This window comes from Bubalus bubalis, chromosome 4, assembly GCF_019923935.1.
Source record: "Bubalus bubalis isolate 160015118507 breed Murrah chromosome 4, NDDB_SH_1, whole genome shotgun sequence".
Lineage (NCBI taxonomy): Eukaryota > Metazoa > Chordata > Mammalia > Artiodactyla > Bovidae > Bubalus > Bubalus bubalis.
In genome coordinates, this window is record NC_059160.1 from 25,039,666 (window position 1) to 25,527,656 (window position 487,991).

Sequence of the window (487,991 nt, forward strand, 5' to 3'; positions counted from 1 at the left end):
GAGGAAGCCTGGAGGAGTCACGCCCACCTGTGTACTGGATAACAGAAGAGGCTCATGAACCCACTCCAGCCCCTCTTGACCACAGTCTGAGAACCCCTAAAGGTAAGCCTCTGAAACTTAGTCTGAATGCAAACTCTGAAAGAGTCTTGTACCTGGGCTCCAGTCCATTCCAGCCAGAGTCCATAAACAATCCTGATGGCTCAGAAACCCTGCAGAAAACACTCCTGTCTGCACCCCTGGAGATCTTGAAGGGGCCTTACATTGGGGATCTAAGGACCTAAGCATCCCCATCGACAGATGAGTGAACAAAGAAAAGGAGATGCATACATATACTACTGAATATTATTTCACCAGGCAAAAGAAGAAATCTTGCCATTTGCAGCAATGTGGATGGACCTTAAGGGTAGTAGGCTAAGTGAAATAGGTCAGAGAAAGACAGTATCATGTGATTTCACTTACATTAGAATCTTTAAAAAAGCCAAACCAAAGTGGAATGGTGGTTTCCAAGGATGGGAAGTAGGGGAAATGGGGAGATTTTGGTCAATGTGTACAAAGTTCCAGTCACTCATCCAGTTATAAAATAATAAGTTCAGGGAATCTAATATTCAGTATGATGACTACAGTTAAAAATACTGTATCTGACAGTTGCTGAGATAGTAAACCTTAAGTAGTCTCACCACAAAAAAGAAAAGGTATCGATACAGGATGCTTGGGGCTGGTGCACTGGGATGACCCGGAGGGCTGGTACGGGGAGGGAGGGGGGAGGGGGGTTCAGGATGGGGAACACGTGTATGCCCGTGGCGGATTCATGTTGATGTGTGGCAGAACCAATACAATATTGTAAAGTAATTAGCCTCCAATTAAAATAAATAAATTTAAATTAAAAAAAGGAAAAGGTAATTATGTGAGGTGATAAACATGATAAGAAATATTATTGTGGTCGCAATACACACATGCATTAAATCATCAGGTTGTATACCTTAAACTTGCACAATGTTTTGTCAATTATATCTTAGTAAGGCTTGGTAAAAATAGACACTACCTTCTAAGCACAAACAGAAAATCTTCATTCTGATTCTATTTTTAGACCAAATAGTTACATAGTCCCAGAGTACAGTAATGCCCAAATAAAAAAATTTATTCTTAATTTTGATCACCTCCGGGCGTATCACTACTCCAGTCACAAAGAAGCAAGCTTACCACTCTTATTGTACATAATTCAGGGTGAACACAAAATTTTACATGAAAATAAAGAGAAAATGTTCTCTGAAAAAAAAAATCATGTTATAATAGGAGTAATTATTACATATTACTGGGCTACAATTTTAACATACCATGGTTCTAGAGAATGAACAAACAGACCAATGAAACAGAACAGTCTTCAAACAGACCCATATATATGGGAATACAGATTTCACTAAATGTAACATGCCAAACCTATGGAGAAAAAAAAATTATTTGTCCTTTTTCTTCTCAGACTCTCCCAATAAGTGATTAGCTCAACAACTTTACCCTTAATTCAACTTTACTTTGATTACATTTGGCCAAATGAACTGACTACTTTTCTTATCCTCAAAGTGGACAGAGGCTGTTTTAATAAGAAAGCTTGATTGTTACCACACTTAGAATGCAAGATGTTGTATTTATCTATGTTTATGTACCACACGTATTACTTAAAAGAAAGATCCTGCCTTCTCTCAGTGCTGTGAGGCATATGAGTACAAACACAATATACGGAAAAAAGTCTTTTGACTGTTGAAAGAAAAACAATTACAAGAAAGCAAATATCGGTAGTGGTAGTGTGGTAATAACAACCCATCATTATTGTTCAAGAACACACAGGTTTCTGTCATGAAAATACTGTGTAAAAGAACCAATGTGTTTATAATCTTTTGTGGAGAAGCCTGAGGCATGAGAGGAATAACTAATTTATATTTGTGCAATCTCAAGTTCTTCTGTAATTACCAGTTGGGACTTCTGCCAGTAGTTCTATGTTTTAACAGGTCTGGATATGTATACATCTGGCTAAGGAAGACGCTGGTATAGGGACTGTAAAGTTCACTTCGTTAGTGTTTGACCTAAGAGAGCATCGAGATATTACATACAGTAGGCCTCCTTAGCAGCATATTCTTAATGGGCACTGGCTGAGTTTCATCCCCAAGTATAGCACGAGAGAATGAAAGAGATTGTATTTCTAGAAGATGCCATTTTAAAAACAAATTTTCTCTGCTTTCATTTTCCCTGCCCTGTCTAAATGGACATTACTGAAAATGAATCACAGCTAAGTTACCTACTTGGTCCTTTAACATGTAGTTATCTAAACCTGTAGTTTTATGAATAGATGTGACATGTTTTCTTTACTTCTGAATCCCTTATCTTTTTTTCTTTCTCATAATCCCTTCTCTCTCCTCACCTTCCTTTTTCCCTCTTGAAGAATGATATATGTGGCTCTCTAAACTCGTAATTACTACATTACCATTACCTTTCATGTCTCCATATTTTGGTTCCGTGCTATTCCTTTTGATTAGATACTTTTACCATCTTTCTTTCCTAGATAACTTGTATGTACAGGTGACCCTTGCACAACATAGGGTTAAACTGCAAGGGTCCACATATGTGTGGATTTTTTTTTTTTTAACAGATACATTGGAAAGCTTTTTGGAGGTTTGTGACAATTTGAAAAAACTTGCAGATAAAAGACATAGCCTAGAAATATAGAAATAATTAAGAAAAAAGATATGTCATGAATACACTAAAATATGTAGATATGGAGATCATATAGGTATAAGGTGAGTGATATTTACTATAAAATTAATAATGTGTTAGTTTTCTTGCCATTTATAACTTTGTTTTAAAAGAATCATATTACAGTACAGTATACCACTCTTCCAAAATTAAGGAAACTATGTATCAGTTTATTGTCATGGGTAAGAGGTTTTTGAAAAATGTAAATTTTCCAATACTGTGTTATGAATTTGACTGTAATACTGTATACCATACAAATTTTATAATGGAGTCATTCATTGTGTATAGGCTAGGCCAACATGAAGCAATCATATTGATTACACTAGGCTACTATAAAGGAATCATATTGCTGCTTCTTCATTATCAATGCATGAAATAAATATTAATTTCTTTGTCACAGATTTTTCCATTGTTGACATCAAATATAATACATATAACATCTACAGTGCTTCGTAACACATAAGACTATATTTCTATATGTACTGATAGATGATGCATTTTATGAACAGATGACATAAACTTATAGTACTGATAAACACAGTGCATGTATATGTGTTCAGTTGCTCAGTCGTGTCTGACTCTTTGTGACTCCGTGTTGTAACTATGGTTTCTCTTCCTTATGATTTTCTTAATAACATTTTCTCTAGCTTAATTTATGTAAGAATACAATATATAAGACATAAAGCATACAAAATATGTGTCAGTCGACAGTTTATATTATTGGTAAGGCTTCCGGTCAACAGTAGGCTATTAGTAGTTATGTTCTGGAGAAGTCAAAAGTTACACATGGGTTTTTAACTGTGTGAAGAGTTGGCACCCCTAACCCCCTCCACTGTTCAAAGGTTAACTGTATTCTTCAAGGTTCAGCTCAGAAACCATCAGATGGACTAATGTGTCAAGTTACATGCCCAGTTTATCTGTAAATATTTGTTCATGAACAATGAAAGCATAACTGAAACAGTTGTTGTTGTTGTTTAGTTGTTAAGTTGTGTCTGACTCTTTTGTGATCCCATGGACTGTAGCCTGCCAGGCTCCTCTCTCCATGGGATTTCTCAGGCAAGTATACTGGAGTGGGTTGCCATTTCCTTCTCCAGCAGATTTCCTGACCCAGGAATGGAACCCTCTCTCTTGCATTGGCAGGTGGATTATTTACCACTGAGCCACCAGGGAAGCTCCATGAATAAAACAAGTCTTCCCTAAATTTTCTCCTTTCTGTTTCTTCATACCGATGACTCAAGAATAAGTCTACTAAGACAGTATGGTGGATCACAGTATAGGCTTACAGTCTGACTTTGCCTCTCTGAGTTCAAATCCTGGCTTTACCCACTAAATAGCTGTGCAAACTTGTTTTCCCTTTTGGCTCAGTATCTTCATCCTTACAACTGTGACCATAATACTATCTCCTGCATAGGGGTATTGTGAGAATATGATGAGATAAGACATGAAGGGCCTACAATAGCAGGTAAGGACTCTAAAAATAGTAGCTATTATTATGAACAGGTGCTTATTTCTTTGCATCACATTCAATAAGTCATCAACTCTGCAATCCAATAGTCTTCCAAAATCTCTCCTAAAATGGCAAACTTCTCATGTTACCACAAGAAAGACTGCCTGAATGTGACAGAATGTGAAAATTACGCTTTTTATTATATTCACATAAAATAGTCAATTACACCGAGTTGTCCAAATGCATTGGTGAATTAAAGCCTCCAACTCTTACAAAGTTTTATACATATATCTATGCATTTATAAATACACACATATGTAAAAGATATATATTTTCTTCTAAAATAAAGTGCCCAAATCTTAATATATGGGGGCATAATAGGGGAAAAAAGAATCATAAAGCTTTATCAGTTATAGACTGTTTCACAATATAAGAATCTGTTTTATACACATTTATTCAGGCATAGTGAACTCTAACCACTCACTCTTTTCTGAATTCTAAGTGAATTAATTTATCCAATATATTAGAAGCCATGTAGCCAGTTTAAATGAATCAGAGGCTAATTCTTCTTACTGTGCCTGGCACAGAACCTGGGCTCCTCAACAGAAGAGTAGTTAAGCTTCATTTTTAATTCCCCTGTTTATTTGAATGTTGTCTTTCTGCTAAGATGATAAACATAGAAAGAAATGTAAATGAATAAACTTCCAATTCTAAATCCTCTATTAGCATTCAATAAAGTCAGGGTTTGGTGAAAAAATTCCTTTTGTCTTTATTTCACCCTGGGCTTGATGAGAAATGGCCTGGCAGATTTGAAATGAGGGCTCCTGCTGTCTCTGTTATAGTTAAGTCTTGTTGGAATCACAGGAGAATAATTAGGATGCAATGATCAATAAACAGATCAAGGAGACAGTCAACTCAAGTTGAAATGAAACTCTCTGTGATAATGGAAAACTTCGTGAGTGCATGTTTGAATTTAAGAACAGAACAAAGGTTAAAGAAAAACTAGATGGTTTAAGATCATTCAGAAAAGCCTCACTTCAAATAGAAACTAAGGCTCTATTCTTCAGTAAAATGTCTCAGCTACTCTTACTGTGTTTTCATTGTGTTTTCTATTGCGTGCATGCATGCTAAGTCGCTTCAATCGTATCCGACTCTTTGTGACCCTATGGACTGTAGCCCACCCGGCTCCTCTGCCCATGGGATTCTATTAGGCAAGAATATTGGAGGGTTGCCATGCCCTCCTCTAGGGGATCTTCCTGATCCAGGGATAGAACCAACGTGTCTCTTGCATTGGCAGGCAGGTTCTTTACCACTAGCGCCACCTGGGAAGCCCTGTATTTTCTGTTATCTTAGATTTTTAGGATGATCATTTGTAGGTTTTGACAAGGAATAGAATTTAAAATGCTTTTGAAAAGACTTCAACCTATGGAAGCAAGGTGAAGATGCCTAAAAATAGCTTAATACGAACCCAGCCATTTTAGAATCTGGTGATTACATGTTCAAACTGCAATAGAGCATGTTTTATTCAAGCAGGCAAAAGAGAGATTGTCAACACTGAAATTGCATTAAAACACTCTGCAACGTCCCAACATGCGGAAGGCTGGGACCAGTGGGAAGCCCAAACTTTTCCCAGAGTCAGAACAAGGAATATAGTATCTTCTTTTCTTTGGAGGAAGAAAAAGGGCAAGAAAATGTTTCCAATTACCCAAACCCACCTGAGCAGGGTCTTCCCAAGGATGAAGTTGCCTAACTGCTGATTTTGGTGAGCATCTTATTAATGGCTTGCTTGACGTGCGTGGTGGAGCTGCGTCGCCTCGTCTTGCCCTGGACCATCCTCCGGCGACGTACCTCTCGACACAGCTCGTAGAATATCTCGGTGATGTTCCCTTCTCCAGTGCAGGCAGAACACTCATAAAAAGCACATGCCAGTTCTGTGGCCAGCTTCTCCCCTTCTTCTGTACTGACCTGTCTGGAGTGGTCCAAGTCAGCTTTGTTTCCAACCAAGATGAGAGTCACGTTCTTGGGCTTTTTGATCTCATCCAGGATGTTCTTAAGTGGCAGCACTTCCTCAAAACTTCCTCTGTCAGTGATGTCATAGACCAGCACAAAGCCTTCCCCCCATCGCATGTGTCCTTCCCTCTGAATGGTGTCTTCCTGTTGGCAGGGAAAAAACAGCAGTCGGGAGACCTGGAAGTAATTGCAGTGTATAGATGCTACAATTTCTAACAGTGATCCTTTAACCACCATTCCTTACATTCAGCAGTGTTTGAAATTCTTGGTAGACTGCCTGAACAAGCTGACCCTCTCAGTTTGGAACAGAAGCATAACTTAGGGTACTAAACATTTTCTAACTGCACGGAACCTAACTTTGTGCTTCTAACTTTTTCTTGCCACATCATTAAATGTGTAATTGCAAGGACTATAAAGAAATTATCCTCCTAGTTGAGCACACTGCCTCTGAGATTTTTCATTACAATTAAACAATTGGCCAATAGGTAACAAACAAGTAGACCTTACCCCATTCTCTGAGATCAGAATTAGAGGCATGGCTTAGTGAAGCAGTTTTGATTTTGTTTTGTTTTTTAATTGTTTCTTCAGATTAGAGACAATTAGCCACCAAATTAAAAAAAAAGTGAAAAATTGTATAGAGTCAAAGTAAAAGCTAAGGGATTTGGGCTTCATTTTCTATCTCAGCAGCTTTGATATATTATGCAGTCTCAATAATGATAGAAACTCAATTGCAGTGATTCTCAAAAGGGATGATCCCTCCTTCTTAGGAAGGCAGCATTTGAAAGCGTTCTTAAGCAGGTGTGATTTGAAAATGTATTGCCATTGCCATTATAGGCTCAGATGACTTCTCTAGGCATGTTTTTTCCTGCTGTCTCTCTCTTTAGAATCAGTACTGGAAGGTGAGAGCATATATAGGGAGCAGGTAGTGATGAGAAGGAAAACTGTATAACTAGCTGCAGATATATTTCTTGGATTAAATAGTTTTATCAAGTAGTAACTGAAAAGCACCATGATATCCTTCAGCTTCCTAACTCTCATTCTTAGTGGTCACCCCTATTCCTGGGAGGACTTCCCTGTGGCTCAGCTGGTAAAGAATCCGCCCACAATGCGGGAGACCTGGGTTCAATCCCTGAGTTGGGAAGAACCCCTGGAGAAAGGAAAGGCTACCCTCTCTGGTATTCTGGCCTGGAGAATTCCATGAACTGTATAGTCCATGGAGTTGCAAAGAATCGGACACAACTGAGCAACTTTCACTTACTTCTTTGTATTCGTGGGAATCAAGCCTTCCTATAAACTGTTTATAATTTCAGAACTGACTGGCTGCAAAGCAAATGTATGTTAGTTTCATTTTAAAATAAGTTGTTAGCGTTCAATGATGTGGCTCAAATTTTTAATCTGATGTGATGAGGTTTAGAAAGAATATTACAGAAAAGATTCTTAAAGTATTCTGAAAAAAGATTCTAAGGTTATATAAGTCGAGAATATAAATATTGTGGATTTCTTTAAGATTCAACTTATATATAAGCATAATAAAGGTGCTGAGAACTTCTCCAGTAAAGATATATATTTAACTTGATCAGAGTATTTCAAAACACATTTAACCATGAAAACCTAATATTAATATCTTGTGATCTCCCCATAATAGAGGTGAGCAATTCTACTTTGGATGATAGAATATGAATGTTAGGGTATTTTCAAAACCCTTGGAGCACTGAGTAATTTATATAAGGACATATATATAAGCTATTGCAAATAAACTAATATAAAGCATAACTAGATAAGTCTTTAGGCATCATTAGTTAACTATAGAAAAGTGTCTTAATTCTATTCATATTATGCACATCTCATTTTTATTTATCCAGAAATATTAGAGCTGAATTCCTTTTTCACCTGCCCAGCAGTATCTAGTATCTCCATGGTGACAACTTCATCATCAATGGTTGCTTGGTGTCGGTAGGTTGATTCTGAGGGAATGAGCAAAACGAAGGTAAAATGGTAAATAAATGCATAATTAGATTTGATCCTTGAAATTATAAATTAGTCTCTAATGTATACCTGTTTCCAAAGCATTAAAAAAAAAACGTGCAGCCTAAGGGGTGGAATAAGGTGCCATTTTTATACTCTTAAGTTCTTGGTAGTAACACATTCTAATATGGGATCCACAGATGCTCAGGATATAGCGTGGGAGATTCCCTTTTTCTATTATTTTATTCTCCTGTGAGGCAAGCTTTCTAACACTCTTTTCTCTCTAAAATGAGACTTCCACATCCTAAAAAGAGAAAGTGATTCCCACAATGGCATTCTACCTTGAGACTCCTAAAAATACAGTTTATGGAATCATGTTAATTCCTGTTCCTGACACGATAGCAGACAGACAGGAGCTGCTCATTTCCATCTAGACCTCCATTCTAGGAATGTATTAAACATTAGAGGAAGGCAGATCGCTATTCATTTAAAAAATGACTGTAGAAAGCTAGGAGGAACCTTTGGGGTGGTAGAAGGTGGTTGGACCTGGGTGTTCAGGGGTTGGTAAGGAACAGTCACCCACAGTAGAGGACCGAGGGAGAGAGAGAACAAAGCTGAGATAGAAGAGGCTGCTTAGTACCAGTTGGAGGCTGGTGGCTCAGATAGTGAAGAATCTGCCTGCAATGCAGGACAGATTGCCTGCAATCGAATCTGTGTTCCATCCCTGGTTTGGAGATGGGAACTGGAGAAGGGAAGGGCTCCACACTCCAGTATTCTTGCCTGGAGAATTCCATGGACAGAGAAGCCTGGAGGGCTATTTGAGTCTCTAGAGGTTGCAAAGAGTCTGGCACGACTGAGACTAACACTTTCACTTCAAGATAATATCAGAGTAATCAAGCTCTGCTGGGGTCAGGAGAAGTCAGGAAGAATACAACCACTAGGTGGCTCTAAGGGTTCTGACATGAAATGAAAACCAGGCATTAAAATGGTGTTGCTCTACATGAAGATGAAACAAATGACATAAAGCACTCAACACATGATTGACTGAGGTGATGAAGTTCAGGGTGAAACATTCTCCCAGAAAGTACTAGTAAGTGATAAAAAGAAGGAAAATATGAAAGCAAAATATGAGGTGTGGATAATAGAAATAGACATGTTATTTTCTCCTATAAAATGAGCCTCAAAGAGAGAATAAAATACACAGAAGAGTGGAAAATAGTTGAAGCTGAGGCTGTAGTCATTGAGAATTTCCCAGGACTAGAGCCCTTGAACGACTTCACATTAAAAGGACTATTAGGATAGAATAGATAAGCAACAGGGCTCTACTGTATAGCACAGGGAACTATAGTCAATATTCTGTGAATAATTTCCCATTATGGTTTTCCCATAATTTCCCATTATGGTTTACATAATGGGAAAAGAACATAAAAAAGAATGCTTACATATGTATAACTGAATCACTTTGCCAGACAGCAGAAATTAACACAACATTGAAAACTGACTATACTTCAATAAATAAAAGTTTTAAAAAAGGACTGACTGGACACACAAGGGGAAAAGCCCCAATTTCAACCTATTATGACAAAATGTAAAGATATTAATGACAAAGAGGGAAATTTTAAAAGATCTAGAGGAAAAAAAAGTCCATCACCTACAAAAGCATGTGACTCAGATTGACACTGGACTTATCAGCAAAACAGAATTCAAGGTCCTAATGGAGTCAAGCAAAGTGATAAAACTATACAAGAAGCAATTCAGAACCACAATTCTAGATAACACCAAAATATCAGGGTGGAGATGAGGGAAGAGACCAGAGGCAGGTTTGAGGGAGTTAATGTACTTATATTATTCCAAATGATGGTTATAATAAAAAAGTATTTAGAACAGAAAAAAGTGAACAAATTATTCAACTCAACAATTAGAAGAGGAAAACAAAGCAAATCCAAGAAGATATGATAAAAGTAAAAGAGAAAATAGTAGAAAAAATTAGATAAGGTTAGCAAAAGCAAAGCATGGCACTTTAAAAATTTAAAAGAAGTAGGTGGGGGGAGAGGTAAAGATCAGAGAAAACTAACTGGTAAATTAAGAGAGAAGGTGCAATCAAACAAAAATGAGCATAAAAATAGGAAGTAATTACACATTCTGGTGAAATAGAAATAAAATAACGTTATGAACGGTATACCAAACAAATTTCAAAGCCTGATTAATTCTTTGAGGAAAAAATGCACAGATTGGTACAATGAGAAATAAGACACTTAACTAGGTCAATAGTCTGTGAAATATAAACGCTTACTGTAGATATCTTATGAGAAAAAATGACTACCAATTGGCTTTATAGATTTCTATTAAATATTAAACAAGTTGTTCTAGAGGAAAAAGAAAGGGATAGCTACCCACTATGAATTCCAACAAGAAATGTTAGAAAAGTAATAAGAAGAGAAGAGAAAAAAAAAATGTAGGTTCATTTTATTTTTGAACATAGATTCAAAAATTCTAAAAAAGTAATATCCAGTTGAATCCAACAGTATAATAAGAAAAATACATTATAAAATAGTAGAGTTTATTTCAGGAATACAAAGTGTTTATAACTATCAGTGCAATTAACACATTAAAGAACTAAAAAAAAAAATCACATGACTACCTCTACAGGTAGATCTATAGCATGATAAAATGTATACAAATTTAAAATATGTGCATATATAGAATTTTTTTCAAAAAATATGTAATAACTAACACATACTGCTTACCCTTTGAACACAAATTGTTCTAAATGCCTTACTCATGTTAACTTATTTATTCCTTACAAATATTTCATGAAGTATGTAATACTATCAGATCTATTTTATGTGAAGAAACTGAGGCACAGCAATATTTAATAAGTTGCCAAAGGTCACACAGATGTTAAGTGGTAAATGGTACAGTTAAGACTGGAGCTCAGAAGACTGGCTTTGGGAATGTAGACTTTGAACCACTGTGCTAAGTATCAACTGTATTAGATTATATGCCTTTGGGAACAGAGGAAGGCAATGGTGTCAGAATAGGGGATGCAGGAAAAATAAAGTGAAGAAATAGAAAGCCTTCACATACACATGACATGGTGCTGGGAATAGAGCAGCATGATTGACTTAAGTATTAACTCAATTATTTGCCCCTGAAGTACTCGTTACTAACCAATCAACCAACTAAATAAACCTAGAAATTTCTTTCCTAAAGGGGTAACCGGTAAGCCATTGCTTTTATTTTTTCCTATAATCTATCTACCTACCTATTATCATTATATATCTCATGTTTCTTTCATTTTTTCAACTCATGAACTATCTTATAGTTCTTTCTTGACCACAGGTTTGTGTTACTTTGCTGTAAATCTAATCTCCTACTCAAAATACAAATCACAGAAAGGAAGCTTAGCTAAGCAGTGTAACCTAGCCATCAGTCTTATGTGGTCATCATTCACAAAGGCACGACACACTGCAGATGTATTTTCTGAAAAATGAAAGTTTAAAATGAGGTTATGTTTGTTTTATTTTTTTTTAGACTCCATATATAAGTGATAAGATATAGTATTTGTCTCTATCTAACTTATTTCACTAAGCAGGTCTATCAATGTTGCGGCAAATGGCAAGATTCAATTCTTTTTTCATGGCTGAGCACTATTCCATTGCCTGCATGTGTACATGTATATATCTCACCTCTTCTTTATCCATTCATCTGTCAGTGGACATTTAGGTTGCTTCTTTATTTTGGCTATTGTAAAGAACTGTACAGCACAGAGAATATAACCAATATTTTATAATAACTTTATATAGTGTGTAATCTATAAAATATCAAATCACTATGTTGTATACCTGAAACTAATATAATTTTGTAAGTGACTATTCGTCAATTAAAAAAAAATGAAAATGAGATTATGTTCAATATATTTTAATAAGTGTATTTTATATTATCATCATTCTCCTGTAATATGTAATCCTTAAAGGGTATGTGTGATTCTCAATTCTAAATCATTCCACTCCCCTATGTTATGTTAAATGGGAGATTATTGTTTTGTATAATTGAATTCTCTAAAATACCACTGACAGCCACTACTCATTTCTAAGCGTTCTCTCAATTATTTCCTTTTCATCTTCTGGGCACCATTCTGAAGAGGAGAAGCCCAGAGGGCAGTGCACATGCCAGGATCCAGGCCCTTTCTGTTTCTCTCTCCACTGTTCTGCCGTGACCTTTGTGCTGCTTTCCCTTTTAAAGGACTGGCATCAGCCCTGGAGCCTGTAAAACAGAGTTCTGGGCTTTAGTCCATCTCTTTGCACCACAAGTTGTCTGACAGACAGGGACATTTTTCTCAGTTGCCTCCATGCTAAATAGGATATGTATTTCAACCACAGAAGGCCACAGTAGGGGGGAAATAAAATATAAAGAAAACGGTATGAAGTTGTGTGATTCTTTGGCTGTTTGTTAACTGAAATGAAACGATGAAAGGCAGGAAATGAGGGAATGTCGGCCACAGACATCAGCGGGAGGCAGCAATGATTTCATCTAAGCTGAACGCTGGTTTCACGCCATTGGAAGAATATTTTCTTTAAGTCCCTTCTCTCTCTCTCATTAGGAACTCATGGCTACATGTAAAATGGTGGAAATATTGCTTACAGAGGCAAAATGTACATCAGTGTGCTAGCTTTTCTGAAGATAATTCTAAAAAATGCACTAAGTACTGTTAGAATGGAATGAAACTCTACTATTCTGGAAGTAAGAAAAAATGTGTAAGTTTTTGTTAAGGAAGTTAAGAAAAAATGGAGAATGGAAATACTTTTCGTTCATACTCACAAAAAAATGATCATTTTAGTCTTTTTTTCTTGAAGGGTAAGGGGATGATTGTTTAAGAGATACTTCAAAACGAACCAAATATTGGATACTGTAAGATCATTGGCATCACTGATTCAATGGACATGAACTTGGGCAAACTCCAGGAGATGGTGAGAGACAGGAAAGACTGGTGTGATGCAGTCCATGGGGTTGCAGAGTCGGACACAACTTGGTGACTGAACAACAACATCAACATTAGTTTCCAGATGGAATTGTGGTGCTGGCGGTGGTAGTAATCGATTTTTTGTGACCCCTGGACTGTAGCCTGCCAAGCTCCTCTCTCCATGGGATTCTCCAGGCAAGAATACAGGAGTAGGTTGCCATTTTCTCCTCCAGGGAATCTTCCTGGCACAGGGATTGAATCTGGGTCTCCTGCTTTGCAGACAGTCTCCTGCATTGCGGGTGGATTCTTTACTGACTGAGCCACCAGGGAAGTCCAAGATGGAATTAGGCATATTAAATATATATCTCAAGTTCACTGTATATGAGAGATACATGATTGAAAACCTGCATTCCATATAATTTTATAAGCTGAAGTATATTTTGCATGCTAAAAGAAATTGATGTTCAGAAGAATGTTTCATACCATTAATCCTTTTACTAATTTTAGCTCTTTTGCAAATTTCAACATATTAATATGGACATTTGTCTAGTGCAACAACAGTAATGATTTGTGCTAGAGTGGGAATTGTACTAACTGGAGTTCTATTGCTGATCTAACCACAAAATAGCCACGTAATCTTGGATAAACTGACTTCATTGGACTTGTTTTATTATTTGCCAAGTGACGATCTCCAAGTTCCTTGCTGTGCCAATATTAACCAGTTCTGCGAGTTGGCTAAGCACCTCTGCTTTAGTATCCAGTTGAGACAATTTGTTCTGAGTGTGTCTCTTTCTTAGTATGAGTTTTTCCAATCAATCATGGAACTGTAGTTCAGGTAGGGAGAACCAGTCACAAAATCAGAGCACCAGTGGGTCCAATATGTCTCCCACTTCCCACTCTCATTTGTGTCTGAGCCTTAATCCATTCAAACAGAGTACAATGCCTCCTAAGTAGTGATAGTTTCCCTCTCTCTCTCTCTCCAACTGCCCCCAACACACATAGGTGTGCACACACACACAAGCACACAAACACTCCACAACTGTACATGATCTAAGTCTTTGTATTCTCTACCACGATCAGCATTTTCTGAAGGTAATATGACTGGGAGGTAGAGACTCAGCTCTTTTGGAATCTAAACAGGACACGGAAGCTGTTCCTCACCCAGAAAACTGCTGCCACTTCCATCATGCAGGGAGTTTTCTTGGTTAGATGGTCCAGTCCCAAATTCTATAGGCTTCAGTGTATGTGTGTCTGTGTGTCTGTGTGTCTGCATGTCTGTGTGTGTGTGTGTGTGTATGTGTATGTGTGTCTGTGTGTCTGTGTGTCTGCATGTCTGTGTGTGTGTGTGTGTGTGTGTGTGTGTATGTGCTCAGTCATGTCTGACTCTTCTCCTCTATCCATGGGATTTCCCAGGTTAGAATACTGGAGTGAGTTGACATTTCCTTCTCCAGGGGATCTTCCCAATGTAGGGATCAAATCGGAGTCTCTTGTGTCTCCTGTATTGGCAGGCGGATTCTTTAGCACCACCTGAGAATGGGTAGTTTTTAAATGCAATTCACAGACCACTTCTGACCTCTGACAAAGATTTTACTGGTCCATGGTGAAATGAGAAAAATTTAAGGAAAAATAACATTGTCCAATGTCGAGGACTGATTTTTTTCTTAGTTTATATCCTTCAAAACACGTGGATGTTAACAATAGTTCCTTCGTATACGAAAATGGAAGTGCCACTAGAATTTTTAATTCTCCCTCACCCTCTGACCCCTGTAACTGGAATTCTTATGAGAGTTCCTCTCCTTAAAAAAAAAAAATCTAAAAGTTTGAAAATCACTTGTGCTTATACTAGCAAACAATTTCTTTACAGAATTATCTCAGAGCAATAGATATTCCAGGGCTGTTAATATGCTGAAGGACATTCACAGTCTTCAGCTTCTTATGGAGCAAAAATTCTGTTACAGGTTGAAAAACAGCACTATGTTTTTGAGGACGGCTCTGGATTCAGAATTCAAAATGGTTTTTTGTGTTTTTTTTTTTTTTAACAAATAAGCTACTTTGCTTTCAAAGGTAGCTTTCCTTTTGGGTGGTGGTCTTGAAACTCTCTAATACTATGAAGTTATGCCCAGGAAGGGCTTCCCAGGTGGCACTAATGGTAGAGGACCTGCCTGCCTATGCAGGAGATACAAGAGACTCAGGTTTGATCCCTTGGTCCGTAAGATCCTCTGGAGGAGAGCATGGCAACCCACTCCAGTAGTCTTCCCTGGGAAATCCCATGAACAGAGGAACCTGGCAGGCTACAGTCCATAGCGTCGAAAAGAGTAGGACATGACAGATGCGAATTAGCACACATGCACGCTTGCCCAGGAAATGCTTGGTTCATCTTGAATCAAATGGACTGGAACTCCTCTAGGCTAGAACATTAGTGACTTCTTGTATATGAGTGTTCACACACACACACACACACACATCCAGTTTCCAGGGTGACTGAATGAAAGCCTCACCTGCGAGTGAGTCATCTATCTGATACGCCTGAAGTCAGATGAGCCCCCTTGTTGCCTAGCAGCTGCAATTCTTGTGGAGCAGAACAGTACAAGGTCACTCAATAAAGTTTCATTATTCATAGTGAAGGAAGCCCATGGTACAAATAACTGGTGCAGGAGATTTCTATTAATAGCATTTGTTTTTCGGAAGGAATAAAACCAAAGGGAAAATGGTTGACCTAAGACTAATTAAAAAGCAACATTAGTTACCGAAACAAATCTCAGACAGCATTCAAAAATTTTTAAGATCATCTTTTAGAAGCTTCATCTTTTGTTGAGTTGTACTGACATCAATAAATAAAATTAGTATTTTTCTATTAAACTCCCATAAATCATTAAGGTTCTCAGGGGCTATAATCTTTATAAAGCTTATATAAGTAATAAAATTATAAGAGGAGAGTAAGCATTTACATAGATGGGGTAAACAATAGATAATGATTTTTTTTCAAACCAAGTTCAATGTTTTAGATACAAATATATCATCTTAAGATTAAATTGTGTCTATACTAAAACCATGTCAAAAATTATTGATGTTGAAAAATGTTTTATTTAAAAGCAAAACCAGAGAAGACTAATAAATGTAGAGACATGCTATTCTCTTAGATTAAAAGAATGGATATCATAAAGCTGTGAATCTTCTCAAAGGAATGTATAATTTTAATGCAATTCCAATCAAAATTATTTCATGCTATGATATAGTTTTAAAAATTGACCTGGAAGAATAAACTAGAGATAGGAGTGAAGATAATTCTGTTAAAAAGTAAAGAAGAAAGGCTTTCTCTACTGAGTATCAACATGTCCTAAGGAACATACAGTTATCAAAAGAGTGTGGTACTGGCATTGGTGTGAAAAGCAAATCTAGAATTGTATCCTTGTGTACATGATTCCATGTATTTTTAAAAGGCAGCATTGAAAGTAGTGGGGAAAGGTGGAGATAATTTAGTAAGTCATAGGAGGACAGTTGGTCAACTCTTTGGGAAAAATGTTGCATCTTTACCTTGTACTTCTCACTACAATCAATTCTATAGATTAAAAAGTTAAGAAGTTAGATAAAATATAAGATCACTCTCTATCCCCTTTCCTGTTCAGTTTCCCTTCATGGCGCTTATCACTATTTGACATATATTTGTTTACTGACTCTTCTCTCTTCACTAAACTGTAAGTTTAACAAAGCCCATGCTTTCCCCTTCTGCCTATTGGTTTATCCTCAGCATCTAGAATCATTTAACTCATAGGAGGCATTTAATACATATTTGTGGGATGAATGAGTGAGAGCAATGAGAGGAGCTCACAAGGGCAAAGAAAGCCCCCTTTTAAGCTGGATGGTGTAAACCTGTAGTAACAAACACAAAAACAGAAAAGAAACTGGGAATCATCTTTACCCATTTCATCGTTCTGAGTAAGGCCAGCTTGGTCTGGGACACTGTGCTTGGTAATAAAATGATGTATGCATTGCCTTCTTCCTCTGGATTTCAACGATGTCGACCTTTACAAAACCAACTAGGGTCCCAAATCATAACAAACAAAAACTCAAAGGCTTAATTCAGAGTCAAACTTAAGCTCAATTTGAAACCCATGGATTTTCAGTGTTATTTTGAAGATGAGAACTAAATAGCTTACCAATAAGGACTCTGCTCTGACTACAAAAAATACAGTTGATGAATACTTCATCCATCAATATTATTGCTACTTTAAAGATCTACAGATATCAACTTTTGCTTCTTTTTTATATTTTAAATAGGCTTAAATCGGATTCATTGGAGAAAAGAGGGGGGAAAAACATAGTTTATTTATACATTTTCCCAAAATGAGCATTCACAAGCTTTATATTACTATTATTCTCTTCTCCCCATGCCCTTCTCTCCCATACCCAATTAGCCACACCCATTGCATCCTCTTTCTCCCACTAGAATGATGCTACATTCCTGATGGAAGAGCATCACTTTGTACCCATATCCTTCTTGTCTCAGGTTTGACCTGATTTCTTCATCTATGCATTAAAATCCTGCAGAGTTCTAAGCACAGACAGCATACAACACACATCCATCTTCTTACAGGGCTCTTTGCGTGATTTGATAAAGCACTTCTCAAACAGCTGCAAGATGCTTAAAAATGTTGCAACAGAAAATGTCAGTCTTTCTTTCAGGTCAAAACTTTGATTGGAGAGGAGGATGAAACAAAATTTGACCTACCGAGGGTGGGATCATATTCCCAGATGAACCGTTTGGTCAAAAATCTCACTACAAGAGCTGTGGGAAAAAAGAACAACATTTCAATCAAATTTGTTAATTTTCTTCATAGCTTTTAACCCTCTTCCAGAAAGAGGAATAGCCCATAAAACTATATGTGTTTTATGGTTCTTTGGCAAATAAACTCAATATATCTATTTATGTTTATTCAAATATTTTAAAATTTCATATTGTGGCCTAAAAATTGGTATAATGTTTTAATGGTTTGTTGTACCTTAATGAACAGCTTAGATTTTTTTCCTTTAATCCTGGAGCTGAAAATATCACAGTGTGAAAATGCACACATACTCAATTTTTAGCAAAACAATGAATTCAACCATAAAGCATCACAATACTGGTGTCTAAAGTTTGAATAGTGATAATGATTGATACAGGTCTTAAAATGTGATTATTTTTACTGTAATGAAAAGATATTTGTATCATGCTACTGCTTCTGCTTAATCGCTTCAGTCATATCTGACTCTTTATGCGACCCTATGGACTGTCCCATGCCAGGCTCCTCTGTCCATGGGATTCTCTAGGCAACAGTATTAGATTGGGTTGCCATGCCTTCCTCCAGGGGATCTTCCTGACCCAGGGATTGAACCTGGATCTCCTGCATTGCAGGCAGATTCTTTACCACTGAGTCACCAGGGAAGCCCCATTTGTACTATAAAAATACTCAAAATTAAGGATTTTATTAGTGAATCATTAAAGCCCATCAAAAGTAAAGCTGATGAGGTAGTTATAGAAAGAATCAGGATCTGGACTTATGCTAAGCACCTCACTTCCATGATTTCCTCGACCAGTACTTTATCCCTGTGAGGCAGGCACTAGGATTGACCCCATTTTTCAGATAAGGAAACCGAGGCTCTGAGAGCTTAACTCATTTAACTAAGCTCATCTAGCCAGTTAGTGGCTGAGCCAGGAGGTGACTCCAAAAAGGCTATTTCCAAAACCTGTAATTTCTCCATTGTCTAATACTGATTTTAAGGCTGAGGCCATCTGGCTAATACTTAACTAGAAGATGAGTCAGACAGAGTGAGGCTGAGAGAGGTGGATTCTATTATTCTTAAAAAACTGATGGGACAAATGCTGGACATTTTCTTAGACTTGTATTATAGTTGAAAACAATGGTTTTTAATCTACAAAAAAAGTTCTTTTGGAGGAGAGCATCACTGATACTTTAGAACGAAAGCTTTGGATTCTTTCCCTGGAGAAATGTATATACACACAGTCTAGTATATAATTTCAGCAGGCTCACTAGCCCTTTGAATACCCTCATGGTCTTCCTGGGATCTCATTGACCCTAACTAAAGAATCAGTGTTTACTGAAATTACATTATTTATTTTTACTGAAATGCCCTGTATGTAGTATTCTAAAGATACTCCTTGGAGAAATAAGACTATTTAACTGAAAGGCACTGTCAGTCTTTCCTCTTCCTACTGCCTCTGTTAAGATCAACAGAGATATATACTCCCTGCCAAGGTGGTCTATATGACAGATTGCAGTGCAAATAGCAATGAAAACTTCATGAGACAGACCACAAGGATACGTGGCTTGGCTGTAGACCGAAAGCTGCAATGTTCTTTCTAATTACAGAGTGTGAGGCTGGATTTGAGCCAAAATATTTGCAGTGCCAAAAGTAGCAAGGCCACTGACCCTGTGGTACTTCCCACAGTGCATGTACTTGTGGTTTTATCTTCAATTTGCAGAGTCTGTCACCATTCACTCTCTTGAGACTGAGTCATTTAAAATTTTTTTTTGCATGCAAGAAGTAGAAAGCTCTAGACAGAATTTTTCTGCTTTTCAGTTGTCAGTGTTAGTAAACATAACTGCCTGCAGTATTCAAAGCATTTCACATTTTTGTTGTAATATGGAGTTTTAGCTTGAAAGTTTGTGACCTAGCAAAATTCATTTATCTGGCATCTTTAAGCCATGAGCTATTAAAATTAACAAAATTTCTCATACAACTGAAGTTTGAAGTACCCTGGTTCCTAGACCATTTAAACTTTAATAATTTTTCAAAGAAATCTTTCTAAAATATTTTAGACATGCCACTACCTTTCAAAACCTAGTATACTGAATAGAACTAAATCACTTTTAAATGTCTAGATCTTAGTTAAGAATCTGTGTAGTTGTGGAAATACTTCTAGAAGCTGCAGAGTGGTAGAGGCAGAACAATTCTAAAGTGCTATGGCTCTTGAATGATTTTAGTTTCTGGTTCTATAAATATATTTTTCATATTGTGTGTGTTCTTAGTTAGTTGTGTCTGACTCTTTGCAACCCAATGGACTGTAGCCCACCAGGCTCCTCTGTCCATGGAATTTTTCAGGCAAGAATACTGGAGTGGTTTGCCATTTCCTTCTCTAGGGAGTCTTCTTGACCCAGGGATTGAACTCGCATCTCCTGGGTCTCCTGAATTGCCAGGTGGATTCTTTCCACTGAGCCACCTGGGAAGCCTGCATCACATGTGATAGGCATTTGACACACAGGAGGCAAAAGGAGAAGAGGGCAGCAGAGGACGAGATTGTTAGATAGCATCACCGACTCAATGGCTATGAATCTGAGCAAACTCCATGAGATAGTGAAGGACTGAGGAGCCTGGTGTGCTGCAGTCCAAGGTGGGGTGGTCCCAAGAAGCTGGACATGACTTAGGGATCGAACAACAACAACAAATAATCCAGTAAACAACTGAGACAAAGATTTTTGAACATACCAAGCTTATATTCTACTAGGAGACAGATTAAAAATAAATAAATAAATTATATAGTCTGTTAGAGGTGGTGAGTGCTAAGGGATGAAAGGGGGAGAGTAAAGTAAGAGGGATTCCACATTGGGAGATGAAGGTGTGAGAGTTGCTATTTAAGATTGGGTAACCAGGGTAATTCTTGCTGAGAAGCTGATAGAAGAAAGAGATGAGGGAATATATGTGGGGGGAATAGTATTTCAAAAAGAGGGAACAGCCATTGCAAAGGTCCTAAAACAGGAATATGCACTTGATATGCTCAAGGAACATTAAGCAAGCCAGTATGGCTAAAGTAGAATGAACAAGAGCAAGCAAAGCTGATTAGATTATTTCCTTCAGTCATGCCTTCCCCTTCCATAAATCTACCATCAACATCACCACCCTCACCACTACTACTAATAATTAAAACAACTAAAATGCTTCTTTGTTATTATCATTATTGTTATCATTTTACTTGATTCCTTCTTTAGAATGTATATTTCATGAAGGCATGGGATCTGCTTTGTTCATCACTATTTTCTAGTGTCTGGCACATGTAGACTTAAATATACTAATACTTGCTGAATAGAAGAAAAAAGATGTATCAATCCACCATTCACTCCTCTTAATAGTTAAGTAATAACCAGTCATCGAGAGAATAAGCAGAAAAATTAACCCAAGAGAATTTATAGCAGAATCATGCTATAATGTTTTCCTAAAATGTCATGTAAATATACAAGCTGAAATGTCTATTTTATGATGCTTATACAAATTACATTTCTTAAAGTTTATTAAAACTGTAAAATTGATCTAATTATCTTTTAAATATTCTGTGGTTTCCATCCCAACAATCCCGAGCAAAGGTCTTCTTTTGATGTAAAATGGTGGTATTGATAATAATTACTTCCACTAAGAGTCTGACATATGGTTTTGTTTTTTCCTAAGTTTTAAGGTTTGACATATTTGATTAGTTACAAGTAAGTCTCTGTATTATAAAATATCTTATTTTCTCCCCATTGCCTTGAAAACCCATAACTTTCTGTTAAATAAGTAAAATATCTCTAATTTAGAGAGTAACATTTTCCTCATTTTGCCTAAATTATAACCTACTTGAGTAATTCTTCTTTACATGTGGTTTATTTTTGGTATTCCTGGCACTAAATTTCATAATTATCAATGAAAGCTAGTTTTCAGTGAAATGGAAAATTCACTAAGTAGAATTTGATCCAAAGAAATTTATTAAAATTATTAAAAGTGACATCAAGGTAATAAATAAATAGGATAAAAATTCTGTTTAAAAGCAAGAGTTAGCAGGTAAAATTTCTACATTAAAATAGTCGAACTATTTCTAAAGGTTAACAAGGCTGGGCCAGTTATTCAAAATAATTCCTGATGTCATTATCACAAAGAAGCAGACATTAGAAGTATCAGCTTTAAGGATTAGAATAATATTTTTAAATGAAAAGTGACCAGATATAATCTGCACAGTAGACTAGCTTTTAAAAAGAAATGAACTTTTCAAAGTAAATGAAAACTAACACCCATGATATTCTTCCACTCTAAAAATAGTTAAGAGATATCCTTAAAAGACATTCAGAAAGAACTTTCAAAGGTTACTTTTTTAGCTCATATTCTTAAAAAAAAGTCCTGTTATATCATTATTTTTCACTTATACAATCATGAAATAGCCTAATTAATAAGGTATCTGATACAATTGTTTCATAAGACACTTAGGTGTACTCAACTCCCTAAATATTTGTGATCATTGTCATTTCTATATTCTCTTAAGGACGTATTCTTATTATTAAAAATATAGTCTTTTTGTCTGAAAGGAACTTTTATCTCTTTATGGATGTGTATTGAATGTGTTCTCAGTTAAAGCAGTTGCCAATTACTTGTCCTCTCCAAACTCTGGCTTTCTCATAAATAATATAAGGATAAGAGCATCACCCTGTAGTTTGTGGATCCTCACTCTCATCTCCTCTGCAACATGAATTTCAGTCACTTTTCATAGCACTCCTTACATCACCTCAGGAGACTGACTGTACTAAACTAACATACAAATTCATCTCTTAATGCTTCTAATCACATTGTTACTGCTGCTTTGAAAGTCTTTATCCAACTAGTGAAATCCTAATCATCCTTCAAAATCTAACCCAAATATAACCTCCTGTATGAAAGCTTTCCTTTCTGTATCAATTAGCAATTGCCATGTAACAAATATATTTCAAAGCTCAGCAGCATATAAGAATAAGCATTTATTATAGGAAAGTTACCATGTGCTTATAGGATTTTGAGCAATTGATTGAAGAAAAGAATTCAGCTGAAAAGTGTTTTAAATGGCTAGGTCAGAATTTTTAGGATAGGAAAAGAATTTTGCTTCAGTTGAGAGTACTTCAACGAATACTAATTTTCACCTGCCATTTTGGATAACTTTTGAACTTGCCATTGATCCTGGTAACACACTGAGTGAAAATTCTTGACGTCATATGTATGCTAAGATGGTGCTTATTATCTTGTCTATTCACATCATAATGAAAACTTATTATGAATAATATGTGTTAAGTGATGTATGTGGTTTTTGTTTGTAACCTGCAGGACTTTCATTACAAAATATATTTACTTCCAAATTGTAAAACCAGGTAACTTTTAAATAATTTTAAATGACTTTCTACAAGCGTCTACTAAATTTAGGACAATTACTTCACAAAGAATTTTAATCATTCTGTGAAAAACTAAAAATTTTGTTATAGGAAAAGAAAGGAAATATGGGCAATATTAGCACAATCAAAGTCCATTCTGGGTTGTAAGTATATTTGCCACTTGTTATCTGAATGATTTTTTTTAATTTTTTTGCAACCAATTTTTTCAGTGTTTAAATGAATATAAAAAAGATTAAAAACCATGAAAAGACATTATAATAAACTTACACAGTATCCTAAATTTGAAACGTCTCAATATTGTAATGCATAGAATGTAGAATATCTCTTTTCTTCTTCCTCCTCCTCTGCACTTCATCACACTACATACAATGTAACCACTTGGCCAGCAAAAATGAGAAGAAATGGTGATTACCAAGATTAAATGGGTGGCAAAAATCAATACTAAATTGCTTTCAGCTTGAATTTTATGATATATAGGGAAGATATCACAATAAGTAAAGTATTTGAAAAATAATGGAAAAGGATGAAAGAATTCAATACCACTTGGGAATTGTTTTCTCACTCTACTAAGCACAACATCAATCTAAACAATATCATAAAGATTATAATGGGAAGATAGTCAAAAAATAGTGTAGTTTTTTTCCATATTGTTATCAAGTTTTATTTATTGAGTGTGTGCTCTCAGGTTGGTGCTGTGCTATATCTTTACATGTCTATCTTTACTCTTCATTGCTCTACAGCATGGGACACATATAGTATAGGATGTGACTATGCATATAGATACACCTATATATAGGTATGTGTGTACTTCACAGAAGAAACTGAAGCTCAGATTAGTTACATTCCTTCCTGAAATATGTACCAACTCCTGTCTGACACCAGGAACCACATTCTTTCAGTGTATCACCCTCATTCATTCAGTGGATGATGCTGCTTCTTTTTTTTTTTTAATACAGATGAGGAATTTGCCACTGGAAACTCTTATTGGCGTCCTCCTCTTCTGTTACTAAACTCTTAATTTGAAAAATTTCTGGGAGAAAGGTGTATGTATTTTATACATAGGTTCCATTTTGAAGAAAATACATTCTTTAGTTACCTAACACTGCTTTTGTGACAAAAAAGGGATCAAAACTGTGGTGAAAATAAAGGCTTGAAATGTCTCTAGAAAAAAATGAGTTTCTAGACACATGCTTCTGAACATTCCTGGGCTTCTTTTATCACTTCCGTATGAAGCAGTGACCCACTCTTTTCATTCTAACACACAGACAATGTAATCATCTTCATGGTATATTTCGCTTCATCTGAATGTGGTTGGTGGTTGTTTTTGTTGTTCAGTCACTCAGTTGGGTCCGACTCTTTGTAGCATGGACTGCAGCATGCCAGGCTTCCCTGTCCTTCACTGTCTCCTGGAGTTTGCTGAAATTCATGTCCATTGAGTCAGTGATGCCATCCAATCATCTCATCCTCTGTCACCCCCTTTGCCACCTATTTATTACAATTTTACATACAATGCAGAGATCCTCACTTATTTTGAGTGTTCTGTAAATGATTTCAGGGCTTCCCTGGTAGCTCAGCTTATAAAGAATGCTCCAACAATGCAGGATACCCCAGTTTGATTCCTGGGTTGCGAAGATCCCCTGGAGAAGGGATAGGCTACCCAGTCCAGTTTTCTTGGGCTTCCCTGGTGGGTCTGATGGTAAAGAATCTGCCTGAAATGTGGGAGACTTGGGTTTGATCCCTGGGTTGGGAAGATCACCTGGAAAAGGGCATGGCAACCCACTGCAGTATTCTGGCCTGGAGAATCCCCACAGAGGAGCCTGGTGGGCTACAGTCCATGGGGCCACAAAAGAGTCAGACATGACTGAGTAACTCAGCACAGCACATAAATGATTTCAGGCTGGTCCTTTTTTAACATTTTTCACCCTGCCCAAAGAAGCTAAAACCTAGTAAGCATATTATGTAGGTAACCCAGAATGGAACTAAATCAAAGAAAAGGATATTGAAATATGTATTTAGAAATCAATGAACTCATAGATAGTTACTGCTCACTAGAGCATTTCTATTTATAGTAACTAGTGAAATATCACTTCCTCTTTCAAGTTTTCCTTGACTTTCCCAAGCCATAATCACTGCCCATGGTGATACGAAATTGTCATTTGTTTCTTCTCTCTTATAGAATGTGCACAACTGCCATGCAAAATATTCACTTATATTCCTGTATGTCTTACAAATTGTGAATAATCTGAGGTCAGAGATTAAGCCTTGTTCCCCTTTGTCTCCTGGGGCTGGAATACTGTCTGATACATAATATGTGCTCAATAAATATTTAAACAGATGAATGAGGAAACAATTAAAATCTGGATAAACTATTTGACCCCCATATTACTACTGTACTCAAGTCAGTACTCTAGTGTGCTTTTATTATTTGCAAAAATCTTCTTTACGGTGGAACTTCCATTGACTATAAGGCATCACTTCTCAGGTTCAATGCCTAGTTCTGATGCCTATTGAAAATCTGATTGGTCAACCTCGAGACCCATCAGGTCCCTTCTTTTGGGCCAGAGGGAACCACTGTCCTAGACCTCTTATTACCATCACCCCTAACACCAAACCTTCAGTGGTCATAAGCTTCAGAGAAATAAAAATGAGCTTATTTACAAAAGCAGGTTGAGTTCTACTCTAGATCTGGGTAGACAGCTTATTGCTGAATAAATTAATTTTGTAGAACTCAGTACCCAGTTAATAACTATATGAGCTGTTGGATTAAAGTATATATACTTTTAGGAACACCATTAAGTAGATTTTAGCTATTATTTAAATAAAGACATTAATGGGATTTCTGGAATGGTAACTACCAAAAGGGAGTTTATATTGAATATTGACTACAAGCTTATTTATTTCTCATAAGCACTCTCAAAAGTAGGAATTAACGTTCCTATTTTACACATAAGAGACCTGAACTGAAAAGTAATAAACATGTCTGTTTTGCAGAGCAGGCAAGTGACAGAACTGGATTGAACCAGGTTCATTTACTCTAAAATGCATGCTTTTTCTAATGTCCAATATTTGCCACTATATTTTAGTATTTCTATGAATATGATTTAATTCTGAGTGGTTGAAATTGTTTTCCCTATGAGCTTACATCTGACAAAGAAGCATGCTTTGAAAAGTGCATTTTTTGACTAGATTTCTTCATCCAGAGTGGAGGGAATATCCATGACCAGAAACCATGGCAACATAGAAAGAGAATATCAATTTCAAGATGCAAGAAGGAAACTTTTACATAAATAAGATTTTTGTTTTTCTCTTGAAAAGGTCTTTAAAAGATGCAGCAAAGGGGAAAAAAAGACAGGTATGTAATGATACAGACATAAATTAGTATGTGATAAACAACTGTTTTCTTACTCGTTTCCTCTGTCATTAACAAGTTCCTTCTTTCAGTGATGCAAATGGGGTGTCAGGGAACATGGTAGGCAGCAAAGGGGACAGCACAGAAAATAAGATGCAGTTCCTATTTTTGAGAAGCTTAGAATTTGTACTTTTGCATATTCCAGGAAAAATCAAAAGACATGCAGCTAATTTAGAGTATTATCTAATTTGAGTCCTGTTATGATGCCCAGGTAAACGAAAGGAGGCCAGACTGAGGTGAGTTTAACCAACTTAAGTGCTTCAAAGTGAGAAAGCCTTGTGTTTTCCAGAAAGGAAAGTGTAAGAGACAAAATCAGAGTAATATGTATAAATTGTCAATCCTGTGACTGCTTCTGTTCCATCTTCAAGATGGATGGGGTTTGGCTAAAAGGTAAGAGGAAGTTCAGTTTTATCTTCTTCCTCCCTCACCTGGACCTCTATCATCCTCCTGTCAAATTAAGCTTCCAAATCAAATTCCCCTATTCTCCCCACCTCCATCCCACCTGGATCTGACACTTCTGTACCTTACTCCTGGGTCTCTCTTGAACCGCCAACCCAAGGTTCTGTTCTTCCTTTTAGCAGTCTTCTCTTTCTGTGACTACACTAACCTCCCCCAAGAAACATGGGCCACTGTGCCTCAAATCAAGGAGAAAACTATGCAAATCTCAGCACAGGGAATTGATCTAGAAATACCTGTGGGGGCCAGCACACTTCTTTGAAATCTGGGCTTGACAGTTGTAAGTGATGGCTGAAACCAAGAATATGGCACTGTGGAATCTTAGGACCCCTATTCAAAGGGGCTAAAAGCGCTTTCTGAACTGAGAAATTTAACTGAAAAGGGATAGAGATAGGCTGGACTGGAAATGAGATGTCAAAAAAGCACCAGGAAATTGTGCGACTTGAAATGTAAGGGTTTTTTTTTTTAATTTTTGTAAATTTTATTGAAGTATGGTTGATTTACAACGTTGTGTTAATTTTTGCTGCCCAGCAAAGTGATTTTGTTATACACATTTATATATTCTGTTTTATCTTCTGAGCTGTCCGATCTTACAGAGGGGTGCAGAGCAAGAAATGTATGCACAGAATTCAGATTTCAGATAGAATTACTAATATCTAAATTTAGTAATTTTCAAATGCTTCTCCATCTGGTTCTCTCATTAAGTCTTTCTCTCCTCCCCACAGATATGAGTTTTAAACACATTTATTTAATCATTAAATATTTACTGATCACTGTGCTAGACATGAAAGAAAGCAAGATTGAGAGGATTCCCTAAGCAAGATCTTTGCAGTGACTTCATATTAGACCTAAATTGAGAGCTGAGTCTTGGATGAATTGAAAGTGTGCTAACTTAGGGAGAGCACCGTGAGCAAAGAGCATCATGTTCAAAGGCCTAGACATGAGAGACTCTGGTTGGTTTAGGAGTGCAAGTGGCTCAGGGTAGGTTGAGTGGTATGTGGGTTGAACTATGTAGGGGGTAGTTTGTGAGGAGCTTATACATCACACTGAAGACCTTGAATTTTACTCTGAAGTCTATGGGCACACAGATTCTGAGTAGAAAGGTGGGCCTAATTTGAGCTGCTTACCTATAGAAACTGTTCACTGACTAGCTGTAGAGAGTGATAGAGGGACTGGTCCATATGGAATAAAAGTATAGGAGTAGCACTAGTCTCTGAGGCAGAATATAATGAAAAAATCAGTTAGGAGCAGGTGAGATTGGACTTGAATGTGAGACATTAATGACAATATCCAGGTAGAGAAATATTATCTCTCCTTCCATCCATCCATCCATCCATCCATCTATCTTATATCCTTTCATTCATTCACTCATCTATCATACATTCAATGTATGTCTATTAAATACCTGTCATATCCCAGTTACAGGTAAGCATTGTCCCACAGGCAGCTGACATCACAGCATGAAGCTGAACAGAATTGATCACTGCTAGAATGATCTAGGGATTTGCAAATGCAAAGGGCATGGTTAAGATGACCCATGTAGAAAGTTTAAAATAAGAACAGAGAACTGAGCACAGAACTCTATCTTCAGTCTCATCTTAATGCTGAATTGGTTCTCTCATTCTTTCACTTCCTATTTTCTTCTCCATGTCAACTCCTCAAATTTCTAGCCAAACTAAAAAACTGAACAGATCAAGTCAGAGGACAAAAATTTGTTCATATAGTTTCTGAAGCAGTACCACCCCCAATCCTTTACTCCCTGTTCCATTTCCTGTGATGGTCAAAATAAACTGAAATAAAAAAATTGAAGCCCCATAAAAACATGGAAATTGAGCAATTTAATGGAAATTTAAAATTAATGCAATATAAAAGTGGGTGCTTTATAATGCCAGAAGTTCAGATGAGAAGTAAATTGGTTCCAGATGGGGGTCTAAGTATTGCTTTTAAATTATTATTTGTTTAAGCCTGAAAATTTTGACTTGTCCTGTATTCTGACAAAAATATCACTTTGACTAAGAGTTACAAAATTAATGTCAGTTCTCTATACAGGGAAATTCTTAAAGATAAATGGTGTAATCTTCAAGAATTATTAGAGATGCTTTTGTATCTGGAAACCTAGCCACGGAGTCTAGCTTCAGTGCATTTCAAGTCTTGAAAATTGACTTATTTTGCTATGGAATGGTAAGGGAAGGATTTGGTACTGACAATAGGGCTTTAGGATGACAAATCAGAATGGGGAAAATGGCAGGACCATGACTTGTAATACTTAATGTTTGATAGACAGTAGAGGTTTGAGGATGCTTATAAAGAATGCAAAATCAAAAAAAAAAAAAACCAATTTTAAATTAAAAATTAGCTTGTATGATTGACTAACAATAAATTCTTCCTGAATTTAACGTGAAAATAGAAACAAGAGAAGTTAACTTTGAAATATGGTAATCAACTGATTTGGTTTTGTTTCCTAGTTTGTATTTGAAAGTTAATAAGTGAAAAGCTTTGGGTTCTGTGCCAAGGAATTCAAACCAGCTTTATATAAGTTGGAAATTATTATTCATTTCAACTATAATTTAATTGTAAGTGATGCTTAAGAAATAAGTCACTAAATTTCCTAGGCTATAGTTTTTAATTTAATAATTTATAATTATTTTCATTAGAATAATATTTCATACCAAGGCACTATATTGAAATAGAATTATGTATCTTATATTAAGGATTTTTCTAAATTTATCAAAGGATTTGGTCATAAACTTTGAATTTTTAATTTTTACTCATTTTTGGAAGAGGAACACGTTTGGTGTTAATTTCTGAGTTTTTTTTTCTGTGCTTGTATTACTAGAACACCCAAGAAATTGGCAACTGGAAATGTATAGAATTTGTGGGAGCATTAAAGTGATTCAGAGTGACTCAGTATCCCAGACAAGCAGAAGAATATCTCATATGATCCCCACCGAATGCCTTCTTTTATAAAGAACCAAGTATCTTGCAATTTATTCTGCTTTCACATGGCCTCTGCTCCAGACTCATTTTGCCTCCTACCTATATGGGCTAAGATCATGGCATCCGGTCCCATCACTTCATGGCAAATAGATGGGGAAACAGAGGAAACAGTGGCTGACTTTATTTTTTTGGGCTCCAAAATCACTGCAGATGGTGACTGCAGCCATGAAATTAAAAGACGCTTACTCCTTGGAAGGAAAGTTATGACCAACCTAGACAGCATATTAAAAAGCAGAGACATTACTTTGCCAACAAAGGTCCATCTAGTCAAGGCTATGGTTTTTCCAGTAGTCATGTATGGATGTGAGAGTTGGACTATAAAGAAAGCTGAGTGCTGAAGAATTGATGCTTTTGAACTGTGGTATTGGAGAAGACTCTTGAGAGTCTCTTGGATTGCAAGGAGATTCAATCAGTCCATCCTCAAGGAGATCAGTCCTGGGTGTTCATTGAGGGACTGATGTTGAAGCTGAAACTCCAATACTTTGGCCACCTGATATGAAGAGCTGACTCATTTGAAAAGACCCTGATGCTGGGAGAGATTGAGGGTAGGAGGAGAAGGGGATGACAGAGGATGAGATGGTTAGATGGCATCACCGACTCAATGGATATGAGTTTGGGTAGGCTCCGGGAGTTGGTGATGGACATGGAAGCCTGGAGTGCTGCAGTTCATGGGGTCACAAAGAGTTGGACATGACTGAGCGACTGAACTGAACTGAAATTAATAGCCTTAAATAAGAGGCTGTGCCTATGACTCTAGTCTAGGGGTCTCACCTCTAGCAGTTGGGTGTCTCCATTTGTAGCCCCATCATCACTCCTACAGGTACCTTCATAACCTCATAAGATAAAACCAAAACATGGGGCCTTAAAAAGTCACAATGTACATGGAGAACTAGAGCCTGGCAAAATAAGAGTGTAACTAATAGGAGCTGTGAGTGATTGGACTGGAAAAGGACCCACATTATAAAGAGCTAAGACATTTCCAATTAGGTTTAAAATGATACCAAGCTAAGACAGTGTAAGATGATGAGAAGCCATTAACATAGGATAAACACAAAGATGACATGATGGCTTTTTGTTTTACAAAGGTCACTGCTGTTTCAGTGCCAAGATGAACTAGGGGGATGTAGGTAAAGCTGGAGATAGGAGGACTGGTGAAGGAGCTATTTTAGTACTACAGAAGAAAAAATAAAAAGACAGAATGACTGCTCCTTCACTCCTATATACTAGTAAATGTGTCAAGTCATAATTGGAATTCTATGTGACCTTTTCAGTCTGACGTCTTTCCCTAGCAATGTGCATTTTAACTTTTTCAGTGTCAGGCCCTGGCTTGTGAGCTTATTCCATTGTATGGGTATACTATAGTGTATCCAGTCACCAACTGAAGAACATCTTGGATGCTTCCAATTTTTGGCAATTATGTTTTGATCATGAATATTCACATGAAGGTGTTTATGTAACAGAAGTTACCAGACTATTTGGGTGAATATTTAGGAGTACAATTGCTGGATCATAGTAGGATTCTGTTGTGTTTGGTTGCTAAGTTGTTTCTGACTTTTTTGCGACACCATGGACAGTAGCCCGCCAGGCTCCTTTGTTCCTGGAAATTTCCAGGCAAGAATACTTGAGTGGGTTGCCATTTCCTTCTCCAGGGAAACTTCCCAGCCCAGAGATCGAACCCACATCTGCGTCTCTGCATTGGCAGATGGATTCTTTGCCACTGAGCCATCTGGGAAGCCTCCTCCATTGTTTCAGGTTATAGTAAATCTTGAAGTCGGGTGGTATCAGTTTAGTTTGGTTCTCCTTCAGTACTGTGTTGGCTATTCTGGGTCTTTTCCCTTGCCACATAAACTTTAGGATTAGTTTGTCTATGTTCACAAAATAGCCTTGAGACTTTGAATGGTACTGTAGTGAATCTTTAGGTTGAGTTGAGGAAAACTGTCATCTTGACAATATTGAGTCTTCCTATCCATAAACATGGAGTTTTTTAGTTTTGGGTTTTTTTAAATCAGAGTTTAGTAGTTTTCTCCTATACATCATAAACATATTTATTATGTATCTACTCAATTGTTTCATTTTTGGGGTGCTAATAAAAATTATATTATGCTTTTAGTTTCAAATCCCACTTGTTCTTTGCTAGTATAAGGGCTTCCCTGGTGGCTTAGATGGTAAAGAATCTGCCTGCAATGCAGAAGACCCTGGTTCAATTCCTGGGTTGAGAAGATCCTCTGGAGGAGGATATGGAAACCCACGTCAGTATTCTTGCCTGGAGAATCCCTATGGACAGAAGAGCCTGACAGGCTATAGTCCATGGGGTTGCAAAGAGTAGGACACGACTGAGCAACTAAGCACATTGCTGGTGTAAAGGAAGACAATGGACTTTTGTATTTTAATCTCATATGCTGCAACCTTGCTATAATCACTTATTATATCCAAGAGGTTTCTTTCTTTTTGTCTACTTTTGGAGATTTTCTACATATATGATGATGTCATTGTGAACAAAGACAGTTTAGTTCTTTCTTTCCAATCTATTTCTACTCTTTTCTTGCCTTATTGCATTTTCTAGAACATTCTACACTGTGGAAAAGGAGTGGTGAAAAGAATCATTTTTTCCCTTGTTTTTGATTTTAGCAAGAAAACTTCTAGTGTCTCACCATTAATTATAATGTTTGCTGTTGGTTTTTTTGTGGATATTCTTCTTTAAGTTGAGGAAGTTCCTCTCTATTCCTAGGTTGCTGAGAGTTTTCAGCATGAATGAGTGTTGGATTTTGTCAAGTGTTTTTTTGTACCTCTAATTATGATTCTGTGACTTCTCTTCTCTTGCCCGTTCATGAGATAGTTCCATTAGCTTATGTCCAGGTAAGCTAATCTTAGATATCATTTTCTGTACTCGTCTTTCTAGATTTCAGAATATGGTATATTGCTTACCAACTTCACTTTTTTGGTTGGACCAGAAAAAGTAATTAACTTTGTGTGTTCAGCTTTTTGTTGTTGTTGTTGTAAGGATAAAAGTGATGATTTAGAAGCTCTTTACATTTCAGGACTGAAATCAGATTGCAGTTTAGATTTTTTTACAGGATAAGTAGATTCCAGGGCTTCTTGATCTTACTGTTATTTCTGCCTCTTCAGTACTCTCTTACTATTCTTTTAGCTCAGCCATATGTTACATATATTCCAGCATTTTTCATGTGGGCAATGCAAAATGGATTTCCCTGACCAATAGTGGCATCATAGGACTAGAAACAGTTCAATTAACAAGTATTTAATAATTCATTTTTAGTTTTATTTAGCTTTTTATGACTCAAGTTTCTCATATTACCTAATTTCACAGATTATGTGAAAAAATATTTTTGGGACATATATATATATATATGAATATATATTTATATGTGAATGTGAATATATATATATATATATATATATATATATATATGTTAGTGTTAGTCATTCAGTCGTGTCCTACTCTTTGTGACCCCATGGACTGTAGCCTGTCAGGTTCCTCTGTCCATGGAATTCTCCAGGCAAGAATACTAAAGTGGGTTTCCATGCCCTCCTCCAGGGGATCTTCCCAACCCGGGGACTGAATCTGAGTCTCCTGCATTACAAGCAAATTCTTTACCATCTGAGCCACTAGGGAAGCCCATACATATATATAAACTACGTACTCTTTTTGTTGTTGTTGTTCAGTCTCTCCATTGTGTCCAACTCTTTGTGACCCCATGGACTGCAGCATGCTAGGCTTCCCTGTCCTTCACCATCTCCCAGAGTTTCCTCAAATTCATGTCCACTGAGTTGGTGATGCTATCCCTCTGTGCTCTCTAACCAGAGGATGAGATGGTTAGAGAGCCCAGAGGGATGAACCTGCCTGGATATCAATGCCAGCAGACACCTGCAGGGACAATGGTGAAGAACTTCCAGTGCTTGATGGAAATCCATGCATTAATATCTTCCACATCACAACAAAACCCCACAGTGGACTCTAAGTCCACTGCAAAAAATCTGAAGTTTCAGACTAAATGCATAAAAATTGGCTATTTTAAGTTTATGTCAGAAAACAGAATACGATTGGAGATTGAAATTAGGTGGTCTTAGAAAAAATTATACCAGCCACATGAGCCCAAAATTACACAGAAAATGTGTTTACAAGCTCTTTGGAAGAAATTGTGGTATAGGGAAATACAATACTCTACACTCAAAATGGTAAGAATTAGATTTGAGTCCTACTTCTGCAACTTTCCAAAGAATTTAAAGCAAGGAAATTATGCTCTCTGAGCTCCAGTGGTTTTATTTGTAAAAGGAGAACAAGTAAATATACCTTACAAGACTGCTGTGATTATAAAATCCCATGCTATATATAAAAGTGTTTTAAAAACTATAAATGTTCCAAATAAAAGGTAAAGAAATTGACACCATATGCTACAATGTACCAGGCTCCTTGTATTATGATAAATATCATATATATTATGTTATATTTAATATGTATAGTAATTATATTATAGGGTTTTCCAGGTGGCACTAGTGGTAAAGAACCCGCCTACCAGTAAGAGACGTGGGGTTCAACCCTTGGGTTAGGAAGATCCCCTTGAGGAGGGCATGGCAACCCACTCCCATATGCTTGCCTGGAGAATCCCATGGACAGAGGATCCTGGTGGGCTATAGTCCATAATGTTGCAAAGAGTAGACACGACTGAAGCAACTTAGCATGCACATAATTACATTTTATTACATTACCAAAGTGACTTAGCATGCACATAATTATATTGCATTACATTATATTATGTTATATTATATTATATTCTTGGTTTGCCAGGAGAGCCTTATTTTACTGCTATTGCCTTGGCATAATTTTTAAAAATGCCACTTTTACTCTCAAATGTATTTTTGATTTAGATGATAAATTACATGGTCACCCTGTATATATGTTTCATACAATATCCTTGCAAGATAAAGTAGATATTTTTATTTTCTTTTCATAGATGAGGCACCTAAAGTTCAAATGGCCTGAGCAATTTACCTGTGCTCTCTCAGTGGGTTACACTGCCTTATCAGAAATCAAATCTAAGCCCACCAACTTGAAAGGCCAGGCTGTTCTATCTACTGTGCCATCATGGAAAGTACAAAGTTACTCTTTTGATTTGCCTTAGAACTGCCTGCAAGCATCTCAGTTGCTAAGTCATGTCCAACTCTTTGCTACCCCATGGACTGTAGCCTGCTAGGCTCCTCTATCCATGGGATTATCTGTCAAGAATACTGGAGTGGGTTATTATTTCCTCCTCCAGGGAATCTTCCTGACCCAGGGATCAAACCCAGGTCTCCTGCATTGGTAGGCGGATTCTTTACCACTAAGCCACCTGAGAAGCCCTTGGTGTATATAAACTGAAACCATTTTTTTGAGGCACAGAAGATGGGACCCACCTAGACTGAAAGTAGCAAGTCAAGAACACAGTGAAGGTTAATCCTTGAATTTCTGAGCAGGCAGCCTCCCAAATCCTGTTTATCTTCAGGGATTTGGCCTTTGCATTGGACTGGCAAGCCATACAAAAGCATGCAGATTAGCTATAAGCAAATCAACTTAGAAAAAAATTACATTAACAACGCTTCTCTTCAGTTTTCTTTTTATTTTGGTTTCAGTCATTCTTAAAAGAAAATCTCCATCTCCCTCAAATCTGCCTTTTCCTTGGTATTCTAAAGCTTTTAATTATGTCCAGTTTGTAAATCTAATTTAGTGAAACCTCAAAAAAGGAGGGGAGCTATGTTTGCTTAGTGAAGCCTGGAGTAAGGTTCATGCCAGATCTCATCTTAACAAAATGAATTCACTATCCCCTGGTAAACAGAGGATGAAAGTTATAATTACACGGTGACCAGAAAGACTCTGGCTTTGGTTCACAGAATTCTGTGACCTTAAGTTAATACTATAAATCAAAAAGACGAAAATCTGGGTCTGAAAATGAACACTATTCATACTGTAAAATTTGCTCTAAGCAAAAGAGTGTTTTGTAACATTCTTGAACTAAAACTGTGTCTTTAGGAGCCAAATGAGATGACTATTTGGGGGGATAGTCTTTAGTTAATTTAGGCTGAAATAATCTGAATAAAGATGGAAGAAAATGAAATTATTTTGTAGCTGTAATTTTGCAGCTATATTTGTTTTTTAGAATAGTTAGTGCATAAATAAGCATCCTCTTCTATAAGATGAGGGGAGACTGAAACTTTGAAAAAATAATACATGTATGTGTAGAACTTGTATCTGAAATTATACCCACTGATCCAGAATACCTCCATCAAAATATGATGAACTATTTAGCAACATTCAACAGCAAACAAAACATTGCTCTAGAATGATTAACTGAAGACAAGATCCAAATGCATTAGAAGGTAGATTGTGAGAATTTCATGTATTAAGATGCCAAACCAGAAAAGAGAGACCACTGAATTATTTTGTACTTTGAAAAAGGTATGTTTATAAAATTGGGGCTAATCCTACCACTTCTATAAAAATATGTCTCTGGAGTCAGGCAACATGTCTATGAGTCTTGATGGATAATAGTAGTCTGTGCACATGAAACATGTCAAACATATATGCAAAGTACAATAGGTTCCCTCAAAATAACATTGGAGGCATATAAAATCTGAGATCTCTCAAAGAGAGAGTGGTTAGGTAGATCTAAGAAAGCACTGCAAAAATTGAAAGGAGAGACACAACCCAGCCAATGAGAGCAGTATCTTCTTAAACAACAGAACAGAGAGAAAAAAGCCAGAGGGAGAAACTTTCCAGAAGACAAGGTTACAGGTGCATTCAAAACAAACTGTAAGTGAATTGTAGGTATTAAAGGACACAGAAGACTAGGCAGACTGGCCATCATGGGGACTTTTTGTATTTTCCAAAAGGAAAATACAGAATATTTTCCAGCTTTTTACTGGAAAAAAAAACAAGAAGGGATGAATAAAATATGTAGAGACCAGTGGAGCCTGTAATTGATCAAGCCTTGTTCTTGTAAGTTTCCATTACACTCTGCTCTTATGTAACAGACATATTCTTCTTTATCACTTCCGGTATTTTCAAACAGTTTTACAAGAATCATGTTATTAATGTATGCTCAGTTATGTTAAGTTTCTGAAATAAAGCTCAACTCAAATGATAAATATTTTTTTTTCCAAGAAACAGTGAACATCGGGCGTAATGGGGGAAATGATTATCAGGTGACTGAGCACACAAGCTATACCATCACTGCTGTAGTATTCTAGGCGAAAACACATAATAAAATCATAATGTAAAAAAAAAAAAGGAAAAGAAAGTAGAGACCAAACCCAAACTGGCCTAAAAAACAAAACAAATGGTAAGTGATGAACAACGCCAGTAACGGTCTGCTTTAGTGAACCTTCCTGTTTCTGAAAGAATGTGGAGCTGAGTCCTGCAATCGTAAACACTTAAACACCCTGGAAAAATGTCTTTATGATGTCAGTACAAGAAACTTCATATAAAATAATCTAAACATATTAATTATCAGGGGAAAAGCTTTATGTGAGATGGCTTGATAAATCAGTCATTGATGCCAAGGGCAGAGGCCCTGAGGGGGGTGCATGAAGTGAATTAGACAAGGTCACTTTTGTTAAAACCAGTGATTTTGTAGGCATTTAGAGATTTTTTTTTTAATATTCATATATTCCCGCTCTGGTATTAAGCTCTGAAATTTTGATCTCTACAATGAATATCAATGATCAGGACAACAGTTTCATTAAATTCATTAGTGGTCCTTTAACTGTTAATGTTGTCCATAATCGTAACTGAGAAGAACAAGACAGTGTTTGTTTCTTTGTTCTATACTAAAACATAGAAAATGTTCTCCTAGTTTTTATTAATTCACCTCAGTCTTTCCTTACATAAGCTGAATTATGACACAATTCTTAGCATGTCTTTAAAATGTATCATTATTGTTTAAAGCAAAAAATATGCATCCACATTTATTATGGAAAAAGGAAACACTGTGCTAGGCTCAGTTGGTGGGAGAGAGGGATGAAATATAGATAAACAAGGCATAACTTAAACCCCGGGGCTTTGCAGTTCTGATGCAGAGGTAGATATTCACCATAACAATAGCACAGGGCAAAATGTGACCTGAGTTACACATCAGCGAGGCAGAGTTCAATTCTATAGAAGAGTATGGGAGATTTAATGCTAATGGAAGAAATTCCACTTTTAGTAATTTATCCCAAAAGCTATTCTGGACAAATACAAAAAGATAATATGTACCTCGGTGATTCCTATGTTACAATTTAGCCTATCTTTACCAAACAATTAGCTGTCCGCTTAACTATGCCAACATATCAATCACTCTGTTACTGAGTTTGGAGTTACTAGGAAATAAAATACATAAAAGAAAGTGTGTCTATATCAATATATATCATATATATGAATGATATTTAAGGGCAGCCTACAGACACTCACTATCCCCTTCCATGCCTGTGACAGGCATTACTAATTGATCATGGCATACTTTGCCCTGTGCACTCACTGTGGCCTTATGATCCTTCCTTGACATACTGTTCCTGAGAGTTGCTACCTGCTGACTGAGGTCATGCAACACAAGTGCATTTTATCATCCAGGATATAGGCCTTCATTCTCATGTCCTGCTCCTTGGATCTGTCATTGTCTTTGGAGCTTGCCAGGAGCAATGAAGGGAAGCAGTACAGGTGGAGATGAGAGGCTTCTGACATTTGTTTTAACATAGCAGCTCCTCTGGTTAACATTTTGCAATTCAAAATAAGATTTCTTTTGAGCAATGGATTTTCTACTAAGAATTTGCAAACTATTAGGACTTTCTAATGTGATCCCTTTCTATCTTTCCACAATCTTCGCAAGTGATAAAGACAAGATCCCTTATATTAAACAGCTAGTTCTGTGTGGACGCACACAGTTTATGGATGACTATGTAATATGCTTCCAAGCACATCAGCAAGCAAGCTATTCTCTCCATGAGTTAATTTGCCATAAATACCACAGCTTTGCTTACTTTTTTTATTCCTTTAAATTTCTTGATAGTTTATTCACATGATAGTATTGAACTACATCAAAAAAGAGTCATTTCTATTGTGTAAGTAAATTTAAACTCATGTGCTTTTGCAGGAGCAGCTAATTATTAACTGATTTTCTTTTTTAAATCCAAAAATTATTTAGAACAAATTATCTTTGTTCTAATGGTTTTAAAAATAAAAAGTAGCCTCTAATTATCTTAAGTAGGTTAAAAGTGAACTCCCTAAGGAGTATAAATTGCTACAATTATTTTGGAAAAGAATATGGCAATAAATACTAAAGCTAAAAATATGCTTGCTCAAAAACCCAACAGTTCCGCTACTAGATTTTTTTTTGACTGCACCACTCAGCATCCAGGATCTTAGTTGTCCTTTCAGAAATCAAACCCACACCCCTTACATTGGAAGCCCAGAGTCTTAACCAGTGGACTACCAGGGAAGTCCTCTCCCGCACCCCCTACTCCTATGTCTTATATGTATATGTATAGTCACCAAAAGTCATGTACAAACATTATTACAGCAGCAATATTCATAACAATATTCATATTTTGGGGCTTCCCTTCACAGCTCAGTCAGTAAAGAATCTGCCTTGCAGTGCAGGAGACCTGGATTTGATCCCTGGGTCAGGAAGACTCCCTGGAGAAGGAAATGGCAACCCACTCCAGTATTCTTGCCTAGAGAATCCCTTGGACAGAGGAGCCTGGCGGGCTACCGTCCATGGGGTTGCAGAGAGTCGGACACAACTTAGCACAATAGCACATAGCACAATATTCATATTAGTCCCAAACTGGAAATCTTCCAAATATCCAAGGGTAGAATGGATGCACTGGGATTTGTCAATGGATATAAACTATATAGTAATGAAAATGAACAGTAAAGATGAATCTTGCAAACATAAAACTGAGTGAATGGTCAGACACGAAAAGGGTTAAAACAGGCAAACCCATCTAAGTCTTGGAAATGAGCTTAGTGGTGACTGTTGGAAGCATTAGTGAGTGGATGCAGCCGTAAGGACATGTCCCAAAGGTCTGTCAGAGTTGTGATGCTCACTTCTCAGTTGACTTCATTTGTGAAAATTCACATAGCTTTAAACTTATGATTTGTGCATATATATATAATATATATATTATACTTCAAAAAAAATTAAAGAAACAAAGTGATAGTTAACCCACTCCATCCAAAAAGGATGGCAAGCTCAGGCTTTATGATAGCCAAATCCAGGCTAGGATTTAGGTCTACTGGTAACTTGCTGTGTGATTTGGACAAGTCACTGAGGTTCTGCTTTATTTTTGTTAGCTGAAACAGGGTAGAGCACATCTAACTCACAGGATTGCTACGAGGGTTCAGTGGCATAATTACTAAAAAGAATGTAGTACAATGTCTGGGGCTTCCCTGGTGGCTCAGCGGTAAAGAATCAGCCTGCAGTGCAGGAGATGTGGGTTTGAACCCTGGGTTGGGAAGATCCCCTGGAGAAGGAAATGGAAACCTACTCCAGTATTCTTGCCTGGAAAGTGCCATGGACAGAGGAGCCTGGCAGGTCACAGTCCATAGGGTAGCAAGAATTGGACACTACTTAGCGACTAAACATACACCCACAGCATAATGTCAAATATGTCATTACAATATAGTAATAATACCTAACGATTACAGAGTGCTTCCCAGGTACCCAGGTCTGTTCTAAGGACTTAGTTTTCTCTTAAAAACCCTGTGGGGCAGGGCCTTTATTGACAAACCAGGAAACTAGAACAGACTTTAGGCTTGTGCATGATCACACAGCTATGAGGGGGAAAAGCCTGAATTAAAATTCAAGGCTACATACTTAACCACTGTATTATCTTCTATAATAAGAACTTAACCAATGGCAGTTATTATTATTATAAGAACAAATCCTGGCAGAGATGTGGGAGATTATAGGGATGAATCAAGCTTGGGCTGAATTGTTATTCTCCAGGAGGCAAATGGCAACTCTAAGGTTAGACTTTGAAATTCTGTGCTAAATAAATAAACGGCTGCTATTATTATGCAATTACTGGACCTAATTTGAGACAGAAAATGAAAGTAAACAAATTCCATATTATCATTGCACTTTATGAATTGAGAAAACAGCTGCAAGGGAGGTTAATGACACGTTCATTCTCAGTCCCTTAGAGCCTGTTCCCTGAGGACGCACCTGGGACAGGCTCTAAAGTTCCCTGGTTCAGGGAAGCAGGCTATCTTGTCAGGCTACATCTAAAATCTGCCTTGGCTTTGGTGGAATTCCGGGTGATTTTTTTTTTTTTTTTCCTCTGTCTTTTCAACATTTTCGATAATGAACACACTTCATTTCACCGTGGAAAACTCACTTTAAAAAAATAAAATGAAGTACAAACAAGGACCAATCTCTGTAAGGCAATAAGAACCACATGTGTTGTAAATGGAAAACATGCTGATTTCTCTTTTGTGTCTTGGAAGCAGCATGCCAGACACACAGTCCACAGCTTTGAACTGTTTACATAAACACACCCAAGCCAAGGGTTTGCACGCAACAGTTAAATTGCACGCACGCAGGCATCTGAATGACTTGGAAGGGTAAAAACTGGTATTCACTTCTGTTGAATTCGCAAAGGGCACACTAGCAACATTTGTGGTAGACTGTAGCATCCCAAGTCCCTTTGAAAGAGAAATCTGCTGAAATGGAGTGGGGCTGGGAGAGTGCTAACTGGTAGTTGAAGGTGGAATGGATTGGAGTGACCCAAGAAGTTCATTCTCAGAGAAGGCAATGGCAATCCACTCCAGTACTGTTGATCGGAAAATCCCATGGACGGAGGAGCCTGGTAGGCTGCAGTCCATGAGGTCGCTAAGAGTCGGACACGACTGAGCGACTTCACTTTGACTTTTCACTTTCATACATTGGAGAAGGAAATGGCAACCCACTCCAGTGTTCTTGCCTGGAGAATCCCAGGGACAGAGGAGCCTGGTAGGAGGCTGTCTCTGGGGTCGCACAGAGTCGGACACAGCTGAAGCGACTTAGCAGCAGCAGCAGCAAGAAGTTCATTATCAGCCGCCAGAGGGCACTACCAGTATAAACACTTCCTCAGGAAAGGTCTGAACCTCCTTGAGAAAAAAAAAAAGTCAATGTGCTAGTTGTGTCTGACTCTTGGAGACCCCAAGGGCTGTAGCCCGCCAGGCTTCTCTGTCCATGGGGTTTCCCAAGCAAAAATACTGGAGTGGGTTGCCATTCCCTACTGTAGGGGATCTTCCCAACCTGGGTCTCCTGCATTGCAGGCAGATTCTATACCGTCTGAGCCCTCAAGAAAGACATGAATATCCTTCTCACCCCCTAGTTCTAAGCAGAGAAAGCTGACGGGATTAGATCAACAGAATTCCACTTTTATTTTGCTTGCTCTTTCTGCATAAATTAGATGAGGTTTTTCTTCCTTGTGAAGGGATTGATGGACAGAGGGTCCCCTTACTCTTAGGACTCTTAAACTGCCATGATCATTTGATTGTAAATATGTCATTTTACAACAAATGTTGAGTGTTTCTCATGGCCTAAGTCCTGAGCTTGTCACCACCATGGTATAAATTAACTCCAAGACCACCCTCTTGCCTGTACATTGGAGACAAATAGCTTCTGAGATAACCAATAGGCACATGAGATAACCCAGGAACTATAAAATATAGAAGGTTGATGCTATTTTGTTGTGCACTGCAAAATACTGTGGTTGACAGATGGGAATATCAGCCATGGTCATTTTGGAAAGCCATCTGAGAAAAGCAGAGAACCATGTACTACTAAAACAGGCAGAAACGAAAGCAGAAACCAGCATTAGCAAAGTTACAGAAGTAGAAATTTCATGACTAAGGAAAACCAAAGCCTTTCATTTAGTATTTGTGACAGTCTACATGGACTTAGAAAAATTTTAAGTGTACCAATTTACCTGCTTTAGAGATCAAGTGATATTTCTGTTCCATCTACTGTAATAGGTGGTTTTTTTTTTTTTTTTTTTTCTTTTCTGAGGCTGTTTTCTATAGTGTTCAATTTTTCTTAACAGAGTAGACTACGAAGCAAGCCACTTCCTGGAGACTGAGGTCCTTGGTGTGTCCTGCCTGATCCTGGACACAGTAGAGCTTTATTTCAAGAACAGAGAACACATGACACCATCCCATTTCTGCCTCTGAAACTCAAGTTATGTAGCAGTGCCCTAGGAATGAAATTTAACATGGATAACTTGACTTGAGAAAATTCAGTGCAGTTGGAACACCTCCTTGGGGTTTTCCATGTACTAGGAATAAAAATTTGCAATGAACAAATATATATATATATATATATATTTAAAATTTAATTTTCCCATAGGATTGGAAACTTAATAGAACTTTTTTTGATTGGAACCAGATCTACACACGTATTCTTAGATTCTAAAGCCTAATACAATTGCATTATTATTTGGGGGTGAAAAAAAGGATTCTTTTGCCATCATAGCTTTACAAAAATAACACTGCTTTCCACTTACATTGACTTCTCTACTGTTTATGTTATGCTACTTAGGAAAGTGCTATTTTCTTGTTAAATTAATATGTGCCGACAACCATTTACTCACCACACGTCAACATGACCTCCCTTATAAGTCATCACTCCTAATATTTATGGTCTAGGAATGAGGTAGTTTGGGTGAGTCACAGATTTATACTTAGCCCAGAGATTAAGAAAAAAATTAACACCACAATTTCCCTTAAGTAATGGAAAAAAATGTGACTTGTTACACATTTCTTTTCTGGGTCAGTGTTTTTCCAGGCAATTCACAGGGTCTTAGGATTACCCACGGTTTCTTTCGTTTTTCTTGAATGAAAGAACGGGAAGGACTTCCCTAGGGGTGCAGTGATTAAGACTCTGCACTTGCCACTGCAGGGGGCAGGGGTTCATCCCTGACTGGAGAAATAGATGCCACATGCTGCACAGAGTGCAGCCGAAAATGAACAATGGATGGGGGGAGTTGTGATAGGTGCTCAATTTTAAATTTTATTACAATTCTATGCTACTTTAAAAGAACATAGATAACCATTGTGAAAGTTATTGTTGTGGACAATAAAAAATATTAAGCAGTGGTACAGACTCTGAGTGTTTCAAATGAATGAAATTGAATCAAATTTCCCAAATAGCAGGGTCTCAGATGTGTATTTTACTTACAAAAGCAATCCTTTACCCATTATTTAAACATGTGCTTATCTGGCATTAAAGAGGGAGAGTCTAGGGTTTATGAAATGTAGGGGGAGCAATGAAATTCAGAAAAATGCCAACAAGGTCTATGAGAAAACAATAGAGAACCACAGTCCCTGGAAAATGTAGGAATAATTGAATAGCTTTGATAATTTATAGAACAAGAACATTCATGATACTTTTGGCATTCTATCATCTAAATAAGATGTCTAGGATTAAAAAAATTAACAGAAGCTAAGCTGTAGGGTTCACATAAATTTTATTTATAGTTACAAATTATTCTCTCTGGTGGTTTTTCATGAAAGATATTGTTATGAGTTGAATCGATATTAGGGTCTAGAGTGGTTCAGATGGTAAAGAATCTTCCTGCAATGCAGGAGACCCAGGTTCAATCCCTGGATCAGGAAGATCCTCTGGAGAAGGGAAGGGCTACTCACTCCAGTATCCTAGCCTAGAGAATTCCACGGACTGAGTTGAAATTGATATTGAAGTCTTAACTCCCACTGCCTTTGAACATGAAATTAGAACTTATTTGGAAATAGAGTCTTTGTAGATGATCAAGTTTAGATGAGATCATTAGGGTGGGTCCTCATCCAATGTGACCACATTCTTATAAACAGGAGAAATCTGGCCACAGAGACAGACAAGTGCAGAGGGGAGATAGTGTGAAGACACAGAGAGAACACCGTCTACAACACAAGGAACGCCTGAAGCTACGGGAAGCTGGGAGAAAGGCAGAAACAGATTTCCCCTACAGCCTCAATAAGTACACAGTTGGGACTTCCCTGGTGGTCCAGTGGCTAAGACTCCAGGCTCCCAATGCAGGGGTCCTGGGTTTGACCCCTGGTCAGGGAACTAGATCCCACATGCCACAACTAAAGAGTTCATAGGCCATAACTAAAGATCCCACATGTCACAAGGAAGACCAGCACAGCCAAATAAATAAACAAATATTTAGAAAGGAAGGAATGAACCATACTGCTGATACCTTAATTTGACTTCTCGCCTCCAGAACCATAACACATTTCTGTGGTTTGAGACGCCCAGTTTATGGTACTTTGTTATGCAGCCCCCAGAAATAAATCCAGATATCTATTCCTGATGTCTGTCTTGTAGTTTGCCATTTACCACCAAGTCTCCTGCAATTAACAGAGCACAGAGGTTGTATCCAGATTGCCCTCAGAGCCAACCATCTGGTCCAGTGCTGGACCATCTCACTCTACCATTCACATAAGGCAAGTTCCTTTTAGAATTGGCCAGAGCAAAGCAATTAGGAGGGTGAATCTGCTGCAGAAACTCATATATTGCATTATGAAGCCAAATACCTTCGATTTTGATTATTGTTCAAATAATTAGAAAAGAATATGGGGTTGACTGCATTTCATGATCTTCAAGAAAAATTTGGCCAAACGGCTAGAGTAGGTCTGATTCGTGGAATATTTTGCAGAATGTAAAAAATACTGGGATTACAAGAAGCGATCATGGACATCCACTGATACATCTGGTACTTCCATAATGTGACAGTTCATTGGTCCCCTGCCTAACGGGGCAATAATGCAGATTAGAACTTACCTCAGTCACACTCAAAAATCATGTTTATGAACATTATCTCTGATATCATCTGGGTCAGATGAAGACTTAAAAACTTGCATGCAAGTGGAATTTTTAAGTTATAATTTTTAAGATATATTAAACCTCAGAAGGGACTTGTCCTAGTATTTGATGAAGGAGCTTCAAAGAAGCTAGTTTAAATGTGATGATAGTATCACACATTTTCCATTTTTGAAATGTGAGTTACATGTGCTGTTGTGCTAAGTCGCTTTAGTCGTGTCTGACTCTTTGTGACTTAATAAACTGTAGTACACCAGGCTCCTCTGTCCATGGGATTCTCCAGGCAAGAGCACTGGGATGGATTGCCATTTCTTCCTCCAGGGGATCTTCCCAACTCAGAGATCAGACCCACGTCTCTTATGTCTCCTGCATTGGCAGGCGGGTTCTTTACCACTAATATCACCTGGGAAGTCCCATAAGTTACATGTACTTAGGCATTTAGACACTGATGCCACACTGTCTTGATCCTTGCTCCATAGAGACTTGGGAAAGAAACTGAATAGTTTACGTATAAAATGAACAGTTCTGATGAGCAGCTCAGCTAAGAACTATTCAGATTGCATAAATAAATAAAGTAAAATAAAAAGATCAAATAAGGAAACCTAGATGAAGAATATATGAAGCAATAAGAAAACAAACAGACAAAAAACAAAAAGGAAAGGAAGCAGGCATTTTATTTGGAGCATATAAAGAAATCTAACACTACTAACTTTTTCATCTTTCATTTTCTAGCAAGTGTCTGTGATGTATTGTAAGTATCTGGAGAATATGCACACACCTGGTGCCCCCTGTGTGGGTGTGACCAGAATTCTGCTTGTTGCAAAAGGAAGGATTAAAACACATGAAATTAGAGAAAATGACACATAAAAGAACAACTGAAGTTTTCAACAAAGTAAATATATAGCTAAATTGATCAACCCTCCAGCAAAGTCCTCCTGGGCTGTGTTTTCTCGGGAAAATGAGAGTGGTGAGAGTCACAAAAGTCTTGGCTCTGATCCACCCCCATGGCCTGCTGACACAGGCCCGGCTCCCCAGAGCACTGGGGTTGCACTTGAGCTGCTGCCAGGAGAGCTGCTTTCATTAAAATTGAGTAGGAAGGAGTACATCAGTGGGGCTGAGCAGAATAACTGCCCAGACTTCTGGATTCTGGAAGGGGTTGGGGCTGAGCGGGGAGAAGGTTGCTGCAGCATTGGGCAGGATGGACTTGGTAGAACCTAACAATTATCTTGTTCTAGCATTTAGAACTTTTATTCATTCCTGGAGTCACTGCAATTTTCCAGGGTACCCTGAAAGCAGCCAGCTGTTAAGCCAGGCTATTCCCTACTCAGTCTATGTTGGGGTTTGTGCTAGAGAGCAGAACTCCTAACCATTTGCATGCCATGCACCATTTTGGGATAGCTAGTAAATCAATTAACAGGATAACATTTTAAAATATATAATATAAAAATATAAATACAAATAAAACCTGGGTTGAAATACCACTATTAAAATATTGATGTACTGTTTTAAAGAAACAAACTTGTGATATAGCAATTACACATGCTTCTTGAACATTTTACATAAGCTCTAGTTATGAGTTTAATAATAATCTAATAATTATCATAATTTCAAGTTAATTATGAGTACAAGTGACATTTTGAAATAGGAGCAGCAACTGATATGACTGAAAACATCTGTGATTTCCAGTGTCGACAGGCATGGTATTGCTAACAACACTTTGATCTGTTATCAACATCATAATGGAAGACAGTGCTAAATTTCACTTATATGAAATTTAAATGTTAGTGAAAATGAAGATGAAATATATTCCCATCCAAGCTGACAGACCCTGTGAAGATTGTTTGGTGGGTCTGGACCTCAGGTTAGGAACACTGCTATAGAGGTTTACCCATCCTGATACAGAAGTTTGCCACAAACACCTCATCAGTTTTAGAGCAATCATATTATGACTACCCACTTCATAAAAGTGTTAACTTGGGACTTCCCTGATGGTCCAGTGGTTAAGACTTTGCCTTCCAATGCAGCAGACACGGGTTCAACCCCTAGTCAGGGAGCTAAGATACCCCATGCCTCACAGTCAAAAAAACAAAACATAAGACAGAAGCAATATTTTAACAATTCAATAAAGACTTTAAAAGTGGCCCACATCAAAGAAGCGTTAATCTCTATCTCTCTAAGGATTCAGAAGTCACTTAAAAATCTTATATTAATAGTATGCCAAGAGGTAACACCATAAGGATCAAATACTATCAGCCTGTAGATTGGAGGAATGTTTGTTGATGAAATCACTGGGTTCAGAAAATAGATAATAGTTTCTAAACCAAGATGTGCCTCATATTCTGCAAGAGTGATTGACATTATCATTGCACTGTGAGTCCTCAGGGGAAAAAATGTAGAGCAGGGGATCCATTATAGTTAATAAAACAGGGTACATGGGCTTCCCAGGTGGTTCTAGTGGTAAACAAATGCAAAAGTGAAAGTTGCTCAGTTCTGTGGACTCTGCAACCTTATGGACTATAACCCGCTAAGTTCCTCTGTCCATAGGATTCTCCAGGCAAGAATACTGGAGTGGGTTGCCATGCCCTCCTCCAGGGGATCTTCCCAACCCAGGGATAGAATCCAGGTCTCCCACATTGCAGGAACATTCTTCACCATCTGAGCCACCAGGGAAGTCTCAGCCTGCCAATGTGGGAGACATAAGAGATGGGTCAGAGAGTGACATGGGGAGACCAAGTTTCAGTGAACAAGGCCCGCACTTTATTTTCCAAAGTAGTTTTTATACCTAAAGTTGTGCATAGAGGATAATGGGGGAAGGGGTGGAGTCATGCAAGGACAGCAGTTCCTGGTCCTAATCGAAGCCAGGCTTTCAAACTTATCATATGCAAAAGTTCAGGTGATTGACATCATCTTCTTGCCCGGAGGCCTGTTAACATTTTAAGAAACTTATTTTTCTCTAAAGGTGATTATTCCAAAGTCAGGCACCAGCCTTCCAAAAAGCATTAGACAAAGCTGCATTTTACATTTCTATACACCCATTATATCAATCAATACACTGCCAAAGACACAGTGTAAGGAGTATGGAGACTTAGCAGCAAACATTGGCCCAACAAGTGAAAAACCCTTCACCAATACAATTTCTAATCAATCTTTTAACTACTCAAAGGAATCTGTGTTTAGGCAGTTTAGAACATCTCCTGCCTCTCACAGTTGAGGAAGATCCCCTAGAGGAGGGCAAGGAAACTCACTCCAGGATTCTTGCCTGGAGAACCCTATGGACAGAGGAGCCTGGCGGTTCACAGTCCATAGAGTCACAAAGATTCAGACATGACTGAAGAGACTGAGCATGCACGCAAAGCCTAGTAACCCTACTCTGAAGTCAGGCAACATTTCATTCAAATTGTTCAAATCACAATGCTTCAGCTCACATTTGTCAAACATTTTATTACTCTAAACTTAAGTTATCTGAGTTACCAAGTGGAAATAAAAGTAGTGCCCATCTCAGAAATATTAACGGACCAAATGAGACAATGTACCCAAATGCACTAAACCAGTGCCTGCCATAAAGTATCCCTCACCTGTCATGAAATGAAAAAAGGAGGACCAGCTACAGATTGGAGAAGGCAATGGCAACCCACTCCAGTACTCTTGCCTGGCAAATCCCATGGACAGAGGAGCCTGGTAGGCTGCAGTCCATGGGGTCGCTAGGAGTCGGATACGACTGAGCGACTTCACTTTGACTTTTCACTTTCATGCATTGGAGAAGGAAATGGCAACCCACTCCAGCGTTCTTGCCTGGAGAATTCCAGGGACGGGGGAGCCTGGTGGGCTGCCGTCTATGGGGTCGCACAGAGTCGGACATGACTGAAGCGACTTAGCAGCAGCAGTAGCCGCAGCTACAGATTAACAGACATCTCTCAGCCTGTCTTCCTATTCAGCTCCTTTTCTTGGGCCTGCTCTAAGATCTTCCCTTTAGCGGATGAGCTCTGTTTTTTGTTCTGACCTCTGGACCTCTTGGTTCAAGAGGGCTAAAGAGGCCACTTAGATTGCATTTGAGGCAGATGTGCAGGACATACCAGAATAGTTTAAAACTATGTGCAGTCAGCAGATAAGAGCATAGGTCTGGTATCAGCTCCAAAATATTTTGTAATTTTGGGAAATAGTTTACAATCCAGCCACCCCTACTTTTGCTTTGCCAAAATGTCATGAGGGACACGCAGGAAGCTAGAGAACTAGCAAGTAATTTTTTATATGAATTCCCACTAGTTGGGGCTGAGTTGAAGGATGTAATTTATGGCCATTCTTGGGAAACAACCATACTCCCGTTTCATAAAAATATGGTCCTAAAACTGATCAACTGCTTCCTGTCTTAAAGTGGTAGGGCTAAATTTAATAGGAATGTCCCTTTTTCACTCTTTTTGGTTTCCACTTTATGCTTCAGGATGCAAAGAATAAAAACAAAACAAATCAAACAAACAAAACTAAATCAGAACTCATACACAAAGATAACTGATGACTAGGAAATGACAGCTTTGGCTGCTTATTTTTGGAAACTGGGTTTTATTTTCTTTCGCTGCATTTCATCACAGTGAAATACAAATGATGGTGTCTGCTGAAGAGGAAATTTTGCTATCCAATATTTTGGTCACTTTTTGGGGGACACTTAGAAAAACTTAGAAAAATCTACAAAAATAGAATAAATAATTCTTATATATTCTTTATTGAGATCCACCCATTGTTTACAATTTGCCTTATTGGTTCTATCATTCTCTTTCTCTCTCTATGTAATATATACTATATACAATCTGCATTTTTTTTTACCATTAGAGAGTAAGTTGAAGATATTGTACATCCTTACCTCTAAATATTTCAATATGTGTACTTAACAAGGATATTTTGTATTATAACAATTACCAGTATCAGAAGATTTAACATTGACACACTAATATTATCTAATCCACAGTCAATATCACATTTCTTCAATTGTCCTCATAATACTCTTTATATAGTTACTTTTTTCTTCCTGTCCAGTATCTAATCCAGGAGCAAACATTGAAATTAGTTATTATCATTTCAACTTGCTCTAAAATTGGAATATTTCTTTACTCATATATACATATATATATATATTTCAAGGTTTTGACATTTTTGGAGAGTACAAGGCAATTGACTAGATACAGCTTACACATTTGGGGAGAGAAATACAACAAAAGTTATAGTGGGTCCTTCTCAGTCAATTGTATTAGAAGGCACAGGTTGGTTTGTGCCTCCATTGGTGAAGTTAGCTTTAATCACCTGATGAAGGTGGCATTGTTCAGATTTCTCCACTGTAAAGTTGCTATTTTTCTGTTTCCAGTGAATAAATAATAGGTGAGAGATCCTCTAAGACTATGTAATTATTAACACCCTGATCGTCATCAAACTTTCACCCATTGGAAGTTTCAGCATCCACATACAACTCTTACTTTAATCAATTAGTACTACAGTCGTTCTCAAATGGTACTTGCCTAAATCTGCCGTTCATTTCACAACTGATATTCCTAAGTAAGTCATATGTTTATATCAACCTGGACTCATAGGGACTTCCCTGGTGGTCCAATCATTAATAATCTGCCTTCCAATGTAGGGGATGTGCGTTTGATCCCTGGTCAGGGAACTAAGATCCCACATGCTATGGAGCAAGTAAAACTCATGTGCTGAAACTACTGAGCCTACGAGCCACGACTAGAGAGTCTGTGGGCCACAACGATAGACCCCACGTGATGCAACTAAGACCCTATGCAGCCAAATAATAAAATAGATACTTTTAAAAGACATGGACTCATATATTATTTTTTCAAGGTTCAAATCCATTATTATCAATATTTATTTTGTCCCAGAATTGTCTAGCAAGTACGCTTTCAAGATGAATCCTATGTCCTTTTGACTGGTTCCCATTATTTATTTGTTGAACACAACAATAATAGCATTTCATTCTTCTGCAAAATTTGTTGCCTTGCTAATACAGAAATAAATCTTTGATTCTTTGATAAAGATGATTCATTTTGCTTTAACAGGAAGGAGAATAATGATTAATGATTGATTTAACTATATATGTGTATTTTTTTAAACTATGTGTTTTGTTTTTCATGATTTGTGGTTTTCTTTATGTCAGTTGTTGATTTTAAGCACTTCTTTATACTTATGGATACGAGCATCAATCAGGCCAAAGACAAAACCAATGACAAAAATATTTTAACCAAGTTTATCTTCCTGAGAATAGAAAAACAGAGACTTAGGGGCTTAGAGACTCAACAGATGTTTTAGACAAGGAAGGAAAATTGTGATATTCTATCATTCATAGAAGAAGGAAGAGAGCAGTAGAGATTGCCTTAAATGTTGGAAAAGAGAAAAATAATCATGGCTAGTTCACATCTATGACAAATTTGTTTTGTATAAAACTGGAAATATGTTTCATTATAATGGCTGATATACTTTCTCTGTAGTTGAGCATATATATATATATATAGTATATATATTGTATAGTATATATATAGTATGTATCATCTATATATATATATACATAAGATGCATATATAGATATGTTTATATACATATATGTATAGTATATATTATTTACATATATATATAGTAGCACATTTATGTCATTTTTCTTTTAAATCCTTTCCTTGATACTGAACTTAAAGAATTAGTGTTAGATTTGTGTTGATTTCACTGGTTCTCAGTCTGAAGCACTATGACCCTTGTTGGGTAGCATAGTAACCCTGCTGTTCCCAGGCCACTTCATGAGCTAGAATGCAGCACACAAGGATTGAAGCAGATGTAAGAGACATGCAGATACAACTGAAATGTGGCTCCTTAAAACCCACATATTTGGAAAATTCTGAAAATGTTCCATCCATAAAGAAAACCTAAAAGAACCGCACAGTAGAAGGTATGTAGAATTTGGGGTGTGACCTTAAAAATGTCTTTTAAGCTTTTAATCATAATTCCATCATCTCTAAAAAAGGGATGATAATAATACTTACCTTACCTGTCCCACACGTTATTATAGTAAAAGAAAATCTGCACAATAAAATACTCTGCATGTGACAGAGTCACATTAATTATGATCACACACATTGTTCAAAGACATTTGAGGACATTATACTGATTATTGGATTAAGAATTTAATTGCTCCAATCGACATGGGAGAGATGGAAATTTCAGAACTGAGTTGGGAAAATACATTTGGGATGCTCCACAATCATTAAAACCTTAGGGAATAATGCTTCTCAATAGCAGGGGCATCACTGAATGTTCCAGTTTATCTGGTATAAATAAAATATGCCACTGCATCACACTCTTCTGGTGGCTCAGCAGTAAAGAATCCATCTGCAATACAGGAGACATGGGTTTGAGTCTTGGGTCAGGAAGATCCCCTGGAGAAGAAAATGACAACCCACTCCACTATTCTTTCCTGGAAAATCCCATGGACAGAGGAGCCTGGCGGGCTACAGTTCATGGGGTTGCAAAAGAACTGGACACGGCTTAATGACTGAACAACAATAAAAATGGGCTATCGTAAGGAAAACCTCAGAGTCAACAGAAGTATATCGCTTGGAGCCTCTTTATCTCCCCTGGAAGCCTCTCTTATCTCAGGAGTGAGCTGCTGCTGCTGCTGCTGCTGCTAAGTTGTTTCAGTTGTGTCCGACTCTGTGCGACCCCATAGATGGCAGCCCACCAGGCTCCTCTGTCCCTGGGATTCTCCGGGCAAGAATACTGGAGTGGGTTGCCATTTCCTTCTTCAAGGAGTGAGCAAGTCACTGAAGACCCTGGTGCAGTGCACAGGCCTGCTCTCCATATGCTTTGGACCCCACTTCTGCCCTCTTCTCATTTGTATTTTGCCTCTTCAGGAACTAGCCAGATTCCCTTCACTCAGTCTGAATGGCTGAGGTACTCAATTAATTCTTCTAGAAATACATTCATTTTAGAAGAGATTTGAGAGATTCATTCACTCACTGTATATTTATCAAGCACCAGTTCTGTGTTAGCAGTTCAGGCTCTGATCATGCAGAAAAAACATACAGTCTCTGCTCTCATGTAGTTACAGTGTGATGGTGGAGAGGTGATCAAACAGTCAATAATGTCAACAGCAATCATAATAATAACAACTAGGGCTTCCTGGTGGCTGAGTGATAAATAATTCGCCTGACAATGATGGGGACACAGGTTTGATTCTTGGTCTGGGAAGATCCCACATGCTGTAGAGCAACTAAGCCCATGAGCCACAATTACTGAGCCCATGCACCCTAGAGCCTATGCTTTGCAGCAAGAGAAGCCACTGCAATGAGATGAATTACAATGAAGACCCAGTACAGTCAAAATAAAATTTTTTTAATTAAAAAAATCATGATAATATGAACAAGAACAGGTCGTATTGCTGAGCACTAATTGCCAGGCACTATTCTAAGTGTTCATGTGAAAAATTCTCCCCAAAACATGGAGAGATATATATATATACACACACACACACACATATATATATGCACACTCAGTCGTTCAGTCATGTCTGATTCTTTACAACCCCCTATGGACTGTAGCCCACTGGGCTCCTCTGTCCATGGGATTCTCTAAGCAAGAATCCTGGAGTGGGTTGCCATGCCCTCCTCCAGGGGATCTTCCCAACCCAAGGATCGAACCTGGGTCTCCTGTATTGCAGTGTAATTCTTTACCACTGAGCCACCAGGGAAAGCCATATATATATATATATATATATATATATATATATATATATACACACACACACATACATACATACAGTTATTATTCTCACTTCACAATTTTAAAAATTAAGTCTTGTGAAGCTGAAGTAACTTTCACACAGTTACTACCTGGCAGAGGAAGAATTTAAAACTTGGCTCCAGTACCTGCACTCTTTGGTAAAGAAATATAGAGCAGTAAGGAAATATACTCTAATACACGCTAGGGATAGAAATGAAAAGGTTTCCTGAGAAAGTGTTGTATAAACCGAGACTTGAAAAATGAGACACTAGCTTTGTCAAAATGAATCTCTTATGCAATGTCCTCATGCAGGACACAGGAGGGGATTGAAAAGAGGAAAGTTTGAGGGCAGAAGAATTCAAATCTCATCACTGAAATGGCTGCCCACTCTGCTGCTGCTGCTGCTAAGTCGCTTCAGTCGTGCCCGACTCTGTGCGACCCCATAGACGGCAGCCCACCAGGCTCCTCCGTCCCTGGGATTCTCCAGGCAAGAACACTGGAGTGGGGTGCCATTGCCTTCTCCAGCTGCCCACTCTAATTATGCCCCAAATGGAACAAGGCCCATACATCACCCTGACAGGGCACTGCCACCAGGACAAAGAATGGGTGGGTCAATCAAGATAAAGAAAAAAAAAAATCAGGGGATCAAGTCCTCCACTATACCAAAGTTAAGCTAAGAAGGGTGGGAGAGCTTGAGTATATGAAAACTAACTACGCAAACTGAAAATGCAGAACCAAAAACCCCACTAGGCTTTTGTCTCACCCGTAGCACTGCTTCTAGGGTAGAAGGATAATATTAAGTATGCATGATACACTAAAGGAAAAGGGAGGGTAATGTGGGTAGGAGTATTGAAGAGGGAAAAGCCAGCAGAGAAAGGTTTTTCTTTGTTCATAACAATCTCTTTTGCTCTCAAGGAGGAAAAATAAAGCATGATGAGTGTATAATATACATCTATATTGTGAAAAATTTAAATTCTACCATTAGCAGTAGCTTTATGGGATGATTCGTGGTACACATAAATTTTTGCTAAGAATTTGACAAACTTTGCTGAAGCAATATAAGCAAAACCCCAACTTACTGTACAGTTATAACTTTATATTTATGGGCTCTTAGAGATTCGTTGTTGTTGTTCAGTCACTAAGTCGTATCAGACTCTTTGCAACCCCGTGGATGGCAGCATGCCAGGCTCCTCTATCCTTTACTGTCTCCCAGAGTTTGCTCAAATTCATGTCCACTGAGTTCAATTACCTTATTTTGTAAATGTGAAAATAAACTCAGAAATGAAAGTCTTGCTTCTGGTCACACAGCTAATTATTGGCATCATGAATAAGTACCAGATCTTGGAATCCTATAATATACATCTATGTTGTGAAAAATTTAAATTCTACCATTAGCAATTGCTTTATGGAATGATATTCATGATAAGTATAAATTTTTGTTAAAAATTCGAACAGACTTTGCTGAAGCAATGCAAGTTGTTGTTTTCTCTGGAGCCCCTGGCTGTGTTAATGAGGATCCCTAGCTCCAGTGGTGATATGGCATTTCTGCCTTTTGTTGAAACAGGACAGATGTAGGTGGAGATCATGAGTGCTTTCCTTTCACGATGAGCCAGCAACGCCAGAAGCACTGCACAAATTTGGGCAGATGCTACCCCTGCCAGGTGGCCTGATATTCAGATAGGAGAAAGGAATAACATAGTAGGAAAAGTAGATGACTCAGGCTGCAGAGAAGAAGGGATGGGAATTAACATCTATAATTTCATTTTGTGACTCATAGAGCCATTTTTCCTGGGTTGTATTTCAAGCGGTGCCAGCTAATTTTAAGATGAATATACAGATTTGAGATGAAAAGGACACAATGACACCAGGAAACTAAAATTAAACATGGATGTGAAGGATAAGGCTAGAAAGGGGAAACGTGGGACTTCCCTGGTGGTCCAGTGGTTGTGATTCTGAGCTTCCACAGTGGGTTCAATCCCTGGCTGGGGAACTAGGATCTCACATGCTACAGCACAGCAAATAATAATAATAAATAAAATAATCTTGAAACACATCAGAAACAACTCAATTTAAAAAAAAGGAAAGAGGAAATGTTTCCAGTAGAGGATAGGACATAAATGTGAAACAGGGGAAAGGAAGTAATTTAATAGTCAAATGGTCTCTGATGCAATTCCACAACTGCTCAGCAGGAGCGTACCCTAGGGTCTTGCCAGGAGCACAGGAAACCACCAAGGGTCTTTCAAACAGAAGGCCTTTAATAGAGGGGAATTGCTGTTGAGAACAATGAAAGAATGGAAAAGCGAGATGGAGATGGACAGGCAGAAGCGGAAAGCTGTCACCACAAGTAGAGGTGATGAGATAACAAGAGGAAATAGGTAACCAGGGCCAAGCATCTGGAGCCTTCCAGAAGGAAGTGTGTCTCATGGAAGGAGGGGCTCTTTTGAAGTAATGAGAATTTAAGAAGAAATGTTGTTACTACAGGAGACAACAAGGAGCAGGCACAGAAAGAGGGAGACATTCGGTGGTTTTTCCCTCCTCTAGCCCGTCAATCTTCTGTCATTGCTTCATACTGGCCAAACATACAAGGAGGGCAAAGGACTGCTGCTAAGTCGCTTCAGTTGTGTCTGACTCTGTGCGACCCCATAGACGGCAGCCCACCAAGCTCCCCCATCCCTGGGATTTTCCAGGCAAGAGTACTGGAGTGGGGTGCCATTGCCTTCTCCGGGCAAAGGACACGGGAGCCTAAACAATGTAGTCCATTTGCAATGTAGTCCATTTTCAAGGCAGAAACAGGGCAGAAATGAATCTGAAATTACTGTTTGTTGACCAGAACACATAGCAGAGTTAATAAAGTCTGACTCCAGCAGATCCCCATTGCATTGATCTCTGAGCCAGTCCCAAGTGAAGCAAGTTTTCCATTAGGACCTCTGTTACCAAAGGGTCTGTATTTGTCCATCCTCCTCTTCAGCACTTTTGAAGTAAGCTCCAAACTCATTGTCTATTTGCCAAACTTTAGAGTTTCCCTAAACAACCAAAGTGTCTGGGCTATTATAAAGTCAACCTCCAGCTCACCACAAGAATCCATTCTGATCCTGAAGCATTTTTCTGAGACTCTGAAAGCCTGTTAGTAAGCAGCTCTTATTAACTCCCTCCTCTAAGGGATATAAGGCCTAAACCCTTAATTTTGGATGAAGATATTGATCTACAATGAGTAGATCATCAGCCACCTATGAGACATCCTGGATCATCACCATTATGACCCCAGGATCTGTGTCTCCACCCACCAGATTGGACCTCCTGGATATAGCCAATATAAGAATTTCCCAAGAAGCACCATGCTTTCTTTCTGAGGCTACCAGCCTTGGGGGCAACAGAGCTGCCATTCAGTTCTCTGCACTCAGATTGCCCCTGGTCCATAAGCAGTCAAATTGAGCTTTCCTTCTCTATCTGTCCTTTAGTTATTTGCTATCCATGAGAGAGGTTAATAAACACAAAAGATTCAAAGGTGTCTGAGAATAAGATGGAAACACAACTAAATTTACTTTGGAATCTTGACCTTTTCTCTCTGGAGAGAATCACATGTGACCTAAGTCACTTCAGTCATGTCTGACTCTTTGAGACCCCATAGACTGTAGCCCACCAGGCTCCTCTGTCCATGGGATACTCCAGGCAAGAATACTGGAGTGGGTTGCCATTTCCTTCTCCAGGAGATCTTCCCCATGGAGGGATTGGATCCACGTCTCTTATGTCTCCTGCATTGGCAGGAAAGTTCTTTAACACTAGTGCCACCTGGGAAGCCCCAGAGAGAATCAAAAAGGGTGTTATTGAAGTTTTCCACTGAAGTGCTCTCTCCATGAAGTCAGTGCGTCACTCTGAAAATGTAAATAGAAGAGCAGATGGCACATAATCCTCTTAGCACTGAGGATTCTGCTCTTTTTTCAAGGTTTCAATCTGCTCCTTTAGAGCAGACTCTGAGTTAAATAAAGATGGGAAACAGGGTGTCCTGAAACCCCAGTGGATTTGAGGACACAATCAGCTGTCAACCCCTTTCCTTCTCCCTATGGCACTTGAGAGCTGAAGATAAGAGGAAGGGTCCTTGCTTTGCTGCTAAGCCCTAGTGGCATTAGTCATGACAGAGCAGTGGCCACTGGCAGACTGCAAATTACAGCCCTCTGCCTCTGCATGTAAACTGTCCCAGTACCACTCAAGAGACCAGGATTGGAAGCTCACATACCAACCCCTTCTTCTAGCCAACAATCTTTTAACTTCTGCCAAGGCTTTTCTCACTAAAACAAAGTTGCTCGGCCTCCAAAAATAACATCTGTTGCTCAGAGTAACATTTTCAAACAACATAATAAACTGTACTTCCAGAAAATATACACTCTGTGCTTCCCTGAGGGTCCTCACAGAATGGATGATGTGGGATTCTGGGCTCCCTCCTTCCACACACGCACTGTCTACCCTTGGGCAACTGGTTTTGTTGTCACGGGTGGTGCTACGAGTTACCATGGGAAGGTGTCTCCATCTGCAGCATGCAAGGACTAGAGACGCTTTAAATAACAGTCCTACCCAGATTTGTGATGTAGGCTTTCACAAGTAGAACATTTTTTTTTTCCCAAACCCAGGTTATGGTGCCCTGGTGTTAGTATCAGGGAGACCCACGAAGTTTAAACAAATAGCAATAATCATAACACTCCCAGCTTGTACATTTTTAGATTCCCTGCAAATTAACTCTGGTTTCAGGGATCAGCTAACGCCATCAATCCAACTCCACAGGATTCATCTGCAATTTGCTCATCTTAGACTATTATCCTCTCCATCTCTCCCTGTCAGTCTTTTTGAGATAGAAGGACGTGCTTGGATCACAGTCTGCTCCATGACTATACTGAGCTGCCCTGATCATCTCCTCAGTGTAATTACAGGAGCTCTGAGAGACGATGTGTAAGTGGTGGACAGTCAGCACCACTGGAGATCATGTAAGACACTCATTTCTGTATGCACAGGGTGGAGAAGGACTTAGATCCATGAGGACCCTATCATTTGTAGTCTGTCAAATGTAGACTATCATTTGTAGTCTGGGCAAAAATTCCAAAGACACTTCTATTATTATCAACCTCTTCTGCCTTGGAAGAACCCTACTCCACCTCCCCACGACAAAGCCTGACTCTTTTGAAGCAGTTGTTTTCAAAGTTCAGAATCACTAGGATCACCTGCTGGGGTTGTCATCTAGGTTCCTGGACCTCCAGTTTTAGAGTTTCTGATTTAGTAGGTCTGGGGTGGTACCTGAGAACTTGCGTTTCCAGGACAATGCTGACGTTTGTGTTCCAAGGACCACACATTGAGAATCACATTCTTCAGGGCCAGCATCTATCAGCTCAGTTCAGGTCAGTCGCTCAGTCGTGTCCGACTCTGCGACCCCAGGGACTGCAGCACACCAGGCTTCCCTGTCCATCACCAACTCCCAGAGCTTACTCAAACTCATGTGCTGGTATCCAAAATAACTTTTTAAATGTGCCTCAAAAATAAGCAGTCTCGTGAGTTGATTCTGATGGCACCTAGCATAGAAGAAAGCACATTTAAAAATGTAGAAGATGAGGCTTCCCTGGTGGCTCAGTGGTGAAGACTCTGCCCACCAATGGAAGAGACATGGGTTCTGTCCCTGCACCTCAAATATTGAGCCTGTGCTCTCGAGCCTGGAAAAATCTCAACTATTGAGCCCACGTGCCTTAGAGCCCATTCTCCACAATAGAAACCATTGCAATGAGAAACCTGAGGGTAGCTCCCACTCACCACAACTAGAGAAAAGCTTACGGAGCAATGAAGACCCAGCACAGTCAAAAATGACAGTAGATAATGGATATAAACTTTTAAAATAGATATCACTGTGATATAAATTATATCCAAATAATATTTTTTCACGTAGACTTCACATTTTAATATTTGTATAAAGATGGAAAATCATCTTGTATTGTTCATTTGTTTGTTTAATCTTTTTATACCCCTCGAGCTATTAAAACTTAATAATATTTTAATTGGTTCTTTAATCAAATCAAGGTCAAAGGCTTTCAGATGGGCAACACAGATTTACAATTTGTCCTTTGAAAGTCTTATAAGAGTTAGGCCTTGCGAGAAGGTAAGGTCCCTTTTAGATCTGTTTTCCCCTTCATTATACTTGCAAGTTTGGCTTATGATTGCTTCCCATCCATTAAAGTGAAAGTGAAGTCGCTCAGTCGTGTCTGACTCTTTGTGACCCCATGGACTGTAGCCTACCATGCTCCTCCATCCATGGGATTTTCCAGGCAAGAGTACTGGAGTGGGTGGCCATTTCCTTCTCCAGAGGATCTTCCCGACCCAGGGATAGAACCCGGGTCTCCTGCATTGTAGGCAGACACTTTACTGTCTGAGCCACCAGGGAAGCCCATCCATTAATAATTAACCAATTAGGCTCTTAGCCTTTCTTGTTGTCACACTCAGAGCTCCAAGGCTCCACTTTAATAGTATACTGCATCACAACAAAATGTGTACAGTTCCCTAATTTCCTAAAAAGGCTACATTTCCTGAAATTTACATGCTCTTTTTCATTCTCAGTATTAATGACCTGGATGTGTCCCTCTAGCTTCAATCACCCACTATTAACCAGAGTGAACTGTAAGCACAGTCCAACCTCTGCCTCACTTGGTCCGCCTGCCTGACTATCCAGTGAGCAGCCCAGCAGAGTACATGTCCTCTTCTGAATCTAAAGACAGCCTCTATCCAGCTTTAATGCCCATTGGTTCCAAAACCCAGAGAAGCCCTTGACCTCCCAGACATTTTTCCACTGTAAAGTGGAGCCAATAATCAGTGCCTGGACTACTTCACTGTGCAGCTTTGATGACCAAAATAAGAATGAGATAACAGGAGTGACTGCATTTTGGAAACTTGCGTTAGAAAACAGCAAGGTTTCCTTCTTCTTGGTGGTGTGTTACAGGTGCCCTGTATTCACAGTGATGGATTGTTAGTTCGCCCTGGTCCCTGTTCATAGTGAGCAGTTTCTCAAATGTATGCCTGGATTCTGATGAGAGAGGATGACGGCTCCACACCCACTGGCCACCACAGCAGCGCTGACATTTCTTTGCTGTGGTGTGAGTAATAAAGTCACATTCAGATACATGGTCCCTCTCAGCTCTTAAATCCCTGTACAGTTATAATATGATTTCCTCCACTTTACAGATGGATAAACAAACATACAGATTCTTATTCCCTTCCCAAGTATACAGTAAGGAGCAGAACCCTGTCCTCTCAAAAAGTCCATGGTCTTTCTGTCACTAAGATGCTTTTCTTATGGGAAACCAAATTTAAATAATTAAAGAACAGGTAGGTAGGTAGATAGACAGGTGATAGGTAGATAGATAAATAATGGATGGACAGATAGACAGATAGCCAACCAAAGGGTGTGATTCATCCATATACTAAAGTTTTCTCCTTTGTTTGCGAAGAAAATTACTTTAATGACTTTTGGGACAAAATAGTTTGACTTAGTTTTTAGCATTTTTTAAGGTGCACTTTCTGGAGTTGTAGGCTTTAGGATCATGGTTATTAAGCACATTTCACAAACATGGAGGGGCCAGTGCTTCTTCCAATCTCTGAGTGCAATAGATTGGTCTGAAGGCTAGATTCTAGTGTAACTTTTGGTCACAGACCCTTGTTCTGAATGAACGTGTTTTGTAGAGGAGACGATGAACAGCCACAAGGGATCCCAAAGCAGGAAAGTAAAACAAGAGAATATGAGTTACCTCTGATTTGCCAGAGAAATGAGCCATAAGCCCAAATTTTGATCTATAATGCCCAAAGTAGTGTGGTTTAAATGGTTTCAGCTCATGACAGGTTCAATGTGTGCCAGCCTATAAAGACAGATCTGTAACGTTTCTTTCAGCTAGAAAGCGCTCTCTCGTAAATGTGTGCAGAACTTTATTTTTATGAGTTCCTAGCCAGGCATTCATGTAACAGCAATTCCTTGCTTGTACTAAACTTCCTCTTTTAATGACTAATCCACACTCCTTTTAGATAGCAGGAGGTGGGAACATTAACAGAATGTAGACATAAGCAATGAAACAAGGAGGGCACACACCAACACATCATCCATCTAAATGTGTGGTACATGAGAGCAAAAGAGGGGGATCTCAATGCAGGAATTCTGAGACCAGGTATTAAGACTCAGATTGCACAGTGTTTTGTATTTTTAATCTTTGTAAACCCCACCAAATATAAAGTAAGACATAAATATACAAAAATGGCCATTATGACTGAATTCAACAACTCTAATGATAATCAAGACTTTGGACCACTTTAATACAAAAACACAATTTTATTTAAATAAAATTTATGTTCTAAATCATTTAAAAATAAATATTAAAAGAGTGAACCCTAACATAAACTTGGGTGACTTGATATGTCACTGTAGGCTCACTGATTATAACAAATACACCCTCTGGTGTGGAATGTTGAAACTGGGGAGGCAGGAGGGACAGTAGAAATTAACATGGGAACTCTTCATACTGTCCATTCAGTCTAGCTATGAATGTAAAACTGCTCTAAAACACAGTCTATTGTAAAAAAGAAATAGTCTTCATTTTTTAGGTGCACTTTCTGGAGTCATAAGTTTTAGGACCATAGTACCTTTCTTAAACATGCAGGGGCCAATGCTTCTGATCTCTGAGTGCAATATGTCTGAAGGCTAGATTCTAGTGTAACTTTTGGTCACAGACCTTTGTTCTGAACGAACGTGTTTTGTAGAGCAGACTATGAGCAGCCACAAACAAAGGAAACCTGCAGAATTCTGCAGTGTTAAGGCACTCTAGGTCAAAATGACATTACCAGGTCTCACTGAAGATAACATAGCTTTCCCATACATGGTGCCTCCTAAATACTTTAGCTCCCCAAAGAGAAAATGACCCTAAACAATCACATTTTTTTTTTTTTTTGCTGCACACTGCATGCAGAAATCTTAGTTCGCTGACCGGGGATTGAGCCTGTGCGCCCTGCACTGGAAGTGCAGTTTGGGAAGTCCCAACAGTCACCTTTTAAAAATATAAATCACTTCCCTAACAACCAGGGGAAACAGAAATCACCTTTTTCTTTTACTATATTTGTGCATATTGTCTGCTCTGCAGACAACTTAAGGGAGCTTTAGAAAAACTCACCTATATGCATAGGTTATTATTGTCTTTGATTTACCAACACAGAGGCTTTAATTGATGTATTTATTGGCACTCTGCATAGCACAAATGATGATTTTCAGGTCTCTTTGGCTTATGAGGATCACTGCAGCATGATGTTATTATCTTGCTTTGGGATGTGTGCATCCCTCTGTTTGGGAAGCTGTAATCACAGCTGGGAAGCTGTGTGGATTACAACAAACTGTGGGAAATTCTTAAAGAGATGGGAATACCAGAGCACCTTACCTGCCTCCTGAGAAACCTGTATGCAGGTCAAGAAGCAACAGTTAGAAATGGACATGGAACAATGGACTGGTTCCAAATTGGGAAAGGAGTATGTCAAGGCTGTATTGTTACCCTGCTTATTTAACTTATACACAGAGTACATCATGCAAAATGCTAGACTGGATGAAGCACAAGCTGGAATCAAGATTGCTGGAAGAAATATCAACCACCTCAGATATGCAGATGACACCACCCTTATGGTAGAAAGTGAAGAGGAACTAAAGAGCCTCTTGATGAAGATGAAAAAAGAGAGTAAAAAAGCTGGCTTAAAATCCAACAATCAAAAAACTAAGATCATGGCATCCAGTCCCATCACTTCAAAACAGATAGATAGGGAAGCAATGACAGTGACAGACTATTTTTTTGGACTCCAAAATCAATGTGGATGGTGACTGCAGCCATGAAATTAAAAGACACTTGCTCCTTGGAAGAAAAGCTATGATGAACCGAGATAGCATATTAAAAAGCAGAGATATCACTCTGCCGACAAAGATCTGTATAGACAAGTGAAGTGAAGTGAAGTCGCTCAGTCGTGTCTGACTGTTTGCGACCCCATGGACTGTAGCCCACCAGGCTCCTCCATCCATGGAATTTTCTGGGCAAGAGTACTGGAGTGGGTTGCCATTTCCTTCTCCATAGACAAAGTTGTGGCTTTTCCAGGAGTCATGTACGGATGTGAGAGTTGGAGTATAAAGAAGGCTGAGTGCTGAAGAATTGAAGCTTTCAAACTGTAGTGCTGGAGAAAACCCTTGAGAATCCCTTGGACTGCAAGGAGATTGAACCAGGCAACCCTAAAGGAAATCAACCCTAAATATTCATTGGAAGGACTGATGCTGAAGCTAAAGCTCCAATGTTTTGGCTATCTGAGGTGAACAGCCAACTCATTGGAAAAGACCCTGATGCCAGGAAAGATTGAGGGCAGGAGGAGAAAGGGGTGATAGAGGACAAGATGATTGGATAGCATTATTGACTCAATAGACACGAGTTTAAGCAAACTCCAAGAGATAGTGAAGATCAGGGAAGGCTGGTGTGCTTCAGTCCATGGAGTCACAAAGAATCAGACTTGACCCAGTGACTGAACAACAACAACAATCAGAGCTGGTGACTAGAGCTGATTTTGGGCCTTCTTGCTGCATATGTGTGAATTAATACCATTATTTTTTATTCCGTCTTGTGGTCTTCTGATTTTTCCCCACATATCTAGACCTTGAGCTTATAGTACTTATATAGGAGATATTGAACAAATATTTTAATTAAAAGACTAATGAAATAAATGATGAATAAATGCCAGATGAGTTCAGAGACCAAATTTGCATGATTTACAGGGTTTATGTAAGAATGGCAAATGAGGCTGGCCACTGAAACCAAGAAAGGGTTCTCAGTGGGGCACGAACACTGAGAAACAGTGAAAGCAAGAAAGCACACTTCAGTAAAACTGTGATTAGGAGTGATGATGAGTCAAAATAAGTATCTAATAGACACACTGATGACACTTGCACCTTGGAAGAAAAACTATGACCAACCTAGACAGCATATTAAAAAGCAGATACATTACTTTGCCAACAAAAGTCTGTCTAATCAAAGCTATGGTTTTTCCAGTGGTCATGTATGGATGTGAGAGTTGGACTAAAAGGACAGCTGAGCACCAAAGAATTGATGGCTTTGAACTGTGGTGTTGGCGAAGACCCTTGAAAGTCCCTTGGACTGCAAGGAGATCCAACCAGTCCATCCTAAAGGACATCAGTCTGAATATTCATTGGAAGGACTGATGCTGAAGCTGAAATTCCAATACTTTGGCCACCTGATGGGAAGGACTGACTCACTGGAAAAGACCCTGATGCTGGGAAACATTGAGAGCAGGAGGAGAAGGGGATGACAGAGGATGAGATGGTTGGATGGCATCACTGACTCCATGGACATGAGTTTGAGCAAGCTCCGGGAGTTGGTGATAGACAGGGAAGCCTGGCATGCTGCAGTCTATGGGGTCGTAAAGAGTTGGACACGACTGAATGACTGAACTGATAACTAATACTGTTATAAACATTCACTTGTATGATTCTATGTAAACATATGTTTTCTTTTTATTGGGTGGGTATATAGCTAGAAGAGAAGAAGAAGGAAATGGCAACCCACTCCAATATTCTTGCCTAGAGAATCCTGTGGACAGAGAAGCCTGGTGGGCTGTTGTCTATGGGGTCACGCAGAGTCGGACATGACTGAAGCAACTTGGCATAGCTAGAAGACTTGCTTGACCATAATAGTAACTCTTTGTTTAACATTTTGAGCAATTGTCATTTTTTTTCCCAAAGGGCTACACCGTTTTACACACCTATCAGCACTTTTTGAGAATCCCAACTTAAAGTTGGGATTGACATCCTTGTCAATATTTATCATTGTCTGTTTTTCATCACAGCCATTTTAGTGAGTACAAAGTGATATCTCATTGTTGGTTTTGATTTTCATTTCCTTAATGGCTAATGACATTGAGCATCTCTTTGTGTACTTATTGTTCATTGTATATCTTCCAGGGAGAAATGTCTATTCAAACCCTCTATTCATTTTTAATTTGGGTTATTCATCTTTTTTATCATTTAGTATAATGCTTGTTTATAAAATTCTGGATATAAGTCCCTTATCAGATATTTGACTTGGATGTACTTTCTCACACACTGTGAGTTGTTTTTTCACTTTCTTTGTAATGTCCTTTGATGCATGAAAAATAGTTAATTTTGGTGAAGTCAAACATATCTATTTTTTCCTTTTGTAGCTAGTGTTTACATCTCACAAACCCAAAGTCATAAATACTATTATTCTTTTTTCTTCTAAAAATTTATAGGTTCAGCTCTTATATTTAGATTTATGATCCATTTTGAGTTAGAAATGTTATATGGTGTGGTACATGGCCACATTCATTCCTTTACATGTGTATATTAACTTGTCACAAAACCATTGTTGGTAAGACTATCCTTTCATCATTGAATTGTCTTGACCCTTCAGTCAAATATTAATTGGTCATAAATATGGATTTCCTTCCGGGCTGTCAATTCTGTTCCATATTTCTATGCTTATGCCAGTGGCATACTTTCTTGATTATTGTAGTTTTGTAATCTGGGGATATGAGTCGCCAATTTTGTTCCTCTTTATCAAGATTGTTTAGCTACTCTAGATTCATTAAATTTCCATATGAATTTTAGGACCAAGTTACAAATTTCAGCAAAAATAAGCCTTCCAACCTTTTCTATCAGACTGTCTCTGTGTTTTGGGACACAACTTCAAGGTCTAGGCAGTCAGTTTATGACTCTGCCTCAGACTTCATTTTCTGCTTGCACAGAGCTTTAGGAGCAGCCACACATGAGAGACTGAGGCCCTCTCAGGTCTTTTCTGAGCGTGCATATAACTTTGTACATGAGTCCAACCTTCCAGATCCCCAGGAACACTACAGAGCTTTCCAAAACCTCCTGTGACTGTCACATTTCCCTTATCTTCTTCCTTTTTATGTTCCTAGTCAAGCTTATTTGTCTGTGATGTTAAACAATCACTACTGATTTTTTTTTTTTCTGACAAATGCCCTGGAGATAGGGGTTTTTATTCTCCAGCAGGTGTCCTGAGTCCGATCAAATAACAACATCCTGAATTGGGCTTTTCCCCAGGCTGTGAGAAAAGTCAAACGGTGACAATGCTCTCTAGGTAGAACTTTCTGTGGGGCTCCAAACCTGACCTGCCTGTCCCTCCAGTGACTCCGAGTCTGCCATCTTTCACAGTTACACGGTTGTGAGACTGGTTTTCAAGATCACTATGCAGAGCTGGGAAAAGAGTGATAATACTGTTAGTCACTGACTGTCCCTGGTGGCTCAAATGGTAAATCATCCACCTGCCATGCATGAGACCCAGGTTCAATTCCTGGGTCGGGAAGATCCCCTGGAGAAGGAAATGGCAACCCACTTCAGTATTCTTCCCTGGACTGTGCAGAGCTGGGAAAAGAGTGATAAAATAGTAGATTGATCAAGTTAAAATGCCACAAACCCTATAGTTCTTAAGGTTCAGCATTTTTTTCCTGAATAAACTATTCTCAGATTGTTACAAGACTTTAGCTAATTTCTTGTGGTCTAAAAACGTTGGTTTTGATGGTTTTTCCAGTGTTTTCATTGCTTGCTTGGGAAGGTAAATTTACAGAGGTCTTCATCTAGCCACTCTGTAAGTCTCCTACCATTATTCATCTTTAAAGAGAAATGTAATTCGATTGAAACTTTTCATACAGTGTAAGTAGTTTTTGATCTTTTTTTTTCATATAATTTAGGAGATTACATATAGTTCAAAGTTCACAAATTTATGACATATGGCATAAACATAAATTTTTCAACATTTTTCCAGTCCCTTCTTCATATCACATAGTTCCTCATATTAAAAATAACATTAAATCTCCTATGTGGCCATCCTTTCTTTCCCCTTATTGTGATTGTGCCCTTGTTGCTGTTGGTACTCAGAACAGAACACAGTATTTCTATGCTGTGTTAAGACCTTTGCAGAACATAGGAGAACTTTTTTGTCTTCCTGTAACAGGTATTATGGTTTTTCCAGTGGTCATGTATGGATGTGAGAGTTGGACTGTGAAGAAAGCTGAGCGCCAAAGAATTGATGCTTTTGAACTGTGGTGTTGGAGAAGACTCTTGAGAGTCCCTTGGCCTGAAAGGAGATCCAACCAGTCCATTCTGAAGGAGATCAGCCCTGGGATTTCTTTGGAGGGAATGATGCTGAAGCTGAAACTCCAATACTTTGGCCACCTCATGCGAAGAGTTGACTCATTGGAAAAGACTCTGATGCTGGGAGGGATTGGGGCAAGAGGAAAAGGGGACGACAGAGGATGAGATGGCTGGATGGCATCACTGACTCGATGGACCTGAGTTTGAGTGAACTCCAGGAGATGGTGATGGACAGGGTGGCCTGGCGTGCTGTGATTCATGGGGTCGCAAAGAGTCGGACGTGACTAAGCGACTGAACTGAACTGAACTGAACAGGTATTATGACTATATTGCTGTTGTTTTTCAGTGTACACACCTGCTTGAGTACATGAACCTGCATAGATTCTTCTCAGCTTGAAATAGGACACTGAAAAATGAAAATTGTAAAACATATGCTGAAAAAGTTAGTTTTTCACTATTGAAAGTCAGGAACATTGCAGTTTGAAAATGGTCAGGAGGCTAATGGTCAGAATGCTGACACATATCTTTCAAACTGCCTACCACAATGCGTAAGTTCTTTAGGAAATAATGGAAAGAAAAAATTCCACCCACCTTTCATGATTATAAGGATATAATTTAAAATACCAGCACACACAAAATTTTACTTGGTACTTTCTTTTGTGTTCTTTAAAGATATTTTAATTGTTTTATTTTAAATCCTAGATTAATCTAGTTTCTTCTTCCGTTGGGAAATGCATTGCCTTAGAACACTTTTCTAATAATATTTTATCTTTCAATAAAATAACTCACTCTCATTAACTAACTGGGCTTCCTAGGTGGCTTAGTGGTAAAGAATCTGCCTGCCAATGCAGGAGATGCAGGAGACATGGGTTCGATCCCTGGATCAGGAAAATCCTTGGGAGAAGGAAATGGCAACCAACTCCAGTATTCTTGCCGGCAAAATCCCATGGACAGAGGAGCCTGGTGGGCTACAGTCCATGGAGTCACAAAGAGTTGGACACGACTAAGCACGCACACGTTAACTAATTACCCCTTAAACCCCTTAAGTACCAGTAATGCAAACAAAAAGGGAAACACATTTACTCGACTACTATCTTTCTGATATCTTACTAAAATGTTATCATAATGTGTGAAAATGACTGATTTTCCTGAAAATGTCATCACTCAATTTTTCTACATCTAAGTGCTATACAGGTGTGTATAATCTTTTCATTTACTTTCAAATCAATTTAAGAGTATATTTTGACATGATCACTTCTAATTTCTTAAAAACTTTAACATTCATATAGAAAAACTCTCCCTCTATAATTTAGCCAATTTGTTTACGAATTTCTTCTGTAATTCACACCACTGCTTATTGTGCATGCTAAGTTGCTTCAGTCATGTCCGACTCTTTATGACCCCACAGACTGTAGCCCACAGGCTCCTCTGCCCACAGGATTCTCCAGGCAGGAATACTGGAATAGGTTGCCATTTCCTCCTCCAGGGGATCATCCTGACGCAGGGATCGAACTCACATCTCCAGCATGTCCTGCATGGGCAGGAGGGTTCTTCACCACTAGAGCCACTTGCGAAGAGAGCACCTCAAAGTGCATTTCTTTCTAGTAAGTCCAAAGTCTCCATGTTTGACCATTAAAGGCAGCAAAAATAATCACAGTACTTCAGAATTAAAGGCAACTAAGCTGTCAGCTTAAAGGAGCATTTTTATCAGTCTCACAGTCTAGAAACACATTGACTACAGCTTAAAATCTAGAGACCAAATACACACACACACACACACACACAGAGTAAGTCCCTTACACACAAACCTTCAATCTGTGAACTTTCAAAGAAGTCAACATAGGTTTGCATGTCCAATCATGTAAGTTAGTTCATGTGTCTCGTGTACACACACTGTCATGTGTGTGCATCTTCAAGTGGTTGTGCTTTTGTGTACTTTACTGACTGTACTGTATAGAGTACAGTGGTACAGGATCTCTATTTCAAGCCCAAAATGTCCGGAAACAAGCCTAAAAGCAGCGGTGAGGTGGCTGGCACAGTACTACCTCGACTCACTGGGTTGTTTTTTCAAGAGGGTAGATAGAATTGAAACCATCAAGGAACCAGAACCTGTGCCATCAACGTCAGGTGTGAGTGAAATTGCAGCTTGCCCTCTGTGTCCTATCACTGACAATCCTTCAGCTCTGCTGTCTCCCACCTCCTCCCACCTCCAGTCAGTAACTCTTCCTGCCTGTTCACTCGATGCCAGCCCTTGTATGCCAGTTGCTGTACTGTACTATCATACTTTTCAAAGTACTATAAGGTTAAAAAAAATTTTTTTTAATTTTTTGTGTTTCAGTTCAGTTCAGTCGCTCAGTCGTGTCTGACTCTTTGCGACCCCATGAATCGCAGCACACCAGGCCTCCCTGTCCATCACCAACTCCCAGAGTTCACTCAAACTCACGTCCATCGAGTCAGTGATGCCATCCAGCCATCTCATCCTCTGTCATCCCCTTCTCCTCCTGCCCCCAATCCCTCTCAGCATCAGAGTCTTTTCCAATGAGTCAACTCTTCGCATGAGGTGGCCAAAGTATTGGAGTTTCAGCTTCAGCATCATTCCCTCCAAAGAAATCCCAGGGCTGATCTCCTTCAGAATGGACTGGTTGGATCTCCTTGCAGTCCAAGGGACTCTCAAGAGTCTTCTCCAACACCACAGTTCAAAATCATCAATTCTTCGGCACTCAGCTTTCTTCACAGTCCAACCCTTGCATCCATACATGACCACTGGAAAAACCATAGCCTTGACTAGACGGACCTTTGTTGGCTTATGTATTATTTGTGTGAAAAGTATTATAAACCTATACAATACAGTACATATAACCAATTGTGTTAGTTAGGTACCTAGGCTAATTTTGGTTGGATTTCCAAACAAATTGCACTCTCAGAATGGAACTCATTTTTATGTAGGGGACTTACTATATATATTATTATTATATAATAATTATTGTATATTATATAATTATATGTATTATAATATATATTATTATTATTATATATTATATTATAAACCTATATGAAGAACCTATTTGAAGGACATGAGGAATAAAGAAGCAAAAGACATAATAAGAGGCTAAAACTGTGATGTCTCTTGATTCCACCTATTTTCTATTTTTATCATCTATTATTTTTGCTGCTTAAAAACATGATATCACACTTTACTGTTTGTTGTATTAACCAGAAACTCAGAGCATATAGAACAAAGGCAGCTGGAAGCATAAATTTAGACATTTGCATGCTATCATTTCCAGATTTGCCTTTTTCAGTATTTTTACCAAAATATTTTAAAGCCCTTCCCTGGATGACTGAGGAAACAGACTTCACATTTTAAATGCTAAATTAGAACAAGGAAGGGGAAAGCCTAATGGTATAATGGACAGATACTCTGCAGTTCTTGTATTTTGACTATGTGTTAAGAACTTGATTCTACAATGTAACAGATTTAAGAGTAGCTTTAAGCTCTTTAGAAATTTACTGATGACATTCTTCCTATTCATTTCAACCATTCTTCTGACTGAAGCTTTGTACTTTCCCACCCCATTTAAAATGACATTCTTGGGTTTTCTACAATATTTATTGTTACATATTTGAAGGATTATAGTAAAAATATGAAGACTGGGACCTTGGCAGTAATGAATAGGCTTAATCTATACTCTGCAAAGTTAAAATACCAGAAATGATTGATACAGTGTCAAGGAAAGTACCCAAAACAATATCCATCTATTTCTTTTCTTTTTTTTCATCACTTTTACAGACTGTTTTATTTGGGGAGAGAATATGCTTTGGATTCATATTTGAGTTCCAAGTTCTTCTCTTGCCATGTGATCTTATACAAGTTACGTATTATATTTGAGCATTAATTTTCTCATCTGTAAAATATGGATAACAAAACCTGATGTGAGGGCCAAATCATAAACATAAATGATTGCGTTGAAACAAAAGTTTGACTCCTACAAACCCCAGGACATTCATCCAGGACATGTACACTGCAACATTCTCCAGATTCCTCTGTGTTTTGGAGATTAGGTATAGGGATCAACCCTTGTTGTTCAGTTGCTCAGTAGTATCTGAGTCTTCAAAACTCCATGGATTGCAGCACGCCAGGCTTCCATGTCCTTCACCATCTCCCGGAGTTTGCTCAAACTTATGTCCATTGAGCTGGTGATGACATCCAACCATCTCATCTTCTGCCATCTCCTACTGCCCTCAATCTTTCCAAGCATCAGTGTCTTTTCCAGTGAGTTGGCTCTTTGCATCAGGTGGCCAGAGTATTGAAGCTTCAGCATCAGTCCTTCCAATGAATATTCAGAGCTGGTTTCCTTTAGGATTAACTAGTTTGATCTCCTTGCTGTCCAATGGACTCTCAAGAGTCTTCTCCACCACCAGTTTGAAAGCATTAATTCTTTGGGGCTCAGCCTTCTTTATGGGCCATCTCTCACATCCATACATGAGTACTGGAAAAACCATAGCTTTTACTATAAGGACTTTTGTCGACCAAGTGATGTCTCTGCTTTTAAAGATGTGAAAAAAAATAGCCTTTACTGAAGAGGATCTGTAAATAACTGTGTGCTTTTCTAGAGTTACAGAAATCAGGTCAACTCTTTTATCTCAGTTATAAGACGTGAATACCTACAGTAAAAGTTTCTTAACTATTTACTAAAAGTTCATGTTGAAATTATAACTTTAATTTCTTTAGTTGGTGTGTTGCCTAAAACATAATCATTTCCCCATGTCCCAGTTAAATGAAGATTTTGGACATCAGAGATATAAAAGGAAAAGAAATAACAGGAAGGGAAGAGAGAGAGCAAGCAAGAATGTGTAATTATATGGGGTGAGGGGATGAGGAAGAAAGTAAGCATGAGTGTGTGTGTGTGTGTGTGTGTGTGTGTGTGTGTGTAGGGAGGAGTGGCTGAGGGTGGCTGCTGTTGTTGTCTTGTCACAAGTAGTGTCCAACTCTTTGCAACCCCATGGACTGTAGCCCACCAGCCTCCTATTTCCATGAGATTTCCCAGGCAAGAATACTGGAGTGGGTTGCCATTCCTTCTCCAGGGAATCTTCCTGACCCAGGGATCCAATCCTCGGCTCTTGCATTGACAGGTGGATTCTTTACCACTGAGCCACCACAGAAGCTCATGAGGGTGGCTACTACTTAGCTATCCTGGGAGCAAATTAAACTCTTCTATTGTCAGAGTTAAATTTGTATTATATTAATTAAATTCAATTGCTTCTAAAGACAGCAGTGATTTTCTCTTACCTGATCAGCCATAACTTTTTTGCAATCTCAAAGGCAGTTTAGAAGGGAAGGATCTTCAAAACCAGTGTAATTTGGAGCAAGGCTGAAAGCTAGGGCTAGGCACTGTTTTTATCTAACTATTAATAAATTGAACTGTAGAACTGCATTAAGGTCTCTGCTAGCAATCCCTGTTCAAGCCAGGATGAGAGTTCTGTACCTGGTTGAAAGCAACCTTCTGTCCCACCATACTGCAGTTAAATGTATAGATTTTGAGAATTTCCATGAAAAAAATTGAAGTGTCTGGCTGATTCCCCTGAATGCATTAGCTTCCAAATTTAGGTTGCCTCTTTCTCCAAAAAATTGTTAGGAAACATTTGCTTGCTGCCATGTAACATCCCCAAATATCAAGACATTAAGAGATGTGTGAGAAAATGCCTACGGGTTTTCTTATTCCAATTGCCATCTCTGAAAGCCACAACAGAGTGACTCATGGCTTTTCATGGAGAAAATTACCGATCAACAGAGAAAGCTAAATGAGGCACTGAGGGATACAGTGTAGGCAGCTGCAATTCTGGTCATGCTTTCTTGCAGCTTCTCCACCACACAGCGGGAGCTTCGAAAGATCGTGTCTGGAAGCACATAGAACAGCACTTCCCAAGCTTGGACCAGATCGTCAGGGTCAGTGGCCAGGCCAAAGTTGTAATGAAAAGCAGATGGGTTGAGTTTAGTAGTTGGGGAAGAAGAAAGAAGAGACAAGAAATTCACCCATATGAATATCGCTGGGGAGGTTTCCAGTGCAAGAAAATAATTAAAAAAAAAAAAAAAAGTATTTCTTGGCTAGAATTGAACTTTTTCTAGACTGAAAAGTCAAAAAAAAATCTCATCAAACAGAGAAGAATGTCATTTTACAGGAGATCTTGGAATTTTACCGTAAAAGCTATAGGAAGTGAACAATGGTTTTTAAATTATAAAATTACAAAGATGTATTAAAATGTGTCCAACACTTTGGCACCCCATAGAGTGTACCCCACCAGGCTCCTCTGTCCATGGAATTCTCCAGGAAAGACTACTGGAATGGGTAGCCATTTTCTTCTCCAGGGGATTTTCCTGACCCAGGGATTGAACCCCAGTCTCCAGCATTGAACCTGGGTAGCCTGATTCTTTACCGTCTGAGGCACCAGGAAAGTCCAAAGATATTAGGAGTGATAAATTAGGAGTTTGGGATTAACATGTACACACTGCTATATATACATAATTGATAAAAAACAAGGGCTTATTGCATGGCACAGGAAACTGTACTCAATATTTTGTAGTAAACTATAATGGGTTTCCCAGGTGGTGGTGGTACAGTGGTAAAGAACCTGCTTGCCAATGCAGGAGACATAAGAAATGTGGGTTCAATCTCTGGGTTGGGAAGATCCCCTGGAGGAGGGCATGGCAACCTCCCTCCATGAACAGAGAAGCCTGGCGGGTTACAGTCCATGGGGTTTTAAGAGTCAGACACAACTGAAGTGAGTTAGCACAGCACAGCCCATCAGGGAAAATAATCTGCAAAAGAATATATATCTATCTATCGATAACTGAATCACTTTGCTGTGCACCAAATTAACATGACAGTGTAAATCAAATATACTTCAATGAAAAATTATAAAAAAAGCTGCAGCGGATTTTCCACATGAAATGAACCCATAAGTCACATCCACTGTGGATCCTGAGAGCTCCTTCCTAGGGCCATTCAGGCCCTCAGGAGTCCTCTTCAAACCACCCCTTCCAGTCCTGGAGTGCGGGGGGGGGAGACCTGGGGCCCTGAGTGGGGGAGGCCTGAGGCCCCAGCTCTGACTCTGGCAGAAGGAACCCTGCCTCTCTGCAGTCCCAACAGCCAAGCTTCCTGTGAGCAGTAGCTGCCCAGGCTGTGGCCAAGAATGTTCAAACGCAAAACTCTACACCCTTAAGGCAAATCTAATAAATCATCCCCAACAGCCTCCAACTGGAGGCACAGGCTTGGAGACTGAAGTCATACTGGCTGAAGGCAACAGGGAAAATGTGGAGCCCTTCTGTCTGCTAGAAGCTGGGTGACTCAAGCTCGTTCACAGCACTACTGATAAACCCGAGGTGGCTGTCAGCCTCATTCAGTGGTAAAAGCCTCACTGAAGACTCCATGGGGACGTATTTTCCCCTTTTGATTTGGCGAGGCATGGAACTGGGGGTGCGGGGCCCTAGCTTTCAAAGAGGAAAGCAGAATTATCGAGCATTCTTCTTTTTTTTTTTCCAGGCAAGGCTTTCTTGGGGCCCCTGCTGCAGCAGTAGGGAGTCAGAACAAACAACAGTTTCCCTTGCTTGCTCCCCAAGGTAGGGGTGAGTTTGTTCCTTATATAGAGTAGGGGTGTGTGCAGGGGTCAAGTGGGAGGGGTGGATTATGTGGTCGGCCCACCCCTTAGGTGGTATTGTGTGCAAGGGGCATGAGTAGTACCCGCATTTGTTCAGGGCTCTTCAGAAGTGGCAGTTGGTTTTTTTAGTCTCTTGGTATCTTTTGTCCAGAATTTGCCCTAACTGCTATACACCCAGGCAGAGCAGCTTCATAAATTTGGCAGGGAAGTATCACCTCCCTTGTCTGGTTAACAGTTAAGAAAGCCCGAAGTTCACCTGGTTTCTTCCCCTCTTAGGCCCTTCAGTGGCTATTGTTCTTCTCCTTATTCTTGTTTGCTTAACTTTTTGGTTAAGTTTGTGTCTTTTAGGTTCCAACAATTTGAAGTAAGGCTCATAGCTCAAGGAATTCAGCCCATTCTAGCAGAAAGTGGCCCAGGTCCTTGTAACAGTCAGCGAGGGACTTCTATACCTCTAGGGTAGGCCAGGGTCTGAGGCCCCTGTTCAGCAGGAAGAAGTTTCAGAAGAGGCCTGTGGCTCTTTAGTCCTTAAGAATAAGGGTGTAGAGTGTCTTGTGCAGAATGAGACAGGCTGGGATATGGGACTCTTTGCAGTGCTGCAATGCTTGCACCTGGACACACCTCTCCTCGAGCAACAAAATACAGAGAAACTACATGGGACTAAAAATAACTTCATGCATGCACAGTTAGGTTCAGTATTCTTTGTGCAAACTGGGGAATAAGACCACACAGCCAGGTTGCTCCTAGTTTCTTAGGCAGAGCATGAATTATAAAGATATCTCATGCATTCTCAGTCTCAATTCTTCTCACATGTACAAATGATGAAGAATGACTATTCTATTGCATCCAGACATTTGTTTTTTAAACTTATTTATTTTTTTCTCTTGAGAAGAAACCAAGCACAGACATCAATAGCTTCAAAAATCTGTTTTTGGTTCATCTTCTGCCTCCGACACTCTGATTTCATTTAGAACCAGCATATACGTAGCAATCCAAAGAAAGCCCTCAAACCCCCCAGTGGAGGCCCAGAGCCATTCCCATAATGACTGAGTCATGTGGAGTTAACCCAGGAACCCAATTGCCAGTAAAGGAGTCCTCTCTGTCATGAAGAATTTTAACAATTGGAACAATATGTGAAATAATAAGCTAGGACACTTTTATGAAATTCCACATCCAATTCAAAAGCTGGCATGGGGTTTGTTTTCTTGTTTGTGCTCACAGATATGCCATTTATCAAGCTGGCTAATAGTTGGGCTTTGAAGACTTAAAGACACAACAGTAAATAATTATAGGGAGAGAGCATCACCAACTCAAGTGAATTTGAGCAAACTTCGGGAGATAGTGAAGGACAGGGAAGCCATGTGCCCATGGGGCCACCAGGAGTTGGACACTGAACAACAGGGACATAGCACAGGGTGCTGGTGCTCGTGTTGCTAGGTTTGGAATCTTGGTTGTGCCACTTCCTTAAAATTAACCTCCTCTCCTCAATTTCCCCATCAATAAGCAAGGGATAATGCTAACTTTCCCAGAGCTGTTATAGCATAAATTTACATATATATATATATATATATATATATATATATATATATATAATGTTCAGAACAATTCCTGGAACATTAGAATAGCTCTGTAAATGTTAGATTTTATTATTATATCTGTATGAACATACTCTCCATCCCATATAGGAAGAAAGGAAAAGACAAAAGCCTGCTGAGATGGCCCTCTAAATTTACATCAATGAGAAGAGAGTGGAGAATAGGAAAAAGAAGGTGAGAAGGGAGGTCATACTTATAGCCAGGTGAAAAATGCCCAGGGAGGTTGTTACAAAGGTACGGCCAAATGGTTCTGATATTCATACAGTAAAGCTTGGAAGAGTGTCATTGTGACCACTGGCAGGAGCCACCAGGAAATTCAGTCACTTTCTTTTTTATACATTTTTTAAAAAAATTGCCATATTGTTAAAAAATTATTATGAGAAGGCATTTAAAAAAATATTATTTTTATTTTATTTATTTGGCTGTGCCAGGTCTCAGTTGTGGCATGTGGGATCTTCCATATGCAGCATGTGAACTGTTAGTTGCAGCATGTGAGATCCAGTTCCCCAGCCAGGGATGGAACCTGAGCCCCTTGCATCGGGAGTGCAGCGTTTTAGCCACTGGACCACCAGGGAAGTCCCTCTCTTTCATACTTTGAAGAATTAAATTATAGTTCATGAGACAATTTTATCTCAGAAGAAGAACTAACTGGCAGATTAAGCTTGAAAAAGGCCTCCTGGCTCCTTGCTAAAAGAATGATCCATCCATACAAAGAAAGTCCTGCCAAGGGTTAAACATACTGGAACCAAAGGAAGGCTGTTCGCTAGTAAGAATCTCAGAAGTTAAAAAAAAAAATCAAATATTGACTCAAAGACGTAAGATCACATCCTAAATTACGTATCTTTTTTCTTCTCTCCTCCTCTAAAGCCATTAAACTATATATAATTCTAGGAAAGATGAGTCAACTGCCAAACTGCAAAACATGTGCTTTCTACATAGACATGTTGATTTCAGAATGACATCAACAATGAGTGATATAAACAGTTCATCTTTATGTTCTGAGTTAACAACAATGATCTTTCACTTCCTGATGACCTCAAAATATTTAACAGACATTATCTCATTAAGAGGGTATTAAAGGGAGATTTGTGTCCAAACATTATGAAAAAGTATGATGGAAGATATGTGGGCTGAAAGACATAAATTGCAGTGAAGGTAATAATAACTTGAAATGTAATAATAATGTATGTAATAATAAGTCATATCATATCATTTTTTATGGTTTAAAACATCTTTTCAGTCACATTGCTATTTAAATTTTAACATAAACCTGTGGCACAAACAGAACATATACTAATCTGTGATGGCACCCCACTCCAGTACTCTTGCCTGGAAAATCACATGGACAGAAGAGCCTGGTGGGCTGCAGTCCATGGGGTCGCTAAGAGTCAGACACGACTGAGCGACTTCACTTTCACTTTTCACTTTCATGCATTGGAGAAGGAAATGGCAACCCACTCCAGTGTTCTTGCCTGGAGAATCCCGGGGCGGGGGAGCCTGGTGGGCTGCCGTCTATGTTGTCGCACAGAGTCGGACACGACTGAAGTGACTTAGCAGCAGCAGCAGAGTACTAACACTGACTAAGCAATTTAGTTTAGAATTTTAAAAAGTAAATGCTAAATAAAAATAATTTTGTTTACAAATTTAAATGTGTAATGTATACTCATTATCTGTCTTGTTTGCAACTCAAAAATTTCTGCCATCTTCCTGAAATATATACTGATACACAAAAGCCTTTCTTTCTGGCAGCCAAAACATGTAAGCATCTATCGCTATTGTTTGGAGAAGGAAATGGCAACCCACTTCAGTATTCTTGGGCTTCCCTTGTGGCTCAGCTAGTAAAGAATCCACCTGCAATGGGGGAGACCCAGGTTTGATCCCTGGATTGGGAAGATCTCCTGGAGAAGGGAACCCCTACCCATTCCAGTATTCTTGCCAGCAGAATTCCATGGACAGAGGAGCCCAGCAGGCTACAGTCCATGGGGTCACAGAGTTGGACACTACTTGAGTGACTTTCAGGTCACGTTAAACCTTGGAAGGTGGTACATTGGTAAAGAATCTGCCAGCCAATGCAGGAGACACCAGAGACGCAAGTTTGATCTTTTGAAGATCCCTTGGTGCAGGGAACAGCTACCCACTCCTGTATTCTTGCCTGAAAAATTCCATGGACAGAGGAGCCTGGCAGGTTATAGTCCATCGTGTTGCAAGGAGTCGGACACAGCTAAGCATAACAACAAAGAAGAAAAAAACAAAACAAAACCTTGGAAAGGACTCTCTCAGCTGCCATTGGTCTCACAAGGGGTGAGGAAGGTCACCAATGAGCATCTCTTCATGTGCTAGGAACAAAAGCAACTCAACAACAACATCTCTATTGTTAAAGAAAACCAATGAAGGCAGGAAATACGGCATTCAATCCAAACTTCTAGTCCAGGTGTACAATTTCTAACAAAGGAAGGGTATTTTCCCTGATGTTATGTAAAGGTTTATGCCTTAGAGTATGTTTATTTTACAATTTGTCATTATGAGATGTCAAAAAGAAATTAGAAAGCTATTAAGATGTTTTCTTTTCTTTAAATAACTGACCTGCATATATCATTTTAGAAAAATTATTTTATTACAGTTCAGATCAGGTCAGTTGCTCAGTCATGTCCTGAACACTCAGGATTGATCTCCTTTAGGATGGACTGGTTGGATCTCCTTGCAGTCCAAGGGACTCTCAAGAGTCTTCTCCAACACCACAGTTCAAAAGCATCAATTCTTCAGTGCTCAGCTTTCTTCACAGTCCAACTCTTACATCCATACATGACCACTGGAAAAACCATAGCCTTGACTAGATGGACCTTTGTTGACAAAGTAATGTCTCTGCTTTTGAATATGCTGTCTAGGTTGGTCATAACTTTCCTTCCAAGGAGTAAGTGTCTTTTAATTTCATGGCTGCAGTCACCATCGACAATGATTTTGGAGCTCCCAAAAACAAAGTCTGACCCTGTTTCCACTGTTTCCCCATCTATTTGTCATGAAATATTGGGTACAAAGCTAGTGGAGGTGATGGAATTCCAGTAGAGCTATTTCAAATCCTGAAGATGATGCTGTGAAAGTGCTGCACTCAATATGCCAGCAAATTTGGAAAACTCAGCAGTGGCCACAGGACTGGAAAAGGTCCGTTTTCATTCCAATCCCAAAGAAAGGCAATGCCAAAGAATACTCAAACTACCACACAATTGCATTCATCTCACACGCTAGTAAAGTAATGCTTAAAATTCTCTAAGCCAGCCTTCAGCAAAACGTGAACCATGAACTTCCAGACGCTTCAAGCTAGTTTTAGAAAAGGCAGAGGAACCATAGATTAAATTGCCAACATCCGCTGGATCATTGAAAAAGTAAGAGAGTTCCAGAAAAACATCTATTTCTGCTTTATTGACTATGCCAAAGCCTTTGACTGTGTGGATCACAATAAACTGTAGCAAATTCTTCAAGAGATGGGCATACCAGACCACCTGATCTGCCTCTTGAGAAACCTGTATGCAGGTCAGGAAGCAACAGTTAGAACTGGACATGGAACAACAGACTGGTTCCAAATAGGGAAAGAAGTATATCAAGGCTGTATATTGTCACCCTGCTTATTTAACTTATATGCAGAGTAAATCACGAGAAACACTGGGCTGGAGGATGCACAAGCTGGAATCAAGATTGTCGGGAGAAATATCAATAACCTCAGATATGCAGATGACACCACCCTTATGGCAGAAAGTGAAGAGGAACTAAAAAGCCTATTGAAAGAGGAGAGTGAAAAAATTGGCTTAAAGCTCAACATTCAGAAAACTAAGATCATGGCATCTGGTCCCATCACTTCATGGCAAATAGATGGGGAAATAGTATCAGACTTTATTTTTCTGGGCTCCCAAATCATTGCAGATGGTGATTGTAGCAATGAAATTAAAAGACACTTACCCCTTGGAAGGAAAGTTATGACCAACCTAGACAGCATATTAAAAAGCAAAGACATTACTTTGCCAACAAAGGTCCATCCAGTCAAGGCTATGGTATTTCCAGTGGTCATGTATGGATGTGAGAGTTGGACTATAAAGAAAGCTGAGTGCCGAAGAAGTGATGCTTTTGAACTGTGGTGTTGGAGAAGACTCTTGAGAGTCCCTTGGACTGCAAGGAGATCCAACCAGTCCATCCTAGAGGAGATCAGTCCTGGGTGTTCATTGGAAGGACTGATGTTGAAGCTGAAACTCCAATACTTTGGCCACCTGTTGTGAAGAACTGACTCATTTGAAAAGACCCTGATGCTGGGAAAGATTGAGGGCAGGAGGAGAAGGGGATGACAGAGGATGAGATGGTTGGATGGCATCACCAACTCGATGGGCATGAGTTTGGGTGGACTCCAGGAGTTGGTGATGGACAGGGAGGCCTGGTGTGCTGCGGTTCATGGGGTTACAAAGAGTCGGACAGGACTGAGCAACTGAACTGAAATGAACTGAACTCAATGGGACCAGAAGCCATGATCTTAGTTTTCTGACTGTTGAACTTTAGGCTAACTTTTTTACTCTCCTCTTTCATTTTCATCAAGAGGCTATTCTTAGCTTTCTGCCATAAGAGTGGTGTCATCTGTATATCTGAGGTTATTGATATTTCTCCTGGCAATCTTGATTCCAGCTTGTGCTTCTTTCAACCCAGCTTTTCTCATGATGTACTCTGTATATAAGTTAAATATACAGCCTTGACATACTCCTTTCCCAATTTGGAACCAGTCTGTTGTTCCATGTCAAGTTCTAACTGTTGCTTCCTGACCTGCATACAGATTTCTCAAGAGGCAGGTCAGGTGGTCTGGTATTCCCATCTCTTGAAGAATTTTCCACAGTTTGTTGTGATCCACACAGTCAGAAGCTTTGGCATAGTCAATAAAGCAGATGTTTTTCTCGAACTCTCTTGCTTTTTCAATGATTCAACAGATGTTGGCAATTTGATCTCTGGTTCCTCTGCCTTTTCTAAAACCAGCTTGAACGTCTGGAAGTTCACGGTTCACATACTGTTGAAGCCTGGCTTGGAGAATTTTGAGCATTACTTTGCTAGCGTGTAAGATGAGTGCAGTAGTGCAGCAGTTTGAGCATTCTTTGGCATTGTCTTTCTTTGGGATTGGAATGAAAACTGACCTTCTCCAGTTCTGTGGCCACTGCTGAGTTTTCCAAATCTGCTGGCATATTGAGTGCAGCACTTTCACAGCAGCATCTCTTAGGATCTGAAATAGCTCAACTGGAATTCTGTCACCTCCACTAGCTTTGTTTGTCAGAGAAGGCAATGGCACCCCACTCCAGTACTCTTGCCTGGAAAATCCCATGGACGGAGGGGCCTGGTGGGCTGCTGTCTATGGGGTTGCTAGGGGTTGGACACGACTGAGCAACTTCACTTTATTTTTTCACTTTCATGCATTGGAGAAGGAAATGGCAACCCACTCCAGTGTTCTTGCCTGGAGAATCCCAGGGACGGGGGAGCCCGGTGGGCTGCTGTCTATGGGGTCGCACAGAGTTGGACACGACTAAAGCGACTTAGCAGCAGCAGGTTTGTTTGTAGTGATGCTTCCTAAGGCCCACTTGACTTTGCATTCCAGGATGTCCGGCTCTAGGTGAGTGATCACACCGTCATGATTATCTGGGTGTTGAAGGTCTTTTTTCTATAATTCTTCTGTGTATTCTTGCCAACTCTTCTTAATATCTGCTGCTTCTGTTAGGTCCATACCATTTCTGTCCTTTTTTGAGCCCATCTTTGCATGAAATGTTCCCTTGGTATCTCTAATTTTTTTGAAGAGATCTCTAGTTTTTCCGATTCTATTGTCTTATTACAGTTTATCCTAAATCCATAAAAAGTAAAGTTCTTACACAGGCCCATGAACAGGGTAGAAGAAAAAGCTCATCCTGATTAAGCATAAACTCACACATTTTAGGATTAGCCTGCCATGAACCCAGCTGGGAATAGTGCTCAGGTTTTGTTTTTTTTAATGTATTTATTTATTTCAACTGGATGATAAAATACTGTGATGATTTTTTCCATACATCAGTATGAATCAGCCATAGGTATACATGAGTCCCCTCCATCCTGAACACCCCTCCTGTCTCCCTCCCCACCACATCCCTCCAGGTTGTCTGTAGTATAGTTGCTTTATAATGTTATATTAGTTTCTGCTGAACAGCAAAGTGAATCAGTTATACATATACATATCTCTCCTCTGTTTTAGATTTCCTTCCCATTTACGTCACCTGAAAGCTCAGTTGGTAAAGAATCTGCCTGCAATGCAGGAGACCCCAGTTCGATCCCTGGGTCGGGAAGATCCACTGGAGAAGGGAAAGGCTAACTGCTCCAGGTTTCTTGGGCTTCCCTGTGGCTCAGCGGGCAAAGAATCCACCTGCAATGCAGGAGACCTGGGTTCTAATCCTGGGTTGGCAAGATTTCCCTGGAGAAGGGAAAGGCTACCCACTCCAGTATTTTGGCCTGGAGAATCCCATAGACTGTAAAGTCCATGGGGTCACAAAGAGTCAGACATGACTGAGCGACTTTCACTCACTTCATTTAGGTCACCACAGAGTTCTGAGTAGAGTTCTCTGTGATCTACAGTAGGTTCTCATTAGTTATTTCAACTGTGTATCCCTTCATCTTCTCCAAAGAGTCTAATGAAGAGCCCTAATATCTCTGCCATCACTTCTCTGTCCTACTATCAAATTTTTGTAGGAAGCCAACTAACTTTTCTAAAAATTAAATATATGATGTGAATTTATGGAAATGTACTCTACAGCGCTGTCACTCCTCATCTCCTGTAACCAAGAAACCCACATCAAACCCAATGACACTCACCTGTCAGAATGTGATGGGGAGCACCAATCAGAGAACGGAAGAAAAGCGTGAATCACCACACCTTTTATCCCGTTACCTCACCCACACCAATAGTCTTCCAAGGGACGCAGGAAAAAAAAAAATTCAAACTGCTCTTTCTATTAATTTTAATCTCATCTTTTAAAAATGTGTACATTTTATACTTTTCTATGATGAAAATAATATATCAGTACCATAGTGACAGGTGATGAAACTAAATGGGCCTAGTTCAAACATAAAGGGAAAGATGCTCCTTTGTATATAGGACTAGTTTTGCAGGAAAGCAGGTCTTATTTCTCCTCAAATGGATCTTGTTGGTTTTTCTAAAATTTTGGCTTGCTTCTTCAAAAAAAAAAAAGAAAGAAAGAAATCTGACCTATGATTTTTTTTTTTTTAGAGAAGACACAATAAGTCACAATGACCAAGCTTTTAAACCCAGTTAACTTTCCCTATGCATGCTACGTGATCATACCAGCCTAATGCATCAGGAATGCACACAGATCCAGAGCATTATTACAAGCTGTAAACCTGGGAAGACAGTGTGTTTGAACTGATGAATTTAATAGCATCCAATGACACCAAATCACAATGACAGCGTGTGTGTTATTAAAGCTGTCAGAGGCGACTTATGAAAAATGCATATTACTGAATCAGTTTTGGGGCAACTATACTTCTTAAGTGGGCTAACCCTCAGGAGTTCTTTCAGAGTATGAACTGAGATACTCATAATGTCTTCCTTATGTGACAAAATTTGAAATACCACAGAGAAGAGTGGTGGCAGGCATAAAGGATAGTCTGTCTTACATATAATTTTATTTTCTCTTAACCCAACTCTAATGGAAAGTGACAGAAAAGCAGCTCCAGTAATTTGTCAAACACAGACATGTGTGTTTCTTAGGCATGGCACAAAAAGCCTCCCTATAATTTCCCCAATATTTACTTTATTCCTAAGCAGGCAACATCTTAGGGAAGGGTGCATGTCCATGGTATTTTTTTTCCTTGTGGCTATATTTATATAATATCCATTCCCCCTAAAACACTTAGATCCGATGTTGATTGCCACAGTTGCCAGAATACACATACTTTGAATCCAAATCATGCAATGTTTCAACAACTAGAATATAGAACACAAAATATTTAGTTTCTTTGCTCTGAAGGTAGGTTCTATATTCTTAAAATACTATCTGTTAACAAGCTAAACCTCAAATGCATTCCTTAAAAAGGAATAGTATGGACTGGGATAGAATTCTGTGAGTTAAAGCTTGATATTCTAAGACTTTCATTATAAACTTCATGTTAAAAAAAATGTGCTTCTTTCACCCTTTTTGTAGGGAGGGAAAAGTCGTGGGTAATTAAATTACCTCAATTTGTCTGATTATTTTTCCCTCTACATAAGTTGGCCCTGGAAGATTCAACAAAAGGCTTCCCCTCCATATGGAAATTAATACTAGCTAGAGAAAATAAGTTATATGGTTGCCAGATAGGCTGCTAAAATTCCAGATATTGAGTTAAAGAAGAATTTAATCTTGTTGACTTGATTTTGGGATTAAAGAATGCAGACATACTAAAATAATCTCTACTGATCATGCTTTTTAATGAAAACTAAGATTGATTGGACAACATACAGGAATTTCCAAATGCACATGTAATTTTATCTTTACAGCTCTATAGAGCAGATGTTAGTTGTTTCCACTTTACTGGAAATAAAACTGAGTCTCAGAATTTAAGTAACTAGTCAAAGGCCATAGAGATACGTGATTGCAAAGCACATTAATCCCAAGGCTCTCTCTTCTACTCCACACGGTGCCAACTCTACCGAGTTGGTTCTAATAAATCAACAACTTCAGTAAAATGCCTGTTCAGAATATTGTGGTCAACACATACAATACAGTTGCAGCACTGAGTCACAACATATGTAAGCCACTCCGCCACCCATCTTCTTGAGTGTAAAGCCTGTGTTTGGCTTCGAGTCAATGAAATATGGCAAAGGTGTTGGAATGTCCATCCCATAACCATATGTTACGCAAGACTGGGGTGAGAGAGAGTCCCTGGCTGGGTTTGAAGAAGTAAGCTGCCATGTTGCAGGAAGGTTGTGTGGCAAGGACCTATGGCCACCTCTAGAGCTGACAGAGGACCCTGGCTGACAGCATGGAAATGGGGACCTCAGACACACAGCTGCAAGGCAATATATTCTATGAAAATCCTAAGTGAGCTTAGAAGCAGATTTTATCCCTAGTCAAGCCTCTCAATGAAACTGTATGCCAGCGATTCCTGGATTGAGATCCTGAGAAGAGAACCCATCTAAGATGACCCCTTAGGGTCAGAGGACCCATCTGAGATGATCCCAGACACCTGTCCCATGAAAACTGAGATCATAATTAGGAATTGTGTGCAGCCACTAAATGTGCAGAAATGTATTATACAGCAATAGAAAGCTAGTACAAATATTACATATCTTCATAACACACAGGGCCTCAGACATGCAAGGTCTGTGAAGATGAAAGAGTTAAACTGCTTCTTCTATGGTAATGCACTTCTGAACAATGCAAAGTCAGTCTCCTTAATGATATTCATCTGTGCCAATCTATAAGGCACATCCTATCCACCCCCTCAAGGAATGCTAACGAAAGATGAGCTTTTAAGAGTTTCCCTCCATGGCATGCAAGTGTTGCAGAAGCCATCAGCAGCACACTGGCACTGCGTGCTTCAACACGAATCCATTGGCTCTGAGGTTTGGTTTGGAGGTCAGAATTCCGTGATTTCTGAGATGGTAAGGAAACCACAGTGGAAAAGTGGTATTCATTTTAAATCTCTTTTTTTCCTTCACCTCCTGTCTCCAAATGTACAATAAACATTCTCTGACTTCTGGGAGTGAATGCTACCTTGAGCCCCGTGGATTGTTTTTTTTTTAAATAACAATTATGTTTTCATTTTTTAAAAGCCTTTATTGAATTTGTTACAATTTTGCTTCTGTTGTTTCATGTTCTGTTCTTTTGGCCAGGAGGCATGTGGGATCTTGGCTACCTAAGTAGGAATCAAACTCGCACCCCCTGCATTGGAAGATGAAGTCTTAACCACTGGACCAGCAGGGAAGTCCTGATCCTTGGGGATTCTTCTCTTTACCTTATGTTGCTGGGAAATCCTTCGCTGACACTAATAATTAATTCCAGAGCAGCAGTTTTGGGAAATTCCTACCAAGCTTTATGTGTCAAACGGTCAATGGCCTCTTGAGAGGCAAATCATCTGTTTGCTTTGGTAAGGGTAACTAAATACCTAAATGATCAGCTGGCAGAAACAGAGGCTCCCATTGCTCTATTTCCCTTCCTGAATCACCATCTTCTGCCACAGTAGTTCTAGAGTTGTCTGACTACTCTAAGAACATAATATATTAATTTGACAGCAAAGATGAGCACGGGCAAAAAAAAAAAAAAGTAATAACAAACATTCATTCCCCAAAGCTACAAATTAGTTGCTCCTGTCTGTTTTGAAGACAAGTAGGGTTGATTAATTCACTATTTGGAAAACACTGCTGTTTGCTCTCATTCTCAGCTATGATAAGCTAGGAAGGAGTTAGGTAACGAGTGAGAGATTCAGTTATGCAGTTAGAAAACAGACTATGAACCTCCACTGTGGGCAACAAACTAAGCTGGATTCTGCGCTAGGCGATAGCTCTCAATATTGGCTTCTCACTGAAGTTAGAGGGGGACTTTAAAAAATACTGATGCTGGGTCTAGGATGTGGTCAAAGATTTTTTTTAAAGCTCCCAGATAATTCCAGTATACACTGACAGCGTGAAAGTCAGTGGATAAGGGGGCCAAAGTGGATATGGAATCCCTCAGGAAGTTTGCAATTCAGTTCAATTTGTTGTTCTTGTTTCAGTACCTAAACTGGGATCCAACTCTTTGTGAACCCATGGACTGCAGCATGCCAGGCTCCCCTATCCTTAACTATCTCCCAGAGTTTGCTCAAATTTAATGAAATAAAATTTGAACCCTCAAAGAACAATCAAAATATTTTTTCCTGGAACTTCCCTGTTGGTCCAGTGGTTAAGACTCTGTGCTTCCACTGCAGTGGGTATGGGTTTGATCCCTGGTTGGAGATCTAGATCTGACATGGCACATGGCAAAAGAAACAGACAAAAAACAAAAACCAGTTTTCCTTGAGAGGTCAGCAGTTTTTGACCATCTCTTTTCAACTTGCGAGTTTCTTTTCTCTACCTACCAGATAACCTCCACCTTTGGAAGTCTATGTCTTCTTCTCCTTTCTGACTCATGACAGCATTCTGGGCAACTCCAGCCTTCTGTGTGTGTGTGTGTGTGTGTGTGTGTGTGTGTGTGTGTGTGTGAAAACTGTATTAAAGGAACACATTCGTTCCTATTCATTCAAAAAAAAATTTATTGAACAGTTACTCTGTTCTGGGTATTATACCTGGCAGTGGGGTATTAAGCAAAATCACTTAGTTCTTGCCTTAGTAACTAGAATCTAGTGGGAATATAGCATGCATTCATGCTCAGTCACTCAGTCATGTCTGACTCTACAACCCCATGGACTGTAGCCTGCCAGGTTCCTCTGTCTAAGGGATTTTCCAGGAGTGGAGTGGGTTGCCATTTTCTCCTCCAAGGGATCTTCCCGACCCTGGGATCGAACTGGCGTCTCCTGCATTGCAGGTGGATGCTTTATTGCTGAGCCACTGGAGAAGCCTCAGTGGGAAGATAGATGAGTCTTTTAATAAATATCACACTTTTTATATTTTTCAAGGAAGATATAAAGTGCAGGAGAAAAATTACCAAAAGAAAATTTAAGTCTGATTGCTTGTGGGCTCAGTTGCTTCTTGTGTCTGACTCTTTGCGATCCTAAGGACGGCTGCTGACCAGACTCCTCTGTCCATGGGATTCTCTAGGCAAGATTATGGAGTGGGTGGCCATGCCCTCCTCCAGATTAGAGAAGTGGAAGAATGCTTCACACACAGAAAGCAAGCTAAGCCTGGAAGGATATATATTACTTTGCCTAGTAAACAAGGAGATGGCTTCTTATGGTTAGAATGAAAAACAAAAATAAAACTATGGAGGCCCAAAAGAGAAGTGTGAGCACTGGATCATCTGTATGAGTCTGTAGGAACAGAAACAAGGTGCTAAACAAGGCCTTCATCATTTACCAGGTTCTTGGGAAGTGTCACAGATCAGGTGTGTGCTTTTAAAATGTATTCCTGCTGAAACTTCATGGGACATATATGCATTAGGTAAATTATTCCATTTACAGATGACAGGATTGAGAGCCAGAGAGGCCAGGGGCATCGCTCCAGGATTATAGGCAGCAGTGGTAGTTCTTATCTGGGTCTGATTCCAGAGTCTAATCATCACTTGATCCACTATACTGTCTCCATGTAAGGAGAAGGTGATACAGCTAGGCAGGTGCCAAATTTATAACCATGTAATCATTTGGCCTCCCAGGAGAGTTCTTAGTCATTTCTCATCATCCATGTCTCCTTTGGAGTTATGAAATTAGTAACCTCTCCCTGTAACAGTCCCCTCTAGCATTGGTCTTGGCTGCGGTCTAGACGTCAAGATTTTGAAAGCTCCCCCACCTAATTCTAATGTGCCCCCAAAGACTGAGAATCATTTGACAGGGGAAACAAAGATGGGAAGGAACATTCCATAGGGAGCTTGCAGATCAAATCAGTGAAAATTCACCCTTAGAATCCCTCATTCCCCTGGATCTCCTGGGAAGCCACTACTTTTCACTGGAGGAAAATATTTCATTTACTGTCAAGAAACCTCTTCAACATGTTTGAAAGCAATGGCATCACTTTTGAGCAATAATAGGGTATCTTCGGCTTCCCGGGGGGCTGTGGTAAAGAATCTGCCTGCGAAGGCAGGAGGTGCAGGTTCAATCCCTGGGTCAGGAAGATCCCCTGGAGAAGGAAATGGCAACCCACTCCAGTACTCTTGCCTGGGAAATCCCATGGACAGAGGAGCTTGGTGGGCTATATAGTGTATGAGGTCGCAAAAGAGTCGGACACGACTTAGTGACTGAAAAACAACAACAAAAGGTATCTTAGGCAAAAATTCTGAGGTTGGACTCTGGGGAAAATAATGATTTTAAGAGATCTTCCTGTATTATTATCAAAGTATAGTCCTTGTTACTGCAAATAAGAAATGCTAGTGCATGATGATGTGTAAAATAGACAGCTAATGGGAAGTTGATAGCACAGGGAGCTCAGTCTGGTGCTCTGTGACAACCTAGAGGGGTGGGATGGGGTGGGAGATGGGAGGGAGGTTCAAGAGAGAGGAGACATGTGTACACCTATGGCTGATTCATGTTGATGTATGGCAGAAACCAACACAGCATTGTAAAGCAATTATCCTCCAATTAAAAATAAATAAAATTTTCAAAAAGAAATTATTAGCATGATGACAACATTAAGAAGTGAAATTGCTGATTCTTTCTCCTGTGCTGCTTTCATAGCCATCCATGGTGTCTGGATGTTTGCTGAGTCCTTCTTCGCCCAAGATAAAGATTAACCCCCTGTGGGGGGGAGGAAAATAAAAAAGCAATGCAAAATAAATTCTAAAGCTTTAGATCTTCTGGGGAGGAAAAGGTTAACAGGAAAAGAAAATGGTGAATATCAATCTGATATACTACTTAGAGAATTTGTTTTGGTGTCAAAGAGATGAAGGAGAAGAGAAGAGCATGGAGAAGGAGGAGAGGAAGAGAAGGAAAGGTCGGAGGAGGAGGGGAAAGGAAAGTGGTTGGAGGAGGAGGAGGAAGGGCGAGGAGGGGAAGAGAAAGTGGTTGGAGGAGGAGGAGGAAGGGGGAGGAGGGGGAGAGAAAGTGGTTGGAGGAGGAGGAGGAAGGGGGAGGAGGGGGAGAGAAAGTGGTTGGAGGAGGAGGAGGAAGGGGGAGGAGGGGGAGAGAAAGTGGTTGGAGGAGGAGGAGGAAGGGGGAGGAGGGGGAGAGAAAGTGGTTGGAGGAGGAGGAGGAAGGGGGAGGAGGGGGAGAGAAAGTGGTTGGAGGAGGAGGAGGAAGGGGGAGGAGGGGGAGAGAAAGTGGTTGGAGGAGGAGGAGGAAGGGGGAGAAGGGGGAGGGGGAGGGGGAAGTGGTGGGGAGGGGGAGGGGGAAGTGGTGGGAAGGGGGAAGAGAGAGGGGATGGAGGAGGAGAAAGGGTGGGGAGGAGGGTGATAGAGGAGGAGGGAAGTGAACTGCTTGATTCATAAGGAAAAGAGGAAGAAATAAAAAAGAGGAAAGATTTAGAGGCTACTTTTTCACAGCCATATGGGGTAAGTGACAAAGAACAGGCCCTGCTATTAATGAAAATAAGCTGCTAAAGTACAGGACCATGCAGAAAATAACAAAGCATTTAATTATACAGTGACAGTTGCAGCCCTGGGGATTTCCCGGAGATTAATGGAGCAGCTGGGAAGAGTCGATGGCCCTGGGGACAGCCAAAATGATCCCAGTCAATGAATAATACCCAGGAAAAGCCTCTTGTTAACTTCGCTATGAAGCGGAAAATGGAGGAGGACTTGGGTGCTTGGTTTTTTGCCTTCTTCTTTCTCTCCTCCTGTTTAAAAAATAAAATTAACAAAGGGGACAATTTGGTTTCAATTAAGATTCCTCCAGAGATAATCAGACTGCCTATTTCATCTCTCACTCTTCAAGTCTCTGAACTAGGGGTAAGACTTTTCCGTTACCCCAGGCTAAACTGGGAGTCACGATCAAGATCATTCTTGAGAAGGTGGGAAGAGGGATGAATAGACATTATGAAAATTGGGATTTCAAGAGGTGGGAGAATCAGAGTTCGAGTTAAGGCATCATGATGAATCCTAAGTAAAAGACACTACTCTTTTTGGAAAGCAAAGCTTACAATGAACCTGAGAGTAAATGTAGTATTTAGCACAACCAAATGCTAAGTATGAATATATTAATGCAAAATTGAAATATCATTTGACTGGCAGTCTGAAAATTTTTTAGGTTTGGAGTTTTAGCAGTTACTAATTTGCTCACACGTCAACAACCAGATATAACGTTGTCAGCTCTTAAGTTTGACAATGTTAGGTACAAACGCGCTGCTTCTTGGTATTTTGCTTATTTTTCTTTTTTTGGCCACAGTGCACTACATGTGGGATCTTAGTTGCCTGACCAGGGACTAAACCCATGCCCCCTGTATTGGAAGTACAAAGTCTTAATCACTGGATCGCCAGCAAAGTCCCATTTTTAATAGCAAAATGAAATACTCTGAGACCCTGTTTGACATTCTACTAGGGGAATTATAATGAAGCAAGACTTTATGATAATTTTATAAGACTGTGTATTGCTATCCTCTACATTATCAGGAAATAAATACCGAAGATACAAGGACCTAGAAAATTTCTTTCTGTCAGAGTAAAGAAGACTAAATAAATAAATAATAAGTAAATAAATAATAAATATAAATAAGTAAATAAGACTAAAGAATACCAAACTGAATTCTACAGTTCCAGAGCTAGAAAGGTTCTTAGACAGGCAGTAGTCATAGTTTAAGGATGAGATATGGATATCCAGAGAGATGGATGACTTACTTGCTCTAAGTCACAAGGCTAATTAGTGTCAAAGTCAAGACCATAACTTATGTTCCCGTCCTTCACCCAATCCAATGTGCATGTACTGCCACCAGTGTTTTCTTTTGCTCACATGGCCAGCTTTAATGCCTTCTCAGTGAAGAGATGTTTATCTTTCAAGCTCTAACAGAATAGGCTTTCAACAAAGGATAAGAAAGCACAGTCTGCTCAAAGATCCAAGGTTGAGTAACCACTATTACTTGAAGAAGGTCACAGTGTCTCTACCGCTATACTGAGGAAGTTACACAGACAGATATACAGAGAATTCAAATCTACTAACATTCTTCTTTGATCATCATGCATGAAGAAATGCTCAGAAAGGAGGCAGTACAAAGTACAATGACGAACAGGGAATGGTCTTTGGGATCAATTCTTGTTCCAACGCTAGCTCCTATTCTGAACATGTCATTAATTTTTTTCTGAACTGTGACTTTACCAAGAAATGAAGATATCCTTTATATACTTAGTGTGGAACTAAAAATGAGATACCACCACAATATTATAAAGTAGTTAGCCTCCAATTAAAATAAATAAATTAATCTAATAAAAATAAAATTTAAAAAATGAGATACCATTTAAACTGTATTTCATACATAATGGGCACACATAATGTGTTCTTTTACCAATGTGATACTTAAATTGTATTTAGCATGTAATGAATGCTCAATAGCTAGATTTTATTTGCTCTTCCTTCAAATGGCTTTTCCAGCCCAAATTAAAATTCTTAGAGAGAAATAAGGGGGCTTCCCTGGTGGCTCAGATGGTAGAGAATCTGCCTGCAATGCAGGAGACCCAGATTCGATTCCTGGCTTCGAAATAACCCCTGGAGGTGGAAATGGCAATCCACTCTAGTATTCTTGCCTTTCTACCCAAATTAAAATTCTTAGAGAGAAATAAATGTTCTACTTAATAGAAGGAGGAATTCCTTCCACAGCTCTCTGTTCTCCACTGGCACGAGTTAAGAGAACACCCTAGCTCCTCACATCCTTTCAGAGTAAAGAGATCATTGAATTTCTTGACATCAGTCCATAGAAGCAGCCAAGGTATTGTAGACTGTCCCCTGTCTTGATAAATCAAATAGAACTTTCTGTGATGATGGAGTTGCTCTGTATTTGCACTGTTACCTGAATTATTAAACAGTCTTCTGACTAGCCTCTCTCTTCCAACCTTTGGTTTCAATCTCTTTTCCCCAACACACACCATATTGCATACCTGGTGTAGAAATTAGAGTAGCTGTATTAAAACATAAGCTACATCATGTCATCCCTCTGCTTAAAATATTCAAATGGCTTTTTGTGTCATTCCAGTAAGAGTCAAAGTCTTTACAGTGACCCAGAACCAGCATGATTTCATCAGCCTCAAGAATCACTTTGATCTCTTTCTCTTCCTTCTCTCCTCTCCAACTGAACTGGCTTCCTTCTTGATGTCCTTACTGACATCAGACCTTTGCACTCACTGTTCCCTTTGCTAGGAATGTTCTCTATTCAGATAACCACATGACTCACTCCCTTATTTTCTTCAAATCTTTGCTTTAATGCAGTCTTACTGAAGTCTTCTCTGATCAGTCTATTTAGAATTGCAATCCTCAACACACTGTTTCGATTCCCAAATTTGTATTTTTGTTCCCATTACAGCCATCATCATCTGATGTAACACACGTTACAAATATTCACTTTTATCTCTGACCCTTTAGAATGCAAATTTCATTGTTTTTAATAGTTCTTTCATTGCTATATTCCCAGAGCCTCAGACAGGTGGCTGGTATATGCTGCTGCTGCTTCTAAGTCGCTTCAGTCGTGTCCAACTCTGTGCGACCCCATAGACGGCAGCCCACCAGGCTCCCCCGTCCCTGGGATTCTCCAGGCAAGAACACTGGAGTGGGTTGCCATTTCCTTCTCCAATGCATGAAAGTGAAAAGTGAAAGTGAAGTCGCTCAGTCACGTCTGACTCTTCACGACCCCATGGACTGCAGCTCCTCTGTCCATGGGATTTTCTAGGCAAGAGTACTGGAGTGGGCTGCCATTGCCTTAGTAGATAGTAAATAAATATTGGTTGAGTAAATGGTTCTATAGCTAGAGTGTTAGGAAGAAAGCGCTTCTGGGAGAGAAATTTACATGACCTTCTCTATAAGTGAGAAGTAGAGAGCAGGACTTCCCTGGTGGTTCAGTGGTTAAGACTTCATCTTTCAACACAAGGGGTACAGATTCAATCCCTCGTTGGGGAGCAAATTTCCCACATGTCTGGCAGCCAAAAACCCAGAACATAAAACAGAAGCAATACTGTAACAAATTCAATAAAGACTTTTTAAAAAATGGTCCACATCAAAAAAATCTTTTAAAAAGGGGGAAAACTTGGTATGAATAAATCCCATCCTCAAAAATTCATGAATAAGACAGAAAGCCACAGTCTCCTAATTATCACCTACTTCAGTCAGGATACAAGCCAGACATTAAGGAATCTGTATGATTTCTTAGACGCTGTACATTTCTGCTGCTGCTGCTAAGTCGCTTCAGTCGTGTCCGACTCTGTGCGACCCCACGGACTGCAGCCTACCAGGCTTCTCCGTCCATGGGATTCTCCAGGCAAGAACACTGGAGTGGGTTGCCATTTCCTTCTCCAGTGCATGAAAGTGAAAAGTCAAAGTGAAGTCGCTCAGTCGTGTCTGACTGTTAGCGATGCCATGGACTGCAGCCTACCAGGCTCCTCCATCCATGGGATTTTCCGGGCAATAGTACTGGAGTGGGGTGCCATTGCCTTCTCCCATACATTTCTAATTATGCTCTTTTCATAATCATCTATCCATTTCCTAATATTAACTTAAAATGTTACTTTTCTTTGTAATAGTAAGACAGAGAGGAGTTGGGGCTGCACTATATAGAGTCCAGCTGAGCAATTAGATTAGGAGGTTTAAGAACTGCAAAAATTAAGGCAGATGTTGACAGCCTAAATCCTAAAAACATCTTCCATCAGATGTTTTTGACAGGGCCTATGGTAAGGGATGCAGGAGAGCATGCAAGGCAGCTTGAGTCTATGACAGGCCCTCAGAGATTGAACAATGGAAAAACCTTTGGGTTGCTCCAAAATCTGGAAGCAAATGTCCCTGGTCATGGGTTATGTACACATCAAAGCTCTAGAGTTGTCCAAAGGTGGTAAGATGTTCCTTAATTTTTAAGTTAACCCAGGTTCTGGTACTAGAGCCAAAAAGATTTTCGGATCATAAGATTTTCTGATTTTTGGAACATTCGGGTTAAATCGCTGAAAATTTAAGTATGGATAAAAACAAGAAGATCTCTGGTGAAGATACTGAGAAAATGAACAGAGCTTAAGATAGGAAATACGAAAGAGGGAATAAAGGCACCTGAAAAAGTGTATTCGTTTTTTTGTGGCTGCATAACAAATTGTAACAAACATAGGGGCTCAAAACATCCTAAAGGTAGCTCATAGTTTCTTGTCTCACTACACTGCTCAAGGTCTCACCAGCTGCAAATAAGGAGTCAGCTGGGGACTGTGGTCTCCTCAGAAGCTTGACTTGGGAAAGATTCATTTTCAAGTCTTTTCAGGTTGTTGCTAGAATTCAATTTCTCATAGCTGTGGGTTCCTCATTTTGTGCTGGCTGTTGGTGGTGGGGGGCTCTCAACTCATAGAAGTTACCGCATAATTCCTTGCCACTTAGCCTTCTCAAAACAAAGCATCTTACTCCTTCAAAGCCAGCATCGGGGTCTCTCTCACTCCAGTCTGCTAAGAAAGAGTCTTTTATAATGTAACTTGATCACAGGAGGTGACACCCATTACCTTTGCCATTTTCCGTTGGTTAGAAGCAAGTTACAAGTTCTATGTGAACTCAAGGGGAAAGGGACCTAACTCATTAGGGATCATCTTAGGGTGTGTCTGTCACACTCACACTAGCATCATCCTAAATCTCCAAATACTCATATTTGAGTCCCAGGCCACTTCCATACAAGATAGCATCAATCTACCTGTAGCCTAAGAAATGATTCATAGATTCTAGATGCAGAATTGAACATCTAGAATCGAACAACAGTAAATCCTCTCTCTGCCTCACCATCCTCTTACAGTCTAGCATTGATTTCTGTTGCTTATACCTTCCTGAAACTTCTTAAATCTCTCCACTTTCTCTTTAAAGTTTCCCTGGTGGCTCAGACAATAAAGAATCTGCCTGCAATGCAGGAGACCTGCCCTCACCATGGTGTCAAGGCCATTGCTTTCCCTTGCTTGGACTCTCGCAGTAGTCTCCTATGTGGTCTCCCTGCCTCTCTAACTCTGTCCCACCCTCCTGTTTAACCTGGTCCTCACAAGGAAGCCAGAGTGTTTTTTAAAATACAAAACTAATGACAAGTTAGCTATTTCTTTGTTTTTCAAAAGTTCTATGCTTTTTTTTTCTTTTGCTCTAATTGTTTTTTCAAGAATTTTTTTTAAAACTAATACAATTATATAAAGTTTAAAAATAAAATAAAATTAAAAAAAATTTTTTTTTGACATGGACCATTTTTAAAGTCTTTATTGGATTACAATATTGCTTCTGTTTTATGTTTTGGTTTTTCGGCCTTGAGGCATGTGGGATCTTAGCTCCTCCACCAGGGATTGAACATGCACCCCCTGCACTGGAAGGCGAAGTCTTAACCACTGGACCACCAAGGAAGTCATCTCTTGCTTCCACCTTGATATACTGCTTCTACTGTCTTTTACCCACCCTCCTCAACCCTATATCCCCTCTCCACTCAACCAACTTGGCTTGTTTGTACTCATCTTCAGTTTCGTGATGTCTGATTCTCCAAGCCTAAGTTAAGCATTGCTTCTGTGTTTTCATATAGAACTATGTACTTCCTTTATCCTGGCACTTACTGCTTTGTTAGGATCTATCTGGCCAGCTAGCTGCTAAATCTCTGAGTAACTGTTAAATGAACAAATGCCAAGTTTTCTTGAAAGCTGCTATCTTGCCACCATCCTTGATGTCTTACTCTCATGTATTTTCCAGTGTTGAAAAATACAAAGTGAGAGCTCAGTTGGCAAAGAATCCTCCTGCAATGCAGGAGACCCCGGTTCAATTCCTGGGTCAGAAAGATCCACTGGAGAAGGGATAGGCTACCTACTCCAGTATTCTTGGGCTTCCCTTGTGGCTCAGCTGGTAAAGAATCTGCCAGCAATGAGGGAGACTTGGGTTTGATTTCTGGGTTGGGAAGATCCCCTGGAGAAGGGAAAGGCTACCCACTTCTGTATTCTGGCCTGGAGAATTCCATGGACTGTATAGTCCATGGGGCTGCAAAAAGTTGGATATGACTGAGCAACTTTCACTAAATAAAAATCACAGATGCAGTAATTTTTCATTTTGAGGTAAATTGAGACTTACAGAAGAGTTATAAAAATAGAGAGCTCCGTATACCTTTCACCTACATCCATGTAATGATAATACCTCATGTAACCATGATCAAATGATCAAAACTAATATATTAACAGTGATATTATACTATTAACCAAACTACAGATTTTATCTGGATTTTACCAGGTTTTCCAGTAACGCCCCTTTTTCCTTCTTCCAGGATACCATCAGAATGCTATACTGCATTCTGTATCATGTCTCCTTAGTTTCCCTATATTCTGTGACAGTTCCTCAGACTTTCCTTTTCTCAACTTTTCTGACACTTTTAAAGAGTACTAGCCAGCTGGTTTGCAGAATACCCTTCAATGTGGGTTTGTCTGGCATTAATCCATGATTAGAGTAGGATTATACATTATTGGAAAGAATGACACTGAGGTGAATAGTACCATTTCGATATGCCTTATACCTAGTGATTATTTAATTGATTAACTTATTTACTTATTTATTTAATTTCCCCTTTAGTGCTTGTTTAAAGTGGTGCTTGTCAAGTTTTTTCATTGTAACTTTACTATTTTTTTCTTTTGCAATTAGCAAATGTTTATTTTAGGGGAGATCTCTTGAAACTATGCAGATATCCCATTTGGGCTTAAACTTTCACCCATGAAATCCATCCATGGTTGCCTGCAGAAGTAATTACAGTGATGTTCTGGTGTTCGATTCCCTTCATTCAGTCTGTACTTATTCACTGGAATTGTTTTGTAAAGAAGGCTTGCTATTTCTTCCTCTTTTACTTATTTACTTGGTTATTTGTTTCCATCAGTGTGGACTCAAGGATACCCATGTTATCCATTGGGTTATAATCAATACTGTTATTGGATTTATGTTGTTATTTACTTTGCTTGAATTCTTCCAGCTCTGGCCAGTGGGAGCCCTTGCAATTTGGTAAATATGCCTCTCTCCTCTCCTGTTTTTCAGCACTTCCTCACTTTCTGGTGCCACAAGACGCTCACCTTTCATTCACCTGGCTCTGCCTTGGGACCCCTTCTCCAAGGAATTCCAGTTCCTTTCAGTACAGAATTATACCTGTTTCTCTGACACTGTGACAGTCTTACCTGTGCACTCATTCCCACATTTCCCACAATGAGGTCCCCTCTTCTGTTTTCTTCAAATAAAGACACACTTACAATGAGTTTTAGAAATTCTGTGGGTCCAGGACACAATAATGGAGACATGGCAGTACAGTGTAGCAGAAAGAGCACTGAACCTAGAGCTGAGAGATATTTTGAATAACCTGGCATTTTGACTCGGGGTCTGGATTGGAATGAAAAGATATTGTAAGTAAAGGAAATGATGAATATTATTTCAAGTGAGAAAAATCTGCCTGTGAACACTTGGCTATTATTTCACCATTCATTCTCACATTCTCAAATTTCAGAGGCAGGCAAATGATTCCAGTTATTGTTGTTGTTCAGTCGCTAGGTCATGTCCAACTCTTTGTAAGCCCATGGATTGCAGCAAGCCAGGCTTCCCTGTCCTCCACTATCCAGGCTTCCCTGTCCTTCACTATCTCCCAGAGTTTGCTCAAACTCATGTCCCTTGAGTCGGTGATGACATCCAACCATCTCATCCTCTGCCACTCCCTTCTCCTTTTGCTTTCAGTCTTTCCCAGGATCAAGGTCTTTTCCAATGAGTCCACTCTTCGAGTCAGGTGGCCAAAGTATTGGAGCTTCAGCTTCCACATCAGTCCTTCCAATGAATATTCAGGGTTGCTTTCTTTAGGATTGACTGGTTTGATCTCCCTGCAGTCCAAGGGACTCTTAAGAGTCTTCTCCAGCACTACAATTCAAAATCATCAATTTTTCGGCACTCAGCCTTCTTTATGGTCCAACTCTTATATCCATACATGACTATTGGAAAAACCATAGCTTTGACTATATTAACCTTTTTGGCAAAGTGATATCTCTGCTTTTTAGTACTCTGTCTGGGTTTGTCAGCTTTTCTTCCAAGGAGCAAGTGTCTTTAAATTTCATATTTTTATACTATAAAATGGCATGAATGGGGAAAAGAGGCTTGCTTCTTTTTCTTCTCGACTTTCCCACCCTTCTTTCAAGAGAATCTGAATATGAGATTTTCTATTTGCCAGCAGGAAAAAAAGGTAAGTACCCTTACAAGAACAATCAAAACAATGACTCACAAACTCAGGGCAGGGATTTAAGATTATTTCCCTGGTTTGAGAACTTCAGGGATTATGTTATATTATTTGCTGAAGGATGAAAAAGAAACCGTGTGGAATTGGACAGCCACACTTGCCTGACATGCATTTACAGGATCCAGGCTGAACTCTAGACAACAAACCCTGACTTCCTTCAGCAACACATTCCAGGCCTGCTGTGCAGGGAGCAAAGGCAGAAGGCATTCCAGGAGGATCGTAAATGATCCTCTCCAGGTCCCTAGAAACGGATCTCTTTAAACACCCTTTTCCTATCCCCTCTCACATATGGTCTGCTGCTCCTCAGTTCTCCACATTCTCCTTCCAGAACCTATGCTTTTGACAACAGGCTTTATTAGACTGAATGTTTTTAATTAAGAGAGAAAGAAGTTTTCTGATCTGGAAAAAATAAAACTGGTGTTCAAGTGAAATCTGTACGAGGAATGCTGTACTCTTTTACTGGCATTTCATTAGCTCAGACTCTTGCACCGTATATACAGTCGTGCTGCTAAGTTGCTTCAGTTGTGTCCGACTCTGTGCGACCCCATAGATGGCAGCCTGCCAGGCTCCACCATCCCTGGGATTCTCCAGGCAAAAACACTGGAGTGAGTTGCCATCTCCTTCTCCAATGCATGAAAGTGAAAAGTGAAAGTGAAGTTGCTCAGTCGTGTTCGACTCCTAGTGACTCCATGGACTGCAGCCCACCAGGCTCCTCCGTCCATGGGATTTTCCAGGCAAGAGTACTTGAGTGGGGTGCCATTGCCTTCTCCGATATACAGTCATGGTGTGGTTTAAAAGCCTGGATCTCATCTTTTCCAGGCATGCTTCGCATGATGTCCAGTTGGCAGTTACCAAGAAAGAAGTCTTCATTTGCTTTATTGGCTAGAGCAATGCTGCTGACAACAGCAGGATCCCTTGCTCTGTCAATTTTTCAACTTCTGGTTGCTGCAGGATACTGGGTCGATGGTCTGACCACTGAGAACTTGATGAAATCCACAGAAAAAATCATACCGTTGATGTTATGGTCTCCAGCCATGATTTTCATGCATGAATGCATGCATGCATGCTCAGTCATGTCCAATTCTTTGTGACTCCATGGACTGTAGCCCACCAGGCTCCTCTGTCCATGGGATTCCCCAGGCAAGAATACTGGAGTGGGCTGCCATTTCTTCCTCCAGGGAATCTTCCCAACCCAGGGATCAAACCCAAGTCTCCTGCATCTCCTGCATTGGCAGGCAGATTCTTTCCCCCTGAGCCACCTAGGAAGCCCATGATTTCCATAACCAACTCAAAATGCACTATCTCAGCAAAACCAATTTCCAGTTGCCAGATGGTATGTAGTAACTTATGTCAAGGAGTCATCCCTTTACATCCATCAGAAATGGAGTTTTGAGGATTGCTTTGGTTTTTGAAATATCCTATCTATATTATCTTCCATAATACACTGCATGGAAAAGTTTAATGCATCAACCAGAAAGCTAGAGAGCTTCTCAAATGAATGCTTGCAAAGTGACTTGGGTCTAGCCCTTGTGAACATCATTAGAGTCATGGCTAATGAACAAAGAAGTGTTGAAATGGAAAGATTCTAATTAGCCACCTGGAGGTGCTGGCAGAATTGAGATTCCCATACTGCCTTCAGGAATAAGGTCCTGCTTTGGGTAAGGTCCCATACAGCTGAGAATGAACCTAAAGTGGCAGAAAAGGAATGAGGTGTCAATGCTAGAGGACCATCTCACGTGCCCCCCACTTCCCACCTCACACACAAAGGGTGCTGCCCTGAATGCCAAGCTTGCCTAATTAGGAAATGAACAATTGGATCAACAGAGGTCATTGTTAATCTCTCAGTAGTTTCTGCCCACTCATTTTTTTTTTCCTGCTAAGTAGGTGGCCTTCACTCTGCCTTGTGAATGATTGTGCATCCTGGTTCTGTAGCCATCCATGGAAAAATCTCCATTTACCTTGTTAACGCACAGAAAACTTGGCTGTGGATTATTAATTTTTTTTTCTCTTGTTGGTTTAGTTAATTACCCACATCCATCAGCATTTATTTGTCTCAAATTGAACTGAAGTCAAAAGAAAATCAGTTCAGGAAGGTGGGAGGAAACCAACATGGGTTGCCACAGCGCACCACACTGAGGGAAGCAGATACCGGAAATTATACCACTGATAATGGGTACACTGCTCATATGTCATCCTCCTGTCCAGAAGGCTCACAGCTTCTGTTCTATCCCATGCTCCTGTCCCCTGATCATGGCTTAAATTGGACAACAGAAGGCAAAGAGCCGCTCAGTCAGATGATTTTAGATTTTGCATATTGTGAGACACATTATAGGCTAAACAGACAACCATGTGGATGGGATGTAGCCATATCCACCCATGAAACTCAGTGGGCTGCAAACATGCCCCATGAAAGCTGAGCGTGTGAGCCCTAACCACTGAAGAATATGATCCCATCATTTCCTGCCTCCTTTTAGGACATTTAAAAATCCAAGAAAGAGGTTGCTACTCCTTCACAAGTTTGCATAAGTGAGACCTCTCTAGTCAATGATTTGGTGAACAGGAATTATCTTGAGTCGAATGAGAAAGCAGCCCAGGAGGAGAGATGCTGTGAGAAGGAGCATACCACCTTTCCCAATAAAAGGGTGTGGAGGCAGAGTTTTTATTTATTTACAAGAAAAAAAGAACATTTTGTTCTGCCCAGGCAGAGCTTTTCTGTTGGAAGAGTCGACCCTGGCTTCTGGGAAAGAGATAATTAACATTATCAGCTTGTTACAAGGTTGGCAGAAACACGCAAGAAAAATGACACCTTGTCTGCATCATCATTTTCCCCTGAACGTGGGTTTCTCAAACAGATGCAACCCCATGCTTGGGCTTCATATTAAAGTGAAGCCATGCTCAAGTTCAAAGCCCTGGCAAAAAGGTCAATCAGGTCTTTTCTGCTACAGAGGCTGTGAATCTTATGCAAAAATATATGCTAAGAATCAACTCAAGTAAACACATTTGAAGGGAAAGCTATCTGATGTCTTGTGAGCTCTTGGTTTAAAGTGAAAGCAAAATCCACCTCTCTGGGCTGAGAAATGATTTTGAAAGACCTTTAGAAGTGGTGATTTGCCAATTACTGTCAGTAATTCATTCGGAGAAAGGTATTTTATATATAACAATACTGCAGAGGAGAGATTATTCTTCAGAATTCATAGCACAGTTTATATTTTAGAAATACTGCGTAATCTTTAATTGCTGCCACTGAAACAAAACAGTTCTAGGTGAGACTGAGAAGAGAAATATGAAAGGTCAGGAATCGTATAACAACCATACCTCCTCAAGGGATCACAGACCTCCTGGACCACAGACCAGCCACGTCAGTTTCATATACAATAACAATTGCTCTCATGGGCAGAGTACCGTTGTCAGCCGCCATTCTAAGTATGTTCATGGATTCTTCCACTTAGTACTTACAGTGACAACTGAAGCAGTCATTTATTCTCCAAATATTTATTTAGCACCTACAAAGTGTCAAGATTTCCCAGGTGGTTCAGTGGTAAAGAATCCTCTTGCCAGGGCAGGAGACCTGAGTTTGATCTCTGGGTAGGGAAGATCCCCTCGAGGAGAAAATGGCAACCCACTCCAGTATTCTTGCCTGGAAAGTCCCATGGACAGAGGAACCTGGTCAGTTACAGTCCAGGGGGTGGGAGAGAGCTGGACAGGCCTTAGTGACTAAACAACAGTAACAATGTGTCAAACCTAGTCTGGGGGCTGGGGCTACTGTGAAGATCAACACACACAAAGGCCTGCATTCTATAACTTAGCGTAGCCATGATTTGAATCCAAAGAGCCGGGCTGCTGGGCTGTAAAATCATCATAGTTATTAGCAGGTGTCACAAAACGGAGCATCTTTTGGGGACCAGTGAGAATCTCCTAGATGTGAAGCAACTGGGGGAGATGTGTATTCTGTGACCGGTGTGGCTGGATTACTGAGACTGAGCTCATCTCCATGGAAATAGTTGGAGCAGGGCCTGAAACTGATGAGAGCTGGTGTTTGGAGTCAGCCAACTTGGGTTCAAGTCCTGACTCTGCCATTTATACCATGGATGCTTAGGGGCAAGTTGTTAAACCTCTCCAAGCATCATCTGGAAGACAGAAATTATAACAAGACCTGCATTTCCTGTGTTGTGGCAAGCTATTAAATGATATAAGAGAAATAAAATACTGGGTAAAATGCCTGGAATTATAGAAAGTAAACTATTCTGGGACTTCCCTGGTGGTCCAGCAGTTAAGACTCTGAGCTTCCACTGCAGGGGGCACAGGTATGATCCCTGGTTGGGGAACTAAGATCCCATATACCTCCTAATGCAGACAAAAAGTATTTTTTTTCTTTTTTAAAGTAAACTATTCTTCTTCTTTTTTCATTTAAAACAAATTCACATTTTTTGTAAAAGTCACTGTTTTGAGCACATTTCTTTGAAAAATGTTGATGGTTTTGTAATTATTTATTTTCTTAGATTTCTTTTGCACTACCGTTTTTAGGATCCTTTTGGAAATAGTGTGACTACTGCATTTTGCAGCATGAATGGTAGTAAATGGTCTTAAGTTCTTAACAACAAATGGATTTCTCTAAAGAGACCAAAATGGTGACTTATCAGTTTTTCTTATGCCCCCTAAAAAGTGGCTCTGCTTCAGCAGATACTTGCCAGTTTTTGATTTATCCATGACTTCTCACCCTACCCCACTCCCATATACCTCCTAACATCAGCTGTCTTGTTTCATCATTTCTCTGGGGTTCAGTGTGCAGTGAGCAATTTTTGTGTCAGAAATCCCGTCATAACAAATAGATTTAACAAACTCAACTTACGTAAAGCTACCTGTGTTCTCTTCCTATATCTGTAAAAAGATGTCCCTAATTGATTATGTAGTGTAAGAATAGTTGAAGATAGACCAGAAAGACCATCTGTGAATTAATTACCCTGCCTATGTAGAAGAACAGTAATCACTGAAGAAAACTGATTAGTTGTTACTAGCCAGTTTAACTTATTCGAAGCCTCTGTTATTTTATTGAATAATAAACTAGTGAATTAGTTGGAGAAGGCAATGGCACCCCACTCCAGTACTCTTGCCTGGAAAATCCCATGGGCGGAGGAGTCCGGTAGGCTGCAGTCCATGGGGTTGCTAAGAGTCGGACACGACTGAGTGACTTCACTTTAACTTTTCACTTTCACGCATTGGAGAAGGAAATGGCAACCCACTCCAGTGTTCTTGCCTGGAGAATCCCATGGAGAGAGGAGCCTGGTGGGCTGCCGTCTATGGGGTCGCACAGAGTTGGACACGACTGAAGCGATTTAGCAGTAGCAGCAGCAGCATTCTTCTTCTTTGTTGTTTAGGTGTCCGCAAACCCAGGCAAGAGAATATCAGAAACTGAAAGAAGGCATCTTGGAATGTCGGCCCTGTACTGGATAAGTGCCTGACTGCACAGACTGAGGGGAGTGGAGGTCTCCGTCCCATCTGTCTTCAGTGTGCATGTGCATGGATGTAGGTAATAGAGAGAGAAAGAAGGCACAGCGCCCTGCATTACCCAGGGGCACTGAAAGGGAGCTCCTGTGTCAAGGAGCCTGAGTCTTTCATCCCCTATCATCAGCTGTTTAGGTCTCTGTCTTCAACATGACCTGATCACCCAGGGCCCATTGAAAGCAGAGATGCTTGAAACTCACTTGTCATTTTGTCTATGAGGCTGTCTCTTGGTCTGGCTGCTCTACCCCTGGGGCCTTGGTCCTCTTTCATTTACAACCGCTGTACCTAACTTGCTTTGGTTTCTATCTTCCTGTCCTCTCTCTTCGTGGGGATGCTTTCACTGGTCAGTCTATATGGTCTGATCTGTTAGTAGCCTCCTCTCTGTGCAGTACTCATAGGCAACCCCCTTTTTAACCAAGAAAGATGCAGGACTCAAGTCCTCTCAGGTCATGCCTCATCCAAGTAATTGCTCAAGGCAATTCCCTAAACTTGGAAACTAACCAGCTAGGATTCTTCAGGATATTGGTCATCCCCATCCACTTGGTCACCTTCAAGTCTGATTTGGGCTTCATTTGTGAGTTTTCAACAGGCTTCACTGGTGACTCAGATGTAAAGAATCCTCCTACTGTGTAGGAGACCTGGGTTGGATCCCTGGACTGGGAAGAATCCCCTGGAGAAGGGAAAGCCTACCCACTCTAGTATTCTTGCCTGGAGAATTTCATGAACAGAAGAGCCTGGTGGGCTATAGTCCACAGGGTCACCTTACAGAGTCTATCCATTATTCTTGGCTAAAGTTCACCTTCTTCTACCCTCAAAGCCAGCTGCATTACATATCTGTGTCCATTTCTTCTTATTCACAATTCCTTTTAACCTTGGCCTCTGACCTCAGCCTGGAAAGGTTCTTCTATGTCATAGGGAGTCATGTGACTCCGTACTAAGCTGGGCACACCTGAATAATCTAGGCTAAACTCCCCAATTTAAGGTTCATAACTCCAACCACACCTGTAAAGTCCCTCTTGCCCTGTAAGGTAACATATTCACAGATTCTGGAGATTAGGACATCTTTGTACATCTTTGTAAAGATGTACAGATTTGTACATCTTTGCGGTCATTATTCCATCCATTGCATCCTCTCTCTGGCCCCTAAAGGGAATTCTTTGTGCAAATATATTCATGCCATCCTAAGATCCTTAATATTTTCAACGCATTCCAGTATCTACTCAAAGTCCAAAAATCCCAAATCAAAAGTCTGGAATCTTATTATCTATTTCAGATAAACCAGGATGGCTGAGGCTCTAGGTGGCAACATAAGGTAGCCTTTTTTCCAATATGAGTGTTTTGAAATAACTCAATTGCTGTCTCTAAAGTTTACACATTTTATCAAGGTTTCCACTTGGTGATGAAACTATATTTGGAAGTATTTTTGTATTGAAAGTGTTTTTTTTCTTGCGTGTTCCACCATGCCCACTTTAGGCCATTATTATCTTCCCATTCTGACTACAACTCTCTGCTCCCAGGGTAGAGCTAGTTACATGTTTTTTTCTGATATTCCTATATTCTAGGTTCGTGCTTGCCACATATGGAGGGAAATGCTTAGTATGAGACTAAGTAGAGACTAAATATAAACCCACTAGTATCTTAAAATTTTTCATGGGTTTAAAATGTAGAAAATAGAGCCATTCATAATTGGTTGAGGTTCAGATTTTCTGAACTAGCACTCTTAGCTAACACACAGACACACACATATAGACACACATAGTCACATATACACACTCATCAGATAACAGTGGAGATTTGAAAATTATCTAATTTGATCTAATGGCTAGTCCAGTATCTTTAAAATGTGGGACTTGAAGAATTCAGTTTTGTTTCTAACTTTATCAATACATCTTTATAGAAACAGCATTCCAAGATTAAAATGAACTGGATATTTCCTGGCAAATTCTTTTTGCTTGCATGTGTCTCTCAATAAAATGAAATCCTTTCACTCCAATAAAGTTACTCTACAGTAATTTTTGAGCCATTCAAACTAGAACACATTAGAAATAAAACCTATTACAGTGTGAATGCTATTGGCACTGGGCACAAGGTATGTTAGACTTGACTGAGCAGACGGACAAAGGTATTTGGGAGACTATAATGAACATACTGGGGGCTTCCCTGGTGGCTCAGTGGTAAAAGAATCCTCCTGTCAATGCAGGAGATGAGGGTTTGATCCCTGGTCCAGGAAGGTCCCTAGAGAAGGAAAGGGCAACTCACTCCAGTATTCTTGCCTGGGAAATCCCATGGACAGAGGAGCCTGGAGGGCTACAGTCCATGGGGTCATAAAAGAGTCAGACATAACATAGCAACTGAACAACAACAATAAATAAACCAGAGGTGACCAAGTTAAATAAAAGTGTTCACTAACTAACTACGGAAAAGCTACACTGCATAAATAAAAGATAATCATTTCAGTTCAGTCGCTCAGTCGTGTCCGACTCTTTGTGACCCCGTGAATCGCAGCACACCAGGCCTCCCCATTCATCACCAACTCCTGGAGTTCACTCAGACACGTCCATCGAGTCAGTGATGCCATCCAGCCATCTCATCCTCTGTTATCCCCTTCTCCTGCCCTCAATCCCTCCCAGCATCAGAGTCTTTTCCAATGAGTCAACTCTTCACATGAGGTGGCCAAGGTACTGGAGTTTCAGCTGTGGTGGATTCATTTTGATATTTGGCAAAACTAATACAATTATGTAAAGTTTAAAAATAAAATAAAATTAAAAAAAAAAAAAAAGAAATCCCAGGGCTGATCTCCTTTAGGATGGACTGGTTGAGTCTCCTTGCAGTCCAAGGGACTCTCAAGAGTCTTCTCTAACACGACAGTTCAAAACCATCAATTCTTCAGCTCTCAGCCTTCTGCACAGTCCAACTCTCACATCCATACATGACCACAGGAAAAACCATAGCCTTGACTAGACAGACTTTTGTTGGCCAAGTAATGCCTTTACTTTTGAATATGCTATCTAGGTTGGTCATAACTTTCCTTCCAAGGAGTAAGCGTCTTGTAATTTCATATCCCCCCTCAAAATCTTGTTTCATTACACCTTAAATAAAACACAATTAACAAAAGCTCATGTTTCCTCTTGATGGTTGGTTTGAGAAATTTCTGAATTCGTATGGAACAAAATCTCCTTTTCACTGAATCTGAAAAAAATGACTTAAGAAAATTGTATGTAAAGTTTCCACTTCACCATCAAGGCTATTTACAGCAATTATTCACCCAAAACACACCACCATAAGATAATTTTGAATAACGAATTACAGAATCAAAAACAATCATCAGCAATGATGACAGTGGTCCCTTTGCCTTTATAAGTATCCTAGTCTTCAATATTTATTGACCTATAAGTCTCCAGCAATAATTAATTATGAATTATTCATAGCAGATAAAAGATCTCCAGTTATCTGATGGGATCCAATCCTACCCAATCTGCCCTCATAAAATGTTTGAAGACTTCTGGCATTTTGCCCTGTGTAGGAGCCTGAGTCTTTCAGCTATTTGGTTCACAAGAACATCTTGTATTTCAGTGGAGGAAAAAAACAACCTCCTATTGTGATAAATAATGAAGAAACTCTGCAATCCAATATTTTTAGCACATCCCATCATTTAAAATTTTGACTTGACTCTCTATTTTCCTTAATCTTGACATCCCAGGACTTGCACATTTTAAAATAGCTTCTGAGTTTTGCTTTTGGTGCCCTTCCAGGTCAAATTATTAATGTATCCTCCCTTCCCACTGAGGATATTTAACACACTTCACATTTTTCACATATTCAGTGTTAAGCTCTCTCATCTTTCTTTAAAACTTCCATTCTCCTCCAGTAACACCTCCTTTACATATAGTTGCGCCTCCAAGTCCAATAAGAGGTTTTAGCATGAAATCATAGGCAGAATTTGGAATAGAAATATTATTTTAAAAACTGAGCTGAAGAAAACTGTAATATAAAGCTAGAATATCTCTTGGTAGTTTAATCACAGTTTCCTCTGTCCTGATTCTTCATTTTTCCTTAGTAATGGCTCCAGTGAAGTGAAGCACTTCTCTTTTATCTTTAAGAAATGCATTCATTTTCTTTTTTTTAATTGTTTTATTCATTTTTAAATTTTTGGCCACACCCTGTGGCATGTGGGACCTTAGGTCCCTAACCAGGAATTGAACCCATGTTCCCCACATTGGAAACTGGAGTCTTAATCACTGGCCACCAGGGAAGTACCCTAAAGTACTTTTCAGGCATGTATGCACATGTGATCACTCAGTCATGTCCTGCTCATTGCAACCCTGTGGACTATAGCTGGCCAGGCTCCTCTGTCCCTGGGATTCTCCAAGCAAGAATACTGGAGTTGGCTGCCATTTCCTCCTTCTGGGGATCTTCCTGACCCAGGGATCCAACCCACACCTCCTGTGGCTTCTGTACTGGCAGGCAGATTTTTTACCACTAAGTCACCTGGGAAGCCCAGAGTACTTTTCATAGAAACTGATTAATCTAAATGAAAGTTCCCAAGTAACAGGGAAGAGAAGACAAGAGAAGGAAAAAGGAAGAAGGCATTCTCTGAGCATCTACAACTCTGGCCCAGCATTTTGTTAGACATTTTTCAATTACTGAAGGTAAAAGCACAGACACAGGAGACAAACTGCCTGGGTTTGAATCTTGTCTGTTGGAGTCCCGTCTCTACCTGTAAGACCCTGGGCAACTTATTTATATCCTCCTCAATCTCCTCATCTGTTAAGAAGGGATAATAATAGGGCCAGTTCATAGAAGAGTGGCGATGATTGTATGAATTCATATGTGTCATGTCCTCCAACAGTGGTTGGCTTATAGTCAATGCTATAAGCATTAGCTAATTATTTTGATTGCTGGTTATCATCAGATTTCACATGGGTTTGGTGCACAACAGCCCTAATAGAAGATGCTTATTATCCTCTGCATTTTACTGAAGACAAAACTGAAGTGCACCAAAGTTAAGCAAGCTGACCACACACACAGTTAACATATGGCCTGTCAGTCTCCAAACCTGTGTTCTTGCCACTGAAGGGAAATGAGGGCTGAAGAGCTGGCACTGGGGAGCTTTAAAAGGGCCTTTCCTGCAACTGAATCAGCAGGATTCCCAAAGCTCTTCACTCTCCCTAAGCATTATCCAGTTCCTATCCCGTTCGTTTATCACTTGGTTATCCGTTTTCCCCTCCTAACTCCAATATTAATGACATATGTGAATTGGTATGAAGAAAACATCATAATTTTGAAAGATAAGAAATGAGAGAGAATCATAAAAACCCCAATGAATGTACAGTATTTCCATCTCAGTGCCTCCCCCAAAACCTCCCCAAGTATTTCCCACTGATTTTTCTCTCTCTTCTTAATCCCTATAGCACATATGGCCTGAACTCAACTGCTAAAATGCCATCTTATGTACAATTTAAGACACTAACTTGCACAGATCTCAACAAATATAATTTCTGATAGTAAATAGCTTATAGAATTTCACCTTTTAAAAACTCATGATGAGATCTGAGTAAACCCCTTCCAGCCAAGGATGGACAAATTTGAACCTCAACAGGAATGACTACAGTAAAATAAAATACACATTGTCCCTACATGACAACAGCAAAAACCACAAAAGAGTGAAGATGTATCACTTTTTGAGAAAGAAAAGGAAACAACTGATTATTCTGACAGCTGATAATAGTAAGAAGTAAGCAATTTTTTTCTATCTTTTCTCTATAAACTGAACCTTATAGTAACAAAGTAGTTGTTAAGAGGAAGTTTCTTTTTATAAAAAATACTACAACTAATAAGTAAAAATAGATATGGACCTCTTCCATCACCAGAGAAATTTCTATTGGAAAGTGCTGTTCTAGAAAGCATAACTCTAGACAATGAATGTCAATTTCTACCAGACACTGATTGACAGAGATGCATAATAGCACCTTACAAAACAGACAAATAAACAAAAAAACTGAATAAAATGAATCCTCTGGATCTAACTATCAATTTCCTGTGTTTACAGGAAATACAGGGGACAGAGGACTGTTATACAACATCATGAGGATCCAGTCAGCAAAGTCCAAAGATTGTGGATCCATTTTCCTTAACAAAAATAAACCTCAAAAATTGATGGAGGAGAAAACTTAAATCTCATAATTTTTTTATGAAATGAAAGAAACATATCAAACAAAATTACAATCTACAGCCCTTCTTAAAAGCCTGTTTCAAGCAAACTACAAAATAAATAACTACAAATTTGAAAACAATTGAAGTCTCTCCTTCTGTATTGCTCTCCCATTGTCTTTTCAAATGGACCCTGAGACTGAATGGTGTCAAAAATCAATCATTCTAAGAGTTGCAGCTTAGTTGTATCCATATTATACAACTGATACCTTGTCCATGTGAGTTTCCTGGTTTTGATAATGAGCTGTAGTTATGTGAGGTATAATAATTGTCGGGAAGCTAGGTGAAGGATATACAAGTGCTCTCTGTCTGTTTCTGCAACTCTGACAATTTTCTAAAAATATTTTGAGACATAAATTGATGAGATGGTTGGATGGTCTCACCAACTCAATGGACATGGGTTTGGATGGACTCCAGGAGTTGGTGATGGACAGGGAGGCCTGGCATGCTGCGGTTCATGGGGTCACAAAGAGTCGGACACAACTGAGCAACTGAACTGAACTGAAATTTCTCAAAATCCATCAATGGGCTAGAAACCATCACCAGCTGAATTCTAGTCAGACAGGTCCAACAAAACATTAAGGTCCTTGGAGACAACGACAATCATAGAGTTCTCTGGACTTCTCCCACAAACACTGGCGTTTTATTGGGAATATGATGGGAAGGTGGAGAGTTGGGAACATAGAAGGAATTTCACAAATCTTTGTAAAGTGTTAAATGGGAGACATTAAGAAATCATGGGTTAAATTCTGGGTCTCAAGTACTTAAATGCATGGACCTCGTTTTGGAACACTGCTAGAAAAATAAATTCAAGATATAAAACATTTGAATGGAAAAATAGTCCCAGGCATTGGAACAGACAACCATTACTCATACTACCAAGTGTGGCTGAGTCTTCCTTTAAAACATCTAACTCAACACATGTTGCCAAATGACTAGGAAGCTGGCTCAGTTATTAGGTTCAGTTGTAATTTATGAGATTCTTAATGCAAAAAGAAGTCAAATGCTTTTCAGACAGATACATAGTCCCAACTTTTTATTCTAACTTTTAAATGTTTGGCTTCACCTCTTAAATGACTACCCAATGGCATAAAACAAAAGAGGACTTTTGAAAAATATTTTAAAAAAAAAAACAGGAAAGGCATCATTGAGAAAAAGATGTTATCTTTCAATCCAAAACAGTGGAAACTCATGAACTTTTCTCAATATTGCAGTTCTGTCTATACAACCATTGCGTAAGTTTTATAAATGCGACTGTCAGCAAATGATTGAAAATTATTTTTTCCAAATGTTGGAGAAAGAATAACTATTGTATATTAATTAAAGCTAATCTACAGTAGTGGGCTTTCTCTAGCTGCGGTGCATGGGCTTCTCTTGTGGAGCGCAGGCTCTAGAGCATGAAGGCTTAGTAGCTGTGGCATGCTGACTTTCTCTAGTTGTGGCTCGCAGGCTTAGTTGCCCTGTGGCAGGTGGGATCTTGGTTCCCCAACCAGGGATTGAACCCACATGCCCTGCATTGGAAAGCAGATTCTTAACCACTGGACCACTAGGGAAGTCCTCAGCATGCTTTAATAAACTCAAGCTTATCAGTTTCAATTCCTATGTGGTCTATTTAGCTTTTCTCAGTATAATATTTGGTACCATAGTCTTAGACCATATTTAATTCCCAGACTCCAGTAGTATAGCCCAACCTACCCCTGTAGTGGTGGTTTAGTTGCTAAGTTGTATCCAACTCTTGTGACCCTATGTAGCCCGCCAGGCTCCTCTGTCCATGGGATTTCCCAGGCAAAAATACGGGAATGGGTTGTCATTTCCTTCTCCAGGGGAATTTTCCCGATCCAGGGATCAAATCTGGGTCTCCTGCATTGCAGGCAGATTCTTTTATCAACTGAGCTACCAGGGAAGCCCTAACATACCCCTACTATTGCCAAATAGCTCAAGGTATCATCTTAAAAACAAAGCTCAGTATGTCACAGTTTTTGAGGCTTACACTGTTTTACGTTTTAAACAAAACTTATCTTGCTACGAAGCGAATAAAAAGTCTACTCTTAAGAAACTACAGAAAAGTCTCACATTTGCTCTGCCCCAGTGGAGTATTTTTGGCTCACCAGGTCTACTCCCACTAGAATATTAGCTTCAGGAGGGCAGAAAGATTGTCTGTTTTATTTACCTTTGTATCATTGGTTACTCATGACATTCCTGGCACTCAATGTTTATTACGTGCAGCTCACAAAAAGCTATATGCCTTTTCAAAGCTGAAAACACCTATTTCAAATGGAAACTAAACACTCGACAAACTTAAACAATGGTTCGCAAAATGCAGTCCCCAGACTAGCAGCACCAGCATCCTCTTGGAATTTGTTAGCAATACAAATGCTTGGGCCCTACTGAATCAGAACCTCAGGGATGGAGACCTGAATCCTATATTTTAACAAGTCTTCCATGTGATTCTAGGAGGCCTCTCAGGTGGCTCAATGATAAAGAATCTGCCTGCCAATGCAGGAGACACTGGTTCGATCCCTGGGTCAGGAAGATCCCCTGGAGGAGGAAATGGGAACCCACTCCAGTATTCTTGCCTGGAGAATCCCGTGGACAAAGGAGCCTGATGGGCTACAATCCGTGGGGTCGCAAAGAGTCAGATATACCTCAGCGTGCGTGGGTGTGCACATACACACACACACACACACACACACACACACATATCTTAGCTTATCCTGAGGCAGATTGAAGTTTGTTATCTCTACCCATATAACCCAATGGAGAAAACTCTTCCCCAAAGTCATCTCTGATTTGCATCACATAAGTGAAAGAAGAGAGTGAAAAAATTGGCTTAAAGCTCAACATTCAGAAAACTAAGATCATGGCATCCGGTCCCATCACTTCATGGCAAATAGATGGGGAAACAGTGGCTGATTTTATTTTTTGGGCTCCAAAATCACTGCAGATGGTGATTACACATGAAATTAAAAGACGCTTACTCCTTGGAAGGAGAGTTATGACCAACCTAGACAGCATATTAAAAAGCAGAGACATTACTTTGTCAATACAGGGCCATCTAGTCAAGGCTATGGTTTTTCCACTAGTCATGTATGGATGTGAGAGTTGGAGTATAAAGAAAGCTAAGAGCCGAAGAATTGATGCTTTTGAACTGTGATGTTGGAGAAGACTCTTGAGAGTCCCTTGGACTGCAAGGAGATCCGACCAGTCCATCCTAAAGGAGATCAGTCCTGGGTGTTCATTGGAAGGACTGATGTTGAAGCTGAAACTCCAATACTTTGGCCACCTGATGTGAAGAGCTGACTCATTTGAAAAGACCCTGATGCTGGGAAAGATTGAGGGCAGGAGGAGAAGGGGACGACAAAGGATGAGATGGTTGGATGGCATCACCAACTCAATGGACATGGGTTTGGGTAGACTCCAGCAGTTGGTGATGGATGGGGAGACCTGGAATGCTGCGGTTCATGGGGTTGCAAAGAATAGGACATGACTGAGCAACTGAAATGAACTGAACTGAACTGAAAAGTTCAATTATTTTAGTATAGAACATACATACATATCCTGGAATGTGACTAGAAAATGACTTTCTGTATGGAATAGATATTTGGACCAATAAGAGTATATCACTGTTATGCCCTTTATATATAACAAGATAACTTGAATCCTAAGACAAGAATGTGTGAGACAAAAAAAATGTTAAATAAAATGGCAAACAAGAGATTATAACTGCAAGGCTTTCTCCCAGACAACCTATTTTATGGCACATCTAAACAGAACTTAGTTAATGAACATAGAAGTAATGTGATATGGTGTTAATGTCCTCACACCAAGAGCCAAAGAGCTTTGTTTTTCTTTACTAGCTGAAAATAATCCAAAAACACTCACTGGGATCCATCACCATTTCAATGAGCTAAATAATACCAAAGTGGAAAATACTATGATTCAATAAGAGCATCCAGGGCCTAAAATGTTCCAAAACCAACATATTTCTAGATGACAGAAAGGAGTGAAGGATGATACACATGCTGGATCCAAAAGGCTCCTGACAGGCTGGAAGAATGAATTAAATTTAACAAAACAGTATTTAAGGGGACAAAATTAACTTCTATTCCTGAATGAAATATACATACCCTCAGGTATAGGCTTGGGAAGACTTGACTCAGCAACAGCGTATATATATATATATATATATATATATATATATATATATATACATATATGCATATATATATATATAGCAAAATATATATAAAAGAACATATATACTTCATTTGCAGTATACATTCCATGAGTCAACACTGTGCCCATCATCACTGTAAAAGCAACAGTGACCTTAGAATGTCTAAGCAGAAGCAAAGGATCTAGTATCAAAACCATAGCTGTGCTCTGATCTGGATTGGGCATCCCACATCTGAAACACCTGCACTCATTTCTAAGCCCCACACTTCATGGAATGCACAGCTGGAATAGGACAGAAAGGATGATTCTGTGGCCAGAAACTGTGATCTCTGCAGAGCAAATGAAATACCCTCTGAGTACTAGATGATGGAAGAGAAAACTCAGGCATGGGTGGAGGCAGGCTATGCATGCGTTTGTGCTCAGTCGTGTTTGACTTGACCCTATGGATTGTAGCCCAGTGGGCTCCTCTGTTCATAGAATTTTCCAGGCAAGAACACTGGAGTAGGTTGCCATTTCCTCCACCAGGGTATCTTCCTGACCCAGGGTTTGAACCCAGGTCTCCTGCATTGCATGCAGATACTTTACCATCTGAGCCACCAGGGAAGCCCCAGAATACTGGAATGGGTAGCCTATCCCTTTGCCAGGGGATCTTCCCAACCCAGGAATCAAACCAGGGTTTCCTGCATTGCAGGCAGATTCTTCATCAGCTGAGCTACCAGAGAAGCCCCCAGAGGCATGATAGCTGTCTTCAAATATGTTCAGGGCTATCTTAAGGAAGAGGGATTTAAAGTGCTCTATTGAACTCTCCACTCCAGCATTCTTGCCTGGGAAATCCCATGAACAGAGGAGCCTGGAGGTCTACAGTCCATGGAGATGCAGAGTCAGACACAACTTAGCGACTAAACAATAACAGTGGAACTTTAAGGGAGTGAAGCTAATGAGTAAAAGCTGATGAACGAACGGCCTTTGTTCCAAAGAAGGTAAAATAACAAACTGGAAGACCTGTGATCACTTCATGAGACAGTTTGGCTGGGCTCTAGGACCCAGTTATTCAATCAAATCTTATAGGAGTTGCAGTAAAGCTATTGTGTAGAGATGGTTAACATTTACAATCAGTTGACCTTAAACAAGGAAGATAATTCTTAATAATGTGGGTGGGCCTCATCCAATTATTGGAAGGCTTACAGTGCAAAAACTGAGGTTTCCCAGAGTCAAAGAAATTCTGCTTTGAGATTGCAATATTCACTCCTCCCTGAGTTTTTAGTCTGCCACCTTCCTTTACAGATTTCGGTCTTGCTGCTGCTGCTAAGTCGCTTCAGTCGTGTCCAACTCTGTGCAGCCCCATAGACGGCAGCCCACCAGGCTCCACTGTCCCTGGGATTCTCCAGGCAAGTCAGTCTTGCTAGCCCAAATAAATACAGACATACATAATTTGTGCCAGTGAGTGTATGTCCTATTGGTTCTGTTTCTCTGGAAGACTATAATTGATACAGTTGCCCAAGAATGGAATGGTCTATTTCCCATCATACTGAGTTCCCTTCACCCAAGATATTCAAAGGCAGGCGAGGAAATCACTTTGATTATGATAAAGAGACCATTTAAAATATGTGATTTTAAAAATCACATTTAAAATATGTGATTCTTGGATTTCCCTGGCAATCCAATGATTGAGACTCCATGCTTTCACTTCACAGGGGCAAGGGTTTGATCCCTGGTTGGGGGACTGAGATCCCATTTGCCTCACAGAGTGGGTTCCCAGGTGCCACTAGTGTTAAAGAACCCACCTGCCAATGCAGGAGACTTGGGATTCAGTCCCTGGGTTGGGAAGATCTCCTGGAATAGGAAATGGCAACCTGCTGCAGTATTCTTGCCTGGAGAATTCCATGGACAGAGGAACCTGGCAGGCTACAGTCTGTGGGGTCACAAAGAGTTAGACACGACTGAGCACGAATGCACACACACACTCATATATATATATAATTCTTGATGAAATTATGTAGCATGTATAGACCACATGGTATTTTTAGTATTAGTTGCTCAGTCGTGTCCGACTTTTTGCGGCCCCATGGACTGTAGCCCATCAGGCTCCTCTGTCCATGGGATTCTCTAGGCAAAAATACTGGAGTGGGTTGCCATTTCCTCCTCCAGGGGACCTTCCCAACTGTACATAAAGGAGACTTCATTAATGTGCATTAGAGGATACCCCAGGTTAACCTGTTATAGAAAACTGCCTCTTGAGTCTTTAAATTTTATACCAATTCTACACCTCTGGTTGGCTGATTGTTTCTTTATTTAGCTTTTAAGGTGAACAACCTAGGGCTATTTGTTTCCATCAACCTGACTGCGAATCTAAAGGCACAGTTGAAATGTCTATTTTTCTTGCTATCCTCAGAACAGACTGCTGCAAATCTACTCTATGCTTCTCATTCTTTTCAGCTTATAATACAAATAGCTTATTATTTTTTACAACCTATGTCTTATAATAAAGCAGTGCTGAAAAATTAAATAGAAGAAAGTTCAGTTGCCATATAGGCTACGAAAATGATTTGCTGGTGGTGATTTTTAAGTTTGATTCTAAACAGATTTTCAAAGAAAGGCACTTGGGAGACATGGTTCAAATTATGCTATTTAAGGTATCTTGAAATTACAGGCTCACTCTTTCTAAAATTTCAAAAAGCGTAGAGCTTAGGCTCTTAAGGGTATAGCAGTGATAAAAGCTTTCATAATTTCTAAAAAGCAACACTTCATAGTTTTCTCTCTCCAATGGTTCTCTAATATACTTGTAGAAGGAAGGCAATGGAAAACCAAGAATAAAAATAGCTGAGCTCTTCACAATTGGGCTTCCTGCTTACTTTCCTGTTTCAAAGGAGAGAGGAGATACCATCTTGCAATAGAGGCTTCATAGACAACTGGGCTTCTCCAGTGACAGTTGGCATTTGATGACCACATAAGTCCAACTCAATTTATTCAGTGTATTGAGGATACTGTCTTCATCTGCTCTGGGGACATAATAAAGAGCAGAAATAGCTACTCTGCCTTTTTAGAATGTATATGAATCCTGTACCATGAGCAAGCTATTCTAGAACACGGAGTTGGTATTAAACACATACTTGTTGAATGAATAATTAAATGAATGAACAAAAGCATAGTTTAAGATTATAAGGAAACATATAGATACATATGGGCTTCCCTGGTGGCTCAGATGGTAAAAGAATCTGCCTACAATGCAGGAGACTTGGGTTCAATCCCTGGGTTGGGAAGATTCCCCAGAGAAGGAAATGGCAACCCACTCCACTATTGTTGCCTCGAGAATTCCATGACTGAGGAGCCTGTCAGTCTATAGTCCATGGAGTCACAAAGAGTCAGACACAACTGAGTAACTAACACTTTATAGATACATATATTTATATTTACTTTTGAGAAATCTTTCTATCAAAAATGTGTAAATGTTTAAAACTTTAATTTTTTAATAAGGATAAAATTTGACTATCAAAAAAATTCTGTAATATGCCATACTTCCTTCTCCAATAAGGCATAAGTTCAAATTATTTTCTCAAACCCACCTCCCTTTTTGACTCTTTTACATAATGATCCTAAAAAAATACCCCAACTCGACGTGCATTCATTTCACACATTTGAAAGTGCAAATTCCTTCAGAATAAAATCTATAACCTTCCGATAGTTTGTAACGGTATACATTCAGTGGAAGAACACTCACAGATGACTACTGGCCTGAGCGTATCCATCCAGCCCCCTGTGATGGACAGCCAGGAAACGGACCATACTGCTTTTCCAAACACAAATGTTAAGGAACACAGGGGGAGAACTGCACAGATATCAATAACAAGAGCATGATGACTTCCCTGGTGGTACAGTGCCTAAGAATCTGCCTGCCAATGCAGAGGACACAGGTTCCATTCCTTGTCTGGGAAGATTCCACATGCTGTAGAGCAATAAAGCCTGTGCTATGCACCACAACTACTGAAGCCTGCGTGCCCTGGAGCCCAGGCTCCGCAACAAGAGAAGTCACCACAGTGAGATGCTTGTGCACCGCAACTAGAGAGTAGCCCCTGCCCTCCGAAACTAGAGAAAGCCTGTGTGCAGCAACAAAGACCCAGGGCAGCCAAAAATAAAATTAATTAATTAATTAATTTTTAAAAGAGTATGATAATATTAGGAGCATATTTTATATCACACTTGTACTTTTTCAAAGCACCTTCACAACCTGACTGGCATCACAGGAAAAAAAGCAAATAGATGTATCATTTGACAGATGAATGAAAAGAGAGAGTGATGGATGGTTTGAAGTTTAAACCCCAATCCTGACAGTCAGTTCGGTTGGGCACTTTTTTAAAAAATTAGATCATATTGACAGAATATGGTACATCATATTCTTCTTTGATAACAGCAAAAAAATGTATCCTTTCATAGGAGATGATTCAACAGCCTTCTTATCCAAAGCTGTAAGAAATGGAATATTGCATTTTAGGGGAATGTCCATATACACAGGTTGCTGAGAATGTTAACTGAATTGACTGGCAACTTATCTGGGACTCCCAGGGCCCTTTGTCACGCATTGGTAATTCATTGATTACTGGCAATCTCTGATAAAAATAAACTCTTTAGTTTTTTTAAACAAAATTCATATTACAAAATTCTAATGATCATTTAATTTTCTAACATATGGTGTTTGAAAGGAATAGGGTATTACAAAATTAAAACATTTAGTAGCAAAGTTGCAAAAGCTTTGCACAGTCATAAACTGGGGTTTGTGACTTGGCTGTGGCTCTATGGAGCCAGATGATCTAGGTAATAATCTTTTACATATATATATATTTTGTGACCCCCATGGACTGTAGCCCACCAGGCTCCTTGGTCCATGGAATTCTCAGGCAAGAATACTGGAGTGGTAGCCATTCCCTTCTACAGGAGATCTTCCCAAACCAGGGATCAAACCCAGGTCTCCTGCATTACAGGCAGCTTCTTTACTGTCTAAGCCACCAGGGAAGTCCTTTCTCTCACATGTATGTATAGGAGCTTTAGATATTTTCTTATTCCAGGCTGAAATTAGCTATTTCAGGCTGCCTTGTTTTCATAATATAACTACTTTCATTTTTAATGGGATGGAGGATATTATCGCTGTTTTTCTGAAACCACATCAATTTTCAAAGGCAGCACAAGCAACAAGGACGCGTTTGCACTGGAATTTTGGCTTCAAGGCCAGTACCACCTTGAAAATTTGGCTGATTTCCCCAAACCCATAAGTTGGAGAAATACCAGTAATAAAAAGGGGAATTACAAGGATGATTTACAATTTTCTCCCCTCCCTTTACTCAAACTTCGTCTTTGTCAGTTGCCAAGAAAACAAGATCAAAATGGAACCAGCTAGCGACTGATAATTAACTACAGGGAAGTATTTCAACGAGTAAATTAGCTATCAGATAAAAATAAAGGGCAACTGAATTCTAATAATATATTTCAACAGAAAAAAACCAGGACAGAGATATGCCCTTTTGACTTTGAAAAACAGTTCTTGGTTTTGTTTGTTTTGTTTTCCAGTATCATTTCTTCCTAATTATATATTTTTTAAGAGAAAAGTTTAAGAATTGGTCACTGGCAGTCTACAAAAATGTTTACCCACCAATAAGCAACTGATTTTGATTATTTTAATTTTTTCTTTCCTCTTTTTTCTTTCCTTTCCATTTTCTAAACCCTTATAAGCATGATCCCTCATTTTTGCTTGACTTCCTGGGCATGCAATAAAGGTCAGTGTGACTTAAGCCTTGCATAGAAGTCTGACTTTTTGTACATTTTCCTAGGTATAGCCTTCCCCATTGACTCAGCAGTAAAAGAATCCATCTGCAATTCAGGAGCTTCAGGAGACGTGGGTTCAATCCCTGGGTCGGGAAGATCCCCGAGAGGACAGCATGATAACCCATTTCAGCATTCTTGCCTGGAGAACTTCATGGGCAGAGGAGCCCGGTGGGCTATAGTCCATAGGGTTGCAAAGAGTCAGACACGACTAAAGCGACTTAGCACTCACACATAGGTAGACACCTGCAATTTGAAAACACCCTTTTATTCCTCTTAGGGTAGAACAACTGAAAGAAAATCAACTTGTTTTGGCTGTTTACCTCTTTCTGGTTTTCCATCTTTGCAGGTAAAGGAAGGTATAAAACCTCCAAGGCCACATTACCATATTTTATGACAAGAGAACAACTATTTTTCCAGCCCCATTGAAACATCTCAATGCCACTTTCCTCTCTTTGATCCAATCCACACAAAAAAAGAAACAATTACTTCTCTAACCATCAACTAACTGCACAATAACCAATAGACCTCATTGCTGGTAATCTTTAAATTTTAACAACTACTTAGGAAAGGCGTCTTCATACACACACACACACATACACACACACAGACTTCTTCCAGGAGCCATGGAAGTTCTGCACCCACCTGAAACACAATCTATCCCTCTTTTTACCTAAACAAATAGCTAAAGAAAATTTACCATTAAGATTATACTGTATAGTCTTAGGACAAGAATAAACAAGAATTTGAAGAGCTGATTGGCTGTCAAGTAGGTAAAGTACAGGAGTCAATGCTCACATCATGTGATGCACACAGCTGAACCTGCTTGTTCCTGGAACTGCACCCAATGCCTAGGTGTATGGAAGCCACAGATCGACTTGCTATATCTTCATGAAGAGTCCCTTTTGGTCACTGATTTTTAGAGAAAATAATTTTTATATTCAAACAGCATGGTATGTTAATATTCACACATTACTATTAATAATTTAATGATAATATTATATACACTATTTTAGTTAATATTATTCAGTTCAGTTCAGTTCAGTTGCTCAGTTGTGTCCGACTCTTTGTGACCCCATGAATTGCAGCACGCCAGGCCTCCCTGTCCATCACCAACTCCCGGAGTTCACTCAAACTCATGTCCATCAAGTTGGTGATGCCATCCAGCCATCTCATCCTCTGTCATCCCCTTCTCCTCCTGCCCCCAATCCCTCCCAGCATCAGAGTCTTTTCCAGTGAGTCAACTCTTCGCAGGAGGTGGCCAAAGTACTGGAGTTTCAGCTTTAGCATCATTCCTTCCAAAGAACACCCAGGACTGATCTCCTTTAGAATGGACTGGTTGGATCTCCTTGCAGTCCAAGAGACTCTCAAGAGTCTTCTCCAACACCACAGTTCAAAAGCATCAATTCTTCGGCACTCAGCTTTCTTCACAGTCCAACTCTCACATTCGTACATGACCACTGGAAAAACCATAGCCTTGACTAGATGGACCTTTGTTGGCAAAGTAATGTCTCTGCTTTTGAATATGCTATCAAGGTTACTATTGATATTAAATTTTGCCCATATTTATGTAATCAATAAAACATGCAATACAATTACATGACTGTAATGAGATGCTTATATGACCCAATACCCTAGATTTTTCTCCTCCCTTTATTTATTTAATTTTTTAAGATTTTTTTGATGTGGCCCATTTTTAAAGACTTTATTGAATTTGTGACAATATTGTTTCTGTTTCATGTTTTGGTTTTTCAGCCTCAAGGCAGGTGAGACCTTAGTTTACGTATCAGAGGTCAAACCCACACCCCCTGCATTGGAAAGCAAAGTCATAACCACTGGATCACCAGGGAAGTCCCCTTCTCCTTCTTTTGTAAAGTACCTTGGAGACAATGTTTAAGAAGCATCATACTACACTGTTCAGTATAAATGAAGGATATAGACTGGTGTAACTACTTGGGTAAAGAAAAAGTTCTAAAACATAAAGCTTAGTTCTATAGCATTAAGGAAATTGACCTACCCAAGACACCACTGATACTGTTCTTATTTAATACATTAATTATATGTGATCTCATAAACATAAGTCAGCCATAAAGGACACATACATATTAAAGCAGTGTCCGATGCACATTGGAAGAGTTACATTTAAAATCAGCATTGTCCTTGCCTGTCCTACTTGAAGATAAAATGAAAAGAACTTTTCAAAACTTTTTATAATTAAGAGAGAGGGAAAATCAAACAGGAGCAAGAGAAGGGAAGAAAAAAATAAATCTCTTTGTGCCAAGGGAAATGGTATCACATGCTTGTTTGTGTTTGGCACCCCAATTTACAGCCCAGCAATCTGAATCTATGCACTTAGGCCTTCACGGATGAGTGAATCAACTGGCTTTTGAATTAGAGTACAAGCGTTACTCCATTAACTTTGAGACTAGCCCTTTCAAGAAATACATTTAGCTAAGGCACACAATATTTCAGTCCTAAAATGAGAATGTCAACTGTGAAACAGAATTGAAAATTTCAGTTGTTTCTGTTCCGGCTCCTCCCACACATACTACCTATTTGAATACTGTGAATCCAGGAAGCATTTACTGCCGGGGTCCAGCCCCGGCTGATCCAGGGTAATTTACATAATAAATATGGTGTGCATTCTAGGTTTTACAACAGGTCTTTTTGCTTTCATTACTTGTCACATTAGAGGCTGATGCAAACATGTAAGGAAAATCTATGTTCTACATGCAATGTTATTACTGGCTGCCTTATCCTTAGCCAGAGAAGAAAAACATTTGCTCTGCTGGGGCAACAGAAAAAGGAAAGGGTTGGGAAAACTCGGGGCTTCCCTTGACTCTACACTTTGAAGCATCCACACAGTGCTCCCCACGCTGAACCAGTGAGCTTGCTAAGCCAGAAAGATCACTTGAAGACAGGACTGCAAGAACTGCCAAAACTAGACAGAAGGAAGAAGAATCTTCCTAATCCAAAAGACCCTGTAAATACTGCAATACACAGACACACACAGACATACCCCATGTGTTTGATAATTAACACATTATTAAATTTCGTCCGTGCTGACGCGTCTAATGTCAACCTGTCAACCAAAGAGTTCTGGTTACCGTTAAAGTCTGTTTTAAACATGGAGGGCTTATCTGTTACCTGGGCTTAGGAAGCCATCAACTACATACCAGAAGCGCTTTCAAATTTAAGAGGTTTAATTTATTAAGGACACCAAAATATTTCTGGCTGTTTTCCCCCAAGATTTCCAAGATATTAGCCAGGAGAAGTATTGTTATGATCATCAGTGGTCAAGCTGTAATTGACATAAACCAGACTGTGGATTTAAGAAGAGAGAGACAGAAAGTGTGTGTATGTGTGTGTGTGTGTGCTGAGCAGTGATACAGAATTTTGTTATTATAAGTTTTCTGACTTTTAATGAAAACCCAAACACTCACTTGAGTAGAAACATATCTTTGGATGTTTTCACTAACAAACTTAAAGGGCACACCTTGAAAACTGTAATATACTTGAGCACATATGCTGTGCCGGATACCAATCTAAAAAACTTGTGTATAATATTTCACCCAGTTCTAACAACAACTCTTTGAGATAGGCACTATTATAATCTTTGTATAATTGCAGAAATTGAGGATTTAAGTGCCGTGTCAAAGTTGCCAAGTTCACACAGCTAATAAAGTGTAGAACTGGGAGTCAGACCTAACAGTAGGACTCGGGGGCTCTTGCACTGGACTCCAGGCCACCCAAGCCACTGTTAGCAAATAGACAATTGGTCTTATTTACCCTAAATGCCTGGGCTTCCCTGGAGATTCAGACTGTACAGAATCCGCTTGCAATGCAGGTGACCTGGGTTCTATCCCTGGGTCAGGAAGATCCCCTAGAGAAAGAAATGGCTACCCACTCCAGAATTCTTGCATGGAGAATCCCATGAACAGAGGCTCCTGGTGGGCTACAGTCCAAGGGGTCTCAAAGAGTTGGACATGACTGAGTAAGCACACTAAATTCCAAATTAGTATTGAGTGTGGGGGAAAGCAGATAGGCCATGTCAGACTTGGAGCCTCTGAAGCAATTCACACAGCTGTTGTTCAGTTGCCAAGTCATGTCTGACACTTAGACCCAGGTTCAAAGCAGAGACACCCAATTTCTACCACTCCAAGGTCACCTGCTGGCTCGCCCTTCCTAGGAATACTTCTTCTGCTGGGTGTTCGGTGAGAAATGGATTATTTGAGCCCACGGGTAGATTATGGTCATTTGGGGAGGCATTTGAGTAAGTGAGGAGCCGAATACATTCCAGAAGGTATAATTTCTTGCAGACTTAAAAAAACAAAAGTTACTTACAAAACAGATACAATCTGTACAATAGGAAGGTGAAGGTAGAGTACAATGACAAGGCAGAGATGAGCAATCCATATTAATAAAGAACTAGAATCAACATGAATTCACCATGGCTAGAGTCTGGTTTCAAAGCTGATAGGTTATCAAGTCCTCTGTGGTTGTTTTCACTGAACTCTGGGAGAAGGTCTCAGAACTGACTCCCATACATAAGTTAAACCAGCACTTCTTTTTAAATGGGAGGTGTGGTTACAAGGTCTCGGGAAAACAGTCTCATGTTGAAATAGGAAAACACTGTCTGTTTATAGATGACGGACAAAAAGGCAATTGTTTAAAGGCATGTGGTCTATCACTGTCATCTTCACCTAAACGAAAATAAACACCCATGGCAGAATGTATATAAGGTGGAATGAGAAATCAGTCCAAAGACGAGTTATTAATCAAGACTCATAGGATTTAAGACTTGGGAAGGACCTTAACAAACAAGTTCCACTTCTGCACTTTCCATAAATTAAAACCAAGGTCGGCAGAATGTGGACTTCTTGTGCAGGTATTATCTTCAAGCTCTGGGCTTTGAGGGCTCACTCCCTGAGGGTATGGAGCGTGAGGACAAGAGAATAGTATGTGGAAGCTGGAAGCCCCGATCTTTGAGAGGTAGGCCAGTAAACAGCAGCCCTGAAACAGCTGCTTAGGGTCAACAGAGAAGTGGCAGGAAAGCCAAGCAGGGTGATGTAATGGGAGCCTGGGAAGGCAGGAGTTTTAGGAAAGAGTAAGCAGTAGTGTTAAACGGTAACAAGAGTTCTAAGAACTGGGAAAGATTCATTAGATTGGTTGGTTATTGTTCAGTGCTGTGTGTGTGGTCAGTCATATTCAACTCTTTGAAACCCCATGGACTGTAGGCCAACAGGTTCCTCTGTCTACAGGATTTTTCAGGCAAGAATACTAGAGCAGGTTGCCATTTCCTCCTCCAGGGGATCTTCCCAACCCAGGGATCAAACCCTCATCTCTTGCGTCTCCTGCACTGGCAGGTGGATTCTTTACCACTGGGTCACCTGGGAAGCCCTGACCTTGGTAAAATCAGTTTTAGCAGTATGACCACAGTGAAATATGTTTAAGCAATGAACAGGAAGTCAAAAAAAAGTAAAGACACTGAGGCCAGAGCCCATGTTCAATAACCTTGGAGAAAAGAAAAAGATGGAGTGGTGGACAGAGAAATGCTCAGGGGAAAAGGTTGGTAGAGAATGAGAGGGATCCTTGAGACAAGGATTGAAACTACTTTGTGGAAGACAAAGCCAACTGAGGTCTATGCTCTGACTGACGGATCAGTCTTGACAGAAGGAGACACCCAGTTTGTTAAGAGATAATACAGATGAAAAAGGGATGGTTATAGGGTACACGGGCTTCCCAGGTGATGATAGTGGTAAAGAACCTGCCTGCCAATGCAGGAGACGTCAGAGATGCAGGTTCAGTCCCTGGGTCAGAAAGATCCCCTGGAGGAGTGCATGGCAACCCACTCCAGTATCCTTACCTGGAGAATTCCAGGGACAGAGGAGCCTGGTGGGCTACAGTCCATACTATTGCACAGAGTCAGACATGACTGAAGCAACTCAGCACACAGCATGCATACGGTACAGAAAGTAAGTGGTTCTCTCAACTGTATTTTTATTTTCATGATTCACTTTCCAAAGCATGTAGACTTTCTTTTGGTGATGACATAAGGTTTACAAATTCCCCTTCCCTTATTGCCTGTGTTAAATTGTGAATGAATGGATGTTAAACAGTGAGCTCTAACCCTTGATCCCTCACTGGTGAAAATTCAGGCCAGCTCTTGTGGGCAGAACGAATCTTCCCACACACTGCCTCACCCTCATCCTCCACTCAATGAAACACTCTCCTCATTCTCCAGATCATTCCACCAGCTACAAAAGTTAGGTTCTCACACCATCAGGAAGGCTTCCCAGGTGGCGCTAGTGGTAAAGAACACCCCTGACAATGCAGGCAGCATAAGATACACGGGCTCGATCCCTGGGTCAGGAAGTTCCTCTGGAGGAGCACATGGCAACCCACTCCAGTATTCTTGCCTGGAGAATCTCAATGACAGAGGAGCCTGGCAGGCTACAGTCCATAGGGTCACAAAGAGTCGGACACGACTGAGGCAACTTAGCATGCATGGAAGCAAGCATGCATGCTTGGCGTCAGGAAACTCAGATGAATAGGGAGGAGTTTAACAATCTTAGAGCTTGTGAAGGCTGGAAGTTTCTTAACCTTGCCAACTGTCTATTACTTTCTTTACCTGGTTTCTGCCAAAGGCCAAAGCAAATAGCAAGTGGGAGGAAACAGTGATGGCAAAGAGCCCTCTCAAGAAAACTAAGAGAAAAAGAGAGAGAAAGACTTACATCAGGCAGTATTTACTGCTGAAATGAAACCAGAGAGTCGATTTGGAAAGACAGGTTTGTCACAGAATTAATGACTGCTCATATGTGTTTGGGATATGAATTTGAGCAAACTTCGAGAGATAGTGGAGGACAGGGATGCCTAGTGGGCTACAGTCTATGGTGTTGCGAAGAGTCAGACATGACTTAATGACTGAACAACAACAACGACGTAAGTGTTTAAGACTATATGGATGACCTGTTGTATTGGATGATCTGAACAGGCTTCTCTCTATGAACACACACACGCTATATCTGTTAGATCCCTTTCTTGAGAACCAAAAGCTCAGTTGCTGCTGCTGCTGCTGCTAAGTTGCTTCAGTCATGTCCAACTCTGTGCGACCCCATAGACGGCAGCCCACCAGGCTCCCGTGTCCCCGGGAGTCTCCCGGCAAGAACACTGGAGTGGGTTGCCATTTCCTTCTCCAATGCATGAAAGTGAAAAGTCAAAGTGAAGTCGCTCAGTCGTGTCCGACTCTTAGCGACCTCATGGACTGCAGCCTACCAGGCTCCTCCGTCCATGGGATTTTCCAGGCAAGAGTACTGGAGTGGGGTGCCATTGCCTTCTCCGAAAAGCTCAGTGGACAAAGTCAATTATGAGTCTTTCTTCCGGTAAGAGACTAAAGCAACGTTCTCTGAAAAAACACGTTACCCTGGCATTTTAGCAACACCTGCTTAGTACTCTTTAATTATAAAATCTGAGATCTGTTTTTCAAGTTGGACTAGACACATTTTTTACTTCCACCATTTTGCCCTTTACCTGAAAGGTCTGCAAACCCTTCCTCAGGTGTGGAACACTAAAGGTTCTCAGTTACTGAGGAGCACCACAATCTGGTCATTTAAATTCACCCTAGAGGTGCTGGCAATATCTGTCTCACTTGAGCTCAGACACATCCCAGCCTTCACAGTCCTCCCTGATTTTAGATGTGTCGAGTGACAACGAAATGAAACAGAACCCTATGGCCCTTCCCCCCATGTCCTCTGCCTGCCTTTTGTCTGTGGAAAAACTTTAGCCAAAGAATACATTTAATCAGAGAAGTGAGAACACGCAGAAACAAAGGAAAACAGTCAGAGGAGACCAAATAATAATAATGTCGTCATTAAGCAAAGTCAAGGACCCTTAGTTCCTTCTCAAGGGTTGTAGATAAGATTCTGAGCCATATCCTGTGAGCTGTCTTATAGATACTGAAAGCCCTACCAGGTGCAGTAGTTAACTACAGGATGACCAGACTGTAGCTGTGACATGCTGCTGCTGCTGCTAAGTCGCTTCAGTCATGTCCGACTCTGTGCGACCCCATAGACGGCAGCCCACTAGGCTCCTCTGTCCCTGGGATTCTCCAGGCAAGAATACTGGAGTGGGTTGCCATTTCCTTCTCCAATGCATGAGAGTGAAAAGTGAAAATGAAGTCGCTCAGTCGTACCCGACTTTTAGCAACCCCATGGACTGCAGCCTACCAGGCTCCCCCATCCATGGGATTTTTCCAGGCAAGAGTACTGGAATTCTGAGAATTGGCCTCAAGGACATGAAAACAAACTGACCCAGGGAACTGAAAATTAACTGTACTAAAAACAATCAAGATGATGCTGGTCAGACCATTGATGACCAATTTCAAGATGACTGTCAGAGCTGACTGTGTGGTTTCTGCATGTAGCCCCCTCCCTCTGTCTATAAAAACTCATGTGCCCTGATTGGGGTGCAGGGGAGTCAGCCTTTAGACAGATGTCCTCTCTCCCTGCCTGGTTGCCAGAATCCAAAATAAAGCAAACTTTCCTTTTGACCAATCTGTCCTCTTTATTGACTTTTGAGCAGCAAGCAGTCGAACCCTGCTTTGGATAACAATAATAGAATTCTTCTCCTTGTAAAGATGCATTTATTCAGCACTCAACACATGTTTGACATTGAGCCGGTTGCTGAGCATATCGAGATTGATGAGATATTACATTGGCCCCTCAGGATTTCATATAGACAAAAAAAAAAAAGGAGCAAATGTATTTTGTAATTTATCCAATCTTATTTCTCTGGAAATCGGACATCCTTCCTTGGTATATCAAGACCCCTGACGTATCCATTGCCTTGTGTATTATCAACAGCGCTGCTTTACCATAAAGAAGCAAAAGAGGACATAAAACCTGATTATGCAAAATGAAAATCTGAGTTAAAGAGAAAGACGCTTCATCTAATAGAGCCACATAGGAGAATAGGAGATATGCCAACTGCCCCCTCCCTCTTCCCCCTCCCCCCACTCAGTAACAAAGACACACAAAGACACACACACACTACTACCACCACAACAAACACCTTACCTGACTTGCCCACGCCTGCTCTCCCAAATATTGCCAGTTTGACCTCTGCACTTTTAGCCATGCTGGGTGCTGGTAGACAATTCACTGTGGTTCAAACTAAAGAGCTGAGAAGATCTTTGTGGTTCCAGCCCTGGGATTCACCATATCATGGTAAATCTGCAATACTTAAACAAAAGAGATTTGCGAATTCACAAATGACTGGAGAATGAATTTCATATTTATTAAGCATTTTCTATGTGCCAGAATCATTGACTTGATCAGTATCTTCCCTGTTGATCGCCACCACAATCCTGCAAGAGGGCTCGAGGAATTTACTGTAAACCATTCAACTAAAAAATGATAGTTCCAGGACTTGCTCTTCAATCTGTCTGGTTCTAAACATACCTTTTTTTTTTTTACATACGATAGCATTTTCAAAAGCACTTCCTCAAAGAATGTTTTATGTCAGTAATTGATAACAAATCCTTGTCTGTAAATACAAGTATTTATCATGTGCCTATAAATACCCAAATATACAAACACACACGATGGGGACAGTCACATTTGGAATTCTATTTCCCTTTAGGCTGACTAATACACATTCCTACTAGCTAACCCCACTGTAATATGATTGAATTTGCCTTTCAAGGTTTAAGTTTTATCTCCATTCACTAGATCACAAGGTCAAGCCACGTGACAGATACCCACATTCCTAAAACTGATACATAACATCTAGATATTTTTACATTTTCCTAGGCACAATGCCCTGGAACACAAAAGATAAATGCTATTATAACAACCTCAAGTACATTAGTTTATGGCATTGTCCTAATACTTGGGTGCTCAGTCATGTCTGACTCCTTGTGACCCCATGAACTGTAGCCTGCCAGGCTCCTCTGTCCATGGGATTCTCCAGGCAAGACTACTGGAGTTGGTTGCCATTTTCTCCCCAGGGGATCTTCCTGACCCAGAGATCAGAACCCCCGTCTCCTGCATGTCTCCTGCACTGGCAGGCAGATTCTTCACCACTTGTACCACCTGGTAAATGACAGTATGTAAACGGAAGCTTCCCAGGTGGCACTAGTGGTAAAGAATCTGCCTGCCAATGCAGGCGACGTTAAGAGATGCGGGTTCAGTCCCTGAAGACCTCCTGGAGGAGAGCACTGCAACTCCTCCAGTATTCTTGCCTGAAGAATACCCTGGACAGAAGAGCCTGGCAGGCTACAGTCCATAGGGTCACACAAAGTCAGACACAACTGAAGCAACTTAGCACGGATGCAAGCCCACTTTATATTATGGGTGCTTTAGGAATGACGCCAAGGTCCTTGGTACCATGGAAATGTAAAATTGGAAAGTCTTGGAGTTAATGAAAAAAAAAAAATCCTCCAGCCATCACAGGAGCCCTTTCATATGACCAGGCAACCATCTAATAACCACTCAGGGTCGAATTTACCACTTCCAGGGGTGGGGGGAAATAGCAGCAAAACATCAACTTTTTATTTTCTTTCACTCAGAGCCCTTCAAGTACCTAGCAATTACTAGGAGCCTTTGTCCCATTCTAGACTTCTACTTTCTAGGAAAGTGAGACCCAGTCCTCTTTCTTGGTTCTACACGGAGACGTCTGTTCTTGTTTATGCTTTTTGACCCTCATCTTCCCTCTTGACCATATGCAGCTCCCTTCTCTGGCATTTGCCATTTTAATCACTCTAAAAACATGGCATCCTCTGCATTCAACCCCTTGAAATGTGACCTGACAAATTACCCAGCACAAGTTTCATGGGATTCTTCCTGTTCATCAAGGCATGGTGGTTATATTCATATTAAGGCTCACATTTTTCACATGAACTGCAGGCTTCCCCATTCTGAACTTCTGCAATCAATGTTTTCATCTTAAATACAAGACTTCACTTTCAAGTATGTTATCTAAACATATGAACCGTTCCTGCCAGGGTTTTGGCATTTACAAATTTTCTAAAAGAGCTTTTCCAGAGAAAGAAAAAAAGGAAAAGTTCTTTTGAAAAAGTATTTCTACAAAGACATTAACATGTAATTGTTTCCTTCCCTATGCATCTAAACCATTGACCTCTGCCTCACAAATTCTGTATTTGCTGACTTCCACAGTGGCAGAGCTTCCTCCGAAGGACAGAAAGGTCAACATTAGCATTGGCTGTTGTTTACTTCATCAAAATAATGAAAAAACTCCTTAGTGATCATTAGTAGCACAAAACACAGAAGTTGCAACATCTGTAATTTGTCCAGTCCCACACTTTCAGCTAAAGATAAAAGAACTTCGTTGTCATTTTATGTGCATTCATTAAGAAAAGGCCTCTGTGTTTAAGGTTCAGCGCTTCATCACAGAAGCATCACAGAAGCATAATCTATTGAGATATATTAACTAAATGAATTCCAAATAAGAATGGCAAGCATTTCTTTGAAACATAGAACATGCAAGTGTCTGGAGCTTGTATAAACAGCAATTTGCTATCTCATGCAGGACTGCTTATTCCCATGCCCCTAAAAATCCAAATAATTTACTATCTGATTTATGCTTCAAGAGAGTAGCCATCAAATGTAATTTGAAAAAAATAAACAAACACTTGTTAAGTCAAGTTTTTCAGTAATTCCCAAATGGCCTCAGAGGCATAGGAACTTCACATAAGAAAGAGAAATTGTGTGGGTTGAATGTTTCATATATAACGTAATAAAGATACAGCTAGTTAGCATCAATTTTAGGTTATGTTAAGAAAAACCCCTTAAAGGGAGACACAAAACTGACATACATCTTTGAACATTTCTCACATGAATATGTGAAAAAGTTACATTTGATAAAGACAGGAAACAAAGATAAATGTGTCAGTTGTATTAATAAGGGACCTGTTGCCAAGTCTCTGATGTTCAAAATAATTCAAGATCCAAGACCTTCCATAACATGGATGGAAGAAAACATTCGTTTTCATGATGTTGGGCAGAAGTCTTCTGTCTGGGTCTCGAAGCTGCCGTTCGGTTTTTAGGTGGACAGTGTTTTAATAGGACAAAAAATTCTCAGTTTCTGTCACTACTAAAGCTAAAATCACAGGTAAGAGGTTCATTTGAGAGATTAAAGGTGTATTGATCTTTTTCCTAAACAGAAAGGTACCAAAAGAAAGCTTAGGAAGACTCCAAATTCTGTTACTGTCAATGCATGCATTGATTCATCCCACATTCATGCTAATCACAAATGGTCATCTTCAAAGAGCTTACAATCCAATATGCCTATGACATTTAGTTCACTAATAAGCTGATCTTATTTATTTTTTAAAAAATATGTATTCACAATAAATCCCTAAACTATTATACTTACCACAGTCCTTGCTTTCTACATCTTCTTTGGGGTGGGGGGGGAGGTGGAAAACACAAGCATCTTTATAAGGTAATAGTTGTTTCAACTTCTGTGTTTATGGTCTCATCAAAATAAAGTGCAGGTATTTAGGGAAGCAAAGAATCTAATCTGACGGTGGGGATGAGATTCTCTTTGGACCACTCCTTCTCTAGCTCTGAAACCAAGTTTTGCCAGTCTCATTACCAGGAATTGTCCCTCATCTTATCACAACGCAGCACGCAGGGGAGGAGGAAGATTGTAGGAGACCCCTGGCTATAGCGTTGCTCAGAAAGCAACAGGTATCCTGGAATGATAAACAAGCCCATCGTGGACTGCAGGTCACTTGCTCTCAATCTAGGCGGAGGATGGAACCTGAGTCAAAAAGGCATTTCTGATCTTAGCCCCGAACGGAGGGTGCTGTCAAGCCCCTGGCGTTGGCTCTCACATCACCCTCTCGGCGACCCCCAACCCCTGCCTGGGAGGACCCAGGGACCAAGAGGACCGCCCCCAGAGGCCGAGCGTTCAGGGGCTCCGAAGGGTTTGCAGGAAGTCGTCCCGAAAGGGCCACCTGGGCACGTGCGTTACACTCACCTGTTCACACTCTCCAGGCCCGGGAGAGCTGCGGTCCCCTGGCAAGTTCGGAAGCCGGTCCCCGGGACCGCTAACCCTCCCACGTTGCGCAGCGCAGTCTGCGGGGGGCGTTTCCCAGCCGCTGGGCTGAGATCGTGGGTGGGAGCGGCGGCAAGCGCTGGAGGAGCGGCCGGGGTCCCCTCGCTGCCGCTCGCTCCGACTAGTGGCGGAGGGACTGCGGCAGCACGCGAGCTCAGCCCGGGAGGCCGCCGGGATGCTGCAGTGCGGCGCTCCGGCGCCCCCTACCGGCGCCAGTGCCCGCTTCCCACCTCGAGGCTGCCTCCAGCTGCAGAGTGTGAGCATCCATATACCCGCCTTCGCCGCACCCGAGACACTCTTCGCTTGGCCCCACTCAGTTCCCGGCCTCTGGGTTCTCACAGAAGGACCTCGTCCCTTGGTTAAAACCTCGCGTGTGAATGCACCACTGCGTGATGTTTTCTATTCCCTACTTCAAATCATCCTCACACCGTCCTTTAGAGTCATGTTTAATTATCCCCATGAGACCCAAGAGAAAACAGAGGATAAATAACTTGTCCTGGGGCTTCCCGGATGGCTCAGCGGTAAAGAATCTGCTTGCAATGCAGGAGGCGCGGGGTCGATCCCTAGGTGGCGAAGATCCCTCGGAGAAGGAGATAGCAACTCACTCCAATATTCTTGCCTGGGAAATCCCATGGACAGAGGAGCCTGGAGGGCTATAGTCCATGGGGTCGCAAAGACTGGGACACGACTGAGCGCAAAACTTGTCCCCAAGGCTAGTAAACGGTTGGAATGAAATTTTGGGCCAGATTGGAAACTGAGATGCTAGAAGAGACATCATTTCAGTTCAGTCGCTCAGTCGTGTCCAATTCTTTGTGATCCCATGAACCGCAGCGCCAGGCCTCCCTGTCCATCACCAACTCCCAGAGTTCACCCAAACTCATGTCCATTGAGTTGGTGATGCCATCCAACCATCTCATCTTCTGTCATCCCCTTCTCCTCCTGCCCTCAATCTTTCCCAGCATCAGGGTCTTTTCAAATGAGTCAGTTCTTCGCATGAGGTGGCCAGAGTATTGGAATTTCAGCTTCAATATCAATCCTTCCAATGAACACCCAGGACTGATCTCCTTCAGGGTGGACTGGTTGGATCTCCTTGCAGTCCACGGGACTCTGAAGAGTCTTCTCCAACACCATAGTTCAAAAGCATCAATTCTTCTGCACTCAGCTTTCTTTATACTCCAACTCTCACATCCAATCTACATGATTACTGGAAAAACCATAGCCTTGACTAGACAGACCTTTGTTGGCAAAGTAATGTCTCTGCTTTTTAATATGCTATCTAGGTTGGTCATAACTTTCCTTCCAAGGAGTAAATGTCTTTTAATTTCATGGCTGCAATCACCATCTGCAGTGATTTTGGAGCCCCCCCCCAAAAAAAAATCAGCCACTGTTTCCCCATCTATTTGCCATGAAGTGATGGGACTGGATGCCATGATCTTAGTTTTCTGAATTTTGAGCTTTAAGCCAACTTTTACACTGTCCTCTTTCACGTTCATCAAGAGGCTCTTTAGTTCTTCACTTTCTGCCATAAAGGTGGTGTCCTCTGCATATCTGAGGTTATTGATATTTCTCCTGGCAATCTTGATTCCAGCTTGTGCTTCTTCCAGTCCAGCATTTCTCATGATGTACTCTGCATAGAAGTTAAATAAGCAGGGTGACAATATACAGCCTTAATGTACTCATTTTCCTATTTGGAAGCAGTCTGTTGTTCCATGTCCAGTTCTAACTGTTGCGTCCTGACCTGCATATAGGTTTCTCAAGAGGCAGGTCAGGTGGTCTGGTATTCCCATCTCTTTCAGAATTTTCCACAGTTTATTGTGATCCACACAGTCAAAGGCTTTGGCATAGTCAATAAAGCAGAAATAGATCTTTTTCTGGAACTCTTGCTTTTTCCATGACCCAACGGATATTGGCAATTTGATCTCTGGTTCCTCTGCCTTTTCTAAAACCAGCTTGAACATCTGGAAGTTCAGGGTTCACCTATTGCTGAAGCTTGGCTTGGAGAATTTTGAGCATTAGTTTACTAGCATGTGAGATAAATGCAATTGTGAGGTAGTTTGAGCATTCTTTGGCATTGCCTTTCTTTGGGACTGGAATGAAAACTGACCTTTTCCAGTCCTGTAACCACTGCTGAGTTTTCCAAAGTTGCTGACATATTGAGTGCAGCACATTCACAGCATCATCTTTGGGTATTTGAAATAGTTTAACTGGAATTCCATCACCTCCACTAGCTTTGTTTGTAGTGATGCTTCCTAAGGCCCACTTGACTTAACATTCCAGGATGTCTGGCTTTAGATGAATGATCACATCATTGTGATTATCTGGGTCATGAAGAACTTTCTTGTACAGTACTCCTGTGTATTCTTGCCACCTTTTCTTAATATCTTCTGCTTCTGTTAGGTTCATACCATTTCTGTCCTTTATTGAGCCCATGTTTGCATGAAATATTCCCTTGGTATCTCTAATTTTCTTGAAGAGAGCTCTAGTCTTTCTCATTCTATTGTTTTCCTCTATTTCTTTGCATTGATCACTGAAAAAGGCTTTCTTATCTCTTCTTGCTATTTTTTGGAACTCTGCATTCACATGCTTATATCTTTCCTTTTCTCCTTTGCTTTTCACTTCTCTTCTTTTCACAGCTATTGATAAGCCCTCCTCAGACAGCCATTTTGCTTTTTTTGCATTTCTTTTCCTTAGGGATGGTCTTGATCCCTGTCTCCTGTACAATGTCACGAACCTCCATCCATAGTTCATCAGGCACTCTGTCTATCAGATCCAGTCCTTTAAATCTATTTCTGATTTCCAGTGTATAATCATAAGGGATTTGGCTTAGGTCATACCTGAATGGTCTAGTGGTTTTCCCAATTTTCTTCAATTTCAGTCTGAATTTGGCAATAAGGAGTTCATAATCTGAACCACAGTCAGCTCCCGGTCTCATTTTTGCTGACTGTATAGAGCTTCTCCATCTTTGGCTGCAAAGAATATAATCAATCTGATTTTGGTGTTGGCCATCTGATTATGGCCATGTGTAGAGTGTTCTCTTGTGTTGTTGGAAGAGGATGTTTGCTATGACCAGTGTGTTCTCTTGGCAAAACTCTATTAGCCTTTGCCCTGCTTCATTCTGTACTCCAAGGCCAAATTTGCCTGTTACTCCAGGTGTTTCTTGACTTCCTACTTTTGCATTCCAGTCCCCTATTATGAAAAGGACATCTTTTTTGGGTGTTAGTTCTAAAAAGTCTTGTAGGTCTTCATAGAACCGTTCACCTTTAGCTTCTTCAGCATTACTGGTCAGGGGATAGACTTGGATTACCGTGATATTGAATGGTTTGCCTTGGAAACGAACAGAGATCATTCTGTCATTTCTGAGACTGCATCCAAGTACTGCATTTCAGACTCTTTTGTTGACCATGATGGCTACTCCATTTCTTCTAAGGGATTCCTGTCCACAGTAGTAGACATAATGGTCATCTAAGTTAAATTCACCCATTCCAGTCCATTTTAGTTCGCTGCTTCCTAGAATGTCGACATTCACTCTTGCCATCTCCTGTTTGACCACTTCCAATTTGCCTTGATTCATGGACCTAACATTCCAGGTTCCTATGCAATATTGCTCTTACAGCATCGGACCTTTCTTCCATCACCAGTCACATTCACAACTGGGTGTTGTTTTGGCTCCATCCCTTCATTATTTCTGGAGTTACTTCCCTACTGATCTCCAGTAGCAAATTGGGCACCTACTAATCTGGGGAGTTCATCTTTCAGTATCTTATCATTTTGCCTTTTCATACTATTCATGGGGTTCTCAATGCAAGAATACTGAAGTGGTTTGCCATTCCCTTCTCCAGTGGACCACGTTCTGTCAGACCTCTCCACCATGACCCACATACTGAATTTAATGGAAATTCATATCTGTATATTGAGAAAGTTCCAAAAGCTTCACACTCTCCTTGCAAGATCAGCATTTATAACAGTTGAATTGAAGTCACTGTCCCTCGTCCTCAAAACCTAGCAATGATAATTAATAGTCATGCTATGCTAGACCACCTTTCATATCTCTTATCTCATTTGGTATTTATACACTCCTTGAGGTAAGCACTCATATTTAAAATTATTATCCTTTCATAGATGAGGAGGTGCATTTCAGAGAGATTAAATGATTTTCCAAGACTATGACACTTTTGGTTAGAGGAACAGGAAACACCTAGGTTATTTCTTTCCTTTGAAACATAGGTATCCTTCTCAAGACACCAGGTGGACTCCAGGAAGCTATCACGTAGAGCAGACAGGGACCTGGGGCTGAGTGTACAATCTGCAGTGTGTTCTTGATGGGAGAGATGTAAACAGGGAGGCTGTTTCCAGGGCCAGCTCACCTGAAAAGCCACTGCAGCCATGAGTTGTGGGCCACACTGACCAGAGCAGTTGGGTCTGGGACAGAGGCAGGAATCTCCTTGCAGCTTAGGAGTTGTCCTAAGAATTCTTTGAGAAATCTCAAATACTGTCTCCTCTGTGACTTTTCTGATCACAGACCTATGTCTTACTGCTAAGTACACACTTGTGTTAGATGACCCAACTCTATGTCTCCTAGCACCCCGTGCTCCATCATCACATTTGCATTGTACTCATTTTTATTTCTCAGTCTTCTCCATGAGACTTTGACATTCCTGAATGTAGGGATATAGCATAATTGTCTCTGTACCTCCAGGATCTACGATAATGGTGGCACATAGTGGGTGCTCAAAAAACCGTTGAGTGAATGAAGAGAACAAATTGGGACTGTGCATATTGGATTTATTTGCACATGCTTAATTTGGGATAGAATAGCTAGTAAGAAGTTGAACTTATGAGTCTGAAGCTCAGGAAGGAGGTCTGAGAGAGAGATTGAAGTGTCTCAGCATACAGGAAGTTTTCAAAGCTTCTGTCATGGAAAGAATGATCCAGATAGATTATATGAAACTTTATAGAAATCCAATTACATGGAATTCTATGGCTTTAAGGTGTTCAGGTTTCACATGTTACCTTCCTCTCCTATCAAACCCTGTATTCATGGAAAGAAAGAAAAAAGAAAGTGAATTTGCTCAGTTGTGTCTGCCTCTTTGTGACCCCATGGACTGTCCATCCATGGAATTTCCCAGGCAAGAGTACTAGAGTGGGTTGCCATTTCCTTCTCCAGTATTCATGGAAGGAGTTACCAAAAATATCTGTATTTACATATCTATATGTAGATACCTATTTTCCTACTTACAGAGACTTAAGTTGAATTCCTACTTTGCCACTCTTATCTAATTGGAATTATTGAAAAGGGTCCAAGCCAGGCTCCTTTTGTAGCAGTTCTTGGGAACTTGTCTACAAAATCTGTTCTCTCCATCCTTCTACTTAGCCCATGTAGGTAGGCCAGCATTCCCCTTTCATTAGGGAAGCACTTGCAGGCATACCTACAGCTCTCCATATTGGAGCCTGATACACATTGTGTGATATTTTCAGAGCATGCGTGCGTGCTCAGTCGCTTTAGTTGTGGCCAACTTTTTGTGCCCCTATGGACTGTAGATGACCAGGCTCCTCTGTCCATGGGATTCTCCAGGCAAGAAGACTGGAGTAGGTTTCCATGCCCTCCTCCAGGGATTTTTCCCCACCCAGGGATCCAACCCATGTCTCCTGTGGCTCATGTGTCACAGGCGAGTTCTTTACCACTGATCCACTGGAGAAGTATAAATATCTTCAGTAGCCTGTATTCTGTGAGAGTAATATCCCAGCATATTTGCTTGCTAGGCAGCAATAGCCCTCGAGAGAGCTCTTGTTGTCCTCTGGTCCCTCAGCCTGACTTCAGGCTTAAGCTAAAACTTCTAACACAAAATTAGTAAATGAATCATCAGTATAAGCCCCAAATACCCATTACAGACTGGAGTGTGTGTGTGTGTGTGTGTAGTTGCTAATCATGTTCATTGCAAATAATTGGAGTAGTTGAAAAATACAGAGAAGAAAATCACACTCCAAATGATGCCATCCAGAAATAACCATTGTTATCATAAGAGAACCTCATTAAAGATGCTGTAGAACATAAATGAATCAATGGATGGATATACTGATATTAAATGGCATGTAGATATGCTGAGGGCCATCATATCCTTTTAATAATAAATAAATGCTATTTTTTAATTTAATAAATACACTAAATTAAGCAGAAGCTAAAGAAATGAAAGTGAACCTTAAAAGATTATCTTCACTTTAGATATTTACTCGCTTTGAAAGTAAAAATGTTAGTCTCTCAGTAGTGTCTGACTCTTTTTGACCCTATGGACCGTAGCCTGCCAGGCTCTTCTGTCCATGGAATTTTCCAGGCAAGAATACTGGAGTGGGTTGCCATTTACTTCTCCAGGAAATCTTCCTGACCCATGGACCAAACCCAGGTTTCCAACATTGCAGGTGGATTCTTTCCCAGCTGAGCTACAGGGGAAGCCCCTATATGGTTTGTATTTAACCACATATTTTAGTCAATGTCAGTTGACTTCTTGCCATTTAATAAGGAGGAAATTAGCCTCTTACTTCCCCATCCCTCTTCCTACATTTTTACTTCTGTATTATTTTTATCAAGATTTTATAATATCTGCATTTGTTCTGTAACTGTAAGTCCCAAAGGGCTTTAAACTTAGTCCTATATTTAAATGAAATAAATTTATTCAATTATTTTACTGTAGTTTTTTAACTCATGATTATTTTGATTCATCCCTTTTCATTTCTTCCTGCCGTAATATTCTCAAGAAAGTCTTGGATGGGCTGTATTGTATAATGGAGTATATTCAACTGTTTCTTTCCTTGCTATTTTTAATTTATTTTGTTATTACCCTTCTTTTGTGTATGTAATCCCCTTCCTCCTTTTTTTCTTGCAAAACATATTTTTCTGTTTATTATATTGTTTATTTTAATCAGATATCATATTTGCTGCAATACATAATAAACCAATTCTTCCTGGCTCTGTTCCTCCCTTATCTGAAACCTGTTTGTTTTTTCCTGTGAAGCCATGGCTTGAGGGCTAAGCATTTCACTCTGTCTATCATGCTGAGATGTGAAGATAAAACAAAGAGGAGAGGTCACTGCAGTTTCTGTGCAGCCTTGTTAATGGCCGAGTGCCAGGATTTAGTGTAGGCAATCAGGATCCACACTATTCCAAAGAAAAGATTCCCCCAGACTTGAGAATCTCCATTCATTCTCGGAGCCCTCTACACTCTCTCGTAAGCCATTCCCACTGACCCTGTCCCTCCTGTTAGAAAAGGAGAAGGATAGTTGCTCAGTTTATTTCTCTCCAAAATTGGAAGTATTCATTATTGGTGAAAAGAATACTCAGGAGTTAATGACTCACTGAAACTGCTTCAGGAAGTCAGAGCCTGTCTATACCATAATCTTTTGTTCCATTAGAAGATTCATTTTAAAGTTTTATGGCAAGAAATCAAACCCATTTCCTGATTTTGTTGCTGCAAATGACTTTTTTTTTGGTCTGTGGATAGGCGTTATTGTTGTTATTCTCTATTTAATTAGATATTCCTCGTGCTCAGTTGCTTCAATATTAGGCAAAGGAAAATCTGATTTGGGCCATGGCTGGACTTTCCCTCTGCCTGGGAACAGATGTAAAATCTTGTAGAAGATAGTCACAGAGAGAGAATTCCAGATATTTGCATAGACATGCCCCTGGGACCTTGGCCAGTCCATGAGCTTGCACGTTGTCTCATGAGTCTCTGGGAGACCTAGGAGAAGAACAGCTGTGTGGTATCTGAAAGCTGGGCAGAGATTTCAGAGATCTCAGAGTCCTCGAAGAGACACTGGAGTTGACCCAAGCCAGAGTTCAGAGAACTTGGTGAACATCCTGAACGTTTGACTGAGACTTCAGTAGGCCCATATCCTAGGAGTGACAGTCATGCTTGGAAATAAGAACAAGAATCTAAGAAGAATGGCAAATGTGAAATACATTCCCTCCCCTGAATGAAGACTAAGGCGAGACCTTGAGAGGGACAAGCTAATCCACCGGTAAATTAACTGCCTGCTGAAACAAAACTGTTGAGAAAGAGAACACGATCCAGAGCTTCTCTAATCATCATCTATAATGTCAGACATTAGTATTTGTCTGCTTGGGCTGCCATAGCAAAATACCACAGACCGAGTAAAGTAAACAACAGAAATTTATTTCTCACAGTTCTGGAAGCTGTGAATTTCAAGATCAAGGCTCTGGTTAAGTAGGTTGCATTATGAGGCCTTTTCTTCTGCTGGCTCTTAGGTGGCTGTTATTTCACTGTGTACTCACATGACCTCTTCTGTGAGACTGCAGAGACCCCAGTATCTCTTCTTACTGTGCTCTGTACAGTGCACAGTTGCATCCGACTCTTTGCAGCCCCATGGACTGTAGCCCACCAGGCTCCTCTGCCCATGGAATTTTCCAGGCAAGGATACTGGAGCAAGGTACCCTTTCCTACTCCAGGGGATCTTCCTGATCCAGGGATCGAACCTGCTTCTCTCGTGTCTCCTGCATTGGCAGGTGGATTCTTTACCACCGTTCAATTAAGTTCAGTTGCTCAGTCATGTCTGATCCTTTGCAGCATGGACTGCAGCACTCCAGGCCTCCCTGTCCATCACCAATCCTGGAATTTACTCAAATTCATGTCCATTGAGTCAGTGATGCCATCCAACCATCTCATCCTCTGTCGTCCCCTTCTCCTCCTGCCCTCAATCTTTCCCAGCATCAGGGTCTTTTCAAATGGGTCAGCTCTTTGCATCGGGTGGCCAAAGTATTGGAATTTCAGCTTCAACATCAGTCCTTCCAATGAATATTCAGGACTGATTTCCGTTAGGATGGACTGGTTGGATCTCCTTGCAGTCCAAGAGACTCTCAAGAGTCTTCTCCAACACCACAGTTCAAAAGCATCAATTCTTCGGCTCTTAGCTTTCTTTATAGTCCGACTTTCACATCCATACATGACTGCTGGATTCTTTACCACTAGCGGCACCTTATCGCCTCTTAAGAGGACATTAACCCTGTCAAATCAGGGCCCCACTCTTAAGGTCTCCTTTAACCCTACTTCTGTAGAGGTCCTATGCCAAAATAGAACCACATTGAGGGTTGGGGCTTCAACATATGAAATTTGGAGGGACACAGACCTTTAGTCTGTAGTACATACAATAAAAATTACTAAATAAAAATGGTACAGACGAACCTATTTGCAGGGCAGAAATAGAGATGCAGATGTAGAGAACTGACATGTGCACCCAACAGGAGGGAAGAGGAGGGTAGGTTGAATTGGGAGAGTGACATTGATATGTTTCACTACCATGTGTAAACTGACAGCTAGAGGGAAGCTGCTGGATGGCACGAGGAGTTCAGCTCGGTGCTCTGTGATGACCTAGAGGGGTGAGGTGGGATGGGGAGGTGGGAGGGAGGCTCAAGAAGGAGGAGATAAGTGCATACATATAGCTGATTCACTTTATTGGACTGCAGAAATTAACACAACATTGTTAAGTAATTATACTCCAATAATAAAATAGAATAAAATTACCAGATAAGCAAGAAGCATAAAAAGACTTATCTCTAATAATATAGAGATAAAAGTCAATAGAAGTAGGCAAATAGAAGACCTAAACATTGGAGTAACTAGACTAGAACTTCAAAATTTCTAGGATTATTTTTCTAAAGGAGATAGTGAACAAATACATAAAAATACAAAATATTTACTATATTTTGCCCATTTTTGGATTTTAATAGAGAAATAGAACCTATGAATATGATGAAGCCCAGATTGACCAACACGGAGGAGTAAAAAGATATGGAACTCACGTCCCTCCCACCACAAACATGGGCAGAATAGAGCAACATATGGAACAATTCTACTGAAACCTAACTCTAAGCTGGCAGGACTCAAATGCCACCAAGGCTGTATGAAAGACACACGTATAATCAGGTAGGAAGGGAACAAAAGCAACCTGTGCCCCTGGGAGGTGACTCAGAGGAAAAGGGAGATTACGTAGGTAGGCAAACACCTGCCCTGGGGAATGAGCTGTGTGAGCCACAGATTGGAGACACAGTCCTGGAGTCCTCCGTGGGGGAGACAATTCCTCCCAGCACCGCGCATGCATGCTCAGTCACTCAGTTGTGTCCGACCCTTTGTGACCGCCATGGACTGTAGCCTGCCAGGCTCCTCTGTCCACGGGATTTCCCAGGCAAATATACTGGAATGGGATGCATGGGTGGACCCAGAGAGTGTCATACAGGGTGAAGTAAATCCGAAAGAGAAAAACAAATATCATATATTAACACGTATATGTGGAATCTAAAAAAGTGATACAGATGAACCTATCTACAGGGCTGGAATAGAGATGCAAATGTAGAGAACCGACATGTAGACACAGCGGGGGAAGGGGTCAGTGCAATGGATTGGGAGATTAGGATTGACATATATACACTTTCATGTGTAAAATAGATAGCACAGGGAGCTCAGCTCAGTGCTGTGTGATGACCTAGACGGGTGGAATCGGCGAGTCGGGTGGGAGGGAGGCCCAAAAGGGAGAGCAATATATGTATATATACAACTGATTCACTTTGTTGTACAGCAGAAACTAACACAACATTGTAAGGCAACTATACACCAAAAAAGAAAAAAAGACAACAGAACCCATTCAAAGCAGGAAAGGAATAATGTCTTTAGGTACTGATAAGGAATGAACTCCAAGATATGTTGTTAAAAGGGAAATAAAGAGCAAACCAGTATGACACAATTTGTATGTTTTAAAATTGTCTTTATATACACACATGTGTCCTCATGCATACGTAGACTATCTCTGGAGGGAGGGTATACAAGCCACCGGTACGGTGGTTTCTTCTGGAAAAGAGAACTGAAGGCTTGAAGAGGTACTTACCTTTCATTATATACCATTTTTACTTTATTAATATTTTACTACATCTATGTAATTACCTGTGAAAATTTTTAAATTTAAGTAAAACTATAAAAAGTATCAGAAGATGTGTGGTTTAGTCGCTTAGTCATGTCCAACTCTTGCAACCCCATGGACTGTAGCCCACCAGGCTCCTCTGTCCATGGGATTTCCCAGGCAAGAATACTGGAGTGGGTTGCCATTTCCTTTTCCAGGGGATCTTCCCAACCCAGAGATCGAACCCAGGTCTCCTGCATTGCAGTCAGTCTCTTTATAGACTAAGCCACCAAGATAACCCTTTAAGAAGAGGAAGGAAATATATATATAGCTGATTCCCAAATATGCTGCCCTGTCTCCAGGATGGGGAGAACTCTTTAGTACTAACCTTCCACCCACACTGTTTTGGCTGCCATGAGAGTCTACAAGTATACCACACCAGATGCCCTTTGACTTGACTGCTGGCAACCTTTAGGAACTTTGACCCTGCCCCATGGCCAACAAATAACTCTGACGTAGTTCCGTTTCTCCATTTCCTGGCAATTGAACCATCCAAGTTGACTCAACACCAACCAAATTCCCCCCACATTTACTGCTGTGCTGAATATACTCCCCTGAGGCTGAAAATCTAGCCAGGCTTCCTGGAAAACTGGCCCCAGTGCAGCCCAAGTATAGGAAATCTGCAGAAATGAACCAAGATGTACCATTGGCAAATGAGTGATTTGAGAACTAAGTATGATAAAATTTCAAAAGTGAATTCCTACTATTAAGGATTTTAAAGAAAACAAGAATCACTTCTTTCTGTTCACATTTATTAGAGCAAGTCATTTGTGGTATTTATGCCAGCTAAGTAATTAAATCAAGCTTTCCCTCAGCCAGAACTGATTTTCACAAACATTAAATCAGGGGCAAACAACTTAAAAATAGCCTTGGATGGCAATAATTGCTACTTAAAAAAAATGAGTTTTCAGCTAAAGCTGAAACTCCAGTACTTTGGCCACCTAATGCAAAGAGTTGACTCATTGGAAAAGACTCTGATGCTGGGAGGGATTGGGGGCAGCAGGAAAAGGGGACGACAGAGGATGAGATGGCTGGATGGCATCACCGACTCGATGGACGTGAGTCTGAGTGAACTCCAGGAGTGGTGATGGACAGAGAGGCCTGGCATGCTGCAATTCATGGGTTCGCAAAGAGTTGGACACGACTGAGTGACTGAACTGAACTGAACTAATGATCAAGAAAGTATACCTTTGTGCCAGAAAGCCCCTTTTCTACTTGGCAAAAATCTAATTACCACTGTTCCCTAAAAAGAAATTGATGCATTGATTGAAATTTCTAGATTCCAATATTTAAAGTTACTTTCTAGAGTTTAGAAATGCTAAAAATTATCTTTAAGTCCAAAGTGGCTTCAGACAATAATGTTTCAGTGATGGATAAAATATTGTTTAAGCCATTTTGTCTTAGTTTTGAGCCTTTTTAAAGGGAGAGAATGCAACTAAACAATTGTGAAAATTAATCCTGAATCCTAACAGCTAAATCTTCGTTTAAAATTATATATACAATTTTCTAGCTCGACTAGATAATTTGAACCACAAAATCAAAACAAAATTTATAATTAAAAGCTTCTCAGAGCCTAAGCTCTATTAGGATAAATTATATGACATTCCTTAACTAGAAAATGATGCCCTTCTTAGAAAGCAGATGGAGAAATATTAATTCAACTTTTCATACATTCTCAAATTTTTCTTGTTGTTTGGAGTATGATACACATTGCATGCATTCTTTAATTCATTTGAATATTCACTCATTCCAGACAAACATTTTTAAGATTATTCACTTTAATGGTGCTTGGGCAGTAAAAGCCATCAGTATATAATATACTTATTATACCTCAGCTTAAAAATGGATGTCTCTGCTCAAATGTCAACTTTCTGAACCAAATGAGAGAAGCAGCAATTATGTTTAGCAGTTCGATAAATGGGAGTGAAAATGAATACTGGCTGATTTTCTAGTCGTTTTTTGCTTGGCTGGTGGGTTTTTTGTTTTTATTTTCAATTGCACTTTTTGTTTCAGTTCTTCTCCCAGTCCCACAAAAACTTTCAAACTGAAATGTGCCCCATGGTGCTTTCCATCTGTTAGATTTTGTTACTGATCAAATGAACGGAATACAATTGACTTGTGTCTAAAAGGTTGCTTCATGAAGGTTTTGGTTCACTGGCACTTTTAATCTTCCTATCAATTATAGTATGTCCCAACATGTCCCAACAACTAATGGCGAATGGATTAGGTCTGTCAAAGAACTAAAGGAACCAAAGGAAGATTCATCTCTGGTCGAGAAGGATCTATGGTGGTAAGACTTTGCTTTTATTCTTCTACTTGCTATGATACCAATCTTCTATTTTTCACCTCTAAGCTCCTTCACAAGTTCCTCCTTACCTTACTTATGAATACTGAAGCATCTTAGAGCCTTTAAATGGGTCCCTCTGCTCTCTCTCTGCCTAAATTTTCCAGGTAGCCAGATGCTGTAAATGCTATCTTCACTACTGTATAGATGACACCTACATTCACATAACACAATGATGACTATGAAAAGAATCCTCTTGCCAATGCAGGAGTAAGATCCCATGAAGAAGGACAAGACAGCCCACTCCAGTATCCTTGCCTGGAAAATCTCATGGACTGGGGAGCTTGGCAGGCTACAGTCCATGGGATTGAAGAGTCGGACATGACTGAGCAGACATACGCAACACACGATTTAATACTTGATGAGACACTGCTTCCCCCTAAGGAGTATCTTCCTGGTCAATATCTCAGCTTGATTCTGTAAAGTTTCAGTCACTTTTGCTCAATTGGTCTCATTCAGCTTCTAAGACTCAGATCTTTTTATTTGAAGACTTTGATCTCCTGTGATATTTAGCTGTTCTCCCCACTCCACCAGCCAGCAGGGTGCTGGCAGTTCATGTGGCTCTGAGTGGAAGGACTTGGTCCTTCCTGACTCTTTCCCTCCCTGGACCTGAGGTAAGAAGAGACCAGGGTGACAGAGTGCTCTCCTCTGTGGCCATCTTTGCAAGGCCTCCCCCATCTCCTTGTTTGCTTGGTGACTGCTTTTCCATCTCATTGTCTGCCAGCTGCAGTGGCTAGGCGGTAGCACTCTCCTGGGCATCACTGGTCTCTTGTTATATAAGCCATGTCTTCCATCACCCTGCCATAATTGTTCCCACTGTATTCTTATGACATATGTGCCTCTTATTCCACATCCATGAACAAGCATGCGATCCCATCCTTTCTCTAGAACCTCTCACACCCCTGAAGGGAAATGTGAGATCAATCTAAACTCCCCACATCTCAGAAGCTGGGAACCCACAGCAGGGTGGAGGTTATCAATATCCATTCCCCTCTGATTCTTTACGCCCATAATTGGTAGCATGTGCGTGCAGCATACTAAGTCGCTTTAGTCATGTCAACTCTTTGCAACTCCATAGACTGTAGCCCACCAGGCTCCTCTGTCCATGGGTTTCTCCAGGCAAGAATACTAAAGTGGGCTGCCATTTCCTCCTCCAGAAATTGGTAGCACAGAGGGCTCAAACACGGGGGAAGAGCCCATATAACCAAATCCTAACTGTCAGGCTCCCCTCATATTTACCTCCCCTCACCCAACAAACTCTGAGGCTCATTTAGGAAGGATGAAAAAAAGAAAATGGAGATTATGTAGTCACCACATTGCCAGGTTCCACGAATCTCTGAAATCTGTTCTAATTCTGTTCTTCCTAGGATTCACATAAATGAATGCATTTCCAACCGAAAACTGTTTACAAAGCAGAAAATAGTGACTCCTACTACTACATATAAACCAGAGGCATGTATATAAATGCAAGCATCACCAAGGACCATGTTCAAGAGCAAATGAGTAGGAGTGCTTCCTTCTCTAACATATGGTTTTCTGGATGCTGTAGGTGATTTTCTGCTTTCTTCAGTTTTAATTTATGTTTGAATAGCTTAGTGCTTATAAAAGCATGGTTCATGACACATAAGTAAAGAAATTGAGAACTAAGAATGATTTGACGTTGACATGATATTCAAGCCTGTGCTCAGTGAACTCATCTCACTGAAAAAAGATGGGGCAATTTGAGTGTTTTCTTTATATTTCATTTTCTTAGTAATTCATTCCTTCTTGAAAAGTAGCAGTCTGTGGGGAAAAAAAGAGAGGAAAAAAAAAAAAAAAAGAGGAGGAGGAGACAAGGCAGGTAGACAGGAAGGAAGGAAGGGAAAAGAAAGCTAGTTCTTTTGGTATGTAGCATATATTCTCCGTAAATTGCCTATAATTCCTTATATGAGGTGACAGGGTTTCCCAGGTGGTGTAGTGGGAAGGAATCCACCTGCCCATGAAGGGGACACAAGAGATTTGGGTTTGATCCCTGGGTCGGGAAGATCTCCTGGAGAAGGAAATGGCAACCCACTCCAGTATTCTTGCCTGGAACATTTCATGGACAGAGGAGCCTGGCGGGCTGTAGTCCACAGTGTTGCAAAGAGTTGGACAGGACTGAACATACACACATACACAAGGGATAAAATAAGTACATAAACACCCGACTTCACCACCCTGATTCTCTTCGCTGCTAATTTACTCTCCCTCCCTCTGATGTTCTCTTTCCCACTCCATCCAACTATATGCAGCAACTCTCTTCCCCACCTACCTGTCCAATTTCCTCATCACCACACTGCCAACCGCTGCAGCTTTGCTTCAGTTATGTTGCTTGAAATGCTATTTAAAAAAGTGAACATAAATCATGCTTCCTAAATAAAAATGCTCTTGTGTTCCACAGCAGACCATGATCTTTAATGAATGTTTGCTGCCTTAATAGTTTATCATAAAATTGCATTCCTACCTTCTCAAGTCCCACATGTCACAGGTTATGTAAGACTCCTTTCTTTAAGCTTCAGGAAAATTAATCAGTTTGCTCTAGGAAAAGCAAATAGTAAGAGAAACAAGGGGAAATGTTTACATAATGATGGTGTTACACATTTTTCTGAGTGCAATCAGTTGGAAACTCTTACTTAGAAAAGAAAGATAAATAAATGGAAATCGGTCAAGTTTAGCTCAGTTTGATTATAGAGGTTCTTTCAATACATAACAAGAAAGTAGTGAAGTAAGCCAGAAAGAAAAACACCAATACTGTATACTAATGCGTATATATAGAAAATAGTGAAGTAAGCCAGAAAGAAAAACACCGATACACTAATGCATATATATGGAATTTAGAAAGATGGTAACAATAACCCTGTATGCGAGACAGCAAAAGAGACACAGATGTATAGAACAGTCCTTTGGACTCTGTGGGAGAGGGAGAGGGTGGGATGATTTGGGGAAATGGCATGGAAACATGTATAATATCATATAAGAAATGAATCGCCAGTCCAGGTTCGATACAGGATGCTCGGGGCTGGTGCACTGGGATGACTCGGAGGGATGGTACTGGGAGGGAGGAGGCAGGGGGGTTCAGGATGGGGAACACGTGTATGCCTGTGGAGGATTCATGTTGATGTATGGCAGAACCAATACAATATTGTAAAGTAATTAGTCTCCAATTAAAATAAATAAATTTAAATTAAAAAAATTTTTAAAAAGAAAATACCTTGTTAAGGATCAACTAAGGATTGCTGTTACCTATTTGAGTTTCCTATCCACTTGATTAAAGATTTGGTTAAAATGAAAGGATAGAAAACAGAAAATTGGAGTTTTATGAATTAGGAAATTTTAAAAAATGTATGTCCAGAAATATATTACAGTAAACTAGGGCTTCCCAGGTAGCACGAGTGGTAAAGAGCCCACCTGCCAATGCAGGAGACTAAGAGATGCAGGTTCAATCCTTGGGTCAGGAAGATCCCCTGGAAGAGGGCATGGCAACCCACTCCAGTATTCTTGCCTGGAGAATCCCATGGGCAGAGTAGCTTGGCAGGCTACAGTCCACAGGGTCGCAAAGAGTTGAACACAACTGAAGTGATTTAGCATGTGGGCATGAATGCCTAATGCACATGAACGATGCTAGAAATCAGGGAAGATAAAGACAGACAGCTGTGCAACAGAGGAGATATGCAAAAAGAGTGTGTGTGTGTGTGTGTGTGTGTCTGCCTGGGGGATAATTTCATTTATTTTTCTAGAGCATAATAATAATAATAATGATAATTCCATTTATCATTTTAAAACATTTTTCCTGTGTTACTGACTCTTCCATTCCAGGAATGTTATTTCTCCTCTCCACACTGGAGTGTAGCAACAGTAAAACAGCTAGGGATTTCACTCAGTGGTTTGATAAGCTCTCACAAATGCGTTGTTTACAGCCGAGGAACATAAATGCCTATTTACATATATGTCTGGCAAAATTTCCTTTCCCTATCTGATGGACATTAATTTGGACTTAACCAGTTTCCTGTAAAAAGAAATTGCCAAGGACCTAGGAAGAATATGATGTGTTTGACTAATTTCCTCTGCCTGCTGTAGACATTAAATTAAATTTACATGCTAATTATGACCATAATGGCCCTTTGGATGATGCTACACTACAAGCCGCAACTGAAATGAGGTCCCCAGTTGTCACTGAGAAAATCAAAAGGATCTTAGTTTGAGGAGTAAATATGTGATTATAGTGATTATGTGTGAATTGTGATTATATTCTTCAATAAAGAAAACAGACTGGTGTTTACAAGTTTCCTCTTGAGAATCAATTAATGAATTAACACATATTGAACACCCACAGGGTTTCTGGAGCTGAACAAATAAATTACTTCATCAACCTGCAAAAAAAAAAAAAAAAAAAAAAATCATCGCTAGTGCACTAGAGGACTGAGCTGTGCAATAAACCCAGCTGAGCATGACCCTAAGCAAAACCATGAAGCAGGCAGAATTTATCTTCACTGTGGCTAGCATCTGCATTGTACGTTCTGGAACAGTTTGGACTAGAAGTCTGGTCTGGACTCTGCTCTGGCTCTGTTACCTGCTAGCTGCGTAATAATGACCAAGACAATTTACCTTTCTGAGTTTTAATTTCTTAATTATAAAATGGGAAATCATTGCTGCGTCTTATGGAGAGTCTCAGAGGAAACAAGGAGTAGGAATTTACTTTTAACATTATAAACAGTCTACATTCATACAATATTATTTCCCTGTTTCATTTTTTTTCTCAAGACTTCTTCAAGGGGTTGGTTGTTCTAGTGATTTCTAATCCCTCTTTCTTTTTCTTCTAAATCCTCACTCCAGTGACCTCACATTGTGGCCTCAAAACAGTAGCCAGTTCTCACCTCTCACTTTATTTGTCCCATCAATAGTATTTGACACAATCCACAGATGAGTCCATCTTCCTTGAAACATTTTCTTCATTTTGCTTCCAAAGATACATTCTTGCTCTTCTCCCTAAACCACTGGCCGTATTTTCTGTAATGGCTCTTCCTTTTCTGTCTAACATTTATCCTTAGAGTATGCAAGGGCTTAAGTTCTTAGACTTCCCTTCTCTACATCTGTTTCATTCTTTTCTCTCTGTGTGCATGAGTGTTAAGTCGCTTTAGTCATCTCCAACTCTTCGAGACCCTATGGACTCTAGCCCACCTGGCTTCTCTGTCCTTGGGATTCTTCAGGCAGGAATACTGGAGTGGGTTACCATTTCCTTCTCCATCTTTTCTCTCTACACTCATCTAATGTCATGATTTTAAATACTATCTCTATTCTGGATACTTTCACAGCAATCTAGACCTTCCTTGCAAACTCTAGACTCATATTCTATTTGTAGCCCCGCTGGGTTATCTCACAAAATTTTTAGCAAAAATATGTTCATCACTTATTGACTCATCTTCTCCTTTACATCTACTCCATGCACAATTCTTTTCTGTTTGAGTTGATGGTACTCCAGCTTTCCATTTGCACTAGACAAAATTTTAGTCATACTTGACCCCTCTCTATCTCTTTTGCCCCATAACCAATTCCTTTATCCCCCACCCCTCAATAAATCTTGTTGGTGCTGTCTTCAAAATCTATCTACTGATTACCATGTTCATCACCATTACCCTGGAGTAAGCCATCATCATCTCACTCCCTCACTACCCTCCTATCTATTCTCCCTACCGTTCTACAGTTTATTCTCCATAAAGCAGTTAGAGTAATCCCCTTAAAACATACCCCAGGTCATGTCATTTCTTTGTCAAAACTCTCCAAAGACCCCTTATTTAAGCAGAATAAAATCCAAGACTCTTACAATGAGCCATGAGGCCTTGCAGGATTTCTCACACATACTGATAGAGACACAGACATAGACATACACAAACACACACACACTTACCCTTGTTCTGGTCTCATCTCTGACTAATCTCCTCACTTATTCTGCCCCAGGTGCAATGGCCTCTGTGCTCTTCCTTGAAAACTCTGGCTCTCTTCTGAAGTTTGGGGGAGAATGGGTACATGTATATGTATGACTGAGACCCTTCACTGGTCACCTGAAGCTATCACAATGTTGTTAATCTGCTATGACTAAATACAAAATAAAAAGATAAAAAAGATTGTTATCTAATGATAATGACTATCAAAGCAAAAAAACCCTCTGTCTCCCTCCTGCCTCAGGACACCTGCTTTTCCAATTCCATTCTTAGGCATGCTGCTGCTGCTGCTAAGTTGCTTCAGTCGTGTCTGACTCTGTGCGACCCCATAGATGGCAGCCCACCAGGCTCTCCCATTCCTATGATTCTCCAGGCAAGAACACTGGAGTGGGTTGCCATTTCCTTCTCCAATGCATGAAAGTGAAAAGTGAAAGTGAAGTCACTCAGTCGTGTCCACTCTTCTCGACCCCATGGACTGCAGCCCACCAGGCTCCTCCATCCATGAGATTTTTCCAGGCAAGAGTACTGGAGTGGGGTGCCATCACCTTCTCTGATTCTTAGGCATATACCCTAGTAATGAATCAGTGAATATAATGACTTCTCTGCACCAATATACATACATTAAGAGTGTGAAAGTGAAAATGTTAGACTTTCAGTCATGTCCAGCTTTTTGCAACCCTATGGACTCTGCACACCAGGTTCCTCTGTCCACGAAATTCTCCAGGCAAGAACACTGGAATGGGTTTCCATTTCCTTCTCCAGAGGATCTTTCTACATTGCAGTCAGATTGTTTACTGTCTAAGCCACCAGGGAAGCCTAAGAATGTGTAATAAGAAGCAAAATGAAAAACAAACTTGATACACATATAGATAGCAAAGTAAATAAACAGATCAGAACATAATCTTCTTTTTCATTGTCTTGTTTGACATACAAATTTATATTAGTTTCAGGTGTACACCACAGCAATTTGCTAATTTTTTACACTGTAAAATAATCCTGTCATCATCCATTGTATAAAAGTGGTTACAATATAAGATCCAAATATATTCATACAATGAAATACCTTGCAACAATGAAAAGAAGTGAACTAAAGCTATAAAAACATGGATGACTCTCCCAAACAAGATTTTAAAAATCTGATAGGTACGGTTACCCAGGTGTTGTCTTCATAATAATTATTTATTAAACTGAATATGTGTGTGTGCATATATGTGCTCAGCCACTCAGCCGTGTCAGACCTTTTCCAACACCATGGACTGTAGCCCACCAGGCTCCTTTGTCCATGGGATTTCCCAGGCAAGAATACCAGAGTGGATTGCAATTTCCTGCTCTAGAGGATCTTCCTGACCCAGGGATCAAACCTGCGTCTCTTGCATTTACAGGTGAATTCTTTACCACAGCATCACTTGCTGCTGCTGCTGCTAAATTGCTTCAGTCATGTCTGACTCTGTGCGACCCCATAGATGGCAGCCCACCAGGCTCTGTCATCCCTGGGATTCTCCAGGCAAGAACACTGGAGTGGGTTGCCATTTCCCTCTCCATTGTGTGAAAGTGAAAAGTGAAAGTGAAATCACTCAGTCGTGTCCGACTCGTAGCGACCCCATGGACTGCAGCCTACCAGGCTCCTCCATCCATGGGATTTTCTAGGCAAGAGTACTGGAGTGGCTTGCCATTGCCTTCTCCGCAGCATCACTTGGGAAGCCCAAACTGAATATACATATTCTTTCTCTATGTAATTATATTTCACAATTTAAGCATCTAAATTTTTTATTAGAGAAGAGTCATTTGGCCAACCCTAGTCACACAGAATCTGGGAGGGTAAAAATACAGTAATAGTAACAACAAAATTTTGTTTAAGGAGAAAAAAAGAAAGTAGGTATTTGGTAAGGAGTTAGCAAGTGTCCGCTGCACATAAGCTATTCATTATCTGAGATACTTAAGTGCAATTATAGTTTTAAAGGAATGTATTTTTTATACAACCATGTGCATAAATAAAAGCCAACTATTCATCTGATGGTCAACCAAAAATAAAAGCAGATCTGTTTGAAAACTTGAAGCAGAAATTTTCTACACTGCACTTACTAAGAATCTATATATCCGTGGTTAACTTGATTCATTTCTAAAGGATTTTGCAGAGACTGTGTGCATACTTTAGAACTAATCCCTGTGTGAGACAGATGTAGACCATCCCACTCTGTGGATTTGGTCTTTCCCCAACTTGGCGTACTACTCTGGAGACTGGCAGCTTGAAGTATTTCCTGACTCTGCTGAAATCCTGAGGCCATAAAACAGGCTTCAACTTTTCAGGATTTGTCATTGAACTTTCACCCCTTGCACACTTTTTATAAATTCCAGAGGTTTTTTCTTTTTCTTTTTTTTTTTTTTTTTTGGTAATTTACCTTTTGTAGGTTGCCTGAGTCAACACTTAGCCACCACCTCCTTCTCCCTAATTTATCCCTAGTAACCTTCTCTCTAGGAGTGGCCTTGTGGGAGTAGAGAGACAGAAGCAGAAGGCTGCTAGGTGGGGCTCCTTAGAAAACTTGCTTTCTTGGTACAAGGGACCTTCTTTTTAGTGCAGTAGAGATACAGATAGGTGTGAGTGGATGCATGCATTACTTCAGTCATGTCTGACTCTTTGTGACCCTACTGACTGTAACCCGCCAGGTTCCTCTATACATGGGATTCTCCAGGCAAGAATAGTGGGTTGGGTTGCCATCCCCTCCTCCAGGGGATTTTCCTGACCCAGGGGTCGCACCTGAACCTCCTGCATCTCCTGCTTTGCAGGTGGATTCTTGACCTCTGAGCCACCGGGGAAACCCCACTGACAGGTGTATCTCTCCACAGTGAAGCCACAGGTTTGAAGCCTAAAGCAAATATACCATAGATTGTGGAGCAGAAGCTTGGATCAAACCTAGGTCCCCATCAAGACTGCCAAGCAGCTGCAGTGACCACGAACCTTCAGGATCCCGACACCATCAATTTCAGAGGCTGCATCCATAAGATCAAGTTTTCCAGAACTATTAGAAGCACAGAATTATTTCTCTTCAGGGAGATAAACAGGCCCCATCTAGAACCCTATGTCATAAATTGAGTAACAGTCATTTGAAATTGGACTTAATAACATACCTAGGTAAAAGATAATTTCAAAAGCAATTTTGAAATAAACTGCTAGTGAGCTATAAAATTATAGGAAGTCCTATATTAAAAATAAAAGCAGTGGAAACTAAAACTAAACAAAGATGAAGAGAACTTCCAATGCTGAAGAAATAGCACTGGTTTCGGAGCAGATGTTTGTGAAATTCATTCCAGATCTTTTTCTTTTTTACCTTGAAAAAGTTTCTTAACAGCTTAGTCTCAGTTACCTCACCTGTTATATTAGTTAATAATTTCTTCCTTACAATATTGTTGTTACATGTGGAAAACAGCAATTGCACTCCTGCACCATGCTACTTATTAAATAAATAAATAGTAGCTATCATTGAAGTTCATAAAATCAAGTCATTTTCTAAGGTCAATAGTTTTGTGATCTTGAGGTTATTGATTTTTCTTCCAAAAAAAAAAAAGTGGATTCAATTAAATGACTCCCTGCCATTCTATAGGGACTACATAACACAGACTTGGCCCCTATCATAAACCCACATCATATCAGGGGAATTGTTCAGAAAGAGTTTGATTTCTGGCTTCAAGTGTCAACTCTAATCTTGCCCAGATATTTGACCTTGGTCAGGCCTATGAAGGAACCTTAGAATCTTTCTCTGTAAAACTGCAGAGTTGAGTGAATACAGTCTCCAATATGTCTGAAACTTTTGGTATCAGATCAAATTCTCTAACACTTTTGGTCCTGGAAGGCAGTGGATAATAGGAAAGCAAAAGCACAGATGAATTGAAAGTTAGAGGAATTCATTTGGCTGATACCATAGTTCATGATCAATGGCTGAGAATTGCTGTCTGGAACAATTTTGATCAAAGGTACAAGCCTGCTTGTCTTGAATCCAGTATCTAGTGTCCAAGGAACTGTATTTGAGACAAAGGATAAAGGATTATTCCCTGCTCTGGGATAAAGAGGAAGTTCCAGGCTGATGTCAATGAAACAGCTATAAAGTGAGGATGAGTGCCTGCTCAGTCACTCAGTTGTATCCACCTCTTTGCAACCCTGTAGACTGTAGCCCACCAGGCTCCTCTGTCCATGGGATTCTCCAGGCAAGAATACTGGAGTGGGTTGCCATTTCCTCCTCCAGGAGAGCTTCCCGACCCAAGGATTGAACCCATGTCTCCTGTGTGTCTGTTGCATTGGCAGGTGGATTCTTTACCACTGAGCCATCTGGGAAACCCAAAAGTGGGGATAGTGAGGAGCATAAATTATGAGAGTGAAAGGAAATAACCCCAGCCAAAGGAAGAGGTCCTGAACTCCATCAGCACACACTAGACCTTACTGAAGATGTCACATAATAATTACAGAAAAGAGTTATAAGGTAAAAAACTTGAACATTCTCTTTGAATTTAAGGGACCAATTACTTGGGGCAAAGGCACTGGGTTGCAATCATGTAAATGTAAGTAGCTAGTTAATTTCGGAGGAAAAGAAAATTTTAGAAAACTTCTGCTCACATGACAGTCAAAAATGTGACCATGCAAAAGAGCCCAAAGCAACAGAGCTTGGCTTAGTCTGTCAGTAAGGAATCATTTATGATGCTGTCTGTGTGGTCTGGGTCTCAAACTGTTTAAAATGCTTAGACGAATTTGATCTACTATGTTTGTGCATCTGATTTATTTGATTTACAAATGCAGGGCTTAGCAAGATGTTGTTAGATCTGTATTTGAGTATTTACAGTAAAAATCTGTATGTGTTTCAGATGATTAACTATTTGAGGCAATCCAGCTACAAAATATTGAAAATGTCACTGTAGTTTAAAACATCTGAGGGAATTTGATTAAATATGTAATGATTGGAAAAAGTTTGATGATATATCAAATTCAAAATAGAATCTTTCCCCAAAGTCCTAAATGCTAAAAATAAAATAAGGTCTTACAGAAAAATCTTAAGGAAATTTAATTTTCATATGGTAACTTTCACCGAAGAAATACTGATTAAAATCCAAATATTAGATAGAATTCCTGATCTTGAAAAAACAAGAACCACTTGTATTTCTCCTTCACTATTTTTCTTTCTATATCTCTGGCTAACTAAAAAAGTCCCACAAAATAGGTAAAAGATTCCCTTTCTAAGTATGTAGGCAGGAATGTGAAAAACAAATTTTTATTCCAGTGCCTGCATTTGTAGTGCCACCTAGTGTTCAAGAAAGGCAATAACCGTTTTAGAAGTTGAAGTTCTAACTATTCCGCATAAAAGAAGCTGCTGCTGCTACTGCTAAGTCGCTTCAGTCGTGTTGGACTCTATGCGATCCCATAGAAGGCAGCCCACCAGGCTCCCCCGTCCCTGGGATTCTCCAGGCAAGAACGCTGGAGTGGGTTGCCATTTCCTTCTCCAATGCATGAAAGTGAAAAGTCAAAGTGAAGTCGCTCAGTCATGTCCGACTCTTAGCGACCCCATGGACTGCAGCCCACCAGGCTCCTCTGTCCATGGGATTTTCCAGGCAAGAGTACTGAAGTGGGTGGCCATTGCCTTCTCCAATAATAATTATAAAAGGAGTATAATCTTTAAAATTATGAATTACTATATTATACAACTGTAACATATAATGTTATTCATCAATTATACTTTAAAAAATTGTTCAGAATTGAAACAAAGAAATGTCAGTCAAGAGTGGAAACATGGAACACATTTCAGTTACACTATTAACAATCTTAAGTGCTTCAGATATAAAACCTACTGAAATTATGGTTTTCCCCAAAATTATGCCCCACGTTTTCCTTTTGAAACTTTATGAAATTTTGTATTTTGTTTTTTATATCCTCATGCTGCTGCTGCTAAGTCGTTTCAGTCATGTCCGACTCTGTGCGATCCCATAGACGGCAGCCCATCAGGCTCTCCCATCCTTGGTACATTCTATTTGTATTATTGAGTATTTCTCACCTTTAGGGTTAGAAAAACTTCTACCTTCAAAGAGCTTATGTTCTACTTGTATTTATCACAGTCAGTTTATACAGAAATCGAATATATATATCCACCTCTACTTTCACTAGTCTGCTTTTTTCCCCCTTCAAACTTTACTAAAAGGCTTTGCCTTGAGTTGGTGTTCAGTAAATATATGTGGAATCAAACACGTAATTGAAGATAATTTACAAATCAGTTAATTTTATAGTTTTAGCAACCTGGCTTTTCTCTTTAGACCTTTGGTCAACAATTATTCTGTTTGTCTATTGTATGCTGGTTTTGAGAGTCCCTTGGACAGCAAGGAGATCAAACCAGTCAATCCTAAAGCAAATCAACACTGAATATTCACTGGAAGGACGGATGCTGAAGCTGAAGCTCCAATACTTTGGCCACCTGATGCAAACAGCTGATTCATTGGAAAAGACCCTGATCCTGGGAGGGATTGGGGGCAGGAGGAGAAGGGGATGACCAAGAATGAGATGGCTGGGTGGCATCACCGACTCAACGGACATGAGTTTCAGCAAACTTTAGGAGATGGTAAAGGACAGGGAAGCCTGGCGTGCTACAGTCCATGGGGTCGCAAAGAGTCAGACACGACTGAGCGACTTGTGCTGGTGTGACCTCAATCACCCCCTTCACCCCCACCCCCCCTGCCCCTCACCTCCCTCGCTACAATGTGGGCCCCAAAGCCATGATTCAGGGCTTGGCTGGATGAAGGAAACGAGTTTTGAACTGAAGACAAGAAGATAATTTTTATTTAGATTTGACTGAGCATTTGCATACCTGAGAAGTAATCATGTTCTTATAATACCTAAAAGTGGCTGGAAAGCTATGGAATCACACCAACTAGAATTAACAGATGGGGAAGAGAGGTGAGACAGAGCAAAAATGCAAATAGTGACTGGAAAAAAAAATGAAAGCATGTGCCTGTCAAGTTCTACTCATTCGTCAACTGTTTACTTGCAGGCATTTATGGTCTCTTTTCCTCATTGCTGTATTTACAAATTTGTATAAATAATATATTCATCACTAAGCATTCACCAAGAAAAAAAAATTACTTCCCTGAATACTTAAAAAAAGAGGTCCAGAAAGGAAGCTAATAATTACTGATGTGTACTATGGTTTGGGCAAAAATCCTATTTATCCCTTTAATCCTCATAGCTATCCTAAGGCATGAAATTGTTTATCGGTTAAGGAATTTGAAGATCCAAGATGGTGAGTGATTTGGCCCAAGTCAAAGCAATTGTAAATGGTAGAGAGAGAATTAAAATTGAGTCCTGTTTTGACTGAAGGGTCCTTTAGTTTCTGATAGTCCATTCTTTTCATTCTGTGAAAGAAACAGCAAATGTAAGATTGGCCAGTCCCGTCTACAGCTCTGTGGACATTTAGCTCAGGTGTTAAAGCAAACATACTGGCTCTTCAGACCTCAGTCTGCCTGGACTCACCCACTTGCCCCAACCAAGGCCAAGCAGACTAAGAGGAAAAGGGGTGTGTGCAGTCTGGTTTCTAATCCAAACAGCTAAAGAGCAGGGAATGAGCTTACCTGCTGAACCATAAATCAATACACTTCACAACCATTACCCTTTACTGGGGAAGCAGTGAATTTCTTTCCTATTTGTAGAGAAAGACTCCTTTTTTAAGTTAAATTAATGTGTTCAAATTCTATCCTCATTTCTGGGCATCCCTTCACCTGTCTGTACATTTTCTTTTCTCTTTTCTTTTTTTCTTTTCTCTTTCCTTTTTTCTTTTCTCTTACATCTTTCCTTTTATCTTTCCTTTTCTTTTTCCTTTCTCTTTCCTTTTCTCTTTGATCCATTGAAACAGTTATTTTTTGATATTTTAAAGATGACTCTCCAACATCCTCTTTTATTCCCCTCCTGACAATTATGTGAGGTTTTCTAGGGGATGGGAGTTATACTTCTTCAAGTTTACATCTTCTCTTCTTAGATTTCTGAGTTCCCCTGGTAATTGGGCACTACAATACTTTGCTCAATTTCTGAAGTACAAAATAATATTTTCTGCTTTCTATTTCAGTTAGGTTTTTGGGTTTTTTTTTTTTTTTTTTTTTTACTAATTCATGCCAGTTATTTAGGCCACAGTTAGTCAGCATTAAAGAACATTTGTTGATGCTCAGTCTCTCAGTCATGTTTAACTCTTCATGACCCCGTGGACTGCATCACACCAGGCTTCCCTGTCTTTCACCATCTCCCGGAATTTGCTCAAACTCATGTCCACTGAGTAAGTAATGCCATCCAGCCATCTCATCCTCTGTCACCCCCTTCTCCTCCTGCCCTCAATCTTTCCCATCATCAGGGTCTTTTCCAATGAGTCAGTTCTTTGTATCAGGTGGCCAAAGTATTGGAGTTTCAGCTTCAGCATCAGTCCTTCCAATGAATATTCAGGGTTGATTTCCTTTAGGATTGACTGGTTCGATCTCCTTGCAGGAGCTGGGAAAGTTTCAAAAATTTCTAAACTATCTCAAATAAGGGAGCTTGGAAATTTTCTAAACTATCTCATTTAATATATGAGGAAATAGAAGAGCTGAGTGCTGTGTTCCATATGACACAGCTAATAAGTCATGTCACCTGGATTACTGTGCTAAGAGTGATTCTGAAGTCATCTGGAGACCCTGCTGAAGAGGGCACTATGACTTTCAGAGCCTCTACCATGGGTGTGGTAGAGGGTATGACTAGTGGTAAAGAATCCACCTGCCAATGCAGGAGACCCGGGTTCAATCCCTGGGTCAAGAAGATCCCTGGAGAAGGAAGTGGCAACCCGCTCCAGTATTCTTGCCTGGGAAATCCCATGGACAGAGGAGCCTGGTGGGCTACAGTCCATAGGCTTGTAAAGAGTCTGGCACAACTGAGCTCACACACACACACAAATACTTGCTCTTTCCTTTCTCTACTCTCTTGTCTTCTAGAGCAGTGCTTCCTGGGCTTTAATGTAAGTACAGGCTGAAATACACAGTCTGATTCAGTAAGCCTGGGGCACTAAGTCGTGTCCAGCTCTTTGCTACCCCATGGACTATATGTTGTCTGTCAGGCTCCTCTGTCCATGGAATTTTCCAGGCAAGAATATGGGAGGGGCTTGACATTTCCTCTTCCAGGGGATCTTCTCCACCCTGGGATTGAACCCCGGGTGCTTGGGCAGGCGTTTTCTCCTCTTTGGCAGGCAGGTTCTTTCACCTCTGAGCCACCTGGGTGGGTCTTAAGGGTCTGCCTTAAATTGGAGACCAAAGGGTAGCAAACTCCAGCCTGCAGACCAAATCCAACCCACAGCCTCTTATTGTAAACCGTGTTCCTCTGGAACGCAGTCCACGTCTGTTTGTTTACTTATCTATGGCTGCATTCAGGTGCCAATAACACAGTAGAGTAGGTGTGGTGGCAGAGACCAGATGGCCTGCAAAAGTTAAAATATTTACTATCTGGCTCTTTATATTTAGAAACAAAAATTTGCCAATCCCAGTCTTGGAGCAGGGGTTGTCCACCTTTGTTGCATGTCACAATGACCTACTGAATTTTTAAAAATCCAGACGCCCATGCCACACTCAGCATCTCAAGGGAATTAATTCAGGCCATTTAATTCAGGATCCCAAGGGAATAGGACATCATTTTTTTTCCCCTTTCTACATATATATCTTCTTAAAATATTTACTGTGGTATAGTTGCTTTGCAATGTTAGTTTCTACTGTACAGCAAAGTGAATCAGCTATTACATACACATATTTTCCCTTTTTCGGATCTCCTTCTCATTTAGGTCACCACAGAGCACTGAGTAGAGTTCCCTCAGCTACACTGTGCGTGTGTACCCACTTAGTCCCTTCAGTAGTGTCTGGACTCTTTGTGACCCTGGTAGGCTCCTCTGTCTATGGGATTCCCTAGGCAAGAATACTGGAGTGGGTTGCCATGAGCTCCTCCAGGGGATCTTCCCAACCCAGGGATGGAACCCACATCTCTTATGTCTTCTGCATTGGCTGGCAGGTTCTTTACTCCTAGTACTACCTGGGAAGCCCGAGCTATACAGTATGTTCTCCTTAGTCTATTTTATACATAGTATCAAAGTATATGGACATTATTTTTTAAAATCATTTAAAAAATGGGAAGTTGAGAACTACTATTTCAGAGCAAGCATTCATAAATGTTGGTGAACACAAGAGTTACCTGACCTGACTCAAAAATGCAGAGTCCAGGGCCACATTTCAGGGAGTCTGGTCAGACCAGTCTGCCACGGGGCCCAGAGATCTACACAAATACACCAGTGTGTCTTCTACAGGGCCCCCAGCACCTCACTTCGAAAGTAACCATGTCTTTGCAATGCCATAGAAACTTTCTTTCTGGAAAGTTCTACACCAGTTCAGGTGTTTACAGAATTCTGACTCACAACAGTGAATCATTTTTATAAAGTACATCCAGTACCAGGGACTGGACTTCTTACCAAGAAAAACGATCCTGCACACAAAATGTTTTACTGGTGCCCTGATTTTCTTAACCTCTGAGTGTCATTACTGCCATAAACTACAGAAAAAAAGACAAGCTTTCTCAGAGTGAGTCACAGTCTCTACAATTTTATTTAAGACTTTGCGTTGTTTTTTTTTTTTCTTAAGAAGCGTTTTATTTTGTATTGGCGTATAGCTGATTAAGAATGTTGTGGTAGTTTCAGGTGGACAGTGAAGGGACTCAGCCATACATACACATGTATCCATCCTCCCCCAAATTCTCCTCCCATCCACATAACACTGAGCAGAGTTCCACAGATTTTGCTTCTATAAATGTGAGAAAGGGATGTGGATGCTGCTGGTACTGCTGCTAAGTCGCTTCAGTCGTGTCCAACTCTGTGTGACCCCACAGTCGGCAGCCCACCAGGCTCCCCCGTCCCTGGGATTCTCCAGGCAAGAACACTGGAGTGGGTTGCCATTTCCTTCTCCAATGCATGAAAGTGAAAAGTCAAAGTGAAGTTGCTCAGTCGTGTCCGACTCTTAGCGACCCCATGGACTGCAGCCCCCCAGGCTCCTCTGTCCATGGGATTTTCCAGGCAAGAGTACTGGAGTGGAGTGCCATTGCCTTCTCCAGGGATGTGGATAACTGCTACTAAATGATTTGAAACACTTGGAGAGATTTGGATCCCTCTGACTGGGTTTGAGATCTCCCTGCAGACGTGGGAGACCTGGGTTGGATCCCTGGGTTGGGAAGATCTCCTGGAGAAGGGAAATTCTACCCACTCCAGTATTCTGGCCTGGAGAATTCCATAGACTTCCATAGAATTCCATAGTAATAGTACATGGGGTCTCAAAGAATAAAACACGACTGAGTGACTTTCACTTCACTAGCAGCATTAATAGCTCATTAATAGCTCATTTTCATTTCGTTGTAATATTGAAAAAAATTAGAATAACCCAATTTCTAGGGTATAAGCATAAGGGAACCAAATCTTTAATCAAATTATGATAGATGTATTCAGACCCAATGCATTTGGTGACTGTACAATCTGCCCACCGGCAAGAACATCAGATCAGCAGTTTGTACATGCCCTTCACTCTCTCCATGTGCAGGAGCTGTGTGTGGCAATGGCTTTCAGAGAAGCATTCCTCCCCCTTTCAGGGCATTATTTGGACAAACAAGGAAATTAAAGCAAGAGGGTGGCTCCCACTAAGCCTGGGCTTTGCGTCTGCTGACCACAAATAGTGTGGCTTCATCTAGGCCTTTCGCAGTCTCACTGAAGAATCACCATCTCATCACTTATTTATCCTTTGTTTATCCTCCTGTCTACAAAATGTTTATTTGAATCCTGGTTGATTTGCGTGTTTAGAAATCTGTTTCAATGGAGGGTGCAACCAGACAAAGAGAAGAAAAGTGAAAGAAAGCACTTGGAAGCATTGTTTGCCTGCTTCTGTTCCCTGAGATTCAAAGAAATCAAAATATCTCCTGTACTTTGAACAAAAAGCCCACCATATACCTTCCAGCCACAAAATTCATTTGGGTATATGGATTGAATATCTAGACTTCCACTGGACAAACATATTTTTGGAAAGGGTGAAATACATTGTTGGTTTTTTGTTTTTGTTTTTGTTTTTGTTTAAGAAGAGGAGATGCTGAGTGTTAAAGAGTGCAGCTGGAAGGAAACAGGCTCGGGTCACTCTGCTTGTGGTGAAGAATAGTTCTTAAGCAGGCAATTGGTGGCTGCTTGCTATTCCCCAAAAATACCATGGACTGGGGAGCCTGGTAGGCTGCAGTCCATGGGGTCGCTAAGTCGGACACGACTGAGCAACTTCCCTTTCACTTTTCCTTTCATGCATTGGAGAAGGAAATGGCAACCCACTCCAGTGTTCTTACCTGGAGAATCCCAGGGACGGGGGAGCCTGGTGGGCTGCCGTCTATGGGGTCGCACAGAGTCACGACTGAAGCGACTTAGCAGCAGCAGCAGCAGTTTCAGAATTGAGAGAAAATCAACAGAGGTCGTACCTCTGTTGGCCACAAGATGGCAGGACTTCAGCACTTTCCTGCAGATGAAAGGCATCCTCTTGCCATCAGGGTTAATATCGCTAGATGGTAGTAATTTCGGCTTGACTCTCTCCTCTCAAGAGACTTGACCCTCTCATAACTGAAATACAAATACGGTTCAAGGACTTCTGTTTTATAGTTTTAAAATGTCAAGAGTCAGCCATTCACATAATATAGTTGGCATCCACAAATGGAAAGATATGGGGGAAGTTCTGGCTTTATTTATTAATAGGTCTCTCAACTCTCTCGTTGGATGAGGTCTGGGGAACCGCCTGGATGCTGTGCTCCTTTGTCAAGGGTTTCTCAGAAGGAGCAAGTAGGAAGACTGCCGTTGCAGATACTGTTTTTGCACCTTCCACAGGAAAGCGTGGGGAGGCAAGGGGGGCAAACTTTCAGGGCAGAAATAAAGGGGAAATTGTTGAAGGAGGAATTGTGTTTGCACTTGGAGGCATGAAGGGCAGACATGGAGCTGCCTCAAGCTTAGCAGAAAACCATGAATACATAAAGCTGTACTGCAGTGATTCATCCACTTGTCCAACCAATCTTTATTCAAAACTATTGACTTCCTAGGAGTGTGATGTTCCCAGGAATGGAAAGAGGGACAAAGCACAGTACTGCCTTCAAAAAGCTGTTTGACTGTATCTAGAGATGACTGAGAAAAAGAAAATCTGTATATGACAGCTTGACGAACACACAAAACAGAACCAGCTATGGAACAACTGGGAAGGAAACTGGACAAGCTGCAAGCAGATGATGAAGACAGAGGACAGCAGGCAGGATTAATACCAAGGAAGAGGAGACAGTGAGATAAAATAGAGATTAGAAAATGAAGTCACCCTAGGGAGTTGAGGGTTTAACGTTTACAATCCAGTTAGGGCCCTCTGTGAAACTAAAATAAAAAGCAGAAACAAAACAACTGAGAAATGGGATATTTCCTGCCATATTAGTAAACGAAGGATGTCACAGCCCTTGGTGATTGCAGTCTTGCAGTCGAAAACCCTGAGAGAATTTAGGAAGGAAAGAATACCTGCCATCTGCAGCAGCCATCAGACTGCAGCCGCTTTCGCTGAGGTGCATGTCAAAGGAATGATTTCAGTAAGCCCACACGCTTACATCTTCCCTTACACAGAAAAGTGCTAAATTCTTTGCAACACTTGGTTTGCCTTTAATTCACAATAATCTTTTGACATTCAGACTACCTGCCCTTTGTTTTTCACAAAGCTTCTGTGTAACCTGGCTCCCCACTTCGCCTCCTCAGAGCAGTTCTCTCACAGTCACTGAAGATACTGCCTTCTGGACTTGAAGTCCTAAGAATTCCCACCGAATAAAACTTAATTCTCAACTTTAAGGTTATGAATCTTTTTAAGTCCACACAACATAACTGAAGAAGGAATTCATAGGGCCTGGACTCCATCTTAGGCCTGTTCATGCTGATCATGCTCGGCCACCTTTCCAATGGACTCTGAATTCTGTGTTTAGTGCCTATGAAAACAACAACAGAAGGATAAGATCCCCTCCAGACCGAGGAACCTTGAAGATCATATCTAGGTTACTCATCGCCTAAGAGAAAACATATACTAATCACCCCTTCCTCCAGACAGGCCATAAATTTTTCTGTATCTATTGGAGTGTAACCTCAGGTTTATTGATTATTGGCTAATTGTTTGACTGTTTGAGCACATAGCACGTGAATCATGGGGTTATTGGGATTGTATTTTCCTTGGTTTGTGTAAGTCTCAAGGAAATTGGGGTGGTGGGTTCAGACATGTACACATGGGGTATAAAAGATTTTCACAAATGCTGGTCAGGGTCCTTGGCTAAGAGGAGACTCTGCCTTGGGCCCGCTGGTGTAATAAACTGCACTCCACTATCTGCATTGTCCTTCTGAGTGAGTTTGTTTCCCGGAATGTGTGGCTACAACATAACTACAACCACAAACCCTTGGGTTTCAACCCTGACCCCGAGATGGGCTAGCCATAGGATCTTTGCTGTCAGGCAAATCTTTCTGAGCCTGATGTTTTGATCTGTAAAATGAAGCCTGTAGTGACTAACTCAGGGGGTTACTGAGAATATTAAAGAGGAAACGTGAGTGGATGCATTGCTGGCCAAAATCTTGGCTTTCTCTGCCCACCGAAGCTGAATAAAAAATGAAGGAGACGGAGTTTGGGGGAAATAGAAAGGTGGCTTTAATTCTCAGACGGTGGAGAGGGGATCACAGGAGGTTCACGCTTCAAGAAATAAGGACTCCCAGTCAAGAGTCAGTGATGAGGAACAAAAGTGTTAGGATCTTGTCAAAAACAGGCATAGGCTAGCGTCAGTAACGCAGTAATTGAGTCTGGCAGTTTGGTAGCTCTGAGGCCTGCTTTCTGATAATATAACTACAAAGAGAAGGGTGTTGTAAGGGTAAAAGCAGACACAGGATGTATTTAGCATAGAGTCAAAGGAAAATAGGTGCCAAGTGTAGCTTCTGCAGAGTTAGGGGGCAGAAAACAAATTTAGTTACAGACATACAGGGTTAGGAACAGTTAAGAAAACAAAACAAAACTAGGAATGTTCAAGCCTGCTCACTGTTCTCTTTATCTTCCTTGTTCTCAGGAAAGGGGAAGAAAAAAAAACCCTCATCCCTCTTTTCTTCCTCTTCACTGCAACAGATGTGCCTGGTGCACATGGTTGACTACAGAACATCTATTGCTTTACTCCTCTGTCAAAGCATTTACAAAGTTAGCAGAAAATGCAAGGAGGATAAGGGACAGCCATGCTGGGCATGCAAACCCGTCGTGAAGTTGACCCCAGAGCCTTCAACACCTCCTTGGCACTAGGAACTGTAGGAAGAGTTAAGTGACTGCCTGGGCTCCGGTCCTGAGAGAGACGGAAGCATTTCACTAAGGAGACCGTTTTGCTACCGCAGATACGAAGACACACTCCTTGTGACAGACAGACAGAGAGACAGAGAGAGTGAGTCTAGACAGTGAACCCTCCTGTCCACACACTCGCATGCCCGCCTCCTCTCGGTCACATGACACTCTGAGATGTGCGTCCCGCTCTTGGGTTCTCTGTGCATGTGTGTGTGTCCCTATATGCACATTTCCCCATAGATCTGTATGTATACTGGGTTGGCCAAAAGTCTGTGTTTTTCATACCGACTTATGGAAACACTCAAACTCTTTGGCCAACCCAATAATTCAAACGCTGCTCCTTCCCAACTGAAAACCCTGTCTCTTCTTGTTTCCAACCTGGAAGCTAGATATAGCCTTTTCCTATGGTCTACATAAAGGAAATTCACTCTCTGAAGTATTAGGGGGCGGTGTTAAATTTACCGATGGGTTCCTCTCTGCTAAGCATTTCTCTGTCTTTAAATGTTCTTTCATCACGCCCACTACCACCGATTGGGGTTCTCTTCTCTCTGATGTTCTGCTGCACTACACTGGGCATTGCACTTGCCCACTCCCACCTCTATCTTACTTCACCTTCCCCCCCTTTCCCATGTACTTTGACCGTCAGGCTAAGACACTTTCTTAATGTACAGATTCAACAAAAGTGGTCTCTTCCCACAAAACAATTCCTGTGCCAGTAATTATAAAGGTTAATTTTTGTTTCATATTATAATGCCTCCATAAATGTAATCACATACCTAATTATATATATTTATAAATTTTCTTTTAACATAAAATGGGATTATAGAGTCATATTACACATACTGTTTTGTGATTTTTAGTTGTTTCTCAATTTTATATTTTATTTTTACAAGTCTTCCCTCATAGCTTAGTTGGTAAAGAATCTGTCTGCAATGCAGGAGACCCCAGTTCGATTTCTGGGTCAGGAAGATCCCCTGGAGAAGGGATAGGCTGCTCACTCCAGTATTCTTTGGCTTCGCTTGTGGCTCAGTTGGTAAAGAATCTTCCTGCAAAGTGGGATACCTGGATTTGATCCCTGGGTTGGGAAGATCCCCTGGAGAAGGGAAAGGCTACCCAACTCCAGTATTCTGACCTGGAGAATTCCAGGAGCCATACAGTCCATGGGGTCGCAAAGAGTCAGACACAACTGAGTGACTTGCACTTTCACTTATCAGAAATCAATCACACTTTTTCATTACTGCATACAATTAACACTTTAATGAGAGACAAGGTAGATTTCTTTGTGCACAACTTTGGTAAATGGAAAGATACAACATAAAATAATTCAGGGTTATGATGTGAATTCATCAGCTAAGATATTAGAGACATTTATTTGCTTAGAAGAGCTATGAAATTAATATAAATTACATTAGCTATATAATGCTAATAAGGAAAATTGCTCATACTTCATCAGCATTTTTCTGTGTAGCAGGAACTATTTCTAACCATTTGTAAGCATCATAGAAATAGCCTACTACAGCTGTTCCACAGGAGTAACCTACTATGATAGGCTACTGGGGTGGCTCAGTGGTAAAGAATCTGCCTGTTAATGCAGGAGACGCAGATTCTATCCCAGAATCAAGAAGATCCTCTGGAGAAGGAAATGGCAGCCCACTCCAGTATTTTTGCTTGGGAAACCCATGGACAGAGAAGCCTGGCGGGCTATAGTCCACGGGACCGCAAAAGAGTCAGACATAACTTAGCAACTAAACAACTGCCTACTATGTAGTAGACTATTTGGTCATTCTGTTGCAGGAAGGCGGACCCCTTCCAGGGCCCAAAACTGGGCTCTTGTCTAACACTCGGAAATGAATTGTCCGAGGAGACACATGTGCTGACAAAGCAAGAGATTTTATTGGGAAAGGGCACCCGGGTGGAGAGCAGTAGGGTAAGGGAACCCAGGAGAACTGCTCTGCCGCGTGGCTCACAATGTTGGGTTTTATGGTGATGGGATTAGTTTCCGGGTGGTCTTTGACCAATCACTCTAATTCAGAGTCTTTCCTGGTGGCGCACGCATCGCTCAGCCAAGATGGATGCTAGCGGGAGGGATTCTGGGAAGTGGACGGACACACGGTGTCTCCTTTAGACCTTTCCTGAACTCTTCCAGTTGGTGGTGGCTTATTAGTTCCCTATTCCTTATCAGGATCTCCTGTCATAAAACAACTCATGCAAATGGTTACTATGGTACCTGGCCAGGGTGGGCGGTTTCAATCAATGTGCTTCCCCTAACAATTTTGAGGCACACGAAAGTAGATACATTGCTCAAGGTAACACAGCCTCTTAAGTGACAGTGCCCAAATGCAATGAGTCTGGCTGTAGAGTCTGTATTGTTAGTCACTGTGTAGCCAATCACATCGTAGGTCCAACAGGAAAAACACTGCACAGTCTTGATTGCCAGGGGCCTGCACCAGGTCATTGTCCAAAGTTACTAAGAATTCTCCCTCCCAGGAGAGCTCCAGCTGACCCTGATGGGGCTCTCTGTGCTGCTCCAAATTGGGCGGTCAGGCCAAAGGAGACAGGTAGCAAGCAGGCAGAACAAACAGGGTAAGGTCTGCTGAGCAAGGCGCAGTGTCAAGAGTAGAATGGGGAAAAACAAAACCAAGAAGAACTGAATGGAGTTGAAAGAGAGTTTGCAGAGGAACACTGCCAGGTACCTGGCCCTGCTGAAACAGCCTCTGGGTGAGCATGGCGAATCTCAGTAGCTCCCAACTCTGAGCCCAGAGCCTAGAATAGCTGCAAGAAGGAGAGCTGCCAGGGAGGCACTTACAACAGCCAGAGCCGAGAGCACTTAATCAGATACATCCGGTTTGTGTCCACAAGATACTAGGTGGAAATATGTGGTCAACTGCAATGAATTGGCATGCCCTGAAGTGGGCCAGCCCTCGCCGGAAGCCAGATCTCCTGCAAGTGGAAACCTAATCTCTCTTTCCTCTGAGTGCCTGCCACACAGCTAATTGATTCTGCACATTTTATCCCTTTATAATAGACTCTCTAATGAAGAGGAAATATTTCTGCCTGTGATGACTCAACAGAAAGTCAGAGTATCAGCTAGCCATACTACATCCACAGAACACTCAGGTCAGGGACGCCATCAGACAAGGCCTGTCTCCTGCCGATGGCATGTCACAATCCTGCTGGTGTCATCCGGTGTCATCAGCCCCAGGGAGGTCAGCTTAGAAAGCAAGACACTAGTATGAAGATGGTCAACATGACCTTTAGAACTGATGAGACTCCCCCTGGTGGCCCAGGTGGTAAAGAATCTGCTTGCAATGCAGGAGACAGGTTCAATTCCTGGGTCAGGAACATCCCCTGGAGGAGGGCATGGCAACCCACTCCAGTATTCTTGCCTGGAGAATCCCATGGACAGAGGAACTTGATGGGCTTATATATAGTCCATGGGTTGAAAAGAGTCAGACCCGATTAAGCGAATAAAGTACACACTTTTCTGCCAGAAATTCTTACAAATGATGTATTGTCATTGTTGCCAGTTGATTTCAAGATCTGATTGGACTGCAATCTACAAATGAACTATATCCAGGGACTTTGGGTATTTACTATTGTTTGGGATATTTTCTTGTCCTGAGTAAGATTGCATGCAGATATTCTCTGTCCCTCTCCAGATTTCCTTCACCAGGCTGGACTGCCTGTCTCCCCGTTTCTATTACTGTTGCTCTCCCCTCCAGAAGTTTGCCTCTTTACCAGCATATACCTGGGAAATTATGCTGTTCCCTCAAGTGTTCTATGGCCCACAACAGACTGAAGTGGGCTTATAACAGCTGGTCCTCCTTGCCTCTGGGCAGAGCAAGTCTTCTGTTGCAAATGCATACTCAAATTCTCTGTAGGATCTGTCTGAAGCTAGGATTCTTCTAACATTATGGTTTTACCTAGCTTCTTCTCCTGCCCTTCTTCCCTTGAGGTTTTTCCTGAAAGCCTCCCCTTGAGAAATCACCTGTACAGAAATCCTTGCCTCAGACTCCATGTCTCAGGAATCCAGCCTAAAACAGCATGTAAGACGTTTGGTTGCTCAGTTGTGTCTAATTCTTTGCAACCTTGTGGACTATAGCCTGCTGGCTCCTCTGTCCATGGAATTCTCCAGGCAAGACTACTGGAGTGAGTTGCCATTTCCTCTTCCAGGGGATCTTTCCATCCTAGGGATCAAACCTAGCTGTCATGCATTGCAAACAGATTACCATCTGAGTCACCAGGGAAGCTTGTTAACAAAGCCCATAAGTTATGCCCATGGCACTACAGGCAACACAGTGCAATATCTGTCAAACACTCAGCTATTCACCTGCACTATTTGACCATATTTGCATATGACTGATGCAACTATTTATCTAAAAGTTGTTTTTAAATGGCTTTTAAACTACTTTTTAAAATGAGTATTTCTGAAGCATGCATTTGAAATTCTAATTAAAATTTTAACACACACTAAAATATATATATATATATATTCATCTAAATATCATTTCATCACCCATCATATGCACATGGTACAAACAGGATAAAAGTAAAAGTGCTTCCATCTGATTTGAAAAATCTGTTTTTACTGGTTTATAGTATTTCTGCAGAGCTGTGTTCATATCCGGGAATTGGTGATGGACCAGGAACCCTGGCATGCTTCAGTCCATGGGGTTGCAAAGAGTCTGACGTGACTGAGCGACTGAACTGACTGTGTTCATATTAGACATGGAATAATTTATTGTTGGTTTTAAAAAAAATTCAATATATATTTTTGAATTTTATCTTAATTTCTGATCTTGCCAATAATCCTAAGAGTCATGCTGATGACATAGAATAAAAAAAGGAAAGAAGTATCCATTTTTAAAAAAACAAAAATAGGGACTTCCCTGGTGGTCCAGGGGCTGACTCTTGACAGTGCAAGAGGCCTGGGTTCAATCCTTGGTCAGGGAACTAGATCCCACATGCTGCAACCAAAGACTTCAAATGCCATAGCAAAGATCGAAGATCCCATGTGCCACAACTAAGAACTGGAGGAGCCAAATACATAATTTTTTTTTTTAAGAGAAGCAGAAATAATTCAAAAATCCTTTTGTATCTGCATTTTGTCATCAATGTTTGAATTTCCCTAGGCCATCTGACATGTTTCTGTTACCTCATTTAATGATTGAATTGAAGTTCACTTAACAAGAAGAAATCTAAAAACTTGAAACACTTAGGATGATAATGTAACATCACTAGGTTCAGATGTTTTCCTCGAAGGAGGAAGAGGCATCGGTGGCCATCTGCTCAGGTTACTGGGACCATGATTCTCACAGCTGGTAGCTGAGTCAAGGATATAATCTTCAAAGAGAGACTTGCAGGATGCACCACTTTATCACCAAAGGCAAACAGATGATAAAGACCCTGGGATAGTGGCTCCGTCTCCAGGCTTTTCCCATCTTCACTGGATTGACTGTGGAATTTTTAACGACTCTTCTGATAATCATGTGCAGATGATGAGCCAGTTGTCAACAAAATACTTTAGGGTCAAGGCTTTGCTCCTCATCTCCAGCATAATAGACTTTCTCAACCACGTAGCAGTCACACATTCCTCCTGGAACAATTCCAGGACAGAGGGGCTAGAACCTTGAGATCCACTCTATCTTGAAAAGCAAGCTTTGACACTTGCAAAAATTGCTACAGGTTGAACCCAATGGGACAAGTTTAAAATTAGAGACTATGAAAGAGCAGAGACTATGACTCAGGAAAATGCGTACAGTTTTGGTAAAATAGTTCCTACTTACTGGATCTTAAAATTCTTTCCAAAATAAAAAATTATTTTTAAATAATATGAATTTTAAAGAATTTTTAAAGAGTGAACTGCTTAATGTTTTTATCTGTGCATGTCTTGTTGAATGACAAAATCTGCTGACAGCTGAACTTAAGATCCACTAATACATCAATTAATCTCTTTGCATGTTTTCTTGTGTGAGAAAGTGTATAATCTAGGTGTCATCCTGATGTTTAATCTTGAGGTAGTAAGCAGTTTTCTTTTACAAGGAATTTGTTTTAATTTCCCAATAGTTCAATCACTCAGTCATTTCCAACTCTTTGTGACCTCATGGACTAGAGCACGCCAGGCTTCCCTGTCCATCACCAACTCCCAGAGCTTGTTCAAACTCATGTCCATCTAGTCGGTGATGCCATCCAATCATCTCATCCTCTGTCACTCCCTTCTCCTCCTGCTCTCAATCTTCCACAGCATCAGGGTCTTTTCCAATGAGACAGTTCTTCACATCAGGTGGCCAAAGTATTGGAGCTTCAGCTTCAACATCAGTCCTTCCAATGAACATTCAGGACTGATTTCCTTCAAGATTGACTAGTTTGATCTCCAATAGTTACCCAAGTTTTTAAATTTTTGAGTATGATCCTTATATATTCATTCATCCCTAGAAATGTCCTCAGTATTAAGGTCTTAGCCCTGCGTAGATTTTTTTTTTTTCATACAGGCTCTTAATTGCTGCAGTAGTTGCTTGAGTGGCCTGTCTTTATTTCCATCGCTCAATAGTTATAGCCTTGGGAATGTAATTCCCTCCTTCCTTGTAGTCTTCTAATTTAGCTGAGTAAACACGATAACCAAAAGCCAAACCAGCCTTCTCTGTGTTGTGAGATATGGATTACAATATGAGAACTTTGAATTATATATTTTAAATTAAAAAAATAAGAATTAACCTTTATTTTCCTGTCACAGGTAAATAGATACAGGTGCCTGAATTTACTCTGTATATAAGATAGGCTTGTGTCACGTGAGATGACCAAGGCAAGCTGGGGGAAGGGCAGATTCTAAGTTACATTCTAGGTACAAAGTAGGTGACAGCCATGGATCCTTGCCTGAGATTTCATGCAAGAAACTTGACCTAAACATAATACCAATAATTCACAGGCTAACAGCAAATATTGGTAGACACCTCTATTCCTAGTTTGAGCTCTTTGTCAAGCACACCAAGGGGAAGAAACAATGAAGATGTAATCAGATAAGACAAGAAAGAAGCCAAAATAACTCAAAATTACAGAGGCTATTTGAATCTCACATTAGGTGTATTTTCTGCCTTGAAATGTTAGCTAATGATAATGTGGAGCCATCGCAATTAGTAAGACATTCAGAATCTAAGCAACCAGAAAATGCAGACAAACCTTTGCAATTTTTTCCACTGATGCTTCAAGCCACATAAAAACCAATTTGCTGATCTTTCTAGTGATAATAAGTGACTTGCAATAATATGCTACCCATAAAATATGTTTCCTAAAATAAAAAATATTTAATCTGTTCCTTTTAGGCAAAGATTTTAACAAGTGAGAAACTACCTACTTTTAAAAAGAGCTCCTTGACATGCAAAGTACATTTTGAGAACTGCTATCTTCTCGTGTCTCCATCACTGTGTGATTTGGCAAATGGTATATGTGTGTCATCTATGAAATTTTCATATTCACACACTTAAAAATATGACCACAGATTTACTTAAGCAGTTTCAAAAAATTTCCAAAGAGCTTTGATGCATTTTAAGTCATTTTCTTAAAATATAAAAACACAACATATTTCCCCTTATGTTCAAGAAGAATGAGTGCATTTGGGGAGATAGAAATATAACAGCTATGTTCCAACAAAAATTTCTGTATAATTGATAAATGGAATACAAAAATCAGTATCATGATATGGTAAGCATGAAAAACTATGTACTTCATTCATTTGCATCTATTTATAATTGAAGGCATCTTTTTTCAGATTGGATAGCCATTCGAATCAATTTTCAAAATAAAATGCGTTTAGGAACTTCTGTTTCTGCTAAAGACAGTAAGGGTAACCAGATTTACCCTCTAGCCTGAAATTATTTTTTAAGAAACAGACACAATAAATAAAACGATCATTTTTATACCACTGGAATTCAGGCATAAAGAGCAGTGACTCATGACAAGCAGTGAACAAATAAAATATACCCCTGATTGTGCCAACTTACTGTTTTAAAAGAGTGTTTTGCAGGAACTAAAGATGGGAAAACTGAGGTGGTGCCAAGTTGAGGAAACAAGCTCTGGGTCTGGGAAGACTAAAGTGGCTAGAGTTTACAGGACAGGGTACCAGAGAAGAAAGCTGCAAAGGGAGATTAGCCCAGAGATCTGCAAAAGGTGTATTCTCAAGTGATCTGCAGAACACTTAGTGCACACATGTGAGGAAATTACTCATTTCCAGGAAAGAACTGCCGATTAGAAGGAACAACAGTCATTGCTCACACAGGGCTGGAGATGGTTCTAGTTCCCACTAGCCAGATGGAGAAACCTCATAATTAATAGTGCACTGGATAGAGTACTCAGAAATCTTGAGGTATTGCCTCATGATGGGGATTAATTCACCTGCTCAGGCCCCACAAAACAGATCAAAAACAGTCTCTATAGAATAAACAATTTCCAAATAGGTTCTCAGCTGCTTCTTGGTTTTTTGTTTAAGATCAAGTGTAGCGTGGGGGCTTCCCAGGTGGCACAGAGGTAAAGAACCCACCTGCCAATTCAGGAGATGTATGAGATGCAAGGTCAATCCCTGGTCAGGAAGATCCCCTGGAGGAGGGAATGGCAACCCACTCCAGTATTTTTACCTAGAGAATCCCATGGACAAAGAGCCTGGTGGGCAGTTCATAGGGTCACAAAGAGTCTGACGCAACTTAGCACAAATTACTATTTATTAAGATAGACCATATTTGGGGTCATAAAACAAGATTTAACAAAATTAAAAGGATTTAGATCTTACAAAGTATGTTCTTTAACCAGAATGGAGTTAAATCACAAATTAATAATAGAAACGACTCTGGAAAATCCTCAAATATTTGTAAATTAAGTAGCCCGTGGATCAAGGAAATTAAAGAGGAAATTACAGTGTTTTCAACTAAAACACCATACCAGACTAAAAGATGCTTGCTCCTTGGAAGAAAAGCTATGACCAACCTAGACAGTATATTGAAAAGCAGAGATATTACTTTACCAACAAAGGTCCATCTAGTCAAAGCTATGGCTTTTCCAGTAGTCATGTATGGATGTTAGAGTTGGACTATAAGAAAGCTGAGGGCCAAAGAATTGATGCTTTCAAATTGTGGTGTTGGAGAAGACTCTTGAGAGTCCCTTGGACTTCAAGGAGATCCAACCAGTCCATCCTAAAGGAAATCAGTCCTGAATATCCATTGGAAGGACTGATGTTGAAGCTGAAACTCCAATACTTTGGCCACCTGATGCAGAGAACTGACTCATTGGAAAAGACCCTGATGCTGGGAAACATTGAAGGCAGGAGGAGAAGGGGGCAACAGAGGATGAGATGGTTGGATGGCATCACTGACTCAACGGACATGGGTTTGGATGGACAGGGAGGCCTGGCGTGCTGCAGTCCATGGGGTTGCAAAGAGTCAGACATGACGGAGTGACTGAACTGAGTATATACCAGACTTGTGTTAGTGTTTGTTGCTCAGTCATGTCCAACTCTTTGCGACCCCATGGACAGTAGCCCACAAGGCTCCTCTGTCCATGGGATTCTCTCGGTAAAAATACTGGAGTGGGTTACCATCTCCTGCTCCAGGGGATCTTCCCATCCCCAAGATCAAACCCAGGTCTCCCGCATTGCAGGCAGATTCTTTACCCCCTGAGTGTGCTGTGATTAGTTGCTCAGTTGTGTTGGACTCTTAGCGAACTCCTGGACTGTAGCCTGCCAGACTTCTCTGTTCATGATATTCTCCAGTTAAGAATACTGGAGTGGGTTGCCGTGCCCTCCTCCAGGGAATCTTCGCACCCCAGAGATCAAACCCAGGTCTCCCGCATTGCAGGCAGATTCTTTATGGTCAGGCAGATTCTTTATGGTCTGAGCCACCAAGGAAGCCCTTATCCCCTGAGAGATGCATCTAAATCAGTGGTTCCCGACTAGGAGTAATTTTCCTCCCTCTCCCTCAGGGGACATTTAGCAACATCTGCAGACATTTTTGCTTGTCGCAGTGGTGAAAGGTGAGGAGTGAGGGATCTTACTGACATCTAGAGAGTAGAAACAAAGGGTTCTGTTCAACATTCTACAATGCACACAACCTCCCATTAAAAGAATCATCTGCCCCCAAATGTCAATAATGTTTGCATTAAGAAATTTTGATTTCAAGCAATAATTAGGGGGAACTTAATAGTACTAAACACCTATATTCGGAGAAGGCAATAGCACCCCACTCCAGTACTCTTGCCTGGAAAATCCCATGGATGGAGGAGCCTGGTAGGCTGCAGTCCATGGGGTCGCCAAGAGTCGGACATGACTGAGCAACTTCACTTTCACTTTTCACTTTCATGCATTGGAGAAGGAAATGGCAACCCACTCCAGTGTTCTTGCCTGGAGAATCCCAGGGATGGTGGAGCCTGGTGGGCTGCCATCTATGGGGTTGCACAGAGTCAGACACGACTGAAATGACTTAGCAGCAAACACCTATATTACAAAAGAAAAAACATCACAAATAAGTTAATTCAGCCTCTGCTTTAAGAAGCCAGAATAAAGAAGCAAATTAAACACAAAGGAAGAAGAAGAAAAGAAATAACAAAGACCTGAGCATAAATCAATTAATGAAACCAAATATTGATTCATTATGATCAATAATATTTATAAATCTTTAGCCAGACTGATCAGGAAAAAGAAGAAAGAGGACACAAATTATCATATCAGAAATGAAAGAGGTGTTAAAAGGGTAACAAGTTCATTCAATAAGAAATAGATAACTTTAGTAGGCACATCTATAAAATATATTAAACTTTTAATTAAAAAATTTCCAACTAAGAAAATTCTAGCCTCAGATGGCTTCACTGGTGGATTCTTGAAAGTAATGAAGAAGGCCATTATACTAATTCTGTACAAACCCTTTCTGAGTATTAAAAACTGGTGAAGTGAGAGTGAAAATTGCTCAGTTGTTTCTGACTCTTTGCAACCCCATGGACTATACAGTCCATGGAATTCTCCAGGCCAGAATACTGGAGTGGGTAGCCGGTCTGTTCTCTGGGGGAATCTTCCCAACCCAGGGATCAAACCGAGGTCTCCTGCATTTCAGGCAGATTTTTTACAGTCTGAGCCACCAGGGAAGCCCAAAGAACTAGTACTACATCCCAAATTAGTCTGAGATCAGTGTTTCTTTGATACCATAACCAGACAAAGACATTAAAAGAAAAGAAGCTACACTACGGTGTCCCTCATGAACATAGATGCAAAAAAATCTTTTGAATTATTTTGAAAATTCTTAAGGCTATTTATATATTGAAAGATTCAATATTATTAACATGTATTTCCTCTCCTGGTGGCTCAGTTGGTAAAGAGTCTGCATGCAGTGCGGGAGACCTGGGATCAATCCCTGGGTCAGGAAGATCCCCTGGAGAAGAAACACGGCAATCCACTCAAGAATTCTTGCCTGGAGAATCCCATGGACAGAGGAGCCTGGTGGGCTACAGTTCATGGGGTCACAAAGAGTCGGACACGACTGAATGAGTAACACTTTCACTTTTTCTTTCCTCTCCCAAGTTGATTTACAGATTCCTCATAGTCCCTATCAGATCTCAGTAGACTTTTTGTCGATATTTACAAGCCGATAAACAAATTCTTACAGAAATGGAAGGGACCTAGAATAACAAATCAACTTTGAAAAAGAATAAATTTGGAAGACTAATACTGCTAATACTAATAACACATAGCTTAATGTAAAGCTCAGTAATTAAGGCAGTGTGGTATTGGTATCAAAATAGAAAAACAGGTCTAGGGAATTCACAGAAAGTTCAGAAACGGATTCCTGCATTCATGGGCAAGTTATGTTTCACAAAATTACAAAGGGAATTCATTGGGAAAAGACAGTCTTTTTTAATTATTTATTTTAAAAGTTTTTTGTGTGTATGTGTACCATTTTTAAAGTCTTTATTTAATTTATTGCAATATTGCTTCTGTTGTTTCTGGCTTTTTGGCCATGAGGCATATGGGATCTTTGCTCTCCTACTAGGGATCAAACTCACATCTTCATTGAAAGATGAAGTCTTAACCACTGGACCACCAGGGAAGTCCCAAGATAGTATTTTTTAAAGTGGTGATATAAAAAATATGGATCACAGACCTAAATGTAAGTTCTGAAGCATTAAACTTGTGCAAGAAAACCTGGAAGAAACTCTCTTTGGTCTATAATAAGGCAAAAATTAAAGATTTTTGAGATACAGCAAATTAAAGATTCTTAGATACAACACCAGAGACATCATCCAAACAGAAGAAAAAGCATGATAAATTGGATTACATTTAAATAAAACTCTTCTGCTACTTGAAGGTCACTGTAAAGAGAATGAGTTACAAGGAATAGGCTAGAAGATAGTATTTGAAAATTGTCTACGTGATAAAGGAGTTTTATCAGAAATACATAAAGACCACCTGGAACAAAAATAGCAAGAAAACTAACCGCTAAACAAGAAATAGGCAAAAGATTTGAACACATCACCAAATAAAATAAACAGATGGCAAATAAGTACATGGAAAATTATTTGCATTATTAGTCATGAAAGTAATGCTATTATGGTAGGAGATACCATAACTAATATAACAACTGAGCACCCTACTGTGCTTTGGCAAGGATATGGAGGGACTAGAACTCTCATACACTGCTGGTAAAAATCTGAAATGATACAATCATTCTGAAAGTCAGTTTGAAGCATCTTAAAATTTAAACATATCCTTAACCATATGACCCATTCATTCCACTCCTAAGTATTTACCCAGAAGAAATGAAAGTATATGTTCATTCAAAGATTTGTATGTGAATGTTCAGTTCAGCTTTATTTGCAATAGCCATAAACTGAAATTGACCCAAATATTCGTCAGTAGACGAATGGATAGACAAATTGTGGCATATAAATACAATGGAATTCTATTCATCAATGCACTATTGACAGATGCAGCGACATGGATGGATCAAATTATAACGCTGAAGGATGGAAGCTAGACAAAAAGACCACCTTGTGTATGATTCAATTTATATAAAGTCCTAGAAAATGCAAACAAATAGGTTGTGAAAGAAAACAGATTTGTGGATGCTTGCAATGAAGAGTGGCAGGAGAGAGCATTTACAAAGAGGTACATGAAACCTTTGGAGGTGATATGTATCTTTATTATCTTGAGTGTAGTGATGTTTTCAAGGGTCTGTATATATGTGTGTGTATATATATAAATACTTATATCAACATTTATTTAATTGTACAATTTTAGTATATGTGTGTACCTTATGTATATTAATTGTACTTCAACAATGATACCAGAAATAGTTTAAAAATTAAATTTAGGATAGATATTGAATTGCTGTTTCACAAAATGTTCAAACTAAGGTTTTTAATATTAGTAAAACCTGATCAGTAGCATTGCTCTCATTAAAGCATATTGTTTGTAATATGCTTTTACTGAGCACTGAATGTTTTCATTTTATCAAAAATAAAGTACTTCAAATACATTGTTTTATTTAGCTATATCTCATCCTTAAGTGTATATCTTTGTGTGTTTAATAGAGTACATATTTTATTTGAAGAGTTTTACATTTATGCAGTTCATAAATTTAAATAATGCTCATTCTTAATGTTGTAGTACTTTTTTTAACTAAGAAAGTGAAAATGTTAGTCACTCAGTCAAGTCTGATTCTTAGCAATCCCATGGACTGTAGCCCACTAGGCTCCTCTTTGGCCATGGGATTTTCCAGACAAGATCACTGGAGTGAGTAGCCACTCCCTTCTCCAGGGGATCTTCCTGACGTAAGGATCAAACCTGGGTCTCCCACATTGCCGGCAGATTCTTTACAGTCTGTGCCACCAGGGAAGCCCCTTTTTAACTAAAGAAAGAGCTTAAAAAAGCTTTAGGAGCTACTGCTTTAACAATGTAAAGTTACAATATTAGAGGCAGTAAGGATAAATGAAGCTTCAAAGAATATGCAGGTAGGCAAGTACTATTTGTATGTCTAGATACAGAATACAGCTTGAATGGGCTTAGGGGATAAATCTTCTCTAAAAACAGATTCCTCTTAATATCTATTACAAACCAGCGTGTTTCCCATTTGGCTACATCAAAAGCTTATATTTTCCTTCTACTAGTGGTCTTGATGAAAGTTGTTTTGAATTTTCTGTACCTAAACAGATATCTTTTTAGAGTCTGCAAAATGTATTCCCAGTATGATTTATGTTAGATACATGACTCTTCTTGGTTTTCTAAAGTATACATATTTTAAAGATTTTTTAAAAAATTATTAATTTATTTTTGGCTACTGGGTCTTTGTTGTTGCAATGGGACTTTTTCTAGCTGTGGCCAGCAGGGACTCCTCCCTAGCTGTGGTGTGCGGGCTTCTCACTGCGATAGCTTCTCTTGTTGCGGAGCACGGGCATTAGGGTTTGGACTTCAGTACTTGTGGGGCATGGGCTTAGTTGCCCTGCAGCATGTGGAATTTTCTCAGACCAAGGGTCAAACCCATGTGTCCGGCATTGACAGGTGGATTCTTAACCACTGGATCACCAGGGAAGTCCCACATGGCTCTTCTGATTCTCTTCTTCTGCTGTGTTCTCTTTTTCTGTCTCTAAACTGTATATCTTCACTTTCATTCTGAGTCAGATATCTTCAATCTTTTTGTCTCAGGAGGATCTGACCTGTACAGACTACATCAACAGGTTTGCTTGCTTTTGGTTTGGTCTGCCAGTGGGAAGCCTTGGAAGGAAGCTAACAATTATTCATGTACAATTAAGAATACACACAAAGATGTGCAAGTTTCTGGGATGTAATTCTGACCATTGCGGATGTATGTTTGGCTGGGCACAAGACAAATACGTTCTGGGAGAATGGCAGTCAGTTATTGCAAATTTAATCAGGAGGTGATGTTAATCACAATTGTGGCTTAGAACGTGGAATCTATTAGAGAGAATTAGCAAAGCTCCTGATATGTAGCTATTTCTGTCTACAGGACTTTCATCCACAACCAGTTGTCTACTTACAGATAATCTTATTCACTGCTGTGATAGCCCATCCAACATCACATCCAGGTGAGATACCTTTATATCCTGGAAATGCAGCAATGGACTCTTCTCACAGTTCACTGATGATTCACACTTCTGATTACCCAGAAAAACCAAGCAATGAAATGGTCTGTTGAGGATTCACAATCACAGCAGCTGCTATGAACCCCTTAGATATTGGGGTGCTATTCTATTGTGTATGGAATATATCTTCAGACAACAAATATACAAGATATAAAACTGTTTTCACAATACCCATCAGGGATGGGGGTTATGCATGCCTCGACAACCTAATTGCTCCTCACCAAGTCTGACTATCACCTCACTGCTGAGTGCCTAACTCATCAACCATATGAAATCATAGCTGAGTCCTCACATGGCACTATTTTCTACACCTTAAGCTTGCTACCTTGTGGCAGATTGGTTATACTGGAATGCCCCTGTCTTGAAGGTCAGAACTTTTCTTCCAGGACTAGATTATTTTCCTGAGATCCAAATGTTCTCTGTCTTGTTTCTCTAATTTTCAACATATTCCCTACTCTACACAATGACAGTTTTCTGTCATCTGAAGGTGAAAAAGGAAGAAATGTATTTGAATCCCCTTAGTGGAGAAGGTGAGTTCCTTTTTGAAGACCAAACAAAATGAATTCACGTCAGGGGATTCCGTGTCATTTCATGTCATGCCTGTGTATTCTCATTAGCTAGCTTCCCAACAGCAATAGGTCAGGAATTATTTTACTTTATGTTCATTATGCAGTAGTCACAAATAAACTTGAGAAGAGAAGCAGGCAGAAATATTTCAAGAAAAAATTTGGGGATAAAGATCTAAAATTAGGACCATTTTGGCATTAAAGTGTGGTGATTGCTATGATTAAATTTAATTATAAAATGCCCTCACTAAATCTCATATGACAACTGACAAGTTGAAATTGAATTTCTTCCAAATCAGTGTTGCCCAAAGTCACTTACCAGGTACTCTATATAATATCAAATTAAATACTCTTATTTTATTTTCAAGAGCCAGATTTTTGTTTCTTTGCATACAAGGAGAAACATAAACTATTAAATGTGAGGTTCTGGGGTTTTGGCTATACGGAGTAAATTGTCTAACTTGATCATCATTACTGTGCTACTTATTTTTTGATTGAACTGATCAGATAGATTGTTTTAGCATATTGGCTTGAGGGTTAAATAGTACGTACTAATAAAATAATTCATGAAAAAAACAACCACTTGCAATGTATTCACAGGACAGATTATAGTATATACCCCATATAAGCACCCAGAGAGTAGATGGCTCACTGCAATATTGAAGGTGATTTATTCAGTATAGTCTGGATGAATGCCTTCTGGATTTTGTAATTATGGTTGGTACACTCCTGGAGAAAAAAGTCACCATCCTGTTAGACCACCAGCTTGTAACCACTACTAATCCCATCAACATTTTTTAGAAAACTGAAGCTAGGTGAGACTACAGCCAAAGAGTATGTGGAGAGCTGGAGGAAGGCTTTACTGTAGGATAACAACACTGTTCCCATCCATGGAGAAGGAGGGGAAGGTGTAGTTCTGACTATGTGCATGTGAGTGGCTGGCAGAGGCTCTGAAGCTAATGAAACTTCTTATTTTAATATATTTTTATTGGAGTATAGTTGCCTTACAATGCTGTTAGTTTCTGGCATGCAATGAAACGAAACAGCTATGTCCGTGTGTTCATGCTAAGTTGCTTCAGGCATGTCTGACTCTTTGCAACATATGATAAAATAAGAATTATTATTTACAAATAGTGCTCAGCGTGGATGAGGACATGTAGAATCTGAAAAATTCTTCAGTCGTCATACATTAAAAGTGTAAGGAGAGGATTTTGTCTTCAGTATCATGTTAATATGGATACTCTCTCCTGTCAGACATATTCTTAAATTGTATCATATATAATTTTAACCAGATCATATTTTCTTTTTTGATGGTAATTAAGCAGTATAAAATCAGAATTTGTATTTTTAAGGTCCAACTAAAGCCAAGAATGCATGCTCAGTCATTTCAGTTGTGTCTGACTCTTTGTGACCACATGGACCATAACCCACCAGGCTCCTCTGTCCATGGGATTTTTCTGGCAAGAACACTGGAGTGGGTTGCCATTTTCTATTCCAGGGGATCTTCCCAACCCAAGGATAGAATCCACATCTCCTGTGTCTCCTACATTGCAGGCAGATTCTTTACCCACTTAGCAACCTGGGAAGCCTAACTAAAGCCACACACATACAATGAATATATTTGGAAAGTAAATGCTTTATGTGTGCCAAGTGTTAATAATAAAATGTAAGTTTTGATCACCCATGCTAAAAAAAAAAGGCTGTAATATATTTCTATTCGTCAACCAAAATGATAGTGCAATATTATTTTCAGACAAAGAAGCAACCAGAGTATGAACCAATAACTGTAGGCAAAAATTACAAGATTATGACAGATAAAAGTGTAGGTTATTTTTCCAGATTTTCATGATGCCTGTGCAATTATTAACTTAAAATCTTGTAGTTCATTGTGATTTTTCTCTCATCCTAAGAAAATATTTACTTTCACATCTAATTTTAGATTTTCATTTTTTAATCTTTTTCTTTTAAAAAGCTTCCCAAACTATAAACTTTGAGGTCTTAGATCTATCTCTGGGCTCTGTTTAGTGTCAGTTCATAGAATTATTTCTTCCTCATCAACACACACCACAAGGCTGCCACCATACATAGAGTCCAGTATGGTTATTCGACTTTGCTCTATTAAGACAATTTGGAAATTCGATTATAGTTACTTATAGAAAACAAGGAATGGAGTTTCATAGACTTGAGTTTCTAGGACCCACAATATTACCATGCACTGAGGTATGATACTTCCCCCACAAATAAAATTGAATCCTTTCCAATATCCTGAATAGAATAATGTAAATTTTAAAATATTTATTTTTAAATATAAACATGTCTGTATGTCACTTGCTTCCACACAATTTCAGTCTTCAGAGCTGATTTCCTGGAATCTTTTATTAATTATTTAGAAACATCTCACATAAAATATGAACATGTCAAAGTACTTTATCTCTGATATGATTTGAGGGTAGATATAAATGAATAACTCTTTCCTTTTGTGACTGGATAAGTTATTATGTTTTGAGATTTAAAATATCAGAAAGACAAGTGACCAAAAAAATGCTCTCAAGTAAAAATTTGTGCTTGCTTGAGTCAGAAATATAAAAGATGTTTTATTCCTGTAATGTTTGGGATCAAATCATGCATCATTTGTGTGTGTGTGTATGAAAGCAGACAATCAGGACACATTTTTTTTCCCTGTCATCTCTGCTAACCATAACAGGTTAATGGAGATATCTCCCTGGCTCCATTATTTCGATACAGATGTCACTAACTTCTCCCAGACACATTTTAATTGCTGTTAGTTTCTAATGAAATTCATAATCCTGAGGGAAAGTTAAACTCATTGAAGGATCTTCCTGGCTCACTGCAGAATATTAAGCAGCACAAATGTCTGATACTGACATAATTAATAATATTGCATGGAAAGAATTTATTCTAAAGGACCAGCAAAGAATTAAATGTATTAGATATTATACAGAATAACATAAATTTTCTAACCTCTTGTCATTCCAATGTAATACATTTGCAACGATAACATTGATTTTTTTTAAGTGGACTGAGAATAGCTTATTTGCAACTCACAAGTTTACAGACATTGTTACATATCTGCTTCTGTCATAGACACCGAAGTGAAATAGGCCAATGAAGATGGCAGCATTGTTCTTAGTCATGTGGATCTAGTTTGAGGAACTTCCTCCTACAGATGTTATTTAGTATGTGACTATTCTTTTATGTCTATTTCAAATGCATTCATGGTGTTCCCACTTATATCCTCAGTATTTTCAGGTCTTTAGTAAGCAATTCATTTGCCTACTTTTCAATTAATTCATAAGGTTCTAAATCTTTCTCATAATTGGTTTTTCTGTGTATATCTATTTGGTGTAAAATGTTTTTATAAAGCCAATGGGCCCATCAAATGTATTTTTAATGTAAAACTTTTCAGCATTGTGAAAATATGTTGAATAAAATGTAAAAGCTTTGCATCCACTCTACCTTCTTCAGAAATCAGCTCTCCTGGCAGTTTTTCCTGTCTACTTATACACATGCATATTTTTGTACAAGTGGCATTGCATAATATATATTTTTCTACAAATTATTTCTTCTTGGGCTTTCCTGGTGGCTCAGCTGGTAAAGAATCCACCTGCAGTGCAGGAGACCTGGGTTCGATCCCTGGGTTGGGAAGATCCCCCGGAGAAGGAAACTGCTACTCACTCCAATATTCTGGGCTGGAGAATTCCATGGACTTGTATAGTCCATGGGGTCTCAGAGTCAGACACGACTGAGTGATTTTCACTCACTCACTCACAAATTATTTCTTCTTAATAATATCTGGGAGAGCTTTACATTTCAGTCTATGTAAGAGCATCTCATTATTTTCAACAACTTTCCTTGGTTTTATCTTGTATTTGCTAACCTTTAAAGCTACATGCATTACTCATTTATTTTTAAATCTCTGGAACACCAAAATTCAGACCAGCAAATTTCAGGGCATTCATTATCTTCCACACTTCACTGGGTTTCATGAACAATTCATGGAAAGTGTGACATTTAGTTATTGATCTTGGTATTCCTAAATATGTTTTTCTCATTGAGTGCAAGTAATGACATTTAAAACTTTTTGCTTCTGGAATCATTTGCATTTTTTGTAGACGAAACTTCCCACATTAATAATTTCTAAATTCCATTGCCCAGAAGCATGAGGCTTCTAACTATTTCTCTGTAGCTTTGGGGCTTTCTCAGACCCTGGCATATGCTTGTGCTTTTCTTTGCACATCTGTAAGTAGACAAGTTTTCTTCAGGTTGGTATGGGTCTTTATCCTTATTTTATGCTCCAGTTCTATTCTGTGACTCAGTAACAGGAGGTAATTTCACGCTTTCTGAAGAACCATGAATGGTTTGGGATATTTTGTTTTCAAGAGAGAGAAATGCAGGTTGTTTGGTTGCTGCTATAACTGATATTATGTGACATGGTGATTTAGTATCAACTTAATTTTTCTACCATTTTAAAGTTCAAAAGTTATAAGGAAGATTCAGAAGGGACATATGTTACCCATGTAAATAAATCTCTTTTCACTAAATCATTGTCAATATGCTCACTTAATTTGTGAGACTCAGGAAATCTGGAAATTGGAAATAAAACTTCTGCAGCTTTTTTAAAAACTATTTACCTCACCTTGCAGTTATAATCTAAAACAATAACTATTAAGGAACACTGAGGTTTTATATTTAAGCAAATGAAAACAATAAAAATTCATGATATCAAAGATAGGCCAGTGTATGTAGTTTAAGATCAAAAGCCTAACAGTAGTTGACATGGATCAGTGGGGACCTGCAAGAATTAGTAGCTTCAGAAATAAAGCAGGGAGATTCCCAGAACATCCTTCAGCTCTTCAAGGTCATTGCCAAAGAACCCCAGGACTCCAATATTTAATTGGCTTTTTAAGCTTGAAGTAATTGAGCTCATTTGACTTTATAAGATCTTTGGATGTATCAGTTGTGGGACTTTAAAAAATCATTTTTATAACAAAGTTTCTCAACATGAAATTTTGCTGATGTTGCTGTAGTTATAAAAACAGAGTGGATACATTCGTATTTGATTTTTGCATATCTATTTTCAACAATCTAAAAATAGCAATATTCACACTTGGGTTCTGCTAAAAATTCCAACTCAGAGTTTTTCAAAGAATAAGGAATAGAAAGATAGTAAAAATATCAATGTTTATAATCACAAGACCTAGCCACAAAAATATTGAACACATAGCAAGCACTTAACAAATAACATTTGAAAAAGAGAATAAACAAATGAGAGCTTTTGTCTAATCAAGGGTCCAGCTAATGGAAAAACACATATTAAGCCAAAAAAGACTGAAAACACTACCAACAAAATGTTTAGTAAAGTGTATATACACATAGACACTACATATTCAGATTGCTCTATTAAGATAGATTATGATACTTATTTTATAAATTGCTCATACTATCAAATAGCTATCATACAACTATCATACATATAGGTGGACAATTTATCTTCACCATGATGAAGGGAGAGGAGGTTTTTCTCTTCATTTGTTTCTAGGGAGTTTATTGATGCATTTTGCAAGGCCCAAAGTTGAAATAAAGCTAATTCTCAACCCTTTGATTTCTTCTTTTCTCTATCTACACTCTCCCTTGGTGATCTCAGTTTCAAAGTTTTAAATACCATTTCTACACTGAAGTTATTTAAATGTATTACTCCAGTCCAGATTGAACCCCTCATTTCCAGAATGATTTGTCTACATCTTATCCACCTGTCTAATGAGATGTCTAATAAGTATTAAAAATTAACATGTCTAAAACTGAACTCCTAATCTAGCCTCAACACCTATACTAGCTCATTCTTCCTTTAACCAAATAATGGCATGTCCATCCCATCTAAACTAAAAACCTGGATGTCATCTCAAGTTCCTCTTTTTACTTATTCTCACTAATCCATATCTGATTCCTGAGCAAATGTTCTTCATTCCTGACTCAAACTTTCTCAGCATCTGCACTGCACATTATTTCTCATCTGCATATCTAATAGCCTTCTAACAGGTCTTCTAACCTTGCTTCCAAGAGGATATTCTCAACACAGAGGCTAGGAGTGCACCTAAGTTAGACAACATCACTCCTCTACACAAGGCTCTGAACTGGTTTCCTATCTCTTTGATTAAAGTCAAAGTCTTTATAACGATCTTTGAGGTCCCATGCAATCTTCTGTCAATATCTCTCACCCTCGTTTACCACCAATGTCCTCTATAAACATTCCATTCCAAACACACTGGCCTTTAGGTTGTTCCTCAAACACAGCACTTGAACACATCAGAGAGATCACTGCCTCCAGGGCCATTCCTGGTTTTGTTCCTATTCTGAGCATTAAAACAGAGCCTGCCACATAGTAAGTGCACAATAAACATTTGTCAAGCAATTTAATAAATTATAATTTAAGACCTCTGTTAATTTAATTTGTTTTATCAAAAGGACAGATTTTTAAATTCTTCATACAGTGCCAGAAAGTAAGAATAGGCTTAATGATCAATGGAACCTAATAAGAATGACCAGAAACAATTTTGAAGGGACTAAGATCATTTAAATTGCGAAAAATGGAGTTCAGGGAGACACACACTAAGTCCGTAGAAGTGAAGCACCAAGAAAGGAAAACCAAGCAAACAAACTGAGTGACACTGTGAAGGTGAGTAGGTCTAAGACAGCTTGAAACCTTGACAAAGCAAGCAGGTTCTACAGGTCTCAGGCGGAAAGCGTTTCGCTTGGCTAAACCGTATGTGCGGGGCCAGGGTGTTGTCTGCGGTATGGCTCTTGTGCGTAGCAAGTTAAGGATTCACAGAGGTTTGAACATGTTCTTACCTTCACAAATCTTTTACTTTTGCAGTCACTTTCACAGTACAGATTTTATAAACGATTTAGTTCAACTTTTACTAAAATTTGGAGTCCCCTGATACTCTCTTTTTTCCCAATCAATCCATCTTACAAGAAAAAGTATACTCAGACCATTTTTTTCTACAGAATCCAGTTCTGATCATGTAACTGCAAAAAATATTTCAATAGTCCCAGTTCCCTTAACCTGGCCTTTGATGGTCTCCTGGTCTAAATATATCTTTTCACCTTTCAGATCATGGTCCAGAGTGGGTTGGCTGGTGTTCTCTTTTCTTGCAAAGGCCAGGGATCAAGGGTCCTTTCATCTTAGGATTCTTAACTTCTCTAGGTCATTAGAGGCTTCTCTCTTCAGGATGAAAGTGAAGATTGTGCCTGGAGGTTTTTATGGGCAAGGCTTGGAGGTGCACATAGCTTCTGCCACATTCCATGACTTATCTCAACACTTAAATAGAAACTGGGAAGTGCAATCAAGCTGTGTGCTCCCAGGAAGAAGAGGCAGATATGGGTATTGGTGAGTAAAGGATTTTCCGTATGGCAATTTGTCTCCCCAACTCCCCTAATTACTCATGTTTCAAGGCATAACCTGGGTTTTCCAGATTCCAGGATCTTCAAATATGTAAACAGTCTCTCCCCTCCTTGAATGCTTTAAGCATTTGTCTCTACTTTTGCTTTTACTTACTGTATTTTCTCTTTTTGATAGTTCTTTTAGTATGCCATTTTTCCACCAGGTTGAAAGCTCCCTGAGCTGTTGTTGACTGTCTTAGCTGAGCCCAATATGGCACGAGATGAAAAATGCATGTATGCTGAGTGACTTAATGAATAATCCATGTAAATCTCTCAGTTAAAAGGAGAAAAAGTGGAAGAGAGCTAAGTAATTTCATAAACTTAATCCTAAGATTTCACCCTGAGATATTTGGGGAGAGTCAGTCACACTGTAACTAAAACACTGTTATCTTTAAACATTTTGAAATGCTCTTAGAAATGCTGATACTCCCATATAAGAACATAAAATAATATTTTCGTTTTAAAAACTATTTTGTCATGGGACAGAATGCTTTTGACCATACTTAATTCTTGCCTGGATTTGTTTTTTTTTGCTTTTTTTAATTAAAAAATATAGTAAAATTTATTCTTATTAAGGTAAAGTTTGATGAGTTTTGACAAGTCCATGTTATGTGACTGCCAACAAAATCAAGACTTAGAACATTTCCATTACCCTAAAAGTCCCCTTGTGTCCCTTTTTAGTCACTCTCTCTCATCCCCTCTGGCCTTTGGCAAACATTGATCTGTTTTTTTCTTTTTTCCCTATAGTTGTGCCATTTCCAAAAAGTGGCATCATACAGTAGGTGAATTTTTGAGTCTGACTTCTCTTCACTTTGCATAATGTATCTGAGATTCATTCATTTGTGGCATGTAGTTTATTTTTATTCTTGAGTAGTATTCTGTAGTTGTGTAGATCATGGTTTCTTTATCCATTAAAAAGTTGAAGGATTGCCTAAATTTTGAGTAAAATTATCGTCCTAATTTGGAAGATCCCGTAGAGCATGGCATGGCAACACACTCCAGTATTATTGCCTGGAGAATCCCCATGGACAGAGGAGGCTGGCAGGCTGTGGTCCACAAGGTCGCAAAGAGTTGGACATGACTGAGTGACTAGGCACAGCACAGTGCATCATCATAATCAAAATTATTTACGCTTCTGTTTTCCTCTTCTTTGTCACTCACTAGTCTTAGCTGCTGTGCAAGATTTCCCAGGATAGGTCATACTATTGCTATTACTTTGCTGACACTTATCTGCTGTTTTATAAAAAAGCCTAAGTGAACCTGGAGTAGAGATTTGCATCTTGAACAATCAGACCAAAACATTAACATAAATATTTCATATTTCAATTTTTGATAGTATAATTTAAATTATACTATCAAATATATAATTATATTATATAAAATTAATTAATTTTAATTAATTTTAATTATGCTGCTTTATTCATTACACCAATAGTTTCTGGGTACTTACTTTTTCCTGAAATTGACAAATCCTCGGAGATAGTGGCAAGCAAATACTTGACATAATTTCTATGCTTGCAGAGTTTACTGTCTAATGAAGGAGACATTCAGTTAGGTAAATGGTGATTAAAAGAAGAAAAATATTAATAATAAAAGTACTAATGGGCTCTGAAACCTGAAACTGTGAGTTAAGGCTCAGGAAGTGAAGTTTGAGCAGACATCAGATTCAAGAGAAGAGAGGACCATTCTAGAAACAGAGACCAGACCCATGACTCAGTCAGGAGGAGGCATAGTATGTATGAAATTTAGAAGTTTAGAGAGCAAAGGAGATGGAGGTGTGACAAGAGACTTGAAATGAAGGTAAGAGACAGAAGGACTTAGGAGCCGCAGTCAGTCAGTCAGTTCAGTCACTGAGTCGTGTTTATTTATGGAAAAAAGATAATTCTGGGGGAATTATTAGGAGCTCAGTTTCAGACTTTTAAAATTTGAGGTGTTTTTATTTTTTAATTGAAGCATAGTTGGTTTACAATGTTGTATTCCTTTATGGTGCACAGCAAAGTGATTTTAGCTATATATATTTATAGCTAGCACCACCTGGGAAGCCCATAATGGTAAAGAGTCTGCCTACAATGCAGGAGGCACAGGAGATGCAGGTTCGATCCCTGGGTCGGGAAGATCCCCTGGAGGACAGCATGGCAACCACTCTAGTATTCTTGTCTGGAGAACCCCATGGAAATCTGGCAGGCTGTGGTCTACAGGGTCACAAAGAGTCAGACAAAACTGAAGTGATTTTGCATGTGTGCACATGCATATGTGTGCACATGCACACACACACATATTCTTTATTATATTATTTTCAGTATGTTTTATTGCAATACATTGAATATAGTTCCCGGTAATGTACAGTAGGGCTTTGTTGTTTATCTATTTTATACACAGTAGTTTGTACCTGCTAAACTCAAACTCTTACTTTATCCCCCTTGCCACTCTTTTTCCCCTTTGGTTAACATGAGTTTGTTTTCTATGTCTGTGAGTCTGTTTATTTGTGACATATTTTAGATCCCACATATACTTTACATCATATAGTATTTATCTTTCTCTTTCTGACTTACTTCAGTTAGTATGATAATCTTTAGGTCCATCCATGTTGCTACAAATGTCATTATTTTATTCTTTTTTATGGCTGAGCAGTTTCTATTGTGTGCATGCGTGTGTGTGTGTGTGTGTATAAAGAGGTGATATAGATACACCATTCATCTGTCTATGGACATTTAAGTTGCTTCCATATCTTGCTTATTGTTAACGGTGTTGCTATGAATACTGGAGTACATGTATCTTTTTAGTTTTCACCTTTTCTGGATCTAAACCCAGGAGTGGGATTGCTGTATCATATGGCAATTCTATTTTTAGTTTTTTAAGGAAAAGGAAACTTCATATTGTTTTCCATAATGGCTGTGGAATTGACATTCACACCAACAGTCTAGGAGGGTTCCCTTTTCTCTACACCCTCTCCAGCATTTGTTGTTTATAGACTTTTTAATGCTTAAAGTGTTTTAAACATTCAAAAGGACTTCTAAGCATGCAGGGTTGGCATGGGTCAAAAGAGGGTTATATAAAGCCTGCTGATATAACTCTGGGTAGTCTGCCTAGGTGGGAATTGAAACATAGTCATAGATTAGAATGCTAGGGCATAGATACAGAGGAAAGTAGTAGAAATTAAGATTAATCTTTTAACACTGCAACATTAAATGGACAGGAAGGGGAGAATAATTTTAGAAGAACATCCAGAGATATACAAAAAAGCCAGAATGTGTAAAATGATGAAAATTCAGAGATGAGAGTGTTTCAGAAAGGAGGAACAAGTCAACATAGCGAATGCTACCAAGTGAGAGCAGTGTTCAAGAGATAATGAGTAGAAGTCACATCAGAGTGGTTTGAAGGGTAAATAGAAGATGAAAAAATGTAGACAGAGAATACACACAACACTTCAGAAGAATATTACTGTAAAGGGCAATGGTGAATCATCAGGAGAAAGAAAATGTGGCAACTCAGAGCATGAATGATTTGGTGAAGGTTTTCTTTCCTTTAATCTTAAAGACATGAACATGGCTAAAAAAGCTAAAGGAGGGACTTCCTTGGTAGTCCAGCAATTAAAACTTTGCCCTCCAAGGGGGTGCGGCTTCAGTCCCTGGTTGTGGAGCTAACATCTCACATGCCTCGCAGTCAAAAAAAAATCAAAACATAAAGCAGAAGCGATATTGTAACAAATTCAATAAAAACTTTAAAAATCTTCCACATCAAAACAAATCTTTAAAAAAAAAGCCAAGAGATGGAATATATTAAAAGGGAGGTGTTTAGAATAAGAGGGCAGGGGAGGCTGGAAGGAATGGGTTCTAGAAAATAGGTGGTGGAATTAGCTTTAGGTGATTATTAAGAGAGAGCTCCTTGCTTTTAATAAGAAAGATAGAAACAGATATGGGTGGGATTATTTTTGCTGTCAGGGAAGACAAAAAAAGTTGTAACTTAATGGCCGATGTTTCCTCTGTAAAGTGTTAGTTGCCCACTTGTGTCCGACTCTTTGCGATCCCATGAACTGTAACCCACAGGCTCCTCTGTCCATGGAATTCTCCAGGCAAGAATACTGGAGTGGGTTGCTGTTCCCTTCTCCAGGGTATCTTCCCAACCTAGGGATCAAACCCTGGTCTCTTGTAATCTGCATTACAAGCAGATTCTTTACCGTCTGAGCTGCCAGGGAAGCCTATTTTCTCTGTAAGGTAGAAGGTAAATCAAAGCACTGTAAGAGTCTGCAGGTCTGAGTGTTGGTGGCTTAAACTGAATAGAAAAGGTTGGAAATGACAGCTGAAATGTGAGACAGTGAATTAACAGAGACTGGCATAGGCTTGACATAAACTGATCCCTTCCTGGATTGCATTCAAATCATCCTCTACCCATATGTTCAATGCTTACCTTTGTAACAGTCTCTGCAGTATTGAATTACCAAATGAGATGAAATCTTGCATTCAACTCTTTCTCCCACACTGTTCCTTTTACAGATAGTCATACTATGCAGACATATCTAGAAATGCACAGCTTCACCATTATGTCTTTTCTTTATGTCCCTTCATGAGGAAAATGTTATTCCTGTGGGCACTGGAATTTCCCCCAGAACATTTGTGGCTGCCTCAAAATTTTTCTTCTAGATCCTTCTGCCGAGACACCAATCTATTGGTGGCATTCCCCATTCCTCTTTAGACTATAGTCATCTTCTCACAGATTTGAGAATATTATTAACTTTGTCATTTTTAGCATAAACAATTGATTTGGTATAATTGGCCTGGAGTAAAATTGTCCATGTAATATTATTGTGCCTCTTGGTAAAGTCCTTCGCAGCTAAAACAGTGCATTATCAAAGTATGTGATTAACGTTTTCATAGTTTCTATGAAATCACTATGACCAAATTTTAAATAATTATGTATTGGCAAGCACTTTTTAGTAACATAAATATAGACACTATGTGTGTCACATAGTAGAAAGTGAATGCTGCATTCCACCTTTAATTTGAGGGAAGTAAGGGAAGAAGAGAAGGAAGGATCTACAGACACCACATGCACTTTGCAACAGAATATAATAAAATATATTTTAAATTGTAACTATGTCTTTATTTATAAATTATATTCAAGTTTCAGTCATGCCTTTTGCTAAGCTAAGGGGCTTCCCTGGTGGCTCAGAGGTTAAAGCATCTGCCTCCAATGCAGGAGACCTGGGTTCGATCCCTGGGTCTGGAAGATCTCCTGGAGAAGGAAATGGCAACCCACTCCAGTACTCTTGCCTGGAGAATCCCATGGATGGAGAAGCCTGGTAGGCTACCGTCTACGGGGTCGCAAAGAGTCGGACACAACTGAGCGACTTCACTTCACTTCACTTTGCTAAGCTAAAGTGAATCCTCCCATGCAGGTGTTAATGCTTTAAATTATAAATGGTCAAGAAGCCTAGTTAGGAAGAAATATTAGATGCTTATATGATATCAGTGTCTGGGTGCTCAGAAAAAAATATAATTAAAGTTCATTAGCTAATGCATATAAACAAAATATAAAATAAAGCTGCATAACTTAAGGCTTTTTAATATATTCTATTTTTTTAAATTTTGTTCTGTTAAAGAAAATGTTAACAGCATGCAGCAATTTTAGAAAATAACTGTAAGAGGGAATAGTATCTTACAATGACCATCTGCCTTCCTGATTTAGGATCACTCATCTACAGCCTGTAGTCTGTGTCCAGTGCTAAATATTTGCTCTTGTTTTCTGTTTTCTTATTCCTTTGAGTGGATAATTTTGTGTCAAGAAGCTTTTACCTTGTAGTACAATATTCATACTTGATTTTTCTTAAAGCCATGTTACAGTCAAATTAAAAAAAAAAATATATATATATATATATAGATGGCTTAACAGGAATTATTTAGGAAGAAAAAAGAGGTAATGGGAAAACAGACTACATGCAAAAGCAAAAATGACCTTCTGTAGTGAATTTCACTGTTTTTCAAGTGTGGCAAGAATAATAAATCTTGGCAGCTGAAACTTGCTGTTCACCTGAGGGCTGCCAATCACTCCCATTTTGAGAGGCAGAATTTGTGAATTGTCAACACATCTTTTAGGCGAGAAACCAGTGTTCATCAAGAGTAAAATGAAAGCAAATGCTCAAATAAATTGAAAATCAAAATGCTTCCTGGTCATCTGATCTTGAGAACATTTTACATATAATCTACAGTGCCTATGTTATAACAACTATAATATGTGAGATACAGATGACAAAATGCATGGCTCTTAGTGTGCTTCTTAGATGGATTACATTCTAGAGATCAGTGACTGGAGTTTTTTCTGCATCCCTTAAACAGTAAACTATTTCTCATTGAGCAACTCCCATAAATACAACCCTATCACTGAAACTGCTGACAGCCTGGTAGGCGATTTCAGCGGTGGAAGCCAGGACTAAACACACTGAACTACATTAGAGTTGGTCCCTGGAGGACAGAATTGAACTTCATTGGCAAGGGCACAGTAAGAGTTCCATTTGACTCCTCATTAAACCTCTCATAGGGATTACAGCTCCTTCTTTGTGGGCTGCTATTGCTTCACTTTCTACAGAAGAGATAGATGTGAACACTTAGTCCTGGCTATCTTTTTTTTTTTTTTTTTTAACCTATTTAGGAAAAGATTACTTTTCCTAACCAAAACAAAGTCTCTTGCAGATTAAAAAAAAAAAAACCGTCTTCCAGTTTCTTGCTCATTAACCACCTTATTATTTCCTAAGGAAGCAGAGAGCTTTATTTCATTTTGTGAGAATTCATTTTTAAATGCCTGTCTTAGGGAATGCAAGAGATTCTATTTTATCTGCATTTATTATTTGTCCCAGAAATGCAGCATTACAGAGGAAACAGTTGGTGCTAACGATCTCAGCCTTCTTTGTCAAGCAGTGTCATTTTGATCATGTAATCACAACAAACATTTTGAAGCATACATTACTATAGGCACCTTATGTTGCCCATGGCCATTGTTGTGGATTTGGAGTCCTGAAAATAGCAAAATAAGATTCACCATCCTTTGGAAGTACTGCACTGGAAAAACCAATCAATAGTTCAAAAAGCACACAGCAGGCTCTATGGATTGAAAACCCCACACAGGTGATGATGCAGCATTTGCATTCTTCTTGGGTGTCACTCCCAGAAAGATTCTCAAGCCTGCTATTTTTTTAAGTGCAATAAAAACAAATGAAAGTATTCACAAACACATGAAAAGATGCTCAACATCACTCATTATCAGAGAAATGCAAATCAAAACCACTATGAGGTACCATTTAACACCAGTCAGAATGGCTGCGATCCAAAAGTCTACAAGCAATAAATGCTGGAGAGGGTGTGGAGAAAAGGGAACCCTCTTACACTGTTGGTGGGAATGCAAACTAGTACAGCCACTATGGAGAACAGTGTGGAGATTCCTTAAAAAACTGGAAATAGACCTGCCTTATGATCCAGCAATCCCACTGCTGGGCATACACACTGAGGAAACCAGAAGGGAAAGAGACACATGTACCCCAATGTTCATTGCAGCACTGTTTATAATAGCCAGGACATGGAAGCAACCTAGATGTCCATCAGCAGATGAATGGATAAGAAAGCTATGGTACATATACACAATGGAGTATTACTCAGCCATTAAAAAGAATACATTTGAATCAGTTCTAATGAGGTGGATGAAACTGGAGCCTATTATACAGAGTGAAGTAAGCCAGAAACAAAAACACCAATACAGTATACTAACGCATATATATGGAATTTAGAAAGATGGTAACAATAACCCTGTATACGAGACAGCAAAAGAGACACAGATGTATAGAACAGTCTTATGGACTCTGTGGGAGAGGGAGAGGGTGGGAAGATTTGGGAGAATGGCATTGAAACATGTAAAATATCATGTATGAAACGAGTTGCCAGTCCAGGTTCAATGCACAATACTGGATGCTTGGGGCTAGTGCACTGGGACGACCCAGAGGGATGGTATGGGGAGGGAGGAGGGAGGAGGGTTCAGGATGGGGAACACATGTATACCTGTGGCGGATTCATTTTGATATTTGGCAAAACTAATACAATTATGTAAAGTTTAAAAATAAAATAAAATAAAAAAAAATAATAAAGATATGGAAGCTTTAAAAAAAAACAAAACAACAAATGAAAGTATTTTATCCAGCAATGGCTAAGTGAAATACCTTCTCTGAAGAGAACATTTTCTCTGATTATGAAATAATACCCTCAGTATTCAGTCCACCTAATCACAGTATCAGAATGGAATATTAAAAATGTTAACAACTAATTCTTCACTGGGGAATGCTTTACTGCTTACCGTTTACTGTTATTGTTCTCTCAAAGTGGTCCATGTGTGCAAGTGTACAAGAGCATAAAGGGCTAAGCAACTTGTGATGTAAGTGATAAAGAGAAAAACAGAAAAGCAACATAGAAAAGATGATTATTGTAAAAATGCACATTATTGTGAAAGTTCTTTTTGCATTTACATGATGAATATATGATTAGTAGACTGTATTTCTAACACCCAATGGCATCCCACTCCAGTACTTTTGCCTGGAAAATCCCATGGATGGAGGAGCCTGGTGGGCTGCAGTCCATGGGGTCGCTAGAGTCGGACACGACTGAGTGACTTCACTTTCACTTTTCACTTTCATGCACTGGAGAAGGAAATGGCAACCCACTCCAGTGTTCTTGCCTGGAGAATCCCAGGAACGGGGAAGCCTAGTGGGCTGCCATCTATGGGGTCGCACAGAGTCGGACACGACTGAAGTGACTTAGCAGCAGCAGCACACACATCTGTTAAGCCTATATCCACGCAGTATCTACACACCCATGGGTGGGTGCTCAGTCACTCAGTCGTGTCTGACTCTTTGTGACCCCATGGACTGTAGCCCATCAGGCTCCTCTGTCCATGGGATTTTCCGGGCAAACATACTGAAGTGGGTTGCCATGCCCACCTCCAGGGGATCTTCCCTACCCAGGGACTGAACCTGTGTCTCCTACCGCTCCTGCATTGCAGGCGGATTCTTTACCACTGAGCCACCGGGGAAGCCCATCTACACATGCATACATGAACATATGCACACACATATGTATCTTTATATATATTTATAATCCAAACACATACTTTAAAATCTAACTTTATTTAAAGTAGAAATTGTTGGAAACTTACGAGTGTGGTTTTGGCCTAAACATCGTTTTGGTTCCAGACATGAGATCATTTTACTGTCACTTTTGGGAGTGAGTGGGAATAGAATTCTGCTTTTAGGAGCTTCTGAATATAAAGAGAATATACCGAACTAAAACCCTACAAGTCTAGTCCCAAGAATAACATTTTCAGATAGCCCATGACTCTGACTTAGAGGGATGCAGAAACAACTAATATTTTCTCAAGAGAAAGAGAAGGTCCAGGCCAATCAAGTGGACACGAGGGCACTAAATTGAGTATGTGAAGAGAAGAAGGTGAGAAGGAAAGTAGTTTCCAAAGGAAGACACCAAAGGCATAAATTCAGACCATTATTCTATATTTATGCAAATAAGAAATCAGTACACATATATACTCATGTAAGTATATTCAATTTAAACCTTTCTAAGATGCTCAAATACATACCAGCCATCTGTGCAAACAAATATGGAGTCATTATGTTGTACCTCTGAAACTAATACAGTGTTATATGTCAATTATAGCTCAATAATAATTAAAAAAATAGTACAGAAAGGTCCCACGTACCTCCACCCAGTTTCCTTCAAGAGTAACATCTTATATAACTATAGTATTTGGGTATTAAAATCAGACAACTGACAGTGGGAGCATTCACAGACCTTATTCAAATTTCACCAGTCTGTACTCATTTGTGTGTGTTTCTGTACAATTTTATCATCTGGGTAGATTTGTGTAACCACCACAGTCAAGATACAGAACTATTTTATCACCACTTTTAACTTACACAGCCTCTCTTTCCCCTCCTCCTACTCATACTTTGCTAGTGGGAATGTAAAATGACATAATGACTCTGGAAAAGTTCAATAGTTTCTGTAATCATTAAACATTTTAAAAAGTATATAAATGTTTATATGTTTATAAATATGAGTCATATAATGTGAACAAACCTCCTCCTACATTCTACTCAGGTTTCAAAGGACAGCCCTTGCAGTTTACAAAATCTCTGACTTCAAACAGGAAAAAAAAAAATATATATATATATATGCTAGTTCCTCCTGGGTGAGTGTTGGATAGAGAGAATGAGAGTGTTTATTTAATTAATTTTTATTGAGGTATGAAGTGAAAGTGAAAGTCTCTCAGTCCTGTCCAACTCTTTGAGACCCCATGGACTATACAGTCCGTGGACTTTTCTAGGCCAGAATACTGGAGTGGGTAGCCTTTCTCTTCTCCAGGGGATCTTCCCAACCCAGGGATCTAATCCAAGTGTCCCACATGACAGGCGGATTCTTGACCAGCTGAGCCACAAGGGAAGTTTAGTTGCTTTATACTGCTGTGTTAGTTTCTGCTGGACAGCAAAGTGAATCAGCTCTACTTGTACGTGCTGCTGCTGCTAAGTCACTTCAGTCGTGTCCGACTCTGTGCGACCCCATAGACGGCAGCCCACCAGGCTCCACCATCCCTGGGATTCTCCAGGCAAGAACACTGGAGTGGGTTGCCATTTCCTTCTCCAATGCATGAAAGTGAAAAGTGAAAGTGAAATCGCTCAGTCGTGTCCGACTCTTGGCGACCCCATGGACTGCGGCCTACCAGGCTCCTCCATCCATGGGATTTTACAGGCAAGAGTACCGGAGTGGGGTGCCATTGTACGTGAGCGCATGCTAAATAGCTTCAGTCATGTCCGACTCTTTGTGACCCTATGGACAATAGCCCGCTAGGGTCCTCTGTCCATGGAATTCCCCAGGCAAGAATACTGGAGTGGGTAGCCATGCCCTCCTCTAGGGGACCATCCTCATCCAGAGATCCACACCACCTCTCTTATGTCTCCTGCATTTGCAGGCCTTTTTCACTAAGGCCACCTGGGAAGCCCATACCTGTACATATATCTCCTCTTTTTCGGATTTCCTTCCCATTTAGGTCATCACAGAGTAATCAGTGAAATTCTCTGTACCATACAGTAGCCTGGAGAATGGGAGTATTTAAATGCGAGGAAGAGAGTAGAAACCGGAAGGATTATCCTCCTGAGTGGGCTTCCTAGGTGGCGCTGCTGCTGCTGCTGCTAAGTCACTTCAGTCGTGTCCGACTCTGTGCGACCCCATAGACGGCAGCCCACCAGGCTCCCCCGTCCCTGGGATTCTCCAGGCAAGAACACTGGAGTGGGTTGCCATTTCCTTCTCCAATGCATGAAAGTGGAAAGTGAAAAGTGAAATTGAAGTCGCTCAGTCGTGTCCGACTCTTAGCGACCCCATGGACTGCAGCCTACCAGGCTCCTCCGTCCATGAGATTTTCCAGGCAAGAGTACTGGAGTGGGGTGCCATTGCCTTCTCCGTCCCAGGTGGCGCTAGTGGTCAAGAATCTGCTTGCCAATACAGGAGATGCAAGAGATGGGGGTTCAATCCCTGGGTCCGGATGATACACTGAAGTAGGAAGTGGCAACCCCCTCCAGTATTCTTGCCTGGAAAATTCCATGGAGAGAAGAGCCTGGCGGGCTACAGTTCATGGGGTCGCAAAGAGTCAAACACACGGGCGCGCGCGTGCGCGCGCATACACACACACACACACACACACACACACACACACACTGAGCTCCATCACTACATTCACAACCACCACTTCCCCCAACAAGGGTTAACTGCAACTAGTAGCAGATATAGGTAGATCTAGAGGGGACCCGGGTTCCAGTTCATGAGTTGCTCAAGAGGAGTCCGGGAAGAACTCTTGCGTCCCAGAGACTGTGGAAAGCGTCGGGGCGGAGCCTGGAGTGAGGGGCCGTCCAGTGCTGCGAGGCGGCGGGCGGACCCTGGTGGGAGGGCCCCGCGGCTGCTGTCACTTTACGAGTCCGCAGCCCGGAGCGTGAGTATCTCGGCAGCCGGAAGACCGCGGCGGGCGGTGCGCAGGGCCCCCGCCTCTCGCTCCCCACGCGGACGCCGCGCCAGAGCCTCGCCCACTCCAATCCCCACCCTCACCATCCTTAACTGTTGAAGAACAGCCGCGCCTGGCGCGTTCCTAGAGGATCCCGGGTGCAGAAGGCGGAAGGGGGGCAGGCACAGGGTGACTGGAAAGGCAGGATGCGCCCTCCCGGAGCAACCTCGGCGCCCAGGGTCTGAGGCTGCAGCCCCAGCTCGCCATTGTGAGCCGCCGGCGGAGCCAGGCGGCGCCACCGTACTCCCGGCTCCCTGTCCACGCCGCGATGGGGCACCTACCCACGAGGACGCGCGGCGGCCGCCGCCTCCTGCCTCTGCTCTGGCTCTTTGTGCTGTTCAAGGTAGGGGACCCCCCTCCCCCAGCCCCCGCGGTCCTGCCTGCGCTCGCGCTCCCTAGCTCTGCCGCCCGGGAGCCGCGCGCCCCGCGGGCGGGATGGCCCGGCTGCCGGCAGCTCCAGCTGTGCCGCCGGAGCGCACGCTTTGTTGTCCTTGCCTCTGCGTGTTCCCCACGGGCTTAAGGGATGGGGTGGAAGAACAAGGAAGTTTGCTCCCTCCAGCTTTGACCCTATGTGCTCTTTGACCGCCTTCGGCATCTCCATCAAAGGTCGGCTCTCCGGTGGTGCTTCCTCAGACAAAATGAGGTCACTTTCCCTTCTGGTCGCTACTGCACCTTCACCTTCAATGCAGCTTCACCTTTCTACCCTCCCCCAACGGGGTTGTGGAGTCTTTGTCTTAATTTACTTTCTGCTGGAATGATACACCGGGGGCTGAGCTCCCTGGCCGAAAATGGACTGCCGGGGTGGGTAGTGAGCGTGATCGTCTTTGACTAAGGAGTGTAAGCATGAGCCTGGACAGGACTCCTCTCCCTACGTTTTCCTCTCCAACCTTTACAAAGTCTCTAGACTTTCCCTCACTATATTTACTGAGGATGCTACCTCTAAATTTCAGTGTCAGACATCTGTATAATTAACTTTGTCGTGTCTTCTTTGGAATATCTTCCTCAGTGTTTTACTTTGGGGAATATAAACCAGACAAGGACTGCTTTGAAAGAAATCCTAGTTTGATAACTATACTGGACGTAAAAATTTTTTTAAGAAATTTAAGTTAGATGTCTTTGGAGAAGTGTTATGAAGTTATAAGGAAGGTAATTGTCTTTTCTTCGTGTCTTCCGGGTGCCTACTTCAGTTCTGTTATTTAGTCCTTTTTTTGTTAAAGCAAACTCCAGTGTCGGCAGGTGACCAGGAGCTATCCTTTCAGCACCACAGCGCTATCTTAGAAATGGATGAAATATTAATGGATGCAAACGTTTTCTTATCAAAGAGTCACTTCTTGCTCATACGCACCATTAATTATGAATGTCTGATAAAGAGATAGTGGAACAGAGCCAATGGATTGAGAACAGCCAGTTTTAAATATTCCATATTTTCATTTACCTTCGTGGAAAAAAAGAAAAATAGTTTCTGGGAGAACAAGCAATAGAGAGCCTAAACACTGTTCCAAATTATACTTAATATGTTTTTACATTTTCTGAAGCTATCAATAATTTTTAAAATCTGATGAATAATAAGCTTGGTCATATATTTTTACTCTAAGAGGCTGCTCTCTAAATAGACACCATAAATGTGTACATTCTATGAACATGCACAAACTTTGAAGTTCCTATTAATATTTCTATTTGTCATATTCTGTCATGTTTATTATGTCTATGCAACACTTGTCAGTAAGAAACTGAATAACCACAGATTTGACTAAGCAACAGCTAGGACTTGCACGTATGACATCTGATCCAAATTGAACCTTTGGCAGTATCTCAGGTTTTTATTTGAATGCTTTATACGGAGCAAGAATTTCAGAAATGATCAAATGATGAGTTTGGGAGTGGAGGAAGAGTGCCATAAATAAAATGGAAAAATTTGTGGCAGGAGTTCTAATCAGAAACTTGATATTGGAATTAGAAATTGCAGTCAGTGATGGAATAGACTGTAATAGATGTTCACCCAGTTCCACATAATGAATGTTTTCCTGCATATTTGTAGTTTAGTGTAACTTCTGATAGTAAGTACATTAATAAAGCTTGCCATTTAATAAATACTGTCATGGGACAAATGATCTTGTAAAGAAAATCATTACTTTATATTTCATGTAAATGCAGCATTTTATGTCTCCTGAATATAAAGTATAACAGAGAAAGGATATATATATATGAAAGTGTTAGTCACTTAGTCATATCCTACTCATTGCAACCCCATGGACTGTAGCCCACCAGGCTCCTCTGTCCCTGGGATTTCCCACGCAAGAATACTGGAGTGGGTAGCCATTCCCTTCCCTATATGTCTGTGTATATATATGTATATATATATATATATATATATATATATATTCCCACTATGTAAGTCTTCTAGGTATTTTGCATATGCTATTTCATTCACTTATTTTGTTACAATTGACAAGAAAGTGGTTAACCAGGCACATAGAATAATGCATTTACATCTTGTAAATATTATATTTCACAGTAAATTTGGTTCACAGCATAATCTTTCCACAATTTGTAGATGCTTTTGCATTCAAGATCCTGAATAAGTGCCAAACAGTCCACTAGAAACTATTACAACATTGTTAATTGGTCATATTCCAACATAAAATAAATGTTTAGTAGAAAATAATTTTAAAAATTTAAAAAAGGAAACATCAGTTCAGTTCAGTCACTCAGTCATGTCCGACTCCTTGCGACCCCATGAATTGCAGCATGCCAGACCTCCCTGTCCAACACCAACTCCTGGAGTTCACTCAAACTCACATCCATCGAGTCGGTGATGCCATCCAGCCATCTCCTCCTTTGTCGTCCCCTTCTCCTCCTGCCCCCAATCCCTCCCAGCATCAGAGTCTTTTCCAATGAGTCAACTCTTCACATGAGGTGGCCAAAGTACTGGAGTTTCAGCTTTAGCATCATTCTTTCCAAACAACACCCAGGGCTGATCTCCTTTAGGATGGATTGGTTGGATCTCCTTGCAGTCCAAGGGACTCTCGAGAGTCTTCTCCAATACCACAGTTCAAAAGCATCAATTTTTCAGCGCTCAGCCTTCTTCACAGTCCAACTCTCACATCCATACGTGACTACTGGTAAAACCATAGCCTTGACTAGACGGACCTTTGTTGGCAAAGTAATGTCTCTGCTTTTGAATATGCTATCTAGGTTGGTCATAACTTTCCTTCCAAGGAGTAAGCATCTTTTAATTTCATGCCTGCAGTCACCATCTGCAATGAGTACATAGCATTCCATTATTAAATGCCAAGTTGTTGGTGGAATCTCAGTGATGAAATCTAAAAAGGTTTATCTGTGTTGAGTCAGAACGAGCCCATTTCCCTATGTGATTGACTATAACCAATTTCATTGCTGTAGCCTCAAGATGCCTGGCTAAGGAAGCCTTTGTGCACTGTTCTCTGTTCATGGTTTAGATATGGACACATTTAATCAGGCACGTCCAATTGTTTAAATCACCCACTTTATATTGTGAGGTTAATATCTGCATAATTGATGTTTCCTAAGCACAATGTTGGTTATGAGGATTTCTACTTTCATATAAATAGTGGTGGTATATATAAAAATAGAAAACAAAAGAAGAACTCTGTTATCAAATATACTGGGAGGCTACCAAACTCACTTGAGCTTCCCAGGTGACCCAGTGGTACAGAATCCACTGCCAATCGATGCAGGAGATGCTGGTTCTATCCCTGGGTCAGAAAGATGCCCTGGAGAAGGAAATGGTAACCCACTCCAATATTCTTGCCTGGAAAAATTCCACAGAGAGAGGAGCCTGATGAGCTACCATCTGTGGGGTCACAAAGACTCTGACATGACTGAGCACACGCACACACAGCAATCTCAAAGTGTTCTACCCTTGCTGTGTGACCCCATGGACTGTAGCCTGCCAGGTTCCTCAGTCCATGAGATTCTCCAGGCAAGAATATTGGAGTGGGTTGCCACGCTCTCCTCTAGGGGGATCTTCCCAACACAGGGATCGAACCCAGGTCTCCTGCATTGCAGGTGTTTTCTTTACCATCTGAGCCACTGGGGAAGACCAAGAATACTGGAGTGGGTAGCCTATCCCTTCTCCGGGAATCTTCCCGACCCAGTAATTGAACCAGGGTCTCTCCTGCATTGCAGGGGGATTCTTTACCAGCTGAGCTACCAGGCAAGCCGTTCTACCCATGGAGTAGTGTTAATATTTATCTGGTGATTCTCCCTCTCTGTACATCTTCCCATAATTTCAGGGGAAACAATGTAATTTCTCTCGCTTAGCCTATCTTTACTAAACCTCTCCTTGAAAATTACTTCCTATATCACTTCACTCAACATCAGTATTTTCTCAATGAAGATGTAAATTGTGGAATATGACATCATAGGAATTAAAATTCTGCCTTCCCTGAAATGGTTCCCATTAGTGGTCAACTGGAAGGTTTCCCTAAAGTCATAGGCTTGGCATGAATTCTTCTTTCTTTCTTAACCTCCTCTCTATATTTCCTTCTATCTCTGCTCTTACTTGATATATAATCGAGGAACATTAAATTTGAAAGGGCCTCAATTACATTTTCTGAAAGAGGTTTATGTAGAATTCTATAAAGCATATGTGTTATCATGCTGATCAGAGTATTTATTCAGGAGAAATACCCACTTTCCAAGGTTTATCTGTCTTTCTCCGCTTCCTTTCCCCTGCCCCTCTCGTTTGATGTGGACCATTTTTAAAGTCTTTACTGAATTTGTTATAATATTACTTCTGTTTTATGTTCTGGGTTTTTTTTTTTTTTTTTTTTTTTTTTTTTGCCATGAGGCATGTGAGGTCTCAGCTTCCCAACCAGGGATGGAATCCTCACTCCTTCCATTGGAAGACAAAGTCTTAACCACTGGACTGCCAGGGAAGTCCTTTATCTTTCTTTTTCTCCCTAATTCTCTTCACCACCTCCGTTTCTCTCCCTCGTCCCCCACCCTCCCACCCACCCCACACACATACAGGCACAGACACACAGAAAAATCTTCACTTTCCTTTTTGAGGTTTTACATTCACATTCTATATCACACAAGGTTGGCAGTTGAACTACAATCTTTTCATCTTTCTGAAGCAGCTTATACCATTCTCCTTGCAGTGAAGTTTGCTGCCATTAATTTCTTCGTCAATTGACTTCCTTGGCAAATGTTGTTGCCAACCTATTAGAAAAACTCTTTTACATGTGACATCCCTAGTAAATTGGAGAAGGTTCACTGGGCTGGACTTCTACAGGGAATTGGGTGATAATCCTTCCCAACGTGAACATCTGTTTGCTTCTGTTCTTTGCTATGTGAAAAATTGTTGCTCTGTGAAAGTATAAAAAATTCAGAATTACCTGTTTCTCATTTTGGCTCATAAGAAAATATGTGTCTGTATGAATAAATAATTTAAAACAAGGGGAGTTTTACTTTATTTTTTTAAATGTAGTGCTAGTTCTAGTATTTAAATATCCAACTTACAGGTATTTAAATTTATAAGTACATAGATTCTTTTGTTTCATAAACATAATTTTGACTTGAGTCTTTAGTGTTTCCAAAGGATCTTGGTGTTGGATAGAGTTGGTACATCTGTGTAAGCCATTGTGATCAGTAGCAGCTTAGCACAGTAGAATGCCTCACAGCTGTGACCACAGATATTTATTTTTCATTTTCTTCCTAATATAATACCTTCAGGTACACAGTTCCAGTGGTGTTGTATTTTCAGAAATATAGCATAGTGCAGCGATGAGCTTTACTGGAAAAAAAGCAGTGTGTTCATTTAGTTACTCCAAATACATTGTGAATGTTTTTGAAATGAAGCCAAGTCTATTGTAAATTTTGGGCTTCCCTTGTGGCTCAGCTGGCAAAGAATCCACCTGCAATGTAGGAGACCTGGGTTCGATCCCTGGGTTGGGAAGATTTAATGGAGAAGGGAAAGGCTACCCACTCCAGTATTCTTGCCTAGAGAATTCTAGGCAAGAGTTGAATATGACTTAGCGACTTTCACTTCCACTTTCATTGTAAGTTTTTGTCTTCTATTGTGCCTAGTATGCAGTGTTAGGCATATGATAGAAGTTTAATAAACAGGTTTTAAATTTTTGGTATTGTATAAGTAGTTTTTGACAGAGATGTGGTATCAGTAATATTGAGTTGTGAACTTATCTTTAAGGAAAACATGAGGAAATTAGCATTGTGTGAATTAAATCATTATAATTACAATGCAATCATTATACCAAAAATAATAAAATATTACCCATCCCTTATATTAAGAACTTATTAAAGTCTTAAATCAAAACACCTACATGGTCAGTTCAGTTCAGTCACTCAGTCATGTTGGACTCTTTGTGACCCCCTGGACTGCAGCACACCAGGCTTCCCTGTCCATCCCCAACACCCAGAGCCTACTCAAACTCATGTCCATCGAGTTGCTGATGCCATCCAACCATCTCACTCTCTGTCATCCCCTTCTCCTCCTGCCTTCAGTCTTTCCCAGCATCAGCGTCTTTTCCAATGAATCAGTTCTTCGCATCAGGTGGCCAAAGTACTGGAGTTTCAGCTTCAGCATCAGACCTCCCAAAGAACACTCAGGACTGATTTCCTTTCGGATGGATTGGTTCGATCTCCTTGCAGTCCAAGGGACTCTCAAGAGTCTTCTCTAACACAATTCAAAAGCATTAATTCTTTGGTGCTCAGCTTTCTTTATGTTCCAACTCTCACATCCATACACGACTACTGGAAAAACCATAACTTTGATTAGATGGACGTTTGTTGGCAAAGGAAATACCCATATGGTATTTCCCTCCAAAATAATACTTTGGATTGCTCATTTATTCATCACTGTTACCTCAAATGCTATTAACTGTCATCAGTTAAAAGTTTATGTTGAGGACTTCCCTGGTGGTCTGGTGGTTGGGAATCCACCTACCAATGCAGGCGACATGGGTTCAATCCCTGGTCTGTGAGAATTCCACCTGTTGGGAGGCAATTAAGCCCATGTGCCACAACTACTGAAGCCCATGCTCCCCTCAACTTGAGAAAGTCTTCATCAGCAACAAAAACCCAATGCAGCCAAAAATAAATAATATGTTTAAAATATGATATATTTTGTACAAGTTTGAGTTAAAATACTAGGAGGAATAACTTTCCTTACCTATATATATGACCTACAGCTTCAGCCAATATGCAGATACACAGGTGATATTTTTGCTTCCTCTTCCATATCAGCCTTCTTCTGCGACCAGTACCAACTGGAACTGACAAAGGTTTCTGCATTCTTCTAATAGAAATCCCTCTGATTTTTTGCCATAACTTTGCTTTTAGGAGATGAGGCCTTTTCTACAGCCTGGTCTTAATCATATCTGTGGTAGTGTTCAACCCAGGGGCATAAACCAATGCAAAGCCTTAAAGAACTCTTCTTTGGTGCTCTTAGAGCCACACTGGTGTCAGTTCCTTCTCCTTAAATAAGTATGTGGGAGACCTCCTTGTGCACTTGTGTCATTGATTTGAAAAGCTAAAACAAGGTTGACATGGCACCAGTGGAATGAACACCAGGGTAAATGGGGTAGGACAAAGCTAGAGACAGAACAAAGTCTCTTGTCCTCTCCTCTTCTGGTGCTATTGGTTCCAGCAGGTTCCATGTTGTTTATATCAATGATTCAGAAGGGTATATAAATAACCTTCTTGAACACCTCTTATGTAATCTGTCATCACTATGCTATGCTATGCTAAATCACTTTAGTCGTGTCCGACTGTGTGTGACCCCATAGACAGCAGCCCACCAGGCTCCCCCGTCCCTGGGATTCTCCAGGCAAGAACACTGGAGTGGGTTGCCATTTCCTTCTCCAATGCATGAAAGTGAAAAGTGAAAGTGAAATCGCTCAGTCGTGTCTGACTCTTAGCGACCCCGTGGACTGTAGCCCACCAGGCTCCTCCATCCATGGGATTTTCCAGGCAAGAGTACTGGAGTGGGGTGCCATTGCCTTCTCCGCTGTCATCACTAATTACTCATAATTGATGAGCTTGTCCTTTCCTAAGCTTGTTCTTGGTCTTCAGGGTGCTGATTTCTAGTTTTCTTTTTCCTCTGAAGATGGTGCCTTCCAATTTATTTCTATGAGTATAACCATGTCTTATCTCTGTGTCAGAAAATCATCCTCAACTCATTCATTCAGAATCTAATTCTCCAGTAAAATGTGTCTCTTTTCCCTAGGCATTCCAGATCAATTCCTCTTACTTCTAAATATACTAAAATCATCAAACAAACAAGAAGATATTTGAAACAATGTTGTAGAGGTTTCTGGATAGAGCAGTTTTCCTCTCCTTTTTGTCAAGAAGTTGAGATGAAAGAGAGAGAAATGATATATGCTTGAAAAAATCTTTCGGAAGCGGAGAATCAGAATTGAAACTAGGACTCTGAGTTCAAGGGCTGTGTTGCAAATTATAAATACTCATGGTAATTTCTGTAAGAAAGTGAATATAGGGAAAATTAAGGAATCAAAAGAAAAAAGTTTGATGAAAACAGTATATGGCCAACCTTCTATCTATATGTAAATGTGTTTCTTCTTGAATACTCTTCATTTGTTTGGTATCCCACTCTTCCTAAATAGGAATACTGCACAGTTCATTTTTCTAACAATAAAAATGCTGTTTTCTCTCATAAACCAAATTAAAACCAAATGAATCTGGTCATTTTGTACCTTTACTAGCAAATAAAAATAATAGGGATGTGACTTATCTACAATGTAGAGGTACAAAATCAGAACTATATTTTGTAACACTAATGTATATGTGATTTAAATTATGAATGTTTCTCTTGTTTTGTATCATCTCATTTAACTGTTATTTAGACTTTTGTTGCCTTTTTTCAGACCCACTGTTGTGAAAAGCATGGTGGCAGTTAGGAAAATACAAATTTATACACATGGAAATCAAGGGATGGAAGTCAGTTTAAGGAAATTCCTGTATGCTGAGCCAGAATGTAGAGTCTTTATCCTCTAGGTGAAGAAGACTACTGAAGGGTTTAATCAAAGCTGAATGGAATAAGATTTGCATTTTTGATAGAGCCTTTGGCTATTGGAAAGGCTTTCTCAAAGGTATACCAGATCTGGAAGCAGTTAAACTGGTAGGAGGTTATTCACACTAGGGTGATGGGAAAAGGGACCAAAGGTGGTGTTCAAAATAGCTAAACTGACAAGACTAGTTACATGTGGGAAATTAATGAAAGAGGAGTCCAAGGTCTTTTCCAAGTAACTGATATCTTTGCCTGAAATGTTGCTGCTATTATGATACCAAGTGGGCTGGTGGCATCCATTTTCCTCCAGATCAGCGTACCCCTTTCTCCACCTACAGTGCTAGGGAGCTCCCCTATAAAGGCTGCTTCTTCAGGTCCCCTTGCCCTTTGGCCTATAGTGAGTTTGACTGATAGGAAGCATCAGAGTCCTTATTCTGACAGCGTCCACCTTGGCTGGACCCTGATAGGCAGTAGATTCAGTCTCTCTTCCAATCTTGTAGTCAGCCTTTCTGTTAAGGCCAAGTTCTGGCCAAGTTCCAGAAACAGCTTCTTGGTCCCTGTAGGATAATAGCTTCTCACTGCTGCTTCTCCCTGGGTACTTTAACATCCCTATTTAGTATCATTATTTCTGCTCCACACCTTAATTAACAGTCTCTTAATTAAACTCTATGAAGTTTCTCCTGACTGCACTGCTGGGACTTCTACTGCTGTAGTGCATGATGAGGTTAGTGGAGGGCCTCTTGAGTTTGACTTGCCTAAAAAAGCAGGTGCTTAGTTAGAAATGAGTCTGATCTAGGGGAAAGGGCAAGCCTGAAGTTGTGAATGGGGATGTTTCAGCAGAGAGCAAAGGAGAGAAGGGCAATGGGCCAGGGTGGGACCTTGAGGAGCACTAACATTTAATAAGGAACCTTGGAAGGTGAAGAAGGAATAGCCAGAGAGGTATAAGAATCAAGGAACCCAAGCTCTGGTTTCAAGTGGGAGTGATTTGTCAACAGTGTCAAACACAACAGAAAGGTCCTGTAAACTAAGGTCTGGAAAATTTTTGGATTGGGAAATAGTCTGTTGGTCTCTTAGAGCTTCGGAAGGGTGGCATGCTTCTGGGACTTGAAGAGTTAAGAACTGGCCTCTTGTTTTTTAGGATTGGCATCTACATCCCTGTCTGTATTTATACTTTGCAAATAAGATGTAGAGAAAAAAATGTATGGACACCAAAGGGGAAAGGAGGGAGTGGTAGGATTAATTGGGAGATTGGGATTGACATATATACACAGTTGATACTGTGTATAAAATATATAACTAGTGAGATCCTACTGTATAGCATGGGGAACTCTACTCTGTGCTCCATATGACCTAAATGGGAAGGAAACTCACAAAAGAGGGGATATATGTAAACACAGAGCTGATTCACATTGCTGTACAGCAGAAACTAATGCACTCCAATAAAAATTAGTAAAAAAATAAATAAATACATTACCACTTTAACAAGAAAAAAAAAAGATAGATATTGTTGGGCCAGAGAGACCTGATTTCAATCTCAACTCTCTAGGTTGTTGTTCTTACTAGCAGCAGGATGTGGGGGAAATTATTTCTCTTCTCTGGGGTTCCTATGGTGATTGGCTATATTTATCTCAGAGGATTACTGTCAGGAATAATTGGGATAATGACCATAAAATATCTTAAACAGTGCCTAGAATACAGAAAGCACTTAATAAATGTTGTGTCTAAAAACTAAAATAGAAAGAAACAGGATAATAAAAATAACCAAAGGAAAATCAAAGAAGATGAACAATTAAAACTGCACCTAAAGCAGCATCATCCCAAATGTATCCGAACACTAGAGACTTGAAATATTAACAGGTGTTGTTAAAAATAAACACTTTTGTGCAGACTTGAATTTGGGAAGTAATCTATTTATTAATAACTTTGTTTTAAACTAGTATCAATTAATTTATTATTTTTTTGTACCAGGATTTCTTGAAAAGTTTACTATGCTAATATTCACTGTGTTTTCAGAAGGAAGACATAGTGTGTAACATTTTCAAGTTTGACTGCAGAATTATGTTTTTAAAAATGATTCATGTGTATGTGTATGTATGTTAGTTGCTCAATTATGTTCAACTTTTTGTGACCCCATTGATTGTAGTCTGCAAGGCTTCTCTGTCCATGGGGATTCTCCAGGCAAGAATACTGGAGTTGGTATCCATTCCCTTCTCTAGGGTATCTTCCCAACCTAGGAATTGGAGCTGGGTCTCCTGCATTACAGGTGGATTCTTTACCATCTGAGCCACCAGGGAAGCCACAAAATGATTCACTGGAATAGTGAATACACTATAAAATATGGAAAACATGTACATTTTTTTCTTCCAAGAGAGCTGAACATCAGTCCTTGGAAAGAAAGCAGGGAATAGTTGCTCTCCTTCATGCAAATTCTTCAGATTCTGAAATTTAGACTATGATAAATATTACTTCTATGTTTTCCTATCATTAAGATTATTTTCTTTATTAAAAAAGAAAGACATAAAGAAAAATGTGTCCAGTGTACAAGCGTATTCTTTCTTAATATTATTTCATATTATTTATTCACTATAAAATGCTTCATGGAAATAGTGAATACACTTTAAGAAACAATATGCTTGTACACTAGACACTTTTTTCTTTGTCTCTCTTTTTTATGAGGAAAGTAACCCTAATGAGAGGGAAAACATAACAGTAAGATCAATCATAATCTAAATCTCAGAATCTGAAAAATTTGCATGAAGGAAAACAACTATTCCCTGCTTTCTTTCCAAAGAACTGATGTTCAACTCTCTTGGAAGAAAAAAATGTGCGTGTTTTCCTTATTTTATGGGTTATGCTAATTCTGGGTTTGGTAACTGTACATACAAAAATTTCTTTGGTCTTTGTTAAAAGGATGGAAAATTAATTTTAACATTATTTTTCAAATATCATTGTCTTAATATATGACTTGACTTAGAACAATTTTGTTCAGTATATTTCATTGAATCTAAAGCTATACTTTTCAAAGGTCATGTAATTCAATGCTTGAAGTGAAAGTGAAGTCACTCAGTCATGTCCGACTCTTTGCGACCCCGTGGACTATAGCCTACCAGGCTCCTCCGTCCATGGGATTCTCCAGGCAAGAGTACTGGAGTGGATTGCCATTTCCCTCTCCAGGGATCTTCCCAACCCAGGGATCAAACCCAGGTCTCTAGCATTGGAGGCAATGGCGTTAACCTCTGAGCCACCAGGGAAGCAAGCTACTACTTATCTAATATGACTGCCAATTGGTCACCAATGGAAGAATTGCTGTCCGCTGAGAAGTAACTGTCCCACTTTGGAGCAGTCATTTCGTTGTTTGGTTTGGTGTTGAGGTAAGCTGGCTCTGGCTGTATCTTTCACATATTATTTCTATCCCTGTCTTAACTGTCCCACTTTGGAGCAGTCATTTCGTTGTTTGGTTTGGTGTTGAGGTAAGCTGGCTCTGGCTGTATCTTTCACATATTATTTCTATCCCTGTCTTATTTTAGTATGGCACTATGTTGTGACTGTTCCTGCTTTCTTGAATGTTATGAACAATTGCTTGCCAACAGACTTGTCAGGCTATAAAGATAATATGTGAGAAGCTTGTCATCACTCTGTCGTGGCCTCAGCCCTCCATCATACCACTTTAAGCTGTTTACAGCAGCCCAGAATTTCTGCCTGTTGCCATTCTTCTCTTTCATGGCCATAATAGCCATTCGGGCAAAAGACAATTCTCTTTCTTCTCAAGTTCCATGATGAACCATTAAGAGCGCCCATCTCTGCTCCAAGAACATTCCTCAGCATGTTTTTCCCAAGCAGCCAATCTAAAATCACCCCCATCACTCCAAAATGTTACCACATTTACGCAGCTTTAGTTTCTTAAGAGAAGGTATTACTCCCTCCATGACATTATACCAACTCTTTATTATGACTTAACTCCTCTCCTGGAATGCTTGTAGGTTCCATGAAGGCAGCATCTTTATTTTTTTTGCTCACTGCTGTATCTCCAGCTGTTGGAAGGGTGCCTAGTCCAGGGTAGATGCTCAGTAAAATATTTGTTGAATATATGAATGAACATTGAAAGAATACACGGAGTGAGAAAGGTCAAACAGGAGTTACGGGACAGGCTTGAGACAGAGGAAGAGCAGGTTGTAAGCAGGTGCAAGTTCAGGGAACGGAGCCAATGCACAGTGAGATGAACCAGGAGGAAGAGTCCATCAGGTGCGCAGTGCTGAGCAAGGCTCCGGGAGAGAGTGGAGTCAGAATGGGGAGGTAATCTTGAAATGCTATTTTATTGGTCTTGTGGAGGAAGCAGAGGTTTTATCACCAGAGTGAAAATGAAGTCTTTTGGACATTAAGATAAGCTTCTTCATACATTCCCCCCTCCCTCGCTATTGTATTGTCAGAATAAAGTACTGACAAATGATGTATGTTCAAGCAACGGATGCATTCCCCTCTGTGGCAAATTCTCATCTGTAGTGAAGTAAAAACTCAGCCTTTCTGATCACTTATTCTCTATTTTATTCACTGATTATGCATACAATTTACTTTAATTTCCAAACAAAGTGGCTTTGGGTTTTTTCAAATCCAAAAATGTGTTCTTGGTTCTACAATTTGAGAATATCAAAAAATAAAAATAATTTTTAAAATAAAACTTTTCCTTTATTTTTCTCTCACCATGCATATTAATGTGCTCAGAATGACTGTAGACCACTAAAAACATTTTCAGAAACTCACATGACTGATTGAAACTCAGATGATTATTATTTTCCTTCATTAATTGAAAGCTATGATTCCCTTTATTCCTTAAAATAATATATATCTATATTTTTTATTTTTTAAATACATGTTAGTATCTCCTAGAAATTTTTTAATGGATTTTAGATAATGAATGTTTTCTCTTGTATAAGATTCCAATAGGTCATTTTATATAGAAACAAATGGTAATTTTTATATTCAATTGAATACTAGATAATAAATATTTTATTATCCAAACATGGACAGACCATTAAATATTCTGATTGAATTAGTGTTGTAGTCATTAAAATGTTAGTACATATACACCAATCTTGACAATCTGGATTGTCAAGAGTTTCAAATGACTAAAATATAAAACTATGCATAAAACAAATGCTATTTTTACTTATGCTATTCTGCTAGAGAATTGAAAGGTATTATATTGTCTTGTAATATACTACATTTTGTCCACAGTCTACTTCTGTATTGGTAAAGAGTGAGATTTTGAGTTACTTGCAATTACTTTTCTCTATGACTAATTTTCTTTTTGTTTGTTGATAATTCAATATCTTCTCAAGAGTCAAAAACAGAGGAAAATTGTGATCAGATAATCTGTACACTCACATAAATGGCTTAAAAAGGATTTTCCCCTTCCATGGATTTATGATAAGGAGAAATGCGTGTGGAAAGCACAAAAATAATATTAATAATTCTATGATTAATAATTTTTTTAAGGTTTGTGCTTTTTTTTATTGAAATCTGCAGTTATTTATTTATTTGTTTATTTGTTTTGGCTACCCCTGATGGCATGTGGTATCTTAGTTTCCTGACCAGGGATAGAACCTGCGCGCCCTGCAGTGGAAGTGTGGAGTCTTAACCACTGGACCTCCAGAGAAGTCCAGATAAATTATTATTTTTTTAAGTTTAACAGTTTTCTTTCTTTCTTTTTTTTTTTAGTATCAAAGCAAAATTTCTAGGAATCTCTAAGAACACAATTATATGAGTCTCTTTCTGTCTCTGTGTGGTGCCTCAGAATTTGGCTAACTGTCATACTTCATGCTTCCCTACTGAAGTCAACTTGGTGGTCGAGAAAATAGATAGTCTAGTAATATTGCTTTGGGATGTCCGTTTACTTTGATGTTGTGCTGAAAACTAAAGTGTAATCCTAAAAATGGAGTGTCTTGACAAACGCCACAAAGTAGTAAGCATCATTTTTATAATAAGGGTTGACAGCATCACCATAAGAAATCCCTTATTACTTGGATGTACTAAAAACCCCTAGATTTTATCTAGGAAGAAAAATTGACTTGTAAATTTTCTGAATGTTAAGTGGATTAATAAGGTGAATAATACAAAGCCAAGGGAATTGTATAATGTCTGTAATGTATTATTAAACAGTGAGTCATGTGGTTCTCCCTTAAAGGATTTTAGAAAAAGCTGGCTTATTATAGAGTTATTTACATATAAATATAGAGATTAGATGTGGCCAAGTTAATTTTGCATCATCATGGGGACTTTCTTCCACAGTTTCCCTGAACTAAATTATACTTTTTAATTAGTCCTTCAGAAATAACTATAGGCCTCACTCAAAATGGATAGGTACTTGGGATTTATGATATGAAGATTCTGGTATTATCAAAACTGCTCAAAAATGATTGCAAGGACTTAGATTTAAGTTCAGTTCAGTTCAGTTCAGTCGCTCAATCGTGTCTGACTCTTTGCGACCCCATGAATCACAGCACGCCAGGCCTCCCTGTCCATCACCAACTCCCGAAGTTCACTCAGACTCATGTCCATTGAGTCGGTGATGCCATCCAGCCACCTCATCCTCTGTCGTCCCCTTCTCCTCCTGCCCCCAATCCCTCCCAGCATCAGAGTCTTTTCCAATGAGTCAACTCTTCACATGAGGTGGCCAAAGTACTGGAGTTTCAGCTTTAGCATCATTCCTTCCAAAGAACACCCAGGACTGAATTCCTTTAGGATGGACTGGTTGGATCTCCTTACAGTCCAAGGGACTCTCAGGAGTCTTCTCCAACACCACAGTTCAAAAGCATCAATTCTTCAGCGCTCAGCTTTCTTCACAGTCCAACTCTTACATCCATACATGACCACTGGAAAAACCATAGCCTTGACTAGACGGAACTATGGACTTAATCCTGAAAATTTAGCTTATCAGTTGTTCAGTTTCTAGGTTGTGTCCGACTCTTTGCAACCCCATGGACTACAGCATGCTAGGCTTCCCTGTCCTTCACTATCTCATGGAGCTTGCTCAGACTTATGTGCACTGAGCTGGTGATGCCATCCAACCATCTCATCCTCTTCACTCCTTTCTCCGCCTGCCCTCAGTCTTTCCTAGCATCAAGGTCTTTTCCAATGAATTGGCTCTTCTCATCAAGTGGCCAAAGTATTGGAGTTTCAGCTTCAATATCAGTCTTTCCAAGGAATATTCAGGGTTGAGTTACATAACAGTTTTACCTAATTAAAAAGAAGTCCCTTATCAATTGCTTCTTTTTAATTAGGTAAAACTTAAATCTGCAAAAAATAAGCACCCTACCTTTAGACATGTTCCAGCTTCCTTCCTTGAATTTATTTTTTTGTCTATTTGCACCTGACAAAAGACAACTGTATTTCTAATTCTTTTCTGCATCTGATTGCTGCCACATCTTTTTATTTTGTTTTTGAAGGCTAGTTAGAAATCTAATAAGACTCTTTCATTGAAATTCTTGTTGCTATGTTGAGGGTTTCAATTAGCCTTTTTTTAAAACCATGTGATTTCTTGTGGTTCTGAAGTAGGGAGTTCTTAATTTGAAGTAAGTCTGAATCAGGCATGCATCACCAAACACAAGAATTTTCTAAAGTGGATTAAAAATTTGAGAACTAATACATGTTCATTGTGGAAAATGTATAAAATACAACCAGCAGAAAGGGAAGAAAGTTGTCATTCCTACACATTCAATTCTAAAATAACTACCATCTGGGGATATATCATTCCAATTTTTTTCCCATGTCTGTGTAGCTGAGTGGGTAAGTAAAAAAAAAAAATAGCATCAAATTGTCCTACTATTTTAGCATGCTCTTTTCACTTAAATGTATTATGATAATTTTTTCAGGACGTGAGTGTTTTCAGTTCTCTTCAATTTATGAATTAAGCCACGGGTCTGAGGGTCAATTATATTCAAGTCCCAGTTGTGTTGGCACCAGTGAAGGACGTGGATAATCATACATATTGATTATGACCATGAACTGCTGGGGATCATCACCTATATGTGTGCCTTCCATTAGCATGATTAGCTCAGAATTAGTCACAGAAAAACTTCAAAGGCTATGTTGACAGGCATTTATTTTCTATTTCTCCATAGTTAAATATCATGCATAAAAAAAATTAAGAATAGGGACTTCCCTGGCAGTCTGTTGGTCAAGACTTCACCTTCCAATGCAGGTGGTGTGGGTTTGATCCCAAGTTGGGGAGTTAAGATACCAAATGCCTCAGGGCCAAAAAAACAAAAACAAAAAAACCATGAAACAGAGACAACATTGCAACAAGTTCAATAAAGACTTGTTAAAAAACTTAAGAGTATAGGCTCAGTCCTGAAGAAAATCAACCCTGAATGACTCTTCCAGTACTCTTCCAATACTTCCAAAGCTCCAGTACTTTGGCCACCTGTTGGGAGGAGCAGACTCATTGGAAAAGACCCTGATGCTGGGAAAGACTGAGGGCAGGAGAAGAAGTGGGTGACAGAGGATGAGATGGTTGGATGGCATCATGAGTTTGAGCAAACTTCAGGAACTAGTGAAGGATAGGGAAGCCTGGCATGCTTTAGTTCATGGGGTTGCAGAGTTGGACATGGCTTACCAACTGATCAATAACAACAACACAACAATAAACTCTGTAGTCAAAAAGATACAGGGTTGAATTTTTGCTCTGCTCTTCTAGCTGTGTGTCATCTGATGGTGTACTGACTTTGTACTGACTTCTTCACTGAAGACGCAAATTACAGTGACTGCCCAAACCATTATTTTTTCCAGTGGCCAAGTCTGCCATCTTCTCCACCACCTGCCATCTTTTGAGGAAAACGCCTTTTTGATTTGATTTTTATGGTTGGAAAGGGTCCTCCTTGACCTTAATGTCCTGGACAGAGTGATCAATCGAGGGGTGAACCCTGACCTGAGCTAAACCCAATGAGGACTGCACCCCACCACTGTCTTTGACATTAGCATGAGATCTAAGCCAAACCTATCAGAAACTTTCCTTGTAATTACTTCCAAACTGGCAATGGTTGGAAAGAATATGCTTCAGCTGTGACATGAGCTAAGACACAGGAGCTAAGACATAAGCCTGAAAGCTATCCCCAATAAAGCTGATTCATAAGAAGAAATATTTTCTAGCAGAAAAGGAGGAGGTAGAAGCAATGGAGGAGCTTCCCTGGTGGCTCAGTTGTAAAGAACCCACCTGCCAACACAGGAGCCATGGGTTTGATCCCTGGGTCGGGAAGATCCCCTGGAGAAGGGAATGACAGTCCACTCCAGTATTCTTGCCTGGGAAATCCCATGGACAGAGGAGCCTCCCATGGGCTATAATCCATGGGGTTGCAAACTGTCAGACACAATTTAGCAACTAAAAACAACAACAGAAATGGTAGAGGCTTCAGCAAGACATCTTTCATTGCACAAAGACTATCTCACTTCTCAGACTCTAGCATGACTCTACAGCAGTCTACAAAAATGCAGTTCTATCACAGTCAAGCAGGCACATAAATGCTTGGAATCTTTAAGAAATCTGAATCTTGTACACCTAAAGCTAAGACAGCATTATAAATCAACTATACTTCCATTTAAAAAAAAAAGAAGTGCGAATCCGAGTTGGTATGATACAATTTATCATACCAACTGGGGCCCTTCCAAGACTGAAAGGGATCATTATGCCAGGACAGCAGACATAAATCGGCCTGTTCTGTCCTGGAAAAACAGGACAGATGGTTACTCCTTCCTGAATGTACTAACAGGCATGTTTGATGCAGTATGGAGTCACTAGCTCCTTGCCCATGTCATCCATCTCTGAAAACTTCTGTTCTAAACAAGACAAGTTGGCTGTGTAAGAGGAATTGTAATTATCTTTGTCAAAAAACTAAAGCTGGTATAGGAATGTTTATAGTAGCTTGGTTTGTACTAGCCAAGCACTGCAAATAACCAAAATGACCTTCAATAAGTGAATGGTTAAACAAACGATGGTATTTTTGGTACCATGTGATATTATTACTCAGCAACAACAAAAAAATAAATTATTGAAACCCACAGGAACTTGAATAAACCACAAGGAAATCATGCTGACTGAAAAAAGCCACTCTCAAAATGTTGCAAAATATATAATTTCATTTATATGAAAGTGAAAGTGTTAGTCACTCAGTCATGTCCGACTCTGTGACCCCATGGACTGTAGCCCACCAGGCTCCTCTGTCCATGGGATTCTCCAGGCAAGAATACTGGAGTGGGTTGCCATTCCCTTCTCTAAGGGATCTTCCCAACCCAGGGATCGAACCCAGGTCACCTGTATTGCAGGCAGATTCTTTACCATCTGGACCACAAGGGAAGCCCTTCATTTATACAGCACCCTAGAAACAACAAAATTATAGAGATGGAGAACAAATTGCTGGTTCCCAAGGATTAGGGATTAAGTGGGGTGGAGGAGGAAGTGTACGTGACTATGAAGGTGTAATGTGAAAGGGACTTATGATAAGTGAACCATTGTGTATCCTGATCATTGTGATAGTTACATGAAGTTATACATGTGATCAAAGTGTGTAGATCTACATATACACACACAGATGAGCACATTATCATTTGTGGAATCTTAGTATATTCTGTGGATTTTACCAATGTCAATCTCTTAGTTTGGGTATTTCCTTTTTTGGGGATATTTTCTTCTTTTGGTATGCAAAATATCAACCTTGGAGGAGCCAGGGTGAAGGGTGCATGGGACCTGCCTGTACATTTCTTTGCAACCTCCTATAAATCTATAATTTTCCAAAGAAAAATGTTAAATAACTTTGTTTAGTTTGTATTATATTCTCTTTTTTCCTGTGCCAGGCACTCTGCTAAGTATTTTAAATGACTAATTGATACAGACTTTTAGTGAGGAGGACTGTATGTGAAAGGCAATAATTATATGTGCAGGGAAAGGAAAGCCATCTAAGCAAATGTGAAAAAAAATAAGGAAAATACACTAGGACCTCAATATAATAAGATTAGCTGCAAACTCAAATGCGTTATGAGAATGATGACACGTTGAACGCTGATCTGGTGAGATAGCTACTGAATCCTGGAAATGAGCAAATGTTAAGGCGTTCCTAGTCATAATTCCCATCCAATCAATGTTAAAGACAACATTTTCATGATTCTTTAGAGAATCAGTTAAGAATGGAGTCGTGGAAACTACCATTTGGGGAGATTAGGACAAAACACTTGGATGAAGTAATATCATTCTTCCATTCTTTTAGCAATTATTAAGTGACATATCTGGAAATAATATAAATAAATCAGAATGAAATAGTAAGTTAAAGAAAAGCTTAAGAGGCTTTTACTCTTGCCTGGAAAATCCCATGGACGGAGGAGCCTGGTAGGCTGCAGTCCATGGGGTCGCTAAGAGTCGGACACGACTGAGCGACTTCACTTTCACTTCACTTTCAGTAAGAGGCTTTAGCAAAACAGGGGCAATGAATGGAGGATATATGAAGGTGAATAGACTTTTAATATTTCAACTAACCTCTCATCAAACAGGTATTTAACTGTACATAAAAGAAAGTGCTGTATTCATCATTTTTAAGAGTAGAAAACAAAGTTATGGGAACTTCCTTGGTTGTCTAGTGGCTAAGAATCCATATTCCCGTGGCAGGGGCCCTAGGTTTGAACCCTAGTCAGAGAACTTGATCCCACATGCTGCACCTAAGACCTGGTGCAGCTAAATAAATAAATGAATATGTATATGTATAAAGAAACAAACAAAAAAAAGTTAGGTCCTCAGGAAGTCTGTCAAACAGGGAAAACTAACATAAACATGTTACATGCTAAAGAGCTACATGCATATGACTTACCACTGTAAGAGAACCCTCAAGTAGTAACACACTAATTTGCAAAGCAATGAGACAGACACCTCTATCCAGCCAAGTGTCTTTCTCTTCAGATAAGGGAGAACACACTTAGGCTTGAGGGAGCACTGGTTTCATGAACGAAGACAGATTTTGATCTAAACCTTGCCTGTTGAAGCTCAGACAAGGTTAAAGAAAACATTCCAGATTGAAGAAACAGAGGCGCAAACACAGGAATGTGAGAAAATATAAGTCCTGGTTAGGAGGGTTGAATAAAAACAGGGCGGATGGAAGTGAGGTGGTTTTGCCCAGCCATGAGCTTTTATTCATAACCTTCTGTTCAGTAGTGCTACAAAGGCAAACATTAAAATGAGCTTTAGCTCAGCAGTGGTGTGCAGAAAAAAAAAATTATACCTCATTTTAGCTTTAATTGCTTTTATAATTCTGAATTTGCTGTTAAATGCAAATGCTTAATTCTAAATACTTGTGCTCTGTCTTAATTAGATAAAATAATCCTCTGTTGCTTGGGTAGTTTGGTAAATTAGTCCCTAGGCTTAAATTCCCCTGGATCATGTTGTTTATGCATTAATCTTTATGCATTCTTTAGAGATAATGGAAAATAAATGGATTTTTTTTGCAGAGATAAGTTGTAACTGTCAGCATACTTTCAAATTTATATCCTCCATGTGACTGAAAAATTGCTATGTTTATCATAGTAATTATTATTCACATGTATATTATCCTATACATGTAAAATTTCTTCTGCAATTTTATACTTCACTTAAAACCGCTTCAGTTAAAATTACATGTTGTTAGTCAAAACTTAATAAAGAATCTAAACCTCTCTTTCATGTATTGGGTTGACCAAAAATTTCATTCGGGTTTTTCTGTAAGCTCTTATGTAGTAAAGAACCTGCCTGTCAATGCAGGAGATGCAGGTTGGATCCCTGTGTCGGGAAGGTCCCCTGGAGGAGGAAATGGCAACCCATTCCAGTATTGCTGCCTGGGAAATTCCATGGACAGAGGAGTCTGGTGGGCTACAGTCCATGGATGGCAAAGAGTCAGACACAGCTGAGCACTCATGCAAACACACTTATGAAAAAACCCAAAGGAACATTTTGGGCAACCTGGTACCTCAACATCCTGCCAACTCAGAAATCAGCGAACTACAAATAGTGCTGCATAAGGCTTGTCCCAAAGGAAGCAACCAATACAAGTGTCTTGGGCAGGAGTCAGAAGTTCCTCCAAGCCTCACTGGTTTTCTGAGAACGATGGTGATGATAACTGAAAATCACTACCATTTACTGGGTAGCTGCTGTTTAGAGGGCATCCTTATCTAATCTTGAGCATCACCACTTTAGTAAATGGGGAAACTGAGTTCCAGAGAGGTACTGAAACAGTTCAGAAGGAAACCTTCGACTGACCACAGAACCTTTGCACACTATCCCATATTGTTTTTTGTGAAAACTCTGGCACAGCTTTTACTTCCCCACTCTCTAGACTACAACCTCTGCCTCTTCCTCTAGAAATATCTCAAGACACAGGCAACTGACTGAATTGGTTTTGAAGTCCTTGGTGAGGACTGCCATTTGGAGAGAAGTGGGAGATTGGGTGGGCTTCCCAGGTGGCATTAGTGGTAAAAAACCCAAACTACCTGCCAATGCAGATAGACTTAAGAGACATAGGTTCGATGTGTGGGTCCAGAAGGTCTGCTGGAGGACGGCATGGCAACCCACTCCAGCGTTCTTGCCTGGAGAATCCCACAGAGAGAGGACCCTGGTGGGCTATAGTCTGTGGGGTCACACACAGTCGGACACAACTGAAGCGACTTAGCACATACAAAAGCATGGGGGATGGAGTAGCCCTGGGGACAACTGATTCCCATTCATTCCCAAATTTTCCCGCAGTTTCTCTTCTCTGTCAATCAGTCTGTGAGTCACATGTTCCCTGACCAAGGTCTACTGACTGTCAGAGGATTCCTGCAAATTCACAAGTGTCAGATTTATGCTTTTGTTTATCACCTTCTTCAGTTTAGTGGATCTGTGGTGTCTGCCCTTTGTTGGATAATTGCACAGAGCTGAAAGGAGTGGAATGTGCTGATGCGAGGGCCTGGGTTTCAGTTTTTGTACATCCAGAGCTTTCAGAGTCAGTGCCTGAAGCACGAGGGAAGGTTTTGCCCTGGCTTTAGAAACCTGCATGGAATTGTGTGACTTGCTTCCAATATGTGACATTTGCACCTCAGACAGGCTTTTCCCCCCATGAAAGATACCACCTGGACAAAAACAATTTTAACACTAATGTCTTCCTCTGATTGCATTAGATTTGCAAATTAAACAGATTAGTGGCAGTGTTCTGTGTTCCTCTCAGCTCTTCTGTTTAATACTCTTATCTGACAAAGTGTAAACAGAAGACATAATTAATTACTCATAACTTACCCGTCAAGTTGAATAAAAAATTACCTCCCCAAGAGTCCCATTATTACATATCTGACTGTTCTGTGAAATTAGTTTTGCAAAGAAAAAGCATACCTAAAGATAAGAGTTTTGTTTGTTTTTCTCTCCTTTTTATTTAATTTAGTAGAGTATCTGAATAAAGATATGGAGGAACAACATTAACTGTTAACATAATTTTAAGGAGCTTACTTCATTTGCCCAAGGGGATGTTGTTTCTCTTTTTAAAAAATTTTTGTGTTTGTGAGATACCAAACCCTATGAAAGTTATAAAAATGAGGAAGCTTCTATAGAGGAAGGCCTCAGAATATGATTATTATCCTTCTAGTGTCCTGCTGAGAAAGTTATTAGCCAAGCAGACTATGCCATACCATCCCCTCCATAAATTGCCTGAATCCCAAGCCAGGAAATGTACTACTATGACTGAAAACAAAGTTGAGTAATTGTTAAGCCGTTTCTTCTGCTTTGTCTATCAAGGGTTGATCTGAATAAAATGATGCTTCTTCTTTAACTGGAGAGCTTAGCATTTCATATTTAGCCCTCAATCTGTTTCATGATAATTTTTGAAGGAGCAAACTGCTCATGACAAAATGTGCTGTACTATTATTAAAGGTGTATTGCCTTTATAGATTTCTATCACTTTGAAGCAAAATGATGGCTAGGAAGAGATACTGAGTGAACGTTGTTTCTAAGTTTCAATAGCTATTTAATAACGTGCTATAGTGAAAGTGAAAGTCACTCAGTCGTGTCTGACTCTTTGCGACCCCATGGACTATACAGTCCATGAAATTCACCAGGCCAGGATACTGGAGTGGGTAGCGGTTACCTTCTTCAGGGGATCTTTGCAACCCAGGGATTGGACCCAGATCTCCCACATTGCAGGTGGATTCTTTACCAGCTAAGCTATGAGGGAAGCCCAACATGTAGTATGTGTGTCCCCAATTGCTCAGCAGGTAAAGAATCCGCTTGCCAATGCAGGAGACACAGGAGATGTGGGTTCGATCCCTAGGTCAGGAAGTTCCCCTGGAGGAGGAAATGGCAACTCACTCCAGTATACTGGAGCTTGGACAGAGGAGTTTGGCTGACCATAGTCAACGGGGTTGCAAAAAGTCGAACGTGACTGAGCACACACACATATTAAATATATGCCCTGGGTTAAAGAAAACCAAATATTTGATGAAAAACATGTAAGAGTTATCAATAAAACAAGGCAATGTAAAGAAAACTTGCCCACAATCACTTAGTCACACAATCTCTCTGCAAAAATGAGGCTCATAATCACTTCCCCCTCCCAGGATTACAGTGCAGGCTAAATGAGATAATCTGTGAAATCTCTTTGTAAACTGTAAAGCAAAATTTAAATGTAAAATATTATTTTATTAAAACTACTTGCAACCCCCATTTCATTTAGTCTGGTATAGAGGTGTTTTCTTTACCCACATGTAACTGTCCATGTGTGTGGGATGTGTCATTAAGGTCTGTAATTAACACTGCAATACATTCATTTTCTTCTTAAAAAGTAAAATTTGCTATACCCAAGTTAACTTTGGGTCTCCTATCATCATAACTTGGTTATGTAACAATTTATTAAATGCGGCAAAATATTTTCAAATCAGCTCTAGCTCTCATCTACTGATCAGATCATTCTCATAAGAAAGTGATTTTCATTTAACTTCATGATATAATATTGTTGAGCAGTCTATTCGTACAGGTTTCTATCTATGATCACCTGTCATCTTTCATACATGTTCAACAATTATCCATTCTTTCTCTCCATGAACATTTATTGAGCAACAATTGTATGCTAAATATTGTTCTGAACATGCACTGTTTCTTTGGGTTTCACTCATCCATGGTATAAATAGCTTCATATTTACAATAATAATTCCAATTATAGAGGCACACAAAGCATCTACCTTCTTCCTACAAAGTGCTCACTCAGTACTTCTCAGACTACCTAGTGGAGCATGAGCTATGGAACCCTAGCTCTTCTGGGTACCACCTCTGCCCTTCCAAGGCCTACATTTCCCTTTTAGACTTCTCTCCCATTCCACCAGGTACTACCCCTGCCAGCCCCAGGATCTTTCCTGATGCATTCAAAAATATGGGGAACTGCTAAGTCACTTCAGTCATGTCCGACTGCGCGCGACCCCATAGACGGCAGCCCACCAGGCTCCCCCGTCCCTGGGATTCTCCAGGCAAGAACACTGGAGTGGGTTGCCATTTCCTTCTCCAATGCATGAAAGTGAAAAGTGAAAGGGAAGTCGCTCAGTCGTGTCCGACTCCTAGCGACCCCATGGACTGCAGCTTACCAGGCTCCTCCGTCCATGAGATTTGCCAGGCAACAGTACTGGAGTGGGTTGCTATTGCCTTCTCTGAAATATGGGGAAAGAATCTAAAAAAGAAGGGATATGTGTATATGTAAAACTGATTCACTTTGCTGTATGCCTGAAACTAACACAACACTGTAAATCGACTATACTCCAATAAAATATTTCAAAAAAAGAAAAATAAATTTCCATCCCTTTGATAGCTAAGCCTTTCTTACTGACTCAAGCATGTATTTTTTAAAATTTTATTTTTATTGTTTTTTTTCCCCTAGGGGCTTGTCAGCCATAAGCCAAATAGATTTCTGTAATTCCTGTCCCACTAATTCTTGAAGCATGTGTAATTTCCATTTAGACATAGCTTGGTTCTCCTCCCCCAAACTTCATCACATTAACAGTAGCAAAAACTACTCATCTAATTTGATCTTCCTCTTATTTGCCTTGTCCACCTTCTAGTGGAGTTGAATAAACTAGCAGACAGTGAAATATCAAATGTTTAGTAGCTAACTGGAAGATTTTTTAAAAATGAAGACAACATAACAAAGAAAGAAAAAAGCTTGTGTTAAATGCATTCTGTGTTATGACCTTTATAAAACTTTGACAACTGAATGTAAAAATAATAGATACAAGGTCAAATTTTATATACATTTGATACTCTGTCTCAGGCATTTATTTATATTCCCAGGTGGTGCTAGTGGCAAAGTACCCACCTGCTAATGCAGAGGATTTAAAAGATGTGGGTCCGATTCCTGGGTTGAGAATATCTCCTGAAGAAAGAAACGACAACCCATTCCCGTATTCTTGCCTGGAAAATCCTATGGACATAGGAGCCTGGTGGGTTACAGTTCATAGGGTTGCAAAGAGTAGGACAACAGACATAACTGAAGCACCTTAGCGTGTATTGAGATATTAAAAATTACTAAAAGTTCTATTTATTTCAAGGGTATTTGTATTTTACATTAGATGTCTGAAATAAATAGCCATTTTACATAAATTTACAATTAAAATTTGAAAGAGCTTTATTGTTTTATGAACATATTCTAACTTAAAAGAATTTTTATATGAGTCTACTTAATAATTAGGCTTCCTTGGTGGCTCAGTGGTAAAGAATCTGCCTGCCAATGCAGGAGATGCAGCTTCTATCCTTGGGCTGAGAAGATCCCTTTGAGAAGAAAATGGCCGCCCACTCCAGTATTCCTGTTCCATGGATAGAGGAGCCTGGCGGGCTACAGTCTGTGGGGTCACAAAGGAGTCAGACATGACTTAATAACTAAACAACAATCTAATAATTATCATGTCCTAGCAAAAATAGAAGAAAAATATAGAAAGCAGGTTTTGTATCTTGAAAAAAGAGAAATAATAAGAAATGTGCATCACATTTTCAATTTTGAACATTATTAATGTTAAAAAATCCCAGAATTATGTACTATTTCATACTGTGAGTGTGGTGCTTGCTGATGACATCATTTTCAGAATGATCAGTGAGCATAATCAAATGGCTCTAAAATACATTTATTTGGAAATTTAAGTTCCAAGAGCAGATCACCTTCAAGTAAGAGGATGTATTTCACAGACATGGCACTGATTTTTCAGAGCATGTTTTCCAAAGGATTGCCAAATTCTATTAGATCTCCTTCTATAGAAGTCTTCTAAAACTGGGGTATATGTATATAAGTCAGTGAAAATAATATCAATTTCTTCCTCCTAACTCAGTAACTTAAGATTAATCAAACACCTATTAAAAGAGATGAAAGCAAATGTAGTATGTATTATTGAAATGGGTCCAGGTTATAAATTAAAACTTCTATATGTGATCTTTCAGATCATAAAAAATTCACATGATATTTCCTTAAAGAAAATTTCCAAGCACTATACGGAAAAGAATGTTTTAAGTTTGTGATTTCATGGCTCTTGTCATATGCTGATCTCAGTTCAATATCAAGTCTCTCTCTTTTCACAAGCCATCTGGGAGATTGACAAGCTGCATCTCACCAGATGGCCCACCATACCAACCCTCTCCCTTCCATGGCACCACACCTTCATGATAAATCCTGGAATGCTTTGATATAAAGTCCCAGCTCAGGAAGGAATCCGTAGCTCATGGCATTAAGGTTCATCACTGTCTACTTCATTTCCCAAGGTTGAAATGGGATATAACTTCCTAAACAATTCTAGGGCACAGATGACCAAAGTGACTCTACCCACCAGCTTCCCATCATCCCTACTTTCTACTACTGCATCTCTCTCTCTCTGCTCTCTGGTCTATTACTTTTATGACTACCACACTTTATAGAGGGCTTCCCTGGTAGCTCAGTGGTAAAGAATCTGCCTGCAGTGCAGGAGACCTGGTTTTGATCCCTGGGTTGGGAATATCCCCTGAAAGATGAAATGGCAACCCCCTCCAGTTTTCTTGCCTGGAGAATCCCGTGGACAGAGCGGCCCGGTGGGCTACAGTCCATAGAGTCACAAACAGATGCGACTGAGCACGCACACACTCACACTTTATAGAAAAATGTCCCTTTCTTCTTTCTTCCTTTCTGTTTTTCTCCTCTACAAATCATTGGAATATATACATTAAAGAATCAAAAAGTAACTACACAGTTTTGAGCTCTGTGTGAATGATAATATTATCCTGAATCTGGCATGCAGCTTGTTTATATCTTGTAACAAGAAGTTTAATTGCCTGTGTCAATTATTTTATAGAAAAACTACATATTTAAAATTTATTGCCTGTGAAGAGGCTCTCAAGGCCCTCTGTCTTCCTTTTGTCTTTATAAATATCAGGGAGACGCTAGAGAATTCGTGAAGGACAAGGACATGCAAAGGGGTCTTTTTGTTTTCCAATTTAGAACTCCTCTCATAAGTTTTAAAACTTCCTCCAGCTCTTTAGTTTTTAAGAACAAAGTGTAAATCAGAAACCTGTACAAACACAATAGGTTTCATTTATCTGGTGTCAGGGCATCTTTCTTTTTAATAGATTGGATTTTAGCTTCTAAAGTTCTGCTTTCTTTTTTAATTTTTGTTTGTTGACTTTTATACTGCCTCTGAATTCTTTGACAAAGGTATGAACTTCCCATATTCTTAAAACCATGTTCTGAATGTCAAGCCTGAGTACTTCCTAAGCTTTTCTTCTCATTAAAGAGTAATTGGCTGTCATAAATGTACTACCGCAAGAAACAAACCCCATCATATAGAACTTTGCCTTTACAGATTTTATTTCAAAACTTCTTTTTGCTCAAGTTTTCAATGGGCTATCTTATGTATAACTTTATTTCTCCCATTGCATGCCCCACTTGATTGTTTAGTTGCTAAGTTGTACCTGACTCTTTTGTGACCCCATGGACCATAGCCCTCCAGGCTTCTCTGGTCATGAGATTTTCCAGGCAAGAATACTGGTGTGGGTTGCCATTTCCTTCTCCAGAAGATCTTCTTGGCCAAGGGATTGAACCTGTGGCTCCTGCCACGTTTCCTGCATTGCAGGCAGATTCTTTACTGCAGAGCCACTGGGGAAGCCTGCCCAGCTTGGACATGGTAATAGTACAGCTGTATTGTTTTCATGTATGGATATTTGCTTTTCTGTCTATCAGACACAGAGTCATAGGAAATTTTCCATGGGCTTGTCAGAGACAACTTGAGGGAACCTCAACTCAATCCAATCTGATGTAGATCCCAAACAAGTTGAACACTTCCCTCTGGTATGCTTTTGTAGACTAGAAGAACATCAGCCAATCTTTTCTAAGAATCCTGCATGTTCTCTTTGTTGTAGAGAAAAAGATAAATAGAATAATGAATGAAAGAGGACTGTCTCCATGTAGCAAGAATAGATTAGTTCCAGCATAGCAGAGGAGGAACTACTGCTAATTCAGATAGTCAAAGGATAATGGAGTTGAACAAGATGGAAATCTGTCATCTCCTCTCCCTACTTAAAACACATAAATGGCTTCCTATGATTCTTTGGAGGAAATCCACCCTTCTCCCTTAGCCTCCCTTCTTGATCTGATTTATGACAACTTTTCTGGTATCATTTCTTTCCTCATTCCTCACTTTTTATACTGTGGTCATTCTGAATTTTTCTCAATTCCTCAACCTTCATAGTCATTCTCACCATTCTCCAATCCTTTGTACATGCCATTTTCTCTGCCTGGAAAATTCCTTTTTCCCACACTCTCTCCTTAATTCAACAAGCACATATTTACCCTCCAGGTCTCAGCTAAGATAACCTTTTATACAGAGACCATTCTTGACCTTCTCTCCTTCTGAATTGGGAGAAGTGCTTAAGTAAGTTTTTAACCTTCTCTTTAGGTCTCTTCTCCCCTCCATCCCTCTGTGTTCATCCATCTGGAAAAGTTCTATTTATTCCTCAAGATACAACTTAAAATCTCTTCTTATTTGAAATCATCCCAAGCTCATTTGAAGTGCGATAGATTTCTTCCTCCTTCATGCATCACTGTAACTTGAAAATATGTTTATTATTGGTTACATTACATTGTAGTGGTGATATTTGGCAGTATCTTTGTATTTCTGACCAGACTGTAATATTACCTTTCGAAGAAAAACTTTGTCTTAGAGTATAATATGCCTTTATTATTTTTGTATGCACAAATCTGTTCTTCCCTATATGTATTTCCTACAGGTATAATTTGCTTAATTATCTGTCTCTCAATTATTCTGTAAGCCTTCTAGGGGAGGGACAATGTTTTATTTACCACTTGTCATCACATTTCACAAAACTTGGCTCACATAGAGACTTTAATACTTTTAGAATAAAAGTATGAGTTCATAGTAACTTCATACAACTGATAAATCTTTCTATAATAAGTCACAGAAAGGACAGGGCAAAAGACTTTTGACTTTAAGTAGCCTTTACTAATAATATTGATGATTTATGGTAAATCAGAGGTTGTAAAAAGATTCATTTGGTCTATTTGGTTACAAATCATTTGCATTGTTCCATGAAGGGCAAACATCTAGAAAACATGATGTCTAGCCTTTCTATAAAAAATTACAGTGAATAAACCAGATAATAACATCAAATTAAGATAGAAAGCCCAGAAATAAACCCATGCACCTATGGGCACCTTATTTTTGACAAAGGAGGCAAGAATACGCAATGGGGCAAAGATAGTCTCTTCAATAAATGGTGCTGGGAAAACTGGACAGCTACATGTAAAAATGAAATTAGAACACTTTCTAACACCATGCTGCTGCTGCTGCTAAGTCGCATCAGTTGTGTCTGACTCTGTGCGACCCCATAGATGGCAGCCCACCAGGCTCCTCTGTCCCTGGGATTCTCCAGGCAAGAATACTGGGGTGGGTTGCCATTTCCTTCTCCTCCTAACACCATACACAAAGATAAACTCAAAGTGGATTAAAGACCTAAATGTAAGACCAGAAGCTATAAAACTCTTAGAGGAAAACATAGGCAGAACACTCGATGACATAAATCAAAGCAAGATCCTCTATGACCCACCTCCTAGAGTAATGAAATAAAAACAGAAGTAAACAAGTAGGACCTGATTAAACTTAAAAGCTTTTGCACAGCACAGGAAACTATAAGCAAGGTGAAAAGACAGGTCTCAGAATGGAAGAAAATACTAGCAAATGAAACATCTGACAAAGGATTAATTTCCAAAATATACAAGCAGCTCATACAACTCAATACCAGAAATACAAACAACCCAATCAAAGAGTGGGAAAAAGATCTAAGCAGACATTTCTCCAAAGAAGACATACAGATGGCTAACAAACACATGAAAAGATGCTCAACATTGCTCATTATTAGAGAAATGCAAATCAAGCTGCAATGAGATATCACCTCACACTGGTCGGAATGGCCATCACCAAAAAGTCTACAAATAATAAATGCTGGAGAGAGTGTGAAGAAAGGGGAACACTCTTGCATTGTTGGTGGGAATGTAAATTGATATAGCCACTATGGAAGACAGTATGGAGATTCCTTTAAAAAAAAGTAGGAATAAAACCACCATCAGTTCAGTTCAGTCACTCAGTTGTGTCCAACTCTTTGCAATACCATGGACTGCAGCACACCAGGTTTCCCTGTCTAACTCCCGGAGCTTACTCAAACTCATGTCCATTGAGTCAGTGATGCCCCAGCAATCCCACTCCTGGGCATATACCCTGAGGAAAACAAAATAAAAGGACACATGTATCCTATTATTCATTGCAGCACTACTTACAATAGCTAGAACATGGAAACCACCTAGATGTCCATTGACAGATGAATGGATAAAGAAGTTGTGGTACATATACACAATGGAATATTACTCAGCCATAAAAAGGTACGCATTTGAGTCGGTTCTGATGAGGTGAATGAACCTAGAACCTATTATACAGAGTGAAGTGAGTCAGAAAGAGAAAGATAAATATCATATTCTAACACATATATATGGAATCTAGAAGAATAGTACTGAAGAACTTATTTACAGGGCAGCAATGGAGAAACAGACATAGAGGAAAGACTTATGAACATGGGGAAAGGGGAGGAGAAGGTGAGATGTATGGAAAGAGTAACATGGAAACTTACATTACCATATGTAAAATAGATAGCCAACGGGAATTTGCTGTATGGCTCAGGAAACTCAAACGGGCTTTGTATCAACCTAGATGGGTGGGATGGGGAGGCAGATGGGAAGGAGGTTCAAAAGGGAGGGGATATATGTATACCTGTGGCTGATTCATGTTGAGGTTTGACAAAAAACAACAAAATTCTGTAAAGCAATTTTCCTTCAATAAAAAAAATTTTAAACCCATCAAATTGTTTACCAATGGCCTAAAAAATTGCCTAATACACTCAAAATACCTAAATACTAATATACCTGCATACATTTATTTTTGTCACTCAGCACATTATTTATCAGTTAAAATATTCTAGGCTCTTTTAATAGGCAGAATATTGGTTTCCCAAAGTTGACTATACCCTAACCTTGGGATGTATAAATATGTTACCTTATATGACAAAGGAGACTTTGCAGGTGTAATTAAGATTAAAGATCCTACAGTACTGAGATTGCAATACTGAGATTATCCTGTAATTCCTATTGGGATCAATCTAATCCCATGAATCCTTAAAATTGGAAGAAGGAGGTGGAAGAATAGCTCAGGATGCACTCAGAGAGAATCTGCCATTGCTAGCCTTTGAGATGAAGAGAGTCAGGCACAATCCAAAGTGTGCAGCTAAACTCTAGAATCTCAGCACAGTCCTCAGCTGACAACTAGCAAAGAAATAAGAACCTCTGTTGTACAACCACAAGGAGTTAATTCTGCCATCAAACCTGAATGAGAAGAAAGATTTACCCCTAGAGCTTCTGGAAAGGAAGCCCTGCCAACACCTTGATTTTAGCCTAGATTTCTGACCTATAGAATTGTAAGGTAATAAATGTATGTTTTAAGTTGCTGTAGAAATTTATTATGGCAACAATAGAGAACTAAGACAGCACTGGACTAAACTCTCGGGGGAAACATGATTAAGGTATAGTCTTAACTGCAGTCTCTTCTTCAAGGATTCTTGAAGACCACAGAAGAGTCTGGTCAGAAAAACACATTTATGGACAAATAAGACAAATTTAATGTAATTAATCCTATTACAGGAATATATAAGATTTATGATTCACAAAAGAGTGATGGAATTAAGGAAGGAACCAGCTGTATTTGCATGGGGTCAGGGAAAGTTTCAGAAAAGAGAGGATTCTAAGATGGGTCTTTAAGTGATAAATCCTAGTTATGCAATTGGCTGTGTGGATAGATAGCTTGTGCACCAGTTAGTAAGATTTAGGTGAAGAAAGGGTGTGATGTGAGATAGAGTATATAGATGGGTAAACGACACAGGGACTTATTTATCATATAAAATACTTTGTCAAGGGATTTGTATTTTTAGAACTTTACTCCAGCAGCAGAATGTAAAATGAAGAATAGAGAAGGGGCAAGTCTGTATATAGGGAGACTGCTATAGTATTCTTAGACAGAAACGATGGACTCTCGGCTTCATACCAGCTACTATTTACCAGAACTTTGTTATGCCTCAATAGCTATGCCAATATTGTATGTATGTAATCTAATTTAATTCTTATTAGTCAGTCCTAGTGAAGTAGATGTCATCTCCATTTCCTAGATGAGGAAATGAAGCTTAGACTGACACACCCTTCAAAAAGATAGAGGTCCGAGAGGGAGGGAATATATGTATGCATATAGCTGATTCACTTCGTTGTACAGCAAAAAGTAACACAGCATTGTAAAGCATCTATACCCCAATAAAAAATGATATGCACCCCAAAGAGAAAACAAAAATGAGATCTAAGCTCGGGTGTTAATAGGGTTAAAACCTGAAATCTAATCCTTTCTGCAGTTTTGAAGCAGGGACCCAAAATAAGGGGATAGAATGGAGAAATATAATAGATAAAAATCAAGTGAGCTTAGACAGAGTAGATGTGGTAATAAGAGAGAATTAGGGTTCATTGCAAGATTTATGACTGGAATTATCCAATTAAAGATGGCACTGTTCACTAAAAGGCCATAGAGAAATTTTCTAAGTCGGGGCAAGGTAAAATAAAATTAGTTTTGGATGAATCTGAAGTGTAAATGCAGGGACTTCCCCGGTGGTCCAATGGTTAAGACATCACCTTCCTGTGCAGGGGGTGCAGGCTGGATCCCTGCTCAGGGAGCCATGCATGCATGCTAAGTTGCTTCAGTCTTGTCCAACTCTTTGGGTCCACAAGGACTGTAGCCCGCCAGGCTCCTCTGTGGGATTCTCCAGGCAAGAATACTGGAGTGAGTTGCCATGCCCCACTCCAGGGGATCTTCCCAACACAGGGATCGAACCCTGTCTCTTATGTCTCCTGAACTGGCAGGTGGGTTCTTTACCACTAGCACCACCTGGGAAGTCCGGCTTGGAGAGGCTAAGATCCCATGGAAATCAGAACATAAACAATAGAAACAATGTTGTAACAAACTCAATAAAGACTTGAAAAATGCTCCACATTAAAAAAAGTCTTTAAAAAAAGTATAAATGGTATGTCCAAGGAGAGATACCTAGAAGCCCTTTAGATACGTGTGCAGAACCAGGATGTGAATTGAAGATAAGGATTTTAAAGTCATCTACCTAGAGATAACTTTTATAGACTAGAATGTTTCATATGAAAATCTTGGAGAAATTTCCTATTTCTAAAGGATAATGTACGAGTCTATCCTTAACCTTGTCCTGAAAAAAAGTCTCATCTGAGGCTAGATGGCTCAGCCAATACTTTGGCCATCTGATGCAAAGAGCCAACTCACTGGAAAAGACCCTGATGCTGGGAAAGACTGAAGGCAGGAGGTGAAGGGGACAACAGAGGGTGAGGTGGTTGGATGGCATCACCGACTCAAATGGACACAAGTTTGAGCAAACTCTGGGAGATAGTGAAGGACAGGGAAGCCTGGCGTGCTGCAGTTCATGGAGTCACAAAGAGCTGGACACGACTTAACGACTGAACAACAACAACAACATCAATGTGCCGACTGCCAGAGTGGGGCTGCTGGCAGAATGCTAGATGACCAAGCAGCCTGGGATCCTACCCAGGTGTCCTGCCTAACAGGGTCAGAGCCCTGTTCCCATGGAAGACCCTCTATACCAACCAGCGTGAATTTGAGCTTTTCCTCTAGATAACATTTTAACCCCTTCATGAACATGTGGACTCATCACCCCCCCCACCCCCAGGTTAGCTGCATATCTGACAGTCAGCAGACTGACAGCTCAGCCAAGGGAACAGCAAAGGCCAGTTTTGCAGAGAATTGTTAAATCTGGTTTAAGTTTACGAGTGGAAAATGGGAGAAATTGAGGGCCATACTGCTTCCCGGTCCCTGACCAAAATCTTTTAAATGAAATAACTGTCTTCAAATATTCTGATATAGGATTTCTTGAAACTGTCTGGTGACTTCATTAGAGGGAGAAGCAGCCACTAACTGCAAAAGACTACCTCTGTTGTACCAGACACACAAGAAGAGGTTTTCACAATTGCAGAGCTATTTATACACAGCCAGCTTCTGTCCTCAGTTCGCGCACACACACAGCTCCCATTGATATCGGTGGAAGCTACAGACATGTGGCTAGAACAGAACTTGGCCCACAGAGCTGCAAGGCTTGGCATTCTTTTGCTCACCCTGACAACTCCAGCACAGGATCCCTCAGCGTATCAGCTTTTAGAGGAGAGTTCTTGATTTCTTTTTTTCTTTCACCCTCCTTTTCATGGCCTTGAGATACAAAAGGGGAGCCTGAGAAACTCCTGGTGGCAAGGGGCTTCTTGCAGAGAATAAACTGTGTGAGGGACGTGGAGAAACTGTGACCTCCAAGTGTCTGGATTCAAAAACTTGACAAAATAATTTCATTCATTGTTGTAGTCCCCAAGGTACAGATGAATGATCTGGCTCCAGAGTCACCCTGGAAATAAAAGCAAAAGGTGTCTTGAAACAACTTTTGAACCCATAAAAATTCTCAGGTCTGACATTTAAATTTGCAAGTGACATATTTCAATATGGGGCTTCTCACGTGGCTCAGTGGTAAAGAATCTGCCTGCCAATGAAAGAGACATGGGTTCAATCCCTGGGTTAGGAAGATCCCTTGGAAGAGGAAATGGCAACCCACTTCAGTATTCTGAAGAATTCCTGGACAGAGGAGCCTGGTGGACTGCAACCCATGGGGTCGCAAAGAGACGGACATGACTGAGCGACTGAACACACACATATTTCAATAAATATTTAAAATCTGTCATGAATATGTAGTTTATATTCTTCCTTATAGGAAGTGTTCCTTCTCTAGTCCAAGTGATTCCAGTGGGACTATAATGGAGATTCCTGTCTCCATTATAAGGTTATATGTAAGGCTGGGCAATCAGCGTATCCAGTCCCCCTGGACACAAAAACTGACACAAGTGGGCACAGAAACCAAGGAGAGATAATCAAGCTAAGCTATTTTAAAAATTATAGAGGGCATATGTATACCTATGGCTGATTCATACTGATGTATGGCAGAAACCAACACAATATTGTAAAGCAATTATCCTTCAATTAAAAATAAATAAATTTTTAAAAAATTATAGGGGAATTCCCTGGTGGTCCAGAGGTTAGGACTCTCTGCTTCCACTGAAGGAGGCCCAGATTCAGTCCCTAGCTGGGGAAATAAGATCCTGCAAGCCACATGGCATGGCCCCCAAAAAAGTTAAATTAAAAAAAAAATAAGATTATAGGGTCACAAGGAAACTGAGATGCTCTTGAGATCAGGAGATGAAAGGATACAAAAAGCATTGAGCAGTCTGGGCTAGTTTTCTACCATTTAGAGAAAACTTGACACATGATGAAGCCAACAGAGAGGAAGGTAATGGTATTAGAGGAAAAAATACACATTTTTGAGGATATCATTTAAGTATCTGGATCTAGCCATGCCTCACTGGATTTCCATAATAAAAAAGAAAGTAAATGCTTCTTATTCTCAACCTATAAAGATTTTATAAAAAGCCTTGTTCACTTAAGATGTTTCTCTCTGTCCCCAAAATATATTTGACTGTAGGGATGACAAGAAAGTTCATTTTCCTTCTATTTTAAAGTGTGTGTCTATTACTGAATAATAGGAAGAGGAACCATTCAAAGTGCTTTGCATATGTTGTCTTACTGAATATTGCAACAGGCCTATGAGACAAGTAGAGTGACCCGCATTTTACAAACGAGAAAAACAGGGCTCAGAGATATGAAGTAACCAAGCAAATGGGTTTGACTCCAAAGCTCATTCCCATAACCACTAATAACATCTTTCTATATTGTAATGAAACTGTAGAAAGGGTCTCTAAAGACTCAGATTCTTTCTGCGTGTAGTTACCAGCACATCCACTTCACCACACAGCATGTTACCCCATATACCTTTTCCTTTAGTGTAGACGGATCTTCTCAATTCTATGAATTTTGAAAGTCTAAGTAGTAAAGGAATTTAGAGTGAGGCTGAAGGGAGACAGGAAAGAAGAGAGAAGCACATAGATTGAAATGAGTTTGGAAATTAAGGTAACTATGACTCATGTTGGTGTTATTTCTCTCTGCCTCCAAACAGGGCTCTCACCCGAAATGAATCTTTTGTAGGCTGGGTTGAGTATCATTCTATAGTTCTCACTGCTTCACTCCTAACTCTCTTCTCCTCCAAAGGACTGAGAATAGTGACCAGAAATGACCTCTTCCATCAATAGTCATAGCTCGGTTTGGGTTTCACATAAGTTAGAACTGTGCTCTCCTTTCCCACTGATTTCCATGTTCATTCATGGTCTTGGGCAGATAACTGGGCTAGGACTCTCCCTTTTCTGCCCAGCAACAGCCCAGTGCTTTCTGGGTAATTTTAGTTCCCACTATTAAGCAAACACATCAGTATGGACATATAGTGTCAGTTAAGTCTTCTCCTGAGAAACAGCGTTGCCCTCACATCCAGGACAAGAAATGTAGGTATTTATTTGTAATCTCTGATTGACTGCAAATCAGTCAGAGATTTGAGAGTGGCATTGTCATATATACACTGCTGCTGCTGCGTCACTTCAGTCGTGTCCGACTCTGTGCGACCCCAGAGACGGCAGCCCACCAGGCTCCCCCGTCCCTGGGATTCTCCAGGCAAGTACACCGGAGTGGGTTGCCATTTCCTTCTCCAATGCATGAAAGTGAAAAGTGAAAGTGAAGTCGCTCAGTAGTGTCCGACTCCTAGCGACCCCATGGACTGCAGCCTACCAGGCTCCTCCGCCCATGGGATTTTCCAGGCAAGAGTACTGGAGTGGGGTGCCATTGCCTTCTCCACATATATACACTACAATGTGTAAAATAGATAGCTAGTTGGAACCTGCTGTATAACACAGGGAGCTCAGCTCAGTGCTCTGAGATGACCTAAAGGTGTGGGATGGGGAGGCATGTAGGCTCAAAAAGGAGGAGATAGATGTATACATATAGCTGATTCATGTTTTCGAGTGGAATCTAACATGACATTGTAAAGCAATTATTCTCCAATAATAAAATTTTTAAAAATCCTATTCTCATAGTTTTCTTCATCCGAAGTTAAAAAAAAAGAATCACACTTGAAATCTTGCCGGACAAAAGAACATTTTGGTCGGCTCTTTTAAATCTGAAAGTCATGTAGCTTCACTAAAAGTTAATAGAAGGTTTAATATTTATTAGACTGAAGTGTTAGGTTGAAAACTCCTTGTAAATGGACCCTGAAGTTTTCTGTGGCTATTTGTATTATTATATAAAAGAAAAAAAAAGCTTTTATTCATTTGAGGAGGTAGCTGGTATTTGCTAGCAAAGGAGAACTGCCATATAATTAACTGTGTCAAAATGTTTTCTTTGTTCACAGTTAATCTAACTGCAGCTGCTAGGAGGCAGAATGCATAAATATGACTGTGTACTTTTAATTACAGAAAATGACAGGCGTAAGTTGTGACTGGAGCCTTGCCTGATATTGTTATAGGCGAAAATGTTGCTCAGAGACTCATTGAATTAATAAGTAGCCTTTTGTTTTTTTGGGTGTCAAAATTTTATAGATGTTAATAGTGATGAAAATAAAATTAAAATTCTAAATTCTATTCAGCCAAAGGAAATTAGCATGAAATCAACTTAACATATTGAGAAATGGTGGTACACAAAAACCATTTTATATCGAGTTTTACCCAGAATAATGTTTCATGCATGTGACTTTGTCTTGGAGAAAGAAATGTCCCAAATATGTGAATTTTCTAGAGGCACTGGTAAGAATCAAATTTTTTTTCCAATTTCCTTTCTGTTCTTTGCAAAGTCACTCCAAATTTAATTTTGATCCTGGGTTCTCTATTAATAATGAAGAAAAATATAATTCATATTTGCTGACCTTTCTGATTCTGATGATACGTAGTAGCCCATACAGGGAAAAATGGGTACTCCTGGGCCCTCAAGTTCATTCACCTCTAAACATTTATGCTTATTCAATTCTCTTAACTGGAAATGAAGCAGCACTTCATTCTTTGAGACACTATTCTCTTCTTGCTCCTCTCTCTTCTTTTGCTGGATGGTACAGCAGAACGTTCACTAGGTTTTACATCAAACAACATGTTTTATCTTCTTTGTAATCTTGAGCAAAGTATTTAAAATCTCTCTGAAAACCATTTCATTCTTCTCTAAGTATGTAATAGAATAATCTGTATTTAAATCCTAAATCCAGTGGTTGCTCAAAATGTCATTTTTTTTCCTTTGTATGTCTTTCCTCTATGATTATTTTTTAATCATCCATTTTCTTTTGTTCTTTTTATTTATTTTTTTCTGTACAGTGTTAGACAGGTAGAGGGTATGGTTTTGGTTAGAGAGGTTTCAAGAGTCATGGTCAAGGCTGTTGGATAAGTACTGTTTTCAGCTTCCCTGTTGCCTTCATTCTACTGTTTAATCCCCCTATGTGGTCACTGTGGGGGTGGCTGTCACCTTGGTGACAGCAGTTTTGTGCAGCACACGTGGTGTGAACTAGGCCCGTGCGAAGTATAAACAGGACCTGCTGTCTCAAGTAATTCACTATAAGCAGACAAGCTATTGCCTTTGTTCTCTTAGCAGCTCTGCTGCTGAAATACACTAATAATAGAACATGCTAGTTGAAATGGTGCCTCTCCATCTCTAATTACTGCATGCCAACGTATTCTGACTGCTACCGTCAACAGTTGATGGCTGGGGGTGGGGGTGGGGGTTGTTTCAGCTTGTGCTCAAGGGAGTTCTCCTGCTCATCCTGTCTTCACCCCCTTCATGGCATGTGCAGTGACTTGACTGATTCATTTCAGTATGCTGAATGGTTTCAACGAAATAGAAATGAACATTAAGAAAATATTTTCAGATGAGCAGATGTTCCTTGTGGGTTGATTCTGTGGAAAGGGAATGAACAGTCAGAAATTTCTCAGTTAAGACAATGCATCCATTCTTGACTCCAATGTCTCTGCTCTTGTTAGAGACAGTTATTCAGTTTCACCTCTACAACTACCTGCTCCCCCCAAGTCTCCCCATATTTCAGACAGTCCTTAAACCATGAACCCGGCTTTCTTCCTGCTGTTGTTGCTCCATCGCCAAGCTGTGTCCGACTCTTTGCAATCCCATGATCTGCAGCACGCCAGGCTTCCCTGTTCCTCACCGTCTCCCAGGGTTTGCCCAAGTTCATGTCCATTGAATCAGTGGTGCCATCCAACCATCTCATCCTCTGTGGCCCTCTTCTTCTGCCTTCAATTTTTCCCAGCAGCAGAGTCTTCCTGCTGTAGATAGTCAATTCTGCTCAGTCAGATGTTGAGGGCTTAGGTAATCTGTAATATAAATTGCATAAATGAAAGAAGCTTGATGCTAAATGATTTAGTCCACGTCCTCCCAGCAGTTAAAGCAAAGATAGAACAAAAATCCAGGTTTCCCATCTGTTGATCTATGTGCTTTCTTCCTCACTTTATTGTGTCTTTTACTTGTTAGTTCAGGTCACAGGTGTTGCTGATAAAATGTGAACAGAAGTTGGCAGTGGCAGGTACAAATCCCAGGCCAACATGGAAAGTTTGTCACTGCAAGAACTTCTGTTCAGTGTTAGTTACATCTGCTAGAGATTTTATGCTCAGTTTGCATGAAGCTTCCAAAAGACTCTTGGCATTTTTACATCACTTTCATTTATTCCCTCCTCATACATTTTGGCATAGATCAAAATGCTGTGTACAGTTTACACATTTTTGCACTCAAAGTTGAATTTTAGGTGCATCCCAGAATTTGGTCTAATTCTGTAAAATAAAACCTGAGTTGAAATTGGGCTACACACCAAAACAAGTATGATATACGTGAGTTACAAAGACATTGTGTGTTTTCTAGATCCAACCAGCAATTTCTTAAAGAAACAGTACATGATCTCAAAGACCACTAGAAGCAAATTGTGGGGAGTTTTGCCTTTAAAATGTATTTACTTATTTATATTTTAAATTACTTTTTATTGGAATTTAGATGATTTAGTTTGCAATGTTGTGTTAGTTTCTGCTGTACACCAAAGTGAGTGTTATACATATACATATATCCACTCTTTTTTAGATTCGTTTCCCATGTAGGTCATTACAGAGCATTGAGTAGCGTTCCCTGTGCTATACAGTAGGTTCTTATTAGTTATCTATTTTATGTGTAGTAGTGTGTATGTGTCAATCCCAATCTCACAGTTTATCCTTCCCCCCCCACCTTTCCCTCCTTGGTGTGTGTTGTATGCTCAGTCGTATCCGACGCTTTGTGACCCCATGGACTATAGCCCGCCAGGCTCCTCCATCCACGTGCATCTATTATCAAAAAGCCACAAATAATGTATAATAGTAATGAACACACATGATAAATAAAAATTGTAAAATGTCCTGTTTAAATAACTGTCCAAACATAGTATGCAGGAAAAATAACAAAAAATTAATGTGTTATTAACCACCAGAATTTAAAGTCTATATTCTTTTTAGTCATATACATACTTTTTAACTTGTAACATATAGTTAGCTATTAAAAATATATACCAATAAAAGAATATATATGATAAATATTTAATAAATAGTTCAGGAATGACTTGCTTAAGAAACTCAGGATAGCAGAAGAATGGTGCTTATTTGGTCAAGGTTCATTAACAAAGTGTTCTGTTAAAGAACCTAGCCTCTACCACAAGAATAAAAGGCTATTTTGATCTGTCAAAAAAAATGAATTGCGTATCTAGTAGTGCATCTGGTTTTGTTGAAGAACACAAATGACTAAAGGAATCAATGAGTTAAAACATTAAATTAGTTATGATGTTTGGTGAATGTTAAAAAAAAATCAACTTTGAAATTCTGTCACCATGTAGATTCTGTGTTACACTATACTGCCCCTAATAGTCAACATTAAATCAAATTTGTGTGTAGAAGAGAATAACTATCCCTTCATTATTCCTACTCTTATACCATACTCTTCTGGAACAAGCATAACCTATGAACACAAACTCTCCCATTGACCCCATTTATAAGGACTTTCTGTGTTTCTGTTACTGGAACACACACTGCCATTGCATCCCATTCTCCAAGCTTCTGAATAATCTCTGAAAATCACTGAAGACCCCAGGTTCACCATGAACTGTGAAAGCCATCAGCTACTGAGAAAACAATAAAAATGAAGTGCAACCCTGGTTGTGGACAGTACATATGGATTAGGATACTGAGTCCACGTGAAACATTTTCAGCCTCATTCATCAGAGCTAAATGTCAGGTTTTGTACAATGGTGTCACATTTACTAAGTTGGCTAAAAAGTTATTTGGGGTTTTTCTGTAACATCTGGAGGACAAACCCAAACAACCTTTTTGGCCAATCCACTAGTTTTATTTCACATATAAAGTATAATTCCAGTTTAGAAGTTCACCTATAGCATTGACATTATACACTACCATGTGTAAAATAGCTAGCTAGTGGAAAGCTGCTGTATAGCACAGGAGCTCAGCTCGGTGCTCTGTGACCACCTAGATGCGTAGGATCGGGGTCGGGGGTGGGAGAGAGGCCCAAGTGGGAGGGGATATAAATATATAGTTATGGCTGATTTTATATATATATAGGTATGGCTGATTTGCATTGTTGTACGGCAGAAACTAACACAATATTGTAAATCAATTATCGTCCAATTAAAAATTTTAAAAATTGCTTTAAAGTTCATCTATTCTTAAATGTTTCTAAGTACATTTTATCTAAATATTTTCTTAGATTTACTTTGAATAGGTCAGGCCTTTATAAAGCAAACAGCAAATAGAAAATACTTGATATTTACAGAGCATTTCCTCAGGTTAATGTATCTTATTATCATATGCCCTTTCTTCTATGATATAGTTTATAAAGTTTTAGAGTTTACCAGAAAATGGATTGGGACGTAGGAACTGGGTCCAGTAAAACAGGAACCAATACAAAAAAAGGAATCATTTCTTAATTTAGAAGTAATTTAAACTATAATATAAAGTCTAGTTCCAAATAAATGAAATTTGACATGTATATTCCACAGATACTAATAAATTACATGATACTTTTTAAAAGTATAAATCTGAGTTAAGCATTTTCATTATTATAGACTAATGCACACAGAATTTTCTAATTCCAAACTGGAAAAGTTAAACCTATTCACTAAAACATTTTTAAAATATTATATATATTTTCATTATTACTTGAGTTTTCTAAAGTATACAAATTAATATTGAGAAACCTTGCAAAATGTGATTGAAATGAAATTTACAAGAAAGACTAAGCTGTAAATTCAAGATGGTAGAAATTTAATTTCTATGCTGACCTTAGGTATGTCTTGGGATGAAAATTGTCATCCACTTAACAAAATAAATCCAAGCTCGGTTTCTATATGGAATGAAGTTTAAAGTGAATATAGAATGAAAGTAAATATTTAGAATATTAATTCCTTGAGCTCCTCAATATCTTAGTTTTGCAAAGACTTCAAAATCATCTTCTCTGGGGACAAAAGAAAGTAATTACCTCTCCTCCACATGGTGTTTAATCATGGTCTATTTTTCGAAGAACAGCTGTGTAACACTGGCTGGGCTACAAAGTAAATACACCTCCTTCAACTTGCCTAGATTTAAAAGATAATGAATGTGTTGGATGACAGAATCTGAGTTTAAAAGTTGAATAGGCTGGAGCTATAGGCTGGAGAAGGAAATGGCAACCCACTCCAGTGTTCTTGCCTGGAGAATCCCAGGGACGGGGGAGCATGGTGGGCTGCCGTCTATGGGGTTGCACAGAGTCGGACATGACTGAAGCGACTTAGCAGCACAGTCTGAGAAAGAGATGAAAGTTATCAAGGATAAATATAACTCTTGTACTTGAGTCCAGGAAATCAAGGGAGCAAAAACACAAGGTGAAGAAGGTGTGACTTAACAGCAAGAGAGCAGCAAGGGTAAATTAAAAAACACAAAATCTATTTGACAAGGAACTAAATATGCCAGTAGTTCGATCTGATTAACAGAAAAAGAATGTGACTCACACTACATTAGTAAAAGCATTCATGAATTAAAACCTTAGTTTGACACAACAAAAAATAATTGTGGCGGACTTATGGCTCTTTGAGGCTTCTCTTATGGCTCAGCTGGTAAAGAATCTGCCTGTGATTCGGGAGACCTGGGTTTGATCCCTGGGTTGGGAAGATCCGCTGGAGACGGGAAAGGCAACCCACTCCAGTGTGCTGGCCTAGAGGATTCCATGGACTGTATAGTCCATGGGGTCACAAAAAGTTGGACACAACTGAGAGACTTTCACTTTAATGCCATCACTATTCATTTAAAGTTTCGTTACACAGAGGTTGAAAGATTTGCACTGACATTATTACCAGTAATACTAAAACTCCAAGAGATTCTTTTATGATGGAATTTGTAAATTCATCAGTACTTGGTGGCATCAGAATTTTATGCACATAAAAATATTAGCAAATATGCAATACATAAATCACTGATACAACATGCAGCTAAAATGAAATTATAGTGGGGAACTAAATATTTAACTTATACCTCACTTGTTAATGGCTTCCCCAATGGCTCAATGGGTAAAGAATCCACCTGCAATGCAGGAGGCACAGGAGACATGGATTAGATCCCTGGGTGGGGAAGATCCCTGTTAGGAGGAAATGGCAACCCGCTCCATTATTCTTGCCTAAAAAAATCCCATGGACAGAGGAGCCTGGTAGGCCACAGTCCATGGGTTGCAAAGAGTTGGATAAGACTGGGTGATTGAGTATGAATGTCTTTTTAAATCTACATTTTCATGATTCTGGCAAACACTGATCATTTCCCTTTGCACAATACAGAAGAAAAAATATGGTCAACATAAAAATTGCAGGAGGATCTGGGACTATGACATATAAGACATTTTTGAGGCTTCACTCTGGAGAACAAAGAGTGCAACAAGACACACATGCCAGGAGATAAGATAAACCTCTAAGCATATGTAAAAGAGAGAGGTTATTAGTACCTTTGTGAATATTCATTATTACAGAATTGGTACATTTCCTAGGTGGAAAAAGTGTTTTCTTGGCTTCTATCTACAAATAAATCACTATAATAAAAACCCTCAAAGGAATGTCAGGTGGATTTTCTGGTAATGTTTACCGTAATTGATTTCTGTGGGTTCCTAAATGCTTTAATCCAAAACCTCATTTATCAGCTTTCTGTCTATTTCATGGTAATTACAGGGTTTCCTATGACTGTATCATGGCAGGTCAAAGCAGTGTTGTGACAAGGAGCCCCTGTATTAGAAGAGAAGCACATTCCACATACCAGCCCAGCAATCCAAGCTCTTGACTGTAATTAAACTTGCAGGGGAGTTATCCTTGATGACAGGGAGGAGGTGGGATGATTTGCAGGACTTACTAAGTCTTAACAACAATGCAGATACCTGCCCCCGAATTTTTGCAGCATCTGTATACATCTGGCTGAAGAAAAAAAGACCGAGTAATTTTATTCTGCAACAGAGAGAGGCACCCTGATATTTCTGAGCCGTACCCTTGAATCCTAGAAGCATTGGTCACATTAATTGAACAGTAGGAACATGCCCTTTAAAGAAACTGATCAACCAAATTTTGCTATTTTACTGCTAATTCATTGCAGGTAGAGACTTCTGGCCTGGAATCCAGAAACAAGGTCATTTTTGAAATGGGTTAATAGCTAAATCTATTAACACTGCATTCTGACCTAGTCTTTTTTTTTTTTTTTTCTGGATTTGACTTATTTTTCTTTTTACTTATTTATTTTTCAAGTTTTCTTTTATTTTTAATTGGAGGGTAATTACTTTAAAATATCATGTTGGTTTCTGCCATACATCAACATGAATCGGGCATAGGTATACATATGTCCCCTCCTTCTTAAGCCTCCCTTCTACCTTCCAGACTTTCCCACCCCTCTAGATTGTCAAAGAGCAACTTTGTCCTTGCTCTTCCTCACTTCTATGGCTTTGACTATTGACTTCTATCTTTATCAAGAACTTAGAATCTGGTTTTGACTATACTGCTTCTTCTTCACTGGGCAGGGCCTCTTACCATTCAATGGCAGTCCTGAGGAACCTTATATTCTAGATGCCTGGCTCTTTCCCTTCCTCCATCCCACCCCTGCCCCCGAAAATCCCACCAGAAATCTGACAAATCCACATGACTCTTCAGTTTTTGTGAGTTTCAAACAAAAGTGTAACACAAAATAGACGTGATTCAGACTTTTGAATAGTACTGTTTGAAACATGTTCAGGTCCTCTGGGATTCAAAAATTTGCTCATTGCCACCTGGTTTTTCTTTTGCCTCTGGGGGAGAGGGGAGTAGTTTTATAATAGCTGAAAAACTATTTTAATATGTATCTTCTAAAATAGCAAGACTTTATGGTATGTAACTTGGAGCACCTGGAAGTTGTATTTTAATCCAAATAATACATTTCTATTAAAGGAAAAGGTCCTTTAAGGAAAATGTATTAAGCTAAATTAGATACAATCTAGAATAGCTTTGAGTAGCTGAGCAAATCCTTGGATGATGAGGGTCACTTTGGGCTCACCGGCATGAGCGCAAGTTCCACTAGACAAGACACAACCATACAAGCTGCATTTGCTAAATAGTATCCCAACTCACTCAAACTTCCATAGCTGCTACAGAAAGTAAAAAGCCCTCCTTATGGAAAATGGCAAGTAATGAGCTTGCTACTGAGAAACGGTATATTTCTTGCTATATCGGTAAACAAGGATGTCACAGTCATCAGTGATTCCAGCCCTCCAGGGCACTCAGGAAGAAGAATACCTGAGCTATGTGGCAACCATCAAGCTGTAGTCACTCCCTACAGGGAACCCTGAAGAACTCAGGATATAAAAAATTGCAGAATACTGACCCCAGATAGCTGGGATGCACATGAAAGGAATGATTTCAGTGAGTCCAGACTCTTGCATCTTCCCATATATAGAAAAGCACTAAATTCCTTAACTTGAGTGACCTGATTTTCTTTAATTCACAAAAATACTTTTGGTGTTCAGACTACCCGCCCTTTGTTGCAAGCTTCTATATAACCTGACTCTGTACCTCTCCTCCTCTCCACCCCACTCTCTCCAAGGAGCACTTGAGGCTACTTGAGGATGCTGCCTACCAAGTTTGAAGTTATAAAGATTCCCACAGAATAAACCATAACTCTCAACTTTTAGGTTGTGACTATTTTTTTAGTTGACGCTACCAAACCCTGATTTTGGCTACTGAGTATGTCATGCTGTAATTGCTCATTTTTATCCTTTGGGGAAAGGAAATGGAAAGATATCAGCAGAGTTGGAGTCTGAGACAAAGTTGAGAGTTGGGGCTGGTGCACTGAGACGACCCAGAGGGATGGTGTGGGGAGGGAGGAGGGAGGAGGGTTCAGGATGGGGAACACATGTATACCTGTGGCGGATTCATTTTGATATTTGGCAAAACTAATACAATTATGTAAAGTTTAAAAAATAAAATTAAATTAAAAAAAAAAAGAAAACAGAGGGCTCCCAGAGTAAGATTTAAAGGAAATCAGGGGGAAAATAAAAGAATTAGACTCATGGTGCCTTTCCTATCTCTACTTGTGTTGGATCCCTGTGCTGCTTGCAGGAATTTGACTTTCTGTCCCTTCTCACAGCTTCTTGACTGTTTCTTTTGTTTTCTTTACTTCAACTCAAAAAGTATGGTTTTAACTCCTCAAATAGATCTTTATTATTATTCTCATTTTACAGATGAAGAAGCTGCGGAACAGTGAGGCAGGTCACCCAGTTAATAAGCAGTGGAGCAGACTATTTAACTACTAAGCTATACTAATGTGCTCTGTCGCCGAGTCACGTCTGACACTTTGTGGACCATGGACTGCAGCCCACCAGGCTCCTCTGTCCATGGCATTTTCTAGGCAGGAATACTGGAGTGGGCTGCCATTTCCTTCTCCAGGGGATTTTCCCAATTCAGGGATTGAACCCACGTCTCTTGTGTCTCATGCATTGACAGGTGGATTCTTTACCACTAGCACCAGCTGGGAAGCTATGTTGTTGTTGTTCAGCCACTAAGTTATGTCTGAGTCTTTGAGACCCCATGAACTACAGCATGCCAGGCTTCCCTGACCATCACTGTTTCCCAGAGTTTGCTCAAATTCACGTCCATTGAGTCTGTGATACTATCTAACCGTCTCATCCTCTGCCGCCCTCTTCTCCTTTAGCCTTCAATCTTTCCCAGCATCAGCATCTTTTCCAGTGAGTCAGCTCTTCACATCAGGTGGCCAAAGTATTGGAGTTACACTGCCTCCAAAGGAATCTAAAGGTATTAATATCAACTGGTGTCTACAGTGGTAGCAACAAGATCAATAAAGTGGATCAGTTTTTTGTTATTCTTATTATAGGCTATGTAAGACTACCAATAAACAGCATTATTTAAACCCACAACACAAAAGATTTTGAAATACTTGTTTTATACAGACCTAGCCTAAGTTTTCTCAATTTTTCTGTGGCTACAGAAACTTCACTGTGGAATATCCTTTGCATGTAAAAAGCATCTTTTTATACATCTGAAATATCCTATTTAAAAAATCAATGAAATAAGACAGTGTCTTTTTCTCCATTCCATTAACAAAGAACATCCTCTTCAACCCAGTAGGCTGCTTATAAATGCATACTTTTATCATAAGAAAGGCAGAACCAAAATTTGGAGATGGATCAGTATGCATCCAATACTTGCCACTAAAAGCTAAGAAGGGTAAGTGCTTGTGACTGGATGTGCTGTGTGTGCTTAGCTGCTCGGTCATGTCTGAATCTTTGTGACCTCATGGACTGTAGCCCGCCTGGCTTCTCTGTCCATGGGGACTCTCCAGACAGGAATACTGGAGTGGGTTGCCATGCCAAATGGTGGCAATAACTAAATATGTTAGGAATAGCATTAATCCTGGATCTCAACCAAGCAGGTGTTTGGGCAAGAGCTGCTTACACACACAGTTGCTATTTTCAAGTAACTCATAGTTAGTTGATAGAATATGTAAAACTACATTTAAGTACATCTGTAAAATCACTTTCGTAAGTGAGGAGTGCCAGAAAGAGCCAGGTGCTCCATAGTGCCAGGTATCAGTGAAGACATCAGGTGCATCCTCAAAGCAAAGTCAGTTATTAGGTGACAAATACCTCGCAAAACTTTTGCATGCTGTTTTGAGTTGTAATTTTTCTTCTGTTCTTTTTGTGATGTTTCCATGTGGTATTTCTTAAAGATAAATTATGTCTGATTAGAGTGCCAAAATATTGATACTTTAGACTGCTAGTTCGTAGCCTACTCTTTACTAAGAAGGTTGTCATTCATGTTTTTCTGAGATCATAGAATAGCATTTCACAGATAAGTTACCAGTAGTATCCAGTATCCTTAACAGAGGGAGGGGGAAAAATTAAAATGATTGATAGACTCTAAGTAAACATTTTAATTTATATACTATACTAAATTTACATTTAATTTAATTTATATATACTTCATTCTGCTATCTATATTTTTACCCTAAGAATGCTGTTTTTTGAAAAGCATAGGTGAAACTTGAAAGTCCCATTTTTCTTATATGTAAAAATATTTAGTATAATATTTATAGGAATTTCAATGAAGATTTTAAGACAAAAATTGTACACAAAGATCCTTTTGTTAAGAAATATATGGGTCATATAATTAAGATAGCACCTAATTCATACTAATATAGAAAAATTCTTAAGTTTGTTGACTGAAATGTTACCTTTTTACCTGTTGAAATGTGTGCATGTATGTTTGTGTGTGTGTAGATTCTAAATATAACTATCTGGTGACCAAAAAGCTAAGCAGGAGATGGTATAAATTAATAAATGTCAAAGTTAGATCAGATAATCAAACTACCGACTTGTTTCAGGTAGTGCCTGAATATTTGAATATTTTGTTTATGTATCTTATATTTATTTCAAATTAGCCAAAGATTTTATAATTAAAAAATTAAGAAGGTCAAGGAAGAAATGCAAAGTTACTCACTAGTGACAAAATTGAGTGAAGGAGATAATGAAATAACTCCACTCCATAAATACACACAAAGGTACATGCTATTCCTGAAAGCAGGAGAAGGAAGTTGTGATGATTCATGTCTTCATCACAGCTAAATTAAGTCAATACATATTTTCTGAGCATCCATTTTAAAATAGCAACTTTTTAGGCTCCTCAAGAATGCAGATATGCACAGCCTTTGGTATCATATCTCCAACAAAAAAATTTATAAAGAAACATTTAAAGAGCAGGAATCAAATTACAGCACAAGATAACAAGAAGCACTGCAACAAGACACTAAGTGGGATAAACCACTTGTGTACCATGACCGAGGAAAACCTTACCTAGAAGCAGGGAGCTAAAAAACTGCTAGAAGTCTGATGGTTAAAAAGAAGAGGGAAGAATGTTCTTGAATACTGTGAGACTGGTAGGCTACAAGCCATAGGGTCTCAAAGAGTTGGACACGACTGAAGCGACTTAGCACACACATGCACATCATACGAGTAACAAAAAAAGGTAGTAAACAACTCTGAATGGCAGTTTCAAGTCTGTCATAATCAATTCAATGAAAAAAAAAATTAAAAACCACAATAAATTACAAAATAATTAAAGACTTGTATTCAAATTAAAACTGTAAAATAATTTTCAAAAAATATGTGAACAGTAATTTGATTATACCATGTGGAAAACTTCTCAAAATATAATTCTATAGGCATACAAATCTAACCCTCTGTATGTCAAATTTCATTATAAATAAAATTAAAAACCAAGAAAAATTAAGGGGAAAGGATCATTCACTATGTAGGCATCACAGGTGTCCTAATTTTTTATGTTCCTGATGCTTTTAACATATTAAGGTTTTTTGCAAATCAATTCAGGAGATGAATATTTCAGTAGAAAAATAGGCAAAGGAATTAATGAGTGACTCCAAAACAAATTAAAAGTGTCTAAGAGCCATGAAAAATATTAATAAATATTGTAAAAATTTACAAGGAAACTTTTATCTTTTTTTGCACAAAAATTATAATTCTCTTTGTTAGAGTGATACAGGAAAACTATAAACTTCTCAAGAGCAAGTGACATAAAAAATCCAAAGGCTTGCAAATGTGAATATATTTAACCCAGTAATCCTACTTAAAAATCTATCCTAAGGGATTAATAAAAGATGATACAAAACCTTTGTCAAAGATGACTGAAATGATACATATGAAGAATATTCATTGCAAGAGTACTTAGGATATTAGCAAAATTAAGAAGCCTAAATTTCCAACCAGAGATTATAAGTTAAGACATATTTATACTTTGTAAGCAAGAACATTAATATTGCATAAAATTCCAGCAACATAAAAAATGTTCATGATGTATTGCTAAATTAAAAAATAAATGGGCTTCAGTAACTATAAAACAGATGATAATATGGAAGGATTTTCACCAAACTATTTACATTAACTTTTTCAAGTTGGTGAGAGAATGATTTTCCAAATTTTCTGCAATGAGCACATATTATATTGATATTTATAGTTAGCAAAATACTTATATCTTGTAAAAGTTGTAATACTTTGCAACCAATAAGTAATCAGTAAATGTTAAAATAGCTAGCAAAATCTCAAACTCACATTTTGATTTTAACTACTGATTACATGAAAATGAGATTCCTTAGCATTCACTAAATCAGCCATTTATTGCATGTATGTGTGTGTTTGTAATTTTATTCCATATGTGTGCAGGATTTTTATTTTTTGGAAATTAAAAATTATCTTTTAAAGAAGTTTCACTTTGTAAAAATTCTTAAATTATGACTCCTCTAAAATATATTGTGTTCACTAATTTAATTCTTCTGTATCCCAGGTATTTGTGGTATATTAGTGGTGATGTGTGCTCCTAATGTATCACTCACTGGAACGTACTGAGAATGTTTTCTGCCTTCTTAGCATATGTGTGGGTGCTAAGTCACTTCAGTCATGTCTGACTCTTTGTGACCCTATGGATCATGAACCCCCACCCCCATTCCCTCAGGCTCCTTGTGCATGGAGATTCTCCAGACAAGAATACTGGAGTGGGTTGCTATGTCTTCCTCCAGAGTTTCTTCTTCACCCAGGGATCAAACCGGCCTCTCTTCTCCTGCACTGGGTGCAGTGGTCTCCTGCACTGGGATGCACTGGGAGGTGGGCTCTTTACCACTAGCACCACCTGGGAAGCCCTCTTCTTAGCATATTGGGATGCAGTTTAAGAACTGAGATGCTCAGGACTTCCCTGGCAGTGCTGTGGTTAAGACTGCTCTCCCCATGCAGGAGGCACAGGTTTGATCCCTGGTTGGGAAATTAAGATCCAGCATGCCTCACAGTGTGGCCTAAAACACAAAAACAAGAACAAATTGAGACACTTGATAAACAAGAATCCTGGAGCCTAAGGAGAATACATTTGAAAGATCTTCACCTTTTGCTGTCTGTAGCAAGAGCCATTTGTACAATAATAGCATGTTCAAATTCCATGATATCTTTTATCTGAAAGACTCTAAAGTCCATTATGGAACCAATTAGGAGATTCCTACCTATTGTAAAACACAGCACCTCTGGTTGACCACAGCTTGACCACGTGGCAGTAGAAACTCAATTGGATAGTTTCTCATCTGTCTTAAGAGAGGACGTAAAGAATAACTTCTGTAATGAAAACTCCTATGATTTTATTTTTCTTCAAGAGGGAGGACAGTGTCATTACACAGATTGGAAGGCAGCCAAAACAACAAAGCTAAATACTTGAAAGTGAAGTACCCTGCAAGAATTTACCAATAATAAGTTGCTGGAGGTGGGCAGATGGGCTTGGAAATGATACACAGCACTCTTCCTACTGGCTTGTGAATTGAACAAATAAATCGTTATAGATAAGCTAGATGTTGATTTTGAAATATAATGAGAATACTGTTTTCCTCTATAGTTTTGTCAATGTGGACCATTTTTAAGGTCTTTGTTAAATTTGTTACAATATTGCTTCTCTTTATGTTCTGTTTTTTGTGGGGCATGAGGCATGTGGGATCTTAGCTCCTTCACCAAGGGTTGAACCCACACCCCCTGCATTGGAAGGCAAAATCTTAACCACTGGAACTGGACCGCCAGGAGAGTCCCCTTCCATAATTTAGCCTGAGAAATAAGTAGTCTGTCTTATCAATGCCAAGAATTTTCATAAGCAGTGCTACTGAAGATATATTATTTTGTGCTGCTGCTGCTGCTGCTGCTAAGTCACTTCAGTCATGTCCGACTCTGTGCAACCCATAGACGGCAGCCCACCAGGCTTCCCCTCCCTGGGATTCTCCAAGCAAGAACACTGGAGTGGGTTGCCATTTCCTTCTCCAATGCATGAAAGTGAAAAGTGAAAGTGAAGTCGCTCAGTCATGTCCGACTCTAGCGACCCCATGGACTGCAGCCTACCAGGCTCCTCCTTCCGTGGGATTTCTACGAAAAAGTACTGGAGTGGGGTGCCATATTTTGTGCTAGATTCAGACTAAAAATGGTGCAGGCAGGTGAACCATCTATATTTATCAGTTGATTAACTAGACTTGGTTCTGAGTCAGTTAATGACATGACTGTCACAAAGGCAAATTGGAATGTAAGTTTATAGGACAGGCAGTAATTATTGTCTCCAGACGTTTTACATGGAATCTAGTTAAAATACATGGAAAAATTAAAGTAGACGTAATCGCAGTACCTATGAGAAGCTGATACAATATTCAGATCCATATCTAAAGTGCTAAGTAAAGTGGGCACAGGGGCTTGGTAGAAACAAACATAATTATGTAGCTATGAGGTTGAACATAGGCTTTGCTGTCTCGGACCATTAATGCTAGCATGGTGATGGCAAATAGTCTTGTGAGAGACACACAATGAGACAGGAGAGGAAAGGAATTTGGGCCCTGAGACTGGCATCACAATTGAGGTTTCCAACAGCACATTTTCATGAGTTGTTTTATATTGTTTCATACTGAAAGAACTTTTGGAGAGGCAGATCTTAGGAGTGGTGGAAATTGAGAGATTTCTAAAGTTTCCCAAAGTTTATTTTGAATCTCTCCTCAATATCATCAGTAGTTTTTTTTATCTTTTTCCCTCTACCGTCTCTGCTGTTTCTTGAGTATAATATACTATCAAACTATTCTAGTTTTTTTATTTAGGGCAGTGTTTCTCTATTAAAAGTTAAGGAAACAGGGAGACTGAAATAAGTGATGATTGACATTAATTGACACTCAATAAATGTTGATTTCATCTTTCGTGTTTACTACCAGTGAGAAATTTTTTCAGAGACAAAGATGGTAAAAAATATACAAATAATGTTTATAAACAAACGTAGCATAAAACACTGAGAGAAATTCTTAATCTGTGTTCCAGAGATATTTTAGGGATTCAGGACCATAAACACATTATAAAAAGTATGTATTTTTGTACTCACAAGTATATATTGGGAGTGAAAGTCCATACCATTCATTACCTTTTTTAAAAGATTCTACCACTCCCCAAATCCAAAGAACAACTGATTGAAGAAAAGGAGTGAGGATATTGAATCAATTAAAGAGCATGCTGATTTGTACAGACATTTGTTAATACTTTTGCTTTGAAAATATTTCACAATATATTTATTACCTAATTTGGAATGGTTCAGAACAATTCCAAGACTTATATCCAAATGAAAGAACAGTCTCATTGAAATATTGGAAAGAGAGTAAGGTAAAAATAGGAGTAGTCAATAAAGGGACTTGGAGCATCTAGGATATCAGAGTGAGAACTTCCATAAATCTACTCTATAATAGAATGAAAATAGACCCTCCTATACCTGAAAGAAAAAAAAGAGAATGAAAACAGAAAAGAAATTTCTAAGTCAATTTTTCAGAGCTCTAGAAATTCACCAAAGTTTTACAACAATCTGAGATGCATTTATTCAAGAAAAGCTGCTGAACCTCAGTAAGAACAAGATTTATGGCTATTTAACTTGACCTACACTATTCCCTGCTTGATCCCCAGTTCTCAAAACAGACTTGGAGCCAATACGGAGGCAGACCAAGTCTGGATCTTCTCATATAGTCTCATCCTTAAAGCATCAATATTATCTGATTTGTCTCAAAGCTTCTTAGAAAATCTCTGTTCACAGGTCACTGTCATTATTTGACCTGATTTAGAGCTCAGAAGTCCTACCTCCAGGTCATTTGTTGAAAACAATCAGTAGAAATTACTATCATAGATGCCTACATTAATAATTGTGGCAAACAAAAGCCTGGATAAATTATAAAAGGAAGATATATTAATGAGATGTTCATAGGGGTTTTTGGAAAGCTCTGATATATTGCTGAGAATTTACAAGGGCATATACTTGCTCCTTGGAAGGAAAGTTATGACGAACCTAGGCAGCATGTTAAAAAGCAGAGATGTCACTTTGCTGACAAAGGTCAAAAGCTATGGTTTTTCCAGTAGTCATGTAAGAGTTGGACCATAGAAAAGCCTGAGCACCAAAGAATTAGTGCTTTCAAATTGTAGTGCTGAAAAGACTCTTTTTTTTTTTTTTTGTAGTTCTGTTACATTTATTACAGCACGCATCTTACTTCTGGTTTGATTTTAGAAAATATAAAAATATTGGCCTTAAGAAAGAAAACAAAGCCTTCTAAAATTCCAATCCTAAGATATAACTATTATGAATATTTTTGGTTCATTTTCTTAATTTTTAAAAATATATAATTGGTAAGTTTAAGGCAAACTGTAAATGCAGTATTTTTTCTTCTTTTTTCACAGATTATAGTATATCTTATTACATATTTTCTCAAGAATCTTTAATATATGCATATTATTCCTTCATAAAGATGAAATATTGTTTAATCATCTAAATGTTGACTTATACATAAGAGAAAAAAGAAATGAATCTATGTCCAAAATAACTTCAAATTTTGAAATTTCATTTACAGAGACTAAATATTTTCCCGTGTTTTAATTGGCTATTTGACTATTTCTTTTTTCTTTTATGTTGTCCTAATGTTTTATGTTTGGGAAAAATTTCCTCATACCCAACTTTCCCTATAACAGCTAATTAATCCCTTCTATATTCTTTTAAGTATTTCCATTATCAAAACAATATATGTTCATGATACAAATTTTGGAAATATTTGAAAGCTGAAAGAATAAAAAAGGTCATCTTTAGTATTTCGATGTTTTACTGTTAAGAGTCCCTTAGACTGCAAGGAGATCAAATCAGTCAATCCTAAAAGTCAACCCTGAATATTCATTGGAAGGACTGATGCTGAGGCTGAAGGTCCAGTAATTTGGCCACCTGATGCAAACAGCAAACTCATTGGAAAAGACCTTGATACTGGGAAAGACTGAGGGCAGGAGGAGAAGAGGAGATGGTTGGATGACATCACCACCTAAGTATACATGAATTTGAGAAAACTCTGGGGGATAATGAAGGACAGGGAAGCCTGGTGTGCTGCAGTCCCTGGGGTCGCAAAGAGCTGGACATGACTGAGCAACTGAACAGCAACAGCAGCATATTCTGTCTATAAAGAAAGGCACTTCAGATTCAAAGACACGAATAGATTGAAAGTTTAAAAGATGAAAGAAAAATACCATGCAAACAGTAACCAGAAGCAAAACCTCTTAATAGAAATGAAGGGAGAAATAGACAATTCAAAAAAATTAATTGATGAATTCAGTATCTCACTTTCAAAAAAATGAATGGAACACCTAAGGGGGAGATCAGCAAAGAAATAGAAGACTTCAGTTCAGTTCAGTTCAGTCGCTCAGTCGTGTCCAACTTTTTGCGACCCCATGAATCGCAGCACGCCAGGCCTCCCTGTCCATCACCAACTCCTGGAGTTCACTCAGACTCAGCGTCCATCGAGTCAGTGATGCCATCCAGCCATCTCATCCTCTGTCGTCCCCTTCTCCTCCTGCCCCCAATCCCTCCCAGCATCAGAGTCTTTTCCAATGAGTCAACTCTTCGCATCAGGTGGCCAAAGTACTGGAGTTTCAGCTTTAGCATCATTCCTTCCAAAGAAATCCCAGGGCTGATCTCCTTCAGAATGGACTGGTTGGATCTCCTTGCAGTCCAAGGGACTCTCAAGAGTCTTCTCCAACACCACAGTTCAAAAGCATCAATTCTTCAGTGCTCAGCCTTCTTCACAGTCCAATTCTCACATCCATACATGACCACTGGAAAAACCATAGCCTTGACTAGATGGACCTTTGTTGGCAAAGTAATGTCTCTGCTTTTGAATATGCTATCTAGGTTGGTCATAACTTTCCTTCCAAGGAGTAAGCGTCTTTTAATTTCATGGCTGCAGTCACCATCTGCAGTGATTTTGGAGCCCAGAAAAATAAAGTCTGACACTGTTTCCACTGTTTCCCCATCTATTTCCCATGAAGTGATGGGACCAGATGCCATGATCTTTGTTTTCTGAATGTTGAGCTTTAAGCCAACTTTTTCACTCTCCACTTTCAGTTTCATCAAGAGGCTTTTTAGTTCCTCTTCACTTTGTGCCATAAGGGTGGTGTCATCTGCACATCTGAGGTTATTGATATTTCTCCCGGCAATCTTGATTCCAGCTTGTGTTTCTCCCAGTCCAGCGTTTCTCATGATGTACTCTGCATAGAAATTAAATAAGCAGGGTGACAATATACAGCCTTGACGAACTCCTTTTCCTATTTGGAACCAGTCTGTTGTTCCATGTCCAGTTCTAACTGTTGCTTCCTGACTTGCATATAGATTTCTCAAGAGGCAGGTCAGGTGGTCTGGTATTCCCATCTCTTTCAGAATTTTCCACAGTTTATTGTGATCCACACAGTCAAAGGCTTTGGCATAGTCAATAAAGCAGAAATAGATGTTTTTCTGGAACTCTCTTGCTTTTTCCATGATCCAGAGGATATTGGCAATTTGATCTCTGGTTCCTCTGCCTTTTCTAAAACCAGCTTGAACATCAGGAAGTTCACAGTTCACATATTGCTGAAGCCTGGCTTGGAGAATTTTGAGCATTACTTTACTAGCATGTGAGATGAGTGCAATTGTGTGGTAGTTTGAGCATTCTTTGGCATTGCCTTTCTTTGGGATTGGAATGAAAACTGACCTTTTCCAGTCCTGTGGCCACTGCTGAGTTTTCCAAATTTGCTGGCATATTGAGTGCATCACTTTCACAGCATCATCTTTCAGGATTTGAAATAGCTCAACTGGAATTCCATCACCTCCACTAGCTTTGTTCGTAGTGATGCTTTCTAAGGTCCACTTGACTTCACATTCCAGGATATCTGGACAACACTATAAATCAACCAAACTGAACAAATATCTATAGCATACTCCATCCATCAATAGCAGACTACACAGTCTTCTCAAGTGCACACCAAATATTTTACAGGATAGAAAATGTGCTAAGTCATTGAACAAACCTCAGTGAATGTAAAAGAATTGAAATAATCAAAGTACATTCTTCAGTCACAATAGAATTAAATTATAAATCAATAAGGGGAAATTTGAAGAATTAAAAAAATGTGGAAATGAAACAATATGTCTAAATAATCAATAGTTCAAATAAAAAATAGCAAGTAAAGTTTAAAATGCTTAAAATGAGTGAAAGTGAAAATACAAAATACTAAAACTTATGAGGTGCAGCTAAAATAATGTTAACAGGGGAATTTATAGCTGTGAACATCTGTATTAAAAAAGAAGAAGAATCTTAAATCAATAATCTAATTTTCCAATTTAAAAAAACTGGAAAAAGAAGAGAAAGCTATATGTAAAGCAAGCAAAAGGAAGGAAGTCATTTAAAAAATTAGAGCATAAATAAATGAGATAGAGAGTAGTAAAGCAATAGAGAAAAATCAGTGAAGCCAAAATTGGTTCTTTGATCAGCAAAATTAACAACAGTTTGCTAGAATGATCAAGAAATGAAGAGAACAGAATCAAATTACTAAAATCAGGAATAAAAAGGAGACAGCTTACATAACTTAGACAAAAATGACAAATTTTTAGAAAAACACAAAATGCCAAAAGTGATTCAAGAAGAATTAGAAAATCTGTACCTCTATATGTTTATTGGCACATTTTCTCCCCTTTGTTTCCTCTTTCCCTAAATTTTAATTAAAAATCCAATAATAGATACATTTGCCTTTTTTAGTGGCAAAAATCGACTTAAAATGTTTAATTTTCTTCTCCTTTTTCTTTCCCTAAATGGAAAAGATCTCTTAGGCCGTGTTAATGTCTAAGCTTCAAACTCCTAGTTGGAAAAATATTTGCATTTAATAAACATTTTGTGGCTTTCTAACTTTAAGTGACTTTTAAACTGTGAGTTTAAAATTTCCTCATCTCTAAACTGGAGGTATTATAGCTTATAGTAGCCTTTGATAGAGGATTTACTGAACAAAATAATTTAGGAAAATCTAAAAATATTTCTTATTATTTCTACAGCCATCCTTGTAAAGCCCAGATTCTCAAGCAAACAGAGCCTTGATGGAAGCTCTTGTGTTATTGCTTTATTAGGGAGGGCAATTCTCAGAAAAGTAGGAGGAAGAAAAAAGGGAGATAACACAGAATTGAGCACAGTCTGTGTGTGATTACCAAGCCTGCCACTGCTTGGTACCAAGCAAACTGCAGCAGATATTTTTGACAGTCTTTCAAGAGGCTGGGTGAATCATCACATCTCAGGATGGCCCATTTGGGAGACGAATAAAAAAGAATTTATCTGCTAGCTCCCATCTCTCAAAACTCCTGAAATTTACCCCAACAGACATTAACTTCCCCACACTTCCAGGTGACGGTACAAAGACTCTGAGCAGCCTTTGTTATCACATGTCTCAGCTCCAACAGGGAAGCCTTGGCATCAGAGAGAAGAACCCCACAGCACAGGCTCTGATGAGAGAGACAGAATAGACCAGCATGATGTCCATTAGAGCCCGTGCATAGATGAAACGGTGGCAGCAGCAGGGGTTTCAGAGACAGGTGACCCGAAGAGGGAATGAGACAGGGCACAAGTGTGTCTGATTCAACATCCAACCAAAGTCTCCAAGTAAAAACTAGGCACGTGTTTGTGCATGCTAAAGGCTTCAGTTGTGTCTGACTCTTTGCGACCCTATGGACCATAGACTACCAGGCTCCTCTTTCTATGGGATTCTCCAGGCAAGAATACTGGAGTGGGTTGTCGTGCCCTCCACCAGGAGATCTTCCCTACCCAGGGATCGAACCCACATCTCTTAAGTCTCCTGCACTGGCATGCAGGTTCTTTACCACTAGCACCACCTGGGAAGCCCAGACACTAGGCAGAATATTCAAATTCAATGTAGGAAGCCTTTTGAATGAATATGTTATTGTTCTGTTCTCGGAGAAAAGACAGTGTTAAAGGCTTGATTATAACCACTTTCAAAGAACCATAAAAATTAGAAATGTTTTAGTACATTGCATCAAAGCACAACTTTTGGCTCTCATTGTAAGTCTTTATACGTACTCTAATTTTTATTGATCAGTTTGCTGTATTAGTCATCTCAGGCTGACGAAACAGAATGCCATGAATTGGGGGCTTAAACAACAGAAATTTATTTTCTCATAGTTTTGGAGGCTGGGAAGTCCAGGTCTTCCTGGTGGGCACTTTCTTCCAGTGTGTCAGTGGCTGCCTTCTCACTGTGTCCTCTAGAGCAGAGAGAGAAAGAGATCTCTTTCTTCCTCTTCATGTAAGACCGCCAGTCCTATCAAATTAGAACTCATGTCTCTATGATCTCCTGCGTGTGTGCTCAGTTGCTCAGTCATGTCTGACTCTTTGCGACCCCATGTACTGTAGTTCACCAGGCTCTTCTGTCTATGGATTTTTCCAGGCAAGAATCCTGGAGTGGGCTGCCATGTCATTCTCCCAGGGATCTTCCTGACCCAAGGACTGAACTTGAATATCATACATTGGCAGGCGGATTCATTACCCCAGAGCCACCTGGGACACCCCTTTATGATCTCATTTAGTCTCAATTACTGCCTAAAAGTCCTGTCTCTGAATACAGTCATGTTGGAGGTTAAGGTTTCAATGTATGAGTTTTGAGGACACACAATTTAGTCCATAGCACTCACTTATCACAAAGAATAATCTACTGAAATGTTAAAATAAAATGGAATTTGAATAATCCAAAACATTTACATTTTTATAAATTACTATAATTAAAATATCTTTGAGTGCCAATAATTTTGCGGTATCTCCATATATGACACAGTTTTCTTCTCAAAAATAAGACGTCTGAAAAAATAGAAAGTATCACTATAACTCTGAAAGTATCGCTTCCTTGTCAAGTTTTAAGATAAGAATATTTTAGATAGTGCCACTAAATTGATACATTCATGAACCAGTAAATATATCCACAGTGATTTATTTGAGCCTAATCCTGATGGCTCAGTGGTAAAGAATCCACCTGCCAAGCAGGAGAAGCAGGTTTGATCCCTTGGTTGGGAAGATTCCCTGGAGAAGAAAATGTCCATCCACTCCAGTATTCTTCCCTGGGAAATCCCATGGACAGAGGAGCCTGGCAGGGCTACAGTCCATGGGGTCGCAAAAGAGTTGGATGTAACTGAGTGACTATACAACAACAAAGCCTATACACGCATCTACGATTAAGGATGCACTATATATTATGAGTTTTCCATATAAAGGTAAAAATAAAAACCTCATTACCGCTCAAAATTCTCAGAGTCCTGTCTCATAATAATAACATGTTTGCAGGGTTGTAGATCCTACCCGCAAGGTTGCATCACTTAGCTCCACTCATGATAAGAATGCTCAGTATTTAACTGGCTTTGTCAGACACTCACCCATACGTCCATGTCTTCTTCCATAACAGACAAGTATCTAGACCTAAGGCTCTCATTTCCCTCTGGAAACTGCTTGTATAAATAGCTACGCCACCTTGCTCTTTATTTTGGGCTGCCAGATATTAGGTTGGAGACTCATTTGAAATATCAGTTGGAAAGCTTTTCTGTTTTCAAGTTACATAGCCCATGAAAACTTTCATGAGCCACATTTGTCTCAAAATGAAATAACATGAGCAACCTAAAGAAAAATGTTGCTTTCCTTACAGAGTGCCATGTTATTGCCCCAGGGAAAAAAAGTCCAAATCTCTTAATAAGCTGTTACAATGAGTTGGGGCAGGAGGCTGCCCTCATACCACAGAACTTGTAATATCCTGCATATGGTCACTCCCGCCAGAGCTCCATGTCTTTCCTCTTGCTCTTCCTGTGCCCATAAATTCTTCCCACCTGCCTGGTGATGCGTACCCCTCTTCCTCAAATGTTATCTCCTCAGGGAAGCCCTTCCTGATGTCCTCAACAGAGTTGATGTTTTTTCCTTTATGCTCCCTTGGTATTTTCTTTTTTAAATTTTTTAAAAGTCTTTACTGAATTTGCTACAATATTGTCTCTGTTTTATATTTTGGTTGTCTGGCCTTGAGGTATGCGCTATCTCAGCTCCCCAATCAGGGAGTGAACCTGTACCACCTGCCCGGGAAGGTGAAATTCCAACCACTGAACTGCCAGGGACGTCCCCATCCCCTAGCTTTTTATTCATCTCTCCGGCTGCCTCGCCCCCTTGGCCAGCATTCACTTTTGGCAGGGGTCCTGCCATCTGAGTATATCTGTATCTAGAACATACCTGGTACTGCACCTCTCTACTGAATGAATGATGTTGTTGTTCAGTTACTCAGTCGTGTCCGACTCTACAATCCCATGGACTGCAGCACTCCAGACTTCCCTGTCCTCCACTGTCTCCCAGAGCTTGAGCAGATTCATATTGATTGAGGTGGTGGTGCTACCTACCTTCTCATCCTCTGTCACCCTCCTCCTTTTTGCCTTCAGTCAGTCTTTCCCAGCATCAGGATCTTTTTCAGTGAGTCATCTTCCAATCGGGTAGCCAAAGTATTGGAGCTTCGGCATCATTGGCAGCCCTTCCAGTGAACATTCAGGGTTGATTTCCTTCAGGATTGACGGGTTTGATCTCCTTGCAGTCCAAGAGAATCTCAAGATTCTTCTCCAGCACCACAATTCAAAAGCATCACTTCTTTAGCACCTAGCCTTCCTTATGGTCCAACTCTGGTTGGAGTGATGTCTCCATGGTCCAGAGTCCATGGAGTCTGGTCCACGGTCCAGAGTGATGTCTCTGCTTTTTAATATGCTATATAGGTTTGTCATAGCTTTACTTCCAAGGAGCAAGTGTCTTTTATTTTAATGGCTGCAGTCACCATCTGCAGTGATTTTGGAGCCAAGAAAATAAAAATCTGTCACTGCTTCTTTTTCCCCATCTGCTGAATGAATGAATCAACCAGCAAATGCATTAAAGACCAATGATGCAAGTTACTGAAATAAAAGAAATAATGCTTGAAGACTAGTATATTACTTCATAACAAACCAGAAAAATCATAAACAGTGGTTTTCAAAGTCAGAAGCATATCCTTCTGATGATACCAATCTTAGAAGAAGAGTTTCTCTCTTGCTATTGTTATGCCAGAATTCAAAGACTTTTTTGTGGTTATTCCAGAGACTGGAGCTGTACATCTGCAGGACTAGTTATTTCTCTGATCCCACAGTTTAATGTATGTGAATCGCAGCACTCTACAAGGAAAACAAAAAGCTGTAAACAGTGTTCATAATAGCACAGCCTCCAGTAAGGCCACTGCTGGAAGCCTGTGTGCATGCTTGGGCATGCCCAGTTCCTTCAGTCATGTCCAACCCTTTTTCAACCCCATGGACTATAGCCAGCCAGGCTCCTCCATCCATGGGACTTCCCAGGCAAGAATACTGTCATGGGATGTCATTTCTTCTCCAGGGGATCTTCCCAACCCAGTGACTGAATTCAGGTCTCCTGCACAGCAGTCAGATTCTTTACTGTCTGAGCCACTGGGGAAACCCACTGGAGGCCTTAGTGAATTCTAAAAGAGAGTGCAATTTTTTCCTTGCAAGTACAAATTATTTTTTTAACTGTAAAATGCAACATGCAAATTTGTCTCCCTAATGGAAGTATGGTTAATTTTCATCATGTGAGAAAACAATATATAAATTTCAAGGAAAAAAATATGTAAATTCAAGAACAAATACTGCATAAAAATTTTTCTATACCTCTTTTGGATGCTGTAGAAGAGCCACCCACCTGCCCTCACACCAGTTTTGTTATAAAATTCTATCTTTTAATTAAAAAGACATTGAGGCTTTTTTTCTTCCCATACTTTAAGCTGTTCAGAAATGATAAGATTTGAAAGACCTTTGATCTTCGCCAGAGAGTAATGCCATTAACAAATGCAAAAGAATAATAAAATGCCTAAAACGATAAGGTATTAGGGTCTGAGCTAAATAGTCCTTTAATTGGAAAAGGTTCATGTGTTAATAGTCAACGTTAAGCGGTAACTAGTAGATATAATATGTGCTTTTTTTTAGTAGAGTAGATAAAAACTTGTCCAATTTTAATGTAAATTTAGTGGAAATTTTAATGTCCCACTCTAAAATGCTATGATTAGTTTCAGAGGAATAAAAAAAAAAGTCTTTATCAGTGAGCATATCCATAAGGTTTTAACAGCAAAGTTCCTTAAATAATTTTACTCTCTGAAATTGTTTCATAACTGGCAAGAAGATTTTCATGTTTAATAAGTACATATTATATCCCTTGTTTAAAAAAGGAAATCCAAAAATGTTCATTCTTGTCTTCATCTTAGAAAAGCTGTTTGACCTCTTTCCTTGCTCTCACTGAGTGATTTTTTTAAAACCTATTTTTTTCTGTCTTCTTCAAGAAAGGCGTATTTTGACAGTATTTTTTTCCCCCAGGGAATCTTTAAATAGCCAGGTAACAAGAATTCATTGTGCAAATGGTACAGTGAATGTGAAAGTAAAGAATGACATTTAGGACAATTTTTACTCTAGTTTCATGTTCAGGGATCTTAGTTTATTAATGAAGAGATTTGGTCTAACCATGTTCCCCAAATATTGTTGTCACATTAAATAATTTGCTGGGTTTTATTTAATCTGAGAAGCTCATCCTTTCTCACAGCTTTTCTATCATCCAATTCCTTCCTTTCACCTTAAATAAAGTGTTGGAATGCCAAAAGATTTCTGGATGAAGTCCATGTTCAGTTCCATCATCTGAGATTAGACATTGCCTGTTTCCCATTAACAAAACCAGTTGTCTATCCAGGCTCAAGAAGTTAGTATGCAGGTTCTAGCTGCCCCTTCAACTTTATATCTCTAGAGCTGTTGTGGTTTAGTCACTAAGTCATGTCCAACTCTTTGCCTCTGGACTGCAGCACTCCAGACTTTCCTGTCCTTCACCATCTCCCATCTTCATCATCTCAAACTCATGTCCACTGAGTTGGTGGTGCCATCCAACCATCTCATCCTCTGTCATCCCTTTCTCTTCCTGTCTTCAGTTGTTCCCAGCCTCAGGGTCTTTTCCAATGAGTCAGCTCTTCACATCTAGCGGCCAAAGTATTGGAGCTTCAGCTTAAGCATCAGTCCTTCCAATAAATATTCAGGGTTGATTTCTTGGTTTGATCTCCTTGCTGTCCAAGGGACTCTCAAAAGTCTTCTCCAGCACCACAGTTCAAAAGCATCAATTCTTTGGCACTTAGCCTTCTTTATGGTCCAACTTTCACATCTGTACATGACTACTGGGAAAGCCATAGCATTGACTATATGGACCTTTGTCGGCAAAGTGATGTCTCTGCTTTTTAATACACTGTCTAGATTTGGCTTCCTTGGTGGCTCAGACAGTAAAGAATCCCCTCGTAATGTGGGAGACTTGGGTTTGATCCCTGGGTTGGGAAGATTCCCCTGGAGGAAGGCATAGCAACCCACCCCAGTATTCTTGCCTAGAGAATCCCCAGGGACAGAGGAGCCTGGCAGGCTACAGTCCCTGGGGTTGTAAAGAGTCAGACATGGCTGAGCGACAAAGTACACACTAGCACTAGATTTGTCATAGCTTTTCTTAGAAGGAGCAAGCATCTTTTAATTTCATGGCTGCAGTCTGTCTCCACAGTGATTTTGGAGCCCAAGGAAAGAGTCTGTCACTGTTTTCATTTTCCCCCCATCTATTTTCCATGGGAGTCTCCCAAAAAAAGTTTCCTTCAAAAGCATATTCAAGTCCTATGTTAAACTCAGTTTCTCCCTAACGCAAATCAGAGATCACTGCTTGTATAAAGGTAGCTTATTTTACTGAGGAGTATAATCTTAGAGATCAAGCATGGGGAGCACAGATTTTGAATAGGGAAAGAAGAAAAACCAATGGGGAGATGTGTTACTGATAAGACACCGCAAGTACAACCATTGTTCAGCCTCACAGGATCTTTTGGAAGCCTTGTGTTTCAGAACTGATGGCTTGGCGGCAAGAGGAGGAAGCATTTTCCATTGTTCCTCATCTCTAGTACTTAAGGTTGGAACTTAAGTGGTACACTTCTGGTTTGTATACCTTGGGGCCAAACATGGTCCCACGGGTATCCCACACCCTTGTGCCAGGCAATCTTATGGCAGGAAGTAAGAGTTACATGGTGAAGGCCCCCAAATCAGGTACTGTATGACTGAACCAGGGTGAAGATTGTTGCCGTATTTAATAAAACTAGTCAGCACAGCGGTGGTTACGGTCAGAGATGGGCTGAGAGAATATGAAATGGTCAGTATAGCCCATCCCTTGCACCACCAGATCCACCATGCCCTCCACTAAGTGCAATCTGTCAGAGTCCCCTTCAAAGTCATGATCAACATTAATCTGTGAGCAGACTTACTTCCAGGATTTATTGGGACGAACTCTAGTCCCCACTTTGCAACCAGTAACAAGGTCAGAGTTGACATGAATCATCTCCCTTCTTGTCTATTCACTCTATTGACTTCCCTTGCTCTTACCCAGTGCTTTGACTGGCTTAGATTTCTTGTTGCTGAGATGACCTTGATTCTCATACTTGAGAGATCTGAGCCCTTAGTTGCCTTTCCACTTGGTGGTATATTTGCCGTAATGGCCCATTCACATTATCTCTTTGCAAAGAAATACAAATATTTACTCCTCATGTATGTTACAGTTCCATACATATTCCTTCCTGTTCCCGTTATGTATCACCAATCCCAGCACCGCACAGAAATTTGAGTCAGTTGCCTCCACCTCATGCTGCAATGGCGTGAGCAGCCCAAATGACCAAGAGGTAGCTGTAGCTTCAAGTTAGAGTGGAAAATAAGAATATAGTTCTACTTTGTCCTGTGGTAAAAATAATCCCTTTCCAGAGATCAAGCCCACTTATCCTGCAGAACCTATATTTGTGGAAATGGGGAGCACACATTCCACAAGTGAGTCCCTGAAGAGTGGTCAGATGAATCCTACTCCTTGTTTCTGGGACCCACATATTCTAGCTGCTAGAGGCAGCAGCATATATTAAAGCCACTGATTTGTGCATATACACATCCTAGAAAGGGCTTCCCTGGTGGCTCAGATGGTAAAGAATCTGCCTGCAATGCAGGACACCTGGGTTTGATCCCTGGATTAGGAAGATCCCCTGGAGAAGGAAATGGCAACCCTCTCCAGTATTTTTGCCTGGGAAATCCCATGGACAGAGGAGCCTGAGTCCATGGGGTCACAGGATTTGGACACTACTTAGCGACTAAATCACCACCACCTAAAGGATTTATAAATACTTAGTTGCTCAGTCATGCCCAACTCTGTGGCCCCAGGGACTGTAGCCTGCCAGGGTCCTCTGCCCATGGAATTTTTCAGGAGAGAATACCGGAATGGGTTGACATTTCCTCCTCCAGGGGATCTTCCCAACCTAGGGACTGAATCCTCATCTTCCACATTGCAGGCAGACTCTTTACCACTGAGCCATCAGGGAAGCCCAGCACTAACATGAGACACAAACAAAAGAATCCTTTTGTGCCCAAGGCCACAGACTCCGTCACATGCATCTTCCTAAGAGTTCATTGTCTCATCTTCTAATTATCTTTCTCCAGAGTCCTGACTGAGTAGCCGAACCATTTACTTTGCCCGGGAGCCCAAAGCCAAGGCCACTTTTTCTTCCATGCGAAGTGAACTTCCAAATATTAGTTTTGAAAGTTTACTTCCCTTACCATGTCCTAAGTGAGCCTAGACTGTAGCAATTATCCAGTAATGCTAGCATGAGTAAATTATTGGGTTGGTCAAACAGTTCATTTGGAAAGATCCTGTGGAAAACTTGAATGAACTTTTTGACCACCTCAAAGCATCAACTTGTCTGTGAAGCATACCTCAATTGTGTCACCTCTTTTATTCAGTCATGGTGGTGGGAGGGGGTTGGTACCATACAGATGACTTGGACACTTCACCACCTGTTTATGTAATTTACTTCTGTCTTTTGGAACTTCTCAGACTTCATCTTGAATGGTACTTTTATTAGATATCACTACACTTTCTGCCCAAACTTATGACTCAGTGGCTTAGATAATATGCAGTTCTAGTCCCATAGTCCGGAGAAGGCAATAGCACCACACTCCAGTACTCTTGCCTGGAAAATCCCATGGATGGAGGAGCCTGGAAGGCTGCATGCAGTCCATGGGGTCTCGAAGAGTCGGACACGAATGAGCGACTTCAGTTTCACTTTTCACTTTCATGCATTGGAGAAGGAAATGGCAACCCACTCCAGTGTTCTTGCCTGGAGGATCCCAGGGATGGGGGAGCCTGGTGGGCTGCCATCTATGGGGTCGCACAGAGTCGGACACGACTGAAGCGACTTAGCAGCAGCAGCAGCCGCAAGATCTACTATCATGCCAGGAGCTGTTTTTCAAATGTTACATAATTGTCTACTACTCAGGAGATTGTCTTGCTCTAATACACTAGGGTTTTTTTTTTTTGTTTTTTTGGTTTTTTTTGCCATGAGCTTTTGTCTATTGAGGTTTGTCCTCTGGCACATAGGCAGCTTATTAGGATGCCTAAAAGTACTGGCCAATTACTGCTAATCATGTTCAATTTCTATTTATGTCAGCAATATTATAATCCAACTTGAGGTGTTACAGAATATAAAAATGATCAAGGTCCCTGCAGACTATATAGTGACAGAGAACAGGAGATTTAGTTTAGCTCTGAGGGAAGAAAATGAATGTATATTGTCCTTCCCGTGGAAAAGTGACCTGATTTTTATTTCTGTTATCAAAGAGAGTTATGGAGAACATGTCCACCAGATCACTAGTTGCCACAAGCTACCACGTCTAAGAGGCTGACTTGATCTGATACCAAAAAAGGTACCTCTACATGTGGTAATTAGCATGACCACTGATTAAGCTCTGATGTTTCATTGTCATTTGCCCTGATACATCTGGATTATTCAAAGGCCAGACAAATTGATTACATGATATTATAAGGAGAATCTCCACTTTTGCAACCCTTAGGATTTTAATGGTGGTACGAATGTCTGAAATTCTTCTTGGAATGAAGTACGAGTTCTGACTGCTGTCTTTACTGGAGGTGGTAAGGGCGGATACAATTTCTAGGGCTTTTCTTAGCTTTTCCTGCCATAGTGACTTCTTCTTCTTAATGAGGTACAGTTTTTCCAACTTCAGAGTATAGCTATCTCCAATTTATACATTCAAGAGCCTGGGGAAATAACGAGGTTTTGTCCATGTTCCTATTAAACATTTGAGATGGACTTGAACCCAAACTCAATTTATCACCTTTAGAGGACACCACAGGAGTGGAAGAAATCATGTATAATATTGATTGGCCAAAAAGTTCCTTTGGTTTTTCCGTAACAGCTATGGGAAAAACCAAATAAACATTTTGGCCAACCCAATAGCACAGATGAGAACTCTGATAATATTTAAGAGGGAGGCAGAGGGGAAACTTGCAGTAAAAAAAAAAAAAAAAAAAAAAAAAAAGAGAGAGAGAGAGAGAGAAAGAGGAGTCAGAAAGGAGAATGAAGTGAGAGCAATAATCAACAAATGTAGGGAAGAAAATCCTTTCAGCAGGGAGAAGTGATAATCAATGTGAAACAGTGCTGAGTATCACATTCAAAGTTAGAATGACCTGAAGTCAATAGGTAGAGACAATATGAAGACATTTTTCCTTTTCTTGAACAAGTGAAGCAGAAGAGCATGGGGCAAATGCCAGATTGCAAGGGGCTGAGAATTATAGGGAAACTGAAGAAACTCAGGCAATGAGGGGGCTCAGACAGTAAAGAATCTACCTGCAATGCAGGAGAACCTGAGTTCAATCCCTGGGTCTGGAAGATCCACTGGAGAAGAAAATGGCAACCCACTCCAGTATTCTTACCTGGAGAATCCTATGAACAGAGGGCCCTGGAAGTCTACAGTCTATGGGGTCACAGAATCGAACACCACTGGGTGACTAACATTAAGCTGTTTTAATAAATTGACCCATGAAAAGAGGACATGAAGAGATGATGATTTCAAGGGAAGAAGAACCAGAGTAAGGTGTGGCTGTTGCTGTTTTTTATTTGGTATTGAAACAGTATGAATGAATTTTAGTTAGATGAGAGAGAGAAATCAAAGTAATAAGAAGGTGAATAAAAAAAAGATTCCTTTTTCCCCTAAATGCTTTTATTCTTCTAATTCTTATGTGAATAATGAAAGATTTTCCCATAGCCCCGTCTAGAATCAAATTTTTAGTTTCTTTTATTGGCTCATTTTACAACCAACATTTTAATTTTATTTTCTTATTGCTTGTAGCTTAGTTCAGGAAGATTTTGCAAAACTATTAAATGTTACACTGCAGCATAAGAAAAGGCAGGCATAATTCCACAATTACCTTGCCCAAATTGAAGCTGTCCAAATTTGAATTATTAGAGCTTTTAAAGAGATAACGACCCTATTTCATTTTATTGTCTCTTAATATATGACAGCACTGTAGAATTAAAGATCACACACACTGATGATGAAGCCCTTTTATTGGAAAATGGGATATTCCGGTATGCCTGAAAAGATTGATTAAGAAATGAACCAAGATAAGTTTGTGGTTGTTTCAAAGTAATCAGGCCTTTGGGACTCCTTAAGGTTATAAACAGAAGCAGGTGTCTAATTCTTCATGAGTCATTTTTACCACTGAGAACACAGATCACATTGTATGTGTTTGTTTGTGTGTGTGTGTAGCATATAATTTCTGGAAGATACTGTATGCTGCAGAAATTAGTTTCCTTTAGTTCTTTTTACAAGTGGGGTCCTTCTTTGGATGTATTCTCATGGAAATATATCTGAATATATGTGATGTGTTATGTACAAGTGTATTTGTGAATTTGCACATAAATACACAGGTTCATATGTATATATAGGTGCATATATTTGTATGTTTGTATGTGCAAATTAAAGTTCAATCATTGGTGTTGGACTCATTTGAATCACCCTTGTGTGTTCAATTATGATTTTAAAATTTCCTTTCAGATGTGGGAAAATAAGTCAGTTAGGTATGTATGCTTAGTTTGGAGAAAAACATAGATAAGTCATACTATAGCCTTAAATGTTACTAAATTACTATATTTTACTGAGAAATAATTGACATACGCCACTAAGGCATACAGCGTGAAGATTTGATTTACATGTATTGTGAAATTATTATTGCAGTAGTTCCAGTAAGCATCCATAATCTCAAAGATACAATAAAAAGACAATAAAAAAGAAAAGAAAAAAATTTTCTCCTTGTGATAATTCTTGGGATTTACTCTCATAACAACTTTCCTATATAATCATATGGCAGTAGTTGGCTATTGTTATCATGTTCAACATTACAACTCTAGTCCTTATTCATCTCACAGCTGGCAATGTGTACATTTTGACCATCTTCCTCCAATTCTCTCCTCCCCCCACATTCTGCCACTGGTCACCACATATCTGATCTCTCTTTCTACTAGTTTGATTGGATGGTAGGTTTAGGTTCCATATATAAGTGAGATCATACAGTATTTGCCTTTCTCTGTCTGACTTACTTCACTTAGTTTAATGCCTTTAAGGTTCACCCCATATTGTCACAAAGGTTAGAATTTTCTCACTTTTTTATGGCTAAATAACATTCCATTGTGTGTGTGTACATACACATTCTTTTTACCATTCCTTTCCATTATAATTTATTGCAACATATTGAATATAGTTTCTTATACTATAACTAGGACCTTGTTGTTTATCTGTAGTTGTTTGCTGATAGCTTTTATTTACTTGCCTGGTTGCTCAATGTAGGTACCGTGTTGATAGGAGTGGTAAGAGTGGGCACCATTGTCTTGTTCCTGATTGTAAAGATAAAGCTTTCAACCTTTCATCATTGAGTATAATATTAGCTCTGGGCTGGTCATGTAGGTATTTATTAAGATATGTTCCTTCTCTGTCTAATATCTAAGAGTTGTTACCATGAATGGATGCTGAATTTTGTCAAATGCATTTTCTGTACCAGTTGAGATGATTATGATTCTTCTGTTTCATTGTTTTAATGTGATGTATCACACTGATTGATTTGCAAATGTTGAACCATTCCAGGGGTAAATCCCACTGGATCATGGTGAATGATTCTTTTAATGTGCTGATAAATTTAGCTTGGAAGTATTTTATTGTGAGTTTTTGCATCTATATTCACCACTAGCAGTTTTCGTTTCTACTGGAGTCCTTTTCTGGCATTGGTATCAGGATAATGCTAGGCTCACAAAATGAGTTTGTGAGTGTTCTCTCCTCTTCAATTTCTCAAAAATGTTTCAGAAGGGTTGATGTTAATTCTTCTTTAAATGTTTGGTAAAATTCACCAGTGAAGCCATCTCAGTTCAGTTCAGTTGCTCAGTCCTGTCTGACTCTTTGCAGCCCCATGGACTGCAGCACACCAGGTCTCCCTGTTCATCACCAACTCCTGAAGTTTACTCAAACTCATGTCCATTGAGTCAGTGATGCTATCCAACCATCTCATCCTCTGTCATCCCCTTCTCTTCCCACCTTCAATCTTTCCCAGCATCAGGGTCTTTTCAAATGAGTCAGTTCTTTGCATCAGGTGGCCAAAGTATTGGACTTTCAGCTTCAGCTTCAGTCCTTCCAATGAATATTCAGGACTGATTTCCTTTAGCATGGACTAGTTGGATCTCCTTGCAGTCCAAGGGACTCTCAAGAGTCTTATCCAACACCACAGTTCTAAAGCATCAATTCTTCAGCCCTCAGCTTTCTTTATAGTCCAGCTCTCACATCCATACATGACTACTGGAAAAACCATAACCTTGACTAGTTGGACCATTGTTGGCAAAGTAATGTCTCTGCTTTTTAATGTGCTGTCTAGGTTGGTCATAACTTTTCTTCCAAGGAGCAAGCATCTTTTAATTTCATGGCTGCAGTCAATATATGAAATGATTTTGGAGCCTAAAAAGTAAAATCTCTCACTGTTTCCACTGTTTCCCCATCTATTTGCCATGAATTGGTAGGACCAGATGCCATGATCTTAGTTTTCCTGAGTTTTAAGCCAACTTTTTCACTCTCCTCTTTCACTTTCATCAAGAGGCTCTTTAGTTCTTTGCTTTCTGCCATAAGGGTGGTGTAATCTGCATATCTGAGGTTATTGATATTTCTCCCGGCAATCTTAATTCCAGCTTGTACTTCATCCAGCCTGGCATTTCTCATGATGTACACTGAATATAAGTTAAATAAGCAGGGTGACAATATACAGCCTTGATGTACTCCTTTTCCTATTTGGAACCAGTCTGTTGTTCCATGTCCCAGTTCTAACTGTTGCTTCCTGACATGCGTATAGATTTCTCAAAAGGCAGGTCAGGTGGTCTGGTATTCCCATCTCTTGAAGAATTTCCCACAGTTTGTTGTGATCCACACAGTCAAAGGCTTTGGCATAGTCAATAAAACAGAAGTAGATGTTTTTCTCAGAGAAGGGAATGGCAGCCCACTCCAGTACTCTTTTGCCTGGAAAATCCCATGGACGGAAGAGCCTGACAGGCTTCAGTCCATAGGATTGCTAAGAGTTGGACACGACTGAGCAACTTCACTTTCACTTTTTACTTTCATGCATTGGAGAAGGAAATGGCAACCCACTCGAGTGCTCTTGCCTGGAGAATCCCAGGGACGGGGGAACCTGGTGGGCTGCCGTCTATGGGGTCAGACAGAGTTGGACACTACTGAAGTGACTTAGCAGCAGCAGCAGATGTTTTTCTGGAACTCCCTTGTTTTTTTGATGATCCAATAGATGTTGGCAATTTGATCTCTGGTTCCTCTGCCTTTTCTAAATCCAGCTTGAACATTAGGAAGTTCATAGTTCACACACTGTTTGAAGCCTGGCTTGGAGAATTTTGAGCATTACTTTGCTAGTATGTGCTGCTGCTGCTGCTAAGTCACTTCAGTCGTGTCCGACTCTGTGCGACCCCATAGACGGCAGCCCACCAGGCTCCCCTGTCCCTGGGGTTGTCCAGGCAAGAACACTGGAGTGGGTTGCCATTTCCTTCTCCAATGCATGTAAGTGAAAAGTGAAAGTGAAGTCACTCAGTTGTGTCCCACCCTTAGTGACCCGTGTGAGATGAGTGCAATTGTGCAGTAGTTTGAACATTCTTTGGCATTGACTTTCTTTGAAATTGGAATAAAAACTGGTCTTTTCCAGTCCTGTGGCCACTGCTGAATTTTCCAAATTTGCTGGCATATTGAGTGCAGCACTTTCACTGCATCATCTTTCAGGATTTGAAATAGCTCAACTGGAATTCCATCACCTCCACTATTTTGTTCATAGTCATGCTTCCTAAGGCCCATTTGACTTCACATTCCAGGATGTCTGGCACTAGGTGAGTGATCATATCATCATGATTATCTGGGTCGTGAAGATCTTTTTTGTACAGTTCTTCTGTGTATTCTTGCCACCTCTTCGTAATATCTTCTGCTTCTGTTAGGTCCATACCACTTTTGTCCTTTATTGTGTCCATCTTTGCATGAAATGTTCCCTTGGTATCTCTAATTTTCTTGAAGCGATCTCTAGTCTTTCCCATTCTGTTGTTTTCCTCTATTTCTTTGTATTGATCACTGAGGAATGATCACAAGATCACTTTCTCATCTCTCCTTGCTCTTCTTTGGAACTCTGCATTCAAATGGGTATATCTTCCCTTTTCTTCTTTGCCTTTAGCGTCTCTTCTTTTCACAGCTATTTGTAAGGCCTCCTCAGACAACCACTTTGCCTTCTTTCATTTTTTTTCTTGGGGATGGCCTTTTTTTTTAGAGAGAGAGCTTTATATTTCTTTCTTTCTTTATTTTTAATATAAATTTATTTATTTTAATTGGAGGCTAATTACTTTACAATATTGTATTGGTTTTGCCATACATTGACATGAATCCGCCACAGGTGTACTCGTGTTCCCCATCCTGAACCCCCTCCCCTCTCCCTCCCAATACCGTCCCTCTGGGTCATCCCAGTGTACCAGCCCCGAGCATCCTGTATCATGCATCGAACCTGGACTGGTGATCCTTTTCACATATGATAATATACATGTTTCAATGCCATTCTCCCAAATCATCCCACCCTCACCCTCTCCCACAGAGTCCAAAAGACTGTTCTATACATCTGTGTCTCTTTTGTTATCTCACATACAGGGTTATTGTTACCATCATTCTAAATTCCATATATATGTGTTAGTGTACTGTTTTGGTGTTTTTCTTTCTGGCATACTTCACTCTGTATAATAGCCTCCAGTTTCATCCACCTCATTAGAACTGATTCAAATGTATTCTTTTTGTTTGTTTGTTTGTTTGTTTTGCATATTTTTTTAATTTTATTTTATTTTTAAACTTTACATAATTGTATTAGTTTTGCCAAATATCAAAATGAATCCACCACAGGTATACATGTGTTCCCCATCCTGATCCCTCCTCCCTCCTCCCTCCCCATTCCATCCCTCTGGGTTGTCCCAGTGCACCAGCCCCAAGCATCCAGTATCATGCATTGAACCTGGACTGGCAACTCATTTCATACATGATATTTTACAAGTTTCAATGCCATTCTCCCAAATCTTCCCACCCTCTCCCTCTCTCACAGAGTCCCTAAGACTGTTCTATACATCAGTGTCTCTTTTGCTGTCTCGTGCACAGGGTTATTGTTACCATCTTTCTAAATTCCATATATATGCGTTAGTATACTGTATTGGTGTTTTTCTTTCTGGCTTACTTCACTCTGTATAATAAGCTCCAGTTTCATCCACCTCATTAGAACTGATTCAAATGTATTCTTTTTAATGGCTGAGTAATACTCCATTGTACCACAGCTTTCTTATCCATTCATCTGCTGATGGGCATCTAGGTTGCTTCCATGTCCTGGCTATTGTAAACAGTGCGCAATGAATATTGGGGTACATGTGTCTCTTTCAATTCTGGTTTCCTCAGTGTGTATGCCCAGCAGTGGGATTACTGGGTAGTATGGCAGTTCTGTCTCCAGTTTTTTAAGGAATCTCCACACTATTCTCCATAGTAGCTGTACTAGTTTGCATTCCTACCAACAGTGTAAGAGGGTTCCCTTTTCTCCACACCCTCTCCAGCATTTATTGCTTGTAGACTTTTGGATCACAGCCATTCTGACTGGCATGAAATGGTACTTCATAGTAGTTTTGATTTGCATTTCTCTGATAATGAGTGATGTTGAGCATCTTTTCATGCATTTGTTAGCCATCTGTATGTCTTCTTTGGAGAAATGTCTGTTTAGTTCTTTGGCCCATTTTTTGATTGGGTCGTTTATTTTTCTGGAATTGAGCTGCAGGAGTTGCTTTCATATTTTTGAGATTAATTCTTTGTCAGTTGCTTCATTTGCTATTATTTTCTCCCATTCTAAAGGCTGTCTTTTCACCTTGCTTATAGTTTCCTTTATTGTGCAAAATCTTTTAAGTTTAATTAGGTCCCATTTGTTTATTTTTGCTTTTATTTCCAATAGTCTGGGAGGTGGGTCATAGAGGACCCTGCTATGATTTATGTCGGAGAGTGTTTTGCCTATGTTCTCCTCTAGGAGTTTTATAGTTTCTGGTCTTACATTTAGATCTTTAATCCATTTTGAGTTTATTTTTGTGTGTGGTGTTAGAAAGTGTTCTAGTTTCATTCTTTTACAAGTGGTTGACCAGTTTTCCCAGCACTTGTTAAAGAGATTGTCTTTTCTCCACTGTATATTCTTGCCTCCTTTTTCAAAGATAAGGTGTCCATGGGTGCGTGGATTTATCTCTGGGCTTTCTATTTTGTTCCACTGATCTATATTTCTTTCTTTGTGCCAGTAACATACTGTCTTGATGACTGTGGCTTTGTAGTAGAGACTGAAGTCAGGCAAGTTGATTCCTCCCCTATCTTACTCAAACTCTTACAGAAAATTGCAGAGGAAGGTAAACTTCCAAACGCATTCTATGAGGCCACCATCACCCTAATACCAAAACCTGACAAAGATGCCACAAAAAAAGAAAACTACAGGCCAATATCACTGATGAACATAGATGCAAAAATCCTTAACAAAATTTTAGCAATCAGAATCCCACAACACATTAAAAAGATCATATATCATGATCAAGTGGGCTTTATCCCAGGGATGCAAAGATTCTTCAATATCCACAAATCAATCAATGTAATACACCACATTAACAAATTGAAAAGGAAAAGCCATATGATTATCTCAATAGATGCAGAGAAAGCCTTTGACAAAATTCAACATCCATTTATGACAAAAACCCTGCAGAAAGCAGGAATAGAAGGAACATACCTCAACATAATAAAAGCTATATATGACAAACCCGCAGCAAACTTTATCCTCAATGGTGAAAAATTGAAAGCATTTCCCCTAAAGTTAGGAACAAGACAAAGGTGCCCACTCTCACCACTACTATTCAACATAGTTTTGGAAGTTTTGGCCACAGCAATCAGAGCAGAAAAAGAAATAAAAGGAATCCAAATTGGAAAAGAAGAAGTAAAACTCTCACTGTTTGCAGATCACATGATCCTCTACATAGAAAACCCTAAAGACTCCACCAGAAAATTACTAGAGCTAATCAATGAATACAGTAAAGTTGCAGGATATAAAATCAACACACAGAAATCCCTTGCATTCCTATACACTAATAATGAGAAAACAGAAAGAGAAATTAAGGAAACAATTCCATTCACCATTGCAATGGAAAGAATAAAATACTTAAGAATATATCTACCTAAAGAAACAAAAGAACTATATATAGAAAACTATAAAACACTGATGAAAGAAGTCAAAGAGGACACTAATAGATGAAGAAATATACCGTATTCATTGATCGGAAGAATCAATATAGTGAAAATGAGTATACTACCCAAAGCAATCTATAGATTCAATGCAATCCCTATAAAGCTACCAAGGGTATTTTTCACAGAGCTAGAACAAATAATTTCACAATTTGTATGGAAATACAAAAAACCTCGAATAGCCAAAGCAATCTTGAGAAAGAACAATGAGGATGGTTTTGATCCCTGCCTCCAGTACAATGTCACAAACCTCCATCCATAGTTCTTCAGGCATTCTGTCTATCAGATCTAATCCCTTGAATCTGTTTCTTGCTTCCACTGTATAATCATAAGGGATTTAATTTAGGTCATACCTGAATGGTCTAGTGGTTTTCCCCACTTTCTTCAATTTCAGTCTGAATTTGGCAATAAGGAGTTCATGATCTGAGCCATAGTCAGCTTCTGGTCTTGTTTTTGCTAACTGTATAGAGCTTCTCCATCTTTGGCTGCAAAGAATATCATCAATCTGATTTCGGTATTGACCATCTGGTGATGTCCATGTGTAGAGTCTTCTCTTGTGTTGTTGTGTGGTGTTTGTTGTGTTGTGTTGTTGTGTTGTTGTTGTGGTGTTTGCTATGTCCAGTGTGTTCTCTTGGCAAAGCTATTACCATTTGCTCTGCTTCATTCAGAATGTTTCACCTTCATTCCAAGGCCAAATTTGCCTGTTAGTCCAGGTATTTCTTGACTTCCTATTTTTGCATTCCAGCCCCCTATAATGTAAAGGACATCTTGTTGGGGTGTTAGTCTAGAAGGTCTTGTAGGTCTTCATAGAAACATTCAACTTCAGGTTCTTCAGCATTACTAGTCAAGGCATAAAGTTGGATTACTGTGATATTGTATGGTTTGCCTTGGAAACGAACAGAGATCATTCTGTCATTTTTTGAGATTGCACCCAAATACTGCATTTTGGACTCTTTTGTTGACTATGATGGCTACTCCATTTCTTCTAAGGGATTCTTGCCCACAGTAGTAGATATAATGGTCATCTGAGTTTAATTCACCCATTCCCGTCCCTTTTAGTTCACTGATTCCTAAAATGTCAATGTTCACTCTTGACATCTCCTGTTTGACCACTTTCAATTTTTTTCATTGCAGATTTTCTTATTACTGATTCAATCTTCTTACCAATCTATTCAAAGATTTTATTTCTTCCTGTCAGTCTTCGTAAGATGTATGTCTCTAAGAAAGTTCCCATTTCTTCTAGTCTGTTGGTGGTGTATAGTTGTTCATAATAGCATTTATAATCTAGGAATTATCACCAACACTTCTGGTAAGATGAGGCTGTAAGAATCTCTTCAAAGTGGATAGGGCTGTGACTCAGCACCTTTGCCTGGGTGCAGGCAAACTGGGTTTGAGGGCCAGTGAAACTCCTCATTAGAGGACTCAAGTCAGGCAGATCTGAGTTTCCTGGTCAGAGTGCACCCTTGACTTGATTGTGCAGATGAATAAAGCCACTGGTTGGGATTCCTACTTGGGCACTGCAGGTAGGAACTCAGTTCGTCAGGATCCATGTGCTGGATATTGCAAGCCCCTCTGCCCTTCTCCATCACAGATTCTCAGTGATTGAGCCCCACAGATGCCACCACAATCCCTGGGGTGTGAGAACAGAGCAGGGCTTCCCACAGAGAAACACACAATGCTGCGGGTGGGAGCTACTTGTTCCCCTTGGATTTTTCTTTTTCCACTGGAGGGACTGAAGGCTCAGGAAAGACCTCTTTTCACTGTGTTAAGCTAGAGGAGGAGCAATACAGTTGACAAGTAGCTGTCCTTGTACCCTTCTAACACAGTCTTTCTTGGTCTCTAAGGAGAAAGGAGGTGGTTTAGCCTCATCCCCATGTTGTAGAATTCTCTCAGTGGTATCTTGTTCTTGAATAGCTTTGACTTTTAATAGTTTTCTTCTTATAAAGAGGAGGAGCAAAATCCTAGGAACACTTGTATCACCATTCTAGTAATATCACTTCTACTCTTTTTTTAATGAGTTTTTGCATTTATTAATTTATTTTTATTATTCTGTTATTTATTTTTTAATTGGAGTGTAACTGCTTTACAACATTGTGTTAGTTTCTGCTGTACAACAATGTGAATTGCTATATGCACACATATATCCCTTCCTTCTTGAGGGGATCCCACCTCCCCGTGCATCCCATCCCTCTACGTCATCAAAGAACACCGAGCTGAGTTCCCTAAGCTATACAGCAGCTTCCCACTAGCTATCTATTTTACACCTGGTAGTGTATACAGGTCAATCCTACTCTCTCAATTCGTCCCATCTTCTCCTTCCCCAACTGTGTTCACAAGGCCACTCTGTTTTTTAATTTTCCTTTTCCTCCACTCTTTACATAGTTAAGAACTGTGTAAAAATTTGAATCCCAAGTATAATTCTTACTGTGATGAGATAATAATACATGATTAGGAAAAAAATCAAAAGGAAAATTTTCAATGAAAAAATAATCCAGAAACAAAAATTCATAGGGCCAGATAAGGTATCTACAGGCTCATTCCCTATTAGGTTTTTCATCTGACATCAGCTCACCCTTCAACATTATATGAACCCTTATAGAGGAAGAAAATAAAATCAAGTTAAGAGAGCATCTTTATTAGGTCATTTACTCCTCTTAACATAGTCCTTCCATTTGAACATTTACAATAAAACAGACTTCTTTGCTTCCCTATGGGAAGTTTAACAAAGAAAATGGAATTGTAAAAGGAGCCACAGGTCATAGACAAAGTATTTTTACAAACTCTCCCAGGAAGTGACTGAGTTCTGTGACCGATGTAATTAAAACCATCTCTGGGAGTTTTGCCATTGGATATCTGGGAGCTGGGCACATATGTGAGTTATTGGATATTTCTCCTTTACTTATAATTCATAACTAAATTCTAAGACCATATGATATTTGTCCTCAATAGAAAGGTACTATGATACACTGAAATAATTTAGTGTTTTAGTCACTGGCCTACCATCAAAATTTGTAACTCAAAGTTTATGTTTCTTTCTCATTACATTTGCTTTCCTTAGTCACCAAGATCTAAGCCACTGATAATATTTATATCTCTAACAACTGTGTTTTATTTATACAAAGAAAGAACACAGACAAGCTTTCATTAAGCAATGACTGTGTGCCAATCACTGTGAAATATGCTATCACATGTGGTGTTTACTCCTTGCAATAACACTAAGGGATTAATATCATTATCCCCATTTTACAGGCAATACAATGAAGAAGTTAGGTTCCAAGCGAGTTCTCTCTGATTGAAAAGCCCTGGCTTGTGCTGACAGTCAGAGGAAATAAGGATTTTCTTCCATTAGATTTTTTGGAGTCGGCCTCAGTTATCCAGTGTTTTTCAAAATAGTCACACTTTAATAAACTTGGATTTCACAAGCTCATTTCACCTTTAAAAGTGAAAATGTGAATATGTACAACAGTCCATTTGGTCTTATTCATCCAGTCATCAATCTTTATTGAGTATCAATGTGCAATCTACTATTTAAGGACCTGAGAACAAATCAGGAAAAGCTCCAGCCATCAAGAGCCTCACGTCCTAGTGAAGTCTGTGAGGGAAAGCTCCATCTCCATTGATGAAAATAATATACAAGAGTATTATGAATACTAATTGACCAATGCTATTGAAATACACCTTAGGAGGGTAAGGTACGCCTTGTGGAAGTGGGTCTTATGCATTAATATGGCAATGGTTTATCTCCCAGACCACAAACTTTTTTTTCAGTTACCCTGAAGAATTAAGATATAAGGAGTAAACCCCGAATCAAAACCAGTGTCCACAAGACAGTCAGTATGGAGACAAGGCAAGAATTAAATGATGCTTCCAGCACAGTGCGACTACCAACTTTAATGTGAAGATAAATATAAGAGAGATAAGGAGAAATTTAAAGTGGCCACAATGAGACTGATGTAAATGAATGGTGAGCCACTCTATATAATGACAACATGGTTAGCAGCACATAAAAAGGCTGTATATTTTATTGGTGAAATTATTTATTCATACAATAGCACTGTTTGAATATTCAGAAACAGTCTTAAACCTCTCCTTTTTTGGCCTACCATTTTTAAATAATGGTTCTTTGGCACCCTGAAGTCAATTCTTTCTATGTGCATTTTTACTTCTTATATTACTTTTGCCCTTTAAACCTTTGGATTCAGTGGGAAAAAACTGACAGAAATGTGTTCCAATTCTAGGTCTGCTATTTATATATGAGCTATAGTTACATTTATTTGAAAAATAACTCTCTGAATCTTGGTTTCTCAGTTACTTTACTGTAAGAACAAAACCAAACTGTTGTTTAATTGCTGAGTTGTGTCTGACTCTTTTGCAACCCCATGGACTGTGGCCCATTAGGCTCCCCTGTCCATGGGACTTCCCAGGCAAGTATACTGGTGTGGGTTGCCATTTCATCCTCCAGGAGATCTTCCTGACCTAGGGTCGTACCTGAGTCTCCTACATTGGCAGGCATGTTCTTTACCCCTGAGCAACCAGAGAAGCTCATCAAAACAATAATACCTACCATAAAGGTTTGTGAAAAATAAGTGAAATTTAAGTTGCCTATCATTTAAGTAGGAATTTAGTAAATTTAGTTAAATCCCTGGAATATCTCTTCCTGTTTCAACACCATATAAATGTAGTTCTTTACAGAAACTTCGTTTTTTAAATTATGTGCCTAATTCAAAGTAGGTCTTCAATAAATACCTGTGGATTAATTGCTCATATTTTATATTTCAGGTATTTTAAATTCAATACACTTAACTATGTACAACTTAGTAAGTATCATGTTTGGGGCATATCAAATTATTTTGCCACTAGTGTATTAATTCAGGATGGAAACCCAGTCTTAGTGTCTTCTTTTTTTGTTTGTTTTAGAGTTTGGTTCAACCCTTGAAAAGCTTTCTAACCATTAGAGCTACCCTACAATGGAATGGAATGAATTGTTCAGGAGTAGGCTCCAAATTTCTGCAAATGCCAACAAAGGCTGAATAGACATCCATTAGGAAAGTGGTAGAGATTTCTAAATTAGTTGGAAATTGTCCAAGATGATTCCCAAGGTCTCTTCTCTCTCAATGATCTCTTAACTCTCAACAGCATACAGTGCTTCACTTAGAGGCAAGTAAGAAAAAGAAGCTAGGATTTCCCAGTGTCTTACACAGGAACACTTTAAGTATTATTTCATCTCAAATCCTCTTTATAGGTAATAATAATAGCTAACAATATTGTGACTCCACCAGGCACTATTCTGAGTTCTTTATGTGCATTCACTCATTTAATCCTTATAACAATCCTAGGAGGTAGGTACTACCAGCATCGCTATATTACACTGGAGGAAAGTAACGAGTAGAAAAAGTCAAATAACTTGCCCAAGGTCAAGTAAGTAAGTGATGGAGCTGGGAATCAAATCCAAAGGAGGTCCAGCTTTAAATCCTACTAGTATGCGATACAGAGGGTCTCACACAGTACAAGCCTCTTTCTCACAGATCCAGAGTTTGTCCCACTAAACTAGAAGTTCATAAAGGCACAGACCATATCTATTTATATTCATCCTTGAAACTATGGTACCACCCCACTCCAGTACTCCTGCCTGGAAAATCCCATGGACGGAGGAGCCTGGTGGGCTGCAGTCCATGGGGTCACGAAGAGTCGGACACAACTGAGCAACTTCACTTTCACTTTTCACTTTCATGCATTGGAGAAGGAAATGGCAACGCACTCCAGTGTTCTTGCCTGGAGAATCCCAGGGATGGGAGAGCTTGGTGGGCTACTGTCTATGGGGTCACACAGAGTCGGACACGACTGAAGTGACTTAGCAGCAGCAGCAGCAACACATAACAAGTAACCAATGAATGATTTTCTTGCTGTATTAAAATTAATCTGGCTCCTCTTTTTCATGTTTTTTAAAAAGTTGTATGTTGTTATTTAGTCACTAAGTTATCTCTGACTCTCCGTGACCCAATGGATTATAGCCCATCAGCTCCTCTGTCCATGGGATTTCTCAGGCAAGAGTACTGGAGCAGGTTGTCACTTCCTTCTCCAGGGAAATCTTCCCAACCAGGGGTTGAACTCACGTCTCCTGCATTGCCAGGCAGATTCTTACCACTGAGCCAAGGAAGCTCCCTTTTAAAAGTTATATCATAGAAAAGTGTGTTGTTTAGCTCTCATATTAAGATTATTTACCTGATTAGAGATAAGAAGTAGTTCAGAAATGCTTGTTTTTACTATATTTAGAACCAAAATGCTGAAGCTTATGTGAACAGATAACCTATTAGAAAAGCCTCTGATGCTGTGAAAGATTTAGGGAAGAAGGAGAAGAGGGTGTCAGAGGATGAGATGGCTGGATGGCATCACTGATGCAATGAATATAAACTTTGGCAAACTCTGGGAAATAGTGAAGGACAGGGAGGCCTGGTGTGCTGCAGTCCATGGGATCGCAGAGTCAGACACGACCAGGAGATTGAACAACAACAGAACCAAAAGACCTTTAAGATAACTTAGGATGAATACCTAAAACATGCTAGGATGACCTACATTAGAAGTACGTAAGAATAAAAAGCAAAACTGAGGGCAGAAACATACCAAGAAGACAGTTTAATATATATACACATGCTGTCCCATACAATTACGTCAAGTGGGACACACGTTTGTTCTGAGCTTTTCAAAACACAGTCACAGGAAAAGGGAAATTGATCAGCTTCAAATTTTAGCTGTCCTCAAAATATAAAAAGAATATTTCTCAAGAGAAGCAAATCTATTCTTAGTGTCAAACTAGGAAAAAATCTCTTCCAAAGATCAAAAGAGACTTCAAAAGGAAATGAACAATGTCTTCCAGAAAATTCTGTGAGTATTTTTCTTGACACTATCTTTTATATGAGATTAAGGTCTTATACCAAATCTCTTTAGTTGGGAGGGGACCACACAGACAGCAGGTTCCTCCTCTGTAACTGGTTGGTATTTAGTTTCAATCAAAAGACTGAGGTGAATTGCCAAGATCCAAAGTGATAGTCCAAATCACTGTTTAATTCTGAGTTAGAGTTAGCAATAAATTGAGTCAATATCCTGCATAAACCCTTTTTTTGTTGCTTTGTTTTTTCTAAATTTTACTTTTTAAGGGGTAGTTAGAGACTTGGGGAAGGTCATGTACACACTGTTATATTTCAAATGGATAACCAACAAAGACCTATTGTATGGCACATGAACTCTGTTCAATATTACGTGCCAGCCTGAATGGGAGAGGGGTTTGGGGGAGAACAGATACATGTGTATCTATGGCTGAGTCCCTTCACTGTTCACCTGAATTGATCACAACATTGTTAATCAGCTCTACCCCCATACAAAATGTTTTTGGTCATAAACTCTTTATTTTTTTAAAAAAATCTTTCTAATTTATTATTATTATTATTATTTTTGCACACCAGCTTGAATCTAACAGTCCCTTCAAATGCTGTCTCCCATTTCCTTAGGCTAAACCTGCAATTCTTTTTTTTTTCTTTTTTTAAATTTTTTGTTTATTTTTTAACTTTACAATGTTGTATTGGTTTTGCCATATATCAACATGAATCCGCCACAGGTATACATGTTCCCCATCCTGAACCCTCCTCCACCCTCCCTCCCCGTACCATCCCTCTGGGTCGTCTCAGTGCACCAGCCTCAAGCATCCAGTAGAAAAGAGAACCCTCTTACACTGTTAGTGGAAATGCAAACTAGTACAGCCACTATGGAGAACAGTGTGGAGATTCCTTAAAAACTGGAAATAGAACTGTCTTTTTTTTTTTTTTGGTTTTCAATTTTCTATTGCAAGATAATTGCTTTACAATTTTGTGTTGGTTTCTGCTGTACAACAAAGCAGATCAGCCGTAAGTATACACATATACCCTCCCTCGTGAGCCTCCCTTCCTTCCATCCCACCACTTGCGGTCATCACAGAGCGCAAGGCTGGGCTCCTTGTGTTATACAGTAACTTCCCACTAGCTATCTGATTTACGCTTGGTATATATGTCAATGCTACTCTTTTGGAGAGGGTTGGAGGAATCAAAAGAGTAAACCTACAGTTCTTAACAAGATCCACAAGGCTCCCCAGCAGCCTCACCCACCACACCTTGTTCCACTGTACCTACTGTTCCCTGTCCTTAAGCTAAATTACCATCATTTCTTCCTCATGCCATTGTCATTCCATGTCAGTGGTTCTGCACACACCATTCTATTTGCTTGCAACTTGTTCTCCTTTCCAACTGTGCCATCCCTTACCTAGTAAATTCCTGCTTCCCAAAAGTTACTCTTGGACCAGGATGTCATCTCTACTCCCCTTATGTGGACTGGGCACCTTGCATCATTACCAAAGGTCTTCACACTCTGTAACAAGTATCAATACTTCATGAGCTCATTCACTTTATCCTTCATTTGCTCAACAGTTAATCTCAGATGAGCATCTCCTTTGAACTAGGTACATTTCTAGCCCTGAGATACAGCCATGAACAAAATATACAAATATTCCTACCCTCACGTAGCTTTCATTCTAGTTTGTGGAGCTATTAATAAACGTCTTCACTAAAATACAAGCATCACGTGGTCATTCACAATTTCTATCTTACTCACTGATGCAACCCCTAGCATCAAGCACAAGGTGTTGCATGCAGCAGCAGCAGCATGGGTATAGACATGGAAGCAAATGACCCTAAAACTGCAGTGGCTTAAAGCAATACAGGTTTGTTTTCTGACCGTTTTATATGACTGGGATCTCTTCCACCCCTCCCATCACAGTCAATCAGGGACATATATCAGAAGAAAAGCCATCATTACAAATACTGCTGATCATTATACTAGAGAGAACTCTCCAGAATTTTAACCAGGATTAAATATCTCCAAGGTTTTAACCAAGAGTTGAATACTCCACACCTGAAGTGCTACACAAGACACTTCCACTTATAACTCACTGGCCAAAATTAGTCAAATGAGTCACCTGGCCATATCCAACAATTAATACAAAGAGCCAGAGGGAAGAAATAGATATTTGGCAGCTGTCACTGTTGATTGTAACAGAGAGAACTCAATGAACATTTGAGGAAAAGAAGACTGAATCACAGTGAGAACTAGCTGTGACAAAGATAAAAACCATGTCCTTTCTCTGCGTGAATTCCTCTGTGAAATATGTTTGCTCCTATTGTGCCATATGTAAGGATTAAGCTAAGGATAAATTGAGGATGCATTGCTTCTGCTCACATCATCTACTCATAGCTTGATTAAACACAACCAGGGATGGCAAAAATGTTATCCACAAAATATAAAGCAGATATCCTTCAGGCAAGATAACTAAAATTTGACTATGTACTAAAGTGATTATTCAACTGAACTATAAAATATTTCATGGGTCGAATTTCATTAGACTAGTTCACACGGCTATTTTCTTTGCAGTGCCTTGCAAATCAACCTTAAACACATTCTGCAGGGTTGATTGAAAAGCAAAATCTATTACACATTTTGCTCTCCTTGCCAACTATAATTTTGTATTTTGCCTGAATATTCAATTTTCTATATTTAATTAAAAATTAATTAAAATTCATTAGAGTATAAACTGTAGCTCATCATTCCATTGAATCCTAACTATAGGTCATGCTTCTTAAACACAGAAATGGCCTAGCATTTTATTTCAATATGAGTGGAAGAACTGTCAAGATTATAGTATTTTGGTGCCCAGATGGGGATTTGGTTTTTATTTGACTGAATTCTGTCTTTAATTTAGGACCTGAAAGGAGCTTTGGGGACTTAAATTAGAAGGTTTAGCCAGAGCAATATGAAAACCTAATAGGGCGAGCCTAGACAGAAATGCGGGTGGAGAAGCCTGAGCCAGAGCCTGACCAGGAGCAGGTCTTCGGGGCTCCAGCTGTGGAGACTGCTGGGTCTGACAGCGGTGGTGATGCTATGGGCTGGCCTATTAAAAAAAGAAAGAAAAAGAAAATCCAGCAGGAAATTCTTCTTGAAATTTATTGAGATATGTTTGCCTCTGCTTAGTGGGATTTTTAACTATATAATTCTGACAATTATGAGCCCCTACCTAAAGGACTAATCCACAATACTATACTTTAGAGCTGTGCTTCCCACTTGAGGTCTTAGGACATACAGTTGGGTACCTGGACATTTCCTATGTAAGTTGTTAAGTGTTCCATTTCTATTTGATTTTTTTTTTCTTATTTATTTATTTATTTTTTTAAATTTTATTTTATTTTTAAACTTTACATAATTGTATTAGTTTTGCCAAATATCAAAATGAATCCGCCACAGGTATACATGTGTTCCCCATCCTGAACCCTCCTCCCTCCTCCCTCCCCATACCATCCCTCTGGGTCGTCCCAGTGCACCAGCCCCAAGCATCCAGTATCGTGCATCGAACCTGGACTGGCAACTCGTTTCATACATGATATTTTACATGTTTCAATGCCATTCTCCCAAATCTTCCCACCCTCTCCCTCTCCCACAGAGTCCATAAGACTGTTCTTTTTTTTTTTTTTTTAATTTTATTTTATTTTTAGACTTTACATAACTGTATTAGTTTTGCCAAATATCAAAATGAATCTACCACAGGTATACACGTGTTCCCCATTCTGAACCCTCCTCCCTCCTCCCTCCCCATTCCCTCCCTCTGGGTCGTCCCAGTGCACCAGCCCCAAGCATCCAGTATCGTGCCTCGAACCTGGACTGGCAACTCATTTCATACATGATATTTTACATGTTTCAATGCCATTCTCCCAAATCTTCCTACCCTCTCCCTCTCCCACAGAGTCCATAAGACTGTTCTATACATCAGTGTTTCTTTTGCTGTCTCGTACACAGGGTTATTGTTACTGATTCAAACGCATAGATAAATAAACACATATACATATAAATATTCTAGATACTCAAGATGATAAACGCTGTCATTCCTTTTATTTCTGACTTTAATCTTTGTTTGAATTATATTTATTTATTTCATTAAGAATGTAGCATGAGCTCTGTCCTCTTACAATACACTATTCTTGACTCTCAGTACCCTGTTAGACAGCAGATCTCTAGAGCTCATTCATTTCACTTAACTGAAACTTTATGCCTAACCTATTAATAATGTCCTATTCCGCCTTTCCTTCTAGCCCTTGGTGACCATCACTTCAGTCTTTGATTTTATGAATGTGACTCCTTTAATTTTCTCATATAAGTGGAATCAAGCAGTACTGGTCTTTCTGTGGCTTAGTTCACCTAGCATAATGTCCTCAAAGTCTATATATTGTCCCATATTGTAGAACTTTCTTCTTTTTAAAGATTGAAATAGATCACGTTTTCTTTATCCATTCATCTGTTGGTAGACATTAAGGCTGTTCTCACATCTAATCTATTTGAATAGTTCTACAATGAACAGCAGTGTCCTTGCATCTCTTTGAGATCCTTATTTCTGTTATTTTACTGACACCAAGCAGTGCTACTTTAGTGATTCTGTTGAATATATAGAATGCAATAGGAAAATTGAGAATTTAAGCAAGTGAAACATAAATAATAAGATATAAAAGAGACGTTGTAAAATAACTAGAATAAGATTGGTGTTAATGTAAGTACATATAACCAAGAAGAACTTAGACTGTCACAGTTGGTGCTAAATGCAAGCATCAAATGCAATGCGGTGTCAGCAAAGAACATCCGCCACATTAAATCAATGTGGCAATTTCAGTTTTATCAGTTGTGTAATTTTACTTCCACTTGATTAGTTAATTTTTAAAATTTAATTATTTTTAATTGAAGGATAATTGCTTTACAATGTTGTGTTGGTTTCTGCCATATGCCAATATGAATCACCCATAGTTATATATGTGTCCCCTCCCTCTTGAACCTCCCTCTCACCTTCCACCTCCTCGCATCCCCCTAGGTTGTCTCAGAGCCCCGGTTTGAGTTCCCTGAGTCATACAGCAAATTCTCACTGGCTACCTATTTTACATATGGTGGTGTATGTGTTTTCATGCTGCTCTTTCCATTCACCCTCCTTCTCCTTCCCCCAGTGTCCACAGGTGTGTTCTCTATGTCTTTGTCTCCATTGTAGCCCTGCAAGTAGTTTCATCAGTACCATCTTTCTAGATCCCATATATATGTGTTAATATACAATATTTGTTTACCTCTTTCTAACTTAACTTCACTCCATATAATAGGCTCTAGGTTCATCCACCTCATTAGAACTGACTTAAATGCATTCCTTTTTAGGACTGAGTAATATTCTGTTGTGTATATGTACCACAGCTTCTTTATCCATTCATCTGTTGATAGAAGACATCTATGTTGCTTCCATATCCTAGCTATTGTAAATAATGCTGCAGTGAACATTGGGGTACATGTATTTTTTTCAATTATTGTTTCCTCAGGATATATGCCCAGTAGTGGGATTGTTGGAGAAGGCAATGGCACCCCACTCCAGTACTCTTGCCTGGAAAACCCCATGGACGGTGGAGCCTGGTAGGCTGCAGTCCATGGGGTCACTAAGAGTCGGGCACGACTGAGCGACTTCACTTTCACTTTTCACTTTCATGCATTGGAGAAGGCAATGGCAACCCACTCCAGTACTCTTGCCTGGAGCATCCCAGGGACAGAGGAGCCTAGTGGGCTGCCGTCTATGGGGTCGCACAGAGTAGGACGTGACTGAAGCGACTTAGCAGCAGCAGCAGCAGTGGGATTGTTGGGTCATATGATAGTTTTATTTCTAGTTTTTTAAGAAATCTCCATACTGTCTTCCATAGTGACTATATCAGTTTACATTCCCACCTAATTGTAATTGGTAAATTACCACTAATTGGTAAATTTTTAGTTTATATTCTACCTGCACAGTAAACATTTGCTTTCTTATTCATTGAAAGTTTGTATCTGTTTGATGTTGCACTAAGAGTAAAATTCAAACCCCTTTCCATGATCTGTAAGGTCACCATCGACCTGGTCTCTTCCCACCTGGCCTCTTGCCATCTTGCTACACTTATTGTGTCACTGTGCTCCAACTTCACTGGCTTTTCTGACAATTCTTAAAGCACACCCAGCCCTCTCTTAATTCAGTGTCTTTATACTTGGTGTTTCCTCTGCCTGGAAACTTTTTCAGGCTCTTAACAGAACTAGTAGCGTAGTAGTGTCTCATCTCTACAGTTTTAGCTTAAAATACCCTTTTAAAAGGGGCTTTCCCTGACCTCACTCTCTCCTCTACCATTATTTTCTATCAGAGTCCCTGTTTATTTCCTTCATGGTACTTAGCTCATTTACAACCTTTTGTTTATTTAGTTGATCATTGCTTGACTCCCCTGAAAAACACACACACCTCAGAATATAAAGTCTGTGAGTACAATGATCCCATTGTCTTATTGTTCATTTTGTCTTCATTTCTTAAAAGAATGCTTGGTCCATACAATCCTATTTGACCCAATAAAATATGCATCCATCGCAAGTCTCCAGTACTTTTTTTCTAAAAATCTATGTTAATTTCATCTGTGAAGGGTGGCATGTTGTGTTTTGTGTATTATTTATTGTCTCTAATTACTTATGGCATTGAACATTATTATGTATTTATTGGCCATATATATTTTTGCTGGAAAATTTCATGTTCTTTGCTCACTTTTCATTAAGGGGAATCATTTCATTTATTAGTAAGCATTATTTATATAATCAAGATTTTGATCTCTTAACCATTTTGTCCATTACAAACATGTGACTTGCAATATTTTATAATTTTTGTACCCAGTACTTTCCCTTTTTGATATGAGAGTTGTCAGTGTTTTACTAATCATATTTCACAGGTGAGTAAACTGAGACTTAGAGGAAAAAATTTACAAATGATTCATTTTTAATATGAATTCTCTAACTCAAAACTCTTAGTTTTTTCATTCTCCAGATCAGCTGATTTCTGCACATTTAGAGATGCAATATGTCTCAATGTCTGACAGTGGATATTTAGCCAAAGTTACATTTCTGTGCGTATGTTTAAGAGAAGAAGTAAGTCTGATTGCTTTATGTCACATTCACATGAATATATCATGATGCTATCTAGTAAAAGATCTCAGGCCCCAGGGGGAATAAATTAGCAGTTTGGGATTAACATATACAGACTACTATATATAAAATAGATAACTAACAAGGACCTACTATATAGCACAGGAGCTATATTCAGTAACTTATAATAAAAAAAGAGTTTGAAAAATAACTGTCACTTCGCTGTACACCTGAAATTAACACAGGTTTGCAAATCAACTAGATGTCAAATAAATAAATAAATAGATTCATGGAATCTCAATTTGAGAAAGGCTGTTCTGGTGTTTTTCATGGAAATTTCTCATTTGCCTGCATGGAGATCATGTGGGCTAACTGAAACCTATATTTCTGAACTAAGGGCTAACTTGTTTTATAATCACCTCAGCAATGGCAGCAGTGATATCTTGTCCTAATCAGACCCTCTAATTGATAGCCGTATATATCCTTGGCTAATACAAATGGGAATGTGCATGATTTCCTAATTAGCTATTAGGTGGACAAAAATGTTTAATAATATAGAACCAATTGGGGAGAAGAACATCAATGGTATTCTTCTTTGTGAACAAAATAGGAACCATTATCCAAGATTATCTTTATTTTCATTTGACTCTACAGAATATTGTGTAACATTTAATGGTAGATGAATAGAATACCTACCATTAAGGGATCAAGTACAAATTCCAAATGTTTTTGTATAGTTACTAAAAGAAACTGCATTTCATATTAAGATATTAAAGTCAATGAATCTAATTTTTCATTGTGTTGTTTATTTTATTTTAATTGGTGTTTCTTTTTGCCTTTTGGCCTACCATAGCATTAAAAAGGTACTGGCAGCTTTGGGACCAGAATTCAGGGGTCACTGAGTCCATTATAATATTCTTGTAACCATAACTGACTATTTCTAACTCAGAGGATGGTTTGGTTTGTAATTATCACAATTATATATGTAACCCATCTTCTACTGGCCACTAGGGATGCAGTTATTCGACATGTAACCCCATGGATATAGCCCACCAGGCTCCCCTGTCAGTAGAATTCTCCAGGCAGGAATACTGGAGTGGGCAGCCGTTTCCTTCTCCAGGGGAACTTCCCAACCCAGGGACCAAATCCAGGTCTCCGAATTGCAGGCAGATTCTTTCTACCATCTGAACCACCAGGGAAGCCTGGTACATTGCACATTGATACTCTTAAAGCAAATTTCACAAAGCGTGTAAGGATATATGGCAGGTTTCTGTAAGTCCAGAAGAGATAGAAAGAATCATGAAACATCAAATGAAATTCATGTTTCTGGAGCAGCCAAATCAATCATGAACCCTGAAACTTTGAGCATGCTTTGATCAGCTTATAGCCTTATGTACACTGTCTACCTTGAAATATTGTCATTTTTGAAAGTAATTTAGGTACTGATTTTTTTTTTTTTTAGGTACTGATTTTTAATCTTCTTTTTATTTTTGGTATTACATACAGACTTTTGTTTGCTTATTTTCTGATTAAACTGCCTTATATGCATTTTTTCTCTAGTGAACTTCCTTGGTTAAACAAAGCTGATAACGACATGGTCTTAGATTAAGTTTGGTGATGATTGTCTCCTCAAAGATTTGAAATTAGGTCACAGTATAAAATAAGTGCTGTCCCAATAATTGTGTTAATAGAAAGTGCACACAATGTCACATAAATAATGAGACCCAAAAAGGATTATTATAATATTTTGTTAACTTTCAATTTGTTAATTCTCAATTTACGTTTGACCCATCAGGATAAGGAATCAAAAAATCATAACAAGAGAATAATTTTGCACCAGCATAAAGTGGAATAGTATTAACACAATATTTATCTTAAAAAAAAAAAAGTTTTACTAGTCATTAAAGTGGTATGGACTTAAGAGACTAAATGATATTATCCTGATTAAAAACTAAACTAAAACAAAGATGTGCAAATAGTCAGTGGTTTGGGTACATAAAGGGATTTTACAGCCATTTATTATTTGCGCTATTTAATTTGGTCACAGTCTGAGAGATTTTTCCCAGGTTTTGGATCACAGGAACAAGATTATCACTTTTACATGGCTTAGACAATAAAGAATCTGCCTGCAATGTGGCAGACATGGGTTCGATCTTTGGATCAGGAAGATCCCCTGGAAATGGGAATGGCAACCCATTCCAGTATTCTTGCCTGGAAAATTCCATAGACAGAGGAGCCTGGAGGGCTACAGTCCATGGGGTCACAAAGAGTTGGACATGACTGAGCAACTAACACTTTCACTACATACTTCAGGGTTGTGGTCCCTTCATCATTTTCCTTAAGATAAGCTTCATCTCTGAGTTAAGGGTAAAAATGTATTCTAACCTCCAATTTAGTGCCTTTTTTAGACTCAGCATTATAGAGAAAAATCTAAGAACAATGTCATTCTAGATCCTACTGTGGCTTGTAATCAATAATAGAAGTTATTTAAAGGCTCATGAAAATTCATTTTGTACATAAACACAAAAATACCAACTTCTTTTCTCAGCTTGAATTCCTGGAATTTAGTACAGTGTCTAATCCAAAAAGTACTAAAGAATATCAATCTGTGAACAATTCTGGGCTCTGTGAAGGAAAACAGGATAAGTAGAAAATGCATTTTTCCTCTTCGGTAGCTTACTATCTGAGAGAAGGAAATGGCAACCCACTCGAGTACTCTTGCCAGGAGAATCCCAGGGACGGGGGAGCCTGGTGGGCTGCCATCTATGGGTCACACAGAGTCGGACACGACTGAAGCGACTTAGCAGCAGCAACAGTAGCAGCTTACTGTCTACTTAAGAGTGCCAATACAGAACAAAGAAAGAACAAAACTATATGCATATATATTGCATAATAAGCTTCTGTCCAATTCTGCAATTACAGCTGGGATTTCTAACTTTTCTCTTGCCATAACCCCAAACATTTTTATTCTCTTCCTTTTTTTTATTATGTTCATCGAATATGAAATTAGACCTCAGAGGATTTCTAAAAGAAGGAGGAGAAAATGAAAATGAAGAAGGACAAGAATGTAGATGACTATTCATTCAAGTGTTTCTGTGGTCTTCATGCACGAGACTTGAAACTATCTATTTATTTATCAGGCTCATTCAGTTTGCCTTCCTAGCAATTTCAAAGTTGACTGCTCCTTCAAGATAAGAAAATTAAAGGATGAGAAAGAGCAGGCACAGATGGTATGGAATGGAAGATTGGATCGAAAGGCTGATTTGATTTCCTTAAAATCCCAAACTCTAGCTCAAGATTATTTTCTTCAGTATTCTCCCTTATCATTATTTAATTTTGGTCTCCATGATTGAGATACTGTTGTCCCAAGAAAGAATACATATTTTATATTAACCATTTGAGTATTTACCTCCTTTGGATACACGTGAATGTTTCTCTATGTTGAGGGAGGGAGATTTTTAATAGTGTCGGCCATTATTGGTATCTGCTAGAATCATTACTGTTTTCTTCATTATCATATATTAGAAAAGCAGAGTGAAGTTTTTTTTAAGTATTAAAGTTAATACCATTTTTACTTTAATACTCTATGAAAGGCTGCATTATCAATATCTCTTCCCAAATAAGGTCAGTGACATTCTATGTTTGATAAAATGGCCATAGTTTTGGAAAGCAGATGAGTCATATGAGGTTCCATTCTCTCTTTAGGTAATTTGAAAAAGGTTTTAAGCTTGATGGAAGTCAAATTTCCTGTTTTTCACAAATGTTATCTCTGAGGTGTGAAAATAAAGGAAATGCACCTTATTTTCCATTAAAGGTGATCTAGCATACTATAATTTCCCCTCAGCCATAATTTTTTACCTGTAAAATGGAAGTACTCATATCAATCTGCTTGAGTTGTCAAGAGCATTAGGCATTTATAAAGAACTAAATTTGACACATAACGATCAAATAAATGGTACTTGCTATTGTTTGTAATATACTGTCTACTTTTTCTTCAAGGTTGAATTCAGGTCCTAATTTTTCTTTGAAAATCTTCCCTGAAAATTCAACCCTTTGTGATCACTACCTATTCTAAACACTTCTCTGTATTTGTCATATGTATTTTGGTATATACTACTTTGTACCTGGGCTTCCCTGGTGGTGCTAGTGGTAAAGAATCCGCCTGCCAATGCTGGAGATGCAGGTTTGATCCCTGGGTTGAGAAAATCCCCTGGAGAAGGAAATGGCAAACCACTCCAGTATTCTTGCTTGGAGAATCCCATGGGCAGAGGAGCCTGGCAGGCTATAGTCCATGGGGCCCCAAAGAGCTGGACACGACAGAGCTGAGCACACACACTCTTTGTACTTATATTTGTGTTTTTCATGTTTGTCTAATCTCCCCAGATAGACTGTAAACCTCAAGAGATAACAAATAATAAATAATGCCATTTTGTATCTCTAGGATCTACCTAACATAGTACCCTGTGACTAGTTGACTCTCAATAAAAATGGAGGATAATTCAGTAATATTTCAGCTTCCATATTTTCATGATAAATGTGATTTCTATATTAACATCTTAGAGTTAAATAGTATTTTATAATAATAACTCACTTTGAAATTCCAAACTATCATTGGAATCTAATGAAGAAAAAATGAATCTGGTGGAAGTCAGCTAGTAAATATCACAATTGTGTCAAAACACTACACCTGATTTAAAAGCCTGGCTTTGATTCTCACTCCACCAATTTATCTTCCCCAAGATGTTCCAAGCTGGTGAAGAATCTGCCTGCAAAGCAGGAGACCCTAGTTCAGATCCCTGGGTCAGAAAGATCCCCTGGAGAATGGAATGGCAACTTACTGCAGTATCCTTGCCTGGAGAATTCCATGGACAGAGAAGCCTGGCAGGCTTCAGTCCATGGGGTTGCAAAGAGTCGGACATGAATGAATGACTAACACTTTCACTAAGGTGTTTCGTCAACTATAAGGGTCCTGACAACAAAGAGCTCAGAGACGTTGCCAATGTACACAGACCAATGGCTTGGTTGCCTCTATTGAGAAACATGCAGGACGTTTTGTCTGACATTTAGAGTTGGGAAATAGCACAAGCCAAGAGAGTATCTGCTTTCATTTGTCAACTAGCAGACAAGTGTGTAAAAGTAATGTTTATTGTAATAACTATCCACAGGAAGTAAACTTTTATTGGCCTATAAGATGCTGTTGCTCTCTCTCTTACTCTCAGAGTAAGGACCACTAGACTCAACAAGCTGAGGAAAATGTAGCAAAAGAGAGAGCCTCATGGCAATGATGCCTGCCTGATTAAGGTACACTGCAAGGTTATTGGTTCAAAAATGATGAGAAAAAAAGACAGAAAAAAAAGAATGGGGAAGAATATTTACAGATGTAAATAAAAAGAAAAGGAAATAAAAGATTGCATAAAGATGACACTAGAAATATCAAATCAATGAACAGAACCAGTGAAACATATATAAGGAAAATAGTTCCCTAAATGCAACAGGATCTTTGATGTGAGAGCAAATGTTAATCAGAATTAGCACAAAACTTCATGACCATTTCTTTTCCCCTCACAGGTACACAATGAATCAATAGGGTTATTGTTGAATACATTACCACTCAACAGCAGTGTGCCACAGGGAGAGAACAAAGTATGCAAAGATCGATGGTCTTGATTTTGAATCAAGTTCCTCTCATTCATTTTCTTAATGTGTAGCCGTAGTAAATTATTCTGAGTCTCAGTATCCTAACTTAATAATGGAGTTTTTTCCTTCCTGATGATTGAGAGTATTTTATTAATAAAATGAATGGACATTCAGTATGGTGGCTCCTATTGTATCCTATTTGTATAGAAGTTTTGGACTTAAAAAATGATAATCAAATTTAACACTATGATGACTTAACATTTGATTATTATTGAGGGGTGGCCAATAATGTCTAATGTGAACTGGGCTAGGTTGTGAGCTATGTGCTTTGAGGGAAAACCAGAGAACTGGAAGAGCTATGAAGGAGACTGACTCTGGGAGGGTGAAAGTGAAAGTTCTCAGTCGTGTCCGACTCTTTGTGACCCCATGAATTATAGAGTCCATGGAATTCTCCAGGCCAGAATACTGGAGTGGGTAGCCTTTCCCTTTTCCAGGGGATCCTCCCAACCCAGGGATTGAACCCATGTCTCCCGCATTGCAGGCAGATTTTTTTTACCAGCTGAGACAGAAGGGAAGCCCAGGTATGAAGAGATAAATCTAGAAAAGGGAAGAAAGGAAAAAGGCCTGGTATTGGGTACCATGAGTGTGAAAGCCTTGATGATGAGATAGCCCAGAGGCAAGGCAAGAGGTTGCTGGGATAGTGGTAGATTGTGCAGTGGTGGAGGGGGGTGTGAGGGGGAGGTGGGGAGAAAGGATAATGCTGATGTTTTTGAACTAGTTAACAAAGGGGGTTCATAAATAACACTGTATTATTGGAAATTCTTTAAGGTAATCATGTTTGTTTACTTTCATTTATAATATCAGGTTTCAGTATCTATTATTTAAGCTAAAATAATAGCAAACTAATAACAATATGTAATATTTATTATTTGCTATTTACATCATATTTACAGGACTTCCCTGGTTGCTCAGACAGTAAAAGAATCTGCCTGCAATGTGGGAGACCTGAGTTCGATCCCTGGGTTGAGACGATTTCCTGGAGGAGGGCATGGCAACCCACTCTAGTATTCTTGCCTGGAGAATCCCCATGGACAGAGGAGCCTGGCGGGCTACAGTCCATGGGGTTGCAAGAAGTCGAACACAACTGAGTGACTAAGAACATTTACATCATATGGGTTTATGGACTGTCTCTAAATATTAACTGTGTTTTCATGACCCAAACACAACAAAAGTGATTCTGCGTGAATCACTCCTTTGTAGTTCATGTGCACTGGCATTTTCTGATTCTTTTTTACCAAGAGAAAAAGAAATGAAAATGAAATTCATGTTGATGTATTGCAGAAACCAATACATTATTGGAGAATAATTATTATCCTCCAATTTAAAAAAAAAAGAAGCAAAAATCATGCTAGAAAACCAAGTGGAAATTGAATATAATCCTATATATTCTGTATTAATTAAGTTGCATATACTTTGGGTGAAAATGGATTTCATCAGTAATCAGATCAGATCAGATCAGATCAGTCGCTCATTCGTGTCTGACTCTTTGCGACCCCATGAATCGCAGCATGCCAGACCTCCCTGTCCATCACCAACTCCCAGAGTTCACTCAGACTCATGTCCATCGAGTCAGTGATGCCATCCAGCCATCTCATCCTCTGTCGTCCCCTTCTCTTCCTGCCCCCAATCCCTCCCAGCATCAGAATCTTTTCCAATGAGTCAACTCTTCGCAAGAGGTGGCCAAAGTACTGGAGTTTCAGCTTCAGCATCATTCCTTCCAAAGAAATCCCAGGGCTGATCTCCTTCAGAATGGACTGGTTGGATCTCCTTGCAGTCCAAGGGACTCTCAAGAATAATATCCAGGTATAATTGCAAAGATAAATTTACACTTTTCTATGGAAACAATTTAGTCTATGAATTAAATTCAGATCTGCTTATCATTATCAACTAATGGAAAGTCCTGCCAATCATAAAAATATTATTGCATCCTAATAGAAATGTAAGTGTTATGATAGAGAATACTGTAATCGGGGGGTGAAATTTAGAATCATTCATGATCAGGAAACCACAGGTTCCTCATTGAAAAAGTGATTTATTATTGATGTTCACATGTAATATAACACCTCATATTTGACAGTAAAATTGGAAGGAGAGTGATTTAAATCTTGGCATGAAGGAAATTAAGTGTCCCTGACAGCTAATTTTCCAAGCCGAGATCAGGATGCTATGCAATTAACTTCCTAAAGGAATTACATGGACAATTATGCAATATTTTTGGTAATGAGGAAATGTTAACTCAGTAAATTAAAGTCTGAGGAAGTAAACTGTTACGAGAAATGTGAAGTTAATGATTTCAAAAATGATATTTGAACTGTATCTTAAAGATAATGAATGCCCTTTAGGTCATCCAGTAATTTTAAAAATTACTTAATTAAAAAAGCAAGAAGGATGTTTGGTAACTTAGACTGTATCTTTTCTTCAAGTCAATTAAAGCAATGATTCAAATCTTTAATCCCATCACCTCCTAATTGGTATACTCAGATAACTGTATATGGTTCAAATTAGTTATTTGCCTACATTTTTTCTGAATATTTGTTTCCATTGGCTTCATGTAAAATGTAAACTACTGCTTGATGTAAAAATAAAATAGAGTTCTGCGCAGGGGTTTTCTATGGTAATAGAGCAGGTTTGCTTCAGAGCAAGTAGTCCTATTTTTAACTTCTTTAAATAATCTACTTTTCTTGCTTCTCCTGGGCATGTGCCTTGCCCTTGGGAAGGGAACAGAAAAGGTTAAAATATCTGTAGAGAAGCTGAGGGCAAAGTAGTGGAGTTATAGAATCTCCACATATTCACCAGTGACTGTGAATTGATACAGAATGTTCTAATGTGTACAAATCACTACCATTCTAAAGTCTGACCATGACACTTGACCACATTCAACCCTGACCTAAATAGTTTGGTGGACACATTTGATATTTAAGATAGAAAGTCTAAAGGACCACACTAAATACTACCATGATGTTTAAATTAGGCAATCAGAATACAATCTCCTTGGAAAGTGATTTCCTGTTATTTCCTTTTTTTTTTTTAAGAACTTAATCCTCACATAATTTATCACAGAGATTCAACATGTTTTGGGGTCATTTTACTCTATGTAACCTAGCCCCGTCACAGTTTGTGAGAAAATCAGCTATATTGGCCAAGCTGCATGCTTCAAGCAGTCTAAAAACCGTCTAAACTATTATCATTGAATAAGAAAAGAGACAATCATCAAGTGACTGGGAGAAGGGTTTGTGGGATGTTTTGCCAAGACCAGTTACTACCACGTTTATTGGCTTCACTCACTGGACTCTGACCCAAGTGTCAGCAAAATTGCAAAATGTCTTTGGGGTCACTTACATGTGGCTGGGACACTATGAATTTTTAATTTAGAAACACCAGATTTTCTGGTGAGAGTAAAAATTGAAAGATACCTGATGCTATTTTAAGATACCCAGTGTTATTATTTCTTGTCCCAAGGGATACTGTTCCTTTTGAAAACCAATTTTTAGAAATCAGTTTTTTCAGTGTTTGGTATGTCTTTAAACCTAGATACACTATCAGTTACATTTTATATACATTTCAAGAGAGGTGAGGCTTTTTTATTAACAGTGTTAAAATCTGGCTGATAAAATGCTTCAAAATAAAATGTTTTACAGTAAGAAAGGATATTATGAGGTCATTGGGTTACCCAAAATGTTTTTGTTTCTTTCTGTTTGTTAAGATATGTTTAGCTGCTGCTGCTTTGCGGATGAAGAAAACCCTTAATTAGAAAACCCTTAATTACTGTAACTTCTACTCTTTTTTTTTTTTGTCATCCTAGTTATAACTAGTTGAGTCATTATAGGGAAACAACTTAATAAACAAACCTAAGTAATTGTATTGAATAGTGTTTATTTTTTATCTTCTTATAAATGTATATTTGATCATCTTTACCTTCACGTGCTCACCATTAATTACTAGAAATAGTAATTAATTGCTTAGTCGCTATCATGTTTGACTCTTTGTGACCCCATGAACTGTAGCCAGCCAGGCTCCCCTGTCCATGGGGTTTCCAAGGCAAAAATACTGTAGTGGGTTGCCGTTTCCTTCTCCAAGGGATCTTCCTAACCCAGGGACCAAACCTGTATCTACTGCATTGGCAGGCAGATTCTTTACCACTGAGCTTCCAAGGAAGCCTAGAAACAGTATTATAAAGCTCTTGAAGCTGGAAAAGGCAAAGAAACAGGTATTTCCTTGAGCCTCCATATAGAGCAGATTCCTGCTAACACCTTGATGTTGGCCCCGTGAAATTGACTTCAAACTCTGACTTGCAGAACTATAATGTGTGTTGTTTTAAGCCAAAACAAGACAAAAACCCCCTTTGTGTACTTGCAAAAAATTACAGGCCAATGAACAGATGTTCTCATTACAATTAATGTTTGGCTATGACTATAAGTGGGATGACTGCTTTGACTAAAAATAGTTATCTATTTTAAATCATACTTTTTGAGATTGATAAGGTTTTAAAATATTTTAAATATTAAAAGATTTGTTAAGTGGGAAAAATATTTATTTGATCTAATTGTTCCATGGCTAAAGAGAAGGTTTAAAATGACTGACATCTACTGTATAGCACAGGGAACTTTGCTCAGTGTTATGTGGCAGCCTGGATGGGAGGAGAGTTTGAGGGGAGAATGGATAAATGTATATATAAGGCTGAGTCCCTTTGCTCTCCACCTGAAACTATCACAACATTGTTACGTTTAATTAAAAAAAGACTGACATGGCATCAAGGAACATATTTAAAATTAAAGTTTAAGTGTCAATATGTTAAATAAATATTCCCATTTATCTAAGTACAAAATGTAAATTGAAAAATAATTAGAAGAGAAACAATTGTTCTTTACCCCATCAGCTTTTATACATTATTTATCTAGTACAACATTTATCAGACTCATCTAATCGTAAGAATTTCCTGGGTCCCTTGTTAAAATATGATTCCCAGAAGTAACTGAGCACATCCTGACATACTTTTAGGAAATGTTGATTTATTTTTTGCATTAGAGATGGATGCCTCAAAACTTTACATATGGATGATATTCATAAGATTTAGGACTCTTATTAAAATGCAAATTTAGATACATTTATTACAAGCTCCCAAAAGATACAAACAGTGCTGTTCTATAGACCACGCATTGAGTCAGCAAAGCATTCTAGAAGCATACAAACCCCCACCACAGTGTCTCCTATGTAGCAGGTCCTCAGCAAATGTTTGCTGCTCAATCAGAATCTAGCTAGAGCCATTAAAAATAATGAAATAATGCCATCTTCAGCAATATGGGTGGACCTGGAGATTATTATATTAAGAGAAGTTAAAGAAAGACAAATATATAATATTGTTTATATGTGTAATGTAAAAAACAATGATACAAATGAACTTATTTACAAAAGAGAAACAGACTCACAGACTTAGAAAACAAACTTATGGTTACCAAAGGGGAAAGGTTGGGAGGGAGGATAAATTGGGAGTTTGGGACTGACATGTACACATGTTACATGTACCATTATATTTAAAATAGATAACCAGAAAGGACCTGCTGTGTAGCACAGGGAACTCTGTTCAATATTCTGTAATAACCTAAATGGGAACAGAGTTTGAAAAAGAATAGATACCTATCTATGTATAACCGAATCACGTTACTGAATACCTGAAATGAAGACAACATTGTTAATCAATGATACCCCAATATAAAATAAAAATTTTTTAAATCTAGCTAGATGCATTGATATAAATCATCTCCTTTTCTTTTCTTATTTGTTCTCCCTGTCTTAACTAAATCCTCTACAAGAAGCTATTTTATCTTATCCTGGTAAATTGAGCACTTATGTTTGTTCTGTGGGAGTTGTGCCCTTTCTGTGGAGTAGCTGTCTAATGGTCTGAATCATACTTCTGACAGTATTTACTTCAATTTTTTAATTTATTAGCTACTTCAATCATAGTCATAAATTACCTTTTAGGAGGCCTTCTTTTCTTAACCATTACCTTGAGCAGAAACTCAATTTGCTGAACACCTGTAAGAGAAGTAGAAAGTGTCTACTAACCTTTTATTTTCAAAAAGCACCAAAAAGAGAGGAAATGGATGTGATTATTTTTTCTTGAAAAGGAAATTTAGTCATCTAATACAGTCATTTAGAAAAGTACCATTCCCGAATCTGTACTTGATTTTCTATGTTAAATTGGTCAAAATCTATCCAATTATTTTTTAAGCCTATAAATGTTACCACAGAGAGTGTGAAGCCATTACTGTCCATTAGTTTCTTCAAAAACAAGCTCAAAAGCTAATTCCACCAAGATGGTATGGACTCTAACAGCCATTTATAGCATGAGAAGCTCTAATAAGAGAAATGGTGGTGAGCAGACATAGTTCGGATGGAGAGGCCAAGAAAGAACTGAGACAGGATTCAAACTCAGCTGCCATGCCCACTTCATAGGAAAACACTCAGATTTTGGAAAATCCATAAATCATCTAAATTGCTTTCCTTGCTGACCCATCTGGCTGCCCAAAGGCAAAATGCCCTAAATGGCCTCTTTGCAGTCTCCCAGATAATTAGCAGCTTGCTCAGGAAGAGGTAAGAGAAATTTGCTGTTTGAAATCGTCCCCAGCATTTTCTTCTTCATGCAACTTCCTATTCTATAAGCCAGGGTTTTTATTAGATGAAACAAGTGTATGATACACTCTGTTGTTGTTCAGTCACCGAGTTGTGTCCAGCTCTTTGCGACCCCATGGACTACAGCACACTAGGCTGTCCTGTCTTTCACTACCTCCCAGAGTTTGCTCAAATTCATGACCATTGAATCAGTGATGCTATCTAACCATCTCATCCTCTGCCGCCCCTTCTCCTCTGGCCCTTCTCCTTCAATTTTTTCCAGCATCGGGATCTTTTCCAATGAGTCGTCTTTTTGCATCAGGTGGCCAAAGTATTGGAGCTTCAGCATCAGTACTTCCAATGAATATTCAGGGTTGATTTCCTTTAGGATTGACTGGTTTGATTTCCTTGCAGCCCAAGGGACTGTCAATACCACAATTCGAAGGCATCTGTTCTTTGGTGCTCAGCCTTTTATAAAGAAATCCAGCTCTCATATCCATACGTGACTACTGGGAAAACCATATCTTTGACTAGATGCACCTTTGTTGGCTAAGTGATGTCTCTGCTTTTAATACACTGCCTAGGTTTGTCATAGCTTTCCTTCCCAGGAGCAAGTGTCTTTTAATTTCATGGCTGCAGTCATTGTCCGCAGTGATTTTGGAGCCCAGGAAAATAAAATCTGTCACTGACTCCACTTTCCCCCCTTCTATTTGCCATGAAGTGATGGGACTGGTTGCCAAGAGTTTTTTTAATGTTGAGTTTTAAGCCAGCTTTTTCATTCTACTGATTCTATAAGGAAAATAATGTGCAAAGCATTAACTATGTGTATTTCTATTACTCTTTGGAAAAAGAAATAGTGTTTAGTTTAAAGAAGTATCTAAATATAATTATGATAGCCAGCCTCAATTATTAAAAGGTTGTCATGATGAAGATAGCAGAAGTTTCATTTTTGCTACAGAAAAAAAAATCAACAAGTGTGACTCACATGATAAAGAGCTTTATTATAATCAGAATCTCAATAACATCTCATTTAAGCTCAAGGATTGTATAACTTAGACATGGGACAAATAGCATTTATTATACATTTTAATCTCTAATTTATTTTTCCATAAGTTCCATCTGTATGCAGTGGACTACTTGAGGCTAGGAACTATTTGTCATTCATCACTGTATTTCCTGAATCTGTACAGTATCAAGCTCATATTCCCTGAACATGTTTTACTGAGCAGTACTAAAAGCCACAGACTCAAGTCTTTGGAAGCTTTGCCATGGCACTGTGAATGAATGGATGAGTCATGAGTCTCAAGCATCCTTAACATTTCCCACTTGCCATGATTAATGATCAGGCTAAATCTTAGCTCCTCTCTGTTAATCCAATTTTCTGAGCTCTTTATTGGCAGCCCTATGTTAGCAGTTTCTTTATATTCTGACATAGTTTTACCACTTTCTCTTTTCTTGGCAAATTGACATGCTCATGTCTGTGACTAAGTGGAATTGTGCAGTATTTTCTCTAACTTGTAAACAGTAACACAAGTTCTCTGACATTTTTTTCATTACCCTTATAAATTTGCACTTATGTCTGTGGTTGGCCAGAGAAAATCAATAGTAATATAAAATCAGTATACCATATGAGAAGTGGAAAATTGGCTGGTATATAAATTTTATATTAAATTCCTATCTAAACACTCTTATACAGATTGCATGTAGTTGCAAGATTCTCTATTATTTACTCTAGACCTATCTGTGCCTTCCTAAGAGCCACAGGACTCTAGACTCGAGTGCTTTATGAAATTATCTGAACAAATTTATGGGAATGGTCAGGTCCTTTATTCCTACACAGTCCACCGACCTATATGCAAAGGGACCCAGCATAAGCTTTGAAATTTTAATTAACAATACTTGTGAAAACATAAGTATCAAGAGAAAAATGAGTGAATTCTACTCATATTACTTATAAGTTTTTTAATAACTCTGAATATAATAGAGAATCTTTAATTCATATCTTCAAAAGAATATGTTGACAATGACTGAGCCCAATTTGCTGTAATGCTGTATGCTTTGAACTGTAACTACCACAAACAGCAAACCTCGTGACTCAGTGTGACCCACTATCCAGCAGCATTCGAATTGTCTGGAAGCTTGTTAAAACTGTAGAAGCTAGGGCCTGCTCAGACTGACTGAATCAGAACCTAATTCTTATTAAGGTCCTCAGGAGATTTGTATGTACATTATGTTTGAGAAGATACTTTAATGAGTACATAGTAAGTATTGATCACACTCCAATTCCTTCTCAGAAAGGAGCTGATGTAGTCTTAACCGGAGTGATATACAGAATATAACTGAAGGACGGGAACACTGGCCTGTTTGAAATTCACTTCTGTGTCTGTGTTATCTCCAAAGTGAACTCTGAACTGGGATTCTTTGGGGCCTTTAATACTAGGATTTCATCTTTCCTTAAGCATGTTCTCAAATCGTAGCTTCTGTGGACTGAGTTCACAACTGATCATTCTCAACAAGGTGGAAATATGCTCTGTGTAGGAGTGAGTCACTCAGTTGTGTCCAGCTCTTTGCGAACCCATGGACTGTAGCCCACCAGTCTCCTCTGTCTATGGAATTCTCCAGGCAAGAATACAGAGTGGGTAGCCAGCCATTCCTTTCTCCAGGGGATCTTCCCAGGACTTCTGCATTGCAGGCAGATTCTTTACCGTCTGAGCCACCAGGGAAGCCCAAAAGGGAATGTACTCTAAAGCAATGCAATTCAAACAGGTCAGAAGACTGGTTGCCCATCTGTGAATTCTTTCTTACTAGTCTTCAGCCAGATAAGGACCTTGGTAGAATATGAAGGATGACATCAGAAACTTGTGTAGAATATGAATTGCCTACATCACTACGAAGTGAAGTAAAAGTGAAAGTCGCTCAGTTGTATCTGACTCTTTGTGACACCATGGACTATGAAGTCCATGGTATTCTCCAGGCCAGAATACTGGAATGGGTAGCCTTTCCCTCTCCAGGGGATCTTCTTAACTCAGGGATTGAACCCAGGTCTCCAGCACTGCAGGCGGATTCTTAACCAGCTGAGCTGCAAGGGAAGTCTCTTAATTTCTGCTACTATTTTTTTTCTTAAAGAGTTATTCAACAAAGGCAGCATTGTGTTGATTTCCATTTGAGTATGAGCTCATGGACTTTGTCATGGAAAACAGGCAAAGAGATTATATGAAGAAGTTTTCTGTATTCACTGCAATGTAAACATGCTTAATCACTCCAAGCTCTTCATACTATAGGAGCTCCCTGGTGGCTCAGCTGGTAAAGAATCTGTCTGCCAATGTAGGAGACACAGAAGATGTGAGTTTGAAACCTGAGTCAGGAAGATCCCCTGGAGAAGGAAATGGCTACACTCCATGGGGTCGGGTAGCAGAGTTGAATGTGACTGAGCACACACATGCTTCATAGTATAGCACAAATCACTGGCATAGAATAATTTGTCCATAAATACCATTATTTTCATTGTATTCACTACTGAGTTTCTGGAAGCTAGCACAGAGATGGACTTAAATAAATGTCTATAGAACAAACAAACCACCTAACTCAATTCCTGCTATAGTTGTTTTCTTCTTTTCTGGCTTGGATTATGAGCTTTTTGAGGTATAGATGTAGTTGGTCCTCTTTGAAGGGCCATCAGCAGACATGACTTTAGGAACCAAACACATTCCACACGTGCATACACACATATATACACACACCAAATATTGTAATAAAAGTAGAAAATTTTGATGCTTTTGAAAGCTTTAGGAGTCATGCATATGTACCTTTGTTGTACCTATGGTCTTTCACTGAACTGATTTATTTTCCTGTATTTCCTTCTGGGCTCTGAGTCTCTAGCTTGCTGGCTAAAATATGGTAGGAGGTCAATAAAGGTGTTTTGTTTTGTTTTTTTAAAGGATGGGGAGAAACAGAGGAGAAGGGTGGAAAGAAGGAAGGAGAGAGGTTCACGTAAAGAAATAACATAGCTGACATTAAAAGATATGATATAGAGAATTTCCTGGTGGTTCAGTAATTAGTACTCATGCTTTCATTACTCAGGGCATGGGTTCAATCCCTGGTCAGGGAACTTAAGATCCTACAAGCTGCATGAGTTGGCCAAAATAAAGAAAAGATAAAATATAGTACAAGTAGTACCTGACTGGCATAAAGGACCAAAACCAGAGTTCTAGAGAGATGACTCAGAAACCTGTAAATAGCAAAGTCTAATTTGTGGGGAGATTATTACTTCATTGCCTGGACTAGGTAGGAATGAAGAGAGAGAAATAAAAGCATGTGATTTTCTTATCATCAAGGTATCAGAGTGTTTTCCTTGGAGTCTATATCTCTACCATATTCCCAATAATATATAATATTATTTATCATTTCTGAAACCACTTCAGTATTCTTTCCTTGAGAACCCCATGAACAGTTTGAAAAGGCAAAAAGATAGAACACTGAAAGATGAACTCCCCAGGTCGGTAGATGTGCAATATGCTGCTGGAGATGAGTGGAGAAATAACTCCAGAAAGAATGAAGAGATGGAGTCAAAGTGAAAACAACGCCCAGGTATAGATGTGATGGGTGATGGAAGTAAAGTCCAATGCTGTAGAGAACAATATTGCATAAGAACCTGGAATGTTAGGTTTATGAATCAAGGTAAATTGGAAGTGGTCAAACAGGAGTTGGCAAGAGTGAGCATCGACATTTTAGGAATCAGTGAACTAAAATGGACTGGAAGGGGGGAATTTAACTCAGATAACCATTATATTTACTACTGTGGGCAAGAATCCCTTAAAAGAAATGGAGTAGTCAACAAAAGAGTCCAAAATGCAATACTTGGGTGCAATCTCAAAAATGAAAGAATGATCTCTGTTCGTTTCCAAGGCAAACCATTCAATATCACGGTAATTCAAGTCTATGCCCCGATGAGTAAGGCCGAAGAAGCTGAAGTTGAATGGTTCTGTGAAGACCTACAAGACCTTCTAGAACTAACACCCAAAAAAGATGTCCTTTTCATTATAGGGACTGGAGTGCAAAAGTAGGAAGTCAAGAGATAACTGGAGTAATAGGCAAATTTGGCTTTGGAGTAGAAAATGAAGCAGGGCAAAGACTAACAGAGTTTTGCCAAGAGAATGCACTGGTCATAGCAAACACCCTCTTCCAACAACACAAGAGATGACTCTACACATTGACATCACCAGATGGTCAATACTGAAATCAGATTGATTATATTCTTTGCAGCCAAAGATGGAGAAGCTCTATACAGTCAGCAAAAACAAGACCAGGAGCTGACTATGGCTCAGATCATGAACTCCTTTTTGCCAAATTCAGACATAAATTGAAGAGAGTAGGGAAAACCACTAGACCATTCAGGTATGACCTAAATCAAATCCCTTATGATTATACAGTGGGAGTAAAAAATAGATTCAAGGGATTAGATCTGTTAGGTGCCTGAAGAACTATGGGCAGAGGTTTGTGACATTGTACAGGAGGCAGGGATCAAGACCATCCCAGAGAAAAAGAAATGCAAAAAGGCAAAATGGTTGTCTGATGAGGCCATACAAATAGCTGAGAATAGAGGAAAAGCTAAAGGCAAAGGAGAAAAGGAAAGCTATACCATTCTGAATGCACTTCCTCACTAATAAGAAATACTTCCTCACTAATCAATGCAAAGAAATAGAGGAAAGCAATAGAATGGGAAGGACTAGAGAGCTCTTCAAGAAAATTAGCCATACCAAGGGAATGTTTTGTGCAAAGATGGGCACAATAAAGGAGAGAAACAGCCCTAACAAAAGCAGAAGCTATTAAGAAGAGGTGGCAAGAATACACAGAACTATACAAAAATTTTTTTAATGACCTGATAACCACAATGGTGTGATCACTCACCTAGAGCCAGACATCCTGAAGTGTGAAGTCCAATGGTCCTTAGGAAGCATCACCATGAACAAAGCTAATGGAGGTGATGGAATCCCAGTTGAGCTATTTCAAATCCTAAAAGATGATGCTGTTAAAGTGCTACACTCAATATGCCAGCAAATTTGGAAAACTCAGCAGTGGCCACAGACTGGAAAAGATCAGTTTTCATTCCAATCCCAAAGAAAAGCAATGCCAAAGAATGTTCAAACTACCACAGAACTGAACTCATCTCTCAAGCTAGTAAAGTAATGCTCAAAATTCTCCAAGCCAGGCTTCAACAGTACATGAACTGTGAACTTCCAGATGTTCAAGCTGGATTTAGAAAAGACAGAGGAACCAGAGATCAAATTGTCAACATCCACTGGATCTTTGAAAAAGAGAGTTCTAGAAAAACATCTACTTCTGCTTTATTGACTACATCAAAGCCTTTAATTGTGTGGACCACAACAAACTGTGGAAAATTCTTCAAGAGATGGGAATACCAGACCACTGTACCTGCCTCCAGAGAAATCTGTATGCTGGTGAAGAGGAAACAGTTGGAACTGAACAGGGAACAGCAGACTGGTTCCAAGTTGGGCAAGGAGTACATCAAGTTTGTATATTGTCACTCTGCTTATTTAACTTATATGCAGAGTACATCATGAGAAATGCCACACTGGATGAAGCACAGGCTGGAATCAAGATTGCCAGGAGAAACATCATTAACCTCAGATATGCAAATGACACCACTCTTATGACAGAAAATGAAGAGGAACTGAGGAGCCTCTTGATGAAAGTGAAAGAGAAGAGTGAAAAACCTGGCTTAAAACCCAACATTAAAAAAAACTAACATCATGGTATCTGGTCCCATCACTTCATGGAAAATTAATGGGGAAAAAATGCAAACAGTGACAGGCTTTATTTTCCTGGGCTCCAAAATCACTGCAGATGGTGACTGCAGCCATGAAATTAAAAGATGCTTGCTTCTTGGAAGAAGAGCTATGACCAACCTAGACAGCATATTAAAAGCAGAGACATTACTTTGCCAACAAAGGTCAGTCTAGTCAAGGCTATGGTTTTTCCAGTAGTCGTGTATGGATGTGAGAGTTGGACCATAAAGAAAGCTGAGTGCCAAAGAATTGATGCTTTTGAACTGTGGTGTTGGAGAAGACTCTTGAGAGTCCCTTGGACTGCAAGGAGATCCAACCAGCCCATCCTAAAGGAAATCAGTCCTGAATATTCATTGAAAGGACTGATGCTGAAGCTCAAGCTCCAATACTTTGGCCACCTGATGTGAAGAGCTGACTCATTGGAAAAGATCCTGATGCTGGGAAAGATTGAATGCGGGAGGAGAAGGGTATGACAGAAGATGAGATGGTTGGATGGAATCACCAACTCAATGGGCATGAGTTTGAGCAAGCTCCGGTAGTTGGTGATGGACCGGGAAGCCTGGGGTGCTGCAGCCCATGGCGTCGCAAAGAGTTGGACACGACTGACCGACTGAACTGAACTGAACTGATCATTACTGAAGGATTACTTTGTTTAAACCATGTGACATCTAGTGTGAAAAAAAAGAAAGTACAAAGCTCAAATGTCAGATTGCCTAGGGTCTGATTCTAGTTTGACCCTAACTAGCTCTGTGACTTTGAGTAAGTCACTCTGTATTTCAGTTCTTCATTTTCAAAGTGGAACAGTGTTAGCACCAACCTCCTTGTATTGTTGAGAATACATGATGTTCTTAAGACCACATGTGATTCATGAATTTTTAAAAAATTTTATCTATTAATATTGAAATCTAGTTATAAGAGAACAAAGAAATAAATGTGACGTTTTTACTTAAAAAAAGAAAAGAAAGAATGATTCCCTCTCAGATGCTTCCTTCGACACAGAGTTGCTTAAGCAAAGCTTTGCAACAATTCTAGAATAACTTACCCCAGGGAGTGAAATTTGAATATTGCTACACTGAGGATTATGTAGCCACTACATAAATATGAAGGTGAAGACTTGGTACAAAGATGGCTTTCTTTCTTTCTTTTTTTTTTTTTTTCCTCAAGGACTTCTCAGAGCCTTTTTTTTTTTTTTAAATTTTACATAATTGTATTAGTTTTGCCAAATATAAAAATGAATCCACCACAGGTATATGGCTTTCTAATGGGTGAAATAGCAATAAATAGCTTGAAAGAGAATTATATAGGTATGTTATCTAAAACTGAGTTCCTGATGTGTGCCAAATATTTCATATATTGGGTCAAACCGAATAACATTGACAGTAGTTTATATTTCTAAACTGAGAAATTGCTACATAATAAGAATCTGCCCAATTGCACTGCTTCCACTCCTATAAATAGAATTTTTATTTTTCAGGAATGAAATTGGAGCTCAGGGAAGTTAGGTGACTTGCCTAAACCACACAGCTACAAAGGGACAGCATGGAGAAGTGGGTCCAAGTTTCTAGGCTCATCTCATTAGTGGCTAATTCCAACATTCTTCACATATTTCCTGGTCATGTAAACAGTACAAGTCACAATACATGTTTGCTATATAAATGAGAGACTGGGCAGTAAGACAGTAAATATTTAAAAGAGGGTATTTAGTGGTTAATTCAAGATAGCACAAAGCATGTTGATGTTTTAGCAGAAAATATGGATTAAAGATGCAAGTCCAATGTCACATAAAACCAAAGAACGTTTCCCCTCTGCGTAATAATGAGGTAATTACTATCTGTCAATTCCTGTGCATTAACATTGTACATCCTTTCTCCCTAAATTCTAAAAGTTTCGGTCATATTGATATGTAAAGGGAATTTCTTATTTGTTTGCTTAACTTTTTAAAGCGAGAGTAAGGAAGAGAAAATATTATGTATTCGGGGAGAGAATCATTTTTGAGAAAGTGAAGAAAAGACTGGTGGAGGCAGGGTCATAATGGAAAGTGCCACTCCCCACCCGCTCCTGGAACCCCTGGGAGGGAGAGGAACTGAGCTCCCTGTCCTGCTTCTCACTAACTGCTGTGAAACCTGGGAAAACCCCTTACCTGGGCCTCCAATTCCTCTTCTATAAAGGAAGGTGGCGGAATCATTTTCTTCTCTGGATATATGCTCAGGAGTGGGACTGCTGAAACACATGGCAGCTCTATTTTTAGTTTCTTAAGGAACCTCCATGCTGCTCTTCACAGTGGCGGTACTGATTTACATACCCACTAACAGCGTAGGAGGGCTCCCTTTTTTCCACATCCTCGCCAGCATTTATTGTTTGTAGATGTTTTGATGACGGCTAGTCTGGCTGGTGTGAGGTGATATCTCATCATAGTTCTGATTTGCATTTCTCCAATCATTAGCAGCATTGAGTATCTTTTCATGTGCTTCTTGATCATCTGTATGTCTTCTTTGGAGAAATGTCTATTTAGGTCTTCTGCCCATTTTTTGATTGGGTTGTTTGTTTTTACGTTATTGAGCTGCAGGAGCTGTTTGTAAATTTTGGCGACCTTGTTGGTTGCATCATTTGCAAATATTTTCTCCCATTCTGTGGGTTGTATTTTCATTTTGTTTATGGTTTCCTTTGCTGTGAAAAAGCTTTTGATTTTAATTAGGCCCCATTTGTTTACAAGGATCTCTTAGGACAGGGAAGCCTGTTCAATATCCTGTAATAACCTAAATGGGAAAGAATTTGAAGAATAGATGCATGTATATGTATAACTGAATCATTTTGCTGTACACCTGAAACTTACACAACATTGTTCATCAACTATGCTTCAATAAAAGATAAATATAGTAAGTGAGGTGGCTGAGCTAGATGCTTTCCAAGGTTTCTTAGAGCTTTTATAATGTATTGATCATGTAAAATTAGACAATTATCTTTTGAATGTATGCTTTGCAGAATGCTGTGCTTAGTTGCTCAGTCATGTCCAGTTCTTTGCGACCCCACGGACTGTAGCCTGCCAGGCTCCTCTGTCCGTGGGGATTCTCCAGGCAAGAACACTGGAGTGGGTTGCCATTCCCTTCTCCATTGCAGAATGCTAAGGTGTAAGAATAGATTGGTAAAACATGAATTAGTCTGTGATTGGAAACAGTCTATTTAATTATAGTTTATTTCTTACAGGAATATAAACTGAGGTGGGTTGTAGTTAAACCAATATTAGGCCAAAGTGTGAAATAATTAGCTCAGTGCGCTTAAATATTTTTGAATAATCAGGAGTCATTGACTATTCTGTCCATAAACTCAACTTTACTATCTACTTCAGCCTTAAGTTAAAAGCAAGCATTTTGATTCATTCATATCTATCACAATTTGGGGGACATAAAGGGTTTTTTTTTTACATTTACACATTGGCAACTCAGGTTTATGTGGTTTTAAGAGTTGCTTCTTGGCTTTCAATATCATGCTGATAAGGCAAGAAATAGGACAATTAGAGGTTCCCTCGCATACATTGCTTCTGGCTGCCAATACCCTAATTACTCCTTTAACCCATTTACATGACTCACACTCAGTGCCTTGAATCCTGATGATAAGAGATGATGCTAGGAGTAACATACTGTAGTTCCATCCCATCTCTCTGCTTTTACCTTTCCTCCAGCTGAGAACTTAAGTCCACAAGTTGGAGAAGAGTCTGGTCATCAAAAGGGAATTCATTAGCCTTTTAAAATATGACAGGCTAATTGCCCAGGCAACCTACAAGGAAAAGCACTTCTGACTTGCAGGACAGCATTTCCAGTCATCACCAATTTTCTGGCACTTTAAGTTTTAACTGAATAGCCTCAAATAAATACAGTAAGAAAATGAAAGGTAGTATATGTTTTACCTTTTCAGTGAAATATATTATTTACTTGCACAGAACACATTCTATTTTAAATTTTGTATTTATGGAACATCAAAATTTACACATTTGACAAGCTCTTTTTTTCTGTAGAGGCTTTCTCCACTAGAGCATGAAGATGGGAATTTAAAAATGACATTGATTGATGCTTACATTTTCCTTTAACATTTGAAAATGTTACACAATTATGTTTTTAAGTAACAGTGGACCTATTACTGTAGAATCAACTTGTAATTATCCACAAAAATAGAAGTATTTTAAAATAAATATTATTCATTCATCATTTACAAAGATTAAGTCTCTAATATAAAAACTAACAACAAAAGAAATAAACAAATGATCGCCTGGTGCTTAGGATGATTGTAATCTTTTGGAGACATGCACACAGAATGAGAAAACAAGTCAAGAGATGGTGATGAACCCATAGTTAACACATAAACCAAAAAATAAGTGCATGAAAGAGGGGACTTTTTATCCCTTTTGAGATGCTAAGGAAGATCTCCCAGAAGAGAAAACATCTAAAGGATGCACAGAATAGTCCCAGGATGAAGAAATAGAATCAGGTCATTTCAGGTGGAGGAAATATAAACAGATGTTCATGAGGTGTGTGAAATATTCAGGGAATGGTTGCAAGGCCAAGGCTGTTCAAGAGTAAAGGTGAAGGTGAGCTGGGGCCTCACTGTGTAGGCCATTTGATGTGGATGATTATCACTCAGTAGGGAACCAGGTCTCATCTGTGAGGCTAGATAGAGGTCCCTCTTCTCCATCAAACATCAAGTCATTCCTTCCTATGCTATGCTATGCTAAGTCACTTCAGTCATGTCCGACTCTGTGCGACCCCACAGACAGCAGCCCACCAGGCTCCCTCGTCCCTGGGATTCTCCAGGCAAGAACACTGGAGTGGGTTGCCATTTCCTTCTCCAATGCATGAAAGTGAAAAGTGAAACTGAAGTCGCTCAGTCGTATCAGACTCTTAGCGACCCCATGGATTGCAGCCTAACAGGCTCCTCCGTCCATGGGATTTTCCAAGCAAGAGTACTGGAGTGGCTGTGATTATTTCAAAACTCTTTGTTTTTTCCCAGTTACTAGAAGTTACAGTAAGATTGAGGACTTCCCCTGTGGCTTAGCGGTAAAGAATCTGTCTGTAATGCAGGAGACAAGGATAGACAAGGGTCCAAGGTTCCATCCCTGGGTCAGGAAGATTCACTGGAGGAGGAAATGGCAACCCACTCCAGTATTCTTGCCTGGGAAATCCCATGGATGCAGGAGCCTGGTGGCCTACAGTCCACGGGGTTGCAAAGAGTTGGACACGACTGAGCGACTTCACTTCACTTCACTTGTGTGCATGGGTGCATGCATGTGTGTGCTCAGTTGTGTCCGACTGTTTGTGACCCCATGGACTGCAGCACACCAGGCTTCCCTGTCCATCACCAACTCCTGGAGTTTACTCAAACTCATATCCATTGAGTTGGTGATGTCATCCAACCATCTCATCCTCTATGGTCCTCTTCTCCTCCTGCTTCCAATCTTTCCCAGCATCAGAGTCTTTTCTAATGAGTTGGTTGTTTGCATTGGTTGTACTATAGGCTCAAGGAAGTATTGTAGAACAGGAGAATATAGCCAATATTTTGTAATAACTGTAAATGGAAAGTAACCTTTAAGAATTAAAATAAGCAAAAATGACAAAGAAAAAGAAATAGGAATCGTCCAAAGAGTTTGAGGCAACGAACAACATGACCATTTTTATATATTGAAAAGATTATCTGAATACAGTGTATAGAAAAACTGAAAGTGTATAAGAAGAAAATACCATAGAAATCCAGGCAAAATTAATGAGAGAATGTGGGCAGAATTAAGAAATTAAAAAGGATGGGACTTGACAAGTTAAAGAAGACAAGAGAGTGTGAGGGTGAGAGATGAGTTGGAGGTGATTCCCTCATTTTCAGATTGTGCAAAGGATGGATGGTGAACCATCTTCAGAAACAGGGGAATACCTAATAAAGGTTAGGTTTAGGAGCAAGGTTTAGTTTGTTTTAAGAATCCTGAGTTTGAAATGTCTTCCAGACATTCAAATAGGTATTTCAAGGAGATAGCTAAATATACAGGTCTAGAGCTCAGAGGAAATACCAAGGCTGGAGAAACAGATTTGAGAGTTTTCAGCACAGATGGTTGGTAACTAAACTACAAGCCTGGATGAGATCACCAACAAAGATAGTAGAGGGAAGAAAAAAATAAAAATCTAGATTATGGGGGAATTCCTTGGCAGTCCAGTGGTTAGAACTCTATGCTTTCCCTGCTGAGGACCTGGGTTCAATCCTGCAGGTCACAAGGAATGGCCAAAATAAAAATGTAGAACATAAATATAAAAAACATGCAGAAGGAAGGTGGTAACGGCAGGCAAAGGAGATTGAGGAGGGGCTGAGCAGGGAGAGGTTACATGAGGAGTTTGTGGTGAAACAGAAGCCCAGAGGGAGCATCTGTATAAAGAGGTCAAAGAAGATGAGGAGAGAAAATGAAATTTCAGACTATAAAAGGGGTCTGAAATGTTACTGTCAGGACAAGGTATGACCAATACCTCTTCAAGTCTGTAATGTGTATGTCATGCGTTAATGTCTAAACCACTCTGAAGCCAGAGTGGTTTAGACAGATTCTCAAATGATCCTAATAAAGATTTAGCTTTGTTGAAAACAGTGTTTTCATAAAATACTTGGAAATAGTAAAGTAGATTTCAACACAATATTTTGATGTTAACCTCGATTAAAAATTGTTTATTCATTTGAAAGTAAAAGTGTTAGTTGCTCAGTCGTGTCCAACTGTTTGAGAGCCTGTGGACGTAGCCCGCCAGGCTCCTCTCTCCATGGGATTCTCCTGGCAAGAATACTGGAGTGGGTTGCTGTTTCCTACCCCAAGGAATCTTCCCATCCCAGGGATCAAAGCCAGGTCTCCCACATTGCAGGCAGATTATCATCTGAGCCAACTTCCAGTAACTCAAAGGACAAAATGACTGATGACTCTTTCCAGTCCTAGGATGAAATGCCCTGAGTACTTGGCACAGGAGTCCATAGTTGGTCCTTGATTAAAAAAACAGGAAAAAAAAAAAAAAAGAGTAGCTATTTCCCTCAGAGATACTGCTGAATATCACAATATTAGACTCTAAAAGGGCTTCCCTGGTGGCTCAGATGGTGAAGAATCTGCCTGCTGTGAGGGAGTCCCAGGTTCGAACCCTGGGTCTGGAAGATTCTCTGGAGAAGGGAATGGCAACCCACTCCAGTATTCTTGCCTGGAAAATTCTGTGGACAGAGGAACCCGGTGTGGTACAGTCCATAGACTTGCCAAGAGTCAGACACAACTGAGTGACTAACACTTTAACTTTCTTTCAGACTCTAAAAATTGGAATTGTAGCCAAACAAGGCTTTCTTTAGTGTCCAAATGAATGGAGTTGGGTTTGAGAAAGCAGATGGACTGGCATTCCTCCTCCTCTCAGATGGTATTTATTCATTATTTCATTCACATTGAAAGAATGTTTTTTTTTTTTTTTCAAAAATTGAACCTACTGGAAAGCCATATCACTTAATCATTTCTCTCCCCCAAATATCATGAAGTATTTCATTTTTCTCTCACTTCAGTTCTTCAAAGTTTTTACAATAAAGTGCCATGTTCAATTATCTCTTTTTGTAATTAAAATATTTTAGTGGATGAGCAAACTGATTGCCACACTGTACAAGACCTATGGTTATTTTAAGAGACAATTATCATTTTAATGGTTCTAATCATCCTTATAGTTCAATGAAATAAGTTTTTCATGGATGCAGCTGTAAAAGCAAATGAAAAAAATTCAGATACTTTTCAAAGGGATTATTTACTCTTGCATTTGGCTTTTTAGTTTAGAAAACAATTAATATTTGAAAAACTTTGCATAAGGTTTTGAAGTTATAACCAAAGGACTATATATTATTTAAAAGCCTATTTACTAATGTTTAATCATTTCCACTACTGTATAGCAAGGAAATTATATTCAGTATCTTGTAATAATTCACAAGGGACTATAATCTGAAAAAAATGGAATCTTTGTGCTGTACAGCTGACACTTACATAATAGTATAAATCAACTATACTTCAATTTTTTTTTAATTTTATTTTATTTTTATTTTTTTATTTTTTATTTTTTTATTTTTTTATTTTATTTTATTTTTAAACTTTACATAATTGTATTAGTTTTGCCAAATAATTTGTTTTAGATCTGCATTGTCAACCTAGAGGAGCATGATTAGTTTCACTTCATAATTATGCTGCATATTATCACATGGCAGTCTTAGCTAATATTTTCTGACCACTCAAGCACCTTTAATTTGTTTAAATTAATGTGCATTGTGATTTTCAGTTCAGCAGTTTATTTTTTCTTTTGGGACAAAATGTTATCCTGTGTCTTATCCAAAGCTCTCTGTGCATTAATAAATACTTGATCTCTGGGTCACCATGTAGCCGCTGAATTTCCTTTCTGTGCCTGTATCACAGGTCCTTTTTACCCAACATGTGCAAAAATAGCATATTTAAAAGGGAGTCATCCTGTAAAATGTCCCTGGCAGAATTATTTCCATTATTAGTATTACAAATCTTATTAAATCTTGGCACAACTGCAGGAGACATTTTATTATTTTTTAAATTTTTATTGGAGTATAGTTACTTTACAGTGTTGTTAATTTTTACTGTACAGCAAAGTGAATCAACTGTACATTTACATAGACCCCTCTTTTTTGGATTTCCTCCCCATTAGGTCACCACAGAGCACTGAGTAGAGTTCTGTAGTTATCCCTTTTATACATAGTATCAATAGTGTATATGTATCAATCCCAAACTCCCAATTCATCCAGTCTATCCCATTTCCCCCCTTAATATCCATGTTTTTTTCTTTACATCTGTGTCTCTATTTCTGCTTTGTAAATAAGATCATCTGCATCAGTTTTTTCAGATTCCACATATATGCATTAATATATGATATTCGTTTTTTTCTTTCTGACTGCAAAAGACTTAAAATCATTCAAAAATTATTGCTTTATCAAGTGAAAGCAGATGTAGACGCAGATGAAATATTTTATGTGCAAATGTGTTAATTTCACATTTCACATAAAATTTTAAAATACCTGTAGGTCTCAATTTAACATTTTGGTTTTGATCCACAAGCAAAACAGTGACACTAAAAGTAAATTCATTTGGATAGCATGTCTCCAATATAAGGAAAATTAAAGAGGTTGAGAGCAAGTGCTTTATTTTCTTTCAGGTGATAAAGTAGCAAAGATTGATATTTCCTAGAAAAGTAAAAATTCTAATGGTTGTGCCAGGGGTCTGAAAATCCATTTGAACAGCAATCATTGTTCACAGAAAACATAGAAAGTATGACTCACACATACATGCATGGGAATTTTTTCCAATTTTATAGGTGCTATTATGATTAATACAACAGAGTTTATAGCAGCCTTTTGAAAATTTGACCAAACTGAATTGACTTCTCCTAGCAACTACTAACATTTCAATCCAGTGAATGTCTGAGAAACTCTCTGACATTTAAAAGAACTTTTGAATTGTGTGTAAAGGTTTATAGGGTTGTTCAGCATATCACTAATTATAGCAGAAGATGTGAAATGACCTAAATACATGAAAATAGGAGTTTGATTAATAAATCATATTATATCTATAATTATGTCCTTTAGGTTGCAAGAACCACAGACACAGCCAGTTTCAAAATAATCATAGTTACTGCAAAGAGGCATAGCAGCTGTGCTATTGGACACAGCTCTTGGGTTTATCCTTCTCTTCTCAAGGGTCTCTATTGGTATAGCTCCTGCTTTCCCAGATGGCTCAGACGGTAAAGAATCCACATGCAATGCAGAAGACACAGGTTCATTCCCTGGGTCGGAAAGATAATCTGGAGAAGGAAGTGGCTACCCACTCCAGTATTCTTGCCTGGAGAATTCTGTGGACAGAGAAGCCTGGTGGGCTACAGTCCATGGATTACAAAGGGTCAGACACAACTGAGTAACTAACACTTTCACACTTCACAGTTTCTCTTATACTTAACTTGTATAAGCAGAGACTGATCAGATTATTCAGTCACTATCATATATGAAGCATCTCCCATAATCATAACATGTGGGCAGGAAGCTAGGATGGAGTCCCTGACCTTCCCAACTATCAGATGGTAAGAGTAATTGCAATAAAAATATGACAGCCTTCTCAAAGTATATGAAATTATCCATTCAAATAATTATTCATAAAACATGATTCTATATGATTTAGGGTATTTTTACAAAACACAGTTTACACCTATCTTGAAAACTAAAGCAGAGAACCCATAAAATTTTTTCTGTAACTGACATGACATATGGGTCATGTTGTCCCTGCTTGCTTAGTATTTTGTCATTCTTTCAAAAGTAATTTATTAATGTCAATCCTGATGCAATATTGAATGGGCTATAAATTTGTTCTTTTAGCATTTGGGCTAAGATTGACTGCAGCTATTTAGTAAATGAATTCACAAAGCATTTCCCCTCTCCTTGGCAATCTCCCTCTAAAATGCTTCCTTACCTCTCTCAATTTTTCTCTTTCTTCATATTTCCCACTCTATATCATCCTGTTTTCTTCTTTCTCCTGATTCAGGAGATCTGGGGGCAGGGCATGGTGGTGTGGGGATGGTCTAGAGTAATCAGCTCTCCAAAGTTAGAAGAAATCAGTAGCAGCAGCAGCAGTGATAAATGATGGTTCAGTACCATGGAGAGCAGAACACGTGCTTTCCAAAATACTAACCCATACCCTACCAAATGTCAGTTGCCATGTTATTGAAAACATTCTTATCAGCCAGCTATTGACTCAGACTGTGATTCATGTCAAGAAGTTCTAGCAAGATTGGTTTTACCTCTTTAACTATCTATGCTAAAGGAACAAGTACCCCTCCTCCAACCTAGATGGACCAATACTTCATCAAAAACAAATGTATGAAAAGTTAAATTGAGTTAAAGCAGACATATAAAATACAAGTCCCAATTTGTTTTTCATTACTGCATGACAGCAGACATAAAACAGTGTGGCAAATTGTGATAAATGCTTTTGATACTTACCCTCAATTGATGTGCTTACTTTGTCACAGATGATTAATAAATAGCTATTAGACTGGTTCTGTCCCACAGACCTTCCTTTGATTAGTAATTACTGAGGATCATAGCACTTTTTGTTTCATTATGGGCTCCATAGTTGGCAAACCTTATAAAGTTTCAAGCACCCCAAAGTGGAATACTACCCAGTCACTCAAATAAAAGGAGAGAATATTTATTGATGTGCAGAGATTTTTCCCATATGCTAATTTGTAAAAGCATGTTATAAAGAAGCATAACCCCATTTTCATTAAAAAGAATAGTTACATGGTGAAAGGAGGAGGGCATGGCAACCCACTCCAGTATTCTTGCCTGGAGAATCCAATGGGCAGAGAAGCCTAGCAGGCTGCTATAGGGTCTCAAAGAGCTGGACATGCCTGAAGTGACTTAGCACATAGAACAACATGGAAAAAGTCAGAAAATATAACAGTGGTTCCTGGGTGATGGATATATGAAGGACTTTATGCTGTTAACTGTTTCTTTCCTATATATTTAAAATTTTAATGCCATGATTATTTATTAGAATATTGAGACTCACAGAAATGAACAATTATTTTTTAATTGATCATTCACTCAATATTTTTGCATTGCAATTCAGAGTCTATCACTGTGTCTCTATATGCTTTGATAAGTCACTAGTTTCAGTTCAGTTCAGTTCAGTCACTCAGTCTGGTCCAACTCTCTGTGACCCCACAGACTGCAGCACCTCAGGCTTCCCTGTCCATCATCAACTACTAGAGCTTGCTCAAACTCATATCCGTTGAGACAGTGATGACATCCAACCATCTCATCCTCTTTCATCCCCCTCTTCTTTGGACTTCAATCTTTCCCAGGATCAGGGTCTTTTCCAATGAGTCAATTCTTCACATCAGGTGGCCAAAGTATTGGAGCTACAGCTTCAGCATCAGTCCTTCCAATGAATATTCAGGACTGGTTTCCTTTAGGATTGACTGGCTTGATGTCCTTGCTGTCCAAGGGACTCTCAAGAGTCTTCTCCAACACCATAGATAAAAAGCATCAATTCTTTGGTGCTCATCTTTCTTTATGATCCAACTCTCACACCCATATATGGCTACTGGAAAAACCATAACTTTGGCTAGACAGGTCTTTGTAGGCAAAGTAATGTCTCTGCTTTTTAATATGCTGTCCTGATTTGCCACAGTTTTTCTTCCAAGGAGCAAGTGTCTTAATTTCATGGCTGCAGTCACCCTCCACAGTGATTTTGGAGCCTGAGAAAATAATCTGTCACTGTTTGCATTGTTTCCCTATTTGTCATGAAGTGATGGGACCAGATGCCATGATCTTAGATTTTTTAATGTTGAGTTTTAAGCCAGCTTTTTCACTGTCCTATTTCACTTGCATCAAGAGGCTCTTTACTTCCTCTTCACTTTCTGCCATAAAAGTGGTGTCATCCGCATATCTAAGTTATTGATATTTCTCTCTGCAATCTTGATTCCAGCTTGGGCTTCATCCAGTCTGGCATTTCTCATGATGTACTCTGCATATAAGCTAAATAAGCAGAGTGACAATATACAGCCTTGAAGTACTCCTTTCCCTATTTAGAACCAGTCCATTGTTCCATGTCCAGTTCTAACTGTTGCTTCCTGACATGCATATAGATTTCTCAAAAGGCAGGTCAGGTGGTCTGGTATTCCCATCTCTTGAAGAATTTCCCACAGTTTGTTTTGATCCACAGAGTCAAAGGCTTTAGCGTAGTCAAAGAAGCACAATTAGATGTTTTTCTAGAACTCACTTGCTTTTTCTATGATCCAATGGATGTTGGCAATTTGATCTCTGGTTCCTCTGTCTTTTCGAAATCCAGCTTGAACATCTGGACGTTCTCAGTTCATGTACTGTTGAAGCCTAGCTTGTAGAAGTTTGAGCATTTCTTTGCTAGCGTGCTAGCCCATAAATAGTGTGTACAGCCTTGTGTGTGTGCTTAGTCTCTCAGTAGTATCTGACTCTTTGTGACCCCATGGGCCTGTCAGGCTCTTCTGTCCATGGGATTTTTCAAGGAAGAATACTGGAGTGGGTTGCCATTTCCTCCTCCAGGGGATTTCCCCAACCCAGGGATTGAACCTGTGTCTCCTGCATTGCAGGCAGATTCTTTATCCACTGAGCCATGGGGGAAGCATGTAAAAGAAATGTAGAAACATTTATTCTATGGAAGTGGAAGGGCTGATCTTATTTGATTTTTATTTTCAAAACATTCAGTTTCAAAGATGTATTTGATTAAATAGCAGAAATTTCATATGGCTTACCAAACATTAAATGAGTTATAGCTAAGTAAGACTTCCTGTCCCCTTTTTCTAAAAATTATTTAAGTTCCCATAACAAATAGATAATCATTATTCTTATCTATTTTACAAAATATACCTTGGTATCCCCATGTAGGAAAAAAAAGACTCCAATATAATGTTCCAATCTTAACTGACTGACACAAACGACAAGTTCTGCAAATATCTGCTTGGTTTCTGCATTGTAAGTTATCTTTAATTAATTAACCCTTATCTCTATAGGGCAGGCCTTTGACATGTCTGGAACAAAACTCAGCCAAATTTCATGATAGGAGGGACAGAAACAGCTCAAATGAAACACACCTGCCAAGTCTAGCTTAGATGAATTTATTTCTTTTGGGGCAGAAAACACTTATGAAATTGATATTTATAAAGTAGAGTTGGTAGCATATTTATAAAAATTATTAAACACGTACTTTTCAAAAAAGTTTTGTTGGAGGATAGCGCTTTGCAATATTGTTTTGGTTTCCTATGTACATCAACATGAATCAGCCACCTGTATGCCCCCTCCCTCTTGAACCTCCCTCCTGTCTCCCACCCCATCCCACCCCTCTAGGTTGTTGCAGAGTACTGGGTTGAGCTCCCTGTGCCACACAGCAAATTCCCACTGGCTGTCTATTTTACATATGGTATTAAAATGGTAAATCACTTAGAACTCTAATACCTCATTAATACATCATTAATGTATTTAGAAAAGGCATAATAGAGCATTATTCCTCAGTAGATTATTCTAATATTCTTCAATTTGTACAGGAATAAACAATCCCAAACTTGTTTCTTAAACTTTTGTTTTTTTTTAATTTAAAATTAATTTAAAATTAAAGTTAAAATTAAAGCTAAATTTTATGTTAACTAAGTTTTGAATTTTACTAATATATCCACATCTCCATACTTAAAGTCTCCTTGTCAGGGTAAAGAGAATTATTCAATGAAACAGAATGAGAAATACATACATTTTAAAACCTTCTAGGGACTTTCCTGGTCGTCTAGTGGTTAAGACTTCACCTTCTAATGCAGGGGGTACAGTTTCAATGCCAGATCAGGGAGCTAAATAAGATCCCACATGCCTCAAGGCCCAAAAAAACCAAAACGTAAATCAGAGGCAATATATTGTAATAAATTCAATAGAGAATTTGAAAATGGTCCACATCAAAAAATCTTAAAAAGTAAAAATAAAACCTAGTCCTCTTCCAAGAGATGGGAGGCTAGAGGCCCCACAAATGTAGTAGCTGCTGAAACACCTCAAAATCAAATAGCCCGCTCTTATTTACAGGGGGCTCAAAAGCAAAGGAGGGAAATATTCCTTTCGGTGCCACCAAGATCCATCTGATGGTGCCAGCAAAGAGTGTTTTAAGAAAGACTTTCTTGTGAAGGGGTTTCTCTGGTGACACAACAGTAAAGAATCAGCCTGCAATGCAGGAGCAGCAGGAGATGTGGGTTTGATCCCTGGATGGGAAGACAGAGGAGCCTGGCAGGTGACAGTCCATATGCGAGTCAGACATGTCTGATGTGAGTTAGCATGCATGCACGCTGTGAGCTTGGAAAGAGCAGACCAAGTTATACTTGTCTCTTTTCTTTTTGTCATTAGAAGACAAAAAAAAAAAAGGAACACCTGCACAGATCCTACATTACTGATGCTTGGGTTAATTACCATGCCTCCTTTGTGCCACGCCCCCTTCCCTGTATGTTGGCTCACAGCAAGTGGCCCAACCTCCATGACTCTTGTGGTATTTGCTTGCAGCCGAGGTACAGCATAAGAATCATCAAGCACCCCCAGCAGAGGGCTGCCTGGAAAAAAAATAAGATTTCAGTTAGAAAACCAGTTCTATGGTTGAATCTTACTGTATAACTCTTATGGCAAGTAACACAGGATAACCACCAGTGGTCACACTTTTCTCTTTGTTAATGGATGTCAAGGGGGAAAAGGCTGTAGAAAGGGTAAATGTCATAAAAAAATGAATATTCAGCTCCAAAATTGTGCACAAGTAAATCTGAAAAAAAGAATCACAGCAGGTTCTTATTGCTCAATTCCAGCCCATTGACAGAGAATAAAAAGGCAGAGCAATATGAGTGAAAAGCAAGCTATCAGGCTCAGCAGGACTTTGCCACCTTAGCTTTGCATGCTGCTGCATTTATGAGTTTAACTCTTTTGCTACCAGCCTTCTTTGATCTCACTTGATCCAAAAAGATGGTGAAGGTCTGGATGAACTAGGCTCCGCTGACACAAAATTGCTGTTGTTGTTAGGTTGCTAAGTTGTGTCCGACTCTTTTTCGACCCCACGGACTGCAGCCCACCAGACTCCTCTGTCCATGGGATTTCCCAGGCAAGAATACTGGAATGGGTTGCCCTTTCCTTCTCCAGGGGAATCTTTCCAACCCAAAGGATCAAACCTGCATCTACTGCTTGGTAGGGAGATTCTTTACCACTGAGCCAGCTAGAAAGCATGGACACAAAACTAGGTCTAGGAGTAAGATAACACATACCATGATGATGGAATTACTAACTTAAAACCAACTAATGAATTCCTGGTATAAATCCTGAAGGATGCATCCAGTAGTTGATCCTTGAATTAGTCACAAACCTAAATGCCTCATAACTAGTATTTGCCACATACACACACACACACACACACACAAAAGATCCTGGGAGCAGTTTTTGAGAGCTAAATTTGCCAGCAACATAAGTGGGTTGCATCTTACTATCTTCAAACAAAAAAGAACAATTGCAGGCATATTGGATTGCTGGTTCTTTTAAAACTAAGGATTCAATACTTAATTTCATGTTCATTTCTAAAGGATTGCCATTGATAAAAGAGAAATTGTGGATTTCATGTGAGTCTTCTCAGAAAATGTTTATTTCGGGTTGAAGTTTAATTTCAGTTGAGCTGCCTCACAGAAAGAAGTAAACATTGCTACTGTTGTCACTGAGATTGTGATTTCAGTTTTCAAAAACTTCTACATTGTATTTACTTCTGGGGAGTGTAACAATAGAGTCACAAATCTGTAACAATATTATAGCAATGTAGCTGCTACTGCTGTTGCTACTGCTGCTGCTAAGTCGTTTCAGTCCTGTCGGACTCTGTGCGACCCCATAGACGGTAGCCTACCAGGCTCTCCCATCCTTGGGATTCTCCAGGCAAGAACACTGGAGTGAGTTGCCATTTCCGTCTCCAATGCATGAAAGTGAAAAGTGAAAGTGAAGTCGCTCAGTCGTGTCCGACTCCTAGCCTTCCCCTCTCCAACAAATGGAGGGTGTTAACTACTTGACGACCATGAGCACGTAGCCCTCGGCCTCCTGAACCCAAAGGACTGGTCATGTTCACCGCTGTGACACCACCCAGCTACCTCACTATCAGCCAATCGAGAATTGTGCACTAGCTGATCACAAACCCTGCCACCACCCCCTCTTCCTCACCTGGCCTTTAAAAGTGCTTTGCGAACCCCCTGGGAGAGCTCAAGGCTTTTTATGGCATGCATGAGACACACGGTCTCCTTGCATGGTCCTGCAGTAAACCTTTATCTGCTCCAAACTCCAAGGATGATTCAGTTTGTTTGGCCTCACGGTGCTTCAGGCACATGAACTTGCACTAAGAAATTCTTATACCTTGTAATTTTGAGAAGCTCTACTAAAGTATGACATGCATTTTTGTAGTACAAAATAGTACGAAAGCTATTTCTCTTATGCTATGATAACTTTTTGTATGTTTGTGCCTAAATGCAGTGAAAAACCCTCAATTTTTTGTTTTGTGTTTTTAATTTGTTCATTAGTTATATTAAAAAAAATGATCAATTCTGCCAGCAGTCTCCATCTCTCCTTGGAAAATAATCACTTGTATACAACAACAGACTCCAACTCTGTCCACTCCACTCATGTGAGTGCCAAATTTACCTTGTTGTTCAGGTGCTAAGTCCTGTTGAGCTCTTTGCAACTCCATGATCCGCAGCACGAGAGACTCCCCTGTCCTCCAGTATCTCCTGGAGTTTGCTCAAATTCATGTCCATTGATTCAGTGATGCTATCTAATCATTCCATCCTCTGTTGCCCTCTTCTCCTCCTGCCCTTAATCTTTCCCAGCATCAGAGTCTTTTCCAATGAGTTCGCTCTTTGCCTCAGGTGATGAAAGTATTGGAGTTTCAGCATCAGTCCTTCCAATGAATATTCAGGGTTGATTTCCCTTAGGAATGACTGGTTTGATCTCCTTGCAGTCCAAGGGACTCTCAAGATTCTTCTCCAGCACCAAAATTTGAAAGCATCAGTTCTTCAGCACCTAAGTCAGCTTTATTTCTTGTGGCAGAAATATAAAAAAATTAATTGATTTGGTAGGTTTGGGAGGATAAAGTAGCATCATGGAAATATCACTGGGGTGAGTTCAAGATCTGCATTTCAAAGGCATCTTCCTCTAACCAGGTGGATACCTCTAGGCAGACCCTTTCCCACCTCCTGGCCTTGGATTTCCTCATCTGTATTAAGGAGTTTGGACACCGTAATCTCCAAGCCTCAAGCCTGCTTCCCACCGACAACTTGTAGGGACTTTACTGATTCTTCCTTACTAGATCTCTCATTGCCACCCTTGTTTCCTTTGCCACTACCACATCCAGATAAGTCTTGCTTCAACTGTTACCACAGCTTTCTTTCTTTATATAGCTTTATTTTATTTTTTGAATGTGCTTTTTGTACACTTTTTTATTGGATTATAATTGCTTTACAATGTTGTGTTAGTTTCTGCTGTACAACAACATGAATCAGCTATACATATACATATATCCCCTCCCTCTTGAGTCTCCCTCCCACCCCTAACCCGACCCTCTTGGTCATCACAGAGCACCAAGCTGAGCTCTCTGTGCTATACAGCATCTTCCCACTAGCTGTCTGGTTTACACATGGTGCTGTATGTATGTCAATGCCACTGTCTCAATTCATCCCACCACTTCCTTTCCCTCCTTGGTACCCATATGCTTGTTCTCTACATCTGCTTCTCTGTTTCTGCCTTGTAAATAAGGTCATCTAACCCATTTTTTCAGATTCCACATATATACATTAACATATGATATTTGTTTTTCTCTTTCTGACTTATGTCCATCTACCTCACTGCAAATGACCCAGTTTCATTCCTTTACCATGGCCTTCTAATTGATCTTCTACTTCATTTCACCCTCTCTCCATCTGAGCTCCACACCACTACTTCTTTTGTTCTCAAAAGAAAATCTACTCATGGCCATCGATGCTTAGACCACTTCAGTGGTCCCAAGGTGATGCCCAAACACATGAACATGGTCTGCAAGTCCCTTCCTGTTCCTTGAAGACACTCTGCTGCCCCCTGTCCCTGTACACACTGCTGCTCTCAGCCCCTTCCTCCTGAACCATCCTCTATACTCTAGCCTGTTGACCACTGAGTCCTGATCTATCTTTCAAGCATCAGCTTCATCATCACTAGGTAAGATATTCTTGGCGACCAGAGGACACTGGGCTTCTCGTCATAATTTTTGCTGCTCTGACTGTTATGGTTCACTTAGAATTAATCTTTGTGAGGGCTGAACTGGTCTTCCTTGCTTACTGTCGTGCTCTTGTAGCCAACACCAAGTAAGCATTACAAATTATTATTTGAATTCCATCCTCTGCTTCCTAGTTATTGATAAAATAATAATAAGTGCTAAATATTGCTTTAAGGATTAGGCATAATTCATCTAAACACCTAGAATAAACCTTGGCATATATTAGGCATTTAATATATGCTAGCTGTTACTATTGTTACTATTCTTTTCTTTATTTAATTATAGCAGTTAGTATGGGCTTAATTATAATTACCTGATAAAAATCTTTCTCACTTCAATGCTAAATGAAATACACAAAGTAGATGCATTAATCAACTAAACAAATGCATCAGGTTAATGGTATTTCTTATTCCAATGAAACAGAAAATCATTTTGTTATGTAGTAAATATATATAACTAATCATATCTATTGTAAACTATACAGCAATATAGTTGGAAAATATAGTATTGAATTTTCATAAAGTATTACTAAATTCTTCCAGTAAATGTTCTATGTTTTGTTTCCCTGAAGCTTAAGCTAATGGAAAAGGCTTGAGAGAAATTGTCATTTTGAAGAAAACAGACCGTGGATACTCATGACCTAAAAGAAAATCTGGCATGCATATCTTAATATTCTTAGAAATTACTCTTAGGTTCAGCTTTTATTAATTCATAACTCTTCAAAGTTATGAATTGAAAGGGACCCTGTAGCCCAATCTCCCATCCAATATTTGAATCTCCATGGCACCATCTTAGCCAAGTGGATGGACAGCCTCTGCATGGGCAGTTAGATGATTAAATCTCTATTAGTTCCCATAGCAACATATGAATCATTAATGGTTTATCTACGAGTCTTTAAGAATACATTATCTGCAAGTCAGAAACAAATTATATCATAGTCACAGAAGAAAAAAAAAGAAAGTGGATATGGATAAGGAAACAATTGAGAGATTAATAAAAATTTAGCTTGATTTTTGTCTCTATCATATATTAAGTAATAACATAGAGTCATGACCAGCAAAGATATAAAATGTGTCTTTTTCTGCCACTGCTTTATTGTTCACAATTACTTATTCCAAGTTTACAAGTTTTCTTCATTATTTCTCATGCATTCTTCCTTTATATCCCTTTAGTCTTACCTCTGTGCCTAATTCCTGCTTTCTCTCTACTTACTTACTTGCCTTTCTCCCTAATACGTTTCTTGCTTTGGCCGAGTATTCTTTTGGTTTTAAATACAGTGATAAGATTTTGCCATAATAATCCAGAAACAGCTGCAATAAGAAATTCTCTGACATGTAAAAATAAGCTGAACAGACACAGAAAGAATATGTGGTTGAAGGCTCAATAACTGTAGGGTAGGTGGATGAATGGATAAATGGATGAATTTCAGTTGATAAATATTTATTAAGTTCCAAATAGTAAATTGCTGCGTTAGATTCTGTGATAGATAGAAGTGATGTCTGCTTCTCTGCCTTTAGAAGGTTAAAATCTACAGGAAATTTATACACAGAACTAACCAAACATAGCACAAGACAGACAGTGAGTAGCAATTTGAAAGGGAAGAAAAACTGGGGGGAGGGGGGAAGGTAGAGAAGAAGGGAGACATGGAATATTATTCAAGAAGGAGGAAATAAAAAGTAGTTAGCAAATAGAAAATTAATATTGAATAAGTATTATATTTCAGGATATTCCAGAAAGGAAAGCTGTGTTTTAAAACTTAAAGCACATGATATTAATTTGTAAAAAAAAGTCATAGAGATCTCACAGTCAGCCACAACCTAGTAAAAGTATTGCATGCTATGACTTTAATTCAGGCTGTGTGTGTGTGTGTATGTGTGTGTGTGTGCATATACACTCAGTCATGTCCAACTCTTTGAGACCCACAGACTGTAGCCCACCAGGTTCTGTTACTAAAGATATTTTGTTTGACATAAATTGTGTAGGTTATTGCAAATTGGCATGAGGTACTTGTATCAGGTCACCAGTAACAGCTGTTGCCTTTAGGAACAGAAACTAAAATAGTAATCAAAGATGTAGAAAAAGATTTGAACATTTCTGTACAGAATACTATGAAAAAGTTTTACCTTTACCAGTCATTTCTGTCCCATCAAAATGTTCTAATGGTAAAAACCACCTTTAAAATTATTTCAAGGATACAAACATTTCTATTTTTGTCACCTTTTCAATTACATCTTGTACAGGGCAATAAGAAGCTATTTAATGATGAAATGCCAATTAACAACAAGTGCAGTATGTCAAGTAAAAGTAATGATATTTCCTCACCAAATACCACAGCATGATTTATAGAAATGCCATCCTTTCTCAAAGAATGGGATCCTTTCATTTGGTGCAGTAAATTGCATACTGTCTTTTTACAGCTGTTCCCAAAGACAAAGATATTTTTGAGCTTCATTTATAACACTTAAATATAAGATTGTTGTTTTAACCTTCTTGTAATTCAAAATAGCATCAGTGATGGCGGAACATATTATTCATGCAGTGGAAAGTAAGAAATGGTGATGATTTAAAGTTAACACTGTGAAATAAAGATGAATGTGTACAACGTTAACCTCAAATGGTTTGAATAGATGTTATGAACACTTAACATGAGGCTAGCAGGATCTTGGTAAAAGAGCCATTCAAAATTATTTCCACTTCCTACTGTAAGATAGATAAAATTATATTTATCTTAGAGGGTTGTTAAGAGGATTAAGTAAAGTAATGTGTAAGAAGTATTAATACAAAGTATATTCTTTTCTGTTGACTGATTGCCCCTTCTATACCCCAATATCTCATCATCATCTGGCTCTTCATTTTCTTTCCAGCCCCTCCTCTCTTATCAGGGCTTTCCTGGTGGCTCAGACAGTAAAGAATCTGCCTGCAATGCAGGAGACCCGGGTTCTGTGCTTGGGTTGGGAATATCCCTTGGAAGAGGCAATTCCTCTCTACTCAAGTATTCTGGAAAATCCCATGGACAGAGGAGCTGGCAGGCTACAGTCTGTGATGTCGCAAAGAGTCAGACACAACTGAATGACTTTCACTCACCCCTCTATTATCTGTCCCCCTTTCTTTCTGGAAAAGTCCATTCTTTGTAATTTGAATAATAGCTTAGCTGTCTTTTTTGGGAATTTTGTTTGCCTACATTCCTCTGTTCATACTGTTAGAGTGTTCCTTTCTGTCCCAAGTGGTTCCTTATCAAGTATTTTTTCATTAAAATTTCCCCCACTAAGAATTTAACATAATAAATATTTTGCTTCTATTGCAGAAAGCAAATCTGAGTGTTTCACTCACCTGCTTGATAACCCATATGTGGCTTTCCATTGCCTTGAGCAGTAAGCCTCAATTTTTTTAGAAGGACTTACAAAATATCCCATGGTCTAGTCTCCACTACAGGACATTCTGATCTCATTCTGGTTTCACAAATACCTTGTGCTTTCTCCAGCCCCTAAATCTTCATATATCGTATTTTCTTCATAGATCGTATTTTTTCTCCAGCTCATCAGCAGTCCAACTCTTACTATAGCTTGTACTTACCTGCAAAGGCTCTTGCTTTCTCTAGGGTAATTCTATTGCTAGGTCCTCTTTTATCATCATTCACTTCTTTACAAAAGTGCCTTTTCCACTTATAATTATTTAATTATCTAAAACACTATAATTCTTCTTTTCTGCTATAGACTCCAAACACCCCTGGAACCAGGCCGAAATTCCTTTTCTTCACCATCCTGTCTGCATATAGCAGACACTCAATTTTCAAAACTATGTGAAGATACACACTGAGCAAAGCATGTGTGTAAAGTACAGCATGTCATCCTTGACTTCTGGGCTTTAATTTATCTGGCATGGGGGGAATCCATCTTCTGAGAAAATCATAAAATCCCAGTAATGGTGGAAGGCATAAAAAACTATTTGCCTTAGAGGTCTGGAAGCTCTGCTGTTTACAATGTTAACAACTCAATGAGGAGGGGCGTCAAAGGGCAGTGCTTACAGAAGGTCACAGGGATCCCACCTAAATTTGCAGTGAACTGTGTGTTTTGTAAGCAGATGGCACTCTTTGTTAACTGTCCTCAGGATTTATTAATAATTAACTGCTGTTACAGTTGGAGAGATGCTTCATGCCTGTGGAGAAATTCGACTGAATTCAACCACTCTAAAATAAATGATTAATAGATAACTAATGAGAACCTGCTGTATATCACACGAACTGTACTCAATTGTCTGTGGTGACAAAGAGGGCCTATATATATACGAATAGCTGATTCACTTTGCTGTACAGGAGAAACTAACACAACATCGTAAAGCAACTTAACTCCACTAAAAACATTTTTTAAGTATTTAACTTTTTACTGTATGTCCTATAAAAACTTACCTTCTTTCATTCAGCATTAAGTTTTTATATTACTTGGTGGCTCAGATGGCAAAGAATCTGCCTGCAATGCAGCAGACCTGGGTTCAAACCCTGGGTCGGGAAGATACCCTGGAGAAGGAAATGGCAACCCACTCCAGGATTCTTGCCTGGAGAATTCCCTGGGCAGAGGAGCCTGGCAGAGTTGGGGCGGTGGGGTGAGGGAGGAGGCAGGGCGTGGGCACTACACTCCATGGGGTTGCAAAGAATAGAGCATGACTGAGCAGCTAACACACTTTGGGCTTCCCTGGTGGCTTAAATTGTAAAGAATCTGCCTATAATGCAGGAGACCTGGGTTTAATCCCTGGGTGAGGAAGATCCCCTGGAGAAAAGTGTTAGTCACTCCAGTCATGTCCAACTCTTTGCAGCCTCATAGAAGAAATGGCAACCTATTCCAGTATTCTTGCCTGGAGAATCCCATGGAGAGGTGCCTGGTGGGCTACAGGTTATGGGGTTCCAAAGAGTCAGACACAACTGAGAGACCAACAAAAAAATAAATGATTAACACCATCATCTTTCACATTATCTTTCAATAAGTGGGACAGCTACATTTTTTACAAGCATCTTTCTGATGCTTAAAACCTATAAATCCTGGCAAGAATAGAGAAGAGAGATGGGGAATTTAAAAATTCAGGCAAAATAATGCTTGTCCGGGCTTCACGTTATGAAAATAACACTTTTTTCACAAAATTGACCTGTCAGGGACCCCTATTTTTCATAACATATTAAGCCAGAAGAATGTCACACATTGCAGAACTTGCCTGGTCATTGAATTGTTGAGAACAGATGTATGTCATGGCTTCCTGGATGGCGGAGCCACCTCCTCCTGAGTGGATCATCAGCAAGGCATAGCTTCCCAGGTCTTTAAACTTGTCAACACAGTAGGTCTTAGAAACTGTTCCCATAGTAACCTTCAGTCAAACAGGTTGGCTCAGGCTGTCACGTACAAGCATGAGAGAAAAAAAAAAATGCTGGCCACTCTTGTTCAGGATGCCACCAAAGGGGTAATATTAATTATTCAATAAGTAGACCAAAAGAGTGGTTATGGAACCATTTATGATCCATGGTGTTAGTGTCCTAAGAAGATACATCTGCTAAAATTTACATGTCCCCAAATATATAACTTGCTTGCTAAGTCGCTTCAGTCATGTCCGACTCTGTTTGACCCCATAGACGGCAGCCCACTAAGCTCCTCTGTCCCTGGGATTCTCCAGGCAAGAATACTGGAGTGGGTTGCCATTTCCTTCTCCAATGCATGAAAGTGAAAAGTGAAAGTGAAATTGCTCAGTCGTGCCTGACTCTTAGCGACCCCATGGATTGCAGCCTACCAGGCTCCTCTGTCCATGGGATTTTCCAGGCAAGAATACTGGAGTGGGTTGCCATTTCCTTCTCCAATGCATGAAAGTGAAAAGTGAAAGTGAAATTGCTCAGTCGTGCCTGACTCTTAGCGACCCCATGGATTGCAGCCTACCAGGCTCTTCCGTCCATGGGATTTTCCAGGCAAGAATACTGGAGTGGGTTGCCATTTCCTTCTCCAATGCATGAAAGTGAAAAGTGAAAGTGAAATTGCTCAGTCGTGCCTGACTCTTAGCGACCCCATGAATTGCAGCCTACCAGGCTCCTCCATCCATGGGATTTTCCAGGCAAGAGTACTGGAGTGGGTTGCCGTTCCCTTGCTTTTATGGAGCCATTTTATCTATAATTATTTGATGGGGAAAGTAATAAATTTCAGGTTGTTGTTATTCAGTCACTAAATTGTGTCTGACTCTTTGTGATCCCATGGACTATGGCATGCCAGGCTCCTCTGTCCTCCACCATCTCCCACAGTTTGCTCAGATTCATGTCCATTGAATTGGTGATGCTATCTAACCATCTCATCATCTGCTGCTGCCTTCCCCCTTTGCCTTCACTCTTTCCCAGCATCAATGTCTTTTCTAATGAGTCAGCTCTTCACATCAGGTGGCCAAAATACTGAAGTTTCAGCTTCAGCATCAGCCCTTCCAAATTCCAGGTAGTCTATTGTATTTTCTAACTAAACTTTCCCTTTTAGGTACACATGCATACACACACATACATGCATATGTATACATATATGTATGTATATATTATTTTTATATATAATGTAAATCTTAAATAGGACCATGATTCTATTCCTGTTGATAATCTCCCAAGAAAGTAAAAATAAATCAAATTTACATACCCCAAAGAGGGGTATGTAAAAAGAATCAAGGAGAAAATTAGGTCATAAATAATGTAACAACAATTAGCTATTGTTTTTGAAGGCCCTAAGTATTTGGTATTCAACTGGGTAATACACACATGTGATCTTGTTTTTCCCCCCAAATCTGATTATAATAGGTTCTAGCTTTTCCATAATTTACAAAAAGCAAAGGAGGCTCAAAGAATTAAAATGAGAGACTATCACTCAAGTGAGATTTGAACTCAGGTCAGCCTACCTCCAACATTTCTTTTTTATCTCCCAAACTGATTTTTTTTCATGACATCACACTTTTTTTTTTAGCATGTCTCAAGCATGACCTAGAGGAAAAAATCATAGCTTGTGTTGAGGGAGCTCACCACCAATTAAGGAGAGCCACAGGGCTTCCCTTGTGGCTCAGCTGGTAAGAAATCCACCTGCAGTGCAGGAGACCTGGGTTTGATCCCTGGGATCAGAAGATCCCCTTGAGAAGGGAATGGCTACCCACTCCAGTATTCTGGCTTAGAGAATTCCATGGACTGTATTGTCCATGGGGTCACAAAGAGTTGGACGTGAATGAGCGACTCACCTTCACTAAAGGACAGGTAAGTGGCTTAAATGGTAAAGAATCCACCTGCAATGCAGGGGACCTGGGTTCAATCCCTCGGTCAGGAAGATCCCTTGGAAAAGGAAATGGCTACCTACTCCAGTATTCTTGCCTGGAGGATTCCATGACAGAGGAGCCTGTGGGGCTACAGTCCATGGAGTCACAAAGAGTCAGACACAACTGAGTGACTAACACTTTCATTTTTCATGAAAGTTAGCTTTGGGGAAATCTTTTTGGCTCCAGGATCTGACAGTATGGGGACTGTGGTAAAATAGTCATAAAATTTGTAGTTCAAGCATTGCTTTGAGCACCAGCTCCTCCACATAACAGTAGAGTAACCTTAAGAAACTTTAATTTCTTTGTGTTTCAGTGTGTTCATCTGTGAAATGAGATAATAACTTAATGGAAGTTTCTGAGGATCAAATGAGAAAATTTATTTGAAGCATTTTATAAAATATAAAATTACTGTTATAAATATAAAAATTACTGTTATTTTATAAAACATAAAATTGCTATTGTTATTATCTTACATATTATATTCAGTCCTGGCATATATCTTCACCATAAGTTTCTTTACACTTTAAAAAATGCCACATTGAATTCTTTCCTCAAATTAAATTAATGTGTTTGCTTTAATCCACAAAAGTTAAGAGTTCCACAGAGCTTCTACCCCAAGTCTGTATCAAGAGTCAGGAAATAATTCCTGCATTAGCATATATAATAAAATGCCATTTTAGTCATTCATAGGCACACACACATGGCAACTTGCTAAGCAAAAAATATCCATATTTATTTAAATTATTGCTTAATGGGTAAAAATTGACTTATCATTCTACTCTGGTTGGACAGAGCAAACAGAATGCTGAGAGTGCAAAGATAATCTATTTAATCAAGGACATGGCCAGTGCAACAAATTCAAGGGTTATAATCCAGTAGCCTATGGGCTGAGACTGAACTGCAAATGTATTCTTCTTCTTTTTTTTTATTTTGGTATGGCACTTTTTATTTGTAACATTTATTTACAATATAACCAATGTTCATGAACCCAGAAACTTACCACAACGCCAAAACAAAGCTAATAGGAACATTCTTGTACATGTGTGCATTCATTTCTGCTGAGCATGTATCTAGAACTAGAATTCCTGGGTCATGTGCTATTTAAATATTCAGCTTTAGTAGATATTGACAGTTTTCCAAAATGCTTAAGCTAATTTCCACTACCACCAGCAGAGAATGAAAACACCTCTTGGCCTGAATCGTTGTCAACACTTGCTTGTCTTTTAAATTTTAACTATCCTATGGGTATGTAGTTTATCTTACTCTTTAACTCCTTAAAAGTTGTCTTATGCTTTTATTACTTTATACTAGTAAAGGATGTGCCCTTTAAAATGTCACTAGTAACTTCTTTTTTTATCTTTATTTTATTTTTTAATTTTACAAAATTGTATTAACTTCTTGATGACCAAATCTAAAGGCTTTTCTTCAAACCTTGCCCTTCATCTCTTAGCAATGTCTGACACCACTGACCACCGCTTTCTTCTTGACACTGTATTCCTTCAACTCCCACGATATTGCTTTATCCTAGAAGATATACCTTTTTTAAATTGGAGAATAGTTGCTTTACAATATTGTGTTAGTTTCTGCTGTACAACAACATCAATCAGCTATATGTATACATATATCCCCTCCCCCTTGAACATCCCTCCCTTCCCCTTCCCCCATTCCGCCCATCTAGGTCATCACAGAGTACTGAGCTCAGCTCCCTGTGCTATATAGCAGATTCCCACTAGCTATCTATTTCTCATGTGGTGGTATAATTATGTCATTAAAAAGCACCATACAACAAAATAAAGATACACTGGCCAAAGAAAACACATGTGTTTGCCCCTAGGCAAACATAAAATAAAGGGTATACTAGACTTTGGAATTGTGGATAAAGATGTACTTTCTATTTATGATAGATTAGGTTTGACATTATACATCTTTATCTACAATTCCAAAGTCCCGTATAACCTTTATGTTATGTTTGCCTAGAGGCAACCAAATGTGTTTTCTTTGGCCAGTATATCTTTATCTTTGTTGTAATGGTGCTTTTTAATGATGCTCTATGACAATGCCTGTACCTTCCCATTTGCTAACTATTCCATCATTCAATCCTCTTATACTTGACTGCTTCACACATTTATATTACCTGGCTGACATTTGAGTTTAGGCCCCTTTACCAAGAGGCCAAAGAAATGAGGGCTCTGTCTTATGAAGTCACGAAGACAGAAATGGCTGTATCTGAGCATGTTAAAACATGAAAGGCAAAATTGGTATGAATGTGGACTCAGGCACCTGGTTAGAACTGATGTATTCCAACTGAAAAGATACATTTAAGTGTTAGTCGCTCAGTCGTGCCCAACTCTTTGCGATCCTATGAACTGCAGCCCACCAGGCTCCTCTGTCCATGGGATTTTCCAGGCAAGGATACTGGAGTAGGCTGCCATTTCCTTCTCCAGCGGATCTTCCCAACCCAGGGATTGAACCCGGGTCTCCTGCACTGCAGGCAGATTCTTTTAGGACCCACATAAAGAAGTCTGGCAGTACAGAGCAGATTGTAAACATATTCACCCAGAAAGCCATTATCAAGGACCTGCTGTTTGATGAGTGAATTAAGTCAGACAGAGAAGGAGAAATATTATATGACATCCTTTATATGTGGAATCTAAAAAGAAATGATACAAATGAACTTACAAAACAGAAAGAGACTCACAGACTTAGAGAATGAGCTTATGGTTGCCAGGGGGAAGGGATAGTTAGGGAGTTTGGGATCGACATGTACACACTGCTGTATTTAAAATGGATAGCCAACAAGGAACTAGTGTATAATACAGGGAACTCTGCTCAGTGTTATGTGGCAGCCTGGATGGGAAGGGAGTATCAGGAGAATGGATACATGTGTATGTGTGGCTGAGTTGCCCTGCTGTGCACCTGAAACTATGGTAACATTGTTAATTGGCTACAACACAGTACAAAATAAAAAGCTTAAAGAAAAGAACCTGCTGTACGAGCTTTCTACTGGCACATAATAAAAACTGTATAAATTAATGTTCTTTATTACAATAGGGTCATAATTGTTGCCATTGTCATTGCTATGATTATTGGTAAGACACAATTCTAGGAAGAACAGAGTCACATAAGGCCTGTCTTTCTCTTTACTCACAAATTGAATATATCCCCAATGTCTTGCCCAATTCCTGATATATGCTGGTTGCTCAAAACATTTCTTAAGAATAATCAGAATAAATAATGGAAGATTAGGGAGAGGCCATCCTTAGCCTTTGAGACCAACATCCAAATTCTCCTCTGACAATTTCTGAAAGACAGTTGTCAATCATTCTAGGAAGTCGTCAGAGCAGCTCTAGGACTGTGATCTTCCTGAAGGAAATGAAAGGAAAGACTGTGTGTGCTCAGTCACGTCTGACTCTCTGTGAATCTGTGGACTTTAGCCCACCAGGCTCCTCTGCCCATGGGATTTCCCAAGCCAGAATACTGCAGTGGATCACCGTTTCTTCCTCCAGGGGATCTTCCCGACCCAGGGATTGAACCCGCGTCCCCTGTGTCTCCTGTATTGCAGGTGGATTCTTTACCACTGTACCAAGACTATCTTGTTGGAAAAGGTTTCCCAGGAACCGGACAGGAGTCTAAGTGGATGCATTACATAATGTCTGCAGAGAATTATGGTCGTAAGTGCTATATAAGCACCAGACACCATTAATATTACTTTTTTTAAAAATTGAGCATTCTATCATTTCCTCTGTGGTAACCTTAGCGCAGCAGAATTGTTTAAGTGTTCCCTCTAAAATGCCCTCTGATAAGACTAATCATTGACTGGATTGCCGGCTGGTGCACTGGTGATTTTCTAGAAGTACATCACACAGACGGGTCAACATGGGCAGATCTGGCGCACTTGCTCGGAGACCGCTCAGGTCTTATGCGAATTGTTACAACAGCCTCCTTACTTTCTCCTGGCCTTCGATGAGCCCAGTCAGACAACTCCTAACTATACTAGTCCATCCTCCTAACTATATCGGCCTTTCTAAATTGTGATCTGTCTAATCATGTCACTTTTCTACATTAAAACTGTTCACGATTTCTTTTGGGCTAAAATACATCCTGATTCCTTAACAAGGCACAAATTGTGCTAGGGCTCTCCAGCCTCTCTTCTGAGCATCCTACCACTATCTAACTACTCCAGAGCACTGTGGAGCCTCTTCCCACTTCTCTAGCTGACTTTTCTGACCGTTGTACCTCTGGGAAACTCCTAAGTAGCTTTCAAGCATCGCTTTCACCCTGAAAACTTCCCTGATATCTATCCAGAGAAACAGAATGGATCACTGTCTTCTTTACACGTCTATAATACTGGGCAATATTCTTCTTTCAAGGTCTTTGGCTGCAAATTTTGGAAGTCCAGCTTTAAACAACGTAAGCTATAAGCTGGAATTTATTCACTCATGTCACCAAACTGCATGGTGGGTGGGCCTTATGATGACAGAGACTGGGGCCTTTGAACAAATCAGAAATTCTCCCTCAAACAATGATCTTCAAGGGGCAGAAATTACAGACACTGACTTCCCCAGGTCTGCATCCACACACGCAAGAGACCAGAAGAGAAGGGCTCCTTATCACTAATTCTAGTTAAAACTTTTCAGAGGAAGCATTTTGGTTGTCTGGCTTGGTCCATGTACGTGTCTCTGTAACTGTCTTCATGGGGAGGGGATAGGTACTATGATTCACCCAAACTGAGTCCTGGGGTGCTTTGACCTGGGAGCTGGGCACCATAATCAGCAACCCCATCAGCATCCTTACAGGCTTTATAATGAAGAAGAAGCAGTGATCCAGAGAAGAGGGTACAATCTAAGTAGGGATTTCAGATAGACAGGAAAAACAGGTATCAACCAGTTTTTCAAAGTTTTTAACTAATGATTTTCAGCTGGGTTATAACTATGCACCTCTCCCTGGAGTCTGAGTTTCTGGAGTTTAAGTATCCTGTCTTACACACTTCTCTTTCACTAACACCGAGCATGCCAGCACTATGCCTGATGTCATGTTGTCAGTTAGCTAATGTTTGTCGTTGAACTAATAAATGCTATTTCTCCAAGAATCTGTGATTAAAACATCCAGTGAACACAACTACTGAATTTGGCTGGGTTTTGAAGTTCGTTAAGTGACTATTTACAGAACCTCTATAGTTTAAAGGTCATTGAATGGTTCAAAACATAACTAAAACAAAACCTGTTTTTACACACTCCAAAATTTATACATACACATAAACTTAGAAAACAACGTCAAATTTTATGAATCCAAGAGTAGGGATATCTGCATTATATGGTCTTAAAAATGCAAGCAGTCAATAAGTTATCTATGATGTGACATTTTGAATTTGATGTGGTCATGGAATGATATCTTGGGTTTTTTTTTTTTATCTCATGATCTTTGTGTGAATGACTTTTATTTTCTTCATTAATTTGAAAGACATGCTAAAACAGAAAAAAATAGATGTGTGGCAGAACCAATACAATATTGTAAAGTAATTAGCCTCCAATTAAAATAAATAAATTAAAAAAAAAGAAAATAATAGAACAGCCACTGAATGAAACATTTCTACCATGCAAGAGAATACCATCAGGAACATTCCAAGATATTCCTTTTTTTTTTTTTTTTTTTTGGTAACTTATTGGTAAAATTTTAGTCCATGATGTTAATTACAACTTTAAAATTTTTTGAAGCTTGCATTTTCCTCTTTAATGGGATGGAATAATAATTATAAAATAGATGTCTCTATTTTGCTTAGTCAGTCATGGGTAATTATTTTTACCATCTTTATGGAGGTATAATTGACAGATACAAATTGTACATATTTAAATTGTACTTATTAAAGTTTGATTTTTTAAAGTTTTATTTTATATAGGAGTATAGTTGATGAACACAATAATTTTTGAAATATAGCTAATATTAATTGATTTCACACTTTCAGCACTTTTGTAAAAGCCATCTAACCCTTACAAAAATCCCATGAGTTATAGGAATTATCCCTATTTTATATATTAAGAAGCTATGGTTAAAAGATCCCTGGGATTTCCCAAGTTCACAAGGGTAATACTCTGCCCAAAAAGAATAGAAATTCAGACCCTCTGATTCCAAGTCCATTGGTGTGTTCTTAAGGAAATTATTTAATCTCTCTGAGTAAAATAGGAATAATAACACTGATTTCTTTTTTAATTGATTACTTACTTATTTATTTATTTTTGACTGCACTTGGGCTTTCTATAGTTGCAGCAAGTGGGGGCTACTGTTCCCTGCGTTGCTTGGGGTTTTCATTGTGGTGGCTTCATTGGTTGTAGCTCACAAGCTCTAGAATGCAGGCTCAGTAGTTGTGGCACACAGGCTGAGTTGTCCCACAGCATGAGATCTTCCCAGGCCAGGGGTCAAACCCTTGTCCCTTGCATTGGCAAGTGGATTTTTAACCACTGGACCACTAGGGAAGTCCCAATAACACTTACTTCTAAAGATGGTTATAAGGAATAAAAGGAAAATATACATAAGTATGTATCAGTTCAGTTCAGTTCAGTCACTCAGTCATGTCTGACTCTTTGTGACTCCGTGAACCGCAGCACACCAGGCCTCCCTGTCCATCACCAACTCCTGGAGACCACACAAACACGTGTCCATTGAGTCGGTGATGCCATCCAACCATCTCATCCTCTGTCGTCCCCTTCTCCTCCTGCCCCCAATCCCTCCCAGCATCAGGGTCTTTTCCAATGAGTCAGCTCTTTGCATCAGGTGGCCAAAGTACTGGAGTTTCAGCTTCAACATCAGTCCTTCCAATGAACACCCAGGACTGATCTCCTTTAGGATGGACTGGTTGGATCTCCTTTCAGTCCAAGGGACTCTCAAGAGTCTTCTCCTACACCACAGTTCAAAACCATCAATTCTTTGGTGCTCAGCTTTCTTTATAGTCCAACTCTCATGTATACACATATATATATAAGTCAGTTCAGTTCAGTCTCTCAGTCGTGTCCAACTCTTTACAACCCCATAGACTGCAGCACACCAGGCTTCCCTGTCCATCAGCAACTCCCGGAGCTTGCTCAAACTCAAGTCCATCGAGTCGCTAATGCCATCCAACCATCTCATCCTCTATCAACCCGTTCTCCTCCTGCCTTCAGTCTTTCCCAGGATCAAGGTCTTTTCCAATGAGTCAATTCTTCACATCAGGTGGCCAAAGTATTGGAGCTTCAGCTTCAGCATCAGTCTTTCCAATGAATATTCAGGGTTGATTTCCTTTAGAATTGACTGGTTGGATCTCCTTCCTGTCCAAGCGACTCTCAAGAGTCTTCTCCAGCACCACAGTTCAAAAGCATCAATTCTTCAGTGCTCAGCTTTCTTTATGGTCCACTCTTACATCCATACATGACTATTGGGAAGACCATATCTTTGACTAGATGGGCCTTTGTTGGCAAAGTAATGTCTCGGCTTTTTAATATATATTAGTGCAAAGTTCAACCCAGATCAAGGGACAGAGAGACAGGTCAGTGCAGCACAGTTGCTACTTTTGTCAAGGATGCTAGAAGAGATTCTTGGACTTCTGATGAGTCCATACCTGTGGCCAGTTCACGTCCTTATCCCATATCCTAGGGGATTCATCCCCCATTTTTTCTCCTCTTTAGTGCTGCCCACTCTATTTCCAGTAGCTTCTTTCTCCCAAGACTGGCTATAGAACAGGTGGCAGGCTCCTGGGCTCCCCTTCCTTGCTGAAGCCAAGCCCCCAGGCCCCGTTTTGCTGCCTTAAGCCAGGTACCTCCAGTTTAGGAAAAGAGAAACACCAAGGGGCACCAGAAAACTTGTGGATCCCAGACCTTGTTCTGACATCGACTATCTGCCTGATATTTGCACCACTCTTCTCTCAAGTGTGAAATGAGGGTGTTGGACCAGAGAAATTCCTATATTAAACTTTGTTCTGCAAAGGACATTTCAGTGAAACTATTTTTACTGTGGAGTCAAGCAATAGCATTACCAGTCTCAGAAGGAAAAAAAAAGTTTTAAATATTTTTCTAGCCACCAAATAAATCAGCATTGGCCTTGCCTAAGTGCACCAGATCCATTTTGATTATTTCTAACGCTTCTTTCTGGCCCTGCTTCTCAGCAAGGATAGCATGCCTGCAGCATACATTCAGAATTTTCTCCTGAATATAGATTCCAGGAAAAGCTAGAGCAAAGAGGACAGAGAAGAAAGAAATAGCATAGATGACATTTCTTTTAGGCTCACTGCCTAGATTGCACTTGGCCTGCTGCCTTCTTCTCATTAGTTCCACTGACTGAATCTGATTAGCCCACCCTGATTTATTTTTGGCAACCTGGGAGCACATGGGCCAATGCTTATTTTCATGGCTGATACAATCATCCTCAAAGCTGTTGTTAGCATTTGGAAGATTAGTTCCTTTCCCTGGAAGCTGTTACTGTCTAGAAAGCATCGTGACACATGAGACATATATTTCTTCAACACGCTACAAAATTGAGTTTATTTATTCTTCTTTTCGTTATCACAAACACTTCCAGTTTACTGGCTGTTAAAACATACAGCAAAGAATTCTTAGCAATTGCATATTCCATGTCTGTAAACTTATTATTTTCTGAATTAGTAAATTGACTTCTGTAATCAATAATGTATAAAAACCAGGTTTCAGGTCTATTGGGTATTCAGTGCTTGCATCAGCCTCATGTTCTACCTGACCACTGCCAGTGGAGAATGGGTCATGTTTTAGATCTGATCCCAAAAGTACATAACTCAGTTTTAAAAATCTGCAGATGTATCAGAGGATGAGAGACAAATGTGAACAAAGGGATCTGGGACTTTCCTGGTGGTCCAGTGATTACGACTCCATGCTTCTGTTGCAGGGGGCATGGATTCAATCCTTCATTACAGAACTAAAATCCCACATGCTACAGGCTGTGACAAATATTTTTTAAAGCAAATCTGGGGGCTTCCCAGGTGGTGCCAGTGGTAAAGAACCTGCCTGCCAATACAGGAGACATAAGAGACCTGGATTCGACCCCTGGGTCAGGAAGATCCCCTGGAGGAGGACATGGCAACACACTCCAGTATTCTTGCCTGGAGAATCCCATAGACTGTGGAGCCTGGTGGGCTACAGTCCATACCGTCACAAAGAGTCGGACATGACTGAAGTGACTTAACACACAGGCATGCAAGTGGTACTGTAGTTATTGTTTGGAGTCCATTTCACTAACATAAAATAAATGTATTTAAAAAAATAAAGTAAATCTGTACTGACAATCCATTATTAAAGAAATTTTCCCAGGCCTATTCAGGTCACAAACCACTTGGCATATGCCATGTACTGGTCTTAGAGCTGAAGACACAGCTAGAAATAAGATGCAGTCTCTGCCCTGGAGGACTTACAGACTAGTGAGGTAGGGATGATATGAACACTATTAAGTCTACTAAATGTTAACATATAATTAAACTTCTCTTAATAGCCAGATAGTCTTTATAAGTGGTGCTAAGTCGTTTCCATCATGTCTGACTCTGTGTGACCCTATGGACTACAGCCCACCAGGCTCTTCTGTCCGTGGGATTCTTCAGGCAACAATACTGGAGTGAGTTGCCACGCCCTTCTTCAATTCTTTATTAGTACCAGGACCTTTAAAAACTAGGTTTCTTTAAAAAATTAAATAAGAAGAAAAAAATCAGTATATTTTTACGTCTTCTTTTAAAGGATTGATGTATCACATGCTTGATTTGTCTTGACACTATGCGAGGTACCAAAATCAATAAGCAGATTAATTCTAAGAGGAGAAGGCTCCCATAGAATTAATATAATCAGCAATTCTTTCGTTCATTTTACAAATGCTTATCAGCTATATACTGTGTGTCAGTCTCAATGTTAGGAAAATAAGTCAAGAAGAGAAGACAAAGACGTGTGGAATGATCAAGCTTGATACTTGTGTAGATTAGTGGTTAACAGTCTGAACTATATGTGTGACCTGGATCAAGTGACTTACTCTTTCTGGCTCTCAGTTTTCTCAGCTACAAGCTGAGATTAAAAATAATAATACCTGTCTCCTGAGATCCCTATGAATCTTAAATGTGATGATTATGTTTACCAAGCCTGCCTACCTTGGTACCTGGATGCTTGTAAGTCCTTGACAAGTTTCAGCAATTTTTCTGTCCCACTTTCATGGAAGAAAAACCTGAGGCTCAGAGCAATGAAATAATTTGTCCTGGACATCACGCACACCCAGAAGGAAAAGTAAAACAGAACAGCAAATGTTACAAAGTACATGAATTTTGTCAAGATCAGAGAACAGAAGTCCCAGTCTGCCTATGGAGTGTGGGAAAGAATCAGGAAGGAATATTTAAACCAACTACACAAATGATTTTTCAAATACTGTTCATAAACAGTTACCTGGGGACTTGGAGCAAAGTTTTCAGTGCACTGACTGCTGACTTTTCCATCAATGCCCACGGCTTTTCAGTCCAGTCCCTTCTTCAAAGAGCATCATGGTTTCTTTTAATGAGGACTGGCTAAAATTTAAAGAGAAGGATAATAAGGTTTCTCAGCCCTGATTTTTTTTTTTTTTTAGTTGTCAGAACTGGCAGATGAGATGTCAAGGAGAAAATAACTGCGTTGAAACATTTTTCTAGAATTTTCCTAGGACTACAGCAGGACTACTCCCTCCCAAGTAAAACAGTGCTTCTTCAAACCATATAGCTTTTTCAACAAAGATGAAACCAAGGACTTCTCTGAAAGTTGAGTGCCAAGATGATTTTCATTCATTTATTTTTACACAGTTCCATGATGTTTTTATTTTGTGTTTACTACATGGCACAATCCGTGAATTGAAAGTAGCTTTTCAATCCGGAAGAATACTAAAAGTAAAAAAGCCTAAGAAGATCAATAGCCACAATAGGGCTAATATTCCTCTTTTTGATTTTCCACATATACTAAAAAAAAACCTGTGTAACCTTATTTCAGGAAGCAATACTTGTCACAACATTAGTTTTGTGGGAAATTATCTCAGTATAATTTTAATGAAAATAATCTGAAACTTGACCTCCATTTTCTTTTTCTCTGTTTTCTTAAACAGGATGCTACCACATTCCACGTAACTGTCCGAGATGATAATAGCATCGCTGTCTCTTTAGAAGCTTCAGACATCATGAGTCCATCATCTGTGTATGTTGTGAAGATAACTGGTGAATCAAAAAATTACTTCTTTGAATTTGAGGAATTCAACAGTACTTTGCCTCCTCCCATTATCTTTAAGGCCAATTATCATGGCCTATATTATATAATCACTCTGGTAGTGGTAAATGGAAATGTGGTTACCAAGCCGTCCAGATCAATTACTGTGTTAACAAGTAAGCATCATATGTAATATGATCCTCTGTGTTTCTTTTTGGGTGTATTCTCTTGTAGTTCTCAGTCAGTCCAGAACGGCAAGATCAACTGCCTTCAAATCAAGTGACAAGGTTCGAAGTTCTGCTTCACTTGGAATATAGTTTCTCACAGAAGTTGATCACATTATAGTGTAACCTTTTGTTTAAAAAAAAAAATGTGTTTTAAACAAAAAAGTCAACCTCAATTGTGTATTTTGAGATTGAATGGCCATTTTAGATTCATGACTGGACCATGTAATTTGCTATTATATAACTTAATAGTATGATCATAATTAAGTTTTTTTTCCCACTAGAACATATAGTCTCATGTTAAGCAACTTGCTTTTTTGAAGTAAAGAATTTATACTCATATTTAGCTGGCTCAAATTCCAATTACACATTTTTAGCTGAGAGAGAATAAAAGACATCAGTTATCAGTTGCTTTTCCCCACCTCAGCCTGAAAATAGCCTATGTTTCCAATGCCCAAGAAAAAAACTGAGGACAAAAAATGTCATTGATATTTTAATCTTTAGTAACTCCTGCCTTAAGAGGTCATGCTGATATTAGAAGTGTTTTAGGAATGGTTTTATCTATATATGATTTTTACTTTACTCTCTGACTTTAAAACCTACTCTCAAAATAAAATTCAATGCTACTGTATAAGGTGAGGTTGTTGTTGTTTAGTCGCTAAGTTGTGTTGTGGACTGTAGCCTGCCAGGCTTCTGTGTCCATGGGATTTCCCAGGTAAGAATACTAGAGTGGCTTGCCATTTCCTCCGCTAGGGGATCTTCCTGACCCAGGGATGGAGCCTGAGTCTCCTGCGTTGCCAGGTAGATTCTTTACTGCAGAGCCACCAGAGAAGCCCCATAAGCTGAGGTATAGATGAAAACTGTTATCTATCAGTTCAGTGGCTCAGTCGTGTCTAACTGTTTATGGCCCCATGGACTGCAGCACGCCAGGCCTCTCTGTCCATCACCAACTGTTATCTATAAGATGGTAGAGTTTATCACTTAAGCAATGTAATGTCTCAGCAAAGTTCTTTTTGTTCATTGTTCAATGAACAATGCAAATTTTCCAGGGACTGTAACCTTTTAATTGCCATCTGAAAGTGATCTTTCTGGCTACAGTTAAGGAAAAGGACATAGTGATATTTACATTGGGGTAAAAAGAAAGAGAAACACCAAGAAGCAAGAATGCAGAATCAAGCTAAAGGACCTATTTTTAACATGTCTGTCAAAAATTATTTAAAGTTTCCCTTGGTAGAATACCAGGAACAGTACTGAGTTCTAAAAATTAGGAATGGCACAGACCCAAGACCTTCATGGTTTAAAGATATAATGAACAAATCTCTAAGCTCACTGAATCAAAGAATGGACTTGCCTGGTGAAATACTATCTTAAGCTTCAGAAATAGTGAATTAGGAGCTAATAGAACCAGGCAGCAGATCTAGGTACATAATGCCTATAATATAACTCCTTGAAATCAGAAGCCCTCTGCTTTATTCATCTTCATAATGTCAAAGGAACATCTAGCATAACCCTTATGCTTAATTGGTGATCAATAAATATTAATTCAATTTAGTTAAGCAAGTAACAGGAAAAAGAGCCAGGGGAAAAAAGGGCTAAGACACAGAGAAAAATAAAGCTGTAGTAACTTTTGCTGACCCAACACTCATTAACATGAGCTCAGCTACTCTGGATTAGACAAAGCTGGAGAAGTCATCTTTTAGTTAACGGTTCACAAAGAAATTTAAGTAAGTAAATAGTGAAAGATTTCTGAAATATCTTGTTGATATTTTAGCACATGAAGTAAGTTCTATTCAAAGTATCTTCTATTTTCTTTTGTGATTTTATTCTTTGATATGCAGGCTGGGAGGTGTGTTGTTGATGATCCAAAAACTGGGCAATTTTGCAGAGACCTTTTTGTTGATCTAAGTAAATGAGAGACCGTTGTTGCTGTTCAGTCACTAAGTCACTTTTGACTCTTTGAGACCCCATGAACTACAGCATGTCAGCTTCCCTGTTCTTCACTATCTCCTGGAGTTTGCTAAAACTTATGTCCGCTGAGTCACTGATGCCATCCAACTATCTCATCCTCTGTTTCCCCTTTTCCTACTGCCCTCAGCATCAGGGTCTTTTCCCAGCATTGAGGTCTTTTTCATTGAGTCAGCTTTTTGCATCAAGTGGCCAAAATTGGAACTTTAGCTTCAGCATCAGTCCTTCCAATGAATATTCAGGGTTGATTTCCTTTAGGACTGACTGGTTTGACTGCCTTGCTGTCCAAGGGATTCTCAAGCATCTTCTCCAGCACCACAGTTAGAAAGCATCAGTTCTTCAGTGCTTAGCCTTATTTATAGTCCAACTCTCATATCCTTTTATGACTATTGGAAAAACCATAGCTTTGACTATATGGACTTTTGTCAGCAAAATGATGTCTCTGCTTTTTGTCCAGGTTTGTATGTAGTAGCTTTTCTTCCAAGAAGCAAGCGTCTTTTGATTTTGTGGCTGTAGTCACTGTCTGCAGTGATTTTGGAGCCCAAGAAAATAAAATCTGTCACTGTTTCCACTTTTTCCCCATCTATTTGCCATGAAGTGATGGGACCAGATACCATGAACTTAGTTTTTTGAATGTCAAGTTTTAAGCCAGCTTTTTTACTCTCCTCTTTCACCCTCATCAAGAGGCTTTTAGTTCCTCTTCACTTATGCAAATTCAATCAAATGGCCTATCTTGTTATGCATTCTGTGAGCACTGGTTGAGTGATGTTTTAATAAATGTCAGTTTAGGTCACATTGGTTGTTCAAGCCTTCTATCCTTAATGATTTGCTTTCAACTTGTTCTAACAGTGATTGACAGAGAGTGTGGATCTGTTTATTTCACCTTTCACTTTTTTTAATTTATGCTTTATCTATTTTCAAGCTCTATTGTTATGTTGTTAGGTGCAAATAATTTTAGGATTACTATGTCTTCTTGTTGGAGAAGGAAATGGCAACCCCCTCCAATACTCTTGCCTGGAAAATAGGTTGAGCTTCTTATCTGTATGCAATGTCCCCCTTTATCCCTGATCAAATGACTTGTGTTGAAGACTATTTTGTCTGATATTAATATAGACATTTTAGTTTTCTTTAAGTATTTTCATAGTTTACTTGTTTCATCTTTATACTTTAACCTACTTACATCTTTATAGGTAAATGGGTTTCTTGTAAACAGCATACAGTTGGTTCTGCTTTTCCCCCCAATCTGAAAATCTCTGTCTTTTAATTGGAGTGTTTAGACTAGCACTAGCCAATAATCACATATGTAATATTAAATTTTCTGAGAGACACATATTTTCTGAAAAGGTGAAATAAATTTTAATAACATAGTTTAATTAACCAATTGCATTCAAAATATTATTGTTTTAGCATGTCAACTTTAAATACACACAACCTAAAAGTTGAAAGTTAAGTTTTGTTCAGGGAACATACTGAGAACTTCAAGCTCCGGAGGCAGCATCTCAAGTGACCCTGAGAAAACTGCTCCAAGGAGGCAAGTGGGGAGCTAGGATATATAGGAGTTTTGCAACAAAGGGGAGATAGTAGGAACAGCCAATTGTTAATAAAAGAAAATAAAATATCTCAAGGAATGTAGCCATCTTCTACGTATGGGAGGGACTTCCTGGAAAATGCTAGTGGGAAAGAATCCACCTGCCAGTGTAGGAATTGCAAGAGCTGTGGGTTCCATCCCTGGGTTGGGAGGATCCCCTGGAGTAGGAAATGGCAACCCACTCCAGTGTTCTTCCCTGAAGAATCCCATGGACAGAGAAGCCTGGCAGGCTACAGTCCATGTGGTCACAAAAAGTCAGGCATGACTGAGCATAAATGCACACACACTGCCTGTATGAATCAGGAAAATGCTAGTTGCTTTCTTCTCTCCGGCTTTAATGGTGCTCCTTCTTTCTGCCATGCCCTACTAAAGGGAAAAGTGTTGCTGTGTCCTCTCTGGTGTCCCAGAGGGGCTCATCTTTGGAATTTAGCTCATTTGGGTGCCTTGCAATCTCATCTCTCCGATAAACTCAAGAAAAATTATGTCTCACGCGTTATTTGGCTTTTTCTTCTCACTGTTAGATGTTGAGGGATAATACTGAATTGCAGTTTTCTACACCCTAAGTGAAAGAGGAAACTTGCATTGATATCTAAAGAGTAAAAATTAATTAATGATGGTTTATTGTCTCTCACTTTCTATTCCATTTTCAAATACTTAATTATACCATCCCAGTTTTGAAAGCAGTAATAGTTTGGGACTATAGGAACTGGGTTTTTTTTTTTTTTTTTTTGGTACAAATATTTCTGGGACATTAGTGATATTTGGGTTTCAGCTTCCTCTTTTAAAAAAGAGAGGGTTAAAATGGATGACTAAGATTACTTTTGAGCTCTAAAATTACCATTATTTATCTGCTAATGATGCATTTTTCCCATCTTTATTTTTCTAAGGGGAAGGTTTCTTGAAAGTTTACGAAACATTTGTAGGATCTGCTCCCATAGCTGACAAGTTGAGAATGAAAGGATACATTTGATGCAGTCATTTATTGTGTGTTGCATGTTTGTCTTCATGAAATAAGCAATGACAAAACAATTGGCCCTAGGGCAGTCCTTTGATATTTCTCTACAGTTGTTCTGAGTCTGGCACTCTCAGAGAAAGCTGAGGAACATAGCAAAGAATAAATTCAGCACAAACAAGTCATTTGGCCAGTTCAAGAGTTTATAACCCTTAGGCTCTGATATCTGATTAATATTTAACTGTTTGAGAACCTTCAGCATATCATGGGCACATTAGAAACAAGGAGTAGTTTCTCAGGAGATAAAATAATACATGAAAACAACTTCTTAGAAAGTTGGGAAATCCTGTTTACACACTGCTGTCTCCTGTGTTTGTTAAGTCCTAGAGACATGACTACAGAACATACATGGGGCATACAAATTCAGCCATGATAAATAAAAATAATGTCTGAGTTTTTACTTTATATATTGTCTACATTCTCTATGCCACATCCTAGGTGCCAGAGAAATAAATAAAATGCCCATTCTCAAAGATGGTATACAATAGTGGAAAAGATAAAGAAAACATTAAAAATATATGATAAGTGCTGTAAAAAAATTATGTAAGAGACTACCCAACCTTCTTAGGAAACATTGGGAAGGCACCTCAGAAGAAACAATGATAAAAAATTTAGTGAAAATTTGCCAAATGGATAAGCAATGGAAAGTGTTACACTCAGACTTAAAATGAATCATAGATTTTTTAAAAATGCAGGCATAGCATTTTTTAATAGCAGGGCACACCTATGAACTGCAAGAGTGAAGATGGCAAGCATCTATGATTTCAGAAAATGAAGAAAAAGGTCACTAGAAATATTGGGAATAACCTTGAATACTTTACAAAAGTGTTTAGACCTTAATCTTTAAATGATGAGGAATGAGGACAGGTCTTATACAAGGAATGACACACAATTTGATTGGGGGAAATCTGCTTCTTATAACAGAGCTGCAAGGCACACGGTCTGAATCTTGCCTTGGAATGGACAAATTATCACACAGATATTTTGAATAGTGGATCAAAGCATGAACTTTAGAGTCAGAGAAATCTGGGAACCATAATGTAGACTTTGGCAGATTATTCCATTCTTCTAGTTTTCTAATTTATAATCTATTCCACTGGTTAGCCAACTTTTCCTGTAAAGGCCTAGGTAATAAATATTCTATGCTTTGTGGACCATATGGTCTGTGTTACAGTGATTCAACTCCACTATGTTAGCAGAAAAACAGCCATAGATAACACGTAAACAAATAAGCATGGCTGTGTTCTAAGGCAACTTTATTTAAAAACACCAAAATTTGAATTTCACATAATTTTCATGTGTCATGAAATAGTATTCTTCTGTTGAGTTTTGTCAACCATTTTAAACTGTAAATAGCCTTCTTTGCTCAAAAATCATACAAAAACATGTGGCAGGCCAGATTTGGCTTGTGGGCTGTTGATTACTGATTTGGTAGTGGGTGCTATTAAATAATGTAAATTTTTTATACTAAAAAAATTTAAATAAACTCCTTAACATAGTTTGTAGAATCCAGTATAAGATCACTAAGTATAATTAATACCAATGACATTAAATAGAAAATTTCTCAAGAGGCTGAGAGCAAAGGAGAAACAGAAAAGATCAGATGGGGAAAAATCAGTGAGGTGGAGGTGACAGATTTAAAACAGAGACTGACAAAAGTGAGAATATCAAGTAGCCTGAAAGCTTAAAACGTTTAAACAGAGATAAGAAAAATTAAGGTGAGGTTGGAGGCAGGAAGAGTAATTTAGAAAGTTGTTTAAATATTCCAGGAAAGTGTTGGAGAGGAAGAAATTCTTACCTACCCTTCTAGGTTTTTCAGGCTGGTCTAAGAATTAAACTGATGTGAGACAGATGAACAAAAGAAAATCAAACTGAAATGTAATCAATTGTGTAGATGGGAGAGACCCAGGAAACAAGAATTCTCTGAAATGGCCAAAACCTTCACCTTAGAAACCATCTTCAGCTAAAGACAAAAGAAGATGTTGGGGGTAGTGATTTGAGACCATAAAGGAGGAGGAAGGCAATGTACATGAAGATGGAAAAGCAGATGTTTGATAAACAAAAGCTGGGCCCTGAAGAGACCACAGGACACAGAGAGGACTCTGATCTCCAAGCCCTGCTGAGTTTCTCTCACCACTTCCAGCCCATATTCTTTGCCAATCCCCCTGGTGATACTCTATTCCAGGAACAGGCCATCTAAATTCTTTTAACAGTTAGGGGGAAGATCAAAGTTTCTTCCTGATTCTTCTGTTTCTTAAAAAACAAAAAAGCCTCATGCCAAAGAGACACATTTTGTGGTGGCAAATTTTGCTCTCTACAAAAGAAATGAAGACTTGAACTAAGTTAGTAGATGCGATGTTAAACATCCTTCCTGGGCCACAGGTGGCTGCTGCTGCCAGCTCAACTCAGTGGCCTGTTTGGATACAGCTGAACCATTAGGTCAGGTCCCAGGCTGTTATCTAAGCATCAGACAAGAGCTCTGGCCTGGGACCTGGATCGTTCCCTTTTCCCTACTCCTGACATCAGAAGTGGGGGACTAAGCCCAGGTTTGTCTCCATCAAGAGGATCATGTCAGAAGACACATGTCCTTAGGTTGGTCACATCAGAAGCAAAGGATACTGAGCTTTCCTTTTAGTTCCTAAAAAACAGAGCAATCACAGGAAGAAATCACCTCAGCAACTAGCAGATATTAACAAGTACAAGCCTACATCTGCTTTCTTAAAACAGTACTTACTCCGCATTTGCTTTTGTTTTTTCATCTTCTAAGATAGTCACATCCAGAACTTCAAGAGTCTTCCTATTCATGAACTGTCATGATGGTTCAAAGGGAATTAAGAAACAGGAAATATTCTTCAATTTGAAGATAGTTTTAATTATGTGGGCCACCTAATGAGGAAATAATGATCCTATTAAATGCCATTTTTAATTTTTTATTAAAAGAAAAAATGGGACTCTATGGTAGGATTTTTTAGTAAAAATAATGCAGTAAATTTCTGCTTTGTCATATATTCTTTGCTCCCACCACAAAGTGAAAAGAAAACCAGAAATATATTTCTAGGCTCAGAAATAAGACAGGTGTTTCCATGAATCAGAAACTCAAAGTACACAAAACCAATACAATGTTGTAAAGTAATTAACCTCCAATTAAAATAAATAAATTTATATTTAAAAAAAAGAAAGAAACTCAAAGTAGGGAAGAAGGCTGAAGTCATGGAGCCTTTGTGCTCTGAGTCTGAAAGAAGACAGTACTGAGTCTGGGTCACCATAGAGTAGGAAGGATTGAATTTTTACAAGTTAGATATGACCCAGAGCCAGGCTCATTGTTGAAAGCAAAGATTCTTCCTGCTTGTCAAAAAAGACACTTGTGGAGTCCTAAGGATGCAAGAGACACATAGTCTTACTATCAAGTACCAAGCTTAGTTACGCTCTTACTCAGAGAACAAGTTTGTGAAAACAGCTATATCATCCATAATAGCAAGAACCCCAGAGTGATGTTATATGCCCTGGCCCTAGACTACAGCTTCTGGTGAGCTGAAAGGATGCTAAACTGCCTCAAAACAGTGAAGAAAAAGCAAGAAATGGGACAATGAGAAAGCAAAATTTGGCCAAGGGCTTATGGTTTAGAACAAATGAAATCTATGCTAAACAAGATAGACATCAAAATTATTATCACATTTTGGATTATGTTTTATGTAGCAACATAACAAAAATTTGTAGTATGTTATCATCTATAAAATGATAGATGAAAGAATTCTACTTATTTAAAAAGATTAAGCAATAATGAAACAAAAATTGGCAAAAATAAAACAGAAACATTTAGAATATAAATTTAGATTTTTTAAAACAACAAAAAAGATATTTAGATTGAGACAAAGTAGGTAATTGTTGAATGAACTAAGTCAAATTTTGGTTTCTTATGTTATTGAAATTGAAATTTCAAAGTGTAAAACTTAAACTAAGTCTATTTCTTTTGTTTTGTTTTGTTTTTTAATTTAATTTATTTTAATTGGAGGCTTCAGTTAGGCTATAGATGTCCAAGAATCCTCTCAATACTAAAACTTTGAATCAAAATCAGTTTTTTCTATAAGAGTTGATTCATGCTTTGTCGCTCAGTTGTATCTGACTCTGCAACCCCACAGACTGTAGCCGGCCAGGCTCCTCTGTCGATTGGATTTTTTTAGCTGAGAATATTGAAGTGGGTTGCCATCTTCCCCATTCAGGGATTGAACCCGTGACCCCTGTGCCTCCTGCTTTGCAGGGGAATTCTTTATCCACTGAGCCATCAGGGAAGCCAATAAAGAATTGACTCCATGCCAAATTATTTTAAATATTTTCTTGAATGAAATGCATGCTAGTAAGACTCATTCAGTAGTCCCTACTAAAGAGTGAAGGGACTCTGGCACTGTACAAGACTTCGGCTGAAAAGTGGTAATGGAAGAGATTCAGACGTAAATCAATCAATCGGTTATTTAAAAAATGAGTGTTTATTTACAAAGTTTTGTGATGAGTTAACAACTCATACAAAATAAAAATAAACATTTTTAAACTTCTGTAGAAAAGCTGGTAAATATTATGAACTATAATTCTCATAATATAGGATGGTTTGCAATCTTATACTTAATATTTAAAAAGTGCTAAGCTCACATGAAGAAATAACTGATTATTAAAACATTTATGCCTGGTCAGAGCCAAAACATATTTTCTATTGTACTCAGTCATGTCCCACTCTTTGTGACCCCATGGACTGTAGCTTGCCAGTCTCCTCTGTCCATGGAATTTTCCAGGCAAGAATACTGGAGCAGGTTGCCATTTCTTCCTCCAGGGAATCTTCTCCACCCAGGAATCCAAACCAAGTCCCATGCATCTCCTGCATTTGCAGGTGGATTCTTTACCACTGCACCCGCCTCCCAGGAAGCCTATTTTCTATTACTTGTCTGTTATTAATATCAAATTTTCTTGACTTGGGGGAAAAATGAACTAGGAATCTGTAGATACAGACTCCGCTATGTCCTTGTTAAATTACCATTGACAAGTAATTTAAAGTCTCAGTTATCATTATTTTTATATGTTGAATGGTGATATGAATATTTGTTCTTCCTAGATCTTAGGGTTGTTGCAAAAGGCAATTGGAAAAATGAATATGAAAGTTCTTTGAAAAGCAGAAATCACCACATAAAATATGCTTTATTAATTACTGCTAAGGAGAACAGTCAGCTCAGGAGTACTGAAGAGTTTAGTGTCTTACAGATAATTAAAGTATGTGTAAAATGCTAATAGGTGTCATCCTTGGCACTTTCAAGTATTAATAATGGTATTTTGCTCTTTTCCCAATTCCCCTTTCTCCATTAACTTTCCTTCTGCAGAACCTCTTCCTGTAACCAGTGTTTCAATATATGACTATAAACCTTCTCCTGAAACAGGAGTCCTCTTTGAAATTCATTATCCAGAAAAATACAACGTTTTCACAAGAGTAAACATAAGCTATTGGGAAGGTAAAGACTTCCGGACAATGCTATATAAAGGTAAGAGGCAACAGAAAGATGAAAAATGATGACTCGTACATTTTACATAATTTCTGCCAAATGGTCTTCCTCTTGCTCTGAAGAAGTCTTATAATTCACTGTTTGATCATAATGAACCAATAAAAATAGTTACTGATGCATGAAAATATTGTTATGAGGAGACTTAAAATGTTTGGTTCATTATTTTAGAGTCATGTGTCATGCATAAACATAAAAACTCAAATTATTATGACTTACATGTTATTCTTGCCAAATATTATTCCTGCATGTCTGGTGTAGGAAACAAATTTAAATTTAGAAGCACAGCACCTAATCATTTCCTTCTGAGTGCATTAAGGCATTTCCAGACCTGGGAAGTTAGATGGGGGTCTTTCAAAAAATTTCATTTGGAGATGGTCCAACATTATTCTCGAATGCTTAAGACAATACTTTACAGTTCCTTTGTGTATATTTATCTGTATGACTAGTTAAATGACTGCATTAATATACAAAAATGGGTTTCACTATTTTTACTGGCTTGATGGGAATCTTGTGGTCAGAGAGAGAGAAGAGGGTCCAGGGGAATTAAAAATTTCTAAAGAATCCCAATCAATTTCTCTGAATAGACTAGAGGGCAGAAGTGGGCCAAGTGGGAGAGGGACAGGGAGAGGACAGAGGACATTCAGTTTGGGGAACTGAACTGGAGAGACAAACATTCTCAGGACACAGAGCCGCTACATATATCTGCACTGAGCGTAGGTGCTGGTCTCAAAGTTGATTAGCTGTAAATGAAAACCAGGTAGAGGATGCTTACTCAACCACCTAAGGCATGATACCCAGAAACATCCCACTTTGACTTGCTGCTTTTATAAACTCCTGAATCTTCCAAGGATTTTTTTTTAATGAGACAGTGTTTAAGGCACATGCAGTAACTCTACAGGTTTTTGTTTTAAACTTAAAAGAAATCAAATAAACAAAAATAGACTCTCTTACTGCATTCTTTGCTTTCAATGAAAACAGATTACCTGAAAATTAGTAATTGGGACCTTGTTTGCTTATTGATCACATGCAAATATAAGTTTATAAATAACTGAAAACCATCACTGATACTTTTGTTGAGCTAAATTCCATGAGTTTAAAAATGTTAACTAGTATGCTCTTTTTTTAAGTTAATTAATTTTTCAAATTATTTTTGGCTTTTCATTCAATAAGTGATATTTTCAGTTCCTTTCCCTCATTTCTTTCCAACTTGGATTGGGTTTTTAAGTTTATTATTATCTTCCAAAAAAACCATTTTCTAAATAAAATTCAATTTTTAAAATTTTCTTCTTTTTTCAGGAAGGTCCCATTTGCCAAATGACAAATCATTTTCTTTTAAAAAATAGGCTATATTTTACAAGTGAGTCTAGTGAAAACATTTCTTGTAAAATTATTTTTTCCTAAGTCATAAATTGGCAAAATACCTTGGGTTCTTACAGTAAATGATTAGCATAAACCTAATCTCTACAATTTCTATATGTAACCATTTCCACTTAATGCATCAAATGTTCCTATAATAAAATTTTAATTCCAAATATATCTAATTCTTGCAGAAAAAGCCTTTGAGTCTACAAATTTCAATTCTCATCTCTAGCCTTAAATCAATTTTTTATTACTGACTATACTAGAAGTCACAGGAAATATTATTTGACAGATAGTCATAATTGTTCAAAACTTTCTAGAAGTCTGTGGCATTTAGAAAACCAAAAATTTAATATAATTGTTTTTTTTCCTCAGATTTTTTTAAGGGAAAAACAGTGTTTAATCACTGGCTGCCAGGAATATGCTATAGTAATATCACCTTTCAGCTGGTATCAGAGGCAAATTTTAATAAAAGCACTCTTGTGGAGTACAGCGGTGTCAGTCATGAACCCAAACAGCATAGAACTGGTAAGTCATTTGAAAAATTAAATTTAGTGAAAAAATAATTAAATTATATGTTGTTGTTATATATATGCTTTCTGTCATTCTAAGGAAAATTCTGTTCCAGAACTCAGAAAAAAGAAACATATTTCAATAATCTAAAATGAATTTTCTATCAATGCAAAATGAGCTGAGCAAAATACTCAATAATAAATTTAAATATCAATGAAATCACAGATTTTTAATCTTTGAGAAATCAAGTTATAAGTAAGTAACTTAACTGAATCAAGTAGACATCAGTAAATCTACAGTATGACATAATAACCATATGGCAGAAGAACAGATGTGAGATGCTCTGGTATAGATTATCTGATTATTAAAAGAAAATATTAGGATTCAGGTACACTTAAAACTTGGCAGTGCTTAACTTTAGTATCATCACTAATATGAAGCACAATCATAGGATGGATAGATGGATGAATGGATGGATGGATAGATAGGTGGGCAGGAAGGTGAAAGAACAGATGGATAAAATAAATACACACATGCTAAATACCCATCACCAATACCAATATAACTGACATTTTCCCCCCAAAACATGCTTAAGTATTCAATAAGCATGAGGAGACACAATTGATACAAACATTGGGAATGGGTTATAATAGATCACTAACAGACCCTGCCAATCTGAAATTTTAAGATGTCATGATTCTCATTCTTTAGGCCAAAACAAAGAAACTATTTCAGCTAAATATTAATATTTTATTCACCTCACATCAACACCTAAGATTCTACTTGTAGTTTTCATTATTCAAGTAAAGAAACTGTTTGAGCATCTTTTCCCTGGGAGATTTTTAAAGTACTGGAGAGATGAAGACAAAGTCCGCTGAAATGGTTTCCTGGCCTCAAAAATGGTAGAGGTACTATTGGCACTCGTGGGCTTCCCTGGAGGCTCAGTGGTAAAGAATCCGCCTGCCAGTGCAGGAGACATGGGTTCAATCCCTGGGTCAGGAATATCCGCTGGAGGAGGAAATGGCAACCCACTCCAGTATTCTTGTCTGGGAAATCCCATGGACAGGAGTCTGATGGGCTACATCCATGGGGTCACAAAGAGTTGGACATGACTTAGCAACTAAACAGCTATTGGCAATCATACAAGGTAGAATGCAATAAATATTATTAAAGAGTCAGACACAACTGAGTGACTGAGCATGTACACACAAAGATATATAGCAGCATGAAAGAGCGAAAGATTAATTTTTATTAAAAGCTCCTAAGAGGTGAGTGTTGAGTTGCTATTTGAAAGATATGTAGAATTTGTTGTAGGTAGAGACCATTCAGTGGCCTTCATAATTTTCTACCACTAGAAAAGCATACTTCCATAATTCATAAACTTATTTTGTGGGCATAGTTTTCATTTTGAGAGGTTAGAAGCGAAGCCATATTTGCAACATGTGTATTAAAATTCCTAAGGTAATTTCAACATGCAACTCTCCTAAGTGCAACTATGTCATAGGGAGTATTTTTAGTCTTGATAGCTGTAAGACACTATAGTTGCTTTTTTGTAAAAAAGATCTAGTGACAGAGACTCGGTTTTTTAGAAAGGAGATTGTGATGAGCTGAAAAATATGAATGTAACTCTACTTTGGAAGTGATTCAGTCACCACTTTGACTAACATAGTACCACTATTTAATGTATCTGAAGTGTGACTGATGATACGATAATGTGTGCGCATCATGTACAAAATCTTAAGTAGACATGTACTTGAAACGACACTTGTTCTTGATGTAAAAGTACAATTAAACTGTTTTCTGAATCTGCTTTTATGTTTGACTCATTAATAAAGTATTCATTATAGTAGTTTAAAAATACATAAAATGATAATTCTCTTTCTTACAGCCCCTTATCCACCTCGGAATATCTCAGTTCGTATAGTGAACTTGAACAAAAACAACTGGGAAGAAGAGAGCGGCAGTTTCCCAGAGGAATCATTCATGAGGTCACAAGATACAAGGGGAAAGGACAAAGTCTTCCATTTTACAGATGACATTCCTGAAATTCCCTCTGGCAACATTTCTTCTGGTTGGCCTGATTTTAACAGCAGTGATTTCGAAACAACATCCCAGCCATATTGGTGGGACAGTGCATCTGCGACTCCTGAAAGCGAAGATGAATTTGTCAGTGTGCTTCCCACAGAATACGAAAACAACAGGACACTCAGTGAGATGGAGAAATCGGCATCCAGCTCTTTCTCTTCTTTCCCTGTACAAATGATATTGAGTTGGTTACCACCAAAACCACCCACTGCCTTTGATGGGTTCCATATCCACATAGAAAGAGAAGGTAAAGTACTAGGAAATCAGAGGACTTAAATGGTGCAAAGGTAAAGGAAATGGGAACTTTTAAAAATTACATTTAGAAAGAAAGACTGCAGGCAGACAGTTAAGATATAAAGAAAAATGGTAGAGAAAATGAAGAATATATTGACTATCCCAAGGCAGACTGAAACCAGAAAACGAAAATGAACAGATTGGGTCAGAACCTGGTTTGGGTAGTTCACACATCGCCAAGTATAGGCAATTGTACATATTTTATTGCTGACATTTCACCTCCCCCAGGCCACTGAGGAAACTTTGAATAGATTTTGAATTAAATTTCTAACCATCACAAATTACAGAATATCCTGGAGAAGTGTTCTGTTTTCCCAGTACACAAACTTGTGAAGCATGCAGCAAAAGAATCTTGCTGACAACATGGCTACTTTCCCTAGAGTATCAGACCTGTGTTCTGCTCATCAGGCTAGTCTTATTCCCCTCTGGGGGTGCTCCCTTGGAACCAGCACAACTCACATTTTTCCAAAGAGGGACTGGTAGTAGAATAAAAATACATAGCAACTGGTAGTCCCACTCTAGCTACTATATTATATATATTGTATTCACTTAGCAGCCAAGAGACATTCTTTATATTTAACCCATTACTTTATGAAAAATAGGGCCATGGCATTCAGTAAATTTGGGTCATGAATCATATCTGAATTGTTGTTTGGTAGATTTTCATAGTTATTTGTTGTTTATTTTGTTTTTATAATGACATAATTCATTATTTGCTCTCCAGTCTAGTAGTTTGAGTGGCAAAGGTTGTCAAGCTGTCAAAATTTGAGGTTAAACTGACAGCCTTACTTACATGCTAGGGTATTCAAATCATATAGTCTCATAGATGACATATTGTTTGCCCTTGTTTGATCCAATAGAATGAAATACAAGATTTGTGAATTCCTCTATACTGGAGTATAGAGCAACCAACAATACCCAAATATTATATAAAATTGAAATCCTTTGTCATTTACAATTATTTGAGTCAAAAGTCTTAACATTTGCCTAAAATTGCCTATATTTGTAAAAAGTTCCCTTAGTCTTTTATTTTTCTGTTGCTCGATATAGTCTCTGGAAAAAAAGGTCTTATATCTTAGAATATTTTGTAATGCCTCTTTCCATGAAAGTTCAATCATGCTTTTATCTGACTGCAGTGTGTTCTGTTGAAGGCTACTCTGGTCACCAAATGATAAAAAAAAAAAAAAACTTCAAATGAAGTAATAAGCAGCAGGAGATGGACTTTGAAGCAATGTAAAAATCATTTTTACTTTTAAAATTTCTGGAAGTCAGCCAATGAAGCAAAATATAATGTGTCAGAAAATATACCCAGAGGATTATTTCTAACTAGAAAATAATTCAATATATTTTAAGACAATTATGGATATTTAATGTTATCACAAAGAACTTGCACAACATTTGGTACTGTTTCTTTTAATTCTTTATATCCAAATGAGAAAGTTGATCATTGCTATCTTCTCCTAACATTATACTTCCATTTCGTGTGTATCATTTTACTGCTGACAGTATGTAAGAATGCAGTATATATTTATCCATATTTTTATTGATTTGGACACTGTATTTTAATTTTGTTATTTTAAAGTACTGTAAGAAAACAATTTGAACTCTTAACCATCTTTTTTCAATAGCAATTTTAGTTTGGAGGTATAATTCAACTTGACATAGGGAAAGAGGCAAAATAAGAAAATACTTTTTAAAAAAATTAATTGACTTGTCTATAGCCAAGGCTGTTCCAGATATCAATTCATATATATTCTCTTCTTTATATATGATTTAGAAAACTTTACTGAATATTTGACAGTGGATGAAGAAGCACATGAATTTGTTGCAGAACTGAAGGAGCCCGGGAAATATAAGTTATCTGTGACAACCTTTAGTTCCTCAGGATCTTGTGAAACTCGAAACAGTCAGTCAGCAAAATCACTCAGTTTTTATATCAGTAAGTACCAAAGAGATTATTTTGCACTTACAGAGGAGCTAGAACAATGGAGCTGGTGTGATGAATGATGCTTAAGCATCAATTATTCATCAAACCTTAGAGACCCTGAGAATTCTTCAAGGTCATGAGAGGCCCAAATCCATGTGATTTTTGACAGCAGAGAAAATATATGTATGTTTCATAGTAGCAAATTTACCCCGGGATTTAACTTGAGGATCTTTTTTTTATTATTGAGATAATCGAACATTTGTTAAACTGACCTTTCACACTAGTGGTAACAAACCCTCCAAGGACATGGACACATAGTTGAGGAAAGAGGACTTTTGTTTGAAGCCATAATGAAAACTGGTATTTTTGAACTGTGTGAAAAGGCTCATTGAGTTTGAGGAGCTTGAAAGAAGCAGAGATTCAAATGTAGTAAGACCTAGGTGGTCTCTCCAAAAATTAGCACAAACTAAGATAGAGTATGGGACTTCCCTGATGGCTCAGATAATAAAGAATCCACCTGCAATGCAGAAGACACAGGTTCAATCCCTGGGTCGGGAAGATCTCCTGGAGAAGGAAATGGCAACCCAATCCAGTATTCTTGCCTGGAAAATCCCAGGGACAGAGGAGCCTGGTGAGCTACAGCCCATGGGGTCCCAAGAAGACAGGCATGACTTAATGACTAAACGACAACAATGAAGCTATAGCATCATGAAAATACCAATACCAAGTCTTAGGGCAGCTTCTACTGATTCCATCAGGGATAATAGCAGGCCAATAACTAGCCTCAGAAAGCTATACAAATAGTGCACATAGGTAATGTTTTCTGCTAATCTGACTATGCTTACCAAAAGTTTAGAGGCCAAAAATCTGTTTCCTAGCTTATCCAGAGTTAATGTGCCTCTGATCAGCAGAAAAAAAAACCCAGAAGGCAATGGATAAAAACTTCATTCCGAGAAGGATGATCACCATATGTTATCTCCTCCTCCAAAGGCAAAATACCACCTTTCACTAAATGACCCTCAAAAAGACAGGCAAGATAAAAAGGAGGAGGGCAGAGGAGAGAAATCAGTTTATTTAGCAGCCTAAAAATGTTGAAAATACCCTATATAACAATTTTTCTAAGGAAATCAAAAATGTCACCATTTGTGAAAAGGCTTGAAATATCCACTAGACAAGCAGAAAAAAAAATCCGTGATCAGCCTACATGTCTGTCAGTTACAGGAGATCTTTGACATGGCATCATTTGAGAATGAAAGCAAAGTTTAGTATTGAGTTCTTCCCATGAGGCTTAAAATGTTTCATTAACCCAGAGATTCCCTTGTCTGCCAGCAGAGACCCACTGCAAGTTCCAGGAAAACTCCCACAACTTCAGGCCATTAGCTCTTCCCTGCTCTGAATTTCTACTGTGTTTCATAATGAAGTGAAAGTGTTAGTCGGTCAATCGCATCCAACTCTTTGTGACCCCATGGACTGTAGCCTACCAGGCCCCTCTGTCCATGAGTTTGTCCAGGCAAGGATATTGGAGTGGGTAGCCACTCTCTTCTCTAGGGGATCTTCCTGGCCCAGGGACTGAACTCAGGTCTCCTGAATTGCAGGCAGATTCTTTACAGTACAGAGCTTATCTCTGAGTGTGATATTTTTCTAGATGGATTTTATTTGGGTACCTCTTGTTTTTCATGCCACATAATAAAACCCTAAGTTGGGGTTATACTCTTTGCTTATTTATTATTTCTGTTGTACATTCAACAAATATTTATTGAATCACTTTCCAGTGATAGGCACTTTATTCTTAGAGTATCCAAACTGACCAGAGCTGCTGAGAATGTCAGAATTGCTCACAAATATGATTCTTTTGAAGAGATGCATGTTAATATTCATTTAGGAAAATATAGAGTACTAGAAATTTTGCTGTTTCTTTGCCAATAAAATAACCTGTTTGGAGCTTCAGATACTCTGTTTTGCAGTAATGAGTTATTCAGGTGTACTATGTGTATACCTTTAATTTTACAAGAATACTGTATTTATGTAGTTTTGAAGGCTTTCCTCAGAGGTGAAAATTAAGGTAGAAATTTGCATTAGTCTCCCAAAAGCCTTCTGAAGGGAGCATTGCTATTATCTCCATTTTTAGGTGGGAAAAAAAAAAAAAAACTTAGACACAGAAACTGTAGCCACTTAGTGTGAGAAGGAGAATCAGACTCTAGAAATCTTTAGTAGCAGAGCCCATTTCCATGGAGTCTGCAGTGACCTGTTACCTTGGGTTGATTATCAGGTCCATCCTATTATAAAGCCATTAAATGAGTGAGGTTTTTTTGCCTCCATCCACTCTCGCCCCCACAACCTCAGATCTTTGTAAAAGTAATAACACTTCACATTTGATAGTTTTCTAATACATTACAATCTCATTTGATCCCAGCAACAGTCTTGTAAAGCAGACTAATCATATGGCATCTTGGTAAGCTAACACAAAGCCCTGGCCCAGGAGATAGGAATCCCAGGTTGTCTCTCAATACTCGCTCTGTGACACTGGGCAGGTCATTCACATCTTTGGGCCCCAATTTCCCCATCAGTAACCCACACTGGAACTCTTAAGTCCTTTCCAATCCTAACGTTCTATGATTTGTCCATTTGACAGATGCAGTGACTGAGATTCAGAGAAGTCATTTGCCCAACGTTGTATCGCTAATAATGAGCAAAACTTGAGTTTGGGGCCAACTTTCCTGCTTCCAGATGCATCCTTCTCACAGTTTCATAGTGCTCCAGGAAGTTTCACACAGGGGTTAAGAGCATGGATTTTGAAACCAAACTTCTTGTGTGTGAATCCCAGCTCTACTTATTCTATCTCTGCCTCAGTTTCCTCATCTGAAACTGAAACCAATCCAGTACTTATAAGTTTATTTAAGAAAATTAAAGAATTAAAATATGTAAACATAAATAAGCTTAAAAGAGCCTGGCAAACAGTGAGTCCTACATCTCTTTGCCATTGTAATTATTATTATCATTTATATTATTTTTATTTTCTTTGCCCCATTTCCCATGAGCTTGAGACTGCCCTCCCCAGCAGAGTCACTTATTCCTCCCCTTTTCCTGGGCTCCAGAAATACAGCTTCTTATTGAGAGAACTGAGAAATGTATCCTAAGCAAATAAAAGAAGTTGCACATTTGCATTTTAACAGGGACTTTCAGGAGATAATAATCACCTTACCATTTCTTGGGTCTTCACTATGTGTCAGGCACTGTGCTAATAACCACTTTGGAAATTTAAAAGAACAAAGCTAATGGCGGGCACTTTTAGGGAGATATTTTATAATGAGGATCCCACCGTGTCCTTAAATTATCACCCAGGTTTCCACCAGCTTCTATAATTGAGCCTTTCTGTTGCCTATTTCTTCTCTAAGGGAGTCACACTCTGCTTTTTGATCCTGCTGTCACCAAATTTAAAATTTTCTTCACAGGATTGCAGTAGAGGCTAATTTGAATCTCAACATAATTATTTCTAGAGCCCAAAGATCCTAACAGCAAAAGAATCACAAACACTCAGGAAACCACACCGCCACACACACTCTTTGTTTAAAGAGAAGTAAACTCTGTCTAGTGTAGAAGTTACCAGAATAATCTCAGAGGCATGTTATAAATGAAGTGGAGCTTCTGTCTCTCAGTAGAATTGGTTTCGTTGCTGCCACCAGGCTGTTGCTTAGGTCGATGGGGAGGTCACCCAGTGGAGACCGTAGCTAAGCAGAGGATGTGAAGACTTGCCAGTCTGGCTGCCAGTCTGACTTGGAATGTCTTTGTAAGGGCAAAAGGAAAACAGTTTTAATTTTTAAAACTATAGTCAATCTCAACCTGCTCAGCCTGAAACCTCCCCTGTGCTCTGATTTGACATCCAGGTCCTTCAGGAGAATGGATTGAAGAACTCACGGAGAAACCCCAGCACGTGAGTGTCCACGTCCTAAGCTCAACCACTGCCTTGATGTCCTGGACGTCTCCCCAAGAGAACTACAATGGCACCATCGTGTCTGTGGTGTCCCTCACCTGCCAGAAACAAAAGGAGAGCCAGAGGCTGGAAAAGCAGTACTGCACTCAGGTAAAGGAAAGGAAGGACCCGTCAGGCTCACTCACCTCCTGCAGCCCAGCCTCACAGGAGATGCCAGGGTGCCACCGTGGCAAGCAGCTGTGCCAAGGTCTCCCTGGTACATCATGGATACAGGAGCCAGGAAGTCAATACGCAAGGCTCTGCGATCACAGTCACCTTCCTTTCCCGTCTTCCTTTTACTTCCATTCCTCATTCAAGAACATATCCTGAGCACCTGTGATGTGCTGGGTACTGGGGGAGATGGTGGGAATCTAGACAATTTTTATACATCCTGCTCTTGCTGACTTTATAGTCTAGAGAGAACAATAGTAAGAACGCATGTTATTACTGCAGAGTATAAGACCTAGGCTAAAAGTAAGTGATGGTGGGGCTATATGAATTCACAGAAAGAAGGGCATGAATAAATATGGATTGGGGCAAAAGGATTTGAAAACTAATCAGAAGAACTTTACCTTCTAGGGGAGGAGACATGAAGCAGAAGGTTTAGCGGAGATTTGTTTACTTGGTGCAGATTTTTTATTTTTTCTATTTTTCCTTGTTGTCTTAACTATAAAGGTAATACATGCTCACTGAAAAAAACCAATGAAAAAACTTCAGGTACATAAAGTGAAAAACAATCTCCTCACTAATATAAATGGAGACTTTTAAAGGACAAATAGCAGTTAGCTGAGTGAAAGGGGTAGGTGGGGGAGGTGGAGAAACCTGGGAATCTGTAGTTCTGGGCGTGACTACCAGAATGAATTGCCATGCCCCGTCATCAGTTCTGAATGAAACCACCAACCTGGGCATCTAAGCAGACTTTGCTCTCAGATGCCCTGAATACATCCACTGGAAGCCTGCAGCCAGTCCTATTTTCCTAAACCTGGTTTTACTTTTTTTTTTTTTCCATAAGATCAAAGAAACTGATTCTTAGTGTCTTACAAACACAATACTTTAAAAATTAGAGTGTAACTGCTTTACAATGTTGTGTTAGTTAATGCTGTACAATGAACTGAATCAGCTATATGTATACATATATCTCCTCCCTCTTAAACCTCCCTCCACCACCTCCCCCGCATCCCACCCCTCTGGGCCATCACAGAGCATCCCGCTGAGCTCCCTGTGCTATACAGCTGCTTCCCACTAGTTGTCTGTTTAGCATATGGTAGTGTATATAGCAGCAGCAGCAGCAGCAGCAGCAGTGTATATATGTCAAAGCTGTTCTCTCCGTTCATCTCACACTCCCTACCCCATGTCCACATATGCATTCTCTACTTCTGCTTCTCTATTCCTGACCTGCAAACAGGCTCATCTGTACCATCTCTCTAAATTCCGTATATATGCATTAATATACTTTATTTCAAACACAATCTTTTCTTGCTTAAAGGCAAAAAAAGTTTAATTATTAATTTATGTGGAGTATGCTGGAAATAGAATATGCACTCAAAACAGGTGTTTGCTGTGTGGAAGCTATTTGGAGTGTTTCCATTTATTCCATTAAAATCAGGCATTTCGTGCAATTCAAAGGGTGAGAAATTTTAAATTAAGAAGATGAATTCGGGAATCATGGCCTTTGGAGCTCTCAAAAACCCTAGAGAGCTGAGATAAGCCCAGCATGAAGATGAGGCTACCCTCTCGGCTTGAATTAAAGAGTAAACACGCTAAACAGATTAACTAGTCATCACAGCTCACTGTGCAGTTTATTAGCTTCCTTCCCTGAGTGTACCCAGCACGACTGACTCTTCACATTGATAGAAAATGTGTTGTGCCCCAGAACATGACTAGAACTTGACTGCTCTCAGGTATGATTTTTCTTCTTCCCTCTAATGTTACATATAAGTTACATATCTTAAGTTACATATCTTATACATAGAAGTGTTAGTGTTAGTCGCTCAGTTCAGTTCAGTTCAGTTTAGTCACTCAGTGGTGTCCAACTCTTGCAACCCCATGGACTGTAGCACGCCAGGCTCCCTGTCCATCACCAACTCCTGGAGTTTACCCAAACTCATGTCCATTGATCAGTGATGCCATCCATCCATCTCATGTCTGTCATGAGATGTCTGTCCCCTTCTCCTCCTGCCCTCAATCTTTCCCGGCATCAGGGTCTTTGCAAATGAGTCAGCTTTTCACATCAGGTGGCCAAAGTATTGGAGTTTAAGCTTCAACATCAGTCCTTCCAATGAAGACCCAGGACTGATCTCCTTTAGGATGGACTGTTGGATCTCCTTGCAGTCCAAGAGACTTTCAAGAATCTTCTCCAACACCACAGTTCAAAAGCATCAATTCCTCAGTGCTCAGCCTTCTTTATAGTCCAACTCTCACATCTATACATGACTACTGGAAAAACCATAGCCTTGACTAGATGGACCTTGGTTGACAAAGTAATGTCTCTGCTTTTTAATATGCTGTCTAAGTTGGTCATAACTTTCCTTCCAAACAGTAAGCATCTTTGAATTTCATGGCTGCGATCACCATCTGCAGTGATTTTCAGTTCAGTTCAGTCACTCAGTCGTGTCCGACTCTTTGCAACCCCGTGAATCGCAGCACGCCAGGCCTCCCCGTCCATCACCAACTCCCAGAGTTCACCCAGACTCACATCCATCGAGTCAGTGATGCCATCCAGCCATCTCATCCTCTGTCGTCCCCTTCTCCTCCTGCCCCCAATCCCTCCCAGCATCAGAGTCTTTTCCAATAAGTCAACTCTTCGCATGAGGTGGCCAAAGTACTGGAGTTTCAGCTTTAGCATCATTCCTTCCAAAGAAATCCCAGGGCTGATCTCCTTCAGAATGGACTGGTTGGATATCCTTGCAGTCCAAGGGACTCTCAAGAGTCTTCTCCAACACCACAGTTCAAAAGCATCAATTCTTCGGTGCTCAGCCTTCTTCACAGTCCAACTCTCACATCCATACATGACCACAGGAAAAACCATAGCCTTGACTAGACGAACCTCTGTTGGCAAAGTAATGTCTCTGCTTTTGAATATGCTATCTAGGTTGGTCATAACTTTCCTTCCAAGGAGGAAGCATCTTTTAATTTCATGGCTGCAGTCACCATCTGCAGTGATTTTGAAGCCCAGAAAAATAAAGTCTGACACTGTTTCCACTGTTTCCCCATCTATTTCCCATGAAGTGATGGGACTGGATGCCATGATCTTCGTTTTCTGAATGTTGAGCTTTAAGCCAACTTTTTCACTCTCCACTTTCACTTTCATCAAGAGGCTTTTGAGTTCCTCTTCCCTTTCTGCCATAAGGGTGGTGTCATCTGCATATCTGAGGTTATTGATATTTCTCCCGGCAATCTTGATTCCAGCTTGTGTTTCTTCCAGTCCAGCATTTCTCATGATGTACTCTGCATATAAGTTAAATAAGCAGGGTGACAATATACAGTCTTGACGTACTCCTTTTCCTATTTGGAACCAGTCTGTTGTTCCATGTCCAGTTCTAACTGTTGCTTCCTGACCTGCATACAAATTTCTCAAGAGGCAGATCAGGTGGTCTGGTATTCCCATCTCTTTCAGAATTTTCCACAGTTTATTGTGATCCACACAGTCAAAGGCTTTGGCATAGTCAATAAAGCAGAAATAGATGTTTTTCTGGAACTCTCTTGCTTTTTCCATGATCCAGCGGATGTTGGCAATTTGATCTCTGGTTCCTCTGCCTTTTCCAAAACCAGCTTGAACATCTGGAGGTTCACGGTTCATGTATTGCTGAAGCCTGGCTTGGAGAATTTTGAGCATTACTTTTCTAGTGTGTGAATTGAGTACAATTGTGCGGTAGTTGGAGCATTCTTTGGCATTGTCTTTCTCAAGGATTGTAATGAAAACTGACCTTTTCCAGTCCTGTGGCCACTGCTGAGTTTTCCAAATTTGCTGGCATATTGAGTGCAGCACTTTCACAGCATCACCTTTTAGGATTTGAAATAGTTCAACTGGAATTCCTTCACCTCCACTAGCTTTGTTTGTAGTGATGCTTCCTAAGGCCCACTTGACTTCACATTCCAAGATGTCTGGCTCTAGGTGAGTGATCACACCATCATGATTATCTTGGTCATGAAGGTCTTTTTTGTATAGTTCTGTGTATTCTTACCATCTCTTCTTAATATCTTCTGCTTCTGTTAGGTCCATACCATTTCTGTCCTTTATCGAGCCCATCTTTGCATGAAATGTTCCCTTGGTATCTCTAATTTTCTTGAAGAGATCTCTAGTCTTTCCCATTCTATTGTCTTCCTCTATTTCTTTGCATTGATCGCTGAGGAAGGCTTTCTTGTCTCTCCTTGCTATTCTTTGGAACTCTGCATTCAAATGGGTATATCTTTCCTTTTCTCCTTTGCTTTTGGCTTCTCTTCTTTTCACAGCTATTTTTAAGGCCTCCTCAGACACCCATTTTGCTTTTTTACATTTCTTTTTCATGGTGATGGTCTTGATCCCTGTCTCCTGTACAATGTCACAAACCTCTGTCAATAGTTCATCAGGCACTTTGTCTATCTGATCTAGTCCCTTAAATCTATTTCTCATTTCTCGCTCAGTTGTGTGCAACTCTTTGCGACCTCATGGACTCTAGCCCACCAGGATCCTCTGTCCATGGGATTTTCCAGGCAATAATACTGGAGTGGGTTACCATTTCCTCCTCCATATACATAGAAGCCAAAGGCTAAAAGTGTAGAGAGATATTGTAAATTATATATGAACCAGAAAAGTCTGGTCTAATTGCTTGCTGACAGTGGCTTCTTTGAAACGCAAATGTGAAACTGTTGAAGATTGTAGGCAAGGAGGGAAAGTAGAGGGCAGAAACTGGACCACTGTTCTAGGTGTTACCTCAGTTACCAGAAGAGGATTGTGGTAGTATTACATCATTACATCATCATCATCATCACACACACCTATATTTTCAAAGAAGGAAACATCAGTTCAAAAATCTCAAAAATTGGCCTAGAGAGGAATCCAGAATATGCTCTCACCAACACTGGTCTGACTTAGGTTATTTCTTAAAGCAACCATTATCCAGAGGGAAAGAAATTATAATATTTCTTCAGTTCTCTTTTCAGTGGTATGGTGATTATGTTAAATCGAAAATTCAAAATGCAGCTCAAAAATAAGAGTGATTCTAAAGTCAAACAGATGAATAATTAACCACAATGTTTTATTCTCTCATACTTTCCTTCTCCCTACTTTTTCCCTACCGCCATCTCATCACCTGTACCACAGGATCACTGCTTTATCGATTACCATCACCCATGAGATTCGGTGCTAGTTCCCCTGCTCCTCCCCACAGTTTCATTGATTTGTTTTCTAGGAGGTTCTGTGTGAGATGCTAGAAGTAAGAACAAATTTGATTTGAGCCTTGATTTCATGAAGCTTAGAGTCTAGCCTTGCATGTAGATATCTTGAAGTGAAGTGAAGTAAAAACTCACTCAGTCATGTCCAACTCTTTGCAACCCCCACAGACTGTAGCCCACAAGGCTCATCTGTCCAAGGAATTCTCCAGGCAAGAATACCAGAATAGGTAGCCACTCCCTTCTCCACGGGATCTTCCTGATTCAGGGATCAAACCCAAGTCTCCTGCATTGCAGGCAGATTCTTTACCATCTGAGCCACCAGGGAAGCCCCTTGGTACCTCTCAATTTGAATTTGTCCTCATTAAGTGTATGTACTTCATGTCTGGTTGCTGTTTTGTGTGAGTTCATACGTGAATATTCATGAGAAAGAGAGTTTTGTAATATGTCCCTGTTAACAAGCATTGTATTCAAGCTATTCACTAATATGCCTGTGAAAATGCAGTAAGCATAATAAAGCCAGTGCTCAGTGTCATATAAAGGACTCTCCAAAGACTTACACACAATTACAAATTTCAGAATAAAGAAGCATCATGTAATATATGGATGTATATTTAATATCTTTTAAAGGCCAAGTCCATTCTTTTTACCATTTTTTAAATTTTTATCTTCACACATGGCATGTGGGATCTTAGTTCTCCAACTAGGGCTCAAACATGTGCTCCAGCAGTGGAAGCATGGAGTCTTAACCACTGGACCACCAGGAAAGTCCCAATGTACATTTATTTTTACATGTGGTCTGCTTGGTCCATATGTGTTTGGTGACAATTTACAGGAGTGTATAATAACTAAGTGACTAAATTGGAAAGAAAGACCAATCAGTCAATCAGTTTGTTAGCTTTACAAATGAGGAAATGATAGAGCTAAGAGGGTGAATATTGAAGGGACCTGCCTGCCGTCACACAACTGATTAGTATCAGAGCTGAGACCCCATCTCAAGTGATTTGACTTCTGGGAGAGAACTTTTTCTTGTGCATTACAGATGATACACTAGGAGAAGGTCATCCTCACCACTCATCCTGATGGAGTCAAGAGTGTTGACTAAAAGCAGAGACTCTAGACTCAAACAGAATTGAGTTTCAGACCTGATTTTAGCAGCTACCAGCTCTGAGTTCTTTCTTTCTAAGTCTTACCATCTGAATCTGTAATAGAAGGAGAAGCATATCCTACCTCATAGAGCTGTAATAAAAATAAGAGGACTTGATGCTTAATGCCATGTTTGGAACATACCAATAGTAAGGTGTGCTGGAAATTAACTTTTATTATTATGCAGACCTAACTGAATACTTTTTGTGTCAAGGGAAGAAGATGAAGAGGTTCTAGAGATTCTCCATAGAAACTGAGTAACTATAATAAGTATACAGAAAGATGTCACGGAAAGAGGATTCCATAATATATACATAAGACCATTTCTGGGGAATTCCCTTGTGGTGCAGTGGTTAGAACTCCAAGCTTCCACTGCCAGGGCCCAGGTTCAATCCCTGGTTGGGGAACTAAAATCCCAGAAGCCATGTGGTTCAGCCAAAGAAAGAGAGAAGACCATTTCAGACTTAAAAGAACTCTCATCTAGTTTAACCTCCTTGTTTATATTTCCTATGCTGTATGGTGTATCTTTCCTCCATTTCTTTAGCTGAGAAAGGATAGGGCCAGGGCCTAGATGGAAATGCATTGGGCTGGACTGAATTCTTTGGAATGGAGACAAAGCCAGTCAGAAATAAGAGATAGGAAATACTGGAATGCAAACATGGGGTGAAAATTGGAGAAGGAGTGTGGAGTAATCCTCTAGAGAACGAAACATGTTATTTAGTAAGTAGAGTATTACTACTTGGGGCTCTCCATGTGGTGCTAGTGGTAAAGAACCCACCTGCCAATGAAGGAGAGGTAAGAGACGCAGGCTCAGTCCCTTTGTTGGGAAGATCCCCTGGAGTAAGAAATGACAACCCATTCCACTATTCTTGCCTGGAGAATCCCATGGACAGAGGAGCCAGGCAGGCTATGGTCATAGGGTTGCAAAAGAGTAAGACACGGCTGAAGCGACTTAACACTAGTATAGGAATATTTCCCCTGCCCACCTCCAATCCACCGCTAAGCAGGTCCAGGATAAAGAAAAAGGTATGAAGGAATAGAAGTGATGTAGGTGCCTCAGTAAATATTTTAAAAGTAGGAGGAAATTAGTATTTATATTAATAATTTGTGACTAAAGTCAAGTTCAATATCATTTGCCCTCCTCTCACTTTTTTAGTAGTGTGATACATATACACATTATTGGTTCTTATTTTTTTTTAAGGCAGTGTAATTTTCCTGGCATGAATTTATTAGGATAGCATATTTAAGTGGTTATAATTCCAGGAAGTCATTTGAATAATTAGAATCAACCACTGCCTAAAATATTATCAAACCAAAGAAACTTTACCATCACCCTGAAACAATCTACCCTCTGTGTGTTTTTCGAGATACTCGAAATGAAAGCAAGGTTACATTGGCAGGTATGTTCACATGTTAACAATTGTTAAGTTTAAAGGAAAAGTTTGGAGCAATATTTATGGTATAACACCTGTATGGTTCAATACTTAATTGTTTATGGATATATGTATCAAAGAAGGTCTAGAAGACTGCCCCCCAAAATGTGGGAAGTGGTGAGAGGAGACCAGAAAGGCTACAAATTGACCTCATTTGCTCTTCTACAGTGTGACCAGTTTTAACAATGAGCACTATTAGTTTTACCACTTAAAATGTGTTAAGTACTAGAATAAATCCCACTTGATCGTGGTGAATGATCCATTTTATGTATTGTTGAATTCAGTTTGCTAATATTTTGTTGAGAATTTTTGCATCTATAGTCATCAAAGATATTGGCCTGTAATTTTCTCTCTTGGTTTTGGTATCAGGGTAATGGTAGTCCTGTACAATGAATTTTTGGAATAGTTTGAGAAGGATAGGTATTAACTTTTCTTTATATATTTGGCAGAATTCCCCTGTGAAACTGTCTAATACTGGACTTTTGCTTGCTGGGAGATTTTTTTTTATTACAAATTCAGTTTCACTACTAGTGATCAGCCTGTTCCAGTTCTTCCTGATTCAGTCTTGGCAGGTTGTCACAGTGGCCTTGTAAAGTGCTTGCTGCTGTGTCTTGGTGCTTTGCCCATATCATGGAGTGGAGGTCACGATGCTAGGCTTCCAGTCCCAACACTGATCCAAATATGTGACCTTGGCTATTCTGTAGCTTTACCTTCTTGATCTACTAAATGAGAGATTTGGACTAGATAATCTCTGAGGTCATTTCCATCACTATAATTAGATATTTTATGCTTCTAAGTGTTGAGAGACTAAAGACATTCCTGCACAGATCTTTGTATGTAATCAGCTGACACTACAATTTAGGATGTCAGACTATCCTTATTTTATTGCTGATTTGATTTTGGTTAGAGGCTGATGTGTCTCTAGTGTACATAATTACAATTGACATTGATGGGTATAGAGCAGTTCACAAGGCTTATTAAAGCCAGCCATAGAATTTGAATGTTCTGGGTTCCCTTCAGCCTTCTCATAAACTATAAATCATCCTAATGTTGAAACTTGACCTTCCTCAGCATGAATAAAGGCTTCTGGATTTCAAAGGCATTTGTGAGTTTGCAGTGCCCCTGAATACAATGTTATCCTGTGAGTCACATGCTGAAACCCAGTTCTAAATAGATCTTATTGGGTGTTTGGTTTAAAGGTGAACTCAAGCAAATCTATTATTGAAAATCTCGTTCCTGGTGCCCAGTACCAGGTTGTGATGTACCTAAGAAAAGGCCCTTTGATTGGACCACCTTCAGATCCTGTGACATTTGCTATTGGTAAGTTGCCAGCCACAAGAAAAATACCTTTATCAGAGTACTGTTTGGAGGGGTGCCATGTCTAAGTTCGAGTCATTATCATCGGTTATGGGAGGTCCATACTTGTTCTCCCAATATTCAACCTTCAGAGTAATTAATGACCACAATTGTATACCTGGAAGACATCCTTAGCATTCATTACTTAGGAAAAAGAAAATCTCAGGCAAATATGGTTAGTTTTCAATGATTGTATCAAAAAAGTGAAATACCTAGTTAGTCAGTAAGTAGAGATGTGAAGCCATTGTTAAGATATTAAACATTCCTTCTTGACTTTCTTTTTTCACTCCCCTCCCTTCTTCTTAGTTCCAACTGGAATAAAAGACTTGATGCTCTATCCCCTGGGTCCTACAGCAGTCGTTTTGAGCTGGACCAGGCCTTACTTAGGAGTGTTCAGAAAATATGTGGTCGAAATGTTTTATTTCAACCCTACAACAATGACATCAGAATGGACAACCTACTATGAAATAGCAGCGACTGTCTCCTTAACTGCCTCAGTGGTAATTTTCCTTAACCGGCTGTCACATTTTCCTGTGTCAACATGCATTCACATACCAACTGTGTCTGAAAAAATTATTATGTAAACTAGATCATTTGTAAACACATGCAGGTAACTTGCTACTTTCAAGTTTGGGATTGTTTTAGCTCTTAATTTTATTTTTGTATTTTGAGAAAGAAAACTGTGTGAAACTGGCTTTCACTCTTAATTGAGTGTATTTGCTAATCCCCAATTTAGTAGACCTGTCACATGCTTGCTTCTTTGGTGGCTCAGCTGGTAAAGAATCTGCCTGCAATGTGGGAGACCTGTGTTGGATCCCTGGGTGGGAAAGATCCCCTGGAGGAGGGCATGGTAACCCACTCCAGTACTCTTTGCCTGGAGAACCCCCACGGACAGAGGAGCCTGGTGGGCTATATAGTCCATGGGGTCGCAAAGAGTCGGACATGACTGAGCAACTAAGCACATCACATGCTTATTGTTTCTTTCTGCTCCTAAAACAGAAAACACATTTTCCTTTAGTTATTCAGTAGTGAGTGGACACTTCTTAACTTGAGTGATGACTATTCTTGACATCAACAAATCAGTTAAATACCTGCAATGTCAGACCATTAGTGATGGTCTTCAAATGAGCAGGTAAAGATTGCTCTTTTGGAATAAGTTTAGAAGTACAGGTTATCTACAGGTCACACAGAAAGCAAACAACTGTCCACTACTCAGCTGACAACACTCATGATTGCCACCCAGTATGAACACATGCTAACAGTCCAAGATGAGAGAATGTAGAATTGTGAAAGATCATGTCTTAGAAATAGGAAGATGTGTCCATCCAGTCACTTACAATTAAGTACCAGTTCACTTGTGTAATTTAAGAAACTGCAAATGAAAACCCATTTTCAAACTATCTGTATCTTCGAATAATTGTTTCAGTTCAGTTCAGTTCAGTTCAATCGCTTAGTCGTATCCGACTCTTTGCGACCCCACGAATCACAGCACGCCAGGCCTCCCTGTCCATCACCAACTCCCGGAGTTCACTGAGACTCATGTCCATCGAGTCAGTGATGCCATCCAGCCATCTCATCCTCTGTCGTCCCCTTCTCCTCCTGCCCCCAATGCCTCCCAGCATCAGAGTCTTTTCCAATGAGTCAACTCTTCGCATGAGGTGACCAAAGTACTGGAGTTTCAGCTTTAGCATCATTCCTTCCAAAGAAATCCCAGGGCTGATCTTCAGAATGCACTGGTTGGATCTCCTTGCAGTCCAAGGGAGTCTCAAGAGTCTTCTCCAACACCACAGTTCAAAAGCATCAATTCTTCAGCTCTCAGCCTTTTTCACAGTCCAACTCTCACATCCATACATGACCACAGGAAAAACCATAGCCTTGACTAGATGAACCTTTGTTGGCAAAGTAATTTAAGAAACTGCAAATGAAAACCCATTTTCAAACTATCTGTATCTTCGAATAATTGTTTAAATTGTGTTAAATTTATGAGTATCATTTTATTTACATCTCACTTCATTCCAAAGAGAATATTTTAATGGAAAATTTGAGAAGCACAAAATCATCTGTAGACAGTCAGGTTCCTCTGTCCATGGGATTTCCCAGGCAGCAATACTGGAGCGGGTTGCCATTTCCTTCTCCAGAGGATCTTCCCAACCCAGGATTGAAGCTGCATTTCCTGCATTGACAGGCAGACTCTTTACCACTGAGCCACCAGGGAGGCCTCCCAAAGGCACAGAAAGGAAATTAAAAATTACTCATTTTTTCATAGCCTAAGAGAAATATATAACTCTATTCCAAAAATATGATTTTCCTTCTGGGCCTTTTTCTTCTTGCTTTTTTTAGAGGATAGCGAATCTGTTGCCAGCATGGTACTACAACTTTCGAGTTACCATGGTAACGTGGGGAGACCCGGAACTCAGCTGCTGTGACAGGTCCACTATAAGCTTCATAACAGGTGAGTGTGTGGGAAGTGGCCCCATGAGAGCAGATGCCTATTTTGAGGGAGTTCTGAAGGGGCTTATCTCCAGAAAATGGCAGTCCTTCACCCAGGACCAATTGAACATCACTTTCATGGAAGATGCTGCTGCTGCAGCTGCTGAGTCGCTTCAGTCGTGTCCAACTCTGTGCGACCCCATAGACGGCAGCCCCCCTGGCTCCTCTGTCCCTGGGATTCTTCAGGCAAGAACACTGGAGTGGGTTGCCATTTTCTTCTCCAATGCATGAAAGGGAAAAGTGAAAGGAAAGTCTCTCAGTCGTGTCCGACTCTGTGCGACCCCATAGACGGGCAGCCCACCAGGTTCCTCCGTCCATGGGATTTTCCAGGCAAGAGTACTGGAGTGGGGTGCCATTTACTTTTCTGTTCATGAAGATGATACACTTGATTCTGAAAGTTCATGATTTGTTTAAATGATAGCCTTTAAAAATTAAAATGCAATTTTTCTCTGAGTTACTGTCCTTGATTTCTTTTTATCCTGAGTCACTGCCCTTGATTTATGCACCACTGTTAGGAATTGATTAGAATCGAGATGTAACAGGCAGAGCTTTCAGCTTCACACCGCACTGAATTGATTTTATCCATTTGATAATTGTATTTGCTAGAGTGCCTCCATTTCCTTATTAATTAAGCCATTTGTAAAGTCACAGGCTGACTGCAGTATGGTCCACGGCAGGAATTAAAACAGGCTTGCAGACTTGTAGACTTGGGTGTGAGTCACAACTTTGCTGCCTTCTACCTGTAAACTCCAGCAATTCTTCTAAGCCTCAGGTTTTTTCAGTTGTAAAATAAGGATAATAATAGTATCTATTATCTGTTACTATTAACTATTACTAGGTCCCAATTAAATAAGCTATTTAGCAAAATACATGACCCAGACTTAAAGTACTTACAATACTATTAGTGATGGATCCTCAGAACCTTAAGTTATGTATTAATAGTTCACTATCATATGTCAGAGACAGCAGAGGTGGGCAGAGGTAGCAATTAAGAAGAAATTCAACCAAGAACAGTAACCCTCGTTGTCTGAACTAAGATTGTTCAAGAACTTTTGATGAGACTGCAAAACTGTCATTAGAGTTATACTGAGAAAAGAAAAATATTGTTTAGATGAAGAATAACTGTCAAAATATTTCCCTCACCGGACAGCTAGTTTTATAGGCTTAAGATGTATCAATTAAAAAACAATGGAAAGATAGTAATCTTGTGGATTCTTATACAGTTAACTTACATAGTTCACAGCTTTTCTTTACTGGCCAATGTCTGGTACTTCCTTTGTTCCAGATGTTAATGGTAATATTAGAGTAGGAGAATGAAAGGCCACCGTAAAAAGAGAAAATGCCAATTATTTGACAAGCCCTGTGTTAGGCTTTTTGAGTACATTAATAATCACATATTTAATTATAATTAAACTTCACTGTGTGAGTAATTCATACACTTAACTTGATTGAGATGAGTGGTCTGAGAATGCTCTTTCCTTGTCAGAAGGAGAAGCTGTCTAGAAAAAGCCCAGACTTCACATCTGATCACTTATTGAGCAGATCTGACCTTGCTAATTTCCAGCTACAAAACTTTGAGCAAATTAACTTAAGGATCCTGAATTTCTATTTTCTCACCAGTAAGACTGAAAATATTGCCTAACAGGTGGCTAATTGGACAAAATTAACTGTCTTAGAACTCACTGCAGTGTCGGGAAACTACCTGGGCAGAGGCTCTGTGGTATCTCCCAGGGGTGACATCAGAAATGAAGTATTAATAGGATTTGGAGTTCTGGACCCAAGTGCTTTAGGTGTGCCTTTCAAAGCTGGAACCACCTGGGAATAGGCAGAAATCATGAGATAACAGTTTAGGTGGACAAAGCAAGTGTGCATTCATAAACTTTGGTTAGTAAGCAAGCTACTTGCCTAGGTAAGCAGTCTGTTGTCTCCAATGAATTGATCTTTGGGAATTTCTGATTTTTTCCTGGGATCAACTACTAAGTCATGCTGACACTGGCAGTCCACAGTCTTACCTAAGCATATCGACACAGATGGCCTCAATTTCCATATCTATAAAATGGGCATAGGGACTTCTTTGGTGGTCCCGTGGCCAAGACTCCGTTGCTCCCAATGCAGGGAATTCAGGTTGCATCCCTGGTCAAGGAACTAGATCCCACATGCCCCAACTAAAGATCCTGCATGCTGCAAATGAGACCCAAGGCAATCAAATAAATAAGCAAATAATTTTTAAATGGGCATAATAATACCTCACAGGGTAGTGTGAGAATTAAATCATGCAATCTAAATTGTTATTAAAACATATGTGGTACCTGAGCTTTATTTCTATAACTATATCTAAAACTATTTGAAATTTTAGCCTTTTTAGGGGCAAGGGGCGCTTTCTTCCCTCATTTCAATTTTAAAGCAAATAAAGATCTGATACTTCACTTTCATATGCTTTTTAATCGTAATCCAAATTGACAAATTGTGTAGTATAAGAGAAAATAGGAATAAAATATTTGAATAATGGCTGATTTTTAGGCTTCAAGTCTACCATCTGGCAGGCAACTTGTCTGCAAGTCAAGTTCATAATTATACTAGTGTACCAAGTAATGTTTAATAAACAAATAGTGACATCTGGTGGTCTTTCAGCAATACACTGGATTTGAAAGCAACAACATGAAGGAGAATGATCTGAAGACTTGGTACTTGTGATGGGGAGACGTATATGTCTGGCTTTTTAATTTTATTTTTTTAACTCTTTATTTTGTACCGGGGTATAGCCAGTTAACAATGTTGTGATAGTTTCAAGTGAACAGCAAAGGAACTCAGCCATACTTATACATATATCCATTCTCCACCCAAACTCCCCTCCTTTCCAGGCTGCCACATAAGCAGAGTTCCATGTGCTATACAGCAGGTCCTTGTTGGTTATCTATTTTAAATATAGCAGTGTGTACATGTCCATCCCAAACTCCCTATAATTTTAAATGTGTCTTGTCTTCACTCAAATTAGAACATGAGAATATACCCTTTGAAGAAGCATTAAGCATAGGTACTTGTAAATAATGAAGTATGTACAAATATGTTAAGCCAGGGTTATTATGCTTTATTAGAATTTTCTGCATTATGATATGGGTTTGTGCTACTTGTTATAGATATTGTTGACAATTTAAAATTTTCATTGTCAAACATATAGAAATGCTATTCATACACAGTATGAAACAGAAATGTATTTTTTACTCTGTTAAAATCTCTTCAGTAAACAATTATTCTGAAACATATATATGAATATTCATTATATGTATTACGGCATGTTGAAAAAAATGTCTTTTTTTTCCATTATGATTTATTATTTTATTTATTTATTTTTGGCTGTCCTGGGTCTCTGTTGCTGCACGCAGGCTTTCTTAGTTGCAGTGAGTGGGGCTACTCTTCATTGCAGCGTGTGGGCTTCTTACTGCAGTAGCCTCACTTGTGGATCACATGTTCTAGGTACATGGGCTCAGTAGTCATGGCATTTGGGCTTAGTTGCTCCCCAGCATGAGGGATCTTCCTGGACCGGGGATCAAACTCATTTTTCCTACATTGGCAGGTGGATTCTTTACCACTGAGCTTCCAGGGAAGCCCCAAAATAAGTCTTTTTTAATATGTAGAAATTCTCCTCCAACCATTAGTTGATTTGGGGCTGAATCATGCAAAGAAAACTTGCTTGGCTATATTCAAGATCACATGGAATTTAAATTCAACTGTCTATGTGCTTGCTGAAATCTTCAGAATTATCAGTTACTTTTAAAAAATAATTAAAGTATGCTTTCAGAACTTATGTATTACAAAGCTTGTGATGAAATCTCGTCCCCTACTGGGATTCTTAAAAATTTAAATGTGTAAGATTATAAAATAAATTAATAAACTTGGTGTTAGAATTTAGCTTTGAAGCATGATTTTCAAAATCCCTTCCTTCCTTTCTTTAATACTTGCTTCAGCAACTTTATTTAGAGCCCTACCTTCCACAAAGCACTGGGCTACACACTGTCAATGCCATTGTCTTGTTATCTTATGGACATATTATTTATTTTTCTGTCCCTTTACTCATTGATTCTACTGTCTATCCTGTAACCTTCTTTGCTGCCAAAATAAAAAAGATTTATTTTTACAGGACCCCAGAGTTTTCAGTACTGCTTGGAAAATAAGTTCACCAGTGCCTAATAATATTAATTTATTGATGCAGCAACAAATTAACTGAACAATTGACCCAAACAAGTTAATGTTTTAGTAATCTTATAACTGAAATTTTTGTAAAAAGGCGTGCTCTCCTCAGGCATAGTTGAGTCTGGCTGTCCTGGGTCTGAGCCACGCAAGGTAACATCCCACAGAACAACTGCCCACCTCATACCATCCAACTTCACTATATTACAGACATGTCCACGAGTCCCTAGGACTATCATGCGTGCTGTTGTGCATACATGCTAAGCCACTTCAGTTGTGTTCTAACTCTTTGCAATGCTATGGACTGTAGCCCTCCTAGTTCCTTTGTCTATGGTATTCTCCAGGCAAGAATACTGGAGTGGGCCAGTATTTCATTCCTGCCCCAGGAATGAAACTCCCATCTCTTATGTCTCCTGCATTGCCAGGCGGGTTCTTTACCACTAGTGCCACTTGGGAAGTCCATCATGAGGTGTGAATTTTAATTCTTTAAACTCTGTATAGAGTTTGGTTTCCCTGGTGGCTCAGACGGGGAGACCTGGATTTGATCCCTCTGGGGATCCCTTTGGGAAGATCCCCTGGAGAAGGGCATGGCAAGCCACTTCAGTATTATTGCCTGGAGAATCCCCATAGATGGAGGAGCCTGGCGGGCTGCAGTCCATAGAGTCACAAAGAGTTGGACGTGACTGAGTAACTAAGCTCAAGCTCTGAATGGGATTTCATGTTGTATTGATAAGTTCTTTAATTACTAGTATTCTACTAAATTAAAGTGTGTTTCTTTCCTCCATTGTAGCCCCAGTTGCTCCGGAAATCACGTCTGTGGAATATTTCAACAGTCTGTTGTACATCAGTTGGACCTACGGGGATGACACCACAGACCTCTCCCATTCTAGAATGCTCCACTGGATGGTTGTTGCAGAAGGAAAGAAGAAAATTAAAAAGAGTGTATGTTTCTTTGAGTCCCAGTATTGGGCACCTGACATTTATTTGCGTATACTATTGAAAATCATGAAGCAAACATTTACTGAGACATTAAGCAAGTGTTTGCACGCCAATTAGCACTGTTTTTGGTTCTGGAGATTGTGTGTGTGTGTGTGTGTGTGTGTGTGTGTGCATGCGTGCATGTGGATGCACGCGTGCTCATGTGCATGCTCAGTTGAGTCTAATTCTTGCAACCCCAAAGACCGTAGCCCGCCAGGCTCCTCTGTCCATGGAATTTTCCAGGCAAGAATACTGGAATGGGTTGCCATTTCCTCCCCTAGGGGATCTTAGAATCCACTCTCTCTTGAGTCTCCTGTATTGGCAGGCAGGTTTTTTTTTTTTTTTTTTAACCACTAGCACCACCTGAGAAGCCTCTCTGGAGATAGGATAGTGAACAAAATTGAAGTCCTTCTTTCACAGAGCTTACCTTTTAATTTTTAATAGTTGTAGTTGATTTCACCTATATTTAAAGTTATGATTTGAGCTTTTTCTTCGTAATACCAAACATTTTCAAGAAAATCACAGTATTTTCACTTTTTTCTCCATATGTCCCTAACACCCTCAATATTTGGAGACTTTGAAAGTACTGATTTCTCTCCTGGTTTATTAAGCTTTTTGACATTGTACTAGTTAGGGTACCAACTAAACAATTGAAATAAAAAAAATTTTTAAGATTGTGGTTTAAAAAATATCAACATCTATATCTCTCTCAAGGTGCCCAGGACTAAAGGGGTACCTCTGCCATGAGAGATTATTCAAGAGTCCAGATTTGTTCTATTTTGCTGCTCCATCTGCCACTGCGTATAGTCATCACCTGCATAGGTTAACTCCACTCACCTTTACAGCCCCATTCCAGCCTGCGGGAAGGGAAAAAGAGAGGATGTGGAGGCCCAGCACTTAAAAGGTGTCAACAAAACTCTAAGTTGACCATGGGACTTCCTCTAACAATCCATTGATTGGAATTGGGTCACATGGTCCCTACTATCAATATTAGAAACTGGGAAATGTAGTCTTTAGTTAAGAAGCCAGGTGTCTGTGGATATGGCTAAGTTTCCTCTGAGCTTCTCAGCTTGGGCTGAGCAATGTTCCTATTTTTGCAACCCAGTAATTGCTTTTTCTAAAATTTGCTGTGAATGCAAGAGGGACAAAAAAAATCATAGTAATACCTATTCCAAACAAAGGAATTAATCACAAAAAATGTTCTGATCTGTGTTGTGCTTATTTAGAGCTACCTTGTATTTGGCTCAGTTGAGGAATTTGTATCATTTTCAGAGGAAATCACATATCCATAAGGTTTAATCAGCTGTAGACTGCAGCACAGAATAGAGATGGGATGCCTGTGATAGCCCTACAGCTTGATTTTGGTGATCTTGCAGGTAACGCGCAATGTCATGACTGCAGTTCTCAGCCTGCCTCCTGGAGATATCTACAATCTCTCTGTAACTGCTTGCACAGAGAGAGGAAGTAACACCTCCATGCTCCGTCTTGTCAAGCTAGGTAAGAAGAGAACACAGGTGTGTGTGTGTGCAAGTAATCATGCTGGAGGACTAGTGTTTGTATCTCTTGGTTTAGCATGGTCTTCTCAACTCAAAGAAATGGAAAAAACTGGTTCAGTGTCTTTTATAAATGCAAAAAAAGACTTTACACTATCCAAAAAAGTACATTCAACATATGTTTCTGTGAGGACAGTGTCTACTGTGTTGGGAGAAGGGAGTTCATTGTTCATAATAAGATTAGAAGAACCACAGAGTCTTAGGATTTTAGAGCTGGAAGGACCTAGTGCAATAGTCTCAACCCTATCAGATACTATTTCCCTTTTACATAAATAAAGCTGAACTTCATAGATAAAATAATCCACATATTGATTTTTCAAATTTGATGTAGCATCCTAAGTCTACGATAAAATCAAGATAAAAGGACAATAATTTATATTAAAAAAATAACATGGATTCCCTATGTATGTGTTCAGGTACAGCTTTTCACTCTTCTAAAAGTCGTAATGGGACTACTTGATGACTATCTACAATGAAAATGAATAAATATGAGTTTGTAAGAAGTAACAAGAACTGTAGTTCTTCCATACAAGAAGGATAAAAATAAAGGAATGAACAAATTCCTATTAACTCATTTATTACTATTAATTAAAAATAAATAACTGTCAAGCTTAAGTGCAGTTGGGCCCTAGAATAAAAACTAGAGTTAGGAGAAATATTAAGAGAGTAGATATATTTGCTTATAATGAAAGAAAGTGGAAAATAATGTTGGTTAGAGTGAGGATAACATGCTAAGGAAAATGATGAGCTGTAAGGGAAAATGAGGAAATTGCGTGGTGTTAAAATAATTATATTATGAAAAGCAACTGGGAAGTGACACTATGTAATGCAAAACACATCTTCTACATTCAACAATACCATGTGTTAAAATATTTAGTTTCTGGTACTTAAAGGGACCTCAGAGATGACATCCTATAATTGGCAAAAGAGAACATATTGGCAAAAAGTTGGGTGGTAGACTTCTTGGGCAGTGTCAGTTTAAGGATAATAACCCCACAATAAATGCACATCAATATACAGTTATTACAGCAGAAACCTCATCATTTTAATCATTGAAAATAAAGCCTATACGTGACTAGATGTCATGAAATCATTTTGTGATCAATAAAAATATTGAATAATTACATTGTACACCTGAAACTAATACAATATTGTGTATCAATTATAATTCAATAAAAAATAAATTTACATACAGAGTGGCAATAAAAATATTTTCAAAACACTTAGTGCAACTTACTGACATCATCATTTCAGATGTCTGCCAGCTTGTACTCTGTGTCCGAGTCTGTCCATAAAAATCTCAAATCCTCTCTGTTAGTACTATGTTCTATGTACTGCTTAAGTGAAGATGAACCAGGGTGACTTAGTAGCAGCTTAAATACCAGGATCAGTAGTGCTGTCAGTGATGCTTTAGAAATTCTTGGAAAATCTGAGACAAAACAAAACAATATTTTCTCAGGTTTTCCACTAGTTGCATTTTCTCTATAATTCAATGCACAAGACATTAAGTTTTAAATCTTTTTTGTCTCCTATTTGCCGTGATAAGAACTAAACTCTTGCACTGAAAGCACTTAGAATTAAATAGATAATTGAAAATGCATGATGTACTAAATAGACAATCTGGTCAGTAAATTATTGAGTAGTTTTTCAGTATCACTTTCAAAAATGTATTGAAGTACAGTTGATTACCAATGTTGTGTTAGTTTCAGGTGTCCTGCTAAGGGATTCAGGTATACATATACATGTATTCATTCTTTTTCAGATTCTTTACCCATATAGGTTATTAAGAATATTGAGTAGACTTTTCTGTGCTATACAGTAGGTCCTTGTTGGTTATTTATCTTATATATAGCCGAGTGTGTTTGTTAATTCCAAGCTCCTAACTTATCCCTCCCCTTCCCCACATTTTCCTTTCAGTAACTATAGCTTTGTTTTCTAAAACCATGAGTATGTTTCTGTTTTTCAAATAAGTTCATTTATAGCATTTGTAAATTCAATTCCACCTATAAGTGATATCATATGGTTTGTCTTTCTCTTCTTGACTTACTTTATTTAGAATGATAATTTTTTCCAATATTAATTGTGTGATAAAGTACTTGTAACTATATTTATAATGAATTTATTCTGGTCACAAAATTAGAAGTTTATGTGGAATGTGGGACATGGGACAATTTTTCTCTTTGGAACTTTCTTGATCATAGAAAGACATGTAGAATTTCTGAGCCCTGCCCACAGAAGTCTGATTGACTTTGTGACTTTGTGATCTTTTGTGACAGCTAAAAACGTTTCTGCAAATTTCCAAGCACCCTTAAGGGGGATCTACTGCTCTTATCAAGACTCATGAAAGTGAAAGTGAAGTCGCTCAGTTGACTCACTTTTTGCTCAGTCTTTGCTCACTCTTTGCGACCCCATGGGTTGTAGCCTACCAGGCTTCTCCGTCCATGTGATTTTCGAGACAAGAGTACTGGAGTGGGTTGCCATTTCCTTCTCCAGGACTCATCAAGACTCATGAGTTAAGTTCAATCTTTCTTGCACTGCCCACAATCTACTCCTCCTTAGCAGTCTATACTTGAATTTCAGGAATGTGGAGATTACCAGTTTCCAATACTAGATGATCTATTTATTAAGAAAAAAATCATCTGCTTAGCAATTCCAACCATTATCTCTGATTTTTTAAATTTAATTTATTTATTTTAATTGGAGGCTAATTACTTTACAGTTTTGTGGTGGTTTTTGCCATACATCAACATGAATCAGCAAAGGGTGTACATGTGTTCCCCCATCCCAACCCCCCCTCCCACCTCCCTCCCCATCCCATCCCTCTGGGTTGTCCCAGTGCACAGACCCTGAATGCCTGCTTCAAGCATTGAACTTGGACTGGTCATCTATTTCACATATGGTAATATACATGTTTCAGTACTATTCTCTCAAATCATCCCACCCTTGCCTTCTCCCACAGAGTCCAAAAGTCTGTTTTTACATCTGTGTCTCTTTTGTCTTTTGTATGAATATTAGTTCAAATTTGCTTCCAGGTAACTGGAATTACTTGAAGACTCTGCCTGTGATCCCCAAGGCTTTCTCTTTCCAAGTTTCTAGATGCTTTCTCCAATTCATTTGGTATGTTGGTCTCCCTTACAGTGAAAGTTCAGGGGTGGTCTTACCAAAGTAGCCTTCAGTGGCCTATTGCTTTGCTGTCATTTTTACGTGACATTATGAATGATCTATGAAGTCTCAGGAATATGGGTTAAAATCATAAACTGAAACAATTACACTCACACAAATAGGAGTGGGAGTAAGAAACTGACTTTGTTTCCCAAACTTGCCATTGGGTTTTGAGCCTCCATATCTCTCCATTAATGAACAAGATTGCCTATACCAATTTAGGAAGTTCCTTTAAATGTTTCAAGTAGGGAAGCAAGTTACCACAGCAATTATTTCTAGTGAATCATTACCCTTAGAATCAATCAGCTTTTCCATGTTGGTATATTAATATCAGACAGAATATTCCCTCAATCTTGTTCCTCTCTGAAAGCAAGACAATCTTTGTATAATGTATCTGTCCTCAGCCTTTTTTTTTCTGGAAACAAAATAGAACAGTCTTATGGACTCTGAGAGAGAGGGAGAGGGTGGGAAGATTTGGGAGAATGGCATTGAAACATGTAAAATATCATGTATGAAACGAGTTGCCAGTCCAGGTTCGATGCACGATACTGGATGCTTGGGGCTGGTGCACTGGGACGACCCAGAGGGATGGAATGGGGAGGGAGGAGGGAGGAGGGTTCAGGATGGGGAACACATGTATACCTGTGGCGGATTCATTTTGATATTTGGCAAAACTAATACAATTATGTAAAGTTTAAAAAATAAAATTAAATTAAAAAAAAATAAAATAAAAGCAAAATGTGAAATTAAAAAAAATAATAATAACATACTTTTTATCCATTTGTCTAAAGGTCTATTTTCCATTCTCTAATCACATTATTGTGTTTTATAAGCTATTTTAATTTTCTACAACACAATGCCTTCTCTGCTGTAGATACTTAATAGGTATTTGTTGAATGGAAATGAAACTACAGACTTCAAAGTTGAAATTAGTATTATTGTTAATATTTAACCAAAACAAGTTCCATCTTTCAGAGAAGTGAAATATTTTGCTTTAGTAATAACTGAGTTGCAAGTTTTTTTTCACAAAACATTCATTCTTGCCATCTGAGGAAAGAAACCATTCTATCAGTGAATCCAGAACAAAAGTAAATTAATCCAAAATGGTATACTACCAAAATTATCCGATTATTATGTCATCAATGGACATCCAGGAGAAGACAGTACTGCTGATGGTGCTGTTTGCAAGGCTTGGAGCCAGTCATCCCATTAAGAATTTTAGAGTGCCAAGAGTTTCATGGTACTACAGTGGTAGATGATGGCAGTTCCCTTTGGCAGTCAACACAAATGTCAATCAAATCTGCATTAAGACTTGTCATTTTACAAGTACTCATTGGTCTGCATGCAATCATGGCTTCAACCAGCAACCAGTCATAAATTCTAGCCTTGGTGAATCCACCTGGAGCTCTGGTGAAACATTAGGAGGATTTGTAAGTTTACATCAGACAATCAGTTTTCCAACTGAAAAAAAAGGAAAAGAAGGAAAGAAGGAGTGAGGGAAAGAAATAAGAATAAAAAAAAAAAAAAAAAAAGAATGAGATTCATAAAATAGATCAATGGTAATGTTGCAGGAAGAAGGACCTGAGAGTGGGCCCAAGAGTGGGCTCTTGTTTAGCACTTGGAAATGAATTGTCCGAGGAGACACACATACTGACAAAGCAAGAGATTTTATTGGGAAACAGTGCCCAGGTGGTTAGCAATAGAGTAAGGGAAACCAGGAGAACTTCTCTGCCATGTGGCTCACAGTCTAGGGTTTTATGGGGTTAGTTTCTGGGTTGTCTCTGGGCAATCATTCTGACTCAGGGTTCTTCCTAATGGCACAGACTTTGCTCAATCAAGATGAACTCCAACAAGAAGGATTCTGGAAGGTTGGTGGGACATTTGGACTGAAATTTCTCCTTTTGACCTTTTCTGAATTCTTCCAGTTGGTGGTAGCTTGTTAGTTCCATGTCCCTTACCAGGACCTTCTGTTGTAAGATAACTCATGCAAGTGGTTACTATGGTAATCTGGCCTGGGTGGGTGGTCTCAGTCAGAGGTTCCCCTAACAGTAATAGCATATCCATTCATTAATTTATTTAACAAATATATGCTGAGAAACTTCTAAGCACTGTTCAGATGTCAGACTTCTTATGTGCTCAGCTGTGTCCGACTCTTTGCAACCCCCCTGGACTGTGGCCCACCAGGCCCTTCTGTCCATGGAATTCTCTAGACAAGAATACTGGAGTGGGTTGCCGTTCCCTCCTTCCAGCAATCTTCCCAATCAAATCCAGGTCTCCCACATTGCAGGCAGATTCTTTACCTTCTGAGCCACTGGGGAAGAGCATTAAAATAGGGCAGTACAATGCAGATGGCTTTCCAGTAAAAGCTTTCTCTGAAGAAGCAATGAGAAGAGATCTGAATAACAAGAAAGGACCAGCCATGAAAAGGTTGGGCAAGAGCTCCTGGGCAGAAAGAATCAGATTATATAGGATTATAAGGCTTGGAGTTGAGATTTTATTTTCAGGTTGCATATGAGAAGTCATTTAGAGAATTAAACAAATAATCTGACTTATATTTAAAACAATCCTTCTGGTTGCTCAAGGGAGAAAAGATTTGGAGGTCAAAAATAAAGGTAGGGAACCAGTTAAGGGGTTAGTCATCACTAACCTTAAAAACAGCATTCTAATTCAAATAAGTGCCATGGGAAATGATGGTGACTTTGACCAAAATGGTAGGAAGGGAGATGGAGAGAAGTGGGCAGAATTCTGGAGCTGTTTTGGAGGTTGTGGCCACAGAACTTTCTGATGGGGTGAAAACAAGAAATGAGTGAAAGAGAAATTAAGAATGGCTCCTAGACTTTGCCCTTGAGCAACTAGGGTGGGGGTCGGGCAATTTATTGAGATTGAAAGGACTAGAAAAACTAGAAGAGGAGTTACCTGGGCACAAGTTGAGAGTCAAGGATTCTTCCTCAGACATAAAAAAACATAAAAAATGCAGTTGTCGAATAAAGAGACTATTGCTATGTAGTGTTAGTGTTAGTCACTCAGTTGTGTCTGACTCTTTAAGACCCCATGGACTGTAGCTTGCCAGGCTCCTCTGTCCATGGAATTCTCTAGACAAGAATACTGGAGTGGGTGGCCATTTCCTCCTCCAGGAGATCTTCCCGACCCAAGGCTCGAACCTGGGTCTCCTATACTGCAAATTCTTTACCATCTGAATCACCAGGGAAGCCCATTGATATATGTGTCTGAAGGTCAGGGGAGAATTCTAGGCTGGGAATATAAATTTGGGAGTGACTGAATAATTACATACTAATTAAAAATAGAGAAAAAGAGCTCTGGTCTAGGCAAGAAGAGCTACTCCAGTATTTAGTGATTGAGCAGAGAAAGAGAAGACAGCAAGAGAAACCTGGAAGAAAGAGGCAATAAAGTCAGAGAAAGGCAAAAAACTGTATGTACACCAACATTGTAAGAGGTCTGCTTTATCCTGACCACAGACATGTTCAGACAGGTTCAAGGTATGCACTCAGATAACTTTAGCTCTGGAAGAGATTTGGAAACAATTTAGTGTCATGTCCTCCCTTGGGCAAGCTGAAATCTAGAGAAATCTGACCCACATTACACACTGTTGAACCTGGATCTGGAAACACTACTTTTTAATCTGTTTAATCTGTTTCTTGCCTCTTCCTGGATTGCGGGTGGACTTTTTTTCTAAAACTTCATGTTTCTATGAACACATTTAACAGAGCAGGGAAGAGCCTCACACCCATTCCTGTGGCTTTCTGTTCCTGTTTGGGAATTTGAGCATTGTGAAATTGACTTGATTTCCTAAGTCTCAGTCATGAAAGTTTTTATATAGATTAGAAATCTTTAAAACATAATTTGACTATGGACACAAATATTAGGAATTGGAAGGGATATTTGAATCTTCTCACTTCTCCTAACTTTCTCTCTCTCACACACAGACATCAAATTTAAGTAGATTACAAATAATTATATCCATTTCGATGAAATGTAATTTCTGACTTTATAAGAGCCCAGCCATTGCAAGGCATTGGCCTTCTGGGTCTCATTCTCAGTTGAGAAAATATGTTTAATTCTTGTATTGAAGTCACTGAGTTTACAATTTTGGAAATAGTTACTTACATATAGGCAGTTGTTATTTTTGGTAAGAAGTGAGTGAAGTGTTGTAAGTCACAGCCAACTGATGTCTAAAGTACCACTCCCGGGCCACCCATTCCTTTCTGTGAATCCTCTTCCAATGCGTGACTAACTTGTTGCTGCTGCTGCTGCTGCTAAGTCGCTTCAGTCGTGTCCGACTCTGTGCGACTCCATAGACGGCAGCCCACCAGGCTTCCCTGTCCCTGGGATTCTCCAGGCAAGAACACTGGAGTGGGTTGCCATTTCCTTCTCCAATGCATGAAAGTGAAAAGTGAAAGTAAAGTCGCTCAGTCGTGTCCGACTCTTAGCGACCCCATGGACTGCAGCCTACCAGGCTCCTCCATCCATGGGATTTTCCAGGCAAGAGTACTGGAGTGGGGTGCCATTGCCTTCTCCGGACTAACTTGTTATCCCCCACCAAAACAAATAAGCAGAAATGAGTTCAATAATAGGATGAATACATCTGTGTCAATATAGCACAGAGAGGGGACAGGAAAATGGATGAATGAATGGATTGAAGGGAAGAAGGAAATGAGAAAGGAAAGAAAGTATGCATATTATTTATATATATACATAGAGACAGATATTTGTATTTCGGTTTCCCTAGTGGCTCAGAAGGAAAAGAATCTGCCGGCAATGAAGGATACCCAGGTTCAATCCCCAAGTCTGGACGGTCCCCTGGAGAAGGAAATGACAACCTATTCCAGTTTTCTTGCCTGGGAAATCCCCTGGACAGAGAAGCCTGGTGGACTGCAGTTCATCGGGTCATAAAGAGTCAGACACAATTGAGCAACACTTTAGGTAGTTATTCTATTAAATTGGGATAATCGTATGACTGTGGTGGCTGGCACAAAGTTTATCAAGTAGAACATATATATATACACACCACCAGTCAATTAGCAGCTAATAAAATAACTAAGGTACTCTACTTTTAAAAAATTAATTTATTCTATCAACAAATCTGTACTTAACATTTATTGTGTGCTATACACTAAACTAGGTGCTGATGATACAGAAATGAACAAAGTTGACAAAAATGTCTACCCTCATTCTCATGGAGAAAAAGAAATGATCAAATAAGCATAAGAATGTCAAGTGATGATGAGTTTTGTGGAGAAAAATGAATCAGCAAATGAGAAAGGAAAGGAAAGTTCTGGGCAGCTGGGGGGATGCACTTTTTGCAGAAATAGAGATAGAGTAAGCTTTACAGTGAAGATGCTATTTCAGACAGATCCTGAGGCAGCTGCGGGAGGCAGCTGGGCAGGTAACTGGGAGAAGTTATAAGAAGCAGCAATGTAGGGAGGGAGGTAGGAGGGTGGCTCAGGATGGGGGGAATACATGTGCACCCATGGCTGATTCATGTTGATGTAATGCAAAATCCATCACAATAGTGCAAAGTAATTATCCTCCAGTTCAAATAAATTAATTTTTTTAAAGAAAAAGAATACTATATAAGTGGAATTATATAATATGTAACTTATCAGGAATTTTTTGTTCGCTTGGCATGATTTTCTGACATAAGATTCATCCAAATTGTTGCATGTATCAATTGTCATTCCTTTTTTAGTGCTGTGTAGCAGTCCATAATGTGGCTATACCATAGCTTACTTAATCATTTATCCATTGAAAGCCATTTGGATTGTTTCTAGTCTGGGACTATTACAAATAAAGCTGCTATGAACATTTGTGTAAAAAAAAAAAAATCAGCAGTGTGCCTAGCAAGTTCAAGGAAAAGTCAGGAAGGCAGTATGGCTAAAATGGAATGAACGAGAAGCGGGGAGAAGGGTAGCAAGGGAGCAAATCATGCAGGGTTTTGTCTTTCATGTTTTATCTCTGGCTGCTCTGGGTCTTAGTTGCTGCATGAGGGCTTTCTCTAGTTGCAAACAGCAGGGGCTACTCTTTGCTGTGGTGCACAGGTTTCTTATTGTCACCTGAGAAGCCGAGAAAATGGGCAGTAGCTAATGATAAAAGGATCCAGTTGTGTTTGTTTATCTGTTTTTTGTTTTATTTTTCCTTCCCTTTAAGTGGGTGGAAAAACCTTGTCTTTGAGCTAATCAGATTGATTCAACAGAGCAGGGGAAATGATGATGCAGAATAGTTAGAGGTGAGATTTGTTGGGGTGATGTCTTTGATTGGGCCAAAGGATTTGGGACCCAGGGTGCCAGTGGAGGGGGTGGCCTCAGGCTGGTTGGCTCTGTAGTAAGGTAACAAATGACAGAGTACATGGGCATCATGGGGGTGTGTGAGTAAATGGAATTAATGGAGAAAGCTTGTAACAGTTTTCATCTGTTTGACCTCTTATAAAGACATGCAATTTCCTTTGGTTTGCAGAGGAAACCCACTTGCATTGATTAGGCTGCCATGCATGTCACTGTTCCATGGCTCCATTCCTGGGCGCAAGACAAATCTATACCTGTCCTCAACATACATCTCCCCCATTTCTCATCATGGTGGTTTTCTGAGTAATGCTGAAATTTGCCAGCTGTCCACAGCCCTGTCACACTTTCAGCAAGTCCTTAAAAGCATTTGTCCTGCCCACTGTAAAGTGACTTGCATGTTTTGCTTGTTTCTCTTCAATGTATTACAAGAATCTGGATGTGCTGGACTGATAGGGCAGCTATTGTGATGTCTGGCACAGATTTAAATACACAATCAAGTTCCTGCTCTGGAAAAGTTGGTCTTCTGGACAAAGGAAGTTTCCAGAAGTTTCATCATCTGGAAGTTTCATCATCCCCAGTTATATGGAAGTTAATGGAAAATGTTCATATGTTTAGGAAGGAAGTCAGGTGCAGAAGGGAGACCCTTAACTGGGAGTCCTTGCCTTCACAGTCAAATTGTGTCATCTTAGAAAGATGACTCAAGCCCTTTGAATTTCAGCTTACTTTTCTACAAAATGAGGCTCTGGACTAAATGATCTTTAATGTTCCTTTCAGTTTTAGGATTTAGTTCATAACTGAGTTCAGAGTAAAGGCAATGAGGCAGATGACACAGTAAGAGTAGTGACTTTTTTCTGGGAATTGTGCAATATGTAAGTCCTAACTTAAAAAAAAAAAAATGCCAAGCAAAAACACATATTCCTGGAACCAACAAAGGAGGAAGTAAGATCTTTTGTTTTAAACTAAGTAAAGTTCAAAGAGAGATTTCTCTGGAAAATGCTGTAAATCTATAGAAGCTACTTGAGCTGTACTACCATAAACTTACCCAATGATTCATAGAAAAGGATTTTACTCTTGCCATCATTTAGCCATCAAGAATTTATTTAAAACGTAATGGAAACAACAGGACTTCCCTGGTGGCTCGGTGGCAGCGAATCCACCTGCCAATGCAGGAGACAGAGGTTCAATCCCTGGATCAGAAAGATCCCCTGGAGAAGGAAATGACAACCCACTCCAGGATTCTTGCCTGGGAAATCTCTTGGACAGAGAAGCCTGGTGGGCTACAGTCCATGGGGTTGCAAAAGAGTCGGACAGGACTTAGCAACCGAACAACAACAACAATGGAAATGAAGGGATTCCTGAGAAAATTCTATGTTCTGTACATAAAATGAGCCTAATATAATTTAGTGCTAAACATTTGCCCGAATTATTATATATTCTCCAGTGTTACTGTAATGTTCTAATTACTTATGAAGTTTATGTAGGAAAAGAAATCTCCTGAAGTCAGTAAGAGAATAGGCCTGAGAAATGTCAGATCTAACAAAAGTGTCTTCTTTAATAAGCATTTTCCTCTATTTAATTTCATGGCATATCAATCTTAACTCACCCTTAGGGTTTTTTTTTTTTTCTTTCAAAGAGTGCTCTCTTCTGCAGATGTTGTTTTTAACCAAGTTGAATGTAATTTATGCAGCTTTAACCGCTTAAGTCACAGATGTTTTCTTTGGCCAAGTTCTACGTTTTACACTGCTTAAGGTAGAAGACTTGAGTTGAGGAAAATAAAAATAGATTTCAAAGACTTACTATACTATAAATGTTAAAGACCAACTTTTGTGTAAAGAGGACAGTAGCAATTTACTGTCAGGCTGAGGACTGAAAATAGATTTTGCCATGTCAGTCATTTTTTACAATGTTTTTCTATTGAATTCTCCATATCTTCAATGTCACACATTTGTAAAACGACTCACTAATTTTAAAGGTGTAAAACACAAACGGAATAAAACCAGTTGGCTTTCATGGATAGCATCTTAGCCTCATTAACATAATTCAATCGGCAGCTAAACAAATGGGTCACATTAAACTAAGAAACAATATAATAACTGTCAGATAAAGATGGGATTTTAGGCAATAAATATCTTCCATTCTGATCCAAGGCTGAATGTTATACCTGACTCCCTTTGGAATTCCCGAGGAAAGAAAGACATTTGTGCTGGAGCAGAGAATGAGGATCAAATACTTGCTCATACTTCAGTGGAGGTCACTTCACTCCCCAGAGATTCAGTATCGTGAACCTCTCATAATCCATCCTACATTAAATGGGAGGGAGAGCATCATGGCTCTCCATTCAGCCCATGTTCTGTGCCTGGTACTTCATCTCCTATAAAATTAGGTTGGATTCCCAACTCAAACAGGAGTGGCATTGAAGGGGAGAGATGAGAAGGAAAGAGAGGGCCAAGCAGTCCAGTATAACACTTGCAATGCTGAGAGTATTTAAAAACAAACAACCCTGTGGGCCTTCCCTGCCTGTCCAGTGGTTGAGACTGTGCTCCCAATGCAGAGGGTTCAGGTTGGATCCCTGGTTGGGGAACTAAGATCCCACATGCCACAGAGTGTGGGCAAAAATTAAAAACAAACAGCTGTGTATCTACATCCCATTTTGTAAAAATAGCATGTCTGTCTCCTTTCCCTGTGTCCATAGGTTCAAAAATCAAATATCATGGATTTTGAAATTATTTTATACCAAAGGACATCAGACATATGGAGAAGAGGAATTTTGAAAAAAAAAATTAAAATATCATTTAGATAGAAAATGATAACCAGAAGATGTTCCATAACTAGTATGTCCACGACTCTTTTTTATATACAATGTCTTGTATACATTAAATTAAAGTTCATTTACTCTTCATAACATTAACAAAGTCTTCATATCTCTCCCCTTTGTGAACTAGACTGAATTTGATATTTTGAGCAGTAAGAGACTGTATTAGTTTGCTAATACAAAATACTAGCAAATTTGGGGGCTGCCAAAACAAAATACCACAGACTGTGGCTTAAACAAAAGAAATACATTTACTCACAGTTCTAGAGGCTATACGTCCAAACCCTAGTGAACTGTGTGTGCAGAGTACTCAGGTTGTGCCCTCCATAGTTGCAGGAAAACCAGCTCAGGGCTCCCGCTGATTCTACATTATGGTGAGTTGTATAATTATGTCATTATATATCACAATGTAATAATAATAGAGAGGCTTCCCTGGTGGCTCAATGGTAAAGAATTTGCCTGCCAATGCAGTAGATGTGGTTTCAATCCCTGTGTCAAGAAGATCCCCTGGAGGAGGAAATGGCAACCCAATCCAGTATTCTCGCCTGGGAAATTCCATGGACAGAGGAGCCTGGAGCACTACAGTCCACTGGGTTGCAAGACTTGGACACAACTTAGGGACTAAACCACCACCAATAATAACAGAAATAAAGTGCGCAATAAATGCAATGTACTTGAACCACTCCAAAACCATCTCCCACCCCACCCTTGCCCCAGATCAGGGAAAAATTGTCTTCCACGAAACCGATCATTAGTGCCCAAAAAGTTCAAGACCACTGTTCTCAGCCATCCTAGGCTATTGGGCTGAGCTGACCTTGCCTTCTCATGAGAAGAGTCACAGCAGCAGGGGGACCCTCTGACCAGTTTCTGCCAAGAATTTCCAAACTTCTCTACCAAACAGGAAGGAATGTTCTAACCCAGCATTATCCAATTCAAATATGGTGAGAGCCACTAATGTGATTTTAAATTTCTAGGAGCCACACTACAAAACAGTAAAAAGAAATAGCTGAAGTTGAGTTTAATATACTTTACTTAACCAGTAAATCCAAAATAGTTTCATTACAATATGTAGTCAGTATAAAGAACTATTAATGAGATATTTTTGTTCTTTCTTCATACTAAAATAAAATCTTTGACGTCCAGTCTGTATTTTACTCTTATAGCATCTCTCAATTTAGATTAGCCAGATTTCAAGCATTCAGTAGCCACATGTGGCTAGCAGTTACTGTGTAGCCCAATACAGTCCTAATATTTTAATACATCCCCTGGGGCAAATGAGACTTCCCTTGTGGCTCAGCTGGTAAAGAATCCACCTGCAATGCAGGAGCCGTGGGTTCTATCCCTGGGTTGGGAAGATCCCCTGGAGAAGGGAATGGCTACCTGGAGAAAGGAATAGCTACCCACTCCAATATTCTGGCCTGAAGAATTCTGTGGACTGTATAGTCCATGGGGTCACAAAGAGTCAGACACTACTGAGTGACTTTCACTTTCACTGGAGCAGAGGTTGTCCTGAGTAGTGAAATTTAATTAGAAGTCACTCCTTACACCTCCACTTATGAAATATTGTGATAACTTTCTTTATTTTCTTCAGAATAGCAGGGTGGAATTTCTCCCCAGTTTATCTAGGAAAATATCCCTACCACAGAGATCATAAGTATTTTCAAGCAGGTTTCTTGTGAATATTTCTCATTGACCTATAGAACTGAAATGCATGATGTCTTTCAGAAAAAGATGCAGAAATAATGGGTACAGTGATTTTGGAATAATCTATTGCCTCATATACTACCTGAGGGAGGAAAAAAAAATTGTTACTTGGCTGTTAGAGGTTCCAGATCCTTTGGATATTTTCCTAAGGATACACTCATCACCTGCATCCACATTCTCAGCCAGACCAGAGGAAATGTGTATTCCAGTATCTAAGTCTTATTTCTTCGGTCACTAAAAATACTTCTAATTCACAACAATCTTTCACTCTGCCCCTGAGAGCTGATGACTTTTTACAAATATAATCACCATACAAAGGCAGAGAATGTCAAAATTCAATGCCGACGTGTCTGATCTTACTTGATGCTTGAATCCTAACACCTCTGATTAATGAATCTTGACTTAGGTTTTAAATCTGTCAACAGGTAAGATTTATTGCATCCCTACACACGGCTAGATCAAAATGAAGACAAAATAATTTATTACACATGACCGCAGTTCTTAAAGGACCCAGTGGAATCAGGACTTCACTCACACAGATCACATAAGAAATAGTTAAGGGTGAGAGAAGGTCAGAGAAGGGACAGAGCCTCAAGAGACAGTCATCAGATAAGCCTTGAAGGAGAAGGTAAGGCTTTTTCTTTAAGATGATCAGAAGAGCAGAAAGAACACACTGAGGGTTGAGAAATACATGAGTTGAGAAAGAGTAATGCCTGTGTAATGGTCAGCAAGAAGACTGGCTTTATGAGGACAGCATGTCTGTGCAGGAAAGATGGTGGTGACGGGTAGCAGGTGGCCAAAGTATGTAGGATCTTTAACACTTAGCATACGGTAAACTCCCTACGTACTATGAGTTCCATTCCAAGAGCATGTTTATAAGTTCAACAAAGGTGGCCTAGGTGCCCAACTAACACATTCAGCTATACAGTACTGTACTGTGATAGGTTGATAATACAGGCAGGAAGAGTTACTGGCTGGAGAAGGAGAGGAGGTGGGAGATGGGAGATGGTGGAGCTGAAGAATCGTCAGCAATAGGAGACGGAGGGCAAGTTGAAATTTCACTCACACCTGTTTTTGATGGCCAGGTTCTGGTTCCTTGCTGGATTCAATTCTAACTATAAAGATCCTATACCACTGTACTCTATACAGTACTCTACAGTTAGGTACACAAAAGCACAGCCACGTGTAGAGGAGGCACACACGTGACAATGTATTGCCAGACATATGCACTAACTTAACATAATTGAACATGTGAATGCATTCGCATCTTTGAAAGTTTGCAGCCTGAAGATTCATATGTAGGGGACTTACTGTATTTGGATTTGACACATTAGAAATTGATCACAGTAAATCGTTGTACAGATAGAATCCAACAGGAGCAAAGTGGTGTTTTTATTTTTATTTTTTTCATTATTCATGTAAGTGGTGTTTTTAAACAATTTAAACCATCATTGACAAAACAAAGAATCAAGTAAGAGGCAGGGTAAAGGAGTAAAGGGCTGTTGTAATGATTGCTAAGTGTGATGGCAAAAGCCTGGGTGTGCAATATAATAAAAGAAATAAACAAAAAGAAGAGATGAAAGGAAGTATTAAAAGGTAGTGCAAAAAAGGAAGAGGAGAGCCTCAAAACTGTCAGCTTAGACAATTGAAATGTTGTTCATGAGAGTATCAGGGAGAGGTGAAATGCAGAATTGATTTGTGGAAAGGCAAGGACTCCATGTTCCATTTTAACCTTATGGAGTTTGGTGTTAATAGTGAGATACCTGAGTAAACACAGATGGAAAATCAATCAGATTTGGAGATCAAGATCTGGACAATGTTCATATCAGATGATACAAGGGAAGCCCAAGAATACTGGAGTGGGTAGCCTATCCCTTCTCCAGGGGATCTTCCTGACCCAGAAATCAAACTGGGGTCTCCTGCATTGCAGGCAGATTCTTTACCAACTTAGCTATTAGGGAAGCCCAAAATATAACTCCTTCTTCCCCGGGTGGGACTCAAACCCACAGTCCCTGGCTTAAGGGGCCAGTGCCTTATCCATTAGGCCACAGGGGCTGATTCATACCAGATAGCTGAACTGAATTTATCAACCCAATAGGAAAAAAATATAGAGATGTTCTAGGTGTTCTAATCACTGTCCAAGAAACTTACTCTGAGGAGAAATTCTGTAGTGTGCATCTTTTAAAGAGACATAACCCAGGCTTAGCCTAACAAATCACCCATTTCCGCCTCAGACAACATCACCCTTGCTTCCAACCATTCAGGTTCTACAGGAGTCAGAATCATTGGAGGATTTGGTCTCTGACTCATAATCCAAATAGCAATGACAATTATGAAGGACATAAGAAGTGGAAGTAAACCTCTGTGTTTCATCAACAGTCTTCATCAGAGGGGAAGTGAGACAGTTCAATGTTTAGAGGAGTAAACAATTTATAGCAAACGAGAAAGGAGTTCTGACATCTATTGTGAATTATGCTTGCCCAAGACCAACTCATCACTTTATTCCTTCAACTCTTCTGCCCAGCCTTGTCAGGTTGCCTCTGGAAAGGAAAAATGCTTCTTTTATAGTTGGACACAAACTTACTCTACTGCGGTAGGTCACAACAAGAAGGATTCTGACAAACTTCTTGGTTCTGGTCATGATGATGATATTCCAGAAAGAAGGTCCAGACCTTCCCCCACAAAGACATATCATTTCTCAGAGGAAAATGCCCTCTAGGGCTTTTTCAAGCCCCACTAAATGCCAGGAGCCTTAGAACAGACTTGGGAGGGTGGGACAGAGAATGAAAAGAAGTTCAAGTGGCAGGTAAGCAGTGCAGTAGTTGCCTGTCACGCCTGTCATGCTAATGGGCCGAGTATGCAGCTGCGTGAGCCTGAGGGCTGGACACACGTGGGTAAGAGGGACCCTGGCTTAAGAGCTTGGATGCAGGCATAGCGTTCTGTGTATTGGAGGAACTTGAGAGAACGGCTCAGAGAAGAGGGGCATAGGCAGGGGACCAGGAGAGGTTCAGCAGTGGGTGAACAAGACAGCAGACCAACACCCAGAACTGACGGACAGCAAGCCCAGGGCCTCAGTGCTGGAAAAGTATACAAAAGGGCACAAGCAGAACGGCTGGCTTAACTAGTGGATTAATACATTGATCAAGATTAAATGTCCAGGGATTCCATGAAAACATCTATTTCTGCTTTATCGACTATGCCAAAGCCTTTGACTGTGTGGATCACAATAAACTGTGGAAAACTCTGAAAGAGATGGGCATACCAGATCACCTGACCTGCCTCTTGAGAAACCCCTATGCAGGTCAGGAAGCAACAGTTAGAACTGGACATGGAACAACAGACTGGTTCCAAATAGGAAAAGGAGTACGTCAAGGCTGTGTATGGTCACCCTGCTTATTTAACTTATATGCAGAGTACACCATGAGAAACGCTGGGCTGGAAGAAGCACAAGCTGGAATCAAGATTGCTGGGAGAAATATCAATAACCTCAGATATGCAGATGACACCACCCTTATGGCAGAAAGTGAAGAGGAACTAAAGAGCCTCTTGATGAAAGTGAAAGAGGAGAGTGAAAAAGTTGGCTTAAAGCTCGACATTCAGAAAACGAAGATCATGGCATCCCATCCCATCACTTCATGGGAAATAGATGGGGAAACAGTGGAAACAGTGGCTGACTTTATTTTTGGGGGCTCCAAAAACACTGCAGATGGTGATTGCAGCCATGAAATTAAAAGATGCTTACTCCTTGGAAGGAAAGTTATGACCAACCTAGACAGCATATTAAAATGCAGAGACATTACTTTGTCAACAAAGGTCCACTGGTTTTTCCAGTGGTCGTGTATGGATGTGAGAGTTGGACTATGAAGAAAGCTGAGTGCCAAAGAATTGATGCTTTTGAACTGCGGTGTTGGAGAAAACTCTTGAGAGTCCCTTGGACTGCAAGGAGATCCAATCAATCCATCCTAAAGAAGATCAGTCCTGGGTGTTCATTGGAAGGACTAATGTTGAAGCTGAAACTCCAATACTTTGGCCACCTGATTCGAAGAGCTGAGTCATTTGAAAAGACTCTGATGTTGGGAAAGATTGAGAGCAGGAGGAGAAGGGAACGACAGAGGATGAGATGGATGGATGGCATCACCGACTCAATGGACATGGGTTTGGGTGGACTCTGAGAGTTGGTGATGGACAGGGAGGCCTGGGGTGCTGTGGTTCATGGGGTCACAAAGAGTTGTACACGACTGAGTGACGAACTGAACTGAACTGAATTCCATGATGGTTCGGTGGTTGAGAGTCTGCCTGCCAGTGCAGGGGATACAGATTCGATCCCTGGTCTGGGAGGATCCCACATGCCATGAGGCAACTAGGCCCATGTACCAAACTAGTGAAGGCCAAGCACTCTCCATGCACCACAATGAAGACCCAGCACAGCCTAAATAAACAAATGAAATTATTTTTATAAAATGATTAAATGTCTATAGAAAACAGACTTACAGACACAGGGGGAACAGGAAGTGATGAAGTGAAAGTCGCTCAGTCATGTCCTACTCTTGGACTATATATATAGTCCATGGAATTCTCCAGGCCAGAATACTGGATTGGGTAGCCTTTCCCTTCTCCAGGGGATCTTTCTGACCCAGGAATCGAACCCGAGTCCCTGTATTACAGGAGAATTCTTTACCAACTGAGCTATTAGGGAAAAATTGAGAGAATAGCACTGAAATATACATATTACCATATGTAAAATAAATAGCTAATGGGAAGTTGCTGTTTAATACAGGGTGCTCAACCCTGTGCTCTGTGGTAACCCAGAGGGAGGGGATGGGGTGGGAGGTGGAAAGGAGGTTCAAGAGGGAGGGAACACACATATACCTATGGCTGATTCATGTTGATATCTGGCAGAAACCAACACAGCATTGTAAAGCAATTATCCTCCAATTAAAAATAAAGAAATTTTAAAAAGATTGCCTAAAAGAATAAGATAAAGAAATCAGTCCTCTAAAAGTTTATCAATAATCAACTTCTCTTTCATCAATCTTTTTCTTTAAAAAATTGTGTTATCGCTTTAGCTTTATGCCTCTTAATTTTGTCTAAATTTTCAAGAAGCCATTCCTCTGAGTAAATGATTCCAAATAATCTCTCAAGAAAGAAAGGCAGGTTTTTGGCCTCGACACCAGACTGGATCTCTCCATGAGAAGGGAGCACATCACTTTCATTTTTCTGTCTTTTCAGTACCGAATTCTCACCCAGGAAGTTCTGTACCTATGGGCAGTGCTAATTCCATTGTAGTTGCAGCAAAGACTATTAATAGATTATGCCTATAATAAAGCTGAAGTAAAAAACAGAAGTTTCCCAAAAAGAGAAGTATAAAATGAAAGAGGATAAAAAGGCAAAAAATTCTGCCTTCCAAGTTAGACGACAGTCTTGTTGAAAGGACATATTTCACAAAGCAATAGAAAATCTGTAGGGTGCTTTTAACTGTCTGTGTTTGGATTTTTTTTTCACCTATTTTATCCTTCTGATTAATGAAGGAAGGATATGTTAGATGAAATTAATGTTTTAAAACTTATCTTTGCTCAGAACCGGCTCCTCCAAAGTCCCTCTTTGCAGTGAATAAAACCCAGACCTCAGTGACTTTGCTGTGGGTGGAAGAGGGAGTAGCTGATTTCTTCGAAGTCTTCTGCCAGCAAGTTGGCTCCAGTCAGGAAGCAAAACTCCAGGTACCGTATGTTGGATTTTCCTTTTCTGAGTTAATTTTAATTAAGGCTCATTATCTGAGCAAAGTGAAAATCTTTCTTTGAATGATATAAAAGGAAAACTCTGCATGTATGGTTTTGTGTTCCAGTGATAGAAATTTAAAATTATTCCTAGAATGGGCCCCAAATATGTTAAAACTAACTTGCCAAATCACAAAGTTTATTTTCATCTTTGTATCAGTCTTCTGTCTCCAGTTTTTATCCACTCTGGGTCATGCTGGAGAATTAAATTGAGGTGGTTGTCTGTTGGCCATTAAATTGAGATAAGGTATAAAAATACACTGCCATATAAAATATAATTTAACAAATATGAACTAATTGGCCTTTATGTGGCAGACATTGTATGGGACACAAATGTTAGAATCACTATTGTTGTTTAGTCACTAAGTTGTATCTGACTCTTTTATGACCCCACTGTAGCCCACTGGTCTCCTCTGTCCATGGGATTCCCCAGGCAAGAATAGTGGAGTGGGTTGCCAAGCCCTTCTCCAGGGGATCTTCCTGACCCAGGGATAGAATCTGAGTCTCCTACATTGGCAGGCAGGTTCTTTACCACTGAGCCACCAGGGAAGCCCTGGTATAATCAAGGTGCTTTGCTGTGCTTAGTCGCTCAGTCATGTCCGACTCTTTGTGACCTCATGGACTGTAGCCCTCAGGCTCTTCTGTCCATGGGGATTCTCCAGGCAAGAAGACTGGAGTGGGTTGTCATGCCCTCCTCCAGGGAATCTTCCTGACCCAGGGATTGAACCCAGGTCTTCTGCATTACAGGCAGATTCTTTACCATCTGACCACCAGGGAAGCCCAAGAACACTGGAGTGGGTAACCTATTCCTTCTCCAGAGGAACTTCCAAGCCTAGGAATTGAATCGAGGTCTCCTGCACTGCAGGCAATTTTTTTACCAGCTGACCTACCCAGGAAGCCTGGTATAATCAGTACCTTAAATTATTTTTTCATTTAATTGTGGATATTACACTAGAGTAGAAATAATTAAAATGAAGTATAAGTGCCAGAAGTGAGACCCATATTACTAAGAGAATTTAAAAGACATTAGTAAGGAGGATAATTTTATTTGGGAAAAAATGAAGGCTGAGATAGGTGAGTGTTAAAGCTTTAGGGTCACAAGTAACAGATAAGATGAATACTGAGTTATCCACCAGGTTAAATTGAATGGAAGGAGACAGATGAGCCTTGGGGTAACAAAACCACAAGACAAAACTATTTTATAGTCAGACATGGAAGAAAAAGGACAAATTTTTGAGGCATGTCACAAAATACAGTGCAAAGATGAATACTATGAACATAAATAATTGATGCTTTTTAAATAATGCAGCTCATGAGATTGAAAAGAAAAAAGGATTTCTAGCAGTATGAATCTTTTTATACTGAGTGTTAAACATAATTTGCTTTGATTTCTCTCCCCTTTTGATAGTCTGGTCTACAAACCAGACTATCTCTTTTTGATTTGTACTGAACAGCTGAATCCTTTGGATCCCAAGAATCCTTTTAGAAAAAAGCTGCTCTGCCAGTAGTGAATTTAATTCTCTGCAACTACAGTAATGTCTTCCTTTAAGAAAATGATGATCAGGCAGCTACTTTATACAACGGAGGCCTGTTAGCAAAAATCTTTTCTCGGAAGCATTCTTTTATAGGATAGTGAAAGAAGTGAGAGTGTGAACTCCTTGCTGATGGCTCTCATCTCTTTAGGTAGAGGCGTTTCCGACCCTTGTTTTGAAAAAGGATGTTTTACTGGTTTATGTTGTACAGTTTACTTGTCAGTGGATGGCCATTGGCCCACCAAATTAACAACTTTTACTCAAGAATAAGTTAACATTAAACATTTTGGAGAACACAGTGTCTTTATGCCTTTGGTGGATGCTATTTAAAAGCAGAGAATGTAGACAAAAAGGGTAGTGTTCTTAATATACAAAAGTGAAAGTCACTCAGTTGTGTCCAACTCTTCCCCAGGGACTATACAGTCCTTGGAATTCTCCAGGCCAGAATACTGGAGTTGGTAGGCTTTCCCTTCTCCAGGGGATCTTCCCAACCCAGGGATCGAACCCAGGTCTCCCGCATTGCAGTCAGATTCTTTACCAGCTGAGCCACAAGGGAAGCCCAATATTCAAAGATCTACTACAAATAAAAAAGATAAAGATCAGCAACCCAAAGCAACTATTTCATAGAAAATAAACATAGAAGGCTCTTAAACATATAAAAAGATGATCAAGCTCACTCACGGTGAAAGAAATGCAAAATAAAACTATCATGAGGGACAGTTTCCACTAATAAGATGGGAAAAGTTCAAAAAGTTTGCAAATTGTATACAATTTGTTGCGTAAAAACAAACGTAGGGAAATGGGTATTGTCATGCACTGACAATAGGCGGGTCCCTTGGAAAATGTCTATGGAAGATAATTTGTCTATACCTTTCAAGATTAAAAAGATATAACTTGTGACCCAGCAGTTCAACTTCTAAGAATATGAGTGTTTGTATATGTATGAATATTCATATACATACATACACACAAATATATTCACAGGTTTTGTATATGAATGTATATATGTATATATTGTTGTTGTTGTTTAGTCACTAAGTCACTCTTTTGCAACCCCATGGACTATATAGCCCATCAGACTCCTCTGTCCATGGGACTTCCCAGGCAAGACCATTGGAGTGGGTTGCCATTTCCTTCTCTGGAGGATGTTCCAAACACAGAGATCTAACCCACGTCTCATGCTTGGCAGGTGGATTCTTTACCACTGAGCCACCAGGGAAGCCCTTGTATATATACACATATATGCATACATACATATATAAAATGAGTGTGTGTACATATGCATATGTTCCCATTAATTGTGAAACTGTTGAATTGTCTATAACAACAAAAAATCAGAGATCACGTAAACATTTATTAGTAGAGGACTGGCTAGATAAAGTATGTTCTTTCAATGGATTTGTGTGCAGCCCTTAAAGTGAAATAGCTTTATCTGTACTGGTATGGAAAGAGTGCCAAAGTATACTGATAACCAAGATAAAAATAAGTAGAATGGTGCACAAACTATGTTATCGCTGTATTCTTATATGTTTATACATCCATAAATTACAGATGGAAAGAAAAAAAGAAAACTACAACAGTGACTGCTTCCTTGGAAAGTAATTGGGTAAATGGGAAGTACAGGAAGAAGGAAACATTTTTCATTGGTTCCCTTTTTGTCTTTTCAATTTTTCTACTCTGTCCACACGTTACCTACTCAATTATGAAAAGTAATTTAAAAGCCAAACTAGATGAAAAAAACATAACATTTATCTTGTTTTCTGCACCTCCAGGAACCAATTTCTGTTTCCTCTCATGTCGTGACCATCTCCAGCCTCCTTCCTGCCACCGCCTACAATTGTAGCGTCACCAGCTTTAGCCATGACAGCCCCAGCGTCCCGACATTCATAGCGATCTCGACAATGGGTAAGCACAGGCACCAGTGGAATCTGCTATCTTTGGAAATTATATCTTTCCTGATTTGCCTTAAAGTTTCCTTTTAAATGTAAATAATTCATCTTTTTTAAAAAGAAAACTCACATTTCACTGAAAAGTTTCAAGCTCTGAGTTCAGGAAAACTTTAATTCCAACCCCAAACTGTGCTTACCAGTTATGTGATTTAGGGAACGATAATTACTATTCTGAAGCTTTGTTTTTTCATCTGTAAAGCTGGAGTAATAATATGTACCTGTTGACATGTTTTGAGGCTTAGAAATCAAGTACCTAAAGCTCTAGTACATGCTGTCTAAATGCTAGTTGTTTTCATCATCAACTTCATCGATCCCATCACCCTCTTCAGTGGTGCCCACAGTACTGTAAACAGCTCAGGTGCATCTGTTGTAGTCCTGACCTTGCCCTCTCACTGATTGAATAATGGTGAACCTAAATGACTGGACCAAAACTAAAAAATTTCCAGTCAAGTAGAATGCATAATTGGGGAAATTAGAAATTAACGAAAGGTTTGGTATAATGCTATTCCCTTATTTCTTTTTCTGAGTTATATTATTTGTTTTACTCCTCTGCTTGAGTCTAATTCTGTCATCTAAGACCCTCCCTGAAGCTGCCTGTAATAAAGCCACTCTTACCATCACATTACTCTTTTAATGGGTTCACTTTCATTTATGTATGTAAGCATTAATCATGTTTAGCCACTATATCCAGTGACCACTAGAAGAAACTTTTTTTTTCCTGTTTTTAGTTTCTGCTTTTTCAGAAGAGCAAAAATGGACCTGAAAAGCATACTAATGGTCTCCCATTTCAACACCCTTTCCATTTTCTAAAAATACTTTAATGTTCATGATTCCTTGTCATCTGTATAGCAACCCAGTGAAACAGGTGATATTATTAAATGTATTTGCAAGTGAGGAAAAGTAGGCCAGGAGAGACTGATAATCAGAGCTTCCCCAAATGGAAGGTAGTAGTCAAGCGAACTTGAACAATCTCTTCTATGAGTCTAACATTCTTTCTGTTCTAATACTTCTGTCTGTACAGTGGAGTCAAGCTGGCCCACTTACTGTGCGGGTTGGCCAGGACTGTGATGTTGTGATCAGTGCCGAGGATGGTGTCTCCTCTTTTCCTCTGATCCGCTTTTAAGAGCTTTACAAAAATCTTTGATGTGTATTCGCACCTTTAACATCCTTATCTTCCGGGTAGTATGTAAATTAGGCAATGTGTAAGTGCACTAAAGGATGGATCATAGGAAACCTAGTGTGTGAAAGGGATACAACCCCTGTTCTTAAAGGCCCTAAATGTATTAATAAGTTTAATCTCTTGAGTTATGCAGATAGAAAACCTCCAAACATATGGTTACAGATCATCAGAAAGCCTGCTGCTAGCGATGCGTTAAGTGCTGCGGCAGATGGCAGGGTGCTAATGCCTTTTTCATATACGTTATTATGTGAGGGGAATACACAGTTGTGCTTTCTGACTTGAAAGCCATGGGCATAAAATAAGAGCCTGCCTCTCTCTAAGCTTTTGAAAATGTTAAACAGTGATGATACATGATAATGATTTCTAGCATTTTTGTTTTCAAATGACCTTAAATCATGGCACAGGCATTATATACATTTCATGGTTTCCTTTAATAAGAATGTCCTGAACATAGGCCTTTGAAGTAGATTCAGTTCTTCCACCCACCCAAACACTGTTTGTCAATCTATTCTACTACGTAAGAGTTGACCAGCAAGGAGCCATCACTGACTCGGAGACATGCCATCGTTGCTGTTGTTGCTACGGTCGTAAGTGTGTTAGACTTTAAATTAGATGAAATATGATGAATGGTGCTGTTAGTTTCCATGTCATGGAAGCTCCAGTGAAGATGTATGGCTTTTATCTTTAGTTACAGAAATGAATCCCAACGTGGTGGTCATTTCCGTGCTGGCCATCCTCAGCACACTGTTAATTGGACTGCTGCTTGTTACCCTTATCATTCTTAGGAGAAAGCATCTGCAGATGGCAAGGTAAGTTGCATTTTGCTCAACTTTTACCCACAAGCTTTAGAATATTTTTATCTATCATGTCGGCTTCCCTGGTGGCTCCAAAGGTGAAGAATCTGCTTGCAATGCAAGAGACCTGAGTTCGATCCCTGGGTTGCGCTTATCCTCTGGAGAAGAGAATGGCAACCTACTTCAGTATTCTTGCCTGGATAATTGTATGGACAGAAGAGCGTGATGAGCTATAGTTCATGGGGTCCCAAAGAGTTAGACACGATTAAGTGATTAGCATATTTACCATGTACGTGTAGCTTTTACATATAGGCTTCCCTGGTGGCTCAGTGGTAAAGAACATGCTTGCCAATGCAGGAGACATAGGCTCGATCCCCGGGCCAGGAAGATTCCCCTGGAGAAGGAAATGTCAACCCACTCCAGTTTTATTGCCTGGGAAATCCAATGGACAGTAGAGCCTGGCAGACTATAATCCATGGGATCACAAAAGAATCAGACACAATTTAGTGAATAAACAACACAACAATGGCATTTTCACACCTAAATTGTACAGGGGTGAGTTTACTTTTAGTTTTTAATGCCTATTTCTATTTTTTGTTTTCTAAGTAGACTTTTCAATATTGTTTTAGAAAACATTACCATTGAAATAGTAAAGCAAAGGATGGTTTGTTTACACAAAGTCAGACCTCTTACTGTTAATCTTATCATTTTAAGTAGCCCATATATTGGGATCCATTCATTGTATTTGGATACTTCCAAACATATTTTGGGCTTCCCTGGTGGCTCATATGGTAAAGAATCTGCCTGGAATGCGACAGATACAGATTCCATCTCTGGGTGGGGAAGATCCCCTGAAGAAGCAAACAGCAACCCAGTCCAGTATTCTTGCCTGGAGAATTTCATGGACAGAGGAGCCTGGTGGCTACGGTCCATGGAATCACAAAGGGTCGGACACAACTAAAGGATAACATTTTCACTTTCACTTTCAAAATATTTTGGGGTTAAAGAAAGATCTATCCCTACTAAGTATGATAAATGAAAGGAGTTAATACATATGGAGACCACAAGGAAGAAAAGAAATCCCTTTCCTCGTTAGTTCTGTTGAAGCTGTTTTATCAGAAAATATTTGTTGAGTTTATGAAAAGGTCCTTTTGAGTCCCCCTGTTAGTTCTGTTCCTTTTACACAGATTTGCAGGCAGTTTCATTTTTCTTGCTGTTAGGAAAGCCTTTTGATTTACGGTTTTGTGGATTCCCTATTCCTTTGACCATGGATGCATTTCTTATCAGAACGCATCCTCAAGTACTTTCTGTTTGGAAGTTCTTAGCATATAAATGGTATTAAAGCTATAGACTGGAGGTAGTCCAGGAATGAAGTGTAAATTAGAAAAGAGGGCCCTGGATTAAGCACCAGAACAATCTAAGATTTTTAGAGAGAAGATGAAAGATAATGGCAAAAACAAAGCTGACAAGTGGCATCCAGTAGAGTAGAAAAAAAATTAGGAGAGTGTGGTAGCCTAGAAGCAAGGAAAAGAGCATGTATCAAAAAGAGATGATGCACTGGGACGACCCAGAGGGATGGAATGGGGAGGGAGGAGGGAGAAGGGTTCAGGATGGGGAACACATGTATACCTGTGGCAGATTCATTTTGATATTTGGCAAAACTAATACAATTATGTTAAGTTTAAAAATAAAATAAAAAGAGATGATAACAGTCCTGCATTAGAGATTAGTTAGGAACAATACTGCAGCAACAGCATAGTGTCATAGGAAGCAAGCAACAAATGTTAGCTGTTAATAGTAATAGTGAGGGGGGGTTGGTAACAGAAGTAGAAATGGGATAGGGGTATTTATGAGGGTATTATTGCAGGAGCGTCCTTTGTGATGGATACAGGCAAATATTTAGGAGGAATGATTCTACTTCAGCCAGCTTGTCATCAGAGCAGAGATTCTTAATATTTTTTGTACATGGTTCTCTCTGGCAGTCTGATGAAGCCTGTAGATCTCTTCCAAGAATAGTGCTTTCCTACTAAATGCATAAAATAAGACACACAGGATTAAAAAAGAAAATAACTATATGAAAATGTGGTAATCAAAGTGTTCAGAAAATAAATGAGTTGTATGCTTCTTTATTAACACAGTTGATAACAATATTTAGTAGGAAATCTAAGAACTCTCAAATTTCATCAGAGTGATGATGATGAACAATATTTTAATAACTGCAGCAGGTCTATTGTAGAAAAAGTCCTCAGTTTCTATTACCAAATCTCACAACTGCTGATGGTGGCATTGGGGCTTGTTGTATACTTTAATACTTGAAGCAGTTACTAAATTTCAGTTATAAGTTGTGAAAATAAAGATGTGGTTTTTTTCCCACATATGTTCGTAGAGCTATAAATTCTATCCTTGGACCCTAGATTAAGAACCCTTGAGTTAGAGAGTAAAAGAAATCCCATATACAGGAAATTGATATAGGAAAATTAATTGATGATATCCAATTTATAATATATACCACATGAAATAATATGTTAGTGTGTTTTTCAAGGAAGAAAGCTATTCTTAGAACACTAATGAGGACAGACAGATAACTGAAGTAATGACATGGTGCCAATAATGTCAGAATCTCTGCCTCAATTCTGAATAAGCCCATCAATTTTATAGAGAGAAAAAAAATGAAATGTATCCACCCCAGTGAGCTATGTTATTTCCACATGTTGTTAACCAAAAGGCGGAGAAAGCATGAGAATTAGGTTTACCTTTTCCCTCCGCTTCTGGGGGGGGGGAAAAAAAAACTTTAACAATATTTTCTACTGACTGCATAAGCCAATCTATTTCAGTATGTATCACTTTTTTATCTCAAGTGATGAATAACATGGGCATAACAACATAAGAGGAAAGTTTTGGAGGAAGAAAACAATTCAGTTTGATCCACCATCTATTAAAGAGGAAATCAAAATGCTATAAAAACAAGAAATAGTTGCTAAAAATGGAAAACCTTTACTCTATCTAAGAGCATTTCTATACCTTACTAGTGAAGGTTCTGTAAAAAAAAAAAAAAATAATAATGAAAGTATTCTACCTACTATAGTTCGTTCAACAGTTAATGTTGCGATCATGAGTGCACTTTGGTAAGGATTGTGAACCAAATCTTTTCGGCTTCAAATAACTTGACTTGGGTGTGTGCACCCCCATGAAAAATTTTGTCTTTCTACTTTGCATCATATCCAAATGGGGAATGCAAGCAACTTATTTTGACTTTTTAAATGGTTAATGCTCTGATGATTAAAGACTCTTTTTTGTTGTTGTTCAGGAACACAGCTGTGTCTCACTCTGAGCCCCCATGGACTCTAGCACACCAGTCTTCCCTGTCCCTCATCATCTCCCAGAGTTTGCCCAACTTCATGTTTATTGCATCAGTGATGCTGTCCAGCCATCTCATCCTCTGAGATGACATCAAGGCTTTTTACCTTAAGATAACTTTTTACCTTGACATAAAGACTCTTTTATGTCAAAGTAAAATGTGCTCTGTCAAACGCTGATCTTGATTTTGTGGTTCTTTTCCAACAGGGAGTGTGGAGCAGGAACTTTCGTCAATTTTGCATCCTTGGAGCGGGATGGGAAGCTCCCATACAACTGGTGAGTACTGTTTTGGAACAAGTCTGTAGGTAGCTTGACTATGCTGTGTGTGCTCTAAACTTGATTGTGCTGTATTTGGAAATAGATGGTTTTGCCTGGTTACCCTTTCATAATTTCAGTGATGGTGAACTTGAAGATGACTTCTTCACAGAGTACATTTAGCTTATATAAGCTTAATTTAACTAAGGAGAGAAAATGAGGTGGTCAGCTCTGTACTAATACATTACACAAAGGAATGAAATGAAGCAGTTGTGTGAGTTGCCCACAGCTAGGCTGATGAAGGGTTAATGCAGGAGGGTCATGGAGGAAGTATGGCTGAAGATGGAAGAGGATAGTCCAGGGAAGTAGACAAGAGACAGAACAGCATCTCTGTTTAAAACTCAGGCTTCAGTGCCTGAGCCACTACTTCTGTTGAAAAATCAAGAAGTATACAGTTCGGGGCTCTCAATTCTTATGCTTACCAGGAGATAAATACCAAAGATTCCCTGAGAAAGGTAGCCTTGTTATTTCTATATGCTTGAGTATTAAGGACTTGGAGGAAGGAGGTATTCTGAGAACTAAGAAAGCATTGTCATGAAGTTAAATCAGTTGACATTATACCTAGCAGGAATCCATATGAATTAATGATCCTATGCACAGCAATGAATACCCAACAAAATTGCAAATTAAGTAACTATTTAATATGAAGCCAGCACTGCTTATATGTTCTAGTTTCTTTCACAAGCAACTTCATGCAAAATACCCTTAAAGATATACATTTCATGTTAATCCTCAGTGATTTTTTTTCTATTTTCCTAACCCCCTAAAAATGTTTAATCTGAAAGAAGTAGATATGTGATACTAGAAATTTTACTCTCAGAATTAATGAGGGGGGTGCTTTATTTAAACTGTAAATGCTAAATGGGCAACTAGTTGAGACCACTTTAGCTGAACATCTAGGTGATATTGGATTATTTTTAATAAGACCATATGCTGTGCTATTTTAAAATTTCACCCTGAATGGAATTTTGCTATTCATATACGATTCATCCAACTGTCAAGAGTAACCCATAAACTCTTGATAGTAAAAAGTTATAAAACATTTCTAGATTTGTTCAAATATTATTAGCACTCTCTCCAAGATTAAGAGACTGACTCACTGATATTCATTTCTTGCCTATGCTCAGTCACTCACTTGTGTCAGACTCTTTGCAACTCCATGAACTGTAGCCTGCCAGGCTTCTCTGTCCATGGAATTTTCCAGGCAAGAGTACTGGAGTGGGTTGCCATTTCCTACTCCAGGGGATTTCCCCAACCCAGGGATCGAGCCTGCATCTCCCAGTTGGTAGGTGGATTCTTTACCACTAGCACCACCTGGGCAATCCCATTGCTTGCCTGTCTCACCCTTAAAAAAGACCCATTCACAGAGTAGTGATGAGGGACCCATCTAGAAACTGGTAACATTGTGCTTGTGACTCAGATCAATACATTTACTAACTACACAACTGGTCACAATTTACAAACTTTATGAGAGATCAGTTGTGGGAGAACCGAAACAAAAGAGAATTCATTTCAGGACATTCCTATAAAAGTTAAGAAAAATTTTTGTGCAGCTCTGGGCCAAAGACAGTGTTGCCAACGCCAACATTTTCTGGCTAACTGAGAATACATATCGCAGTGAGGATGTATAAGAACTAAAGTAACAAACTGACAGTCATTTTCCCTAATTCTCAGAATAACTATAAATACAACCAAAGGATATTTTAAGATCTACATTAATACATGTTTTATTTTACTAGGTTTTAAATCGCTGAAATTTGATTCAAATCAGGCATTTTTAAATCAACAGTCTGCATTAGAATTAACGTGAAGCTAAGTAATTTTGCTCCCACTCCATGGAGTATAAGTAAGATTAGCAACTAGGCAGTCAGTAATACGTTGGATGAATGGTATGTGGATGTCATGCCATGCCCTTGTTTTAAGGATTATTTTGAGGAATGGTGTATTATAATCATTTATATTTTAAATAATATAGAAAGCCATACCTAGCAGTGCACCTTTATAAGAATGTGTTCTGAAAGCTTGTTTACCAGGATCAGTATACTCAAACTAACCATTTGTATTCCTTACACAAGCTGCTGTTAGCTATCAAATGATGTTATAGATTTCTTAAAATAGCCTTAAGCATTGCAAGGGTAATATCCAAGAATAAGACTGGAGGTAACTAATGAGGCATTTCAGAGCCTCATTTAAATGAATGCAAAATGTAATCACCTAATAGCAGGCTAATTGACACAAACCAAGTTGAAAGAAATATATCTGATTACAATAAGGCCACATGTGAATAAAACTGATTTGGGCAATATTATAGCATTTAAGCCCTCATGTTTAAATTTCAGAGAATGGAATAATATTTAACCGTAATTAAGGTGCTTGTCATTTTAATTGATCCCAGTCAGTAATTTACTGATCTCTGTTCACAGTTTGTATTACTAACTCTTGCCACTTTTTCATCTTTACATCTGTTATCTATCAACGCTCACAGGCGTAGGAGTATATTTGCTTTCTTAACCCTGCTACCCTCATGTCTTTGGACTGATTATCTTTTGGCATTTTATATTAATCCTTGGTAAGTGACTTTTTTACTGTTTACCTAACACAAAATCTTTAAAAGTTAGCTTTCAAGAAGTAAACCAAAGAGAAAACCCTTTTTAATGATTTTATGTGTTTAGCAGCATGTGAAATTATTAGTCATGTATTGAAATGGAATAAAGCAGCTAATGGTACCCAGATGCTAACTATAATGTTTTCCCAATTAAATTTTCTTCTTGTGATGTTCTTGGCAAGCTTTTCTTCCATCTATTGTTAAGTTATTCATTTCATCGTTGAGTTAGTCCATGGCCTCTCATCTTTAAAAATGATGCATTCCATTTTTCTCACAATTTCCATTGGTTAGCTCCATATTTCCAAGAAGGAAAAAAAAAAAAGCAATCAGACAAAGAAACCCAAAACACTGTTCTCTGTTTTGGGGGGACTTTATGTTTTTATAATAATACTCACTCAGTGAATATTGAACCACTGATTATGTGTGAGCCTCTTTGTATAATCTTTTGATTTAATAGCACCTCTGCAAAGAGTGTTATCAGCATCATTTTACAGTGGTAGAAATAGAGGTGAAAGGAGATTAGCTATCTTGACAGCCCATGACTATATAGAAAATTCAGATTCCAAACCCAAGTGTCTCTGAAATCTATTCTTTCCTCTCTAAAAAGCCTCCTTTAAATTCTTATTTTCTTGACTTTTAAATCATTTTAATAATCAAATCTCAAAGAGTATCTTTTCATTTTTATAAAGTATAATGATCATGATCTTGAATTTTGAGATTAATGTATCCAGAAGAACTATTTCTTTTTCTGAACCATAAGTCAGCATAAGGCAGCAGTTTCTCAGAGGAAAAAGAAATCATTGTCCTTAAGTATTAGTCCATGGTGTTTAAGTACTAAATTATGTACGAATGGATCCAGAAACCTGGACAACTTGAGAAGGACTCAAATAAAAACAATAAAAACAGTTCACGGACTGGAAAAAGGTCTCATGGTGGGGGAGGGGACAGAATTCAATATTTAAAGCATTCTGGAGAGTTAGCCATTCAAATAGAATTGATCAAATGTTCGGCTTCTCTGAAGACAGAGGAAATACAGTGGGCAAAGTTAGAACTTTGATTTGCAATGGGAAAAGTATAAAAAAGAATGTCCTCACAATGGAGATTGTTAATACCAGAATTTGTATTTTCTTTATTAAAAAAAAGGACTAGTTGAAAAACTTCTGAAACATGGTAGACAAGCTGTATAAGTAATAAAGACAGAAGAATGTACTGGATGAGAAAGACCCCTTCACTATTATTCCTAGTTTATTCTTAATAACAGTCTCCCTTATAGGACTTCACCACAGTCAATCAATGTTTTAAATATTTGACATCAGTTGGTGTTCATGTATGAGTGGAAAGTGAAAAGGTAGAAAAAGTGTTAATCGCTCAGTCATGTCCAACTCTTTGCAATCCCATGTACTATAACCTGCCAGGCTCCTCTGTCCATGGAATTCTATAGGCAAGAATACTGGAGTAGTTAGCCATTCCCTTCTCCAGGGGATTTTTCCAAACCAGGGATCAAACCCAGGTCTCCTGCATTGCAGGAGGATTCTTTACCGTCTGAGCCACCAGGAAAACCCAAGAATACTAGAGTGAGTAGCCTATCCCTTCTCCAGGGGATCTTCTCAATCCAGGAATCCAACTGGGGTTGCCTGTGTGGCAGGCGAATTCTTTACCAGCTGAGCTACCAGGAAAGCCCTCCCACTGATGAACACAGGTTCAAATTTCAGCAACCCCTTCAAGGTCTGTTATTTATAGTACTGCTCAAATAGCATGCGACCCAACTTCGGAAGGGAAAAATCCACTCAGTAGTTTTTAAAAGAATGGTCCTGAGGCTATAAATGGTTATCTCCAGATGAGAAGAGAAAGCAAAAGATGGAGCCCCAGGCTTTCTGCATTTTCCATCAACTGCACACATAACAAGCAACGAAAATATACTGAACCAAACTGTGTTTCCAGCCCTAGACTTGTGCTATGCAAGATATAAAAGAGGTAAAATGGATGGTCCCTGCTCCTTCAATTACAGTTCAGTACTCACAAAGCCACCCAAATTCGCTACTCTATGCTACTTTTCTCTTTATCTCATAGATTGTGGATATTTTCCCCTGCTTTCATTTGCTAGGTAGTCTTTTAAAATCCTCCTTCAGATGTGTGTGTCTTCATATTTCACCCCTCTATTAACAACCACCCCAAATAACAGAGCCATCCTCTTCATTCTTAACACTGCCTGGCTTCATGTCTAACCTGTCAACTTCTTGGATAGATATGTTCCTGATGATTGTCTAAAATCCTCCTGATGCTTCTCATGGTTTGTGTGGAAATCCAGAGACTCTTTCTCCCTCATATTGATCTCAGGTGGCCTCAGCTGGCAATGGCTTGGAGTGGGCCTTTGTTCCCAGCCAGAGATTGGGCTGGGTCACAGCCCACTGAAAACACCAGATCCTAGCCACCAGACCAGTGGTCAATGACAAGACCCCTCGCCCTTTGGCTTTGCGGAAAAGAATTTCACAAAGAGGGAAAGTAATGAAACAAGTAGAGTATTTATCAAGAGGGAAAATGTACAGTACATGTGGATGGACACACAGGCAGACTCAGGGAGAGAGAGAGTTGCTGAGTCGCATCCTCATGGCAGTTGAATTGCTTTTACTGGGCATTACTTCAGGGTTTCCTTCAGCCAAGCATTTTGCTTTGCTTGGTTCACAGTCCATATTTGATATATCTCAGGACTCCCATGTTGTGGGAAGATCCTCCCACACATCTCTACCTCAAAGGCATCTGGGCAGAGCATCCCTTGACATTAATCCCCCTTTGACCTCCAAGGAGCCTTTCTCTGCAGGTGTAGTCAGGGAGGTCTCCTGACTTCAGGAACAAGAAATACGTGGTCTGAGCAAGGCCTAGCCTCCTCCCTTAATTGTCCTGCTATTCTTTTCTTGCCAATAGAGAATGAATCTCCAATTGGTTTACCCTGCCGGGCCCATCTGTCTCCTGCCTAAATAGAGTGGTTCAAATCTTTTCCCAAGTAGTGGCAGAATCACAGTGGAGCCTATGTGCCCATTAGCTTAATCTTAAAATTGCATTCTGCCAGGATTTCTGACTTTAGTGATCTCAGATTGTATTTCCTGTTCAAAGAAAACCATCTCATTTGGACCAGCTGTCTCCAGATTCAGTGTTGTTATTCTCTTTTCTTTACTATCATAGTCACCTCATGCTCTACTCACATACTCATCTGCCTGTTCTAAATCCTTAATAGTCAGTATTTTAAGCATGTTGCAATATTGCTGCTCAGCTTTACTCCTGTTTGTGGCATGTTCTATTCAGAGAATGACATAACTCTAAAGACCTATTGAAGATGTGAAGATGATTTGTGTTTGTATCATGAAAAAGTACATAATGCTTAGGAAATTTAGAGTTTTTTGAGTTTATTGTTTTCAGGTTTACTTTGTGTTTGTTTTTAACCATCATAAACCCCATGTCTCTGCCATTGCCTGATATTCCTCTTGGAATGAATTCCATTCTGGTATGCTTTCCAAGACAGTCATAATCATGAAGAACTTATAAAGAATGCATCTTTTTTAAAAAATGTATTTATTTTTAATTGGAAGATAATTGCTTTACAATATTGTGTTGGTTTCTGCCATACATCAACATGAATCAGCCATAGGTATACATATGTCCCCTCCCACTTGACCCTCCCTTCCACCTCCTAATGCATCTTAACTTCTTGAAGTCATTAGGATTTTGAACCTTATCTAATGAAAGTGAAAGAGAAAAAGTAAAGGAAGTGCATAATCCTATATGTGTATATACTACATGTCAGATGGGTGTTATTAATCAGTTATTCAGAAAATCTTTTGCAATGACAAGATGATGACCTCAGCATCACCCAAAATGCTCACTGTGGCATGCACACACTCATGAGCTCTGTCCATAAAGTAATGAAGGGAAAACTGCTAGCAAAGCCCGAACTTACATGTTTAAAAGCGAATTTTCCCTTGCTTTGAGTCATAGGATCAGTACAGCCATTGAAAATGTGGGAAAATTCTCTCAGTCTTGCTGTGAAGTCCCACAATTCAGTACTGGCATGTCCCATAGCTTTACATAACAAGAACCCTTGGGAATCTTCAGCAATTCAGTAAAATCTAATCAGAACAATGAAAGTCATACACAAACTATGAAGACATATACTTAAGAGCATACAAAACATGTGGTAGAATTTCATATTGTATTTTAGGTTCATTCAATCAGTGAATGTGACAGAAAGAAAAAAATAGTACCTCTCTCCCATGAATCAGGTTTCAAGACAGCTGTGGAATAGTAGCAGCTTAATATTTCAGCACTACATTTATTCAGTGTCACCCTACCACAGACATTTGTTTCCTCCTGGTTTCCCTTAAAGTCTGTTTGGATCAGAAAGGTTTTGTGTTTTTCTTTTTTTAATTTCACTCTGAATTACAAAATATGTTGGCAACCTCCAGAGTTACCATGCTGCTGCTGCTGCTGCTGCATCACTTTAGTCGTGTCCAACTCTGTGCAACCCCATAGACGGCAGCCCACCAGGCTCCCCCGTCCCTGGGATTCTCCAGGCAAGAACACTGGAGTGGGTTGCCATTTCCTTCTCCATTGCATGAAAGTGAAAAGTGAAAGTGAAGTCACTCAGTCGTGTCCAACTCCTAGCAACCCCAGGGACTACAGCCTACCAGGCTCCTCCATCCATGGGGTTTTCTAGGCAAAAGTACTGGAGTGGGGTGCCATTGCCTTCTCCGAGAGTTACCATAACTGTTCCTTATTATGCTAAAATTCTGCTTTCATCAGGCACTAAAGTGATTGGCTCCTTGTACAGGAAGTAAATGTATGATTCCTAGGGTTAAGTAAGTTATCATTACAGTTCAGTTCAGTTCAGTTGTTCAATCGTGTCCAGCTGTTTGTGACCCCATGGACTGCAGCACGCCAGGCCTCCCTGTCTATCATCAACTCCCGGAGTTTACTCAAACTCATGCCCATTGAGTCGGTGATGTCATCCAACCATCTCATCCTCTGTTGTCCCCTTCTCCTCTTGCCTTCAATCTTTCCCAGTATCAGGGTCTTTTCAAATGAGTCAGTTCTTCACATCAAGTGGCCAAAGTATTGGAGCTTCAGGTTCAGCATCAGTCCTTCCAATGAATATTCAGGACTGATCTCCTTTAGGATGGACTGGTTGGATCTCCTTGCAGTCCAAGAGACTCTCAACAGTCTTCTCCAACACCACAGTTCAAAAGCATCAATTCTTCAGCACTCAGCTTTCTTTATAGTCCAACTCTCACATCCACACGTGACTACTGGAAAAACCACAGCCTTGACTAGACGGGCCTTTGTTGGCAAAGTAATATCTCTGAGATCGTGCATGAGACAGGGTGCTCAGGGCTGGTGCACAGGGATAACTCAGAGGGATGGAATGGGGAGGGAAGTGGGAGGGAGGTTCAGGATGGGGAACACATGTAAACCCATGGCTGATTCATGTCAATGTATGGCAAAAACCACTACAATATTGTAAAGTAATTAGGCTCCAATTAAAATAAATAAATTTTTGGGAGAATGGCATTGAAACATGTAAAATATGTATGAAATGAGTTGCCAGTCCAGGTTCGATGCACGATGCTGCATGCTTGGGGTTGGTCCACTGGGACGACCCAGGGGGATGGAATGGGGAGGGAGGAGGGAGGAGGGTTCAGGATGGGGAACACATGTATACCAGTGGCGGATTCATTTTGATATTTGGCAAATCTAATACAGTTATGTAAAGTTTAAAAATAAAATTAAATTAAATTAAAAAAATAAATAAATAAAATAAATAAATTTTTTTAAAAGAAATTCACACAGATTAAGAAAAAAAATAATATCTCTGCTTTTTAATGTGCTATCTAGGTTGGTCATAACTTTTCTTCATTACTAGAGTAGGGTAAAAGAATTATTCAGTAGCACAGGAAGCTCAGCGTGATGCTCTGTAATGACCTAGAGGGGTGAGGGAGGGGTGAGAGGAAGGACATAGGTGTACACACATCGTCGATACACTTCATTGTATGTTAGAAACTAACTCAATTGGAAAGCAATTACTCCAATTTAAGAAAATTATTCAAGAAGTAATTTCTTTAGGTTCCCAAACACCTACATGGCACAGCTCTGTCCAATATGACGGTGGATTTTTGTTTTGGGGGGGTTCCTGTGGGGGAAGATGATGAAGAGGCAAAGTAAAAACCTGAATGTTTATTCCTTCTAAATCCCAAATATGGAAGACAAAAAGAAGCTGAGGGAGAAAAGAAATGACAAGAACTATCAAATGGATTATCTTCACTAAGAATTGGGAAGAAATAAAAACTCTGAAACTAGAAATGGAAAAACAGAAACATCACTTTAGTTTATGAATATGTCCTTCCTTCTGTTACTTCCTCTTCACCCACAAGTGCCATTTCCCCAGAGGGATCCTTCATGAGACCAAATCTAATATCCAGTTCTTAACTGCATCATTAAGTAAAATTGTGAGGATGATATAATAAAGATGTTTTGTTTCAATTCAATTAAATAAGCATTTATTGGCCACCCACTAGTGTTCCATGAACTGTATATACTCAGCTCTGAGGGCAAAGGACAATCTAGCAAGGAGGGCATGCACAACTCATGGTCAGACCACATGAGAGATACTCCATGAATCAAGTGCTATGAAATTCCAGAGGAAGTAGTATTTCATTTGCTAAAGACTTTACAGAAATGGGGGTACCCAAATATTCATAATTTTAAATATCAATAAATATTTTGCCACATAAGAGTACTCAGATCACAACTGGCTACTTACTACCTATTGTTTGTGCTCTGAAGGTCTGGGTGCTCCCATCAATATTTCAAGACCTTTGAAAATTACTTATAAAAGTTGTAACACTCAATCATGTATCAATATCATTTATTTAAGACAATCTAAATAGAATAATGAAGCCTTTCAGCAGATACTATCCTAGTTTTAGGTAACTTAGGTCAGTTATCTTACATATTGGTAGAAAATAATTACCCTTTAAAATACTCTTAAAATGTTATTAGCTGAAGCATAACTAGTATTATATGTGTTTGAGTTTGCAGACTAGTAATGAATCAGAAACAAGCAGGTAATAGGTGCAATTCTTCAGATAGCTTAAAACTTTGTTCAAAACTAAATAAGAACAATGCTATAGGAGAATTTATGACACATGGCAACACTGAGCACAAATTCACATTCTTGTTGAAAATACCTGAAAAATGTTATTTTTAGTCTTTAAAAAACCAGTATGTCCATTCTCTGTCCATCAGCTGTCACCTTTATTTCCCAATTTTTTTCCTTCTTGCTTGTAGAACCTGGAATGTTCACCCAGTAGATATTTCTATGTATTTACAAAACACTTCAGCAACTTAATACCTAGGAGCAAGAAATTATATTTCTAGAACTCAGCTTTTTTGCAAATCTGAAATATAAAGTATAGGTTGCTTCTGAAATCTAAAGGAATTTTTTTTAATGAATCTGAAATTTTTATCATTATCTTTTCATTTAAGGGAAAGTAATTAAACAAATTAGGCATGTTTAATAAAAATTTAATATAATAGAGGTGCCTGATATACAATAATTATTTAAAGCTCCCTAAGCTTAATCATATGTTAATCAATTCTTTAGCCCAGATAAATTTGCTTCTCTTTTTTTTAATTCTCAGGAGTAAAAATGGCTTAAAGAAGAGGAAACTGACTAAGTAAGTTTTTCTTACTATTTCATTTAGAAATATTCTTCATAATGATCTTCACTTTCCAAATTGAAAAGATTGTGTGTCTTTAATAGAAGGAAGCTTAAGAAAGAGGCAATGCATATTATGTGTTGCAGTCATGTGTTGGTGTGTTTACACATATGGATGTCAGTGACCACCAAGAAAGTGTACCAACAGAACACTTTTCAAGAATAAGGAAAACTCTCACTGCATGAAATCTGCGAAGAATGGGTTGTTAGGAATTATAGAAGTCTTACAGAAGGATGTCTACTCTTCTACATCTATAAAAAATATACAATGTTTAGCTACATCAAAGTAGTACAAAAACCTTTGCCATTTTGTAGCTTCAAATTTCATGCTTATTGCAGGAAAAAGGCTTTTATTCTATGTGATGTTATAACAAATACTTTGATAAATGCTGTCTCAGGAAATCTTCATAATAAATTGAAAAGGATAATTGCTTTAGCTTGCCTGTGGTTTCACTTAATCTGCTGAATGGTTAAGTCATAAGAATTATAATTCTGAGGGGTGAAAATGAACTATCAGTTGATTTCAAAAGCCTAATTAGAGTATCACCTCTAGGCCTTTAGTTGAAAACTCTACACATAAAGAGTCGATCGTTTCTATAAATAGACTTTATTCTTGATACTTGCCTGGGACAGAATATTGGTGAATTCATTAAGGAGCCAATTAAGCCAATTTCCATCAGTTCTATGGTATCTGTGCTAATGGAGTACATAACACAAAAGAAAAGTTAATCCAAAATATTTCTATTCGGCTTTGAGTGACATATAATGCTTTGGCACATGTACATGACAGAATATTTTTTTCCTGAATCTATTTCAAATTAATACTCATTCATTGGCATCTATCAAGTGAGGTAGGAGAGACAAGACCAGCCAAGCAGAGGAGAGGAGCTGTCAGGTGGAAGGAATGATTTGACAGAAACACTTTGTTGCCCAAAATTTTTAGTTGAGTTGTTAAGTGAGGTCCAGAGGCATAGATTAGAGCAGTTAGAGGTTGGAGTCTCAGGACCAAGAGGGGACCTAAGATGGAGGCAGAACGAAGCAGGAGGTGGACCCAAGTTTGGAGTGGTGTATAGATGTGGTGGAACCTGCCCATAAGCCGAAACCCCATGTCAAGCTAACGTCCTCCTTCCCTCTTCTCATTTTCCCTCTAGTCCTCTCTCCTTCTTTACAGGTCATTTTTTAGGTACTCTTTCCATCTTTCCATTTACTTTCTCTTTATCTTTTCTCTTTCAGTCCAAATGCCCCACCATTACCACCTTCCCTCTCTCCACTTACCTTCATTCCTCTCCTTTCTCACCTCTTCTTTCCCCCTTTGGTCTAAATCCTTACCCCCACCCCACCCCCACCCCCCACCCCCAATTGATTTCTGCTCCTTACCAGCTTTCTCTCTCTTCTCTTCCTCTCCCTGATGCCCACCCTTCTACTTCCTGGTCCTTCCTCTGACTTTCTTTTTCCTCCTCTTCTTGCTTTTGCTTTTTCTAATCCCATTTTCCTCCTAAGGGGATGAGAACTAGAATCATTAAGCCCAATTTTAAGGTCATTGTATTGCTCAAAGACAGCAGGGAGGGGAGCCTCCCTGCCCCCTGCCCAAGTTAGCTGTTCTTTTAGAAGGATGGCAAGTTTGAATGAGAAAGATTTTAACCAGGAGTCCTTCTCCTTGGTTATCCTTAGCATTCTCTGGCTTCCTTCCCTGGTGGCTCAAATGGTAAAGCGTCTGCCTACAATGTGGGAGACCTGGGTTCAATCCCTGGGTCGGGAAGATCTCCTGGAGAAGAAAACAGCAATCCACTCCAGTATTCTTGTCTGGAAAAATCCCATGAATGGAGGAGCCTGGTAGGCTACAGTCCATAGGGTCGCAAAGAGTCGGACTTGACTGAGCGACTTCACTTTCACTTTCTCTGGCTTAGTAGCCCTGAGATCTTGAACTCCTCACATAACTGTCTCAGCCTTGTCTCTCTCTGGAGCACCTTCTTAAAAGTGAAGTGAACGTGTGTGTTAGTCACTCAGTCACATCCTACTCTTTGTGACCCCATGGACTATAGCCCCCCAAGCTCCTCTGTCCATGGGATTCTCCAGGCAAGAATAATGGAGTGGGTACCCATTCCCTCCCCCAGGGGATCTTCCCGACTGAGGGATCGAACCCACATCTCCTGCACTACATGCAGATTCTTTACCATCTGAGCCACCAGGAAAGCCCAAGCATGAGGCTAACGTTCTCCATGTCTAACCTCAACCATCAACCAAGCAAGATAATACATAAGCATATTTACAGTTTATAGTATGTTTTAAGGGTACAGAGCTTCCCTGGTGTGATTTTCACACACACACACATACACACACACACACACACACACACACACACACACACACACTTAAGGGTACCAGTCAGTGTTATTATTATTAAATAAAACCATTACAATTTGTATTATCTAGGAGACATAATACCCTTAAAATCTACTAAAATCTTAACATAAATTAATCAGAGGAGCTAGTCAACAACTTTGAACAAATATCTATTATATGCTATGTGTTTGCTAATAAGAAATAAAACCACAGGTGGATGACATAAGCTGAGTAAGTTGCCGCAAAACTGAGAGAAAGGCTAACTCTGTGGACCCTGGTAAGGTGGAAAGGCTTGGGTTAGGTGACAGAGTGCTGTGTCCTGCAGAAGCTCCAAGAACAGATTGGGACAGGTAAGCCCTAGAAGAGATAAGCAGCTAGAGACAACTACAGAAAATAGAACTGAATTCTTATTCCACAAAACAAAAACAAGGCGAGAACTTCTGTGGCATATGCAGAAATGTAAAGTCGGATGTGCTACTTTATTTTATTTACGAACTGTTTTGAGACTTCTGGAGATGTGCAAGGCTCTGAACACAGCCCTCTCTGAGCGAGGCACTGGGAACTCCCTGGAGATATGCTTCCAGCCTTTTCTCTGGGGAGACACAATTCCCTGCCTTTGTCAAACTGTTTAAATTTACAAGTGTCTATGATATACAAGTGTCAACCTTGCAATGTAAGTGTCCCTACGATATTTCATAGATGAGCATGTTAAATCTCAGGAGAGTTAAGTAAATAAAGTAAAACTATAATTCAAACAGGTCTTCAGGCTAATCCTTTGTTTTTCCCTATAAACTGGAGTTTTCTAGAAACAACACATATACCTGTGTGTGTATGAATATGTGTGTGTGAAATATGTTGCTGCTAAAGTAAAAGTCAGTGGAAAATCTAGAGATTTTTCCTATCTCAAGGAAGTTAAGTACATAGGGCTCTCTTTTTTAATTATAATATATTAGGGATTGGTAATTTTAACCCTAAAAAAATATAAGTGCTAACCTGTGAGAAGTAAAACATCTGTTTTCTGCAAGGAAATTGTTCATGTTTGAGAAGTAAGGCATTAAACATCATGTGACACCTATCAGCAGGATTTTTAAAATGTACTTTTCTTTGTGTTTGACAAAGCCCGGTTCAACTGGATGATTTTGATGCCTACATCAAGGACATGGCCAAAGACTCTGACTATAAATTTTCTCTTCAGTTTGAGGTGAGTAGATAAAGTATTTCCTGCCCTCTGGGGGCATTGGAACTGGCAGACTTGTACCTGCATCAATCCTCTGCTCACTGGGCAATGCTGAGTGTGATTCATAAAAGGCAGAATGATCACTGGATTCAGGGTTGTCTAGGGTGCTGGTTCAGAGCGAAGGATGTCATCCCTTAGTAGGTCAGTGTTTGAGTGGCACAAATGAAGGAAAGGAGAGAATAGATGTAGGCACTGGGGTGAACAAACATGGCAACAGGAGACGTTTTCCGCGGTAACACTGAAAACCAGGGATGGAAAGTGAGGGGAAGCAAACTGAGAATTGAGAGTCAGAACAATTTCTCTTTCAGGGAATTTTTACTGCGTTTCTCACATCATTTAGGCCACGGTAAGTGTGGATGGTGGATGAATTGGACAGGAGCCCCTTATTTCCTGAGCATAGAGGAGCCTGGTGTTTCTTATAACCTCAGGAGTTTTGGCAGTCTATTGGATATGCGAGGTTTTGTTTGCTTTTCTTGGAGAAATTGGAGAGAGTTACACATGCTTTGTGTTGAAGAAGAACAAAATTAGCGACATCTCCTTTTTCTGGAGCACACTTTTTTCTTTGAATCCAAGAATGTGTGTCAGAGTAGATGGAAATGAGTCTAGGATCTCTGTAGTGTGAGGGATACAGCTGGTCCCCAGGTTTTCTTCTCACATATTTCACAGCTCAGAATACAGTCTGGAGCCTTCTACAGCAAGGCTCAGGTGACTCGTGATTCACGAAGACCAAAAAGACAGGAAAGATAAAGTGATTTCTAAATTGTGTCATTTTTTTAAAGCCTTATAGGCTTTTTTTTCCTGTGAGACACTAGGCTGTTGAATAAAGCTGCCTTCTCCTCATTATCCATATTCATTTCTTCTTTTCCCGCACCAGCCAAGAATAGCTTTGTTCTGCAAGAAGCAGCAGGAGTCCTGGTGTGGATATTCATCCCAACAGGGGATTTAAGGATGAGAAGAGTCTCATACATTATCAAATACAAAGCCCCCAACTATCACCTGTGTCTTGAGAAATGTCACATAAAGCCTGACTGAGTTATCCATTGTATGCAGCTGGCATATGAAATTATAAATGCTACACCAGATGCTCAAAAACAGAAACCCAATTTGAAATGGAGATCTATGGGAGGGTTGGGGGCTTCCGTGGTGACTTAGTGGTAAAGAATCCACTTGCCAAGGGGGGAGACTCAGGTTCAGTTCCTGGGTTAGGAAGATCCCCTGGAGAAGGGAATGGCAACCCACTCCCAGTATTCTTGCCTGGGAAATCCCATGGACGGAGGAGCCTGGCAGGCTACTGTCCATGGGGCCACAAAAGAGTCAGACATGACTTAGCAGCTAAACAATAACAAAATGGGAGGATGATATTTCAGAAAAGTATACCAATGAAAGAAGGAGGCTTTTTATAAGAAAACATAAGGCTAAACTCAAAAGAAAATAAATATCTAAATAATTCCCATCATGGTGATGAAAATGATTGGGTTAGCCAAAAAGTTTGTTTGGATTTTTCCATATCATCTTACGGACAAATCCAGATGAACTTTTTGGTCAATACAATATAGCCTAGGTACACTTTCAACTTCATTGAAGCTGCAGTCATTTAATTCCTACTAGCTGACTTGATCTCAGTGGCACAGCGAGGGTCATTGCCTTTGCTGGCAGGCAAACTTCAGTACTTTGCTGAAGTACTCTCAGTTCACACCATCAAACCCCAGTGTAACTATTACTGTGCTTCTGAATTGCATCACTAGTTTAAAAAAAAAATTCAGAGAATCATTTTCCAGTAAAAAAAAAATTGTTTTTTTCAGACAGAAAAAAATTCTGTGAATGACAGAAACACAATTCAAACTGGTTTAGACCAAACATAAAGGGAACTTGTTCAAATGAAAACTAAGATATCCCATATAATCAAAGGGAGGATTGAGTGACTACACCAGGAGGGGAGCAGGGAAGCAGCTGGGACTCAGGAATGGCTAAAATCAGGGGCCAGAGAACCCCTCTGTAGAGGAATAGAAATTTCTCGTTTCTACTTCTCTCTCTGTCTTGGCCTCACTTTCTCTGGCCTAATCCAACCCCTTTCTCATAGTGGATTATGGAACCACCGACAGCCTCAGAGTGTTGCTGAAAGTGGAATTGCTCAAAAACCATTAGAAGCCAGATGGTTGGAAAGGCAAGTTTGCTTTATTTTTGGATGCCTGTCCAAAGGCCAACTCTCCCCACTGACGACCAGTGGGCAAGAGCTTTTATAGACAGAAGGAGGGAGCTACATGCAGAAACAGGAGTCAGTTCTGACAGTCATCTTGAACCTGGTCATCAGTGGTCTGACTAGCTTCATCTTGGTTGTTTTAGGTACAGTTAATCTTCAATTCCAGGGTCTATTCGTTTCTGTTTCTTTGAGGCCAATTCTCAAAATTGTGGCAGCTTGTGTCATGGCTACAGTCTAGTCATCATATAGTTAACTTCTTCCACCTGGTGGGGGGGTATCTATAAAACAGCTCACACTGTCTGCAGCCAGGGAGGGCAGAATCACAAAACAGGAATTCTTACTGGAACCACGTGGCTAAACCAAAGAGAGAGAGCATTATTCCCAAAATTGTTATGTTGAATTATGTTCAGTTTAAAAAATGGCAACCCACTCCAATATTCTTGCCTGGAGAATCCCATGGACAGAGGAGCCTGGCAGGCTACAGTCCATGGGGTTGCAGGGAGTTGGACATGACTGAGTAACTATCACTCAGTTTAAAATCTAAACTGTTGCTGTGCATGCTTGCATCAGTCGTGTCTGACTCTTTGTGACCCCATGGACTGTAACCCACCAGGTTCCTCTGTCCTTGGGATTCTACAGGCAAGCATACTAGAGTGGGTAGCTATTCCCTTCTCCAGAGGATCTTCCTGACTCAAAGATTGAGAACCTTGGTCTCCTTAATTGAAGGCAGATTCTGCATTGCTCAGATTACTGTTTGAGCCACCAGGGAAGCCCATACACACATATATAATATATGTTAAATTAATTATATTATTATGGAATCATATATTGTATGACTATTATACTGTTGTATTTTATAGTTATTGTAAGTATACTATATATGATGTTATCCTGTATATGATCACATAATAGAAATAGGTGATAGATAAATACAGAGATGAATGGAAGGATTTATTTGAAGAAATTGGTTCACACAATTGTGGAAGCTGGCCAGTCTTGAAATCTGTAAGGGGTCTAGGGATAAGATGATGCTGCCCCCCAAGTCCAAAGGCAATCTAGAAATAGAAATTCTTAGTCAGGGGTCATTGATCTTTTTTCTGAGACCTTCAACCTAGTGGATAAGATCTACTTATTTTATAGAGGTTAATCTACTTTCTCAAGTCTATTGATTTAAATGTTAATTGCAACTAAAAAATACCTTCACCCAACATTTAGACTGATGTTTAACCAAGCAATTTGGTGCTAGAGTGTAGCCGAGTTAACGCATAGAATCAGCCATCACACCATGCTTGGAGACATGTTTAATGTTTTTATTTATTATTAATCTTTTTTGCATATCCCTTTGTTCTTAGAACATTATTGGTAAAATATGTAATTTATTTGGTGCCAAGTTCTGATATTGTATCCCTGCTCTGGTGAGAAAATACAGATTACTCTCTAGAAGTCTGTATTCAATCATAGGCTCAGATTGTAGGTTTTGAACTAACATTTGCTTAAGCAGTGACCCAGTGGTCTGACTCATTTCCTTTTTCATTTGACAACCTCCCAGGAGTTGACGTGGAGAAGGCAATGGCAACCCACTCCAGTACTCTTGCCTGGAAAATCCCATGGACCAAGGAGCCTGGTAGGCTGCAGTCCATGGGGTCATGAAGAGTCGATCATGACGTAGCAACTTCACTTTCACTTTTCACTTTCATGTATTGGAGAAGGAAATGGCAACCCACTCCAGTGTTCTTGCCTGGAGAATCCCAGGGATGGGGGAGCCTGGTGGGCTGCCGTCTATGGGGTCGCACAGAGTCGGACACGACTGAAGTGACTTAGCAGCAGCAGCAGCAGGAGTTTACAACCTTCAGCTCCACCACACCCCCACATCCTCAGGTTCAGAGTCAGAGGAACCTCATCTGTTTTCAAAGACCCACTGTGCATCCACACTTGATTTCAGGGTGCACGTCAAACCTTTCACATGGCAGCCCTCAAATTTTCCAGAACTTGATCATTAATGGAGGCTTAAGAATGAAAAATGTTTCTTGCTCTAATGGGACCTCAAGAGCATTTGTTGTTGTTGTTGTGTAGTTCAGTCATTAAGTCATGTCCAACTCTGCGACTCCATGAACTGCAGCACACCCTGCTCCTCTGTCCTCTACTGTCTCCTGGAGTTTGCTCAGATTCAGGTCTATTGAGTTCAAGAGCATGTAGAGATAGACTAGCTAAAGTCAGTATCTGTATAGTTATTTGTTCCATTTATGTTAATACTTATTCACTTTGTACTAATATTCATATTCATTCAAAGTGACAAAAGATACTCTGTCAAATGTATTCACTTTGACACTGACCTTGAAATTGAAAGATCATGCTCATGTTGAGAAACTCCATCATTTATAAGCATCATGCAAATTGAAACTAATGTCTGGGTTTACATGTATTACCAGTACACTGTAAGTCATACTTAAAGCTACATGTGTGTGTGCTCAGTTGCTAAGTCATGTGCCACTCTTTGTGACCTTGTGGAAATGTAGCCCACCAGGTTCCTCTATCCATGGGATTTCCCAGGCAAGAATACTGGAGCCAGGTTGCCATTTCCTTGTCCAGCTGATCTTCCCAACTCAGGGATGGAACCTGCGTCTCCTGCATTGCAAGCAGATTCTTTACGACTGAGCAACCTGGGAAGGCCAATATAGGGCTACACTAGTTGCTAATTTGCATTTTCTGAACAAATTCACTTTTTAACTTTACATATGATTTTGAATATGCTGGAAAGATTGATTATCCTTCTGATGAAAACATACATCTTTTCTAAAGGAGGTTTGAGATCCAGGGATTAGATTCAATTCCTCATTTCCTGTGTCTCATCTTGTAAATATTTTGAAGATCCAGACTTTAGAGCTCGGAATTGGAGAGCCCACAAAACATGGCACGTATTGCTCATTTTGCCATTAACTTCTGTGCTTTGTGTTTGACTGGGATGCTAGGGAGAGTCCTCACCACCTTTGCTTAGAAATGTGGCTGTAAAGGTCAAAACAAAACTATACCATTTGCCACATGGTTCACAGGAGATGACCTTTGATTTCTTGTTATTTGTAGCTGTTTTGACTCATTTCATTCCAGTTCCCTGGAGATCTACCCGCAACATTGTTGAAGTAAATCAACTCAAATCTTCAACAGTCTTATAACAGGGACCTTACTTTGTTCCCAGACCTGATTTTTCTCTGCTCTCTCTCCTTACCTCTATTTGATCTCAGCTTCCAAGTGCCAGTACTAGTTATTTGTCCAGTGATTGGAGTATTTCCCTTATATCCCATCCTAGAATCGAGGGCCCTACTGGCTACTGCTAGACTTTCCTGAGGCTGACTTTGTTCTTTCCTGGTCTTCCATCATGACCAAGTTTCCCATTCTTCCTTAAGAGTACCTGTTAAAGTTTGACTCATATTGTCCAAAAGATATGTTCGAACCCTAATCACTCATTCCTCAGAATCTGACCTTATTTGGAAATAGAGTTATTGCAGATGTAATTAAAATGAATGAGTTCATACCGGAGTAGGGTAGGCTCTTAATCCAATATGTCTGGTGTCCTTATGAAAAGACAGAAGACACAGAAACAAAGAAGAAGACCATGTGATGGCAAAGACAGAGACTGAACTTGGAATCATGCACTTGCGAGTGAGGGAGCACCAAGGATTGCCAGAAAACCTTCAGAAGCTAGGAAAAGGCAAAGAAGGATGCCTCTGTAGGTTCAAGAGGACACATGTCCCTGCTGGCACCTTGATTTGGGGTTTCTGGCCTTCTTTATTATTAGATGAGAAATTCCTGTTCTTTTTAAGCCACTCAGCTTGTGGCACTTTGTTATGACTGCCCTAGGGAACTAATACAGAACCTCAGTAGATACCTTGTTCTAAATCCTTTCTTCTCTCTTTGGGTTTACCTGAAAAGAAACCAGTCATTTCCCAGTCCCACAGGACCTTTCGCTTGTCATAGATGGAACCTCTCATGTCAGCATCACAGGTCACATTGCTTCTCCTGACTTGTCTTGTAGTCTAGTCATCTAGCTCATCGGACTCTAAGGTCCAACCTTATCCCAAAGCAAACAAGTGCTGCCTAGCTGCTGACATTGTTATAGATTCTAAAGCCAGAATGCAACTTGTGCTCTTCTCAGAAGATGGTGGTCCGTGTTACGGACTGAAGGTGCCCCCACTTCTCAAAGTCATATGTTGAAGTCCAAGCCCCAGTGTGATGGTATTCGGAGATGGAGCCTTTGGGAGATAGTCAGGGTTAGATAAGATCATGGGGGTGGAGCCCTCATGATGGGATTAATTCCCTTGTATTAATAAGAAGAGACACCAGAGACCTTGCTCTCTCTTCCTTCCAATGCCCGCCATGTAAACACAAACGAGATCATGTGAGCACACATCCAAGATGATGACCACTTACAAACAAAGGGAAGCCTCACAATGAAACCTACTTTGAAGTGAAAGGGAAAATGTTAGTCACTTACAGTTAGACTTACTGTACATTTATACACATACACACACACACACATACATACGCACTATATGTGTGTGTGTGTGTGTGTTAGTTGCTCAGTAGTGTCTGACTCTTTGCAACCTCATGGACTATAACCCGTGAGGTTCCTCTGTCTATGGGATTCTCCAGGTAAGAGTACTGGAGTGGGTAGCCATTCCCTTCTCCAAGGGATCTTCCTGACCCAGGGATCAAACCCAGGACTCCACATTGCGGGTAGATTCTTTATCATTTGAGCCACCAGGGAAGCCACCACCGAAACCTACCTTGCCAGTGCCGTATTCTTGGACATCGTAGCTTCCAGAACTATGACGAGTGCATTTCTGTTCCAGCTGCTCAGCCTGTGGTATTTTCTTACGGCAACCCAACCTGACAAACACAGTGCATGTGTTTGTGCTCTGATTTTCAAGACTGTATGCTTCAAACACAGCCAGCACAACACAGACTGCCACTGGCTTCAGTCACTCTGTTCGTTTTCTAGGGGGCTGCCACAACAAATTACCATAATCATGATTACTTAAAACAATAGAAACGTACTTTCTCACAGTTCTAGAGGCCAGATGTCTAAAATTAAAGTGCTAGCAAGGCCATGCTCCCTCCAAAGGCTCAAGCGGAGTATCTCTCTTTTGTCTCTTCCAGCTTCTGGTGGACCCAGGCATCTTTGGCTTGTAGCTATACATAGCTCTAATCAATGCCTTCATCCTCATATGGCTCTCTTCTTCTCTCTTTTATTCTGTTTTATTTTATTTTACTCTATTTTATTTAATGTTGGACATTGCCTCCATCTTTTTTTTCCCTTGATCATGCCACATGGCATGTGGGACTTTACTTCTTCAACCAGGGATTGAACCCACATCCCCTGCATCAGAAGCCTGGAGTCTTAACCACTGGACCGCCAAGAAAGTCCCTCCTGGGGACTTTTATAAGGACACTTACCATTAGCTTCAGAACCCATCCAGATAGTACAGAATGATCTTATCTTGTGATTCTTAATTACAATTGCAAAGACTACTCTCTTAACAAGGTTCCAATGTGGACATATCTTTGGAGGGATCAGATTTAGCCCACGATAGATGACTGAGTAACCTAGGAAAAAAACCCACAATGATAAATTATATTAGAAACAAAACTGGCAAAAGAAAATTCAAAAATGATGTATGTGGGTTTCAGGCTATCACCTCATACTTTGCGTTCCTGAAGATTTAAGCCACTGGAGTTTCCATCTGGCTGGAAAGAAAATAACTGCGAAGCTACTGGGCTAGAAACTTAGTATTTAATTTCCTACCTAGTGACAGGCTAAATTACAAAAGATTGCAAGGCATTTTATGTACCCTTGCTTTCCCTGCTTTGCTGCAATTTAACTTTGGCAATTTACATTTACAGTGTTCAGCCAATTAAACATCTCTTATCAACTTAAGGCATTTATAGCAGGAAGGCAACACACAATTAAAGTTCTATCAGCTAGTCAGCTCCCATATGTGCTCCAGTGCTCACTCTCAATCTGTTTCCACGGTTTCTTTTCGTACCGGAGGCCTTTTCCTGTGGTTGATCAGTCTGTCTGCAAAGTGAGGGCTTAGTGGAGAGAGTTGTACAGTTAGCACAAATGGCAAAGGAGGGAGAAATAATGGAGCCGGACAAAGCAAAACAAAGAATCCTAGCAGAAGCATTTCACAGTCATGATCAATAAGTGTTGCATTGATATTAACTAAGCTTAATCATTCCATATGATAGTCACCATATATCAGAAAGGTATGGAAAAATTATTAACCTTATCTTACACATAATTAAACTAACAACAGGTTACAGAGAATTAAACAATGAGAGAATACTTTTTCAAGACCCTAAAGTTTATAAAGGCTTCCCAGGTGGCTCAGTGGTAAAGAATCAGTCCACCAATGCAGGAGACACAGGTTCAATCTCTAGGTTGGGAAGATCCCCTGGCAGAGAAAATGGAATCCACTCCAGCATTCTTGCCTGGAAAATCCCATGGAGAGAGGACCCTGGCGGGCTCCATGGGGTCACAAAGAATTAGACATAACTGGGCATACATGCACACCCTTTATAAGTGTTCCACCAAAATAAACCAGGTATTTACATAAATAAATAAATTTATTTATATAACTTTATTTAAATGAAATAGATGAAAATTTAGACAATTTTATCTATAAAGACACTCCCCAAAGGAGGTATGTTTCCAAAATATTTTAAGCAAAGGAAACATCATTTAAGCTTAGAGCTGCCAAAAGGAGGTAACCTAAAAATAACACTGGTTAGGTTGAAGTTTGCTAAAAATAAGTTTTGGTTCTTAAAAAAACAATATTATCAGTCTTTGACAATCCTTTTTAAAATTAAAAAAAAAACAGTTATAAAGGAAAAATGACAAACTTCTGTTTGATGGCATTTGGCAAACAAGGATTTTGACTGAGATAGGAAAAACATCCAAATGTGTAAACTGAAGATCAAAGTCAGCACTGTTGGTCTTGAGATTGACTTCGACTTGGGCCAAGAGCTTGACATTTTGTGAGCTTGAAAAGCCAAAAATGATTAAAAAAAAATCAAAGGAAGAGAGAAATCTGAATAATCAAGTCAGTTCATCCATGCTGTCTACAGCTTGCATTCCAATTTCATTTAACACGCACCCTAAGCTACCGACAAACTTCTTTGTGGATGCAGCAGGAATCCCAAGAACTGGGTGTCTACAATATTTGCTTTGCATGAGCACTTGAATCAAGACACTAAAGGCGCGCGCGCGCACACACACACACACACACACACACAAAGTTTCCCTGTTCAATTTCTCAAAACATGATCAAATGTCTCCAGCTCCTCTCAAAAGTCTTTCAAAGGTGCTCCAAAATTCCTTCCCCTGAAAAGTATTCCTCCAGCTTCTGATTCTTTGAAGTAATAATTGGGAGGAATCATGAAGAGTAACATCCTATGTAGGCTCAGTCGCTTCAGTTGTGTCCATTCTTTGCAACCTGATGGACTATAGCCTGCCAGGCTCCTCTGTCCATGTGACCCTCCAGGTGAGAATACTGGAGTGAGTTGTCATGGCCGCTTCCAGGGAGTCTTCCCGATCCAGGGATTAAACCTGTGTCTCCTGCGTCTCCTGCATCGTAAGGAGATTCTTTACCGCTGAGCCACTGAGGAAGCCCCAGCATCCCATATAAGTAAATAAAATTTCCAGCAAGTGGTGTCTATACTTCTTCACTTAATAGTCATTTAGAAAAATGCATACTATCTATGTAACCCCATTTGTAGTTGGTTACATAGACATACGGTTACATAATATTGCCTTCAGATTTGTACGGGATCTGCTGCATTGGTTATGCACTGCACAACTCCAGGGAGCACCATTCTTGTAGACCACAGCATAAATGATGCCTCTGGGGAAATTCAGGTAGTCTGACTCCAACCCCTTGTTTCCTTCCACACACATAACATAGCAGCTCAGAAACCCCCTTTTCCAGTAATGTAGACTTTCTGAGGTATGTTGGTTGTCTGTATATATAAAAATTGCTCTAACAATGCAGTTTCTGATAACAGAATTTATAATAGTCCTGATACACACAAGCAGATATTTGAATGTTCCTATTTTCATGGCAGGGTTCGCCCACCCACTACTGCTCCATCCTTATTTTGCAGTTTCATTACCAGATTTCTTTGTTGTTATTCAGTTGCTCAGTTGCATCTGACTCTTTGTGACCCCATGGACTGCAGCACTCCAGGCTTCCCTGACCTTCACCATCTCCTGGAGCTTGCTCAAACTCATGTCCATTGAGTTGGTGATGCCATCCAACCATCTCATCCTCTGTCATCTCCTTCTCCTCCTGCCTTCAATCTTTCCCAGCATCAGGATCTTTTCTAGTGAGTTGGCTCTTCGCATTAGGTGGCCAAAGTATTGGAGCTTCAGCTTCAGCATCAGTCTTTCCAATGAATACTCAGGATTGATTTCCTTTAGGATGGACTGGTTGGATCTCCTTGCAGTCCAAGGGACTCTCAAAAGTCTTTTCCAACACCACAGTTCAAAAGCGTCAATTCCTTGGAGCTCAGACTTCCTTATGGTCCAACTGTGACATCCATACTTGACTACTGGGAAAACCATAGCTTTGACTATATGGACCTTTTTTGGCAAAGAAATGCCTCTGCATTTTAATACCCTGTCTAAGTTTATCATAGCTTTTCTTCCAAGGATCAAGTGTTTTTTAATTTCATGGCTGCAGTTACATCTGCAGTGATTTTGGAGCCCAAGAAAATAAAGTCTGTCACTGTTTCCATTGTTTCCCCATCTATTTGCCATGAAGTGATAGGACTGGATGCCATGATCTGAGTTTTCTGAATGTTGAGTTTAAAGTCAGCTTTTTCACTCTCCTCTTTCACTTTCATCAGGAGGCTTTTTAGTTCCTCTTCACTTTCTGCCATAAGGGTGGTGTCATCTGCATATCTGAGGTTATTGACATTTCTCCCAGCAATCTTGATTGCAGCCTGTGCTTCATCCAGCCCGTCATTTCTCATGATGTACTCTGCATGTAAGTTAAATAAACAGGTTGACAATATACAGCCTTGATGTACTCCTTTCTCAATTTGGAACCAGTCTGTTGTTCCACATCTGGTTCTAACTGTTTCTTCTTGACCTGCATACAGGTTTCTCAGGAGACAGGTCAGGTGGTCTGGTATTCCCATCTCTTTAAAGAATTTCCACAGTTTGTTGTGATCCACCTAGTTAAAAGCTTTAGCATAGTCAATGAAGCAGAAGTAGATGTTTTTCTGGAATTCGCTTGCTCTTTCTGTGATCCAACGGATCATAGAACAGACAGACTTCTAGTGACTGTCAATCCAATATCTTGTAACATGGAGAGTGTTCCATACTTTTTGTTCCTCACTCTCTCCTTTATTATACTTTCTTGAAAGTTCATTGCTTATAGGAGAAATACCTACAATTTCTCATAGAATAGGAAATATTTTTGCCAACTGCATAAATTTCAAGTTACCTTGTATTCCTGAAAACTCTGAAACATATCTGTTTTCAAATCTTCCACACCCTGAGAGTGTAACACACAATTTTTACCTTCTCTCAGGGATCACCTAGCTATCCAAGGTATTTATGTATTACATTAGTCAGCCACTACTGCAGTAAAACTGCATAAGAAATGACCTCAAAATCTCGGTGGCCTACAACACTTATTTCTCTCACTCGTGGGGCTGGGGGACAGCTGAGAGGGTTCTGCTTCGGGCTGTGAGTCAGCATCAGGTCTGTTCCATGTGTCTTCTCATCCTGGGATCAGCAGTTTCTCTGGGCACATTCTTTTCCACCATATGGCAGAAGCCCAGGCAAGCAAATCAAGCTGAGCAAACACATTTAAAGCTTCAGATTGGACATGAGTTCCACCCAACTTCGTTGGCCCAAAGCAAGGTGACAGCAGTAGAATGGAGAAGTACACTCTGTTTCAAAAGGGAGCCGAAAGAAAAGTGAAAGTGTTGGTCACTCAGTTGTGCCTGCTGTCTGTGACCCCCAGGACTATAACCCACCAGACTCCTCTGTCCATGGGATTCTCCAGGCAAGAATACTGGAGTGGGTTGTCATTTCCTCTTCCAGGCGGTATTCTAGACCCAGGAATGAAACCTGGGTCTCCTGCATTGCAGGCAGATTCTCTACCATCTGAGCCACCAGGGAAGCCCCTGCAACATCATAAGGCAAAGGGGTGTGATCACTGTGGTAGTTCTATTAGAGGCAGGAAGTGAAAAATAATCCACCATGAACAATAATCCAGTGTGGACAATAATCCAGTTCCACAAGAGTAGGATTGCTGGATCATGTGGTAACTCTGTTTTTAGTTTTTAAGGAAACTCTATACTGTACAACATACTGGCTACACTTTTCCACTCTAACTTTTAATATTTTTCTTCTCATTCTTTGCAAATGACTTCTATCAAATAATCCCTCTGATGGAATCTTAAATCTTTTCTGTCATTTACAGGAGTTGAAGTTGATTGGACTGGATATTCCACACTTTGCTGCAGACCTTCCACTGAACCGATGTAAAAATCGTTACACAAACATCCTACCATGTAAGACGGTCAATAATGCTGATCCTGCTCTTGTCTTCCAAAGGCTGAAGGGCTGTTATGGCAGATGAATCAGTTCCACCAACCTCTAGCCAGGCCAGGAATGATCTGTATCCTCAAGGCCATGTCTGCAATTGCATTGATTGCATTGGTGCTTTGACATCATTAGATCTTGTGTGTAGGAAGATTTAATTATCATGCTTTTAAACAAATTGTATCTGAACAGAAAAAACTGACCCTTTGACCCTCAGGAGATCAAAATGTCTTAGCCAAATAAGGGATAAGATAAATTGTGCTCATAACCTATTTTCAATCAATTCATTGACAATGGAAGGAGGCAAATAGAAAGGAAATGCAAGGTGTGAAAAAGGCTCCTTTCTTACTTCTGGCAAGTTCTGCTCTTCCTTAGGATTTTGCAGTAAAAGCAACATTCAAAGAAAAAGTAACACAAAGTACTTAATAGGACCATTAAAACACATTCTAATATAAATTTAACATTATTCTCTGCTACACTCTAGTAGGGGCTGGGAAAGAAGGGAAAAGTGCAAACCTTTACAAAGAGAAGCCTCCTTCATGAGGGTTTTTGACAAAATTAGGTAGGAACTGTGGAAAACTCTGAAAGAGATGGGAATACCAGACCACCTGACCTGCCTCTTGAGAAACCTATATTCAGGTCAGGAAGCAACAGTTAGGACCGGACATGGAACAACAGACTGGTTCCAAATAGGAAAAGGAGTACGTCAAGGCTGTATATTGTCACCTTGCTTATTTAACTTACATGCAGAGTACATCATGAGAAACGCTGGGCTGGAAGAAACACAAGCTGGAATCAAGATTGCCGGGAGAAATATCGATAACCTCAGATATGCAGATGACACCACCCTTATGGCAGAAAGTGAAGAAGAACTAAAAAGCCTCTTGATGAAAGTGAAAGTGGAGAGTGAAAAAGTTGGCTTAAAGCTCAACATTCAGAAAACAAAGATCATGGCATCTGGTCCCATCACTTCATGGGAAATAGATGGGGAAACAGTGGAAACAGTATCAGACTTTATTTTGTGGGCTCCAAAATCACTGCAGATGGTAATTGCATCCATGAAATTAAAAGACACTTACTCCTTGGAAGGAAAGTTATGACCAACCTAGATAGCATATTAAAAAGCAGAGACATTTCTTTGCCAACAAAGGTCTATCTAGTCAAGGCTATGGTTTTCACAGTAGTCATGTATGGATGCGAGAGTTGGACTGTGAAGAAAGCTGAGCACCAAAGAATTGATGCTTTTGAACTGTGGTGTTGGAGAAGACTCTTGAGAGTCCCTTGGACCACAAGGAGATCCAACCAGTCCATTCTAAAGGAGATCAGTCCTGGGTGTTCTTTGGAAGGAGTGATGCTAAAGCTGAAACTCCAGTACTTTGGCCACCTCATGTGAAGAGTTGACTCATTGGAAAAGACTCTGATCCTGGGAGGGATTGGGGGCAGGAGGAGAAGGGGACAACAGAGGATGAGATGGCTGGATGGCATCCCTGACTCGATGGACGTGAGTCTGAGTGAACTCCAGGAGTTAGTGATGGACAGGAAGGCCTGGCGTGCTGCAATTCATGGGGTTGCAAAGAGTCAGACATGACTGAGCGACTGAACTGAACTGAACTGAACTGAATATTATTATGAGCTTCCCTGGGTGGCTCAGTGGTAAAGAACCTGCCTGCAATGCAGGAGCTGTAGGAGCTGCAGGTTTGATCCCAGGGTCAGGAAGATCCCCTGGAGGAGGGCATGACAACCCACTCCAGTATTCTTGCCTGGAGAATCTCGTGGACAGAGGAGCCTGGAAGGCTGCACAGTCCATGGGTTGCACAGAGTCAGACAAGACTGAAGCGACTTAGCACAGCACAGCACAATATTATCATATAACACTTTCTGTCTGTATGCATTTCAGGATTTATTATCTTCATTTGAAGTCCATTTACAAAAAGTCCATCAACACCATCTTCTTTTCTCTAGGCTTTCCAGAGATAGTGAATTCTATGGATATCCCTGAAAGTGAAAGTGAAAGTTGCTCAGTCATGTCCGACTCTTTGCTTCTCCATGGACTGTGGAATTCCCCAGGCCAGAATACTGGAGTGGGTAGCTTTTCCCTTCTCCAGGGCATCCTCGCAACCCAGGGACCAAACCCAGGTCTCCCTCATTGCAGGCAGATTCTTTACCAGCTGAGCCACAAGGGAAGCCCAAGAATACTGGAGTGGGTAGCCTATCCCTTCTCCAGTGGATCTTCCCAACCCAGGAATCAAACTGGGTCCCCTGCATTACAGGCAGATTCTTTACCAGCTGAGCTACCAGGGAAGACTTGAGTGAAATGGAAATCCTAGGTTTAGGTTACATTCGATAGCCTTCACACAACCCACCAGATATTTTAGTTCCTCTACATATTCTCCACAATTCCCTGCAAATCTAGAGACCACTCTTTTAAGAACAGGAAGGCTGATGGGGAGGAAATAGTGGTTGGGAGATATTTATATATTTATTTAAACAAGAAACTAAGATTGAGATATGGCTAAAATATAAAGCTAAAATAAACTTTACTTACCCTATAACTGACCAATTTAACTTGATTTGGGGTACAAATATTGAGTATAGAATTGTCTTGACAAGTCTTCATTACACTCTGAATGTTTTTCTTTTTTTCTCTTTTGTTTTGTATCTGTTAATCCCAAGCTCCTAATTTATCCCCCATCCCCCGCCCCACTCATTTCCCCTTTGGTAACCATAAACTTATTTTCTATATCTGTGAGTCCATTTCTGTGTTATAAATAAGTTCATTTGCATCATTTTTTTTTAGATTCCAGATAGAAGTGATATATGATATTTGTCTCCTTTTGTCTGACTTACTTCATTTAGTGTGGTCATCCCTAGTCCATCTAAGTTGCTGCAAGTGGAATTATTTCATTCCTTTTTATGCCTGAGTGCTATTCCATTGTGTATGTTTACCACATCTTCTTTCTCCATTCATCCGTTGATAGCCACTGAGGTTGTCTCCAGGTCTTGGCTACTGTTAGTACTGCTGCACTGAACGCTAGGGTGCATGCATCTTTTCAAACTAAACTTTTCATCTTTTCCAGATATACACCCAGGGTGGGATCGCTGGATCACGTAGTTACTCTGTGTTTAGTTTCTAAGGACCCTCCATACTATTCTTCATAGTAACTGCACCCTTCTGCTGTGACGTTTAATATTTTTCTCCTTATTCTTTACAGATGACTTTAGCCGAGTGAGATTGATCTCCATGAATGAAGAGGAAGGTGCAGACTACATCAATGCCAACTACATTCCTGTAAGTAAAAAAAAAAAATTCCTTAAATCAGGCCTCCAAAAACAGACAAACAAACAAAACCAGGCATCCAAATTCTACCCCAGCCAGAGGAAGACTATTACAGCTGCAGAGATGAGTTGAACAGTTCAATAGAGAGTCATTCTTCACCAAGCAGTTCAACTATAAAGAACAGTTTCCATTATTCCATTTTAGAATAAAGAATAGCAGGGAGGGGAGGGAGCCCAGAGAATAATAATGTTCAAATATCTTTGAAAAGGACTAGTGAAAGTGAAAGTAGATAATTATACTAAAGATCTACTTTCCTATGCTTAAATTTCAGTGTTAATGCCGACCTGTGCTTTTAAAAGGTATCTGTATAGACACGTGATTGTTATTGTAGAAAGGTGTGGGTGTGATTTTGTAGCTTCCCAAGAAAAATGTTTAAAACCACACGGATTTGTCCAGTTAATTACTATGACTGCCTCTTTAATGGAAAAAAATTGGAGAAAACATAATATAGGTGCATGATCCTTTACCAGGTTTCTCCCCAGTAAATTCTCAGTTGCTACTCATTTGTGTGGAACAGCAATTGGTGTTGATTTTAAGGCTTTCCTGGTGGCTCAGATGGTAAAGAACCTGCCTGCAATGCAAGAAACCTGGGTTTGATCCCTGGGTCAGGAAGATCCCCTGGAGAAGGGAATGGCAACCCACTCTAGTATTCTTGCCCAGAGAATTCATGAACAGAGGAGCCTGGTGGGCTACAGTCCTTGAGGTTGCAAAGAGTTGGACATGACTGAGTGACTTTCACTTTAGCTCCTTAAGTGACAACTTTGTCTTTGTCTTCCAGGGGTACAATTCACCCCAGGAATACATCGCCACACAGGGGCCACTGCCTGAAACCAGAAATGACTTTTGGAAGATGGTCCTGCAACAGAAGTCCCAGATTATTGTCATGCTCACTCAATGTAATGAGAAGAGGAGGGTAAGTACTTTCAATCCTTTGAAAGTAAAGAATTCAGTCTCACTTAGCAGTAAAACCTGCACCAGCCACTGCCAGGGAATGTGCTCACTGTTGGTGGGGAAGGGAGGCTTAGAAGGGAGGGGACATATGTGTACCTGTGACTGATTCACGTTGCTTTATGGCTGAAGCCAATACCATATTCTAAAGCAATTATCCTCCAATTAAAATTTTAAAAAGTGGGTGGGTGTAATTTTATAGGCTTCCCAAGAAAAATGTTTAAAATCATATGGGTTTATGCAGTTAGTTACTATGATGGCCCCTTTGATGGAAAAAAAAGGAGAAAACATTACATAGGTGTATGTTCCCCTTGCTTCATTCTTTATCCTCACAGTAATCCTATACGATTCTTCAGAGGCGAGTCATTTGCTTTCTCTAAACGATCACTGACTGTTTCTTCCCAGCCTGTTGGTCTTAAAAGGTTATGCTATTGCCCCCTCAGGTGAAATGTGATCATTACTGGCCATTTACAGAAGAGCCCATAGCATATGGTGACATCACGGTGGAGATGATGTCGGAGGAAGAGCAGGACGACTGGGCTTGTAGACATTTCCGGATCAACTACGTAAGTCACGGAGCAGGGTTTCAGGGGCCATCCCCACGCTGAGGGAATCCCCAGGGTCAGGAAGCCCATCCTCCTTCATGGGAGACTGTGAGTGCTTTAGACTTGGTGACGCTGCTTCCTCCAAGAGAAAAATGCCACATACAATGTGCTTGTTTCCCATCTCCCGGAGGGTGATGTGGATAAGATGCTTGGTCCAGACAGCCGGAGGGCATGGAATCAGAAGGCTGCACTGTTCCGTCTCAGATTCACCCAGGGTAATAGAAGACATGGTGACCCACGGCTCACCAACATGACTAAGGAAAGGAGTGTTGCCACTACTTATACTATGTATGAGTATAAGGAAGATATGCAAAATAAGGATATACTTACATTATAAATTAAAATGTAATTTTAGAGGTAGTGGTTTGGGTTTTGTTTGGCTTTGTTTCTTATTGTGTTGTAGTTTGGTTTTTCTTATTTCAAAGGTACTTCTGGACCTTATTAATCATGGTTCCATGGCTCTTTTGAAATGCTGTTGATTTCTGGTGGTTAGGATGTCAGAAATGTCTATTTTTCCTGAAGGCAGACTTTTGAGCTCAAGCTGAATGTTGGTGTACCAGGCTAGGTGCTGACATCAATCACAGTCACCCTGGTTCCTTCTTTATGGCTCCTTCACAGAGAGCAGTCCTAAACATAGGAGGGAAGTTTTACTAGTACTGTGTTCTCCAGTGGAGTGTGCTCTCTGTTGAAGACAAACAATAGGAAATGCCTCATTAAAACTCACTTCTCTGCTTAGAAACAACCCTTCCTCACAGTATGGATCAGGGGATGAACAAAAAGAGGCTGCTTTGTGAATCAACCTTTGTGCTAAGAATGAGTTTTGCCTTTTAAAAGTTGGAAAAAATTAAAGGAAGAATACTATTTCACAAGAAATAATATATGGAAATTATATAATTAAAATACCCATGTCCATAAGTAACATTTTATTGAAACATAGCCACAAACTTGTTTACTGATTTTCTATGACTATTTCTGTCCTACATCAGGCTTGAATAGTTGCAGCAGAGACTGTATGATCCACAGAATCTAAAATATCTGTCTGCCCTTTGCAGGAAATGCTTGCTGACCTTTTAATATAGACAATGGAAACAATGTTACAATATAACATAAGCCCTCAAGAACTCACCATTTATTGATATTTACAAGAAACAAATCACTTCTTAACCCCTAGCAGTTAACAACGGCTTTAGCTGCATTAAGAATGTAGGCAGATCCCAGTGTAACTGCTCCATGCTGTTCCATCTCTTTGAAATGCTCATCTCCTCCCGTTCTCTAAGAACATCCCTACTCAAGAGTGTCCGCTCAAATGTCATCTCTTTATCAAGCCTTCCCTAGTGTTAAGAGACCCTTCTCCCTTTCCTCCCCTGCTCTAATCCCATGTGTATCACTCCATCACCGTGCACTGTAAGTGGTCACAATTCTCTGATTTCCTGTCTGCCTCCTGCATGTGCTATGAGTTTCATATACAAGTATCCTGTTTTGATAATCCTTGTAGGGACTTCCCTGGTGACATAGTGGTTAGGACTTGACCATTCAAAGGCAAGGGTGTGTGTTTCATCCCTGGTCAGGGAATTAAGATCCCACATGCTTCCTGGCCAAAAAACCCAAAGCATAAAACAGAAGCAATATTGTAGCAAATTCAATGAAGACTTTAAAACTTGTCCTCATCAAAAAAAAAATCTTAAAAAATAATAATCCTTTTAATCCAAATGGTTAGCCACTTAATAATCTTGTGAAATGAAAAAAAAAAATCAGTGAATGGATGTTTTCAAAAATAAGGGAGTATTAAGAAAACATCAACAGATTTAACCATCAGAGAAATATTTAACAATAGGAATTTTATTTGAACTCTGCTTTCTGTCTTGGCTATGTCAACCAGAAAGCAGTGCAAACTGCTAGACAAATATAGAATAGATTTGAGTAGAATAAATCTTTCTCTAGGTTTTGCATATAGGAGAAAAAAATTGCCAAGCAAACATAAGGTATGTTCCCTTGACAGGGAAGAGTGACATCAATTATGGTATGATTCATATTATGCTTCTTGTCCTTGATCTTAAATGATGACCTTTCAATGACAAACGTGTAAAGGGCTTGAAGCAGACGAATAAAATGTTTAATGACAGAGTTTGCTGGAAATATTTTTATAGTCACAAGCATCTGGTCCCAGAGTGCCCCCTTTGGGCCATAAATATACAGAATCTAAGTTTTAAGCTTCTGCAATGAATGCTAAACTAAAGACTGTCATGCTATTGCTGATGAATAGATTTTTTTTTTTACTTTTTTTTAATTTTTGGCTTATACACTTCTTTATCTCCTCCATATTTCCATATGGAATCTTTCATAGTAAAACCAGATAAAATTACGTAAATGAGAAAATCAGAGACATTTTGGAATGGCTAAGATGTAACCAGTAAGGTTTTCTCATTTAGTAAGAAAGGAGGAAAATGACCGTAACACACAATTTATCACTTTCCAGTACTTGAAACTTGACATGAACTGAATAATAATTGGAAACTAAAAACCAGCAAAAACTGATTTGTTCCCATTGACATGTGCCTTGCTATTCAGCTAACAGGAATCAACCATCTGGTGCAAAGACCTCTGCCTTGCAGCTACAGAGCGACGGGCGACAATTTAAAGAATTCCTATTTTTGAACCACTTGCGTATTTTAGCTGGATACCTTGTCAGATCAACCAGAGGAGATTTTATATATATTCTGTATACATAAAGATACAGATAGAAGATTATATATATTTATATATATGCATGTATATCCCACAGTGTACAAGTCTTGTGCTCAGTCTGTGATCCTTATTTGAAAAGAGCATTTTCATGAATGTTTCTGGCAACCACAGCTATGTGGTGATGAAGTATCCTTAAATCCTCCTGGTGTTGACTAATTCATTCATTCTGCACAATTTATTCTGCTTGAGTTACTTTCTTGCCATACTTCCTGAAGGCAGCAGTGAAGCTGGCCAGCGTCTTTGCAGATTTCAGGCTTCATGTATCCAAGACAAAGTCCTTGAACCTATACAGAGAGGAAGGCATTGAATGTGGCTGGGGATGTATGGCCTTAGGCCAAAGAGACAGTGGGTCTAGTTGAAGTGCTGAGAGAGAGAGAGAGAGAGAGAGATATATATATATATATATATATATATATATACACACACACACACAAATATTATATTTTATTTATTCTTATTTATTTTTGTAATTTTACCTCACCCAAGACCACAGACTCTTTGAAATTCATTTCTCTTTAATACTTGAAAACTAAACTTTATATACAGACAAATTCTTCCAAATTACAGTATAATATTCCATCTCCTGAATGGATTCAAGAGTCTTAGCAAGTTTGGGAGATGAAGGATGCATTAGATCTTTGTGAGGCTTGGATTTGGAATATTTCTGATAGTTGATAACAAGAGCAGAATAAAACTGTATGCTTATATGGTAGTAGGAGCTAAAGCAAGTAATTCTTAAAGGACATATATCCTAGTTGTTATTTATTCCGATCAGAGAGAATAATAATATATTTGGTGTATGGGTTCATATGGATAGGAAAATATAGAAAATATCCACTTATTGGGATTCCCAGAACCACTCACTGAAATGCACTGTGCTGGGGACTTCCCTGGTGGTCCAGGAGGTTAAGACTCTGTGCTTTTACTGCAGGGGCACAGGTTCGATACCTGGCCGGGGAACTAAGATCCTGCATGCTGCCCAGTTTGGCCAAAAAAAATAAATAAAAGGAGAATGTTTAAAAATAATAACAATTTTAAGAAAAGAAATGCACTGAGATAGATGAGATGAGATCAGATCAGATCAGTCGCTCAGTCGTGTCCGACTCTTTGCGACCCCATGAATTGCAGCACGCAAGGCCTCCCTGTCCATCACCAACTCCCGGAGTTCACCCAGACTCACGTCCATCGAGTCAGTGATGCCATCCAGCCATCTCATCCTCTGTCGTCCCCTTCTCCTCTTGCCCTCAATCCCTCCCAGCATCAGAGTCTTTTCCAATGAATCAACTCTTCGCATGAGGTGGCCAAAGTACTGGAGTTTCAGCTTCAGCATCATTCCTTCCAAAGAAATCCCAGGGCTGATCTCCTTCAGAATGGACTGGTTGGATCTCCTTGCAGTCCAAGGGACTCTCAAGAGTCTTCTCCAACACCACAGTTCAAAAGCATCAATTCTTCAGCGCTCAGCCTTCTTCACAGTCCAACTCTCACGTCCATACATGACCACAGGAAAAACCATAGCCTTTGTTGGCAAAGTAATGTCTCTGCTTTTGAATATGCTATCTAGGTTGGACATAACTTTCCTTCCAAGGAGTAAGCATCTTTTAATTTCATGGCTGCAGTCACCATCTGTAGTGATCTTGGAGCCCAGAAAAATAAAGTCTGACACTGTTTCCACTGTTTCCCCATCTATTTCCCATGAAGTGGTGGGACCGGATGCCATGATCTTCGTTTTCTGAATGTTGAGCTTTAAGCCAACTTTTTCACTCTCCACTTTCACTTTCATCAAAAGGCTTTTGAGTTCCTCTTCACTTTCTGCCAGAACAAGTTGTAGTAATTACGTAGCAGCAGTGATGAAACTATCTAACAGAAACCACCCTTCACAGACATGCTCACACTTAATTCTCACAACAACCCTTGTTAAAAGTATTATGAGACCCTCTTCAAGTAAGAGAACGCTGGTGTTCAGCGAGTGCATCTTGTGTTAGGTCCCCTCGTATCAGAATCCAAGACAGGGATTGTCACACATAGGGTTTTTTGAAAGTGTAGTATTGGGAGAAGGCAATGGCACCCCACTCCAGTACTCTTGCCTGGAAACTCCCATGGCGGAGGCACCTGGTGGGCTGCAGTCCATGGGGTCGCTAAGAGTCGGACATGACTGAGCGACCTCACCTTGACTTTTCACTTTCATGCATTGGAGAAGGAAATGGCAACCCACTCCAGTGTTCTTGCCTGGAGAGTCCCAGGGACGGGGGAGCCTGGTGAGCTGCCGTCTATGGGGTCGCACAGAGTCGGACACGACTGAAGCAACAGCAGCAGCAGCAGCAGCAGTATTGGGTGAAATCCATACAAGAAAAGGGAAGCAGGAGAGGACAGGACAGTTGTCTTAGCCTGACATTTTGCTCCCTGGTATCCATCACAAAGGGGCTTGCTTCCCTTGTAGCTCAGTCGGTAAAGAATTGGCCTGCAGTGCAGGAGACCCGGGTTCAATCCCTGGGTTGGGAAGATCCCCTGGAGAAGGAAATGGTGACCCATTCCAGTATCTTTGCCTGGAAGATCTCACAGACAGAGGAGCCTGGTGGGCTGCAGACCATGGGGTTGTAAAGAGTTGGGCACGACTGAGCGACTAACACTTACTTACTTATCAATCACAAAAGGAAAAGGGGGCGGCAGAGGATGAGATGGTTAGATAGTATCATTGACTCCATGGACATGAGCTTGAGCAAACTCCAGGAGAGAGTGAAGAACAGGAAAGCCTGGCGTGCTGTGGTCCACGGGGTCACAAAGAGTCAGACTTAGTGACTGAATAATAACAACATCCATCACTCAATCACTGTCATCTGTTGTCACTGTCCTCAGCCTGGGAACCTGATCTCTTAGGCACTTTCCAGCAGGCAGCTCCCTTTAGTGGGAGACAGCTGTGAGGGATGGGGCTGCAGCCAGATGCTACTAGCAGCGCCAGGGAGACAGAATGGATCACCGGGCCAAGCGGACCCAAGCTGGCCACCAACCGCATCTCCCAGCGTTTAATTCATTGCCCAGCACTGATGTAACTTCTGAATGGCAGAACAAGGATGCAAACCCTGATCTGCTTAAGCTCTCATCATGACCCAGGCATGGATTAGCCTATTTATCCTACTGTTTGAAGTTTTATACAATTAGTATTTGTTTTTCTCAGGGCCTGCTTTGTGCCAAACACAATGCTGAGAGCTAGAAAGGGAGGTGTACTGACCGGGAGTAGAATGCAGCCTTCCTATCACTCAAGAGCTGCCATGGAGGCCTGAGCCATCCTGACTGTGGATTGAGAGATTAATGCTTGTTTTTCTCCCAAAGGCTGACGAGATGCAGGATGTGATGCATTTTAACTACACCGCATGGCCTGATCACGGGGTGCCCACAGCCAATGCTGCAGAAAGCATCCTGCAGTTTGTACACAAGGTCCGACAGCAGGCTATGAAGAGCAAAGGCCCCATGATCGTGCACTGCAGGTAACCTCCTCAAAGGTGCTGGCTGTTAGAAGTCATGGAGGGAATTGCCCATCATTCCATAAACCTCTGATCAGATTGAATTAACTGGCCAATGAGTTATAATTTTTAAAAATTTAAACAGTGGAGAGGGAGGTGGAAGGGGCATTCAGGATAGGGGGGATACATGTATACCTGTGGCTGGTTCATGTTGATGTATGGCAAAAACCATCACGATATTGCAATTATCCTCGTTTAAAAAATAATTTTAAAAAATTTAAAAAATTATGATGAATGAAGTCTTACTAAATACATGATTTACATATAATATGACTATCTTAGGGCTTCCCAGGTGGCTCAGAAGTAAAGAACCCACCTGCCAATGCAGGAGACACGAATTTGATCCCTGAGTTGGGAAGAGTCCCTGGGGAAGGAAATGGCAACCCACTCCAGTATTCTTGCCTGGAAAATTCCATGGACAGAAGAGCCCGGCAGGCTGCAGTTCATGCAGCCTGCAGACCCTGCAGTTTTGCAGGGTCACAAAAGAGTCATATACAACTTAGCAACTAAACAGCAACAACATTGTTTATCAGAGGTAGCAATGAGACAAAGATGTCAGAGGAGGCATTGGTAGCCAATAAGCCTGGATCTAGCACTTTGGGCTTTGTGAGCTAGAATGACTAAGAGTGTGTGTGTGTGTGTGTGTGTGTGTCAGGTGGAGGGGTGGGGAGTGGGGGGTGGTAGTGGTAGTATGTGTCTCCCTGGAAAGAAAAATGCTTCATAAGCTACAAAGTTTCTGACTAGGGAGGCTGCACTTGCTGTCAGTCATTCCCAGGCCAAAAAGCTTTGCTTCACAGGATGAGGTTACCTAGTCTCAACATGCTTCCTTCCAAGAGCAGAAAATAAAGCTGCTCAACCCTGGTCAAACATGTGGCCTCCTTTCACGCAGGGAACAGGTACAGTTCTGGATGTGGTTTCATGAGTGTTCACCCAGGCCCAGAAACATTTTCGGTGAGAAGATAAGAGGGAAGAGTTGCCTGGTAGAAAAAGCAAATCAGGGCTCTGAACTTGTGGTTTTTCATGTTGGATTTCTCTCCCAGCAAATCTCACAAGTAGATTGCTTTTGGTTGCTTTTCATTTCTTTTTTCTCCTGTGTGCATGTGCATATGTTGTGAGTCATGTGCAACTCTTTGCGACCTCCATGGACTATAGTCCACCAGGCTCCTCTATCCATGGACTTTCCCAGCAAGAATACTAGAGTGGGTTGCCGTTTCCTTCTCCAGGGGGATGTTCCTGACCCAAGGATCAAACCTGCATCTCCTGCCTTAGTAGGTGGATTCTTTACCATCCGAGCCACCAAGGAAGCCCTTTCTTTTTCTCGTATTTCCTCATAATTCAGAGTTCAGAGTCTGCTGGCACTTCAGCCCATGAGTGATTGGAAGGAAAGGAGAGCTGAGTTTATCTGTGACACTGGGGACTGTGGTGATGAACTGGTTAGCCCGAATCACTCCACTTCCCTCTATACTCAGAGTCCTGGGACTTGGGGACTGAAAGACACTGGATCCAAATATTAAATCTGATTTTGAGACAATTATCTCAAAGATCCCTGGGTGACTGAAGCAGACCAGCACCCACTAGCAGGGCAGACAGGCTCCAAGGCAGGTCTGAGACGGTAAACTTGACCTAGGGCTGAATGGCCCCAGTGCTAGAGCTAGAGTGTGGGCATCTCAGCTAGACTTTAAAGTTGGACAGGAGGGTTTAACTCTGAGGCTCCTCAGAAGGCTGGAATTGTTTACATGTATCAGCTTCTTGGGCTTCCCTGGTGGCTCAGTGGTAAAGAACCCACCTGCCAAAGCAGGACACATGGGTTCAATCCCTCGGTTGGGAAGATGTTCTGGAGGAAGAAACAGCCACCTACTTCAGTATTCTTATCTGGGGAATCCCATGGACAGAGGAGCCTGGCAGGCTACAGTCCATGGGGTTGCAAAAGAGTTGGACACGACTTAGCAACTAAACAACAAGATCATCTCCTTGAGAGCTGGTTCTTGCCTGGTTCCTGCTGTTTCCAGCAGGTTCCTTATGAATCCTCACTTTCCTAAGGAATAGAGAGCCCAGGGGCAGGAGGGCCAGGGGTGGCCAAGGCAGGCCCACAGCAGTCTAAGGGAGGGAGCTGTGACAAAACTGTAACATTAGGAGACACACCAACCAGGATTGCATACTTAAACATCAGGGAGGTAAGTAAGTTCACTTGTATCGTTTCTTTTTAGATTCCTCCTATAAAGAATGTCATATGATACTATTTACAAAACAGAAACAGACTCTCAGAGAAATTATGGTTGCCAAGGGGGAAGGATGAGGATGGGACAGTTACAGGGCAAGGGAGTTTGGAATGGGCATGTACACACTGCTGTATTTAAAATAGGTAACCAACAAGGTCCTTCTGTATAGCACATGGAGCTCTGCTCAGTGTTATGTGGAAGCCTGAATGAGAAGGGAGTTTGGAGGAGAAGGGGTACATGTCTATGTATGGCTGAGTCCCATTGCTGGGCACCTGAAACTATCACAACATTGTTAATCGTCTATACTCCAATATAAAATAAAGAGTTTTAACAAATAAGGGCGTCCCTGGTGGCTCAGTGGTAAAGAATCTGCCTGCAAATGCAGGAGACATGAGCTTGATCCCTGATCCAGGAAAATTCCGTATGCTGAGGAGCAAGTAAGACCACGTGCCACAACTATTAAGCCTGTGTTCTAGAGCCTGGGAACTGCAACTATGAAAGCTGGCGCACCCTAGAGCCCTTGCTCCACAAAAGAAGAAGCCACCACGATGAGAAGCTGTCAAACCACAACTAAAGAGTAGCCACCACAACCAGAGAAAAACCGGTGCAGCAATGAAGACACAGTTTATAGCCAAAATCAATAAATATGATTTTTTTAATCAGATGGGAAATGATGGTACATATAGTTTTGGTGGATTTTACACTTATTTGTTTCCAACAGTGTAGAAAATGAAAATGAAACTGAAGTTGTTCAGTTGTGTCTGACTCTTTGCAACCCCGTGGACTTTAGACCACCAGGTTCCTCTGTTCATGGGATTCTCCAGGCAAGAATACTGGAGTGGGTTGCCATTTCCTTTGCCAGGGGATCTTCCCAGCGCAGGGATTGAACCCGGGTCTCCTGAATTGCAGGCAGACGCTTTAACCTCTGAGCCACCAGGGTAACCCTTCTAACAGTGTAGAAGGGCAGTCTATTAGTGACGTGGTATTGGAACCTCTTTTTCAGTGCTGGAGTTGGTCGGACGGGAACGTTCATCGCCCTGGACAGGCTCTTGCAGCACATTCGGGATCATGAGTTTGTCGACATCCTGGGGCTGGTGTCAGAAATGCGGTCATACCGGATGTCTATGGTACAGACCGAGGTAGGAACTGAATCATAGGCATTTTTAAATTGGGGCTTGACTGAAAAACTTCCCACTAGTCAATCCCATATTTCAAAACCATTGTCTCAAAATGTTTTTTGCATTTGCTGTTCCCAGTTTCTTACTGTGTGCATTCAAACTGCTCCAAGGTATAAAAGAAACAGATAACCATTCGGTATATAGTGTCTACACTTTTATTGGTGTCCTATACCCTCCAGTAAGCCAGAGCACATGGATGTATCTATAATGGAATAAAACCTCTTTGAACAGACCGAGAGTTCAGTGAGGGTAAGAGCCATCTGGGGAAATGCCACCAAGTGGAGACTTGGGAATTGGTGTGATTCAATTTCTATTTAAAATGCTAGACTCAATTCTGTAAGTTTGTCATTAGTTTGCCCTTCGTGTGACTCTGTTCACTTGTGAGGATAATGTGTGTTGCACGTGTGCTTTCTGATGAGATAAAATCTTTATGATTTTAAGGATTTCCAGCCCTTCATCCACCAACGCAGCCAGTCTCCTTGAGCTAAATGAATGGATTCCTTATTGTAACACCACAGAGGCATCTCCAGAAATAGCCATCTGTGCTACCTGCCCCTCTCCCGGGGCCTCCTCTTCTCCCAAGCCCTTTCCTCCCGTGAAGCCTTTGAAATGCCCTCAGGCTGGAATGGCAGCCCCGCCCGGTGCCCGCACACGGCATCACAGCCTCAGAGAATCCGTGGGTGTACACCTGTTGGGTGCCCCAAACCAGAGCACAATAGCTTCTTGGTAATCTTAGTCACCCAGCCGTACTCGCAACTTCTTAGCTTCAGGCGAACAATAATAATCCTCCTCTTCGAGGAGTGTGTGTGGGAGGAACACTTGTGGGATAGAATACAACCTGGCCTGACAGCTGATTTCAGTTCCCAAGGGATTAAAGCCTGCCTACCTCTTCCCTCTGCTTTTCCCGCCAACCACCACTAGATGTCAGTGTAGCGCAAAAGCCTGCTGTCCTCGCTCCTGTCTCAGTGCTTCCGGTTTTCTCCCTTTCCTTGCCCTTTCCCATCTGGCCAAGGTTCTGCACAGCCATTCATTCCAATGTGTTTATTTCTGAGCTATAGCAACATCATAGCACTTTGGAAACAGTAACTCATTCACGTTCAGATGGCTCAGGGATGATTAGGAAACAAGACATCTATTCGTGTCCTCCTTGAGATCACTCACATCCCAGCCCGGCTGCCTTCTAATTTACTGCCATGGGGACATGAACATCACCTTGTTATCATAAGTTTAAAAATGTCCCGGTTTCCCAGACAAGCCCAACTACCTAGTAATTAAACACTGCTTTATGAATCCATCCATATTTTTGGTTTTCACTTCTATAAATCCATATCCTACTATGTGATTAAAACTCCCTGTTATGTATATTAATCCCCAAGCTTCAAAGGCCCACTCCTTATTTTAAGTATTTTGGATTTGATGAATTGTCTGCCCTCATTGACTTAATTTATACCTTTTATAATTTTATAGACTGTGATTATAGCCTGTTAGCTTTCAACTTCCCGACAACAGAATCTTAATCCCTTTTTAAAAACTACCTTCACACGGCAGACCCTCTATCTGGTTTCCAGCATCATTATCCTTCTTCAGGTGTGGACATGAGACAAGGACTGCCACAATGTGCCTTTCTGCACAGCTGAGAAAAAGTCTGATGCCCTCCGTAACTTTCTTTCCTCAAATTTTGATTGCTGCTTTGTTTATGGTAATATTTTAGGTTGACATCTCCAGGGAAGATGGTCTTTTTAAAGTATGATATCCCTTCCCTGAACTCACGTGGGAAAATTCAAGGTCTGCAGAAGAGGCAGAGGTCACCACCAGTCACTTATTTTTCCCAGCTGTTCCAGTCCACTCTCAAGTTCCCTCAGGATTTTGCTGGGATCCTCTCTAGCTCAAGTTGTTTGTTTATGTCAACTTCATCGTTAGTCATGTCTGGAACATCTTGTCCATTGATTTACCTCTGTTTTCCCTCATTCCTATGCTCTTTGTGGTTCAGCCTGTAACTTGAATGTTAGGATTTTTCCTAACATGCTCCTTGAGCTCATTCACGCCAGAGTTCTGCAGCCTCCTAGTTTACTGATGGTAATAAATAAAAAGAGCTGAGTAAACAATTATTTTCCTTCAGTATCCCAAAACACTCCTGACACTAATGGTTTTCAGGAGGCCAGAGTAATTCTCCAGCTGAGTCCGTGTAAATACAGAAACCACAATGCTGTATACAGGTTACCTCCCAGGCTAGTTTCTGATTTTTCTAGGTCCTCTCAATGGCCCACCACCCCAACCCCTCTACAAAGAACAGAAGTCACTGATTAATTTGACCATGTCCTCAGATGCACGTTTCAGGTGCCTGCTGCATGGGCTGTATAGTGATGAACCCTCCTCCTCTTTCTCACCTGAGCAGATGTACCGTGTGGGTCCCTACATGAGAGCAGAGAGTAGGGTGGTTAGATCAGACTCTGTGAAAGGCCTGAGTCCCAGCTTGACCACCGAACAACTCACTTCACCTCTCAAAGCTCCCATTCCGATGAACAGATACACACAGATATATAAAATAGATAACCAACAAGAACCCTGCGAATAGCACAGGGAACTCTGCTCAATATTTGGTAATAACCTATAAGAAAAAGAATCTAAAGTAAAAGACATAGATGCATGTATAAATAAATTTCCTGTACTTCCAAAATGAACACACTAGGCCTTCCCAGGTGATGCTAGTGGTAAAGAACCCAACTGCCAATGCAGGAGACGTTTTAAGAGTCTCAGGTTCAATCCCAGCATCGGGAAGATCCCCTGGAGGAGGGACTGGCAACCCACTCCAGTATTCTTGCCTGGAGAATCCTATGAACTGAGGAACCTGGTGGATTACAGTCCATGGGGTCGCAAAGAGTTGGACACAACTGAAGCGAATCAGCACACATAAATCAGTTATGTGCTCTGTCGTTCAGTCATGTCCAACTCTTTGTGACCCCATGGATTGTAGTTTAAAAAGTTAAAAAAAAAATTTTTTTAATGTTTTTTGAAGTTCCCATTTCCCATCTATAAAATGCAAAGGACGACGTTCACGAATTGTTTGTTGTAAAGTATGCATCAGATGAACCGATACCATCAGGATAAGTGCTTTGAAATTATAAAGTGTGGATGGCCTTCACCTCTCCTGAGCTCTCTTCTGTTTTCATCAAAGGTTTTCTTTCATTTTGTTCTCACAGGCTTTCTCTGGAAGTCAACTAGGTAGGGCCTTGCTTTGAGCCTCCAGGCCTCCTGATCCGCAGCTTAGATTTCTCCTGAACTCTCAGATATGTGTCTGTTAATAGTCTTTTGTTTACTTTTTCTGTGGCCTAAGTACTTTATTTATTTATTTATTTTTGACACAAAGTTTCACCACTGCATCATTATGGGTTGAGAAACCAGGCACTCTCTGCCCTTATCAGTGCCCTGTGCTTGACTCAATACCAGAGACCATGGAGGGATATGTCATAATGAGAAAGGGAAGCTCAGTTACTGATGTGATATTGTCATGAAATAAGGGAATATATATTCCCCCAATTAAAAAAATATATATATATGTGAGTCAAACCAGGGAAGTCTAAAGTCTTTAACCTTATCATTTGTATGAAGTTGTCAAACAAAAGACTCCTTAAAATCCTGTGGCTATTTTAACTGGTTCTTATTTAAAGATTATTTTTAATGGTATTACTTAGAGAGAAAGTCTGAGAAATAAGGAAAAGGAAATGGGATAAAGATAGCTACTGTCAGCATTTTGGTATTCGGAAAGATTAAAGGCAGAAGGAGACGGGGGTGGCAGAAGATGAGGTGGTTAGATAGCATCACTGACTCAATGAACATGAATCTGAGCAAACTCTGGGAGATAGTGAAGGACAGGGAAGACTGGCATGCTGCAGTCCACGGGGTCACAAAGAGTCAGACATGACTTAGCAACTGAACAACAGCAATAACAACATCTCGGCCTTAGTCAAGTATAATGTTCCCATAATTGTACTCATATGCTCTATACACATATCATAATTTTACATTCTGATTTTTCATTGAATATTTTGCTACATGTATCATCCCAAATTGCCTAAAACTCTATAAATCTCATTTTAGAGACTAAATACTCCCTCACTTTAGATATATCTTTGCTTATGCAAAACATTCTCCTTTTTCTATGACATTAAATTGTACTCCTTCCTACTTTCTTCTATCCATCCACACAATGTCATTTATTAGCATTTTATTAATTGTACCTCCACCAATTGGTTAAAAATGGCTGCTTCAACAAATTCAAATCATCATTGAATGCTACTTTTTGTTTAACTTTACTCACTATGTAGATTAAAAAAAATAATTGTTTTAGTTTACAATTTTTTTATTACTTGGCCATTTTTTGTACATGTTTTAATATTTTCTCAGTTTACTTCAAAAAACATTTAGTTAGTACAAACAAAGTGCTGGGTATTAGGAATAAAAAACAGCCAGTCCCTGCCTTTCAGGAATATTTGATCTAGTGATTAGTATATTTTTTTTATTTGCCAATTTAAGTGTGTGTGTTACTGATGTGGATGAATTTTAAACAAAGATAAAGGTATTGACATTTGTCATAATTCTTGAAAATATTTTTCCCTCTCAGTTTCTAGTTTGCCCTTTATTTTATTCTTTTTTCTGCTTTTTACATACAACAGTTTGACATTTTTGTTCTAATTTATTTCGTTGTTTAAAGTTTAGAAAGCCCAGTGGCCTCCCTAGCAAGCCAGTGGTTAAGACTCTGTGCTTCTGATGCAAGGGGTGTGGGTTTGATCCCTAGTCCAGGAACTAAGATCCCATATGGGGCATGGCATGGCCAAAAAAAATTTAGAAAGCCCTTCCTTAAAGTAATCAGAGAAGAATTAATCTATATATGCCTTTATATTTTTATGGCTTAATTTATTAAGTTTCCTGTAATTTATTTCAGTGTATTATGAGGCAATGTGCAATTTTTTTTGAAAAAGCCCTGTGATTTACTGATTGAATATTCATTGCCTTTAGCATTAAGTAGTGATAGTCTAAATCCTATTATTAAACAAAATATTTTTACAGTTGATTCTCTTGGATCTTCTAGTTTTGAAATTGTGTTTTACAAATAATGAAGATTGTTTCCTTTGACATTCATCATAGTATTTAATACTCCCATAGTATTAAAATATTATATTTTTGCACAAACATATCTTTTTTTATTTTTGGCCATGCCATATGGTATGTGGAATCTCAGTTCCCTAACCAGGGATTGAACCCATGCCCCCTGCAGCTGAAGCACAGAATCTTAACCACTGGCTACCAGGGAAGTCGTTGCATAAAGACACCTTGCTCTAAAACATCTTTGTCTTTTGCTCCAGGAGCAGTACATTTTTATCCATCAGTGTGTGCAACTGATGTGGATGAAGAAGAAGCAGCAGTTCTGTATCAGTGACGTCATCTATGAGAATGTCAGCAATTCCTAGCTCAGAATCCCAACAAGTAAGTAGAGAAGACCCCATCGTGGGCACCCTGTCTTAGAACAGTGAGAGAGGATATGATGGGATAAAGCAAAGGCGGCAGCAGCTGTTAGCACCGACTCTGCCCCCACAGAGCTGGCCATAGGGAGAGACACAGTAGCAGATCTTGGAGCTTCAGTGTGCCTTGGTTGGTGAGTGTGGCATGCAGGAGCTTCAGCAGCTCATAAAGATTGGACCTCCATTTCCTCCTGCCTGAACCTTAAATTACTCATATTGAATCTGTGCCTGCAGGATCCAATCAGGATATTACCATCCAACCCTATTTGCAACCCACTCCAGTATTCTTGCCTGGAAAAATCCCATGGACAGAGGGGCATGGGGTCACAGAAGAGTTGGAAATGACTTAGCGATTAAACCACCATCACCCCTTGTCTAGATACTTTATGCAAATATTTTGTTGACTACAAGTGCCATAGAAAGAGTTACAAAGAAAATATGAGCTGAAGTCAACACTCCCAAAGAAGAAAAACAATATTGACAATAGTCTCAGGTTATCGGAGTTTGGAAATGCCTTGATTTCATCTATTATATGAGCAGTTACTTGAGGACATCCTGAAAAAATTATACCACAGTCAATGCCTTGTTCTCACATTCTCCGTAGATCAGATTTTGGAGGTTCAGATAATTGTGCCTAAAGTAACAAATAATCTTGTAATTCAATTGGGTAAACAGAGCATGGCATGTGTCTGAATATATTATTGGGGGCACCACTGACAGGGAGAGAAAGGAGAGGGGTGCCTTGTGGAAACATGAAAGGGTATTGACCAGTGGGTACCAGGATAGGATTAGCATTGGTCCTTTACATCCGTCAACAAAGAGAGACAGGAAGCACGAGGAAGCAGGAAGGATAAAGAATAAGAGAAGGCAGGTGTGCGTCCTAAGTCGCTTCAGACACGACTGCAGGACTCTTTGAGACCTCATGGACTGTAGCCCACTAGGCTCCTCTCCATGGGAAGACAGACAGAGGCAAATTCGCAAGTAGAGGGAAAGGCTTTCAGAGCCATAGAAAGGAGGACTTACACAGAGAAAGATGCACAGGTAAGCCCACATCCTCATGGGCTGTGGGGTTGAGTGTAATGAGAACTAGTGATGGAGTCAGGAGGTGATCAAAGCACTTCCAGCCACAGGGTTGTTGATGAGTGGCTTTGCTCTCCCAGGCTACTTACTATCTCTTTCTCTCTCTCTTTCTCTTTTTCTCTCTCTCTCTCATTCACAGGACAGAACATGATGTGTACCCATCCCCCTTTGCTCCCAGAGTTTTTTAGGGGGGCCCTACTAGCCATTTGCTAAAAAAGAGCCCCACTTTGTAGTATGTGGCCAAGGAGATAATTTATCTCATATGAGCACCGGGAAGACTTAGCCTTAAAGAGCCTACTGTGTCTTTTGGACTCTTTCACTTCTGGACATTCAATAATGGACCAAATTCGACCAAACACCAGAAAGGTCCAGATGCTCTGCAGAGGGCAGGCAGCACAACACTTCTGAAGAGTTTCACTGGCCCTTTACTTGTTGGGCTGAGTTTTTTGTTGTTTTTAAGTGCAATAATTTTTGTACCTGTGTGATTTTATCAGAACATTACCTTGTTTTCTGCCCGCACTGTTGATCAAACTCATAGCCCAAGAAGGAACAGATATTGTTAGTGTCACATGATACCTCATTGTTAAAAAGAGGCATGGCCACACATGAAGAAATAGCACTTCTGCTTCAAGGAAGTTGAACCAATCATATCTGTACTCCAACACAGGCTATTGATTAGGATCGGGGAGGTAGATGGGGGTAGAAAAAGGGGTTCTCCCCATGGACCAAGCGCATATCTTTTCTAGATATGAAAAGCTGTAATTCATCTTCAAAGTAGAGTAGAAAAAATATTTAAGTCTTAATTGTTCTAGTTTTTTATTTTTTATTTTTTCCTGATTAACACTTCAGTGATTCTTCCTTGGCCCTCTTGGACTAATATCACTGTTCAGATTCTTTTTCAACAAACTAGATCTGATTCAGAAGACTCTGTGAGGTCTGACTCTTTAGACTCCGTTGCTATCTGGGCAGTCTTGGTGCCTAGTTTGCATTGTTTTTTCTGTTGACCTGCATACATGTAAAAGCTATTTCTTTGCAAGCTATAAACACGCACTTTCCTCCAAAGAGCTAGGAATTTATAAAGTTGTGGCAATGAACTGCAGCATGCTAGGACAATGATTTGGCTACATTTTTTGGGGGGGTAATATTGTCAAGCGTCTCTCTGGATTCAGACAGAGATCTCTTTCTGTTTTGTGTTCCTTTGGGCTGTCAGTTTCATTTTAACCTGTGTAACTAGCAACACTTTATTCTTTGCATTTTGTATAATTACAGTACATGATGGTGTCTTGTGACATGAACTGCTGTCAAAATGGACACAGATGGTATCCTGAAGCCTGTTACTTTGTGTCGCTTTCCTGAGAAAGAAGAATTGATGATTCACAAAGGAAAACACTTTGAGTTGAAAGTAAACACAAATTGGCTGCCTTGCCCAGGCTGTCCTGAACTGTCCTGTGTGCGTTTCATGAGGCTGTGTCCCCCGTCTGTGTATCCTTCCCTCGCCCTGGCTCCCTCCTATCCTGAGAACCTTCAGGAAGCCATGCACGTGACATCAGTTTCATATGTGATCAGTGACCTTAGTGCTGGTGAAGGATGCCAAGGGAACAGCTCTGCACCCCACTGTCTCTTGTCACTGAGAAGGCCTGGCCATAGTGCAGCTTGGCACAATCCTCTGTGAGACCTGGCCAGAGACTCTCAGGTTGGCATCATGGGGGGAATGGGCAGAGGTGGTCCAGACCCTGCAGGTTAACAGCTTGGTTCCCTGGGTGTTATCAGTTTTGACTTGCACTCCCCTCCTCCCCCTTCTCACCTCCCCATTGCCCCCTCCCTCTCTTCTCACTCCCACACCTGAGATCCCTTCTTGGACATGTTAATATATTGCTCCATTCCCAGGAACTAAAGAAAAGTGCCAAGTGTTTATGTGTGACTTCCTTAGGTGTTTGCACACAGACAGGTCAGGAGTGAAGTGTGCACCCTGGGGTGAACTGATAAGACACCTGCTGGTATTAGTGCATGTCCCATGCTCACAGACTGGAACTTTACTTCCCTGAAACTTAAAGCGCTTTGTAAATATTTTATGATTGTCTTGAGCACCCCTTCTTGGTAAGGATCAAATAGTCCCAGATCAATTTTCCCAAAAGAGAAGATGAAGTATCCAGAGATAGAGGGGAAGATTCAGAGAAAACTCACACCAGCTACTTTATCAGATCCTTCGTTCAAGGGTTTTCACAGCCATCACTCTGCACACCCCTGGTACACCAGTGCTCCTAAAATTGTAAAGTTTATGGTGGGAAAAGCATCCATCTGTCAGAAGACTTGGATTTTCATCCTATTAGGGGACTTTGAAATTTATCTGTCCTGAGTCTCCATTGATGAACTGTGGAAGTGCCTACTAAAAGCACCGTATTTCACAGGTGTAAAGGGTATCAGATATGATAATTCATGCAAAGATGCTTTGTATCTTATTCTTTCTTGTACCCTAGGGGATTCTCGAACCAGCTCAATTTCCACTCTAGGATTCAACTTTAAAAATTGAGAGCAGAGGCAGTCAGGGCCTCTGTGTTATTAACTAAGGTATTTTTTAATCATCTGAGTAGTGCTTACAGTGAATATGGAGGCATTAGCACATGTGGTCCACAGTAGCCTACATGGTGCTTAGAAAGAGCTGAAGATTCTGATTTTATATAAATAGCTTAGAGAATATCTTTGCAAACCCTGGTTTCCTAATATATTTATGTTACAACACATGACATAAAACATTTTGCAGAGGGGGTGGGGAAAAGTGAAGAGAAAGGAGAGGAAATAAGATTTCAAAATGAACCGTCAGTGAAAAGCCTAGATATTTGGCAATTATTTCCTTATAAAAATCATGGTGTATAAGTTTGAAACATATCAAAAGTGCAGTGCATCAGTTTACTTAAAAAGTAAGTAGTGTCAAATGTATTTTTGGGGGGAAACAGATTTCTCTTTCTAAATATATTCTGAGTCACATAATTTTGGATGAACAAGATATTTAACTTTGAGTGATACTGAGATCAAATTTCTGGGCTTCAAAAGCCAATTTCTGAAGTTGATTGAGAAATGACCTCAAGGCTCTGATTTATAAATTTAATATCTAATACCAATATATCCATACCTACACATTATATTAGTCTTCCCTTATAGCTCAATTGGTAAAGAATCTGCCTGCAATGCAGAAGACCCAGGTTCAATCCCTGGGTTTGGAAGATCCCCTGGAGAAGGAAATGGCAACCCACTCCAGTATTCTTGCCTGGAGAATCCCAGGGACAGAGGAGCCTGGCAGACTACAGTCCATGGGGTTGCAAGAGTCAGACACGACTTAGCAAATAAACTACCACCACACATTATATGGCTTTATTTAACTTGCAAAGGAAGGAAGGTGAAAGACGGCAACCTTTTGCTGTGTTCTAGTCCAGGATTTATCATTTTCCACTACAAAGTCAACACTGCCGCTCAAATTTAAAATGAGAAAATTTAGTAAGGTTTTTTTTTTAAGCTCCTATAAAATCTTTAATTCGATTTTATAATCTCCCCCCTTTTCTAAAATCTGTCCCTGCCCCCAGAGAGGTGATACATCTCTCAAACAAAGCTGGGATGTAAACCTGTAAAGCAGGGGCTGGAGTCTTTGAGAGTTTTTTGCAGACCTTATGAGAACTGCTGGCTAGGGCATTGGCTCTCAACCAAGGAGGTAAAGTTACTGAATTCAATTTCTAAGAGCCAAAATCCTCCCTGCTTTCTAGGAGGCCTTCCTTTCCTCCGCGGGAAATGTCTGATGTAATGTGCTTCAAACTAACTGGCTGCGTTCCTAGCTCACCGATCACTCTCCTGGGGCTTGGCACAGGCTCAGAGCTCAGAGGCCTTACCCAGCTCTGAACAGAACCTCTACTTTGGCCAAAGGGGTTAGAAAGCAACAAAAACCTAACATACACCAACTCCTACCTCTGCCTCTGGTTTTTTAACCATTCTGTTCGGATGCATTTGAAGGAAACTTAAGCCATCATCTAACTCCTGGCCTTCCAGAACAGCAGGATTTTTGTTTGTTGTTTTCAGTTTCAACTTATGCTTATCACAAAACCTGATCCTGGTGGGCCACTCAGTAAAAGATGAAGGACCATGTATAGCTCTGGGAGTTGTATTATGAGGGACATGAGCAAACTGAAGATTGTCCAGGGTGGGTCACCAGAGCCCTGAGCAATGCCGAAGGCAAAGGTGATGACCACCAGACCTCGACTGACTGAAGCCATTCAGCCTGGAGTCAAGGACGAGTCACTGGTTTGTTGAATCATTCGTTAAACAAATACGTGTTTTTGTCATCACTTTGAATGAACCGATCAATCAACCAAAGAAATATTTTTTGATCACTTACAATACTCAGGCACGAGAGCACAAATCTAGAGAAGGGAATGGCAACCCACTCCAGTATTCTTGCCTGGAGAATCCCATGGACAGAGGAGCCTGGTGGGCTACAGTCCATGGGGTCACAAAGAGTCGGACACGACTGAGCAATCCAGCACACACGCAGAGCACAAATGGTTGCCATAGGCTGACTTGGAAAAATATGGAATCAAAGTTTGGTTGTTGTTGAAAGGACTAAGAAAGCAATTAGACAAATGAAACAAGTTTTTTTCTACATTTTTCACTTGTGTAGCTCAAATGTCAAAACATCTGTAAGGGCACACCAGTAATGGTGGTCTACCTTTTGTCCCAACAGCTCATAGCACAGAAATACCATGTTCTCGTGGTTTTTGTTACTCATCAGTCACCAGAGACCCTGACATGCTTCTTCTTCATGAGGATCAGCAAACCAGCCTAGTCTTCTTCTCAAAATCAGACTCTCCTCCACCACATCCCTGGCAGATGACTAATTCTTTTCTATGAACCACTTCCAGTATGCTTCTGGAATTGCCATCTCTAGGGCAGCCCATCGCTCCAATCATCAGAAAGTGTTTCCTTCTCTTGCTTATACATCTAAGGACCTTACTACAATAAGGGTGTCTGGCTCTATACCTCTCATGGAGAGAGGCGTGAAGTCCAAATCCACTTTCCCATTTATGTCAAAGGGCACTGTCCAGGTTACCTTGACAGAGGCTGACTTTCAGAACATTCCATTTGAGGAAAAAGTTAATTTATAGCTCTCAAAGAAAATTATTTGTTGACTCAACACCCACGCTAGGCACTGTGGAAGCGACTGGGGTTGTGACATAGAGACAAGGTCACTGCTTCAGGAGTTTACATTCTAGCAGGTGGAGTCAGTGGTAAAGAATCTGCCTGCCAATGCAGGAGGCTCAAGAGACTCTGGGTTCGATCCCTGGATCTGGAAGATCCCCTCAAGTAGTAAATGGCTACCCACTCCAGTATTCTTGCCTGGGAAATCCCATAGACAGAGGAGACTGACAGGCTACAGTCCATAGGGTAGCAAAGAGTCACGCACGACTGAGTGACTGAGCATGCAGGCAGGGGACGTAAGAATGGAAAGTAAGGGCAGCAGAGTAGTACAGATAATGTGATATGTGCTTGCTAAGTCACTTCAGTTGTGTCCGACTCTTTGCAACACTATGGACTGTAGCCCACCAGGCTCCTCTGTCCATGGGGAATTTTCAGGCAAGAATACTGGAGTGGGTAGCCATGCCCTCCTCCAGGAAATCTGCACCAAAGGATCGAACCCGGGTCTCCTGTGGAAACTGCATTGCTGATGGATTCTTTACTGCTGAGCCACAGGGGAAGCCCACAGATGATGTGACAGAAATACATAAAGCACAAACTGTCGACCCAAGAGCACAGATGATTTCTTTCTGGAAAGGTCAAGAAAGACTAGACTGCCATATTAAAGTATTTAAGATTACAGAGCTACATTAAGGGCTGCTAAGGCTGTACACCCTACTCTGCAAGCAGCAAGTATTCATAAAACACCCACACCGTCCATCGCTGGGGCTCATATGGGTAACCAAACCTCCAAACCCGCCTTCTGAAGCTTTTCTTCCTGGCTGACTCTCATAATGACAATTTCTTTCCAGGACTCCACAGACCGCTCCAGCTCATGTGTTTTTCAGCAGAAGCAAGTGGGTTTACTGTCACTGAAAACATAATTGAACATACCAGGAGTCACATTTTCCAGGCACTTAAAGTCAGTTTTGCTCAATGGAAGGAAGGCAGAAGTAGTAGACTCTATTCCCTGGCCCCTGGGCCCCGAAAATCAGCCTGGAGGAGTCCTGCCTACCCCTCCCTCCATCTCCCCTTCCTTTACTTACATATCACCTCCAGATAAACATTTGTAGTTGTTGTTGTTTAGTTGCTCAGTCATGTCTGACTCTACGACCCCACGGACTGTAGCCCACCAGTCTCTTCTATCCATGAAATTCTCCAGGCAAGAATACCGGAGCAGGTTGCCATTTCCTCCTCCGGGGCTCTTCCCAATCCAGGGATTGAACCTGCCTCTCCTGCTTGCCAGGTGGATTCTTTATGCCTGGGCCACCTGGGAAGCCCACAGGTAGGCATGGTGGTGGCAAAAAGGTGGAAGGGGGCTGGGTCCCTGGGTCGACACCTGGAGAAGCCCCTGCCTGCACTGGCCCATGATGTGATCCCATAACACATTTCCACTGTGTTGTCATGAGGTTCTAGAGTTGTCGGTTATGGTAGTCAGTGTGCCCTTAACTCAAATGGCAGCACAGGGATAACCTTTCTATTGTGTTCCATCTCAGTTATGGTGGGAGTTTCTCAGGGCAGTGCTGTGTGACTATCCAATAAAATTTGCAGAAGACAGGTTAAAGGTGACACAGAACAGAGAGAGGGTAACACACAAGGCAAATAATGGCTCAGGAAGAGGTCACCACAACCGTGATGCTGCTTTTAATAAATAAATTTTTCTATGGAAATACATACACTCTTCTCCAGAAGTGGTTTTCCTCCAAGTTAGAGCTCTCTTACTCTCTCTCTTTTTTGTCCCTTCCCAAAACCCATAAAAGGGCTTCCCTGGTGGCTCAATGGTAAAGAATCCACCTGCCGATGCAGGATACCTGGGTTCGACCTTTAGATCAGGAAGATCCTCTGGAGGAGGAAATGGCAACCCACTCCAGGATTCTTGCTGGGGAAATCCCATGGACAGAGGAGCCTGGTGGGTAACAGTCGGTAGGGTCACAAAGAGACACAACTTAGTGACCAAGCCACAACAACAACAAACCCCATAATGAGACCATTACGTAGGAAACACACTCAAATTTTTCAGCCATACTGGGGACTATGGACTCTGAATCTGATTCCTGGGTTTCAGCAAAAAATAGGACCCTGGGTGGTTCCACATCAATGAGAGATCAAATGTACGGGGGGCTGTGAGGCTTGGCACATGGGGAGCTGCTGAGCCCGGATGTCATGGTAAGTCCAGGGCTGTGGAGAGGAGCTCAAAGCCAGCTGACACAACCTAATTTTGTTCAGTTCTAAGAACGCCAAAAGCCTATGGGCTGTTTCAACTAAGAAAAGTTAGCTACAACCACTACTGCCTTTACAAATGCAAGCAACAGAATGGGCTTGGAAAGGTTCTTTCACGTTCAAAACCAACTAAATCACATTCTCCCTTAATCAGCAAACTTGGGAAGCTGGACAGGATAGGGCCTAGCAGTATAGCAGATGAAGCAGTTTAGAACCAAAGACTGTGGTTGGAGAGAGACTCAAGCTAGGCCTCAGCCCCTGGCTATGACTCAGTGGCCTCATCTGTGAAATGGATGTACTGATGGTAGTAGCTTTTTCTCAGGGCTTCAACAAATAGATGATGTGCAAAGGGCTTAAAACCCTTCCTGGAATGACTTAATGTGTTACATGGTTCTCCAGGAAACAAGTAAACTTACCATCTCCGAGGGCCATCTTGGAATTCTCGAATACATTTGATAAGAGCGTCTAAAGCTGGTGCCTGTGCTGGGCTGGCTCGGTGCCCCCAGAGTGACACCTGAACCACCCCGCTTCCCTCCCAGTCCCAATGGTCAGGAAAACTTTGGGTTATAGAACAGGCCCAGGCTGTGACCCAAGGAGGACCCTCATGCCATAGACACGTGGTGCCTAGCAGGAGCCGATCCTCTGGATCAGAGCCCTGCACCACCCGGGCCTGGCTTTTCAACTGTGAATCTCCTCTGTCAAGTGCATCACGAAACCCACACAAGCAGGTTTCCCAGAAAAGCAATGCAGGGCTTGGTCCACATTCAGTGGAAAAATCTGCAGCAGTAGTGCAAGAAGCCTGTGCAAATCTGTGGCAGTAAAACCCTGTCTGAAAAGCCAGCTACTTGTTCTGAAACAAAAATGCCAACTTGTGATTACAAACATCAATACCCAAACCCACCTGGGCAGGGCCAACAGTGAACAGGTGTCCCTGGTGAACATCACCAAATCACTCTGAGAACTGGTTGTCTTGTTCATGTGGGAGAGGGAAGTGAGTGAAAGTTGCTCAGTCGTGTCCGACTCTTTGAGACCTGGTGGACTATACAGTCCATGGAATTCTCCAGGCCAGAACACTGGATTGGGGAGCTGTTCCCTTCACCAGGGGATCATCCCAACCCAGGGATCAAACCCAGGTCTCCACATTGCAGGCGGATTCTTTACCAGCTGGGCCACCAGGGAAGCCCAAGAATACTGGAGTGGGTAGCCAATCCCTTCTCCAGGGGAACTTACCAACCCAGGAATTGAACCAGGGTCTCCTGCATGGCAGGTGGATTCTTTACCAGTGGAGCTACCAGGGAAGCCCTGTCTTGTTTGAGACCTGGAATAAGAAGAGCGTCCTCTACAGGGCTGTGCTGAGAGCTGCTTGCTGTGATGCCTGGTGATTTAGGGACGTGGAGTGACATGGTTAAAACAATATAGACTTTCGAGTCATGGTGCTCTGCCACCTAGCATCCCTGTGCCCTTGAGAAGTCACCTACTATCTCTGAGCTGAGAGTGAAAGTGTTAGTTGCTCAGTCATGTCCGACTCTTTGCAACCCTGTGGACTGTAGCCCACCAGGCTCCTCTGTCCATGGGATTTTCCAGGCAAGAATACTGCAGTGGGTTACTATTCCCTTCTCCAGGGGATCTTCCTGACCCAGGGATCGAAACCAGGTCTCCTGCATTGCAGGCAGATTCTTTACCATCTGTGCCACAAGGGAAGCCACATATCTCTGAGCCTGAGTGTCCCACAAGACACAAAGCACTGTGTGGAGTTGTGGGAAACCTCAGAACTGGTCATGTAACGCGTACGCTAAGGACAGAGTCAGAATGGAATACATGCTGTGTGATTCTCCAATTTTCTATATTTCTCTCTGTACATTTAGACCATTAGACCTTCCCCTCATTCCAGCACCCAGACATCTGCAGAGTGAGCCCACCCAACTGAGTTCTCATCACCCTGGGTGCACTGATCGGGAGACCCTCTCCAGTAGATGGGCTCCCCACACTGGTGGTACCAACCCTTTGTGCTAAACGTTGCCACACTTGGCATCAGGAGCTCTGAAGGAGAGGCTTATCCACATACGTCTATCAGGGTTATGGGACACTCACTTTGACAAATGCTAAAAACAGTGGGACATATCTGAGCAATTCTAGACAGCTGTTTTAATTTGCATTTTGCAAATTACCGAGGCATAAAATAACAATGTCATTCCCTCATTTTTTTTCCTGTTACTGCAAGATAAATGAAATGATTTACCCAAACATCCACATTTTGCCCTATGATAAGATTGGTTTTAGAGATGAGGCAATAAACTAACTCCCTGTTGTTTAGTCACTCAGTCGTGTCCCACTTTCTGCCACCCCATGGACTATAGCCTACCCGGCTCTCTGTCCACGGGATTTCCCAGGCCAGAATACTGGAGTGAGTTGTCATTTCTTTCTCCAGGGTATCCTTAGATCCAGGGATTGAACTCAGGTCTCCTGTATTAGCAGGTAGATTCTTTACCACTGAGCCAGCAGGGAAGCCCATACCACAGACTAAATCGCAGCAAGTATGGATCCATTCCTGGTTCTGGTGTGGCTATCGTAGGGAAGACTGAAATGAGGAACAATTCGTTTTGCCCTGATGTAATAGCATCTGACATAATTCTGTTCCTAAGCAGTATGGGAGGGTGTTCTCTTTGGTGAGGGCAATTCTTGGACAAGGTCTTAGCTGTGAGTTACCAGCAGTCGCATCCCCCAACAGCAGGGGCATGAGAGTGTCCCATGGGGGCAATCTGGTAGTGCATGGAGGCATCTGCTCCACTCTTCCACTCTCAGAATTCCCTGATGCCCCAGAAAGCCAACTCTGTATGCAAAGTTCCAGCCTGAAGAAAAGATTCTCATCTTTAGACATCGGAACGGAGGAGGAAGGCAGGTATCATAGCAGGATCTAGAAATAAGGAACTGTGAGAGGATGTCAATGGCAATTATCTTGTCTCAATAGAGCAGTGTTTTGCAGGGGTGATCAGCCATCTGAAATTATCCCAAGATGTAAGTGACTGTTGTGACCAAGCACTGTATTTCCTGGTCTAATTGTTGCTACGGAATGATTAGTTTCCAACCCACCTTCCCGTTCATCTGCAAGGGCCTTCATGGAGGAGGAGCTCTGTGGAATCTGGACCAGTGGTTTCCAAATGAGGCTCCAGGTCTCCTCTTTGCAGCTTCAATGAGAGGAACACTGAATTTTGCCTATTTTATACAGTGAGATACCATATAAAATTTCATATTTTAAAAAGATGATTTTTCTGCTTAAAACATTTTTTATACACTGACCTATGATATCTGAGAGAAAAGATTTGCAGGATGTAGAAAAGTCTCTGAGTTAGATCAGATTTCAGTTGTTCCACTTACTCTGCAACAAGCTACTTAATTTATATCTGAGTTTCAATCTCCTCATCCACAAAGTGGGGAATATATGTGAAAGCTTTCAGCACACAAGAGTTCACTTTCCATTTTCTTTTCTTTAAGAATAGATGAAAGGTAGGCTTCCCCAGTGGCTCAGTGGTAAGGAATCTGTCTGCCAATGCAGAAAACACGGGTTCAGTCCCTGATCTGGGAAGATCGCACATGTCGAGGAGCAACTAAGCCCGTGTACCACAACTATTAAACTTGGGCTCTAGAGCCTGGGGGCTGCAACCACGGAGCCTGCGTGCTGCAGCTATTGAAGCCCATGCTCCACAACGAGAGAAGCCACCATAATGAAGAGCACACGCACTGCAGCTAGAAAGTAGCCCCTGCTCTCTGAAACTAGAGGAAAACCCTCGCAGCAACAAAGACCCAGCATAGCCAGATAAATTAATATCAAAGGCTTCCCAAGTAGTGCTAGCAGTAAAGAATCTGCCTGCCAGTGCAGGAGACATCAGATACTCAGGTTCAATCCTCAGGTTGGGAGGATCCCCTGGAGGAGGGCACAGCAACCCACTCCAGGATTCTTGCCTGGAAAATCCCATGGACAGAGGAACCTGGCAGGCTACAGTCCATAGGGTTGCATGGAGTCAGACATGACTAAAGTGACTTAGCATGCATACATGTATAAAAAAAGAAATGCACACACAATCCTCACAGGATTATAAACAAAGAACAGATGGGAGTTAAGAAGGCCTTAGTGTATGATACCAGTTCAGAGTAAGAAACCATAAAATAGGACAAGCTCTTGGAGACCTAGAGATAATAATTACTTACCATTAATGTGTGTGTGTGTATGTGTTTTATTCTCAGATTTTTTTGTTATCTGAAAGAGATGATGTGTTCATTTGGAGGAGTAGCAGGAATGACTGAAGCTAGAGCAATTATCTTCTACTCCATGGCCACGCTTGAGGGATAAGGCTGACTGTTTCAGGGTCCAGGAGGTGGGGCAGCCCAGAAAAGCAGTAAGACTTTGGCCAAGTGCCTGGAGCCACAGTCAGGAAGGGAAGAGCCCAGGCAACCAGCCAGCACCAGGACCATCTGGACCTGGCAGGAGCCCTGGTTCATTGCCCACTTGGTCACAGCAGCAAACTAGATGAAGTATGCCTAGGACCCTTCAGGAAGCACATGAGCTGTTAGAATATCCCTAGTGGTACAGACATGACTGAAGCGACTTAGCAGCAGCAGCAGCAGTGGTACAGAACCCAGTTTCGGAACCTCACTTCCCTCAGAACATCTGATAGACATATCTCACCCCAGTTCAGATCAGTGTCTAGGAGGATGGTTCTCAGTAATTCCTTTAATCTTATCAGAATTTTACTTGCTTTTTATCTGATAACCTTTCCCTCACAAATGTGATTTGAAACACCTGAAAATTTGGGCACTAGGAGATATTTCTTTTCTTGGTAACTGGGTACCTCCTGCATCAAAAAAAAAAAAAAAAAAAAACAAAAAAAGTGAGGATTTCTTATAAAACTGAGCTCAGAGCACTGGCTTCTTCATCTTCTTTTCTGTCCCAAACATGCAAAAAGAAAGTAATAAATAGGCGAGGAAAGGAGGCTGTGAGTGATATAAGGCCAATGACGTGGTGTGAGGCTGTGATGCAAGCTGGTGAGAGCCTGTGACATGGTGCGAGGCTGTGAGGTTGTGTAGGAGTCAGTCCTGGAGAAGCCTGCATTGAAGAGGGGATTGAGGACCAAGATGGCGGAAACAGAATGGGTTGGGCTGGGGGGTAGATGGGAGTACTGAGTAAAATTCCTGTCTGGGACCCAGAACTGCTGGAAATAGACCCCTTCTCTGGAAATTGCCTATAGAAGCCACGGCTTTTTGAGCATGTTATGTTTTAAATAAGGAAAAGAAGATCCAAGAGTAGGGTGGTAAAATGTAACTACTTGATACTTTCTCCTGCTGATTCATCCCCAAGGACCCTTGACACAACCTTACAAAGATCTCTGAATAGACTAACTTAAAAACATGTCTTTTGGGAAAAACCAAATGTCACATATATAAAATCACAATCTCTGGGAAGTCAGCACTGATTTTTGGTGGTTTTAAGATGTGATTTGCCCCATAAGAGATCAGTAAGACTAATCCCAGGGATAAATACAGCAAGTTGCCAACAGTTCTTCAGATTGTATATCCTCTGAACTCGGAGGCTACCTCTAGGATTCTCACTGAATATGCAGTTCTTAAAGCAGACCCTTACAAAATGTTTACTAAGCGAACATTGTCTTTTCCTATTCAGAAACAACCAGTCTTTATAAAAATCCCTGTGAGTTTGTACAACTTTTTAATATTGTTCCATGTAAGCACTGGGAAGAAAGAAACCAGAACCAACCTCATGAGATCTTCACTCAGCAGCAACACAGCCTCTATAAAAAAAGGCTAAATGTAAATTCTAGGGCTGACAAAATACAATAACTGAAAAGAAGATTCACTGGATTGTCTTGACACATACTGGAAGACAGATCAAAGGGGAGAAAAAGAGTTGGTGAAGCTGAATACATTACAAAAAAAATTGTATTATCTTTTGGCCGCACCATATAGCACATGGGATCTTCATTCCTCAACCAGGGATCAAATCCATGCTCCCTGCAGTGGAAGTGCAGAGTCTTAGCCACTGGATCACCAGGAAAATCCCAAGCTGAATACATATGGATATAAATTTCCAATCTGAAGAACAGGGAAAAAAAGATTTTTCATATATTGAACACTAGGCAATAAAAACTGAAAAATAAATGCAGAAAATCCTACAGTTGCTCCAATTTTCTGCCTAGGTATGGCTTTCAAAGTTCAGTGCAGGGAGAGAGAACTGAGGTGGAGTTCAGTAGACTTCTTGAATTGAGGGGACAAAAGCTTAGAGAGTGACAAGGGCAAGGAAGCTAAAATTCATAGCACAGAGTCACAGAGCAAAGAAAGCTGCATCAAGAGAGAGCTCTGGAGATACACATAGGGTCCCCATAGAGTCCTAAGTGAAGGATGGCTCATTGCATGCCTATTAGAAAACTGCTCAAGCCTGAGGAAAAGAATCACATGAAAGGACTTAGAAGGACAATTCTGAGCTCACCAGAACCAGGTATAGTCCCTATTATCATCTGTTACAGTGGGAAACATAATGCATGGAGTAATAGATTGAGGATTCAGGAGAGTTTTGCTTCAATAGTGCAATAGAATTGGTTGTAATATAAATATTGCTCTGGTTCCACCTAAAAATACATAAAGAAAGGCAAGATCAGAAAGGATCCAACTCTTACTAAGTAATTGAATAGCATCCCAAAACTAAGCACAATAACATTTGAAGTTATACAAAAGTATCCAGCAACTAACAAGGTAAAATTCACAGTATCTGGCATCCGATTAAAAATTACATTAAAAGTGAAAGATACAGAAAAGAATCCTGAAAGTGGTCAGAGCTTTTAAAATTTCAAGCACACAAAGAAACAAACAAAAAAAAATTCATTAAAAAATCAATCATAATTAACCTAGAAGATATAATGATGACAGAATTAGTAAGTAAGAATACTAAGATAGTTTCACTGCCTTCCATACGACTGAAAAAATCAAAGAAATATTGAGCAAGTCAAGTAGGGACAGGAAAGATATTTTTCAAAAAGTAAAACTTTTAATGATGAAAACCCTAATATCTGAGATGAAAAACACAAATGGAAAAGATGAAAAGCAGATTAGAAATTACAGAAGAAAAGATTAGTGAACTTGAAAACAGGAACAGAAACTACCCAAAATGAAATTATATCATCAACTCAATGGATGTGAGTTTGAGCAAATTCAGGGAGACAGTGAAGTCTGATGTGAACCCTGATGTGCACACCAGGGAAGCCTGGTATGCCGCAGTCCATGGGGTCACAAACAGTAGGACACGACTGAGCAACTGAACAACAACAAATGAAACACCGAGAAAAAAACTCAGTAAAAAATTATCAGTGACCTTAGGAAAACTTCAAATGGCCCAGCATACATGAAATTGGAAACTCCCAAGGACAGAAGGCAGGAAGGACAAAAAAAAGTAATAATGACCAAAACTTGACCAAAATTAATAGAAAACTATAATCCTAGTTTCCAAAAGCTCAATGAACATCAAGAACAAAAACGAGAAATATACAAAGGCCATGCCATAAGCAAATGGCTTAACACCAGTGATGAGATCTCCACTTTGGCAGCAACAGTTGATTGGTGATTAGGTGATCCTAGTTTCTAGTTTTTTCCCCCTCTGTGTTTTCAGAACCAGCATCACTGCACCGCCCCCTCCCCACCCACCCCAGAGGTAAACTGTCCAGAATCACCTCCCTCTCCTTCGAGCTTCCATGCCAGGTCTCCAGGGGTTCTCTCCTCTGTGTTCATGAGGCACCAACATGAGACAGTGCCTTCTCTTCAGTGGTCTGTGTCCCCGCTCCCAGGGCCCTTCCCTTCTTCAGACTTCTAAATGCTGGCAAACCCAAGCCCCTTCCCTGTGCAACACTAGCCCAAGGGGCAGGGGCTGCTTCCTATTATTCCCACCTCTGTGATGTCACAGTGTTTTCTTTTTGCCTGTTTAACCAATTCCTTCTGTAAAATACTGTTTAAACAACAGAGAAAGATGACTGCATCTTGTTGGGTAAAAGAATAAACATTTATGTGTATGCTTATATATTCTTACTTTATTCTTGTTGCTCCCACTAATGTAATCTTAAGGAAAGACTTTGCCAGTCTTTTCACTATGATATTCAGAGCATCAGAACCATTTCTGGTATATAAGTGGATAAATATATGAAATTTTTACAAGTTGGATGTTTGCTATAAGAGGTTATAGAATCCAATTCAAAATAAGACTGCAAAGTAGAGTTAGACAGAGACAATTTAAGTTGGGCCAGGAAGTTCATTTTTACAAAGATCTAACCTGGGAGGGATTGGGGGCAGGAGGAGAAGGGGATGACAGAGGATGAGATGGCTGGATGGCATCACTGACTCGATGGATGTGAGTCTGGGTGAACTCTGGGAGTTGGTGATGGACAGGGAGGCCTGGCGTGCTGCAATTCATGGGGTCACAAAGAGTTGGACACGACTGAGTGACTGAACTGAACTGAACCATTTAACAGTTCATTTTACAAAGATTTATTGAGCATCTACTATCAGACACTATAGCAGAAACATTTTTTGATCATTTTATAGAATTTAAAAGATGTATAAAAAAGTATATATGTAAGCTAGGTAGCCAGAGTTGAAACAGATTGATTATTGAGCTGTTCTCTGTTTCAAATCTACCCCCTTTAGTCTCAGCTTTGCAATTTGGGGCTTTGCCAGGTGGGTGACTGCCGGGGTCCAGCCCCGGCTGATCCAGGGTATTCGAAGGAGAGACAGCATAGGCGAGGATCAGGAAACAACTGCTTAATTAAACGTTAATTAAGGATATAAAGAGTAATAGAATGAGGATAGCTCAGTGAGGAAATTCAGTGGAGAAAAGAGGCTGAGTAGCTTGGTTTATGCGGGAGACCAATAAAACTTCAAGACAAGAAGTTTGTACCACTTATGTAGGCCGCAGGTGTCCTTCCGTTCTCCCAAAGGAGAGGAGACACTGAGGCCTCCCCGGTCTGATCTTAGAAGCCCAGGCATAATTAGCAAGCATGGCGAGTTCCGCGCTCCAGATGGAGACTCAGCCAGAATTTGCGAGAGAGAGCGACATGGGGAGACCAAGTTTCGGTGAACAAGGCCCGCACTTTATTTTCCAAAGTAGTTTTTATACCTTAAGTTATGCATAGAGGATAATGGGGGAAGGGGTGGAGTCATGCAAGGACAGCAGTTCCTGGTCCTAATCGAAGCCAGGCTTTCAAACTTATCATATGCAAAAGTTCAGGTGATTTACATCATCTTCTGGCCAGGAGGCCTGTTAACATTTTAAGAAACTTATTTTTCTCTAAAGGTGATTATTCTAAAGTCAGGCGCCAGCCTCCAAAAAGCATTGGATAGAGTTGCAGTCCTATAGGGCAAAGGTGAGGTGGGCTCAATCAAGCAAAGAATTAACTCAAGGGTCCAAGGTTACAAACATTGAGGCTACCACTTACATTTCTATACACCCATTATATCAATCAATACATTGCCAAGGACACAGTAGGTAAGGAGTATGGAGACTTAGCAGCAAACATTGG

At 39.6% G+C, this 487,991-nt stretch overlaps 2 protein-coding genes across 5 annotated transcripts; one reads left to right on the forward strand and one right to left on the reverse strand.

Annotated features, from left to right (window-relative positions):
• Positions 1–1,112: 1,112 nt before the first annotated feature.
• Positions 1,113–136,113, reverse strand: RERG (RAS like estrogen regulated growth inhibitor). 2 transcript variants are annotated; one of them, XM_025283315.3, is made up of 5 exons: positions 135,888–136,112; positions 131,960–132,123; positions 17,860–17,916; positions 8,093–8,166; positions 1,113–6,346 (listed from the first exon to the last, which is right to left on the reverse strand). In XM_025283315.3, the coding sequence occupies exons 2-5, from the start codon at positions 132,018–132,020 to the stop codon at positions 5,939–5,941; spliced, it is 600 nt and encodes a 199-aa protein (XP_025139100.1). In that variant the 5' UTR covers positions 132,021–132,123; positions 135,888–136,112; the 3' UTR covers positions 1,113–5,938. The 2 variants fall into 2 exon arrangements, with proteins under 2 accessions (XP_025139100.1, XP_025139101.1); XM_025283316.3 differs by lacking the exon at positions 17,860–17,916 and having other exon boundaries at positions 135,888–136,113.
• A 69,706-nt stretch (positions 136,114–205,819) lies between these two features.
• On the forward strand, positions 205,820–472,426 carry PTPRO (protein tyrosine phosphatase receptor type O). 3 transcript variants are annotated; one of them, XM_006052381.4, is made up of 27 exons: positions 205,820–206,231; positions 355,102–355,375; positions 365,352–365,510; positions 367,266–367,418; positions 369,292–369,735; positions 371,560–371,721; positions 375,594–375,790; positions 384,828–384,948; positions 385,291–385,484; positions 387,325–387,436; positions 392,453–392,604; positions 394,017–394,137; positions 413,748–413,887; positions 417,249–417,381; positions 419,294–419,414; positions 422,964–423,032; positions 425,557–425,640; positions 433,365–433,400; positions 436,904–436,985; positions 449,715–449,805; positions 453,049–453,125; positions 453,952–454,086; positions 454,565–454,687; positions 460,799–460,953; positions 464,212–464,347; positions 469,750–469,870; positions 471,125–472,426. In XM_006052381.4, the coding sequence occupies exons 1-26, from the start codon at positions 206,157–206,159 to the stop codon at positions 469,852–469,854; spliced, it is 3,651 nt and encodes a 1,216-aa protein (XP_006052443.4). In that variant the 5' UTR covers positions 205,820–206,156; the 3' UTR covers positions 469,855–469,870; positions 471,125–472,426. The 3 variants fall into 3 exon arrangements, with proteins under 3 accessions (XP_006052443.4, XP_006052442.4, XP_006052444.4); XM_006052380.4 differs by having other exon boundaries at positions 472,255–472,426; XM_006052382.4 differs by lacking the exon at positions 425,557–425,640 and having other exon boundaries at positions 205,822–206,231; positions 472,255–472,426.
• The last annotated feature ends 15,565 nt before the right edge of the window (positions 472,427–487,991 follow it).

What these genes read in the sequence shown, in the direction of transcription:
- RERG (XM_025283315.3), bottom strand. Translation starts at nt 132,020, where the DNA reads ATGGCTAAAAGTGCAGAGGTCAAACTGGCAATATTTGGGAGAGCAGGC. An exon ending in GGAATATGATCCCACCCTCG is followed by an intron (nt 8,167 to 17,859) that starts GTAGGTCAAATT and finishes TCATTCCCTCAG; the next exon opens with AATCAACCTACCGACACCAA. An exon ending in TACTAGATACTGCTGGGCAG is followed by an intron (nt 6,347 to 8,092) that starts GTGAAAAAGGAA and finishes CCCTGCCAACAG; the next exon opens with GAAGACACCATTCAGAGGGA.
- PTPRO (XM_006052381.4), top strand. Translation starts at nt 206,157, where the DNA reads ATGGGGCACCTACCCACGAGGACGCGCGGCGGCCGCCGCCTCCTGCCT. An exon ending in GGCTCTTTGTGCTGTTCAAG is followed by an intron (nt 206,232 to 355,101) that starts GTAGGGGACCCC and finishes TTTCTTAAACAG; the next exon opens with GATGCTACCACATTCCACGT. An exon ending in AAAAGCAGTACTGCACTCAG is followed by an intron (nt 375,791 to 384,827) that starts GTAAAGGAAAGG and finishes TTTGGTTTAAAG; the next exon opens with GTGAACTCAAGCAAATCTAT.